Raw genomic sequence first — 434,643 nt, 5'->3', positions numbered from 1 at the left:
CTCTTGTATTTCCACATTTACTTCCTTCCCCAGGTCGGGGAAGTTCTCTGCTATAATTTGTTCCAGGACTCCTTCAGCACCTTTCCCTCTCTCTTCCTCTTCTGGGATTCCTATGATACAGATATTTTTGCGTTTGACCGTATCGCTGAGCTCTCGAATTCTTTCCTGTTCCTGGATCAGTTTGTCTCTTTTTTTGTCAGCTTCTTGTTTTTCTATAATGGTGTCTTCTAGATCACTTATTCTCCTTTCTGCCTCTTTAATCCGTGCATCGGAGGCCTCTAATTTATTATGTATCTCATTTATCGCATTTTTAAATTTTTCATGCCTATTTTTTTTCCATTCTGTCTGTAGCCATAGTTTCTTTGATGTCCCCTATGTTTTTTTCAAGTCCAGCTATTAATTTTACCATTATTATTCTAAAATCTTGTTCAGTTATGCTGCTGATATCTGTTTTGAGCAGTTCATTCACTGTCATTTCTTCTTGGAGATTCTCTGGAGGAGAGCTCTTTCGTTTCGTCATTTTAGTTAGCTTTCCGGCTCTTGTTGGTTTTAAAGACCTGTTATGCTCTCTGTATCTATGAGTGCTGCTATATCCAAGAAGACTCTTTGACTTTCTAGGGCCTATCCTTTCAGAGAGTGTTTTTTTTAGTGGTATCTCTTGGTCTCTCTTGTTGGGACCTTGGTTATTTTATTTTCCTATTCGTAGTGACATTTGGGACTCTCCAGCTCGTGTACTCTGGCTTGTTTCTTGAGGTAGCCCTGGAAAAGAAAACAGACAGACAAATACAGGGAGCAGGAGCACACAAACGCACAGGCTAATTCAACTAACATTCAAAGAGAGAGGGAAAACAAAAAAGTTAAGAGAAAAGACGGAGGAGGGAGAGCGAATAATCGGGAGTATAAAATACATAAAAGGGTCAAAAAAGGGAAAAGAAAAGGAAAAAAGAAGAAAACCGATGGACAAAGAACGGTTTAAAGCATATAATTGGATTTCCCAGCTACAGTTAAATAGCCGTGTGTATGCAGTGCTGGTTGAAGAGCATAGAGAAAGAGAGAAGACAGGGCGGGATGAGGCAAAATTGGAAATAGAATGAACAGGCAGAAGGGATAAGAAGTGTTTTTCAAAGAGGTAAAGGGTAGAATATGGTTGGATAGGTGAGAGAAGGATGCTGGAATTATCCAGAGAAACTATATCATCTAAGTACTCCTGAGAGAAAGAGATGAAAATGCCGGTAGGTGTAGAATTTACATTTACAGAATGGACTCGTTGTGATTGTTTAAGCAAGCTGGCGACCAGAGTTAATCAGGTCAGTGTTCTGGGGGAAAAAGAGAGAAAAGAGAAAGAAGAAGAAAAAAAGAAAGAGAAAAAAAAAGGGGAAAAAAAGAAAGAAAAAAAGGGAACAAAACAAAAAAAGGAAAATAAAAAAGGGAGGAGGGCAGCTCTCAGGCAGGGATGGGCGTGGCGTGATCCAGTGCCTCAGGCGGGAGCTCTGCCTTGGAGGCTGTGGGGAGGAGAGTGACGGTGCTCCAGCCCCTTCTTGAACCAAGCGCTGCACCTCGCTTTTTTGGGCGTGTAAACTCCCCGTACCGGGGGTGCAGCCGAAGTTGGTTGCACTCTTCAACCCAGGCCAGTTCCAATCTCCAAATCCCCGTCCGCGCGCCCCGCTGAAATTGCCTTAGACACAGCTTCCCAGGCAGCCCCCTCGGGCAATTCCAGGCCCCCTGCCAGAGCTCTGGGGGCGGAGTCAGAATCGCTGCTTGCTTCTCTGGCTCGGGCTGGTGCGCATGCGTGGGGGCTTGCCTGTCGGGTGCGCGGAGCCCTCTGGAGTGAGGAAAACCAGGTCCCTCTATGCTCCTCACCCGAAACACGAACTCACAGGCAAATTTCCCAGTTTTTAGTTCCTTGCCTTCCCTCTGGAGTTCCAGCCAGCCAGGGGCGCGGACGCCCGGTGTCTGCGCGGCTCTTTCAGGGGCCCCAGCCGCCCGGGAGCTACAATGGCGGCAGGCGCGCCTCCACTCTGAAGTCCAGCCACCAGGAGCCAGCACAAAGAAGCAGTTTGTGTGCTCAGCCCCCCCCCCCCCCAACGAACCAGTTGGCGCGAGGGGACCTGGCATGCAGGTATTTGGCAAGTACGGTCTTTATATGCACCGAGCGGAGGTCCCCCTCCCCCCCCCCAGCGGAGGTTTTTCTGTTTCGGACTCTCTCTTTTTCCCCCTCTCACTCCCTGTAGAGGGTAGAGGGGGATCGCCTCCCACCCTGGAGTGTCTGTTCCCCGCCCGATTTTATCTTCCCCAGTTCGCACTCACGTTAGAAGGCTCTCTCAGTGGATTCTGCGTCCTTTTTCTCCCAATCTCTCAGGTTTTGTAAGGTTTCCAATGGCTTCAGATCTTTTCTGTGTGATGTATGGGCGCGAGTGCAAGTACGGAGCTCCTTACTTCTCCGCCATCTTGCCCCTCCCCACTCCCTGGCCCTTTAAAGAAAAAGCTTCTTAAGTATGATCTAGAAGGTACAGGTAAGTAAAAAAGAAGCCGCCTCACAGTGTGATAAGGTACACAGGGTGGTAAGTACAATAGTTCCCCCTTGTTCTTAGGACCAGCACTTAGCACGTGCCCTAGACATCTGCATGGTAGGTGTCCATGCAGCTAAGTAGAATGAAGCTTGGGCCCCTGGCTGTGATACATGCTGAGAGAGTGATATCTCTCACTGTTGGCTGTCGGGTCCCCTCCGGCTGGCCTTGCAGACTCCACAGAAGCAGGTGCCTCATGTGCTGGAAAGAACACAGTTCTGGGAGCTGGATGGCCTCGATTCCCTGTCTTAGTCGGGATTCTCCAGAGGAACACACCCAGAAATAACAGTTAGCCAAGTATCTGGGCACCCTGGAATCCAATCAAGTTGATATATAAAATTAACTTTTGCTGTCCTGACCAACCCTAGTAAGCTATTTATCTTTTCAGACTGGAAAAAAACCTGCCCTTTCTACCTCATACATTCCTGATGAGGATTAAACTCATTTCAAGCCTCACAGAAGGTCAGAGTCCCATATAAATATGACATTGGTACTAATATGTCTGTCAGAGCCCCCTTCTCATTTCTTCTACAACACAGAAGGCTTTTCAGAGAGTGTTAGTTGCCCATCAGGAGCTTGCCAAGAGCCTGATCTGAATACACTTAGCACGCACGTAGCAGTGGAAGTTTGCCTCTGTTTGCCTCTGTGGATTAGGCAGGTTTGCTTGGCCCCAGGATGTGTCTTGCTACCCACTGGCATTTTCCTCCCTCTTTGTTCTCTTTGTTGACCTGTCCTCTTCTGAGCACTAAGGAACTGTAAGCACCCATGAAAAACTATAGGAAGTTCCTGTTTCTGACAAAAACAGTTAATCATTTGACCAGGACTACTTTTTTTTGAAAGTAAAAAAAAAAAAAGAAAAGAAAAGGAAGCTGAGGGACTTTCCTGAGCCCCCAGCCCACCATTTTTTGAAAAATAGGACTATTTTGGGGTGGCAGATGGTACCTCTCTTCACGTTATCGACATCTTGCTTTCCTGGGACCATTGAAAAGACACTTTTTATATTTCCAAGAAGTTGATCTTTGATGGTATTTGCTGCTAGTGCAATACCTGGGGAGAACACAATATCCTGCTGTTTTTAAATATATGCAAAGTATATCTCACCCTGATAGAAGATAGTTTTCATTGGAGGGAGAAATAAGCCAGGAAAAAAGAGGAAGAAAAGGAGGAGGGGAAGAGAGAGAGAGAGAAAGAAGTGAGCCACCTCAGGATGCCATCCATACTCTGGGCTGTCAAAGAAGAGACAGACGTGGAGAGAAATGATGGTAACAGGGGATGGTCAACATCTGCAAGTCACTGCTCATAGCTGCTTGGTTCAATTTAGGTGGAAATGTGGAAGAAATCTGTTCATTTTCACAACAGCTGAGAGAGGCACCATGTATAACCAATTCCATTTTATAGATATGGGAAGTGAGTACCCAGTGTCCTATCAAGTAGGGCCAGAGAGAGAATCCAGAAACATCCATTACCTGGGAACCCCTTTGGCTTAAAGCAGTCTGACTCCCTGGGGTCTCATTCTGCCCTTCCTTTGCCAGTTCATCCCATCTCCAATGACATTTCCTTCTCCAAGGTAATTACGAGCAATAGTTCTAAGATCCTGCCATTTGAAGAAAGAATTTTTCTAAAAACTTGAAACTCTCAAACGCTGGAGTCCATCCCTTAAGTTTCCTTCTTGTTTTAAGCACTGAAAGGAAGAAATGCTCACTATTCTTAAAGAGAAGCAGAGATCAAAGACAGGAGTTAAACCCACAGTTACAGATCTATCATCTCAAAGATTTTTCCCACCGTTGCTGTATTCAGAATTTGCAGTAAGCAACATGTCTCAAGTCAATCGCTTCACATTTCTTTCATGATTCCGATTCCTGAGAATTTGACAATCTAACAGTATGCTTCCCCCATCACAAAAGTCAGCTTGATACCCTTGTTTCTCCTTCAATAGATAAAGGCCCTAAGATAGAGAAAGGGCAAATGGCTTTCCTTGTGGTCTTATCAAAATCAATAGAAAAGTCAGCACTTGGACATAGAACTCTGGCATTCCTCCTTCTATTTAGGCTTACTTACTAATGTATGCAGTCACGTCTTGGGCTGACTGGACTGTAAGAAGGTAAAGAAGGCAATAAACTGGGACAACACATTTGCCACGGTATCTGGGTGGCACATCAGAAAGAAAGAAAGAAAGAAAGAAAGAAAGAAAGAAAGAAAGAAAGAAAGAAAGAGAGAAATAGAAAGAGAAAGAAAAGAAAAAGAAAGAAATTAGATGAGGAAGGAGAATCCAGCAGTCCAGGGGCCCCTCTTGTCTCTAGCCCTCACTAATCCTTTGGCAGGAAGCTTGTTACACTCACCCAACAGGCTCTAGAAGATGCAAGACAGAATCTGAACGATGGAAGCTCATATCTTCTTGTTGCTGGTGTCTGCACCACCCCTAACTCTGACACAGAGGGGATGGTCCACCAGCAACAGGGAGCCCAGACACAGCTTCAAGTGTTGATTTTACAAGGGAAGGATCAGGTTCAGAGTAAAATGTTGTCCTCACTGTCCCTAAGCAATCTGTGCTTGCAGAGCTCAGATTGGTTTAACTCAAAGCTACCCTGGAGTATCGTAAGCAGCAAAGGGCAAATTCAACACAATTTCAATTATGTTATGATAGCTGAGCCATGCTGCGGCACCCCTCTCTTATGGACTCTACCAGAGATTCTTGAGCTAGCTGCTCTGAGAAACTTCTCTCAGTGACCGGAGCCTGGATCCCCATAGCAATGTAATAGATACTCATGAAATAGAATGACCTTAAAAATGAGACTGAGATCCAGAGAGAAAGTCTTACCACTCCTGGTTTGTAGGTGTCCTATTCCAGTTTAGGACTTGGTCTATGTGAGGAGCTCGGTCTATGTGATGAGACCTGGGGACAGAATGAGGTTCTGGTCTCTCATAGCTCCAACTAGGATGGTTATGTTTGAAGAAGGTCCAGCCTGAATCAAGTCTAAAGGGCTGACCTGCTTTTTTCAGTGATTACCTTTGGAGTTGTGGACACCTGGAGAGCTTAGTACACAGTTGGAGCTGAGTCTATTAATAGGCCTGATCTATCAGGATTATCTTGACTTCAAAGGGTAAGTTCCTATATCTATCCAATCATAAAACCTTCCCATTCATTGTTTTAATAGACTGCAGATACAAAGGGGTCAACATGTGGACCTTTTCCTTGAGGAAATCATGGTGGGCTTTGTAGTGGTATTTCCTAGAATCATTAAGGACCAGTCTCAAATGTAAATGACTTTGACTACTTGACATGAACTCTAGGATTTCTGCTGAGGCAAGAGCCCTTCTCTGAACCTCACACTCTCTTAATTGGGCCTTGATATCCTATCTGGCTTTTGTAAAAAAATCTCCTACCTAATGTTGGCCTCTAACAAGGATGAACTTCTTGAATTTTGGTACTGCCATGGTCTACCTTCGAGCATCTCAGCATCACAGAAATTTCTTCTGACATGCCTCACCCAGTGGGCTGGGCATTTAACATATTTATGCCACCCCAGGAAGAGCCTGAGTTTGCTATAGGCCTTTGAACTTGGGGCTTTCCTTCCTTCTTTCTTTTCTTGTTTCCATCCTTCTTTTCAAATTTTCATGGGACAGGCTACCATCCCATGAGGACCACCCAGAAAGCAAAATTAATACCTTAGTGCCAGCCCTACTTATTTGTAGCTTCTTCCTTTTCATCTTGGCTTACAGCTGAGAACCCAGCATGCCTTCAGGACAGACCCCAGGTATCTTGGCACTGTCAGATTAAATCTTTCCCAGGGAAGACCTCATCTTCCATGTCATCTGTACCATGTCTCCTCCTCTGTGCTCCCATTGTGGATTCCTGTGTGTGTACTGGGGGTACTGAGGGGTGGGGAACAACAGCCTGAAATGATGCTGCTGCTTTTGGACATTGACTAGGAGGATGGTTTCAAACCCAAGAGTGAAGGAGAGTTGACTTCTGATGATCAGCTTGAAGGGCCTCCTTTTACCCTCCATCCACTACAGATTAGTTTAGGTCAGCTTCAACACAAGACTTTAAACTGGTGCTTTGGGACACCAGACCTGGGTTCTAATGCCAGCTCTGCCTTCCTCTGTGACTCTGCACACATTGTTTAGCTCTCCAAGCCTCAGTTTCTCTATCTGTAAAACAGTGCTAATACCCTCCCACAGAGGATGATCTGAGTATTTAATTGAGACTATTAAAGCATTGGTTCAGTGTTCGGTAAGTGTTCAAAACATGGTAATTATTATTACCTTCTATGGTGATGATTATTTCTTTGGCTCTCCTTAAATGAAACAGAGACTTAAGCCTACATTTGTAGTGACAGTGCTAAAACATGATTCAGGAAGGCCTAGAGGAAGAGCACAGGAAACTGCAGGCAAAATGAAAGCAACCTGAACAAGAGAGAGAAAGCAAGGTCCAAGGTCAAGTCCTGTCACTGGGACAAAAATGTGCTTTTTGCTTTTTTGGTTTTTGTTTGTTTCTAGAATCTCTCTCCTTTTCAGTATGGATATTTTTAAGCATACACAAAAACAGAGAGCATACTCTAATCAACCCTCCATGTACTTCTCCAGCCACAATGAGTATTTTCCAACCATGTGAAACTTGTTTTTGGTGTCTTAATTTCTCCCATGTATAGTAAGGAATGACCAATGTCTATTCCCCTCCTTGCTAACAAGAATAGATAGGGATGATCATGATGACTTTGCCATTCTGCCATTCCTAAAATACCTTCCAGAAAGCCATGAAACCTATCACGTCATCATTTCAAGTACAAGATAATGCTGAAATTTTCCAATCTGGCACCCTCATCCCCAAACTTACCCACAAGTCCAAGACAACACCTTACAACATCTAAAGGAACATAACTTCCTTTTTTCTCCTAACTCCTGTCATATTATGCAATATGAAACAATTCGAGATTAAAGTGACAAATTATCTGTTAACTGCTAAGTATTTAATGTCAAGAAAAGCTGTTTAAAACCTATAAAAACTCAGGCAATAAATCTAAATACTATAGAGGAGAAATGTTATATTAACTTAGGTTTTGCAGCACCTTAATATTGTCTTATATTAGACGCTTGCCAATTGGAGAACACACAGCACATTTACTGCATAAATTTATGAATTTGTTCCAAGAAGCCCATCCATTTTCTCTGTATTGTTTTCTCGTGGCATTATAGCAACTTCAGTTTGTCACTGATGAAGGATAAGTGATTTTTAAATTCTTTTTGTCCACCTTTGGCTCTCCCTCAGAGGAGTACACTCATGGTTAGCTTACTTTTTTTCCATCACCCTGAAAAAAATCAGGTTGATTTTTAAAAATGAATGATAGAATCCAAGGTGGGGCTACAGACAAGGTAGAACCCAAAGACAGGAAGCTCTCACTTTCAACCTCCCCAAAACTCATCATCAGAATCCATACTGCTACCCTTCTACTGAGGTTACTGATACTTGCCACAAAATAATTCTCCAGAGATAGAGAGGGAGTTAATGAAGTAATAATGAAATGATAATGCCTGTGGATTATAGAATATTCCTTGGTTGAAAGTGGTAATAAGTGAATGTGAATCCAGTGAGAGCTTGTGGGGGAGCCTGGGTGACTCAGTCAGTTAAGCATTCAACTTCAGCTCAGGTCATGATCCCACCATTTCTGAGTTCGAGCGCCATATTGGGCTCTGTGCTGACACCTCAGAGCCTGGAGCCTGCTTTAGATTCTGTGTCTTCCTCTCTCTGTGCCCCTCCCTGACTTACACTCTGTCTCTATCTCTCTCAAAAATAAATAAAAGCATTAAAAATTTTTTAACAAGAGGGAGCTTCTGGGTCTTTGCTCACATTATCTTCCTTACCTACAATGCTTAACCCCTTCTTCTTTACCTATCTACAGGGATGCCATATGCAGCTACATATGTTGTGTGCTGCATATCTCCAAGGGCTCCATTCACACAGATACCCATGTGATCAGTGTTCTTGACCATCATGCTCCATCTCTGGGATGCTTCCTTGACCTCCCCTGCTCAGTCTCCAGGGTTCTCTTCCTTCAGTGGACACTCAAAGATGCTACAAGTGGTACTTCAGAGAGGTGCCTCTGGCTCTGATCTCATGAGAAGACCATGTCCTCCTAAAATGAGTATTCTTATTAGGGAACCCTGAAGACCTAAGGTGAGTGGTCAAGAATGAACCAAGAAGGGAGCTTTAACCCCACAAGTAAAACCCAGTCATCTCAGCGACGTTAAACTACTTACAGAAAACCACAGCAAGGACTCTTGGGCCAAGGAGGACTCAGCCATTACCACAGGGAAATCAAAATGGGTGTTCAGATGCAACCAGTCCTTTCATCTGAATGGACATCAGCTGATAGTCCAGTCTGAGGTATCTCAGCTGAGTATCTCAGAATACTGCTGCCAGAATTCCCTCCCTAGGAGTCAGGACAGAGCTAGTCATGTGCATTTCTTCTAGACTCTAGTTTCATCTTCTGAGCCATCAGGAACTGGGTTTAATTGAGCTGCAACTAAATCTTACCTGGCTGCAAACAAGAGCCTGGAACCTTTATATTAATATCAGTCAGACTCCCAGCCCAACTCCTGCTACAGACCATGACCTGACCAGTTAGCTGTGTCCTCTAAACCAGGCTGGTAGACCTCTCCATCACTGATTCTGTCCCTCTATCCAGGGCTGTGAGGCAGCCCTGGACAAGGCAGCTCTCTTAATAACCTGTCACTCATGTCACATGTTACCTGTGGTATGTGTTGAACATAGTATTCCACCACTTAAGCCTGGGTGAGGACACAAGCCAGATTGCATTGATCTTTCTATCCCCAGGAGCCAGCACAGGGATGAACGCACAATGGATATTCAAAATGTATTTGTTAATAGTGCCATGCATGTAAAGTGAGCAGTTTTAAATTTCCTAAGGTAATAAAAGGAGCATAGCTCTCGTATCATCTATTTTTTATTGCTTTGTGTTTACATGCCTCAGGTTACTAACCCAAACCTGTTTCCATGGTGAATGCGGCAGGAATATGTGATTATGGGTCTGTAACTCTCTCTTTCTTTTGAAAGAGCTCTGTGATCACCAGGCCTATAGCTTTATCTCCTTTTACAAATTATTTCTAAATATTATCTTGTAACTAACTTGTCATTGCTAATGGCTTTATATAGTTCACTGTTTTGTGGAAAGTTCTTATAAATATTCTGGGAGAATTAGGACAGGGAATCCCTAAAGGTCAGAATGAGGAAAAGAGAGGTAACATTTCTGTGGGGCTCTCCGATGCCAGAATATATATCTATCAGTTCATTTAATACTCTCACCCCCATTTTACAGATGAGAGAAAAACTAAGTCTCAGAGACATAAGTAACTACACAAGACAAGGCAGGTCTTAAAAGTAGAACTTGACTCCAATCCAGATCTGTGTGATTCCAGGGCTCCTGTCACTACATGTGCTTCTGAGCAAGTTGGGTTGGGAAGGTAACAATGAAACCATCGAAGGTCAAGAGAGTAGATGAGAAAAATGACATCCTACACAGAAGAATTGTGTAGTGATGAAGGAAGACAAAGGGAGATAATAGGCCTGTAATATCTGGCATTGATTCGATCTACAAGCAGGGCAAGGATCACATCTGTCCCAGTTGCCGTTGTCTACCCTCTGCTCAGAACATGCTTGGCTCCTAATCTGTGCTTTCATTTGTCAAATAAGTTTCTAGTTTCTGACATGAGGCTTTTTCATTTGTTTGGAGTTAAATCCCAGCAAGAATAATCAAACACACCATTATTGGTTTTGGCCACTGTGCTTACAGATTGCTTTATGAATATGCAATCAGTGGTGCCTCATAGTTTACCCTAGATCTTTCCTAGAAGGCAATTGAGCAAAGTGGTTTTGAGCTGTTTAGCTTGGATAATCAGTGACTATCTAATATGATAGTCACTAGCTGCATGTGGCTCTTTAATTTCAAAGTAATTAAAATTAAATTAAATTAAAAATGTAGTTCCTGAGTTGCACTAACCACATTTCAAGTCTCAATAGCCACATGTGGCCAGTGCCTATCATATTGGGCAGTGCAGGGAGAAAACATTCCCATTATCACAGAAAGTTCTGTTGGACGGCATAGGTTTAGAACACAGCCCTTGGTGTCAGACAAAGGCTGAGTCCTAGTTGCATGATCCTATAGCTGTATAACCCATGGGCAAATAATTAATTGGCATCTATAAAATGGAAATAATAGTACCTGTCTTCATCTAAGTGTCCCAGAAAACAGAATCTAAAACAGAGATCTATGTGCAAATCCTTTCCTGGGGAGGATCACTGCAGAGAACAGGATGGAGCAAGTAAAGGATGAAAGAAGGAGAGAGCCTGTACATGGTATGTGTTTGAGTGGACATCATCTACAAGCAGTGAACAACTTGATTCTTCAAGACTGTCTGAAAAGCTGTATAAAGAGCAATGCAGTTTCCATTTTCTGGGGGATGGAAAGGGATGGGAAACACTTATCAATCAGTTCTTACCCCCCTTTGCTTCCCTCCTGACAAGGGAGAGTGATTCAAATACTGATCTCTGAATAATCTAGGTTTTGGTTGCCCTGCACTTGCCAGATAGTGATCACTGCAATTCCCAGTCTCCAGTCACTAAGAGAATCTCCTGGGGTCTAGATAAACTCCTCTCTACTTGAGTTGTATAACACTAGCTCTAGCTCCTTGTAGTAGTCAAGGTCAATTACCCTTGCCAGTATAATAGTTCCTTTCTTAGTGTCCTTATGCTGCAGCATGAGGATCCCCAAGCGATCCGGTGATAGTGACTGCTTTAAGTTCAGTGGCTAAGTCCTTTGGCACAATTTCTCCCCTTCCATGGATTCTAGATGTTGGGGAGATAACACCACATGTCTTCTTTAGACTCAATGCATATATTATATTTTGAGGCAAAAAAGAAAAAAAAAATGACAACCCAGCAGGGTGCTACCCCTGGGATGGAACCTTGTCTGGGTTGGCACTCAATGAAATATTCTGTTAGGCTGGTTGCTTCTGAATAACAGGGTCCATGGTCAGACCAAAGGATCCTGTGGTCAAGGGCCCATTGTTGTCCTCTGTTTGCTATGAGAACAACCCTTTCTTCTAAGGTCATGACCCTGCTAATGGATCAGGCATTCTGTAGTTCAATAATAGTGGCTCTGGTAGGGGCACTGTGGGGTAGAATGGCAAGCACATATCTGGAGTAAGTATCAATTCTGTTATAGGCAAATTTCTTCTCTCTCTGGGGTGGAAGAGTTTGATATAATCAACCTATCTCCAATTGTCTGGCTGATGTCCTTGAGGAATAGTGTGCTACATGGAGGGTGGGCTCATGGTCCATCTTTCATGTTGGTAGGTTGAACATTCTGAAATGAAATTAGCCCTGGTGACAGGGGACCTATGCCCTTGAACCCAGGCATAGTCTCCCTGGCTGACACCATAGTCACTTCACTTTTAGATCCATTGTGCCACCACTGGAGTGGCTTAGGAGAGAGGCTGGCTGACATTCATAGGATGGAGTTACCCTGTCCATCCACCTGGCTGTTTAGAGCTTCCTCTGCAGAGAAGATATCAGGTATCTTCTGTTGGCATCAATGTGAGACACAAAGGTCTGCCTGCTTTTTCTGATTCCCAGAGGTCTAGCCACATGCCTTTCCCCCAGATGTATCTATCTTATTATATCTTCCAGTCTCATTCACATTCTTGATCATCCAGCCAAATTGTTCACCGCTGCCCAGACATCTGTGTGTATCCATACCTCAGGCTACTTCTCCTCTCACAGAAAATGGAACAATTAAGTATACTACTTCTGACTGCTCCATCCACTAGGAAAATTTCCCTTTACCGCTGGACTGAGAGAATACATTTTTGGCCAGCATGAGCATATATAGCAAACCCATCTATGAATCAGATGCAAATTCTTTCTCTCTATGTTAGTTGGCTGTAAGGACATTCTGCTCTCATTCCATAAAATCATTATTGCAAGTTAAGGACAGATGTTGCTCCAGAAATCTGCTATAATCCTCGTGTCAGGGCTTGCCAGAAACTTTAGATAGCTTTCTTAGCCACCAGGCATCTCCCTAGCACTACTGGGTCTGCTGAGTCATGTGGTCCAAGTGACAAGGCAGTTTGCCCTAAAGCCTGGACCTGCTGCTGAGTTGTTTTTGTGTTCTGAATCCCACTTGAAAATGGAAGACTTTCTAGTGACCTGATAAACTAGTTAGAATGGTATTTTCAAGTAAGTTCAGGATTCCAAAATCCAAAAGGCTCATCAAACATTGTGCCTCCTTGATAAGAGGTGCAAGGTACAAACACTTGTCCTCTACCTTAGTGTAGATATCCCAGGACAGCCCAGAGTTTATGGACTTCTAAAAATTTTATCACCAACTGCGTATCTACAGGAAACGTAGATGAACATGCCAAAAGACACCACAGGGATGCCATTAGCAAAATCCTATCTGCAGGAAAAATGACCCAGCTTCTTTAACTAATAAATTACAAGAAAAAAAATCCCAGGGAGATGGAAAGGGAACTGGTAAATTAGAAACAACGTTAAGAACATATCAACTACTTGCAATGTGTAGGATTTCTTTGTATCTTTATTCAGACAACCAACTTTAAAAATGTGTGACATTTATGAAACAACTGGAAATTTTTAGAAAATGATGAATATTTGATAATGTGAAGGAATTATTAAGTATTTCTGGATGTGAAAACAATATTATAATTATGTTAAAAAGAAGTCTTATCTTCTAGAGATATATATGGGATACTTATGAGTGAAAAGGTATGATCTCTGGGATTTCTTTCAAAATATATGAGAAGGGGAAGTAAATGAAGTTATAGATGAAACAAAATTGGCTATGAGTTGATCAATGTTGAAGCTGGGTGAAGGATACATGGTGACTTATTATCTCATTCTGCCTCGCTTTGTATACGTTTGAATTTTTCTATAATAAAAGCTAAAATTTTAAGTTAAAAAATTTTGTTATTAGCAAATAATTACACTAGTAATGTTTGAAACTTGAGTATATAGAATTTATCTCCACAAACTGGCTCACTTACAAGGACATCCAGGATACTTGCTGTCTCATTCTCACCAGATCCCATCAACAAGGTGTCATTAATGCTCTGGTGGCATGTCAAGACAATCAAGTCCCTACAGACTCAACTGGGGCAGAGAATAGGAAAGTTAACATAGCTTTATGCCTGGGGCAAGGCAGTGAATGCACTTCGGGTCCTTTTTACGTAAAATCAAACTGATTCCAATTCTTGTTGTACTGATCTGGATGGGGAAAGAAGTCATCTGTCAGATCAACAGCCACATATGAAGAGATAGCTCTGTCGATTTGCTTTAATAAAGATATGACAGCTGGAATGGCAGCTGCTAATTGGGGTTACCACTTGATTAAGGTTTATGGTTTTCATCCACCATGATGTCTCTTGGATTTTTTATTTTTGGTTTTCAGCATCCAGATAGGTGAATTAAATGGAAACATGGGAACCACTACGCTTGCATCTTTTTTTTTAAGTTTAATTTACATATTTTTTATTTTGTTTTTTAATTTTTTACAAATAGTTTATTGTCAATTTGGCTTCCATATAACACCCAGTGCTCATCCCCACAAGTGCCCTCCTCCATGCCCATCTCCCTCCTCCCCCCTACATCCATCAGTCCTCAGTTTGTTTCTCAGCATTCAAGAGTCTCTCATGGTTTGCCTCTCTCCCTTTCCCCCACCATTTCCCCCTTCTTCTCCCCCATGGTCCTCCGTTAAGTTCCTCCTAATCCTCTTATACGTGCAAACATATGATATTTGTCCTTCTCTGCCTGACTTATTTCACTCAGCATAACACCCTCAAGGTCCATCCATGTTGCTACACATGGCCAGATTTCATTGTTTCTCATTGCCATGTAGTATTCCATGGTATAGGTAAACCACATCTTCTTGATCCATTCATCCGTTGATGGACACTTAGACTCTTTCCATGTTTTGGCTATTGTTGAGAGTGCTGCTATGAACATTGGGGTACATGTGCTCCTATGCCTCAGCATTTCTGTATCCCTTGGGTAAATTCCTAGCAGTGCTATTGCTGGGTCATAGGGGAGTTCTAGTGTTAGTTTCCTGAGGAACCTCCACACTCCGGAAGGGCTGCACCAGTTTGCATTCCCACCAACAGTGTAGGAGGGTGCCCGTTTCTCCACATCCTCGCCAGCATCTAGAGTTCTCTGATTTGCTCATTTTAGCCACTCTGACTGGTGTGAGGTGGTATCTCAGTGTGGTTTTGATTTGTATTTCCCTGATGAGGAGGGATGCTGAGCATCGTTTCATGTGTCTGTTGGCCATCTGGATGTCCTCTTTGGAGAAGTGTCTGTTCATATCTTCTGCCCATTTCTTCACTGGGTTGTTTGTTTTTTGGGTGTGGAGTTTGGTGAGTTCCTTATAGATTCTGGATATTAACCCTTTATCTGATATGTCATTTGCAACTATCTTTTCCCATTCCGTTGGTTGCCTATTAGTTTTGTGAGTTGTTTCCTTTGCTGTGCTATGCTTGCATCTTTTAAACATCTGCTGGTAGCACTAATCTCTACAACTTCTGAGATACACAACTGCTTTACTCTCTTGGTCAGAAAAGTTGGGGATGGGAAAATGACAAGAGCTTCCACACTGTCCTTTCTATCACAGTGGCATTTGTCCTAGAGCCCAGAAAACTAAGAAAAGGATTCTTCTAACTTTTGATTATATCCATCCCAATGACACATTAGGACTTTTCCCAGAACAACCCATGCTGAGCATGAGCAGAGCTCTGGGGCAGGAAGCGTGGGACTGAGGACAGATATTGCCAGGTTGCATCTGTATGGAACTGTGCAGGACTAGTGACTATAGCATTGGCTAGACTAAGAGATAAGTGAGATTCAGGGAATTTAAAGTAGAGTGCAAGGAGTGTTCTATACAGTCAAATCCATGCCAAATGATAACTGGGAGCATTAAATGAGGAAGCCATATGATGTTGTATTGTTATTACATACCTAAGTACTCAAAAACTCTTAGCTACTCTGTCATTACTGTCATCATCATTATTATTTTCCTGAGGAGTAGACCTTTTATTTAGGGAAAGAGCAAGGTGCATAAGCTTAGATTATTATACCACCACCTCCCATCATTTCTGGGATATTCTTCTTAAGGAATTCATTTGCTTGCTGGGCCCCATAAGGCATGCAAACATAATTAAAACTACAGTAGCAATTGCTATTTTACCTCTTCCACCAGAATCTTTCTGATAATAATGAGTTATTTTTTTTTTCAGTTATCTTCCCTCCCATTATTAATTAAATTTTTACTCAGTAGCCATGCTGGATATTCTCATTCCTTAAATTCTCTTTTCAGAGGCCTGTTGTGATTTCATTATGGCACCTGGATTCTGAACTATCCTTATCCTTAATCTTGCTGACTATATTATCAGGTTCAGAAAACGTGCTTTCATGAAGTGTAATATCCTACTAAGTTTCAAACTAGTCCAAGGGCAAAAATGAGAAGAATAAAAAATAATCAATTTTTAAAAAGTAACAAATGGATATATATATATGATATATATGATATATGTATGATAGAGAGGAACTATATATATATTATATATATTTAAATATATAAATATATAAAAATTATATATATATAAATTTACATATATATACATACATATATACATATATATATGATAGAGAAGAACCATAAAAAGATGAGGTGGTAGACATAAGCCTAAATAAATCAGTGTTTGGTTAATACAAAACTTAAATTATATTATAATTAAGCTAAAATTAATAAAATTTTAGCTAATACTTTAGCTAAAACAAAGATTTTTTAAAGCTAGGTTTAAAAGATCCAAATGTATGTTATTTACAAAAGACACATTTAAAACTTGAGACTATAGAAAGATTAGGAGTAAAAGGGTAGAGCTTCTGGTTCCAACAAAGAGGAATAACAGAGATCAAATTTACTCCTTCAACTGAAACAAATAAAGGCAGACAAAATATTTGAAACAATAATTTTCAAGATGCTGGAATTTGGCAATGAAGAACAATGATCTGTAGAAGATAGGAAACAAATGAAGTGAGCCACACCACTGCCCTAGTTTAATGTCTTGAGAGTTTCTAGGTCACTGATAGGGAGTGAGAACCCATGCAGAGTTTGGTGAACTTCCTGAATAGGGGAAACAGAGCTAAGAATCCAAAGTGATATAGGTGGTTAGAGTTTTCAGGAGAGTGCTGGAAAAAAGGGCTAAAAAGAAAGATAATTCTGGAGATCCGCAGAGGATCCTTGATTACTCTCCATGTAAGGAAACTATCTGGGATGGGGGAGGTGTCATGGAGGGAAACAACCTTTGAAGGCTTTCACACAGAGTTGGGAATAGTACTTGTTCCCACTGGTCAGACTAGAAAACTACTTCGCTGATAACTGAATAGAGTACTTAAAAGAATCTTACCTAAGTAGTGAAGAATAATTAGTCCTAGACTAAATACTATTCTGGCCCTAACGAACAAAACTTAAAGAAAGCAGAAAGGACCAAATGGTTTCCAAGTAACCAAACTACATCCCAGAACAAAGGTCAAAATAATTTATAGGAATACAAAACTATCTAGCACCCAGCAAGGTGAAATTCACAATGACTGACATCCAATTCAAAAGTACCAGACTTGGAAAGAAGCAGGAAAATATGACCCAGAAAGTGGGGTAAAATCTGTTAATTGGAATTGATGAGGGGTTGACAGATATTAGAATTAGCAAAGATATTAAAACTGTATTTTCATATATTTAAAAAGGTGAATAGAGATATGCAAGACATTAAAAATGGGTATGAAAATTACAATATTTAAGATGAAAGACATGCTGAATGGGTTAACAGCAGATTAGACATTACAGAAGAAAAGGAGTAGTGAACTTGAAGACTAAATGATAAGTGCTTTTCAAAATGAAACACAAAGAAAAGCAATTTTTTTTTTTGAAATGATTTATTTTTATTTATTTTTTTTTTATTTCTAGGAGAGAGAGAGACAGCGTGAGCAGGGGAGGGTCAGAGAGAGAGGGAGTCACAGACTGAAACAGGCTCCAGGCTCTGAGCTGGCAGTCAGCACAGAGCCCGATGCGGGGCTCGAACCCACGAACCGCGAGATCATGACCTAAGCGAAAGTCGGACGCTTAACCGACTAAGCCACCCAGGCGCCCCAGAAAAGCAATTTTTTAATGAAAAGAGCTTCAGTGACCATGAAACAGCTTCGAGTGAAAACAAGAAATAAGAAGGAAAGATCTATTGATACACATGACATAAATAAATTTAAAAATAAACATGTTGAGTCAAAGAGGTCATATAAAAAAAGAGTACATAAGGAATGATTTTATTTATATAAAATTCTAGGGCAAGCAAACTAATCTATAGTGACAGAGAAAAAGGTCAGCGATTGCTTAGGAACTGTTAAGGGAAGATGCAGGGAGAGTCAAGAGGAAGAGAAAAGGGTATATGAGAACTTTTGAAGGTGATGGTTATGTTCATTATTATGATGCACAAAATACCAGGCAAATACTAGCTGAAAGAAATCTGCTTTCACTATGCTAATATTGGGTGAAATAGATGGTTAGTACACAAAAATATTATTAGTGGTAAAGATGATCACTTTTTAATGATATCATTAAGTTACCAAAAAGAGATAGCACATTTAACTTAATATGTACTTAGTAATATCATCTCAAAATATATAAAGCAAAAATAGACAAAACTAAAATGGAAAAATAGGTAAATCCACAATCTTAGCAAGACATTTTAACCACCTCTCTCAAAAATTCATTTAAAGAGCTGACAAAAATCAGGGGTGCCTGGCTGGCTCAGTCAGTAGAGCATGTGACTCTTGAGCTCCTGGCCACGAATTCAGGCCCCATGTTGGGCATCGAGCCTACTATAAAAATCAAACAATCAATCAATCTTGATACAAAATAAAATAAAATAAATCAGACAAAACCAGTAAGAATATTGAAGTTTAGAACAATTAACAATTTAACAAACTTTGCCCAATAGCACCAGTAGAACAGCACCCAACATTTCTAGTATTTTGATGCCTTTCAAGGAGCCATGGAAAATTTACAAAAACCGACCATATGCTAGGACAAAAAAGAAATCTCCACACATTTCAGAGTATTGATTCCTATAGAAAAAGGTTGCAAGTTGGGTGCTCTAAAAGCATGTCCCACCCAAAGGGCAAGGGAACTTGGGTTCTCATACATCAACTCCTATCAGTGAGTGGTTGAAGTCTGCTCCCTGGGTTTGAGGGAAGGGAGGCTTTAATTTCCAGCAATTCCTGTCAGGGTTCTGAGAGCCAGAGAAACTCTCGGGCAAATAAAGGCAAGGCAGGCTATTTGGGGGATCAGTGCTCACTTAGGAGGGAAGGGCAAGGGGATGAGCACTAACCACATCTGTCACACTATGGTAGAAGGTGGGATGGGGCATGTGGTGATGAAAAACACATGAATGTCTCTTTCCAAAGATATCCCGACTCTTGGCCTCTATTCTCTTCAATAAATTTGCCTTCTCTCATATTGCCTAGAGGTGGGTGATGAGCCAGTGCTGGCCAGACTGTTTTCCCCACGCTTTTTAGCATGTCCTATATCAATGATCAAGCAATGCAGTTTAGAATGTAGGGGTGTTTTGTACCTATAATCACAAGTTGGGGAGCCTGAGCCCAAATTCTGAGACAGGAAGAGTTCTATTTTTATATCCTATTACAAGTCCTTATAATTCTTTGCCCTTCCCTGTTTTCTTTTGAGGCCACTTAGGCAAATCTTTACTCTTTGAAATCCAGAATACAATGGAAACATATAGATGTTGGCAAATAGGGTGTTAATTATAAGACTGGGAGAGAATGGTAGTTTCAGTATCTTTGGAAAGTAATGGAGCATTAGTGATATTTGAAGCATATGGCACAACTTTTGTTATTTCTCAAAGGGCGAAACAAATTTTAGTGAGAAAGGAAATCTTCTGAATGCAGGAGCTGACTGTAGTGTGCATCCTGTAATATATCCATCTGTGCAGCAGCTCTCTTGCCCCCGGAAGCTCAAGTCCTACGCACAGTCCCTCCCACTTACCCAGTAAATAGTTCAGAGAAACTTTTCATCTCAAGTCCAAAACCAAAAAGTTGGAGAGATCATTTTCACCATCTGTTCAAACGTCAACAGACCAGAACAACTCAGTCCCCCAGATCTGCTGGGGAAAAACCATGCTGCCACCTCCAACTGGGACCTCACACTGCCTCTATCCAGAGAAAGGCCTCCCCATCCTAGCTCTTGGGGTTGAGTAGTTGATTCTTTCTCTGCAATTTGTCTCTCGGATACATCACTCTGTTCCCCATTCCTGCTTTCTTAGATAAGGGTTCCATATGGCTTATCTGAACTATACTCTTCTGGAAGGTTTTCTTGCCTCCCACCACTACCTCATCACCACTATGTATCCTGTGTTATCTTAGCCAGGATAAGCCATTTAAAATACCATTTCATCACTTCACTGTCTTATTTAGTATCCTATTATGGTCCAAATTTTTTATCTAAGGCCCCATCCCGACTTTCAAAAGTTAGCCTTTTTAATGATTATTTATTTTGAGAGAGAGAGAGAGAGAGCAAGCATGAGCAGCAGTTGGGGAGGGGCAGAGAGAGAGAGACAGACAGAATCTGAAGCAGGCTCCAGGCTCTGAACTGTCAGCACAGAGCCCAATGCAGGGCTCAAACCCATGAGTGGTGAGATTATGACCTGAGCCAAAGTCAGATGCTTAACTGACTGAGCCACCCAGATTTCCCCCATCCCTAATGTTTAATGTGTTTCCTGTGGCCTCCCTTATCTGGTCTGTTGCCCAAACTCGGGATCCTTTTTCTTGATTTCACATTGCACATGCTCTTACTATTTCCTTCCTGCCCATCACTAACATCCAAATGTTACTAAATGAGATAATATGTGTAGAAGGATCTACCACTCTACTTGACATAGTCAATCTTCACATGTTGGTCCCCTCCTCACGAATGTCACTGATTATTGTTTAGGGTGCCCCAGTCATGTGAAGCCCTCCACCTCAGAGCAATGAGACAGAAAGGAGTACTGATTCCAAACTTTAGTGAACAGGAACTTCCAAAACAGTCTAAAAGCCCCCCACCTCTGTTACTTTCATTTCATTTTCATTTTCTTCATAGTTTTTCATCATTTGAAATTACCTATTCATGTCCTTGTTGACAATCTATCCCTCCCTACTAGGTTGTGATCTCCACAAGAATAGTGCCCTGTCCGTCTTGTTCCCCACTTTGTCCTCAGCAACAGTGTCTGGCACACAGTAGGTGCTCAAGGAATAGTAGTTGAATGAATGAATGAGTCTGTTTCATGAAGCCTTCTCTTATTAGGTTGGCTAGCATTGATTCCTCGTTTTCCTGACTGATAACACAGTACATCACATTTGACCCTAGGTTAGATCAAGTGTGGCAGCTTACCTGAAGTCTTAACATGTATATCTTCTTTCTGCACTTCAATATAGTTTTGTTACTTATTGCTGGTAGGAATTTAAGCTTTTTGACTGAGATTATCGACTTCAGAAGAAGATAGAATTAGATTTTAATTCCATTTTTTAGATGAATGACTAGGAATAAATTACTCAACCTTTCTGAACTGGAGTAAAGTAAAAACAGTACTTTTCTCAGAGGACTGGTAGAAAGATTCAATGAGAAATCGCATGTAAAGACTTGGTAGACAGCTTTGGACATAGTGAAAACTTGTCAAATGCCAGATACTTTTAATTAAAAAAATACCTACAGAAAATATAATGTATATTATGTACATTATAATGTATACATTATAAAAATATACTGTATGTTTAGTATATATTATAATATATATTATTAAAATATAGTGTATATACATTTTTAAATGATTATTTATTTTGAGAGAGAGAGAGGACATACGTGTGCATGTGCATGAAGAGGGGAGGAACAGAGAGAGAAAGAGAGAGAATCCCAATCAGGTTGCATGCTCAGCACAAACCTTGAGATCATGATCTAAGCTGAAATCAAGAGTTGGATGCTTAACTGACTGAGCCAACCAGACACCTCAATATAGTGCATATTTTTAAAAAGAAAACAATATAACAACCATGTGCCCACTACTCAGAATTAACAACTAATATTTCATCATTTTTTCAGATTTTTTTAAGTGAAAGAGAGAACACATGATAGATAAAAAATAGATAAGTCCTCGGTGCTAAATGCTATTATGACTCTGATCATGATTATCATTTCCACCCAGAAATGCTCCTTGAGGATAATAATCATGTCTTATATTTTTTTCAATTCCAGTCCTTCTAGAACAAATGCTGACAGAGGTGCACTGGGAACACTCATTGAATTAAATTGATATGAGAGTTTATTCACACTATAGAAATCTGATTTAAAGAGAATAAGAGGCTCCTTGATTGTCAGATCTGGGAAAAATCTGCAGTGTTTCTAGATCATGTATAAAAGATTTTATTAAGTTTATCAACCCTATGACAAAGCTGGAGATAAATTCTCTCCCTGTAAGATCTCAGAGAAACACCACAGTTTGAAAAGGAAACAAATAGGGGGATGGGGCTCACATTCCACTCCACCTGGAAAGCCTTTGAGAGCAGCATCCAGCCAGCTAATAGGCGTCAGAAAGGCTGTTCAAGGAAGTCTCCTTTTGTGAACCAAATGAGACGCAGCAGATTTCTGGGTGTTTGGAGCAGCAAGCCTGGGCAGCAACACTGAACAAAACCAGCACCAATGCAGGGGCGCCTGGGTGGCTTAGTCGGTTAAGCGTCCGGCTTTCGCTTAGGTCATGACCTCACGGTTCGTGGGTTCGAGCCCCGCCTCGGGCTCTGTGCTGACTGCCAGCTCAGAGCCTGGAGCCTGTTTCAGTCTGTGATTCCCTCTCTCTCTGACCCTCTCCTGCTCACGCTGTCTCTCTCTTTCTCTCTCCTAGAAATAATAAATTTAAAAAAATTAAAAAAAACAACCCAGCACCAATGCTACAGTGTGAAGATGCATCCAGGTCTAAGTCTAGCTGTCACCAATTCACTCCATAACAGGTCCTTTGGTCCTCTTTGAGCTCAGGCTCCTCACTTTCCTAACAAATTGTTAGGAACAGTTGAGTGCTCAGGTCCCTGTAAATTCTAAACATTGTAATATTCCAAGTCTCATCTGTTTCTGAACCAGTCTGGCTCCTTCAGGGTTTAGTGTCGTATTAGTTATCTATTTCCAGGTAACAAGATACTCTAAAACTTCATAGCTCAAAACAAACAAACAAAAAACATTTATTGTCTCAGCTTCTGTGTATCAGGAATCGAAGTATGACTCCACCTGGTGCCCTGTTTGAGGGTCTTTTTCAAGGCTACAGTCAAGGTGTTGGTATGGGCTACAGTTAGCTCAAGGCTGGATAGAGGGGTAATCTGTGTCCAAGTTCACTTAGGTGACAGGTGGCAAGTCTCAGGTCCTTGCTGGATGGTGGCAGAGGCATCAACTTTTTGCCATGTGGCCTTCTTCATTCAAACATGAGATCTGGTCTTCTCCATTCCAAACATGGAGGGCTATTCAAAACATGGTCACTGGCTATTCTCAGAGGGAAAGGGAGAGAGAAAGAGGAAAAGAGAGGGAAGAGAGAGAGGAAGGAGGGGCAGGGAGAAAAGAGACCGAAGAGAGAGAGTACCCAAAATGGAAGCCAGTCTTTTTTCTAAAATCTCAGAAGTAATATCCTTCACTTCTACCATGTGAATAAATGAAGCCCACGCTCAACTAGAGGGGATTAAAAAGGCGTGTAAACTGGAAGGAGGGGATCATTGGGGCCATCTCAGAGGATGCCTACTATAAAAGTGGAAATGGAAACAAGGTTAGATGGAGACACAGGACCAAAGGAAATTTACCTGTTAGAGCCAGTGATGGGGATACAGATAGGTTGACCAACTCATCCCAGTTTGCTTGAGACTATCTTGTTATTAGCAGTGCCAATCCTGCGTCCCAGGAAACCCCTCAGTTCCTGGCACATGAGGACATTTTGTTACCCTACGGCTACTCTGGCAATGGCTAATTCTCCATTCCAGGGTGTGGTCTGTCGGTGCACAGAAGCTGCTCTCTCTCACTGTCGCTCTACATAGACTGAGCCAATCTTACCCATGGGACAGGGTCTACACTGAAATGGGCCATGCGTGACTTGCCATAATGAGAGATGTTCCAAATTTGGCAGCATGTGCCTTCCCTGGGAAGATCTTCTTACTGAATGGCATACAGTTTATTGTGTCATGCAGGGCATTGTTGCTAATGCCACTTTGGCTGGCACTGGGGCTGGTGGATATTGGCTTGCCACCCTGCAGCAAGGGCACCATGCCATCGTGACAGATGGATTCGTGTGTTGGCATGTTGTGGAATCAACAGGTCCATCAAGTGCAAATCTGACAGGCTAGAAGGGGGTTTCAGAAAGCTGGAACTCAGACCAAACCTTGGGAGACTTAGGGATATTGTCAAGGCAGGGCTAGGAGATGAGTTTTCTGAAAATGAAATGAAGCAGACCAATGCCCTCTGAAAGCCTTTGCAAAAGAATTTGGCACCAAAATAAAGTTCAGCCCATCCTTGTTTTTTTTCTCTTTCGGTGGCACCAAATGCCCAGATGGAAGATCATCTCCTTCCCACCAACACAATGAATCAGAACAAAACAGAGACAGAAAAAGAGAAAGAGACCCTCTGAGTCTCATTGAATTTTCAATCCCTCTCTGCGTTGCCTATTTCTTTGTGCCTATATAGCCAGATCAGGTGACAAGTTAATAGAAAAATCCTACGGTGAAATCTCGTTTAAGAGAAACTTTTGCTAAAAATAATAAAAGTTATCTCCTATATTATTACATTTTTCTTTACCTGAGAGTCATCCTTATACCACTAGAATATGTAATTCAATTTACCATTCTGACCATTATTCCCTGCATTTTCCTTAGAAACCTTGGGAAATATACTCTCAGTGAAGAGAAGTAATAACAGGCATAGAAAGGGAATGATTTTTAGTTTCAGTCCAATGTTTTTATTAGCAATCAGAAAGGCAGGGACAAAGGGCTAGTCAGGCAAGCAGTGTGCTAGACTGACATGGATATGCTAATAGGTCTGGTGGCTCAGATATTTGGGTTCTCCAAATATCTATCTGTATCAGACTTTCCTCGGGCTGCTGTGGGGAAAGGAGACAGAGATTACAGACAGAAACCACTAGAAGTTGAAAGAGTGGGAAGGGAATCACAGAGTCTCAGCTATGGTGATGCAATGTCCCAGGATCTGTTCACTGTTCTCTCTAAGGTGTTCTCATCTATAATCCCCCCTTGCAGAGGAGGTAGGGAAGGTGTTAGGACCCCCAATTTATCTGTGAGGAAAGGGTTGAAGAGACTTCCTTCACATATATGACCTCCGGCCAGTATCTTACCCTCCTGTCCAGATGCCCTCACTAGAACATGGCCCAATGAAAGCTGAATCACATACCATCCAGGGCCTGAGTCCCTGCATCTCAGCACTAGTCACCTTTAAACAACCACTTTCACATCATGTGACAAAGGAAAAGATGCCATATCCTTTTTAAAAAATTAGATTGTAATGTTATTTTAGACAAAATGCATACAACAGAAATAGCATTTGACATCAGAAAACTTAGGCGTGAGTCTAATGCCATGATTCAATTATTGTTGGGCTTTCTTCCCTTGAGGTATAATTGATATATAACCTTAGATTATTTTCAGACATACAACATAATTATTCAATATTTGTATATAGAGCAAAATGATTCCCACAGTATGTCTGGTTAACATCCGTCACCATACACAGTTACAATTATTATCTTACGGTGGGAAATTTTTAAAATATGTATATATATTTTATTTCATTAAGGTTTTTAAAAATCTCCAGTAACAGTTAACACACAGTGTTTAATTAGTTTTAGGTGAGTGATAAAGTAATTCAACAATTCTATACACCACCCAGTGTTCATCACGACAAGTCCATTCCTTAATCCCCATCCCTAATCCCCTATCCCTGACCTCCTCTCTAGTAACCATCAGTTTATTCTCTATAGTTAAGAAACTGTTTCTTTATTTGCCTTTCTCTCTCTTTCCTTTTCTTCCCCCTTTGCTCATTTGCTTTGTTTCTTAAATTCTACATATAAGTGAAATCATATGGTAAGTCTGCTCTCCAGGAAAAGGCAGGCCACTGAGTCTTAAGAAGACTTGAGAGGAATCTTTAGACAATTTTGCTGACTGGACTGTACTACAGCTCTCTCCTCTGTCTTATCATAAAATCTGTCATAACTTTTGCAACTGGCTGGTGCTTTTGGAGTTAATTATAGATGGGTTTGTTTGTTGTGCTGCTCGGGAAGATGGGGTGTATGCAGTAAGGTGCTGATGTGACCCAGTAGCAGGGCCCTGAATGTGAGCATAGATGCTGTCCTCACAGAGAAGGTCAACCTTGGCCTCCCTAAAGCAGCTCAGGGATTTTATGACATTAGACATGGTCAGAAGTGACGCCACAGAGTCACAGATGTGCTCAGGAAAGAAGGGTATGTATTTGTTTATTTCAAAGAGTCGTTAGGGGTGAAGAAGACCCTTAGATATTCTAGCTTAGGAGTAGGAATAAATAAGACAGGCTTCTGAAATTCTGCCATTGGAATGCCTTCCCCTGATTGACGTGAGAACCACAAAACAACAGAACAGCAGAATAACATACCAAGAACAGAGAGCAGCATTTCAAGAGTCCTTCCAATCCAGGCTACTTTTTACTATTTTCTCCATTCGATTTGCATAGGGGAAAATAAGGAATCCTACCCCTACTCATCCAATTATTTGTTCAGCCACCTCGGGCCCAGAATCTACGAACTAATGCTTTCATCACCAAGGCTTAAAAACAGCAGATGGTATCAACCTGTACTTTAAAACCAGGCAAGTCAAACATATTAGCAACATAAGCTTGAAATAAGAGTCTCTGCAGTAATCGCTTACTGAGAAAATAAGCCATTGTAGTTGCTGGCAATTAATCAATTTGTAATTTTGTGGGGCATTCAGAGATACCTATACTTTCCGTAGGCTGGTAGCACACTGCCTTTACTCTGAGCAGACAATCATTGTCTGCCAGTCCTTTACCATAGCTAAGCTAGGTTTAAGGAGGATGCCCAGAGAAGAAAACATGTTGTTGGCATAGGGGTGAGTCACACTACTGTCCGTCTCCCCAGAGCCTGGTGCTAGCTCTGAGTAGTGGAGAGAACTGGGATCCCAAATGTCAGGGAAACATCTGTGTCAACCGCAGCAAAATCCTGTACTCATTCCCTCTGCATTTTGACTCATTGCAGGAATCTCATTATGAACTCATTTCATCTCTCCAGGGAGCAAGCTGATGGAAGACACTGTTAAAATTGTATTTCAGTGTCTTGAACCTATTTAAAGCAGACTGCTGGGAGGTTATTATCCTTTCTGTCATTAGAAGTGGAAACAACGCTAACAATAATAATATTTTTATTGAGCACTCAAACCACAAATATTTATTGAATAAGTATGGTATCTACCTAGCACGGTATCAGGTACTGCTAGAGCTTCAGAAGAGCTTGGTATCTCACCCCATCTCTGGAAATTTATAACATAGCTTCAAGACAGGCTCCACTTTAAAATATTTTCAGTACAGGGGCACCTGGGTGTCTCAGTCTGTCGAGTGTCTGACTCTTGAGTTCAGCTTAGGTCATGATCCCAGGGTTGTGGGATCGAGCCCCGCATCTGGCTCCATGCTGGGTATGGAGCCTGCTTAAGATTCTCTCTCTTCCTCTCCTTCTCCCCCTCCCCAACTTGTGCATGTGCTCTTTTCAAAATAAAATAAAATTGGGACACTTGGGTGGCTTCGCCATTTGAGAGTCTGACTTCGGCTCAGTTCATGAGTTCTAGCCCCACGTTGAGGCTCTGTGCTGACAGCTCAGAGCCTGGAGCCTGCTTTGGATTCTGTGTCTCCCTTTTTCTCTGTCCCTCTCCCACTCAGGCTTGCTCACTCTCTCTCTCTCTCTCTCTCTCTCAAAAAAAAAAAAAACTTTAAAAATAATAAAATAAAATATTTTCAGTACAGTTGGGCTGTATAGTGGGGAGATTCAGCCCAAAGACACAGAAGGTCTGGATTCTAGCTTTGGGCCCCAGCATCTACTCACCGTGTGACACAGAGCCAGTGTTCTCATTGGTAGAGAGGTTTATCCTATATGATACATGCACCCAATATTTATTGAACATGAAGGTGTCAGGCATCATGCTGGGGCTATAGAAGTAAAAGAATCCATATCTTAGTGCGAGCAGCAGATAAATCAATAAATAATTACAATATCCTATGCAACACGATACAACAGAGATTGATTTGTTCCACCTTTCATGTATTCTCTTACTATGTGCTATGTCCTCTTTAGCTGCTTTGGAAAACATCAGTGACCAAAATGGACAAGCATTCCCCGCCTTCATGGAGTTTACATTCCAGTGCTGGGGGGAGACAGAAAATATATAATAACAAACAAAATTAAATAATTGTACACCCAAAAGTGGTAAGTATGAGGAAGATAAAATGAAAACAGGCTAGGTTAGGTCAGGAGCAAGGAGAGGATGAGGTGTGAGGAGCTGAGAAGGTGAATTTTGAGAAAAGCCTGGAAGGAAATGAGGGAGTTAATCATGCAAATAGCTGGGGGAAAAAGTATTCTAGGCAGAGGGTCCACAGTATGTGGTATTTGGCATTAGAGAGGAGGTGAGGAGGCCTGCATGCGTAGTGTGGGGGGAGCAGGGCAGAGTGGGTGAGGGCAGAGAGATGTGGGGGGGAGGCAGGAGGCAAACTGTGTCAGATCCTGTGAGATCCTAGAAGGATGCTGGCTCTTAACTCTGCATGAAGTGGGAGCTTCTGGAGGGTTCCGAGTATAAGAAGATATTCTCTTAGAGAAGGAATGGCAGGAGAACCGGACAACTTCACAACCCGGAGGAGCTTGAACCATAGCCTAAGAGCAGCATAGTGGTGCGTGCAGGGGGAGTGACATTTCACTGCTTGCATTTTAGAGGGTTACCTCTGGCAGCTGTATAGAGAGTGGGCTGGAACCTGAAGCCTGGAGGGATATAAAGAAGCCTCTTTCCCCAGCCCACCTCCAGTTTTACAGACATATAATTAACATCTAACGTTGTTTAAGTTGAAGGTGTACTACTTGTTGACTGGATACACTTGTATGTTGCAAAACTATAACCAGCAGAGCGTAGCTAACACCTCCATCATGTTACATAATTACCATTCCTTTTTTTTTTTGTGGTGAGAACATTTAAGATTTACTCTTAGCAATGTTCGAGTATATAATACAGTATTATTAACTCCTAATCACCATGCTGTACATCAAATCCTCAGAACTTATTCATCTTGTACCTGGAAGTTTTTACTATTTGACTAACGTCTCCCCATTTCGCCCCACCTTCCAGTGCTGGTAACCACTACTCTATTCTCTTTTTAAAAGAAGCCTCTGGGTGCCTGGGTGACTCAGTCGGTTAAGCATCTGACTCTTGGTTTTGGCTCAGGTCATGATCTCATGATTCATGAGTTCGAGCCCCACATTGGGCTCTGCACTGGTGGTGTGAAACCTGCTTGGGATTCTCTCTCTCTCTCTCTCTCTCTTTCTCTGCCCCTCCCTGACTCATGCTCTCTCTATAAATAAATGAGTAAATTAACCAAAAAAATTACTTAAAAATTTTTTTAAAGAAGCTTCTTTTAATGCTCCAGGAGAGAAGCAAGGAAGGCAGATATTAAGTACTAGAAGTCTCTGGAGATGGAAAACCAAATCAGATATTTTAAGGTAACAGAATTGAAAAGACCAGTTGTATATAGAGAGGAAGGGAGAAGATGACCACCAGATTCCAGACTTGGGAACTGGATAGAGGGTGGTATCAGTCTCTGAGAGAGCACATACACAGTTCATCCTTCCTTGCGGTGGGGTGGGCTGCGAGAAGATGTGCTCTGTTTCAGACTTATTGAATAGGAGGTGAGTGTGGCCTCTCTGCTGGGGATGTTCAGTACATAGCGGTGAACGACTTTACCAGTGCTTGTCAATATCTGCCTCTGCTTTTCTGAGCTCGTGGAAGGCTTCACAGCACCCTCTCTGTGGGGCAGGGCCAGGCGATTTCTTCTGTTGGATGAATCATGAATGAAAGTGGCATGTGCCATATCTGGTGCTATTTGCATAGTCATGCAAACAGTTCTTCACTGGGCACCTACTGTGTGTCAGCTAGTGTGCTCATAGCAGTGCACAAAAACAGGATCTGATATGCTAGTGTGTGTAGGGGAGGCGATTGACAAGACATTTTTTTCACCACATGTTATTTCTGAAACTGGGATGCACCATATAATTGATGGTATGTCATGCTTAATTGGCAACACTTTTTCTTCTTAGTAGTATATAAAATAATAGTGTGTCTTACAACTGATGACATCTTAAATTTGATGAAATATGGGTGTAGGTCATCAAAGTCACAAATAATATAAAAAAATGACTATTGATTTAGCCAAAAGTTCTGATATACTATGATAAAGTGTCAGGGGGTGTGTGAGAGCAGAGGCGGTGGGAATGACTGAGTTCTCCTCTATCCCTGTGGGAAGTCAATAGATAATGTTTAATATGGAAACTGGAGATGCATGTTACTTAAAACATTGAGATAAATACTAGGAGAATTAGAAGAATCGAGAAGGACTGCCTCCTTGACTGGGAAGGAGAAGGGTTGGGCGGGGGAGTGTTCACCAGTAAACTCCTTTTCATACACTTTTACTATGTCATGTATTTCTTTGATTAAGATAAAACCTAATTAAAAACAAATCACTGTGCATCTTGGGTTGTGTTCCCAAAAAGCAGAGGCTGAAAGGGACTCAGGGGCCTGGGACTTGTCAGACCCCTCGGGAAAGCTCTGTAAGGAAGCAAGCGCAGCAGGACAGGGAGAAGGTAGGAGCCCAGCAAGGAAGCAGCCTTAGCTCAGGTCTCACTTTGGTGGATCCACAGAAAGCTCTGGGTCATGTGTTTGTAGACTTGTCCCACCCGGAGGCAGGACTACATCAGCTAGTCAGAGGCTGATGTCTGGCGGCAGGGCTCAGAGGGGATGTAAGTTCCCAGGCACCTCAGGGTGAAGATGTTTTGTCAACCGAGAGATCAGGCCTAAGTCATTAGTGTAGCACTTACGGCAGCTGGGGGGTGGGCACACCAGCTGGAAAGGGGGTCTGGATGGGGCATCGGCAGTGTTTACACTAACATGCCATGAATCTCGAGGATAAATGCACAGTCTCTCGTAGTCAGGGTTCCTTGGGTTGTGAGTGGCAGAAAATTGCTCCCAACTAAAGGAAGGGAAAATAAGGCAGAGAAAGAATTTATTGACTCTTAAAAATCAGACTTTGGGGCACCTGGGTGGCTCAGGTCGTTACACATCTGACTTCGGCTCAGGTCATGGTCTTGCCGTTCATGAGTTCGAGCCCTGCATCAGGCTCTGTGCAGACAGCTCAGAGCCTGGACCCTGCTTCAGATTCTGTGTTTCCCTCTCTCTCTCTGCCCCTTCCCCATTCATGCTCTGTCTCTCTCTCTCTCTCAAAAATAAATAACCTTAGTGGCCCTTATCGAAGCTGCAGCTGCTTCCACATAGCTGCTGTGGTCAAAAAGGAGCCCAGAGTGACAGTTTTCCTTGACGGTCGCCGTTCTGTTTGCTGTAACTGATCTGCAACATATCAGGAAAAGACAAATCCCAGTGAAACAGCACTCTCCACAATAGCTAAAACATGGAAAGAGCCTAAGTGTCCATCAACAGATGAATGGATCAAGAAGATGTGGTTTATCTATACCATGGAATACTACATGGCAATGAGAAACAATGAAATCTGGCCATGTGTAGCAACATGGATGGACCTTGAGGGTGTTATGCTGAGCGAAATAAGTCAGGCAGAGAAGGACAAATATCATATGTTTGCACGTATAGGAGGATTAGGAGGAACTTGACGGAGGAACAAGGGGGAGAAGAAGGGCGGCAATGGTGGGGGAAAGGGAGAGAGGCAAACCATGAGAGACTCTTGAATGCTGACAAAAACTGAGGACTGATGGATGTGGGGGGGGGGGGGGGATGGGCATGGAGGAGGGCACTTTGGGGATGAGCACTGAGTGTTATGTAGAAACTAATTTGACAATAAACTATTTGTAAAAAAAAATAATAAAAAAAAATATTAAAAATAAATAAATAAATAAATAAATAACCTTAAAAAAATCAGACTTGGCTGCATCCAGAGCTCCATTTATCTCTCCCTGTCTCAGGCAGGCTCTTTCACTATGATCATAATGATGACATCCCACAGCCCCAGACTCCCATCTTGCTGGTTTAGCAATCCCAGTGGAAAGAGAAGGTTTCTTGCAGCTCTGGCAAAAAACAAAAAAAAACAAAAAAAAAACACACCAGGGTAGTTGCTAACTGGCCTCCAGGTTATATCCCTGAACCAATCACTGCAGATCTGATATGGGGAGGGGCAGGGCAAGGGACAGAGTGCTCTAGTGAGAGTCAAGGGCACTCTAGCCACAAGGAAAAGGTCTCCCCCTAGAAAAAAAGAATTCTACAAGCAGAAGGAGAAAAGGGAATGTTCTGTGGGGGGAAACCCAGCAGCCGTCCACGATCACCCATTTATTTTCCTAGTTATTCTCATTCTCCTGGTAGCCAGACCCTTAATTCACAGAGGTGGGGAGATTTCACCCCTTTATTTGCTCTCTTCCCTCTAGTTCAGGAGTAATATCAACTGCCCTAACCTTAGCTGCCATCCTTAAGAAGCCCAGGGACCGATGTGAAATAGCACTTGTGGCTCGACTTAGTCATCTCAATTCTGCTCTGTGCACAGGAAGTCTAGGGAGAACAGAAGGCTTGTACAAGGTCAGAAAAGAAGGGAAAATTTTCTTGACCCAGTGGTAAGGCGATAAATTCTGTAGCTATAAGGTCTTGAATCAGGATGTTATGACCTTTTCAGTCTTCAAGTTGTGTGGTCTGCCAACCTGGTTATTCACACAAGTGGCAAGGAGCCCAGAGGCTTTCATGAAATAGAGGATGCCATTTCAGAAAAGAACACATAGCTCACTTCCACAATGGATTATATTTTTCCCATTCACATGAATATTTCTTAGCTCAGAATCCCTAAGCTGCTTTTTGCAAAGGATCATTATCCCTTGTATCACAATTAGATCCTGATATAGACTTTAAACACTGAACTGGTAGGAAATCTTGCACCTCCAAACCTACCTCTATCTCAAGTCTGGACCTTATGGGACATATAGGAATAAGTAAAAATTGAGTCTTAAGAGAGTCTTGAAAGTTGTACACTGGGGAAAGAGTTGAAAATAAAAATGATAGGGAAATCTCAGATGCCATGAGATGACAGTTTCTAGCCTGGGAAGACAGGAAGCCCACCAAGGAAATGTGAACGATAGAAACAGTAGTGTGAGCCTCTGATATCTGCATCAGGATCACTGAGGAAGTTTATTTAAAAGGTAGAGGGGTGCCTGGGTGGGTCAGCTGGTTAAGCATCTGACTTTGGCTTGGATCATGAACTTGTCCTTTGTGAATTCAAGCCCCTCATTGGGCTCTGTGCTGACAGCTCAGAGCCTGAAGCCTGCTTCAGATTCTGTGTCTCTCTCTCTCTCTGTTCCTCCCCCACTCGCACTCTCTCACACACACACAAACAAATAAATAAATGGAAAAAAATTTTTTTAAAAGGTAGATGCAGGGTTCCCACCCAAACCTAATGTGAATCACAATATCTAGGGATGGGGCCAGGTGTTTATTCACACATGTTTCAGAAGCATCCTGGGTGATTCTGGTGCACATCAATGCTTAGAACTGCCACCCCAAACAGAAAGCCACTAGAGGTAGAACTCTGTTTTGGGCACCAACAGCACTTGACACTTCAATTTTAAGGCTGCTTTGGAGAACTAAACCTTTGTAAGGACAGATAAAGAAATTAACAATGCAATTGCAGTGTTTTTCTTCATAATACGACTCCTTTGTAGAAAGAGGCCAAGAAATGTTTAGCACGAGATAGGTATTTTTAAAGAGAATGTACTATTTGATCGGGAACCCCCTACCTCATGTTTCAAAGGATAAAAGCAATGAAAGGATTGAGGGGACTTAACATATTTCTTTGAAAAGTATGTTTAAAGTATCACTTGAGGATTCAAATCTTCCACTAGCCAACATCACAAGAAAACGTGTATAACCCTGTTAAAGCTATTACAGGATAACTCTGTCTCAGACTTGTGCCCAATCAAAGACACATTCACAAGGAAACTGCTGAGGGATACCCTGGGATATCCTGCTGAGATCCTGTGGAGGTGAGCTCCTAGTCATTAGGCCAGAGGCCAATGCCAGGGGGACAGAGGAGTAGGCAGTACCCCTCCCCCCGCCAACCTCTAGCATGAGCTTCTGCTCGCTATTGTAGAGGGAAGTGTGTTTTGTTTGCATCCCGTGTAGGTCTGTAGTTTCTGACTCCATCTTGCACGCTTTTGCAGTCTGAATTCCCTTTGTATAAATTCCAGCTAGCATGAAAAGAGAGCTCTGGTCAACTTTTTCTTTCTTTCTTTTTTTTTTAAGTTTATTTATTTATTTATAGAGTGAGGGAGAGAGCACACATGAGTTGGGGAGGGACAGAGAGACAGAGAGAGAGATCCCAAGCAGGCTCTTTGCTGTCAGCTCACAGCCCAACTTGGGGCTGGATCTCATGAACCGTGGGATCATGACTGGAGTCGAAATCACGAGTCAGACACTTAACTGACTGAGCGGCTCAGGCACCCCCACGTGTGATATCTGTGCTTTTTACAAAGCTTCTTGAGTTGAGGAAAGAACTGGTATTTTCTAATTCTTTGTATGCTTCTGATGACACATATGAGGCAGTATTTGAAAAGTTGTCCACAAAAACTAATAACTCTAAATTGCTACAGACTTTCTAGAGAGGTAGCTGAGTTGTCAGTGACCAAAAGCTTAATGTGTGACACATGGGAATATGTACAACATTACCCAACAATAGCCCTTTTCTAAAAATTAGGTGGATCTTTTTAGAATTCTTCATAAACCAGGAGAGCGTTTCAACTATTCATGGTAAAGAGGAACAAATATATAGAAAGATACTATATTGTTTTTAATAATTGTCTTATTAGTTGGGAAAAGAGGTGTCAAGAGAACGTATTTATTGTTCCTATTCTTTCGGAGAGAAGTACTTTTTGTCTCAAAGATACCAAAATACGATTTTTCACTTTGTTCTTTATATTTTTTGAATGATCCAAATATTTTCCAGTGACCACGTGTTGCCTTTTCATTGTGTCCCGGGAGAAAGCTCAAAGTATAAATTGCCCTCAGGGGCCTGAAATCCTTCGCAAGGCAGAGTTCAGCCAGCAGGCACAGCCCCTAGGCCTCAGCAGGATTGCTCTGAATTCCCAACTCCATCACCTCAGGCAGCTCCCTAGTCTCCTGCTGCCATTTCCTCCAGGCTGACACTGACCTCTGTCTCCAGCTCTGGGGGCCTCTCTGTGGGCTTTCTCTGCCCGACCTCAGCCCTGATCCAAACTCTAGCATCATCGCTCCTTTCCACAGCAAAGCAGCGTTTAGTCGGTTTGGGGGACCGGCTCTGACGCTGCGCCGTTCACAGAGAAGGGTCACACGGTAGGAACCGCGGCTTTCCTCCATCCCCGACTACATGCTTTCTCCACCCAGGTCCCATCCCCCGTTTCTCTCTCCTCTCATTGCCTTCACCCCTCTCCATTAGGGGGCAAAAAATGTCCGTCTTTGTCTCACACAAAATATGTTTTCAGCCTTCTCTGAAGCCTTGACACCAACCAATGTTCTTGCCTGTATCACGTGGTGGGATTTTTCCAATGAAAGAGAATTTTTCACTCAGAATACATTCGCTGCCAGCAACTAAGAGCATATACTTTTATTTATTTTGTTAAATATAGATAGACTGCCAAACCTTAGGTTAGAATCAAAAGATTAGATAGTAATTTCAAATTTCTGTCCCTCCAAGAATTTTTATTTTGATCAGAACTCCTAGAGTAATAAGACCGGCTATTGACCCACATTTACCTCAGATCACTCTCTGGTATTAAACCAATGGTATTGAAGAATGAGCTACTTGAGACTCTTAGCCCTGGATAGGAGGAGCCCCTGGGGACCTGGTAAGAGAATGTCTCCATGACCTGGGAAGCCAGCCTATCTGCAAAGCCCATTCCTGAGGTATTACCACCTGGCAAGAAACATCCTTGGGCGCAGCATGCCTGATTCTGTTTCAAGCAAGCTGGGCTTGCCAGGGTTAGGGTCAGGGACCAGGGCCACCATTGCACACAAAGTGCTGAGCTAAGTGTATTAGGGTAACAAGGCTGGACTTGTAGAGGCACGTCTCTATTCCACAGCAAACACAGGCCAGAACAAAGCAGAGAAGCTCAGTTCCTGGGCCACCAGGCAGAATGCAGGGCTAAACTCCACTTCTGAGGGAGATGGGGTGACTTGGTAGAGGAAGTGGCTAGAAGGGAGGAGGATGAAGTATGCCGAGTCCCCACCTTTTAGACTAAGCCAGCATAGGGAGGTATTAATAGTCACGAGGGAGTGGGGGGCTTGTGTGATTGGTCTGAAGAGACTGACTCAGCTATCAACTAGTCTGGTAGTCTTTCCAAGCCCTGGATTCCAGATCTAGAAGCCTAATTGTTCCAGCTACTATGGCTGTCGCAATAGAATCACCCTATAACTTTATAGCTTGAAACAATACAATGTTCATTCTGCTTGCAGATCTGATCCGAGCAGGGCTCAGCAGTGATAGCTCATCTCTGCTCACTCAGCATAAGCTGGGATCATCTGAAGCCTCACTCACTCCCATGTCTGGCAGTGAATGCTAGCTGGAAGTGGAGGTCTTAGCTGGTACCATCGGCTGGAATGCACGGCCTCTCCTCCACATTGTGTCCCGACCAGGGCTTCCTCACAGCATGGTGGCTCATTTTCATGAGTCAGCATCTTGAAAAAGAGAGAGCCAAGCAGAAGCTATAGTGCTTTTGATGACCTAGCCTCAGAAGTCACACAGTGTCTGTTGTGCCTCATTCTATTCATCGAGGCTGTCACAAAGTCTTAACTGGGCTCAAGGGGGTGGGCGTGGGGAATAGACCCCACTTCTTAACAGGCATTAGCTCTGGAAAAAAGCACTTGGGATTATAAAGATTGGAAGTATCACTGTGGCTACTTTTGGAAAATTCCATCTGTCAGAGTCATAATATAAAATCAGGACTATGACATTGATACAAGTCCTCTCTCAGTCCGATGGTCTATGGTAGTGGGGCTCACTTCAGCCTGGGAGGGGATGCTGCCTAGAGGTGGCAGAGGGTGAGGCCTGAGTATGGGTACCCTATCCCATCTCTGAAAGGCTAGAGAAGTTCGAACAGAAATGAACTGAAGGAGGAGAAAGGAAGTTCCTAGGAATTCTTCCTTCCGCTGTTCACAGCCACAATAACCATTTACTGTCCTATTCTGGTAGAAGCCTGGCATTTCTTGCAGGGATCTTGTTTATAATTGAATCGCTGCCTTGGAAAACACAGGCAGTAGAGTCATGAAGATGGTACCGATATGAGATTGATAAGGTTCATCGCAGCTCCAGACTAACTATAAATTCCTAATGTGTTTAGGTAAGACACAATTCTACCTCACAGCAGACAAAAAGGCAAACACAATGATCCATGAAAGAAAGAAACAGAGATGCTGCCCAAGTGAAATGAGCCTTTATATGTCACCTTCCTTACCTCGTGTTTTTGTAGCTGTACCTCCAGACTTCCAGATTGCTGCCTGAGGTTTACTGATGGTTTCTTTCAGGGATCATTAAAAGTGATTTGTGGGCTGGCAAAGCTTGCATTTTCCATGCTCAGGATTCAGTTTACAGCACGTAGCTTGGGCCGGGGTATCTAGAGGACTGCTTTCCCATCCAGGAAATCTCCTTCTCTGGGAAGTCAAAGAGAGCTTCAACAGTCCATTGGCGATTGATGATGCGGGGCTTGAGCCTGAGGAAACGGTTCCCTGGGACTTGGGGTGAGGGTGGGGGAAGGGCACAGGAGGTTGCTGCTTCTCTTCCCTCCTATCACGCTGCCCTGGTGAATGAGGCCTTGGGAGCGCAAGGCTTTGAGCAGCCCCCATTCGGGGCCCTAGAGAACAGAGCTAATGCTCCGTGCAGGAGAGCTCACATGACTAGGCTGCCCAAGAAGCCTTTTGCAGATTTTGTCCTTTGCTTGCTTCTCAGTGGCCCTCCTGGCCCCCAATTTCTTCTTAGGGAGTGTTTCTATTTACAAGTGAATAGCGCCTTTGGACTTTGCACTGGATAAGTTACGGTGGATGAGGATGTGCATGTCAGACCTCAAGGTGTTCTCTTTGAAGACACTGTCCTTTCTCTGGGCCAGCTCTTCATCCTGGGATGTGCACATCCACCTAGCTCACTCTCAGAGGAAAGGCCCTTCCCCAGGAATTCTCCAAGGGCAGAGCCAGGATGCCCACCAGCCCAATTATTTTCTCTTGCTCCCCAGACCCCAATTGTAATCAGTAAAAATGCTTTGCACAGCACCCGCTTAGTCTGTAGACTGTCACTGGTCTTTGTGTCTGTGCATGAAACCTGATACTCGTTAACAGGAATAAATCCCATTGCACTGTGTGGATGAGCCTCGAGTCAGGTCTCACCCAAAGAAATGGTCCAGTGACAAAAATGTAAAGCAGATCTAATCTAAACTCGTGTGAGGGTCAGTTTTCTGTGTCAACGTTGGCGAGCCTGTGACTTGGCCAGTTATTCAGTCACACACTCATCAAGATGTAATTTATTTATTTATTTATTTATTTATCTATTTATCTATTTATTTATTTATATTTTTGAGAGAAAGAACCTGAGCAGGGTAGGGGGTAGGAAGAAGGGGTCAGAGGTTTTGAAGCGGACTCTTTGCTGATAACAGACAGCCTGATGCGGGGCTTGAACTACAAACCATGAGATCATGACCTGAGCCGAAGTCAGACACTTCACCAGCTGAACCAGCCAGGCGCCCCTCGAGGTGTTGCTTTGGAGGTGGCTAACATCTAAAATCAGTTGACTAAGTAAAGGAAATTATCCTTGATGATGTGGGTGATAATTTCAACCAATCAGTTGAAGGCCCTTGCATAAACACTGAGATTTTCCTGGGGAAGAAGAAATTCTGCTCAAAGTTACAGTATCAGCTTCTGCCCTGGGGTTTCAAGCTTGCTGGCCCGCCCTACAGATTTCAGACTTGCCAGCTCCCACATAACCCAATTCCTTAAAATATCTGTACCTATGAATCATCTATCAATCATCCATCAAAATCTATCTATCTATCTATCTATCTATCTATCTATCTATCAATCATCACCATCATCTATCATCTATCATCACTATCTTCTATCTGGTATCAAATCTCCTACTATTTCTGTTTCTCTGGAGATACAGCTGGCATCTACTGAGAGACAATATAATGGAGCCAATTCTTTGTCCACTGAATTTCCCGGTCTCCCTCATCACTAGGATTTGCAATCCCTGGTACCCTCGTGTTCTGTAGCCACTCCATGCCTCTGCCACCACCATAACCTCATCTGCCCAGGGCTGGGGATGGAGAAAAAGAAAAAGGGAGCTGCTGAACAGACGAGCCACACGTGTATCTTACTGGGCAAGAGTGAGACTATCTTAGTCATTGTTTATTCTATTAAACTTTTCCAAACTAGTGTTAGATTTAAATGATTAAAAAATTCTGCTGAAATCTTCATAATAACCTGTACAGCTATTTTTATGTTATTCAAATGTTTTAAAAAAATATTTGTTTATTTTGGAGAGACAGAAGGAGAGAGAGAACACAAGGGGAAGGGCAGAGAGAGGGTGACAGAGGATCCGAAGTGGCATCCATGCTGTCAGCACAGAGTCTGATGAGGGTTTGAACTCATGAACTGTGAGATCATGACCTGAGCCGAGGTCAGATGCTTAACCGACTCAGCCACTCAGGTGCCCCTGTGTTACTCATATAAGTTAGATTCGGTAGGTGTTACTTCTTTTTAGAGATGAGAAAATAAAAAGTTCGAGAAATTAAAAGTTATGTCCAGGTCCCACTCTAGATATCACTTTACTGATCACAAAGTAGGGGTTAGAACCTAAGGATTCTGACTCCATTGCATTACAAGGCTGGCGCTTTATAAATGAAAATGTGCTTGGTTCACATTAATTAATCATTGAACAGACATACATCAGAGACTAGGGACTCCAGATGGGCAGAATAGAAAGTTGAGTGGGAAACGGTCTCCATAGGATGCCAGGGAGGAGAGCAGTGCTGTGCTACAGACGGGGGCCCCTTGGTTTGTCACCCCACTCAGGAGAAGGAAGGTTTGTGGAGGAGCCCTTCCTGGGTGAGATCTGCCCACCTGCCTCGCTTTCCTTGTGGAATGTGCTTATCACAGCCTGTCCCAAATCTCACTGCTGTAGTGTTTCAAGAATCCCATGTAGGAACTCAGGCCCCCTGATGCAAGGTCTGGATGCAGAGAGGCCATTGGTAATAGCGTTCCTACAGAAGCACACACAGGCTGTGTCTGTCATCAGGAGAATGCTCCCTGCAGCCCCGAGGGGTAGGAAGCCAGCCTTGGAAGGTAAGGAAGTCCAGGAGAAGAGTAACCACAGGGCAGATGGGGTGAGAAAACTTCTTCTTCTTCTTCTTTTTTTTTTTTTTAATGTTTATTTATCCTTGAGAGAGTGAGAGAGACAGAGAATGAGCAGGGAAGGAGCAGAGGAAGAGAGGGACACAGAATCTGAAACAGGCTCCAGGCTGTCAGCACAGAGCCCGACAGAGGGCTCGAACCCACGAACCGTGAGATCATGACCTGAGCCGAAGTTGGACGCTCAACCGACTGAGCCACCCAGGCGCCCCGGGTGAGAAAACTTCTAAGCTGCCTTGAATGTCAAGGGCTCTCCCCACCCAGAACCACTGCTGTCCCTGCTTCTCTTTCTATCAGTTTTGTAATTATTGAAAAGATAATGAAAAGAAGAGAAAATGATTTTCTAAAGAAACGAGGAGGGGATAAAAAGAAGGATTAAGGCAAAAAAATGATTTGAAGAAAGAATTTAGAAGACTCAATGAGATAACAGCAATTATCAAAAATTGGGAAGAAATCTAAGAGATGGACAATTAAAAATAGATATAAAATAATTTAAAGTAAAAAATCATAATTAATAGTATAAAACAGAATCATGATTAACATTATAAGGCAAAATTATAATTAATTAGACTTTTAAAAGATTTGTAATTAAAAAGCAGAGATAAATAGTATTAAGTTAAAAACTCTAATTAGTTAAAATAATATTTTAGAAATGATGAGTACATTAACAGGAAAATGGACTAAGAACATGAATCCACATATGAAGAAATCCAAATAATTTATATATATATGCCAAAGTGTTCAACCTCACTAGTAATAAAATAAATGCAAATTAAAACTGTGAGCTGTTGATTTTTTATTTATCAGGTTGGGAATGGTTTGAAAAACATGCTCAGTGTAGTCAAGGATCTAGAAAACCACTGCCCGACAGGTCGAATTGTGAATTGTTTCAGATACAGAGGTTCAGAAGACATACAAGAACCTTGAACCTTTTTTCTTTCAATTTTTTTTATTGTGGGAAAGTACATATAAATTTTACCATCTTAATCATTTTTAAATGTACAGTTCAGTGGCTATAATTAAGTATATTCATATCGTTGTGCAAACATCCCCATTCGCCATCTCCCATACTCTTTTCATCTTGCAGAACTGAACCTTTATACCCATTAAGTAATAACTCACCATTTCCTCCTCCCTCTCACCCCCAGTAACTGCTGTTCTACTTCCTGTCTCTGTGGGTTTGACTACTCTGGGAAGCTACTCTAAGTGGAATCAGATAGTATTTGTTTTTCAATATATATTCTTTGGCCAAATGATTTCGATGCTGGGGTTTTATGGTAGGGAGATAATCACAAATATGCACAATGAGTTACCTTCATCAAAACATTGTTAATAGTGTTTGTGAAAATAGGGGGGAGAAAGTCCCTCTGGTCCAATAGTAGGAAATGCAATAAATAAAGATTTGTTACAAAAGGAATGCTATACAATCATTAACAACATTGTTATAAAAGAGTATTTAATGACATGGAAATGAGAATCTCAATACATTAAGCAGAAACTCCAGCAGGCTAAAGAACAATGCATACTATATGATTCTGTTAGTTTTGGAGAAAAAACGTGTGTATATTCTTTTTTTTTAATGTTTATTTATTTTTGAGAGAGAGAAAGAGAGACAGAGTGTGAATGGGGGAAGGGCAGAGAGAGAGAGAGAAGGAGACACACAATCCAAAGGAGGCTCCAGGCTCCCAGCTGTCAGCACAGAGCCTCATGCGAGGCTTCAACTCATGAACTGTAAAATCAAGACCTGAGCCAAAGTTGGACGCTCAACTGACTAAGCCACCCAGGTGCCCCTGTGTGTATATTCTAAATATATTGGCACAGTTATTTATGAGTAATGAGTAGTTGTGGGTGATTTAATTTTCAATTCATTGTTTATCTGCTACAATAAACACATTATGTTTTTTAGTTTTATTTATTTGGAAGAGAGTGACCACATGCATGTGTGTGCAGGCAAGCAGGGGAGAGGTAGAAAAAGTGAGAGACAGAATCCCAGGTAGGTTCTGTACTGTCGCCTTGGAATCTAATGCGGGGCTCGACTCACGAACCATGAGATCGTGACCGGAGCTGAAACCAAGAGCTAGTTGCTTAACCAACTGAGCCACCCAGGTGCCCAAGGTGTTATTTTTAATAAGTGAAAGTAACTCAAGGCAGATTAAGGAAAATAAGACAGCAGGTTACAAATAAGAATTCTAAATTAAGAACTTAAAAATAGAGTCAATCTAAGTAATTTAAATATCTAAAACATACACAAACAAAATATAACATTAAGGGCTTGAAAATATCATTAATAAAAAATTTTAAACTAGGCAGAATAAAATTAACCCCAAACATAAAATCACCATTTATTGAGCTCTCAGTGGATGCCAGATGCTGTTTGTGCTTGGTGCTTTAAATATATTAACCAAAATGGGTGAAAGGGTAAAATACTCCTCTATGTAAATAAATCAATAGATAACAGAGGGAAGGGCAAGCTTCGGGCCTTACAGCAGACTCTAGCTGGGACACTCATTCCTCCTTGAGAAACTCCTTCCTCACAACCTAGTCTTGGGAGCAAATGACTCTCCTTTTTTACTAGTCAGCAGGTGTCAAAAACTAATGATTTCTTGGACTCTGATATGCTCTAGGTAGTTTCTGTCCCTGGTCAGGGCCCCAAGAGATCTCCCTAGTCTCTGATCCAGTCCCCACCTGCTACTCCAGTGCCCAAAAGGTTTAACAGACTGAGTCACACTTTCTAGTGGCCAAAAGGACCATGCAAACGTGTGCAGTGATCACTCTGTGCTATCCTAAAAGTTGGTGGAATGAATGTAACTTGATATATAGAAGATGAAGCAGTTTATCAATTTGTGTGTGTGTGTGTGTGTTTTTTGTGTGTGTTTTTTTGTTTTTTTGTTTTTTTGTAGCGACTTACAGAAAACAGGACTCAGAGTTGTTTGCTCATTTAACTTAGAAGTCCAGGAAGACCTCTGGCTTCAGATAAGACTTGATTCAGAGCCAGGAGACATAACCAGGGCTCACTTTCTCTCTCTCCAATTCTTCTTGGATATGTTCCTTGCAGGTTAGCTTCATTTTCAGGTAGCTTTCTCTCGGGGGGAAAAGAAGGAGACACTCTAGGCTATAGCCTCCTTCCCATATGGTGGGAACCTATTCCATAAGCTTCCTCAGGAGAAGAACATTTTTTTTTCCTTCTTGAACCACAAGGATCTGCTGATAGGCGTAAGGCAGTGAGGAACCTCATTCCTATGTCTTGCTGGAGCTGAGGGCGGGGACAATTTCATTCAAAACTGATGTCTGAGAAGGATAAAGAGGGAGTTTGTGAATAGAAAACAACAATATTAATGGCAGGAGAAAAGAGAAGCAAATGTCCATTCTGGCAATTCTTTGATTTTAGGCATCTTGGGAAGACTTTATTGTTCAGGTGACATTTGGACTGGGGTTTTAAGGAAGCTCATGATCTGAAGAACAGGAAGGGTATTTCTAGATTTAGATTAACAACATACTGAATGCTCTAGAGTTATGAAATGTACTGGACTACTTAGAAATGTGGAAAGGTTCAGTGAGATGGTAACCACAGGTAAACAGTGAGAAAGACTGGCTGGGATCAGAATAATAGATTCAGAATGTTCTTGTTAATTATGAAGTATTCTGAATCCCAGCTTCCCTGCAAAGGATTCACTCATCCCCTAAGACATATTGTATCAAACAGATCTTTCTCTTTAAATTTAGTTTCTAAAGTTTATTTACACCTTACATAGAGTCAAGTACAAAAATTGTAATCATCCATCTCAGTGAATTTTTATATATATATTTTTTAATGCTTTTATTTATTTCTAGGAGAGAGAGAGAGAGAGAGAGACATTGTGAGCAGGGGAGGGTCAGAGAGAGAGGGAGTCACAGACTGAAACAGGCTCCAGGCTCTGAGCTGGCAGTCAGCACAGAGCCCGACGCGGGGCTCGAACTCACGAACCGCGAGATCATGACCTAAGCGAAAGTCGGATGCTTAACCGGCTAAGCCACCCAGGTGCCCCTGAATTTTTATATTTTTAATTTTTAATTGTTATTATTTCTTTGAGAGAGAGAGGGAAGGAGAGAGAGAGAGAGAGAGAGAGAGAGGATGAGTGCAAGCAGGGGAGGGACAGAGGGAAATAAGAGATAGAAAATCCCAAGCAGGCTCCACACCCAGCACGGAGGAGCTCATGTGGGGCTCAGTCTCATGACCATGAGATCATGACTTGAGCCCAAATCAAGACTTGAGCCCAAATCAAGAGTTGGCTGTTAAACCAACTAAGCCACACAGGCACCCCTCAGTGAATTTTCTAGACACCTGTATAATAACCACACGATAAAACATTTCCAGCATATCAGAAGACTCCATCATGCCCCCTCCCAGTCAACTACACCCCAAAAGGTAACATCTACTCTGATATCTACCACCATACATTAGTTTTGCCTGTTCTTGAACAGCATGTAAATGGCCTCATGCAGTATATATTCTTCTATGTTAGGCTACTTTTGCTCAATTTCATGTCTATGAATATTCATGTTGTCAAATATAGCAATGGTTTATTCCTTTTCGTGGTGGTATAGCATTCCATTGTATAAACATACCACAATTTATTTCTCCGTTCTAAAGTTGATGGACATTTGGGGCTGTTGTGAATAAAGTTGCAGTGAATATTCCTGTAGGTGTCTTTTAGTAGACACCAGCCTTCATTTCTGTTGCATATATTTACAGGGTTGGAATTTCTGGGTCCTTAGCTAGAGGATGATCAGCAAATGATGAATGATTGATGAAGCCTCTAATATTCTAATAGGGAAGGCATACTGATTCTTGCTGGGCTTTAGCCATTTCTGTGCTGGATGTCTCTGTTGCCACCTCACAGCTGTGCACTGTCTCTCCCCATCTCTGCTGGATAATCATGTTTGCCATGGTTCCAGTGGCCACTGCAATATCACAGGTCAGGCTTCAGAGCCCCGGCATTTAGGGCTCATGAGGGCTGTTTCTCATGATAGAGCAGCATGGAGGGGGGATGGTAAAGTCTTAGACTTAATTGCTGGAGATCTGGGATCTCCTCAGGCTCTGATGAAGCAAGACTGTGTGGTCTTGGGCAACTCATAGCCTTTCTGGTTGTCAGCTCATTCATCTATGAAATAAAGAGAAGATGCAATAGTTATCAGGTCACCTCCACTTGGAAGTCTTGTGATTCCTAATCAAAGAGTTGTATTGTCCAGAGTCTTGTTCCAGGGCGAGGTTTGGGATTCACTGTGGTTTGGAACTACTGAGTAGAACAGAATCTCAGTGGAGTAGAGATGTTCATAAAGTACCCTCCTTGGTGCTTCTCTGCACCGAGGCAAAAGGGGCACCAAGTAGGGAAACACACTTAGGTGAGAACCAGTTGTGTGGAATGTATACCTAGGGACATTTCTACTCTATTAGCATCAATAAACAGGCCTGTCCAACATCGAAGCTCATATAACCTTGATGCATTTCAAGCATTTGTTATCTGGAAGAGGCTAACAGCCTGTATTTCAGAAATCTCTCAAGATCCATGACAGGTAGATATTGTTAAAGGGTGAGGAGAATGTCCCTGTGCTCTCAAATAAAAATGGTTTGAAAATTCATCAAGGCCAGAGGAGCCATTCAGGATTGATGACAGATGGAGTGTTTGAGCCTGTTTGAGGATCAGAGAGGAGAAATGAGCCTCTTCTGACCTGGGCTCTGTTTGTCAGAGATGATCACTTCAATCAGACACAGAGGAAATCCAAGGCTCTGAGACCTTTGCAGGGCTTGAGGGTGGATGAGACAGGAGCTGGGCTGGGTGGGCCTCTCACTCTCTGGGAAAACTTTTCCCTACTCTCTGGTGTCCCTCCTTCCATGCCCTGAGCCGACACTCTGTGTTTCGGCCACTGTATTCTGATGAATGTAGGATGAGGAGAAAAGAAATAAGGTGTCAGGGAAAAAAACATAAAAATGAAAAAAATATATATCAGAAGGATGTCCAGGAAATGGCAGAGAATGGCCTTTTAGAAACTGGCTATAAATTTGTTGAAGCTTTACTCTATGATAATCTTTATGCCAGAGGTACCAGGAAATCTACTTGGTGCATTGCCAAGTAAGAACCCATGTGTAAAATTTATTTTAGCTATGTGGTGTTAAGTGATGTCTGTTAAGCAGAATGGTCACCAGACCCCATCTTGTGATGGCGATGTAGCACAGCTTATACAATTTATTGTGAACAAGAAATTAGTAGCAAAGCCTACTGGGAGGTGAAAGTCAAAGATAGATGGAGAGATCCTTGAAACATGGGAGAACATTGCCTCATGATTTTACTAGATGTGTGGGCAGTGCAAGGGTCTATTTTACTTGAACAGTGATGGGATACTAAAGGGACACCATGTGATTTGTGCCATTACTGTGGATATTTTCCAAGACACAGAGAGATATTGTCATACTGTGCTTGTGAATACCTTGTAATTATTGCTGACTTGTTTCATGGTATTTTGGGTTTCTAATCTCTTCAAGTATGCTGCCCAAAATTCTTGTTTTTGAAATATGTCACATAAACACACTTGTGCACGCACATGCACACACACACACACACACACACACACAACCACTGGTTTAGGGCTTCATTGTTTTTATGATTCTACATACAATAATTGGTGGGGAAAGCTTTAATGTCCTGTTCTGGCTTGCTGAATAAGTCTTAGTCCATATTTTCAGGATGTTTTTACATTGATTGTCTGCACTACATAAGAAGCACTTTTCAGTGATTTTAATTGGTTTGCTATAACTATGGCAACTATATGTCCCAGATTTTCTAGGATGATCCTGATTTCAATGGCTGATTTAATTGTCTCTATAAGTACACAAATAATAGAATATGTGCTCCAATTTTTAGCTCAGAAAACAGTATCATTATATGTATCTTCTATTTCAGCACAGGTCATAGAATCTACTTGTTCTCCTGTGCCCCTGAAATGCTACTCAGAAATGCTGGGGAGAGGCTATGATAAACCACACAGTCATTAGTGATTCTGGTTTAGGACCAGGAGTAGGTCTCTCTCCTTCCTGATATATCATCATGCCAAATCATTTTCTTTCTTTTCTTTTCCTTCCTTCCTTCCTTCCTTCCTTCCTTCCTTCCTTCCTTCCTTCCTTCCTTGCTTTCTTGCTTTCTTTTTTTACCTCTCCTTTCACACACTTCTTCCTACATTCCCAAGTAGTCTATCAGGGACCGTCAAGTGATGTGTGAAGAAACGTGGCAGAAGAGGGATCACCAGGATTTTGCTTTTGCAACTTTGTGTTTAAAGTTGGAATTGGAAAATCAAGAATATGCAGTGCAAACCTTCTTCCTAACTTGAGACTTCTGGAATTTTATTTGAGAGATTTGGAAGTCTAGGTGTATTTTTATTTTTCCAGGGGATGGAGGGAATTAGGGATGACTAGAATTTTGACAGCAGAAGCATTTATTTATTTGTTTGTTTTCTTTATTTGGAGCATTAATTCCAAAGGTTTGAGATGGTGGGAAAGTAAGAAGTCAGTCAGGATGAAGGAATTGGAAAGTAACGTTGCTTGCTGGCCCAGCTAAGAGCTGTGAACAATCAAAGTACTGCCCAGTTCTCTGTTCTGCATCAACATAAACTGTTGACAGGCAGTGTTTTTACTTAGAGTGCTGGTCTCCTTGCGAAGATTGAAGACAATACTACATTGTATTATTATTGTTGTAAATATTTAGGTAGGCCTCCTAGGATTGCAAAGATTCTTTGGTAAGGGCGCGTGTACCTCAGAGCCTAGGAAGCATAAGACTAGGAGCCTTGAAGGGTCCAGTCCTTGTAAAAAACTGCAGTTTGGAGACCTTTCTGAATCCTAGGGAACTTTGGAAGCTTCTGGAGTTGTGGGTCTCTACCCCCAGTACCCCCATGCTATGTGTAGGACTCAACAATTCCTGGAAGGTCTAATTAATTTAGTATCTCTTCTGATTGGCTTCTTTTTCAGTACTTTGAAGCTTCTCAGAGTTTCTTTTGTTTTCTTCCCTTTTTCTTTAAAAAGCATATTTTATTTTATTTTATTTATTTATTTTTTTTAATGTTTTATTTATTTCTAGGAGAGAGAGAGAGAGAGACAGCGTGAGCAGGGGAGGGTCAGAGAGAGAGGGAGTCACAGACTGAAACAGGCTCCAGGCTCTGAGCTGGCAGTCAGCTCAGAGCCCGACGCGGGGCTCGAACCCACGAACTGCGAGATCATGACCTAAACGAAAGTCGGACACTTAACCGACTAAGCCACCCAGGCTCCCCTAAAAAGCCTATTTTAGACTTTAGTGAATGATAAATAAATTTCTGTCATATTTGATAGCTATAAATTATTGGTTTGGAGCTTACATATTGTATAGTTCATCCATTTGGAGTATACAAGTCCATGAGAGTATATTTAAGAGTTCTGCAAACATCACCATAATCTAATTTTAGAACATTTTTATCACTGCCCCTGTCCTCCGCCAAAGAAAGTTTGTTCCAACTAGAAGTCACTCTCCATCTTACCCCCTCCTAGCCCATGGCAAGCCTAATCTACTATTTTCCCCACTATGAGTTTGCCTATTCTGGACATTACATTCAAATGGAGTCATATAAGAAGTTGACTTTAATGTCTGAATTCTTTCTGTTGGCATAATGTTCTTGGGGTTCATCCAAATTATTGCATAGATCAGCACTTTATTACTTTTTATTGTTGAATAATATTCCATTTTCTGGATATACCACATTTTGTTTACCCACTCATCAGTCTACGGGCATTTGAATTGTTTTTGCTGCTGTTACAAATGAAATTGTTTTCTTAATTTCATTCCTGGCTTGTTGATTGCTAGCGTATAGAAATATAAATGATTTTTGTATGTTGATCTCGTATCATGCAATCTTGCTGAATTTTTAAAATTAGTTCTAATACTTTTTTTTTAGTGGATTTCTTGTGAATTTTGTACTTATAAGATCATGTCATCTGTGAATAGAGATAGTTTTACTTCTTTTCCAATCTGGATACCTTGTATTGTTCTTACAGTTTCTGCTCCCCTATCTTTAGCTTACTGTGATACCTCCGAGTTCTGACTCAGAATCAGAGCTTTTCTCTTTCCTATCTTTTTGTATGCTCTGAAATTTCAAGTTTAAATTTGAGAAAGCAACCGAGAGATAGAGGAAAGGGAAAAAGACTAAATAGAGTCTGAGTGGCTAAAGTGTTAGCTGTTATTTTTGTTTGGCTAAAGCTTTGCATTTTAGCTCATAGGTCTCTGGGCAATTAAATGGCACCTTTGGGTTACATGATCACTAATAAACTGTGGCCAGAGAGAAAGGGAGATCACAGGTTTTGGGTAGCTCAGGAAATTATCTTTAGAAGGGACTGTAGGCATGGTTTGGCCTTGAAATTGACACAGAGAGACCAATATTATTATAGTAGGCATTTTTCCGAGAATAAGACATATCTTTTTTTAAATTCAAGTTTTTAAAAAAATGTTGGTTGGAATGGATTGTGAATTCCAAAGTATTTTTAGATTGACTAATAAGATCAGTTACATGTTTCTATATCATAAAAAGGGATGGCAATACATTATGTCTCATACTTAGGCCTCTGCATCTTTATTTCATTGAAAGAATTCGTTCAGTAGTCTAAGGACATAGTTCCAAGATAACTAGTGGTCCTTCAAATCTCTATTCTTTCCTTAAACTTCTGTAATTATTAATTTGGATAAGAATTTATTGAACATCTGCTTTATGTAGAACCTCCAGTAGGTACTATATATTGGGGTAACAACTGAGGAGAGTGTGGAAGGAACTTGCCAATGAAAGGGAAAACATAATCTCTGGTATTTTTAGCTCACTGTAAAAGGAAGGTTAAAACATATCATACAACTTGAGGAAAAGTACAAAGTAACATGGAGTCTCAAAACTGCAGAGTAGCATAATATAATTTGGAAATATATATATTGAAAATTTTAAAAATGATGACATAGGATAAATTCACTACTCTGCTACTGACTAGGGATACAGAGATGAAAAAGACATAGTCTCGGCTCTAAAGATTCCTACAGTAATAAATCAGCATGTAATTGAAACTTGAAAATGTTATTGCAGTTTAAGGGGTGCCTGGCCGGTTCAGTAAGGGAAGCATGCAACTCTTGATTTTGGGGTTGTGAGTTTGAACCCCACATTTGGTGTAGAGATGACTAAAACTTAAAAAGAGTTACTGCGGATTTTTGAATGCCTACGTAATAAGAGGACGCCATGCTGGTTGGTTGTTTTTAATGTTGAAAGGAATCTGAGGATCCCTGTCATTAGCCTTATTTCCAAATTGACCTCCATAAGACTAAGGTAATATAACTAAACTTACATGTCACAGAGTAGCAAATAATAACTTTTAAGGGAGGGAGGGTCAGAGAGAAGAGGAGGGAGAATCTTAAGCAGGTTCCATGTCCAGTGCAAGTCCATTGCGGGCTCAGTCCCATGAACCAGAAGATGGTGACCTGAGTCAAAATCAAGAGTCCCACGCTCAGCAGACTGAGTCATGTAGACACCACACAAAAAATAATTTTAAATATGTTGTACATTACTTAAAAACTATTTACTGGTCTTATAGAGGTGAAAGTCTGAATTAGAAACTTTTCAAAATAGATGATCTCGATTTCCTCTGAGGTGGTTTTAATTCTTCCACGAATTCATGTCACTTTTAGCAATCACTTAACTTTTCTTCGTCTCATTGTATTATGGTCTAACTAGCTTATATAACTGAAGTAGAAGGAGACACAAGAAAGTGAATGATCTGCATGCTTGGTGCAATAAATTTATGCTCTTTGTTTTCACACATGCAGACTTGAAAACCATATTTAATTTTACAAAAGTAAACAAAGCAGTATATAGTATATATCCCATGAGGTAGGGCCGTAGGCCAAGTTTTTTATTTTCATTTTTACTTTTCTATGGTTAAGACTAAAATAAATGTTAAATTTTCCTTGAGATTTTAGAGTCAGGAATCTAGGAATGGTTTCATTTGCAGAGTGCATCTCCTTAATTAAACTGTGAGTTCCTTTAGGAGAGATACTGTTTGTACCTTTTAACTAACCTACCTAAGTTTCTAGAATAGTATTTTCAAGGTAATACTTTGTTAGGTAAATGAACTTCCTCGAAAGTTGCCAGGCTAGAAGCCTTTTGGGCAGTCAAGACCACATCTCCCAGAATGCCATGCTCCCCTAGCGCCCAGGTCTGAGGCGGGAATGTCCCAGCAACCATCGCACCAGATGGAGACTACAATTCCCAGTTCCACCCAGGGGCACCGGAAACCTTGTCAAACAGAACTTGTTGCCATAGCATCCGGGTCTGGTCCAACCAATCCGAGAGCCTCTCCCGAGTAGAGGCGGGACGTTTGTATCTCCGACCAACCGGAGGCCTTTTTGTTGTGGAGCGTGACCGGAGGAGGCGGGAGTTCGGGACCGGGGCCTTCTCCTTGCTTCTTGGGGTCGTGGCCTTGCTCCTGCCGTGCAAGGAAGGTGTCCGGGCGTGTCCACGCGCGTGTGTGCGCGTGGGCCCTGAAGTGCTCGTGCGTCCGCTCTAGGTCTCTGTGGGGGCAGAAGCAGTAGCCATGGGCGGGACCTCCAGCACCCGCCGGGTCACCTTCGAGGCGGACGAGAATGAGAACATCACCGTGGTGAAGGGCATCCGGGTGAGTGACAGTGGGTGGGCAGAGGGCCAGCACCCGGACTCGGACCCCAAACCTCCGACCTTCCCGGGACTTGCTCAGCCTGATTTCCCCCGTCCCGGCCCCCAGTGTTGTCCGGCCCGAAGCCGAGTTCTCTGCAAAGAAGCTTGAAGTTTCAAGACTTGGGACATTCATTCAGAGATATTTCCTGGTTGTGTGCTAAGTGCTGGAGGGAGTTGGGGGGGGGGAGATGCCACGTTGTATTAGACCCTCCCGGGGCTCACAGCCTGGGTTTGACTATTGCTCACGAGTAGTGGGACTTTATTTGCAACCCCTGTCTTCGCTTCTGCGAAATGGGGCTTGTCTTACTCGCCACCCCCCCCCCCCCCCCCCCCCCCCCCCCCCCCCCCCCCCCCGGTTCAGGACCCCAACTCTGGTTTTGCACTACCTCCGTTACCTTTCTCAAGGTGAATTGTCTTTGAGGAGACCTTTACCTGCTCTCGGTCGTTTGGTGCTCTCCCTCTGAGCCCGTCGCCGCAAGCTCACACATCCCACAGACTCTTGACCTGCCTGGGGTGACTTCTCCCTTCTTCGCTTTCACTTGATACTCTCTTTCCCTCCTCTGTGGCCAGCCGCCTAAGTTTTGGGCTGGACCCAGTGGCTTCAGGACAAGTGTCTGCCAACCTGACAAGGCCTGAGACAGGCTTGCAGTTTTTCAGACCGCTGGGAGTAATACAATCAGTTCTCTACCAGACGTCGCAGAGGAATTTTTAATGTTCTCGCATGTGCTTGACACATTAACTGACAACTTGATTTTTCTCTAGGGTGTCAGTACACCAGCACTAACTTCATTAACACACTCTCTACTGCACCTGAATTTGGAGATTCACTCTCTCTTTTTTTGGAAAGTATGCCAGAAGCGGTTTCACTTCTGAATGTTATATCTTTTATTTTTCTTCCTCTGTTATTACACCACCAGCATAAGTCAATGAAATGTATACATTATTTTTACCATCTGTTATCAGAGAATAAAATTTCTTAAATATTTAAAATATTTACAAACTTTTTACTGTGAAACTGTTACCTTGAGAAGAACTTATTAATTAAAGTTTTCTTTATAGAAACTCAAGACTGTTGAACTCAGTTTTTGGTCTGTGACCACCGTTTCTTTATATCATATTAATTAATGATAGTACCACAGTTTGTAATAGAATGTCTGAGGCTGCCTTGCGTTGTTGTGGTTTCGTTGGTACTCTTTGGAGTAAAATAAAAACTACTACAAACTCTGAGTTTTATGCAGAGATTTGTTTAATCTTGCTTGAGGCTTTGAGTGTTCCGTACCAGAGGGTGGAAAAAAATAAGGGAAAGCAAAATAAATTTCGGGGGAGAAAACATTGGCCAGAAGAATGTGTAAATCCATGTTCTCATGCTCTAGTACAGGCACATTGATGAGAGCAAACAAAATTACAAGAAAATTTGGCCATGGCACTGAGGTTCCTATCAAATATTAGGTAAGGTTAAATAGGGTAAGTATGATGAGAGGGGTATATGATAGACTAAAATGGAGAGTTTGTTTAAAAAACTTTTTCTAAACTTTTTAAATAAAAGAAGCTGTGCCTTTTGACCACTCAACTTGACAGCTGTATTCCTTTTGTTTCCTTTCTCACAGAGTACATTTTATTTATAATAATCCAAGCACACAGCATGCTCCTTTTGACCTCTACGCTTTACTATTCTTCAGGATACACCCTTCACCTGGAATGCACTTGCAGTGTTCTCCCAGTTGCTTCAAATCCTTCTTTTTCAAGGACATTTTGCATCGTTTTGAGCTTCGGTTTTCTCATCTGCAAAATGATGGGGCTTGAATACGTCTCTAAGATCTCTGAGCTTTTCAAGTTTTGAAATTCTGTGAGACTCTTGGCAGTACGAATTTCTTGTAGCCATACTCAGCCTGTCGCATTTTCCTCTAAAAATGGCACGCTCTTGAATTGTTGAGTACTTGGGGGTTCATTCTGAGTTCTTCGAGGTCATGGTCAAAAGAACATCAGCTGGAGTTAAACAGACCACAGTTTTAAGTCTCAGATTAGGATTTATTAGTCTGTGGCTTTGGACAAGTCACATTTTTGTATTTGGTAAGAAGATGAGGTAAGGTATTTAAAATATATGGCACCTTGTAGATATATTTTTATCTAAAAGCAGCCATTTTCATAAGGTTTCATAACAACTAATATTTGAAGATTCTTTGGAGGTGCTCTGTAGTATAGTGGAGAGAACACTTGCTTTGGAACCAGGCAGACCTGGGTTTAGTCTTAGCTCTGCCTGTTACTAGGCTCTGTGTCCCTGGACAAGTCACTTTTGATTGTGTTTCCTTGTTCAGTATGTCTGGATCCTAGATAGCCTGCTTGTAACAGTTATGTATCAAGCACTATTGGTGAGAAAGTTGACATAATGTATCCAGGCATTTAGTATTTTGACAGTGTTTATTATGTGAGTAGTAGCTATTATTAGAGCTGTTCAAGGGAATGAATATGTAAACTCCTATTGAATTTAAATAAAAATTAGAGCATATTGTGTTTTCATGGCATACCTAAAGATGTGGATGGAAAAAAAAATAAAGATGTGGGCTGGGAAATAGGAGTCCTGAGTTCTGCAGCTGATCGCCTGTGTGATTTTTTTCTTTAGGCATTTTGTATATCTTTTCAGCTGATATTTATGTTTTTCTTTGCTCGAAACAGTCATCTTGTTTCCCTCTGAGGCACCGGGAAGGGCAAGCAGCAATCTCAGTATCATAAGTGAGTCACTGTTTTTTAGCTCAGTGGATTAAAACGTGTTGCTGATGAAGTCCACACTTCAGTGTTGAACTACAGATAGGGTTGTTCAAGTTGGCTGAAGAAAACATCCCAAATTTGCCCAATTGTTTAATATTTATGTCCTCACTCATAAGAAATGAGAGCGTAGGAGCGATTCATGGCCTCAGCCACTGCTGGAAAACCAATTCTGCATTCCACTGATAAGGATAGTAATTTCATCTTCATTTATCTTAATATAGGAAGAGTAGCATTTAGCAGGCGATATCAGGCTTTTGGTAACTAGGCTGTGTTTATTGATAATGTTTGTCTAGATTTTTCTTGCTGAGGTCAACGGCTAGCAATTAAAGGACGTACTTACAATTTTAAGTTTAAAGTTTGGTCTCACCTTTATGACGTGTTATTTTTATGGTATTTATAGGGTCTCGTATATAATACCTTTATCCTTAGCAATTGATAGCTTTCCCCCACTTGCATAAAATCACCCATATTCTTACACCTTATTTCAGCTTCTAATCTGAAACAACTCATGGTTGAATGAAAGGCCACCTCTTGCCTTGCCTTCCTCTCCAAGTCTAAAATAATTTCTAGGGCTAGAAAGACCAAGCATTTTCATTACTCATATTAAATGTGCTTAATAGGATTTTTCTGAGCACCTGCTGTGCTTGCTTGGAAGACATGCTTACCACTCAGTCTTCCACTGGTTTATCTGAAATATCAAAGCTGTCAGTGAACTCTTCCAGAGCAAATGTCAACTTCAATGAGTATCATTTTCAAAGTAATATTTATCGTGCTTTCCAGGCATAAATGAGTCTCTGCAACTGGCCTTGAAGTTGCAAGCTGAAATTCATGGGAGCCATACATGGGGTAGTGTGGATACTCACATGGAACACAACTAATGCTTTGGGGAAGCATTGGCAGTTGGGAGCCTCTAAAGGAAAAGATTATTTAATGTGAGATCTTGTTGAGGATTCTGGAGAGTGTATATTAGCAGAGGCAACAAAGTCCAGCCAGCCATGGGGAGTGTGGAGGGATGTTGTCCAGGTAATTCAGTTAACTGGTGGAAGACTGGTACCTTTGCAGTTTAGAATCTATGACTCGCTTGGGCAGAGTACCATGTTAAACTTTCTAGGACTCTTCTTTTTAAAGCTTTCTAAGATTTTATACAGGTAGTAGAAATTCATTTCCATTAATGACAAATGCAAAGAAATGTTTGTGGCAAATTACAAACATAAGCTAAAAATAACTATATATATATCTGTATATCTCTTCCTCCCCTGCCATGCCCTTAAGTAGTTAGGAGTAATATCTTCTAAATAATAATGGCAGTTCTTGGAGCCCGTGCCTTAAAATGGTAGTTAAAAAGCAAACCAGTACTCACAGAAAATGACATACATGGAAGGAAGACCAAGCGAGAAAAATGGGTCTGACTCCTTTAATTTGTTTGATAAGGTGCATCTGGAAGAGATGAGAAAAACTATTATGGAGGTGAGAGTGTGACTTGTTTCTGTCTCATGTGGTTGCAAACTTTACCTCTTGGTGTTCCCCTCCTCCTTTTACTCTGTTCCTTGGAAGTGGAAATACTTTATCTTTGTCCATCTCACGTAGGCTCCTCTTCTGAGAATACTGCATTCTAGATTGGTGAGTGGTATATTTGTGCTGATTTTATTTTATTTTATTACTTTTTAATGTTTATTTGAGAGAGAGAGAGAGAGAGAGAGACGGATCATGAGCAGGGGAGGGGCAGAGAGAAAGGGAGACACAGAATCTGAAGCAGGCTCCAGGCTCTGAGCTGTCAGCACAAAGCCTGACATGAGGCTCGAAATCATGAGCCGTGAGATTGTGACCCGAGCTGAAGTTGGACGCTTAACTGTCTGAGCCACCCAGGTGCCCCATCTGTGCTCATTTTAGATAAGAGCGGCCAAGGTAGGTGGGCAGATTTGGGTGGGAACACTGTAGAACATGACACCTGTCTTTTCCTCCTCTCTGGAGCACATGTTTGTGTGGTGAGTGGTACAGAACTTGGTAAGTCCCATTTACTTAGACTTGTCTTTAGTGGCAAGTAGAGAATAGGGCAGATAATCGAAGTCCGTGGATGGAATTCTGTGATGTTGGTGGGCCCTCTTAGTTATCTGTCATGTTAGAACAGTGGTTCTTTTAGTTCATAGATTATTATAAATCTGTGAGGTATAGATTCTGCTCAGAACAATACAGCAAGCAGACAGTTGTATACAGGTGAGGAATTAATCCCTAGACCCCTGAGTCCAGGGACCTCTGGGCATGATTCCTGTGTGTGTGTGTGTGTGTGAGAGAGAGAGAGAGAGAGAGAGAGAGAGAGAGAGAGAGGTTGAGATTGAGAGGAGAGAGATTTGCCATTCTTTGCTGCAAATACTTTTTGTAGACTGCATATGTATTTGCCTTGTTGGGGAGTATAGAGAGGTTTCGAAAGCAGGTAAAGTAGCTATAGATGTTTAAATAGGACAAAAGCTTTTCTAAAAGAAGTACCTTGTTTAAGGGAAGATGTTTCCTAAAGAAGCTACTTCCCTCACAGAGGGCTGCTTATCCAGCTCTTGCAGAAGCTTATGTTCTACCTCTGATCCCTTTTTGGGTAAGTTCACAACACTAAGAAGAGTTGTTCTAAAGCTACAGATTGTGGATGTAACCCTGACCTGTCAGCTGCTTCATGAGTACCCCTGTTCACAGGAGATCAGGGGAGCGTGCAGATCTGAACTCACTTCTGCAACTGGAAGGTCAGCTCAATTGGTATTGACTGGAAATACAGAGGATAACATAGCATGGCAATTGCCTTACATCAACATACCTGAGAACGTCCTGGGGGTAGGTGAGTCATGCTTGGAGTAAGCACAGCTGCAACCGTAGGCTGCCTGCCATGGATGTGCCTCTGGAAGGGCCTGATATCCACTGACGAAGACTGTAAGAACGAAAGATGACGGTTGATGCCCAACACAACTTTACAACATGTTTATCAACTCACAAGATGACTTGTGCTGCTTTGGATGACATGCTTATAGATTTGCTGAAATACAGTCAAAGACCACATTGGGAAATGTTTTGAATTGATACTAGAATTTGACATTAAGTAGCAAGTTTTGAAGCATCAGATAAGCAACAAAAATAAATAAGACCTAGTGATTAGGCTGCAGGAGACACTACACTTTACCCAAAGAGCATGCATAGATGGGGATAAATGAGAACTTTGTATCATCGTACCACGACTTAGGCAGCTGCTGCTGGCAATAGCTGTAGCCCTGTCTTCATGCACCGAGTAGCCGAGGAGCTGAGCACAAGCTCTGGGGACCTGGTGAAAGAACAGCAGGACAGGATCAGTCTGAGTCCCCGTGGCTGGAGCTTTACTGCCGGTCAGGTTTCACCAAGTATGTGTGTAGGGAACCCTCCCTAAAACTCTGGGCGCAGGTGTTCTTCAGTTTCAGATGAGGAAAATGAGGCCCGTGGAGATGACTTCCTTAAGATTGTACAGCCAGGAGGGGCCCAGTGCTTTTTCCTCTGTTTGGGTCAGCCTTTGGTTTTACTCTAAAGGGATAATACTTTTGAAGCTGCTGTAGTCACTGGGAAGGACTTTCTGTAGTATTCATTTTGAAAGTAGCAATAGGTAGTGGTAATGTATGAATTTTGATGAGAAGTGGATGAAATGGTGTTTAGAAGAAAGGGTAGCCTATCTCCAATACAGGTGAAGGCTTATAGCTAATATTTGATTTTTAGCAAACACATTCACTTTCTGATTGCGTAGCATATGTATCTAGTGTAGTTGTAGTTCTTTGACTTTGGCCAGAATCATAGAAATATAGATTAACATACAAAATTATATGTACATATAATTTATGTCAAATTAACCTTAGATACATTGGCTTCAGACACAAATTATATTAAATATGGAACATATACCATATATGATGTATAGTAGTTTATAATAGTATATGATATGTAATATATAATATATGTAGTGTACTATGGCATACTCAATTAAAATAGCCTATAAATATATATAATATGTGGTATATTGTATTACATATTTAATGAGCTTTATATACATTATGTATCAATTAAAATAGTTTTAAGGTTCTAAAACTTAGTAAGGCTCATTTTATCTCCTTAAGAGGAAGTGAATTTATTTTACCACATAGGATTGTAGGGGTGTATTGTTTAATAGAGAAAGCACTGGCCTGGAGACCGGGGGTGGGGGGGGTGGGGGGTGGGGTTACTGCTTATCCTGATGCTACCAGAAACTGGATGTTAACTCAGGGCTTTTTTTCTTACCTGTAAATTGAGAGGATTGTAGTCAGTCAATCTTAAAGGGTTTTTTCCTGAGATGTATCTCAGCTTTGCCAATGAGTTTCAGCAGCAATGTCAGTGGCTGTCAGTTGTTAGAAAAGATGCAAGTGGCCCTGACATCTTCAAATAGAAAGTCCCTTGACATTGTCCTTTCTAACTTCGATTTCTCTTCTAAGAGCCTTGGGATTTTTCTCCAAAGACCCCACCTTTTGAGCTGTAGTCTTGCCTTTAACTGTCTCTCCTGCATTCTGGTTTGGGTCCTGAGATGTTTAGTAACTACTCAAGTACAAACTGTTTTGTTGAGTGATGTATTGCAAGGGCCTTAAATTAATGCTGGCCTAGGAAACATTTGGTGAATGATTCAGTAGTATACAGGGGCACACAGTTTTGTGGAAAGGAAAAATACTTGTTTTGTCTTGGAGATTTGTGCAAGGTATAGTAGGGTGCAAATAAAGGTAGCCTTGGGTAAGCAGAGTTGGAATTGAGTGGGGAACTGATTTGGTCAGAGAAGGCTTTAGGATGTTTGAACTGGATTTTGAAAGGTGATTCCCTCCTCCAGGGCCAGGGGAGAAGGCAATAGAGCCATGTGTAAAGGCAAAGAGAGAGCCTCAAATAAGTAGCCAGTATTGGGGGGAGACAAGGTATGAAGTATTACCGGAAAGGCTGTGGAAATTGAGCTTGAGAGTTAGGCTATGACCCAATGATGAGGAAGTCTTGGATGCTGTGCAGAAGAATTTGGACTTCTCTGTCAACAGAAGGTATAAAGGGTTGAAGCAGGGAGTTACCCTAATCCGATTTGCATTTTAGGAAGATTATTGATGGTGCCATGAATTAGGGCAGGGGGATTGGGATGGGAGAGGAAATGTTGCATTTACTGGGAATTTAGGGGTTGAAATTTCATGGCTCAGAGGATGAGGGAGGACGAAGAGTCAGGGGAAGTCCTCTGTTCTGATTTAGAAAGTTGGATGGAGGTGGTGTCATTAATGAGATTAGGAAAGCAAGAAGACAGAGATTTTGGCAAATGTGAATTCAGTTTAGGACATGTTGGGTTTGAGGGGCTTGTGGTCTGTCCAAAAGGAGGTGTCCGTTAGGCAGTTCCGTGCATAGGTCTAGTGTTTGGGACATGAAGGATTTAGAATTCATTAATTTATCAATGCAGTTACAAGTCAAGGGAGTGGATGAGATTGCCAGCAAGATCATTGAGAGAAGTGGATAAAGGCGAGGGAGGTTATGGGGACCTCTGGCATGTAAGGGTAGGCGGGAAGGAGAAGTCTGCAAAACATAAGATGTGGCCAGAGCCCTAGGGCTGTCTGGATGGTGGGAGGTCAGAAAGGTCAATGGAGACATTTCCAGAAGAGGAGAGTGACCGCAGGTGTTAGATGCTAAAGGGAAGCCATGTAAGTTAGTTGTTGTATAAATATAAATATGAAAGACTGTTTGGTCATTGGTGACTTTTAGAAGAACACCACTGTATTGGATTATAAACTAGATGGTGGGGAGTGAAGGACGTGGAAGTTGGAAGGAGGTCTTAGCGGATAGAGGAGGGGGATCACCCCGTTACACGACTCAGAAACCTGGATGTGCTGATGACTTCTGCTTCACTTGCATGGCTCGTCAGACACCAGGTCTGGCCGTAAAGCCGCATACCTGAGTGGGACCTTGAAACTCTGACTTCCTGGGTTTGAATCCTGGCTCCATTACTGATAAAATGCAAAGTCCAGAGCAAGTTATTTAGTCTGGCTGTGCTTCAGATTTTCACCTATAGGGTGAAGTATCTATCTCATATGATTGTTGAGGATTAAATGAGTGAAGCATTTTTAGTGTAATGCCTGGCACATAATAGGCACTCAGTGAATGTTAGCTATTTTGAATCCTAAATGTCTTTTGAATGTGTTCCCTTTGGATGACCATAATAGCTTTTTAAAACAACTTTATTGTGTATTTCACGTATTATAAAATTCATGTTTTTTGTGTACAACACTTTTTAGTAAATTTGCCAAGTTGTGCAACTATCAGCACAATCCAGTTTTTTAAAATTATATATATATTTTTAAGTTTATTTATTTTGAGAGAGAGAGAACTAGTAAGCAAGCGAGCCTGGGGCAGGAGCAGAGAGAGAGGGATAGAGAGAATACCCAACAGGCTCTGCACTGATAGTGCAGAGCCTGATGTGGGGCTTGATCTCGCAAACCATGAAATCATGATCTGAGCTGAAGTTGGGCACTTAACAACCGACTGAACCACCCAGGTGCCCCAGCACAATGCAGTTTAAAATTATTTTTAATGTTTTGTTTATTTCTGAGAGAGAGAGAGCGTGAGCAGAGGAGGGTCAGAGAGAGAGAGAGACACACACAGAATTGGAAACTGGCTCCAGGCTCTGAGCTGGCTGTCAGCATAGAGCCTGATGCGGGGCTCAAACCCACGAACTGTGAGATCATGACCTGAGCCGAAGTCGGCGCTTAACTGACTGAGCCACCCAGGTGCCCCCAGAATGCAGTTTTAAAACATTTTCATCACCCCAGTAAGATCTGTCATGTTCATTTATAGTTAATCCCCATCCTTACTCCAGCTGTAAGCATCTACTTCTCTACTTTCTATCTATGCAAAGTTGCCTTTTTCTGGGCACTTCATATAAATGAAAGTATATAATGTGTGGCCTTTTGTATTTGGGTTTCTCCCTTAACTGTTGTTTAGATCTGTCCATATTGTAGCATGTGTCAGAACTTCACTTCTTTTTACTGCTGAATTGAATTCCATTGTATGGATACATAATGTTTTGTTTATCCATTCGCCTGCAGATGGACATTTGGGTGGTTCCACTCTTGCTATATTATGTCTGATGCTGCTGTGAACATCCCTGCACAAATCTTTGTGCGGACATATGCTTAATAGCTTCTTAATTGGTCCTTTAGCTTCCTTCAGGGGACCTCCTGCTTCTGTTCATGTCCCCCTCCAATCTGTTCTCTACACAGTGGCTAGAGTGATCCTTCTGAAATGTAAGTCTGATCTTGTCATCACTCTGCTTAAAATACTTCGATTGTGCCCAGTTGCCCTCAGGATCAAGTTCAAACTGTTTCACTTGGTGAGTTTACTAGGACTCTTCAGAATTTAAAACCTTATTTCTCTCTCTAGCTTCTCTCACTGTGCCCTCTCCCCAGCTTCCTGCTTCAGCCATTCTTCATTCATTCACATATTGTTCCAATCATTTCTTTAGTCATTCATTCAATTTACAAGGCTTATTGAGGCTCTGGGGATGTAATAGGGCGTCTAAATGCTAGCTTTCATAGAACTTCCTTTCTAGTGTAAAAGACAGACAAACAGGAATGCATCAGATAGTGCTAAGTGCAATAAAGAAAATAAAAAGAATGGTATAATAGTAATTCAGGGGCTGATGACTCTCAGACCTCCAGGCCTGAGTGTTCCTCAGTCTCTGCCTTATTGCCATCTGCCTACTTGTTATCTGCGCTTAATGTCTGATGGTGGCAAGCCCTGTTTCTCATCTATACCGCTACCTGCTTCCCTCCTCTTGGAGTACTCTTACCCTGCTTCTTCCCTTCCTAACACCTGCTTCTCTTTCCTAGTCCCAGCTTCACGTCCAAAGCCTGGCTGGATGTCCTGTCCATTATGCTTTCTTTTTATTTCCGTTGTAGGTCAGCTGACATAGGTGATGCCCTTCCTGTTATATTTAAATGCCTGATGATGGTTTCCTCTACCCCACTTTATGCAACTTGATGACTATTGAATACCCCACGTCTCGCCTAGTTCCTGGCACAGAGTTGGTACATAATAGAATTTGTTGAAAGAGCATTTGTTTGTGATTAGTTTGAACGGGAAGGATGGAGGGACACCATTTCCTGTGGCATGGAGGGAAGGAAGGAGCTAAGACCTGTTGCTTGCATAAATTAATTTGTAGGATTAGGGGAGGAAAGTCGAAGGAGTCTTCTTGGCTTATGTTTTCTCAGAGATTACAATTCAGTGCACTGTATAAAATGAAGAGAGGATTTATTTATAATGAGCTATTAGCAGTGCACTAGAAGAAATAAAGAAGCAGTGCCGTAGGGTGCATCTTGAGATTTTAAAACTGTTCTTTCTTGCTTTTAGTTTTATAGCTGTTAGCTTTCTTTAGGCCATTTGTTATACATATTGATATGGATGACTAACTTACTTGGATTCTATTGTACTGTTTTCTTTCCTTTTTTTATATAATTGATTTTATTTTGATGTTGCCTTTTCAGCTTTCAGAAAATGTGATTGATCGTATGAAGGAAACCTCCCCATCTGGTTCGAAGTCTCAGCGGTATTCTGGTGCTTATGGTGCCTCAGGTATTTCAGAATTTTAATTTTAGAATTTTTAGTAGAAAAATTGTAAACAATAAAAGTTTACTTGATAGTCAAGTTCTTCTACCCTCCTTTGTGTCTGTTGTTATTTGGATGTTTGGCTTTTTATTTGGAATGTTAGAAATCAGTACCAGAGTTTCCTTTAAAACATTTTGTACTAAAAGGAGAATGAATCTACTTGCAAAACAGATTTGGGAAGTTTTTTTTTTTTTTCCTCAGTCAGGCTTTCTGAAGCCTCTGTGTAGTTTTGGCAGGTTACTTCATAATATCTGTATAAAATGGATTACTTATAGGAATATTAGAGATTTAGGAGTAAATATTTATAATAAAATATTGAACTTACTGTTTCCAAATTGTGAACTACCCCAATGCTTTCATTATCCAATAGTCTTCTAAGTTTATAAACAGTTTATTTCTTCTTAGTCTTAATTACTGATGAAAATAAGATATTAAATGAAATCTACAGATGATTATTAAGCCTCATTTTGTGGGTCTGTGGAATAAGAGACTCTTTCCCTTTTCCTTGTGCTCCCCTATCCTATCCATTTCTTCATCCAACAGGTAGTTTATTGAACCCCTGCTGTGTATGTGGTACTGTTCTTGTGGCACCCAGTGTGATGGATGGACACCCATTTATTGAGGAAATGGCAATGAGAAAATAATTGAGATGGTTAATCTTGGACTAAGTAGTTTACTAGAAAGGGTATCATGTGGCAGATCTTCCTCCAGACTGAAGTACATTGAGAAGGATGACATGATGCCCAAATGCCATTCACTTGCGGACAGTTGTGACCTTCTTACCAATCATTAGTTGTAACCATGAATTGAGCTTCTGATATGTTTAAAGCAGAGGCCAAGAGATGAATAAGAAATAGTTGAGTAAGAAATAATGAATAAGTAATAGTTCTTGCTGTTAATGAGCCTTCTTGTTTAGTGGGTGCATTAAGAGGGATTCACAGTTCATTATTGTTACAAAGTGACCACTTGTCTCCTTGGCTTCTGGACCACACTCGTGGTTTTCCTCCCTCCTTCTTCAGCCTAGTTGTCTTTCATGATTTCCACTAAGTAATCTCCCCTAATTCTATGGGTTTTGAATCATTATTTATTTATTTATTTATTTATTTATTTATTTCTTCCTCAGATAGCTTATTGTCAAGTTGGTTTACGTATAACACCCAGTACTCATCCCAACAAGTGCCTTCCTCCATGCCCATCAGCCCCCTGCCACTCGTCCCCACCCCGTCAGCCCTCAGTTTGTTCTCAGCATTGAATCCTAGTTTAGGTGCCTGCGACTGCCATAATTGTTTCATTAGCTCTAACTTCTCTCCCTGAAACAAAACTTAGTAGACAGCTGCCTACTTGAAGTCTCCGCTTACAGATCTTCAGTGTAACATATCCAAAGCAGGCCTCTTTAATCTTCCTCAAGCCCTAAACCTGGGCCCCGTGCTGTCCTTCCTCCTTACAGTAGGCCATTAGCCAGGCTTGGCCCATCCATCTCCACAATACGTGGGCGTGTGACCCTTTCACACCTGTGTCCGCTGCTGTAGCACTGTACAACCAGTGACTCTTACCTTGGCATCTGGGGAGCCTCTTAACTGGCTCCCTGCTTCCCCTTTTGTCCCTTTACACTTTGCCATGCACACAGAGGCCTTAGCAATCTTGAAAAAAATTGATCAGTCCAGGTCACATCCCAGTGGTGGCTCTCCATGGTACACGGAACATAAATTGAACTGCTTTCCTTGGCCTCTGAGGCACACCATGACTGGACCCTTTCTGTTTTTCATCTCATCATTTATTGTTTCTTACCACCCTTCTTTTACTTGTGTCCACTGATTGCCACCTCCACCAGAAAGCTCCCGGGACATGGTCCCTTGTCTTTTCACAGCTGAATTCCCAGCTCCTACGAGAGTTCTTAGTGCTTAAGTGTTCAATTAATTTAGGGTGATGCCGTTATCCATTTTGAAAGTAGCTACTCGTGATCATTTTGGAATATAATTCTATAAATTTAATTCAGGTGACATTTATTTTATTGAATGTCCACTGTTGTGCAAATAATTAAGCTACGTGTTTTGAGAGGACACAGGAAAAAAAAAACAACTCATCTCCTTTCATAAAGTGTCAGGTTTTTGGGTAGAAACAACTAAGTATATAAGAAAACTATAAGAAAGTTAGAAGCATAGTATAGGAGAAACCTAGAAAGATATTAAAATTAAGTATATCAGGTATTTTGGCTTAAGAATAACTTTTGATATGTGGATTTTTTTTTTTTAAAGTTACTTTTAGAGAGAGAGAGAGAGAATCAGCAGGGGAGGGGTAGAGATGGTTGGGGACAGAGGATCCGAAATGGGCTCTGAGCTGACAGCACAAAGCCTGATAGGGGGCTCGGACTCACAAACTGCGAGATCATGACCTGAGCTGAAGCCAGATGCTTAACTAACTGAGCCACCCAGGTGTGGATATTTTTTAAATTGGAATTTGTTCTACAATAAGATTTGTTCTGGGTAGATTTCTTTTCTACCTACTGTGTTAGGGAGAGAGGATGATAATGGTGATGATGAAGACAATGAAGTAATGATGGATTAGTGATAGGTAATCCTTAAATGTCATTTGTGTGCTTGGTACTCTGCTAAATCCTTTCTATGTCTTATCTCATTTAATCCTTATAACCCTGTGAGGGAGGGACTATTTTTAACCCATTTAAAGAAAAGTTTTTTAATTAATGTTTTTTACTTATTTCTGAGAGAGAGAGAGAGAGAGAGAGAGAGAGACAGCTGACAACATGAGCCAGGAGGGTCAGATAGAGAGGGAGACACAGAATCTAAAACAGGCTCCAGGCTCTGAGCTAGCAGTCAGCACAGAGCCTGATGTGGGGCTCGAACCCACGAACCACGAGATCATGACCTGAGCTGAAGCCGGACACTTAACCGACTGAGCCACATAGGCGCCCCGTATTTTTAACCCATTTTACATAGAAGGAAATGGAGACTTGACATGATTAATCATCTTGCCCAGTGTCCCAAAGCTGGTAGGCCATGGAGGTGACAGTTGAATTCAAGTCTGTTTGATTCCAGAACAGATACTATTAACCACCCTGTTTTATTATAATTTGAATTGTACCTGGCTTCATTTGTAGAAAGGATGTGACAGAAACTAGTTGGAGGGAAAGAGCTCCTTTTTAGTGATATGCTGCTTGAGTTTATGAAAGAACTTTCTATCTGTAAGTGGTTGTCGCATCTTCTAGCTTTTCCCCACATTGGTTCTCATCAGTAGTTCATTGGAGGAGAGAAAGTGTTTTCCTTTTTGGGCTGGTTTCCTTAACTGATACTTGGAGAGGGTGGATGTAGGTAGGGAGACTTTCTATGCATGCTCATGGTCTGACCTGCAGAGCATGACTTGACATCATGATGCACTGTGGCTGTGCTGAGGGATCCGTCCCTTCCCATTTCTGGGTTTGAGATGACTGATGAACTCTGGTGCATGGCCAGCCTGGGCACTGAAAACTCTTTGAATGGCACCTTGTGTTTTGGTGGTCAGGCTAGAACTACACTCTAAGTGGTAGCCCCTAGTCACATGTGGTTGTGAAGATTTAAATTAAAATTAATGAAAATAAAATAAAACTGACATTTTAGCTCCTCAGTTGCACAAGTCACATTTCAGTGCTCAGTAACCACATGCATCTAGTGGCTGCCTTACTGGACAGTGCAGATTTAGGGCATTTCCATCATTGCAGAAAGTTCTGTTGCATAGCCTAGTCTAGAATACATCCATGCTTGGCAGTGTGAGCTCCATCAATTTGTTTTAATGATGTGACTGAAGTTACCGAGCTTGATGGTGCTGTGTGTTTGAATCTTTTTGCTTTTTTTTCCACATCCCAGCCCCCCCAGGATTGTGTGTAAATGGACGCTTCTGGGAATATTTCCCTGGGGTAAACTATCTTCACCTCAGTCTTTAGAACAGCTTCCTGAACTGTGTGTTGCAGGTGTACCTGAGGTATTGATTCCTTAGACTCCGAGTAGCTGGGGAACACCCATAGCTTCATGCTCCGCATAAACACTGGCTTTTTCTGTGGTACAGGATGTGGCCCTCTGAGTAGAATATTTCCCTAATCTGTTCCAGCCCAACTCAAGAAAAGAACTAAGATCTAATGCTGTTTTGAAATGACCTTGCCCTTAGGTTAAGAATTCTACTATGATTGTGCCAATTAACAAAGATTTATTTTTCTTAAAAATAAGAAATGTTTATAAAAGTAGAAAGCATCAAAGTTTATGTTCTCTCTGTGTTTGTCTCATTTGGGGATTTTAGTTAATACCCAGTTTTAATGATTTATAATTTAGATGTGTTATGAAGTAATTTTTCAAGTCTACATATTGATAAAAATGTCACCAGCCTTTTCTGCATTTTTTGGTGTCAACTAAGTTATATATTAAATGTGAGTTGAGTTTTTAATATTCATTAAAATGCCTTCTTCTTCATAGGAGTCTCATTCATACCAGCCCTAGGCTATTCATTTGTGTGAATATAGGGCAGCGTTATTTGGTGGACTGAGAGCCCTAGGGTTTCATAGGAGCTAAGTTTTGTCATATATATTGTTTTGAGAATATAATTTATGCTATAAGAAAGTGAGTTCCTCTAAAGACTTTACTGAAACTTTTTTTTTTTTGCCAAGCCTTAAACCAGATCAATGACTCGTTGCAATAAGTATTTGCATGTAAAGTTGTTCAGGCATAATAATATAATATGTGACACACAGCAGATTGTAATGCCACTTTAATAAATGAATGTGCTCTAAAGAACTTAACTGTGTCCTCACTGCCTCAAATTCTTTGCTGTGTTATGTCTTATCCCAACTATGCTGGTTTGCTTTTACACCAGTTGATTTTTTTTTAGGCTGTTGTAATTTTCTTCATTTCTACCCTGATCCTTTAGTTTTTTTGGCTTATAATGAGGTCACACCTCTCATGTTTGACCCTACGTAATGTTGAGGGAACTCTGTCCCCAAATCAGTACGAAAAAACAGGCAGGAAATGACATTAGGAGGCTATTTGTGGGTTTTCTAAGCCACTAGCAACCAGATAAAAATGATGAATCTGGGGAAAAAAGACAAATTAACTCACTTTTATTGTTATCCTCACTGGGCAGGTTTCTCTGTACATTTCTTGTCATTGTGAAAAATAAGAAAGATTTGCTGATTTCTGTTAAGTATATCACTGAGATCACTGAGTATTTGGCAGCCTTAACAAACTGCAGGAAACCAATTTAAGCTGAAAATAGCACAGCCCAAAGTAAACAGCCATTTAGAGAAATAGATTCATCTATATGTTTTATGTGGTTTTCTCCCAGAATCTGGCCCTCTTAAATAGCTCTTTAAGGCCTATTTAGACTTAACACAGTAGGGAGAGTTCACAGTAAGCGAGTTGTGCTTGTTCCTTTGACTTGAGTTACAAGAATGGAAGGGAGTTCCAGAATCTAGGTTTCCAACTTGTAAGACACGAAACTTTGTTGATGTCAGTGTCTCAACTCTGTAATTTTTGTGCTGTAATAGATAATTTGGCTGACACTTCTAAAAGGAAGTTATGTATAAACTGTTTATTTACTTATTTATGAGAGAGGGCACAAGTGAGTGAGGGGCAAAGAGAGAAGGACAGAGAATCCCATGAGGGGCCTTTTCCCACGAGAGAAAGAGAAATGGGGCTCACCTGAAGTGGGGCTTGAACTCACAAAACGCCAGATCATGACCTGAGCTGAAGTCAGATGCTTAACTAATTGAGCCACTAATTGAGTACACTATTGATTTAAAGGCTATATTATTTATTTACTTTAACTTTTTGAAAAAGTTTGTTTGTTTTGGAGGCACTTGGGTGGCTCAGTCGGTTAAGCTTCCGACTTGGGCTCAAGTCATGATCTTGAAGTTTTTGAGTTTGAGCCCTGCAAGGTGCTCTATGCTGACAGCTCAGAGCCTGGAGCCTGCTTTGGATTCTGTGTCTCCCTCTCTGTCTCCCCCTCCCCCACACTCACACACTCAAGAATAAAAAACAGTAAGAAAATGAAAAAAAGAGTTTATTTTGAGAGAATGCAAGAGTGACGGTGGGAGGGGCAGAGAGAGAGAGAGAGAGAGAGAGAGAGAGAGAGAGAGAGAGAGAAAGAGAAAGAGGGAGAGGGAATCCCAAGCAGAGGGAGTCCCACATGACCTGAGCAGAAACCAAGAGTCGGAGGCTTACCTGACTGAGCCACACGGGCCCCCCTCAAGGTTTTAAATCAAATTCTCTAGGCAGTATATGTTGTTCTTAAAAATAGACCCACAGTCTACGTTTAATGGGTGGTTGAACTCATTGTTAATTCCATCAGTCAGCGAGTATTAGGATGGCAGTGGTCTTTGGCTTCAAGGGACTGTTATTTTGTCCAAAACCTATTTAACATTATAATGTTATGGGGGAAATACTAGTTTATTACCCTTCACCTGCTCAGTTAATATTTTTGAGTTGGTGAATGAATATGTAAGGGAGATAGAATATGTTAGAAGTATAGAAAGTGTTTTAGGAATTCAGAGAAGAAGGTCAAGAGCTTGGGCAAGCAGGTAACCAGGGGAGGTGTTGGTGTTGGTGTTGAAGGTGTTCAACAGAGTCAGTTTACAGATGTGAATACTTTAGAGGAAGGGTACATGTAGGGGTCTCATGGGAGGGAAGGTTGGGGACGTTAAGGAATTTACTTTTGTCCTATGGGGCCTAGTGGCTACTGAGTACTTCTATTTAATTTTAGGATGCAAGTATAGAGAGTAGCATTCGTTGCTACTTTTCAAATATACTCAGATATTAATAACACTGTTATGGCTAAAAATGCAGTGCTGATTTTCTCATTGATATTTTTATATCTAACAATTGTAAATGGTAAGAATATATGTTTTCCACTAGAGTACTAAATAAAACCATTTTCATTTTCATGAAAAGATAAGCAGCCCCATGAGCATTTTTATTTGTCCTTAACTGGCCCCATAGCAAAAAAGAAAAAGAACAAACAAAGTTGTCCCCAGCTTCCTGAGACAGTATAGGGCACAGCAGATGATACCTGAGCAGGGCAGGTGAGACAACACAGGTGGGTTCCTGGCGGGATAATAGACAGGACGCGCTGGAAATGAGAGGTAGGGACGGCCGCTCTGCATGGTGCAGATGGAAGAGGCAGAGGCAAAGGACTCGTGCATTTGGTGCCTGAGGCCACGGGGCTAGTTAGTGGCAGGCAGTCCCCCCTCATCTAGGGCACCTTCCTCTGTCTGTTGATTCGTCATTCTTGTGTTTTATTTATTTTTGAGAAACCAGCACAAGTTTAAACTCACTTTATTTTAAAATTGAGAAGAGAGCAACGGTTCCCTCCTAAAAATGGACCAAAAAAATCATCGACAATATAGCTTATATTCCATGGTATTTGGGGATGGTCAAAGGGGAGTCAGGCAGAAAAGAAGAACCTCCAGCAGTAGAGGAAAGGAATTACAGAGAGATGCTTAGTAGGTTCTGAAATGTCAGTGAGTCATACCATCCAGTCGTTTTCTGTGACTTAGAACTTCTGCCCTTTGATTTCTGAGTTAACGAATTGACTACTGGCTGAGCTGCTCTTTATTCAGTCTTTGGAGGCCCCTGCCCTGTGATTGGTGCTGAGTTAGCGCTTCCGAGGGATTTGACCTCAAGTGTGCCAGAGATTCCTTACTTGTTCCTCAGTTCCTGGAAAGAAAAGCCTGCTTTATTAGGTGCATCACATCCTATAGATTTTTTTTTTTTTTTAAATATTTTATTTATTTCTAGGAGAGAGAGAGAGAGACAGTGCGAGCAGGGGAGGGTCAGAGAGAGAGGGAGTCACAGACTGAAACAGGCTCCAGGCTTCGAGCTGGCAGTCAGCACAGAGCCCGACGCGGGGCTCGAACCCACGAACCGTGAGATCATGACCTAAGCAAAAGTCGGACGCTTAACCGACTAAGCCACCCAGGTGCCCCCACATCCTATAGATTAACAATACAGTGATACCGCGGAGTCACAGTGACCTGAAGCTGAAAGGAAGGAACGTCAGTGACCCTGTCCGCGGGGGAAGAAAGGGAAGGGGTGTAGTAGAGAAGCGCCCCACTTTTTGCTGTGGTAGATTCTGACACTGAAGTGAGTTGTGGATTGTATTTTCTTGTACAAGTATTGTTATTGGGCATTAACAATCAAGTAAATCATGGCCGGCGCCAACGATGGATCATAAACCACAAAGAGAAAACAACTATAAAGCCGACATTTTATAATCATGCTTCAGGATTTATAAAATAAAATAAAATATCCGACATTGGTTATATAAGCAGCTCTCATGGATTGTAAAGTGTAGGACATACAATACACAAAAGTACTGTCTTTGATTTAAATTTAATATACTAGTTGTAAAAATAAACACTTGATAATGATATTTTTGCCTTTCTTAGAATTTGATGGACTTTAGGGTATCATCTAGATGGCCCAGATCTCTGATATAAATTGCCCAAGTGAGTTTTACATTTTTCTACTGCAAGCTGAGGTGTTCAAAATCAGTCCGTTGACCCTTCTGGCTATTGACCAAATTGTGGGTTATTGTTGTTGATGATGATATTTTTCCTTGTAAAAAACATTTTAAAAAATAAAGTCTGGGGTGCCTGGGTGGCTCAGTAGGTTGAGCGTCGACTTTGGCGCAGGTCGTGATCTCATGGTTCGTGGGTTTGAGCCCCGCGTCGGGCTCTGTGCTGACTGCTAGCTCAGATCCCGGAGCCTGTTTCAGATTCAGTATCTCCCTATCTCTCTGACTCTCCCCTGCTCACGCTGTCCCTCTCTCTCTCTCTCAGAAATAAATAAAACATTTAAAAAAAATTAAAAAAGAAGAAAAAAGTAAAGTCTGACCCAGCATTTCATTTCTTCCCTCTACCCTTTCCTATCTCACTGGTTTATTCAGAATCACAGGTTCTGTGCTCTGTATTAGGCCAAATCAGTGCTACGAGGGAGCACTAAGTGCTTTTAAGTCCGTTTTTAAACCTGTTCTGCCCCCAGGGCTACTTGACACTTTGTTGACAGCTGTCACTGGACTTGAGTCTTCCTTGAAAAGCTTTGGGAGCCCATGTGGATCATTATAGTGAGGCTCTTCAAACTTTTTCACAGAATTGCTGTGGCATGCTTAAGACAGTGCTCTCTCTGGGTCTGCACGCCCTGGTCCCCCGACTGAGTGGTTAATCAGAATATGGGTTTTAATTAACAAGCACTGAATGATTGGAGCTCAAAATTGCTTTACAGAGTAGTAATGGTAATGGTAACTGTCTCCTCTCTTAAAGGCATAAAGTAGTTAGAACGTCTTGCAGATTGTCTGGTGGGGAGGTAGAGGCCACAGAAAGCCCCTGAGTATTGACTTTGTTGGCAGGACTCATGTACTTTGGCAAATAAGCGAGTACTGCTGCTCTGTTCCTCACTTCATACCCCCCGCTTACTCTTTTTTAAATTTATTTTGCTGGTCTGCCCCCTTGTGCCTATAGTCCTGCAGGGGATGTCCCCAAGCCTCCCTCTGTATTTGAGGAGTAGTGGCAGAGCCTTGCTCTGCATTTTCCCTTTCATGGTTTCAAGTTTTACAGTTTTCTCCCATCCACAGGGTCATTGCCCCAGCAGCTACCATCATCTCTCCCCTGCCGTGTTCTGAGTCTCTTGCTTGTGTCCCAGCCTTCATTCTTGCCGTTCCCAGTCTGTTCTCACTGCCAGAGTGTAAAACCAATCATGCCTTTGCTCTGTTTAAGGAAGCCTGGGAGGCTTCTCTTCCCCTTAGGATGATCTAAATTTCTTTTATGTTTCCAGTAGGTCCTGCACAATCTCTCTGCTGCTTTATCTCCCAGACCCCCCGTCTCATGGGGAACTCTAGTCATACTGAAACTCTGGAGTGTCCTTGAACTTGTTCCTTTTGGGCGCTTGACTATGAGTGAACACCGTTCCTCCAGCTGTCTTCCCCAGCCCCACCCCCACCTCAGCTCCTGCTTGTCTTTTATCTGGCTATCCCTTCTGGATTGTTCAGATGGCTGGAGATCATATACCCCAGGAAGTTTTTCCTGACTGCAGGTCTGAGCTAGATGCCCCTCCTGCATGCCCCCCCCGCCCCTGCCCTGGCACCCTGTGTATGCCCCCGCTTATCCCGTAGTGCTGCAGGCACCCATTTACTCAGCCCCCTCTCTCGGTACCATAACTTTTCTTCACTCGGGTGTCCTCTCAGGACATCCTTTTATGGTGCGTCTTCCTGTGGTGCTGACTTGTCTTTGCTGCGGTGAAAAGCAGTTGCAGGTCTGTCTTTGCTATAGGTAAGCATCGACCTGTTGAGGTGATTAGGCAAACTCATGTTAAAAAAAAAGTCTCAGAGGGCTGAGGAGGTTTCTTTTTCTTCAGGAGCCATTTTCTCATAATCTGGGTGCAGACTTTCCAAATTGATACCTTTTTGAAGACTCTCCTGTTCTTTTATCTCTAAATCTGTAGTACTGATCCTTGTTAGAGTATGTGCTTCATTGTATCGGAACTGCAGGCTTAGTTGTCTGTCTTTCTTCCTAGATTATGACCCTTTGGGGTCAGGGAACGTCTGTTTACTCCTCTTGTGTGCCCTCAACCACAGTGACTGTGTTCTAATGTTAGGTGCCCAGTACATGTTTGTGGAATGAATGAGCTAAAGCCAGTTGGATCATGAAGCCTGATGTGAGTATGTGCCTGTGTCAGCTAGACATAAGGTGGAAAATGGATCTTTCTCTGAAACTTGTTCCTCTGGGCATGGGTATGAGGGTCTTCACCAGGCCCAACCCAGGATGGTGTCCACATAATGCTTTGCCAGTTTTAGGTCTTAACCATAGCACACCCTCGAAACCCTGTTGTAAGAGATTCTTTCTCTTTCTTTCTTTTTTTCTTTCTTTCTTTCTTGCTTTCTTTCTTGTTTCTTAAATGTTTTTATTTATTTCTGAGAGAGAGAGAGAGAGAGAGAGAGAGAGGCAGCGTGAGCAGGGGAGGGTCAGAGAGGGAGACACAGAATTTGAAGCAGACTCCAGGCTCCGAGCCAGCTGCCAGCACAGAGTCCGACACAGGGCTTGAACCCATGAACCGCGAGATCATCACCTGAGCCGAAGTCTGATGCTCAACCGACTGAGCCACCCAGGTGCCCCTAAGAGATCCTTTCTTGAGCACATGCTCTTGTGAAAAGCACAGTTGGTGGGGCTAGTGGCTAGGGAGTGGGGCTCTGATTGATTCAGAAATTCTGATATGGAGATTCATGTCCCACTCCTTGTTATTAATTTAGTTTAGAGAAAAATAATGTGCATAAATTTTGCCACATTTTGGGGAGGACTGAAGCAAGTTGGGATTTTTCCTCTAGAACCCTCTACTCTTAGTTCCTGGTACACTCCTCATTTCCTTCTCTGTTGCATCAAAGTTAATCTGACATTAGTCTCTTTGTGCCCTAGAATTTGAGGAGTTTTAGGATGGATAGATTAGGCCTCTGACTTTGAAAAGCAGCTCCTTGGCCCTGGCAGCCTCCTCCAGGAGGACCGTCTGCTGTGTTCCTATTGCCAAAGCTCTGGAACCCTTGAAAGTAGAACCCGTCTTCATCTCTTCTTTCTGGGCAGCTGTTCCCTTGCTGGGTCTCTATTTCTGACCCAACTGTTATCATTCTTGCCTTCCAGAAAGGCTGGTCTCTGCTCTCACTGACTACCTCAAGTGCTTGAGGCCAGCTCTGTGCTTTTGGTGTCTGGAAGCTAAGGAACTTTGAGGTTTTAGGGATTGGAAGGAAGATCCACTGCTTGTGTCCTCTCATGCCAGTGTGGAGAAGACTGGGAGACCAGGGAGCTGGCTCCCCTGTATGTTCAAACACACATAAATAGCTAAGCATTAACTAACAATGATGAAAGAAAAACTTCTGGGGCAGTTGGGTGGCCCAGTCCACTAAGTGCAATTCTTGATTTCTGGTCAGGTCATGATCCTGTGGTTCGTGAGTTGGAGCCCCACATTGGTCTCCACCCTGACAGCACGGGTGTGGGAGTCTCTCTCTCCCTCTCTTCTTTGCCCCTCCTTCACTTGTGTGTGTGTGTGTGTGCGCGCGCACGCGTGCGCGTGCGCTTGCTTTCTCTCTCTTGCTCAAAAATAAGTACACTTAAAAAAAAGAGAGAGAAACTTTTAAGAATTTGGTTTAGCTCATATGGGCATTTCCGCAAGGCATCCCGTTTTCACCTTGTTGCCACGTACTTCAGTAGTGATAATGCAAGTAATTATATCAGATTGGCTTTGCCCTCCCATTTTGTTTGGTAGTTAGACTAAATTCTTCAGATGTAATTAGTTTTGCTATTGATGTAACGATCATCTCATTACTTTAAAAAATAAGATAAATATTGATTGTTGCATGTCATTTTTGAGGATTGACCTGAGGAATGGTAAGAAAATCAATTACCATAATGAGGATAGATTTGATTTAAATAAAAAATATAAAGCAACATTTAAGATTGACAACTCCTCCAACACATTTTTATTGTTTCATTAATGCAACCAGCGAGGTTATGGATTCTGAATGTTGTCCTTGTAGTTATTTAAACAAATTATTTTAACAAAACACTTCCAACAGCTCTCTGTTCAGTTCCCTTATTAAAGCTTGTGCTTTTAGCGAGAAGAGACGGCTTTAACTTTTACCAAGTGTGTAGATGCACACTTGCAGATCATCTCTGTCGTCTTGTTTTCTACTGGCAGGAGGAATAAGGCTAGCTGAGCAGCTGTTGTTTAATTCTGTGGGGCATCCTGGACACCCATTGGGCACAACGTGTTTCTTTAACTTTTTTAAAGTGACGTGTTGACATCTCTCGGAATCTCAGGGGATTGAGTCCATAAACTGTCTTTGTGACATCTTTATAAAACTTTTCTGAAAAGATTATTTTACTGTTCTTTCTCAGCAACTTTTTAGAGTGGTTATTACAATAATATGGGAAGTTCTAATCCTCTTTTCATGATTATTCTTTGGCCTTTGGCAAATTTTATTAGTTTTTTAATGAAAAAACTTTTGAGAAAACATGGATTGTATAATTAAAAAATAATTTTTTATCAAACCTGATAAACATACAAATGATAAATTGCTCCCTCTGATTTTTTTCTGTCCTATTAAACATTATAGCTCTACTGACATAGGCGTTGTTTCGTAACCCGTGTTCACCTTTTTGCAGAATGATGATTGCGGAAATGACAATAAAATTTAAAACCAGTGATTATTTGTTTTAAAACAAATACTCATTTTTATTGCTCATTATTGCTTCTAGGACTTGGAACTGAAGCTTTTCAAAGCCATGTTATGTTTTGATTGAGAGTACCCTCTTCTCCATCCAAGTAAAATTCTTTTAGTTGAACTGTTGCAGAGGCCTCTGTAGTACTCAAGTCTGCAGCATTATTTCTGAAGTACTGCAGGAAGTAAGATTTGTACCAGGCTGGGTCCCAGACCCAGGATGGGGGCTGCAGAAGCTGACTGCGGTCACCACCTGTTTCCCTGGCAGTGATACAGTGTGATGGTGTGGTTTCAGGAACAGGATTCCAGAGGAAATGAACCCGTTTCTTCAGGTAGGAAATGGGAAGGTTGTAGTTGAATTACTTCTGAGTAGAAGAGAAAGTGTGTCTGTGCGTGTGTGCACGCACATGCACATGCATGCACAGGGTATGTTTAGTGTTCAGAGAACTTTTACCATTTAATAGTTGTGTGAGTGATCTTGTGTTATCTCCATTTTCCCAGGATAAAATGGAGAGACTAATTTCACATGGTTGCCATGGAGAGTAAATGAGATAATGTACAGATGCTGACACATAGCAGGTGATCAATAAATGTCCCTTTGTTAACGTAGCATCCAGGGCTCTGACTTCAATGCCACCTTTCACACACCACGTTGACTCTGCCAATCTTTCTGTCTCCCTCTCTGCCTTCCTCCTGTGTTCTGTGCCCTAGTCCCAGCATTCATTTATTTAGTCCTGACTGTGCCAGACACTGTACTAATTGCTGGGCTTTCATAGATGCATAAAGCAGAGCAGTGCAGTGTGAGCTGTGATGGAGATACACATGTAGCGTGAAGAATTAAGGACTGACTCTGCCTGGGGAAGGTCAGCGTAGACATCATGAAAGAGGTGGTGATATTTGAACTGAATATTGGAGGGTGAATGGAGTTTACCTATCAGACATAATGGAGTTGATGGTGGGGATGATGGAGGAGCGCAGTTTTTTCTTGGGAAAAGAAACGGTGGTTGCCGCAGTCGGAATCATAAAGGACTTAGTGCCTTCTGGGAATTATAACTAGTTATATTTATTTAGAATGCAGGCACTGAGTGGGAGATTGGAGTACGAGTAAATATGGATGGAATAACAAAGCTAAGGAGTGTGGATTTACTTCTGTAGGAGATGCCTCTATCCCCATGTTTCTATACTTGATTTTAACTATTTGTGGGTATATATATGATCAACTCAAAGGTCACCTTAACAGAACTTGTCTTGATCCTGTTTACCTTGCCTTTCTCTGAACATACCTTATATTTTGTCTGTATTTTTCCCTTGGTAGTCACTATTTCTACCAATAAAATAAGTGATTTATTGATAGCTGTGTTAACATCGTTACTCTTCAATAAGCTCCTTGAAGGCGGAATTCACACCTGAAAGTCCCCTTGGGTCCCACTGTGACCCACCTGGCATCTGCCTCACCTGTAGAGGGTGCTTAAGAATGGAAGGGCCCATGGGCATCCCCAGCTTCTTCAAAATACTGTTGACCTCAAGAACCTTGTGTTCAGTGAGAGAAGCAAGTCACATATAGTCCCGTTTTTATGGAAAATGTCCAGCACAAGCACAGCCACAGAGAAAGAAAGTAACTTAGTGGTGGCCTGTGGCTGGAGTGGTGGGTTGCAGGTGGATAGAGAGTGCCTGCTGATGGTTGCACAACTGTGTAAGTCACTAAAAACCACTGAATCTGTATACTTTAGGTGGACGAATTTTATGGTATAGAAATTTTATCTCAGTAAAGCTGTTAAAATACTTTTGAATCTTGTCAGATTTTTGAAAAGTATCTTCAAATGCATATTTTTGCCTGTTCCCGTGCTTATAATACCCACTTAGGGACTTGCATTATAATATTTATTATTTGGTTTTAAAATTGTGACTTGGAACTCAGTAGAATGTAGGTGAAGTAGAGCTTTGGGAATTCGGTACCCCTTCAGAGATGCTAGGGAGTGTGAGAGGGACCTTCTGATGAGCAGCCTCATTCTTTGTGAGTTATTTTAGCATCAGTGAAGTGGCATTGTTGGATATAGTTGAACAGTGTATTTTTACCTTTCAAATTTTTGAAGAAGTTTGTCTTAGTAAGGCATTGCTTTGTCTTAATAAAAAGCAACACGGCATTCACAGAGGTAGAAGGAATGGTGTTATTTCTCTGTCACCTTCAGATGAGAGAGGTAGATGTAGTTTGTTGATGTATTTCTCGTTAACAGGTACTTTATTTTTACAGTCTGTTTTATACTAGAGCTTTTATGAAGCCACACATATTAATAAAACATGTGCCCTTAGATAAGTTGTTTAATGTGGTTTTCTTTTTCCTCTCTTACTGTAGGAACTAGTAGTTTCTGTGTTGATGAAACAGTGGGGAGCCCCTATTCTGGTGTGCTCATTCATGCAAAATCTAGCCCTCTTGAAAAGTGAACAAGATCATTGCCAAAAGGTATTCATCATGCAATCTACCCACAAAAAATTTTGAAAGGAATCATTATCAACTAACTTAAATAAAACAGTTATTTCCTGATGCTGTATCACCAAGTGTAATCACTTAGGACATTTAACATTATTATGCGTGCAGTTTCCTTTTTCATATGATTGCCAACTATCTAAAAAAATCGGATGTTTCAGATTAATGTTTTGGGGAGGCTGATATGATCTACTTGACCCTGAGTTAACATGAATAGTGGCAGCGGGTGGTTCTTCACCATGGATCTGATTGTTATGAGGGTTTCTTTAGAGACTCTGTAATAGCAAAAGTATTGCATTTGATTTCTCTTCACTCACCCTACAACTATCTGAGTGCTACCCTGTTATTCAACCCAGGGCTGGATCAGTAGGTCGTTCTGGATGAGTAAGAGGACTTATTAGGCTAGAAAGAGCCAAAGTCCTCAGGATTTGGTGGGAGATTTTTCCACTTGTTCCAGATAGACCCGTCTGGCCCTCTTGTGCCCTCCCAGGAGGTTGCTCAGACACCTATTAAGTAAATGCCCAGCACCCGTGGTTTGGTGGCAGGAACACTGGATAATTGATAGCTGTTGAAGTCCTGACATGATTGAGCCTGGACTTCTGCTCTGCCTCCTCTTGTGTATGTGACCAGGGGGCAGTGTGTTCAGCCTCTCTGAACCTCAGTTTTCTCTGATTTGTGAGGCCCCCGAATGGCAGGAGCTGCATGCTAAGGCCACTGTTACTTGGGCATTCCCCCATTATTGGGATGGAATGCATTTTCCTAAAGAAGTAGTGGACGCAGCTGAAAATCATGTTCTCAGAGTAATTCTTCAAGCTTGTAATGGGTTTTTGGGTTAACTTGGAAACCCAGATGCCATTTCACTTTTTAGTGAAGAACTTACATTGAGCGTTGTCACCATGAAGGTGTGGGCACCTTCCCATAGCTATGGGAGAGCAGTCAGGGTTGGCTCCTTTGTATAAGGTTTCTTTCTGTCTTGTGAGAGGGCTTATAATGCCTCACTTTGGGGTCAGGTATTGTCTCCATGCAGTTCTGTTCAAATAAACACATATATATACACACAAACGTGTGTGTGTTTATCACCTATGGAAATAATGTGTCAAACACAGATGCGTTTGTATGGACATTTAAACTTTTAATGAGTAGTTACTGAAGGCTCCTTGCAGTAGAAGCTCTTGTCAAAGGCAAATGGTCTCCTGTTTGCTCTTGTGCCCAGGTCTGGTGTGACTGGGCAGTGAAGTAAAGGGGTTACAATAATTTACTTTTTAAAAAAATTGAAAAACAATATTTATTTACTTTTGAGAGACAGAGCACAGGCAGGGAAGAGGCAGAGAGAGAGAGAGACACACACACACAGAATCCAAAGCACGTTCCAAGCTCTGAGCTGTCAGCACAGAGCCCAGCGTGGGGCTCGAACTCGTGAACTGTGAGATCATGACCTGAGCTGAAGTTGGACCCTTAACTGACTGAACCATCCAGGTGCCCCAATAATTTACTTTTATAATAGTTTAAGTAATTTTGGTTGACTTTTGTTTATTCATTTTCCCAAGTGTGATAGTGGTGGCTTTTTGTTCTTTTCCTCTATTTCAAGGGTATTAACTATTGCATTTCTCCCCATTACACTTTAGAAGTGAGAATTTAGCACATGTACCTGGAAATAATTTCATGCCACATCAAGCCATTTTTCAGGGGGGGTAAGAGTCTGTCCAAACCTGTTGTTGCCACATCACCTGGGCTTTGGGATCAGTCCTGAATCTCCGTGGGCCAGTCACAGCGGTTTCCTCACCTAGAAAATTGGTACTTATTGGGGCATCTGGGTGGCTCAGTCACTTAAGCGTCTGACTTCGGCTTAGGTTATGATCTTGCAGTTTGCGAGTGTGAGCCCCACTTTGGGTTCTGTGCTCACAGCTCAGAGCCTGGAGCCTACTTTGGATTCTGTCTCTCTCTCTCTGCCCCTCACCTGCACATGCTCTGTCTTCTCTCTCTCTCTCAAAAATCAACATTAAAAAAAAAAAAAAAAAAGAAAATTGATACTAATTACCTGAGGGGAACTTAATGCCTAAAATATCATTTAATAAATAGAGACTATTTAAATTAATAGGGTTATTGGCCTGCTGATTGAAAATGCGAAGATCTGACTTTTATCTCCACCTTATTACCAACTAGCCTTTTTTACCTTGAATAAATTTATTTCTCTGGGTGTTCTTATTTGTCAAGCATGGAATGGACTTCTCTCTGAGATTCCTGGGGTAGGTAAGAACCATTTTCATGCATGTTTGTGTGTTTGTGTGTCAACACTGTTACTGCGGGCAAAACAGGTTTTCATCAAATGATGGAGCTGTAATTATGTGGTTAGATATTATATAATATAGTTGTGAGCTTATTTGTTTATATCTGTGAACATTTATAAATGGAAACTGTCTTTCTTTGAAGTTTGTTCCCAAGTGGTCTGAAATATACCTTTACCTATAAATTCATTCATATAAAGGAGGGCACTTGTTGGGATGGGTGTTATATGTATGTGATGAATCACTAAATTCTCCTGAAACTAATATCACACTGGATGTTGACTAACTGGAATTTAAATAACAACTTGAAACAAATCTCAAACCCCCAAACAAAAACACAGTTCCTTCGTACATATCTGTGAGTATGCCTAGATCTAATATATAGAAATTTTATATATTATCTAATATTTAAAAATTAGATAAAAATACATGAGAATGAAAGGCACCATAACATGTATTTTGAAAGATCTCTTACTTTAAAATTATTTATTAATATTTCATTATTTGGATATGATGCTCAGAATAACTTAGCTAACAGCAACAAAAATGCTGTTGGCATCTTTTAGGTTTAAAAAAAGTCACTCTAGTGAATTGGGGAGAAATTGTAATTAGAAGGGTACTGTCAAGGTTGGAATGTCTATATTTACCATAGCAGCTGTGTTTTGGTTTGTGAGGAGTGTGTGTGTCCTGTTATGAGCCAGGAGCATGTATGTTGTAATAGAGGTAGAGGTGCCGCCTTCTGAAACGCAGTCTCAAGAAGTAGCTGCTTGCATGTTGCAGCATCTTGCTGGCCCTCAAGAGCCTCGTCAGTTCTTGGAGAAGCATAAAGCTGGCAGGTATACCGTTGTTTGGCTCTCCAGCTTGGCTTGGGCCTGTTTCTGAAGGAGGTCTTCAGTGAAGAACACAGCAGACATAGCTTTCTTTCTCCTCTGTGCGTGAAATACTGTGATTTGTTTTCTTTCTTTTTTTTTTTTTTTAAATTTTTTCTAGTGTCTATTTTTGGGGGGAGAGGAGAAAGAGAGAGAGGGGGATTGATTGACTGACTGGGGGAGGAGCAGAGAGAGAAGTAGACAAGGAACCTGAAGCAGGCTCCACGCTCTCAGCTATCAGTACAGAGCCCAATGCGAGGCTTGAATTCCTGAGCCCTGCGATCATGACCTGAGCTGAAGTTGGACCGACTGAGCTACCCAGGCACCCTGAAGTACTGTAATTTCTTGAATTTAAAGCTACCGTTTTAATAATAAGATGCACCATTATTTTATGTTCCACAAAGAAATAACCTTGACAATTATGCTTAATAAAATGCTTTTTTAATCCATTAGGATGTTGATTTTCTATTTGTTGGAAGAACATAGATTAAAAAGGAAAATTAAAATGAATTGGTCATGATATTTTTGAAACTTACTTAGAGTCCAAGTCTGACTCACTTTCTGACTCTTGAGTTGTCCATGTCTGTGTATTTCCACATGCTCTTGCCCTCTGTGCCATTAAGATGTTGCATTTCTCACAAGAGTGCTTTTCTTTCGACGCTGGAGTTTTCTCCCAGGCTGCCAGTACTTGTTCTACATGTTTTGACGGTATTGCTTTCACAGTCTTACAGAGACAGTGTCACAGACTGTGTTCGTGTGACCCACCCTGCTCACGGCAGTCGTCAGAAGCTGTTGCTGTCAGAATAGTTAGAATGCGAACAAGTAGGGGCGCCTGGGTGGCTCAGTTGGTTAAGCCTCCGACTTCAGCTCAGGTCATGATCTCATGTTCGTGGGTCCGAGCCCCGCATCGGGCTCTGTGCTGACAGCTCAGAGCCTGGAGTCTGCTTCAGATTCTGTATCTCCCTGTCTCCCCCTCCATGCTCCGTCTCAAAAATAAATAAAACATTTAAAAAAAAAAAATGTGAACAACTATGTGTCCTCAGAGTCAACGGAAAATGGCAGCAGTGTACTAGCTTATGAAAGAGACTTGTACCAAGGAGTCATTGTCCAGGGGCTAATTGAGGAGGTGTGGCCTGTGAGATGGTTTTCTTTGTTCTAAGTGGTTGATGCTGCAGTTAAGGATATTGTTTTACGTTTAGACACTGTTAATCTCTAATCGTTTTAATGTACAATTTCCATTTCTCTTTCATGGAGACTCTTAAGGGAGAGTTTTACCTGAAAAAATAGCCCTGTTCTCTCTGTTGTGTTGAAACACCTTCCAAAAGTCAAAGTTATGTATATGTTATAAGAGATAGAAAGATGAGTGAGGCTTTTGTTCTCTAGGTTCTAATGGTTAAAGGAGAAATGGTAGTAAGCACAGCTAACAAGAGTATGTCTTGTGAGCCTCATTATGGGTGAGAAAGCATCTACTATGCTTTGTATGCTTAAGTAGTGTAGGTAAAACTCAGTCTTTTTTTTTTTTTTTTTAAACATGGAAGACCATAACAGTGCATGTAAATAGAACTGAAAATTAAGTAGGATAAGGTTTCTGGGCACTATTCCTCCTGGATTTATTAAGTTTAAATTAGTCTTTAACAATATCATGTGTCTAAGGGAATATGGTAACTAGATGTGTATGATCCAGGATTAGATAGATCTGAATCAAGTTTTATTTGGACATGTGTGGACAATTGGCAAAATAGAAGATTATAGTATTGATGATTGCTCATTTCTTAATTTTGATCACTGTCCTGTGGTTATATAACAGATTGTCCTTGTGTTTCAGAAGACACAGGAATATTGAGGTGTGAGGGGCATCAAGTTTGCAACTTACTGTCACATGTTTCAGAAGAGTGTGTGTGTGTGTTGTGTGTGTGTGTGTATGTGGAGAGAGAAAATGATCAAATATATCTGGTAAATGTTTTATTTTTTTTAAGTTTTATTTATTTTGAGAGAAAGAGTGCACACCAGCAGGGGAAGGGCAGAGAGAGGAAGAGCGAATCCCAAGCAGGAACCATGCTGGCAGTGCAGAGCCCAAGGTGGGGCTTGAACTCAGGAACTGTGAAATCATAACCTGGGCTGAAACCAAGAATTGGATGCTTAATGGACTGAGTCACCCAGGCACTCCTATCTTGTAAATGGTATGGGAAATCTGGGTGAAGGGTACATGGGAATTTTTTTGTTTTTGTAGTCTTATAATTTTTCTGCAAGTTGAAATGATTTCAAAATAAAAAGTTACAAAATTGAAAAATGTTGCTAAAATACCAGGTGTGCAATACTTTAAATTAACACATTCTATGTAGCTTTAGAGCAGATGTTACCCTGGTTCTTCACCTTCAGAAATCTGAAACCCTCTCTCGCTTTGTGAACTTATAGGTATTTTGAGGCTTGCTTGGAGAGTATTTGTACTTGTTTTTTTTTATTGTTGCCATTCTCTAAATATTATAACATTGTTGTGTCTGAGAGGTTTTAAATTATTTTTGGGGGGACAATTCTCACACTTACCTTTTGATGGTGAATGGAAAATGAGTAGCTGTTTTGTTGATTTAATTCAGAAAGGAGGTCTCCTCTTGTTATTTTCTAAATTGGCCCTACGTTCCTGTTACTGCCCTGCATCTTTGGCTTCACCTTTCTTGTCATCCTCTCCCCATTAGGCCAGATTTGTCTTTAAAACCAATAAAATCCTGCCTCTTCCAAAATACCTTCCCCGATCATCTCTCTGGAACTCTGATCTCTTCTTAACTCAGCACACTCAGTTTCACTTGGTTATTTTATTGTTTTACGTTATTCACAGTGATGGATTAAAATTATTGTTGCTTTGTGGTCATGTAAAGTTATGTGTGTAGATTATTTTCCCAGCCTCGTGTTAGAATACTGGCAGGTACGAATTGTTTTCTTTTCTTCCGTCCTCAATTTATACCCACAACTCATGACTGCTGTCTCTGTAAGATAGTTGTTCACTAATTCATTCTGACTGTATACCTCTTACTGGATCTAAAACTAAAGCAACTGTGTTTGATTTTTTGGGTTATCTATATCTGTCTTCTTTTCCTTCTGCCCCCCAGTCTTTAAAGGTTAAAGATTTCTTTTTGGGCCTGCATTAGTTGAGATAATGTTTTCATAATTTAGCTATTTTAAATTCAGACATCATAGGTGGTGGAGTTTTTTTTCCACCTGTCATTAGATCTATGATTTTTAAACTGTGTAAATCATATTTGAACAAAAAAGCACTGCAAGACAATTTATAAATGTTTGTACTCTGTGGTAAAGGTAAAGTGATGAGACTGATTTTTGCTTGAGGACAAACCACATTTGCATCTTAAATATAACTTAATATTTCTCTTGTTGATTCAGCTCAGGTAAGGTATCTTTTCTTGAGTGACAAAAATTTAGATGATTGTATAGAATAATGAGCTGTGGCTCTGAGTTTAGTTCGCATCTTGTTTTGATTTTTCTGGGTTATCTTTTTATTTGTTAATTTAAAATTTTTTTTAAATATTTATTTTTGAGAGAGAGGGACAGCACAAGTAGAGAGGAAGGGCAGAGAGAGAGGGAGATATAGAATCCAGTGCAGGCTCCAGGCTCTGAGCTGTCAGCACAGAGCCTGATATGGGCCTCAAACTCACAAACCCTGAGATCATGACCTGAGCTGAAGTCAGATGCTTAACTGACTGAGCCACCCAGGTGCCCCCTGGGTTACCTTTTTCAAATGACCTAAGGATAAGACACTTTATAGAGTTAGGATTATAAGACTGTAAAACACTCTCTTTTACCTCTGTTTTTAGTCTGAAACTTTCAGTTAAACCTTTTCAAGAAGTATTGATGTATATATGCTGTTAACTCTGTTATCTCTACCATAATCTGGCATTATATAAAATTTGATTCATGTTCTTTCATACATTATCACAATCCAGCAACTTTGAGAAATATTTGCACGTGAGGGAACTGAGGCTTTGAGAGGTTAAATGACTTGCTTACGTCATAGGCAATAACATCTGGATTTAAGCTTTGGCCTTTACTGCAAATGTATGCATTCTCCTGGATTAGACGGTGTTACCGGTTTGTGCCATGGTCCCCTTTGGAATTCTGGTGACGTGTATGGATCCATTCTCAGAATAATGTTTTTATTAATACGTAAAATATATAACATTACAAAGGAAACCAATTTTCCTTTGTAACATTTTCAAGATACCAAATTTGTAACATAGAAATATACTTATTTATTATAAGCACACTAAATAAAAGGATCTGGTGTTTTACTGTTACTTCAAAGTAATGATGAGGATGAATTATCAATATTTTGAGGTGTCTGAAACTATTATATTATCGATTTTTTGAGATAGTTATCGATATTTTGAGAAACTTACACTACGTTATGAAAATGTGCTTTGGTGACAAAATCATGGGTACTATGTCTAATGCTAATTTATTTTGGGCTGTGCTTCATAATTGAAGGAAATGCTCACTTTAATTTAGAAGTTAGCAAAAATAAAGATGTATTATATTTCTAATCAAGTTTATGAACCTCAGAATCCCCAGGTTACGAACTGCATTAGGACCATATTGTCCCTCATGCCAGTACACATTATATATATTACCTGCTGGTCTTGGCACATACTAGGTACTTAATAAAGGTTGAATAAACAAATTGCAAAACCAAAAATACATGCTAATGATATAAGGATTCATTAAAAAAAGGAAGAATAATTAAGGTGTCCATATGTTGTTGGATTCTTGAGGGTAAACATTAAAGTTCACTTTAATTTAAAATGTTTAGAACCTTGTAAATTATTTGTTTCTTCAGATTCTAGTCAGTTCTCAACCCTCCTGTCCCCTAAAGGTGTTATATTGAGGTTTGGTATTTTCTTGATTAAAAAGCATTAGTCTTCTGTATTTTAGCTCCTTTTGGGCAGTTTGTGTTAATGAGGATGATTGACAGAGAGCATTTCAGGTCTCCATCAGTAGTGAATGGTACGTGGGGGACAGACAGGACCTGAAGTGGAATGTTAGAGAGTGTGGAAATGGCTTTGTTTGCAATAGGTGACCCTGAAAAGGTTTGTTTTATCGTTTTCTACCTGGTGAGTCTGAACCTCTTCATCACTTGTCAGACTCGACAGCTTGAGTATATTGTACTTGCTCCTATACTTACCTAAAGCCAAATTCTACCAGTTCTTTTGTTAAAAAGGAGATAACCACTCAGAAACATTTTATTTCTTCCCTTAGGCAGGGAATAGGTAGGCTGCTTTCTTCTTAAGTGTTAAGGCCCCTCTGTCTGACTTAGTTGTAGTTTCAGAGATACTAAATAATTTGGACGGTATGCCCCGAAGAGCTGTAGGTAGAGGGAAGAAACCCTCTTGACACATTTGCCATGCAACAGGAATTAAATTACAGCCTCCCCCCCACCCCCCACCGCCCAGAAGTTTGTGTCTCTGCTTAACCCAGGCCAACTTCCTAGGTTCCACAGCTGAGGCATGTGTGGGGCACGCTGACATAGCCCTTCTTTTTCAGCCTCGTCTCCCTCCCACGGGGGTGGGGGCTTGCAGACCTGTACGCGCTTCCTTCCCCACGTTGGCCCTGCCAGACTTCCACCATCTTCTCTTCAGCTGCCAGACTTCTCTTCTGCCACACACATTCTTTCCCTCTACTTTTTGATTTGTTATTTTTCTATAGCAGTTTGCAACAGCTTTTGGCCTGAGTTTTTATAACAAGACTTTTGCTTAGGACAGGGCTGTAGAATGTTATTAAGTCCTAATTATCTGAAGACAGATCTTTAGATTTGGCATTGACGGTAGTGCACCTTGTTTTCTTCTAGTACCTCTTCTTTTATAATGACGTGTGTGTGTGTGTGTGTGTGTGTGTGTGTGTATGTGTGTGTGTGTGACTGCCCTGTGCCCCCATTAGCTTTTATTTTGCTGTTTGGTTCCCATTAGGAAAACGTCTGGAGTCCTAAAACATAAGCATTTATCCAATTCATAGGAAAGAAGTTTGAAAGAACCCATGTCTGTGTATGTTGGTATTTTGTACCATTCGCAAGCACTATTTTGCATCTGAGGACTTGAATGGCAGTGTTCCGGAGAGCACATTGCTGTTAAAAGCTCTAATGGACGATATTTTAATTTCTGTGAACAAATCAACCAGTAAAACAGTTATTTAAATATTTTCTTTGCTTGTCTAATGAGTTTTGTGATTGTTAGCGGAGATCAGGCAAATAGGCTTCAGTCCCTCGTTTGCTTTCTCACACAGTTGGTTTATTACACATACTCCCACCTGCCTTGGCAAGTAGACATTTAAGTAGTTTAAAGTTTTTATTCATAGTCATGGCGTATTTGATTTATGTCCATAATGGATTATTGGTTAAAGTCTAGAAACATATGGGACACTGAAGATGAAAAGCACGTTACTGAACATCATAAAAATGATGATAGTTTTGAAAATTAGTTTTAGGATGATTTTCACTAGATTAGTAAGCTGTATTCATTTGATAAAAATTCTCATATAGTCCATTGAAGTGTGTCTACTATTTTAATACTAAATGTTAAAAAGAAAAATATGGTGATTATTACATTCAGTTTTGCTTTTAATTTATTGGGAATAAAAGCTCTCCTCCATCAGATTTGTTTGCATTTACAAATAGCACCCAAAATCTCTCGTATCTTATTAATTTATTTTTACTGTTTATTTATTCTTGAGAGAGAGACAGAGAGAGCATGAGCAGGGGAGGGGCAGAGAGAGAGAGGGAGACACAGAATCTGAAGCAGGCTCCAGGCTCTGAGCTAGCTGTCAGCACCGAGCCCGATGTAGGGCTCAAACTCATGAATCACGAGATGATGACCTGAGCTAAAGTTGGTCGCTTAACTGACTGGGCCACCTAGGTGCCCCTCTCTTATCTTGTCATTTAGAAATAAAATACAAAAGGTCTAAAATTAAACCACTTAATTTTCCTTAACCACTTTAGACAGTTGAAATGCAAAATGTAAGAATTCTGAACATTAGGTCATGGAAGCATTTTTTGGTCTGTTTTTGATACCATATTTAAAAATACTTTGGGGCGCCTGGGTGGCTTAGTCGGTTAAGCGTCCGACTTTCGCTTAGGTCATGATCTCGCGGTTCGTGGGTTCGAGCCCCGCGTCGGGCTCTGTGCTGACTGCCAGCTCAGAGCCTGGAGCCTGTTTCAGTCTGTGACTCCCTCTCTCTCTGACCCTCCCCTGCTCATGCTGTCTCTCTCTCTCTCTCCTAGAAATAAATAAAACATAAAAAAAAAATAAAAAAAAATAAAATAAAAATACTTTTGGCTCCCAATATATATGTGGTTTTATTATTATTTTTTCAACGTTTATTTTTTATTTATTTTTTTATTTTTTTTATTTTTATTTTTATTTTTTAAATTTTTTTTTAATATTTTATTTATTTCTAGGAGAGAGAGAGAGAGACAGCATGAGCAGGGGAGGGTCAGAGAGAGAGGGAGTCACAGACTCTAAAACAGGCTCCAGGCTCTGAGCTGGCAGTCAGCACAGAGCCCAACGCGGGGCTCGAACCCACGAGCCGCGAGATCATGACCTAAGCGAAAGTCGGACGCTTAACCGACTAAGCCACCCAGGCGCCCCTGTTTATTTTGTATTTTTGAGAGAGAGAACACCAGCACAGAAGGGGCAGAGAAAGAGAGGGAGACAGTATCCGAAGCAGGCTCCACGCTCTGAGCTGTCAACACAGAGCCTGATGCGGGGCTTGAACTCACCAGTTGCGAGATCATGTGAGCCGAGGCTGGACACTTAACTGACCGAACCACCCAGGCACCCCTGGTTTTACTTGGAAAAAAGTCAAGTAAAGACTAGAACAATTTTATCATGATATATTGTAAACAGTATAGAAAGGTTATATAACAAACTTTGTCATGATGTGATGTCAGTAATATTAGTAATTTAAAATAAAATGTTTTAAACTTACAATTACTTTTATCGCGTAACATATAACTTACAAATTCTTTAAAAAAATTACAAAAGAGTTTCTTAAGATTCTATTATTGAGAAGATTTGTACTTTTGGAAGCATTGAGCAAAGTTTTGGCTATTGGAATGTATAGCAGGGAGAAGAGCTTTCTTTGGGAAGGGAAGTGAAACATCTCCCTAAGTGTCTACACCAGGGAGCGACTTTGTGGAAATGTGTACACATTGGCACAGACCCGAGCCAGTTTGGAACGACTTCAGCAATGTATTGGCCCTGCTTGGTCCCTATGTTATTTCAGAGTTGATGGTAATGATGAGTATCACCTGGCAAGGAGACCAAGATCCCTACTTCTTTCGGGGGTAAGGATGGTTGGCAGGAGGTAGCAAGTCATTTATGACTCCCTCAGAGGGTGTTCTCTTGGTGTTCAATCTCCTGTGTGGCAGGGAAGTTTAAAAACAGTAATTTAGGTGCTCAAAGGGAAAACCTAAGATAGTTTGAGAGAATCTTAGGGAAATGCAGAAATATTACTGCAGCTTGAGTAAGAGAAACATTCTTGAGATTGTAAAAGTACAAGTATTGTTCATTAAAAAGGGAAAAAAATCGATGTGTTTCAACAAAGCTTTCTGTTAAGTGAATATGTTTAAGTGGATTATGGTTCTCCATTTACATCTTTTATGAAATTGGACATGCTGTACTAGGAAAAAAAAGGGCCTCTGGATATAATTTGCATTTCTTAAGAATGCAGCAAATCAGTCACCGCATGCTTAAAATAATTATTTCTTACAGAATTTTAACATTAATTCTAAAAACATTACCAGCAGCTTTAATATATTAATATTTTACCTAACTTATGCCCAAGCAGGCTGTTTTAGACCTAAACTAATGTTTATTTTGTAGCTGATAGTTGAAGTCCTCTTAGGAACTGTTAGCATATCAAAGGGAGCATTGAAGTAGTGCTGTTGTTTGTTTTGGGCTTTAAGAATTCCTGAAAGTTAGTAGCAGAGTATAGAACAGTGGAAGTGGGGTTCCTAGATAGAAAAGAATGTATTTGGTGGATGATTGGAGGGGGTAGAGATGGGGAAAATAAACTTGTGACATAATCATTCTATTTCAAGTTCTGCTTGGTGAATTTGCAATTTTAAAAATCTATAGAAAAGGAGTACACAAGAGCATCTGTTTTGGACCCTTGGCTGCTATATAGAATGCTGCATGAGGAGAGAGAAGGAAGAAAACTGAAAGTACTCCTTCAGGTAGTTAGATTCTCAACAAACTTTGGGATAGCTGAAACATTTTCTCATAAAGGTTTGACTTTCCATTTTTTTTTTTTTTGTTGTTGAGAAAACACCCTTTTAAAAGAGGATTTTATTTTTTTTTTCTTACGAATAGTTTATTGTCAAGTTGGTTTCCATATAACACCCAGTGCTCATCCCCACAAGTATCCTCCTCCATGCCCAGCTCCCCCCTCCCCGCCACATCCATCAGTCCTCAGTTTGTTTCTCAGCATTCAAGAGTCTCTTGTGGTTTGCCTCTCTCCCTTTCCCCCACCATTTCCCCCCTTCTTCTCCCCCATGGTCCTCAGTTAAGTTCCTCCTAATCCTCCTATACGCGCAAACATATGGTAGCTGTTCTTCTCTGCCTGACTTATTTTGCTCAGCATAACACCCTCAAGGTCCATCCACGTTGCTACACATGGCCAGATTTCATTGTTTCTCATTGCCATGTAGTATTCCATGGTATAGTTAAACCACATCTTCTTGATCCGTTTGTCTGTTGATGGACACTTAGGCTCTTTCCATGTTTTGGCTATTGTGGAGAGTGCTGCTATGAACATTGGGGTACATGTGCTAAGGTTTGACTTTCCAAAAAGGGGGTGGAAAGTTAGTGAATTATTGGTTTGCAGGCAGTATGATGATGTTAGGCTCTGTTAAACAGGAAGCCGATGGCAAGATGAAGCCTTGAAGAATTGCCAGGATAGAAAAGGTAATTTGTGATTTAAAAAGTTAGAAATTTTTTTAATGTTTATTTTTGAAGGAGACCCAGACAGAGTGTGAGTGAGGGAGGGGTAGAGAGAGAGGGAGACACAGAATCTGAAGCCAGAATCTGACCCTACGCCGTCAGCACAGAGCCCGATTTGGGGCTTAAACTCACGAGCTGTGAGATCATGACCTGAGCCAAAGTCAGATGTTTAACTGGCTGAGCCACCCAGGTGCCCCTAATTTGTGATTTTTGATGAGTAATCTGTAAATTGCAATTTATTTAAAATTTGAGAACTACATGTATAGGTCTTTAGGTAAAGTAGGTTTATGAGAGCTAAAATGTAATCTGATGAGGTATGGATATACATTAGGAGGATATATACCACAAAAATCCTGTGACATGGTTACTCTTATACTTATTTTACAGGTGAGGAAACCGAGTCACAGGGAAGCTAATGACCAAAGATTTACATGTGTAACAGTGGTAGAGCTGCGTTTTAGCGTTAGGCAAGCTGATTCCGGAGCTGACTTCTTTGCTGCTCTGCTGTGTCGTCATGGGTAGAGAAGCACAGCTTCAGGATCAGGTTAACCGAAAGGAACATCAGAGGTGATCTGATCCATGCCCCTCTTTTTAGGAATAATGGAACTGAGGCTCTTCTAAAGAAATCAAATAACTTGGTTAAATGACTTACCCTGGAATGGACCAAACACCCGGGTTATTTTCCAGCTTCCTTTGTTATGCATATCTGGAGGGGGAAACTTTCTCTAGGACAAGCATAGGCTTCTGCCCTCAAAACTCTTCCAGTTTTTTTCAGGGATACTCAACAGAGCTAGTTTTGAAGAGTCCCTTCCCCACCCTTCCCCTTCTCTCCCTGTCCCTTCTCCAGTGTGCACGTTTTTAAGACTGTCTTTGATTCTTTGAGGTCTGAGAAAGGGTAGGTTAGAACTTTGAATTTTTGCCATATTTTATCAAGGTGTATAGAATAGAAGAGAGATTCCAGTGTCGAATGGAGACCCTAAGTAACAGCGGCTCTAAAGGTTAGAATTTTATTTTTCCCTCCTATGCATTTGGGTAATTTGATGATTCCTTTTTATTGGGACCCAGACTCCTTCTGTTTTACCGCTCTTCATCTCTAGGGTGTTTCCTTTCTCTGTATATGGTCCAAAATGGCTCCCAGCAGTCCTCCGGCCTCTGCTGTGGGAAATGGTTCAGAAGCTTCACATGCCTTGTCCGCTTACAGGACACGGTCATGAGGGTACACAACTGCGAGTGAGGCAGTCTTTATTCTAATCGGCCATGTGTCCAACCAAAAATTGTCCCTTGAGGCATCCGGTGCTGTGTTTGTTGAAGTTTGTAATTGTCTTTGGATTCCCAGGTGAGGGTGGAAGAGGATATAGCCAAGATTTTAAGTGCTGAAAAATCCCTGAGACACAGGTTCTTTTCAGAATAGAGCCGAGTAACATTGGAATATTTCGGTTACAGAGACTTCACTTTGTCACATGTCTGAATTCCTGTTTGGAGTTTAGTTATTCCTGATTTAGTAGTATGGATGAAAAATTGAAAAGACTTGATATTTTCAGTTTATATTCAAACTGCATAAACAGTATCAGGATTTCTCTGCTACTGTAAGGAATGAATAATTTAGTTTGATTTTCCTTTAAACCCAAATAAATAAGATGAAGATTAAACTCAACGATAAAGCTATAGTATGTGTTACAGTATCCTGTCATTTGTCATTGCTACCGATTTGAAAGCTTTGTGAAAAGTGAGAATTTTGATATTTGTTATTGAGATACAGTTCTCACAAGTAGGTATTTAAAACCTCTTTGTCTTAGCCGGTGATTGTAGTGTGTACATGTACTAAGCAACTTTAAAAAAATGAGAGTTTGGTACATTGAATAATAGCTTTCACTAGAGATGCTTCAGGCCTTGAAACCCCAGTGAGAAGTTGTCAGATTCCATTTTAAGGAAGCCAGGCTAAATTTTGATATGTATTTCCTACTAAGTATAAATCTAATCAGCAAGCAAAGAACATTAAATGTTTTATTTTGCTAGTGGCAGCAAAGAATATAATGATAGATATAATATAGTTTAAATTTATAGTTGAAGTTATATTTTCTTTTAGCCTGTGCCTCTGTGGAATAAAATAAATAGGACTCTATGTCTGTTTCACAGCCAAAATGGACAATTTATAGATTTTCTAGAACATCCCCAAATGTAGTGACTCTATAGCGGTGACTGCTGCATGTAGGAAATGGATCTCCATAGAGCTTTCCTATCATTATGTTGTGGGTTATTTGTTGCATGATGTAGAAAATCCTATCGGTGGTTATCTTTCATTCCTTTTATCTGACTTGCTTAACCTCAGTTGATTGCTTAAGTCAGTGACTAAGAATTTTTCATCAGCTGTCCTTGATAACATATTATCATTCATCATACCAGGACCCTTGGTATTATCAATTGAAAAATCTAAATGGAAGACAAAAAATTAAATGCTTCTTGGAACAATGAAGTACAAAGAGAATATTGTGACTCTAAGGCTCCCCCTACCCCATTTTCTACCTGTATTTAATATGGCCATCAAATATTATTTTTCTGACAGTTTGAATCTCATTATTTCCAGTACAAAAGAATTCTTTAGCAAATAGCCCTCATGTGGTATGCTTCTAGGTAGCACATAAGAAACCATGCTATAAATTTTGCTCCCCCAAACATTATTACAATAATGGTCTATGATTATACTTTCTTTGAGTAATTTGCCTTTTAAGAATACATAGTGTACTATAATGGGGTGTAGGCAAGATGTCTGTGGGGTAAAAGGAAAAAAAAACCAATTTTGTTTTCTTGAATCTTGTGGGAGTGCTCACTTTTAGACTCTAATCCCATCTGACTCCTTTTTGGTAGAAGTGAGGTTTGAATGTCTGTTAGCTAACCTGATATATTTTGTATATTTAATATTCATGATTGAATTGGTAAAAGTGGTTTTAAAAAACTGGAATTGTCTATTCAAGTATTTTACAAAAATAACCTTTTAAATGATTAGGGACGTAAAAGTATGTTTTTGGTAGAAAGTACAATTACGTATAAAGAAAGAGAAAAATGGTCCTTTCCCCCCTAGATTTAAAGATGTTATTATCGGTATATATATGTGTGTGTATATATATATATATATATATATAATTCTATACTCTATATGTTTTTCTTTGTGATGGTTTCCTTATGCTCTTTTCAGTACTAGACGTTTAACTTTTACAAAACAAAGTCATCAGTTTAAGATCTTGTGTTTCTGGTGAGAATCCTTTCATGGATTAATATTCTTTGAAGCCTATTTTTTAATATCAGCACCATATTTCATAACCTGGCTCCCCTGTTTTACTATTTTGACTATTTTCCTGTTTTTGGATATTGAGTTTGCTTCCTGTTTCTCATTGCTTTATATATAAAATATATGTTCTCTCCTTTGTTATCTAAATCTTTTTCTTTGCTGCCAGCCTTCCTGTTTCTAATAGTCATTTAAATTGGCCATGAAAATGAATTTTTAGATAATATTAGGTCAACATCAATTTTACTTTACCCTTTAGTCTCCTCATCATTTATCATAATTTGTGACTTTAGCAGTATTCAAAGAAAAGGTGAAAAATTAAAATTAATTCTTGTTACTGTCAGATTAAATTCATTTATAATAAATACGTGAACCTTGGAGATCAGAAGGTAAAATACTTAGGTAATTGGACCTTGACCTCAGGCCAGATCCTAAATTCTCATGAGAGTGGCGCCACAATTTTTTTTCTTTTTTCTTTCTTCTTTCTGCTTCAGGTTTTTATTAAAATTCCAGTTAGTTAACATATAGTGTGATATTAGTTTCAGGTGTAGAATTCAGTGATTCACCACTTACATAGAACTCCCAGTGCTCATCGCAACAAGTGCGTTCCTTAATCCTCATCCCCCGTCTCACCTATCCCCCCCGCCCCCACCCCCACCCCCAACCTTCCCTCCAGCAACCCTCAGCTTATTCCAGTTGTTGTGTTTTATTGCATAATCTTTTTTGTCCATTGAAAAAAATTGTCGACATAGCATATCGACATTCTGAAGAATATATGACTTAAATAGTCTCTTTTGAAGGTATTGGCTCAACGAAATGTTATACAGTAATCAAGATTTTAAAAATCAAATGCTGGTGGTTCTTCAGCTCAATAGAGCTTCATTGTGGTTTTTTTTTTTTTTTTGTAATGATGTTCATCATTGGCCTTAAAAATAGCTGTGTAATTTACTTCTTCGAGAAAAACCTCATTGATAATTTACTGATAAGAATTTAAGTCACAGAGGCTAAAGTCAGGAAGAGAGCACTGGTGTCTTTACACATGATTCTTTAATTAAAATAGCTTTGCCTGGTTTCTCATTGAGCTCTGTTTTACTGTCCGTTTCAGAGAAATAAAATATGATGTGCTTCTGTATTTCACAGTCCTACGCTATACCCACACACACACAGTGGTGACTGTAAAATGAAAGTCTTTTGTGTGTGGCATGTTATACTATTCCTATTATCATGCTACCTTTCAGATTCATGCAGGTTTAAATCTGAACATTTCATACTATTAAAGACATTTTTGTATTACGTGTGTATAATGTCTTATTTTTTACTATGAAATCCTCTAGAAACTATATTACAGATAAAATATGTTAAAGCCACTTAAAATGTTAAAACACAGTAAAAATAATTTGGATTCATTTAATTTGCAATTTGTCATGAAATTAGAGATTTATGTTTACTTACACTACCAGGGTGGCGCATGGGGTGTAAGAGAGGGAGGGTTTGGTAAGAAAATTCCCTGCGAGGAAATCTCTAATTACTTAGCAAATTATTTTATGAAATTGTCATGTACATTAGAAATTGCTATTTACAGAGAATAAGGTGGTATTCTAATTATTGGTCTTATTAGAATATTTCTAGGGACCTTTACCTGATAACATTTTTTAAAAGACTGGATCCAATTGCTGAAGGAACTTAAAAATGACATAAACACATTTTTTAAAGTTTTGTGTGTATTTAGATTATAGTCATTCTTGCTGCCTTCCTATAATTTATGCTAGTTTTTCTATTATATGCTATAGTGAAAGCTAATTTATTTCGGTGTTTATAGAGAAATTATTCCTTACTAAACCTTTCACTTCCTTAATTCAAGAAAGACTCTCTGTGAATTATTATCAGTTAGTTTAGAGTAAGTAACTTAAAATACCTCTCTCATTTTCCTGGAATATAAAAATGATATGGCCTATTGAACTATTTGTTCAGTGTTTATTCTGATATTGTCACTTATGAAACGTATAGGTTTAATTGGCCAAGAACCATCAGATGTAAACAGTTTTGATGGGAAGTGCATTATGTTTGGGAAATTATTCTCTTAAAGGCATTAACCTGAAAATGTCTGTGGGTGCTTAATAATGAACGCATAGTTTGTGGCTAGATGAGTATCACCCTGTACCTCTATGTATTCTTGAGGTTTCATGGCAGTAAGCTGGAGTCTTCAGGCTGTAATTTGTACCTACCTTTCCATTTCTACTAAATTCCTGATGGAGCTCTCATCCTTGTAGAACTCCTCTTGAGGCATCAGGGGAGAAAAAAAATAGACAAGTTGATGATTAGCAGAAAGTGGTTTTGGATACCTTAAGGAAAATAAAGATGATCTGTATGAATCCGACCTGGCAAATGTGATTTTTGTGATTATGGAAAGAGAGGAAGCTAGTAATACTTGGGCACCTTGGGGCAGATATCCCATTGGCAGAAGGCATTCTGCAGTTCCCACCAGATTTTTATCTGTGTTTGGAAAATCCATATTATGGAGTACCCGGATGGCTCAGTCAGGAAGTGTCTGACTCTTGATTTCAGCTCAGGTCATGATCTCATGGTTTGTGGTCTCGAGCCCCACATCTGGCCCCATACAGTGCGAAGCCTGCTTGGGATTCTCTCTCACTCGCTTTCTGCCCCTTGCCTGCTTACTCTTTCCCTCCCTCTCTCAAAATAAACAACAACAACAACAACAACAACAAGTCCATATTACTATCAGTGCATTATTTGTGGATATCATTGGTCATACAGACCATAAAGTAGCTAGGTTTCCCATGTTTTTCTTGTATCAGAGTGAATATTTTAGTCTAAAGCAGTGGTGCTCAGGGATGGGGCAGTTCTGTTTCCAGGTGGGCATTTTAGAAATTTATGAGGGAGCTTCTGGTGTTCAGTGGTGTGGGCAAGAATCTAGATGTCTTGCAAGGCCTGAGATAGTTCTGTCCCTTAAAGAATTGTCCTGTGCCCTCAATTTTCTGAATGCCCCATCAGGAATTTATGCAGTTGAAAACCTGCTTATCAGCCCAAAACTTGTTTTATATATAAGCAGAAAGTCTGTTTTGCATTAAGATAAACTGAATTTTCTAAGAATGCAGTTGCTGTGTAACAATAGTTGTATCTTGCATTTGTGGTGATTTAATGTATAAGCTCGATTCAGGCTCTTTTGTTACATCTTTTATTTATTTATTTTGAGAGAGAGAGCGAGTGAGCAGAGGAGGAGCAAGAGAAGGAGAGAGAGAATCCTAAGCAGGGTCTGCACTGTCAGTGCAGAGCCCAGTGGGGGCTCGATCTCATGAACCATGAGATCATGACCTGCGCTGAAATCAAGAGTGGATGCTTAACCGACTGAGCCACGCAGGTGCCCCTTGTTACACCTTCTAGTGTGGTTAGGTTTGAGCATTTACTTAGTAGTGTGTCATTTTATTATAAAGTAGTATGTTTTTATTTATTTTAAAATATAACACAGCATATTCTTTTGATTAAAACATTTTGTGTCAGATTATCATTTATTTTCAGGATGGTAAAGGGACCATTACAAAATGTTTGCTAAAAGAAAGTAGCATTGTGTCTGATAAGGGAGAAAATCGCTGGTTTCAAGGAAGCACCTGTTTTCATTACTATCTTGGATAGCTCCAGGTATTCTAAGGGGTTTACATCTTGAAACCTTACATAGCACCTGGTGTTACAAAAATGACACACTACTGAATGAGAAGAAAGGGTTCTACTGCCTTTCTCCGTCTTACACTGGTATTGAGGAAGTTTGTGGATCGTTAGGAATATAATCACAATAAGTGTTTTTACTATTCTGTTCAGCCTAACTTTACTGTGGGTAATTTATTTTACTTCTCGAAAAAAGGTTAAGTGCATTCTTGGATTTAAATGAAAGGCAGGACAGGGGCTTTGGTCTTGCAATCCTTGTGCATGGTCTTGTGTTTTAAAGATGGTGCAGTCAGCCTTGATCCACTGAGGCACAGCTTCCGTAATGCCTCACAGAGTATTATTTTTGCTTTACTAGAGATTATGACTACATTGAAATTCTTTTTTTTCCTGAACGATAAGTGGAAATTTGTTACTTCTGATGAAGAAAAAAATAAACAAGGCTATTCATACAATTTTACTTCAAAAAAGAGGCTGATCTAATTATCACACTGTCAAATAAAAAAAAAACAAAGCTCAAGATATTGCACTATAGCTTAATGAAAAATATAATACCAATGTTTATTATACTGTCTCACAGTTTTAATATATTTGAAGTACCATAAATAAAATATGAATTAAGCATGGGTGTTAAACCTGAATTGCTTTTTTAAAAACTTCCCCGGGAGAGGCCGTTGTTCTATAGTGGTTAGCTAGTGTGTTAAATAGGTCCTTTTTGGCATCTCATACTTAATGGGCTATAAATGAAGTCACTGAAGCCCACAGGTCTATCTGTGATCCTTACTGTTTCCACTGCCTAATAGTGGGCCAGTATCTAGAAATAGGACTCTGTAGTTTTCTTCCTTCTCAAAAGGGCCATAATTGGGTCAAAAATTTTATTTTCATTCAAAAGAAGAAGAGTCTTCAGATTGGGGTCAGTTGACATTTCCCAGAGCTAAAGGATGTTGGGTGGATTAGGTAGATTTTATTTTCAGACTTTTGAGTCTTCTGCTCTTCTTGGGGTTTGATTTCATGCAAAGATAAATTAGAAAATAATGTTGGTCACAGTTTAAAGAACTAAATATCCTATGTATTAATTGTGTATTATTTAATCACTTATTTTATTAATGATTAATGAGTTTTTGGATAAAATACAATTTTTATTGCCAAAAAGCACACGCTTGTTCATAACAGTAGGAAGAAGAAGGTTGATTTATGACTCTTTAGTATCGATCAGAGTCGTATTGGACTTTGTATTTACCAAAACAAATTATTTAGGGAAGAATATTAGTCTTGGTTAAAGCTTTTTAGCACATGAAGTGGGCTTGTCCACTCTGTTTCACTGTTATAAATATACTGTAAAAATTGTGCTATGCACGTTGCAACAGGGTAGTAATGAGAAAAGTGGACTGGAAGATCATATGTAATTTTTATTTGGTCTTCATTATGATACATTGAACAACCAGATCCTTATGAGGAGTGTATACGTTGTATTCTCTAAATTACTACTGAGAAACAACACATAGCATTCATCGGTCTCTTAACAGATTATTCATTATGGCTGCCCTTCAGGCATGCACAGATTGCCAGTTTTTGTGAAAATCATCTTTTATTTATAAAATTTCCAACTCATTCTTGTTTTATTTCTAAACTTTTGAGAGGTCTGTAATTGCTGCCCACTATTGCTCTCTTCCCACTGATTCCTGAGGCCCACACAAGGTTATTTCCGTGGGCTCCATGGGATGATAGGTAATTGTTAGCCATGCTGCCAGATCTTCCTCCAGTGCTCAAGGTCAACTATAATTCACTGAACCTGGATTGGCCGTGGAGCCCTCCTACACACAGTACCCCAACCAGCTACTGCCAATTGAGTGAAATTGGCGCATGAGATGAAATCTCTTTATCATTTGTGGACATGATATCTTGGTTCATTTCTTCCTCTCCATTCCATTTCTTCTTTGTCTTTCATGGTGTTCCTCTTTTACTCCCCTCCTTCCTCTGATGTATTTTTTAAGGCCTATTCCTTAGCCTTCTACTTTTTTCTCTCTGTACAGTTTTTTCCATAATTCACTGAGCTCAGATCTGTAATAGTCATTCCCAAATCAGCATTTCTAGCCAAGTTGCAAATCCAATCTGAATTCCATGTGGTGATTCTACCATTACTTTCAATTGAATATGTTTGCAGTGGAACTCATTATCTTTCTTGCCCAAACAGCTTTTCCTTAATTGACCATCATGGGTATTAATTTTCTGGCATTTGGTTGCACCTTTGACTTCTTTCTTTCTTCTCTCAGTTATAGAGGATCAGTTTTTTCCATGAAAGTTCTTGTATCTTCCAGCACATCTTTTCTGCCAGTATCCTAAGTTCAGGTCTTCATCACCTCATGCCCCTGTCTCTCAAATTTGAGGGGCCATCAGGATCACCTGGAGGGCTTGGTAACACACAGATTACTGGGCCCCATCCCCAGGGTTTTTGATTTATAGGTCTGGGATGGAGTTGAAATATTTGCATTTCTGCCTGGTGCTGCTGCTGCTTGGGAGGGGAAAGAATTGGGGGTGTGGGGGATGAGGTTGTACTTTGAGAACCACATATTGCCTTATGCTTTTATCTGCAGACCTTTGCCAGAATAAACTTCCTGCAACACTCTGTTTCATTGCGTTATTCCCATATTTTAACAACTGTTCATGGTGCCCTATTTCTTAACATTTCTTATCCAAACTTCTGCTTGGTTTTCAAGCCTCCTCACAATTGAACATAATTTACCCTTCCATTTTTTTCTTCTTCCAAATAAGCTTTATTGAGTTTCCTTTCCATCTCTAGTGTAGGTATTTGCTCACAGTCCACCTCCTTCATGAAGCACTCCCGACTATAGCCAGCCTTGGTATGGTTCCTTAATATTAAACCTCAGTAGCACAGTGTTACTAATTTAGACTGTAATCTGTAATAGTAGGGCTCGTATGCCTTCATCTTTCCTAAGGCCTAGCATAGGATTAGGTTAATGAAAATTTACTACTTAGTGAATTGATTCCCCTAGTTTGTATTATTCCTACAGGTTGCTTGATTTGGAAGAAAATAATTAAACAGAAATAAGTTGGCCATAGAACAGAATACTGAGCTTAAACTTTGAAACTGAAATCCATAGCCAGTACAGTAAGCTTCTCTCCTTTATTAGTAATATACTGTCAGTAGTGGTGGCTCCAGATTTTCTGTAAAGGAGGGTCTAGGAGCAGACACCTGGTGATGGGGCCAGTGCTGTGGGGAGGTGGGGGGGGGGGGGGGGGGGAGCTTGTCTTGAATTTGTCTTTTGAGTAGCAGTTATACTTTTTGCTTACATAGTACGTGATTTTACAGTGTGTATGTTTTTTTCCTTTTTAATGTTTGTTTACTTGAGAGAGAGAGAGAGAGAGAGAGAGAGAGAGAGAATCCCAAGCAGACTCTGCACTGTCAGCACAGAGCTCTCTGTGGGGCTTCATCTCACGAACTGTTTTTGAGCAAAATCTACAAAAACTAATTGGGGCAAAGCCTGGACTATATGGGAGCCCCCTTCATTTCCAGCTTGGCTGCCTTTGCATTTCACATGTCTCTCCAGAGAAGTATTTGAGTATGTCTATGCTCAGGACTACTGAAGTGAAACAGAAGCAGGTTTGGGTGGTTTGGGTACTTTATTTGGGGTTTTAATGCTGTTTCATTTATAGTTTTATCCTCTTGAACAAAACACATCCATTTCTGAAACAAAAAAATTAAGCTATGCATCAAAAAGCAATACCCAGAGGTAATTATTATTTTTTAATTTAAATTATAGATCTTATTTTCCTTGAGGCTTTGTGAGGTCTTGCAACTATCATTCAGGATATTAAGACATGAAATACTAGATCTATTTGATTCTCAATACTGGTTTTATGAATTATCTACTTAAAAATGTGGAAACTGTAGAGTATGACTGATGAGCTTGTTGGTTGTTATACAGCTTCCGCGGCCTGGTATTGATGTGTGTTTTCCCATAGAAAGGAACATGGAGCTGGTTTCCGTCAGTGCCGATTGTAAAGCAAACAATAAAGTGGACATTATTTGTATATTATCCATTCAAATTAGAAATTTACAAAGGTATATAAATCCTGATGGAGCAATAATACTACGAAATAAACCATTAGCTTGATGCTGCTAATGTTTAGGTTGCCAAACTCTTTGTACTACTGTGCCTTCTCATTCAATATTTACGGTTATGAATGTGCATTTAAGAATTTTTGTTCTAACACTGTCATTAACTTTAACATACAGGTAGCCTCAATTACTCTGTCAGGTACTTCGACAGACAGCATGTTTTGGAAGACAATCATAAAGTACCTTATCCTTGGGTGATAGTTAACGTTAACTGTCAGCTGAACATTCATACTTAATATACCCTGTGTGTGTGTGTGTGTGTGTGTGTGTGTGTATGTATGTTTAAATCAGGTTTATTTGTCTGCCAAGTAAATGGTGCTATAAATGGGTAATGGCAAACTGTTACATGTTTCTTTTTAACCTCAGAGTTTTATCCTTGTCATCTTTTGATTCTTCTCCCAATCACACCTTATACCTTTTATAAGGAGTGGGACAGGATTTATTCTGCAACCCATGCTGTAAGCCAGTTAGTTCTAATATACTATGTGCTGTATTTCATTGGTTGCATGGATGCTTTCATTATTATATTTAAAACAATCAGTTCTTTTTTTATTAATGAATCGATTGAAATTATAAGATTAATGGATATTTCTATGGAGCTGAAAATTTAATTTGGCTGTGTCCTCTGGTGTAAGCTGTGGCTCAACTATCTCAATCCTGGCAGAGTTTCAGTGTTTCTGTAAAATCTGCTGCTTGTGTTATGTGATTACATAGATCTTTATAGTTCCACTTCAGTGTTCTTAAACTAGCATATGAAAATAATAGGCTTTGTAAAATCGGACATGACATGCATCTGCAAATGGTAAAACCGGAAAGAGAAATGGAGGAAAGAAGAAGTCCCAATGGACCTGACATTTTGCTAAGAGGCAAGCCATCATTTTCATTAAGTAACTTTTGGAGATTGTTTAAGGCGTATTGTAACTGGGGAGGGAATTAATAGTGTAAGGATGTTGCAAAGAAAAAGAAAGGAAAAGAAAGTCATAGGTGGACAGTGTTACAGAGGACATTGATATGTCCCTTGAGGTTCAGGGAATCCATGTAAATCTTGAATCATAGTTGTAGTTTCAAGTTTTTGTTTTTTCATAGATGATGAGGTATTCATAAAATTCTTCCATCTTTTGGAGTCATTTCTGTTTTCCAGTCAAGGAACTGTCTTGAGTATAGTGAGTCTCTGTCTTCACCTCTTCCTTCTGTGTCTCCCTCTAGTTTAACTAGTCTCTGAAAACAGAACTTGGATACAAGTCATATCACATAGAAGGCAGGTGAGGCATAATGAATTTATGCTACATTTCCTCTGAGAATTAAGACCATGGTGTTCTATTTCTAAGATTACTAGGATCTAGAACAAGGTAGGAATCTTGGATTTCTTATTTGATCCTGAACCCAAATGAGAAATTTAGATTCTCAGAATTTCTCAAGAATTTAAATTCTTAGGGGCACCTGTGTGGCTCAGCTGGTTAAGCGTCTGACTCTTGATTTTGACTCCAGCCATGATCTCATGGTTTGTGAGAATCAAGCTGCACAAATCGGGTTCTTCGCTGAGTGTAGAGCCTGCTTGGGATTCTTTCTCTTCACTCTCTCTGCTCCCCACCCCCTGCCCCTCAAAATAAATAAATAAAACTTAAGAGAAAAAGATTTTAAATTCTTAGAAATTTAGAATGTGGCCAAGAGGAGTGAAAGATTGCTAGGCAATTGGTAAAGAGATAGTGGACTAACGAAAACATTTGTTTAGAATGTTTGTTTACTAAAAACAAATACAGGTTTGTTAGGAATTTTGAGCTGCTTTCAACCATATAAGTATTTATTATTTTCAATTAATAGTTTTAAAAAGGATTTAGGGCCAGATTTGCTATATCCAAGCGATAGCAATACTTGACTTTTTCTCACATGTTCTTTGACCAGTGTTGTATCATCTACAACTAATTGAGAAAATGCCAGTGTTTGTGTTCATTAAGGCACAATTTGCCACTGAGGAAGACATTAAAATGTTTTTTGAGGAGATTTTTAAAAGGAAGGCATTCAAGTATGTGAAGAAATACCCTTTTGTCTTAACACATTTTGAAAGGAAAGTGTTGTATGTATGTAAAAGCTGTGCAACCATACTTACTGGGCTTGAAATAGGTTTGCACATTTCCATGGCAAATCTGATTTCTATGGTTGGAGCATATCTCTTTTTCACTTTTTCTTATTTCACAAACTTTGCCCGTCCCTAAAAATCTGCTTGGAAGCTCACTGTGCTAATAGGCAAGGTTGGCCTTTCTTGTGCTTCTCTTAAAGTAGTCCATCCTGAAACTCTGACCTTTTAATTTAATAACAGTTTTATTTGAGAAAATGTTCAGATCCTGAGAGCTGAAAAGAGTGTTTTCAGAAAGGCCATTTTAAATAGTGGTCTCCAAATGGTATATATCTTTTTTCCCTTTTGTGCTTTGGACCAGACCCATCAGAAGAATACATTGTTGCTTTCTGTATTCTATTGATTTAAAAACAAATAGCATGAAACCTAGATTTGCTCAAAACCCATTACTACACTGGTTTATTTTCCTGCCTGGCTTAGATTTGCTATTTTAGATTTTAAACTCTTTATGCTAGGTCATGTTTTATCTTTTGTTATTTTAAATTCTCACTTGTAGCTAAGGTAATTACTTTTTCAGCTGTGACCTTGGACATGAGACCCAACACTATATTTTTTTTTTCTTTTCTAGAAATAGCTGGGGCATTAGAAAGACAGCTGTGTGTTGGTCTCATTACTGACCGTAAGTGATGTCAGCTTGTTGGCCCCTTGGGCACGTCTTCTTCAGTAGCCTCTAGGAGTTCCTGGCCATTTGCATTGCTGGTAATTTCTCGCTCCCACCTCTTTCCCTTGTGGCCTGCCTAGATGACATCACCAGTTACCTCCATCTCTCTGTCACCCCCCCACCCCAGCAGGTGGTGGGGTTGACATGATAGGCAGGATGGTATAGAGAGAGAGGACAAGCCTTGAGGCTACATTTCTTTCTCTGCAATCTCTTCTGCATGGCTGCCTTCCCAGCCACCCAGCTGGTCACCATTTGGTCATGGAGTCCTTTCTCTTCCACTTTAGGTTTATCACACCGTTGTAAGAAGCTCTCTGCTGACTTTGGCTTTTCCTGTGGTAGGAAGCCCCTATGTGAGAGGCATAAAATGCACTGTGGAAGATATGGAGACTGTTTTATCAGCTCACTTAGAAAACAGATCCCATTGCTGCATTCTCAGATCTGGTATCCTGAGGTCTCACCGAAGCTTAGTTTTGATTGGTTGAATGAAGGTCAGTTGAATTGTGATTGAGAATTTGATTGAGTTTTGCCTGAGAAAAATGTTGCTATGCTAATTTGAAAAAATCCAGGGGAAACGGTGTTACTGCACACATCAGTCTGACCGTGTGTGGATTCTAACTGGTATGTGAAACTTAAGGGTATAGTTTGGATAGTATTAATTGGGTTAAATATTTTTTTCAATTTTTGCTACTAATTAGAGCTACCAGCTGTGAACAACTTGAAAAAATGAAGTGTGATGTTGTTTTGCTTGTTTATGAGAAGTAGCTGAAAATGTGAAAATCATTGCCTTATGGAGAGCAGAGTGTAGAACTTCATAGCCGTTTGACACCCGTGTAACCCAGCTGTTTTTGATCGAGGAAATCAAAACTTGGGTAGGTTACTTGATTGATAAGAAGTCTAGCTAATGGAAAAAGAGACTATTCTATTTAGACTCTTTGCTGAGCTAAGTAACTGTCTAATTTCTCTTGCTAGTGTTTGTATTGTTTTAAAGCCTTTAACACTAAAAGAATCTCAAGATTTGCCTGAGTGTAGACAGAATTCTCTTTTCTAGTTTTTTCTTGATTTTATGTGACCTTTTCAAAGCTGAGACTTCTGTCTTTCTCATCTTATGGACGGTGAAGCAGGAGAGAAGCCAAAGGGCAGCTTAGTATATAGTTCAAAGAGACTCTGGAGAACATGCATTTGAGAACACCTTTGAGGAAAACTGTGCAGAGAGGCTGGTAACTTCCCCCAGGTTCTCGATTGTTGATGGCCAAGCTGGGATTAGACCTCAATTAGCGTTTACTCCTTTTCCTAATTTTCATCCATTCTTCTTCTTTTGTATTACATTCTTTTTTCTTTTTAAAGCTTCATTGAGATGGATATACATTTTATTTATCCATTCATCAGTGGATAGGCATTTAGATTTTCAGTTTTGGAATATTGTGAGTAATATTGCCATAATTTCTTCACGTTCTCAGCAACACTTGTTAATGTTTATCTTTTTGATTGTACTGGGTTTGAATTGGTGTATCATTTTTTTAAATTGACTGAATGGCCTTCAGTCACTTTTCATGTGCTTATTGGCCTGTTGTATTATCTATTATAGAGAAATGCCTATTTCTATCCCTTGCCCATTTTTAATTTTTTGCTTGTGTATTCTGGATACAAGTCTCTTATCAGCTATATGATTTGTGAGTATTTTCTCCCATTCTGTCAGCTGTCTTTTCACCTTCTTGATGATGTTGTTTCCTGATAATCTACAACTAAGAAAATACAGGGTGTTGTTTTCTGATAATTTATAACTAAGAAAATATGCCTGGGTGGCTCAGTCAGTTAAGCGTCTGACTTTGGCTCAGGCCATGATCTCAGGACTCATGAGTTTGAGCCCTATGTTGGGCTCTGTGCTGACAGCTCAGAGCCTGGAGCCTGCTTCATATTTTGTGTGTGTGTGTGTGTGTGTGTGTGTGTGTGTTCTCTCTCTGCCTCTCCCCTGCTCGCACTCTGTATCTCTCTCTTTCAAAAAATAAATAACACTCAAAACTAGAACAAACTATCCAAAAATTTGTATGGAACCACAAAAGACCCCGAATAGCCAAAGTAATACTGAAAAATAAAACCAAAACGGGAGGTATCACCATCCCAGACTTCAGCCTCTACTACAAAGCTGTCATCATCAAGACAGTATGGTATTGGCACAAAAACAGACACATAGACCAATGGAACAGAATCGAGAACTCAGAAGTGGACCCAAAAGTATACAGCCAACTGATCTTTGACAAAGCAGGAAAGAATATCCAATGGAAAAAAGACAGCCTTTTTAACAGATGGTGTTGGGAGAACTGGACAGCAACATGCAGAAGAATGAAACTAGATCATTTTCTCACACCATGCACAAAAATCAATTCAAAATGGATAAAGGACCTGAACGTGAGACAGGAAACTATCAACACCCTAGAGGAGAAAGCAGGAAACATCCTCCTTGACCTCCACCGCAGCAACTTCTTACTTGACACATCCCCAAAAGCAAGGGAATCAAGAGCAAAAATAAACGGTTGGGACCTCATCAAGATTAAAAGCTTCTGCACAGCCAAGGAAACAACCCAGAAAATTAATAGGCACCCAAAGGAACGGGAAAAGATAGTTGCAAATGACATATCAGATAAAGGGTTAATATCCAGAATCTATAAGGAACTCACCAAACTCCACGCCCGAAAAACAAACAACCCAGTGAAGAAATGGGCAGAAGACATGAACAGACACTTCTCCAAAGAGGACATCCAGATGGCCAACAGACCCATGAAACGATGCTCAGCATCCCTCCTCATCAGGGAAATACAAATCAAAACCACACTGAGATACCACCTCACGCCAGTCAGAGTGGCTAAAATGAGCAAATCAGAGAACTCTAGATGCTGGCTAGGATGTGGAGAAACGGGCACCCTCCTACACTGTTGGTGGGAATGTAAACTGGTTCAGCCCCTCTGGAAAACAGTGTGGAGGTTCCTCAGGAAACTAACACTAGAACTCCCCTATGACCCAGCAATAGCACTGCTAGGAATTTACCCAAGGGATACAGAAATGCTGAGGCATAGGAGCACATGTACCCCAATGTTCATAGCAGCACTCTCCACAATAGCTAAAACATGGAAAGAGCCTAAGTGTCCATCAACAGATGAATGGATCAAGAAGATGTGGTTTATCTATACCATGGAATACTGCATGGCAATGAGAAAGAATGAAATCTGGCCATGTGTAGCAACATGGATGGACCTTGAGGGTGTTATGCTGAGCGAAATAAGTCAGACAGAGAAGGACAAATATCATATGTTTGCACGTATAGGAGGATTAGGAGGAACTTGACGGAGGAACAAGGGGGAGAAGAAGGGCGGAAATGGTGGGGGAAAGGGAGAGAGGCAAACCATGAGAGACTCTTGAATGCTGACAAAAACTGAGGACTGATGGATGGGGGGAGGGGGGGATGGGCATGGAGGAGGACACTTGTGGGGATGAGCACTGAGTGTTATGTGGAAACTAATTTGACAATAAACTATTTGTAAAAAAAAAACAACAAAAAAACCAAAAAATAAATAACATTAAAAATTAAAAAAAAACCCACATCCTTATGACCTTTTCCATATCTTCTTTGTTATTGTCCAGTGTCAGCTAAATTTTATAAAGGCTTTCTGGGTCCTGTTGTAATTCAGTTTTTTGCATATGCGCTAAGGCAAGGTGCTGATAAGCATGGAGACCATCAAATAAAGTGATGTTGCACAGGAGACAGTCCTGCCTAATTTCCCACCTAATAGCCTCCACCATGTGAAATACTTCTTAGCTCCTGTATGTATTCCTAGATTCCCCCCAATTTTTGTGTTGCTTTCTTGGTCATGATTTTGGGTAGTGTATTTCTAGTAAAGAGGAAATGGTCTCTACTTATTTCTTATGGAAGGCTCTTAAGGAGTATGTCAGGATTTGTCTGTTTGACTTGCTATCATAGCTGTAAGGATCTTTACAAAACATATCGTACAGCATCTTCCAATTGGAAAGACCAGATGTTTCAAATCAAGTCACCAGGTATTTAGAAAGCTGCAGCTGTGTTCTCAGCACTTTTTTTGCATCTCTTTCCAATTGTTGGCACTTGACGTGGAATGACATAGATTCCAAAAATACGGCTTTAAAATTTTTGTAAATCATAAATGCCCTTTTTCACAAATCATGGAAAAATGGTTATAAATACAAAGGATTTTCTTCCTGTCATAAATTGTTCTTTAAAGTGTTTAATTATCAAAGTGAGAATGTTTTGGTGTCCTCTTCCTCTTCCTTTCTGAAGTCACTTCCTTCCAGCCTCTCTTCCTTTTCTACGTGATTGTCAAACTTTAGTGATAGGAGATCATTTTAAAGAATTTGTACTTAATGGTTCAGTCCCCAGTGGGCAGTAAGCAGCTCCTTGAATTTATTATACATTTTGGCAGGTATGGAAATTTCTAGGTCACCATGGAACTTTTGATTAAATTACTCCTGAAGTACACTAATTGGTCTTTTCTACAGTGCTTAGGTATGTCCAAGGAGATGCTGACCAGCTGGCAGAACTTTGCCCATTAAAATCTAGTCTCAGCTCTGTTTTCTGGTGTATTTTCTTGCTTTTGTTTTTAAGAAATCACTGATTTTTCTCCCCTTCCACTCTTTATTGATCCTAGTTTCTGATGAAGAATTGAAAAGAAGGGTGGCCGAGGAGCTGGCATTGGAGCAAGCAAAGAAAGAGTCTGAAAATCAGAAACGGTGAGTTTTCTGATATCTGGGGGAGATTTTGGTGGACTCTTGTCATACCCATGGAATGTTTTTGGAGAGGAATGATTGTAATAAGGCTCACTGTTTGTATTTGAGCTGCGCAATGTGTGGAACATATGAATGTGGCCATTTTCAGTTTTGGATACACCCTTCCTTACCCACTTCCCACACTTGATTGTGACCGTTGTATCTCTCATGCGGTTCATAGCTGCATGATTACTGCAAAGTTTCTTGGTATGTGAGAGGTATTTCTTGAGGATTCCCCAGGCATTTCTTAGGCTAGTTGCTTTCAGCAAATGTGTTTATGATTGTAAATTGTATATCTACTGTGGGTGATAAGATTTATAGTATTGTAGCTAACAGTGAATGTTACATGTTTTACATAATGCCCATATTAACAAATAGCTTTAATTAGTAATGTGGTCACTTAAAAAAGCTGAAGACATTGCTGAAAAATGTAAGGTTGAAAAGTCAAAGTCCTCCATAATTCTGTTCTGTGGAGGTAACCACTCTTGAACATTTTATTCTTTTGTACATCTGTACAATTACTGTCATTATTACTACTGCTAACAGCTGAAAGAATGTTCACTGAAGTATTTTTGTAATAGTCGAGAATAGGAAGCAATCCAAATGCCCATTATGGGGATGGGATGAATAACTTAGGATACATGCCTCCCATGGAATACTTGACAGTCAAGTATATCTTTCTGTGCTGATTCAGATAGGTGTGGAAAAACATAACTTGATAAAAAAGCAACATTCAAGACAGCATGGTAATTTCTTTAGGGTAAAAAATACTGCTTTTAAAGATTTAAAGTCTATACTTCTTCATAACAATAAATGAATACATTTTAATCCAAGATGGAATCAAGTGCTTCCATCTGTGCTACTTCTGAAATTTGCATTTAGCACCCTTTATTATGTAATCATGTGACTACTAGGCACACACCTACCACGTGTAGATGCCCAGTATGTATTTGTTCTTATTTTGAGCTGCTTAACTATTTTGTTTGAGAAAGCTCAGTGTAAGGAATCTTTGAATTGGATTCTAGTCCTCCCTGACCACAGGATCTTCAACGTGTAATTCAACTTCTGAGGGCCTCAAAGATTTTTATCTCTAAACTGAGGGGTTTGAAAAATGTTCTCTAATGTTTCTTTCCCTTTGACAAAGTGCTGAGTTATCTCTAATTTGCTCGAAATGTATGGAATAAGACATAAGTTTTAAGATTAAGACCACCATTTTCTCAGCAAACAGGGAAGGCTCATGGCTTAGGGTTTTAAAAAATCAGGATGTAATTAGTGCTGCTAAAAGGGTCTGTGTATATTTCAGTAGTTTCCTATGCAATACTTTATAATTACTTAATTAGGTTAGGTTGATGTAGTATATAATTAGAGATTGGAGTTTAAATATTCAAAAAATTTCAGACCATTTTCATTAAGAAGCAAAGAAAATCAATATGTTATGGTAGAATTTCTTGTCTTTGAAATTTTATTATTTTTAGTTGAATTCATTTTAATAAGGCTTTTTTTTGGTTAGACTCTCATATTTACTTTGCTTTTCATATTTCACATAGGACTTTTGTCTTCTTTTCTCCCCATATGGTACAGGCTTTTAGTTACAGTAACTCTCACTGTGGTGCTTTGTTTTTGTTTTTTTTGTGTGTGTTTTTCTTCCTCTTCATTATTCAACTCCCATTTGCTCTGCCTTGGTCTGTAAAAGGGTAAAGGGCAAACGGGATGAGTAAAAGGTGCCAGTGAGAGCCAGTTTCTTATCTCTTGTGGACTGGGGTTGGCAGCTTTGCTATAACCTGGACAAATGACTATTGATAAAGAATTTATTTTCTGTCACCTTTAAGGAGAGTGGAGGGTAGCACAACCTTTTTATTATTTTTTCTTTAAAAAAATATTTTGTCTGAAGCCTTCTTTATGAAAACTTATAGCTGTCAGATCTCAGCAAAAAGTGTGTGTTCATCTTTATGGTAGTTCTTGGAAGAATCAATAGCTTTTTTTTTTTTCTTTTTTTTCTACTGGGGAAGAAATTTTAGAAGGATTAAGAAAGTTTTTACATGTAGTCTTTCAGAAGCAACTTTTTGGAGTCACTAGGCCTTCATACATTATTGTATCTGTTGCCTTAATTGAATAAAGCCTGTTAAGAGTTTCAAAGAATGGTTCCTTGTGCCATTGTCCGTCATTTGTAATACTGCTTACTCGCTTTCCCTTGCTGTCCAGATGCATACATAATTGCAGGCGACTTCCCAAACACTTAAGGTTGGCATGTAAGTACACAGATGTGTAAGGAATCAAATTTGGGCAAAAAGGACTTTAGAAATTATTTTGACTTTGATATTTTTATCTACAGAGTATTTGTTACCCTTATTTAACCTTCTTATTATGGACATTTTAAAGCACACTGAAAATCAGAGACGAGTACAATGAATACCTAAGACCCATCACACTGTTTGAACAATTCTGGCTTCATCTATAGCCCATTCACGCTGCCTGTGTGGCAAATGTTGTAAGGGAAGCAGTCACACTTTTTCTTTTTATTATTTTTTTGATGTTTATTTTTGAGAGAGAGAGAGAGAGAGAGAGAGAGATGGATAGACAGAGTGAGTGGGGGGAGGGGCATAGAGAGAGGGAGACACAGAATCTGAAGCAGGCCCCAGGCTCTGAGCTGTCAACACAGGGCCCGACACAGGGCTTAAACTCACGAACTGCGAGATCAAGACCTGAGCTGAAGTTGGACACTCAATCAACTGAGTCACCCAGGCACCCTGGCAGTAACATTTTTAATAAGCTGATGAACTTTGTGGCAGTGAACTAATCCAAAATGTCTTCCATCAGGCTAGCTTAGAGAAGGACTTTTGTTTCAGTTAGGTTTTTTGGTTGAAAGACTGAAACTGAGTTCTGGGTAACTTAGGAAGCAAGGAAATTTTTAGAAGCATATTGGATAGCTCAAGAGAATCAAAAGGAAGATGAGAGAACTACTACTAGGGAAGAACTGGGTACTACTAAAGTGTGCACAGCGGGGTAGAAGTAATTCCCCCAAAGGAAATCAGGATGAAGATTTCACAACAAAGGGGGAAGGATGGTGGGTGGCTAAATTTCATTGAATTGAAGATGTCATCGATTTTAAGGAGCGATTGATGTACCACTAAGAAAAAAATTGCTGCAAATTATAGCACAATAGTTTATCTCTTAGAAATTTTATTGAAAGAGCTCATTAAGATTTTCTTTGAATTTTTAAAAACCTATCACTTTGTGTATTCATGAAAAAGGAAAATGTAAGCAAAATAAATAGGTTAAGGTAGTGTTCTCAGTTGAGGGAGATTTTGGTCCCCAGGGGACATAAGACAATATCTGGAGACATTTTTGGCTGTCACAGCTTGTCACTATTGTCATCTAGCAGGTCGAGGCCAGAGGTGCTGCTAAAAATCCTGTAATGCGTAGGGTTACCATCCCCCAGCCCACACAAAGAATGATCTGACCCAATATGCCCCTTTTCATATTGGGTCTGAGTCTTCTGAATCACTCTTTGACTCAGGATCTTGATGTTCTTGTTTTTCCATATGAGGTCCCATATTTTGTGCCATCAAAACCTTGGCAACGCAGCATTCCTTAAAAGGTTGCTCCGCTGTCATTCCTGGGTTTTTTCCAGGCTGCTGCTAGCAGTTGTGCAAATGCTGATGCTTGGTGCAGGCTGAGACAGCTGCAGGACTGCAGTGTGGCAGACAGCAATTGTGAGATGCTTTCAGGAGGGTGAAAACACGGCAGACCATGGTCCTGGAACTGCATTCCGTCAGTACAGTCCACACACGCCTCAGGCCGCAACGTCTGTCAGGTCCGAAAGGACTTCCTGAGGGTCTGCCTCGTGCCCCGCCTGCTGCAGGAGGCCTTTTAGGGCATCTCTGTCTGTCAGGGCCACACACAGTTAGAGCTCATTCAGAAATCCTTTAAACTGGCCATTGAACATTCACATTAAACTCTTTTCCTTTAAATCTGCACTCCCTTGAGCTAACATGCAGACGTAGCCTAATTAAGAGTTGCCTTGTGGGGAATGGTCTCCATGAAGACCCGTGACGATGCAGCTAATTGTAAGCACGATGACTGTATGTGTTCTGTTCTCACCACATCTCAGGGAACATTTACACATGGAGCTCAATTCAGTTAATTTTAGATCTGATTCTGTTTTATGAAAATCTTTAGTTATTTGCTTAGTTGACAAGATGATACCCCCCAAATCACTGACCTAAGATTAATACACTAAAATTGATGGGTCTAATTTGGAATCACAGTTTTGCTTACCACAACATCTCATGGATGGAATGGTTGTTTGGTGCATTGGGAGTCCAGTGTAAATTGAGTGCCCATGTCAGCAGTCTGTTTTTGCTCTTATTCTTTATTGCCTATTTTGGATTATGTCTGACCACACTGTGTTGTAACCGTAGCAGACCAGTATAGCGGGGGACACAATATGCTTCAGTTTGAGGATAGACTTAGAATGTGGTCTTTTGCACCCTACCTCCAAGAGTCAGTCTCTGACAGCAAGAAAAATGGGACTGCTTCTGACCTCTGACCCTTGGCATTTGAATTTCACTTCTTTACCTTCAAAGGCAAGCACGAGTGTTTCAGTTTTAATAACCTTTCTTCAAGAAAACAGGAAGGGAATAGCTACATGATGTTGTAACTAACCGTGCATTCACCGAGATGACTTGCTTGCTGTTTTGGATGAACATCAGTTGAAATTTCACCTCATTTTTAATTACTTGGAAAATTACCCTAGGTTTATGAGACTTAAAATAATTAATTTGGTTTAATATATTAGTCATAAATTTTATCAGTATCTGGGTAAGTTAGAGTATAGCACAGTCCATTCAGTTTTCAATTTATAGCATCAAGTAAGAGCTTATGTCATCAAATAAGGGCTTAAATGAGCTTTTTTGTGCATTTAGTTTCTTATAGTAAAAGTGAAGTTCACAGTGATGGTGTCTTCTGTTTAAGCTCATTATATATCATAATTCATTTCAGTTTTATTATTAGATGTTTTCTGCCCTTGAAGGAAAAAACAGGGAAAGGAAGGAGGAAAGAGTCTACTGGAGAAAAACAGGTTATTGTTTGTTAGCGTCACATTGAAAATACCTGTCAGAAGTTATGTACGTAGTGTGGTGCCTTTCATGTAGTGAGCTCTCACAGACACTGTGCAGTTGAATCACTGGGGCTAGAAAATCCTGACAGTCTTCTAGCAAGGACGGCCTGTTCTATAACATATACATATATATTTTCTGTTTTGTTAAAAATAAAAACAAATTATGCCTTTAAAAATCAGACGTTTGGGGCCCCTGGGTAGCTCAGTTATTTAAGCGTCTTACTTTTGAAAAACCATGAGTCATAACCTCACGGTTCGTGGATTTGAGTCCTGCATTGGGCTCTGTACTCAAGCATGGAGGCTGCTTGGGATTCTCTGTCTCCCTCCCTCTCTCTGCCTTTCCCCTGCTCACTCTCTACCTCTCTCTTTCTCAAAATAAATAAGCATTAAAAAAATTAATAAAAAATAAAAATCAGATGTTAACTAGAGACTATACATACTTGTCTTATAAATCTTTATTTATTTTTAAATGTTTTATTTATTTTTGAGAGAGAGGGATAGAGACAGCATGATCAGGGAAGGGTCAGAGAGAGAGGGAGACACAGAATCTGAAGCAGGCTCCAGGCTCTGAGCTAGCTGTCAGCACAGAGCCTGATACGGGCTCGAACCCACAAACTGAGATCATGACCTGAGCCGAAGTTGGACGCTTAACCAACTGAACCACCCAGGCACCCCATAAATCTTTGTTTTAAACTAGTGTAGTGTGAAACACCATTTTCCAGTTGTAGACATAAATCACAGTTATGAAATTACCTACCTTCAACCTGCGTGTAATCTCTAAGCGTATAGTACTTAAATAACAAAAGCCAGTTTTCAGGCAAGAAATACTATGGATAATTGTACTCATCATAGGAATGTAGTTTTTTATTTTATTGTTTTAATGTTTATTTTTGAGAGAGAGAGAGAGAGCGAGCAAGCAAGCAAGTGGGAACAGGGGCAGGACAGAGACAGGGAGACACAGAATCTGAAGCAGTCTCCAGGGTCTGAGCTGTCAGCACAGACAGAGCCCAATGCGGGGCTCAAACTCACGAGTCGTGAGATCATGACCTGAGCTGAAGTCGGACACTCAACTGACTGAGCCACCCAGGCACCCCTTACAGGTGTAGTTTTTAAATGACTTTAAAAGATCAGTTAGAAGTCAATATTTTTTCAAAGCACTCAACTGTCACAGGCAAATGAATCTTACTTCTGATGTATAAATATTTGCCAATAAGGTGATTAATGAAATTCGAGTTATCATTCTTCAGTGACACACCTCTGCTATCCAGGTGTAACGTGTATCTGCTGTGAAGTGGACATATTTCCATGTTTGGCTCGGTAATGGTAGTGGACAGTTCGTTGGCATTATCTGCAAACTATTCCTTTATACTCGCTGACATTTAAGAGCTCCTTCTGTAGTATTAAAAACCCCAATATAATAGATTTATTTTCTTATTGAAGCACTTAAAAAAATACAGTATTGCTGTTGTGTTATACCTATCCATTTTCTGTTATATTTGTTTAAAAGTAGATAAAGAACTAACTCGTTCTTAGTGCAGTAGGGAAGATCACATCTTAGCCACCCAATACTTTTCCTGGGAACGTGACTGGAAGTGCTTTGTATGTACTAGGTATTGGAATCTCTCGCCATCTGCTACTTTCATCTTTTTCTCTTCAAGTGACACTTTACTTTTTTTAATAGAGTCTACTCCATTCTAGCTATAACCAGCCATTATAGAAGATTGGATTATCCAGTCTGTGTTTTATTTACATCTCTTCTTTTTCCAAAGCTGGTTTTCTTTCCTATCAATGCTATTATTGTTGGAGAAGCCCACTCTGAATCCTGTTTAAGAAGCTGTTTCTATATGGTAGGAATATTGAGCCTAGAAAACCAGAATCAGTCAAACATGCCATAGAAATCTGTAACTTTTTCATTGATTGTATTAGCAGCAGTGATGTTCAACCACTTCTTGTTCACTTGTTTCTTCTGATAGTAATTACAGAGTTTTCTCTCGTGAAGCATACAGCGTTTGAAGTAATTTGTGCCAAGATTGGTTTCTGCATTTGGAAGTTTTTAGGAATTGGTTTCTGAGTGTTGCATGGTTGTAGTAGCTCCTGTGCTGTTTCTGTGTTGCCCAGTACAATCTGGGGAAGAGAGAAGGTTGTAATGTGCTCTGTAAATCACTTATCATTCCTACCAGAACCCTGACCGTAGCATTAATAGTTTATCACTGTTTCATAGAAACAGATGACTGAAGTAGACATACGTGAAGCTTCTCAGTCCGTAGCTGAACCAGGACTTGGATCAGACATCCCCCGAGCTCCACATGGTCTATTGCTGAGGTGATAGAATCATAGTGTCTCTCATCATCCTGTAAAAAACTGATTCAAAGGAAGCCCGACGTGGGACTCCAGTGTAAAGTGCCATCTGGGTAGGACAAGGACTAGGGACGTAGAGCTCTGTCAGCCTTTATCCCCCCTTTGCCCTTCCTAGAGACCTGGGAATCATTTTCATAGGCCCTGATGCCAATTAGGGCTCAGTTTGAGAAACCTGTGGTCAGGGTAATTTTCTCTCCAATTTGGACGCTTTGTGTGTGAGGAGTGTACTTGTCTTGTCCAAACAGCATTTGCTGGATAGATGCGGTTTTGTTTCTGTTCAAGAAGGTGAGTGGGCAGTGGTCTGGTGTCCATTTCCTGAGTCCAGACGTTAGTATTTAAGGACGGTGGACCACGTAGGCTGGGCCTCACTCTGGCTGAGCCCTCGGTCCTGGCCCTCCTGGGAGACATCTGCTGATCCTGCTGGTAAATAATGCTGTGCTGGGAAGAGTGTAGAAGAATGTGAGATCCTTCTATGGCAGTTTACTTTGGAAACAGTGGGAAAATATACAGACAGGGTCCTCTCTTTCCTCTTCTGACCTTAACAGCTTTGCCAGTAGCGCCTCTCAAGCTGAAAGTGAGTGTGGGCAACAGGGTTTTAAATCAGATGTAAATTTTTTTCTCAGCATTATAATATTTCCAAACAGTGACACATTTTGATGTTTAAGTAATAACCCTTCCCTCTTCCTTTCCTGGTTGGAGAAAACTGTTAAAAAGCTAGTGGGTCATGTTTTCTATTTATTTAGTATTTTGCTGAGAGAACCCATATTCTTTCATATCCCACTCTTACCCAAAAGTGGATATGGTTGTCTTTGGAAACTTTCTTCACAGTTTATACATGACAAGCACATAGAATATTCACTCTGGGGTCACACATTATCTGTTATGAAAACCATTTCCAATACAGGACCCAATTGCCTACCTAAAATGGGAAAATTGAAAAATAATTGTTAAGTGGTGCTGTCTTATATTTGTGTTCAGTGCTATTCTGAGCACTTGATAAATTTTAAGTCATTCATCCTTGCAGCAACTCTCTTACCCCACTTTATAAATAAGGAAACCAAGAGGTAAAAAGGAACTTGCCGAAGCTTGTGGCTATAGTAAGTGGTGGGTCTGGAATTCGAACCCATGTCCGTGGAGTCCACGCACTTTACCATTTCGCAGCGCTACCTTTCTGTGTGTACAGGAGGTACTTTCCTTAAAGTTTGTCATTTCTCATTGTTGGAGGAGTAGGAAGCATTTACTTGGGTTTTCACCTCTAAATCATAGTAAATAAAAGATTGCTCGAAGAGGACCTCTATGATGTGCTACTGACTATTAAATCTAGGCAGCTGTCCAGGACAGTCTTTTTACAACTTCGTTTTAGGACCAAAATCTTTTGAGTTTGTGTTTAAAGTTAATATTCTTTATTTATGTAGGCTATAACTTAACTATTAAATGCTCATTTGTGTACATATTTTAAGTGATGGAGGCAATTTGAATTTCTTGTTAGCTTAAGATTGGGACATTTTTCTTAGCTGCTCAGTGTTGTGGCCTGGCATATGGCAGCAGGTTGTACTCGGCCTCCTGAACTTTGGAGAGGAGTGACAGACAGCTTGTGGCCACTGAGGCACATGTGTGCTCAGCCGTGTTCTGCTGAGTTCATTGGAGCCGCCTGGCCCTGCCGTTGTTCCATAGGTAATAAAGAGGCGTAGGATTTACTTTAATAAATGACGGTGGAGTAGAAATCATTTTCCATTTCTCCTTTTATATTCATTCTTGGGATTTTTGTTTTTAAAGATACTTAGAGTCGTTCTATTATTTTCTATTGGTTGTGTTGCTTCATGTATTGGATTTTTGGTTTGTCGTGTTATTTATTATTCATTCGTTTTTATTGTAATAGTCAAAGTAATTTGATAAGGTATCACATTTAGTTGACAAACTTCTGTATTTTTAAATGTTAAGAAAATTAGCTGTTAGGACAATGTGCCTTTGGAACTAGAATATAGAATTCCTGTGTTGAATAATGTGCAGGTATGATGCATGGAGCAATTTATCATATACTGTTTACTGCTGCTTCCCTACACATACATCCTGTAGTGCCTTCACAATCAAACCATTTCACTTGAAGTGAACTTTTCCAGTTACTCCCAGTAAAGTGATTTGAGTGTGATTTTTTATATCAAGTATAAAGTATGAAAATAATTTATTAACCATTCCTGTTTCAATTAATGATTTAAATTTGAGTTCCTTCACAACTTCTTAGAATGGATTGCTTAAATTCCTTATCTCCCAGTGCATTTATTGCCAATGCTGATTAGATTAGAACAAGAATTCCTTAAAAACCCATAAATTACACTTTTCCTATAATTACAATAGGATGATGGATTAAAACCAAATCAAATCAAAACAAAACCAAAAGAAAAAAAGGCAACTGAAACCACTAATTCAATATGGGAAATGTCAATTAATTTAAAAACCGTTGCCCATACTCTGATTTCTCTTCATATAAATCTTTCGTCTTTTAAAAACCATTACCCAACAGAGTGTCTGCAATCTTTATTATTGCGGCAGAACCTGGTAGGTTTGGCTGAGAAAGGTCATTCCTCAAACTACTGAAAACATGGATGTTTATTTGTTAAAGAAAAGGAATAATATACATACACAAAAGAAATCCCTATTGAAGAAATTCACATAATATAGAAGCATAAAAATTTAGTCATCTTCCTCCCTCCGTTTCTTACTCTCCTGTTTCTACATAGAAAACCATTCACACATTCATATCTATGGGGAAATATATTCTTAACAGTATTTTACATGGTTTCTATTTTAAACAAAATGAAATTGAAGTAATAATATTGTATAACTTGCTTTTTTCCCCCTCCCAATTTTATATTGTGGTCCTCTTCCCCTGTGCCATATATACAGATCTTATAGATAGACTTTAGATCTGATAATACATGCAATTTAAAAAGACTCTACCTAGGAAAAGTAATTGTCACAGTAATAATATATAATAATAAGTAATAATAGTAACAGCGAACAGTTTGAACCCTTTCTTTGTCCCAAGCACTGGTGCAAGCACTTTGCACGTATTGATCGTTTAATCCCTCACAGCAGTGCTATGAAGCTCGCTCTCCTGCTGGTACACTCACTTTGCAGAGGAAGTGTCTGAAACAGAGATATTCACTTGCTTACAGTCACATGCCCAGAAAATAGAGAAACTGGGATTTGAACACAAACAGTCTGGACTCTGAAGTCACACTCGTCACCACTCTACTTGACTGTGTCTCAGAGGCTAAATTATTTTCTGGTCCAACACTGAGGTTACCAATTATATATTAGTCTGAATGTTTTCTCTGAGGCTCTTTTGATGTAGTTTACTGAAGTTTTATGTTTTTCAGATTTCAGTACAGTCAATTTTGCCATGATTGTGGAGCTCAATAAATAAGGAATTTAGTTTTGAAAAGAATTCATAAGTAAAGGGATTTTTGGGGTATTTTTTTATTCACGTGACTGTATTTGGAAATAAAACTGTCAAAATACTGTCAAATACTGGGTGAAAATTAATATTTCAGTAAATTTTGCTGTAAAATGTTGGGAATTTTGTATTTCTTTATGAATACACCTGTCAACCATACGATTCAGTTTTTATAGACTTAAAGAAAAAGAGCCCAAACTATTGTCCAAGTGAATTTCTGTAACATAAGTTATTTGTACAGTTCCAGATAGGTTTGACATAGAAAGCACTTCCCTGAAACTACTGAAAACTTAGATGTTAGCCTAACAAAAATTAAGGGTAATATTAGAATTTTGATTACTGATTATTCTTGCTCCCTTCCTCTTGCCTTTATGTCTCTCCTTTCCCCCTTCTAATTAATTAGCTCTGTTGTCCCTGCCTTTAAAATGTATTGCGAATCCATTATCCCTCACCGTTTCTGTCCCCACTTAGTCTAAGCTAGTGGTTCTCAGGGGTATTTTCCTCTTGCCTCCACCCATGGGGCATTTGGCCATGGCTGGGGCCCTTTGCAGTTGTCACAACTAAGAGGGTGGTCCTGGTGTCTAGGGAGCAGGTGGTGGCTGGGGATGCTGCTAAACATCTTGTGATGCACAGAACAGCCTCCAACGACAAAGAAGTATTCAGTCCAAATGTCATCAGTGCTAAGGGTGAGAAACCCTGGTCTGAGCCATTATCATTTCTCATTTGTACTATTACAAAGTCTACTCCAGGGAGCTACCCTTGTCCCCAAGTTCTTGACAAAGCAGTATTAGTGTGCTTAAAAAATTTATTTTTTTAAGTAATGTTTGCATCCACCGGGGGGCTTGAACTCATGACCCTGGGTCAAGAATTGGCTGCTCTACCCACTGAGCCACCCAGGTGCCCGTAAAGATGTATTTTGAATCATGGGAGTTTATTTGCTTAACATTTTGTAATGCTTTTCATTAGATTTAGCATACAGTCCAGACCTTTCCATGACCTTCTAGTCCTCCGATTCCTTTTATATATGATATCCTCATGCCTCATCTCTTACCGTCTTCTCATTGGACATTTCAGTGACATCAGCTGCAGATCTGTTTGTGCCTATAGCTCTTTGCCTACAATACTTGTATTCCATTTTTGCATGGCTGGCTCCCTCTTACTATTCGGTGTTCTTTCCAGCCCCACAGAGAGACTTTCTCTGATTATTTTATCTAAATATTTTTTTTCTTTCCTGTCCTCTCACTCTGGTTATCCTTTTCTCTACTTTCTTTATTTATTGCACTTTGGCTTTTGATTGATGGTTTCTTCCACTGGAATAGGAGGGCAGAACGCATTGCATAGTGTCAACAAGAATGCATTACCAAATTAAAATAGTATTTTATGGTTATGGCTAAATAGGATTAGAATGGGATAGAATTTGTCCAGAAGGGAAAAGATGCAGGAGAATTGTCATGTGACAACAGCAGCTCTCACTTAATGATTGCTTACTGTTTACCCGGTGCTGTGCTGCTGTATTTGTGTACATTAGCTCTGTACTCTGTGGGAGTTTTCTGATCACCCTACTACTTAGCCTGTATGGCAGCCTGTAGGGTGGTCTCCCTCACAGTTCCCCAGGATTCAAGGCTGGGTGCCCCCCATACCAAACTGGGAGCAAATGGATGGGTAGCTCTGCTCCCCACGGGATTGATTTGCAGTTGGGATGCAGCTCCGAGAGGTTGAGTCCCTTGCCCTGGGCTGTGTTACTGATGAAATGTAGTGTCAAGATTCGAATCCAGCTCTTTCCCCTGGTACCTCTTTCCCAGCTGTTCTTCTTCAGCTCCTTTTGGGTCTTAGGAGACAACTGTGGTTCATGTCTTCTCTAGTAGGCATAACCAGCTCACAGGTTTTGAAACGGGGACTACATTTTTAACTCCAGAGGCAGCAGTTTTTTTGGTTTCAGGTGACTTAGGCAAAAAATGATGTATTTTTCTATCCTGTCCTGAGACAGTTGCTTAGTCAGCTTTGTCTAAAAGTGAAAGACTGGCAATTAGGTGACTATGGTTTGGGCTCTGGACTATTTTTGTTGGCAACTAAAAACCTGCTCAAAATTTGGACATCTAAAATACATACTGTGTCCCACACTACTACTTCTATGACTAAGTGTGTTTTATCTAAGTCTGTGGGCCTTGAAAGTTGGGACGGAAGTCAGAAAGTCTGTGGCTCTATCTTTGCACCTCTCATTAGTCCCCTCGAGCCCTGTGGAAGGTGTTCCAGTTTCCCTTTGAACATTTGGTGCTTTAAGTTCAAGAGGAGCCTGGGGTCACATGGATTTGTATTTTGAAAATTTGTGTTCTTTACCTGGTTTATTGAGATTTGTTTGTTGTTGTTGTTAAATCATGAGAAATCATCTCTTATTCTGGTTTCCTCAACCTTCCTCGCTTCAAGGATTCAGTGTCCACGCAAGGCCCCCAGGGAGACAAAAGCCCAGGATGGTCCATGGTGGCCAGTTGTTCTGAGTTTCAACATTTCTGTACTCTTTGCTAGTTGAGCCTTATCTTGTATTCCATGCTCTCTTGTCTATCCTCCAACTACCTTTAATTTTTTTCTTTTTCAGTTGACTTTTTGTTTTTTGTTTTTTCATTTCCAGCAGCTTGTCATAGGAATGACACACACTCAGCAAACTCAGCTTTAGACAGCTTTTTGCAGACAAGAACAACAAATTCACCAGTCAGGGAGCAAAGTGAGAGAAAAATGAAGAACAATATTAGAAAAGAATCCTTTGGGAAGCTGCACAAAAAATGTTATATTAAAATCGATACCAGGGCTTGACCTTTTGTGGTACTGTATATTTTAAAGCCTTCTATTGATTCTCTTTTAATAACATGTTTATTCTAGTTTACTGATATAAGCCTAGGGAGAATACAAAAAAGAAAAGATCAAATTCTTTATTATGGTGGTCATTTAAATTTGTTTTAGGCATTTTTCATGACTGACTATTGTTATCTCTATGTATTTAACATATATCATTCTAACACAGTATAAAACTGAGAGGTTATAAAAGTGACCATGTGATTTTTTAATTTACTTTTACTGAAAACATGCCTGGTGTTGTGTTGCTGTGTTATATAAGTGTATAAGTGTGCTCCCCCCCTCCCCTTTAGAATTTCTTGCTTTTCTGCATGTGTGCAGAAAACAGAGAAATCTCATTTTGAATTTTGAATTTTCCTCCCCTGAAAATCATTGGTCGTATGATCTGCCGATTCTGGGACCATTTGGTGATAATTCTGTATATAAAGACATATATCTTTGTATAACGAATGGCAAAATGCTAAAGAATAGGAAATTGCCTTACCTGACACTTTTGATAACTCAGTCTTCTCATTTCAGAGAAATATTCCTTGCTTTTCTCTGTGAGAGGCTGGCTATTTGGTCCTTAGTCAGGAAGGCAGCCCTGAATCAGGGTGTTGCCCAGTCCTGGCTTGATTGGACTGTGTGCTCATCTCCTCCAGTTTTTCCCATTAGGAGAAAACAGGATTAATTTTCTTACCTCATTCTGATGATTATCCCCACATATAGTTACTAAGAGATATCCAGAACAGCAGGAAGAACTTGAAAGATACACCTGGAAAGGTTATCCTGTAAATGGCAAATTAAATGAGATTCAACCTGTAGAACATCAAGTTAATAGGCTTAGGGAGAAATAGGATGCTCGGATCTAATTCACGGTTTTAATATAATAGTCCTGTTGTTTATGGGACATCTGATATCACATGTTGAGAGGCCAGACAGCAATTCCAGGAAGGCTGTAATGAATTAGAGGACATTTTGAAAGGGCAAATAAATTAATCAAGAAGCTAAGAGAATCAGAAGATTGTAGCATGGTGGGGAGAGGGCTCAGCAGTGGTGTAGCGTGGGGGTCCCTGAGGAGGTCCAGATTGTTACAAGTGTCCCCTACCCATGAGACTTTAAATGCTGCAGGGATCTGGAGTCAGCAGCGGCCATGACACAGCCGCCGCCTTCTCTGCCTACTTCTGGTGGCCTCTCAGGCACTTGATAAGGGGAGCTGGTTCCTGAGCACCAACCTGTCCCTGAGCCCCTCTAGAGTCTATCTCTGCTTATTTCTCTTCTTTTGTCTGTAGTCGATTTGTTTCTCGTAGCCTGCTCTGCTTTTCTGCGTTCTATCATCCCCTCACCTGTAACATCTTCCTAATACTTGAGGATATCTATGGATAAAAGGTAGTCAGATGCACACAGTAGTAATAAATGCTTTATTCTAATTTCAAAAGTAATGTGCACTATATACAAAATTGCAGAAAAGCAGCTAAACAAAATGAAGAAAATGAAAATTGCCATAATCCCACTGCTCCCCAAAAACCATTGTAAATATTTTGGTAGAGACACACCTACATGGAGGAAGATAACAGAAGTGGTGTCATTGTTCCTGTTGTTTTTCTCAGCGGCTTTATTTTTGTTCTTAAATGTATCATAGGCGCTTTGTCATTCGATAATTTCACAGTAGTTCACCATTTGAGACTTAGTTCAGAATAAATAGTTCAGAATGTTTCACTACTGTGAACATTACTTCGAAGATCCTTGTTATTAAATTTATACATATCCAGTGTAATTCCCTTTCCTATTACAATATTATCCAGTATTAGTTCCTTGGGGTACATTTCTACAAGTGGAATTTGCTTGGGCAAAAATTATACAAAATATTATTGCCAGTATACCTTCAAGAAATTGTACTGGTTAACTCACTACCAATGAGTCCCTGCTTTTGTCTCATGTTGCAAAATTTGGGAATATAGTAGTAAAATTAGTGTTGTGTTACATTATGCCCATGTGATCATACCTTATCATATTTGTTTGGCTAGCATTTTCTTAATTTTAGATGGGTGGTTCTTTGTGGGATGGAATAGTCTTTTGTTGGTCTTGTTGCTGAAGGAGTGCCATGAGAGTTTAAGCACCTCAGATAATTTTGGGTCATTTAACAATAAGGCAAGTAGATTAAATAATACATTAAATAATAAATAAATAATAAATCAAGTAAATAATAGGTTAAAAAACTCCATTTAAACTGTTACTCAGTTCTAATCTTGTGTTAGCTATCACTAGATATAAAAACCTGTCAGTGAGACCTGTATGTAGCTGATGAGATATAATAGACTTAGAGCAGTGAGAGACAGTATGTGGCTGGCGGGCTCCAGAACTTGGTGTTCCTAAAATTGCCACCATAGAACTGGCCTAAATGTGATTTGATTAACTGATCATACCATGTCACATCTATGAATGTATGATTGTGTTCTAAGATCAGGTATCAATAGAATAAAGAAACCAGCTTGGAGATGTTTCCAGCTTTATAAACCATGCCCTGCACACAGTTTGTAGTAAATAAATATTTGTTGAATGTTGAATTTGGCCATCTTTTCGTCTTTTAAAGGATAACACAGTGTTTTTTGCTTCCTACAAAAAATGAAATGAAAGGAAAATCAAATAAGTTTGAAGATTGAAATGAAAAACCTGTGACAGGAAAGTGGGTGACTGAAGTCTAGGCTTAAAAAATTGTATTGGCATAGGGGCACCTGGGTGGCTCAGTCAATTGAACATCTGACTCCTGATTTTGGCTCAGGTTGTGATCTTAGGGTTGTGGGATCAAGCCCTCCGTTGAGCTCTGCGCTGTATGTGGAGCCTGCTTATGATTCTGTCCCTCTCTCTGCTCTTCTCCTGCACTTGCCTGTGCTCTCTGTCTCTCATTAAAGAAAAAAAAAGTTGTGTAGTTTACACTTTGGTTTATTTTCTTGTTTCTTGATTTTTCTATAATTACCTGATTTTGAATTTGTAATTAGCACAGTTATTTTCATAAGTGTTCATCTTATTCTAAAAAATGTAAGTACATATTTTTGCTGGAACTTCTCTTGATTCTGGACTAATAGCAGATGCAGAAGACAAGTTAGACATTCAGCTTCACTCTGGAGTGAGAACAGCCTGGGGATGCACACATGCCTCATCCTTACGCCACACATACTGATGAGTATAATAAACACAGAAATGGCATTGTAGAGATGGAAGAGATTTTGGTGTGTGTGCACATGTGTTTTTAGACAAAAAGCACCCAGAATTTGGAATCGGAAGACAGGGGGTCTAGTCTTTTGGTTTCCACTTATTAACTGTTTGCGGATAGGTGAATCACAGAATCTCTTTATCTATGAAAACATGGAAACAGTCATGAGAGAGTGAGATCCTACTTCTTTCCTAGTGTTGTGAAGATCAAATAATATATTGCAGTCACATTGGCCCTATAAACTTTTATAATCTATTCTAAATGATAAAAGTAATGACTATTATTATTTTTTTTTACAAGTAGTTTATTGTCAAATTAGTTTCCACATAACACCCAGTGCTCATCCCCACGAGTGCCCTCCTCCATGCCCATCTCCCCCCTCCCCCCCACATCCATCAGTCCTCAGTTTTTGTCAGCATTCAAGAGTCTCTCATGGTTTGCCTCTCTCCCTTTCCCCCACCATTTCCCCCCTTCTTCTCCCCCTTGTTCCTCCGTTAAGTTCCTCCTAATCCTCCTATACGTGCAAACATATGGTATTTGTCCTTCTCTGCCTGACTTATTTCACTAAGTAATGACTATTATTACCACAGCCACTTCTACTCCCAACTACTAATCCCTTGAATAAGCTCCCTTCTTTTTGCAGTATGATAGTGAAGATACAATGCAGACATTTAATCGGACTTTCTTCAGTTTGCTGTATCATGGTGATTAGATTCCATAGATCACTGAACCAAAATAAAAAGTATCTGCATTTGGAAATTTTCCTCATTGCAAAGTATTGTGCTATTTAAAAAAAAATTTTTTTAAAATGTTTGTTTATTTTTGAGAGAGAGAGAGAGAGAGAGCAAGCGAGTGAGCATGGGGGAGGGACAGAGAGAAGGAGACATAGGATCTGAAACAGGTTCCAGTCTCTGAGCTGTCAGCACACAGCCAGACGTGGCGCTTGAACTCACGAACTGTGAGCTTATGACCTGAGCCAAAGTCAGGAGCTTAACTGACTGAGCCACCAAGGTGCCCCTGTATTATGCTATGTTAAAGAAATTTCTTTTGCTCTTTTCCCTTTTCTGCCCCAGTCTATACTGTTCCCCCTCCACACTGCTTTTTCATTCATATATTTTTTTTTATCTGTTACTTAATTATTCCAGTGTCTTAAATTGCTGTTCTCCTTCTATTTTTGGATGAACATCATAATTCATGTTCTGAGAGGTATGTTAGCCTGATCTCTATGCTGAATACCATTCAAAATCTTGGTTCCATTTGAGTTTTATTTTTACTTAGAATCTAGCTTTTCTGAAACTTTGCTTTTGCTGTCACAGCCCACCTTTGCAATGCAATCATTCTTATTTTGTAGAACTCTGAAGCTCCTCTGGTATTCTTTCTCAGGAGATGGTGTATTAGTTTGCTATGGCCACCATGACAGAATACCGCTGTCTGGATCACTGAAACAACAGAAATTTATTGTCCCAGTTCCGGTAGCTGGAAGTCCAAAATAAAGTGTTGTCAGATTTGGTTCCTCTAGGGGTGCCTAGGTGGCTTGGTCAGTTGAGGATCCAGCTCTTGATTTTGGCTCAGGACATGATCTCATGGTCATGGGATTGAGCCCTGTGTCAAACTCTATGTTGGGGATTCTCTCTCTCCCCCTGTGCCTCCCCTGGCTCCTGTGTGCACTTTTTCTCTCTAAAATTTAAAAAAATAAAACTAAAAAAAGAAAAGATTTGGTTTCTCATGAGACCTGCCTCCTTGGCTTGCTGATGGCTGACTTCTCTCTGTCTTGTCTGGCTCTCCCCCTCCTCCCCCACCCAGAGCATCCTTGGTATGTCTTCCTATTCTTAGGACACAGGAGTCATTTTGGATTAGGGTGCCACCTTTATGACCGCATTTAACCTTAATTACCTCTTTAAAGGACCTGTCTCCAAATACAATCACTTCCTAAGATACTAGAGGTTAGGGTTCCAAAATACGAATTTTGGAGGAGACACAGTTTAGTCCATAACAGATGGCTGGACAAAAATTGATGAGTATAGTTTTATTTTATAGTTTTTCCTCAGTAGGAAATTCTCCTCATAAATCTTTAAGATATTTTCAGGTCCAAGTTTTTTTTTTTTTTTTTTTTTTAATGTTTCATTTATTTCTGAGAGAGAGAGAGATGGCCTGAGCAGGGAAGGGTCAGAGAGAGAGGGAGATACAGAATCTGAAATGGGCTCCAGGCTCTGAGCTAGCTGTCAGCACAGAGCCTGACTCAGGGCTTGAACCCATGAACTGTGAGATCATGACCAGAGCCGAAGTCAGACACTTAACTGGCTGAGCCACCCAGGTGCCCCTTGGGTCCAGACTTTTAAGTTTTGATTTTCTAATGGAAATTATTTTTATCAGGACTCTCCAATGATTATGATTGAAGTTTAAAAAACGTTAGGGTAAGGGTTTATGGATTTGTAAAGATGATGTCATATGCCCCTATTTGTGTATTTTTATGTAAGTAGATATGTTTGTAGTTGTAAAACAAATGGGCCAAAGATGGCCAATCAAAGGTAGCAAATTAATATGGGCAAGATCTTGAGTTGAAGCCCTGAGCCTCTGCAAGTGTAAAACATAAGACTATGTGGGACTTCATCAAGATAAAAAGCTTCTGCGCAACAAAGGAAACAGTCGGTAAAACTAAAACGCAACTGAAGGAATGGGAAAAGATATTCACAAATGACATATTGGATAAAGGGTTATTATTCAGAACTATAAAGAATTTACCCAACTCAACATCCAAAAAACAACCTAGTGAAGAAGTGGGCAGAACACATGAATAGACACTTTTCCTAAAAGACATCCAGGTGGCTAACAAACTCACGAAAAGATGCTCAACATCACTCATCATCGGAGCAGTACAAGTCAAAACCACAATGAGATAACGTCTCACACCTGTCAGAAGGGCTAAAATTAACAACTCAGGAAACAACAGATGTTGGTAAGGATTTGGAGAAAGGGGAATCCTTTTGCATTGTTGGTGGGAATGCAAACTGGTACAGCCACTCTGGAAAACAATATGGAGGCTCCTCAAAAACTTAAAAATAGAACTACCGTATGACCCAGCAATTGCACTACTAGGTATTTATCCAAAGGATACAAAAATGCTGAGTAGAAGGGGCACATAATCTCAGTATTTATAGCAGTGCTGTCAACAATAGCCAAAGTATGGAAAGAGCTCAATGTCCATTTACTACTGAATGGATAAAGAGGATGTGATGGAATATTACTCGGTAATAAAAAGAACGCAGTCTTGCCATTCACAACGACGTTGATGGAATTAGATGGTATTGTGCTAAGTGAAATAAGTTGGAGAAAGACAAATACCATATGATTTCACTCATATGTGGAATTTAAGAAACAAAACAGATGAACATAGGAGAAGGGAAGGAAAAATAAAAACAGAAGGAGGCAAACCATAAGAGACTCTTAAATACAGAAAATAAACTGAGGGGTGCTAGAGGGGAGGTGGGTGGGGGGATGGGCTAAATGGGTGATGGGCAAGTAAGTGCCTTAATAGGAGGGCACTTGTTGGGATGAGCCCTGTGTATTCTATGTAAGTCATGAATCACTGCATTTTACTTCTAAAACCAGTACTACATGGTGTGTTAACTAACTTGAATTTATTTCTTTATTTACTTATATATTTTTTTAATGTTTATTTATTTTTGAGAGAGAGAGACAGAGTGTGAGTGGGGAGGGGCAGATAGAGATGACGACACAGAATCCCGAAGCAAGCTCCAGGCTCCTAGCTGTAAGCACAGAACCGGACATGGGGCCCAAACCCAGGAACCCGGAGATCATGACCTGAGCTGAAGTTGGATGCTTAACTGACTGAGCCATCCAGATGCTGTAACTTGAATTTAAATAAATACATTAAAAAAAATCCCCAAACAGGAGACTATGTAAATTTGAACTTGACAGCTAAGTAAATTGTAATGCATTGTCATGGTAAGGAAGGAAATAAAATTGGTCTTTACAACCACATAGTACTTTTTCACAGTTATATATGATGGACTGCAACAAAGTGATCATTTCTTCAGTTATCACATTTTTGAGTCATTTAAGATATTTATAGCCAATTTTATGTGTCTCACCCAGTTAAAAATAAAATCCCAGTGGTTGTATTTGTTATTTTTAAGTTTGCTTTAAAAAAATAATGGTTTATTTTGTCTTCCCATAGGACCCGATGTGAACCCAGAGAGGTTAATTTACCATTTCAAGCTCATTTTTAAAGCATACAAGTTTCCAGGCATTTTTAAGATCATGTTTGCCAGTTCTGTACTGATTTAGTCCTGTAAACATAGATCTTAAGGAAATTTTTAAGAATTGGCCATAGTGGGAGTTTCAAGTTCTAGCAGTCTTCCTCAAATTGTGTTGCATGTTGTCTTTGAAACATTTATCTTACCTGATAAACTGTTTTCTGAGGTTCATCTTGACTCATTTTAATACATAGATAGATCCTTGATACTTTTAGGATTTATTTTTTAAATATCCTAATCGACCTCATTAGTTATTTATATATCTTTTCATCCTATTTCCATACATACATATATAGATAGATACACACACACACAAATATATTTATTTATTTACATAAAATAGACATAATATATGAAAATATATATAGGTAACAAATATATAAATACATCTAGCAACTCCTAGAAATTCAAATACATATTTTTCAAAGACTTAGCATTTCATTTCACCCTGGAATCTGTAGTGAAACTGTACAATAATGTCCCTTATTTTCATTTTTATTCGTGTTTAATTTCTACTTAAATGAATGGTAGGTTAATATCATTGCAACATTTGCTGCCCATATGAGTGTATTGTATATGAAGATTTCAGGAGGCATCATTATTGTGTGACATTAAATGGAAGAACAGTTTTAATAAGGGTTCTGTAGATATTTGAAAGACAAAATTTGAAAATGTGTCCCTATTTAAATAGTACTCCCATTCTGAGTTAATTCTATTAAAGCAAGCTAAAAGCGAATTAGAAATGGAAGCAGTGTTAGCCTCTGATAGTTTTGTAATGAGTGGTGTTTTTTTGGGTGCTTAACTTCATGCAGGTTCTCTCTCTGTGTAACGAATGCTCTTTTTGAACTGTTAAGTATTACAAATAAAATTATTTTAGTCATAGGAAAGCCTAATTACATGGATTTTTTTCCATTATAGTAATTACAAATCTACCTACATTGTGGGAGGGGCAGGGAATGGGCTGAAGGTTAAGAGATGGAGGTTTGATTTGACTGTTAGCTTTGTGTTTTAGTAATTTGTGATCTTGAGTAGCTGACTTACCTTCTTAGTTTCCTCAGTTGTGAAATTAGGTTAGTAAGAATATCCACCTGATAAGCTTGTTTTTAAGTGAAGGTTAAATAAGATAATATATATGAATTGCCTGGGACACATTAAACTTGCAGTACAAAATGCAAATTTTTTACAGAGAATTTTTATCTTTTTGAAGAGCAGTAGAGTGTGATATTTAACAGTGTGGACTCAGGGGTCAGACTGCTTGGATTTGAATTCTATCTTTACGAGTTACTAGTTCAGATATCACAGAGTTAGTTACTCAACTTTAGGGGCTAGTTTCCTCCTGTGTAAGATAGAAGACAAAAATAACACCCACATTGGTGTGTCTTCAGGGTTACTTTGAGGACTAAATGGGATATTCCTTGTAAAGTTCTTAGAGCAGCACAGTGACTCACAGAATTATAGTACATGTTCTCTGTATAGGTGATTGTCTACTTTGCCTGTCAGTCCATCCATCCATGCATTTCAGAGAATTATTCCCTGGTTGTATAGAGAGAAAAACCTACCTGCCACCTTCTGCATGTGCCCTTTCGCATTCCCTCTTGACATCAGCATTTCTAAGGAGTGTAGGAAATCTCTTTGTTGGTGAAAATATAAGAAAAACAAGCTAAGTGAAGCTGGGTGAACTTTTTTTCTTTTGCAGGAGCCATTCACTCTGTTTCTTGAAGGATATGCCATGTCTAGTTCCAAAAGTGTTAAGTGGGAGAAATGAGATCGAACATTTTTTTTTTTGAAATCAGATTAACAAGTGATTGAAAAAATCAAATTTTAATTTGAAAAAAATATCCTTTTAGTGTTAAAATTGATAATGATGCTCAATGATTGATTCTTAAGTATTGGCACCTTCTTTCTTTCTTTCTTTTTTTTGTTTCGGCTTGCTCCGAAAATCCTTTTCAATAGCTGGGAAACCCTCTGTAAAGTCCAAGGGTCCCTGCTGCTGGCTTATCGCAGTAGAATTGTGTTCCTCAATTATGTGTGGCTTAAAAAGATTTTTTTTAACGTTCATTTATTTTTGAGACAGAGACAGAGCATGAGTGGGGAAGGGGTAGAGAGAGAGGGACACACAGAATCCAAAGCAGACTCCAGGCTCTGAACTGTCAGCATAGAGCCTGACGTGGGACATGAACCCACAAACCATGAAATCATGACCTGAGCTGAGGTCGGCTGGCTTAACCCAACTGGGCCTCCTAGGTATCCCTCTGATTGGCATTTTTAAGACCTTCTGAAAGAGAGTTAGGTGATCAGCAGGAGCCAACTTTGCTTACGTAGTTAAAGCCCTGAAATGAAGACAGTCCGTGGCATTGCACACAAATAACATAATTTTTAAATTTAAATTCCAGTTTGTTAACATACAGAGTATTATTAGTTTCACGTGGACAGTATAGTGATTCAGAACTTCCATGCAATACCCAGTGCTCACCACAATTACACTCTTTAACCCCTATAACCTACCTAACCGATCCCCCAACTCACCTCCCTTTGTTCTCTTTAGGTAAGAGTCTGTTTTGCGGGTTGCCTCCCTTTGTGCTCTCTCTCTTATTTTCTGTTTGCTGGTTTGTTTTGTTTCTTAAATTCCAACTATGAGTGAAATCATATGGTATTTATTTTTGACCCACTGACTTGTTTTGCTTAGCATAATACTGTCTAGCCCCATCCATGACTTTGCAAATGCACGGTGTAATTTTAAGAATTCTCATTTAAATACCAAGAAGGTAAATGACATGTACGGATGGAGGGCATTGACAAGAAGGCTAAATAAAGCCTTGCAGAAAGAAATTAAATCATTTGTTGGTGTGCAAGATGCCAGCAGAAGCAAAATCTTGAAAAATATCTTCAAAATCAGTAGTGAAACAGTGGTATGCCATGATCTGAGAACTGATGAGAAAGAGTTTTGCATCGATACTTCCTTACTGCTTTGAAATCTAGGAAGAAAAATACCTAACTTGTACCTAGATATACCTTTGAGTTTTACTGTAGGTCTGTGTTGTCCTGTGGCCACAAGTAATTATTAAGTGCTTGAAGTTTGATTGTTCTGAATTGAGATCAACTCTAAGTGTAAAATACAGATTTCAAAGACCAAGCATGAAAAAGAATATAAAACATCTCCTTTATTTATAATAATCTCTCTCAGGGCACCTGGGTGTCTCAGTAGGTTAAGCGTCTGACTTCAGCTCAAGTCATGATCTCATGGTTTGTGAGTTCAAGCCCCGCATCAGGCTCTGTGCTGACAGTTCAGAAGCTCAGAGCCTGGAGCCTGCTTCGGATTCTGTGTCTCCCTCTTTCTCTGCCCCTCCCCCACTCATGCTCTGTCTCTCTGTCTCTCAAAAATAAATAAACATTAAAAAAATTTAAAAAAATCTCTAATTGTATTGATTATATGTAGAAATAATTATTTTAGATGTATTTGGTTAAATAAAATACATTGTCAAAATTAATTTGATGTTCTTTTTACCTTTTAAATGTGGCTTTTAGAAAATTTTAAATTATGTTTGCAACTTAGCACTATATTTCTTTTAGTGTTACTCTAACATTTTATTTAATATATTTGCATAAAAATGGCAACACCACAAAATTGAAAAAAACTTAGCCCAGTACCCCATCTCTTTCCCCAGTGATAACCACTTGACAAGTTCTTGTGTATTCTATTTTTTCTGAGTGTACTACTCTGCTCCTAAGTACATACATTTTTTTTTTAAGTTTACTTATTTATTTGGAGAGAGAGAGAGAGAGAGAGAGAGTGAGCACACGCGCGCGAGCGCGGAAGTGCAAAGGAGAGAGAATCCCGAGCAGGTTCCACACCATCAGCATGGAGCCTGACGTTGGGCTCAAAGCCACAAACTGTGAGATCGTGATCTAAGCCAAAGCCGAGAGTCAGGCGCTTAACTGACTGAGCCACCCAGGTGCCCCATCTGCTCTTAAGTACATTTTAAAAGAGAATAGTCCTAAAAGCTACTGTAGCTTAATATAGATTTTTGGGTTAGGGTGGTAAAGCGTACTGAGTGAATTTCTGTCTGCCTTTTTGTCTCAGTTATTCACACTTGAGGGAAGTCTAATTACTGAATCTCTGTTCCCTTAAAGAGACACCATCATTACCTGCAGGAGCATTAGGACCAGTGCTTAGGAGGAATTAATTAATTTTCATTGAATTTGTAGCATCAATTCTTTTAAATGGTTTAACAGAAAAAATTGACTCTTACTGATTAACGTAGTAATTAACATAGTGAAAGAAGACTATTATTGTCGGCAAACTTCAAATTTTCTGTGGTAAGCATTGTAAAGCAATTTTGTTTCTGTTTGTCTCATTTTGAAATTTTGATGTAATTGCTGATCTGGTAAAAATGGAATAGAATTAACTTAATAGTATTATATAAATGTCATGTTATGAAGGAAGGAATGATGCTGTAGTTGATGGGAGAGTCACTGATTTTTTAAACATGTTTTGTACACTATTCTATGCATGTAATAAGTGCTCAATAAATGATTAAAACATTATATCAAATTGAATAGTAGAGCGCTGATGATCACTTGATAATGTCTTTTTTCCAAATTGAGAAGATACTTTGCCAACTATCAAAATATGATGTTGATGGAAATACAGATATCAGAAGCTTTTTCACTTATATATTTATGTTTTCTGCGTTTTTTTAAATGGCTCAATATGTAACTATTTAGTGTACACTTGAAAAGAATATGCATTTTGTTGTGTGGAGGGTTCTATACATGTTCGTTAGGTAAAAATTGTGTTCAAATCTATAGTCTTAATACCTTTTTTTATTTTACACACTGTATCATCTACTAGTTATTGTAAGAGCAGTGTGCCTGTATTTCTGACAGATTTTTGCTTTCTGTGGTTTGTGACTATGTTATTAAATGCATATAGGTTGAACATGATATCTATTTCTGGTCGACTGAATCTTTTGTTATTATCATGTAGTTGTCTTTATTCCTAATGACTCTTTAACATAAAGTCTGTTTCGTCAATATTAATATAGCTGTACCAGCTTTCTTTTGGTAAGTGTTCACTAATTGCATTTTCTTCCATCTTTTTATTTTCAATCTTTCTGTGTTTTAATGATTTTTCTGAATCTCTTGTAAACAATACGTAGGTGGATTTTAAAATCCAGTCTATCAGTATGTGATTTAAACTAGCAAGTTCAGCCCAAATTACACATATTATGATCACTTGCATATTTAGAATTATTTTTGTCATTTTCCATTTTGTGCTTTTTGTACCCCACCCCCGCGCCATTCTCTTGTTATTTTTCAATCTCCTCCTTTTTTTTCCCTAGAACCTAAATGAAGCAGCATAGACTTTGCCACAGTCTGTTCTTTTTATTCTGTCAACTACAGTGGTAATGCAAATGGAGGGTTTTGTGCAGGCCTTTCCCCTCCATCCCCGGCATTGTAGTTGCTCAGTAAACGTTACTTCGATTTTTCTGTGTTTACTCACATTGGTATAATGCTTTGAGTATATGACCTAGTGCTTAACGGTGTTATTTAATTTGATTTTATAGCAGTCATTTGGCGTACAAGGTGTTACTATTTCCATCTTCCTGTGACAAAAATCAACAGCTCCATGAGGTTATATTGATAAGTTCAGTATGCCAGAGTAGAGTTTTAAACGCAGATGTTCTGATTCTAGGTAGTGTTTTAGTGGTTATTGACATGGCTGTTGTGAAATATTAAGTGCGGATAAATATGGGAGACTGGGCCTTATTTTCATCCTTTGAATAGGCTTTTATTTTAAAAGCCCGGGAATATTAACATTCCAGTTAAGAGTATTTAACAGTGCTTTCTTCACAGCTCTGTGGTTTTGGTATTTACTGATTTCGATAAATCTCATTCTTATTGCTCTTCATATGCTTAGTTTTAAGACATAGAAATGTTTGCAGGTAAGTCAAGTTCAGCAATGTGTGGATTAGGCTAACACATTGAACCAACTTCACTGTATGATCCTTTTGATTAGGTCCTACTTGTATGGTCCTGCAGATTAGGTACTTAACCTTTACAGAAGGTATGGAGATACATTATTTGATCTGAGCTAATACTTTATTATAGTTTCACACATTTTTATAAAGAGAAATAATCAAATTGACATATTAATGTAATTGGCAGGTTTGATTCTTAAATGTATTTGAACATAGACTACCCAGTGTTATTTTTATGCTAACCCTTCTTTCCCCCCTCTTGGCATAGACATCTGAGCTCCCGGTAATTTAAAAATTCTGATAAATGACACTTGATAAATGTTATGATGCTGTGAATACTGATAAGCACTAGAAATTCAGTTGGCGAAGCATCAATTTCACACCTGAGACCCCAGCTCAAAGTTTAGGTTAAAGGTTTGCCTCAAATCCGTAGTCTTTTTCTCAGGTCCCCTGAAAAATGCAGTGATTCCAAACCACATTTTTCTTCTGCATCAAATCCAGGCAGCACTCTGAATCATTAAATATTAAACCTTATATTCAAGAACATTATTCACTCATTAATATTGCATTGCGGCCTAAACTGCATTGTTCAAAACATTTTAGGATGTTATGCAAGTCTGTCAAAATATATTAACAAACTTAGTCATGTTGAACTAAGCAAAAAAATGACAAACTGTTTGTACCACAAACGTGTTGCAGTTAAATTTTTGTACAATGTAAGCATTTTGAGCTGGGATACTTGGAAATCACTGTAAAGATAAAATGAATTGCATTGGAAGCCAGATGGAATGAATATTCATCTTCCATGTAACATCTGCTATATATCTTAATGAAATTTATAGTTATCCCTGAAATTTTTCTTTCTTGACAGTATTTATTTATCTTTAAAATTATTCTAACTAGGAGTTCAATATGAGTTAGTACAATCCTAGCTGCTTATAAAACTGAAATATCTGATTCAGGGACCATTTTTCAAATTTCCATGATGGCTATCATTGCTGCAAAATCAGAGCTAGATGGGCCTCCTGTGAACTGTGGAGTAACTGGACACTTTTGATATTTGGCAGAGTGTAAGAGAGTGATCGAGTTCAAACCTTGGTCTCTGTGACCAAATTTGTTCTGGATTGCTGTGAACGCGTCTGGTTTCTTGCTGCTTTTCACAACCCTGTTAGTTACAGTGAGAAGCCATAAAATTCTTCTCAAGGAGGAAAATGATAGAAGCGTTTTTGTGTCAAAAATTGTTCTTTCTTAAAAAAAAGAAAGGAAAATAAACCCTTTTTCTGGTGCAATAAGGAAAAGTCAAGTAGTAAAAGCTGTGAAAATACACAATTGATGAGATACATTGTTTTTTTGTGACAGTACCATAGCGTATCAGCTTTATCTGAAGTATGATTACATTGATTATATTATACGTTGGTGGTTATTGACATTTAAGGGGTTAGAATTTAATGAGGGAGATCAGTAAGAGAGTGTAGGTTGGTTGTAAAACATCCTTGATTACTTCAATATTTTTGAACGGAGGATGAATTAATTTTCCTGTAATATGTTGGATTCGAAACTATGTAGGTAGCCCATGGCATGGGCTCATCATGAACACCTACAGCTTTTATTTCAAAAAATGATAGAAATGGGCATTGTGAAGTAAATAATGAAGGTGGCATAGTGGATTCCTGCTGGCTGAGAGTTAAATTATTCATTTTGTTGGTTTAGCTAACATGGTTCGTGCTGCGTGGGATTGGAGCACGATGTCAGTGACTAATATTGCATAATTAAAAAGCCTTCGTTCCTCAGGCCTATAATAGAGTGGAAATTTAGAAATAGTTGTTAACATCGTGGGAATACAGTTTTATTTGTCTCAGTAGATGCGGTTTACCTAATCATTTTGAAGTTTTCACGTGATTAAACGCGTGTAGCACGTCGGCAGTGCGGCCGAGATGTTTGTAACCCTTGTTAGTGTTGCAGCTCCTTCCGCTGCTCTGCGTAGGCCGTGTTGATCTGGACAGCCTGCCCCGGGAGTCGGGGAGTCGGGGGTGCGGCCCCGGGCCCTGGAGCCCGGCCACCGCTCTCCTCCTCGCTGCGGCTCCGCAGCTCCTTTTCTCGCTTAAGATGACTCTGCAGATCACTGAAGGGCTTCGGTCGGATCCCCGCCCCTGTAACTACTAAATGTGAGGGACTGCACAGCCATTCGCATTAGCTGAGACGTTAATTTATTACTTCTGTGGCCTTCGTAACTGAGGAGAAAAAGACCTAAGCAGCCTCGTTTGAATTTCGCTGTTCTTTTATCCCTGGTATCTTGTAGTCGTAATCGATGCGGCTGTAATCTTTAGTTTATGCTTCTCTTAATGTAATTTTATATGCAGATTATACCTTTGGAATAAAGCTGTAGCAGTATTTCCCAACCCAGGAATGGGGGGATAAGAGAGTGGAAGCAGATTCTGGATCATGGTAACCACTTGTTGCTGCGTGATCTCACTACCTGTGTTTGCTTTTGCATTACAGCCAAATGGCAAAAGATGGAGGGGTCTGTTAGGGGAGGGAACAAAGACTAGCTGTGTATGTTAACATTTGAATCGGGGGGCACCTGGGTGGCTTAGTCGGTTAAGCGTCCGACTTTCGCTTGGGTCATGATCTCGCGGTCGTGGGTTCGAGCCCCGCGTCGGGCTCTGTGCTGACAGCCAGCTCAGAGCCTGGAGCCTGTTTCAGTCTGTGACTCCCTCTCTCTCTGACCCTCCTCTGTTCACGCTGTCTCTCTCTCTCTCTCTCTCTCCTAGAAATAAATAAAAATATTTTTAAAAAAAAACATTTGAATCGGAACAGTGGCCATTTTACTTGGAGGGGCTGTTTTAGCTATGCAGTTTGCTTCACACAGTCAAGATCACGTAGAATAGTTGACTGGCATGTGGGAGTTAGAAATCTAGAATACAGATTTTACCACATATTTTCTTACATGATTTTGAGCAGTGTATTTAACTTCTCTCAGCTTTGGTTTCTTTATCTCTGAAAAGTGAATAACTACCACTCTGTGGGATTTTTGTGAGGCTTAAATGAAATAATGTACCTAAAGCACCTGTTAAAATACCTGGCACAAGGAGGTACTCCCTAAATCGCAGATATAATATTATTAGTTGAAGATTAGGCATATTTTTTCACTTAAAAGGCATCAGTTGTGCATGAAAGTCTTGAGTATTCAAAGTAACAAATGAAGTGGAATAGAGAATGGAAGGCGCACATGGGTCTGAATGAATGCCTTTTGTTAGAATGAATTGGAATTGTGTCACCGTTGACTCCTTAAGCGCAAGGCCTAGATGTCATGCTTTGTCTCCTGTGGGTTGATTCCTTGTTCTCACACTAAGGTCTATGTATTAAATTTGCAAAAAAGTACTCTTTAGTGTGTTTTCATTTCAGGCAATTCCATTTGTTTCTTTCATTTTTATCTTTGATGTGACTCCTGAATGGTAATAATTCTTATTCCTGAAGTTATGTCTGTGATTTTACTTTTGAGACAGAGATGGAAAATATCCAGTGAGGGAATGAACATGATCCACAGAATGACGATAAGTGAAACCATACAGAAATTCACAGTTTTGCATCTTGTGCTACATCTTTCTGCTATCTTATTTTATGTTTAAGGTGAAAATTAAAATGAAATCCGGTATATATACATAATCCAGTATGTATATACTGTGGCTTTCAGATCAGTGTGTTTATATTAATTTCTTTAGCATGATTTCATAGGGAATGCTAGAAACAGAACATCTGCTGAAGAATGAGATTTTAGCTGATGAATAGTATTAGAGAGGCATATAAAATGGTTGCTGTTACCTGGGGAGGATGCATTGTGGAGCAGGCATGGTGGGTGCTGATGTTGTCTGTGGGACTCGTGTAGACGAAGGTGACTGGTAACAGAAAGATGAACTTGGTCTAAGGGTCAAGGCTCCTTCAACTCTTGATATGACTTTTGAGGTTTCAGAGCAGCTGAGGTGAAAAATAAAGGGCCGTCTTTATTCACCTGTGAGACTGATGGATATTCTTTCCTTTTTTTAATTAAAAAAATTTTTTAGAAAATATTTTTAATCTTTATTTTTGAGAGAGAAAGAGAGCACGAGCACGTGAGTGGGGTAGAGTCAGAGAGAGAGGGAGACACAGAATCCAAAGCATGCTACAGGCTCTGAGCTGTCAGCACAGAGCCTGATGCAGGGCTTGAACTCGTGAACCATGAGATCATGACCTGAGCCAAAGTTGGACACTCAACCGACTGAGCCACCCAGGTGCCCCTAAAATAATTTTTTTAATGTTTATTTATTTTTGAGAGATAGAGAGAGACAGAACACAAGTAGGGAAGGACAGAGAGAGACAGAGACACAGAATCCGAAGCAGGCTCCAGGCTCTACGCTCTGAGCTGTTTGGCACAGAGCCCAGTAAGGGGCTCAAACCCATGAACCGTGAGATCATGACCTGAGCCAATGTTAGTTGCCCAACCGACTGAGCCACTGGGTGCCCCATAGATATTTTTTTTAAGGCCTGTATTTAACTAGCTCATAATAAGAATGGTGGCTGTGCTCAATGATGTAAAATTTTATTCATCTTTTATTTTACATTAAAAAATTTATGTTTTAAGTTTATTTTGAGAGTGAGCGAGCGAGCTCAGGGGAGGTAGAGAGAGGGAGAGAGAGAGAATCCCAAGCAGGCTCCACACTGTCAGCAAGGGGCCCGATGCAGGGTGCAAACTCATGAACTGTGAGATCATGAACTGAGCCAAAATCAAGAGTTGGATGCTTAATTAACTGAGCCATCCAGGTGCCCCATAAAATTTAGGTGTTTTTTAAAAAATATTTTAATGTTTATTTTATTTTACTTAAAATTTTTTAAAATGTTTTTTTATTTATTTCTGAGAGAGAGAGAGAGAGAGAGAGAGGTAGTGTGAACTGGGGAGGGTCAGAGAGAGAGGGAGATACAGAATCTGAAGCAGGCTCTAGGCTCGGAGCTAGCTCACAAACCGTGAGATCGTGACCTGAGCCAAAATTGGACGCTTAACCACCCAGGAGCCCCAATGTTTATTTATTTTTGAGAGAGAGAGGGAGACAGAGTGTGAGCAAGGGAGGGGTTAGCAGGAGAGGAGCAGAGAGAGAGAGACAGACAGACAGACAGACAGACATAGAATCCAAAGCAGGCTCCAGGCTCTGAACTGTCAGCATAGAGCCTGATGTGGGGCTTGAACCCACAAGCCATTAGATCATGACCTGAGCCGAAGTCAGACGCTTAACCAACTGAGCCACCCACGTGCCCCTAAAATTTGATTCCTAAGAGGCTGTTATAGTGGATTTTGTTGTAGTGGATTTCCATTAGTTTTTGAGAACAAAATTGTCCTTTGCAGCATATACTTCTTTGGTTGGGGGGGTTGTCTTTCTGTTTCATGTACAACTTCATTAATTCATTAGGCTCTTAAGCTTTCCAAAGAGGATGTCACTCTTCTCTCAGGCTGACCTTTGTGTCAATTGACTGTGTGTTTCACCAGAATTACGGAATAGGTGCTTGCCATGGAATTTAATCTTGAACTTACTACTGTGCAGTATTTAATCAAAGCAGCGCTCAGCAAGATTGACGTTCTGCCTATTCTTTGATTCCCTAAGACCTGTCTTTCAATTGTGCCTGATTATTTTTAGCTGCAAAACTGGGCCATTCTATTCTGTCCGTATGTGAAATTGCTCTTATTTGATTGTTTAGCTATTAATGGTTTTCACTATGTATATATTACATATGTATGTATAAAGTATACATAACGACTTCATAGTGTTTATGAAGTGTTTAGGGGAGCTATGTTCTACCTCAAGGGTTCTTTTTAGGAAAATGCAACTTATATTGAAAAGGCATTATAGGGTAATTTTTTCTATAAGACTTAATTTCCAGTACCCTAGATTGTTTCTTCCAGCACTTTTCATCTGTTAACTCTTTAGTGTTAAAAAAATAAAAATACCAGAGAAATTTTAGAAGTGGAGAGGATTGTAAGGAGTTGGAGGCTTGACACCATTGAAAGCATCTCCACTGACGTCTCATTTAAAGTTCAGTCTCATTCCCTGCTGTTGCTGGTGTGAAGAACATGTGATGGACGGTTGTGAGCCGGTGGGCTAGCTTTGGCTTAGCACAGGGGTCACTAGAATTGTCCCCCGTCTGTCTGAATGCTCCTCAGAGAACCTCTTGGCTTCTGTGTCCATGTCACCTGGTCTTGGTGAGAGATGGGGGCAGAGAGACTTTCGCTGGGTTCCCTTGACAGGGGGCTGAAACCTTTTCAGCTGGTGATACACCACCAGGCCCCAGGAGTGGAGACAGCCTCATCTCCTACCATTAAACGGGTGCCTCTACTCACCGTAGCCCAGCAGCTGGGCGTACGCCCTGGTGAGTGGGCAGATGACAAGAAGGCACTTGCCGGACACTGCAGCCAGATGGACAAATGAAAGGAGCTCTTAGAAAAGGGGCTTCCGTCAAGAACTGTTGGAATATTTCAGTGGTGCTTTTGATGTTTGTACTGTTGGCAACTATTGCCACTTGATTGTAGGACACATTGATTTTGAGGTGCATCTTGATTTTATAGGTATTGAAGGATGGGGAAGATAGCTCCGTGCAGGTTATATTTGATGAAATAAACTAAATTGTAGATGGAGAAAAATGGAAGAGACAGAGGAACAATTGTAACTAAATGGTGTAAAACATTTCACTGAGTTAAAGATAGCCTGGAGTCTGCACTTTGAAAGGCCTCTCTATTTAGGAGGGTTGATGAGAGCAGATGCACCCCTATTCATAGACACTAACATTTCTCAACTCTAAGGATAAAGAGAAAATCCTATAAGCTTTCTCACAGAAAGAACCACTAATTTATAAAGGAAATGGGATCTGTCTGGTTTAGGCTTTTCTTCTGCCAAACTATAAGCTAAAGGTAGAATAACTCTTGGGATTCCTGAGAAAAAGAATGATAACTCCAGAATTCTGTGTTGAGCTCTCATTTACCTGTCAGGTGAAAAAAGGACCTCTGGGCATGCAAGGATTTCGAGCATTTATCAATGGTAACAGCTAGTAGCCAGAATCCGTTAAGGAGACAAAAGTCATCAGTTGCTTTTACAGAGAGAATTTAATATAAGAATTATTAATGAAGTATTTAAGAACTGAAAAGGCAGGGAAAAAATAACTCACAACAAAAAAGAGTCCTAAGACAGTGCTATTTACATAGATGGCTCACATTATGTTTCTATTAATTCGAATTTGTCTAGTAGCCATGTTAATAAAGTACAAAGAAATAAGTGAAAATAACTCTAAGATATTTTATTTCCCCTAGATATCTCAAATATCATTTAACATTTAATATAAAATTATTAAGGAACCATACCACATTCCTGTTTTTATACTAAGTATTAAAAATCCAGTGTATACTTTATATTGAAAGCGCATCTCAGTTTGTAATTCCCGCATTTGTGTGGCTGTTATTGAGTGTATCAGACAGCATGGCTTGAAGGCGTCCCAGAGGTCGTCCTGGCGGGAAGTGGTGGCAGTTGTTAAACACTGACGCTTGCAGGAGGGGTTCTGTGTATTGCTGCTCAGCCTCAGAGGAGGAGATGCCCCTGGGCTGGTGGTGATCCTATCTCTGAGCTTAGACAAGAGACCAGTGTTGCTGGGACGCAGATTTTGAGGAGCATCCTGGTAGGCAGGCCTGGTGTCACCAGAGTGGCGGGCAATGGGGTTGATTTTGCAAGTGGACAAACTGGATTAAATATTGAGACCTGGGTGATGCTGAAAGGCATAGACCAGCAAACAGGAGAGTGCCATTTTCTTCCCCGAGCCTTGCAGTCTCCCTCTGGCACCGTCTATTGGCAGAACACAACAGGTACCCAACCACAGAGCAGAAATGGGTTAGAGGCTTCCAGTTTTCAACATCACAAAAGTAGGTAGAAGAGGGATGTGAAGCTGATAGTAATAGAGAAATATCTGATGCAGTAGACCGTGTTAGGAAAATACTTTGAAAAAAGTTATTTACTACAACAGAGATCTCAATACAGGGAAAGGTGGAGAGAAGTACCCATGAGGAACATTCTGTGTATTGTGTATATGAATTATAGACAGGAATCTAATAAAGATACTATTAACATGGATTCTTGAAATTGGAGAGAAATCCTTGAAGAGAAAACCCAAACATTGTATGAATTTGAAAGCACTGAGCCCTTAGTTAAGAGATGGGTTGAGGGGGAATGTCACTATATTCAAATGATTTCATCTTATGCGTTTGCAGAGGATAGTGGTTGAGAAAATAGTAGGAATTGTGTTTTGAAACAATAGTAGGGGAAAAGGTGTCTGAATAGGAAAAGGAACAGGCCACTAACTGCATAGAAAAATACTGTAGATCTTTTTGAGAGGGGAAGAGAATACATAGTAACACGATATAACGGGGAAAACAAGGAAGGGGGTAGAAACATAACAAGGTAAAAATAATAGTTAACATGAAATGGAAGAAATAAAGGTAAGTGTACCAGTTGTTATACTGTTCATATTTGTGGCTGGCCACGTTGCCCATTTAAAGATCAAGGCTGCCGGATTGTGTTAACACACAGACACATTCACCTACCCAGGAGCTATGTATTATACGACATACGCTTAAAACAAAATAATTTGTTTTAACCTTAATAAATTAAGGTTAAAAATTAATGGATGGGCAAAGTTGTCCCAAACAAACAGAAATATAAGAAGAGGTACAAACCACTAACCAGAATAAAGAAGAACAGTTATGTGATGATAACAAGCACAGTTGACAAAAACAAGGCATTATTAACCTTTATGCATCAGTCAAATTAGCAGCTCAGTATAGGAATCAAAAACAATGAGAAATTCAAAGACTACTTGATATTAAAAAAAATAAAAGACTTTGTGTAATCATTCTCTCCTTAAAAATGTTTACTCTGGGCTTGATGGACGAATCCGCTAAGCTTTAACATTAAAGCGTCTCCCATAAAAGAGATGGATTGAGTTAGGTGGAGTGTGTCTGTATGTTCCAGAGGCATAATGCCAGTAGAGGGTGAGAGGTTGCAGTCTGGTTCAAGCTTGAAAGTTCTTTGAAATAGAAAAGGAGTATTGATTATTTTCCTCTGCAAGTCTTAGAATGGAGAATGGTAATGTCTTCTCTCTCTTCTCTGGCCAAAAGTTTCCCTAGACCTACCACCTTAATAAGGATATAATTTCAAAATGTGTCCTGGCAAAATGTATCTTTTATGAAGAAGAAACATAAATACAAATCATGGTAAAAGACTTGATGCAAGTTCTGTATACTTGAGGATACGAAGTTGTTGTCATTTCTTCATAGCTCAGAGTTCTTTTTATACAGATAGCCCTGTACCTTAGGTCACTGAATCAGGAATGTTGTAGTTTTCTGTCTTTAGCGGGAAGCCATCTCATACTGTCATCTGTCCCTGGCCCAGGCTGCCCCATGTGGGCCGATGAGAAGGATTTGTCCTCGAGATACCTGCGTTTGTATCCAGCTGACTCTGTGGTTGCCTCCAGCATCTTAGCACGTAAACCCCCGCAGCACCCACAAAAGCAGTGCTAGCAAGGGGAGGGGTGTAGATACTTTCTAGACAAGAAACAGGCCATGCAAGGTGATTTCCTCCCCCTCCTTCTATGGAACAGTTGGTTTTCAAGCCCTATGGATACACCACCATTTAATGGCGTCTCTACCTCCTTACTCTTACCACTGTTTGTTTGTATTTTGAGTGTTGTAACAACTGATGTAGTCTTTAAAATAGTTGATTTTGGTGTAAGATGCCTCTAAATATTCAGCCTAAGCTGACAAAGAAGTGGCCATAGGTCTTTCTAGGAGAGGGAAGACAGGATGCCTCGGGGTGTTGTGTAAGTTCCTCTCAGGGAGTTTAATTGTGAATTTCCAAGGGACAGGGACATTTATGAGCCATGAATATGGTGACATTAACTTGGTAATAAAATCAGAATTCTTTTGAAGTAATAATGTATTTTTCTGTGCAGTAGAAGAATGTATTTGGTAAGAAAATGGTATCAGAAAACCAGGACAGGTAGAACTTGTTCCCAAGTCAGAACTGAAATAAGGACTCTGGGTATAAAATAATATGTGATGTGTGATGGGAGGGCAGGAGTGAAAACTGGTTAGGATTATGGCTACAGGTCATCCCCAGTAAAAATTGTGTGTTTCTAGTTATGGGCTGGATTTCACCTCCAGCATCATTTTTAAGGTCTGCAGGAAAATGTCCAGACTACGAGTAAATATGAGTGTATGCTAAAAATCACTTTAAAAAATATTCTTCTGCAAAGGAAGGAAACTTTGATTGTTAAATTCTGAATGACATTTTAAATATTTATGTAGAAACATAGATGACAAAAATAAATGTCGTCTCAGTTGTATTCAGAGCCAGGTCATAATGCTGGTTAAATAATACTAATTTACTATATGGTTTGCGAGATTGCGGTCATTCAGCTTTCCAAGACAGTGCCATGTATTGGTAAATTACCATTATATAAAGAATACCTATGTTCTGTAATACTAACCTATGCTTATAATCTGGATTCATTCTTTCAAAAATATTTGTTGAATACCTGCCAAGAGCCAGGCACTATTTAACTTACATAGGCTTTGGTTTTACATAACTTCTCTCTGTTTCTGCTTCCTCATTCAAAATGCAGTGATCGATTCCATAAGGGTTGTTGTGAGTTACATCAGACAAGTGCCTAGACCTATGTCTGGCACAGAACAGCCACAGAAGTCAGCATTATTAAATGCAAACTCTTTATCTGTTGCACATCTACATATTACATATAAGTATATATAAATGTTACGTGGAGACACATAGCTATTATATACCACTATAATATGGCTATATTCATGTGCATTTGCCTTCATGTGTGTATTTTGGAACCTCAGTGCACAGATATCTCTTCCAGTATTTGAAGTAATTTGAGCAGAGAAGTATTAAGCTTGCTCTGTACTTTTATTTTTATAAAATCTCACTAATGAAAAGTTGTATACTTGTTCCATCATTGTTTTTAATAGTCTAATAATCAGTTCATTGAATTACCAGCTCAGCTTTTCTGTTTAAAAAATGAATAGTAAACAGTATTTTGAATGCTGGTTCAGCATGTTCTGACAAAGTATGATGCATTAAAATAAAATTCATCATTAGCATTAGAAATGACCTTTGAGGTTGTAGTCGCTCATTTTTCTCTTGCAGTGTTTGAAACAGTCTGAGTCAAGTGCATTGCAATACTTTGCAGATATTGTCTGTGTGTAATGGTCACAGTTCAGTTGTAGATCAGTCATTTCATCAAATCACTGTATCTCTAAACAATTGTCATTTCCCGCTTATTCTTGCCCATTGTCTGAGGTTCTTGTTATCTTTCCTCAGTAATATAATGGCCTTATACATTAAATTATAAAGTAATTTTCTAAGCTAGAATTGTATAGAATTACTCATGTGTCAGCCTACATGAAGAGAAATCTGAGTGTTGTGAATGGCCACATGCGCAGTGTGCAGGTTCAGAGAAACATTTAGGGCCACTGAAAGCCAAACCACTTTGGGAAAGGGCTGGTAGTAATTTGACTTTGGCAAAATCTGACTTGATATAGTGGAAACAAACAATAAATGAGGTTTTAAAAAATAATTTTCAGTGAATAATATCAGATTTAAAGCTGTCCGTATGTGACCATTAAGTGAGTGATGTAATGGAAACAATTCCGGCAGAGGGGCTGACTGTTCAGGAGGTTTAAGAAGCATAGCTTTGGAAATCAGATCAGGGTGTTCCATGTCTCCTGTGTACTTTTCCACACCTCAGGCTTTCTCATGGAAAAGAAGGGGGTTAGTAGTGCCTCCTTCGTGGAGGACAATGAGGTTGACTATATAAAAAACGGGTAGCTGAAGCTATCTTTAAAATGTCCTTCTCACTTTCTTGAAATCTTTAGGTTCTTTGGAATAAGATAATATTGGCTGGTTTTTGCATAGAAACTGAAATGTGTAGGACTGGATTATAGATATCTATGAAAGCTGAATGTAGAAGTAGTTTATTTTATTTTTTTTCCATTGAAAAGGACATGTTGTAATAATATTCATTATAGGAGATTTGGGTGGTTTTTAGAAATTTATTTTGCTGGTGTATCTTAAATCTCTCACCTGATGGAGAATATACCGAGAAAAAGAGCAAAGTTGCTGGGGCTTGAGGTATAAGGGCAGAGCTGACTGGTATTTGTTTCATTAAGCTTAGGCAAGCTATCCAATTACTTAATGCAAATAAGAAAAGTTTACACTAAACTCCTACTTCTTTGCTTAAAACTCTAGAGAATTTAAATGAGGAGAGATATGTATTTAAAAGAAGGAGATTTAAATGAAACTTAAATCAGGGGCTTAATGCAGAATAATATTAGACCAGGAGATCTGAAATAATAAAGTGGGGAATGCCAATGTAAAAAGGGAATGTATTCTCCAAGATATTTGGTTTGTGTAGTTTTGTTTTGAGATAATTCTTAAAAGCTTTGGAAACCCAAGTTAATAATGCAAGGCCTGTTTTATCTCATACCCTCTTTTCACCTAAGAAGGACCTTAAAAGTAAAGTGCTGCCTTCTGTTGTCAGTGAGCACTTCAGTCTTGTTTCCTTAGAGGAGTGTTTACAGAACAACCTGGCTTCTGGTGTGCAGCTCCACCGTTGGGCCAGTAGCATTCAGTGAGGCACAGAAAGCAGGCTCATCTCACTTGGCTCAAAATACGAGAAAAATCAGATGATCCTACAGCCATCTACCTTTCATAGACGGCTATTGAATAGAGTAGCTTGATGGAATAATAAAAGCAAGGGCACCCGAGAGGAAGCTCTTAAAGAATTGGGATCTTCTGAGAATACAGGCAGTTTTTCTTTGTGAAGCAGTTGTGAAATGTCCAAAATGAATCAGTGAAAGAGGAAACGTAATTAGAAGAAAGTATTGTTGTAAATGAATTTTGTGGAGGAGAGATTTGGGGGGAAATTAGGAATATTACAATATAGAAGTTTTTAGTCTGTTGCTTTTACTTCTGAAGTAAAAACGAAACCTAATTTAGTGACATCATCTATCTGAAATCTGCCCGCAAATGATATGTAAGCAAGCAAAACTTCTAAAATTTTCTAAAATTCTTTTCTACAATTGCAAAGGCCATTTTAAATCCCTTTTCAAGCCTTGCACTAATTTTTATTGACAGTTGTGTGTGTGTTTGTGTGTATGTGTGTTTTAAAAGCATTCCCTCAGTGACCCTAGATATGCCAGCCATTGGTGTCTGAGACAGCAGTCACAGCTCTAAAGAAAATCCTTTCTCAGATGTTTCCTCTAAAACTCATTCTCCTCCCCAAGGTTCCTCAGTTAATATCCTTTAGATTTCAATTCAGATTTTGGCTCTCATCCGTATAGTTTCATAGCAACCTCACTTAAAAAAAAAATACATCAGAGTTTAAGCTTCATAAGGATCAGGATTTTGTCTCTTGTGCTCACCATCTTGTTCTCAGTAATCAGAATAGTGTCTGATACTCTGTAATTATATATCGAATGAATTTGTGAATCCCTTTTTTTTCCTTAAATTTTGAGAGAGAGGGAGACAGAACCCATGCAAACAAGGGAGGAGGTTGGGGAACAGAGAGAGAGAAGGAAAATCCCAAGCAGGCTCTGAGCTGTTAGCTTGGAGCCTGACGTGGGGACTGAACCCACAAACCATGAGATCATGACCTGAGGTGAAATCAAATCGGACACTCAACCGACTGAGCCTCCGAGGCACCCCTAGTACATGGTGTTTATTAAGTAGTGGGAAAGTCCAAGGATGAGATTAGAAATATAAGTGCCTACTGAGTGAAAATTTGGAAGTGATTCTTCTTAGTTTCATTTGTCCCCTCCCACCACCTTTCTTAAGAGTTTGAATAGGATGAGGAATAATATATTTAATGTGTGATGTTTGTAAAATTTCTACCTGCAAGTGGCCTTAGGACGGTACAGTTCAGCCTTCACATTTTAAAGCTGACAAAGCAGGTTTATTAGATAGTACAGATTAGTTGCTGATAGGTAATAAGAATTTGTTCTGGTCCCTACTGCCAGGCTTTCTGAAGATGCAGGTCTGGTTGTAAGGATGAATAAAAGTTAGCTAAGAGTTTATTAAGAAGGGAAAATAATTTTCTTTTTAGTCACTTTGTGCCACGTCCAATTTCTTTGCAGCGAAGAGTCCAGCACAATTAGGGGTTGATATTCCAGAGGCTCTGAAGTATTGTGGAATATAAACTTTCATCTAAAATAAAAGTATTATAATGACCTTCTGTTTTAGGGTATTTTGTGTAGTTGGAGATTATATCACAGTTGTGACACAACCTGGTGGCTTGGCCCTTATAGGGTTTAGCTGGTCTCGCTAGTTGTTTTGTAAACCCCTCAGCCTTCTATGTTCTGCATCTGGGTTTCCTCCCTCCCTTACTTCCTTTCTTCCTTTTTGGGTCTATGGTCAGAAACATGCCACTCATTCATTCTTGCATGCATACATTCAGCCAGTATTTGTTGAGCACTTACTGTGTGGCAGGCACTGTTAAAAGCACTGGGGATATAGCAGTGAACAAAAACAGACCAACTTCTTGCCCTTACAGAACTTTTAGGCAAGTGAGGAAGAAACGAAGGAACATGTGAAGGGATAGAGCTGCAAGGTCATTGTCATTTTCAATTTTGGAAGTCCTTGAAGGTCATAAAAATGAAGCAGAACTTCTTCTTGATGAAAACTTGAAAACAAAGATGGAGAAGACAAAGCTATAATATAGTCATGGTGTATTTAGCAAACTTGGAGATTTTCTTCTTCTTTTCAGAATACTACTGCTTTCTCTGTATTCCTGATCCCATAGTGAGTACTGTGTACACTAGTGTGTACTGTGTACACTAGTACGGTGTTACTGTAACTAGTACTGTTGCTAGTACTACTACTTACTCTAACAGCGGTGAGTGCTTATTGTATTGCAGGCATCATGCTACGTGCTCTGTGTATATAGAACCCTATAAGATAGGTATTACACCAGTTCATTTTACTCATAAGAATAACAAGACCCAGAGAGGTTAGTTAACTCAAGCACTGACCCAGCTACTAAGTGCTAGAGCTTTGATCTGGACCCAGGATTCCCAACTCCAAAGTCTTTGCTTCTGTACCAAGTATTACAAACTGATAACCTTTGTTTTTATTATAACATTGAAGTTGCATACATGTTTTTGCTTTTTTAAAAATGTTTGTTTTGAGAGAGAGAGAGTGAGTGGTAGGAGGGGTAGAGAGAGAGAGAAGACAGAAAATCCCAAGCAAGTTCCATGCTGTCGGTGTGGAGCCCAATGCGGGGCTCTATCCCATGAACCATGAGATTCATGAGCAAAAGTCAAAGAGTTGGACGTTTAACTGACTAAGCCACCCAGGTGCCCTGAACATAGTAGTTTACTTCTTTTTCATTAACTTGTCACAAAACTTTGAAAGTTGAGCACCTTTTAACTCCATTTGTAGTTAAAATTGATATCATATGTGAGTAAACTAAATTTTAAAAAGTAGGTAGTTATTATTAAATACTACTTTAAAATATGATATGTCGCATGTGGTAGAAAATAGAAAATCTAGTTGTGTAGAATCCATTTTATGTTAATGAACTAATAATGTAATTTTTTACTAATAGTTGTGTGTATGTAAAGTCCCTAGCGCAGTGCTTGGCATACAGTAGGTGATCTATACGTGATGGTGATTTTTATTGTTTTTAGTTTTTGCTTGACTTGTAACATAGATAATATCTTTTATGTGCAGGTGATATGCCAGTAAACTGCTTTAAGTGCACTATTTTGTAATCTTATACGGTAACCTCAGCAGTAATCAGCACAGTAGCCTTATGTGGACCGCTTTAGTTTTCATGTTCTTCTCCTTTTATAGGGTCTCCAGGATTTATGTGGGTGGAAGTATATTTTGGCAGTTGAGGGCTGTGGCTCTTGGTTTAGTAAGCATTAGAATCACCTGGAGGGCTTATTAAAAGGCCGTTTGTGAGACACTACCCCCACACTTTCTAATTCAGTAGATGTGGGTGGTGTCCGAGTATTTACATTTCTCACAATTTCCCACGGATGCTGCCACTGCTGCTCGTTTATGGAGACTTTTGGAACTGCTGCTCTACAGAAGTGACAAAACTTCTAATTATTGGTGTTCTTTCTTGATTATGCATGTCCACTGAGTTACTGTGTTGGTATCATTGATGTTGCTGACATCCCTGTGAAATAATATGGAGAAATTTGGTTTGTGTAAATGTAATTATACTTATTGTGTAAGGGAAAGTTCCTAATTTTTTTTAGTGTTTATCTTTTAAGTGAGAGAGAGAGAGAGCACAAGTAGGGGAAAGGGCAGAGAGAGAGGGAGACACAGGATCCAAAGCAGGCTCCAGGTTCTGAGCTGACAGAGCCCGAGGCGAGGCTTGAACCCACAAACTGTGAGCTCATGACCTGAGCCAAAGTTGGACACTTAACCAACTGAGCCACCCAGGCATCCCTTAAGGAAAAGTTTCTAGAGGTTACTTTTGTATTAGAGTATTTCAAAGTGCAGGTTTTAATGTGTTTCTATTATTCATCTTTATGCAAAACCTAAAAACACAAAGGTTTAGTTTTTAGGAATATATTTTACAAGGTAATTTCTAATTATATTTTTAATTATAATTGATTATAATCAAGTTTGGTTATAATTGATTTCTGAGAATTTCAGAGTATCTGGATGATGTGGCAATTTAAAAATAGTAGCAAAGACTTTTCTTTAGTTCTTTTCAAGAATCATTTTAAAACTGAAACTTGATAGACTAGTATTGAATTCAATTTGGTGCTCACATCATTCCCACTTACAAAGTAGATTTCACTCAGAATTTCACTTATACCAACATAACAATTTTACCTTTTCTTTTTAAAGCAGCGCTTTTACCTTTAGGGATATGATGGTATAGAGGGGTTATTCTCTCAAAGAAGAAAAGGCAATCAGAAAGTCTTTGTCCATGAGATTAGACTGAAATATACTCTCATTCAGTGATTACTGAATACCTTTATGTGCCAGGCATCATGGTGAAAATAGGTACCAAAGTAATTTATCTCTTTCATGCACAGTGAAGGGTTTTAGTGGATGGTAACTTAATATGATGTAATTGTGTGATGAGGTTACTGATAAACCCAGTGCTGTTGGATGCTTCATTATCACAATCAGTATTCTGTACAGATCTTGGAGGGTGAAGTTCTGCTTTCTTATTTTGCTAGACTGTGTCCACAGTTGTTACATTTAGTTTGGAGCTCAGGGACAAACTGAAGTCCTTCCAGAAGTGAGGACCCCTGCTGTTGAAAGGTCTGGCCATTTTTGCATATGAGGATCCTTGGAAAATGGGAGTAATTCATCTGGAGGGAAGACATCTTATGTTTTTAGTTCCCTGCTATAATGTAAGATCCATGAGGACAGGGACCCATCCATCTTGTTCAGCACAGTGTCATCAGTGCTTCAGTCCATGGCTGGTGCGTATTCAACAAACAGTTGAATGAGTTTTGACGGAAGATGATGGTTACTTTCAAATATTTGTCTTATAGATGGCCTGTTAATTAGACTTACTGCTTATTTCTCCAGAGGACAAAGGAGACACCAGGGGTGGAATTTTTAGGTGGGCACATTTCAGTTTTACATAGGAAGAACTTTGTAAAACTAGTTTAATAGTCCTATCAATAAACTTTTTCAGTGATTTGAATTCTGCTATTTTAAATGCTTGGGTAGAGGCTACATGGGAGCTTATTAGAAGATATACCCACTTTAAAAAAAATACTTATTTTTGAGAGAGAGAGCGAGAGAGTGTGAGTGGGGGAGGGGCAGAGAGAGATGGAGACATAGAATCTGAAGCAGGCTCTGGGCTCTGAGCTATCTGCACAGAGCCCGGCATGGGTCTCAAACCCACGAACCATGAGATCATGACCTGAGCTGAAGTTGGATGCATAACCAACTGAGCCACCCAGGTGCCCCAGAAAATATACTCGCTTTTAATAAATTATAGGCCAAAGTGATTTTTGGCTCTTTTTCTTTTTATTTAAGTATTTTGTTAACTCAGAACCAGTAAAATAATTTTTCCTAAGTTAGTCCTTTCTTGTCTTTTCAGACTTAAGCAAAGCAAAGAACTGGACCGGGAGAGAGCGCTTGCCAATGAGCAGTTAACCAGAGCTATTCTTCGAGAAAGGATATCAAGCGAAGAAGAACGAGCCAAGGCAAAGCACCTGGTGAGTATTAAAGATTTAGTAGAAATGTCTTGTCTACAAGGAAATCTCTGATGTTTGGGAAAAGCTAGGTACTTCTGGCCAACTTTTAGTGTTGACAAAATGCATGTTTTCTTTGCTTAGATTTTTGTTTATTTATTTTGTTTTGTTTGTTTTTGCCTTTTGCAAGTTGTTGACAGTTTGTTAATATTAACCTTGAAGGACTTTTTCTTAAAAAGGCAGGTAACTTAAGAATTATTGCAGTAATGCTCAACACCAAGACACTGGCACATGCATCTTCCCTGAAGGGGTATTGCTTGTTTTCTCTCCCTGCCTTCCCCTCCCCCCCTCCCCCTTGATTTTGATTTCATTTTATTTGAAACCTCTGGGGCAAGCAGCCTATCTTGTTTCTCTCCCTGCTTGCAACCACCAGATGTTAGTCTGGGAAGTCTCCAGCAAAGGTGAGTAAGGTTTGATCAATCACTTTCTGGGCTTTAGAAAGGGAAAAATGCAGAGCAAAGGCTTTGGGGAACGATGCTTTGAAAGAAAAGGGATACTTTTTTTAAAGAAACATTTTAAAACAATTTAAAATGAAAGATTATATAAACATGTTTAAAAATGATTATTGATAGAAGGGGAAACTTAAAAGGTACCCATAAATCTGTGATTCTTATGTAACTGTGATTTACACTGGGGTGTATTTCCTCTGGACAATTTTTTTTAAAGAGAGGGGTTGCAGGGGAAGGGACAGAGAGAGAGGAAGAGAGAGAATCTTAAGCAGGTGTCACGCTCAGCACAGAGCCGGACACGGGGCTCGATCTTAAGAACCCTGAGATCATGACCTGAGCTGAAATCAAGTCAGACACTTAACCAACTGAACCACTCAGGCACCTGTGGACAATGTTTATTCTTAGATCTATTACGTACTTTAAGAATTTGTGTATATATAAGAATTTGTATAATGCTGTCTATAGCATTTAGCATCATGAATTTTTCTTATATCAGGGAATGTTCTTGTGAAATATACTTTTTAATGGTTAAATGATGTCCCATCTTCTTTGTGCAACATATCTTATCAAAGGATTTTCCATTGTTAGGAAAAAGTGGTACTGCTCTTGTTGAAGTCTGGGGTCCTGACAGCTTACTGCCCACTTCAGCCTTCCTAGAAACCAATGGGAGACTTCTTAGGACCATTAGTGTTCATTGGAGTACACTTGGGAAATCAATGGAGAAGTAAAATGAGACTATATATTGGAGAACTTTGGATGCAGAACTGAGGGGGATGTCTGTCGTTCGGCAGGCCATTGAGAACTGTTCAAAAACTCATAAGAAAAGGGTCACTTTATGTTCTCTTGTATTTTTTCCCTTGGTCCTTTCCTTGAGAGGTCACGTGCTATGACCACATACCAGTGAAGAAAATAAAAGGAAGCTGATGTGTAATGAATCCATTTCTCCAGGTCTGTGCTAAATGGGTAGACAGTGAAACCAGAACAGAAGTGATGGCCCGAGAAATAAATGTCCAGGGTCAGACTGTTTTGTATATCTTTCTTGATTCTGGGGTTATAGGGTATAGATAACAAATTATAGTATCTTCCAGATTTTGGCACCTATCATAATATTAGCCAAACAGAGCCCTCATAGCACTTAGGGACTAAAAGTAGAATTTATACAATAGAATTATAGTTGATCTGTCCTAGTTTGAGTGTTCTTAGACATTTGAGTGGTAGTTCATGGCCACAGCAACATGGCTGCCCACAGCAATTTAGCTACCTGATGACTCCCAACTTACCTACCAGGTAAACCCCCCTGTATTGTTGTTATTCATTTTAGAAGGCATGCATATTCACTGGATAAAGATCAGGAAGTCAATAGAAAAATACTAAGATCACTTAAATGACCACTGTCTAGAGATAATTACTGTTAATATTCTGGTTTATTATTTTTGTATTCCTTTCCACATTCCAGTAAGTCTATATATAAAACATATATATATATATGTATGTATTTTCCCAAACATAGGTGGTAGCATACATAGTCTCATATAACTCTTACAATAACCTGGACAGTAAAACAATTTAGACTATATGGTAAAGATTTTTCTGTATTAACAAATATGTATTTGTGTGATCACTTCCAAGGATTGATGGATGCATTTCACAGAATTTTCTTGTAATTATAGAAAATTTGGAAAATACACAAATTACTAGGGAACTATCTCATACTCATTAGGATGGCTGCTATCAAAAAAAGCTACAATAACAAGTATTGGCAAGGATTTTGAGGGAATGTAAAATGGTACAGCCACTATGGAAAACATTATGGCTGTTACTCCAGTAATTAAAAATAGGATTACCATATGATTCAGCCATCCCACTTCTGGGTATTTATCCAAAAGATTTGAAAGCAGGGTCTCAAAGAGATATTTGTACATAGCAACATTAATCACAATAGCAAAAAGTGGACACAGCCCACGTGTGTATCAGTAGAGGAATGCATAACCAAAGTGTGGTGTGTACTTACAGTGGCATGCTATTCAGCTTTAACAAGGAGGGAAATTCTGACCCAATGCAGCATAGATGAACCTTGAGGATATTATGGTGAGTGAAATAATCCAAGCACAAAAAGACAAATAATGCATGATCCCATGGAGATGAAGTGTCTAGAGGAGTCAAATCTATAGAGAGAAAGTGGAATGGTGGTTGTCCGGGGTTGTGGGGAGAGAGAAATGGAGCACTTTTCAATGGGTATGGAGTTCCAGTTTGGCAAGATGCAAACAGTTCTGGAGATTGATTGTGTAACAGTGTTAACGTACTTTTCCTGAACTCTTCACTTCTAAATGGTTAAGATGGCAAATTTTATGTTATGTGTGTTTTGCCACGAATAAAGATTAAAAACAAATTCTAAGGAAATAAACATTACTGCACTTGTAATATTTAGAGGGTATAAAGTTTCTTCTTTCTTTCCCCCCATACGTATACAGTCCAGCTTTCCAGATTCTACAGTCTAGCATCTTGTAAAATATGCGGTGTAGAACCCTGATTCTCAGCTGAGGAAGCCAGCATCTCCAGAGCCCATGATTCCCCTGAGAGCCACCTCAAGAATGTTAGCATATTTTTGCTATGAGTGCTGGGCCCCAATTGCTGCCATTCTTACCCCTAATATGTAAGACTCTTGGAGTGATGATCAAACACTGATTTTATTCCTCGTTATTTAGAATCCAGGTGTTGGAGCCAGTAAGAAAGTAAAGGTTGGGTTTCACACGTTTGAAGGAATTGGAAAGTTGTCTTTTAGGAGAACTAGGAAAAAAGAGACAAAACTGATGTGATGTTGGTCCTGTGACATAAAATGAACTCCTCCCCCAGTCCCCATTTACCTCCACCTGCTGACAGTTGACATTTAGTTTGCTATCTCTGTACATGGGAGTCCAGACTTCTCTTCCCACAATTGTAACAGCTAGCTTTACTGAAGCTCTTTTTAAGGGCAAAGGCACCGTAGTCCTGTTGTCGAAGTTTTGAAATCGGATCAGATCAGACTTTCCCTTTGGGAAGAATTGCTTTAACTGGAGAAGCTCTAAGTGCTGCTCTGGATCTGAGAAGCCCATCCTAGCCCCTTAGTCTCCTGTTCACTGGTACTGATCTCTTAGTTGGCTGATTTTTACCCAAAAGTTTTAGAGAGGCAGTTCACTGGAAATTTTACCCACATGAAAATCTTAAGTGAAATTCACATTAAAGGAAGGAATGTTTCCTATGTGCAGGAAAGCCCCTCCTAAAGAATGAAGATTAAATAAAAGGACAGCACCAGGCAACCTGTAAAGTTCAACTTGACATTAAGACTTTGTAATATATAAGACTAATATTTGCTGTGTCATTAGATCAAAAAAAAAAATTAAAGGAGGGAGTTATGTCTTTTTTAACTTTGCAGTTACATTTAATTTCTTTTTAAAATGTGAATTAAAATTTTGATTTACTCTTTTTTCTGTCATATTAAATTTTGGTAGCATAACATTAGTCATTTTTTGTTGTCACTACAGAACTATGTAGTATTTTCGTTTTTCTTTTCTTAAACTTCAAAAGGACCTGCAATTTACTTAAGGAAATATTCAAATACGTATACCTCTAATTATGAAATAGTGTCCTTCACCCATTCGACAGATGTTTTAGTGAGTGCTTACTGTATGAAAAACAGTGGGCTAGATACATACCAAGTATATATAAACGGAAAAGACAAAATCTTGTTCTTAAGAAATTTACAGTATAGTGTGGGAGACTGATACATTAAAAATAATGTTAAGTGCTAACTGTGTTATAGAGCCATGCTATTTACATTCTTGAGAGAATTCTCACTTTTGTGAAAGTAGGGACTTTGTTTTAACTCATTGCTATATGTGCATTCATTTGTTCAACGCACATTGAGTGCCTAATATATACCAATGCCTACCAAAGGGGAATTAGTCAGTTAATACTTATTGGTTGATTAAGTGAAGAATCGAATCTACTCAAGCCCTGAAATGGGAGAGGACGTAGGAAAGGATAGAAAAGACTTCTTAGGGAAGTGGTGTCTGAGCTGAGTCTTGGGGAATGAGCAGGGATCACACATGTGGTTGAGGAGTAGGAAGGTCTGGCGGATCTTCATACTGCAGGTGAAAGCATGGAGGTGTGGGGCCAGTGGTACCCTGAAAAGAGTTGCTGAGCAGAAAGTCCAGAGCAGGGGACGTTGGTGGTTGAGATAAGAGGTCGGCAGGGCTAAGATCATGAGTTCTGTGTGTGCAATCCAAGGAACCCTGCACTGTATACATATAAAGGGAGAAATGAAATGGTTAGGGGGCCATTTTGATATCTTACCCTAGTGAAGTGTGCAGGACAGAGTAGAGGAGGAAGTAAATGGAAATGGACAAGTTCCAAGTCTTCATTAATCCTGCAGACGGCCGATGGTGCTTGAATTTGGACAGTGCTAGTGGGGATGGAGAGAAAAGAGGACAAGCAAGAGATATTTAGGTGATAGTACTTAGAGGATTTTAGACTTGAAGAGTTGAAAGAAGTGGCAGGGATAACCCAAAGGGTTCTGTTATTAGAAACCCTCTTATTTTAAATGGAAAAAGTAGCTATCAATTAAAAACATTCTGGGTTAAGTGCATATTGTGCAGTGTGACTTCATTCTGGAATAGTGGAGGATTTCAGCCTCAGATACTGCACTAATTATTTTGTTTGACTCTAGAAGAGGTCCCTTTCCACGTTGCCCTCCTTCGCATATTTAATGAACACCTACTATGCGTTAGGCACTGTTAGTTGCTGGGAATGCAAAGATGAAATGCATTTGCTTACTTTTCCTTGAAGGGTCTCCTACTAGGTATAGGGTTTGTGGGAGGGTCATTCTTTGACTCTTCTTCTACTTACATCATGTTTCTTTGAATCTGTAAAACCTCGTAGTGTTTAGAAAAAATAACCCTAAAAAAAATAGGGTAGGTGAATGCATAAATTTAGTTTTTCTAAATTTAAGTGACTGTTTCACCAAAATGTCGCTTTTTATCCCCAGTTTCCTTTTTGTCTGAAATGCACCAGTGAAGCAATCAAGAAGAATTGATTAATTTTGTGCTGTGTGCTTTTCAGTTCTGTGTTTTGTTTGTGCTTCAAACTGTGACAGTTGAAATTTCATGGTCAAAGAGAAAAAGGTTTTGAAATTTGGGGTATGGAGGAAAATGACTAAATTAAAAGAAGTAGATAAGAATACCACCGCTGCCCAGACATAAATGAGGTTCTGCCCAAGGCCAAAGGATGCAGTTGGGGTTGTCACTTTGAAGTGATCAAAATGATCAGCATGGCTCTTGCTCAAAAATTCTCTCTAAAAGAACAGTAAGGCTGATCACTCGGAGCCTTTAGTATTATTAAGGTGAAACAGGTGAGTCACGTTGCTGTGTCATAGCAGCTTTCCTGGGTTCTTGGGCACTTAAATATACTTAAAAAAAAACCTTGGAGTTTTTTGGGTGCAATTTAGTGCTTTGATTATAATCTCTATTAATATGTTCCCTCTGGTTGTATATACTCTGTGCTGGTTTTCTTGCAAAAGATGCCAAGCCCCAAATGTTTTGACATGCATGGAGTATTAATTTGCTTTCAATGCCAAAAATGAAGTTAATGATTTTGAGCCTTTGCTTTTGACGATGATTTAAATGTAGAATTTCTACTTCATGTTTGAGGGGTCTAAGCCATGTCGGTATAAGATATTTTCCTCAGCGTTATTGGTAAGGATGGGACTGGGGATCCATCTACAAGTCCCAGTTACTCTCTTAACAGGAAGTTTAAGGGGCATTATCCCTCAAGACTGGTGGAGCTGAGGTGCACTGCACTCATTCGCCTCCTATGTGTTTGGAATCAGCAGGCCATTATCGTTGCCAGGACAAAGCTTTCGGATGCCACCTCTCTTTGTTCTTTGTTACCATACAGTCTTTACTTACTGTGTGTAAAGCAGCATTATTATTGTCAGCGGGAGTGCACAGAGCCCTGTGAAGAGATTGTTAGTGAAATATCCCGTGGAAAGGGAGGGCAGCTTCAGGTGTGTTTATTTGCTCCTGCGGTGGAAAAGGAGAAACATGTTTTGTCTCAGATTGCCAGCCTAGCCTTAGGTTAAGAGCCCAGAGAAAGAATAGGACTGTTAGTACAGATTTCACCATTAACTTACATACTGAAAGCTTAACCAGATGAACGTATTTCTCAGATGTACATAGTCAGACTGCGTCCTCATCCAGCTTTACAGGAATACCTGGGATCTCAACATTACCAAATAGCCTCAGAGAAGCACGATCTCATGCTCAGCACATACCGCGCGGCCTGGAGCAGAGAACGGCTGCGCACTCTTCTGGCAGTGGATATTAAATCTCACTGTCAGGGATGGCGAGACTGTCCAGTGAACACAAAGTACAGGTGACCGCAGTTTGATGTGTTGCTTTTGTTCAAGGAACTATCTGTGTGACCTTGTTGACAAAGTGATTAGTGAAGAAATAGCACAGTTGAGAATACCACTATTGATGTTCTTGGTGACAACTAGTTGTATTAAAAGACCTCTGTGAGAAGCAGCTCTGCTTAGAATGGGCTGTCATATTTCCATTCGAAATGCACTGGAAAAAAATGCATCAAGTTGCTTACAAACTGGTTGGCTCGGGGCAACTCTTGTCCAGTGGTATCCTAGGTGGTTGCCCTGTCATAAATAGCTTATTGACGTTCCATCAGTTGGGTCATTATGGGTGTCAAGGTGAGGGATGGAGAGCACTGAGCAAAAATCCATAGGTAACTAAGGTGCAAAGGGCTGGTTATAATTCCGTCTCTTTATAATGACCTGGCATTTATGGTTAACTTATTTGCTTCACTGCCTGGTCTGAAATGAACTGTCATTAGGGCCTTGGAATTTTATCGAACTGACATCATAATCCTGCTGAAGAGGCTAAGAAATATGGCCCTCAGTATTAGTTTTAACCTTTAACAAATTAAAAGTTTAGCGTAAGTATAATGAACTCTGTCAGTCCTTTCAAATTCCAAGTAAGAGTTTTGCATGTTATGTTGTGAATGAGACTGTAAGGCAAACGTGCTCTTTTTGTTCACCAGCAATCTTTTCGGTTTGTCTTTGAGGCTGCCTGTTCTGATGTCAGCTTTGGAGAATTGCTTTTCAACCCATTGTGCGCGGACCTGTGACTCTGTGAATTCAGCAGTGAATTGAATAGCAATGATGTTTACCCTGTGACATACTGTGTGCAATGACATCTGCTTCATTTTTGAGTTTTGGACATTAAATTTTTCACAATGTTGGGCATTCTTGAACAGCTCTGTATTTATTTCTTTTATGTATCCCTGATTTTATTGCTTAGATATGATTCCTAAATGGGACTGAGTTATGTTCCAAGTTTCTTGATGTTAAACTACGCCCTGCTTTTGGGGGTGGGAGGATTTATTTTCACATAGCCTGGGGTTATTCCGTTAACCAGAAAGACATTCCGCATTTTGTTCCAAGGTGACTCTCTCCACTCTTTTCTTTACTAACTGTATTTTAAGGATGACTTCTCCTGAAAATACCGAGGGGCAGAGTTACCAAATGAAGTAAGGCCTCCATTCTCCAGAGAGCGGGAATCTGTTTACAAACCTGCAGTATTTATTACATACCTCATTTAGCCCATTCATCATTTTAATAGAAAAATGAGTCATTTTAGATGATTCTGAAATAATTCGAGGTAAGCTACATAGCCCTGGGCAGAATATGATTTACTCAGACAGCACCAAGCTATTTTCAAAAAAATGTAATGGAATGATCAGCACCAATAATTCATGATTACTTGTGGCAAACTCATCACATGTTTTCATTGTCATAGAAATTTGTTGATGAGATTAAAAGTTTAGAGGAGTTTTCTAGCTAACTTCTCCTCATTCGCTCATCTTTTATGATAAATGACTACAAAGTTACATACTTTGTGTTTAAATATCCTCTGCCTGTTTAAAACACTGACTATAAATTTAATTCTAGATTGTGTTTAGTATTCTCTTGATAAGACAGACCACCGTTGTATCTCAGGACTAGTTTTATTGGAGATTACAGACCTATTTGTATACATTTTCTGCTTATGCACTAAATATTACTTCTTTTAATGTTTTTTTATCCTGATTCTGAGAAGCACAGCTAGCTGAACACCTGAAACCAAGCTCCAAATCCAAAAGGTTTGGAAACCCACAGAATGTTTCTAGATAGTGCTGTATCCCTCATGAGTTATGTTGATAACGAGCATCACAACGAAAATAGTTGATAAACTTGTTTTTAGCGCTCTTCATTTAACCAACAGTTTCCATGTCCATTGTCTTATTTGGTATTAATAATTGGTTGGGATGGATGGGACTCCTCTCATTCCTGTTACAGATGATAAAAGGACTGTCTTCAAAGAGACTGTCAACTTAAAGGTGGCACAGGGAGTGAGCTGCAGATTAGGTCCCCACTGCCTAGGTGACCTTAGTTGGGACATACGTTAGCAAATTTGATTGAATTTTTAACCTGTAGTTGTTGGTACCAACTATATTTGAAAGAGTAAGGGGACTTTTACGGTTAGGTGAATGGACAAAGGAGAAATTCTTGGAGGCATAAATTTAAAAAGCACCAGAACATCATGTATATGATGAGTACGTGCAGGAAGTAAAAATACCACAGCACGATAGGCATACTATACTCATGGAGAAGGAACATGGAGGCAGGCAGCCCTAGCCACTCTAGCAGGCCTTGTGTGGTATTGCTTAATGAAATATATTCATTATTGTAACACTACCAGAGATTAAGAATAATCTGTTTAAGGACAAGGAATGGAGTAATGCATATTAGAACTAAAGTTTCCTTCTAAATTATTTTGAATTGTAAAGTTTTGGCCAGTCAAGTTGTAAATTTCAGTATTCCAAAAAAAAAAAATCTCACCTGTGAATGTTAACATTGCAAAGGATACTGGTTAATAAGAATGTTATTGTATCTTTTCATAAAAACATTTTCAAGTGTACTTATTAAAAAAAAACATTTGCTCTGATCTGTTGTATTTTGAGAGAGGTGATTGATATGGATAGAAAAGGACCTGGTTTGTAGCAATTATCCATTTTCTTACCCTCAGAAGAACAGGAGTATATAAAGGCAGAAAGTTTCCTTTTTTATGTGCAAGGTAAACTCTTTGCAGGGGAGATAAGAGATGAATTGATTGTTTTTCTACTTTGGACAATAAAGATGTGTTAATGTAGCAGCTTTCTTATTGAGAATAGAGCTAGGCTTGCTGCAGATTATTTTTTTGGATGTTTATTTATTTACTTTGGGAGAGAGACAGAGAGAGAGAGCACACATGAACGGGAAAGTGACAGACAGAGAGGGAGAGAGAATCCCAAGCAGGCTCCGTGCTGTCAGAGCAGAGCCTGACTTGGGGCCTGAACCCACAAACTGTGAGATCATGACCTGAGCTGAAATCATGGGTTGGAAGTACAACTGACTGGGGCCACCCAGGTGTCCCTGGATTATTTTTAAGATTAAATGTAATATATTCACAGTGTCCACTTTACTTATGCAGTAGATGCAGTCAATTTTATGTTTTGTGTTTTTACTTAACTTTATGAGAAATTTAAAGTGAAGATATCCCACAGGGTTTTCTTGTAAAAGTCAGACTCTGAATAGAGTTGAAAAAAAACTGTGTCATTGACCATTTAGGAGATTTGTAAAATTAAAAAAAAAGAGAAAGGAAACAAACTGGGGTTGTAGTTATATAACTGTTAATGCATTTTTCAACTGCATTAATGATGCCAATAATATTTCTTGTTCACAGCAGGTTAATTAATGTAATAGAAAAATTAGTCTTTTTCCTAAAAATAGGCTCTTTCCTCACAGCTCTGGTAGAAGGACAGGAAAGAGCTAGTAACTGAATTTTACTGTGTGTTTAAAAATTAAAACCTGAATATAAACGGGGCTAGACGATGTACTTGCAGGTAGGTGTGTATACTTTCTGTTACACAGTGTAAAGGTATTTTGTAGACCCTACAAGAAATTTTAATTTCAAAATTAGTTTCTTAAATTTTTTATTTTGAATTTTTAGATTTCAGAAATTTCATAAGAACAAAGAACTTTACTCAGATCCATCTAGCACACATGCTTTATCATTCTGTCTCTTTCTACGTGTGCCCATGAGTGCATGCCCACACACATACACACTCTTTCTCTGAACCATTTAGATGGGTTGCATACATCATGCCAGTTTGCCTCTTAACACTTCTGACCTTCAAAAATTAATGTGTTTCTTGGGGTGCCTGAGTGGCTCAGTTGGTTAAGCGTCCGAATTTTCTCCAGTCATTATCTTGCTGTTCATGGGTTTGTACCCCATGTTGGGCTCTGTGCTGACAGCTCAGAGCCTGGAGCCTGCTTCAGATTCTGTGTCTTTCTCTCTTTCTGTCCCCTCCCTTCCCCTGCCTCGCTTTGCTTTGTCTCTCTCTCTCTCTCTCTCAAAAATAAATCAACATAAAAAAATAATGAAAAATTATGTGTTGTTTCTTACATAACCAAGTACAGTTGTCAAAATCAGGACATTTAGCAATAGTGCAGTAGTTTAATGTTTAAATTTTTTTTAAATGTTTATTCATTTTTTAGAGACGATAGAGAGCTACAGAGTGCAAGCAGGAGTGGGGGCAGAGAGAGAGGGAGACACAGTCCAAAGCAGGTTCTAGGCTCTGAGCTGTCAGCACAGAGCCCAAGGCAGGACTCAAACTCACATACTGTGAGATCATGACCTGAGCTGAAGTAGGGTGTTTAACCAAATGAGCCACCCAGGCGCCCCTGCAATAGTTTAATCTTTAATCCAGATTCCAATAATGTTCATAGTAGTGTTTCTTCTTGGAACAGGATACATTCCAGGATCATATATTGCATTTTGTTGTCATATCTTAAGACATTTTAAGCATGATTTACAAACAGCAGGATCAACATGAATACTGTGTTAATTTCAATATATGAATTCTTGCTGTTATTGTTAGAGCTTTACAAAGATGGAGGTAGAATGCACAGAAAATGATAGGTGAGGGATTTTATTTAGACATATAGATTAATATTCTATGTTGTGGGTAAAGATTCAATTGTTTGGGGTATTTTCTTTTCATGAACCAAAATGAAAACAACTTAAATGCTTTCACCAGTGTCTGTATTGATTTTGTGTCTTTGAAATGTAGCAGGCATCCAAGTTGTATCATTAAAAACTGTTAGAGAGTAAACTCTTATTTTTCTACAGAGTTTTTTGAACAAATAATTTTATCTGGAATAGCCTTCTCTCTGTCCTCCCTTCAACTCCCCCAAGAACTGCTTCAAGTAATTTTAGGTAAATTGCTTTTTTTCTTTGTGCCCTTTGTTTCTATCTGTTTAAAATGAGGACAAGATCGTTAATGCACTTTTCTTTCAAGTCTTTTACCTTAATGAATAAATATATAAATACAGGAGTTCTAAGAGAATGCAAAGTTCTGTATACTTATAAATTGACTTTTTATAAAGTAATTTTGCTTTATGAATAAGTTACCAATTCCAAGAGTCACATCTATTTTAATTTTCTTTAGCTATTAAAAAAAAAACCCATTTTAAAAAAGAAAAATAGTTAAAGTTGAAAGCCTCTGTTTTCTTGGTTAAATTGGATTTTGGTAATTGAAAACTTAACTCTGATTAGTAGAAGTGGTTTAGTCATAGGCAGGGGTGTAAATGCTGTTAGCAGTCACTGAAGTGAAAGGGTCAATGGGTGGCTGGGTGGCTCAGTTGGTTAAGTGTCAAGACTCTTGGTTTTGGCTCAGGTCTTGTTCTTAGGGTTGTGAGATTGAGCCCTGCATCTGGTTTGCGTTGACAGCGGAGAGCTCGATGTGGGGTTCCAACTCACGAACTGCGAGACCATGACCGGAGCCTAAGCAGATGCTCATACTCAACCCACTGAGCCACCCCTGCATCCCTAAAGATTCACCTTTTTAAATGCTTGCTGTATTTTCCACTTATTTCCCACTTATGTCTTCAACTCACTAAGAATCGTTTGCTCATTTTCTAGTATGAGCGTTATATCTCTACCTTGTCTATTTGTGGCATAATTTTTCTTTCCCACCCCTTCCCCCCCTTTCCATGTTATCTCTACAACGTCTCCATCATTCTCTGTTATGCACAGGTGACAGGAGACTGTATTGATGCTTCAGAACTTTTTTAACTCCTTGTAGAACTCAGTATATTGTAAAGAAGTTCTCTGAATTCTAACCCTGAAGGCATCAAAAAGAACAAGATCTAAATACCATCCTCCTTTAGAATGCAGCATATTTTAACCATGCATCTCCATCTTGTAGATCACCATTTCCAAGATAGATGTATAACTGTACATATGCCTGCATGTGTATTATACTATTGCTTCCCCCACCCTCTCTTCCCTTCTCCTCTCTTTATATATACTTCATATATATATTTCATATACACACTTTTATATATATATATATATATATATTTTTCTTCTTCTTCTTCTGAGCCTTGGGAACATGTACACTGGGCGTGTGGAGTGCCACAACAAAGGCGGGCTCGTGAAGTTGTCAGGTTTTGTCCTTGTAAATGACATGGTACAAATGCATGTGGTGGATTAAAACATGTTCACCTGACAGAAGTCTTTTACTTGAAGTGAAAAAGCCTCCCGTCACTTCCAGTTGCAGCAAAGGTTGCTGCTGTAAGAGTGACTTGCCAAGCCTGTGAGTTTCTTCAGCTCTCTTCTGGAGATATGTTTGTTACTTGATTCTCAGCTTTGAATTGGTTATAATCTTGTCTTGGCATGCTCTGTTTCCAGAACATCAGTTTTCATGTTTCTTTGGCTTTTTCTCAAGGTTTATAAAGGGGTGGGGTTAGCTTTTTGTGTGGCAAGTAGCAAGGCCTGTTTGAGTTCCCTAATCAATAATTGTAAAATAACCAGAAATTGATCTGTGCCAGCTGTAAATCCATCCATGCATTTCTATTAATGTCTGTCATCCTAGAGGAGCTGTACAAAAGACATTTCTGTCCCCATATCCCTGAAAATGGGACACAACAAAGTAACAGCCAACTGTGCATCAGGGAATGTTCTTATGTTGGCCGCAGTTTGCTTCAAGTCTTCGGGAGCTTTTCTTCTGCTTTGTAGTGTATAATTGCAAGAGATTGGAAAGGTTTTGTAGTGTGAGCCTAACTTAATTTGGGGCTTAGAGCTTCATCCTGTATGTAGGTGGAATAATGATGTGATTTGATGCTACTGCGAGGTTATATGTCTCCAAAATATCCTTTTTCATTGATTTGGCATGGCCTTACCCTCTTCTCTATTTTTCTCTATTTCCCTCTTTCTCCAGATAGAAGTAAGGAGGAAAATGTGGGGGTGTTTACTTTGGCAAGACTACCTACCATTAATATGCACATGTGATGCCTGGGAAAAAGGATGGTAGTTGATATCTGGGGTAGGGGCACCATGATGAGGTGTTAGTTTGTCAGATCACGACTTTGTCCCTCTGGAGAGCTTATAAAGCCTAAAGTTTCTAAGCATGGGGTGCTTTCATTTTGGGAGGTCTTTTCTGTGCTTAAAGACTGCAGTTCAGTAACTTAGAAATCAAGGAGGAACAGTTAGTTGTCTTATAATAAAGTTCAAAACATATTCCGAATGACTGTAATGTAAGACTTGCTTGTCACTGATGGAATATGTTAACATGTCTAAAGAAAGAATGTGTCAGTTTTTTTTTTTTTCAGTCTTCAAAATAAAGTTTCAAAAGATCATTTAATATCACGGGACATGTTTACAATATGATGTTTAATATAATACAAGTCAGCATGCTCCTTATAACCTGTATCTACGCAGACAACTTGCTATTGGATATTTTCTTTTTAACTTTTTCTGTTTTTAAAACACTTCTGTGTTTATCTGTTTCTCTGAATTGAATAAGTATTTACTATATACAGTTAAAAAAAGACTTCTTCAGTCATTAATTGCTTTTAAGAGTTCTATAAATAGAAGGAAAGAGAAGACTCAAAAAGATAAGAAGAGCTACCTCCTTCCCACCCCAGCCCTGGTCTGCAGTTGTCTGGTGCTGGTGGATGCCTGTCTTTTGTCGAGATGCTTCCAGTAAGCTGTTGTAGCAACATGCCAGCACACTTCCAGGTTGGACAGCTTATTGAGTAACTTTCCAGTTGCCACATAGATGGCCTGCAGAAAGAGCATGCATTGGATGGAGCTCTCATATACCTGTTGTTTTTGGCAGATGTAGTTCTTACTTTAAAGCAGTAATTTGGCCTTTTAGTTGATTTGTAAGTCTGTAAACTTCTGAGGCTGTCAGCAAACTGGGCTTCGAAATGTGCAATAGTTAAGTTCACCCAAATAATTAGTTCCTCACCCGGGGCCTTCTGACAGGTATCCTGATGCTGTTCCATGTGCCAAGTGGGCTTTTCTTCTTCAGCACTTCACTGAAGAAAGGAAATTGAGAGATGTACTCTGCAAGGCATGCCCTTGATGTGAGAGCCTCATCAATTCAGAGCTGCAGCCCACTGTACGGTTTTGCCCGCAACCTGCTGTAGGGGGCTCTAGTTCCTTCCTTTCCCCTGCCTTAGTGGCTGGTCAGCCTTGGTGTAGATTGAGGCAAAATTGTCTTGCATGATCACTGTACTTCTTGTTACAACTTAAAGAAACTATAGAAATCATCCTACCTAACCTGGAATTTGTGAAGAAAGAGGCCGAGGGCTCTTAGGGATAAAGTGACAATGAGATCAGTTTCCCCTATCTCTAGTTTCCCTGTCTGGGATGTTTTTCATCTTCATTAGTGGTGGTTTCCAGGTAGGCTGTGAAGATTGCAGGATAGAGAGTAAGTACAGGGTAGATCACTCTTCAATAGAGTTATGGGAATGCACGTTTATCTTTGTATAACCTCCTCTATCCTTTATTTTGTTTATTTAAAAAATTATTTTATTTATTAATTTTGAGAGAGAGCGAGAGTGAGGATGTGTGTGTGAGTCATGGAGGGACAGGGTAAGAGAGAGAGAATCCCTAGCACGAACTGAGCTGTCAGTGCAGAGCTGGATGTGGGGCTCGATCTCACAAACTGTGAGAACATGACCTAAGCTGAAATCAAGAGCTAGATGCTTAGCTACCTGAGCCCTCAGGAGCCCCTGTCTCTCCTCCTTACTTGGTGGTTTTCTCAGCGGCCATTTGCCTACTTCCTCATTTAAAAGATACAAGTAGCTGGGCAAAGATTAATAGAATTTCCTAGACTATGAAACTGGTACCTCATGCCCTAATCACTCTTAAATAATGGGGGAAAGGTTCATGTTATTTGTCAATTATCTGGTTTTCTCAGCGGCCATTTGCCTACTTCCTCATTTAAAAGATATAAGTAGCTGGGCAAAGATTAATAGAATTTCCTAGACTATGAAACTGGTACCTTATGCCCTAATCACTCTTAAATAATGGGGGAAAGGTTCATGTTATTTGTCACTTATCTTCAAGGTCACCATTATGACAACTGAGTAAATGTCACTGGTTTCTGTCTGTTTTACCTTGAAACAAAGAGGCAGAAATATGGTAATTGAATAATAATCATTGATAGACCTCATTCTATGATTATAATGATACCATTGTCCTCATGTAGAATTTTGATAAAGCTCTTATAATTTAAAACACTTGCCTATCATAGACAATGCTCATGTGTTGATCAAGAGTGAATGTATCTCATATGTAGATCTGTCTGTAGGTATGTGTGTTACGTATGCATTTCTCTTCATTCAAGAATTATTTTTTGAGAGCCTACTATGTGCTTGCCACTGTAATTTGTATGCTGGGGATATATCAAAACATACAAATAAGAGGAATCCCTTCCCCAATGGACTTTACATGTTCTGTAAATGATTGGTATATATTATGCTTAATGCTGATGCCTGAACTAATTGCAGATTAGGGAAAGAGAGGAGTTAACTCTAAAGGAATAAAAATAGTTAACTCAATATTTCATGCTCTAATTCAGTCTCTTCATCGTGTGTGTGTGTGTGTGTGTGTGTGTGTGTGTGTATCACATGCATGCCTGATACCTTATGTCTACAGAGTGCTTTGTAATTATTCAGGGCATTTTTACAGTTATGTTTGAGTTTGAATAATTTTGATAATTGGGCCAGATGACATTGTCTTTGAAAACATTTTTAAAAACTGCATCATACTTAAAATACCTAGAAATAAATTTAACCAAAGAGGTGAAAGACTTGTACTCTGGAAACAAAAACATGGATGAAAAAAATTGAAGATGGCATAAATGGAAAGATAGTCCATGATCATGGATTGGAAGAACAAATATTGTTAAAATGTCTATACTACCCAAAGCAATGTACAGATTTAATGCAATCCATATCAAAATAACAACAGCATTTTTCACAGAACTAGAAACAACAATCCTAAAATTTGTATGGAACCACAAAATAGGCCAAATAGCCAAAACAATCTGAAAAAGAAAAAGCTGGAGGCATCACAATTCCAGACTTCAAGTTATATTAGAAAGATGTAGTCATAAAAACAGTATGGTACTGGCACAAAAATAGACATATTAGATCAGTGGAACAGAAAAGAAAGCCCAGAAATCAACCCACAATTACATGGTCAATTAATCTTTAATGGAGGAGGTGAGAATACACAATGAGAGGAAGACAGTCTCTTCAACAAATGGTGCTGGGAAAACTGGACAGCTACATGCAAAAGAATGAAACTGGATCACTTTCTTAAACCATACACGAAAATGAACTCAAAATGGATTATAGACCTAAAGGTGAGACCTGAAACCATAAAAATCCTGGAAGAGAACACAGGCATTAATTTCTCTGACTTTAGCTGTAACAACATCTGTCTAGATATGTCTCCTGAGGCAAGGGGAAGAAAAGCAAAAATAAATGTTTGGGACTACATCAAAATAAAAAGCTTCTGCACAGCAAAGGAAACAACCAACCAAACTAAAAGACAACTTACTGAATGGGATAAGGTATTTGCAAATGACATATCTGATGAAGGGTAAATATCCAAAATATGTAATCAACTTACACCACTCAACACGAAAACAATGCAAGTAAGAAATGGACTGAAGGCCTGAATAGACATTTCTCCGAAGAAGACATCCAGATGGCCAACAGACACAGGAAAAGATGCTTAACATTACTCATCATCAAGGAAATGCAAGTCAAAACCACAGTAAGATATCCCCTCACATCTGTAAGAATGGCTAAAATGAAAAATTCAAGAAACAGGTGTTGTCAAAGATGTAGAGAAAAAAAGAACCCTCGTGCACTGTTGATGGGAATGCAAACTGATGCAGCTATTGTGGAAAACAGATGGAGGTTTCTCAAAAAATTAAAAATAGAACTACCCTATAGTTCAGTAATCTCACTTCTGTATTTATTTATATATATGCTTTATATATATGTATATTTATATTTACTTCTATATATGCCACAAAAAAGAATGAAATTGTGCCATGTTACAACATGGATGGATCTAGAGAGTGTAATGCTAGCTAAATAAGTCAGAGAAAGACAAATACTTTGATTTCACTCATGTGGAATTTAAGAAATAAAACAAATGAAAGAGAAAAAAAGAGGGGAGGGGACAAACCAAAAATAGACTCTTAACTATAGGTTACAGAGGTGAGGGATGGGTGAAAGAGGTGAAGGAGGCTAAGAGTACACTTACGGCAATGAGCACTGAGTAATGTATCACTAGAGCACACACCTAAATCAAATGTAGCACTGTCTGTATGTTAACTACACTAGAATTAAAAAAAAATAATAAAAGCAAAAAACTGCACCACACTATATAAACATATGGGCTTAATGCTAAGTGTGTATTAGGGATGTGTCAGTGTGTGTGGGTATGTCCTAGTTGATTTGATTTTTAGGCATTTGGTGCATGCAGTTGTGGGCTGGCGAGTCAAGAACCTTCAGGGCAGAGGGGAGACCAGAGACCCAGGGGAGGGTTGCTGTGGTCGTGTGGAGGCAGAAACCCTTCTTCCCCGGGGGACCTCATTCTTTGCTCTGAAGGGCTGCTGCTAGCCTTATGTCCTTTCTGGGCAGGACCTCATGGACTGTTGAGAGCTCTGCTTGGTACGCAGTTGGGCCTGCAGGTGAGAGCTCCTCCTGTCTCTGAGCATGGCACAGTCCCTGTTTTGGGGGAATGCAAAAGGTGGCACAGGGGAGAGCTAAGGTGGCATCACCTTGGCACTGTCATTTGCTTTCACTTTTCACCCATTTCTCAGCAATGGGTCCCTGAATGTTGCCTCACGATAACCTCTGACCCTGTCTCTGCAGATGTTGCATGCCCCACTTCCTTCAGTTGAATCGCAACCTGTAATGATTAACCGGTGGGTTTTGCGTACCTCCTCTGTGTAGGTGCTGTGTCAGGAGCTGGGGGAACACAGATTGAGCATGATCCTTGCTCTCAGGATACTTCAAGTAGCCATAATAGGGACTGCCATTTACAAAGTAAGGTAGTTCAACGAGCAAGTGTTCCAGAAGCAGACAGCAGATGTGCCCTGCTTCTTGCACCCTCCTCAGGCTCGTCCCTCTGCCTGCAGTGTCGTCCTCTGCTTTCCTACCCACCTCTGAGCCCCTTGTTTAAATTTTGCCTTGCATTTCAACGCACAACATAAATACTTCTTTTATAAAGCCTTCCTGATTTCCTAATTCAGAAATGATTCATGATCTTTCTGTATTTCTAAAACCTTTTGTTCATAGCTCTTTTATTACTAGAGCAACTTTATAATTTATCATCTAAACAGAAAAAACGGAAGGAGGCACCATTAATTCATTAGTACAGTACACTTGAACTGGGACATCCCAGGGAGACCAGAATGTGTCTCCCTACTCATGACCTTTACTCCCAGTTTGAGAAAGTAGAATGTCAGTTCCACTGTAGAGGGGGAAAGGCTGTGCCCTTTATGCTTCCATTTTCACACAGGGTTTTACACTCCGTAGGAGCCCAGTTATGCTCGCTGAATGGAGTTTCTCCTGTCCACAATAGGTATCCGTAGCTGAGCCCTGTTGGAACCTCCCGCCCAGGTAGCTATCAGAAGGAAATCAACCTGAATAGGCAGTTGGGCCAGGGAAAGTCACCTGTGAAGGGGCTCCTTTGTGTTGTTCAGTAGTCCAAATCTTTGTTATAATGGCAATTCAAGCCCATTCTGGGCTGCTGTGGTCAGTGAAATGATGGGTCTGTTCTGTTAGGTGGAGCATGACCATGGGTGATCCTCCGGGGTTCATTTATCTAAGAGGACATAGGAACCTAGCTGGAGGTGAGGGAGGGCACTACCCCTGAGGCCAGTAGGTGACAGGGCCCTGCTCCTACATGCTGTGGTTGGTATCTTCAGAGTCTTCATTAAACTTGAACATCTCGTGGCAGTATATTAAACTCAAAGCACTTGAGAAGGTTATAATCACTTAGTAAGTTTGCTAAAAGTCACGTAGAGTAGAAGACTCTATAAGGTTCTTTTATAGACTAGGTGTCACTGTCAAATTTCCTTGATGAAGTATCCAGATGACATTAATTCATGGACTTTTACATATAAATGAAACACTTGCTGTTTAAACAGTCCTTTTCACTGGGCACACTAGGTAGCTGTTGTTATTAGTAATTCAGATATTAAATATAATTTTGAATTTATTACCATGTGGTTCTAGAATAATCAAATAATGGACACATTGACTTCTACTTTATAGATGGCTGTAAGATAAGACCTCTTTAGAACATTTCAAAGGTCTCTAGAAGTTCAGTATTTTACTGTCACTTCCCCCGTTATCATTATTCTTGAGTGCCTGGGGGCAACTCCCATGAAAAGGGAGACACTTAGAATATCTCTGCAGGTAATGAGCATTTGGTTTTACTCCAGTCTATAATTTGGACTTCAGAGGCAAATTGTGAGTACAAACTTTTGAGCTTAGGATGTTATACACCTTTTGTCAAACACCTTTGCGCAGCAGACACTATATGGTGTGAGCTTATTGTATTCTCTGTGAAAGTGAACTTCTCATCCATCCATTAAGGGCTGTCTTGAGTGCTTTCCCTTTCTGTAGTTAAAAACCTCTCAGGCTTGGTATTACCTTCCTGGACAGGATTGTTTATTGTTTAATTCTTTACTACACTTCCTGCCCTTTACTTAACTCTTGTAAAATCTGTAGCTGACTTTTAAAGCTGTGAATTTTCTGCCAACCGCTTTTTCTCTATAATTTGTGTATGGAGGTACAGGAAGAAGCGCTGTGACTCTAGGATTCCTAAGCCTGGCTGGTCACCGGCTTCCCCTGTCAAGGTAGTAAACATAAATGCCCGAGTGGACTGGGGGTTACAGGCTGGGACATGAGCAAGTGCATTTTTATAACACAGGATTTTAAATGTCCAGCCTTCATTGTGAACAACTGATGGAGGAGAGAAACAAGGCCCTCTCCTTCTCTTGTTGGTGCCTCGTGACCCTGTGGTTGGACAGGCTTTTGTGTAAGCTGAACAAGGCTGTTCATTGGGTGCACCAAGGCCTGGGCGCCCGTATACATTTTCAAGCGTCTTCCATGTAATGCGACTGTGGCAGCTATATTAAACATGTTATACAGTAGTCATACTATTCATATTTTTGTAGAGATTTAAAGAAACTATCCCTTCCTACCTCTTTTCCCTCCCTGTTTCACATCACTTCATTCGTATTTGGTCCTTGAGAAAAGAGCACTGGCCTTAAAGACAGAAGGCCTGGCCTTTGGGCGCTTCAGCCAGTGAGCCTGAGATACTGAGTCAGTCTCCTTGCTTGTAGCTCTCAGTTTCCTCTCTTCCAAAAGCAGTGTGGTATTTTCATTATAGCCTTCTTGGTAGGATCCAGTGAGTCAGCATGCATGTAGTCACTTTGTAAAACGCACTGATTTACTTCTTGATTCCCACAGTGGCTGGGTCAGTGTTTCCTCTCAAAATGGGTAATGGACAAATATTCTTAACAGGTTGTGACAGAAGGTTCTCAGAGTAATGATGTGTTGTTTCCACCCCTTAATTCTTCTCTTCTTCCCCGCTTTCCCCCCACACCTCCCTGTGAGGCTTGCAGTTCCACACCTTGACTCCTTCTTGGGACATAGGATATGTTTTGCCTGTAGTGGGTATTTAGTGTTGGAGACTCAGCAGTTAGTAAGCACATGGAACTTTCTCCTTGGTCTTTTTAATGGTTTAATTCTAATCACATTGTTAAAGCAATATTTCAGTACTTCTGATTTTCCTAATTATCATGCAGACAAACAGTGGGGATCATGACATTAGAATAAGTGAGTGGCTTATGATTTTTGCCTCAGAAAGAGAAACTCTTGCTGTTTTTCTCCCCCCTTGAGCAACGCAGCAGTAATAAATGAGCAAGTCCAGAGTACTTTATGATAGATAGCTAATGGTGCTGTGCCTCAGCCAACAGGCCTGTTTCCACAGCATCTGTCACAATTCAGAGTCATTAGCATACCTTTAATGGTTTCTTTTCAAAATAATTTCTACTAGGGCATTTAGAATGCATCAAGGAAAAATATTGAGTTGTAGAGATGAGGAATTTTAAATGTAGACAAATGGTTTTCATTCTCTCAGATGTAATTTTGATAAAATTGAGAAACCACATAGCAACATATTATACAGTGTAACGCAATTGACAGCATTTAATGTACTATCTGGGAATTATTTTTTCAGGCATTGGAAAATAGTATATTAAGAAAACAAAATTTTAAATAAAAATCTTAAAAAATTGTGGGTTTACTTAGCCCCCTTACTCCCACAGTAGGCCTTCTGGTCTGTGTTTGGATGGCCGTTTGGTGGTCTTTGACCTTTTTTCTCATCTTATAAGATGAGAAATGTTTTGTTGGTTGTGTGTCATTTTAACATAATACTGGTAAATATTAGCCTTGTTATTTATTTAGTTGTGAGGGGGAAATCTTCAGAGAAGCAGATTAAGCCATCTTATTCCTGAAATGCCAAATGCAGGTGAGAGAAGATCTTTATTAGATTTTTAAATATGAATGCATTTACAATGATGTGTTTTTTTTAAACAAATGACTTTCTTTACTTTTTAAAAATGAAAGCGACTTTGTACTTTAGCATATACACATAGCATCCTTATATTTGCGAAGGATCTTATTTTTTTGGATCCATTTATAAATTTTTTTTTCCATACTTAATGTCTAGAACAGCACTTTGAAGTAGGCCAAGCATATACTATCCCACTTTTAAAGGAAAAATTGAGACCCACCAGGAGGAACTCAGATATGGCCACGTCTGTGCAGGTGACAATTAGAAGGGCCAGGGCTTCTGAATTGCATCTGTCTTTTAATTCCTTTTATTGAATATTGTTTTAATTCTTCTTTGCTCCTCTGGGGTAATTTTTGTAGCCTCACCTACTATACTGAATTTTGCAACCTTTTGGGGAGACCATGTTGTTTCTGTATCCATTTCTTGGTCTTTTAAATCAAAGAATTTGATTTTTTAAAAATTATTTTTATGTTTATTTATTTTTGAAGGAGAGAGAGTGGAAGACACATAATCAGAAGCAGTCTCCAGGGGCTATCAGCACCGAGCCCAACGCGGGGCTCGAACTCAAAATCTATGACATCATAACCTGAGCCAAAGTTGGACGCCCAACCGACTGAGCCACCCAGGCACCCCAAGAATTTGGTTTTCGGGGGTCTTAAGACTTTTTTGAACTACTCTAAGATACGAGTTTTTAAAATTTTATTTGAAATATTAATACTCTTTGAGGTCATTTGTTTATTGTTCTAGATTTTTTTTTAATGAGACTTCTTAAAATTTAAAGTATTTTGAATGAACTGGGAAAAGGTATTATCCATTTGTGGAAGATATCATATACATTTTTGCATTCTGCAGCAATTATCATTATACTACATAGGCAAATAAATATAGGCTTACTAAAAGATGGAACTTGCAATTTTAAATTTTCTATTAGTATATGTTTATGGTTAGTCTTCATCCATAGAGTCTAAGAAAGCACATTTTCATGTTTTTGTTCCACATAATGGGATAGTGTCAGGGGCAGAAGATATATCCCTTCTCTATTAGGATGGGTCCTGAAAGGTACAGATATTACTTTGGTCATAACTTAATTACTAGTCCCCACCACCATCAAAGGAAGCTAGGAAATACCCACCCTCCCATTCCCCATAATAGCCAAACAAAACATCAGAGGCCCAATTATGGATAAAGGTGAGATGGATATTTTGAGGAGTTATCAGTCTGCCAAAATTGCAAGGTCTTCAAGACTGGTATTTGAGCTTTGTGATGTGAAGCCAATTTAAAAAGTATTTAGGTATTTAACATTCCTTGACAACTCCTTTGCGATTATAAATCATATTGACTTTTTGATTACATATATTCTTTTGAAAACAGCAAATACTATTATTTTCCTAGACATTATAGTGATAAAAAGTTGTCAGTAAAATCTAGACTCTTTAAAGAAATTTTGAAAAGGGGTGATGGACCAAATGGAATTCTAATTACTTGATTTCAGCACACTTCTCTTTCATTTGAGTCTTTGAAGGGAAAAGTGAAAAGCAACATTCTTGAAAAATTCTCTCTCAGCATCTAAGCAGCCGTTTTTAATTACATAAAATGTCTTCACAATTTGTTTTGCCATTTTAAAGTTTTAGCTGTGAGAAAGTCAATTGTCAGTTGTGGAATGGAGGAAAAAAATCTTAAACTAAAAAAACCATTTATATATTATGTTGAGTAGACATATGTTATTTGAACATTAGGGCTGATTCCCATAGAAAATTTTTCTTCTTGAGTTTGGTATCATTGTTGGTCATGTAAACACAGAAGAGTCTCCACTGTCAACCAATTCATGCCTGTAGAAGTATGACTGGCATGTCATGAGAATTGTTTAAGAATAAACTGAAATCACACAGTAAGTGTTCTTCTATGGGAGCCTCCCTGAAACTGTTGTATTGATTCTATTAGAACTGCCCTGCTCTGAGTCTCTCCCCATCCTGCCCTGCCCCACCTGCCCCCCCTTCTTTCTTTTCTTCTTCCCGTCCCTTCCAAGAATTGCCTTTAAAAGCTCATTCCTTTGAATATCCTCCAAAGTGATAAATCTTCATCAGCTGAGAATAGATTTGGTATTTTGGAAACAGGCTGAAGTCATTTAGAATCAAGATTATTGGGTGATGGAACTGTTATAACACTTTCAATTAGATACAAGGAGTGACTATAAAGTAATGAGACCAATTTTCTTGAGTTTTTTGGAAGGCTGAATAAGAAGGACGTTCCAAAATTGGAACTCTCAGCCTGATGTGTATGTTTGTTTAAAATGCGAGTTTTATTGTTTGATAATGACATTATAAAATTTGTCTATTTGTTTATTCTCTTATTTTTGGATTTGCCACTATGTCTTTTTCCTAATGGCTGTGTTTTGTGACTGCTTGGGGAAATCACTGTCACAATTTTATTTTATGATGATAGTCCTTTTGGAGTTTTTACTGATAATCTGTACATCATATCTGAAATATAGTAATTAAACTGACAGACACCAGAGGAAATCAGACTTTATTCAATGTTTAATTATATAAATTGGGTACCTGATAGATTTTTTTCTTTTACAGTTTAACATTTGAAGATTGACCATCAGGTTTTTATGCTTATCTTAAACATAATCATCATGTACTTCCATATTATCAAAAGCAATGATATTATTATAACACCATCAAATAAATGATATACTTAGTGCACTATCAGTTTACTTCACTTGGAAAATACAACTTTCAAAAATAAATTGAGGTGCCCAGCAATTAACTCTAAACATCTGAGTCTGTCTGTATCTATTAAATATAAAACTTTATGATTTTTATTTAAATTTAAAAAAATCTATGGTTCTCATTTCCATAATTCTTTTGAATTTGAGTGGCATCTTAAGATTTTAAGGCTCTAATTTTAGAAACTTTTGCATTCTTTTTTTTTTCTTTTTAATGTTTTATTTATTCTTGAGAGAGAGAGAGAGAGAGAGCAGAGGAGGGTCAGAGAGAAAGGGAGACACAGAATCCAAAGACAGGCTCCAGGCTCTGAGCTAGCTGTCAGCACAGAGCCTGATGCGGGGCTTGAACCCACGAACTGTGAGATCATGACCTGAGCCCAAGCCAAGATCATGACCTGAGCCAAAGCTGGATGCTCAACTGACTGAGCCACCTAGGTGCCCCTATTTTGCATTCTTAATGCTATCAGAGATTTGTTTGTTTGTTTTTCTTTTCTTTCTCTGAACTTCTTGTGTCAAGTTTTAAAGTGAAGATGCTGTTGAATTTGCTTTGGTAAGGAGGCAGGAAGGAAAATAAATTAGTACAAAAGCCAAATAGGTGTGCTTTGATATTGAGATAAAGTACCCTTTGTTTCTGGTTATTTGTGCTACATGGTTTGTTTCATTTAATTTTTGATTAATAAAATTATGCCTTCAACTATGATACTTGTAATAAATTTAAAGCACTAATAATAGTGATTAGCCATACATGTAAGAAAGTTACTTTATTAAGTTATTTTTTTGTCAGCTTGTTTTAAAACATTAATTTTATATAAAACAACAATGTTTATTAGATTTTCTAGTATTTTAATAGAGTGGTCTATCTTATAAATAAGTACTCATTAGTTCATGTCTCAAGAGTGGGTAAAAGAGATGCTTGTTTAGCGAAAAGAATGCTGATTCATGTACATTCTTTTGTAGAATAGACAACTGATAAAACTTAGTAGCTTGACAAAAGTTTTAAGACAGTATAAGGTTATTGTGGATTTGAACATTAAAAAAGAAAACAATATACAATTCAGAATTTCTTCTCATTAAAGACAGTATCAAAACAGATTATGTTAATTTGTTCATTTATTCACTCATCCATTTATATGTTAAAATATCACATGTATCAGGCTATAAGCTCACTAATAAGAGATACAAATTTTCACTGAAATAGAATCCTATCACTTTATTTATTTAAAAAATTTTTAAATGTTTATTTATTTTTGAGAAGGAAGGAGGGAGAGAGAATGAGAGAGAGCGTGCAAGCAGGGGAGAGGCAGAGAGAGATGGAGACCCTGAATCTGAAGCAGGCTCTAGGCTCTGAGCTGTTAGCACAGAGCCTGATGTGGGACTCGAATTCCCAAGCTGTCAGATCATGACCTGAACCAAAGTCATATGCTCAACCAACTGAGCTACCCAGGCACCCCAGAATCCTATTACTTTAGACTTTAGCTTGATATATATAAATTTTTACTCTGCCTATATATATATAAAATTAGAATATGAAATCAGTCATTTTTGGGTGGAAATTCCTGGAGTTAACTCTGACCTGTTGCAATAAATTTAGCATTTGGCATTCCAACTGAGTGAAGTCTTAAATGACAGAAAAGTCCAGTATGAATTCAGCCTCTCAGCCAAACTGAGCAAGGTCACATGAAGAATTTTAAGTGATGTTTCAATTATAAGGCTCTAAACTGGGCTGTTTTTTATTCCAAAAATATTTAGTGAGTGGCTGCCTTGTTCCAGACCCTGTTTGACGCTTATTTTCACCAAATCAGGTATATTCCAAAAATATTGAGATATTCTTGAGTTTCTCATTGTTTTCTTTCCCCAGAAAAGGTCAACTAAAGATTTTAGTCAAATTATTCTCCTATGGGTAACTGAACATATCTTATCAAGACCAAATATAATAATCATCCCCATAACTTTTCAGTGTTGGATGTAATGCCCATTTTTAATCCATTTTTTAATTCCTAGTGACTGTTTGGATAGTGGGTGCACACAGATGCTTCTTTTTACCATTTTCCACAAAAATGTTTATGTGACCTTTGTAAGTCTGCCCTCTGAAGACCATGCATCATAGAATCTCCTGTGCTTATTAGTATAGCTGCTGACTGGTGTCGATTGTGGTTTCAAATTTAATTCAGAAACTATTATGAGCACTTTTTATGCATTTTAGTGCATCTTCAGTAGTTATGTAAACAGCTTAATTTTTCTTTTTCTTTTTTATTTTTTTTTAATATTTTTATTTATTTCTAGGAGAGAGAGAGAGACAGCGTGAGCAGGGGAGGGTCAGAGAGAGAGGGAGACACAGACTCTGAAATAGGCTCCAGGCTCTGAGCTGGCAGTCAGCACAGAGCCCGATGTGGGGCTCGAACCCACGAACTGCGAGATCATGACCTAAGTGAAAGTCGGACGCTTAACCGACTAAGCCACCCAGGTGCCCCTTAATTTTTCTTTTTAAAAGTTCTTTTATAACAAATGTTATTAATGCAACTTGAATTTACTTCATTGAGTGTTAGACATATGATTGCTTACTCTCCATGTTGACATTATGTGTCCATATTGCTCTTGCATATTTTCTTTTGGTCTCTTCCCTTTTCTTCATTTACATCACTTTTAAAGAAAAGAAGTTTGAGGTCATTTACTAACGTGTATTATTTTAAAAATATAAAATTCCTATATAAAATATAGGAATTCATTTAGGTGCTTGACAACCCCATTGGGGTGTGTGTGTGTGTGTGTGTGTGTGTGTGTGTGTGTGTAGAGACAGATGTGTATGCTAATACACACAGTAGTGAAGAAATTTAATCTCCTGTTATAGTCCTTTGCCACAAAATACAGAGTTCTGAAATACCATGCCTTATTTGAAAAGTGTTATTTCAGGTTAATCTTATATCATTGTGCATATTTAATTAATTCTTTTTAGTTTGAGGCAACAGTGTACACTCTTAAGATGAGCCTTTTTAAAAATTGATGTTTAAATAAACCCCTAAAGTCCAAGAACCCATTATGATTCCTAATGGTGATTTAAAAGAAGTATTCCCATTAAAGTCAGGAGCAGCATAAGATGACCATTATTTATTTTGTTCTGGAAGGACTAACCAGTACTGTTAGGTAAGAGCAAAAAATAGAAGAGAAACCATGGAAGAATTAAAATTTCCATTATTTGCAGGCTGTGTACCCAGAAGACCAAGGAAATCGACTGACAACATTTTGCAAGCTAAGAGAATTAAGTTACAGTAACTGCCTATAAAGTTAGTGAAGAAATTCTCTGTCTTGATAAGGAGTGAGATCAACATAAGAGTTTAGAGTAGGCTTCGATTTTGGCGGACAGTTATGTAACATATAGATGATTATATTAACATAAAATAAAACCAAATGTTTATTGTAAAAATTTGTGCCAATGGTATTGAAAAAACAAGATATCCATAATCCTACCACTCCTGAAGACTAACTACTGTTAATATTTTATGTATGATTCCTGTTTTTTACCATTATATGTGTAGACGTACATAGGCATACATAGATAATACTTTTGGAGAGTGTGTATGTGGGGTAGGAATGTATAGGTTAGGGCTCATATTGTATTATATTTTTAAATCTATTTTAATGGAAAAATAGGCTATGCATATTTTTTCTACATTATTACTTTTCTGTGGCAATCTTTTCATGGATGTATAGTTTGGATATTTGACCAGTTCCTTGTTTTTGGCTGTTATTCCTGTTTTATTAAATTTTATCAACAAAGATAGGAAGGAGAAGGTACTCTTGGGCTAAATCTTTGCAGATATCCATGATGTATTTTCTGCTTTTTGATAAATTTCTAGAAGCAAATTTGTTGGGTCACAGGGTATATTCGAATGTTTTTGTTTTTATTCACACACTGCTAATTTGAATTGCCCATTCATACCTTTTTTCCAGTATTTAAAAATATTTTAATGCTTCAATTTTTAGAAAGTCAAATCTATCACTTTTCTTTTTCTAGTGAGTATATGTTTAGAAAGGTTTGTCCGTCTGTAAGATTTAATTTAATTTAATTTTTTACTTTTTTCTCAATATTTTACAATGAAATTTTTATTCATTCTTGTATTTATTTTGGCATATGGTATGAGGTTTTTCTAGGCAGTTTTGCCAGTAGCAATTTTAAAATAAATAATATATCCATTCTCCTCAGAGATTACTTGGTTATTTCATACCCAAGTTCTAATGTAGAGTTCAGGCTCTTTCTGGTGCTGAATTTTGTTTGTTTGCTATATTTGCCAAGTCTTGAACTAATAGCACATTATCTAAATTATTGTGGATTAAGACTTTAAAGCACTTATCAAGGCAATTCCCCAGTCATGACCATTAATTTTTAAAATTTCTTTATTGTTAACAATTCATCTAGCCTCTCCAATGAATATTAGTCTGTTTTCATTAAGTATTTTCATACCTGAGACCCTTGGTTATTCTTTGCATTGAAATAACCTTTATATAGTATTTGGCTTAACCGACTGAGCCACCCAGGTGCCCCGATACCTTTATACAGTATTTGGAATGTATATGTGAATAGAAATTTTTGTGCTCCTAATATTACTTTAGTTACCTGGTAGTTTATTCTTCAAAGGATCTATTCATGCCTATTCGTTATCCTTTCTCTTTTCTTCTCTCATTGTTTGCTAGTCTCTTCTGACTATTTGGTACTAAACTGTTTATTACTCTTTTATGGCTGGATGCTTTGTGACCCTTGCAGCCAATCAGATGCATGGTGGTGGATAGACATCACATGTAATGTGGACTTTGCTATTAATAAATAACATCAGTTTGTTATTTATTGAGGTTCACCTGTGAACTTCATTTAGCTAACTCTTCCTGTTTTCATTACGAACAAAGCGAAGTACTTGTTTGCTTTTTCAGAGGACATTTGTGTGATGTATTTTGCTCTCTTCATGTTTTATGGATGTTGTCACACAGCACTTTCAAGTCTGTAATACCAGTCTGGATCCCATCATATCATTTTTAGCTCTTCATTGTATTTCATATAGATATCTTCTTTTAATATTAAAATCACACAGGAGAAACTGTCTGAAAATTCTTCTGATGTATAAAGCCACAGGATTCAACGATGTGAAATTATAGCGGGTTCTTTAGTATCTTCAGAGAATTGCAATTATTAACACCAAGAGTGATTTTCTTTCTTGTAGTTGTTAGAGAACAATTTAGAAAATTGATGCTTCTGTCAAAAGTCTGGATGAGTAGGATACAGGCTCCGTCTGGGTATGGCAACATTATGAACCCCACAACTTTTACTAACTGTAAAAAAGAAAGTTTATTTTATACTCCATTAAACTGTTATACATCATAAATAATTTCAACCCTTGTTCTCATCTTTATCAAGGATGATAAACAAGTCACTGTAAGGATTTTTTTTTTTTTAATGAATATGACAGCGTTCCCCTCTTCTGCCTTGTGTGACTTTCTGCATTCCCTTCTCCAAGCATCTCTTGACCTCATTAAAAACAAGTGTATGCCTCCTGGATGGTCCCTGTCAACAGATACAGGCCAGGAATTGTTATGGGGACGACACTGGAGGAGATCAGATGACTCAGGGTGACTTGCTTCCGAGCTCTTCTGCTCATTAAATGTATGATTTCGGCCACTATCCAGTCTTCCTGAGTCTGTTTCCTCATCTTTCAAATGACCGTAGTTACTTCAGAGGTTTGTTCTGGAAGTTCATAGAGATGAGATGTGTGCTTTGTAAACTTTCATCGCTGGGCTCCTATTACATTTCTATAGCTAACGATATCTGTAGTTGTGTTTGGCAGTGTTAACAAGGATTGGGAGATTTACACAGAGATTCCACAGTTGGACATGGGAAGCCAAGTGCTGTTGTTAGCACTCTCCCACTTTGCCCTGTTCTTTTCAGAAACAGCTATGCTCCCTGACTACATTCCTGCCCTATCTGACCATCCGTCTAGCCCAGCCATTTGCCAGAAACGCAATCAGAAAAGCAGGGGAGATGACGCCATTAAGGAGAACAGGATTGAGTTCCTAATTTTTAGTGTCTCCAGCAATGTAGAGAACTCAGCATCCCTAGGAAGTGGGCAATTGGTTGATGAAGGTAGAAGGTCTGAGAGTTAGAGTTTGTTAGGGAGGACAAAAAGAAAATAAGGAGGCTGTAGTCGAAGAGATGGAATCTCAAGTGACAGATCTATGTAGAGGAGCAGAGCCTGCAGAAAGAACCGCAGTCTAGGAGTAGCTGTTCCAGTGAGTGGCTGATGGTCTTCGAGGGGATTTTTGAAGAGGACAAGGAAAGGCATTTTTGTGAGCTGAAGTGTGGTTATGCTGAGCAGCAGGGAGAGCCTTAGCTGAGGGAGCATAGCTGAGGATGCCCTCGGGAGTGGCACATACATGTACATACGGATGCCTAGGCAGGAACTGCAGCTAGCCCCCCACCCCCAGTCCCACCCCATGAAGTTGTAAGAAATCTGATGTAGTCTTCGAGGATGACTACAAATCTAAGAACTGCTGTTGTAAGTAGAGAAATTGGCCACTTCTTATGTTGGATATAGTCACAAATTTGAGAAAAGAATCCAAAGAATTGCTGACTCCCCCCCCCCCCTCCCCCCCCCCCCCCCCCCGCAGTCTTTTTGGTTTATTTGAACACACAGAGTAGGATACCTTTAGCAGATAGAATCATGTAAGAATGGATGAAAATGGGCCTGCCTAAAAATAAGGCCCACCTTTATGATTGGGAAGCATCAGCTTTAAGTTATTTTGAGATGATATTCATCATTGAGAAGCTGGCTTCTTTTGTTGTGTTTGAACTTGGATCATAGATGTGGAGTCTGGGGTCCTTAAGAGTTCCTCTGCTGTTTTCTCTAAAAATGGAAACTGACAGGGTAAATGCAACAATACTTTACTCATTCAATTTGAGTACTCATAAGAATAATAAAACCATATGCTTTTTTCCTTATGCCTTATTCCATTCCTTGTCCTTTTGATGCCTATTGAATATATATATATTTAGGTTAAACCTAAATTTAGGTTAAACAGAAACAATTTAGGTTAAAATGTAATATATATGTGTGTATATATACAATATATATAATATGTGTGTATATATTAGTAAGAATTTTACAATTCTTAGGTAATTTTTTTAGGTAAGAATTTTACAAACATTACTTATATTAATGATAATGGTGGAGGTGGATAGTGTTGCTTCTTCTCCATGCCACTCGGCGAGAGCCAGCAATAATGTGGTGGAACTTGTGACCCTTTCCAAAGGGCCGTGACTGCAGATGTCAGTCCTCATATCTCCCTGTGCTGATAGACTGGTTTGGTGATCTACTGGGTGTCAGGGTTCCTTCTGATAGCTTTATGAAATGGATCAATGAGTATAACCTCAGAGAATTTGCATGTGGACTCTTCTTCAACACAGTAAGAATTCACGACTCTCAGAACCCCACAGTGGCGTCCATCTCACTGCTCTGCAACAGACTGAAGGCTTTGGGGAAACTTTACCTGATTAACACCATGATGGACAAGCTGGCCATAGGTTGCACCCTTAGACACTGGGCGTTTGTGCCCACCACATCGCATATGAATCTTGGCCTTGTACCCCAGTCTTCATTCTTTATTGGGCCAGGCTGGGTCGGGGGCCTTGTGTAGCAAAGAGAGCTGGTGGTATTGGCAGTTGAGCACCCTGAGAAGAAAATGTATTACGTTGGATGACTTCTTCCTCCATAACTTCTGGATATACTTCTAAGTGCCCATCTTGACTTACCTATGAGCTCATTGCTGGAAAGGCTTGAATATATTTCTTAACATATTTGCCCTACCAGTCCATGGAAGATGCAACTAACCCTAAGACTAGAGTAAATTGGAAACTATCACTGTGATCCTGGAAGAAATGACTGCTAACGACTTGATATTGAAGGAAAAGACAAAATATAGAAAGTAGGAACTGTATGAAAGTACTTCAGTGGTGAATATTCCTTAAAATTTTTTTTTAACATTTATTTTTGAGAGAGAGACAGAGACAGAGCGCAAGTCAGGAAGGGGTAAAGAGAGAGGGAGACACAGAATCCGAAGCAGGCTCCAGGCTCTGAGCTGTCAGCACAGAGCCCAAATTGGGACCAGAGCTCATGAACTGCTAGATCATGACCGCAGCTGAAGTCAGATGCTTAACCAACTGAGCCACGCAGGTGCCCCTGGTGAATATTCCTAATGATGGCCTTGATTCATCCATAAAGCAAAACAACTTGGTAGCACTTCACTACTTTCTGTCCAATTGCCTGTAAGGAGACAGGGAAATGAAATACTCTGAAGAAAGATTTCCTTTACAGATGGCCACAGATTTAATCAGGGATTTAGGATGCATGAAGATATAAGCCTCAGTTATATGGAAAATGTACTTAAATGGAGCACTTTATTTCCCAGGGATGCCAGATAATTGAGTTATACCTAAAATCTTGAACCATCTGAATAACACATGTGCATACACACATCTAGCTTCTATGTGCCAAGAGGTGTTAAATGGTTTGAAGACTGTAATTAAATAACTGAAATTCTGCTGCAAAACCACGGTAAGCATCGCCTCTTGTAGTATTTCAGCATTAAGTGCTAAAATTTAATCTGGGTAGCTGTGACTAATCTAGTCTCTATTTGTAACACATTCAAATTAAGAGGTGTATGTTCTTGTTCATGTACTTTCTCATTAGCACTAATAATGCTAATGGGAGTGACAAATGTATTCTTTTTCTGTCTTCTATCACTCACACCTTTTAGATAGCTAGCTCCTTAGAGGAAGTAATTTTCCATGTGATACATTTACAGAGCTGTATGTTTACTTAATAGTTTCCCTCAAAAGAGAATATGTCCATAGGGACTATTTATTAGTTGATGGGCTCCTGGGAAAAGAAATTTGAATTAATCAATTTGAACCATAGAAGAAATTATGATGACAATTCATATAAATGAGAATACCACAAACTCATTTGTTCCAATATGTCTTTCAGGTTTTTTTTTGTTTTGTTTCATTTTGTTTTTAAATTTATTATGAGATTTTAAGCGTTTTCTTTCCCCCCAGACTCTTGACTTTGATGCTTGAGTATAACTTCTTCATTTCTCCTCTCCAAACTTCCTATTTGTTCAAAGGACTCTTTAATGTTTAAGCGAGTGAGTGACAATTCTCAGTATTTGAAACCATGTAAAGCCCTCTTCTTTCTGTGAGTACTCATCTCATTAAGGGTTAGTATGCTTTGTTACTGTATTCCCTCTACCATTATAGCAAATCCTTTTTTTCTAATGTTTATTTTTGAGAGAGAGTGTGCATGCGCGCATGTACACAAGCTGGGGAGGGATGGGGGGGTGGAGAACAGGGGAGTCAGAGGAGCTGACGCTAGTCTGCACTGACAGCAGAGAGCCTGATGGAAGGCTTGAACTCACGAACCACTAGATCATGACCTGAGCCAAACTCAGATGCTTAAACAACTGAGACACCCACGTACCCCAATCCTTTCTTTTATGAGAGATCCAGAATGGGATCTATGCAGGGATAGTCTGCTGCTACCAGGCTTTGTCCTGCTTTCCCCAGCCCTCAACTCTCACACACTCATGTTCACTGCACCCCACACCTTGTGGGGACAGTGGCTGTGCAGTCCATAGCTCCAGTTCCTCTTTCAGACACTCCTGCTTTCTTCTCCCCAAGATCTGGACTTTCTGCCTGGAGAGGCATCTCCTTTTCTAGTCTTTTGCTGCTGGTGGGGAGGGATCTGGGGGACTCCTCAGAGATGCAGGTGTGAGAAGACAGTTGAAGGAGCTCTCCTGCTCTGGACTGTGACCTGTGGGGACAGCTTTCTGGCATTCCTGTTTCCATCTGACATGCACATTTCCTTAGAGACTGTGGTATAAAGAGTGGTTAAGGTATGTAGTAGCATCACTAATTTTTTATGCTAACATAGTTCAACAGTGGCATAGATTAAATAAGGACTTGGTAGGCTTGTTTGGGACTTAATACATTGATCTTCCCAAACCAAATTCCAAATGGAACAGCCAAGTTGTGTACAGTCTGTTTTTCTGTCTTGTCTTGATGGGTTACTCAAATTTTGTTTTCTTAGGCTCTGGAAATAGATGTATCAAGTCTGCAGTGTCACATGGGGGAAAGAGTGTGAATCCCTACCATTACTAACTTCATGTCCTTGGGCAAGTCATTTACCATCCACAAGCCTCAGTATTTTCATCTGTTAAATAGAGATGGTTAATAGCCATGATACTATTTCACAGAGTGATTGGAAACATCATAGGAGATAATGTACATGAACATGCCTTGTAAGTTTTTTAGGAACGGATGTAAACAAAGACACAATTATTTGCTATTTAACAATTAGAAAGATAGAAAAGAGCTTTGTTGGCAGGTCTCTAAAATGCTATTACTTTTCTTAACTTGTTGAAGGTATTTCCTAGGAATTCTTTTTCCTGTCATTTTATAACACCACTGATATATTGTTTGTAAGTAACAGATTTTTAATGAGTTCATTTCCTTAATGGCGGTATGCTTTGTAAGTAAAACACTTTACAATAATAAGGTACTTCAAAAAGGCAATGTCCTTTGACAGATGAAAGATCAGCCAGTCTCTTTATGTAGCACAGTGCAGAAATGCTAGCCACCAGATTAAATCTTAATCAGTAACACTATTTCACTAATTACAGGAGCTGGTTTATATATTGGATAACTGCTGTTGGTAAACATTGGGTTATATTAGCTAATGGAGCTGATTGCCAGCCACCGAATAAGCAGAAGGCTTAATAAAAGCTTTCACCAGTGGCTTGACGTAGGTAGGCACCACTGCCTAATATTTCAGTTAGCGTGGAAAGGCAGGTAATGACATTATGAATACATTTATAATGCAGGCCAATTTCTTCTAAAATGCATGTAACTATTATTACTTTACCAGGAGTCTGTGAAATATGATTTATTTAATGCATTTCATCCCCCATAATATTAAGATATAATTGAGATGCGAAGTAAAAAAAAATTGCATGCAGTTGGTATGGTACATGAATCATAGACTAAATTGCTTGTAATTTTAAAGGCACTTAGAGAAATTGTGAAATTTATATAATGCATTCTTATGTTTGGAAAAGGTTATAAGAACAATAGTCTGGTTATTTTAGTATTTCAGTCCTAAAAATAGGACTTTTGAATTATTATTAAACCTAAGATAGCCATATGTGTGAATGAATCCAAAACTCTTTATGTCCAGTTCTCATTAAATAATTTTTGTGAATTTTTCCTTTAAACCTCTCCTATTTAGCAGAGTAGTTGAGCAGCACATGATTTCTGTAAAGGCCATAATCTAGTTTTTATAAACTATACAACTGATGAATGACAACATAAACGTTGCCAGCATGTTTAGAAGGGAATCAGTTAAATGGTACTTGGAATTTTGATGATTATTGCTTTGAAAAGACTGAAAATCACAGGTCTTGGCTTTATAGTTTAATTACTTGCTTAACAATTGCTAGTGATTCACTGAATCACAAGGCTTCCAAACAAATAACATCAGTAACTGCCGCCATGCCTGAGCAACTCCAATTTTCTTGACAATGGCCACCAAACTGTGTTTAGCCTAATATAAACTGTTAGTTTAACAGCGAGCAATAGGAGTTTCAAGTGTAGCATTGATGAGATGCCAGCAAATTGAGCGCTTTACCAGTGGTGACACTTATGTCAAGAATAACTTCAGCATGTTTCATCAAGACCAGTTGGAGAAGCAAATATAGTAATTATCCACATACCTTTTTGATATTGGATTTAATAATTATGAGCACTGTCCAGCATTCCAGGGCTTCTAATTAATAATTGGTTTTTAAGAACACAGCATGCCGTCCTTCACCATTTGAATAAGACTGGAAAACAGGGTAAGCTTAAGGTCCTTGGTACTTTTGTGGGCCGGGGTCAGAACTCCTGGTGGCAGTTGAAAAGAAGAGCAAGATTCAGGTGTTCTGGTGGGAGAATTTAATTTGTGCCTTTATTAACCTGTGCTCTCTTTCTTTGCTGTGTCTTAACTTCGTGGCATTTCTGTGAATTAGTGACTCTTCCATCTTGCCCTTTTGCAATGGCAAGCTCTTTATTTCGAGTACATTCTCCCAGAATTAAAAGAGTTCCTCAGTTTTCACTTATATATCAGCCACAGTCTTGCTCACATGAGTTACCTTAACCCCTGTTCTTTAGTATTTTACCACTGAACTCATGTAAAAAAAACATATCAGACCTACATTTAAGCAGTGATAATAATGCATAATACTTTATTGAGCACTTACTCGTGCCAGGCTCTATGCCAAGAACTTCACATATATTTTAGTGTTATAGCATGAAGTGATAGTATTACTGTTCCTATGATTGGAATAACTGAGGCTTAGAGAAGTGAAGTAATTTGCCCATAGTCACTAGGCAGTCACTTTGGCTCCAGACCCATGCTTTGAGCTACTATGCCATACTGTCCCTGTATTATAAATGTGCCCTCTTAGTTTGTGAACATGACTTACTTAGGAGTGACACTATATAAAATATGGCCCTCTGTGGTGTAGATGGGTTTTTAATTGTGTCCTGCAATAATACATTTTAAATTATGATCCACTGCACACAGATAAACTAACTGAAACACAAGAAAGAATACCATGTTTTATTTATTCTAGTTTCTGCCCTCATATTTTCTGTTTTCTTCTGTTTCTGTTTTTAAAAACAGTGAGTTGTGACCCACTAGTATGATTTCACAGTCCACTAGTAGGTAGCAACCAACAATTTGAAAATCATTGAGAATCGGTGTTGGTGTAGAATCGGTGTTGGTGTTTTGGGTTCATTGTAGTGAGTGAAATCTGGGTTTCACTGGTTTTATACCTATATGCTGCCTCAGGTACTTGTACTTCTAATTTTGTTAGATTTCTAATTTTGTGAGACCTTCGATAGTTTTGCTAGGAGGCATTTATGAGTGATTGAATTCTGAGGATGGATTAATACCTTTCCTGAGGCTCAGAGTTTCTCCTTTGCCATTTCATCATGGTCCCTTGGGGGTCCCATGGAATTTAGATTCAGGGTTATGCTTAGGTTATACTTTTCAGAGGCTGCCCCCCTTTCTTTCTCAAGTTCTCTTATGCCAGGCAAGTTCATTATGGCAATTGAAGGAAACTGAAGATGAAAAAGATGGTCTGTCTCCAGTTATACCTCTCCCACTTTGTCTCCTGTTGTACTTGACATCGTATACCCAATCTGTTATAAATAGAATTGAGAAGGTGCAGAAATTTTTCATCTTATACACTTTGCCAGGCAGACCTACGTAAATATTGGCCAGAAATCAAGACTAAGGTTATTGCCCCACTTGTCTTTGCCTGGAATGAGCTAGTAGGTAGCACAGACTGGGGTGACCCAGCACTAGTGTGACACCCGGTACTCCCATCATCTCATCCAGTTCCTCCTTGAGTCAGCAAATTTGGGTGCCTACTCTGTGCCAGAAGGCTCCAGGACTGTGATGGGGAGCATGACACCCATGGTGCCATTCTCGTGGGAGATAGACCATACATAAGACACGCAGTGAATATTGCGGAGCTATAATATGGAGTAAGATGATGGAGAGTTGCAGCCTGCAGCGTTTCTCCACTTATCTGCACCCCATCCCCGGGGCTGTCAGTTTTGCCAATACCCACAGGTCCTCCAAAGAGACGCAGAACGTGTAAGTCAGAAGCCACCATGGGGCTTTCATTTGTGAGAGGCCTATGACTCAAGGGCAGACGATTGAGGGGAACAGGCTAGAGCAACCCAGGGAGCACCAGCACCATTTTTTCTTGTTAAATGCAGACTCTCTGATCCAGCTCAGACCTACTGAGGCAGAATCTGCATTTTAACAAGATCCCCAGGTGAACATGCACATTAAAGTTTGAAAAGTACTGCTAGCATAGTGGTATTTCTCTACTTGGCTGTGTAGAGAAATAGAGTTGGGCATGATAAGTCATGGCCAGCAAGATGATATTTCGTCAAACTTTTAAGTATCAGCAAGGGTGAAAATTGTCAGATGCTGCTGCTTTACTCATTTCTATTACTCCCAGCAAGACTGAGCCGGGCACCCTATCCTGCCCTTTTGATATCTCCCTCCCCACTACTGGAATGGACCACCTGAAGTTAGTCCTCAGCCGGCATCATTCAGGGATCCCACTGGTGTGCTGTAATTCCATGTGTCTGTTCCCAGCACCTGCCCTCCTTTGTCTCCTTGCACCCACAGGAGAGCCCTTTTGCCTATGTCCCCCTTGCCCGCAGACTCCCTTGCCATATCTATGACTGTGTGCATAATAAGCCTTTGAAATACTTGTGATCATTGGGTCAGCTGTGCTGTTTTGACCTCTGGTATCTTTTGAGGGAAGGAACAGCAGACCCAGATATGGACCAAGTCAGACTAGGGCTTTTTTTTTTTTTTTTTTTAAAGGAGAATCTTGATTTTCCTATATCACTCCAAACCAATGATATCAACATTTCTGCAGAGTGGGACCTAGGGTGTAGCAGGTTTTCAAAGCTTCGAGGTGATTCCCATGGGCAGCCAAGATTGACAGCCTCCTCTGTAGAAGAAAAATATCTTTTTTATGTTTTTAGGGCCCTAGGACAATTTAGAAGCTACCTATGATGAATTCTGACTTATGCTTTCAGTGTCTGTCGTTGAAGTACACCCTTGTGCAGATACAGATTTGTGTAGCCTGCTGAGCGCACACCTGTAGAATTTTTTGGGCTCTTTCTTACAAAACTGTGTCAGAATCGATGGTGGCAGAACAGAGAGCTACCAGAGTTGAATTTGAGTCAGCACAATGAAACTGACATCAGATCCTGTGGAAAATATGTTGTAACACATGTGACTCAGTTGATAAATGAATAATAGCGCTTTTGCATTTGAAAAATAACAGTTCCTTTGAACGGTTAGGATGTTTTTGCCTACCATTGTTGTCTGACTCAGGCCAGAATCTGCTTCACACTTAGGAAACTCATCAAGCCCCAGGGTTATATCTGATTCTGAAAATGACAGCTTTAAGTCCCAAACTTCCACACTCTGGAAGGTTTTCATGTCAGAAAACCTTGGTTTTGCCTTTTGCTTTTTCAGATGACACAGAGCAGAAAGGATCAGCTGGGAGTCCCTCAAAGCCAGAAGATTAAATGGAATTAAGAGAAGGTACACTGAGGCAGTACACAGTGGCTAGATGAAGGGACTCCAGGGGGAAGATTGTGAGGTCCTTAGATTTTATGACGTTTTCATAAGCCAGGGTTAAAAGCCTTGGCTTGGAAGAGAAACTCAGGTGGAAAAATTGAAAGGAGGTCCTTAAAATTTTGTAGGATGTAAAAAAGAGAAATTTTAGCAGAAAAGTTTTACATGCCAGTAATGAGCCTGATCTGAAATATTGTCCTTCCAGTACTTTGATATGGGTCTATCAGTGGTCTGTCTTTGACGTTCAGACCCTGCGTGAGCCGCCTTAACTTGTGAATCCGGACTAAAAGGGAACAGTTGGAGATGGCAGGTACCGCGCTCATGTACGACAGAGACGGGCTCCCGAGTTGTGCTGGCCAATAAGCAGTTCCATCCAGGGTAGAGACCAAGAGAAGCGCCTTGCTTTTGCTTTGTCTTAGTGCCTGCATGTCTTTGACAAGTGAACAATAAAATGTACTGTTTGATTTCAGACTGTCTTGCTTCTTTTCTCTGTCCCTCCTGCAATCTTTCTTTTTCATGTCACATTACACAAGGTGCTTTTCACCTCTCTTTCCTGACCCTGGGTTCCAGTGTTCATTGGTCGCTCTCACCCAGGATGTGCTCTAATTGGCAAAACTGTAACCTGGTAGCAGCAGTTCGCTATTTCAGTTTTCTAATTGGTGTCAGGGGCTGCTGGTGGAGCCCAGCCATGTTGGATTTGATTGATAGATCGGCTGCTGTGACCGCCAAGCTTCTGTCTGACCAACAGGTTTATTGCTTTTGAAACTAAAAATTAAAATGTTAAATATATCCTACAGTGTTCATAGTGGGTCTGAAATGAAATCAGCTATTCATCATTAAGGAACACTTTCAGTGTTACCTGAAGGTCCCTTGGGTTTGCAACTCTAAATTTTGTTCTATTTCTAACTCACAGCTGGCTGTTTTCTTGCTTTCATAATGCACTGTAAAGCTGCATTATATTTCACACTGCCTGCTGCACAGTGGGTTTCTTCTTTTCAGAAGTAACACAGACATGGTGTTAAATGTGTGTGTGTGTGTTGGGGGTTGGGTGGCTTTGAAGATACTCTTCCTATAAAAAAATTTACAAGCTTGTTTACATTGGTCAGTAAGAATGTAGATGGTTAACTGAATCATAGGAAAAAAATGAAACCTTTTTCAAAAGCTATTTAATGTAATTGACATTTATGTTGAAAGTATAACTTAGCATTTAGGTATATGAGTGTAATGTAATGACTGTTTACCCAAATTAATGCCTCAAGTTACAGAAGGCTACAAAATACTGCATTTTAAAAATCTACTTTTAATACTTTGTGATTAGAATATTACATTCCAGTATGATAAAACAATGCAGTAATCTTAAAGAGATCAGATATTACCAGTGAGCGAACCTCTTTGATGTTTTTGTCTCATCCAGTTTCTATAGTCAGTACTTAATCATTTATAGCAGCATTTCTTTTGTAGGAAAAAAAATTCAATCTTTATCAACACACATTGTGTTTTAAAACATTCTAGTAATGCTGTCTTATGTTTGCATAATACTGTTTTTCCAAAGAGCTTTTGTATATATTATCTCTCTTGGTCCTTTGGATATCCTCAAATTAAAGAATTCTTATTTTACATTTTATTGAGGAGGCGACTGAGAATCAAAAAGTTAAGAGACTTGGTAGAAATCACTACTACCACTTAAGTGACTGAGTCATAGCTTGAATCAGCCCTTGACATTCCTTGTCTAGCGTTTTCCCACGTTAATATAGTGCTTTCTATGTGCTTAGTGTTAACATTAGTGCTCTTGGCATTATAGAGATGACTCACACTCTCTTGGCCTTAAATTCTGGTTCAGAAGATTGGCATATGCACAGGTAGAAACACAGAGTGCTAAAGGGCTGAGGGAGCAATTCAGGCTCGAGTGACAGGATTGGACCATAGGGATGAATGAGGAGAGCACCTACCACAATTTCTGAGAAGAGTGAGTATCTGAGGTGGAACTTTAAAAAGGAGAGGCTTAACTCTACACATTCAATACAATTTCAATCAAAATTGCACCAGCATACTTCTCAAAACTAGAACAAACTATCCAAAAATTTGTATGGAACCACAAAAGACCCCGAATAGCCAAAGTAATACTGAAAAATAAAACCAAAACGGGAGGTATCACCATCCCAGACTTTAGCCTCTCCTACAAAGCTGTCGTCATCAAGACAGTATGGTATTGGCACAAAAACAGACTCATAGACCAATGGAACAGAATTGAGAACTCAGAAGTGGACCCAGAAGTATACAGCCAACTGATCTTTGACAAAGCAGGAAAGAATATCCAATGGAAAAAAGACAGCCTTTTTAACAGATGGTGTTGGGAGAATTGGACAGCAACATGCAGAAGAATGAAACTAGATCATTTTCTCACACCATGCACAAAAATCAACTCAAAATGGATCAAGGACCTGAACGTGAGACAGGAAACTATCAACACCCTAGAGGAGAAAGCAGGAAACAACCTCTTTGACCTCCACCGCAGCAACTTCTTACTTGACACATCCCTAAAAGCAAGGGAATCAAGAGCAAAAATAAACGGTTGGGACCTCGTCAAGATTAAAAGCTTCTGCATAGCCAAGGAAACAACCCAGAAAATTAATAGGCAACCAACGGAACGGGAAAAGATAGTTGCAAATGACATATCAGATAAAGGGTTAATATCCAGAATCTATAAGGAACTCACCAAACTCCACGCCCGAAAAACAAACAACCCAGTGAAGAAATGGGCAGAAGACATGAACAGACACTTCTCCAAAGAGGACATCCAGATGGCCAACAGACACATGAAACGATGCTCAGCATCCCTCCTCATCAGGGAAATACATATCAAAACCACACTGAGATACCACCTCACGCCAGTCAGAGTGGCTAAAATGAGCCAATCAGAGGACTCTAGATGCTGGCGAGGATGTGGAGAAATGGGCACCCTCCTACACTGTTGGTGGGAATGTAAACTGGTACAGCCCCTCTGGAAAACAGTGTGGAGGTTCCTCAGGAAACTAACACTAGAACTCCCCTATGACCCAGCAATAGCACTGCTAGGAATTTACCCAAGGGATACAGAAATGCTGAGGCATAGGAGCACATGTACCCCAATGTTCATAGCAGCACTCTCCACAATAGCTAAAACATGGAAAGAGCCTAAGTGTCCATCAACAGATGAATGGATCAAGAAGATGTGGTTTATCTATACCATGGAATACTACATGGCAATGAGAAAGAATGAAATCTGGCCATATGTAGCAACATGGATGGACCTTGAGGGTGTTATGCTGAGCGAAATAAGTCAGACAGAGAAGGACAAATATCATATGTTTGCACGTATAGGAGGATTAGGAGGAACTTGACGGAGGAACAAGGGGGAGAAGAAGGGGGGAAATGGTGGGGGAAAGGGAGAGAGGCAAACCATGAGAGACTCTTGAATGCTGACAAAAACTGAGGACTGATGGATGTGGGGGGGAGGGGTGGATGGGCATGGAGGAGGACACTTGTGGGGATGAGCACTGAGTGTTATGTGGAAACTAATTTGACAATAAACTATTTGTAAAAAAAAAAAATAATAAAAAAAAATAAAAAGCAGAGGCTTAGAGACTTAAAGGGTTCTTGGCATCCAAACAGAGAGAAGAGCTGGATCAAAAAGATCCAGAGATGGGAGAACCCTGTTTCTGGATGTTGAGTAAATGAATATCTTTGGAACTTAGGGTCTGGGTAAGGAATGACAAGTTGGAAGGCAGAGAGTCAAATTCCCAGTCTTATGGACATGTTGAGAATAGATTAAAGGTTTGGAGAGAAAGAAAGGAGAAAAATGGTGAGGATGGCGATGTAGTGCCGCCTTCCCAGCAAGAGGAAGCAGTTTTAATTAGTATGTTGTGCTTTGAAAATCAGAGGATGATAATATATATGGTAAACATTGCTGAGTTTAGAAGTGGGAGGTGTGAAAGGAGGAGGGAACTAGGCCATACCATAAAGATTACCCCGGCTTCAAAGACTGGCAGAGAAACATTTCAGTTTAAGATTTCTGTCACTTTGGTTTATTACTGAACCACCAAATGAGCAATTCTAAGGTCATCTGATGAGGTAAGGACCCTAGTAACTGGGTGGTGAGCTTTCTCTTACCTTCTTAATTCCTCACAGAGCAGACCTAAAGTACTGTGGTCTTTATAGTGATCATGGAGAAAATACTCGCTCTTCTTAGTGGTGTTCAGAACCACAGATTCTCTTTCATAAATGAAGCTGTGGAAGGCACTCTCCCAACCCTTTAGCATCTACTTGTTGCCATAAGAGGAAAGCTTTCCTCTACCTATTCCTGTGTTCTGTTTCTTATGGTCTCATTGGGATGGTGACAGCTTTAGATAAAGTTAATGACTGGTTACATTGTGGTGCTTTGTAAGACTTCCATATGGATATATTCATTAAATAAATTGGAGATGAGTCTGGAACTGGGGAGGGTGGCCAGGGATGAAGAGAGGCCTGGGAATCTTTCTCACAGAGGTAGAGATCTGGGAATGGTGAGCCCACCAAAGAAGAGAATGTGGACAGAAGACAGAAGAGGCCAAAGGCATAATGTTGGAGAATTCCCACCATTAATGAGCAGGTGTAGGAAGAGTTGCCACGCAGATTACACAGGAACCGTCAGGAAGGCAAGGAGAGAATGAGGCGTGTTGGCAGTCACCAAAAGAGAGATCTTCAAGAAGTGGTTTCCAGAGAGGGCCAGAGATGAGCACAGATCATAGGCCATTGAGTTAGGCAATTATTGATCAGTGGTTTCTTTACATAATAATGTGCATAATCAGAGCAGTGGAATCAGAACTAGATTTCAGACGGTTAAAGAAGGGAAAAAGCTGAAGCAGTTCTTATTCTGTCAAGACTTTAATCTGAAAGAATGGTGGTGAAGAATATGTACCTTATCAAAGCAGCAGTGTTTTGGGAGGTTTTCCTTTCTTCATTTGTTCCCCTTCTTTTTAAACATTTTCTTCATTGTGTTTAGCTTATTTTTTAAAGTTATTTTTGAGAAAGAGAGAGAGAGAGAGAAGTGAACGCATGAGGAAGGGGCAGAGAGAGAGAGAGAGAGAGAGAGAGAGAGAGAGAGAGAAAAAAGAATCCCAAGTGCAGAGCCTGACTCAGGGCTCAATCTCATGACTCTGACTCTGAGGTTATGACTTGAGCCAAAACCAAGAGTTGGATGCCAAACTGACTGAGCCACCCTGTTGCTGCCCCTTTAACTTGTTTTTTATTCAAGTATAGTTAACATACAGTTTTATATTAGTTTCAGGTGTACAGTGTAATTCAGCAATTCTGTATATTAATCAAAATACGTGTACTCTTGAATCCCTTTCCATATTTAACCCATCCTCTCACCCACCTCTCCTCTAATGACCACCATTTCTCGATTTTTTTCAAGTAGGCTTCATGCCCATCATGGAGCCCAGTGCAACGCTTGAAGTCACGACCCTGAGATCAAGACCTGAGCTGAGACTTAACCAACTGAGGCACCCAGGTGCCCCAGTTCTCAATATTTAAGAGTCTGGGTTTCTTTGTTTATTTATCTCTTATTTTCTTTGTTCATTTGCTTTGTTTCCTAAATTCCACATGTGAGTGAAATCATATGCTATTTGTCATTCTCTGACTTATTTCACTTAGCATTATACCCTCTAAATCCATCCATGTTGCTGCAAATGGCAAGATTTCATTCTTTTTTTTATTATGGCTAATATTGTATATATATGCCATGTCTTCCTTATGCATTCATCAATGGAAGGATACTTGGATTCCTTCCATATCTGGCTGCAATAAAAAGGGGTGCAAATATCTTTTTGAATTATGTTTTCATTTTATCTGGGTAAATACCCAGTAGTAGGATTACAGGATCATATGGTAATTGTATTTTTAATTTTTTGAGGAGTCTCCATACCATTTTCTATAGTGGCTACACCAGTTTGCATTGCAAGATTTTCTTTAAAGAGATTGATGTATTTGAGAGTTATGGGAAGGAGTCCCAATGCCAAGAGAAAGATAAAAAATGCAAGAAAGGTGGTGATAAATTGATAAAGCAAAATCTTAGAACTTTGGGAGTATATCCAAATTTAGAGATGAAGATCTTCCTCTCCACAGAGTGAGAGAAGGAGGAAAAAAAGGATCACGTGAGGAAATTTAAACTGAAGGGAGAGAAGTTCGTAGCCTAATGACCTCCATTTTCTCAGTTATGGGATTTACTGAGATTCTGCATTCTTCTATGTGAATGCTGAGTTAATTTATTCTTTAGAGTAGGGTTCTGAAACAACTATAGGGAACAAGGTCAGGTGAGAGGCAGTGGAATTCCCAGTCCATTGTCCTGAGCAAGTGCATCTTCATTGCTAATCAGATGTTGATGCCTCTTACCTGACTCACTTGCCTGCTTCCTGATACCTCTGTCCCAACTTCAGATTTCATTCCCTTTCTGTTCTAGTTCTCCCTTCTTGCCTGGGCCTGCCCTCCTCCCTTAACAGGATACCTTCCCCAGTAGGCCTCCAGCTAAAGATCCTAGCCTAGACTTTCTGTGGGACTCTTTTAGAAGTTCTATGCTTCTAAGAGATAAACAGGCTGAAATCACTTTATGGGTCCCTTTTCTCAACTGTATCAATCAATAGATTTGTTGTATGAACACTTAAATATGTTAGAAATCTTTCAGGATATGGATATTATTGACTTTAGGGATAGATTAAGATACTTTTTTGGAAGGATGGGAACTTGTAAAAAGGTTAGAATGAAGTCTTAAAGGTATCTGACAGATCAGTTTTCTGTCAGATAGACTAGTTTTTTCTTGCTGAAACACACTTTTGAGTCTTACTGAAGGGTGAGTTCTTCCTGTGCTTCTGAAATCTGTTCTGACTTTCTGACATTGGAAATGGACCTCCAGTTCCAAGAAGAGCCTTGCAGTAAAGATTGCCAATTTCAAACAACTTAATAGATACATAAGTGATAGAGCTATTTTAAAGTGTCTCTCAGTTTTTGAAAAATACCACTTGTTTTAGAAATTCAAGCTGTTTTAAACCAGTTGCTTCCGTGCAGCTTGGCGGCAGCTGTTAGACACTATTATAAAAGCTACAGCAAGGTTCTGTGTGGAATCTTGGAAGGGGCTGAAATGATTACATATCTGATCAAATTACCAGCTACCTGTCTGATTAGAAGCAGAGTTAGTTGATGGCTGGTGAGAAGTTAGAAATGAATAGAGAGTTTCCAGGGACTTGGTATGTATCTTCAGAGTAAAGTAGATTTCCCATTTCACTTCACTGTGGCTAATAAACGCAGTTGGGGAAGGGGCCAGAAGCACCAGCAGTTTGCAGAAAATTTATGATTTTCCACGAAACTACTATTCATACTATATTTTGGGGAACAGGCTAACGTCCGTTTCATTGTTTTAGTGGGCTCTTTACTGTCTGTGGTTCTAATCTGGGGGTCATGGGCTTCTATGTAATCTGTGGGAAGGTATGTTTTAATGAACAGTACTCACTAAACTTCTGTCGTACTTTAGATTCTTATCATTAACTCGATATCCTGTAATATAATAGAACTCATAAAAAAGACAAATTAGTAGTGATGGTTGATAAAAGAGTATGGGCACTTATATTTTATTACCTGATATTATTTATTACATTGATATTTTGTACCTGTATCTCAAAGGTACAGGTTGTGATGCATTCAAACACATCATCTCATTTGCTCATCATAGATTTCTGTGAGTACTTCCTGTTCAACCTCTGTACTCTCTGTTTACAGTCTCATCCATACCCATGGTTCTAGCCATCAGCTATAGGCCAGCAACTTCCGAATCTGTATTCTCCAGCCATATTTTTCAACATGTAACAGATAACCAGTGTTCTCTTCTCACTTGCTAATTTCAGCAGAAACTGTTCTTCTCTTTCTCAGTGAGACCGCCATCTATATCCGAAATCTGGTTGTCCTCCTTGCCATGCCTGCCTCTTCCACAGTCCGCCGATTCCACTTCCTTAAACTTCTGGATTCCAAACCTGCCGCCACAGACCTTATCCGTGCCTTCATGACATTTAGCGTGTGTAACTGAAAGCACATCCCAAATCTGTCTCTGTGTTCCATGTCGCCCTTAGAGTGGTTTGGTTTAACTCAGATGAAAGTCTGATGTGTTACTCCCATGCAGGAAGCCCTGCAGCGGCCCGCTGTAGTCTCTAAGTAAAGCTGGAGCTCCATTATGGTAGCAAGGCCATCTTCATAGTGTGCTCAGGCTCGGTTTTGCCACCTCATGTCTGGCCATATATCTGAGTGCAGCTCAGTCACCTCTGCCCCGAGTCATTGATAGGTTGCTTACCCTGCCATGCACTTTCATGCTACCATCCTTCCATGTCTTGATGCAAATATCCATTTATGTCTTTTCCATAGTAATGTTTTCTTGAGCCCCATCTTTTGGAACCATATTTTGTTAACGTGTCTCTATCCACGGTGAAATTTGTTATCCTTCTTCTGTGTTCCTGCTCCGTTTGCCCAGCAGATGTGAGCTCTTAGGGGATGGGGCAAAGAGGTGATCATCTGTTTCTCCAGCATCTTATATCATATCTGGGATACTTAGGAATGTCCTGGATCTTTGCAAAGCATTGCACAGGTCTTAGTCTACATACATATTAAGTAACTAAATGACGTCTTTGGGGTTATAAGAACTACAACAAACTCCAAAAATTCTTCTACTCTAGAACTTCTACTCTACTTCTGTATATACCAATTCCTAAAAATAGAAGTCATGATTCAACTGACAAAAATCTTTGATCTTTGTTGAGTTATCCTCTTGGTTAAAAAACAAAGTATCCTCTTGGTAAAAAAATGTTTGGATTGGGGAGGGGAGGTGCCTGGGTGGCTCATTTGGTTGAATGTCCAACTTTTGATTTCAGCTCAGGTCAGGATCCCAGTGTTGTAGGATCAAGTCCTGAGCTGGGCTCCATACTATTAAGATTCTCTCTCTCTCCTTGTTCCCTGTCCCACTCATTTTCTCCTTCTGTCTCTCAAAATAAGAAAAATAATCTTGTTGATAAAACAGTTCATTAGTACAGCATTAGTATGGCTGGGTGCTGATAAGTTGTGGCATAGGTGAAAAGTATCAGCCACATATCTTCTTAGAAACTTCTGTAAATAATACAAACTCAGTAAAAACTTAACTTTACTATACTGAGGGGCTAGCTCGGGGAACCATGTCCCCTGTGAATAATGCATTTAATTAAGTTCAATTTTAATGTTTAAAGGCAGCAACTAGACAAATTTATTACTTCCAATATTTATATCTTATAAAGTAGTAAATTGTAGCTGGAAAGCAGTAATAAAATGCAGTCATTTTGAAATGAATTCCAAAGTCACAGTAGTGCTGGGTTAATCCATGATGTACCGTGGTTTCTACTTGCAACTTTGCAGGATAATCAGGTTCTTTTAAAATTAATCTTACTTAAATGAGAAATTGTCTTCCACCCATTTGTTAGATTAGAATCTCTCCCCATTTCCAGTGGAGACCGAGGTGATTTTCCTCACATCATTTCTTTCTGCTTGGCTCCTCACTCCATTCCATTATTGGTATTATTATCTCATAAGTATTGTTTTGTGTTTTGAGAATTTATTCCCCCCCCCCAAAACTCCACCACCCTTTTCCCTTCCGAACAGATAAATTCAAAGAAAGAATAGCCCTTCTTTCATCCATTATAAATGATTTTTCATTTGAGCATGTCATCATGCTTTTTTGTTACAATGAAGATCAAAGGGATACAGGTTCACCACTAGTGTTCAGCAGTTCTTTTCAGTTCTGGGCCTTAAAGAAATAGGATCTAGTTTAATTTGTTGCAGCCTTAGATCTCTGTCAAGGCATGTGGCACTCAGATGGCTGGGCATGACTGCATGCTGTGTGTGTGTGTGTGTGTGTGTGCGCGCGTGCACGCATGTGAGAGCGAGCAAGCTGGACATTTGCTTTTTCATATGCTTTGCAATGCATATCCCAGAGATAACACATCTCAAAGGAATGTATTTGTGTTGAAATATTACTTCTATTTAAACCAAGTTGGGAGTCCTTTAAAGATCCTCATTTAAAAATATCCACTCCACAGTTTGAACTCTGGTGGCACAGGAATTTTGGATATTCTACACTTGCTTGGCTTTTTCTTATTCTTTTTTTTTAAAGAGGTGGGAAAAACGAGAAATTAAAAAAGAAAAAAGAATTTCAATTCCTTACTCTGACCTGGGCCAGTAGGTCTCTTTTACGTGATGACCTCTCAGTTTTTATTTGTTGTCTGTTTAGAGTACTGGTGGGTGAGATGAGGAGAGGTTAATTGCTACCTATATTTAAAACCAGGAATAATAAATTGCACTTAAATAACTGTGACACAGTGACAGATTTATAAATTAAAAACAATTGAGCTATTTTAAAAGCCTGTTTACTTTCAAGAGAGAGAGAGCATGTGTGAGCAGAGAAGGGACAGAGAGAGAGAGAGGGAGAGAGAAGGAGAATCCCATGCAGGCTGTGCACTGTCAGTGCAGTGCCTGACATGGGGCTTGATCTCACAAACTGTGAAATCATGACTTGAGCCAACATCAAGAGTCAGACACTTAACCAGGTGTTCTAACAACTGACCTATTTTTAAACACCCTGCTTTTTACTTCATTCTGCCTTTATGTCATGTATTGTGAGACTATAATTGGGTAATATTAGAATTAAACCTTCCCAAGAAGCCTATTGAGGCTTGTTGTTTGATCATTCTTAAGTTTTTGAAATTTCCATATGATGTATTCCATATTTCACTAAAACCAGGCCTCTTTTTCCAAGTCTCATTATTGTCACCTACTCTCACCCTTGTCAGTCATCTAAATGCCCACAGTCTTGGGGCACCTGGGTGGCTCAGTCAGTTAAGTGTCTGACTTTGGCTCAGGTCATGATCTCACAGTTCGTGGGTTCAAGCCCCCATTGGACTCTGCTCACAGCTCGGAGCCTGGAGCCTGCTTCAGATTTTGTGTCTCCCTCTCTCCCTGCCCCTCACCTGCTCACACTCTGTCTCTCTCTCTCTCTCTCTCTCTCTCAAAAAAAAAAAAAAAAATTTAATTTTTTTTTTTAAATGCTGACAGTTCTTTTGTTCTCATCCCTTATTTCTCCAATTGTGGTCCAAGCTTCATTCTTCTGGTTACCTTGACTATTTACTCCAAGGTTTGTAAGCCAAATATTATTCTTTTCGTTCTAATGAATCGCATAGTTTATCTGTGTTGTCTGCAAAGGATTGCAGGATTTTTCAGAAGTCTAATACCCATTCATTTATTGCATACAACTAATAAATACTTCAACACTTCGGCTATGTACTTTTGTGCTTAATTATTCCTCCTCATTGCTTAAGTCAAATCGAACTTCCTATGTATCTGTTTCTTTTTTGTCTTTGAGTGGCAAAAGTGTGTAAACACATCTTTCAGGGTCTAAAGATCAAAACTTGTTCTGGTAGTTGAGGGAGGCCTATCTCCCGTTGACAAGTTAGACTTGAAAAGGTGTGTTTATTTGGATGTAAAACTTGGGTTCTGGTTTTTTATCTTATTTTACATGTGATTTTATGAATAAGGATCTGAAGGCATGTAAAACTCATGTATAATCAGGTTTAGAGACCCTGACATCCCTGTTGCTAAGAATTAAAAAATAAATCTTATTTGCACTCAATACTATGTTTTAACTGGCTACACTTGCCAAAAATCTGGCCGCTGCATAAATGCAATAATTTAAAATGTTTCTCTCTCTGAATATTTTACAAATTTATTTCTATCTGTGTCTAATCTTATCTATTCTATCCATATGGAAAAAGCAGGTTTGGAGTGTCCAGTAACATACAAATCTGTCTATAAATGGGTAACCACATTCCCTCTGTGTTGAAACATATAGACATTTAAAACCAACTAAACTATTGAAAAAAGGATTATTAATGTAAGTTTTCTAGGTAACTAGACAAAAAACAAATTTATTGAAAGATTCTTTTGATGCTTTTGAACCTCGAATGTCTGTTATAACATGTGTTTGAAAGATAGTTGTTTTGTTCTCATTTAAGCAAGACATCATTCTGATTATTTTGAATTCGGATTCTAAATGGCTCTTTGATTTTGGTTTTCCTTCTTGACCATTTTAGATTATGTCTCCTGTGGGAATAAATAGGTTTTCACATGAAGGTTTATGTGTAAATTCTTTTTATGATATACCTTAATATGTTCACCCAACAACATTCAGCACATTATGGATGGCATAGGCTTGATGAAGCGTAACTATTTGAAATGACATTTCCTTATTATTGGTCAAGAGGTATGATTTTAAAAAGTAAGTAGTTGCTTTTCTGGTAGGTTGCTTCCTACTTAAAATATAGAGTAGCAGTTTATAAGGTTGAGAGTCTGTTGTGGCTAAAAACCTGAAAGTGCTCGAAACTCCCTGACGAAAATTCGTCAAGTGACATAGATGCTAAACTCAGATAATTAGAATAATTTTATGCCGAAGTGAAAAATGGGGCTTATGCCTTTCAAATCAATAATTCATTGATTAGAGTTCAAATGTATCATTAGTACCTGCTGGTACATTTGCCATTTCCCCCCTTGTTAGTATTGAGAGGAAGAGCAGCAGAGCAATAGTATTGAACCTTCTTTCAGTGAGTAATCAGAACATGGGGGACAGACGTGGCTGGCATGGACTTACAGTCTGAGTGGCACTGCAGTGGGGTATTGGTCAGTTTTGTAAATATTTGTGGCATTTTCTTTGGTTATGGGCTTTGGGGGACATGAACCAATGACTGTTGATTAATTAATAGAGGTACTTAGTGGTAATGTTAGTACTTTTGTTTGGAAGAGGTCACATTAAATGTCTACAAACAGATTTTGAGTCAGGAGGGAGAGATTTGGTCAACCGGTTTCTTCCTTCGTAGGGTCATTGGGTGCACCCAATGAGCCCGTTTTGTACCATCTCGATCAGCTTCACTTACCTGCCTGCACTCTCCTTAAGTTATTTCTTCTTTTCCCTCTGTCCTAACTCTTGCCTGGCAAGTTGAGAAAAAGTTTTTCCCTTTCCTTTCTGTATTCTCTTTGTGAGCTTCCGAAAACTGACCTAGTCCACTTCAGTTGTATGCACCCAGAAAAAGATGCTGGAGTTGAGACCATGCCTCTTCACTCTCCTGGCAACTCTTTCTAGTTGTGGGTCCCTGGGTGGTCATTTACTCTTGCTGAACCTTTGTTTCTTCCTCTCAACAGAGATGTGGCTTGAAAGGATGAATTTCTCAAATCCTTTGAAACTAAAATTCTGTGTTTCTGCAATTTCCCTTTCTTCTGTAGGGAAATTAGACTTCTCACTAACCCGGTACCATCAGCCTCTGAGACTTGGTGATAAAAAGTCCCCTTTAGGCTTTGCAGCTATCTGCCTTTGGACCATTTTCTAATGGAAAAATATATTTGGAATTCCAAGCAATTGCCTCTGAATTTAGTCTTTGGAAGATGACTTATATAAGCTTTCTTGGTGCTTGTTGTTGGTATGTGCCATATTTTTCTGTTTTGTATTTAGTAAAGGTCTCAAGCTCTTCTTAATTTCAGTTTATTTATCTATAAATTGAGAGTTTTGACACCTCCTTCAAGCAAGTATTAGGTTTATTTACTGTTTACTTGTAGGGTGAGCCAAATATGCAGACGTGGAGATTATTAATCTCATTACTTTGCAAAAGAACTGTTTCAAGGGGTGAGTACAGAAACTTGTACTAGTACTTGGGATGTAGTTGCTTTTATTACATTTCTTAAATGAAATTTCAGAGCCTGGAGGAACGTAGTGGTGTAAGTATATTTCAGGAATATATAATTGGCTTGAATTCTTTGGTAGAGAAGAATTTTATAAAATTAGAGTATCATTATGAGTAGTTTAGCTTTTTCTTGTATGTATATATAGACCCTCAGATCTTTTCAAAATTGGAGTCATAATTTACTCAAGTATAATTATATTAAAACTAAAATATTGTTCAGTTTACACAAGACATTTTCCTTCCCCTTGTTCTGCATCTAATGACGTTCTGTGAGTTTTGCTTCTGCGTGGTGGTGGTTTGTTGTGAGAAAATGATAAGTGATAGTGGGAAACAGCCTCTTTCCGAGGAGCCCAGAGGAGGGTAAGACACGTGGTTGCCGTTGTAACCCAAGCAGTGGCTGTCACTGGGGTTCTTCCTCAGTCATTAAGTGTTGGTCAGTGGGCAGAAAAGAAATGATGTTTACAGTTACCTTTCTTGCTCTCATTCAGCAAAGAACCTGAGCTGTATTGGGATGTATAGTTTAAAAAGCTGCCTCCATGATAAACTACAGGACCAGATTTAATCTATAAATCGCTTTTTAAAATGTAAAACCTGAGAACGTTAAAAAAATAGTGATATCTAAAGTGAAAGAGTTAAGTGAACAATGATTTTATTCTTATTTTGGGGACATAACAAGCCTATAATTCTAAGTGAACTTGAATTGGGGTCAGATGAGCCATTTGTCAGGTAGCCAAACTGACCATGAAACAACTTGCTTCTAAAACATATAAAAGCATGCTATCTCCATCCTGGAGCTCCATAACAACTTTTGGTGCTCCTTTTCATGGCAACAAGTAAACAAATAAACAATAAATAAAACACAAGTTAGGAAACTATCTTCTCTATGATTCATAGACTTCTTGTACTTAAGAATAATAAGTTGAGAGAACTTGGTGATCTTCAGTGTATGTGTTTGGTCATTTAGAAAACTAGTTTTTTGTTTTTTGTTTTTTAAGAGAGAGTATGAGAGAGGGGTAAAGGGAGGGCAGAGGGTGGGGGGGTAGAGAGAGTGAGAGAGAGAAAGAGAAAATGAATCTTAAGCAGGCTTCACACTCCACATGAAGCCTGACCGGGGCTTGATCCCATGACTCTGGGATCATGACCTGAGCCAAAAGTCATACTCTCAACCAACTGAACCACCCAGGCACCCCTCATAAAGCTAGTTCTGTATCTACATCATGTTTGCCTACTTTTTGGGGAGGACTTGCATGTCAGATAAACATCTTCATTGTGTATTTTCTTTTTCTGTCCAGAGTGTCAGAAGACTAGGTTTTCTAGGTCTTGGTTAAGGTTCCACATTTTCTGTTAGAGCGAGGATCAGCAAACTGTATCTGTAAAGGGTCAGATAGTAAATCTTTTAAGCTTTGCATACCTTACAGTTTCTCTTGCAACTGCTTAACTCTGTCATTGCAGCTTGAAAGTAGCCATGAGCCAATACATAAATGAATGGATGGGGCTATGTTTCAGTAAAACTTGATTTCCAAAACTAGTGGTGGGCAAGATTTGGCCCTTGGGCCACAGTTTACTGACCTCAGTGATAGAACGACAGTTTTTGCCATTTGTATGTTCATCTGTGCAACATTGCTGTGTGCATTACCCATATTATAAATAAAGGGATAGATAAAGGGGTGATGATGATATGCCTTTCCAGCATGCTATCTAATGCTCTACCCCTTCTCTCTCACTTGAAATACCTGAAGACCCAAGGGATGAGAGCAGCTTATCACAAGGATAATCTTGAATCTTCTGTGATTTGTGTAAGAGGTAAATCAGTCACAGATCTTCAGTACTTTATTAGTAAGGTCAGATTACTTGTCATACTCCTCAAAGGTGTCTGACACATCAGATTGTGGCTGTACATCTTTGAGAAGTGCCAGTTTTAGAAGGCTGATTCTTCGGAGTTGCATTTAGAACACAGCTTGTCAAAGCTGGAGCAAGACATCTCTGCTCATCCACTAGTGGACACATGGTCCACACAGATCTTAGTGTGCAGAAGATGCTCTCATTACCAGGTGAGCCAAATAGTAGTATGCCTTGTGTTTAATATTACTGGATCTTTCCCTGTCTTTGCTTTCTGCAAGCTAGAATTACTGCAGAGTAAGCAAGAAAACTTGTGACTGGATTTGGTCAACTTGAAAGTTTGTTTTACTGCTTCCTGGGAGAGGGTTAGATCAGTTGTCTTAGGGATCATTTGGTCAAAGAAGGGTAAACAGTTTATGTGGGATCTTCCAGAAACAAATGGAAATATATGGGATTAGAGTGAAAGCACATGTGGTGGGGATGATTCGGCTATAGTATCACCCTTCTCTGACCTCCTCAGATTCCACCTGGTAGGTTAAACAACTTCCATTCCCTCATAAAAGGTACTTTGAGATGTCCATGGCTCTTTGATGCTCTCATCACTAGTAGATTTTCTGACATTCTTGTGCATTTCTTACCTGATCAGTTAAGTCGGATGCTTACCAAGAGTCCATCATGTTTGTTTGCAAGCCTATTTATGTTAGTTGTCATTATTGCATAAATTAATTAAATGTCATGTCATCTGTTGCTATTATATGAAAAGTAAGGTGAATGTTTTGGAAAGGCTCATAAATGTGATTTACTGAAAATTTGCTATTAGATATGAGTATGGGTGGGAGAACTGTGGAAAAGATTAGGGAAGAAATCCAAGAAGGATCCTGCATGCTGATTGCTCTATGAGGGTCTTTTAGTTCTCACTCACTCTTAAGGAAACTGGTTGAAATGATTGATAATCCATTATAAAGATTAAGGGAATTCAGCAGAACCATATCCAAGGAAAAGGACTCATTCTTATTTCAGGTAATTGGCAAAGAATTTATATATAGGTATTTTATTATAACTTAATGTATAAAGTACATAGGTATTTCTTGTTTTTCACTTTGTGTTTCAGGTCTATCATTTACTGGTCCCGATTATGTTGTTTCCCTAATGTGTGCCGCAGCGTGCCAGAACTTTATATATAGTCTTATTAAATCCTTACAGACCCCATTTAAGGAGTGTCTGATTGTTGTCCTCATTTTGGTGATGGAGAATCTAAGGCTTAGATAGTCTATGTAATTTCCTCAAGCTCTAAAGCTAGTAAATGCTCGATTTGAGATTCATTGTCTTGGTCTCCCTAACTATACCATTGTCCATACAGCAGCCAGCTCAACATTTTTGCAATAGGTCTTTTTTGAGTATAGCAATAGGTAAGATCTTAACCTGTTAATCAGTTGCTAAGCTATTTGTTATTAGAATCAAAACTGGAAGTTGTCACCGAGTGAATTAGCTTTAGTGAAGCAGAAAATAAAGACAAAGTTTGACTTAAATTTTAACTATGCTATCCTCATGTCTTGTCTTCAGTCTGGTCATCATTTCTCATTTACTTGGTCACATATTGTTTTTCAATTCTTAAAAATGCTTTCACAGGTATGATTTAATTTGATTCTTAAAAGAGAAATAAGAGGGCAGGTGTCACTAGCTTTGATTTTTAGATGAAGAAACCAAGGTTCACAGAATTTAAATAAACTGAGAAGGGTGTAGAGTTTGAATAACACACAGAAAAGATCCACATTGCAATTGAAGAGCTGGATAAAAAAATATTTAGCTGTATAGCACAGATACTTAGTTAAAAGAGGAGAAGGTTGAGGGGACTACCTTTTGCTAGTATGTGTAAAAGTGTGATATGGAGGATTACAACCGGCTCTTTTCTAGCTGCGTCTGAGTATGGGATTAATTTTTTTTAAGGATTCAATTTCAGCAGGAGGGATTTAGTTTAAAGACAGGAACTAGTTCTGGTAGAAGGAAAGTCTATTGGTTAATCTTGTCTATGGGATTGTGTATAGAACACTTTTAGATTCAGTCCAGATTCCAAATAAGAAACTAGCCAACCCAGTGCAGAGTTCTACAGTTACAGTTATTGATTTTACCCCCCCCCCCTTTTAAACAACAGCAGAATCATAAACTTGGTTGGAGGCAGTCCGTGCCATTTGAATGCACTTAAATTATATACTTAGAGATTATATTGTAAATAATTTCCTACCATGTCCTTTTCATTCTAGGGAAAATAAAGAATGGTGATATGAAGCATATATTTAGGGCAAAAGAGGCTGCGCATCAAAGTTTCACGTTTATCAGTTTATATCTTTTCCCGCTGAGTGGTTTAGTTATTATTTCTAATTCTCTGAAAGAGCACTTGAAGGTTGGTCCCAGGCCACAATAAACTGGTGAGGCTGAAAAGTGGAGGAAGAGAGAATGGATTTAAAAACGAGAAGTATGTGAAATTAAGGGATGAGAAGTGTTGTTTAACTAGATCACTGGGAAATATAGAAAAAACATTTGGAGAGCTAGCTTCAGGAGGGGGCTCAAGAATTCATTGGCCTTTCCCATGTATATTTTGCTTCCTGTGAAAAGTTAGTTTTACATATATATCACCCAAAGCATCATAATTTTACGTGTGCCAGTGATAATTGTGGCTTTTGTCCCCCATGCTCACAAAGTCAGAAATTAGAGAAGTAATGAAAAGATTGGTGAGGGATCGTTATGAGCAAAGATGAAGAGAATTAAGTATGTATTTGCTAAATCAGGAATAGGGAATTTTTTTCTCTGAAGTTCTAATTATCTGGAGGAAAAGACAGACAGAAAGAAAGGAATCCAGTCACAAGTAAGGCACTGAGGGTGGGATTAATGCTTTTTGGTTTTTAGAGTCAAAAGTACAACACATTCACCTTGGCCTCTATTGAACTTCAAAACAATAACAACAATCTAACACATTGCATACATTTTCACCCACTCAAGGGCAAGAACAAAAGTGAGGAAGAAGGAATGAGCAAAGAAAGAGACCAGAAAAGAAAGATATTCCTGATATGTGGACAAATGGATAAATAAGAGAGGGGAAGATGATGGCAAAGAGTCCAAAAGAAAACACCAGAGGAAAGAGAATGAGGGAACAAGAGAAGTTGTCCACATCTGCCGTCAACAGGCCTGTTCCAGCCCTTTCTCAGACTTACTGGCCCATGCTTTTGCCCTCTAAATATGACTCAGTCAGAGTGAAGCGCTGTCAGAATTGTCCCTTGCCTGACCCCGCATTTCCCAGAAGCTCGATTGCTCGGTCCTCCTCTCTCTTGCCTCAAGTCATTCCTGCTTACCTCAGCTTTGGTTCCTTGCCGCATCTCTCCCAAAGGATGTCCTCAAAGTTTGTGGTATCCGTAGGACTTCAGGGTGTCCTTGTTGGATTGATCTTTGTATTCTCTATTTTAGCTTCATTAGTAAAGTTTTCCTCCTGTTGTTTCTAAATTGATGTATTTAAGTAATTTGATTACATAGCATTTTAGTTCCCTGTTCCCCTCTGCGAGCACATTCTCACGCTCACACATCTTTATCAGGGAGGGGGTGCTGCTTTGGCACAGCTGCACCACTTTTCCCCCTTTTTACACTCTGTGGTTGAGAACATTTGAAGGCTGTTGCCTGGAAAAAGAAAGTGTTTGTATTTCGTTGAAATTTAGGATGTATCTATCACAATAAATAGATAAACCAGACCATACTCCCCGCCTCCCCCTTCTGTGGTGAAATATATTTCTTACTGGTTGCTCGCATAATGATACTAATTTAGATGAACGCAATTGTATGCCCAGGCCTAGATGGTTGAGATGTAACATCATTTCTTCATGTTTGAGTCCTAAGAAGAGATCACTGTTCAAGAAAACTGATGTGCCGAACCCCTTTCTTTGGTTGGATTCTATATCCCAAATTAATCAGAAGTTAGAGAACTTTAGGTATTTATAGCCTTGATTTTCATCCAGATGTCATTCTAAATACACTGTTCACCAACACCTGTTTGGCTTGGTTTGCTGCTCATTGGTGTGATCTCGCCTTGTAGTTGCTTCCAAGTGGGTCACAATGGTGTCACATTGTTTTCAGTTATCCTTCAGGCCATCTTTAAAATCTATTAATTTTAATATTCTTTAAAATCTATTAATATTCCCATCTTTCTTCCCTTCCTGGTGCTGCTGGCCACAGCCCACTGTGCCAGTGATTCTTCACATTCGTTCAGTCTGGGCATGAAGTGGCAAGAAAGCATTGTGTCCTAGACCTCCCTTGTTTTCAAGGTCTTGTGTATTTGGATTTTGTTGGCGTGGACAATGTAGAGGACGCTGTTCAGGTTCTCACATGTGTTGCCAGTCCTTGAATGCAGCCTGCTTTCCCACCTTTAGGCTTCATGCATTCTGAGCCTGGTGTACCCTTTCTCTTGTCTGGTGGATGAATCACTACTCAGTCTCTAGGCCCCATCTCAATGTTGACTTCCTTGGTAAAGCCTTTCCTGACTCCACTGGCATAATTTTACCCTTCTTTGATTTCCATGCCACCACCTTTATCATATTACGTTGTGATTTTTAAAAATCACCTGTCCCTCTTTAGATTTCTAGATCCTTGAAGCACGGTTTTGTCATACTGATAAGCCTACTACAGTTACCTGAAGTTGTTGAACTTGGGGAGCAGCCTAATCTCTGATCTAGTTCAAACAGAGGAAATGCAGGGCTCATTTCCTTCACTTTGGTTGAAATCTCTACGTTTTCTTTGGCGTCTTTTGGTATGTGTCCTTGACACACCTGGAGCCTTGATTTACTCATGTTCTGGAATGTTCATCACATGATAGTGTTATTTGTTGTGATTTGTGAGTAGTTGCTGTGCTTGTGTGCTCTTCAGCAGAACCTAGTTTTTTCATTGTGGTGGTTATACTCTGTGTAACATATAGTGAAGATTAGTGTTTTGCAAATACTAATTCATTTAACTTCGTAAGATGAGGAAACTAATGCACAGAGAGGTTAAAATAACTTGCCTAATATCACAACCCAGGAGTTCTGGCTGTGGATTACATATAATTTACTCCTGCAATTTACTGCCTATATCATTGGTGATACTTTGTCTTTAAACACTAGCATGGTTAACCTGCCTTTTTAACAAAGATAATGGGACATGTCTCAGCTCAGAATCTTGGGTTGGGCAATAATTTCTGACCAGAAATTGTTTTTCTTATATTTTCTCTATTATATTCTATTTATGACAGTTGAATCTGGTTTTCTAATTATGGTAGTTATATGAAGTTTTACAATTATTCAACTTTTAAAAGTGAGTTAAAGAAAAATACTGAGTGGATAATAATAGGTCTCAATGGTGGTAAATTAATATCATAAAAGTCCTAAGAGTGGCATATGAACTACTAATTGATAGGATATTGTGACTAGTTGAATGTAGAAGGTGAAGAAGAGTTATGGGTATGACAGGTTTCTAGTTTGACTGATGTAATTGACTTTTATTCTGTTACCAAAGAAAATATTAACAGTAACTGAAGGGAAAAGGGAATAAAAAGGACATGGGAGGACACAGTTGTCCAATTATTAGTTCACTCATACTGTGTGTATATTCAATTCTTTTGTCAGATTGGATTTATAAGTAAAAACTCACTCATGCCAAAAGTGTTCTCCTGTATAATTTATGGTTTTAAACATTTAACCTGCTTGGGAAGTGGTTTAGAAAAGTTTAGAAAGGAAGGGTACTGAGAGCCAAAAATCAGTCCTGTGAGGTCAGTTCGAAGGCACAAAATCAGGAGGTAGGAGAGCAAGGCAGGGAGCAAGCAGGCTGAGCCAAGTTAAGTTCTGTATGCAGTAGTGCACACAAGTTCTCTTTTCCCATATCACTTTCTATGCACCTCTACAACAAACTTTTGGTTTCTCACAGGACATCTCTGGGAAGACGGAAAATGAAAATAATTTGAGCTGTCCTCACCTTTGGGTTCCCTGCGCCCTTTTATGGGTTTCTTGTCAGTATCTGCCATGATTCCTTTCCATTCTAGTGGTTGCTGGGCACAACAGGACACCGTATAAACAGCCCTTGTCCTTTCTACCCATGTGATCTGAAAGGAGTCTCTACTACTCTCTGCTGGAAGGTGACATCACCCCAGTGATGCTCTGTGGTGGCCTCTAGTTTTTTTGGATAGTGGTGTCAAGTCATCTTTTGATCCCCTCCTGGCTGGGACCTCTTCCCAAATTGTCTCCATCAGTCCCTGATTTCCAGAATGTGGCCTGCTCTCTTTTCTACGTGTTTCTACTTAGATGTGTTCGTTTAGGGACTGGACATGCTCCTGGGGCCTTGGGATCACTGTTGTGTATTTGTGCAACTCTCATCTCCTCCAGCTTTTCTGTCCACTGTCTTCATGCCCCTTTACTCTTGGTTATGGTTCAGCCTGGTGTGTGCTTCTTTTGGGGCCTAATCTATGATTGCACCTCCTGCACCTTATTTATTCTCCTTTACTGCTCTTAGTATTCTGTACATCTTTCTTCTGCTTTTTCTTTGACTCGAAACATATCTGACAGCAGGATAGTGCTCTGGCAAACTGTCAGCCAACTCCAGTTGATTGGACTGCCTGCCTAGAGCACTGAGTTGAGGAAGTTCTGTGGCCCCCTTTAGACTCTGTGAGTAAAGGGCAGTGATGGCCGAGCAATGTCTGCCATGGGCATGGGAGAAAGGTGGTGACATACTTGCTTCTATCTGCCATCCTGGAGAGGTGTCCTGGAGAGGTGTCTTGGAAGCATGTAATTGCTAGCTATTTACTGATCAGAATGCACTGCTGTGTTCCGTGTGATAAAGTAGAGGAGGTCACATTGGATCAAGGGAAATGGAAATCGTAAGCTGCCTGCTTAGGCCCATCTCTTGGAAGAAGAGAGGTGAGAAAATGATGCCTAGATAAATGCACAGTATTAAATTGGGAGAGAGATCTACAAAGGGGCATTTCAGAAATACACTTTTTCTTACTCATCTTTCTCTCTCAAAAATACACTCCTCGAAATTCCAATAGTCAATAAGAAAGTTGAGGAATAAAGAGTATGCATTCAGTTAAACCACTCCATGTCCATTAACAACCCGAACAATGTAGGTAAGTGTATGAGGAAGCCTCATTATTCATCCTCCAAACTACATGGCACTTCTTTTACGTACCTGCTAGACTCTGTTCATGCAGTGATCAAAAGACATACACCCTGCCCCTGAGGAGGTCACGGTCTACAAATTTTACTTTTATTTTTATAGTTAGTTGTATGCTTGTTCCCCCCCCCCCCTCTCTCTCGCTTTTGGTGCAAAAAGATGATTTTATTAAAGCACGGGAAGTTTTTCAGAGGAAAACCCATACCTGATTATTTTCTCATTCTTGTTCCCGCCTCTGATGGTTAATTTTATGTTTCAGCTTGTCTGGTCTGAAGGATAGCCAGATAACTAACTAGTAACACATTTCTGAGTGTATCTGTGAGGGTGTTTCTGGAAGAGATGAACATATTTGATTCAGTACACTGGGTAAAGAGATCTGTCCTCACCGGTGTGGGCAGGCATCATCCAATCTGTTGGGATCCTGAACGGAACAAAAAAGACAAAGGAAGGGTGAATTCTGTCTCTTCATCAGGGATGTCCAGTTCTCCTGCCCTTGAACGTTGAAGCTCCTGATTCTTGGGCCTTTGAACTCCCAGGACTGAAACCAGTGGCCTCAGACTGGTTGTTCTGCCCTCAGCCCCTCTGATTCTTAGGCCTACAGATCCGGGCTGAATTAATCAACTGGCTTTCCTGGTTCTCCAGTTTGCAGACGGCAGATTTTGGGACTTCTTGGCTTCCATAACCGCGCAAGCCAATTCCTATAATAAATCTCCTCTTATATATCTCTCCACATAGCCTACTGGTTCTGTGTCTCTGGAGAAATCTGACTAATACACCCCTAAGCAACGATACTCCGTACGATGCCTCATAACACAGAAGTTTTCTCATAACTTCTGCTGAATGAATTGGGGGCTGCTGGCTGCAGGTGCCGTGGGAGTTCATAACAGAGAATGGTCAGTAGAACCTGGGCATGACTTTGTAGAGAAGGTGGTAAAGGTACTTTATACATCTTGACCATTTATTGGTTATGTAACTTGACCATTTCTTTTCACTTCTGTGACCCTTAGTGTACTCTAGTATAAAATTGGGGTGATAATTTTCCCAGGGTTTATTTGACTGGTTTTGTGCTATGCTGTTCCCTAGGCATTGTATAGAGAATTTAATTTAGTCCTAGCATTGTTTTGAGAATTAAATGATGTAATAAATATGAAAGAACTTCATAAACTCTTGAGTGCTGTACAACTATTAGTTTTTATTAATTTTGTTATTAAAAGTGGTTTTCCCTTTGGTTTGTTTTCTGCTCTGTTGAAGTGTCCACGGATGCCTAACGGATCCAGCCTATTCTGGACTCAGCACACAGGACAAGGTCTTTCACTTCTGACCTTCTTCTTGGGGCCTCTTAGCCATCTATTGAAATTCATTGGAGGAGGGTCTAGAGTTTTAGCTCTTTGACCATACCTTAGAAACCATTAAAAATGGTTTTAAGATCAGAAAGCTAGTTAAATTACAAATTAAGTATGGAATACAGATTTCCTTGACTCTCATTTTAAAAGTGGCATACAAAACAATATCTCTGTGAAATATCTGAGCAAATATTAAAATTAGGATATTTAAAACTTTATCTAGAGCCATCATGCTTTTTCTAAGGTAATGGATTTTATGTAGTAGTCCTTTGTTCAAGATAAAGGACTTGAAATTTAGTGTTAGACTTTCGTGAATCTGAACATCTTGATGGAATGACATTGGTACTTGTGTGTTAAGCTGGATCTGGAGAGTGCTCTCAGTTGTATTTTCCCAGGTGATGTCAGCAAAATTCTCTTAAACCCCAGATTTTTAACCTACGACTGCCATTGGTGGTTAAAGAAAATAATGCCTAATATCTCATGGTTACATGTCCCAATTTTCATCCTCTTTCATTAATTATATTTTCTTCACTAGTTAATTTTCTTTTAGAATGGTGTGCTTGGCCTCAAATAGATCCGTGGCCTATCTCCAAATCACATGGTTGCAGTGGTTATTTCTGTCTGGAGATCTTCATGGCGTGGCTGACGGGACGCATTGTGTTCACACTTACATGTCTCCCCTGTGTTTTGGAGAATGGTTTGTTCTTTCAGTTTTGCGGTCCGTTGTCCTCTCCCTGGAATTTATATATTTACTTTAGATGGTATTTAGAAAGTGCTGGTGGAAACATAACTGCCATTCAGCACATGTAGGCCTCTATTATCTCACACCTGGATCCTTTCAACAGCCCCCTTAATGGTTTCCCCACTGGCATTCTCCCCTCTTTCTAATCCATCCTATACACCAAGATTAATCTTCCTAAAATACCGTTTTCATCCCACTCCAAAACCTTTAGAGGCCCCCCATGGCCTGCAGGATGAAGTCCGGACCTCTTAGCCAGGCAGTTATGTCTTCCTGCAGACTAGTTCCCACTTACTTTCTGACCCTCCTTCTGTAATTCCCTCTTAACTGCTGTACGTGCCGAGGCCTCCTGTCTTCTCTCCTGTGTACCGTTGATTACTGTGCCCTTTCTTGCAGTGGCCTTTGACTCTGTCTCTGCCCATCTAAATCCTCCTCATGGAGCTTTCAAGTTCTAGTCCAGCTGATCGAATCCTTTATTTTCTGTGCAGCATTCACCATTCTTATCATATATTATCTTTTATTATGGTTTGTTGTTTATACAACCTACGCACTGCCCTTTACCCCAGTTTGTGAATTCATGAAGAACACAGTGTTAGTAGACAAGAATGTGTTGTTGCTCCTTTTATAGCTCTATGCAAATCGGAGGTTTAGGCTTGTGGTTTATGGTCACTGACATGTATTTGGCTATCGTATTCTACCATGTCTAGTGCAGTGTTGGAGGATCTTCATAAAATGGGTTTCACTGAACGCTTGTTGAATAAATGAATAGATATGTCAGGTTGATTTTGTTGTCCAGGTGTGTAAATTATTTTAGCATTTAACTTAACATCTTTGCAGGTGTGTAGGGTTTGGTATAGTAACAGACATGTTCACAGTGGCCCCAGAGTGCTTCATGGGCTGTTGTGTGTTGTGCATTCTGTTTAGATCATGGTTATATGCTTGCTTAGAGCCGAGTAAGTTGGTGGCCAGTTTTTTCTACCAGCCAAATTGGAAAAGTTCTCCCAAGTGTTCCAGAAATCATTTGGAAAATACATAAATTAACTACTTTATGTTACATTTCAGCTCTTGAGGATGCAGACTGCCTCAGGAGCCAGAAAGCACCCGTAGGACAAAATATAGCTTGTTCTAAAGATCAGTTATGCAGTCTTTTTACAAATATTCTGCCAGTTGTCAGCTCTTCCTTGATCATGTCATCATTACTGCTTGTATTCATCTGACACCAGACAAAAAGAATAAAGGAAAAAGAGAGAGGGACTTGGGAGGGAATTCCTTCAGCGCTTAAACCAAGCTTGTCACACCACAGGGACACAGTACCTGGTTTTAATAATCTCATATATCATTTGCAGTTTATTATTAGTAAAATACAAATCCGTATCTCAGAACTTTTTGTAAAATTTTTGAGAAGATTATGATATGATATGTCACTTCTGCTCTTCTTTGAGGATAGGGGAGGAGGTGTTAACTTGCTAAATGTCATTACACTGCTTGTTTTCAGCCACAGATTAATAGCAGGTGGTAGCCATTTTTCAGAGCAAACAGGCTGCCTTTTTAGTTCAGTTGGAAAAAAGCACTAATTCTTTACTGAGCCTGGAATATTCTGTGCTAGGTGACAGGACAAGGATCACAAAACATCCAGCATTTTAAAATAGAAGAGCTGGCTAATATTGTTAAGATTTTAAAGAATCAAGCCAGAGCTTTTGGCAAAAATATTTCTTTTGCCATACTAAATGACTTACACATGATGGTATTTATGCTTAACATTTATATCTATTGCTTTCAGTGAATATGTTTTCATGCACCTCTTTTGATTTGTGATCTCTAATATCTTTGTTCACTTCTTTAGTGCTCATCCCAGATTGTGAACACCCCTTAGCAGCTCTGTAGATGATCACCCATGCAAATGCGTGCCTTTTTATTGTGTACGTGCCTGGTGGGTGGTAGAGGGGGGAAGGAGTCATGTTATGTTTGGTATAGCAAGAATTTTTATTTTTGGACTCTTTTTTCTTATTCACAGGCAGGTAGTTGCTATTTTTTAGATCTTGTTTAGTATGTCAACTCTAAATGTGAGTTAAGATAACCTGTATTCTGTTTTTAACTCATGACTAACTCGCTTTATGATCTTATGTGAATAGAGCTGTCCCAGAATTAGTTCTTTAACATCTAAAGACCTTGGTTTCTAAGGCACATTTCTGCTTCAAATGTATATGATCCTTTCTCTTTTTGTCTGAGTGTTTTTGATAGCTGATAAATATGACATCACTTATCATTCATGGTATGTCATTAAGATCATCTGTTTACTTGCATTATACTTGCACTTGGTTTAAGAGGCTTGAGGGTGGGGGTCATATTTTGGAGGGCTGGAGTCTTATCACTTAGTTCCTTGGTACTAAGAACAGCTGCTAGGGGTTTTCTGGCATCTGATCAAATGATGGATGAATGAAAATCATACTCACAGGAGGATGATTTTTAAGCCAGAAAGATAACATATAATATGATATCCACAACTCTAAGGCAAGCAGGATATCATGTCAAATAGTTAATAATATTCTGACTGACTTCCCAGCAGGCAAAACCAAGTCAGAATCAAAAAGTTGCTTCTCATTCTTGGGTGCAAACTATAGAAGTGTCTGCCTGCTGAGCTGTAGTAGTAGAGGGAGAATCAGAAATTCTGTTTTCAGGAGACCGCTCTTCCAGCTGTAGATTTCAGGCAAGTCTCTTGTCTGCAACTGTTTCCTTAACTGTAAAAAAAAAAAAAAAAAAAAAAAAGAAAGAAAGAAAGAAATGGGTATAAAACTGTGTTCCTTACTTCACATTGCTGTGGAGTGAGGCTTTTTAACATGTTATGTAGTTTTAGGTCTTAAAAAATGGTAAGGATGTTAAGTGGACATTTTGGTTATGTGCATTCCTGAATTCCTTATTCAGCAAACCTTGGATGAAAAGCACTCCTCCCTCCCCCCAGTGTACCAATGGATTCTGGAATTTGAGAATCTCTGCATTATTATGGTGCTTCCACACCAGTGTACAAACAGGGTTGAGAACCATGCTAAATCAAAGCTAGCGAGCTCAGAGAAATATAAGAGGTATGGTTCCACCACGGGCAGATAATGGCTGCCTTCTCATCCCTCTACAGCCAGCTTGATCCAGGAATAGAAGTGCTTATTTACATTCTATCTGGTCTACTCTGTTGCTTTCCATTTGGATGATTCATGGTTTGGATGCATTCACTGCTTTCCATTCCTCCTCTCTGAGACTTCTTTCCATTTTTGTTTTGTTGAAGCTTGAGTTTATCATTTGTTGTTCCCATGATCTCATATCTTAACATCTTTTCTTTGGTAAGGTAAGCTGGAGGCATTGTACAGAGGGCCAGGTACCTCTTCATACGTTCATTACCAGGACCATTGCTGAGGAAAGTTTTAAAAATAAACTTTATCCTTGTAATACTTTCCCAATTCCAGTTTTTCTGTGAATACAGTGGAGTCACATTTTACGTAAGGATTTAGTTTTAAAATCATCATGGGAATTTTATTTGTCAATTACATCTCAGTAAGACTGAAAAAAAAAAAAAAAACCAAAAATACCTCAACCCCGAAAATCAAACCAGTGTACGAGGCAAAGATTTCTTTTTGTTCAAATTTATTCTTAAGAGTCCGTCATGCTATTTTTCTTCTGTTATTGAGTCACTAGGTTTCTTTAGTTGAGCAGTGGATAAAATGTTGGCTTTTATTTAAGGATTTGTGAATGAAAACTCTATGGTTTTGAATCACTAGAATTCCATTCACTGGGCAGGAAATGAGGGGCACCTAGAGTGCACAGGCCATCCCAGGCTTCCCGATGGGGTAGGTAGAATCCCGTGAGTTGTTTAAATTCCTCTGTCCCCTCCTTCAGTGAGTAGTTGTATTTGCATAAATTAAATGTGCATGTGATGTAATTCTACCGTACCATCCTGCTTAAAGCATTGTAAATGAGAGAAGGATATCCAGTTATTTTCTGTACTTAGTCATATCTGTTGGTAGAAAATGAGAGCTAGTATGATTTGATGAGCAGCAGTGAGCTGAACTTGTTTTAGAAATGGGCCCATTTTATAGTCACTCTTACCTGTTTGAATCTGACAGGTAGCATTAGGTTCAAGAAGCGGGCCTGTGAATATTGCTGAGAGACAGAGAGCAGGGAAAGGACATATCACTTCTCTTGTAGCTGGACACCCAGCACCAGTGCCATGTCAGACAGAGAGGGAGCATCACGGCTGCCATGCAGCGTCTGCCCCTAGCATCCAGGTGTCACATATACACAGTTATTTCCAAATGTTGTTTAATGTGTACTTGTAGCATCCTAGCAGTTTGGCATATGCATTCGCTGTATTTCCTCTAGACTAGCTAGAGAGTAGATTCAGACTGAATAACAGAATTGTGGTGAATGTTAGAGATATCTTAGATATTGTTTAGACTATCCCCTTATTTTTACAGAAAAGGAAACAGCCCCCAAGAGGTAAAGGAACTTACCCAACTTCACGAGTTAGCAGCTAAACTGGATTTGAAGCTTTAATTGTCTGATGACTGTTTTGTTGCTTTTCTTGCTATGCAGCATTTCTGGATCAAATTGTTTTCCTTAGGTCCAACTGGAAATACACATCCTGGCCTGCATAAGTGGAGCAATTCCGAAGGGAACTGATATATACAAACAGATATGAACTCACTCTTGTTTGCTGGTTTACTTTGTTTGAACTGGAAGCTAAAGTTTAAGATCTCCTCAAAGTTGGTTTTTGTCATCACGTATTTTGCGTTAATTTGCAAATTAGGTTATGTGGCAGCCATGGGAGTGTGCCCTTCAGTTCTCTGTCTGTCTGTCTGTCTGTCTCAGAGAGAACATGCTGCCAAGGGTGCAGTTGGCTGCAATCCTCAAGCTGCTGCAACTCTGGAACCCATTGCAGGGGTTCATCCCCAGGCCAGGCCCCGGCCAGGCTGATACTACACGGCAGGCGGTCTAGAGCTCCGCCATCTTGCCTGCCACAGGATTCTTCTAATGGTCAGTCATCGCCCTGGAGCTCTTCTGTGTCCTGTCCTTTTCAGAGCTTTTCTCAGAGCTACAGGGATGTCTCCTTCCAACCTCATCTCGCACCACAGGTATCAGACCTACAGCATAGTCAGAGGCTCCCTCTGCCACTGCTGTTCCCTCTCTCCTTTATCCTTCCTCCAGTACATCTCTTGTACTTTTGATTCTGTCTCAGCATCTGCATCTGGGTGGACCTGAGCTGACATGGCATGTTGGTGGTTTTGAAGACATTTTTAGAATATTCTGCATTAGCCTTACAGCAAGTCTTTAAAATCTCTTTATGTTGAGTAGGGTTGAAAATAACTACAAATTGTTGATTAGTCACTTTTACATTGTCTTCCCTTAATGTCAAACCAAAATGAAAAGAAATCCAGTCATTGAATGATGTCTGCTATTAACAGGCCAGGGTCCCAGAGCCAACTCTCCCCCAGACCTTGAGAATTCCCTCAGTCAGCAAGGAACTTGGGGCCTGCTTGCTTCCTATAAAAGGAGGTGAATAATCTCTGGAGTTTTTTCCCACCTCCAAATGTGAAATAGATTGTAGGAGGAGAGGTTGACTCTGGCCAATTGGTTCCAGTAGTGTACACATTAAACCTAGGTTTAAATCGAACAAACACAAGTTAATACAAAGAAAAGGAACTCAGATGTGCAGTAATTTCTTCCATGTTGTGTTCCAACTTGGATGTCAGATCAGGGGCACGAAGTGTCTTGGGCACAAATGGTATGGCTTAAGCAGCATCTCTGTGATAGAGTGCTTCTGAGAATTTTTAAGCTCCATGGTAAAACAGGATTATACTTAAGTGCCTGGAAACGGAAGTATTGTTCCCCACAGTGTGGAATAAGGAGATCAAGACATTGTAGTGTAACTGCACCTTGCCCCTTTCCACTCTGGACCCTGTCGCATGTGGTCTGGAGTTAAGACCACGCTGTTCTTACATGTGATGGTAATACTTAGTGGTGTATAATGCCCATCTGTTCTGCAGCTGGATTTGATAATAAGAGCCTCTTCCTACTCTGAGCCCAGTAGTGTTCTTGAATATGGCCCCTTTCATAAACTGCCTTTTCCTCTTTTGGTGATCATTCTTATCCTTAAAGTTTCCAAGCTTACTAATGATTCTGTGACATAGGGTTCTTATTTGTTTATAGAACTTGGTTTTCTGGAACATTGTTTTCTATTCCGTTGCCAAATTTGATTCAGATGGTCTTTTAGACTTGTGCGTGTTTGCATTCACTTGTGTATTTCGTAAACATGTGGTAGCTAAAGTTAGTGTCATTAGAGAAGATAGAGCTGCTTATTTGAGAACTCTGAAACCCTGACAGTTCATTTCACTTTTGATTCAGCATTTAGTTAATGTTTCTTACGTGCTGGATATCATGATGAGCGTTCTTTTCTCAAATGGATGTTTGTTAAGGGACCAGCATGGAATATACAACCCTGAACTGAGGAGGTGGTATATTTCAGTACCATTCATATTGAACTGTCACGTTAAAAGTTGTAAATTATAATGGAATCATTTATGCCTATTCTCAAGAATGATCTATAAAATATTTAACATCACGTCTAGTGTTGCCATTGCCCAAGCAGAATACATGTTAAACAACTAGTACCAGTTCGTGTTAACTGGATATCTGTTCTGCCTGAACTGAACATCAGTTACATGGATTCAAAAATCTTAGGTTATACAGGCATTGATTCTATTTAAACGGAACTATAGAATTACATATGTATTTTATACTTTGCATACCTCACAAATAAAGATGTACATTCCCAGTTTCCTCTTTCACTGGGATATTATTCATTACATGCATGTGAGCCACTCTTACTGCTTTTATACATTACACATTTGCGGTGCAATCGTGCCATGTTATAATGTGAGCAAGTCTCCACCTCAGTTTTATAATACAAACAGACATTTATTGAAGAAAAATTTATTAGCAATGATTGGTACAAGTCATTCAGTAAAACTCAGTGGTCCCAGTTGTCTGTTTTTTTAAGTTGTTTTATTTTCAGGACAGGGGTTACCTGGGGGCAGACAAGGCTGCTTATGGTTGGCTTCAGACAGCCAACAATCTTCTTAAACCAATGGTTCTCAACCGGGGCCATTTTGGCAATGCCTGCAAACATCTTTGGTTGTCACAGCTCAGAGTTGGTATGGTACTGTTGGCATCATAGAGGCCAGGTATGCTACTAAACATTCTGCAATACATAGGGCAGCTCTCCACAACAAAAGAGTGATCTGGCTCAGAATGTCAGTAGTGCCAAAGGTGAGAATCTCTGTCTTCAGCCAATGGCTGGATACAAGACTGTGTAAGCGATTAAGCCTAAGACACCACCCCTAAAGTCAGAGTTGTATGCTTTATTCTCATAATCTCTCACCATCTCATAACTGGTCACACTGCAGATGTAGGAGTGTCCTTCCATTAGCTAACCCTTGTGTCTTTTTGAATGTTTATTTTGTTAACTAAAAAGAACCTAAATCTGACATTTATCATGCTAGTTAATGAACCATTTTCATTAATAAAACCTCATTTCCACCAGATATTCTGCTAACTAGCAAAACATCATTATTGATCAAAGCATGCATGAGTGAAGCCCTTGTAGTAGCCACTTCTACTTTTTCAGCTTCCAATTTTGCACTTCCAGTAAGAATATTTGCTGAGTGTTCCTGTTTTTATTTTCTTAAATAGCATACTGGCAGCGCCTGGTTCAGGGCTTTACCTAAGGAACATGGACACATAATGTCAGGCTGTGCATTTTGAAGTAAATCACAGATGCTGTGACAGAATTGCTCCCAAGAAGTTGTATCTACTTACTTCCTACAGTCTCTTCACCTTAATCCACTTTTTTTTTTCATTTGAGCTACCATGTCCTGAGTGTTTCCTTTGTGGAAGCTCCAGACCTAGGTTGTGCCAGAGATCTACAGAGGAGTAAAACTCTTCCTAGACAGGGAGGGGGGTTTACAGTTGAGAGAGGGACAGTGGCTAAGTAAACATACATGATACAAGACAAAGTAAAAAACAAGGGCTGTAAGGGACACCTGACTAGTTCAGTCAGTGGAACATGTGACTTTTAATCTCAAGGTTGTGAGTTCAAGCCCTACATTGTGTGTAGAGATTACTTAAAAGTAAAATCTTAAAAATAACAAGAGGTGCCATAAGAGACCTGGTGAAAGTTTTATTAGGTGCAAAAGTGGGAGAGGAAGTGGGGTATGACTTGGGAAAAGTTACATGAAGGAAGTGATATTAGAGACGGATTTAAGAAGATGGATGAGGCATGGGATGGCCATGGTGATTTAGCAGAGTTGGAAAGGGTATCTGAATTTTCTGACTCCTTACCAAGTAGACTTCCTACTATGTTATAGTGGTGGTAAGTTCTGAAACTAGAAAATTTACAAGTAAATGTATAAGCAAAGACTTATTTTTCCTCTCTAAAGCTATAGAAGAAAGCTTGTAAAGTTTTTTCTGACTTCATCTAGCACTTAATTGTGCTGCTTTTGTCAAATACCATGTTCTGCACAAATACTAGGAGAGAACTGGAAACACTTAAAGCCAAGCAACACTAGGCTGTTTTCTATTCTACATTTATGTACCTAACAGTGTCCTCTCTTCATTCATTGTTGGCTTTACTTTTTAATTTCAAAAACCACTTTTCTGGCTTTTTCAAGAATATAAGCAGATATGCCCAAAAGTGGAAGAAGACTTATTCAGTAGGCTGATTTCAGTATGTATCAGCATGAAAAACCTGAAATGTAGATCAGAGTTCCTGAAACTCTTCTCCAGAAGACAAAACAGAAACAAATGGACTGATAAAGTCCTGGGGCTTGGATATGAGTTCCAGATTGAGGATTAAGGAGTCACTTGGAAGCCCTGGTCTGTATTCAACTTATGTTAATGGATATAAGTGCAGTTTAACATATCAAGCTGGAGTTTCCTCATAGCTCATGCCTCTAAGTAGTCATTGAAAAGTGTGCTAAAGTTGATTATAGGTTGGGGAGCATTCAAATTCACCTGGATGAGTTACCCTTTTGAAAGTCATCTTCTAATGTGGTTCGGAAAACAGCATTTTGAGTTTAATTCTTTGTTTATTAATGCCACTTGATAAAGGCTCAGTAAATCCTATGTAATTTCTCATGTCATAATTGATATTCACAATGATCATGTTCTACAGCTTCTAAATGTATTATTACCTTACAAGTTTATGGTTTGGCCGCATTGGATATTTCAGTTCTGTGTTTTATGTCAGCATATAATTTTATTAGGTTCCTATATATTTTGCATTCTATGTAGTTTTGAAGAGGAATAAAAAATCTCTTTGCTCCTATTTGCCTATGTGAGTTATTAGATAGAGATTGATCTGTGCCACAGACTATCCATATCATTGTGAAAGACTAAATCTTTCTCCAGCCATTATATGTGTTTCAGATTTTTTACAAGATTTAGAATGATAGGAAATATAATTATAGGGATTTCATAGGTGGATTGATTTACAGTTGTTGCCTTTTCTCAATCCTAATACTCTTTGGCTTCTTAGTATCATCCCATGGAAAATTGAACAGGTACCTGCTTTGTTTTTTCCCTTGAGCTATTAAAATTGAACACTGACATTTCAAAGTATGTTGTCATTTAAAATGTATGAGCTTGCCTGTAGTCCCAAATCTTTTCTTAACATGCCTTATACTTGATGTCCAAAGTAAAAGTACAACCTCTGAGCTAAGTGATTGTGATGTCACTGGGTTCTCAATACCATGCACCTTGTGACACATCTCAATCCTCAGGAGCAGCCAGGCCTAAGAAGGCTGAACTAATATGCCCAAAAGCTTTCGGTATGAAGAGTTACCTAGGAATGTACGTGGGAAGGTAAAGTTCCCACCACCACAATATGTCTTATCCATAATCCCAGTTTTTACTTTTGTTGATCTCATTATATTCTTAGTCATAGTACCTTCAAATCCTTTCTGATAAGAAGCAAGTCTTAAGGAAGATAATATATGAGTACTTCATCGTGAAACTAGCACCACTGAGTTTAAAACATTGAAATATTTATGTGTTAGGTTTCTGAAGGAAAACTTGATTTCCTTATTTTCTTTGTTTCTCTTGCATATGGGGTGCTGTAGTTTTCCATAATGAATTGTCATGTTTTCAAGCCCAATCATGTTATCCCAAATCCAACAGGATCTGAAAACTAATCAGCGCACGTTTCTTGTACTGAGAGGAATAATAGCAAACAAGAAATGAGGGGAAACTTTTTATATTCATTTTTTCCCCTAAGAAATAATCTGTAACAACAATGTTATAATCCTCTTTGTTTTTATTTGTTCATTTACACTGATTCTCCGTTAGAGAGTTATACATAGAAGTTTTATTTCTTTGCACTTGGTTTACTGCTTTTTTGTAAGTTGAGTGTGACTCTTCATCCTTAGTAGCTATTAGTTTAGTCAATGTATTCCAGGCTTATTTGGGTTTCAGGATTCATATTGTGTGACTTTCCCTCCCAGCATCACATTAACTGTTTCAAAGCAACGTGCTGTTCGGGGGTTGTGGCCATGTTTCTTGCTTTCTTATTCTCCCCAGTGGATCGCAAGCTATTGATTCTGTTGGCTGTCTAGGGAAAGATTTGTGATGTTAGACCATAGTTTGGTGTTTTCGGCCCTTTGGAAGTAGTTCCTTTTTAGTGTGCATATCTGACCTTTTCACATGTTGCTTTAAATTTTTTCAAAGATTACATATCTTAGAAAAGCGAATGAGGATATTACTATACATTCTTTATTTATGTTGCTTCTCAAAATTAAATTTGTTGGTATATGTAGTCCTCAGGTTCAAGCAATATATTTGTAGTATTGAATTCTTTAGTGTTTTCTGAATAACCATAATGGAATATCTATTGCTTTTTTGTGTGTGTTTTTTAAAAATAAAAGTCTCACTGTGCACTATATGTGAACAAAAGAAACATTTAGTGCAAGTGTTTTTAAGAACCATGGTGGGTACTGTCAAAGATTGAGTAGGAGAGAAAATCAAGTGCTAGTACATTAAGGATTTTGTAGGTTAAATAATTTCCAAGCTATAAATAATTGTTCAAGTTGTTAAAAAAATTAGTTGTTAATATAATTACTTAATATCTCACTCCTTGAGCTTCTCTATCATATTTTTCCATCTCCTAGTTAGGGATAAATGTATATGATATTAATGTTTAAGAAGTATTTTTCTGATTATAGAAGTAATAATTGTTTATTATAGAAATTTTGGAAACTACAGGACAGTCCACATAAGAAAATATCATATTCACTATTAACATCGTAGCATACTAAGATGGATACTTTTTTCCAAGTGTCTATAACAAGGCACTCAACTTTCCTTGTTCCTTCCTTAACCAAAATTAGGAATTTCCTGTACATGCTTTTTTATGACCTGCTTTTCTCCCCACATAAGATTTTGAGTTAAAAAAAAATTAACCATTCTACTAAAACATTAATTTTTAGTGGCTCTCCATGTTTGGTCATTATGGCTGGACAAAATCTTTATAATCAATGTCTTTTTGTTGGATCAAATCTTATTTACACAAACTTCTTTTGGTCCCAGTTATTTGTTGCTTCAAATAATGTTGGCTGTATTTTCTTAGATATAAATCCTTGTGTGCTTTTCTTAATATTTCTTGGGATTAAATGCCTAGAATAAAATCAGCCAAGTGATAAGCAGATTAATAATAGTTAAGACATGCACATATCCATCCATATGTTTATATGCAGCTGTTTTCATAAGTTTTGGTGTACTTAACTTGTGTACACTTTATAATATTTATGTAGTTAAATTCATTCTTTATGATACATTGTTCTATGAGTTTTGACGAACCCATGCAGTTGGTTAACCAACCATAAACAAGAAGACTACTTCTCTCACCTTAGAAAATTCTTTCTAGTGTCCTTTGACTATCAAGTATGTTTTCTTTTTAATTTGGAAAATACAAAGAAGCAAGAGTAACTGGAAACCACTCATAAGCCTACCATATAAGTTTTGTTGACATTTTGTTGAGTGTCGTATTTTTTTCTTCCCTACAAAAAAGAGATTATACTGTCCTTTCTGTTTATAATCTGTTTCTTTTTTTACCTAGCATATTTTGAGGTTATTTTTATTTAACTATTAAATTGGGGTTTTTTTTTTTTGCTTCTTTGCTATCCTGTACAATCCTATCATGAACATCTTTGTATATTGTCATTACTTAAATCCTAAAAATAGAGTTTAGATCTCAGTGAATATGTATATTTTTAAAACATTACATTTTGTCAAATTGACTTAAAAAGTGGTTATACCACATTACATTTTGACCAGTAGTGTATAGAAGAGCCTGTTTTCCTGTATCCTTGACATTATTATTATTGTTTTATATTTTTGTCAGTTCAGTAGATGAATAATAGTATTTCATTTTAATTTTCTTTCTTTGACTTCCCTTAGGCTTTGGTTTTCCCCCATGTGTTTATTATTTGTATTTTTGTGTGTGAATTACCAGTGTATGTCATTTGTTTGGGGTGGGGGGGAACAGTACTTTTAAAAAGTGTTCTGTGTTTTAGGATCTTTAACTCTCACAGTTACATGTTGGAATTTCTTTTCCTCTTTTTGTCATTTGCTTATTCATTTGATTTCATGTTTTTTTTTTAACGGGGGGGGGTCTCAAATCCATTCTTTTACATATCCTGGATTAATTGAGTGTGTGTGTGTGTGTGTGTGTGTGTGTGTGTGTGTTGAATTTAAGATCTTTTCTTTTTAGGTCCTGTAGTCATGCGTGTTTTCTTCACAATTAGCTTTGTTAAAAATTCTTTCTCTCTTTACCTTTTTTTTTTTTTTTTTTATATTCCTGATAAACTAGTCAGCTTTTTACTATGTTGTACCAAGGAGCCATAGATTATGTACTTGCATATTAGTATATTTTAATGCAGTCTTTGTATTTGTTTTTATTTATTCATATGCTCAAGTAGCATGAACTTTTCATTGAAATCTTCTATTCAGACTGTAATAGCACAGTGACATTTAAATGTATTCCAAGTTAAGCAAGTTCTCCAAGTTTTTCCCTCATTGCTTTCTTTGGTTTGCATCTCAGATATTATCTATCAGATTTCTTTGTAACATTAGAAAAAAATATGACTTATATTGTCAAATAACCATTGTTAATTTGTTTGTTTTAAACATGCTGCAGGATATTGAAGACAAAGTAAGTAGCAAAGCAATGACCTACAAATGTGCAAAATGGATACACTGAAAGTAAGCAGATAGTGGAAGTCACACTTACACAGGCTGAGCCAGGTGTCACTTGATCACTGGGCAAAATAATGTGGTACACAGCACAAGGGTGGGAACGCCAGAATACATACTTGCTTAATACCTTAAAATTCCTAGTCAGTTGTGTGTTCAGCATTCATCTAACTTGGGGTGAGATAGGGAGGTCTGTTCTCAGAGATAAAGATCACTTGAAATGTAATGATCAAGATACAAACAACAGTTTGAAAAATGCATTTTTTTAGCTAACCTTGAAAAACATCCATAAGTAACTATTTTTATTGTTGTTTTTTCAGGTAATAAAAATGTTTTATTACATTTTTTTAATTTAAAAAAATCTTGTAAATTAGAAATGGGATGACCAAGTTTTAAAATTACTTTCACTATTTTTATTTATCACTTTAAATTTTCAGTTATTCAAATAAACATTTTTAGTAGTTTTTGCCCCTTCCTCCAAAGACGACTGCTTCATAAAGAAGAAAATAGACCAACACATGTATTTATGTGCAGGTTTCAGTGTGTAATTTAAGGGTTCTCAAACATAAGATTTATGTAGGAAATGTCATACAGTCATTTTTCTTCTTCAGAAAAAAAGAAAAAGGGTTAATAACCATGTAGCTTATGCTGGGAATAAAATCTAAGTTTTAGTGTAGAAAATATTAATCCTTGAAATTACTCTTCGAAAGAAGTTAAATAAAACTGTCTGCTGTATTCTGATACTTTTGGGCTAAGTAGGACACAGCTGTTATAGTAAAAAAAAAAAATACAATGTAGACTCCTTTACATTTAAATACAGCAATCATCATCTTATTAATATTGTTCTGTGGCAGAGCCCTAATAGATTGCAAAAATCTCCAGCTTTGTGTACTTATTTCTAATGTAATTTATACTTGACTTTTGCTTTGCTGTTGCTGCTTTTTCTTGATATAGTATATTCTTCATTTCTTTTTTTAGGCTAAGCAGCTGGAAGAGAAAGATCGAGTGATAAAGAAGCAGGATGCATTCTACAAAGAGCAGCTGGCTAGACTGGAAGAGAGGGTATGACTATTTCTCGTCATTGATTCTCTTCTCGAACCACATCTGCAGCTTTCCCATATGATTTATTTAAACATCAATAATTAGAACTATAACTGCTTTTCCTAGTTAACAAGTGGCCAGGAAGTGAAGAAGTGAAGCAGGTAGATCATTGTCACAGAAAATATCATTCCTTCTTTGGTTGTCTTGGGTGTGGTCATGTTATTGGTTCAGTGCGGCATTTACCACTCTGCAAACTCCCTCATCTTTTTTCTTAAGTTTTTAGGACCTGCACTGCCTCCAGGTCAGATAGTAGAGTGCTTCTCTTGTCTATCCCAAACATTGGGAAAGTTGAATAGGTTCTTAGAAATGGTACTGTTTTAAGGGGTAAGAAGTATTATTGTCTTTATGAAATCTCAGTTTCACTGCATTTGTGGCTAATAAATGAATATCTCTTTTAAGAGTGGTAGGCAAGATGGGTTACCTGGGTGGTTCAGTTGTTTGGGTGTTCAAGTTTGGCTCAGGTCATAGTCTCACAATTCATGGATTTGGGCCCTGCACTGGGCTCTGTGCTGGAAGCTCAGAGCCTGGAGCCTGCTTCAGATTCTGTGTCCCCCCTCTCTGCCCCTTTTCTGCTCATGCTCTGTCTCTGTTCCTCTCTTAAAAATAAACATTTAGAGAGTTAAAAAAAATAGTGGTGGGCATAAGTTGAATAGTAGGACTTGGGGAGAAAAGTTAAGAGGAGTAGTTGAGGCAGTACCTCTAGTCAACATGGCCCCAGAGTTGGACAGAGATGCAATGATGGGAATGAAGGCTAAAACAGAAGGAGACTGTGAGTTTAAGAATGGGAGTTTGAGCACCTTATCAGTGCCCTTGTTCAGGAATGTAGATTTATCTAGAATAATTTCATACATAGGTCTTACAAAGCTGTCTTTCTCTTCCCTTTGATTGAGACTTCTAAAATTTGATTTGTTTAGAAAGGTGTTTAATAAGAAAGTAGATAAAATAAGAAACACACTATTAAGCACCATTCAGTACAATTATTGACATATTAAGTATGTTCACCCATCTCTGTGTGTCACTAATCTGAGTGCTTCTTGCATGCAGGGATCATTTCCTCATTCATTGAACAGATATCTTCTTTTTTTTAAATTTTTGTTTTAACTTTTTAAATTTATTGTTCAGAGACAGACAGAGAGAGACAGAGTATGAGCGTGGGAGGTGCAGGGAGATGGGGAATCTGAAGACAGAATCAGACACAGAATCTGAAGCAGGTTCCAGGCTCTGAGCTGTCAGCACAGAGCCCGACATGGGGTTCGAGCCCATGAGCTGTGAGATCATGACCTGAGCCGAAGTTGGATGCTCAACCAACTGAGCCACCCAGGTGCCCCGAGCAGATATCTTCTTAAGGACCTAATATATGTCAGGCCGTGGCCCAGTGCTAGAGATATTCTAGTAAAGAAAATGAACTAAACTTCTGCCTCGGGTAGCTTAAATTCAGTTAGAATCCAGTATATCTTTTGAATGGCAGGTTGCAATAGTATGGATGAACAATAAAGCAGAGAAAAAGGGGTCCTAGGGGCTAGAAGTATAGGTGGGTCTCATGGAGAGGGAAGGCCTATCTAATAGGGGGTCTGCAGTAATGGGGAGTAAGCTAGCACCAAGCCAGGAGCTAGAGGGTTTGTGAGTGCGGGAGCCTCTGCTGGCTGCTGTCTTGGGCAAGAACCGAAACAAGAGAGACCTAGTAAGATGCAATGGTAATAATTCAGAAAAGGGGTACTGATGGCTTGGGCCAGGCCATTAGCAGTGGACGGAATGAAATGGGATTGGATATTTCACAGGCAAAGCTGGTCAGGTTTGCTGATGGTTTTGAACATAGTGAAGGAAAGAACTCAAGGATACTCTCGAACTATGGCTTTTATACCTAGAGGGATGGATTTTCCATAGGGGAAGACTAACCAAATATGGACTTGGATGTCACTAGTGGAGAAAATCAGGACTTCGATTTTAAATACTTAAAGTTTGGAGATATTTGTTAAGACATCCAAGTAGAGATGTTAAATAAGCATAGAGTGGAATGGCTTACAGCAGGAGTCAGTAGATTTTTCTGTAAAGGGCCAGGTAGGAAATATTTTAGGCTTTGCTGGCCATGTCATGGTTTGTCACGACTACTTAACTCTCAGTTCAACTACTCACCTCTGCCATTGCAATGTGACAGCAGCCACAGCCAGTGTGTCAGTGAACAAGTGTGACTTTATTCCAGTTTATGGACATTGGAGTTTGAATTTCATGTAACTTTTGTATGTCATTAAATACTCTTTCTTTGATTCCTCCCACTCCCAACCATTTAAAAACCTGAAACCACTCCTAAGGCTATATAAAATAGAGAGCAGGCTGGATTTGGCCCATGAGTTAACAGTCTACGGAACCCTGGTTTAGAGCACAGCCTTTGATGCCAGATTACTTGGATTGAATTCAATGAGTGGACATTTACCTGCTGAGTTTTGGGGGGCATGTTACTTAGAATTTCAGTTTCTTTAGCAGTAAAATGAGGATGTAACATTACTTATCTCACTGATTTGGTAGATGAGCTAATTCTCATAAAGCACCTATAGTACAATCCAGCATGGAGTAACCACTTGGTCAGTGGTAATTCTTATTTTACTTCCCATATTTCCAGAGCACCATACTTGATAGTCTGTGTTAGCAGGGTAAAACGAACCACTCATAGTTTTTGATGTGATTTACCTAGCATCTCCTTTTTCCCCACCTAGTGACAGTTTCCTTTGCTATCAGGTTTTACTATGCTAGGTACCTTTTGAATTTGTCATTGATCGCTGTCGGGTAGAAGAAAAGGCCCTGAAAAATATTCACCCATTTCTCTTAAGTCCACCAATTTGATGTAGTTAATTCAGTGATTAGTGTGCAGTACTAAGAGGATTTACTCTTCGTGGGTGAAACTGATCTGCTTAGCATGTAACTGTTGTTTTGGCCTCAGGTTGGGACAAGCAGTGGTAGATCAGATGGATATGTTATGATGGTGTCAAATCATTGCGATCAGCAATTTCTTATATAGGCAATATGTATATTTCTTTTTGAAGATAAGGCTGGAAAGTTGTTTAGGAATTTTAACTGAAAACAAGTTTCAGTGAGCTTAGAAAAACCTTGGGGTTGAATAATCACATTACTACTAGTTAATACTTAATAAATTAACTCCAGGCTAGACTAGGAGCCAGAAGGCATGGATGCTCTATAATATTATTATTTGACAAGTCACCTAATTCTTCTGGTCTCTGGTTCTGGTTCTTCATCTATGAAGTGGGGATAATATTCTGTTACTTGCTCATACTTGTGAGTTATTGGGGGGATCAGATAAAATGATGTATATAAAAGCTCTTTGAAAACTGGAAAATGATAAAATGATTAGCAAAAGCTGTTGCCATTAAAGAAAGCTATTTACTTTCCATTGTGTACAAAATACTAAAAATCCTAAAATTACTTTAGTATTATTCAACTTTCTGCTGTCTTCTCCCCATCTCTATAAAATCCTGTTTATTACTGCCGTTCTTGAAGTAACCTATATTAATTTCATTCAACTGGATTTCTTCCAGGAATATTTGAGAGACATTTAGGTCTCCAATGATGAAGTATTTTCTAGGCTTAGTGCAGAAGACTATGAAAAGAGTCCCCCTTATATTGTGATGACAGTGAAAAGTGCAACGTCTAACCATGTCTATTACAAAGTCTACATACGCTTTGGGTTAAAAGATACAAAAGTACTGAATCCAATAGTGTATAATGTAAGAAAAATGATTTTGATGCTATGATGACTCGCAGAATCATTTAACTTACATATGAAATCCAGACTGCCTGTGGTTTAAGCACATGTCCTTATTCTAACGAAATGAAATGATGAATCAATAGACTAGATACCAGGTGGTGTATCATTACTGAAGAGAGAACACTGACTAGTCTCTCACAGAATCATTCCAAAAATGATCCCCTAAGATCACTTTGCCACCTACCATTCAACTAGATGAGCACCATAATTGTATACATTATCACTTTTTGATGACTCATCATCTTATTACTTGAATTGTTCATTTTCATGGACTTGATTCAAATACAGCTTGCCTCTTAGATCTATTTCAATAAATTCTGTCAATTTTATAATTCTCATGTGTGAATGGAGCTTTTTCCTTGCACATATTCATAGTGGTTAGTTCACCAGGAGTCTGAGATAACTTTCTCCTATCACTAACTTATGGGGAGGAATAAGTTAAAAAAAATAATAAGAATTTTTTTTTTAATGTTATTTTTTTGAGCGGGGGGGAGTGGAGAGAGAGAGAGAGAGAGAGAGAGAGATTGAGATTGAGAATGAGAATGAATCTCAAGCAGGGTCAATCGCAGGAACTGTGAGATTGTGACCTGAGCTGAAATCAAGTCAGATGCTTAACCAACTGAGCCATCTAGGAGCCCCAGAATAAGTATAATTTAACTGGACACCAGTTCACCGTTCTTAGAGCCAGTATTCCATAAACAGCAACTCTTTACTAAGAAAGAAAGTCAAAGCCATTTGAAAAGTCTTTCAGGTCCTTATTTCATTGGAAAGGTTGCTGGCTTTGGCAAACAACATTGACATAGATGTGAATTGAACTTCTGTGTTTAGAGAACAGGAAAGGGGTCACATTTAGGTGTGTCACATAATTGAAAGAGACATGAACACTGTCTCTGATTGTTGATGCCAGAGACTTGGAGAATATGAATTCCTGATTGGTGATTTGATGAGAGGAAGCCCAGGACAGCTTTCCAAGTGAAGGTTCTTAAGTGTTTTTAGGAAGCTTTCGACAAATTGCTAAGGGAATTATCCATAGTGTTTTACATACCTCTCTTCAAGGTGCCATATTTGTGATAATTGTGGTAAGTTATTTGTGTGTATCTTGCAAATTCCTTCAGGGCAGAGGTAGCTTTCTTGTCCTTGTATATTCCACAGCTCCCATAGGAGTTGAGTGAATGAATCCTAGAATTACTAAGCTTATTCCATAAAATTATGTCTAAGCAATTAATGTATAGTCTTAAACTATCCATAAAGTGCCTGGTATCTTCTTCGTTAGTCATTTAAATTAGTAGTATATACCTGTCCTCTGAGAATCAAGTTTAAGTTTGACTACATTGATATTATTTGTAGCATCATTATCATTGTAATAACTCACAATAATATTTATTGAGCATTTACATGTGCTAGGTAGTTTGCATGGACTCTGTCATTTTATTCACACAAACAGCACTATGAGGCTGTCAGTCCTGTGGTTTAAATGAAGGCCCTAAGGCTTCAAGTAATTTGCTAAAGAACATATAGCCTAAAGCTTCTCAATCTGAGGCAGATCCAGCACCTGCCCTTTTAGCCATTAGCCAGTACTGGCTTTAATATTTGTTAGTTCTGCACTCATGAGTTAAATCCTGCTGGTTGTTTGTTTGTTCTTTGGGTGGTAAATTCATTCTTTTTGGCATCTAATACAACTTTTTTGATTCTGATGTTAAAATGTGATTAATGCTGCTTTATAAACTGCAAGAATGTTAAGCATTCAAAATGCAGAAACTTCTCCCCAGGATTTGGTACTTCCTGGGGACATTTGGCCAAAAGGAAATATATAAAGTCAGTATTATTACCTACCAACTACAGCATGATACCTCTAACAGTTTTTTAACACCGAGTTGTGCTTCTTCTACTTTGATGTAAGGAATTCATAGTCATTCAAACAGTTTAAAAATGTTTTTGAACCATTCATCCATATGTTCATTGTGTTGCTATAGGAGAGTCATCTCATTCCATCTCTAGAAAGAAGACAGACTTTCTGTTATTGTTGGTAAGCTGCTCCGATGGTCATTTCATCAGAGTCTGGATTGCCTGTCTTCATGTTCTTCAGGAAAATGTGTATTTTCCAGTAGTCCTATTACCCTTAGGGGAGGGAAGCGAAAAGCAAGGCCAGGCCATAGTATGAGAGGGCAGAGTCCAGATTCTCCCAGAGATTTTCCAGTATGAAGGACCTCCTTCTGCCCAGGACATTTTGGAGATGTGAGTTCTTTGATGATTAATGTGTCTTGTGTGTCTAACTTCTCAATTATGAACTTGAATTGATTTGCTCTACTGAATCCACTTTGCTCCTGGCACTCATAAGAATGGCGGGGTTTGGCACAGTGTGAAGAGAGCTATAAAAGCCCTGGTGAGCTGAGGAGCTGAGGGATATCAGAGGGCTTAGTTAGCTACAGTCATAATGTTCAGATCAACAGGGTAGTGGGATCTGTATTGCTTTCGGTTTATAGGCTCCTCTGGATTTCAGCAGCTATTTGCATACACACTGCAGTCAATCCCATACAATTAAGGAGAGGGAATTGTACAAGCTGGGCAAAAGAGAGCAATGCAAAGAGAATGGTGAAAAATAAATTGTCATTAAGAAGAAAAGTACTTCACTAGTTCGTCACCTGTGGAGAGAGTTACTAATTAAATTCTAAGGTCGTGCTTACTTACATCAAATGAGCAATTTTTAAAAGCCTTTTACTTATAGTGGGTGGCATATCTTCCATTGCATCATAAAGTGTTGGGCTCATCTGTATGATTAATTGGATTTTTTGATTGCTTGACTTCTTTGTCAATTAGTACCTTAGTTTCTCTTTTCCCATGTGCAAAGCTTGGGGGGAAATAATGCCAACGATGATATTAAAGAGAAACGACAATAGAACAAACTATTGTCATCCCAGTGTGCTCCTTATGGCAAGAAATTATAACGTATTTTTACTACCAGATGAAGTCTGTCATTATAAAAATACTTCATTGAGCGAAACTCAGTCAGCCTTTTGAAGGGATTAATATAGGATAGAATCAGAGATCACTGCCATCTGGGACACTAAAACATAAGCACTGTTTCTTGGGCAGGGAGATAATTTAATAAAGTCAATTTAAGGGATAAAAAATTCTTTGATATTTTCCCCTAAAATGCTCTCTAAACAGTCGTTGGTGATTCTAGGTCATATGGGTCGCTCATTCACATACACTAAATTTTATTTATTGTGTGTGCTGCTTTGGCCGTTCAGGGTGACATAGCAAATGTAACACAGTAGTTAAAAGCAAGCATAACTTTGTGGTACATAACTAACTAGTTTGCATTTGTCAACCTACAGATCTGTTATTCCTTTGACACTCTGAATTGTTGTACTGCCTTCCTCATTCATCTTGAAATCAAGACAGATTCCCTGTGGTCTGAAGTGATCCACAGTTGCAGAAACAGAGTCCTCTGTTTCACCAGTTGGACACTGAAGGAATTGGGAGCCAGCGACACTTTTAATTGTAATGGCACCACACACAACGGAGGTTTTAGTGGCGGTTTGCAGCATGTACCTTGACTTGCTCTTTTTTTTTTTCCTCATTAACAAGTAATGACAGTTCAAATAAATATACTTAGGTTTTAATTATTAGGTAGAGAAATTAATAAGGGCCAGTATCATTATAACTTTTGCTAATATAATTGACATAGTTATTTATAACGTACGTTCAAAGACTAAACCCTTTTACCCTCCAGACTACCTCCCTAAAGGAAGCTTATTGTTGCAGATACTCCAAAAGCAGCAAGCGGGAATGGAGGTTTTTTTTTTTTTCCCCCTATTTTGTTCTCCTTGGGGGGAAGGGAACGATCCACACAATATAGTGGGTATGGGGGTCTTATCCTTAATTTATTATTCAACAAGTCCTTCAAGCACATTGGCTTTTCTTTTAACCTCTCTGAATTTCCTAATGGGAAATGTGATTTGGGTAACCTTGAAATGCTTTTTAAATCTGGCTTTACGGATATGCGACTTACATTCTTTTCTGGGGTGAGCCTGTTAAAAGTGCATCCCGTGAATATTATCCTTTTAACTGGAGCCAGTTTTTCTGTGCCTAACTTTAGAGGAAAGATTTGCAAATCACGGGATCAGCACTTAATTTGGGGCTCTATTTACCATGTAGGCTGTCAAGAAGTATTAACCTGAAGGTAAGATGAGAGCATGGAGTACAAAGCTATGAGCTGATGGCACACGGTACACCAGGTATTAAATAGCATTATCCATCCTGCTTGCTACAGTAAATAGGATTTCACCATTATGATGTGTCAGGGCTTTCAGTGAAATCAAATTTACAAGACACTAAACTGCCATCCTCTCTGCTGAGCAGCTTTATTCTGGGATCTTGCTTTCATATTAATCCTGTTGGTAGGAAATACTTGTACCAATTGTGCATGGAAATTATAATTTAATGATCTCTTCCTTTTCTCTATTCAGGGCTTAGAATGGACCACTGTGCTTTGCAGTGATAGCCCCAGGGCTCTGAGAAAGAGATAATACAGAGTTCAGCTTTAAAGCCCAGTATTGCCTTTCTGTGAGTGCTTGTAATGATCATAAGTGCTAAGACGCCAGCCATATGGGATGCATACTTTCTCGACTCCTCACATCTCCTTTACTTTGTGAAAGACCGTACTGTAAAATAATTAAATGCTGTTTACCATAACAGTTATTTTAAAACAGTATGCCACTTGGATGTTTAAAGACAAGGTAAGAAGTAAAGTGTTAGGAAATCCAGGGGAAATTAATTTCACTTTTAAAGATTTCTGTTTTGTGTGAGAAGGCTCAGCCAGGCTGTTTTTTATTTGTAAAACAATCAACACCCCTTTTCCTTTGTTTGGGATCTTTTCTTGGTATTGGTAAGAACGCTGCAGCCAGGAAGTCATCCCATGTTTCCGGTGTATGTGATTGAAAATGGGCTGGATCTCTGAATCTTCTTTGCATCCAACCTCGTAATTAGTGATTTCTTTGTTTCTTGATATCTTGTTTATTTATAAATTTCAAATGTACTCCATTTAGGCATACCAGCCAATGTTTATTTTCCTGTTTCACTGATTGAGGAATTAAAATACACGAATATTAATTTTTTTAAAGAAAATTGCAGGGCTGGTGTAGAAAATGCTCTTGAATCCCAGTTTTATGTTGAGACCATGAGCCAGCTGTGCCTCTCTAAGGGATTACATTTCAACACATTAGCTTCAGTTAGAAAGATGTATTTGGTCATTAAAACATTTGCAAATAATATTAGCTCATAACATCATCAAAAAAGAAGTGCCCACATCTGAACTTGGCATATAAAGCAGGTTGGCACAGTAAGGGCAGCATTCAATAAAGGGAACCTAAATCCAATTTGGCCACAGAGACTAAGATAGGATTTTGATCTGGGTTATTCTTAGTCTGAATTTTCAGCGGCTAGAAGGAGTCCTTGTCATTTACTATTTATTCAAAAACACCTTTGTTAAACTCCTCCAGTGAGTCAGGCAGTGTATGTAGGTATAGTGACAAATACAAATGGCACAAACACCCTTTGGCATCTGGTACAGAGCTTTTAATTGCCACAGTAGATCCATGGGGACTATGCCAGACTATTATTTTCCAGAGCAGAAATGTTCTGTAAGGAGTAGCTGCCATTTTTGTCCCAGACAGCTAAAGATCATGGGATTTAGAGGGGAGTTTAGTGAGGTGGAGTGATCTATCAGGTTAAAGGCTCAGATAAAGACCCAGTGAACTGGTTTCCATAAATAGCTGTCTTTGAAAATAAATATTAAATATGTAAGTTACATGAAGACCAGAAATATTTCCCCTTTAATCACCATGGCACATAGTAGGCACTAGAGAACTCTTAAAAATTAATGTGTTTGTCAGGAAGTGGGATGGGTTCCATGGCCAAATAATTTTGAAGAATGTTAAGTTTAACTAGCTGAACAGATTTCTTTACTGTAGGCCTTGTCAGAGTTTATATACATTCAGAGCTTCCAAGATGAGGATGCTGTGTGCCATGTTTCAGCATTACACTCAAGCCATGGTATCTTTTTTCAGTAAATACTAGCTTACCCCAGCACACCATCTGAGATTTGTTGTGCCCTGCACAATGCCGCTTCCTACAGTTCTGAGTCCTTCCTGATTTCCATCGTAGGACGTTGAGGTCCAAGAGCCGTAGTTTCATTAGTAGAGTTTTTAATTTGAAGGCTTCTTAGGACCCGCACCCATGCCAGAATGGTCTGCTGTTGCACTGTGTTGCAAAAGAGGAGACAGATGACAAAGAGGCCTGAGGATTCTTAAAGTCCTCTGGAGTGGGAGTTGTTCACACTTTTAAGTCTCTTTATAATCTTTAGTCTTTCTAAGAATCTTTAGAAAACTATGCCTGTAATTCACAGTGTTGTATTTATATTCACGTTCCTTATCTTGGGTTGCATTATTCCAGTTCTGCAGACTTGGGAGTGAAGGGTAGTAGGGTTTCGCAAGAGCCCTTCCGTCTCTGGACACAGAATCATGCCCATAACCCAGAACTTGTATGTATCTCCTTGGGTGAAGCATCAGGCAGGGGGGCTGATGCCACCAAGAATCAAGGTCCAAATAGGAATTTTCTTCTCTTTCATAAAATGAAGTAGGATGGTAATCAAATTAGATAAATATTTAATTACCATTGCAAGCCTTTAAAACTCTTCCCACAATTGTTTACCAAGATGTAGAGCTAGAGGACTAAGGACAAGACGTATTAACACCTTCCTTTCCTTCAGAGCCTTGAGTTTTCTGTGACCCTTGCGAAAGAGTTTATAGGACTGGCTAGTATTTGATGAGAAACTGTAGGGTTTGCTTGCCTCGTCGGAAAATGTAGTCTTTGTATCCATTGAGTTAAGCTGAATGAAGGTCAGTAGTCATGTGCTCTTAATTTCAGTTGCTTTCAGAGACAGCTCTTGAAAACAAGAGATGCAGGGAGAATAATGTGGCCACAGTACTGTGCCCTCACTATTTATAGTTCTCACTGAAGATCTATAAGAGCAGGAACCTTGTCTGTTCATTGTTGTATCCCAGTCCCTGGAACAGTGCCTAACACATAGTAGGTGCTTTGCAAATCTTTGTTGAATAAATGAATGAATGAGTTTTCAGCAGGTAAAAGGCTTTAATCTTAAAAATGATCTACATAATTAAGATATTCAACTTCCAGCTTACCTCAGATTACACCTTATCCTGCAGGTTTTCCCAGAGATATGGGTGAGGGTCCTTATGGTCCAGCCACACTAACTACTGATATTAATGCAACTGCATATCTTATTTATATAAAATTAAACACCAGTGTAGATACTACTTTTTGAGCAAAGTTTTGAAGTAAATTAAATCATACTGCCTAAACAATGTTCTTAGCCACTACTTTTTACATGGCTTTGAAGAGGAGGTAAACATTTTAATCCATAAGCCCTGTCCTAAATAGAATGCCTTCATGTATTATCCCCAAACTTGGCTTGGGGTGAAAATGCTCTCTGGTCTCTTGCCCTGTGGACAGCCTTGCTATTCAAGGCTATTGGCCAAGAAATATGGTATCCATGTTGGTAGCAGCAGCAGTAGCATTGAAACAGCTGCCGTCTGCTGAGGAGTTATTATTAGCCAGGCAGGCAGTGTATGAAAGGACTTAACACCATCCTTTTAATGCCAGCACAGACCTCTCAGGGAAGGTATTTTCTCTCTTCGTCACCCAGTCTGTTGTTGATTTTTGTTGTTGAGGCTCAGAGACCTCAAGTAACTTGCTCTGTGTTTCCCAGCTGGTGCAGCCAGGCCTCTGTCTTATCCTCATTAATAGCCTTTCCTTCTATGTGACCTCTGCTTTCTGGCCTTATATTCATTATGTAGTTCCAGTCCCCTTTCCCCTGTTTTCAGAAGATTTTTAGTGGAAGTGGGCATGACACTTTTAGAGCCACTAGAGTTAAGGAGCAGGTTCTCAGCTGAGTCTCCCCTAGCATCTTTTGTACTTGGCTTCTTATATAAACTCTGCACCAGTAGGCCTACTTAATAGTGGATCATGTTCCACAGTAAAGAGAGATTGCACCAGCTTCTTTTACAGGGCCTGATCAGATGCTGGATACAATCCGTCTGGTGAAATACACAGGCTAGATCGATAGGAGAGATGGCAAAAGGTCTGCAGATTGGGCCTTACCCCTCTGGGAGGATAGAGAGAAAGAAGGTGGTCTGAGAAATATTGTGGGGAGAAGCATCCAGAAATCAAAGTTACACGCCAAGCAGGATCAGCCGTGTAATGGTGAGACTCAGTGTGTGGACAGCAAGGAGAGAATGGATGTGTTGCCCCCTGCCAGCTCGCTCTCGGACGCTTTTGCCCCCACCGTCTTCCTTTGCCATAGCTCACTTTGCAGAATCATTTCTTGCTGGTACATCTCTGGTGAAGTCGCCCTCGAACCCTGTCCCCACAATAGCCCAGCCTTCTTATTTGCCTGCTGGGTAGATTGTATACATAGAGTCTTGGGGCATAAACTTCTTGTAAATTTGGATCATGGTCACACAAATAGGAGTTTATTCCTTACTGTCAGTTTCCTTTCTCTAATTTAAGGCCAGAGATAGTCCTCCTATCCTAGAGCTGTTTGAACTTCCAACTCAGTAGCTTCCCTAGACTCTTCCTCAGAATTAACCTGAGTAATTTATACATCTCAGAAATAAACCACTCAGTCAACTACCTGGAAGCCATTTCTTCATTTCACCTCTCATGATGGTCTGCATCTGCCGCTTCAGCGTTGCTCACTAGGAAGTCTCCAAGCTTGCTGTCTCTCTGTGCATTTCTCTACCCTGTGTTAGACATCCCCCTTTTGGAGGGTGTCAAGCACCTACTCTGTGTCCAGGTACCATGCATCGTAGGCACCTGAGATACACTGAGTGACTGAATCTGACACAGTTCTTCTCTCGTCTCTCCTCCTTGCCTGTTACCTCTTGTTAATATCAGTGTTTCTAGAGCTTAATCCCAGTGTACTTCTGCCTTGCCCAGGTGGACAGTATGTGATGTCGCATAGAGAATGCAGGCATAGGCAGGAGAAGGGTGGTTTAAGGCAGAGAATTGAGATCCTCAGATTGTCTCCTCCAGTAGGTAATCTGAGTGTTGAGATCTGTTTTTCTGCTTATCTCAGTATCCTTCACATAAAAATGTAACTAGCACTACAGTGACTATTTCCCGTAGTTCAAGAAAAATAATACATAATAAATTGTTAATTGTCTCCCATCCAAGTACTAACCAGGCCTGACCCTGCTTAGTTTAAATTGTGAATTGTCTATTCTTTCATGATATATTTGCTCTAAATTGTAGAAGTTTGGCAGACGTTCCTAGAATTGTTTGTTAAAATTCAGTAGCATGCATTTAAAGACAAAGATTGTCATTTCTTTGTTGGGTACATTAAAAAATTATGTACCGTTTGGATGTGACCCTGAACTTGGTGCCCAATAGAATAGTGCCAGAAGGACAAAAAAAGAGTGTTTTAGTCTAAATAAAGGCACAAGTTAAATTGAGTAACTACATTTACAGAAATATCAGTTGTACTCTAGCTATTTAAGAGTGATTATGCAAAGATAGTATTTGAATGAATATCACTTTAGGAGTAGCCAAATGGAAACAGTGATTATGATGGAATTCTGGATTTCAAGCCTTGCCAAGGCAACAAAACAAGATTGCCGATATTTGAAGCCTATGCTGACTGACAATTAAAACCATTATTCATACAACAACCTGGATTCTGAATTAATGAAAGGGAATATTTTATAGACATAAAATTTTACTGCTCCCTGGAACTTTAGCATTTGTCTGGTATGGAAGTATACTTTTTCAGACAAAGAAACAGAAACCTGGAGGTTTAAAAATTGGTTTTATATAGTTGGCAGAATGCTGGCAGTATTATTATTATTATCATCATCATCATCATCTTACCAAATAGGTTCTAAGTAAGTAAATGACTATTTATTTTGGCTCTTAGAACTGATTTGCGTTAGAGTGGTCATCCCAAGCTTCTGCACAGCCAAGGAAACAACCCAGAAAATTAATAGGCAACCAACGGAATGGGAAAAGATAGTTGCAAATGACATATCAGATAAAGGGTTAATATCCAGAATCTATAAGGAACTCACCAAACTCCACGCCCGAAAAACAAACAACCCAGTGAAGAAATGGGCAGAAGACACGAACAGACACTTCTCCAAAGAGGACATCCAGATGGCCAACAGACACATGAAACGATGCTCAGCATCCCTCCTCATCAGGGAAATACAAATCAAAACCACACTGAGATACCACCTCACGCCAGTCAGAGTGGCTAAAATGAGCAAATCAGAGAACTCTAGATGCTGGCGAGGATGTGGAGAAACGGGCACCCTCCTACACTGTTGGTGGGAATGTAAATTGGTACAGCCCCTCTGGAAAACAGTGTGGAGGTTCCTCAGGAAACTAACACTAGAACTCCCTTATGACCCAGTAATAGCACTGCTAGGAATTTACCCAAGGGATACAGAAATGCTGAGGCATAGGAGCACATGTACCCCAATGTTCATAGCAGCACTCTCCACAATAGCTAAACCATGGAAAGAGCCTAAGTGTCCATCAACAGATGAATGGATCAAGAAGATGTGGTTTATCTATACCATGGAATACTACATGGCAATGAGAAAGAATGAAATCTGGCCATGTGTAGCCACATGGATGGACCTTGAGGGTGTTATGCTGAGCGAAATAAGTCAGGCAGAGAAGGACAAATATCATATGTTTGCACGTATAGGAGGATTAGGAGGAACTTGACGGAGGAACAAGGGGGAGAAGAAGGGTGGAAATGGTGGGGGAAAGGGAGAGAGGCAAACCATGAGAGACTCTTGAATGCTGACAAAAACTGAGGACTGATGGATGTGGGGGGGAGGGGCGGTGGGCATGGAGGAGGGCACTTTGGGGATGAGCACTGAGTGTTATGTGGAAACTAATTTGACAATAAACTATTTGTAAAAACGTAAAAATAAAAAAAAATAATTAATTAAATAAATTAAACTTGTAAAAAAAAAAAAAAGAGTGGTCATCCCAATTACTGCAAAGGTGACTGAAATATATTGAGTACTTGGATACTATTCCTTATATGTTTTATGAAATTCAGACAAAACTTCACTAGTGGTACAAAGTAGCCATGCAATAGTTTTTTTACTTAATTGCTGTGCTGAACAAAAGAAGGTTCCGGTAGAACTTGCCTGATTTCTTCTGACAGAGGAAAGGACAACTAACTTGCTGATTTGTTCCAATTGCTAATTTTCACATAAAGCAGTAATTCCCAAATGCTTGTCTCTTGGTTAGTTCATAATTATCCGAGATATTTAATAACCCCAGGCTTCAGCAAGTTAAGGAGATGGTCTTAGATGATTCTAGTATGCCTCGAAGGCTTGGGACCTCTCTCTCAAAGGACCACAAGGTAAACATAATGACGCCAAAGATCAGTCGTGTCAGACCTCCTTTTTGACTCTTTGTCCTTAGGAGCATCGGTCACCTGTTTCACACCAGTGCCTCATCGGTAAAGTGGCTTTCATAACGGCTTGAGGGTGTAGAGATGAAATAAAATACTTTATGTGAATTTGTATGGATATTAAATTAGGATAGCAGCTATTACCAAACACCTCAGTCTCCAACATCTAGGAGGATGATAATTACACACAGTTTGAGGTAACTTTTTGGGGACAAAAACTCTAGGAAAAAATATTTATCCATTATTTGTTATGTTGAAATGTTATATTGAATTTTGCCAGAAACAATGGTTAGCTCAATTGTAAAACCATTTTGTAATACAGAAAAGAAAGAAAACTACAGTTAGGCCTACCTAATCTTTTAGGTTTTCAGAGCTCTGTAAATACTTTTTTATTTGATAAAATGAGACTTCTTTTGTATGTGTATCCCTTCAAATTTGATAGACTCTGTGTGTGTGTGTGTGTGTGTGTGTGTGTGTGTATTAGAGACAGGGAGAGAGATCAAGTGTGGACACTTCAGTGTATTTAAGCTTAGGTCTTTTCTTTCATCCTCCATCTTTTGAGGAGAGACTGGTCAGAATCTTTGTTCATTTATGACTGTAAGGCCAGCCAATGGGTGGGAAATTAAAAACAACAACAAAATAGAGCTGGTTGAACTCTCAGTTCTCCAGCTTAAGAATGGTTTGTTTATGAAACACTGAGACAATTGTGATTCTGGAGTGCCGCTGCCCCCACACGCAGGGACTGACACTGGAGACTGGGTTCTAGAGGTGAGCGGTTGCAGAGTTGGGGAGAATAAGGAAGTAGCAGGGGTGTGAGGAGCACAGGGCTGGAGGAGACTGTAGAATTTGTAGAGTAATTAAATGTGCTGTGATTACATGTCTTTTACTTGAATATTTTTATTTTAATCTTCCATTTGAAGTCTCTGATTTGGGATATCAGTGCAGAATAAGAATTGGCTTTTCATTGTGAATTGTTGGGTCATTCTTAGGGAGTTTTTCTTTAACAAGTAGTACATAATGCGTTATGTTTTCGTATTCCATATTATCCATTAAGGAAGGAGAAAGCATGGGTGAAGACAAGTCATAGGGCTGTGTTGGGCAGGAGCAAGGAGATCTGTGGTGAAACCAAAACCAAAACCACAGAAGGGTGATTCCTTGGGCGCTTTAATGATGGATTCCAGAATCAGAGTATGATTCCTGGTTTACAAGGGTCATTTTGTTTTGTTTTGTTTTGTTTTGCTTTAAATGTGGCTTTTATTTTGGTTATATTACTGAGAGGCAGAAAACATTTCTGTTGCAGTCATGGCTTTGGGGAAGTGACCAGTGGGATGTTGATATCAAATCGTAAATTTCATTTCTACAGAAAAGTATATTAGGTCAGACTTAATTCTGGCAATGTCTCATCATTTTGCGCAGTTCATGCGAGAGTTTGTTACAAAGAGCAAAATCACTGAAGTCCTTTTAATTATAAAACTAACAATCTCAGCATATTGTTGGACTGCTCAGGAAAAAAAAAATCACACTAGGTTGTATTAACTTTCTTAAGAATATACCTTTTTTGACTAGATTTCTCCAGAGGCATTCTGAGATTAGAGAATTTGCATGAAAATAAATGACTAAATACTACATCTAAAAAACAAAATTACCTAACAGTAACCTTTTCAAAAGATCTGTTTGTAGGAACCTCTGTGTTGTTCTCCTGTAATTTAAACTCATTTTTATGTCTCTCCCACAGCTTCCTATTGTCTTTATTGCTTGAGCCTCAGAAAACCCCAAAACAACAAATACTGCTTAGGCTCCTTAAATTATCTTTTATATATGCAGATCTTGTATTTTCAGTCCCTTGAATCCAAGTATATTTTAATGACTTAAGTATGCAGTTATAATAGTATAAATTATGGGCGTTACTAGGATTAAACCTAGTTTCTCTATCATTGGTGAATGTCTTTTTTTTATTTGAATATGCTATAATTTAAAGATAAAGGCATAAGTATCTGTGATAAATTATATTTTTCTTACCCATTTTCTCTGTAGTATAAAACACAGTAACTTGCCACCTTGCACACCCACACTGCAGTTTGAAAAATTTCCTACAGCTTATTTTATATAATGTACTTTTTGGATCTTCCCATTATCTGAAGAAAATCATTTTTCTTTTGAGAAAATTACTGCTCTTAAAGTTTATCCACATAGAAAAATGGGGATAGGTAGATATTCTTTGTGTATTATAGTTTTCATTATTCATTTATCCAAAAATCAGTAATGGCAATAAAATACTGTATGTTCTTGATAAGTATTTTAAGGAACAGAAATATTGACTTTTACTTAACATACATCTAGTCACTTTCTTTATCTGTGGACATTTTTAAGAGAGAGAAATGTGTGCTGGTTTTAGTTAACAAGTGAAATAAACTTTCTAAAATACACATTCTCATAAACCTACCTTGTGTGTTCCTCATTCATTTTTCTTGGTTTCAAGAATGACTGTCCTCCAAATTTCTTGGTCCCATCTGTGATTTAAAATGCTTTTAGATAGTTTGTTGGATTTGCATGAATGTCAGAAGTCGTCATTGCTTTAACTGGCCCTATTAAATTTTTTTTAAACAAGCAGTTCAGTTCCCTGTTACAGTTTAGAACTTCTGCTCACTGTTTTTTTTTTTTTAATTTGCTTTGTCACAGTGAGCTCTCCACCAGACTGGATCATTCATTTAATATTTCTTTAGAGCAAACGAAGTGGCAGATTCCATGTTAGGCTCCAGGAGTATACCAGAGGGCAAAGTAGACAAAAATGAGTGGTTTTGTAGAGTTAACATTCTTTTGGTATTGACAATATATAACAAACATAGGTGAGGTGGTAATGAGTTCTGTGAAGGAAAATAACTCATAATAAGAGAAGAGAAAATGACAAGCGTGTGTGTGTTGGGAGTGAGACTAGGTGCAGATGCTGTTTTCTACTGAGAGGCCTTTGATTAGGTGCCACTTGAGCAGGGACCTGAGCGCCGGGCATGAACCATGCATATGGGGAAGAGCCTCCTGCCAGGTCCCATTGCACATCAGTTGCCCACATCTCTTGCCTTGATTCCATGCCATTTATTGCTCTAGCTCATTCTTCACTATCTTTTCAGCAAGTGCCAGGTTTGCTTTTCAAATACAGTATCTGCCTTGCCAAGCCCGGCAGACGTTGCTTATTTCGGTCTGTACTTTGTTAGCAGATCAGTTTTATGTTGAGTTCAGATGGCACTCTTAACTTCAAGGGTGATTCTAATCCTTGTCCTCCTAGAGGAATAGTAAATAGGTACTATGGATCTGGTAAGTAAATACTCAAGTATTTAAAAGTATTCTACTTAGCAAGTAGAAATGTGCCCATAGGTCTCTCTGTGCCCTCACATTCGTTCCTCAAGCTCGCATCACTCTCCCCCAAATCCAGGTCAACAGGAATAATCCTCCCTCGTTATTTGAAAGGAAGAATAATATTTATTGTAAGTTTACCATTTGCCAGCACTGTGCCACACACTTCACATGCATTCATGTGCAGGACTGTATCCTCATTTTTCCTTGGAGGAGAGAGTGGCAGAGTAAAAATGTGTGCTCTGTTCAAGCTCATAGAGATACAGTAAGTGGCAGAGCCAGGATTGGAAACCTGGCAGGGGAAGCCCACATTCTCAATCTCTGTACTGCCTAGACTCTTGGGAAACCAGAGTTGGGATGGGATTGGATTAGATATAGAAGAGTTAAGCACGCCTCTTTGACTCAGTGTCCCTAACCAAAGCCAAACAATATGTGGATTACCCATATATGTGGTAATATGAGTTAGACAGAAATTTCTCCTCTGACCCTATGGACATGGTTAGCGTGTTTTCATGATCCCTCTGTTCCCTTTCTGGCTTTCATGGATCCTGTCAGAACAGAAAGGGCTTGATAGCTACTATTTGCACCTCCATTTTGTGCCCCCTTTTTGAGGAATTCCCTTCCCCACTTTTAGGTTCCTAATGCCCCTTCTGCCTTCTTTTCCATCCTTTAAAAAAAAGATTAGACCCCCCCTGGTGGTTTCTGTTCAGTGGACAGTCTGCTAAAGCACAGTGTAAACATTGGAGTGGCCATGCTGGAGCTTGGGGACACATGTTTGCGCCTCATCCTTAGCAAGGCTGCCATCACTTTCTTTTCTACCCCCTCCCATTAGATTTTTTTCAAGGCACTCAGTTACAGGATATTGCCTTACAATGCATTTGGCATAATTTTATTAGATATTTAAAGGCGTCTTTGTACCATAACCTTCTTTATCTGATAAATTCAAATTCATTTTAATGGTCTGTCTTAACCATTTTTGACTATAGAAAATGCAGTTTTAATGACAGAGGTATATGGTTGGAGGACAGTTTTGTAATTAATAGAGAGATTGCTGACCTTGTATTTGAAAATAGTGTTTGTTCTGAGCAGGATGACCTACAGGATAATAGGAGAGTTCTTAGAATCTTTTACATTTTTTTAAGGGTCTTTCAGTTAAAGTCATTATTGTAGTTTGAAATTGAGGTTTATTGTATGGCCACTCATCTTTTGAAATTGCTGTATTTCTCATGGCCAGATAGTACAAGAATCAAGAGAAAATAAGCTTTGTCTTTGTTTCAGAGTTGGGATACATTTCTGCTATTTTCTTCCTCCTTTCTTTCCTTCTTCTCTTTCGATCAAAAAACTAAGTATATGGTGACAAGATTCATGGACCTGGTTTCTTTTTCTTAAGGAACCAGTAGGCTAGTGGGAATCTTTCCTGATTACAAAGATTATTTTACAGTATAAATTTTTCAGTGGAAGTTAACACTGATCACCTAGCCTATCGTTTCCTCATTCTCTCCTTCCTTGACATTAAATGTGTGAATTTTGGCTAGACCAGGGGTCACCAAACTGTGGCTCACATGCCAAGAATGCTTATTACATTTTTAAATGGTTGAAAATAAGCCAAAAGAATAATTTCATGACACACATAAATTTTATGAAATTCAAATTTCAGTCTCTATAAATATAGTTTTAGTGGAACACAGATACACTCATTTGTTGGCATATTCTCTGTGGCTACTTTAATACTCCAAGTAAGTTGGGTAGTTATAAGAGACTTTGTAGCTCTCAAAACTTAAAAATATTTACTATCCGGCCCTTTATGAAAAGAGTTGGTTAAGCTGTCTTTGAGGCATATTTTCCCCCTCTCCCTAGAAATTCCTGAGGATAGTTGATTAAGTAAATGTTTATTGAGTTGCAGTTATGGGTCAGGATCTGTGCTTGGCACCCAGGAGGCAAGGATAGATATGAAGGACATACTTGCCCTAATCAAGTTCATAATCTAATGAGTGGGAGACCATTAAGAAGGCAAAAAAGCCAGAAAAACCAGACAGTGAATGAAGTACGATTAAGGAAACATGGATACTGTGAGAGAAAATAGATTGGAGAGGTGCTGTTTCAGATGCTGTGGTCTGAGAATGAGGCAGAGCAAGAACACTCTGTAGAGAAGATTGGGTGTGGGGGCCATGTGGAATCTCATACATGTGCACACATGCACATGCTCCTCCCACTCCCTCCCTCTCTCACAATAGCAGACATAGAGGTTTTGAGGTGTTCCAGACACCAGGCTTCTTCCCAAGTGAGTGGCACCATTATCTATTCAAGAGCTAAAGCGAAAAACTCATGACACAGTATTGATTCTTATGTTTCCTCACATGCCCTCCTTTTTCCTTTTGAATATGAGAAAGCTCTGTTGATACTTCTCCCAAAACACAGCTCAATTTTGTCTCCTCTCTAATTCTGTTACCAATAAAGACCAGTCAAGCAGGCCTCCATCATTTCTCACCTAAACTCTTGCAATCACTTGTCACCTTAACTCTGTTATGTGCCCCACCCACCATCAGCCTATTCCCCAACCAAGAGCTACAGTGATCTTTTAAGCACTTGAGTTAATATTGCATCATTCTTTGCTTACAAAACTGTTGTTGCTTCCCCACTGCTCTTAGAGTAAAATCCAGACCAGTTACCTGTCTGTTAAAGAAGAAGAAACGAGGCAGTCTGGCCTGAAAGTAGGGAGTGAGAACATGTGATGTGGTGCACTAGATATAAGATGAGGAAAGAGAAAAGAAAGAAGGGGGACGGGATTCCTGTGTTTGGGGCGTCATCATCTGGTTTATTGAGACTGGGAAGCCCAGGAGGGCGAGTGAGTTAACTCTTTGAAACAAAAATGTCTGTGGAGTGCAAATCACAAATTGTGTTTTTATCCATTTAATTTTGGGTTGCCTCTGTGATAGCCAGCAAAATATTTGGACCAGTGAGCATGTCGTCAGAGGCAAGGTCTGGGCTGGATATATAAATTCGTCAACTGAATGAGGGAAAATTTTAGAGCTACTAGATGGGAGGAGCTCCCTTAGAGACCCAGAAGGAGGGAGGACCATGACCAAGCCTTGAGGCTGAATTGGTGGTTAACCCTTTGGAGAGGACAAAGTCTGGCAGAGGGAGTCTTCCATTGGGACTGGTTGGTGCAGGACTATTTTGGATGGTGTGAGATAGTATATGACCTGTGCTGATTTATACAGGGAAATGTGGTTCTCCATCATCATGGAGAGAAGGTGAATTTGGACTAGAAAAAAGCAAAAGACTATTAAGAGCATTATCTATTAGAAAAATATGACTAGTCAAAATTTAATTCAAAGAGTAAATTTTAATTTAATATGTATAGAGGGAAAATAAGTTTTGACTTTGTAATAGCTATGTCAGAGAAAGCTCATGTTCTTTGACTTGTTAACCAGTTTCCCTCTGAGTATTTTTCTGTTTTTTGTTTTTTTTGGCTTCAGTTTGTGCTGCAGAGATTTAAAAACAAGTATCTAGATATCCACAAAATCATCACAGCCTCTTAGCAACTGTATCTGCTTTTGTTTGTAATTACAATTGACTTATCACCCCTCCTCCCTTTTTAAAGCTAAGTGAAATATGTAATTTTTTAATATGATACATTAAATATCTAATAGTATATTGAGGAAGGAACTAGGATTTATTTAGAGGCTAAGTGCTACCTTTTGCATAAAGCCTTCTGATCCTTCTGTCCAGATGTGACTTCTTTACATAAGACATTTCAGTTTTTATATAGCTGTTTGGAAGTCACTATAGCAGAGCTGTTAAGAATATCATCTCTGGGGCCAGCCTGCTTGGATTCTTTTCTGGTAGTGCCACTGACAAGCTCAGACCATCTGTTAACTACTCAACTGCCTTAGGCCTCAGTTTCCTCCTCTGGGAAATAGAAATAATAATACCAACCTGATGGTAGTGTTGTATGGTTTAAATCAGATAACTATGTAAAGCACATACTATATATAGTGCCTGGCACATAGGTTTTTATCAGTGGATGTTAAATATTAACATATGTAAACTCTCTGGCAGGTTGATTAGTTGAGGACAGAGGTTGTGATTTTTGTGTTCCTCTTACTGTTCCTTACATGTTGTGAAGCATTTGAAAGAATTTATTTTTATTTGATTTTGTTTTAATTCCAATGTAGTTAACATACAGCATTGTATTAGTTTCAGCTGTACGATATAGTGATTCAACAGTTCCATACATTACTCAGTGCTCCTCACTGTAAGTGTACTCTTTAATCCTATCACCCATTTCACCCATCCCCCATCCTCCTCCCCTCTGGTAACCATCCTTTGTTCCCTATAGATAAGAGTCTGGTTTGTTTGTTTTTTTTTTGGTTTGTCCTTTTTTTCCCCCCTTTGTTTGTTTGTTTGTTAAATTCTACATATGATTGAAATCATATGGTATTTGTCTTTCTCTGACTGACTTATTTCACTTAGCATAATACCCTCTAGTTCCATCCATGTCATGGCAAATGGCAAGATTTCATTCTTTTTTATGGCTTAGTAATAGTCCATTGTGTGTATATACCACATCTTTATCCATTCATCAGTCAATGGACACTTGGGTTGCTTCCATATCTTGGCTATTGTGAATAATAATGCAGTAAACATAGGAGTGCATGTATCCCTTTGAATTAGTGTTTTTGTAAGGAATTTATGAGTTAAGGACATCTTCAGGAATACTCTTACTTGGATAAAAGAAATGCTGAAACTAAATTGAAAAATCTTACCATCCTGTGTCACCTAGTGGCATATCACATCTTGTTAAACTGTGAACTCCCCTGAAGAATCTCTGTTGCTCCTTATCCAAGCTGATTATATGAAAGATACCACAAGTAAGGGCAACTCCAGCTGCTAGGCATTATAGCGTGGGTATAATTTTGTATTTTTAATGAAGTGTCCCCTAGCTTTATGTTGACATTAACTCTTTTGGGAGGAAGGACATGAATCTTTGGAGCATTATGTACTGCCATGTTCCACAGGTTTCTAAGCCATGGTTGAACATGTAAGAGGGGTTTTAATGAAGTTAACATCAAGTACAGGCTGCATCACATCCTTCCAGGGTGCTCACAGATTGTACCTAAGCGTTTCATAGTCATGAGTGGGAATCTCTTCCAGCCGGTAAACTGAGGCTCCATGGCACCAGCGGAGCTGCTCATCAGTGCTGCAGTAGCATGCAGAGCAGGGTAGTTACCCAGGCTGCTCTCCTCATTGGATTTGAGAGCTGTGTAGGAAAAATGGCTGTATGAACACCTAAAAGATGGTACTGATTTGTGAAGTTAATATTCTTACCAGCTTTTCTATTCTTTCTTTTTTTTTTCTTTTTGCTTTTTATTTCTAGGAGAGAGAGAGAGAGAGAGAGAGAGCGGGGGAGGGGAGGGTCAGAGAGAGGGAGATACAGACTCTGAAATAGGCTCCAGACTCTGAGCCGGCAGTCAGCACAGGGCCTGACGCGGGGCTCGAACCCACGAACCGCGAGATCATGACCTAAGTGAAAGTCGGATGCTTAACCGACTAAGCCACCCAGGCAGCCCTCTATTCTTTCTTATCCCCAAAATGATTGGGTGGGACCTGAGCAATATTTTGAGCTATAATTCTATAAGGAAGGTTGGCATTCTCTAATATACAAACTCAACTGGGAAAACCACTAAAAATCAATTTTCTGTGTATAATCAGTGCTGGCACAATACTAGCCTGTTCATGCTTTGTTCAGCAGAGGACTAAACCCCAGAAAGTTGTTATCAGAGAAACAGGAAGGTCAGGGCACAGTTGGCATAGACCAGCTGCTTGCAGGGTTGTGTTAGCAGTTGCCGGCTTCAACAGAACTTTCCATTGTGTTTTGGATACTGTTTTTTGTCAAGAATGAAAGGTGTATAACAAAGTTGGTTCAGGGGAAGTAAAGCCAGAAAAGAAGTAGGCAACAAGAATTGAAGAAGGAATTGATAAATAGTTGAAGACAGCTGTGCCCTAAATGAGCTCCCATGTCCTGCTTGGGATGGCCAAGACTCAGTGTAGAGAGTTAGAGACCAGAGTGGTGGCTCTGCTTATGGTATGATACTGCCTCCCAGGACAATGTGGTATATATCCCATGACCTGCTGAATCTAATAGTCTTCTGGCTGATATGTGGCATTTGCATCTCTGAATGACTTCCCCTCCTTCAACTCTGATTCTTTCAACATAAGGGTAGCCTAAATTTTAAAACAAGCACCCTGAGGCCCAGAGAGGTCAGATGACTTGCCAAAGGTCACACTCATTCATTCAGGCTACCTTTAGGAGGTGACCTCCTGTCAACCAGAGGTCTTCAGCTCTAAAATAAGCCGCCTTGTGGGGTATGACAATCTCCTTGGCATTGGCAGTTTTTCAGGCAGGATGAGAATGCTCACTTGTCAGGGATGCTGTAAAGAAGATTCTTGGAAAAGGATTCCATAACCTGTAAGGTCCCCTACAGCTTTAAGTCCTATGATTCTTGCTCTCGTTTCATTGGTTTGAGAAGTACTCTCTCCCTAGCTCCTTATAGAAATGGATCTTTGAAAGCATTTTGTACATTTTCTATTTAAAATACCAATTAGCTTTGCATCTCAGATACTTTACTGGGTACCCTGTGTATCATTCATTCAGAGTATTAGTTCACTAGCCAGTGGCCCACGGCTTTAGTTCCATATGAAGCAGTAGTTTGGTGAAAATAACATGGCAGTTCCTCGCTAAACCCGAAGCTCAAGAAAGCTTCTTACTGCAGAAAGACTCTCATTTTCCTGGCTGTCAACCTGACTGATATTTTAATTTTTCTGCCCTGTAGAAAACTTCAGTCTCTTATCCAATAGATAAATGAGTGAACCCCCCAGGAAATGCAGCAGAATGTTTCTGTTTGCCAATGCAATAAATGCAGAAGCTAATAAATGTCTACTTACATCAGGAGGAGGCGTGTAATGAGTAAATGATGAGAAAAAGAATTCAGGGAAACGAATGATCTATCTGATCTAAGATGACAACCGGGTTCTTAATAACTTGTCCTCTAGTTGGAAGAGAGGGCTTTCACCAGGCAGAGAGTAAACCTATAGCACAAGGCCATTTCCATCTAGCTGCTAAGGGATTTGGTTACATTGGGTCACACTGAGCAATAAGCCATGATGCCAACGGAGCCTGCTTATTGCAGACTTGCTTTGCTGTGTAATTTCTGTGAATATGGGCTGGGAAGAGCAGTGGTTTCAGGACCTAATTCACATTACTTACCCCAGATTAACGTTTATATTTCACGTTTGTCTTTTTCATTAAGACCTTTTTCAAAAGTAAAGAACCGCTCCCTTTCCCCTGAGATGTGTTCAGACCACAGGGGTTTTACAAGAAACTCTTTCCTATGGGTGAGTATGCTTTTCTTTAAAGTGCTTTTGTAGATCTCAACTCTCTAAATCCCCAGGGTCTGCCTTTGTAGAAACTAACAGAATACAGTATGCTTTGTCCCTGGTGGATGGCTGCATTCTCGCTTGTGATGTTTGGAGGGACTTGCACTAGGCAGAAGGCACAGTGTGATTAAGACGGAGTGAATAGGATAGGCCTTGGAAGGAGTTGCAATCCATATAGAGGATGTGCGACAGAGACTCCATGCCAGACCAAAAGATCATTTGATGACACGCATTTTGTTATCACCCCTCTCTGTGATCTTTCTAAGAACATTTCTCAGTAAAGTCATGTGGAAAAGATTGGCTACTAAATACCAGCAGTTTTCAAGAACAGATTTTCATGAATATTTCTAGAAGAAGACTTATCAAATTTGCTTATTGGGTCTTCCATAATTATCTTTTCTTCCCCTCTTCCTCTCCACCCCCCTCGTCCCCCACCTCCCCCTGCACAGCTTTTTTTTTTTTTTTTTTAAACATTCTGGTATGTTTCACCACCACATGAATGAATGCATTTCTGTAGTTGGGGAGTAAAACTTTCAAGTAGTAGTAGGATTTAGGCACATAATGAAGGGAAATGTTAATGAGTCATCAGATAAAAACTGGACAGAAGCGACACTGCAGGGCCCTGTGTACTCGGCAGCATGTGAAATGTGCCTTTGCTTTCCAGATGGAGGAATCGTGCACAGAGCTTTCTGAGGAAGAGCCATTATACCTGAAAGCTAAGACTTTTCAATGTGCTTCTATTCACATGCATATTTCTGTGCCAGATCTTTCAAAAGGCCTTTCCTTTGAAATACAAAAAGATAAACATGTCTTTGAAATGGATAGGTGATCCCTTTGCCACTTGAAATCTTTCTCCATTTCATAGCTGAGATTTTTAACCCTTAAAATTAAGGCTGAGTTTTCTATTCACTTGAGAAGCTTTATAACTGTTCCAGCGCTTGAGAGAACCATGCCACAGTTATTATTAACAACTGAGTTTGGACTCAAAACCGATGAAAGGTAATTAAAACTTGGGATACGTGTTTCACCTGCATTGGATCTTATTTTGCTTGGATGTTGCAGTTCATTCTTACATGACTATTAAATAAATTTAATACCTTCTATGGTTAAAACAAAAAAAAGTAAATCTGTAAAGTATTTACAGGATACTGTCTTTTGTTTTGTATTGAAGAGGCTACAGTATTTTTAAATCTCAAGACCTAAGTTAGAGTTGTACTTAGAGCATCAGACCTGGGCTGAACTGGTTACAGTGCTTACTACCTATGGCATATCAGGTAGGCATGTAACTTCGGTTGAACATACCATTCCTGGTAGGTAAAATGAAGGCATAGCCTCTGACTTTGCTGCTTCTTTAGCTGGTTTCTATCATAGAATCCATTGAGATAAATGATTGCTTCCTCACCATATTTGCCATTGGGGGGCCAGGTCCTTACCAGCCTCCCTGCAGTTTCAGGTGTTGGCCCGATGGGATTGTGTACAGTTGTAGAGATGGGATTCCCAGAGCCTCTGCTCTTTCTAGGACTTCTTCATATGAATATCACATCCCTGTAGATTATAAACATTGGAATCATATGCCTACCTTTAAAAAAAGAAGGAGAAGAAAAGAACAGTATTTTCCTCAGCTCCTAGCACTTTGCTCTTAAGAGATGGTTGGGCAGTAAATATTTGAGTGAATAAAAAATGAATGTTTCACCCACTTAGCAAATGGCAGAAGAATTTCAGAGACACTAGGAATAAATAGGGTTTTGACCTTTGTAATTTAAAATTGGTTTCCCCCCTCTTTTCAGATTAATCTGTACTGTCTCATCGGTATTGGCCTCTTGGATGGATACATACTTTGTAGCTTGTGAAGATGCCAGCTGTTTGTTTTTATTTTTTCCTCTCTGGAGGAGAGCTGGTACCACTTGGGGACATTGTAAGAAATTGTAAAACTGTCCTTATTCTTCTGTCTAATCACCGAGAACCAAAATGTAAAGGAATTTAAATATTTCTTCTCTCATTTTCCATCTTCAGGAGTGAAGCAAGCTGAAACAACTCCATCTTTCCATTGTTTGGGTGATCTATTACTTATTTTAGCTTCCCTCTGTGGTTGAATATTTACATTGCTTTTTATTTTTCAGTGTTATAAACTCTTGGATGAAAAATATTTTACCTAAATTTTTATACACGCCCATGATTTTTTCAGATATATCTAGAAATGAAGCTGAGTCAAAGTCATTTGGGACCTGTTGCTCTAAACTGTACCAATTTATACTTTCATTAGCAAATTAAGAGGGGAGCCCATTTCTTCATATACTCATCAATGTCCTCCACATGTATAAACAACAAAAAGCAGACAGAAAACCCAGCTGATCTGATAAGGATAAAGTGAAATGATTTTACCAATCTCTCTCTGACCAATTTTCCTATACCCTACCAAATACTACTTTTAGGGAAATGGATGTGGCAAATACTTGTACTCCGGACCTTCCCCCCCACCCCCACCCCCACTCCCCAGGCAGGAGGTTTTGAAGAATGGCACTTTTCTATGTTTTACTTAGAAAATAATGAGATTATTGGCAATAATGAAAATGTTGGCTTTGGTTGGGTTGGGCATAGTTTTTCTCCAACCATCTGATTGTATAGAATGCCAGGAACCAAAGCAGATCCACTAATGAGAAACTGCTCTGGGTGATGGTTCTGTGCCCCTTACCTGCCCACACCAAGACTATTGAATATGGGTATGAAATGTATACATTAGAGGGTTAGCACCCTATCTTCTTAGTGAGTAAATCTCAAGGTGACAAATAGCTTTCTAAGCAGAGTGATGAAATTGTCTTGTAGGCTTTGGAATGCTTTGCCATATCTGCATGTTGGGGGCATCCTCATTAAGGTTTTTGGTCATAACTGTGCCCAGGTCATTCAGAATCCTATCTTCTTCCCATGAAGAGATGCACTCGGTCTGGGAATCTGAGCTTGTCTGTGTCCCTCTGCCTTTTATGGAAGCTGCTCCTTTTTATGTAGTGTTGGAAAGGTATGACCTCTGAACAAATATTTGATTCACTTTGGGGTTGCCACTCAGCTGGTGCCAGAGGAGCAGAGAAACCAAGTGTCGTGTCTGTGAAAGCAAGCTCAAAGGTTTGCTCAGTTTTCATGAAAGGTTGTCCTGAATAGATTTTTTGGATAAGAATGAGTTACTGGTGTTGGCCTCGAAATTCAGGTTCTAGGCAGAAGTAGGAAGAAGACAGGCTCTGTGTTGACCTCGCCAGCCTGCTGTGTCAGGACCCCCTTTTTTCTGACACTTCTCCTTCCTCTCAGGGATGCAGTTTTACTCTACACACCTCTCTTGCCTTGGGAAACAGTAATCTTTCCCCATTTATTTCGTTAGGATGCCCTCTGAGGAGCTCACCATATAATAAGTTACAGGGCAGTAAATGGATTAGTTTAGAGTTTCTCAATCTGGATTCCAAGGAAATAATCTCAGAAGGTCTTCTAATCTCTGTGAGAGTTTTTAAAATTTGTGTTTTCTGTTCTTTTTATGTGATTAGTAGAATCGTATTTGATGTCAGTAGGCTGGACCTTACAGGTTTGAGGAGCAGGGCTGGATGACAGCTTACCGCCTCCCTTGGCATTTTCGGTGTGAAAAGTGTCTCTTGGAGGCTGAAAGGCTATAAAACTAAAAGCAATTACCTTTGTTTAGTGTAATGAGTTAGTTGTTTAGATTTTTCTCGCCATTAGCCTATAAAGAGGTCTTCACCCTCCTATCCAATGGGCTCACCCCAGTGGGCATGGCCCACATTAACTTTTCAGTAATAAACCCTTTTAAATGTGTGAATCTTAGGTTGGCCTAAGGGCTAGACAGGAAGACATGAAGGTGAATGGGTCAGCCAGTAACATCAAGGAGGGCTTGTGCTAAAGATTCTTCAGATTATTAGTATAAAATTGTGAATGAATGAAGAACTCAGCAGAGCTGATGATAAATAAGCTAACGCTTGCCTCCTTCTCTGCTGTAAGGATTATTGTTTCCAGTTTTCTTTTTAGTCCATGGTTTTCAAGAGGACACTGAGCATGTGTGTACACCAGTGCATGTGCTGAGCAATTACAAGAGAGTTTGACTTCTAGAGTTCCCTTCTATAGGAGATAATAATGAGACCAGTTAGGGTAAAATGGAGTGCATGCCTGAGATGTGTTGGCAATAGAAATGTGACGCCTTCTGTATAGAGCCATCCAGTGGGTATGCTGTTAAATGTGCATGTAGCATCACCCCAATGAGCCCTTCACAAGACTTACAACCTTGAGAATTGACTGTGTCATGTTACACAGCCCTCAAGAGAACCAGAGATTCCTGTGCTGGTAACACGCAGTAATTTAAAAGGTTCTGTATAGGTCTTGCAAGACATCATGGTAAATTCTCATGATAACTCTTCTGATAACTGTGAAATTGCTTTGTCTCACCATTATTGAAGGAACAGTTAGACACACAAGCATGTCAAAAGTAGAAAGGTCTCAGGTGTATAATATAGAAGTCTAAAAGGTGAGCGTAGAAGGGGGAGTACGGTTTTATCTCAGAAGAGCTACAAACAGTATAACGATTGAAGACCTTTTATCGACATTATTATAGAAAAGGATAATAGAAAAGTTCATACCTTATACTTAGGGTAAATGAGAAGTCTCACTATAAGAATGGTTAAACGGAGCTGTGGGTAGGAAGGGGTCAGAGAGTCACTTTCCCAATAATATCTAGATAAGTTACTTTTCTGGCATGATACAAGTATAGGTATAATGCCTGTTAGAAATTGCAACATGGTTAATTTTCTTATGAAAATAATATGATCCCATGGTAAAAAAAACTTCAATTGTTATAGAAGGCTATTAAATTAAAAGGGAAAAGTGTCTCCTTTTCATGTCCCCTTTTCAGGGGTGACAAATATTGCTTGCAGATTATTTCAGGGTATATGTGTACATGTATGTAGACTCACCATTTTGGAAAATATACTCTTCAAAGTATTTTACAACTTTCTGTTTTTCCTACTACTTGGACCTCCTTCCATCCATATGAGTTCAAGTAGATCCCCCTTATTTTTAAGGTGTTAGAAGAAAGTTTTTACAGGTGGAGAGAATTCTGCTATGAAGCTTGGATTGTCTGACAGGAAGAACTGGAGAAATTGAAAGGACATAAAAAAAGTTACTTAAGAGCTGAATATGAAGGGTAGCTAGCCACTTTAGAAAAAATAGGGCTTTAGAGACTCACTAGAAAAACTAGAAATAAAAAATTTCTATATAATGATCCTGTGGCACTATTATTCTTTGTTCATTATAATTTGTGTGATTTTTGAATTTGTGTCTGTCTCCCCCTGTATGTTGTAAGCTTTATAGAAGTAGGGCCAAGCCTCTTTTTACTCTCTATTATAGTCCAAGTTCCTGGCCTAGGGTCTGGCACAGACCTTAAGTATCTGTAGAATGAAGAGATGAGCAGATGAAGGAAACTTAGAATGCCAAGTGAATGTTTGGTATGGTTTATTTAAATTGTCCAGATGAGAAACTGAGGCATGAGGCAACATAACTCATATATAATTAATATAACGCATGTAGTGGCAAGGGCGTCAATGAATCTATGATTTCTATTCTAATTAGAAAACTAAATCAAGAAAGGAAAAACCTGAGACTCTAATTAGTGAAGTTTCTAAAGTGCCTGGAATAAAACTAGAAATGCCAGAAACAGCTCTGAATAGCTCTGGTGATTTTTATGAGAAATAGTAGAGATGGAAGAAAAATGGAGGTACAAAAGCAGTTCATTAACTTTGCCAAGGTGCCTCGGAGATCGTGGTGTTTTCATGAAATGTGGTTTCTTAGGTATGGTGAGATTCGATGCTAGAGTTAAACATGGCTCTGAAATTTTTCAGTTCCTCCTGTCCTTTGTCAGGAAAGGAGAGGCAGATAGAAACATTTCTGACAAGAGGACGCATAGCATTACTGCAGAGGACAAAGGTTTACTCCTAGAGTGTCGTATCATTGGACTTTATTAAAGTCATTCTTGAGGTGTACAAAAAGCAAACATATCAGGGCTTAAGGAAGGTCTCTTCCGGGTTATTGTGACTCAGTGTATCATAAAGATGGAAGGCTTAAATTAGAAGTTTATTTTTTTTTCTTATTTAATAAAAGTCTGGAGGTGGGCAATCCAGGGCTGGCATACTGGCTTTAAGAGTGTTAGAGCCCCAAGAACCTATGGTTTCTCTCCAGCCTTCTGGCACAAGGTTTTCTCTCTTTAAGGTCAAGCTCCTATTGGGGCTCTGGCCATCACAACCACTTAAAGACTGGAAAAATGAGAAAAGGGCTAGGCTGAAAAGATTCTTTACCAGTTGAGGTCAGCTGTCTTTAAGCAGCCGAACCTTGAAGTCCCCATGCAGTTCTGCTTACAGTGCAGCCGAACTAGAAGCAGGCTGGAAATTTTAGTTGGGTTCACCATGTATGTAGCTTAAAACTGGGATTTAACTAAGTAAGTAGGAAGGACAGATGTTGGGATAATTCACTGCTAGGCTTTTTCCATCAGGAAATCTTCATTTGTCTTTACCACGGAACTTAATGGTCAGAACTTCTGGTTTGTGAGAAACTGCTAAATTAGTAATTTATTATCCATCACTGTTGATACTAATTTGAAAAAAATAGGGCTGAGCATAATTAAAATACACTTATATGTGTACCCAAATTGTTATTAGCAGAAATGGGAGGCTACTCAGGATAGCTACTTATGCATCTACTTGATGATCATTCTTCAGGTTGTGGAGTCATGCAGGCAAATTAATGGAGACCCAGGATCTGGTGAGTCAGCTAGGGGGCTAAGGCTTGGTGTCCTGGTGGAGAATGAGGAGCCAGGCCTATTGCTGAGCCTACAAGGGCCCGGTTGATACAGTCATTCTGAAAGATAAGGTCCTCGTATTTAGATGTTAAAAAGTGAGACTCAGTTTAAATAACCAAATCCATTCCTTGATGTACCTCTTAGAAACAGAATACTGAATCTGATATACCATGCGTTTGAAACAATGCTATTTAAATAGGCAGTATATTTATTTACATAGCATTCTCTGGAGCAGGAGGTTAGAGGGAGGGAAAGACATAAAAGTAGAGAGTCGAGAGACAGTGGACTCAAGGCCATGGATTTAAGAAGTGCCAAAAATGAAAGAGTCCTTATGATGCCAACTACTTTATTCAAGGGCCACTTTTCTCAATGAATATGTTCAAGTTCCTTCCATGGCTCTTCTGCCCACCTGTAACAGACTTCAACATACACAGGAGCACACAGAAGGCAGAATTCAAACCAGCTGTTAGGTGTTCTGATGGAAGGTTTATCAGGAGAAATAACTGAAGCCACTAGATAACCTAAATTGAGACCCTTAGTGATTTTTTTTAACTTCTAAGAATTCTATAGTTCTTAAAATTCTTGTGCAGAAAATTGAGTTATGTTGCAGGGAGTCTCTTGATTCTGTGTAAGTCTACAAAAAGACAGGATGGGTGAGGAAGCATTGAACTCTTTCTGGCCACCTGATGCCATTTAGTATATGACTGTTTCAGGGATTCTGTGCCTGGAATTGTAACCCTGCTGCATGTGCAGTCAGGTCCCCAAATGCTTAGCGCTGGGTCATCTTGGGGGAAACATACTTACCTGCATCTAGCTGACTGCATATTGTAACATAGCTCCTAGCAAGTGATATAAGTACAAGTCTGTTTTGAATCCAGCTACTTAACATAGGAATGCTCATAATGATACTGTCAATAGGAAGGCTTTCATTGGTAGTTGTACACACTAAACCTTTGTTTAAAAAAACAAGCCAGGTAGAGTAACATTTGTGTTTGGGTGGGTTGTAAGAGGGATAGAGACCTACAGTTGTTAGTGGTAATTACAGATCAACTTGGAAAGAGGAGATCCACACCTTCAGCTAGACCGTTCCCAGTACGGGTCAGACCTAGTCCTTCTCCCACTCGCTGTTGCTAAATGCCTGCTGAGCTGCCACACTCTTCGAATGGACAGTGCGGAGTCGTCTCACTCACCTCTGAGAAAAAGTGTAAGATTACCAGAATTTACATTATACCTGAGTATGATGTCTTATGTAGTTGTGCCCAAATCATCATATGAAGCATTTGGTAAAAGAACTGACGAGAGCTCATTAACAAATTTTTCTTGTGACCTTTTTGCTTTGTTTGTTTCTTACATACTGGAGGTATGATAATAGAACAGAAATGAGATTCAGAACCTGAGAGGATACTGTGTGTGCATGTTTTCTTTTGATCTAATTTAGAACTTAAAAACAGATACTTTTCAAACCTAGCAATAATGTGTGTCTGTGCAGGTGTATTTTAAAATATACTTTTAAAGGGAAACTTTCTGAAAATGGAAAATGGCAGTATCACACATTCAAAAACGTGGGCCATGGCTAGCCCAAAAAGTGGGAATGATGCCCACTCTTGTTGATTCCCATTTCCTTCCTATCTTGTCTAAAAACTTTGTTCTTGAGTATTAGAATACCAGATGCGTAAATCCCCCCACACCCAGATTCAAAGTTTAAGAGCATCTGGAAAGAAATACTGGAATACTCATATCTAAAATCAACCACACAGTTTTGTGCATGATTTTGTGCTATCACTTCAACTGTCTGTGGCAGGTATGATAAATTGGCTCAATAGACACCAATTCCAAACTCCTGCCTTCTCTTTCTTACTGTAGAAGTGAGAGAACAAAAATCTTTGCAGCCAGGGCCGTGCATGATATAGAAGTCTGGCCAGAGAGATGTAAGCACGGATCTCTGGAGAGGGCTTTTCTTCCCTTCTTTTTACCTCCCTCCTCTTACTTCCTTAGAGCTTGGGCATGATAACCGGAGGTGCACTAGCTATCTTGAAATTGTGAGAATAAAAGCCAAATGCTAAGGGTAGCTGCAAAGGAATTGAGAGAAAAGGGCCTAGTCATTTGATAAAATCCTTGGCACCTACATCAGCTCCGAGTTTCCAGCAACCAGACTACTTATGATATGAGAAAAATAAACCCCTTACCTGTTCAAGCTACTGTTTGTCCCTTGAACTGTTAATTGTATCTTACTGTAATTGAACACAATCTTAAGCAATAGCCATTTGCAGTTTTTGTGGCATAGCAGACTGCAGTGTTGGTTAGTTTCTAAGAGATGTATAATAAATATTCCACTTTTCCACGTTACAGTATTTCATTTACCTTAAATTTCTCTCTATTCCAGCCTGTTTTAGATAAAAGTAAACTTTGGAATGTAACTTAGAATTAATGGTGTCACTCTAACATGATTTTAGTAAGTTTTGTGTATCATGTACTTTGCCGAATGCTTAAGTATATTGATGAATGGGATGAAATACTCGCCTTTAGAGGTCTTATGGACTACTTGGAAAGGCCACATGTAAAAAACACATGGTCGGTAAGTGCGTTAAGTGCTTTGCTAGAAGTCCATGGGGCTATGAGAACACAGGCAAAGGGGATAAATCAGTTAGCTTTCACTGTATAACCAACTACCCCAAACTCAATGGCTTAACACAACCATTTATTTACTTCATGATCCTTCAGGTCACCCAGTTGGGCATTTCTGGATTTGACTGCCTTCACTTATACTTCACTTATACTAAGGTTTGGCTGGTCTATGATGGCTTCAGCTGGGGTGACTTAGAGTCTCTCCCTCTTCAGCCTGGACTTATATATATGTGGCACTAGGCCAGGGTTCCAAGAGAGAGGCTTATGTTTACAACTGGCGCATTGTCATTCCTGTCACATTCTGTTGGACAGAGCAACTCACAGGCCCCGCCCAGATTGAAGAGGGGAGAAACAGACTCCACCCTTTCGTGATGAGAAAAATTACAATGCTTAAAATAATTGGAAGTATTAGTCAAGATGTTTAGCTTTGCCAGCATTTTGAAAATTCAGTATCATAACACCCCCTTGACATTATCATAGCAGAATGGGGAGTTTCTCATCAGTGTTAGTGGTAGGTCAGTCACTGCCTTTTTACTGCCCTCTTTGTTAGAAGGGTTCTCTCTCTCTCTCTCTCTCTTTCTCTCTCTCTCTCTCTCTCTCTCTCACACACACACACACACACACACACACACACACAGCTTACACCAAACATTGCAAAAGAGCATGTAGTGACCAGTGTGTATTTTAAAGGAAAGAAAAATCTTATAAAATAAAACTGAAAGGAAGGTGTGACACGATGTAAGGTTATAATATCTGAGAAGACAAATGGCCTTTTGGTAGTTTGCGACCTACAGATGAATTAAAACCTTTCCACACATAGACTGATAAAGTTGGTCACTTGCATTGTAATTTTAAAAAATGCAGAAGCAGTACACTTAGAATATTGTCTTCATGTCAGAAATGCACCTTCGTGCTTGAAAATGATAAAAAATTACAATCGATCCTTACAACTGTTCTGTTCATCTTTATTGATCAGGTGCAAGAAAGATAAATCGCAGCCCAAATAAGATTATAGTAAATGTTAGCATCGTAGGGGACTCTAGGTTGATAGAGGGCCATTCATCATCTCAAATGGTGACCTGTCCATTGCACCAGCCACCCTGAGTCTGCTGTCTAATCACATATGTATTGATTTTATCTATATCCAAGAAACCTGGATGTGACTGTCATTGGGCAACCCAGATTGTTAAATGCAGAGGGGTCACTGGTGTGAAGAGGATTTCATTTTCATTTTCTCACCAACCAACAATGATTTATTAAAAAATAAACTACTCCAAGTCGTGCATGTGCAACCTGAATGATTAGGGATTGAAGGTGCACAATAGACCACTATATTGTGTAGTATTCTTTTGTACTGGGACACATTTTGCAGGATATTTCATTGAGTCTGAAGGCTCATGGGGTCATTTAGACCACCCCCTGCAGTAAGACAGTTTTCAAAGTAGCCAGCCAGAGTAGATAGTTTAAAATTTTCCTGCCTCAGGAAAGGCATTCCTTTCCTATTGCAGCTTGATATATGTTGCTTATGTGTTCATTTACGTAATACTGGAAACAAATTTTTTTTTTTGGTACAGATATTACCTAAATCCATACTCTGTTCTTACTGATTAATTTGTTATAAATATTGATCTTCTTGTGGTCATGTGAGGGTGATAGAACACAGTCTACTCTGTAAAGAATCCATCTTGAGGACCAAAGTACTGTATAAAAAGAAATGAACCTTTAATATCCTAGGTAGAACATTGGAATAATAGGCTAAGAATGTGAAGAATTTTCTCACAAGGATCAAATAATGAATTATAACAATGAAGGTTTACTCTAATTACAACTTGTATACCAGCAGATATACTATTATTTAAATGGATACCTTTACTTGGACTTTTTTAAGTATTTATGTCACTTATGCAAGAAATCTTTGTCCTACTGTTTGAATGACTGAAAAAAGCTTTAATGTGGTTTTTGTTGTAATTAAAAGTCTTGTGCACATTTTGTTCTCTTGAATAGTGAAAAGTGTACTATCAATCTTTTTCCACAGAGCTCAGAATTCTACAAAGTCACCACTGAACAATATCAGAAAGCAGCTGAAGCGGTAGAAGCAAAATTCAAGTAAGTTTTTAACATATAACACTGTAATTATTTACTGTTCATGACAAGATCAAAGTACAACTTTCTTGCTTTTTGAAGAGTGGATAGTTTGTTGTGGGCCCTCTGGAATACTTGGAGTATATATATTTGGGTGGTGGAGATGTATCCATGTTCTCCATTAGTGGGATGGAGTGGAATTCAAATACAAGGAAAGGGCATTTGATGAGAGCCTGTTGCAACTCAATTTTATGAAGTAAGAGGAAGTTGAAAGGAATGCTAATAGAATTTTCATTTGGAATAACATTATATAAGATGGGATGCCCTTGATTATAAAGGTGACGTGAAATGGCTACCTCTGTTAATAATAGAATCATAGAGACTATTCAGTTTTATATAATAAAATGACAGGCATGTCCAAATTTGAGTAACCACTTTTCTCATGTTTAAGCTGTTTTCATTTCTTCCCATGTACCTTGAAAGCATTTAAATCACAGACTTTACCTTGCCCTTGATTATTAAGGTGGTGTTAAATTGCTGCCTCTATTAATCCTTGGAATGTTTAAATGAATGTTCTAATTGATGGATCAAAGTGTCCGTGACCCATAGCCCTGTACTTTCCCTTTGCTGCCAGTTCTCACATTAGGTAAGAAGACATCATTCAGAATTTTCCTGAGAGTATAAATAGTTGTATTGTATAACCTCTGTTAGTAGCACATGTGTAAATTAGTGAAGCAAAAAAAGGTATTGTGACAGGTTTAGTTGACAGATCGAATTGAGCTCTGACCTTCTTCCTGGTGCATGGTTATAAGCTTTTGATAAAATGATTAAACCCTAAGGTGTAACATTATTACTTTCTGCTGTGGTATAATTTGTGTGGTAATGGATAATAGTGTTCTTTAATGTAATAAAAAAATCTTTTTTTAAGGTAGTTTGAAGTATATTTAGACAAACCTCTTTGTCTTTGTTAGTGAATTGTCTTTTTAGGCCAGCAGGGAGAGACCTTCAAAGAATGGGCCACAAATCTCACTTTTAAAGGTTAATGTGCTCTCTTAAGTATTTACATACAAAAATGCATCTGGAGTTGATTTTAAAAGGTACTCTAAATATGTATTTTTCATGTTATAGTTTTATCTTTCTTCCTAATGATAAAGTGACATTTGTTAATCTTTCTATCTTTATGCCATGCGAATCTTTGACTTAGCATCCTGAGTATTTCTCTATTGTAAGAGGATAGCTATTCATTCAGGTAAGTAAAATTTAAGATAAATCAAAGGAGATCAGTTCTGACTAGAATGATCTATGAAGTTATCATAAAGAAAACAATAATTCAGTTGAGGCTTGGAGAAAAATAGTGAATCGGTGGAAAGGAAAGTATTCAGAAGGAAAATCATGTTCTATAATTGGTGGGTGTCAAGTCCATTAAGATCAGTGGTTTGACTCAGAGAGACTCTTGTGCAAGGTGAAGTTGGAAAGGTCAGTAGGGTCCTTTGATAACTGCTGGGCTGAGAAGTTGGTCTTCAGGTAGCAAAAAGTCTTTGGAAGATCTTTGATCACCAGGTAAGCACTTGATTTCTTGCTCCTTCCGTAATACTAATCAGACAGTGGATGTGAGGCCTGATCAGAGGTGTGAGGAATAAAAAGCAGTAGTAGTATATGGGAGGACTGTGTGAGAAAAAGAGATGGGTGCAAGCAAGTCATTGAAAGTCTAGACATGAACTAGTGAGTGATTGGCATATTCATTCGCTAGGGTTGCCATAACAGAACCACAGACTGAGCGGTTCCACAGAAGTTGATTTCCTCACAGTCTGGAGGCTGCAAGTCTGAGATCAGAGTCCCCACATGGTTGGCCTGTCTTCCTCCTCCACATCCGTGTCTCAGTCTCCTTTTATAAATCACAGTGCATTAGGGCTCACCCTAATGACTTCATTTTAATATGATTACCACTTTGAAAACCGTTTGTCCAAATATGCTTTCTGCTGCTTGTCATTAGGTCTCCAACATATGAATTTGGTTGGGGAGGGGTCCCAGTCCAGCCCCTAACACCTGGAGGTAGGGACCAGGGAGAACCAGAAATAGAAGTTTAGCATATCGGAAAATTGATGGAGTCTGGATATTTATAGAGAGAGATGAATCTGGTTTTAGATGAAAAGAATCACTCTTCTGAAAGCCCTGTGCAGCTGCCATGTCATTCAGCCTGGGCTAGCCTGCTGACAAATGAGAGGCTATGGGGAACACAGAAATAAATGTCCTGCTGATTGACTTTCTCCAAGACAACATGAAACTGTAGGTTAAACTTAGTGGTTGTATTTTTTTTTTTAAGTTTATTTATTTATTTTGAGAGAGACAGAAAGAGTACGAGTAGGGGAGGGACAGAGAGAGAATCCCAAGCAGGTTCCACAGATGGTCAGCATGCAGAGCCTGACATGGGGCTTGATCCTACAAAACCATGAGATCATGACCTAGGCCAAATCAAGAGTTGTCACTCAACAAACTGAGCCACCCGGGTGCCCCTAGACTTAATTTTAATCAGAGCCTCAGCAGCTTCATTCTATTACCTTTGTAAGATATTATTCTTTATTAAATTCTACTCTCATTTGGTGTGGTACAGAATTTAACCTTTCCCAAGGAGAGGTCTGGCCTGTATGCTCATCTTCTGGGAGAGGGAACCTCTAACTCTTTGGAATTTCCCAATTGATAGAAGTGTGTCATTAGTCATGATGGGCCCTTTGGGCTGTGTACTGTCAAACCAACCTCTGGGGAAGTGGTGCTGCAGACTGAATTCAGCCACATGAGCAATCAGTCAAGCAAAACTATGCAATGAGGCCCCAGTGAAACTCTGGACATGGAACTTTGAGCCAGCTTCTCTGGTTGAATCTCTGCAGATTGTCACAGGTGAATGCCAGGGGAGTAGAGCATCTTAAGGAGAGTGGAAATTTTGCATTTAGAACTCTCCCAGACTCTATCCTCTCCATCCTATCTCTTTTTTTGGCTAACTCTCTATCATTTCCCATGTTAAGCCATAACCGTGATTTTAATAGCTCTCTATGAGTTCTGTGGATACTTTTAGTGAATTATTAAGGCTAGAGCAGTTTTGGGAACCCCTTGAACTTGTAGATGATGCTAGGGTGAGGACAGTCTTGGAGACTCTGCCCTTAGACTTTACAGTTTGGCCAACTCTGGTACAAACAAAACCCCAGGTTTTTACATACTATGAAGGTATTTTAAGAGCTAGTTTTTCAGAGAGTGGCTTTCATTATATTAGGTCCCCCCCCCCCCCCCCCCAGTACTACCTGCTACACGGAACTTCTTAGAAAGTTTGTATTTTGATTCGTGGTGAGTTTGGTAGCCTCATACCTAGGAAGTGATAGTGCCTTGAGTATGAGAGATGCTTACCATCTTTGAAGGCACTGAAGTTACTCAGTGGAACTTTGTTTCTCCTTACAGATCAGACCATCTCAGGTAATGCTGGCAGCTTCAGTCTTTTGCAAGGCAGTATGCTATATCCTTTTCATTGCATGACACTGTTGATTTCAGCATTGTTGATCTCAACAAGCTCTGACGAAATTTGAGGAGGATTTAGTTAATTTTATCTGATGGAAGAATTCATTTGGGTGCATCTTGGTTACAGGAGATGGAAGCTTTTTAAATTTCAAGGGCTTTATTACTTACCTGATAAGGGGTCACACAAAATCATTATATAGAGAAAGAAACCTAAGAGCATTTGAGGCGGCACGTGATAAACACCAGTCACATCGATGCATCCTGCCAGGATAGCTAATGGTATTATTTTAGGGATGCTTAAATATTAACTCACCCTTCAGTCCTCAGTTTATAGTTTTGGCAGAAACCCATTGAAACACTTTAGATTTAATGGGATTTTTCCTCCTATTTTATCATCTCATCATTCATTCAGAGCGCTTCTATGTGACCTGCCCTCCGAGTTCTGAGATCACAGCTATGAGGAGAGAGGTAGGGACTCCAGAGTGTGGAACTCAGAGTCCCCAGAGAGCAGGGGGAAGACAGGACTTTCCCATAAAGAACATTTGAAAAATCCAAGATTAGTTCTACTGTAATGGGATAATTGTGCCCCTAATAAGTTATTTAAAATACTGTTTACTGTTTCTTTCAGTAAGAATCAATTTGGAGATTAAGAATGTGTGTTTATTTTCCAGCAAGAAGGTTTCCCGACCACAACAGCGTTAAAATTTTAGCTATAAAACCCAAATCACTTAGCAAATCCAGCAGGTTTTTTTTATATCTAGCCTTTATTCAAAAGATAACCATTACTTTTCCCAGTCCAACTAAAAAGTCACTGTTAGCAGTTCCAATCACCTTTTATCACCCTTTGTTAATATCTGTTAAATAGAGCCTTGTATGGTGCTAGTTCCTAGCTACGTGGAGCTAGTATTGTGTCAAATAGCTCAGCATACCGAGAATTACGTTCCTTATATATTAATATATATATATAATTCCTTATTTTCCACCTGATAGGTCATTAAACAAAATAATACATCAAATAATGCTACATTGATGGTGCTGTGCATAGGTCTAGCACAAGGTAAACGCTCAGTGCATATTTGATTTTATCAGTTTTTATTGTTATATATATATTGTGATAATATAATTTTATTGTTATGTCCAGTTCAGCTGCTCACCACAGGAGAAATTTCTTTGTGTTTCCAGGCAAAATCGACATGATATTAAACAAAAAAGATAATAGAAGAGTTTTTATCTTCAGGAAGCCCCCGGCCCAACGGGAGACCACATGTGAAGCCCTGGGGACCGAGGACACAGTGAGGGATGTGGCAGAGCTGTAGGGAAAAAGTGCTGCAGGCGCCCTATTTCAGGATCCCTGTCAGAGGGTAGAGTAGAGCCTGCCTACCACGCCCACAAAACTGAAACACCCTTAACAGTGTATTTTGTACATAAGAGAGCACACAAGCAGGGGAGGGGCAGAGACACAGAGTGGGAGAGAATCCCAAGCAGGCTCCATGCTGTTGGTGCAAAGCCCAACACTGGGCTCTGTCCCATCAACGGGAGATCATGACCTGAGCCAAAAATCAAGAGCAGGACGCTTAGCCAACTGAGCCATTCAGGTGCTCCATGAGTTGTTGTTGTTGTGTTAATATAAAAGCTATTATCAAGCAAATGTAAAAGCACATATCTAAGAAATATAGAATATTTTGAAGGCAGTGAAAAACCCAATGAAGTCATGCATTATCAACCACATGAAAAGCATTTTGAAAAAGACTGATATTTCTTTCTCATGCTGTCTTAGATAACAAAGTGGCCCATTTCTGTCTTCCAGAAAGGAGAAAATGCGTATGTGAGAAGCTACGTAGGTCTGTGGAAAATAGTTCTGGAATCCTTTTGTTAGAGGTGTAACTTTTCAGCGTGGCTTCAGTTTCTTTGAAAGGCGAAGCCCTTGTGAAGGAGTGTGATTCTGTGAGATCATATGTGAGCACTAGTAATACTCCTTTGTGTGCCTGACTTTAGAAGGGGTTTTCACTTTTATCCTTGAACGAAGTTGTTGAAACCTGACTTATAAATTTAGCTCATGGAAGAAGCCTGGGCTATCCTTACAAAGTATTAAAAGATTAGTCACCCTGTGAAAGAAGTTTAGGTAATTTTAGAGTATCTGAGGAGTGCTATGCAGAACTCTTAGAGATAAAATGGATTTTGCAAGTATTACCATATATTCAAAGTTTTCTTCAATGTAAAATCCTTTAACTTTAAAATATGTTTGGTTTTATTGGGTTTTCACTTTGACTGATGCAGGGGTGGAAAAGTTTTCCCTTCCTCTGGGTCCCTTGGCTGGTTGAATAATTAAATTGGTGTAAAACCAAATAATAGGAGAAAACAACTCAAAGAGTAGTAACATGTGTATATGACAGGGACCTGGAGAAACTGAGTAACTCTCTAAAATGGCCAAAACCATCACCTTAAATACCATCCTCAGCTAAAGACAAAAGATGTTAGAGGTATAGTATCAGTGACGGGAGCACAGTCAACAAGCGTGAGGTGGTGATGCAGACTTAAGTCATTCTTTTCTCCATTGATAGGAGTTTCTAGAGATTGAGTCATCCCTCCTCTTCCTGGTACAGCAAGGGAGACCTCCCTTACAAACAGAGGTTTCCCTTATGCATGGGCAGGTCTCTTGTAAAAGTGTAACTTCTGCTTGGTTTCCAGAGCTTCTCATGTGTTGACAGGTTTGTTGTTTTTGTTTTTATTTTTAATAATCAACCAAATAGAATCCTATGCCAGAGGGACATATTTTGGGGTGGCAAGTTTTCTGCTCCTCTACATTGGCAGTACTGTTTTGTTTCTCTTTTGGGTGGATGATTTTAATAGCTATACTGGAATGAATTCGTGAATCTGAGGATGACAGGCTGGTGGTATCAGCAGGTGTTTCTCATGTTCTCTATAATTACACATGGGATCATGGACAGTTTTAAGCAACAGTGTTTAAAGATCCTGCTTAATTGGCTGTAAAATAATTAAATAAGGTTTTGACTGGCAAATTTATAATTCTGTTAGATGCATAAGCCAGTGCGCCTGAATGTCAATGTGACTTCAGTTTGGAAATATTAGATTAATAGAACTAATGGTACCGCAGGTACAAAGTTTACTCTGATGAAGAGTCTCAAACTCTTCTAGAAGTTTAGCCAAGTAAATTTATGTTACTTACCTTTTACTTTTAATTAAAACTTATTTCAAAAGTTTGAGCTGTTTACTTTTGCTGTGGTGTTCTTTCTGATTTCTCCAAAGTTGAGCTCCAGTAATTTTTCAGTGACTCCAGCTGCCTTATTGAATAACTTGCCTTATCAGAAGGATTAAAATTATATACTGTTGTATTTGTATCTGCAGCTGACAGGTACCCTGCACATTGTCTGTAACACTTATTGATGTCTACTTATAACCTACTTTAGTGCTGCGTGAATGGCTCTGATAGACCAAATGTACATGATAAATGTTTTATCTCTGATTCTCATTGATCAATTTCTAAATGATCAAATGGTTTATCTCAGTGAGACACTAATTCACATTGATCAAATTCTAAATGACTAAGTTGACTTGGTTTCTGCTGAACACAAATTGTATTAAAACAACATTACTTGAACATGCTGTCTTTTCTAATGCAGGAGTTATGTTACCAGAAGTTACATTATAACTAGAGTTATTATATTATAAAGATGTCTCCTTCATAATGAAAAGTTTACACAAGAAGAAAAGAATGCGATATTGCAGGAAGAACAGGGCTTTGAGCAAGGATTTTGGCTTTTACTAACTAATTAAATTCTGCATTTGTATTGGGCCCTCCTTTCCCTTTTTTTAATTTGAAAGGCCGTGAGCAGGAAATATAGCAGCTGCAGTGGTGACATTTTATTCCCCAAGGACCTTGGAGCCAAGTAACATCTTGATTATTCTGTAAGAGACTTAGTAATTGAAGAGGCAAAATTCTAGATAAAATAAATATACCTGTATCCTTTGTGTATAAACTTGGTTACAATAGCCTATTTAGAACTTTAGGGTTATTTGTTGTTGTTGTTGTTGTTGTTGTTTTAAAAAAAAAAAATCAGCTCACCTCTGGTAACTTGCACAATATTTCATGTACCCTCTAGAGTTTGTGGATATGTAACTGGTAGAGGATTTCAATTCGGAAATTGAAAAACAATGTTTATGAGCTTAAGAATATACTTTCTATATGAAGCTAATGACAAGTAAACATTTGGCTGAAACATAGTCTTGGTTATTTAGAATAACCAGTTCCTCAGGCAGGTTATTTATTACATCTTTGGCTTGTCTCTTGCATCTGTAAAATGTAAACTATAACCTCCAGTCTCTTTAGGGCATCCAAGCTGAGAAGGTTTAAAAGTTAAAAAAGAGAAAAAAATGTTGTCATTGAGCCTCATCTAAAGAGAGTTGTATATAGCTGTTGTGTTCAGTTCTGAGACACTGGCTACCATTTGAAGTATGTTCTGGATGGTGTGGCTGCCCTCTGTCCTCATCAGGGGGTAGACACAGAGCAATCTGCCACCTCTCCAGCTATGAGTCTGCCTCCCCTTCCGCCCCCCAGATCCCACCCGCGTCCAACCACATGTTAGTTCCACGTAAAGTGAGATCTGCTTTGGAAAACACCAGGTTTTGACAAACATTTCCTATGATAGGTATTTAGAATTGGTTAACATTGTGAAGAAACTTCAGGTGATTAATGCTTTTTAAAGTTCCTTTAAGATTGGAACCCTTCTAGTCAGATCTAAGTTATATAGTTTCCTTTTATTCCTTGGTCTGGATCTCTATAGTCTATGCACTATTTTTTTTAAGGGAACAGAAGTAAATGGCAAGAAACATCAACACTACTTGAGAGTTAGGTTTTTATCTGCATTTTTTTTTTCCCTCTGCTTTCTAAACTGCCCCTCACAATATTCCACTCAGTTCAGGCCATCTGTATTTGAAAGGAGCAGGGCAGGGTGGCCGAGATGTTTGGGACATAGGGCCCTAAAGGGCAAGAGCAGGGCTGTAAAGCATAGACAGTATTGTCTGTTTCACAGAAAAGAACCCGAACTGCAGCCATCACTTGAGCATCTGGAGTTAGTCACAGGCCACGAGAGGATGACTGCAGTAACTTCCTCATCGCATCCATGTAGGATGTACAGGAGCCTCGAGTGGTGACAGAGCCACCCAAGGCCCAGCCACATTAGCCACATCCTACCCATGACCTGGAACTCTCTTCTGGGTCCCAGCTATGGCAGTCACGGTTGTTAGGGTTGCTCGGGCATCTTCTTTACTTTGATGGAACTTACTTATGTGTTAAATGTAAATGATCCTAACCAGCCTCCTTGTAGCTCTTAGTTTTGTGGCCATAAGCTCCTGAATCCATGATTTGTTCCATGTGAGATAATAAATGGTTTCTGTTTTTCCCTACAAGAACATTAGCATTGAGCTTTCTTCCCTAATCAATACAATCCATTAAGAATCTAGCATACCCTACATGGTTATATGAAATATTAATTGGACACTCTTAGATAAATGAAGATTCTGCCAAAATGAGAGCTTGTTTCTTTCCTTGTATTGTAATATTGAAATGAGAACATTTTGAGTTCTAGAGTGCATGGTATTTTGGAATTTCTTCATTGATCCTTGCTTATTTGAGTAATTAGCCAACCGTACAGTTTGTAGCTCCCAAAAGATATTTCTAACTGGGACTAGGAAGTTCGTTTCTCTTGTTGACTCTAACTAGAGTTCTTTTATGTTTTAAAGTATCCAGTAGAAAGTAATTTTTGATTTACCTTTGATGTTTTCAAAGATAAGAAAAAGTTATTTTGCTTTTTGAGTGCCACTCAGCTCCAGGTAGAAAGGAGAGAAGCTTGTAGGAGGGCCAATTAGAGTTAATTATTGTCTTACTGACCTGCCATGTTTTAAAATGTCCAGGAATGGGGCACTTGGGTGGCTTAGTCGGTTAAGCGTCCGACTTTCACTTAGGTCATGATCTCACGGTTCGTGGGTTCGAGCCCCGCGTCGGGCTCTGTGCTGACTGCCAGCTCAGAGCCTGGGGCCTGTTTCAGTCTGTGACTCCCTCTCTCTCTGACCCTCCCCTGTTCACGCTGTCTCTCTCTCTCTCTCTCCTAGAAAGAAATAAAAAACATTAAAAAAATAAAATAAAATAAAATAAAATGTCCAGGAAAGTTCTAGGATATAAGTTTTCAATTCTTTCCTTTTGTCAAGGTTACAGAGTTAACCATCTTATGTCTTGAGCATGGTTAAAAATTGCATCAAAGCTGCTATCTGCCCATAAAAATGATAGCTCCCAGGATAGTCTTTGGGAAGTTGTATAGGTTCAGCCATATTGTGAGATCCAATTATGTTTTATCATCTCATAGTTTGGGAAGACTGTTCCAAGTACTATCAAGCCTCTTTGCCTTCAACCAGATAATTACAGATGTCTGTGGTTGCCCTTTCAAACCATGCCCGGGGTTCAAACCATGGTAGTAAAATTGAAACCAGAACTTCTAGGATAATTCTACTTATGCATACATTTCTATAGTTCATTTGAAATTATAATTTATAGTGAGATGTCTCATGGTTTCAGTTTATCAAGGATTCCCATTGCTGCCTCTTTTGGTTTTTCCTAAGACATAAGCATACAAAATACAAAAGTTGATAATTTGGACCTTTTCATGATTTAAAAGTTCTGTTCATCTTAACACACCATTATGAAAAAAAAATTTTAATGGGGAAAAATTTGAACAGACACTTCAAAGGAAGATATAAGGATGGCCATTAGCACATGAAGGGTGCGAATAACATCATTAGTTATCAGATTAGAATTAAATTGGAATTTAAAACATTGGAATGCTGAAAACCAAAAGGACTGATAATATTGTTTGCAAGGATGTGGAGAAACCAAAACTTTTATCCTTTGCTGGTAGAGGTATAAAATGGCAGCCACTTTTGAAAAAGTTTGGCAGTTTCTTACAAATTTAAATATACGCTTGCTCTATGACCGTGAAATTCCAGTCCTAGGTATTTACCCAGGAGGAAAAAAAATATACATCCGTGAAAAGATTTGTGCACATATGTACGTATCAGACTTATTCATAGTAGTCAAAACCTAATAACTGAAATGGCCCTCTGTGAGATAATGGATAAACAAATTGTGGTATATTCATACAGTAGAATAGAATACTGTCCAGCAGTTAAAAAAAAAAAAAAAAGGCAAACTGTTGATACATGGGATAACATGGATGAATCTGAGAAACACGTGAAGCAAAAAAGAAGCCATGCACGGAGCAATGCTGTGTCCTTCCATTTGTGTGATTGCATATATATGAAATTCATACATAGGAGAAATTAGTCTATATTGACCGAAATCAGAATGGTTGATGGGGGTAGACAAGCATTTGCTTGGAACGGGACACAAACTTTCTGACGTGCCAGAAGTATTCTTTTCTGAATAATGGTTATACAGATACATATAATTTTTACTACACTATGAACACTTAAGATCGGTGCAGTGTTTTTTTTTTTTTAATAGTAATTATACTTAAACACCCTAAAGTCATTGTTAATTAATTTTAATGAGGGGAAAAAATTGCCCCAAATATTAGGAGTGCCCAACTTCTAACTGTAGTTTGCCCTAAGTAAAATAAGTTAAGTTTCTTCAATTTAATCAGTCTTAAGAAACTTATGATTTCTGATTATGTCCATAATCATATTTTTTCATTAGAATTAGAGTCCCTTATCTCAAAGTCTGGACCATTCATTCAGCATGTTTCAATACGTAGAAATAAGAGTAAATCATGCTTTACTTTATTTATTTTCTTAAGAATTAGTCTTCTCCCCATTACTAATTACATTTGCCTATTATACTTTTTTCCTCATTAGCCAAGAGTCTTGTCTGTAGATAGACCTGGTTACATTTTGAAAGTTATTTTTGATAAAGGGATTTTGAAGGCACTATTTATAAATGAAATATTTATACAGTAACACTGGTACTTTGTAATATAATAACCTGAGGCAGCAATTTGTTCATAGTATGTATTGCGTTCTGGCAAAATGCTTCAGAACTTGTAAAAGCTTGCATCTTGGCCCTTTCCTACATGTTGAATCGGAAGCACACATGTTCCCATGTTCAAGTGTCGCCAAGCATACCCAACTTGCTCACATGGCTGCCTTAAGCTGTTTTATGTGCTTTCTCATTCAGTGGCCAACAGTTAAATTGTCTAAATGCTGGTAATCAACTGCGTCCCTTGAAAATTGATAGATGCGCTCATTAAGGGGCGTTCTTGCTCTTGGCTCCTCTCAGAAGTCACCTCAGCTACTGTTCCTGGATGAAGCTGGCAGGAAATACTGTGCAGTGATACATCTGGCTTTGTACTCCTTTGTGAGGGCTCAAACCTCCGTTTGCAGTATGTTAAACATGCTTCGTAGGGATCTTAAGTATAAAGAAGTCAGCTATTTGCCAATTACAGTATTAACACAACAAAGACTAAGGGCTGCCGTTGTGTGGTGGGTTTGTTTTTTAATGTGCTGCCATTTGCTCTTGGTTTTATTCTCTTATGCTTCTGAGATTACATACATACCTATTTGTGAGATATCCCCATTCCTGGAGACTCAGAAGTCCACCAGCCTGCCACTGGTAGAGATCTCAACAAAGCTGCCTGTATGAGAGGCACATGCAGTGTGATTTGTGATTGGGATTTTGAAGTAGGTAGCATACACCTGTTTCTGCTTTCAGGATGAAAAATGAAATGCCAATTACTGTAGACATGTTCAGACATGACATTTCATATGGCAGAAGCTTGCTCAGCCTGCTTTATGCTGGGCCCCCAACTATGAACCATCAGTTCTGAAAAAAGGGGTGTGTTGGCAAGGAGCAGAAGAGAGAAGGGCCTCAATCCTTGATCCGTTACTATTTTGTGTGCTCGTGCAAGCTGTGGGAATGAGGTCAATGCCTCTCACCTTTGTTTCCCAGCAGAGCCCTTGAACAAGATGAAGTGATCAAAGCCCAGTGCCAGCGCATCATCACAGTCTCATTACTTTGCAAGCTGCATGCCCAGATGCTGCTGTTCTCTGCATCGGGCTTCACCAATACACATTCATAACACCTCCATCACAGCTCATTTGGTGCTACTCACAATTAAACAGCTCTTTTCACGATAGTGTTTCTCTAATACAAAGGACGCTAACGTAAAGAAGAAAATAACATCACTGGGTGTAGAATCCATCTTTCAGACATCCTTGGTTAGTTGGCAGGAAGCAGGAATCAAATGTTCTGTCACTACTTAAATAATATGTGGTTTTGGTTTGATTAGTTGAGTGTTGGTTTGGGCGTATTTTTAAAGTCTTTGAAGTTGAGATACTTACTGGATTTCGCTGGCAGGCCAATTTCAACGACGCCCCTGTCCTGGAGTTTCTTTCAATTAGTGGATTCTGACACACTATCCTCTTTTGTTTTGATTCTTTCCCCAGTGAAGAGCTCAATGACATCTATTTATTTTGAAAGATTATTAATATGACGGTTTTGCTTTAGAGAATTTAAATTATCATTAAAATCAACAGATCTGTCCATCAAAGGTCTTTGATGCTCCTCCATACACTATTGGCACTGGAAATAGGGAGATATAACTTTGAGTCTCTGCCCTCAGAGGTCTTACACTTGTTGGGATTGTTAGCTCCGCTACGGAGTGTCAAAACCTCATACAGAAACTATAACATTTATTCAAGAAGAATTGTTGAGTATCTCATATCTCATTATTCCTGATGGTTTTTATAAATGGGACATATAGATATGAAGAGGGCATGATCCCTGACTTCAGAACACTTGTAGAGTACAGTGGGGGAGATGGATTAACACACAAGTGACTAAAATGAGGCAAATACTAATAGAGAGGTACAAACAAAACGCTATAGGAGTAAGGAAGGCAATCTGGGTTGCAGGAAGAGGTGACCTGTGCAGGTTGGGTCTTTCCACTTTGAGACATTCAAAAGGTAAGAAGAGGGAGAATAGCTTTCCATGAAGAGGGAATCAGATGCTAGACATGGTTGTGCTGAATGTGGAGGGAGATGTGATAGAATATTAAGCTATGAAGGAAGATTAGAGTCAGACTTTACAAACCATGTTGGGAAAAGCAGTGTGAATAAGGTGTGAGAATTCAGCAAAGTATTCTACCTACTTGAAAATATTTTTTAAACATATTTATTTCTTTTGAGAGGGAAAGTGAAGGAGCATGAGTGGGAGTGGAAGAGAACAGGCAGAGAGAGACAGAGAGAGAGACAGAGAGAGAGGGAGAGACAGAGAGGGAGGGAGGGAGAATCCTAAGCAGGCTCCATGTTGTCAACACAGAGCCAGATTCGGCACTCGATCCCACAAACCGTTAAGGTCATGACCTGAGCCTAAACCAAGAGTCCAGACACTCAACCAACTGAGCCACTCAGGTGCTCCCAAAATATTTTGTTTTATATCTCCTATCCCTCGCACCCATAATTCTCACCATGGGATTATGTGTTTTGAGTTGGTCATTGTTCTTAGACATCTTCTATCAAATATACAAGGGTTATCTTTGGTGCATATATATGTGTGTGCTTATTATAATCACAAGTTATTATATCCTATTACTATTATTTTCATATTATTAATACCCACTCAAAAATAAGCACATATTAACTCATGATATTGTCTCTTAGCAAAGTTCAGGGCTTTAAGAGACTTGGCCACAGGAAAAAGCTGTTTTGATTGAAAAGATGTGGAAGAGAGAGTTTAAGAAAAGTTTCTTTTTTTCTTTTTTTTTTAATAGTTTATTGTCATGTTGGTTCCATACAGCACCCAGTGCTTATCCCCACAAGTGCTCTCCTCCATGCCTATCACCCGCCTTCCCCTCTCCCCCATACCCATCAGTCCTCAGTTTGTTCTCAACATTCAAGAGTCTCTCAAGAAAAGTTTATTTTTATAAAAAAACCAAAAACCCACATGAAATTGTGCCGTATATATTTTCTTTAACTTGAATTTACTGATATATCCTCCTTGTATATATAATTCCACCACTTATAATTCCAACTCATTCTTTTTTTTTTTTTTTTTTTAATATTTTTATTTCTAGGAGAGAGAGATAGAGATTTCTTGAGCAGGGGAGGGTCAGAGAGAGAGGGAGACACAGACTCCGAAATAGGCTCCAGGCTCTGAGCTGGCAGTCAGCACAGAGCCCGACGTGGGGCTCGAACCCACGAACCATGAGATCATGACCTAAGCGAAAGACAGACGCTTAACCGAGTAAGCCACCCAGGTGCCCCAATCCAACTCATTCTTTTAACAACTGCATAGTATTCTGTGGCATTGATCCACCAGAATTCATGGAGCCCACCCCCTACTGACAGGCACTTGGGTTTCGTTTCACTTTTTTTTTTTGAGTAGTGTAAAACACACACACACACACACACACACACACACAACAAAACTACTGCAGTGAAACAAATTTGCACATAAATCTTTCAGAACTGGTACTTTTGTTCCTATAAAATGGATGAAGTTTGAACCCTGACAGTCCTTACACTGTGGCATTGGGCTGCTCTTTGCTGATATAGGAAATGTATATGCTACAATAACTCATGGGGTTGCTATAAGGGGTGATGAATAATGTAGGCAAAATTCTGGGCATATAGAAGACACTATACAGGATCAATTTCTCTACAGATTTAGTTGGGTTAGAGTTGGCAGAGCCTAGGTCACTTAACTTTAGAGGTTTTATTACAATGTGAATCTAAATCTGGCCTCCTAAGTGTGTGCGTGTGTGTCTCTCCTTTAAGAAAAGGAAAACCCATTTTGTGAAAATTTCATCTGTTTTGACTTGTGTAATTTAAAAATATTACATTTTGGCACAACCTTTAGAGTTTTTGCTGCTGGTTTGTAATTCCCTAGAGGTGAATTGAAAAGATTAGTGGTAGAACTTTTTCCATTAACTCTGGGAAAAACTACAGAGCAAAAAATTGTCCTTTGGCAGAAATGTCAATCCATACCTCTTTTGGAGCATTTGGAGACTGAAGCACTGAGAAGCTGATTTAATAGGAGAATTGAAAACCAAAATGTATACACATCTTCACCTTTCCTAACTGATGACAAGACAAATGAAAAATACACTCTCAGAACTTGGTGATGCAAAGAAAATAGGATCATTGCTCCAGAGACTGTATTAAGGCCAGATCTTTAAAAGATCTCAGTGCTAGGCTTTTGGCCATGTTCTTCAGAAAGCTGATCTGTTGTTATTAATGCAACATCTCTTTGTGCCTCATGCCATAAAATTCCGCTTTTGTATGATATAGTCTCTGCAGAGTAGATTTAAGAAAAAGAGAATGTTTAATATACTACAGATTTTGCTATAGCAACTACCAAGAAAATATGCTCGTTTTCTCTTGGTGGTGGTTCTTGGTCTCCCTGGCTTTTTTCCCCCCACTTAGGACTTCTCATAATTGATACGTTCCATAATGTCAGTATAGCCATAATGGAATAGTAAATATCCATGTCAGCAGAAATTTTACTGGGTATAATCTTTATCCTTCACATAATGCAATAGAGTTGTTTCAGCAAGTTACCTCTCCTTCTCCCCCACCCCCATGTTTGTTTTCTATATCTATGGAAGGTGATAATCACAGAGATGTTAGATAGGAATTAAATTAAGGCCCTTCTTGTTTTGGGCACACCCCAAGCTGTCAATAGTTAGCAAATTGGGATAGTCATCAATAGTTCAGGTTTCTGTTGAGTGAAGTTTGTGTGTTTTTAAATTGATGTCTGTCATATAATTCGATATATATTTCCCACGGAGATGATCCCTGGACATATAAAATTGCAATTGAGAACATATCATGCCTCTAAAAACGTGTTTAAAGACATGTTTTTTGTCACATCATTAACTAACAGCAACACTGCTCAAAATAATATTTGTGTTTTAACATGCCAGGATGTACATAATTTAGTTAGGAACGCAGATGGGAAGCTGTGCTTGGATAAATGCAGCTATTGTTTATAGTATAGTTTTTATCTAATAACTTGTTTTACCTTTAGAATATTAATATTATTTTGAGATTGTGGCCAATTATAGGTTGGTAGTCTATAATGCATTAACTGAATTCTTCCTGAAGTTTCTTCTGAAGTCATTTGCTTGGCATTTGGACTATAATTTTTTCCAGAAGTAAAAATGATACCTGTGGTTATGTTAGTCCTCAAAAGCCTATTTAACCCCTGTATATTTGTAGAATGAAAGACTGGAAGTTAGGGGGTGTGGGAAGGAAAAGAAGAAAAAAGAAAAAAAAAATAGTACGTGTGTGTGTGTGTGTGTGTGTGTGTGTATTTAAACTACATCCTGGATTTTAGGGCTGCCTTCATGGCTCAATTTGACTCAGATCATGGCTCTGTGCTGGCAGTGCAGAGCCTGCTTGGGATTCTCTCTCTGTTTTTCTCTGCCCCTACCCTGCTCATGTGCTCTGTTTCTCTCTCTCCCAAAATAAATTAATAAACTTAAAAAAAAAAAAAGTAGACTACATCCTGGATTTTAAAAGCTAAGCTAAGGGCGCCTGGGTGGCTCAGTCGGTTGAGCAGCCAACTTCAGCTCAGGTCATAATCTCACCATTCGTGGGTTCAAGCCCCGCGTCGGGCTCTGTGCTGACAGCTAGCTCCGTGCCTGGAGCCTGCTTCAGATTCTGTGTCTCTCTCTCTCTCTCTCTCCGACCCTCCCCTGCTCATGCTGTCTCTGTCTCTGTCTCAAAAATTAATAAAAATCTTTAAAAAAAAAAAAAAAGCTAAGCTAATCATGAGTATAACTTGTTTCTGTTTAAAAAAAAAAATGTAGAGAGTCAAGTGAGAACACAGAAACCTTGGAAAGAACAGCTTTCTTTCTCCCAGTCTCTTTGATAGCTTTCAAACTTCAGGGAGAGGGAAGAGTTGTGAGTGGGATTCTGTTTTCAAATGAAATCCTGGGTGGAATCATAACACTTACAAATGATAAAAGGTATTTTTAAAAATATAAATGTAGTTTATAAGCTTATTTACAGTCTGCTTATTATCAGGAAAACAGAGACACTTATTTTCATGAACACAGCATTTGAAAATAGTGGCTAAGGGTTGTAGCCTCAGTCTCCTATCAGCCTTAGCACCCAAATTTTATTTGGTTGCACAGTGTTGTGATAATCCTGGTTTGCAGTGATAAGTAGCGGCAACTGATAATAGTGTTTTATTTTTTTTAACAGTTTGCCCTGCAATCTCCAGATACTCATCCATCAGTCTGATCCATATGATTAAAAGTGAAATAAGTTTCTGCTTTAAAGCTGAATAATTGACAGCATCTAATAAATCATTATATAGAAGTTGGGACAAACACCCTAAACATACAATATTAAAGCACAATATAAAAATAACTTTTGACGTGACCTCAGCCTCTTCTTTTGCCTAATCTGTCATGGACCCCAGAGTTCTTCATTACAGAGGGAACATGTCTTATACCTTCATGCTTCTGCCAGCTTGCTCACATTGGCCCTGTAGCACAGCACACCTTTACCGTCTCCTGCTAATAATCTCCATGGTCAAGACCTGTCTTCGGTGTTAGTGTCTTTGAAGTCTTCCTTGACACTTCCTTTTCCCCCACCTCCCATAAAAGAACACAATTAATTGCTCCCTCTGTGTTTGTGTGACTCAAGCCCTTTTTATAGTGCCATTTATATCACGGTTGCTTGGGCCTCCATCTCCCTTCTAAAGCAAGGTCTGAGCTGCGCCTTAGCCACCTTCATAGGAGTAGTGCTGTTATCTTAACAGGTGTTCAATTAATATCAATACTGTTATTTGCTAAATTGATTTTAAACTCTTTTTCCTGCTTTTAGCTTCTACTCGATGTTTTTACTGGAGAAGGGACTTTGAATTTACATTAAAGGAAAGCCTTGTGAGGGCGCCTGGGTTGTTCTGTGGGTTGAGTGTCCGACTCTTGAATTTGGCTCAGGTCACGATCTCATGGTTCATGGGTTTGAGCTGCACATCAGACTCTGCACTGATATCCCAGAGCCTGGTTGGAATGCTCTTTCTCTTTCTGTCACTCTCTGCCACTCCCCTGCTCACGCTGTCTTATAAACAAACAAACTTTAAAGGAAACCCTTGTGTAAAAAGCTAAGTAAGAATTATAGACTCTTGGGAGTTTGAAGGGTCCATACCAAGGTTGTATAATCTAGTTACAGTGTGTGAAGCTCATTCCCAGTGGAAATGAAACCTTCTTGAGGGCAAGAATTGTATTTTATTCTGTTTATAGATCTCCCCTGGCACCTAGCACATATACTCTACTTAGTAAATAACATGCTGAAATAAGGTCCTTCAGCAAATTAGAGGACTGTGGCTATGTGACATCTCTCTGTCTTGCCTAATGTGTTGATTTCTCTGGTTGTTGGTGTTCTTTATTAGAGGCTGTTAATATAGGGCTGATTTTTTGGGATATTAGCTAACTGCCAGAGTTCATCTCCTAAATATGCCAGAGAGAAGATGAGCTTTCCCCTTGACAGTATCAGTGAGGTAGTTAGGATTATAGCAAAATTCAAAATATCATAGAGTATTATTTATTAACTTAAGGTTTGTCCTTAACTGGGAATTCCTTCAGTTTAGATTTCTGTACAGTGTGAATTTTTGTTAAAGAAAATATTTGAACACTTTCTGCTCTTTACTGTTTTTGAGGACTGTTTTTCACCTCTGTGAATGTAGATAGATTTATATATTTTCTGTAACTAAAGCGTGTCTCATTAACATTTTCTAGTTGAACTTGGAAACATGACATCTTCAATTCAGGTAGCTCTTTACCAAGAAAGCCAATTAAATACTTCATAAGAAGTTATCTTATGAAGGCTGACTTACCTGCTTTCCCTATGAGGTCTCTATTGTCTGCTATACAAGTCTGTATTAAACTTGATTATAGGTATTTTCTGATTAAGGCGCTGATGGAACCAAGGCACAGAGGAGAAAACTCCTATATACTTTAAGAAAAGAATAAGAGAGCCAGTTCTTTTTCTGACTCAATTAAAACTGTACTGATTGTCAAGTCCCATTGACTTCGTGGGTTGCTACTTTGCACGTATTACTGTTACTGGCAGTCCCACTGTAATGTGGAACAGTCTTGCCACATCATTGACACGTTTACTAAGATAGATAACAGCTAAGGTTCAGTGTTAACCTTTAATGTCAGGCAGGCTGTGTAAGAAACTGGTCCTGGCATAAAAACAGACAAATAGACCGATGGAATAGTATCAGTAGCCCCAAAATAAACCAGATCATATATGGTGAGCTAATATTTGATAAGAGAACCAAGAATACTCAGTGAAGAAAAGATAGTCTTTTTAATAAATGATGCTGGGGTAATTGGATATTCACGTATTAAAGAAAAAACTAGACCTATATCTTATGCCACTCACAAAAATTGACAGAAAATGGATTAAAGACTTAAATGTAAGACCTTCATTCATTAAAATCCTAGGAAAAAACATGGGAACAAATCTCTTTGAGATGGATCTTGATAATGATTTTTTTAAGTATACCCATATCACAAGCAACAAAATATAAAAACTAGTGGACCTCCATCAACCTAAGCTTCTGCACAGCAAAAGAAACCATCAATAAAGTGAAAAGACAGTCTATGGAATGGGAAAAATACTTGCAAACCATATATCTAATAAGGGCTTAATATCCAAAATCTATAAAGAACTCATACACTCAATAGCAAAAATAATAATAATAATAATAATAACCCAATTAAAAAATTGGCAAAGGACTCTAATAGACCTTTTCAAAGAAAGTGGACGAGGCTCAACATTATCAGGGACATGCAGATTGAAGCCACAATGAAATACCATCTCATGCCTTTTTAAATGGCCATTACCAAAAAGACAGGAGATTAAAAATGCAGGTGAGGATGTGGAGGAAAGGGACCTTGTACACTCTTGGTGGGATGGCAAATGGTGCAGCCACTGTGGAAATCAGTATGGAGGTTCCTTAAAAAGTTAAATATAGAATAACCATATGATCCAACAATTCCACATCTGGGAATATATACAAAGGAAACAAAAACACTATCTCAGAAAGATATATAGGTCCCCGTGTTCATAGCAGCCGATTATTTATAATAGTTAAGACACGGAAACAGCCTAAGTGTCCATCAATGGATGAATGGATATAGAAGTTGTAATGTGATATATATAGTATTCAGTATAAAAAGAGGAAATCCTACCATTTGTGGCAACATGGATGGGCCCTGCAGGCATTATGCTAATAAGCGAGATAAATCAGAGAAAGACAAATGCTGAAAGATCTCCCATATATATATGGACTCTTTAAAAACCCCAAATTTATAGAAAAAAAGATCAGACTTGTAGTTACCAGGGGTAGGGGAGGGAGAAACTAGAGGAAGGTAGTCAAAGGTACAAACTTCCGGTCACAAGATAAATAAATACAATGTGATGACTACAGCTAACACTGCTGCATGATACATAGTACAGCTGTTAAGAGGGTGGATCCTGAGAGTCCTCATCACAAGGAGAAAACATTTTTCCCCCTTCTTTTCTTCTTTCCTTTTATTGTATCGATATGAGAAGATGCATGTTAGCTGAAGGTATTGTAGTAATCATTTCACAACATATGTGAATCAAACCACCATACAGTGATATGTCAGTTATTTCTCAATAAAACTGGGGGAAATAAAAGAAATTGGTTTGCCTTTTGCTTTGATTTATGAAAAGGTTGCCACGTGAAGAAGATGTCAACACAAAACAGCACCATGGTGGCAGCATTAGATGCAGTTGTGAGTATAGCAAATAAGAACTAACTAATTAGGTTCATTATCTTCTTGCTACATTCTGTACTTTTGATTGGGTGGGCCCTCAGCAGTACAGTATCTTCCCTGCTTTTGGTTGGATTAGCATGTTTCTCCAAAAGTTTCCTCTTAACAGTAGCAAGCAGTGTGATGCTGGTCGTCTAAGAGGGGATCATTAAGTAGTCGACTTGACGGTTCAGTTATCCCATAGTGACAGCATCGAGTAATTACCTGTTGGTTTTGCCTCGGGGTGCACGTGCGTGCAGACTCTCCCACACAAATAGATGGAAGAACTCAAATTCTGGCTCCTGAATATCTGCAATAGCTCCAAGTAGTAGCAGGTGGCTCTTCTGGAAAATGGCACCTATAGCTTCTTGCTCAAAAGGACTTTTGTCCCCAAGGAGAATAGTCATTACTTTGCCTTGGTTTTTTAGATTCAATGCACTTTGGTATAGTGGAGTATCTTTTATGCTGTAGACTTTCCTTCCCTTTGAAATCTTTGTTTGGTCTTTCTAGTTCCAGTTGCGTCTTAATATGCAAGAAAGGCAGCTGTGTTTTCCTTTAAGCAAATATAATTGTGGGGGGAGGCGTCTCTGTTTATCCCATGGACAAATACATTATGGGTAATGCCAAATTAAAAAAAAAAAAAAAAAAAAGCTTGGGACCCCAGAAAAAAATACGTAAATCTTTTCAATTCTCTGTAAAGCAGATAAGTGCTGCCCTTTATATGGCTGCCTCCTGCAACTAGCATTTTCTTTAGAGCCAGCAGCTGTCGGGGACTAGGGACAAACACGCACACAGGAGAAATGGCCACCTTTCCTTCAGTTCCCACATATAGACAGAGATGCACTGTCTTTTCTGGCTTCTGTTTATTTTTCAGGTAGCCACATTTCTAGTTATTGGAACCTACCTCCATTTTGGCGTTCCAAATTATTTTTGAGGTCTTTATGTGCCATTTACCAAATGAACTTTTGGCAAGGTTTTGCCATTCTCTGATCCTCTGTTGACTTTCTTACCCAGAGAGATACTTCATGCAAGTGTGGGAGACAATCCTCTCTTAAGCTATGGAACGAAAGAATACAGGTAGAAGCATATTGAGTTACCCTTGGGAGCAGAATGTGGCCCTGGCCCAAGCAGGCTGTATCTAATAGCTTCTTGCTGCCTGGAAGGCTTCTGTTCCTGGATGGCCCTGAGCGATCAGGCAGGCCCCTGTCATAAAACAGGAAGCACAGCAGCAGCTGGGGAAAATCACATTTGGCCCACAATGGCAGGCAGGAAGACTGTGCCCAGGAAGTCCCACTCTCTGAGGTGGAGGGAGCCAAATTATGAAGGTTGGATGTGAGGTGGTGTCATTAAGGGCTTTCTGGAGAGAGAGAGAGTGATTATATGAGAAGACAAATGAACGAGTGTGTTAATGTATGGGGAAGGTATTCCTAAAATGATCATGCAGGTGATCTAGTGACTGTTATGAACCTTTCTTTTAAATGTACACATTTAAAAAGTGTAAATGCTGATTCTGAACCTCCTATCAACCTTAAAAATAAGCATAGTTAAGATCCAGCTCTAACATTAATAGGGGCCTACTCTAGAAATAGACTGCTAAGCCCAGATGGTTTTTCCTGGCTTTGCTCACCGCTTAGAGGGATGTGGAATGTGTCAGAAAGGGGTATTATCTGGTCCCTTGCTTTCTTTCAGAAGCCTTGGATTTTGTATGGCAAAGTGCTCACTGGAAGTAAGCTAGGCCTCTGGTGAATTTCAGCATCCCCAGCTATGCAGTCTTAGCTGCAGGTCCTAGGAGAGTGCAAAACCAGGAGAGTCAAGCCCAGTGCTAGAGCTAGAGCACCGGGGCAAACTTCATGCAAGGGAACACAAATGAAGTTGGTTTCAGGCATCAGCCCCAGCTGATTGTAGTGACCTCCCTGCAACATTTTGTTGAGAAGGACTCTGAGGCTGTGACAAGGCTCAGCCTGGAGTGTTGTGATTGATTAGTGATGTCTGTCATTGGCAGAAGCATTGAGAAAGTTGGCATTTTTTCTTTGTATTTGCTACCATGCTTTAGAAGCAAATATGTAAATCTGTTTGCTGCCTGACTGAGAGTGCCTAAACTAGAAATAGGAAAAATGAGGGGAGGGAGGGGGGAGGAAGGAAGACTGCACTTTTATTATCTTTTCTCAAAAAAAAAAAAAAAAAATTTCCCCTCTGTTCTTTTTTCACCGTTTTTCCTACCTGCAGTTTTAGTGAAATGAAATACCACAAAACAGGACTCTTTATTTTGTTGTCTCTTGTCCTGATTTAGCTTCTAGTAGGAGAACCCATTTCTTTTGCCCCACTTCAGCTACCTGAGCACCAGTGGAGCCATGAAAGGTATTTGCAGGGACCTAAGAAATAAGTAGGATAGAAACAACTATTGGTAAAATGTCCATCATATGCAGTCATATCTGCCACTTTCTTCATAATGAATAAGATAATACATTAACACTCTACTTTGATTAGCATTTGTAATACATGCAAAGATATTAACCTTCAGTGCATTTCTGAAACTAGCGTCTCATGGGCAGAAGCCTTAATTTTCAAGTAGTGAAATAAGACTTCAATCAAATGACCTCTTTCCTAAATATTGGAAGCAGTAAAATTCCATCTGTTAAATGATTGTTCCTTCAGTCTGAATATTGGCACTTATAGCCAATATTGGAGATCTCAGATTGGTAAAAACCTATGGTATTTAGTAGAAATTAATATTATACTTGATTTATCATTGTGTTGATAAAAGACTTCAGTGCTTTATTTCACTGTGACTGTAAATAACTTATCTAATTGATTTATCTAGTTTGGATAACCAAACAAGCTACTCAGACCTAAAACTGAAATGATAGTCCTGAGTGGTACTTAAGATCTTCCTCTTTCAGGACTCTTCAGTCCTAACTCCAGCTGCAGTTGCTGGCCACAATCAGGCAGTTTTTGACAGTTTATATTGACCAATTAGGTAGATAAGTCTAAAATTTCTACTTCATGACGTGCTCTATCACTATAGCCATTATATTTTTACCATGATATGAAATGATATGTATAGAAAACTCTTAAGTTTTATAAGCTTTTAACATCATAAGTTAGTCATGTGCAATTAATTTCTGAGCAGTAATCAATCTACAGTTGTCTGGGGTTTTTTTGTTTTTGTTTTTAACGTGTAGGGATCCAGGTGTCTCATTTATCCTTCACAAGGGCTACACATTCAGGCACAGTGAAGACCATTTCTGATTTCTGATCTGGGCTTTGTTTGTGTCCAGTATTATAGAAAAGAGAACATATCTGTCCATCCTGTTACCCATCCCTGCTTGTAGACTGTGCTACAGCACTGTTAACAGTGAACAGTGTCATTGCCTGTCAATTTCAAACCATTTGAAAATGAAATCATAGTACCTTCCGAATTCTCCCTTGTCTTGAGTGCCCTTTGGTGCTTAATGTTTTTGAGGGTGGGGTGGAGGAACAGATCTCACAGCATGAATAAAGTGAAAAGTTATTCAACATTTTTAATTAACACTGGCACTTCTCGGCTTCCCGCTGAGGACTGCCAGCTTGACTTTACAAAATGACATTTATGACACTAAAGATACGGAAACTCACTGAAAGAGGCTGAAAACCAGTTTCTGGCCTCTTTGAATACTGGTTTAATGGGGATAGAACTTTAGCTGTGTGGTGTTGATTATTCTTGAAATGCCCAACTTGTTTTAGACACACTTTTGCTACTATTAAAGCAAATTAAAGCAGTTTGCCATCAATTCCGTTGAGTTCCCGCTCACTGCCTAGTCACAAGTAGTGGCTCTACCACCAGCAGTGGGCGAATCTGTGCCAAGTGTAATTACTTCAAATACAATTCCATTTATTCAAAGGGAGGGCTATTGCTCCCTGTGAGAACTTAGCTAAGAAAAGAAAAGATATATAGGTTTATGTTAATTATATACCCCATGCTTGGGGGTTTGATTTTTAACACAAGTGCAGCTTTTTAATCCCTTTATCAGAATACATGCAGGAAGAACCTTATTTTGCCACCACCTGAACACTTTGTGGGCACCTTCAAGTTGTGTGAACAGTTGGCAGCTCTCCCATTGATTATATTCTAGAACTTGTTTTTAAGTTAGTCGTTTGAAACTGGAAACTTGTTTTCCTTTGGCAATAAGGTGGTAACTAAGAGATTCCCAGAATAACTTGCCAACGTCTAAATGATTGATTTAATCATTTTGAAGTCAAAATGATAATAATAATTCATATTTATTAAAAGCTTACTATGTGCCAAGCTTTGCATTGAGTACTTAAAGATTATTTTATTCGTCTCTACAATAATCTTAAGTAGTGGAAACAATGAAAAGTCACTTCTTAGAGAGATTAAGCACTTTGCCTAAGCTTCATAGCAAATAGAAGGTGGAGCCTGGATCTGAACGTAATGTGTCTTAGATACCAGATCCCTTGTTAACTATCACCACAAACAGCTAAAATATAAGCAGGGACTGCATTATGGAACCTAACTTTGGATATACTGCTTTATTGGAAAGCTCATTCTCGATTCCAGTTTGGCTGTTGGGAACATTTGTCTCCCTGGCATAGTTCGGCCACTCTTCTTCATGTGCCCACCTCATCCCCACACATGCACACAGGCCAACACAGTGGCAATGAGGAGCAGGGAGGGTGCCCAGGAGCTGTATGGTGTTTGGCAGTGCTGTACTGGGCACGGGGACCACAGTAGTGGACTAACCCGATGTGAGCCCTGCTCTCTTGCAGCTTGGGATCTAATGGGAGGAATGACTAGTCATTCACATAACTTGATGACTGTAGGCATGCAAAGTGCTGCCAAGTCCTGTGAGAGTTCATTACGTGGGGATGGACTGTGAGAGATCAGAGGTGACTTCCGCTAGGCTCCGACCTGAAAGCTAAAGTAGCAGGCTTTAGGGGAAGCACAGAGGAAGGGTATTTAAGCAGCAAGACCAGCCTGTGTTAAGATTCTGAACAAGGAGCTTGGGGTTCTGAGAGCATGTAGAGAAGCATAGTGGGCAGAGCTGAGTCTGTAGATGGAGGCAGTGGCTATATCTTGTGACCTACAAGGTCATAAGTAGTATTTTGAAGTTTATCCCAAGAGGTGTAGGATGTATTTGAAGAATTCGAGGTGTAGCCTGGAATTTACGAGTTTAAAAGGGGCCTTCCAGTTGTGTTATTGATAACAAACAGTAGTAGAGATGATGGTGGGGGACTCAGAATGGAAACCAGGTGACTACTTAAGAAATTTTTGATGTATTCATTATTCTGAAACTAGAATGATGACAAGGGAAATGGACAGAAAAACAGGTTGATTCTAGATCCTATTTTTGAAGTTGAATTGACAAGACCTGGGCACAGATTATATATTGGGAGACTCCCTGATTTTGGAGGGTCCATTTGTTGTGATGGGGAAGAAAGAACAAACTGGGTATAGAGCAGGGAATTAAAACTTCAACTTTAAACATGCAGCACCTGTAAAACCTTCAATGTAAATAAATAGTAGTAGGCAGTTGCCTGTAAGTAGGCAGGGCTAGAGATTCAAATTTGATTGCTGTCAGCACACAAGTGGCATTAAAGCCATGAGAATGGTTGAGATAATGGCGGAGAGAGTGTAAAGAGAAGAGTAGAGAAAAACATCCAAAATATGATCCTGAGGAACTCCCACATCTTAGAGATTAATTAGAAGACAATGGCCAGAGAGCTAGGAGGAAAAGTAGGAGAGCACCGTGTTTCTAGAAGCCAAGAAGCTCCTTTCAAGAAAGGGGATTGATTTACATGAACAAGTCTGTGCGAGTGTTCCTATATGATGTGTACAAAGAATCACAGGGTTTGGCCACTTTGGTATGAATAGGAGAGAATGAATGGAAGGTAGGGCAGTGGAGGCAGTTGGTGTAAGCATAGTATTTCCCAGAACTGTGCTTTCAACAATATGATCGTCACTAGCCAACTGTAACTGTTTAGATATAAATTTATTAAAATTAAGTGAATTTAAAATGCATTACCTTTGTATTAGTCACATTTCAGGTGCACATTAGCACCAGGTTGCTATGGCCACTGTGTTGGACCACATAGATATAGGACATTTCCATCATCACAGAACGTTCCATTGGATAACACTGTTGTAGAGACTGTTGGATAGTCAAGAAAGAGATTGAAGATAGGAGGAGGAAGAAATCCCACTAGAAAAGAGGGTAGGGGAAAGGTAAGAACCAGATCCATGTGTAGGGATTGCCTTTCTTTTTATAGAAGAAGGAACCCTTCCTCCAAAGTAACACTTGAAAAAGTACAGATCCAACTTTTACCATGGGAAGATACAGGAGTTCTCTCTTTCTTGGTTTCAGTTTTTCTCAGCAAAACATAGAAAAATGGTGAAAGAGGAAGTGAAGGTGTGAGACTTTGAGGGGAGGTTGGAGATGGGATGAAATGATCATTGTAAAGGGGCCAAGAGTGAATTTGCCACAGAAGTGTAAAAACGTGGCAGGCAGAATTTAGTGTCTTATTTAGGCTTATGAATTTATAATGATTCGAGTTTCCCTGGTTTATGTGATTTTCTCCAAAACACTCAACTGGAGAGCTGTATTAAGGGACGTTCATAAGGCGGACGTTCATAAGGCAGACGTTCATAGATTGGGGCTGTGTGTAATGGCTTAGATTAATACTGCTGAATTGGAACCCTCAGGGAGATGTAAAACTAATGGAGCTCAGCATGGTGAATCCAATCCAGGACTTGAATTGAGAAATGCATTGTTTAGTCCTGCGGTAATACATCATTATCCCTTTATATAGGAATCATTGAGATTCCACCTCTGAAATACTCATGTATAAGGCTCATCAGAATCATTTGGAGATTTGTATGGCAAGCTGTTGTTTTTCTTTATTTCATGGTTGGTCTTGTTAATTTCAGTCTCAGCAGCAGCCTAGAATGTTAAGCCAATTTGCTAAATCTTGCCTGCCCTCTGAAAAATGCTTAAATCCATTTATGTAACACAAGGAGTTGAGGTTATATGATGTGTTAGAATTTAATGCCTTCTTATGGCATCAGTACTGAATACTTTAGTTAATCAGAACCAAAAAAAGAAACATGTTAGAATTTTTAAATTAAGGAGTAATTATGTTGGTGTTTCATAGGTGTGCGTGTAGTTCAGTGTAATTATACGTCCCATATAAACTTTTCACTTTCATTAATTATAAAATGCTTGGAGGTGTATCTCTAATTTATGGACTATTAGGTAGGGAAATATTAGTTACTTGAATTTATAATGTATTTTTCTACTAAAACCTCTAAGTCGTGTTAGCATATGTGATTAGTTGTGCTTAATGCTAGAGATGAAATGGATTATCAGCAACTTGCCTTCCAAGTTCAGTCTTTTCCCGACCAGTTACATTAAATAATTCGTTTCCCAAATACTCGTTTTCCTCATTTCTGGGACTTTCAGGGAATTAAGAGGTTAATATTTATAATACTGAGTTTCAAAGATGCAAGGTACTGTGTATAAAATCATGAGTACTTGTTTTTAAGCCTCTGTGTTCCAACCCTTTGAAATGGATTTAGTTCCTATGGAAACTTATCACTGTGGTAGATAGTGCCCTTACCCGCAAGTGAAAAATTAAATCAATTCAGAGAATGATTGTATAATTTTATAACATGGCATGGAAAGTGCACATTAGGAATATGTACAGTTGTGCTTCTTAGCTGTTGTTCCTGTTATATTGTGTTTGGAAACAACCTTGTAGATGTCACCGTCTGTCCTTCACGCTGAGGCCAGAATACGTAAATAGTGGTTTAGTAGAAGTTTCAGTGGGTCTTCTTTCTCCCAGTGCCAAATGTAGTAGCTTATTGAGGAGGCAAAGGATATGAGAAATATTTTTAAAGTAACTGACATTAGTTACGGAGGATGGAGAAGAAGTAAAAGTCCTGATTGTCTCCTCTTAAAGGTTTGTGTCTGCAAGTGTGCCTGTGGTAGAATTCATGTTGCTTGAAGAGGAGGCAGCTGAGGGCAGAGAGATTATTCGGAGGACAGTAATAATAGTCTGTGCATGAATTATTAGCCTAGTGTGCTCTTAGGGTGAACTGAGCAGTGGTTGAAAGTGAAAGACTTTTCAAAGGAAGAACTAACAAATTCTTGAATATAAAGTATTAAGAGCACAAAAGAGCAACAGTTTAATGCCTATTAAAAAGCTAATAGTATTGCTATTGGTGAAAACATGGAAGGAAAATGTTGTTTGGATGAGAAACAGGAAATCATATAAATTGGATGTATCCATTTGGTACTTAGTCTAAAAGTCTTCAAGTTGGAAGGACTGTAAGAGGATCTAGTCCCTGGCTTCAAGTGGGGAAGATTACTGCCTGTGTATTTTATAAAGAACTGATGCCCAACGAGATCAAAGCTCACACGCTACTAACTGAAGGAGAGCAGCTAGAAAACCCTTTCTGTCACACACCCCACAGTAGGAGAACTCCCAAAGGGGGAAGGGTAACTTCCCCCTGGCACTTAGAAGAACAACAGGGCAAAGACCTGAGCTTTGGGGATTATGCACAATTAAGAGAAGAAAAAGGTGGGGAAAGAGCAGTGAAAAAGATAGGAAGGGACCAACCACCCTGACAGACCAGGTTTCATGGATGAGAGAGACAGCTTCCCAGCTTTGCAAACACTCATGTTACATTTTGCTGGCAGCACTTTGCCCTGTGACTTAAAATAATTGGGCAGTTTCTCTGTCCTTTTTTTCTCACAGAGTTGTTGAGATATTAAACCAGAAGGGCTGTGCTACAGGCTGGCATGTGTGAAGGAATTTTTGATTTCCCAGTTTACATTTTTGTCTTTGTGTAGAGTTGGCATGTGGGGTTTCATATCTGGCATCTCGGTGTTGTCTTTTAAGTTTCCAGTCACTTCTGTGTTAAGTGCTACAGATCTCACAGAAACGGGTTTTGGTGCTTAGGCATCATGAAGGAAAGCAACCTTTCTTTTAGCAATTTCCAGGGCATTCGAAGTATCTTTAGATAATATGGCATTAGAATCTTCAAAGCGATTTATTTATTTATTTATTTATTTATTTTTACATTTATTTATAATTGAGAGGCAGAGGCATATCATTAACAAGGGAGGGGCAAAGAGAGAAGGAGATACCTAATCCAAAGCAGGCTCCAGGCTCTGAGCAAGCTGTCAGCACAGAGCCCGACATAGGGCCTGAACCTACAAACCACGAGATCATGACCTGAGCCAAAGTTGGATGCTCAACCGACTGAGCCACCCAGGCACCCCTAAAATGAATTATTTCTTGATAAGCAACATATACCTGAGATAGAAGATTTAAATGTCAGATGCAAAAGTAGACCTCTTCCTTAAGTCCATGACCTCCTATGCAAGTCCTCTCCTTTGAAGCAATCCCTGTTACCAATTGTGGGTTGTTGTTGTTTTTTTTTGTTTTTGTTTTGTAGATACATTTTATGCATATATCAGCATATACACGTTATATGATTTTTAAATTGAACCTGAGTACATCATGAGCTTATGAGAAGTATAGTTGTCCAACATCCATAAATTCCTATTTTTCAAATATACTTTATGCCAGGCTTTTCCCATCTTCCATTAATCACCCATTAATTTCAACGTATGTCTCTTCTGGAGAGACTCACAGTAAGCATACTAGGCACAGCGTGAGCGTGCAGACAAGATGCCCTAGCAGTAAATGCCCTGATATATCCCTGACTTCAGTGCCTTTAGTTTAGGTATAAAACAATGAGTTATGGTGGGAAGTACAACATGGAGTAGGGGGTACAGTAGATTCTCTGGCCTGTCCCTTGTTGGTTTCAGCATCTCTTTGGACAGAATCCCTTGAGCTTCTAAGATAACATTGCATGTCTGGCAACTGCGCTCTCCAGGTTTGCAGTCCCATCTCTGCCCTTCTGTCACCAGCACTTAGTGACATTTTAGGGAGGAGAAGACCCTCTTATGCCCTGCTCTCTTTTGTACAAGATTTCCCATTCCTGCCACATGACTGCTAGCTTTTGCGGTTTCTCAGCAAATATATGACATTTGCTATATAACGACGGTGGACGTTTTGCTTTAACCAGGAAATCTGTGTTTCTGCTTGATCATACCATGTCTTCAGGCACCATGCCCTCCATTCTTCCCTTCTTTCCTTTCTTTTTTTTTTTTTTTTTTAATATTTTTATTTATTTCTAGGAGAGAGAGAGAGACAGCGTGAGCAGGGGAGGGTCAGAGAGAGAGGGAGACACAGACTCTGAAATAGGCTCCAGGCTCTGAGCCGGCAGTCAGCACAGAGCCCGACGCGGGGCCCGAACCCACGAACCGCGAGATCATGACCTAAGCGAAAGTCGGACGCTTAACCGACTAAGCCACCCAGGCGCCCCCCTTCTTTCCTTTCTTTAAAGGACTGTTGAAAACTTCTTTTTTCACACAACCTTCCCTATTTATTACTTTCTGAGCACACGTTCACTTGTTACTATACTCTATGGGAATTCCTTCGCCTGCTTACAGAACATGTCCCTGTTGAAAGTGTTTGGCTTTCTGATCTGTATGTAAATTTCCATAGGAGTATTAGGAAGAAAAAGTTGATTAGTGACATCACTGCCTTTCTTTCTTTCACTTTGCTCTCTGGAGTTCCTTTCTGCCCCCTCTCTTAACTGCCTAAGCCTTCCCTACTCTTCAGGGCCCTACTGAAATTCTTTCATCCCATCTAAGACTTTGATTCCATCTAAGCCAGATGGGATCCTCCCCTTTCATATTTTTCCCTTTTTCCTGTTGCCAGTTGTGCCCTATAGAAGTAGCTCCTGTGGCATAAATGTCCCCCACTGCCACACACACACACACACACAGTCCCTGCTGTGTATGCAACATGCACCCAGAAAGGGATATTGAACTGACCTAACCCCACTGCCTCCATTTCTCTAACTGCCTGTTAGCCTGTTGCTGAAATTGTTTCTCTCAATTGCTAGGGACCAAATGCCCTGGCCTTTTATCGGCCTTATTCTTGTTGACTGCCCACTCTCTCATGAAACTCTGGCGTCTCTGGCCTGGGACACTGGGCTCCACCGGCTCTTCCCTCCAATTTCAGCTCTGTGGCCCTCCCACCCCTTTCCCAGTCACTTCCCCTGGGCCGCTGCTCCCGTAGTGCCCCGTGTCTTGCTCAGGGATTTCCCGTCTGCATGTACAGCCCTGCCCCGCGCTGAGCTCCAGCTCCACACCATGGGTCGCAGTGGCTCCTTTCCAGCTGTGGTTCCTGACGCCCTTGAGCACTGTCTTTAAAGACTCAGGCCTAAACCCTATGTGTTCCCCTCAGTCTTTGCTCCTCTTAAATCTGCATGTCTGGCCGGTTACCTCATCCTTCCATTCCTGCTTTCCAGGGGTGCCAGGCTTGCCTGTTTTATACCTGGGGACTGCTCTTCTGGCCTCCAGCCTAGACAGCTCCTTCTCTACCCATGTGGTTTATTCAGATCAGATCAGCCTCTCCACTGAGGCACCTTTGTAACTTCACTCCCTTATATGGACAGGCTGGTGGCTTGCCATCACCTGTGGAGTAGACTGTAAGCACGCTGTCTTTACTAGGAAGTCTGTCCAAGCCCCCGCCCCTTCCTCTGCAGCACTGCCTCCAGCCTGAGTCCCCTAAACATGTCTGTCTGGCTCCTGAGCCTGAGCATCGGGGCTCACACACCCTCTCAAATGTCCCGTCTTCTTGCACTTCTTGCACCACCCTTCACTCAGGGGTCTTTTACCCCTTTTACCCCAGACTATCCCCACCCCCCCCACCCCCCACCAACTGGGAGCAATTACCGTCTCCTGAGAACAGTGTGGCACCTACTGCTGTACTGTTTCCTTGGCACCCTTATTGCCTTGTGCTACCTATGACTTCTGCAAGCGTGTGTCTTTCACGGGTGTGTGTTTTTCTCCCTCCTTTTGTTTACGCACACCCTTTAACACCCTCTTCACAGTGTGTACCTGGTGGCCACCAGTATGATACCCAGGTGGCTTTTTCTGCCTGGCTGCTCTGTGTCCCTGGAGATTTGCTGGCATGGCCTGTTGAACTCATTTAGGGATTTCCTATATCCAGTGGCAGTGCTTAAGCATCCTCCCCTTCAGGGCATCACGGGAGGGGAAACCCAGCAACAGTCTAACCTCTGCCTCCTTCACACCTGCTATTCCCTCCACTCCTCATTTCTAGCCCCCTGACACTTAGAGGGCAAATCAGTAGGGATGGTTTTTTTCTTCACTTGTCACTAAAATAAACACATCTGCAATTCTTTCAGTTAAGAGAGCCAGACACATTCCTTCCTGAGTGTATCTGGTAGTTGGATCTTGCTTTCAAAATACAGTGGGAGAAGGAGCATCACCTCAAGTAACACAGCGCACCATGTCACTGGTGCGCTTACTGGCCTTATTAACCTGCTTGTCTTAGGATGTGCCACAGTCTGCACTGAGCTGTGTGACAGTTGTGAAATTTTTAAAATGAAGCTGTTCTTGATTTATCTTAGTATTAAAAGCTCACATGTGATCATAGCAGGGAAGAGGTGGGGATAGTGGAATGTATTTTTATGCTTAGGTGACTCAGATGGGATTTCACCAAACTTCTCACCGCCCAAGCATCCCCTCAGCCAAGGAGCCTAAGAAATCCATCCCAAAGGCTAATTCTTTTTGAAAAATTGAAAGTGCCTTAAAATAGGAGCTAAACATGAATGTGTATGTACAGCCATATTTCTGTACAGGCTGCTGGTACCATACTACTTAGTTGGAAGATTCTGTGATTCTGTGCTATTATAATATATTTCACTGATGAAAATATTATAAGGCCTATGAAATCTATATTTCTCCAAATATGGAAGGATTATCTCTGGGAGGTTGTATTTCAAAGAGGCAGTATTTCATTACCTTTGCTTGGAAAGTCTTAGGTTGATTGCAGGTATACTCTGTCTTGCCAGGCCTGGTGGTGCCCTGCCCCTTGGCTGCACTGGGGATGGCCACACTGGCTATACCCAGTCCTTCCTCTTCTGAACTTGAGGACTCTACAGGAAGGATGGGTGATGAAAGGAAGTGTAATATTCCTTGCAGAATTTGCAGTGAAAGTTGTCTTGGAGAACAACTGCCACAGTTTGCTTCAGCCCCGTGGCCTAGAATGTGCAGCCTCCCCTTTGCATTGTCCTTTCCCATGGGCTGGTTGGGATATTCAATCAGACCCTGTGCTTTTTCTCTTCTGAAACTCATTTGTCCCATATGGTCTTCCCTTTCTCCACCATGGTTTCCCTGTAATCCTGGTGTGTTCTTTTGCTTCCTGGTACCTTTCTACTTTCCCCATCTTATCCCTGCTCCTCCTGTCTCACTCCTACCCCAAATTTGAGCATTGATCTCTAGGACCCAATTGTTCAGTTTGCTTCTCCTTGACCCTATCAAGTAATAAAGCAATAGAATGGTTACAAAGGCATTCTCAAGAAGAGAAGACAATGAAGGCTGAAGAGTAATTTCAGCGCCCGTTGAGAGTTACCACCAGAACTCTCATACTAAAATAGCAACTGGGAGCTTTTCTCAACATTTGTTTATTGCTGGCAGGTCTAAAACTCTTTCCTGGCCTCTGATTATTTCCTTCTGGATTCCCACTTGACTCAAAAAATTTATAAGCTCGCACTATACACAACTTCCACCTCTCCAAGCCAGGCCTTTGTTAGCAGATGTCATGAACACAAATACCAAGCTCTTCTCTGTGGAAAAGCAGAGGAGTTCAGAGGCTTGGAGTTACCAGGTTATGGGTATATTCATATCCCCAAATTCAAAGGAGGTCTCTCCTCTCCATCTATCTCTGTAGTCTAGATACACTGGACAGATCTTCCAGCAGGCTCGGAAGTTACTTCAAAGAAATCATAGTCTATTCTTGCTTCCTGTTCACTAGTGGTAGACGTCCTTATGTCTAAAACACTGTATGTTCCATTTTTGTCATATCCAAAACCAGATCTCTGGATTTGCTTAGCACTGTGTTTACAAATGTGTTACCTCTTGATCTCATTAGAAGACCTTGTGCATACTTTTGTCTCTCCCCACCCCCATGAGACCATGAGCCATCTGAAGGCAAAGATTGTATCTTATTCGGCACCTATCATAGTGAATGGCATGTAATGAATGCTTAATAATATTTGTTTGTAGAGTAAAAGAATGGATGAAAGAATGATTGAATGAACCAGCCACACCTCATGTTTTCCATTCTTAGACCAATTTTAGTGAACACTTCAAAATAACAGGAAAAGGGAAATAGAAACCATTCATAAAGTCTGGGTCAGGGGGCAAAATAAGTTAACCTGTGCTGGCATTAGTTCAGTGTATTTTATATATATACACATAGTTAAAGTAAAAGAAATGCAAGGGTGATGAATTGTGTATGCTCAAGATTAACATTTTGTAAGTTTAATTAAACAGCTGTTTTATCAAGTCAGTTGAGAGTAAATGCCATGCTTTTCTTTAGTAGCATTCATAGAAGTACTCCTTATTAATACTAATACTTTACTTCACCTTGAAGCCTTATTAAGATATTTCAAATAAAAATAATTTGGTGTATTAAGGTGGCCTTGGTCTCACTCACACATTGATGTACCCTTGGGAGATTCAGATTTAGCATTTGGCCCTGCATTCCATGGCTCATAGGTCTTTTGAAGGGACAAAGAGAATGTTTCTGCAGATATTACAGTTCTCATAACCAAGGGCCGCTTCTGTGAGCTGTGATTCTGTGTTGTTACTGCTATATGCAGCAGGTGATGTTTCTCCTCAGGATACTTGTATAAACTGCTGCTGTCTCAGGCATTGTTAAAGTGCAGAGCTGCATGGTTAACCCACTAGAGTCCCTGTTTTTATTACAGCATTATTTAACATGGCATTTATTAAGCAATAACAATATTCCAAGCATTGTTAAGAAAGAAAGGGAGAGAGGGAAGGGATGGCTTATACTTTTCTAAATTAAGGATCACTTAGACTAAAGTGCAATATGTTATCTATAGAATTTCACCTAAAGAGAGAAACTGTGTGAGTCTGAGAAAACAACATCTCTTCAGAACATGGTGGTTCCAAAGAAAGTGTGACTGGAAGTTGATTTGGGGTCCTTCTACGTTGAATTAATGTTGGCATCATTTATGTTCTGTGTCCCTGTAATTAGTGCCTCATATTCCAGATATCTTTTCTGTAAGTAAGAAGTATTTTATCTTTTTAGACTTGTAAGTCTTGCTGCACATAGCCCCGATGTGTCAAGGGTACCATGATATGATGGAAAATTAAAATTAGCCAACTGATTGTTCTCTGCCTCATACCTGATGCCTGACTTCACAAATCTTTTCAACCAAATAAATAAGTATTTCTTGTCCAAGACATTATTACTCGAGAAATGTTCTGGAAGTTTTTTTACTAACAGTAAGTTGCCATTGGTCTCTCTAGATCACCAGATTTTAAGAAATTACTTATAAAACAAAAGGGTTCAGGCCCTTATTCTTTGGAGAGGCAGCAGAGGATGGCCCCATTTTTCTACATTCAGACCCTCATGGGGTGATTCTCTGTAGTAAGATTTCACTCAGCATATGGTAAAGTTGGCAAGATGCTCTGTAGTTCTCTCTCTGAAGAGTAGAGTAGAAGCAGCCTGCTCAGGAGAACAAAACGGGCCATCCAGGAGTCTGGTAACGTCAGAGTGTATTATTCTTCTGAGCACCATGGGAAGACCAAGCAGCCAGCCTCCGCCAGCTTTCATGTGGTCACATGGGAAGCTCCCACTCTCCTCCTAGGTTTGCCCTCATGTCCCCATCATTTCCAAGTACTCAATATTGCTGGATGAGGAAGAAAAATATATTGCAAAATTGGAAAGCTTTTTACTCACTTAAAATTCTGGTGTGGTTGTGCTTATCTGCTTAGGGTTTATGAGGTCTGCTGGTCAAAGAACAGTAAACCTGTGTATGTAGAACATGGTATTATTTTATCTCGAATAGGTGACCACAGGTCCTATCTGTGTGTTTTTCCTGGTATCAGGCTTTTTACTTGGGATGCTAAAATTGGGGTAAGAGTGGCAAGATTTTCCCGTCTCCTTGCAGATAGATCACCTTTCTTCTATGGATCCAGATTACTGAGTTGTGATACTAACATCTTTCCCTAAAGGCAACCAAAAATTAAGTATTAAAATATGTTCAAATAGATATTGCTCTTTCAAGCCTTTGGGTGTATAGGATAGAATTCTGTAAACTCTGTTGTAGCTCTAGCCAAGCTGGACTTTTCTTTAACAACACCCAGTTGAATCTGTTGGTTGTATGGTATGGGGCTCATTATGGGCAACCAGCTGCTGTCAGCTTGATTGGTTCATTGAACTAAGTGCTGGACCCAAGGTAGTCAAGGTCAGCAGTCCCTCTTCTGATAACAGTGGAGACCTCTTGGCATTATTTGTGTTGTAAGGATAGACATCATCATAGCTAATAATATTTATCATTTCAGGAACTAAATGTAAAAAAATTGTCTGCTTTTATTTTATTTTTTCAGATTTTATAGCAAAGTGTATATGGAGATAAATTGAAACAAGGAAAGCAGGCAACTTTGGGAGATGTTAGGCCTCTAAAGTGTGATTGTGGAAATTTGATTACAGCCCGGGTGGAAGCTTCATTATAAGAATGGAAACCTTAGAGTTGTCTTTCAGATTTTGCATTGTTAGAAAGAGGCTGTTTACATTTTTTTCTAAAAACTATTATTAGGATATTGTAATTGAAGGTAAAATGAAAAATGGAAAAATCTAATAACACATTTGAGTTAATACTTTCTTCCTTGATATTGCATTTTATGATAGCTTTATTATAAATGATAAGTGGATTGTTTCATATTTTAGACTATTGGCAATGTACTTGATAGCTTTACTATTGTGTCATAAAAGCAGAAATCCTGACTCCTGGACTTAACATGTAATGCAATGTTTAATACAGAATAAAATTTGCGTTTTTGCATTAGGCCATAGGAATTAGAACTGAGGATTTGACTCCATGGCCGTGTTGTGTGCCTGCTTTTAATATGGTGGACACCATTTTATTAGACCACCAGATCCCATTAAGGATGCATTGTCGTAATCTGTTAAAAAAAAAAAAAATCAATTCTTTTAGCACCAGACATTTCATACCCATCCATCTAGCCATCCATTCCTTCCCTTCTTTCCCTCCTCCTCTCTCTCTCCCTCTCCCCTACTTTCTGTACCTACTGGTTCAGATACAGGGAAAAGATCCTTTTTTGTGCACCTGCACTCATAATGAACGATTGCTATGTTCCTGAGAGCTTTAGGAATTTGTGGCTGCTGATTGTCGTTACATGACTTCTTTAGCCTCCTGGTAGAGAGTGGTATGAGAAGAGCTGTCTCCATATCTTCCTCCTTCTCTGAAGTTAGCTTATTATCCTTGCCATTTATATTAGCAGAACTAAAAAGATGGGTAAGTAGTTTCCTCGAAATGTAAAGCTCAGACCCACATCAAAGAAGTTTCTCAGACATGAAAGTAGAAGCAGGGCAGCGAAGCCTGCAGATAGCTCTAAAACAGGTGGCCAAGTGTCAGTGTGTCACAGATGAAGAGGAGAGCTGAATACCACTTATTTCAGCTTCATTTTTACCAAAATGTTTTTATTTGTCTTTGACCCTTAATTCAACTTACAAGAAATTATGCCCAGGAAATAATCAGAGACAAGAGTAGCATATCCATCGCTGTTACTTTAAGCACTGACAAATTAGGAATGGCCTAAATGTGTTTCTGTATTCTTTTCTGTCCCCTGCCCCTGCAAAGTTTCTACAATGACCCTGTTAGTATAATGAAAAAATACTTGGATATATTTTCTTTTCTGCCTTTTAAATGAATATTAGCATTAAACATTAACAAAAATGATTACATTGGCTACAGAATGCCTACCAGGAGTGATTTTATTCTCTGTTCAAGTCTTTGGCTCTCCAGTTATGTTGCTGGATATGGTCATCAACCACCTTGCTCCTCAGGGCCACTGTGGGGTGGGGTAAGAAGGGCAAGGGCAGCTGCTGATACTTGAAGTGAGGGAGGAGGAAGGGAACAGAGAATGAAGAGTCCAGGAACGAAAAGGAAAGTGAAGAAAGAGGATGGGTATGAGGTGGGACTCCTCAAAATCCCCAGTCACTTCAAGTGACAAAAAAACTGTTTTTTTTAAACTTGTTTTTGATCAATATATATTTTCAAGTATCAACTGTATTCCACCAATTCCTTTTTACTAATGTTTCTGGGTTACTGCCCTATCTCTTCTTTATTAACGTTTCAAGTTCTCCAAATTTGTATTTCATCTTTCTCTTAACATTTGTTGTTCACCATTTCTTTTTTTAAATCTTATTTCCTACAATGAAATTAAATTGTTTAAATGTCTCCTGCAGCCAAGATTTAATTTTCCTTCTTAGGTATCTTGAAATTCTGCCCTTTTGTTATTTTTGCCTAGTAGTGACTTTTTCCATCAGCAGGAAGGAAAGCAGTCAATGAAAATCAATTGCTGACTCAATGGCTATATGGAGGGTTGACCATAATGCATATTGGAAATGCCTTTAAACCTTTTCCTGAATGGAAGGTGCCATGGCTTGTGTTTTATGGCCTTCTAATGGTGGACGGTAATCTCATTTTGCATTTTCCCAAAGTGAAAATAGTACATTAGAGCAGCATAACAAGCAGTGCAGATCAATATGGAGGCAGAGCTTTGCCCTCACAGTTGAATCCAGGAAAAATGTACCAGAGTCTCCTCCAGGAAGTCGGAGACAATTATGCTGATTTCCACATCTCTTTCTCCCACTCTACTATCTAATCGTCAATACACGCTGAAATGTATACACAAAGAATTTCAGAAGGGGTGTGTGTGTGTGTGTGTGTGTGTGTGTGTGTGTGTACGTATACATGTGTGCGCACACATATGCGTATACAGGCCTACCGGACTACCAGACAAGAAATCACAGGCCCTGAAAGTGAACAGTATTGATTTGTGGTGATAAAAGTATGTTTTGACACATTTCAAATCATAAATAACTCATGGACATTAACTCGCATGACTAATAGCTCAACTCAGTAAACATTTATATACAACTTAAAATACCTCTTTCTAACAAGTTCATAGTATTGAATGAATTATTCCATCGCAAATAGTTTTTTTAAAAGAAAAAAAACCCTACACACCATCTTGTTTATGATGTGCAATATGGAAGCTCATGCTTTATAATCTTTTCCTGTATGTTAATGGGTAGAGCTGAATATACAATTAGGATTATTCTAGTCTTCTTTCCCTTTCCCGCTTCCCCTGCTTTTAAATCTAAGATATATTAGAAGAATGATGGTCCTCAACACTAAGATAGAATATAAGTCTTTTTTCCCATGAACTATTATAGACATTAGTCATATATTTGCTAGGTTCAGCTGGTCTAATGTTTAATTATATTTTATTCAGTACTTATCCAGATGTGTGTCTTGCTATAATCAGTCAGTTCATGGTATCTTCTGCTTTTTGAAGCACATCCTTTTAGATGATCATGTTCATGGTAGGGGATTAAGGAAATCCGTGTCCAAAAAAAATTCATAGACGTGAACTTCAGAATCTTAAAGAGAATAGAAACTCCAGGGATTGGATTTAAATTCTGTTCTTAGGTATTTGGCAGAGCAGGAAGGTAATGAATGAAAAAGTAAAAGCAATGTTATGTAAAATTTGTGGGATTATTTTTTTCCTGTGTGTCTACTTTCTTTAGAAGGTGGTAAGAAGTAAATTCCCTCAGGGACCAGTAACGTGGTTTGCATGTCAGTTTTCTGTTCTAGCAAAATCTGTGTTAGCTTAGTGTGTTGGATGAAAGTAATGAGACAAATCGTCACCCAAGGGTTTCCTTATTGACGGAAAAGTATTTGCCCTCGATTCTCTAGGGTTTTTGTTTTTTTTTAAGAACCCATTTAATTTAAAATAGTGCTATTTCAAGCTTACTAAGGAAATAAAAATTTAAATTTCAAAAAAAGAACTGAGATGAAAGACTGGAAGCCTTTGGTACTAAACAAAACGAATTTGAAAAAATATAAATTCCTAGATTAAAAGTGATAATATTATATATTTAGCCCTTATAATTCAAGTTCCTCTGTGATCCAAACCAGGATATTTTACTTTCATTTGTATAATTCATCCGGTTTATTTTGTTATCCTTTTTCAAGTGTATATTTTAAGATTTTTGGAGGCATTTTTTAGTACTCCATATTCACTGAAAGTAAAGATTTGTAAGTATAATTAGTAAATTTTAGCCTAGAAAATTTAAAAAAAGGTTTATTTTTCTCTACCCATTTGTATTCTTAGCAATTTATTGCATGACTGCTAAAAGAGGTATCCATATCAATAGCTGAGGTCACAAAGAAAATAAGACAAGTCCTTACTTCTTGGAATTTGCCTCCTGGTAGATGTAGGCTAGTAAATGACACCAGACTACAGTGTAATCAGTGTTAAGTGGAAGGTGAAGTAAGTGGTAGAAGCAACCAGTACGGGGTCAGTGGGGTCGCCAAAAAGGGAGTGGTAGACTCCAGCCTGGATGGAGAGCTAGGGAAGCTGTCCAGAGGTTACACTTCAGTGCTTAGCTCAAGTATTGAAAGTTGAGTTAGTATTTTCCAGGTATATAGGATGGGTGGGAGTTTGGGTACAGAACATGTCCAAAATCAAGAGCAGCATGACTAAGGACATGAAGGGGCATGGTTTAGGGCAAACCTAAAAATGGTTTGATCAGGCTGCAGCAATCTGAGGAATGAAGGCTAAAGTGCAGGCGGAAACCTGATCCAGAAGGACTTGCCTGTTGACCTTGCATTTTATTCAAAAAGCAGTAGAGAGAGATATGGTCTCAGATTTATATATTAGAAGGAACCTTCTGGAAGGCAGTAATAGAGGGTCGAAAGCTAAGAGACAGACTGGCTTGAATCCAGGATATAAGTGATTACAAATTAATGTGGTGACAGTGAATACAGAGAAAGAGGACTAGACTGCAGGGTCTTGAACTTTGAGACTGACTAGATACGGGCGTGGAAGAGAGAAGTTAGGGCCCTCGTGTTTCTGATTCAGCCGACTGGGCTGAAGAGTATTGGTTCCATTCACCTGGTTTAGGTATGGGTTTGGGTGGGAATGTTAGTGTCCAGAGTGGCTCGTGGTGGTATCAATTATTGGAGCTAATTTCATAGAAATCATTTACCTTATATGTATTCTTATCATGGGAACAATTTTGGTATCTTTTTTTAAGGGTGGAAGAAAATTATTTCTCAAACTTTCCTTCTACATTTGCAACATTTATATCTTACTTAATGTTTTATATACTCTTTAGCCTTGATCTTTATTCTAATAGCATTTGAAGAGCATTTGCCTCACGGGTTTCTGTTTTTGTTTTCAGGCGGTATGAGTTTCATCCTGTCTGTGCTGATCTACAAGCCAAAATTCTTCAGTGTTACCGCCAGAACACCCAGCAGACCCTCAGCTGCTCTGATCTGGCCAACCAGTACATGCGCTGTGTCAATCAGGCCAAACAGGTAGGTGTGCAGGCCAAGCTAACTGGGGCAGCGGAAGGAAGCAAGCCCAGCATTGTGGGGCAGTGGTAAGGACTGAATGGGCTAATGTGTGTGGAAAAGCTTCTTACTCCAAACTAGTCCTCACCATCAAGATATGCTCTAACCAGTGCATTAGGTACTAATGAACTTCCATCCAGGTGGTTGTGGGAAGAGTATTTAACTCATTTATTTGTATTTAACTCATTTATTTGTAGGAAAGAAAAAGAGTCTTACTAAAATAATACTTTTTCCAGTTGCTTTAACTTTTGCCCTCCACTGTATGTTAATTGTGTCCACAAGGTCATTGCCCCATATTTCTGGGCCAATACTCAAAGACAACAAAGAGGAAAGATACAAGTTAAGGGACCAGCCACTTTGAGTCTAGAAGCAGCAAGTAGTCGTGCAGAGAAACACAAAACACGAAGGACCGACCAAAGAAAACCTAAAAACACAAAGCACTCTTTCAAGCCCTGTTCAATCTTCTACCAGTTGGTAGAGCCCACTGGATTGGGCAGGGAAAGAGAGGCCAGAGATAGGATTTAGGCAACACCTTCCATTTCTTTTATGTTTCTGCAGCCATACTCTTCTCCTGACCCCTCCTTCCAGAATAATATGATATTCACAGTACATGTGTTTTCTCTAATTCATGTGCTTTACAGAGCTAATGATAAACACTGAAGCCAATTAGCAATTCCAGCAGGTCACATAATTGCCCATCATTTAACTGGTATATTGTTCTGACAGACAGAAATTGTTAGAAACCTTGATTCTTTCTGCTGACAAATTCCCTAGAGTTGACCTTGTGACCTGTCTAAATCTAGTGTTTGAGTTACACAGCATGCCTTTCTGCAGTCTGATTTGCTGTAGTTATAATAATGCCACTTAATGTAAATTTCTAACTCTCTGTAAATATATGATATTTACGGGAGGGTTGGTATTATCTGGGTAGCTGGAAAATAACATCAACACTAGTGGAAGAAAATACAGTCAAGATTTATTAAAAGCCTCTGTTTTCTTTAAAAGCCTAATGGCTGAGGCTTTTCCTGTTTCTTGCTTGAAGCACCACCCGTGTGGCTCCTGGTAGGGTTGCCAGCAGTTCTTTTCTTTAAAGGTCTTTGGTAGAGGTAATGTTGCTAATGTTAAGTTAGTACATTTCACTTGTCAAAAACAGCTTTCTGATGTGCTCTTAACTAACCCCAACCTTCACTACTAATACTACATGGAACCTGCAAGCTTGACTCAAGGATTTTTCCAACTTGATGTTAGTGCCATATTAAGGTGGAGGTGGTGGTCAGTGCAAAGAATGGCTGTGACAAAAGTGTATGTCTCTACCCTGGCATCCAGCAAGCACGCCTGTTTGCGCAGTGCAATTTGTAATGATACTGAAGTGACGACTTTAAGGGTGTATCGAGTTTCCACTCCATCATGCCCGTCTGGGGTGTGTTGAATTGTCTGCACCTGGCCCCATGCCATCAATGGCATCTATTTATGGAATAAAACACTTTGGGAAAACATCAAATATGCCACACAGTACTGTAGGGAGTTCAGATTGGGCAGATCTGGGTTTGTGTCCAAGCTTTGTCTTTTACTAACCCTGTGACCTTGGGCATTGATTTTTCTCATCTCTGAACTGGGGTGACGTTATACCCAGTGTTGTGAAGATTACATTTATATGAAGTATTCAGTAAATCTTTTTTTTTTTCTTTCCTCAGTTGTATTATTGTATGTTGAAACCACTAAACAGATCATTTCAAAGCACCAGATTATTACTGGTGATTCCAAAAGAGACCCCCCCTGCCCCCAGTCTGCAATATAATTTAATATCCTTTTCAGCAGGTATGTTTTGAGGTACATGTTGTTTTCACAGCTCTTATATTCAAATGTTAGGAATTGTATCCCAGGTAATAATAAAAAATAAAAATATACTAATAAAAAGATAGCTGTCCATAAGATATTTTTATCCTAAGATGGGCACTACTGTGATGGACAAGAAATAAGAAGCAATGATACCTTGTATTTCTGTAGTACTTTGGCTTCCAAGGTGATTTCATATCCATTCTCTTACTTGTTTTTATGACAACAAGAGATGTAAATAGAGACAGTTTTATTTTCACTGTTTTACAGTTGAAAGAATCGAAACCCAGGGAAGCTGTGACCGTAAATATAACAACTAGACCAAGATAATACCTTGCCATAAAAACAAAAAATTTAAAAATGGTGTTTGGTTTTTGAGTTTGAGTTGGGTGTGAGAAAGGACATCCATTATCCACTAATGCAGAAATAAGGCAATGAGAGAAAAGGTGACCAGTAATTATAAAGTGAAGAGAAAAAAAACAGGAAAAACAAGTAGTAATAGAGACTGAAGGTAACAAAGGGTGGGATTATAAAGGCCACGAGCAAAGGTACAGCTCAGCAATGCCCATCTTTAGACCACACCCAAATGGCCATGGGGCGTTGATCATGAGTATTTCATGAGCACTTTTCCTCTGATACCATGTTTCCCTTTCTCTCAATGTGAATTTAGTCTAACCTTGTGACCCCGACTCTGCCCATTGTTAGAAGGGGCTTCAGTATAGTGCCCCCAGTGTCAATTGTAGCGGAATTTGACTGGTCAGCTCCCCTTCTTATGTTTCTTTGTTAAATCCAAAGAACAAGCTAGCCATGCTAATGTGGCAAATGGTCAACGTGACAACAACCCATTAGGTTGCATTGTCCATTTCCGGCGTAGTGTAAGAGTTTTGCCCCTTGGAATAATTCCAACAGCCAAATCTACTCCATTTTTAAATGACTCAAAAGATTGGGCTGTCACTGGATCCCTTGAGACATTGTTCTAAAGACTAATAGATTTTACTGAATGGAAAATTTCCGGATATTCCTTGGCCTTACTTTTCCTTTCTTCATCTACTAACTCACATCAGTCTTTCTTTAGCTATTCTTAAACAATTCCTCATGGATTGATATGAGACATTTAGACTCTTATTTCCAGTATATTAAGTTACATGTTCTTCATAAGGGTAAAGAGATAATAAATTGCTATCATTATTATTTCCAAGACTTAAAAGCTACCGGCCAGCTATATGAGGTACAGCTTTTAAAAAGGTAGGAGGACATCGATTGATAGACTCCTGTATCTTTTATTTCTCATACCTGCTTAGCTTCGGAGCTCTCTTTAAACTCTCCAAGATTGAATGACCTATTCTTACTATTAAAACCTGATTTCTATTCAGTCTTGGTTCACCTACCTTACAGGAAACTACAGAAGATGGGGGAGATATGGGGAGCCAGTGATATTTGCCTCTAGTGGACCAAAATGTACCCAAGTTCCCTTTATCAAAAGGTGGAGGGAGGGTATAGAAAGATCCCCTCTCATATCTGCATTGCTATGTTGCCTGGGATCCCCCACCACCTTGCTTTTTTCTTGCAACATCTGGCTGCTTGAGCAGTAGCATTCTTAGGGGGCAGTTCAGAGCATTCCAAGTGTTTTCCCAGCCCTGCTGCTGACAGAATGGTATAGAAGCTGGCTGGCCTCTGGGTGAACATTCTGTATTCACTGGAAGGCGGGGTTTATGGAAAATACTAGCTAATCTAGTAGCTAACTAGCTAATCTAGTCGTGGTGACCTGAGCTTCAGTTTCTTCTTTGGTAAATTATAGGTTTGAACCAGACGGCCCATGAGGGCCTTCTAACTATGACACAGTGGCACTTCCATGCATGAGAACAAGAGGTCACATGCCCAGGAATACACATTTAGGAGCACATTTCAATCAAGAGACCTGTTGTTGGGTCCAGGCAGCACCCTGGCTTTGGGGACCTCCAGCATTTGTGCCTCTGCCTGTTAGATCAATTAATCTAAATTAGATTTATTTGTCTGTCAGCCTTAAACTTTCATTCCTCAGGAGCAGCTGCCCTTCTGATTGGTCTGCATGTTGCCTGGCCTCCCTCAGCCATATACCCTTTCCTTGAAGCCCATACTCCTGGCAACCCCAGGGAAGCCAGGGTGGCAGAGTGAATTAGGAGGGGTAAAAACAGTTTCTCGAAGGCAGTATACTGAAAAACATCTATCTCAGCGTAGCCTGCCAGATGATAAGCTCCATTAGAAAATGCAGGCTCTCTCCCTCTAGCCGGCCCTAGGCTCCCCTGTGCAGTGGCTTTCACCCTATCCACCATGGATCATGGGTGGTAAGTGAGTGTGGAGACAGAGCCAGGAAGTCAGGTCAGAAGAACTGAGGAAAGACGGGGGCTGAAAGCAAGGGCCGACCCAGGAGATGCCAAGGGACAGAGGTTAATGTAGAGCCTGGAGTTAGATGATGGAGGCCAATCAGAAGGTAAACCATAGCAGAAGTTTAAGTCAACAAGTGGGCAGTGGGTCCTTCCTTAGCCAAGTAAGCAGCTTAGTTGAAGGAAGGATGGAAATGAGGACATCTTGTAAGTGAGGCAGTTCCCACCTTAGGCCTGTGCTCCTGCAGGCATCATTGGGGAGGTCAGAGAGTCAACCTGCTGTAGGGGCAGCATGAGGTCAAGACCCTGATAAATGAGGCTAGGTCTTAATATGAAGTGTCTTAACCCTAATGCTAATGCACCCAGTTCTTCATTTCTAAAATGCAAATGACACCTCCAATTATGGTCTGCCTCCAAAATAGGAAACTTTTAAGATCAGTGCATATGGAGGAATTTTTCATGGCAGGAAGTGTCAGCCTTCTTTTAATAATTTTTCTTTCTTTCTTTTTGATTTACATATATTTTTAAGTTTATTTTGAGAGAGAGAGAGCGTGCGTGCGAGCAAAAAGGGGAGAGGCAGAGAGAGAGAGAAAAGAGTCAGATACTTAATGACTGAGCCACGCAGGTGCCTCAGAAGTGTCAGCCTTCTTTAGGACATTGTATTTTATCTCCCCTGAAGAGAGAGGGTTTACCTTAGACCAGGGCTCAAATACTTCCCTGTTATGAGTATGAAGAAGGCCTGAAAACATACTAGTTACTATTGCTTTAGAAATCAGAGTTCTTGAAAGAAAAACCCATCCTAGAGCAAGCTGTATTCTATCATTGTTTTTTGATAAACTGTAAATTACATCCAAATGACCTAATAGAGCTAGACAGCCCTTAGTGATCATGTGATCTAATCCCATCTTTTCACTTGGGAAGAATGTGCACTCAGAGTTTCAGTGATCATCTGTGTATGGGGCAAGGTCCAGACCAGTATAGCCCATTCCTGATGCCAAACCCAGTGTGCTGTTTTCTGTAACATTAGATGCCAAACATGGGGAAACATCAGAATCAGCTGGGGTGTATATTTGAAATACACACGCCTGGCCCCATCCCTAGAGATTATGGTTCAGAAGGTCTGAGGTTGGACCTGGACATCTGAGGTTTGAACAAATTTCCCAGGTAACTCTGTGCACAACAGTTTGACAGACAGCTCTAGAGCCCATCGGCCTAAACTGCATTAGAGGCCTTTGACCTTCAGAGGTCCTGCTAATAATAATAAGTCTTTGTTTTCCCTCTTTTGAGAGTTGAGGAACTGCCACTTCCTGTCATTGCCTGTTGGGTCTGAGCCATCTGGCCAAGGTCTAGTCAGACCAACCCTGGGAACGAGTTCCTGGTTCAGCCTCAGGAACAAATTGGAAGAGGTCTTGGACAGACGGCAGGAGCCTCTTAAAATGAAGTTATTTTCTCCCCTCCTGTTGTCTCCTTTGAAACTGTAGGTAGCCCTGGGTGAGGCGCTGGCGGGAGGGAGGAAAGAGGCCCTGAACAGGCAACACAGTCCCCTGACCAGCTCACAGTGGTGTCCTCTCTGGCTCTGCTGCTTCAGTCACCCTGCTTCTCTCTCCTGACCCACAGCAGGGGCCCCTCTCCTGATGCGGTTCTTCTCGTGTCCACAGAGGCCCACCTTCGGGAGCACAAAGATAAATCAAAAAGGCCCGTTCCCTGGGAAGACCTATGGGAGCATGATTTTATTGTGTTTGAAGGCTTCTTTATCATCATCACCTAATGACATTTATTAATCGCCCCGCTGGGCTGCTCATATTCAGGATGACACATGGGTGTTCCACCATAGATTTCCCATCCTTCGGTAGGGCGGCCCTTTGGATTTAGCATCAAAGCAAAATAAATTCCAAACTTTAAATGTGTTAACCCAGTCCCTTCTCTCATAGAAACCCTTTTCAAAACAACTTTCTCAGAGTAATAGTTGCTTTACGATGTTTTCTTTTTTTTTTGATCTGGGTTTAGTAGAAGAAATATTACCATGGTAATAGACTCCTTTTTCTTAATAGGCATTTCTTTTCTAGTGCCTGTCCTTCAAGAGCTAGAGCTGCAGTATGTTAGTGTTTTGTCTGTTATTGCAGCAAGTTGTGTAAACAGTTAATTACCTGTAACTTAATTTGCATATCACACAGAGCATTTGTCATGGAAGGAATGAAACCAGATTCAGGCATAAAACACAGGAGGATAAAGAACAGCCCTTGCTGGTCGGGGACAGAGAGTGAGAACACAGTAAGTTAGCTAATCAGATTTTCAGGTGGTCAGGAGTGTGCTGGGTGCACAGGCAAAGCTCTCTTTGTGCTCCTTATAAATTAAATTTATTGATTACTTTTACCTCTATCTCAGAGTCTCCTCACTGTGTCTTCACCGCCCTCTTGTCTTTTACTTCCCACTTTTCATGTCCCTCCTTGGTGAAAACTCAGGTATACCCAGACATATTACCATTTTGGTTCTCCCCTGTAAGCCCTTCCTGCTTTTTTTAAATCCAGGTTTATGGGGGCTTTTGAAATCTTCGTAAGGTGCTGGGTAAGCTCAAGAGACAAGCAATCTGAATGGTATCTTTAAATCCCTCCCCCCCACACACATACAACTATTTTTATTCTCTTCATGAGGATTGTTTAGCAATCCACGGTTGCCATAATCCTCCTTAATATTGAGACATCCAGTAGCTGACACACAGCTATGATAGTCAACCCCTTCAAGAAAGCTAGGATTCAAAAGGCAGTTGATAAGATTACTGTGTAACAAAAATATTTGAGGAAAACAGTTAAGATCATATTAATAAATGGAAATGACAAGCAATCTCTGGTCTCCAGGGGCACTGCTCTTGTCTGACAGTGTGAGCCGCCAGTTGTTCCTTCCTTGGTGGCTGGAATCAGAAAAAGACTTGGGGAAAGAGCAGTATTGATGCCTGAGCTGTTCCCTCCTTTTGGTAATTCACCCAGCTGTTGATAAAAGGGGTTTCTGCAGGCCCATATATGTGAATGATGAGCAAATGCAAGGAATTTCTTTCTCCACATTAAGATGAAGTGTTAGCAGTTCCTTAAATGAAGGAAGCAATTTTTTATAACTTGCAAATCTTCTCCCTGATTCTTCGGGGAATTTCCTATGTTAATTTATGCAGTGTTAAATTTATGCAGTGTTGAAATTCAGCCCTACAGCAGCTACTTACAGAACTGATGCAGAGATTGTGGGAGAACCTATAAGGTGACACTAAATGACACAGACCTTTCCAGGCCTCAGGATCCCTACAGCCAAAGGTCCTCGGGCCTGGGTTTTGAGCAGGTTTTATTGCATAGTTGCGATATAGTAATAACAGAGTGTTTTGCCAATCTAGTTTTTAAAAAACTTCAACTTGACATTGCATTTACTGATGTCTCTGACCGAAGTGAGGAGGTTTTGTACCAACCTCTGCCACTCTTTGTGGTAACCAAGTGCAGTTCACAGCCTGTGTGTAGACCAGTCCCAGACCTTCCCTGGTTGTTGTGTCTTCAAGGAGTCAACCGTGAATTAGCTGAACTGCTGTGCTGTCTTTGAAAATTAGATTTTTAATACATGTGGTAGGCTATTCTGTGAATGTGGTGATTTCTCTGTGTTTTGTATTTACTCCAAAGTTTTCCTGTCTTTTTGTTAGACTGGCCTGCTGATCCTCAAACCAGCCATGGTCTTGCTGGTCTCTCTTAAATTGAAGAGAATCTGACATTCTTAGCATTACATAATCTGGCTGAAAAATTACCCTTATATATTTGGTTGGGGTTGTGAGAAGAATAGTAAGATTCCCTAGACTCTGGAAAAATGCTTTAACTATTGCTTTAATTATATTATGGTCATTTTTGATTATTTTGCAACATTTGAAAAGAGTAACACATTGTCATATAGTTATCATAACCATAAGATCTAAACTACAGAATGAGGCACAGCCATGTAATCCTCACTGGGAAGATAATTGCTTAAAGTTTCCATCGGTATGTTGAAGAAAGTAGTGAGTGTATAACTCCCAAAATGCAAAATGGCCTCACTCACAAAGTGGTAATTTTCTTTAGTAACTAAATGCCTTTAGACGGGCTCGGTATAAATCTGTTTTACACTGTCTTCTGCTCTGTGTTAACATATGATGATGTGGTGAGGTGTCTGTAGATCCGGAATCCATGGCTTCCTGTCTAAGTAGTTGGACACGCTGTTGTCTCACACAGATCAAGCCGCAAGTGGGTGAGGATAAATGAGATGCTGTGATACTGGGACATTGTCTGGTCTGACTCTTACATTGTGGGTGCTCAATTTTTTATTTTTCTGACAGATACAGAGCTTATGTAAATGCTGGGTTTGAGAGAAAACTCACGTTGAGGTGCTTGTTTATAAGACGGGTCTGCTGAGCAGCCTTTTGCTTTATCTGCTTTGTCTTTCCTGTTTTCTCTAGATGCATCTGGCTTTTCTAATTTACTTCCTTCTTGAATGTATCGTTTTTGTGACCATTTCTATGTGTTCTCTCTAAACTAGTTTGCCTGCTTTTATATCTGTTCTTTTGTGTTCTGTGGACATATTCTTCTTAGAAACCTATAATCGTGGATGAGTTAGGATAATCCTTAGGATAATCTATCCATTCTGTGCTTTTGTGACCCAACATGCTCTCTTATTTGTCCTTCCACTCTTTCTGTTCTCTTTTATTTCAATTGTTATTCTTCACGTTTGGCCTTAAATCTTTATCTCTACAGACTGTTGACATTTCTTTTCAAGTTTGCAACTTCCTTCTAGACATTTCTATCTGGGTTTTTTTTATAAACCCCAAATTTAAGTCACTTTTCCTCATTCCCAAACTGGCTCCTCCTCCTGTTTTCTCTTTCTGTTGGTGACACCACCATTGTCCCTGTCACTGAGGATCACCATACCTTCTGTGTCATCACCTCTCTTTTTCTTCCCCTTTTTATGGTCCTATCCATTTCTCATCTCCACCCTTGCTTGATTCCTAATCTGCCTCCGCCCTGGTCTTCTTCACTCCAGACTCTCATCTCTTGGATCCATTAGGCCACGGACATCAGGGGAACCTTCCTAAATGGCATTTTCCTATTTAAAGACATGTTGGATTCCCAGTTTTTCCCAGAGGCCAACAGGAAATATCTTGGCCAGGGTTTTCCTCTAGCTCTGCTGGTCTCTCTCCTCTGCTCCCTCCCCCCCCGGCCCCCCCAGCTTGCTTCTACCTCTGAATCATTGCCGCTGCTTCTCGCTCTTACTCCTCCCCAACCCACTCCTGGACCTTCTGTCTAGCTTCTGAAAGACTCTGAAAGATGGTCTGAAAGGTCCTGTTAGAAGCCTTCTCTGACCACTCCAGCTCTAGAGAGTTCTCTTCTTCTGAATGAGGCAGAACCACTCACTTCTCTTTTAAACTGTTACCTTCTCTGGAAGGATACCCAAGAAACTGGGAAACAGGAGGGAGGCAAAAATTACTTTTTCCTCTATATTCTTTTGTCTTGAATAAATACTTGAATCTTGAATTTTATAGTGTGTGTATGTATTACTTATTCAATAAGCTTAACTTTTAGCATGTATTTAGCAAGTATATATTTTTTTTAAATAGCCAATTATTACATTATATTACACCTTAATTTTCTGTGGGCATGTCTATTGGTTTCCCCATAACAGCTCACTCAGTCTAGTGATTACTAAGTAGTAGCTCAGTTAAGAGTTGGGTGAGTAAATGGCTGTAAGCCTGGGGGATCTAGGGAAGAAGGTGTGAACAGATGAGCTAGAGGCAGCCTAGCTTCTGTTTTCTAAGTAATTTCAAAACTAAAGGGGAAAGCATCACTTTTGTCTTTTAAAGATTCCTAAGAATGGAGAGAATATATCCTCTGCCCTGGCTAGTTAGAGAGTTTTAATCTGTAGTTGAGAATTCTTCCCGTTTACCACCCGGTACCCCCATTCACAAAAATAAATAAATAGAATATAAGGGCCATTTTTGCAGTTTGGGAATAGATACTTATCTTCATAGCTCCTTCCAGCATTACGAACTCATGAACATCTGCATTCTGCCTGGTGTGAGCAAACGTTTCTGGGAGAGATTCTTAACTTCTCAGAACCTTTGGGTTTTGACCTCCACTCCACTCCAGTCCCTGTGGCCACGAGAAATACTCCCACACATTTCCAGATGTCCCTAGTAGTAAGAGAACACACGGGTCTGGCACCCCCACCCCCATACCCTATACTCCAGGCCATGCTCACTCTTAAGGTTCAGCTTGGTATGGTGGTGGAGGTGGGTTGTTTGGAGATTATACATGATTAAGCAGTGGTGTTCTTTAAGGTAATAATATTTTGAGAACAAGAAGCATACACCTGGTTTTTTGTGTTTTTGAGTAGATCTTTGAAAAGTAATATAGTTACTGCCATTTTTCTGTCCCTCCTTCTGCTAAAACCCATGTTTTCTGTTTCTCTTGCAGAGCATGCTTGAGAAGGGAGGATAAAGTCAACTTTTAGAACAAGCAGAACTCCTCAACGTTAATTCCAGAGGCGGAACATTTTTTTTCCCTAGTGAGAAAGTAACCATTTAAAGAGAAGACTATTAAAGAGAAGCACCAGAGAGCAGATTCAGCCGGGCACATCCCAGTTTGAGTAGCTGCAGTGCGAAAAGCCGAGGCCTAGATCAGGTATCTGCCAGCAAGGACACTGCAGTGTTAGTCAACCCATTTATGACCATTAAAAGAGAAAGGCACCCCTCTCCACCTTTTCAACTTTCTATTCTTATCAGGCTCCATGGTTTGGTGAACCTTCACTCCAGCAAAGCCAGGGTTTGGGATTGGTGGGGCGAGAGGAGGGGGCGATGGTATTTGGAGGGGGGAGGGGGGAGGGGCACCAAACCTCCCTCTCTGCCCAGCGGTGCTGGGTGGAATTGTCTAGGCTGTGGCATGTTGTTTTTTCTCTTGTTCTTTTCTCCCCTGACTATATAAGAGCTACTTCATTTTAACTTATTATAGTGATCATGTAAGGAAGACAAAAAGGAAAGAAAAATGTACCTCTTTTACTGGAATAATGTTTATGATTACAAGTGAAATAAGGCATTTTTTATCCACATAAAGGCAACCTTGGCTTATACAACCTCTTCTCGATCATGAATACTGACATCTTTACTTCACTCACTATCAATAATAAATATATTTTCCGACGAAGACCGGCATTGTAGCCTGGGGCCTCGCGTATTCCTTTCATTGGGTTAGATGCTTATGCATAAGGGAATTGAGCTGATTTATATTGTTATTAATTTGCATTTGTGCTGTACCTTTCCTCTAAAAAGCTCCAAAGCACTTTGCAGAGCCTCAGACAGTCCAGAGATTCTTCTAACTTGCCTCACAGCGAGGTAGGATTTAGTAAGATCTTTACAAATTGCATGACCCTTCCTGTCTTTGGGATGACTTAACTCACCCCACCTGGGGCAAGAACTAGATTAGATAGGCTTGGTTACTAACGACCCTGCAATACTATGAAAATGTTAAAAAAAAAAGAAAAAAACAAAAAAAAAGACCTTGCAGTTTTTCCTTTTTCCAATTTCATTGAAACTTCTTGATTATAACTCCTTTTTCTACCAGAGGATTGGTGCTTCAGCCCTGGATTTGGGTAAGTTGGAAGTTAGTTTTCACACTGAGGCATTCTAACGGGAAGGTCCTTCTGGGATACGTATGGAGAAGAAAATGCAGTGCTCTGTGAGGTCATCTAAGCATCTTTTGTCATGTGGAAGTTTTATTCCATTTTTATTTTGATACAGAAAGAGAATTTAGCAAAATGAATGAGAATACAGACTCAGGAAGAAGTATCCGTATTCAGACGGTGGCTCTGCTTTTTACCACTGTGGGACTAACAGGTCACCTAACTGTATGGATCCTCTGATTCTTCAACTCAAACAGACTGGAAATTGAAGACCCTGCCTCTTAGGCTTCTGGTTGAAGAGTCCGAGTGCTTTCCACATACGTTCAGTTAGGCCCAGTATATGTTGTTGTTGGTTTGTGTGATTATTCAGTAAACTGGTATTTGGAGTTGGGGCATGGAAAGAATATTCACATGTGCCCAGATTACCTTTTTTTACTTAGAGGAAGTCAGGATGAACTTGTGTTGGGAAATTTCAACATATTCCCATATATGTAAGCGTGGTTTCTTAATTAGTCTTAATTCCCGAGTTGCCTCCATTTGAATGGCATCTTCGTGTACCTTTATGAACACACCTGTGGGCTTGATGTTGATTATGAGTGATGTTGGTGACTCTCCTACCATAATCACTGAGAGGCTTTGTGATTACTATTTAATGAAGGTTTTGGGGTGTTTTTTGTTTTTTTGTCTTTTTGTTTTTGTTTTTTGCTTTTTTAATGATGCAAAGTAAGCTGAACTCACTTAAGTGCAACTGAAGGAAGCATGGGTAACTTGAGCAGCACATTTGGCCACTGTCAGGATGGGATCCAGGTAACTGCCTGGGAAAAATAATAGGTACACAAAAACAAGTGTTTATGCGGTGACTTGCTGTCATGTTTGCAAATCAGCTAAGTCACAAATTCCCTCCTATACTGTTTTGTTTTGCAATTGAGAGCCAAGAACTTGGCATATCCCCGGCTAGCAGTCTTGTCTCTGGCAGAGAAATGCAGCACTGAAGAATCCAGCATTTCAAGCTGGTTGAATACAATCTGAATAGGAGGGTGATTTATCAGATTATTAATTTATTATTCTGATAAACATGCTGGTACAAGGGGGAAAGATACCACTTTGGGGGAAATAAAAGAGATGGTGCCTTTTCTGCACCTTTGGGGAGCTCCCTGCTGATTGCATCACAGCTCCATTCAGGTCACTGTTGACTTTAGGACAGCTGCCGGGGAAGAATGTTGTGATTTATGAGCATCATGGGAGTGACATGCTCCAGTCAGTTTCTCCATGAGGTAGAGCACCTTGAACCACAGTAGATGAGCTCAAACCAAGAAGAACAGAGAATCCCAAAAGATAGTCACACTAAGCAAATGTCTTCTAGAAGACAGCTGGGTCAGACCAGTACAAAGTCCTCTCTTAGAAGAGTTAGTAATTTATTACAGAAAACTTGCCAACATGTTAGTCTAAAAAAAAATTATTAGCTAATTATCATTAATAGCAAATGTGGACTGCTAAAAGCCAGATGCTCGTGGTCAACCGACTAGACTCCATAGCAGCTCTGAGTTGTATTTTGCTTAGAACTGAGCAAGCAGCCAGATGGCCTTAGTTTCTCTGGCTTAGGAGCTAGGAACCTGTGGTTCTTAGCTTGATGTCTTTCAGCCCACGTGTATAATTGCTTTTGCCAGAAACTCACAGGGTAATTCTCTTTTTCCCATTTCAGTGAGCTGTTGAAGCTGACCCTTTCAAGATTTAAGAATTAGAACAGATAGAACAGACGAAGAACAATTGAAAGGGTAGCAGTAACTTACTATGGTTCAGACCAAGTGAACTGAAAACCAGGAGTCTGTTTTGAGTTCATGTTCTTGAAAAGCTAATACTTTTTTGAGAGAGAGAGAGTGTGCGAGTTGGGGAGAGGCAGTTGGGCAGAGGGAGAGACACAGAGAGAGAGAGAGAGAGAGAGAGAGATCTCAAGCAGGCTCCGCCCTCACCATGTATGTAGCCCAACGTGGAGCTCGATCCCACAACCCTGGGATCATGACCTGAGCCAAAATCAAAAGTCAGGTGCTCAACTGATTGAGCCATCCAGGCACACCTAAACACTAATGCTTTGCATAAATTAGTTCATAGCCCATTCTCTCTCTGCCACTGATCCCCCACTCCCCGGGTCTTCATTCATTTCTCTGCTTGCCCTCCTCTGTCTTTTCCGTCTGTGTCTCCTCTTCTAGCTTCTCTTATCTCTTTAAACTTTTCTCACCCTACTTGGCCTTTCAGGTCCAGCTCTTGGGAGGTGTTATTATGTATGCCGAGGCATTATCTTGGGTGCAGAGTCTTGGGCTTTTACTCTGGTTCTGCCATTCTTGCAAGTAATTTCTCAGGTTTCTCACTGTTCTCTCTTTCTCTTTCTCTCCCCCCCGCCCCCGCCATATATACATATATGTTGTATGCTCTCTCTTTCCAGGTATATCTAGCCTCAGTATTGCTGGAAGAAACACACCTCCCTCCCACCCACCCACCCCCGCCCCCTGCCCCAAGTTGAATTGCTTTAGGAAAGTCGTCATCCAAATCAAATCTTCCACTTTTCCTAGCAGTTGTCTTGAACCTTCCAAATAGACTTGTAGCCTTATTATTGTTTCTAAGTAAGCTTGATGCCCAATGTGGGGCTCAAACTCATGACCTTGAAGATCAAAAGTCACGTGCTTTAATGTCTGAGTCAGCCAGGTGCCCTAGACCCACAGCTTTCTTTGGACCATGATAATAAACCCTGTATTTATGAAATAGTCCAATATTAAACCCAGTTTATTTATTTAGTTTTAATGTTTATTTTGAGAGAGTGTGCATGTACATGAATAGGGGAGGGGGAGAGAAAGAGAGAGACAGAGAGAGAGAGAATCCCAAGCAGGCCCCATGCTGTCAGCCCAGAGCCTGACACATTGCTTGAACTCACAAACTGTGAGATCAAGACCTGAGCCAAAATCAAGAGTTGGACACTTAACCGACTGAGCCACCCAGGCACCCCAAGCCCAGTTTAGATTCAAAACATACGGTCACCATAATTATGCCTTTTCAGTTAAGTTAACTGGAACTGTTAAGTTCCTAGAAGTCCCTCAAAGCAAGTCCACCCCAGGTGGGAAATTAATGAAATCCCTCAAACCTCTTGAAGTGAGTGTGACTGGGCGAGGCCTCCATACACTTCAGAGAGTTTCCCATGGCAGAAAAGCTGGACTTCCCTCCCATTTGTGCCTACATGGTCTCCCCGCTCCCTTTCGTGGGAAGATCCTTACTGGGCTATGGTCACTGTCGCTTGGCTGAGGGAGCAGTGTGCTTTGAATATAACTATGTCTTCAAAGTAAGTTACATTTCCATAATGGCTTTTAAATGCAAATGTGGAAACTAGAGGTCAATGGCCAAGTGGTAGGGTATCTACGGCTCTGCTCTGGCTATGCCTCTCCTTCCTAGACTTCGTCCTGGCACAGGTAACAGCCGACCAGGAGCCTCCGACAGTCCCCTTCCCTGTCAGGCCTGCCCGCTGCCGCTCAGTTCTCCTCAGTGCCCGCAGCACAGGTTGCTAGCCTGTGCTCACTCTGTCTCCCCTCCCTGGCAAATACATGAAATAGGGGTTGAGGGTCAGGTGACTGGGGCCAGCCGTTCATTATCTGCCTGTGCAGCCCAAGGTAAAACCATTTTCTTCATTTCATGGCCACAGGCTGCTTTCCTCAGTCAGCGTCAAACCAGAAACCAAATGCCAGCCTGCAGATTTTAGCTTTGCTTTGCCTCTCCCTGAGGTAATGTAACGGACACCCTAGTCTCAGAAACTTGTCCACAAAGTCACTGAAAATACTACTCCACGTAGAGTCAACGTGGCCACGTCATCATATTTTGAGATTGGGAGACAGGACACAGAGCAAGCACCCGCAACTCTGCTTTAGCCGAGGGCGAACAGGATGGCCGCTCACCTGCTGGTGCGCGTTTAGTTTGAATTCCCTTGGTGTTCTTAAAATGCCTTTGCAGCAGCCCCGTGTTCAGTGTGAACCCCAAGTAAAAGAGCCCACACACCTCACTCTTGGTGTATAACACAGCACTTGGAAATCTCACTAGCTAAGGCAGAAGGTGATTTTCTCCTGTTAGAAATGAATTTATCAGTGAAGTTAGAAAGATGTTATTGTATAGAAGCAGAAGAGGAGTTGCAGGTCCCCACTGAGTGACACTCTTCAGGAGCATCAGAAGTCCCTGTCCTGAGTTTGTGTAACCACTTACAGCTTCCTCCTCAGCATAGGAGTGGCTTGTTACCAGCCTGTGGATCTACTTGCACCACTCTGCTCACCGCTCCTGCATTCTCCTACACCTGGGAGAGGTGGCTTTCAGCCACAGTGCCGTACCACACTGGCATTGCCTGAATCATCCACACACTGATGCAGCAGGGCCTACCTTTGTGCCCTAGGCACTGTCCCCCAAGTCGGGGATCCAGGGATCAACAAGATAGAGAAGGCCCTGGCCTCTCATAGTTTATACTGGGTGGGGGTGGGGGAAGTGAACAATAAACCTAATGGCTGGGCAAGGACTAGAAGAGTTCAGGGAGAGGGAAGAGGGAGGGAAGAGGAGGCTTTTATGTAAGCTTGAGTGTGAAGATAGCTGGAAGGAGGTGGCTGCAGATCCTTGAATGTAGTGAGAAGTGCACTCCAAGCTGGGCAGAATGGTAAGCACAAAGACCCGAGGTAAGAAAAGTTTGGTGTGTTAGGGGAACAGAAAAGGGGTCCTTGTGGCTTGAGTGGAGTGAAAAAGGCCAATAGTATTAGGAGACAAGTTCAGAGAGGTAGGCAGGGTCCAAAGAGGTGGGGCCTCTTTGTCCATCGTCAGGAGTAAGTCTTATTCTTAGCATTAGAAGGTTTGTTGCAGGGCCATCATTGACCTGATTTATATTCCCAGAGGATCACTCTTGCTGCTATGTCAGGAACTGTCTGAAATTTGGGTAAAATGGAAGCCAAGAGAACATTAGGAGGTGATTGCATTAATGTTGGGAGCAAAAGGTGCTGACTTAGACTAGAGTGGTAGCAGTGGAGAAAGTGAGAAGTCCTCAGATTTTGAACATCTATAGATAAAAGTAGACCCAGTAAGGCAATTGTTTAGATGGAACGGTGTGAAGGAAAGAGGAATAGTGTAAGAACCCCAAGATTTGCCTGAGCAACGAACTGAATGGTGGTACCATTTACTGGGATGGAGGCACAACACTAGCAAGATATGGGAGGGGGCAGGAGTCAAGGGTTCAGTTTTGATCATGTTACATTTAATATGTAAATTGCAGTTACTAGTAGAAATGCTGAGTATGCTGTTTGGTAAACACTGGGACTAGATAGAAGTTGGAGGAATCAGTGTGGACATGATACAGAGCCTTGGCACTGATTATGCTCACCTAGGGAGTGAACAGAGGACTTAGCTTCATGGTTCTCAGGAGAGAAGTGAGCAGAGGAAAGGTGATTGGCTACTGAGGTAGGGGACAAACCAAGGCCAACTTAAAGGCCAAGGGAAAAAGGTGTTCAAAGGGAACGCCCAGCTGTGTTAAAAGCTGCCAATGGATTGAATGAAAGACACAATTAGCCAGTGGACTCAGCAACATGAAGGTTGCTTGACAAGAGCCATTTTGGTGACTTAGGTAATGAAAGCCTGGTCCAGGGGGTTGAGGAAAGAATGGGTTTGGGAAGTGTAGACAGGAGAGGCAGTACTATTGAGAAGTTTTACTAAAAGGAGAAGTAGGTGGAAGAGCTGTGAGGTTCTAGGGAGCTTTCATTTTAAGACAAGGAAGGCTTGTATGCCCATTTTGTATGCCAATGGAAATAACCAGAAAGAGAAGAGAAATTCAGTGAAGTGTTTCTGAGCAAGCAGGCCAAGAGGTGGGGATCCAGCCTTAGATGGACACAGTTTGTCCATTGTGATAGGAGAGACGATCGAGTTCATGAATATAGATGCAGACAGTCTATGGATTTGGTCATGAGGATTAAGTCATTTCCTTCTGATGGCTTCTATTTTCTGATGAGCCATGAGGAGTGTCTCAAGTTAATGTTCACTAGTAATAATTAAAATAGCTGGACGCTTTCCCTTCTCTCTGCCTTTTCTTCCTTCCTGAATAATTCAGTCCAAAAAGCATTAGATGGGGTCTTACAAGAAAGGCTTCCATGCTGGAGGTTGTGGTGATGGTGGCCCAGATTGGGGTGCCTGAGCAGAGTGAGGAAGAGTGTTCATTCCTGGTAAGGGAACTTTACAGTGTGATGTCAGAGCCTGAATGATTGGAGGTGTGATTGGAGGTGGGTGGCTGTATCAGTAGGGGAAGAATGGAGGCAGTAGCAAAGGAAAGTGGTTACATATAGAGGATACTGATCTAATAAATATATTGAATGAAGATGATGGGAGCCAACTTCGTACTGTCAGATGAAGGAGTTACAAATATGGAAAAGGAAAAAATTAAGACAAACTCTGTGGTTGTGGTTTGGAATTGGAGATATTGATGTGATTGTGGTTTTAAATATATGTGGGTATAAAATATGTATAGCTATGAATATGTGTGCATATTTATATATACATATTCACATCATTGCATATATAAGTACATATATACGAATTTATATTTTATGTATATTCATATGAATATTCATATATATTCCTTACCTTTGTCACTGAGAAGACTGGGAAGCAACAGCATCCTAATAGCAATGAATATCCCAGATGCCCAGATCTTGGTTTCTAAGTACTGTTTCCTATGAAAAGGAGCCATATCTTCTTGAAGAAATGACTAACTCCAGGGCTGGGGCAGGGAAAATACAAGATGGGAACATATCAAAAAGGGCAGAGCTAACTTGGAGGGGATATCATTGTTCATAAGTGGGACAGTTTAAGCATCAAAATAAATATTGAGAGTAATCCTTGGATTAACATGGGTAGGCAGGGTTCATACAGATACATAAATAAATGGATGAACAGACAAGGAAAAGGGAACACTTCTTCCTTAGGGTAGAATGTAAACTAATAGAAAGAAATGATTGTATTATAAAATCATCACTAGACAACCATTTTAGTAATACTTCACCCAAGAAACGTCAATGGACATTAACACTAGGGGTGAAAGCTTTTTTAAGGAACATGGTCTCAAATTGATGCCCAACTTTTTACAAAAGTAAAAGGAGTAACCTTGCAGTAAAGAAACCTGACATTAACCTTAATTGAGTGACCAACATCCGATTCCAGGAATGGGTCAAATCAAGATATGATGAGATGGAGTGAGACAAACAAAGCAACATCACCTCTGTGATATTCCCACCAAGTGTACAGCCTGATCCAGTCATGAGGAAATAGCAGACAGACTCAAAGGGAGGGACAGTATGCAAAAGGCCTCCAAGGTGTCAGAATCCCAAAAACTGAGAAAACAACTGAAGAACTATTCCAAATTTAAGGAAACAAAAGAGACACAATAATAACTAAATATAGTATGAGATCGTAGACTGGACCTTTTTGCTGTAAAAACCATTGTTGGGATACTTGGCAGATCTTGCGCAGAGACTGGACTATGGATTAGATGATAGTAATGTGACTTTGTTCCTTTTTTTTTTTTTTTGGATGATCATATGATGGTTATATAGGAGACTATTCTTATTTTGGGTACTTGGGGTATTGGAGCCACATCTCAGCAACTCACCCTCAAGTTCAGGGGAAAAAATGTTATTTGTACTATTCTCGAAACTTCTAGAAGTTTGAAATTTGTTTCAAAATCAAAAAGAATTATAAAGTAGCCATGGGTGAAGAGATTTATTTTAAAAAATTTTAAAAACGGATAGCTAAGAACTTCCTGAAGAACTAGATAGGAGGACTTCCTGTACAAGAGTCATTATCAAGTTACACTAATGAAGAGAGTATGACCTTGGACAGATTAGTGGAACACCATAAGATGTCCACAAACAGAATGGCGCATAAGGTGAATGCTTGGTTTATATCCAAGGTGATACTGCAGGCCAGAGGGGAAGGACTGGTCTTTAAAACACATATCACCTCACACCTATTAGAATGACTATTATAAAAAAAAAAAAAAAAAAAAAACAACAAGCATTAGTGAGGATGTGGAGAAAAGGANTAAAAAAAAAAAAAAAAAAAAAGACAACAAGCATTAGTGAGGATGTGGAGAAAAGGATACCCTTGTGCACCGTTGGTGGGGATGTAAGTTGGTGCGCCCACTATTGAAAATAGTATGGAAAGTCCTCAAAAAATTATAAATAGAACTGCCATATGATCCAGAAATTCCACATTTGAGTATTAACTGAAGAAAATGAAAGCACTAACTCAAAAAGATAATATACACCCATGTTCATTGCAGCATTATTTACCACAGTTATTAACCATAATAACCAAGATAGAGTAGCGACCTGTGTCCATCAACAGATGAACGGATGAAGAAAAGATCTATGTATATACACACACAATGGGATATTATTCAACCATAAAAAAGAAGGCAATCCTGCCACTTGTGACAACATGAATGGCCCTCGAGGGCATTATGTTAATCAGAGAAAGATGTGTACTGTATGATCTCTCTTATATGTGGAATCTTAAACCCAAGCTCATGGATACAGAGAACAGATTGGTGGTTGCAAGAGGTGCGGGAGGAGGGATGGGCAAATGCGTGAAGGTGGTCAAGGTAGAAACTTTCCAGCTATAAAACAAATCACGAGAATGTAATATACAGCATGGTGATTATATTTAATCATATTGTCTATTTGATAGTTACTAAGACAGTAGATCTTAAAAGTTCTCATCACAAAAAAATGTGTAACTGTGGTGATGGATATTAGACTTATTGTGGTGACCTTTTCACAGTATATACAAATGCTGAATCATTGAATGATTATAACGTTATATATCAATCATATCTCAATAAAAATATATATAGTGCTGGCTCAATTTGATAACCACATGGAACAGAAAAGAAACTGGACCCTACTTCATTCCATACTCAGAAGTCAGTTTTCATTGGAGTGTTGTTTAAACGAGTAAGTAAAACACTAACACTTCTAGAATACAATGTAGAAGAATAGCTTTGTGACCTCAGCATAAGGAAATATTTCTTAAACAGGATATAAAAAAACAACATCATAAGAGAGAAGGTTGATAAATTGGATCACTTCAAAATTAAGAATTTCTCTTCATCAAGACACCATGAAGAAAGTGAAAAAGGCAGGCCTTGAGAGAGAAGATACTTGTGATAAGCCAACAGAGGGTTCATATCCAGACTATATACAAATCAGTAAGAAAAAGTCAACTGAACAGAAAAATGAGCAAGAGACTAAAATAAGCACTTCGCAGAAAGTAAATATCTAAATGGCCAATAAGCATATGAAATGTACTCAACAGCATTACTAATTAGGGAAATGCAAATTAAATTCACAATGAGATGCCACCATTTACCACCAGAAGGGCAAAAACTTAAAAACATGGAAAATGTGGAGTGTTGACAAGGATGTGAAGCAACTAGCTTCTAATACATTGCTGGTACGACTGCAAATTGGTGCCGCCAGTTTGAGAAATGATTTGGCATTATCTCTTAAAGCTGAACATACTGCCTTCATTATAACAAAACTGCTCTAGAGGACTGGCTTTTAACATCAGAACAGAACAACAGAAATTTCCTTCTCACAGTTCTGGGTTCTGGGTCTGGGAATTCCAAGATGAAGTTGCTAGCAGATCTGGTATCTGGTGCAGACATGCTCCTGGTTCTTGATGGCCATTTTCTCCCTGTACCCTCTGGTGGCGAAAGGGGCAAGGGGGCTCTGCGAGGTCTTTTTTATAAGGGCACTAATCCCATTCATAGGTGATCCACCCCCATGACCTGATCGCCTCCCCGAGATACCACTTCCACACCGAGGATTAGGTTTCAACACTGGATTTTGGGAGGGCACACATTCATTCTCTAGCACAAACCCAAAACTGATGACCCAGCAATACCATTCCTAAGTCCATCCCAGAGAACATCCAATAGCATTCATAATAGCTACAAAGTGGCAACAACCAAATGTGCCTTGTAGTAAAAATGTATATATGGAGGCATATGGAATATTGTACATTAATAAAGATGAATGAATTATGGCTACATGTAAAAATGGGTGAGTCTCACAAATGTGAGGAAAAGAAGTATTAAAGAAGGCATGTTCCATTCATTAGGCCTTTTCAGAAAGGCAAAGTATGTGATAGTGTTTATGGATGGATACTTAGGTGGTAAAACTATAAAGAAAATTGAAATATTTATCATTTCATAAATGGATAGCAGTTACCCTCCTGGGATCAGAGGGGATACTGATGAGAAGGGACACAAATGGGTCTTCAAGGGTCCTGGTAGTATTTTTTTCTTTGCCTGAGTGGTTAATGGATCTATTTAATTTCTGATAATTCATTGGGCTGTACATTAATGTAGTTACCATGTCTTATACTTCACAATAAGAAGTGCTCAAAATAAATGTAAAGAGGTTTAAGGTTATCCCTATGGTAAAGTCATTTCTGCTCCCTGACAATACCTACTAGTTAATAACTGGTATTTGTTCAGGGGTATTTTGAGCCAAGTACTGTATTGAGCATTTTATTTACGTCATCTCTTAATGCAGTAATCCTATAAGTTAGGAACTTTTAGTACTCCAATTTACAGAAAAGGAAACTGAGGCTTAGAGGGGTTAAGTAATTTGCCAAGGGTCATATAGCTAGTAAACTGAACCCAGTCCTGTTCTCCCCAGAAGTCTGGCTTTTAATTGCTACGGGTTCTCCTTTCTGTACAGGCCTCATCCTGCTACCAAGACCTTTAGGGGATCTCTGTTTATTGTAAACTGCCGTGCCTCCCACAGCCTCTAGCCCAGTGCATCGTACTATATAGGCCTTCAATAAATGTTGAGTTGAATGAATAATGACTAAAAGCTCTGTTCCTTTCATCCACTTCGTCTCACGTACTGGCTGCAGTAGTGCAAGATTTCCTGGACTGTGCAAAGTCACTGAAGTTTCAAGCAGAGGGAAAATAATGGAAAGCTTCCTGCCGTGGCTGATGCTAGTTTTGCTTGCTGGGGTTTGTCAGACAAACTCCCTACTTCCTTTTTTTCCCTTCCCTGAGCTCCAAGACATCTGCCTAACTTCATCATGTTCCCTCCCTTGGCCTGCCACCCAGGAAGGCTGTGTGCACGCCTGCTGCTTATGCCTCCGGAGGGGGTCCCAGGTGCAACCATTCCGCAGGCTTTACGCAGTCCAGGAGGATGCAGGGCACAAAGCCCAGCCATTCTAAATAAAACTCCCAGTTCCACATTGCTAGTGGTTTCCGAAGGTCTTCTGAGGGCAAGAAGACTTCCACAGAAAAGTAACTTGATTTGGAACTTTCAGACCATATTCAGTGGCAATTTGTCACTGGCTTTGAAGCCATAGCTGCTCAATAATGCAAGTACAAAGCAGGTGCATGGGACTCCATGAAATATCACCGACTCAGTCTTTGCTATTTGCCTTCACTGTATGCCCTTTTTCTCTTGCTAGAAGATTAAACAACAGAGGTGCCTGGGTGGCTCAATTGGTTGAGTGTCCGACTCTTGAGTTTGGCTCAGGTAATGATCCCAGGCTCATGGGATCGAGCCCCACACTGAGCATGGAGCCTGCCTTAGATTCTCTCTCTCTCTCTCTCTCTCTCTCTCTCTCTCTCTCTGTGTGTGTGTGTGTGTGTGTGTGTGTGTGTGTCTCTCTCTCTCTCCCTCTGCCCCTCTCCCCCAGCTTACGTGCTCTCTCTCTCAGAAAATAAATAAACAACAAAAATAAGAAATCACATCCTGAGAACTCTGCATATTTTCTTGGACAATTTCTACCATAATCTCAAGTTACTCAAAGCAGCTAATTACAATCCCCTCACCTCTGCTTAACCAGCTCCTTCTGCTTTTGGTACCTCAAGCCAACCTACCTCATGAGTCTGAAGTCTAGGGGTCCATAACACTCCCTCTTTTCCCTCCTAGCCACCTACTCTTGGCCTCCTTAAGATACCAACCATTTGGACCTGACAACCGTTTAGGTCCCGGAAAACTTGAGCCAATGCTTTGTTTTATAGATAGCTTCAAGTCACATAATGTCTTTAGAGTGAGGATTATTAGGCACTAAAAAGGTTATGCACAGTCTATAACATCCTTCAGGAAAATCTCTGTAAATCTGTGGAGGGTGTTACAAAAGGGTCAAAGTTTCTTCCAGTGCTTTTTCTCATAATCTCCTACACAAACTGTAGTAAATAATATTTACTGTGGCCTACTTAAGAGTATCCTTCCTTGAGTTTGTTCAAGTATCAGGTGGCCAGGACTTTCAACAGGAAACTTGCTTTGCCTTCCCAGCTGCAATTGATTAACCTATGCCAATCATAGTAATTCATTTTCCTTGCCAGTGATTGGCTTAGGAGTGGACATGTGTAATTCTGGCCAGTGAGGTGTGGGGAGTTTTCTGGGTGCTTCTGGGAGGGTTAAATAGGGACATTAGTGAGGCCAAGTTCTGTGTCCTCTGATGGCTTTTGATGTTGCTATGTGAGTGCACAAGACTGGAGCTTTGGTGCCCACCTGTGATCATGGAGCAACAGCCTGAGGATGGAGACCAAGACGGGGATAGCAAAGATAAAATGTGGAAAGAGCCCATGTGTCAGCCAAAACTGTTCTACCATTGGACTTATTTTTATGAAAGGTGATACATTTCTCCTTGTCATTTATGTGATTGAACTGGGTCTACTGTTACTTGGGCTGAAAACCTAATACATCTTCATTTAACAAAAATTTAGCCTCCTCTCCCACTTCCCTCATTAGGGTACCAACTTCAGGCTAGCTTTTTTCTTAGCAGGGGTTTGGGTTTTTAATGATATCCTTATATTCAGTCACCTCAGCCTCTTACCAAATGCTTGCTCAAGGTTAGACTTATTTAATATATTTATTTTTTAAAGTTTATTTATTTTGAGTGAGAGAGAGCACGCACATGCGAGTTGGGGAGGAGCAGAGAGAGGGAGAGAATCCCAGGCAGGCTCCACACTGTCAGCACAGAGCCAGACGCGTGGCTCAATCCCACAAAGTGTGAGATCGTGACCTGAGCCGAATCAAGAGTCCAACACTCAACCAACTGAGCCACCCAGGCACCCCCTCAAATTAGACTTTCAATCTCTAGAATACAGCAGTGTGAAATGAAGTCCCTAAACCAGTACATCAGAATCGCATGGGAAATGGACAAAGATTCCAGAGAAGATAAAAAATAAGCATAAGAAAAGACTTTCAACATCACTTACCATTAGGGAAATGCAAATCAAAACCACAGTGAGATACCACTTCCCAGCCACTAGGATGCCTTATCAAAAAGGACAACAGCAAGTGTTGATGAGGATGTGGAAAGATGAGAACTCTTCATATGCTGCTGGGAATGTGAAATGGTGCAGCTGCTTTGGGCAAGTCTGGAATTTTTCACATGGTTAAACATAGAGTTACTATATGACCCAGCAACTCCACCTCTAGAAATATACCTAAGAGAATTGAAAACTTAGGCACATACAAACACTTGTGCCTGATTACCATTGTGGCACTATTCATAATAATCCAAAAGTAGAAACAGTCCAGATCTCCACCAGCCGATGAATGGATAAACAAAATGTGGCATATCCGCACAGTGGAATATTATTTGATATTTGCAAAAGGGAATGGAGTTCTGATACCTACTACAGTACAGATGAGCCCTGAAAACATGCAAAATGAAAGAAGCACATATTGTGTGAATCCATTTATGTAAAATGTCCGGAAGAGGCAAATCCACAGAGACAAAGTAGATAGTGGGTGCCGGGTAGGTGTTAGGCGCAATGGAGGATGACTGCTAAAAGGTACAGGGTTTCTTTTTGGTGTGAAGAAGGTATTCTAAAATTAGATTGTGGTAATGGTTGTACAACTATGAATATACTAAAAACCGTTGGATTTGTACACATTAGCTGAGTTATATGATAGGTAAATTACATCTTAAAGATGTTTAAGAAAGAAATGCAATCAGCCATTTTTGCTTTCTGAATTTACAAGAATTGGAATCACTCCCATTCATTTGTTGAGTAACAATATAGGCAAAAACATTTGCTATATAGAATAATAATGAATAGCCTTTATGCATCTTTAAAAAAACACCCGGGGAGATTTTTCCTGTTGTTGTTTTTTAAATTTTTTTTTTTTAGAGAGTGTGAGGGAGGGACAGAGAGGGAGGGAGAGAATCGTAAGCAGGCTCCATACTCAGCCTGGAGGCTGACATGGGGCTCCATCTCATGACCCTGTGATCATGACCTGAGCCGAAATCAAGAGTCAGATACTCAACCAACTGAGCCACTCAGGAACCCCACCCCCCACTTGGGGAGGTTAAATTATAGATTACTAGGCATCTCCTGAGACCTACAGGTCAGACCCTCTGGGAGTGAGGTCAGGGAATACGCAGCTCTCCTGAGATGCTCCTCATGCTAAAATTTGCCAACTGAGAGACCAGAGAGAGTTCTGGCCTTGAGAATAATGGTTCCTGCCTAGTGGGAAGTGTTTATTTGCAGAAAGGATACTGAGGGTTGCATACATAACCATAGTTCGGTGTATCTTGAATACACAGTTATGGCAAAGTTTTAGGCTCACAGATCTTGAGTCCTGGCTCTATTAACCCAAAAGCTGTGTGAAGTCTGAGAATTTAAACTTCAAGTCTGTTTCATAATCTGTAAATGAGGATAAGAATATTGCCCTCAGTGGCAACTGATGTAATAACAGTTAAAATTTGAGGTGCTTCATACAGTGTCTGATCCCTAAAAATCTTTTATCTGAGTGGCATGCAAAAGTCGATATATCCTAATGTATATCCTTACATCAATTTAAGTCTTAGGAAAACTCTATTTGAAGGGCATTAGCTCAAGGGCACACAGAAATGTCTTTATTGAATTGCTAGCCATATGGTGAAGTCCATAGAATATAAACCCTATGAGAGCAAGGCTCTGGTTTTGGCTCCATGCTGTTTTATCAGCGCCTGGAGAGTAGTTGATTCTTAAATATTTGTTGAGAACAGGAGGGATATGGGGTTTTTCAGCAGTTGTTGTGAGTTAATGTTCCCTGAGTCCCTTGCCATAATATGAGTAGCTTCATTTGCCTGATTGTAGACACCTGGTGTCTTAGTTGGCTCGGGTCTCCATAACAAAATACCACTGCCTAGGTGGCTTCAACAACAGTTATTTCTCACAGTTCTGGAGACTGGGAAGTTCGAGATCACGGCGCCGATTTGTTGCCTAGTGAGGAATCTCTTCCTGGCTTGAAGATAGCTTCTTTCTCTGTGTCCCCATAGCAGTGTCTTTCTTATAAAACCACTAATCCCAACATGAGGGCCCCACTCTCATGACCTCCTATAACCCTCATTACCTCTTAAAAGCCTCATCTTCAGTTACCATCACGTTGGGGGTTAGTGATTCAACATACGAGTTTGGGGGACACAGTTCAGTCCATAGCACCCGGTTCGTCCTCCAGCCCCAACTTCTCACCAAATATCTGTGCTGCTTCCAGCCCTCCCAGCTAGGTCTGCCAGATATCTGCCTTTCTGCTTCTCCCCACTCCTGCCCTCACCCCCTGTCCAGCTTTTATTCATATTACGGGAACTGCTTGATGCCCTGCTCTGCTGACCCATATCTAACCTATAAATTTGCAATAGGCCAACAATTTGTAGAGCTTTCTGTCAGTCCTGATAAATCTTTGTTCTCAAATGTTCCTGTGAGTGCCACATGCCATAGAAATTCTCTGAAAAGGTATCATTCTGTCATGGTAGGACCAAGATCTTTGCTAGAAGAGTTGGCATGTCCTGCTTGGACTGGCTGAGCTAATGGCTCCACGTTGTACAGCCATTTTCATTGGCACATTCTCATCTCATTTGCTATAGATTATCCTCAGGAGCTGAAGTCAACGGTTGTGCTTCCTGGGCCTCAAGGAACCGGCTTCCTATCCTCTCTGCCAAGAGTGTTGGTTAACGGACATTGTTTAACAACACACCTCACTTGGTGATCATTTGCCTTGGGTTTCTAACCTCTCCCTCCACAGACTGTTTGCTTTCTTTGTTCAGGATGGTGTTTCCTGCACCTCCTAAATTAGTATCCTCTTGAATTTCATCACCCACTGTTTGCCCCACTTCTCCCGGCTCATTAACAGGCATCAAAGTGTAAAACCCTCTCCATCATAGTAGGCGAGACTGCCAAGCTGCCGTGAGCTCTGTGGATGGGTAAGGGTGGGGTTGCCTCCATTGAGTTTTATATAGGCCTCTGCTGAGGAGGTGACATCTGTCTAGAAAAAGGAAACCTTGGAGCATTCTAGAAGCCAGTTGGGAGCTTGGAGAGTCAACAGTGAATAGATGAGAGAGGGAGGCCCTGCAGGCTCAGGTGGTCTGGCCCTTCCTCTCTACTTGAGAAGCTTTCCCCAGGCCTGAGCTGGGGGCTCAGAGGCATCATAGCATCCCCTGATCCTGTTGGTGAAGGGAGAGACCACATATCCTGGCTTTCGTCTTGGCCCAGAGGCTCCTATCCAGCAGAGAGCCTTTGCTGCCCACTGTGTCTTCATCCTGACCCTGGGTGTTAGCACAAGGTCTGGCAGGTGGTAAATACCCAAATGTTTGAGTGAAAAATATCTAGGTCTACTAACCAACCTATAGTCAGTCCATATATGACCATCAGTATTGCCAAGTAGGGGACATCCCAGTCAAAAGCAAAACTGTACATTTAAGTTGACCTATTCAGTTTCATAACAGGGTTATACCATATTCTTAATGTTTCAAAAACAAGACAGCTTATTGAAATATCTGTATACCGTACAATTCCTCCTTTTCAAGTATGCACTTCAATGTCTAGCAAAATCACAAGATTCTGCAACCATCATCACAGTAGAATTTTGGAGCATTTTCATCACCCCAAAAAGAAACCCTACGGCCATAAGCAATCCCTCCGCATTTCCCACACCAACGCTCCATCCCTGGCAACCGCAAATCTACTTTCTGTCTCTCTAGAGTTCCTTGTTCTAAACATTTCGTAAAATGGAATCCTACAAAGTGTGGTATTTTGTGACTGTCTTCTTTCACTCAGCAAAATGTTTGTAAGGTTCACCCATGTTGTAGCCATGTGTCACAACTTCATTTCTTTTTATAATCAAATAATATGGCATTGCACCAATATACCACATGTTGTTGATGGAGATCAGGTTTCCACTTTTGTACTATTATGAAAAATACTGCTGTGAACATTGGTGCATATACATTTTTGCATAGACTTGTTTTCATTTCTCTCAAGTATATAGTCAGGAGTGAAATGGCTGGGCCATATGGTATCTATGCTTAATTTTCTTAAATTAAATATTCCTTAAATTTTGAGGAACTGACAAACTTTACCAAAGTCTCCACCATTTTGCATTTCCACCAGCAGTATCTGGGGGTTCTAATTTCTCCATATCCTCTCAGTACTTACTGTCTTGTCTTTGATGACAGCCATCCTAGTTGGTGTGAGGTTACACTGTGATTCTGATTTACATTTCCTTAATGACAAATGGTATTGAACATCTTCTTGTGTGCTTATTAACCGTTTGTGTATCTTCTTTAGACAGATTATTTGCCCATTTTTGAACTTGGGCTACTTTTACTGTTGTGAGATTTCTTTACATATTCTGGAATCAAATTTCTTTATCAGATACATGATTTACAAATATTTTTCCTATTCTCTGGGTTGTCTTTTCACTTACTTGTTAGTATTAGTATCCTTTGCAGCAAAAAGGTTTTACTTTTTAATGAAGTCCAGTGTATCTGTTGTTCCTCCGTTTCTTATGATATTGGCATCCTATCTAAGAAACCGTTGCCGAAATTAAGGTTATTAACAGTTTACTCCTGTGTTTTCTTCTAAGAGTTTTATAGTTGCATTTCAAGTTGATTTTCGTATATGGAGTGAGGAAAGGGTCCAATTTCATTCTTTTACATGTACAGTCATTCCGAAAGAGTGAAAATAACTCTGTCCCTTTTTAGCCTGTGCTGACAGGTTGTAACCCACATCCTGGCCCACACCCACCTCCCAGGGCATCTAGCACAAGTGAAGTGGTGCCTGAGATGCTGTTTGGGGAAAGATTAGCACGGAAAGTATGCAATAACCAACAGACCAAGGGACCGGCTTTGGATTTCAACTGGCAGCATCTCTTTTGCAGCTGCCCACTTGTCTCTTAGTCATTAAACTGGGAGCAGTGTTACACTGGGGCTCACCTTGGATGTTTAAAAAATACTGAATGTTAAGTGGTACCTCGATGTTCATGCTCTTGGCAGAGCACTGCCTGGGAGCGGGGGACACTAAGGCAAAGTGCTTACTAAGTTTAAGACACCATTCCAGGCATTTTACCCGGTTTTACTTACTGATCAGGGTACCTGTGAGCTCTGCTTTTCAGGCCCATGTATCTCCCCTTCAGGGAGGAGGGTGGAAGCGATTGCAGGGGTGGGGGGGAGGGGAGGGAGAGCAGAGAGATGTTAGGGAAGGGAATTCAGAAGAGGAAGAAGGTGGCACGTGTGAAAGAGAACGTGGGGGGAAAGGAAGTTCTTAGAGCAAGCGTACCAGGACCACTGCAAGGCTGGGCGCACGTGCATATGTGTGGAGGGGCATCTTGGTAACGTTCTCATCTCTGTGCCTCCCTTCCTCCCGGTCCCCCTGTGTCTCTGCTGCTCTGCACTGCCCCTGCTCTGGGTGGGCCTCGTGCCGTGGGCACCCACCCTGCTCTGCCCCAGTCCTTCTGGGAGCGCCTCCCCAGACAGAGTCACTAATTATCTTTTTTTTTTTTTTTTATTTTATTTTTTATTTATTTATTTATTTTTTACAAATAGTTTATTGAGAGTCACTAATTATCAGGTCATCTAAACCTCAGCTTTAGGTTAACCAAACCTGATGATTTATTTGCAGTTTGGCTTATCAGGCTTTAAAATGCTCTGAAGGAGCTGGTGTCAGGGTCCAGTACCTCGTTGGGCAGGGGAGGGAGGAGAAGACATGGTGAAGGAGAGGATTTTTTTTTCCCTTGGTGCTCAAATCCACAGTGGCCTTTCTGTCTTAGCACCTCACTCGCGACCCTGTGGTGGACTAAAGCCAGGCTCCCTGACTCCTGATGTGCCCCCTAGACTCCCATCTCTTCATGCCCTGGACCATCCCCAACCTAAAGCTGACATGAGAGGTGAGAAATGGAAGGAGCTCTGAACAAGGGGCAAGCCTTTGTGGGCTTCAGCTCTGCTGAGTCTCAAACTACCTGTCTGTCCCTGGGAATTAAGTCCTCACCTGGCCCTCTCTGCCTGGGGAACAAGAATGACTTGACTAGACTCTGGTCAGACGTCACCCCCAGCTCTGGTTTTCCATATCGTCCCCCCAGGCAGAGCTGGCCGCTCTGGGTCCTGCACTGGGCTTCTGTAGCCAATTTCCTCCATCTGGAATGGATGCTTGCGCCTTTCTCTTCCTCCCAGGTGGGTACACCTTGTCCGTCTCTCAGGGGAGGCAGGGGAAGCAGCGATGGGACAGCCACTTACTAGCTCTGTGAACGTGGGCAAGCTCTGTAGCCTGTTTTGCCGCAGTTTCCCCATCTATATAATGGGATGGCTTCTTGTGAGGATTCAGTGAGTCAATCCTCAAGCTTTCAGAACAGTGCCCAGCACAGGGTAGGGGTTAACCGTGGGCTCCCATTACCACAACCACCACTTTTCTGCCTGGTTCCAGCTGATCCTGCACATCCCCTCACCCTGTCTACCCTGGAAAAGCCACAGAGTGTCACCATGTTGCCATACTACTTACCAATCCTCACTGTGTGAGCTGAGTCCTACTGTGTGTCACGTCTCCCTTCAAGTTCCTCAGCCTCTATTCTCCTTCCTTGTGGGGTCTAGGCCACATGGGGACACATGTAAGTCAGACTTGGGGCATCCGTAAGTCTCAGGTCTGGAAATCTGCATATCTAGAACCTATATTATCACGCCTACAGAATCACAGTTTTCAGTACCGTCTAGAGTATGTTCTGTCTGTACCTGGCAAACCACACATTGAGGTTTTCTTTTCTGTTTCCTTGGTCCTCCACGGCCTCCTCTTGGACCTACATCTTTAGCTGTTGGGTGACAGACTATTTTAAATTCTTGGTTTTGTATTAGTTTATAGATGATATCTATTGTAAACTTGGAAAATGCAAGAAAGTGAGATAAACTAAAAACAGCATTTGATGTTTTGTTTATTAATCCTATAGGTGAAAATATCCATGAACAATGACATGGTTTAATCCTTTAAAGAGGTTTAGTTAAAGTATTTTTAGTGACAAATCTTAAGAGAGAAGTTAAACATGCTTATTTGATGTTAGTAGTTTTAATTCCTTTTAATTCAATAATCATTTATTTCTGTCATAGTGAACAAATGCTATAGTCTTAGCCACCAATGTTTCTGCATCCTGCAACATTTTCTCTCTGAACCAAGATGTTGATAGAAAAAGTAGTTGTGAGGGGCGCCTGGGTGGCTTAGTCGGTTAAGCGTCCGACTTTCGCTTAGGTCATGATCTCACGGTTCGTGGGTTCGAGCCCCGCGTCGGGCTCTGTGCTGACTGCCAGCTCAGAGCCTGGAGCCTGTTTCAGATTCTGTGTCCCCCTCTCTCTCTGACCCTCCCCTGCTCACGCTGTCTCTCTCTCTCTCTCCTAGAAATAAATAAAACATTAAAAAAAAAAAAAAAAAAAAGAAAAAGTAGTTGTGTTGTCAAATGCTGAATAAAACAAATTTATACCAGCTTCTTCCTTGCAGGACTTTTCAGAGCCTTTAATTGTTAATGTAATTTCGTAGGAGTAACAAGGCTATATATGTAGTGTTGCCCAAGCTTAACTATGAAACGATCCCACGCTTGTTTTAAAATGTACATTTTAACATCTTGCTAGGAGTTAGGATTCCCTGGAACTCCATTTGAGAAACACCACTTTATATTAAGCCGTCCAAGTTTTCCCCTGGTTCACTTCACACCCCAAAGCCAATAGCACAGGATTACGTGTAGCTGAGTGGAGGAGCAGCCTATAGCTATTACTGGTTTCTGTGTGAAGCAAATCTTGGAGGAAATAGGATGTTGGATGTGGAATAGAACACAGGGCTTCATGTCGGCCTTGCTGCTCAAAATTATATGAATTCGGTTAATCACAGCTGAGGCTGTTTCCTTGCCTACAAACTGGGGATAAGATCTGCCTCCCAGGGTTGCTGTAAAGAATAAATGACATTGTTTATGAAAGTGCTTAGTTAAATAGAAATGCTCTACACAAGTAATTTTTAGGTGTTTATTCATATAGGAACAAGCCCAAAAACTGTAACCTTGTTAGTATTGTGTTTTATCACCTTGGCTACTGCCTGGTGCTCTAGATTCCACAGGCCTTTCTAACCTGACGAACAGCATCCTCACTCTCTAGGACTTCCTGCAGAGGAGCACAGAAGCACCCGCTCTGCTGTGCCAGCCCCACCCCGGCCGGCCCCGGGAACCCACCCCATCCATGTTGGAAGCCCCTCTGCGCAAGGATGCCCAACTGCTGGGCCATGAGGATGGCCGCTCCATCTGTCCCGGAGGGTAAGAAGTGACCAGGGTACCAGGAAGCCATCAGTTCCCTTCCCGCTCCCTCTGTCAACACGTCTTCACTGAGCTGAAGCCCCAAAAGGAAATAGCATAATAGCAAACACTCAGAGGTAGAAAGTATCCTCTGTCTAAGGGGGGTCAGGGAGCAGATGGGTAGGGCATGTACCACCAACTTCAGCGTCTCCATTTTTTCATCTGCTCAAATGTCTGATAATGCAGACAAAAGAGAAAATGTCAAACTTCTAGTCCTCAAGGGGCTTCATTTTAGTGTCGGAGGAAAGCTTCACACTCTAAATAAGAGCAAGTGAGGGACGCCTGGGTGGCTCAGTCAGTTAATCGTCTGACTTCAGCTCAGGTCATGATCTCTTGGTCAGTGGGTTCGAGCCCCACATCGGGCTCTCTGCTGACAGCTCAGAGCCTGGAGCCTGCTTCAGATTCTGTGTCTCCCTTTTTCTTTGTTCCTCTACCACTAGCACTCTCTCTCTCTCTCTCTCTCTCTCTCTCTCAAAAATAAACATTAAAAGAATTAAAAATAAATAAGAGCGAGTGACTTTATGATGAAGTAGCTCATCAAGAAAGTAGAATATGTCATCCACACATAGCTGCATGGCTGCCTCAGCTGACCGTGGCCCAGGAACCTAACACCACCGTGTGATGGTGTCTCAGCTCAGGATGCCATGACACAGTACCGTAGACTGGGTGGCATAAACAACAGTTATTTTCTCACTGTTCTGGAGGCTGGAAGTCTGAGATCAGGGTGCCAGCATGGCAGGGTTAGGTGAGGGCTCCCTTCTTGGCATGTGCAGACAGCTGCCTGCTCACTGGGTCCTCACATGCTCTTTCCTCAGTGCACATGTGGGGAGAGACAGAGAGAGAGCTCTCTGGTGTCCCTTCTGATAAGGCCACCAACCTATCAGATGAGAACCCTCCTCTTATGACTTCATCTAATCTTAATTACTTCCCAGTACAGTCACATTGGGGTTAGGACTTCAAGCATCTGAAGCAGGAAAGGGGTACAACTCATCCCGTGGCTGATGGTAGTGAGGTCAAGGCTGTGCCTCATGTTCCCAGGGGATCAGCTGACTCACCTTGGTTCTAGCCACAGGTCACATTCTACCTAGGTCTGCTCACAGCATGGCGGGGAGGGATGTAGGGGGAATGTTAGACCCCTAACTCTTTTAAACCCCTTACTTTGAAGGATGAAGAAATCACAGCTCCCAGAAATGAAGTGATATTCTTGAGGTCCCACAATCCAAATCCTGACTCCCTCAGAGATTATTACCATTTTAAAAATAAGATTTCTAAAAACTCATTCCCATTTCAGCCACGTTAAACTACTCCCAGGGCTTTGCATTTCCCTCATTCCAGGAAGATGCTCCCAATTGATCTTGTTTAATGGCAGGCCATTGTAAATAGATTTTTAGCAGCCCCCGTGATTAACTCTCAAGGCAGGGAACCCCAAGCCCAAACTATTCTCTTCCTATTCCCTTCCCCTTCAAAGCTTTTGGAACCTCTAAGGAAACCCTGGGGCTTCCAGGGTATAAGCAGGAATTCACTTATTCAAGTCCAACATCCTTATTTGAGAGCTAGGCCCAGAAGACGGTGACTCGCCCAATGTTACACAGGAAAGACAGAAAGTTAGTGTCATCCCTGGAAGGAACCAAGATCTCCATTCAAAATCATGAATTCTTCCAGCCCAGAAGACTCCAAACTCAATCAAGTGTTGGAATCACTTTAACATAGATGTCATTTTAGGCATGACTTCAGAGAATTCAGTAGGTCTAGTGTGTGGCCCTGGTATGGAGATTTTTAAGAAACATCAAGTGACTAATGTGGCTGCTCTCACTGTAACCAGGTGTTTGTGTTCACGATGTGCAAGCAGCTTAATTGAAGGCAGGAGTATGAGTCTCTGAGGCTTTCAGGCCAAGTTGTCATTGGCTTTTTATGTCCCTGTAGCACCACAGGCTCTATTCTTGCTTCCACCAAAGAACCGAAGGGTGATTCCTTGCAATAGTTTGTGTCTGATCCCTCAGCATCACTCGTTAGACTCATCCAGAAAGTTCCCAACACATTCCTATAGGTGGAATGTGCACATAAACAATAACAGGTGCAGGCAGGCGATCCCACTAATTATCACCATCTGGATGAATAGACTAAAAAAGAAATCCCCAAAAAATATGTGATGGAATTTTCCCCTTTTTGTTTTCTTATTTCTGGTGGCTTAAATATTGTGTTTGGTTTAAATACAGGCACGCTCCGACCACAAATATTGTGGGCAGAAAAGCCAACACAGCAGACTCTGTGGAGAGACTTGCTTTCAGGTAGGATGTAAAAATAGGACTCGCTGTGTCTGCAGGTGTTTCTGGCTCTTGTCAGCATGTGTCACCTCTCTCCTCCATCTGAGATCTCTGCAGTTAGTTTACTCTCATTTTAGGGAGAAATAATTGGGGAGGAAGAGGTTAGATGACTTAAGGTCACAGAAAATTGGTGATGGAATTGAGGGGAATGTGTGGACGGCATGTCGTCACCATAACCAGGTCTGGGCTCCGTGTCTGGACCGCTGAGGTGGGGCTGAGAAAGAGGGCTGAGTTCCTGGCCCCTGGAATAAAAGAGCCAGGAATGGAACTCAAGTCAACTAGGCTTGTTTTTGTTTTGATGACTAATAAGGAGCCTTTGAAAGGTAATCATCTGTGTAAAGTACTTTTCAATTCTGTGCAGTGTCCTCTCAGCCCCAGGGTAGTTGTTGCTGCCTATACAGTAACCGGGTGGGGAGCGGGGGAGCGGCCAGGGCACCCCAGGGAGAGGTGTCTGTGATCAGCTGGTGCCTTCACTATTTGGGAAGATGAGATTTTAATCCTGAAGATTGGGTCTTGCCAGATTGTCACGGTTTACATTTTGTTTCTAGGGGCCCTGGACCTGACCTTTCCCTGTGTCCCACTGTCCTTGAAGAGAGGAAATCTGGGACAGACCTAGTCAGGAAGCGAGGACAAAGTTATCCACTTTCCTCTTTTCCTGTAACTCAGGAATCAGAACCAGGGCTGCTGTAACTAGGCGGGGTGCTGCCGATTCTGTTTTGACCTTCAAAGCATCATGGGACCCAGAAATATAAAAGATGAGGTCCCTACGCAGCCCCATTCCAAACTTCATAGGATAATGTCAGCCAGTGGGACACGGGGCTGGGTCTGATGTGCACAGGTCCATGTTAACGCCAAGGGTAGGAAGGACTTTGCTGCAGAGAGATGCAGCTCGGGGAAGGCAGGGGTGAGCTGGCTCGTCCAGGCTTCTGGAATCAGATTCTGAAACATGGCAAGCCCTGGTTACTTACAGAATCTCTTTATTTTATATCTATATGATTTTGGAGTGCTGTTAGATGGTATCAAGATACTGAGCTTGCCAGTCTCTTTGAGTCTCTTTGCTTCTGCAGACAGGGTTGGTACTAAGCCCATTACCTATGAAAGCGAAAACATCTCTTCTGTCACTGGTCTCTTTTGAATAAGGCATTGGAGCCCTTGTTAAAGGAAAAATGTTATCTGACCACTTTGTTGGTTTTCACACCTTAGTTCCACTTGGCAAAGCAGATTTGCTACTTCCCAACCAGGGCCTGGAATGATGGGACTTGGGACAGGTCGTGTTGCGTTCGTTGTGAGACAGAGAGGGAGCCAGGAGGGTGACCTGACCCAAATGCCCCATTCCTGAGGTAGAAAGAAGTTTGCTGGAGGACACTGGGCAGATGCTCAGCTGGGGCCGGAGGAGCCCTCACACCTTGTCAGTGATGCCGAGCCTCCGTTGGGACACAGCGTTTGTACTGTTTATTCAGCCCTGCCCCTGTGGTCTGTCTGGCTGAGCCCCCACACAGGTCACCCACCTGCCTCCCTTGAGTCCTCCCTCACTGCCCCTGTTAGTCATCAGCACTGGCTTTTCTCATGTGACTCAAGTCCTGCCTGCTGCTGTGTTCTCTTCAGTCTGGATTCTCTGACTTCCAGAGTGGGAAAACTGGCGCATGGCTTGAGCCCCCAAGAAGTCTTCATTTGTAAAGCTTAAGCAGTCTCACCACTTAATGCAAATCTGCTGAATTCTTTCTGACACAGTTGTGGCAAACTAGGCAATTGAAAGCAGAGGCATTTTAAAATAAGTGAAGATGCCACCGGCTGATGAGCTGGGGTTGCAGTCAGCAGAAAGGAGTGAGTTGGCTAGTTCACTGGGGCTGGAAGGTTCTGGGCTCCCCCCAGAATTGGGGCTAACCCCTGCTAGAGTGTACCAAGGAAGAAGGCCAAGGGACAAGCCACAGCACCCCCTGGTGGGCCTCCCACTGACCTGCCATTTCGTTAAATGTCAGCATTGGGTCTGGTGAGCAAGGAGTCATTTCCAGTCCCTCTCCTGGAACCCTGAGACAAGACACTTTCATTTTCAAAAGTACTGGTCAGAGTTAAGAACATGGTAGGTAGCTATAGAATACTGCAGAGTTGAGTGGCTCCCTCTGACACCACTGGGTGGGTCTACAGTAATTAAGCTTACACATAGAAAGATCTAGCCTTTGCTCTCAGCTATTGGGAGGTAACCTCTACTTGGAGGTGAGATCTCTAGGCCCTTGGAATGTCCCAGTTGATAGGGGTGGGAGCCTTGAGCCACATGGGACAGTGTGACTTCTGATAGGGGCTTTGGGCCACGTGGTATCCACCCTGCTTCCAGAGAGGTCAGCATGTTGGCAGTTCCATGGAGCGCCAGTGGAAACTCCACCCACCAAAGCTCAGTTCTCTGTGCATGTGTCATACATCGTTGCTGGGAGGAGTTAACATGGTCCACACCTCCAAGGGAGCTCTGCATGTGGAAATTAGTTGGACTCTGCCCTGTTTGCCTTTTCCTTTGGCTGATTTTGAGCTAGATCCTTTAGTTGTAATAAACTGTAACTGAATATAACAGCTTCAGTGGGTTCCGTAGCTCCTAGAAAATTATGCAACCTCAGGGTAGTCTCAAGAACACCCCCCACACTAGTAACCAACTGCACTTGGTAATTATGCAGGAGAGTAAAATCCTTTACCATCTGAAGGTCTTGTTATTGCTGGCTGTGTGACTAAGCTAACTGACTGCAGACAGACAGGTTGAACCTAAGAAAAATCCAAGAAAAAAGTGGTAGAGACACAGGCTCTTAGAGGCAGATGTCACAGCAGTGACACTGGGCTTTGGGCCAAGCTTACTGCATGAAGGGCCATGTGAGCTCCAAGTGAAAATACAAACTGAACTAGCTGGGCTGTCACTGAAACACTCTCTGCTGCCAGGATGGAGAAATCCCAAGTAAATATGCAAGGTTAGAGTGTAATTATGGCCCAAATGACTATAGCCGCATCCTTGCTGGAGGGGAACTCTGAGTCCTATGGTTCAGTGGGCATAGCAGCTGGGTGGATTGGGGGTGGAAAGGTGGGTAGGTAACAAGAAGGAAAAGAATAAACAGGTGATGAGGATTTATATCCTAAGATTGTTACGGACTGGTCATGACCTTGGGCAGGTCATTGCTGTTGCTGGATCTTTGCCCATTTGGCATCTTGCAAGCAGGTATTCATATGTTTTATAGGAAGCTGGGGATAGATTCAGGAAGGATAATGGAAGAGAATAAACATTTGGGTACAATCTCTGTCAGGGGCCATGTGGGGGCTGGACTTACTGTATTAATCAAAGTTCTTCAGGGAAACAGCACCAGTAGCACACACACACATACACAGAGAGATTAAGAGGTTTGTTTTAAGGAACTGGCTTATGGGATCGTAGGGGCTGGCAAATCTGAAATCTGTAGGGCAGGCCAGCAGGTTGGAAGTTCAGGGAAGAGTCAGTGCTGTAGTCTTGCATCTGAATTTCTCAGCAGACTAGAAAACTCACAGAAGTTTTCTATAATGTAGTCTTAGGAGAATCCTTCCTTTAGAAAAGGATTCTCAGTCTTTGTTCTTAAGGCCTTCAACTCATTGGGTGAGGTCTACCCACGTATAGAGAGTAATCTGCTCTACTCAAAGTCTACTGAATTAAATGTTAATCACAACTTAATTTTTTTTTTTAATGTTTTACTTATTTCTGAGAGAGAGAGAGAGAGACAGCGTGAGCAGGGGAGGGTCAGAGAGAGAGGGAGACACAGAATCTGAAACAGGCTCCAAGCTCTGAGCCGGCTGTCAGCACAGAGCCCGATGTGGGGCTTGAACTCATGAACCACGAGATTATGACCTGAGCCGAAGTCAGACGCTCAACTGACTGAGCCACCCAGGCGCCCCTAATCACATCTTAAAAATAGCTTCACAGCAATACCTAGACTAGTGTTTGACTAAACAACTGGGTGCCATAGCCTAGCCAAGTCAACACATACAAATAACTATCACACTTTTCCATCCCATGCTCACAGCAGTAACTCAATATGGACAGAAGTAGTGAAGGATAGCAGTGAGGCTGTCTACGGTGTTTCTGGGTCCATCTTCACATGATACCATGCTGCATCTTGTACATAATCCCTACGGTCTTCCAATTAGATCATTTAAACTCCTTGTAAACCAAAAAAACAGACCATTTTTTCTTTCTGTCCCCACCCCCAAAGACCATTTTTCTTTTTCCCTTCCCTCCCCTCCCCTCCCCTCCCCTCCCCTTCTCTTTTCTTTTCTTTATCCCCCACAAGGTAATAATTTAGTAGGAGCCTGGAAAGCTTATTAGTAGCCAAAGACTTGTCCTTGTGTCCAGACTCTGATACTTTCTAGCTTCCTTTAATCTCTAAATTTGAATCTCCACTGAATGGTTCAGGGAATGCATTTGTTCATTCAACAAAGTCTATTAAATATTTATGATGTTCCAGGCATTATGATGAGGCTTGGAGATGGAATATGGCTAAGACATATGGCTCAGTCTAGTCGGTCTTGAGAAGATTATGATAAGATGAGCAAATGTTTAGAAAGTGCTTTTGCTATTGTAAAATGCTGGCTCTAAATTTCTACATGCTCACTGTAGCCACTGAATATACAAGCTTCCACGATCCTGCAGTCAAATGATGTGTTTGTACCTACCATCAGCATGGGAGTGACTCAACACAGCGTGCATTCTGAGCATTTATTTGCCTAAAAGTTTAAGTGTATCAGTTACTTAACCACCTGTAAAAATCTCCAGAATCCCAGAAGAAATGTGAAAGAAAGATCGGAGCTGAAACTCAACCATGAACTTCACCAAAGAGGAAAGAGTGAATAGAAATGGGGAGTGTCCTTATGCAGGACTGATTTCTTAAAATGCCGGATGTTAATAATCAAACTTTCACTATCGGAGAAGAACACAGCAGAGGAGATGTTACATCTGTCATCTTAACTCTTTTCATGCCTAAATGACTCACATTCCATTTGGGAAAATGCTCCATTTTAAGGAGATAAATTAATTAGGTAAGGTGCCCTGTGACTGGAGAGAGTGACTTGTTATTTATTCACCGGTAATGTCATGGATGAGTCATTTTCTTAGGAGTGTGACCTTTGGGTTCAAGGATTGTAACTGGACCGATATTTTTACCCTGAAATGTATGAATCAGTAAAAAATATATTTTAACAGTGAAGACCAGTACGGTTCCTTCATGAGTGATTTTGAAGATATACCCATGGGGAGAAAAGTCAGTTTTATCATTTGATGTGGGCCCTGAAATAAAAGTGATCAGGAAGAGAGAAAGAACCCAGATGGGCCTGCAGAAGCCTTTGTTGTTGTTGTTTTTTATACCTGCAAAATTATATGTTTTAAGATGTATGGATTTCATTGCTTCCTGTTCACCCCAACTTCTCAAGACCATAGGGCGCTCACACTGAGCTCTGTTCCTGGTACTACTCCGTAGATCAGGTGATGGGAAAACGGGGCAGTCATTGCTGAAGGATTATCTCCAGCTTGACCTGGAGCTGAAGCTTTGTGCCCACCCTCATCCTAGCAGGTCCTGGCTGTGGCTGGACTGGTGATGGCAGGGAAGGGAGGCAGTATCCCTGGAGCTGGGCAAGGTCCAAGGACTTACTCCATCTCTCTGAGGCATCTTGGGACAAACATTTGATGAAGATGCAGAGGATGGTGGGGAAAGGGCATTGCCATGGTAACCCCCAAATGTGTGCATTCCAGATCTGTTGATTTCTCCCTCTCTGGCTTTGTGATTTTTCTGAAGGGAGGGGACAGATATCGGGAGTGACCTTGGGATATGAGTGAGTTTCCACAAGTCATCTTGCAGCCCACAGCCTGGACACAGTTCCCAGAGGAAGGTCCAGCACCAGGATACCACACAGCATCTCAAAGCAATGCTGCATCCTAGAAAGTTTCCTGGTGCCTCTCAGTCTTGTCTTCAAGGCCTACTTGAAGCCCACTTGCTCTTAGGGACCTGTGGCGGTCAACCCCTCAGTTCTGTCCCTTCTCTGAATTCACTCAGCAAGTATGTCTGTAATGATGTGCGTTATACCTGTAAGTATCTTTAAGGTTTCTCAGCTGTCAAAGCCTGCACATCAGTATAATAATTAGCCTTCGTCTAAACTGTTTCTATGATAAATCATGTATATAACCATGTACCAGTAGCACAGGAAGAAATTGCTGGCATGAGCAGATATCTGTGCTCAGGTGTAAGGAATAAATAAACAAGGAATGGGGAGGTCAGAGACAGAGTCATCCAGAGAAGCCCAGTAGCTGAAGGAGAAAAGGGGGTGGAGAGAAAGAGTGAATAAGTGTCAAGGGATGAAGGATTCCATGTGGTTCAGGAAGGGAGGTAGGAAAATTAGAGGCAAGAATAGACACAATTTAATTAGGAGAAAGCTAAGCATAAATAACATTGCCAGTTGCATTAAGGAACTCGTTTTGGTTTCAGTTCCTGAGCATCAGGGCTTTTGGGGTGGGCCGCAACACAGGAAGATCTGCTTCTTCTTTTCCTTCTAGAAGCCCCTTCCAGCCCCGGAGCTGCTGCCCACCAACCCCTTGCTGGTGCCCATGGCGCCTGGAGGGACTGACGACAGCGCTTTGGAGCCTCTGCTCCGGCCACTGCTGTTTTTCACTTAGAAGAAGTTAACAAACAGACCCTCAGAACGGCCTCGGCTGCTCCCCCTGCTTCTCCACCCTCAAAAGACTTCTGTTGTCCCAGCTGCTCCCGGGCCACTGAGTTGTCAAAGCCGGCAGCTGCAGGGAGGTGTGTTTATTCTACACGTGAGTTCACTGGAGTCCGGTGTGTGTGGCCGACCTTCCACTCCATTCCCTCAGCTTTCTCTCAGACTCTCCCTGGCTCGGAAGAGAGCTCTGGCTTTCGTATCTGTATGGTATGAAAACAAGATTCTGTGTATGCTATATATAGTTGTGCACAGGTGTTAGATAAGCACATGTGTTATGAGTATAAAATGTGGTCTTAAGATGCAGATGTATAAATCTACTTATTTCCAGCCAGTGCATCTGTTTACAAATGACCTGGTGGTCTCTGCCCTGGTCCAGAGAATTACTTAGGACCATTCAAAATGAACCATACTTGTCAACATGTTCTAAAAGCCAGTTAATAAAAAAAGAAAATGTCAAGTTGCATCCACGTTGATCTAAGTAGGATTTAAAAAAAAAAAAAAAAAAAACCTACCCAATGAAAGTTACTTATGAGATAGTTTCTATCATTTTACACTCAAAGAGTTTCAATAACATCTCATTGGCTATAGTGAACAGCCCAGATTCTGGTTGGTCATCCAAGGCTGTCTACAGTCTAAACCTGGCATTATTTATCTTTAGGATATGGCCTCCACTGCTCATACCCCAGAGATTATGTTTGGTTGTATCCTTTTGACCACATGAAAAATTCAGTTTCTTGGACAAATATGTAATTGACACACACATCCATTTTGCAGGTGGCTCAAAGCTGGAAGGGAGAGTGAATTCATTTATCAACTAATATTGACACCTAGGCTGGGCTGGGCTTGGCTCCAGCACTGGGGATATAGCAGCAAACCAAAGCCTCTGCTGCCATGGAGCTTACATGCTAGAGGGGGAGACAGACTGACATGTCAGGTGGGGTAAGAATAGATACCAAGCAGCTTGTGATGGGGCTTATTGCTGGCCTCAGAAAGACAGCTTCTCTGATAAGGTAACCTTTGAGCAGAGACTTGTGTAAAATGAAGAAAAACACCAATTAAGATTCAGGAGAATGGTGTGTTCAGGTGGTGGGAAGAGCAAATGCAGACTCTAAGGTGAGCGGGGGCAGGGAATTAAGGGGTTTCTGCAAGAGCAAGAAGCAAGAAGGCCAGTTGTGGCTGTAATGCAGTGAGTGGGGGTGAGAGTAGGAAGAGGTGAGATCGAGAGGCAGCTAAGGCCAGATCGTATAGAGCATTCTGGCCACTTTGGATTTTACTCTGGGTGACATGAGAAGACACTGAGATGAAAGGGACAAATGACTAATGTCTTAAATGACTATTTTGGCTGCCATATGCAGAACAGGCTACTGTGGACTTCAAGGGTAGAAGCTGGGAGACCAATTAGGAGAATATTCTAACAGTCTGAGTTAGGGACTAGGTGGTTTGGACTAGGGTGTGAGAAGGGGGGTGGTGAAAATGGGAAGACTCTGTAGATACTTTGAAGGCAGAGTTGTAAGGATCTGCTGATGAATCAGATGTAGAATGTGAGAAGAGAGTCAGTTTTTCCAAGGGTTTCGGACTGAGCAGTCAGGAAAACTGAGAATAGAGTCACTATGAAGATGGGGAGAAGTTTGGGGAGAGGTAGGGGTGGAGAGCTAGGGGTTCTATTTTAGATGGATTACACTTTTTTCTTTTTCTATTTTTATTTTTTAAAGTTTTTATTTAAATTCAAGTTAGTTAACATACAATAGAATATTATTATCAGGTGTATAGTATATTGATTCAACACTTCTATATAACACACGTTGCTCATCACAAGTGTACACCTTAATCCTCATTACTTATTTCACCCAACTCCCCAACTATTAGGATTCCTCCCCTCTGATTCTATCGGTTTGCTCTCTCTAGTTAAGAGTTTGCCTTGGTTTCTTGGTTTTCCTCTCTCTTTCTTATTTTCCCTTCATTTGTTTCTTAAATTTTACAATGAGTGAAAATTATATTTGTATTTCTCTAACTTACTTCACTTATTATAATACTCTCTAACTGCATCCATGTCATTGCAAATGGCAGGATTTCATTCTTTTTTATGGGTGAGTAATATATATATCACCTCTTTTTCTGTTTTTATTCCAAGCTTTTATTTCAATTCTAGTTAGTTAACATATATGGTAAAATTGGTTTCAGATAGAATTTAGTGATTCATCACTTATATAACACCCAGTGCTCATCACAAAAATTCCCTCCTTAATACCATTCACCCATTTAGCCCATCCCCCATCCACCTCCCTCCATCAACCCTCAGTTTGTTCTCTATAGTTAAGAGTCTCTAATGGTTTGCTAACCCCCCTTCCTCTTTTTTTCCCATTTCTTATGTTAATGTGTTTTGTTTCTTAAATTTCACATATGAGTGAAATCATATGATATTTGTCTTTCTCTGACTTATTTTGCTTTGCATAATACTTGCTAGCTCCATGCATGTTATTGTAAATTTTCATTCTTTTTGATGGCTGAGTAATATTCCATTGTGTATGTGTGTGTGTGTGTGTATATATATATATATGTAATATATATATATTATAATATATATTCCACATCTTCTTTATCTGTTCATCAGTTGATGGACATTTGGGCTTTTTCCATAGTTTGACTATTGTTGATAATAGAAACATCGGGGTGCATGTGCCCTTTCAAATCAGTATTATCCAATTATCCTTTGGATAAATACCTAGCAGTGCAATTACTGGGTTGTAGGATAGTTCTTTTTTTAACTTTTTGAGGAACCTCCATATTGTTTTCCAGAGTGGCTGCACCAGTTTTCATTCCCACCAAAAAATATAAGAAGGTTCCCCTTTCTCTACAGGATAGATTACATTTTAAGATGCCCATTCTCCAGTTAAAAATCTTCAGCAGGCAATGGGATAATATGAGTCTGAGATTCAGAGGAGAAATTAGGATGGGATAAATAGTGTTCGGAGTTGTTCAGTCTATAGATGGCTTTAGGGAACAAGGGGAGATAAAGAAGGGAAGAGGTCCAAGGACCCATCAAAGACTGAGAAGGAACAGCCAATGGGATAGGATGGAAACAGAGATTTTTGTGAGACCAAGGAAAGAAAGTATCCCCAGGAGGAGAGAGTGATCAATCAACTAGGTCAGATGTTGCCAAGGACAGACCTCACTATTGAATTTAATGTTGTAGAGGTCCATTGCTATATAGAATTTGGGTTTCAAAAGTCTCCCACAGGCCAAAACTGTTATGACTAGTTTAACAGGCACCTACACATAGGTTCAAATGGTCAGATTTTCATGTGCAGGATTTGGAAGATGTGGTGTCACAACAGTTCACAGGAAAGGGTCTGTGATTTAAGATCCCAAGTACCATAAAAACCACTCTGTGATGGGGATGTCAAAAATGGCACACTAACACTGACTTTGCCTCATGACCAGAAGCAGAACATCTAGACCAATGCTATTTGCAGTCTCTCTGAGAAGTGCATGGCCAAAACACATGTGTTTCTTTACTGAGCCCCACACTTGTAGAAAAGAGGGACAAAGCAGAGCACCTTTAGGCCTTTCACTATTGTGAAAATTTGTTGAGGAACTAAAGGTGTTCAAGAGAGTATTAGCCATTTGGAGGCCTGACCTGTGGAAGAAGGATCATTCTTCCTTTTATAAATGGAAGGTAGAAGTTGAAGGGGGGAGTATTTCAGTTCTCTATTTCTGTATAATGTACCATCCCTAAAAATGTATTAGTTTAATACACTGATTTATTATTTCTCACAGTGCTGTGAATTGATTGGGTGGTTCTTCTGCTGGTTTTGCCGGGGCTGATACAACTAGTCTGATTGTGGATTGGCAAGGCTCTGGGCTCAGCTGCCTCCCTCAGACCACTTGGTCTTGCATCTTCAAGGAGCTGAAATTGGACTTCCTCCAGTGGTGATGGCAATGATCCAAGGCACAGAGACTTATCAAGCAAAGACTTGCATCATGTGTATCCCATTGGCCAAAGTGAATTGTAGGGACAAGCCCAAGGTCAGGGTGGGGAGACAATATCAGTATATGATTACCAGAGATATGATGCACTGGGAGCCATTAGTACAAGATCTCCACCAGCAGATTTTGACTTGATATGAGAAAGAAACTTTAAACAACTATAACCATGCAGTTAGTTGCCTTATGAAATAGTTGGCTTGGTGATGGTGGAGATATTCCAGTTCTAATTCATATGTTCGTTCTTGCACTCATAACATTTTATTAAAAATCTATGATGTGCAAGATCATGGGTTAGATAGCATGGAGGATAAAAGATGGATAGAATAAAGTCTGTGGAATGACTTTTACAGAACACTGGGAGAAATGCAAAACAAAAAAAAAAAAAACAAAAACAAAAAAGGAGAGACATACAGATAAAGTAAGTGAGCAGAGACATACAGATAAAGTAAGTGAGCAGAGAAGAGGGAGAAGTGGCTGGAGTCAGGGTGTGGAAGGAAGAGGAAGCCTCTAGAACCTTTACGAGAAAGGTAACATTTTAGTAGAGGGCCAGGAAGTAAGCTAATGATTACCAAGTTCTTTTTGCAAGGCACAGCACTAGGTTCTGTGTGAATGTTTTACCCTTTAATCTTTATGGCAGCTGCATCTTCTCATTCAACAAATGTGAACATTGGATCTCAGAGAGTTTGCAGATGAATTATCAGATCAAGAATGTTGGTCTGGGTGGTCCAAAGACTGTATTTCTTCACAGGAAGCTAGGCTGCCTCTGTCAAATTATCATGGACATTACAATTCAAAGATTTTTTAAGTACTCATATACAAAACTTCATTTGAACCTCACAACAAATATGAGGAAAATACTATCCCCATTTTATAGATGAATGAACTGAGGCTCAGAGAAGTTGGGTCAGGCAGATGTGGGAGTTTTGCATTAACTCTTCCCTTTGCCTGCAGTGCTGTTTTCCATGACTTTATGTGGCTGGCTCCTGTCATTCAGATTTCAGCTTAAATGGCACCTTCCCTCATCATCAAGTCTGATATGCCTCCCAAGTCCTAGGCTCTCACATCATCCTATTTAAATTCTTTATATAGCACATGTCATTGCTTGGATGGTCTGTTTGTTTGTTTTTTAACTTTGCTAATTGCTGATTGTTAGTTTCTCCTCACTAAAAGTAAACCCCATGAGCGCAAGATTTTGTTTTTTTCCTGTTTTTTCAGTTTTCAACTTGACTTCTGTAGTTTCATTATGTGTGCCCTGCTTCAAATTGGTTGGATTTTCTGAAACTGGGAATTGTTGTCAACTCTGGGAAATTCTATCTTTCAAATATTTTTTCTTTCTCTTTCTAGTTACATCTTCTGTAACCCCAATTATACTTAAGTTGTATCTTTTCATTCTTTTATACATGTATCTTAATTTTATTTTTATAATTTTTTTTTCCTGATGTATTCTGGATTTTTTTTTAGCTGTATCTTCCAATCTAGGTATATATTTTTCCCATGTCTAATCTGCTGTTTAACCCATTCCAATGAGTTTTAAATTTCATATGTTATAATTATTATTTCATGAAGTTATATTTGGTTTCTTAAAATAAGTTTGTTCAACTTTGATAATCTTTTGCCCCTTCATAATACTGTGAATTCCCTCTTGTTTTTAAACCATGTTAAAAATCTTTCTCTGATAATTCAATACCTGTAGGCTCAATGGGTCTGCAACTTATTGTTTCTGTTGACTCTTTTTTTTTTTAATGTTTTATTTATTTCTAGGAGAGAGAGAGAGAGAGACAGCACGATCAGGGGAGGGTCAGAGAGAGAGGAAGTCACAGACTGAAACAGTCTCCAGGCTCTGAGCTGGCAGTCAGCACGGAGCCCGACGCGGGGCCCGAACCCATGAACCGCGAGATCATGCCCTAAGCGAAAGTCGGTTAGACTTAACCGACTAAGCCACCCAGGCGGCCCTGTTTCTGTTGACTCTTACTCATACTGTCTTGTACCCCCGTGTGTTTTGTGATTTTGTTCTTCACTTGTGAAAATATCAAGATATCTGAGTTGAGGGTCCATTCTTTCAAAGTAAATTCATATTTGAGATGATTATAGCCCCAGCTATAGATCACTAAGAAATACACAGTTTTCCTCAAGGAAAATGTCACTGTAGCTTATTTATTCCCATCAAATTGTACTTCCTTATTTTTATTTCATCTGATTGGTTCCCTTATTTTCCAGCTAGCTCAGCCATACTTTGAAGTGTGTTCTTTGTTTTACCCGGCATTTTTAGGTGTTCTCTACTGGGAAGATATTCTCTCTTCATTTATTCCAACTTAGTGCCAGAAGCAAAAGCATCTCTCCTTTTCCCACAGTACACTATGTGGCCTCCCAGCTTGACAAATACTTGCCAGAGATGTAGCTAAAAGTCATTTCTGTTTTGAGCAATGTTACCAGGATCCTATTCTCCTGATATTAAAAGTATCCCTTTCCTCCAGCTTCTCTAACCATAAAAGAAACCAAGGGTCTTAATATAAAATGAAGGGATAATGCTGCTGGAACACAATAAGAAATGGGAAGAGAGGTACAAGAACACATTGGAGACATAGATTGGAATCAGATCAGGAAGGACTGTTGTAGGGAACTGGGTTTTGTTATAAGTCAAATGGGAAGTTACTCAAGGGTGTTAAACAGGGAAGGGATGCAAACTAATTTTATTTAAAGAATATAAATGAGAGTAACAAATTGTTGGAGAGCAGAAATGGGAAAAAGGAGACTGTCACAGTAGTCCAGATAAGAAATGGAGGTAGGATGGAGGTGCATGATAGCCATGAGGTGCAAAATGTGGATGAGTATAGTATCTATTGTTGTATACCCCCAAATTTAGCAACTTAAAACAATATATGCTTGTATTATAGAGTTTCTGAGGGTTAGGTATCTAGGAGCAAGTTACCTGGTTATTTCTGGCTCAGGATCCCTCATGAGATTACAGTCAAACTGCTGGCTGGGGCTATAGTCATCTCAAAGCTTGACTGGGCTAGATACTCCACTTTAAAGCTCATTCATGTGGTTATTGGAATGCTTAGTTCCTTTTCTGGATGTTGGCCAGAGGCTTCTGTTCCCTACCACATGGGCCTCTCCAAAGCTAGCAGCTTTATTCCCCCAGAGTGGGGGTGGTGGTAGGGAGAACTAGATGGAAGTCACAGTCATTTCATAACCTAATCTCTGAAGTAACATACCATCAATTCTGTCATATATCATTGGTCATAGAGACCAACCCAGCCACAATGTGGGAAGGGACTATACAAAGGTGTGAATACCATGACCTGGGAATCACTGGGCCTCTTTCTGGAAGCTGCCTACCATAATGCTTATGAGGTCTTCTTTGGTTGTAGAACAAACAGGACATTGCTGATGAATTTGATGAGACATATGAGGAAAAGGGAGAATATCAAGATGGTTCCTAGGCTTTTGGTCTGAGCTACTTACTAAAGTGAGAACTATTGGAAGAGAAATATATTAAAGGTTGGGAGAAATTAAGAGTTGTACTTTCAACTTGTGAAGTTTGCAAAGGCTTTTAGATATCCAAGTGGACATGGCAAATAAGCAGTTTGAATGAATGATTTTGGAAGTCTGGGTAGAGCCCAAAACAAAAGATTAAATTTGTTAGTATAGCCTATGGCTAGGATTGAAAACCTAGGCACTGGATTAGATCACTTAGTTGCAGTCATTCTTGCCCTTCGTGGATTAGAATCATCTGGGAATCTCAAAAAAAAAATATTGACACCAGGCTATTCTCCAATTCAACTAAATCCGGGGGTGCCACCCAGGTCATTGGGATTTTTAAAGCTCCCAAATGATCCCAATATGTAGCCATGGTTGGAACCTTTGACAAGGGAGAAAATGCCAATGGAGAAAAGAAGAGAACCCAGGACTCTTGCATATGTGTAAGGATAGAGGATGACAGGGTGCTCCAGAGAGAGAAAATTATGGCAAAAGACACTGCTCATTTTGCAGTGCCTGAGAATTGGTTAATTTCATGGTTACTGTGCCACTGAGTCAGTAACGAGCTGGTGAGAACAGTTTGGGTACTTCACATACAAAGGGCTATCATCTGTGACTAGTGGAGAGCCTAGGATCACTTTGGAATTTCAAAATGTAAAAAGTTGAATACCCTTACTCCATTTCATCATGCAATCAGACTTAATTAGACTCAAAGTATTTACTAAGTATTTCACTGGTCTTCTTAATTAGGGATAAAAGTTAAGCAGATTTGAACCTGACACTCTTTAAAGGTGGATGATTCTGTGCAGGGATGTGGCCGGGTTCCAGCTGGAGGCTTCTGAAGCCAGGCTTCAAGGGAAAAGAATTAAGTGTCCAGCCCGGTTTAACTTCAAATTAACAATTATAACATGCCGATCTTTGCATGCAGAAAGAATTTGGGGGCGATTCAGTGTTGAGTAGGCATTTGGAGGTATTTTTCCATCTGTGGAGATTTGTGCATTGAGAGATCTCTTTTCTAACATTGAGGGCTCTATGTGTTACTCACCCTTACCTTAAACTTTTGCAAACTGGTATACTGAGTGAGCTAAGAGAACAATGGTTTGCAAGTATGTTCTCAATCCTGCTCCCTGAGACACTGAAACTGTGACCTTGATATCATTAGTTAATATTCTAGGACTTTTTTTTTTTTTCTTTTAGTAGGCTCCACTCCATGTCCATTGTGGGGCTTGAACGCACAGCCCTGAGATCGTGAGTGCCCCACGGTGCCCCAAGGACTCTTGACCAACAAATCAAACAGGTCAGGTTTATAACTATTGAGTCCTTTGGAAGTATACAGCACATTACTGTACCAAAGCTGTCACTTTATCTGTGTTCCTATTTCTATTAAGGGAGCCCTAAAATACTGTATAGTTGTAGTTCAGAGTCCTCAGTTCAAGATTAGCTCTACCACTTGTGGCTATGACTCCTAGGGAAAGCCACTTAGTCTACAAATCCTTCTCCCCCTCTGAAAAATGGAGAGGATCCCTGCCTTACCCCTTTCCTGAAGTCAATGTCTAAAGAGAAATGAACCAATATAAATAGCCTTATCTTCCTGATGCAAAGACTGGGTGCTCTCACCATAACCCCTCCTCTGGGCATGTGCAGAAGCCATTCATCTGCCTTGTATGTCTGCTTTCCTTGTCTTCTCACCATCAAGCCTTTCTTTTCTTCCAAATCTCAAGGCACAAACCTCACATTTCTTCAGGAAGTCCTTGATTTACCCTATCTCACTTGGATCATTTTGTTTGTTTGTTTTTCTCCAACATCAGAAGAATATGGTATTGTCTTTAAATTAAATACTACTTATATGTTTCTCTATAGATGTCTTAAATATGTCCCAAGTGTTCATTCTGAATTCTGAATCTCATTAGATTGTAAGTTATGCGGGGTGGCGGGGAGTAGAGTGGGGGGAGGGGTGTGGTTAGGGACTGGAGATTTCTCCCAGCTTTGCATCAGCTGATCTATATAAAAGTTCTGTCCATCATTATGGACTTCTCCCTACACATGATTTATATTTCTCACTGATCTTCACAAATCAAGATCACCCAGAATGCAGTCCAGTTTGGAATATCTTTAGGTAGACATTTTCCTTGATCAGTCCTTCCCTTGTTAAAACAATGCTTGGTACCAGAGTCTTAGTGATAATTGGCTATCAGCCAGTGAGGGAGAGGATGGAAATGTTCACTTTTGCCTTTCATGAGCAGGAGCATGTCTTTATCAGCATTCTCCACTGAGATTTCAACATCACTCTCCTCTCTCTTTCAAGTTGTTCCAAGCCCAGTGACATTGGAGATGATGAGTCATTGTCTAAATATGGAGATCATCATTCTGCATGCATGTCCCAGGCTATGATGTGAAGCATGACTCTGACCTCACGGGGTGGGACATCCTGAAAATGATCCTCTGTGAGCTTGAAAGTGGCATAAACCATGATCTGATATTATTGGAACCTCCACAGGGTCAAGAGGACTCAAGCTGATGTTTTATGGATTTTGCCTAATAAACATACTGTAGGCTTCTGTGGTAGAGTAGAAACTACATCGGGAGACCTGAGCTGGGGTTCTGCTCTTTCACTAAGTAGTTGTGTGATCTTGGGTGTACCTCTGGACTCTGAGGTCCAGAGAGGAGGCAAGTGGACCTGGACCATCTTCATTTCCTTAAAGCTCTAAATTTCTACTGAGTGCTATGAGATCATGTGACCCAATCAACCAGGACTTTACTGTTTCTTTCCTGACTCATGTTTCTATTGATCTAGAGTGGTGGGAGGGGGACTATTCAGGGGTAGCTTTCTGGTCGTCTCACAGATATATATGTAACAGACAGCGATGGGTTCAGAAACCAGAAGGTGGTAATGGGGAAAGACAGGAAAGAAAAATAGAAAAGAGGATGCTCTTGTGTTTCCCTCCATAGTGCCATTTTTTTCTGGTGTTCTAGTAGATTTCTGGTCATTTCCAAGTGATCAAGGGTGGTTGCTGATGGCTATGCACTGACTGCCTGTGCCCTCCCCAAATTCTTTTTTAAGTTTATTTATTTATCTTGAGAGACAGAGCACCTGTGAGCAGGGGAAGGGCACAGAGAGAGAGAGAGAGAGAATCCAAAGCAGGCTATAGAACTATTCCCAAATTCTTATGTTGAATGCTTACTGTGATAGTGTTTGGAGGTGGGGACTTTGGGAGGTGATTAGGCCATGAGAATAAAGCTTCCACAATGGGATTCATGTCCTTAGAAGACAAGGAGGAGAGCTAGCCCATTCTCCGTCTGCCATGTGAGGCCACAGTGAGAAGATGACTTATATAAACCAGGAAGAGAACCTTTCACTAAGAACCCAACCATTCTGGCACCCAACCAGCCTGCAGAACTGTAAGAAATAAATGTTTGCCATTGAAGCCACCCATTCTTGGTATTTGCTGTAGCAGTCTGAGCTAAGACACTAATAACATCTACAACACAGGGTAGGAACCTGTTTCAGCCCCAGTTCAGGGCTGTAGTGAGTGACACCCCCCCCCCCATCACTCCATTTCAAGGACAGATGTCTGCTTGGACCTCTATCCTGCACCCTATTCCTCACATGCTTTTAAAATTAAAACTGTATATAAAGGTACCATTCAGCCTAGCTTTCTGAAGCTTGCTTTTTGTGTGCGTGTGCATGTGTTATGTGTCCATGTTGATTCATGTAGCTCTAGCTAGTTCATTTTACTTACTACATGCTTTTCCATTGTTAGAATATGACTATATATTCTTCTTTTGATGGACATATATGTTGTTTCCAACCCCTTTTCTATTAAAAGCAAAGCTACAGTACGCATTTTTAGTCCTATCTCCTTGAGCACACGGAGTTATTGGATCAGAGAATATGTAGATCTTTAGTCATTGCCAAAATACTCTTAAAGGGGTCACGAGTTTATACTCTCACCGGTACTACGGGAGAGTTCTTATTATTCCAAATCCTTGTCTCCACACAGTATTTTCCAGACCTTTTAAGGTTCTGCCAATCTCTGATATAAAGGGCATTTAATCTGCTTCCAGATTTTTAAGGGAATGATTTAAACATTTCAGCATTAAGTAGGATGTTTACCGTAGGTTCTCGACAGATGTTGTATATTAGATAAAGGAAGTTACTCGTCTTATTTTTCAATGATTTTTTTAAACACCACAAATGGGTATTGAGTTTTATCAAATATTTTTGTTCTGCATATTTAGAGGCAATCATCTAATATTTTAAATAATCTTTCTAATGATATTAGATCCAGGTGACTGGTTTGGTGGGAAATTGAGATGAGATAAAGTTTCTTATTAAGACAAATTCCTTGCAGTTTTTCAAAGCATCAACCTGCAATAGAGCATCTCAAAAGTCACCTCCCACAGTCAGAAGGTTGGAAAGGAAGGCAGGTATTGTCATGTACCACAAATAATCCATCATGTGGTAAAGTGGGGATGTGCTAGGGTGTTGTTATAACTAGAGACTATTACCTAGAAAGACTGAAGAACAGCATGCTTCACAATGGGTTATTTGAACGATATACGATTATTATGGGCCGATGCCTCTGGCTTGGATATATTTTTGTTAAGGTGAAATTTTCTTTGTAATGGAGTTGGTTATAATAGGATTTGCTCTCCATCCATCTCACTTACCCATTCTCCCTCTGGTGGCTGTGATAGCCTTGCTTTTTTTGCATCAGCCAGCCCAGCTGTGTCTAAGGAGCCAAACGTGCCTCTAATTTGTGACCAAAAGCTCTCCAATGGGGCTCTCCTCATAAGCCCCAGATCTCTTTGATTAGCAGACATTCATCCATCATGGGTAGCTCTACTCAATCTGCTTTCCCAAGGTGTTTATGATCGTACTTAGCTCATCTCCCTCTGAACCCTCCCAGCCCATTTAGATACAATTTGACGGTGTCACACATTATGGATGATGAGCGGTTATGTCCTGGAGGGTTCTGAGTTTTTGCCCCTGGCTGGGGTGAGAGCCCTGTCTGTTTGGGTGGGATAGTAATTCTGTGATGATGCTAACAAGCCTCATATCACAGGTTTTGAGTGGAGACACATCTGCCAGCCACCTCACAATGATATTTGGAGTTTAATAAGTTTGGCCTAGAAGAAGGGTGTTTACGATACAATGCACCAAATCACCACTCACTTCAGCCCGCAAGGTTCACAGGACAGCCCCTGTGGGCATTGGTTTGGTTGAAGAATCTATATGTAGATTAATAATTCCTCTTCTCCTGGAGTGCTGGGTTAAGCATATTAACCTAATAGTTCTTTTCCTTTTCTTATTCCGTATTACATAGGCTGGTTCTGCAAGAAGTTACAGTATGGACCATTGTTTATGGCATTTCACTGGAGGGGTGTTAAAAGGCCCCCTCACCAGATGTGTTTCCTCTGCCGAGGTGCCTGGGAAAATGTGACTCTGTCACGGTGGGGAGATATAAATCATTGTCACTCTCAGGCTATGATTACTTAATTAATAAGCTTAGCTAGAGAGTCGGGGCTCATAGGAAGTATAATGCAGCATTCATTCATTCAGAAAACTCTTTTTTTAAAAAAATAGTTTATTGTCAAGTTGGTTTCCATATAACACCCAGTGCTCATCTCAACAAGTTCCTTCTTCCATGCCCATCACCCCCCTTCCCCTTTCCCCCACTCCCATCAGCATTCAAGAGTCTCATGGTTTGCCTCTCTCCCTTTCCCCCACCATTTCCCCCCTTCTCTTCCCCCATGGTCCTCAGTTAAGTTCCTCCTAATCCTCCTATATGTGCAAACATATGATATTTGTCCTTCTCTGCCTGACTTAGTTCGCTCAGCATAACACCCTGAAGGTCCATCCATGTTGCTACACATGGCCAGATTTCATTCTTTCTCATTGCCATGTAGTATTCCATTATATAGATGAACCACATCTTCTTGATCCATTCGTCCGTTGATGGACACTTGGGCTCTTTTCATGTTTTGGCTATTGTTGAAAGTGCTGCTCTGAACATTGGGGTACATGTGCTCCTATGCATCAGCACTCCTATATCCCTCGGGTAAATTCCTAGCAATTCTATTGCTGGGTCATAGGGGAGTTCTGTTGTTCATTTTTTGAGGAACCTCCACACTGCAGAAAACTCTTAATAAATAGTAAACATGTGCCAGTGCTCTGTGAGTGTCCAGTGAGTCAAAGATGTGGCCGGTGTCCTGCTGCTGCTCCATGCCCCAGAGGAGGACATGTCCAGCCGTGTCTCTGAAGGAGCATGGCAAGAGTGAACGCTTTGGGTTCTGGTACAACCCTCTACCAGATCTGAGAGTTGGGTGAACCAGGGAACCTCTTTGGGTCACAATTTCCACATTTTTAATTGTAAAGTGGAGAGAGGGTGGAATAGCTCCTCAAGTTCCTTGCAGGCCTGGCCCACTGAGAGTAAAACAGGAATTACAGTCATCTGGTTCCCACATCAGCAAAAATCTCCCTTTTTTGTGTGTGACATCTGCCCGGTTCTATCTTCCTACTCAAGCAGGTCACTGTAGGTATTAGTTGGTCCTTTCAGAGATTATCCTCTCAGAGATTAAAAAAAAATTATGTACTAGTCAGTTGAAATCTGTATTCTTTATCCCTTTTTCCTATAAGACAAGATATAACATACTATCAACAGGGTCCTGCCTTTGCCTTTTTTTCCCAGTTAACAACATATCTTGGATTTTTTTTATGTTAATAAAGAGCTTCTTTAATCTTTTTTGTTTTTGTTTTTATCACTATATAGAATTCCATTGTATGCATGCCAGCAGATGTGAGCAGGGGAGAGGCAAAGAGAGAGAGGGAGAGAGAGAATCCCAAGCAGGCTCTGCCACACAGGGCTCGAACTCACGAACTGTGAGATCATGACCTGAGCGGAAATCAGGAGTTGGACACTTAACTGACTGAGCCACCCAGGTGCCCTGTTCTTTTGCTATTCTAAACAAGGCCAAATTTACAGGGTTGTATTTACACCATTTTGCATGCTGGTGAGTGTATCAGTAAGGTAGTTCCTAGAGCTGTGGTGTCTGGGTGGGTCAAAGATATATATATATATATATACACATTGGTAATTTTGAAACCGTGATGTCTTTTTTCTGACACCAAATGTGTGGTATCTTTTCCAACACCAATTCCCTGATTCCTATGACTCCAACTGGGTATCCAACAATGTAGTTCAAGTTTGACGCTGTATTTGTGGAGTCAGCCTCAGACTCCACAGGCTTAAGTGCTCAGTTATACAACACTAAGCTCACTTTAGATGCACTGAGGTTGCAAATGAGGTGCCTGTGACTACAAACTCGGGGGCTCTCATGGTGACTGGTGCCCCCCTTCCCTGCTCAAGAATTCTCTGGAATGACTCACAGAACTCAGGAAAGTGCTTTAACGCTATTACTGGTTTATTATAAAGGATGCAACTCAGAAGCAGTCAAATTGAAAGGCCAGGTGTAAAGTGGGGTGGGAGAGCTTCCATGCCCTCTCCAGGGGCTACCTTCCCAGCAAGTGCATCAGGGCTATCACTGACCTGGAGGTTCTCTGGATCTCCTTCCAAGACTAGGGCTGAAAGTTCCTACCCTTAAATCACCGCAAGTTTGGTGATTTTGATGGCCTGGCCCCATCCTGAGTCACCTCATTAGCATAAACTTAGGTGTGCTTTACAGGGCCTCCTGTGAGTCACAAAAGACACCACTTAGGAAGTTCCAAGCATTTCAGGAGGGGACTAAACTGGGGACGAAGACCAAACGTATTTTTGTATTACATTACCGAAAGATACAGTCAGCATATCCTAATGCCTCAGTTTACACTCCCCCTCCTGCCATTAGTGAATGAGCCTGCCTGTGTCCCCACGGCAGGGCCAGCACAGTGTGTTACTGAGCAGTTGGCCTTCTGTCATTTTGATGGTAGTAAATAGAGTCTCTCAGTTTTAATTTGTATTTCTTTTATTCTGAATGAAGCTGAGCATCCTTTCATATATTTTCATATATTCATCTCTATTTTGAATAGGTAAGTTTTGAGGGGGTAGCGGAGAAAGGAGAAGTCCAGAACTTGGTTCTCTTTAGGAAAGGGGGGAGAAAGGGCTGAGAAGTCCTATACATGGGGTGCATGAAGGGTCAGAAATGGACTGAAAGTCATGGATTTTTTTTCCTTGCCATTTTTATTACAGTCGTCAGCCCCCACTGTTGATGCTGTGTTACCATTGTTGCTGACACTGCCTGTGTCACTGTTGAGGCCGGAGAGTGGAGCAGTTGTGGAGGGCTGGGACCTTGAAGGAAGAAAAGAGACAGAAAGGGAGAGAGAGTTGGTAATGCTTTTCCAGTGACTGATAGTCACCGTTAGCCCTGGTTGGTCCAGACCCATTTATGTCCAGGGGCCCCTCATCCAGGTTGTGGGATGGCTGGCGGCAGCAGGGGAAGCATTCTGTGTGCGGTGGGGATCTTGGGGCGGTGTGCAAGTTTGGTCTCTCCCTGGAAGCCAGGGCTAGGAGAGCGAGCTGTCGGTGGGAGGGAACCCCACTTAACCACCTGGTGTCGACCCAGCTGTTCCCGGAGGACAAGAGACTGGCCTCTTCCGCAGCCTGGATGAAGGGTGGGCACTGGTCCCTTTGAGGGAGTAAGATGCTGCCCACAGGTCAGTCAGCCTCGTGTGCAATTCCCATGTCCCTCCGCCGGTGCTGTACCTCAAAGCAGCCTTCCGCATAGATGCTGGCCAAGTAAAAGGAGAAGTGCCCTCTGACCAATGGTTGTTTCCACTCTACCCATTTCAAAACACTGTTAAGATGTAGCTGGGGTTTATGTTGGTTTCTCTTCCATGATGCATGACTCAGTTTCCATGTGTGTGAAATACTTGTGAGCATTCCTAGACCATTCTCATTTCCAGAAATGTTAAGAGTCCCAAAGACCAGTTGCTCAGATCTCCTCCAAGGAGCAAAGGAGGGAAGTGTGTGGTGTTGTCCCCCAGCAGCCGTGGCCTCTACCTGAGTTTTTGTGCCCCTGAGGCCATGTTCCTGGTGCTGTGATGGATGCAGGTCCTGGGCAGCAGGATCTTTTGGCAGCCGCCTGCCTGGAGTCTGACGAGCGGCCAACTCAGAATGAAGATAAAGCACCAGTGAGCTTTGATGGACGATGGGCAAAGCTTGTCTTGAAATTGGTCTCTCAAAACAATATACAAACTAATACACAAATCAATGCAAAGTGTTTAAACCACCAGGAAAACTCGGCCCATCTATCACACTTAAGGGGAAGAGGGGGCCATGGAGTTTGGCAATTGCCTGAGTCCCCAAGGCCCTGGGGAAGGAAACTCTATCTCTGGGAACTGACAGCTTGATTCAGTATCTCCCTCCTGAGCGTGGACCCCAATACAGTTTGAAGTGGGTAAAAGGGAAAGAATTCCTGACCTCGACCATGCCCCCATGCTTCCCAGGAAACTCTGCAGCTCTGGTTGCTTCGGTCCCTCCAGTTACCACTCACCAAGAGCCCAAGGTTTGGGGGTGGCCACTGTATCAGGGAGCCTGAGCTGGGTGGTAGCTCCCAGGCCTGTGCTGGCGATGAAACACAAGAATTGGTCTCAAACTCGGGGTGACTGAGAACCCAACAGCATGGGCATGTGTGATACACACAGGTATATAATTTTACTTTTAATAAAAGTTATATATAAGGTACAAAACACGGTGTTTTGGTATAAACACACAAAGTGAAATGCTGACTTCAGTCAGGCTGTTTTAACATAAACATCACCTCACATTGTGTGTGTGTGTGTATGTGTGTGTGTGTGTGTGTTTGAGAGAGACAGAGATAAGAGCCCCTGAGATCTCCCCTAGCGAACGTCCAGTATTCAGTACAGAATCGTGAACAATAATCATCATGCCTGTACATTAGATCTCAAGACTTACTCATGCTACGTAAATGTAACTTTGCACCCTTGACCCTCCCCCTCCCCCACCTCCCTGTCCCAGGTGACCGCCCTTCCAATCTCTGCTTCTGTGTATTTGATTTTTTCAGATTCCACATATAAGTGAGATCATGCGGTATTTATCTTTCTGAAAGTGGCTTATTTCACTAAGTATAATGTCCTCCAGGTTCATACTTGTGTGTTGCAAATGTGGGATTCCCTTCTTTCCAAGGCAGAATAATATTTCACTGTTTATTGTGAGTCTCTCTCTATGTATAGACACACACACTCATACACACACACCGCAATTTCTCTATTCATTCATCCACCGACAGACTCTTCAGCTGTTTCCATGTCTTGGCTATTGTGAGTAATGCTACAGGGGACACGGTTGACTGTTCTTCAGCTATGACTCCAGACCCATACCCCCTACCCTCTGCCCACGTCTGCGGTGACTAACTTCTTTCTTCATTCTCTGAATAATTACAGTGTCTACCTTGGACTGTTTCTTTCACTGAAATTAAGGTCCTACAACTTTGTATCAGCCTTAGTCATTCTAGATATTGCTTAGCTGGAATAGGAAGTGAATAAACATAGCCATTTACAGCACAGTCTTTTCATGTATATGGCTGATAGCATCCGTTCCATTTAACAGGAGAAGATAGTGAAGCTCAGAGAGGTTTAATGCTGTGACCAGGCTGCCAGAAGGAAAAACCTTGTAGGAATATGGAGTTGTCGTAGTGTTACATTTCTCAAACCCTTGACCACGGAAGTTGGTCTCTGGCAAGTACCTTATTATTCCAGCTTCCACAGAGGTTCTGGGAAGGACTAGCAACTTCCTCGTTCTCTTCTGTTACAGTTTCTGACCTCATCTTGGTGAGAGCATGTGGGAGCAGGGCCAGCAGACAGAGGCATCAATCCCCTGTACCTTAGTAGCCTAGGCATTTGGCCAGAGTAAAAGATGGTTACTTTTTAAGGATTTTGTCCCATGACCAAAACCTGAAAGAACAATCCCATGTTCAGCAATAAAAACAAAGATTTGGAGAGCCCCCAGCAAAGGGGCCATATACATCACGGGGGCAGCAAAGCTCCTGGAGGCTTCTCGCTCATCGGCTTCCAGGCCGCAGCCCAGCCCGTCCCAGCCAGGTATGCTTCTGACTTACCCTCAGAGGGAAGGCGATGAGATGACCTTCTTCTGGAACTTATTCTAGTGCTTTGCAAAGCCCTTGCTTGGCAGTTCATCCTAAATCCCTCTTCTGTAATGTTGATCCATGGTCCTGAGTTGGTCTGTGTCCTGTTATAATGTCTCAAAACTGCAAAGTCATTCCCGGAGCCTGTGGTCTATTCTCTGTGCCGTTTGGATGACCCCTGAAACACGTGGTCAGTCATGGGTGTCCTTCTTTCTAAAGGACATGGACAAACTGGAGGCCTCCAGAGAGAGAGTGAGAAGGACATGGATGGACAGGCCACCCTGCCGCATTGAGAATAATCCAAGGTTCTGAATTCTGTTGAGAAAAGGATTTGGCTTATTGGCTGGGATTTCAAAGGAGTACGTTTGGGGAAATGCAGGGGTGCATGGGGGATTGGAAGCATGGAGATAGGGTGGAGTGGTGTGGGGAACATGGCTAGAGAGATGGGCACAGATCAGGGCATGGGTGTGGAGTGTCATGATAGAGAATATTGTTTTGAGAGTGGTAGGCAGCCAGTGAAGGTCAGTGCATGGCAGTGACCTTCTTAGATGTCTGCTCAGAGGTCACTAGGAGGCTGTGTAGAGGAGAGCTTGGAGGGGATAAGACTAGAGGCAAGAAGGGCCATAGGAGGCTGGCAGAGTGTCTGTCTGCTTAAACCTGAAGAAGGAACTTCTGGCTCTTCCATGGGGCTTGTGAGTGGCTCGGGGGTTGTATGGGCTGCTCCTCTACCTCAGGAGCCCTGATGTTAGAGGAGATGTGGGCATGAATGTGGAATGTAGATGGCATTGCCCGAGGAGGGTACTCTGATTCTGCAATGGATCGCATGGAGGCTAGTCATCAGTTGAACTGGTAAGAGCCCACCACATCTCCCACCTCCCCTCTTGGGCTCTCTGGCTGCTCCCTATTCCAGCACCTGGGCCCCAGTGGGTTCTGGGAAGGCCAACTGGAACAGTTCACAGAGGAACACACAACAGGGTGTTTCTTGCTCCCTGGTTTCTGTTGGCAGGAAGAAAAAAATCAAAGCTCTTATTTTCATAAATAGATACTTAGGAGAGGCTGAACCTCATTCCAAAAAAAGCCTTTGGGGCAGTGGCTGTAGTCTGTACACTGTCTTTACCTGTTGGGGCCCATGAAAGCCCAATCTGTCCCACCACGGGCTTTTTTTTTTTTCAATTGTAGTAAAATACAAATAAGATAAAGTTTTCCAACCTGAATGGCTTGGTTGGTTGAGCATACAACTCTTGATCTTAGCTCAAGTCACCCTGTGTCAGGCTCTGTACTGACAGCACAAAGCCTGCTTGGGATTCTCTCTCTCTCCCTCTCTGCCCCTCCTCTTCTCACATTTTCTCTCTCAGAAATAAATAAATAAACATTTTATTAAAATTTAAAAAAATACAAAGATAAAATTTACCATCTTAACCATTTCTAAGTGTATATCAGTTTTACGTACATTCGCATTGTTGTGCAACTAGTCCAGAACTCTATTCATCTGGCAGAACTGAAACTGTACCCATGAGCCACTCCCCATTCCTCCTTTCCCTCACCCCTGGCAACCACCATTCTACCTTCTGCCTCTATCAATTTGTCTACTCCACGTGACTTTTATAAGTGGAATCATATAGTGCTTGCCTTTTCGTGACTGGCTTGTTTGACTTAGCGGAATGTCCTCCAAGTTCATCCATGTTGTAGCATGTGTCAGAATGCCCCAACTTTTTAAGGGTGGATAATAGTCTCTTTACTATATGTACCATATTTCATTTGTTTGTCGATGGACACGGGTGACTTCCACACTTTGGGGATTGTGAATAATGCTGCTGTAAACATGGGTGTACAAATGTCTTTTGAGAGCTGCTTTCAGTTCTTTAGTAGGTTATACTCCCAGAAGTGAAATTGCTAGATCATATGGTAATTCGACTTTTACATTTTTGAGGAACCACCGTACAGCTTTCCACAGCAGGTACACCAATAGCCACTGCAGACTCTTTATGACATGCCTGTAAGCTACAGGGCTACCGTGGGAGTTGAGGACACAGGCTGAGTTATAGCCATGCTGGACATATAATTCAGTCCTCAACCACACCACTACACACTCCTGAGCCCTGGAGGTGAGGGGCAGGGAGCGGCGGAATCTTTAAGCCAACTTGGCCTAAAATTACTCTTGTTCAGTGTCAGAGCCTTGGGTTTAAATGTAAAAATTTTCTCTAAAAGTCTATTTAAGAAACAATAAAAATGTTTTGAGTAGGCTTTCTGAGTTACTGAACCATAGGTTGTTGAGGGGGCTAATTGCTTCACATCCCTTATTTGTTCCTTTTTTTTTTTTTTTACTGTGAGAAATTTCAAAGTGTGTCATTCTAAATAGGACTTTGTTTCTGAGAACCTCAAGAGACTGCAAGAAGTTTCTTGCTACTCAGTTCCATGGGATTACCTTGAGGTCAGAAGATGTAAAAGCTAATACTTCTAATTTATGGTTGTTATAATGAGAAGCGACACAGTGGACCCTTTTTGGGGAGTCTCCTCACACTCTCTTCTCTGAGAAGACTCACCTCCAGATTTTGGCTCCCCACAGATGTGCTTCTGTTGTGTTTCCCTATCTGGTTACTGACTAAGGGACTGACTACTTAACTCATGCTGAGTCATTCAGATTCTTCTAAAAATTTGGGGTTGTGTCTAAGGCAGGGATGAGCAAATTAGCCAAACCTTATTCACTGCCTGCCCATTTTTGTAAACAAAGTTTTATTGGAACACAGTCCTATGCCCATTTATTACATAATAGCTGGAACTGTGTTTGCATGACAGTGGTAGAGTTGAGTAGTTGCACAGGGACTGTATGGCCCACAAAGCCGAAAATATTTTCTATCTGGCCTTTACAGAAGAAGTTTGCCAACCATCAATCTAAGGGAAAGTCAGTCTCTCTGAATGGTTGGACCAGTGTCTGTGAGCCCCCTGTCTGTGGAAGACTCACATCCTGCCTTGTAGACTGAGAAGAAGAGAAAGCCAGTCTGCAGAAAGAGAGAAACAGGAAACAGAGAGGCCTGGGGATGGGAGATAAGAGAAGAACAAATCCTTTTCAGGATAACCCCCAAGGCCTTTGTTCTACACCTTTCTTAAGGCTACTGGTTTTCAGTAGTTAACTCCCAGACCCTTATGATAAAATCACCTTTTTTGATTTTTTGTTTTGCTTATGTTAGCTCAAATCTGCTTCCGGTTTTGGCAATTAGACCCCCAACAAATACTCTGGAGAAGCTCTTTGCCTCCTGCTACTCACAGATCAGTGGTGGACCAGCACATCAAAGCTAAATCCAGGGATCCAGCCTTCCCTCTGTCTTATCTTCTGAGCTGGTGAGTCTCTCCTGGCCCTGCTGGGGGAGGCAGGTGTGCACAAAGGTTGGCAGCTGAGCTGACACAGAGAAAAAGTTGCTGGTGAGGAGCCAGGATCAGAGCCCCAGTGCACGGCCTCTTGCTCTCGAATGACAGCTACTGTGCCCTCCTGGCAGGAGCTAGAGCGGCCTCCAAACCTTATGCACTACAGCAGCTGCAATCAGGGGAAATGCCAGAAGCTGCCAACCCTGGCCTTTCTGCCCTTGAACCCTTTGAAACATTTCTTTCAAGTCTACTTTGAATTTCCTTTGTAACTTTTTAGTAAAAATGGACTCAAACATAATCTTTAGTTGAAGACTTTTTAAAAAAGTAGGCTCCATCCCCAACAGCGGGGCTTGAACTCATGACCCCGAGATTAAGAGTCACATGCTCTACGCCAGTCAGGTACCCCTCAAACACTGCTGGTAAAGTCAAACATGATGTTTGGCACGTAGCAGAACAGGCTTGATGGTTTAAATTCACAGTAGAAGTCTAACAAATTTTTTATGAGAACTTCTGTTTCAAGATGGTGACTTGAGCTCCTGCTTTCATCTTTGTCACTTAGATTTCACTAGAATAAAGTTATAATAATGTCTGTTTTGGCAAGAGATTGGAGAGGAAGATTGTCACAGGATAAGAAAGCTCAACACTTTTCTGGAAGATGGAATGAATGCGATTTGTGATGCATGCAGCCATCAGAAAAAGGCACAACCTGGAATAGAAAGAGGCTGCAATGGATGTGGGAGCCTGTAAACCTGTTAGAGGCCAAGAAAGTTCTGGACTCAGACTTAGCAAGTGCAGTGGAAGGCAGGAGTCATAAATGGGGGTTGTAGAGGAGGGATGGTTAAATTGGTATGTTTGCTCAGGTAACCTGGTGTCTGCTCCAAGACCACATACAAGAGGTATATCTTTAAATTTAAACAAGCCCTCTGGAGAAGGCTGAAGCATCTAATGCAGATTTGGGTGCACATTCTGCCCTTCAGGGGAGTCTAGAGCTTGACTGTCAAGACAGCTGCTTATCTACTCACCCTAACACCAAACCTGCCAGCCAGTGTGCCACCAGGCAGCAATCCACACCCTATGGAGCTAATCAGACTTCTAGGGTAGAGACCTGGTGGCAAAATAGATCTCTTGTATTCCAACACAGTGCAGAAGAAAACCACATCTGCTGCCCATTTCTTTTAAACTATGGAATGACAGGGGCACCTGGTGGCTCAGTTGGTTAAGTGGCCAACTTCCACTCAGGTCATGATCTCATGGTTCATGAGTTCGAGCCCTGCATCAGACTCTGTGAGGACAGCTTGGAGCCTGCTTTGGATCCTGTGTCTCCCTCTTTTTCTGCCTGTCCCCTGCTCATGCTCTGTCTATCTCTCTCTCTCAAAAATAAATGAACATTTAAAAGACAACAACAACTATGGAATGACAAACAGAGGCCACAAGAATTAGAGAATAACCAGAATCTGAAAGAGACAGACCAAGGTAAATACGCTGACCCCAGTGGGAATCTAATTAATTCAGAAAAAAATCTTATTTATACACTCAGATTCAAGGGTACATTGTATCCATTAAAACAAGTTAAGTTGCAATAAAAAAGGAGCAGAAAGCAAATGAGACACTTGTTAGAGATTATAAAATCTTGATTATCAAAATAAATTCAAGTTTGGGATATAAAGTCAAGGGGATCTCTCAAAATGTAGAATAGAAATATTAAGTAAAGAGATATATTGGAGCAAAGGCAAGAAACATGAGAACTTATCCTGAGGTCAAATATAAAAGGAAAAGCAATTACAGAAAGTGAGAATAGAGAAAATAGAAGTTAGCAAAGAAATAGTAAAAGAAAATTTCTCAGGGCTGAAGAGGACCCTAATTTTAAAGGGCTCAGAGTATCCAGCAAAGTAAGTGGAAGCAACAATAACAAAACAACCCAACACATAGGCACTTTTTTGCAAAATTCTAAACCCCCAAGAATAATTGGTAGATCCTAAAATCTCCCAGAGAGGTCAGTAGGTCCCCTCAATGGAACAAAGTTGGAACCACACTGACTTTTCATCTATAACTCTCAGTGATAGGAGACAATAATGCCTTCAAAGTTCTGAGAGGAAAAGACCTAACCTATTATTTTATTTTTTTTACCCCGTCCAAATGATCAAGTATCAGGACAAAATAGGACATTTAATTTTCATATGCCCCTTCTTAGGAAATTATTTGAGGATATATCCCAGCAGCATGGGGAAGTAAACAGAGGAAGAGAAAGACATGGGATCCAGGAGACAGGAGAGTAGTCCAATCAAGGAGAAAAGTTAAGAGGATTCCAAAGTAACAGTTAGGCAGCAAGTCTTCAGGACAGCCAATCTCGAGGATAACCATCCAGACGGGAGCAGAAGGATGGAGTGCTCTGCCAGGAAGAGTGTTAGAGCAAAAAGTCAGGTCCTTGTAGTAGATGATATCCTTGGGAGAATGGAAAATGCTGAAGATCTGAAAAATGCCCATTGTTCATGAGAAAAAAGAATGTATTCAGAAACTCCTAGAAAAACAAGAAGCTGTACCAGAAAGTCATTATCTAAATGGCAAGAAAAATGTATCGTGATTTTAAGGAGTTGCTGGAATACCAGAAAAAAATTCATTGAATTTTATGCTGACCATTCTTTCTTCGGTGGCCTGGGGATTGTAATTTCAGATTTGTAGAAGAGGAATCAATTCAGGAACCTTACTGAATTTGGGCAGTGTGCAATGTGTCTGTAGTGATAATAATGTAAACATTATTTAAAAACAGAAAAAAATGGGGGTAACCCTGTAGAAGCTTAGAAGGTGGGCTTGTGCTTATGGAATGTAAATGTTAGCTTTTTCAATTCAGTATAAAAATATATCTGAGAGGGTCACCTGGGTGAGTCAGTTGGGCATCTGACTCATGATTTTGGCTCAGGTCATGATCTCAGTCATGAGATCAAGCCCTGCATCAGGCTCAACATGGGGCACAGAGCCTGCTTGGGATTCTCTCTCTCTCTTCCCCCCCCCACCCCCGCTCATTCTCTCTCTCTCAAAATTAATTAGTTAATTAAAAAAATATGTATCTGAGAGTACGTTAAAAATGGAAAGGAGAAGGAAGTGTAGGGGCATAAATATTACCATGTTTACATGAAAGAGAATCAAAATACTGACTCAAATTGAAGGCATAATAAATGGAAGTGTGGTATCCATGCTATTTAATGTTATGAAAGTAATCAAATATACTTGTAAAAAATGATAAGAAACCACAAGCTTTGAGATAGGTCTTAAAGGCAGGCAGTTTAAGAGGGTTGAAATCCTTATACTTTTACAGAGGGAAATCAATGGATATTGTTTAAAGTTGACAAACCAAGAAGTAGAGTTATACATGCCATTTAGATACATGCCATTTAGATTAAGACATACCATTTAGATTTAGATTAAGCAGAGTTATACATACCATTTAGATTAAGATACATACTATTTACATTGACTCCATTAGTGGAATACAAACCATTAAGATTAAGACCTTTTAGATTAAGTGTACCAGTAGGGTATTACCTTGATCATATGGGCTTGCTGTGGGGCCATGTGGGGTGGCTGAGCTCAAGGCTGACCTCTGGCTGCTGTCAGCTCTTTCCATTTGCCCAGATGTGCTGTGTAAGTAATATCATTTCCTTCCTTCCTCCCTCCCTCCCTCCCTTCCTTCCTTCCTTCCTTCCTTCCTTCCTTCCTTCCTTCCTTCCTTCCTTCTCACATATTTTTAATGTTTATTTTTTAGAGAGAAAGAGAGTGTGAGTAGGGGAGGGGCAGAGAGTGAAAGGGAGACACAGAATCTGAAGCAGGCTCTGGGCTCCAAACTGTCAGCACAGAGCCTGATGCGGGGCTCAAACTCACAAACCATGAGATCATTACCCATGCTGAAGTGGGATGCTTAACTTGACTGAGCCACCCAGGTGCCCCAGTAATAGTGCTTTCTGTTTGTGCACTCAGCAGAGCAGAGTTAGGGAGCCATGTTTCATAAAAGCAGGCAGGCTTTGTTCTTCCCCATCTCAACCGATGGTCTGTCTGGTTGCTGGGTCCCTGTTTGCATTAGAGATGCAGCTCTCCACAGGTCCTATGTGGTCAGTTGTATCCTACAGGATACTGGCAATCCAAGGCAGACCTGCATGGCCCTTAGCCACGGAGGGCCTGCTGAGTGCCACAGAAATGTCCTCCCACCTAGTCCTAGAGCTGCTGTGCAGTGTGCTCGAGACAGGCCCAGGTCTCTGTGGGCTTCCCTGTGAGATCCTAGTGTGTCCTGCAATGGCGGTTTTCATAGTAAAGAGCTGGCATACTTTAAGGAGGGAAGAAGAGCTAGCCAAAGTGCTTTCCGCCCCCATGAGAGTATATTGAAGAGCCAGCAGGTAGACTGGGCTAATGACAAGCCTGTGAACCCTCCAGTTGCCAGTACTTTGCAGCCACAGATGCTGTGTTTGGCAGCACTTAATAAAATGGAGAACTGGACTTCACTTGAGGACACAGTAGACTTGCTTGGAAAAGGACAGAAAAGCAAGGCCTCTAGCCCAGGGTGGCAGTGTGCTCACAGTGTTCAGATGGGCTCAGTGTGCTGCCAGAAGAAAGGGGGAAATGGCTGCTGGGAAGATAACAGAACCCGTTGCACAGTATCACTTTTCCTGAGAACAGAACTCAGAAGTAATGGCTCAAAAAGAAGGCACACCAGCCTCCCAACCAATGCAAGATTCTCTTCGACACTGTCCCAGCTTCCACCTGCTTGCAGTTCAACCTGGGACACTCACTCCTCCTGCAGCTGACCCATCCTGTGCTAATCATTTAAAAAATAAATTTGCTGGGGAGCCTGGGTGGCTTAGTCGGTTAAGCGTCTGACTTTCGCTTAGGTCATGATCTCGCGGTCCGTGGGTTCGAGCCCCGCATTGGGCTCTGTGCTGACTGCCAGCTCAGAGCCTGGAGCCTGTTTCAGTCTGTGACTCCCTCTCTCTCTGATCCTCCCCTGCTCACGCTGTCTCTCTCTCTCCTAGAAATAAGTAAAACATTTTAAAAAAATAAATAAATTTGCTTCCCTGTTATCAAAAGGAAAAAAAAGTGAGCCCTCTCAACTTGACTTCACAAACTGAAAACAGCTCACCTTCAAAGATGGACACAATCATTCTAAGATGCGCTCAAGTCCCTCCAATCCCAAGTGGCCAAAGCAAAAATGAAAAGGAAAACACACCTTAAAAGCGTCTCACGGGGCGCCTGGGTGGCTTAGTCGGTTAAGCGGCCGACTTTCGCTTGTGTCATGATCTTGCGGTTCGTGGGTTTGAGCCCCGCGTCGGGCTCTGTGCTGACTGCCAGCTCAGAGCCTGGAGCCTATTTCGGAGTCTGTGTCTCCCTCTCTCTCTGACCCTCCCCTGTTCACGTTCTCTCTCTCTCTCTCTCTCTCTCTCCTAGAAATAAATTTTTAGGAAAAAATAAAAAGCGTCTCACAACAGTGGAGAAGAGCTTCAGAAGAACATAACAGATGGCTTGAATGAAAACACTAATCTTCAGGACAGGCTAGAGTGCTGTGCCCAAGAAACTGAGAGATGGAAGCAAAGGGCACACCAGCTGAAGGAGCAGAAAGAAGGCTTGAAAACACAAGTGCACGGATGAAACAAGTCATGGATGAAAAACTGAGCTGGCTGCAGTCTTGGGCTGAAACCATGCTGAGCATCAGAGGTTCATCTACTCTCTCTGTAGAGGACTTTTCTACATGGGTGGTGGCCACTTGCAATTAGAGGAAAGAGGGTAGCTGACAGTGGAGGCCACCCTGTGCCCCAATCCAGGTTGATTTGAAGGGAATCAGGGACCTATTAACTTAGATGTGGAGAAAACCTAAATATCTCCAAAAAGTTATGTGAAGAAAATGAAACAGCTTATAGCACAAATAAAAAGCCTCCAAACTGAGCAAGTATCTCTGCAGCCTGATGGTTCCAGCTTGAACAGGAGGTTAAAAGTGAGATTCAGAAGCCCCAGCTGAATCTTGAAGTCCATCAAGAACACGTAATGCAAATTCAGGGACACCATATTGAAAAGGAACCAACTTGCTTGGAAATAGAGAAGAATGGTCCCAGAGCGCAGGGAAACATGAACACACACACCTTCCTCTACAGGAAGGTGGCCAAAGACTCAGAGAATTGGAAGGAACCACTTCCTTTTATCAAAAAAACAGATTCTCTTCTATGAGCAAATGCTCGAGGAAGTTGGACGGTACCTCTGTCCATAGATAGAAAGCTGTGAGCTGGGAAAACAAAATGCTCACAGCCAATAATGCATAACATCAAGTTTCAGTTCCAAATGGCCCTTGCTCCTGCTTCTCTCCATGCAGCCCACGAGGTCCCAGTGTCGCAAGATCCCCCTGGGTCATCAGGGGTCCCTGAGGAGAAAGGAGATTTAAGTCATGGGGGACTAGGGGATCTGGGTTCTGAGGCAGATTTGATTCAGCTGACCACAGCAAGACATTTGCCTGTGTTTCCTCTTTGTAGAAGGAATTTTGATTTATCTCTTTTTAGTTTAATTGCTGTTATTTAATTGATGATACAGTTGCTCTTAATAAAGTTTGATAGCATTAACAAAGAAAAGGTAATGGTCACCAAAAGAGTTTTAGATATTATCTCTGGGAGGGGAGATGAGGATGAGTAGAAGGTCAGGTCATCTAATGTGAATGACCCTGGAGCTCATTCCTGCCCCAGGAGCCAGGCCCAGCTTCGGCCACCTCTTTGGGGATGTTGGGAGCCCATGGGACTGTGCACTCTGCTACTGCTCAGACTTGTGAATGTTCCCTTGATAACCCCTATGTTATGGTCACACCACCTAGCATTAGCTGTTCATGTCTTCACACCCCCTTTGCACATAAGAGCACTCCTGCAAGATTTGATTTGTTACTGTCTGCATGTTATTCTGAGAAAAGTGAAACTATAAAAACCCTTTATTGAGATTCTACTGGGTGAGTACTGAAGGGAGGAAGGTAAACAAATCATTGCAGCTAGAATATATTTTGAATGAGTAAAGATGTAAGATCTGTGTTTCACAGAGTTTAACAAACATGAAATCTGTGAATTTGACAGAAACAGCTGCCTTCCCCCTGCATCTCACACCCTTTGCCCTCCTGTGGAGAAGGTTCTTTGCTCAGGACCCAGAGTGAGGGCTTCTAACATGACCAAACTTTCCATTTAGGCACATCTTTGATGAGTCGTAAGGAGGGCCTGAAAATGGCCATAGATTTGTGGTAATCCGTCGTTCAAGCTGGCAAGGTGTATGTGGGTTGGTGGAGGGACATGCAAATTGGTGCAAAGACAGGATTTGGGTTTGGGTTCACCTTTTGTGTCTGAATGGCTTGTTGTCCTTCTAAGCTTGAATACCTTTTTCAAAACAAAACCAAAACCAAAACAAATACAATCCCAGCCATTTTTGTTCTGGAATGGTTGAGTTGGTTGGGGTCACTGGGGCCAACATGATAAATTTGCCCCCTGTGTTCTGTGTCTGGATGTTAGTCAGTTTCCTGGAGGGCAAGGACTTGATGTTATTTATTCTTGAACCCGTCATACTGAGGATAGTGCTGAACACATAGTAAGGGCTCAAAAAATTGTTAAATAAAAAGTAGTTCACACTATAAACTAAAACAAAAGTCGTCAACAAATAATTCACTAATAAATTTATCTCTCAGTTATAAGATTTGGTCCTGAATACATAAAACATGTGGCCCATCCCCTCCCCTACCCCAAAAGCTAAGTGAATGACTGGATAGAAGAATGGATGCCCTTGTTCTGAAGTGGAAGTTTGCTGTGACAGTGCACAGTTATAGCTCAAAGTCCTCTCTGCTGTGGGTAAAACTACAGAGGAGTTGAGACACCATATACATAGGAGAAAGAGTATCTATTTTATTGTCAATACCACTTCTACAGAATTTCTTTTGTTTTTTTTTTCCTTTATTTTAAAGGTCTAATGTAGTGCCTGGCACACACCACATAAATAGTGGTTTTCTTCTCATTTTTTTCTTTCTGTTTTGTCATTAAGCCACTGATCAAATGTTTTACTGCATATTGCCCTTTATTTCTCCCCCAAGCCTCCCCACCTCCCCATCGTAATTTTATTATGCAGGGAGCTGGCATGAACCAAAGTAAAGAATAGCCTCTCAGCCTCGGGCATGGGGCAGAAGTGTTTCAGCGTCACTCATGGCCAGCTCCAAAGTATCTGCCACTGACAGGACCTGATCCCGAGTTGTCAGAGAGAAGAGGGTGAGAGGCAGGCAGCCCGTGCATCAGGGTAAGACTGCAGGCTCAGAAAGGGCTTTGGGAAGGGAGAGGGAGCCCAGTTCTTGTCTTCCTGACGTGGATGCAGCCGTCACCATGAAGTGACGCAGTTCTCTGCTCATATTCTCCTGCTCTGATCCCACCCACCAAGCTGTAGAGAAGCATGGGCAGTGCTTTATTACAGTCGAAGACGAAGAGCTCTTTTTGCCCTCGTGGGCCAGAGGAAAAGATCTACCCTCTGAGTCCTCTGTTTTCCCGTCTGTAAAATGGAACTCCTAATATGTGCTTGCTAAGACAGGCAAGAGATGTCCCGGCAAACATCAGCCTAATGAAACTGACCTCATCATCCACTAAGCAAAGAAACTAAAAGCCACATGCAAGGCTGGCTTCCCTCCTGACAGATCTGAGCCTCTCAGGGAGGGAGCTGCTTCCTGCTCAAAGGAGAGCCCTTCAGAGAGATGTTTTATGGGCATTGCTGAAAACATAGGGGATACAGTAAAACACAAAGACACAAGAGCATTGAGCAGGAGATGTCATCCATTCTGCTTGACAGACATAAATTACTGACCAGACGCAGGCATTTCCCCTCTTGGTCATCACCCGACGAAGGGGAGAGCTTTTATTTTCCAAATGATATATTGATCCGATAAAATTATTATTACATCATCTCTATTGCCCATCACCACTCACAATGGGAGAGCATTATAGGGAAAATGAATGCTCCCACTGGAATAGGGTATAGAAATGTGTGTGTGTGTGTGAGAGAGAGAGAGAGAATGCATGAGTGAGCGTGTGTGTAAAGATTTCTGACAGAGAAAGATAGGGAGTTTCATTAATATTAGTTGATGGCCTTCCAGCACTCACATGCCAAGCCAAGCATCTCTCTCCGGGCCCTCCTCAGGGGGTCGCTGTAGAAATTAGATGCTGTTAGGGAAACAGCATGTAGTAGACCAAGGCCTTCAGGGCTTAAGCAGTGGGACTAAAGGGCTTTTGTCAGACTCAATATGTCTTCTTTAAAGTAGGGAGGAAGGGAGGGCAGATCTACATAGTAGAACTTTGGACATCTGGGTATGCCATGTTGGGGAAAGGGGCAGCTGAGGAATGGAGTGGCTTAGTGCAGGTTCTCAGACTCTTAAAGCACCCTTTATGGCAATCTTGGGGAGAGCCTCCTTCACTTAAGAACTAAGGTAGCTCTGAAGACCATGGGAATCCATTTCCTCCTGAGGAAAGTTGTTGGTTGGTGGTTTAATGACCTTAAGTCAAACTGGCCAAGAGGAGCTTAGCCCCTCCATTGACAGAGGGTTAGGATGGGGCTGAGTGGTGACATTGTGAGTGTGACCCCAAAGCAGGACCCCTGAAGGCTGAGCCCTCCATTACTTCTCTGGTCTTGGAAAGCTGAGAATGCTCTTTCTCTAACTTCTGTGGGTCTCAGGCAATAGCTATATCTGGGGAGTGTTTCTCTCTTGAGTCAATGGGCTGGTTGTCAAAGCATCACAACACTCTATAGGAAACTCGGCCCACAGCTAAGCCTCAGCTGTTGGGAGGACAGCTTTTGGTCCTGGGTAATCCATAAGGCAGACTGAGTATGTGCACAAATATATACATGGTCATGTACACAAACACATACACACACAGACTCTTCCAAAAGGTGTAGGTATTTGATAGTATGAAGTAGTTATCCTGAAAAAGTGTTTGAACTGGGTTGGGCTTTCTTTGCCTTATGGTTTACTTCTATTTTAATTTTAAATTATATAAAAGGGGGGCTCAGAGTGTTTTTAGTGTTGGAGGCCTGGACCACTTTGGATACTTTGTATCTGGAGTTCCCTGAAGTTGGGGGGGAGGTTATAAGATGTGGGATGCCCTCTTAGGGGAACTGTGGACCCTGTAGACTCGAGTGCAGCTTAATGAGTCATAGTCCTTATGGAGATATTTAGGGTCTCTCGTCTCCTAAAATCTCATTAGCCATATATTCAAGTTTATCCTTTTGGAATACAACTTGGTAGAGAAAGACATAGCAGCACCAGTTGAGATGGGTAAACCAAGGGCATTTGACTCCGCCTCTAGGTCACTTCAACTTTGTGAGACTTATACCGCCATCAGGTCCACATGGCTCTGCCCCTTCAGGACCCTGCCTTCCCTTTAGAGGGGAGCCAACAAGCCAGGAACTTCTGACCTTCAAGGATGATGCTGTGGGTTTCTCTAGGAAGAATGGGGGCCAGCAGGCCCTGCTAGGAGGACTCTGTATAAAGATGGGATGGTGGGGGTGCCTGAGTGCCTCAGTCAGTTAACCATCTGACTTGATTTCAGCTCAGGTCGTGATCTTGTGGTTTGTGAGTTTGAGCCCCATGTTGGGCTCTGCGCTAATAGCATGGGGTCTGCTTGGGGTCCTTTCTCTCCTTCTCTCTCTGTTCTTCCCCTCCCCTTGAAAATGAACAAATACATTAAAAAAAAAAAAAAAAAAAAAAAGATGGGATGGTGGAGGGTTTGTCCCAAGGAGTATCAACTTTCCAAACTGTAGAGAATACCTAGACCCTTGTCCATAGGTTACTAGCAAACATATCCTTCTCAGTAGCAGAGTTGTCTTATTATCCTTGTTCCAGAAAACCTATGTTAACACCCTATTTCAGACCACAGACATAGGAACTCAGCTTTCAAGGTCTTATACCCTCTCTACACATCTTTTTTTTTTTTTTAACATGTATTTATTATTGAGAAACACAGAGAGACAGAGCATGAGCATGGGAGGGGTAGAGAGAGGGGAAGACACAGAATCCGAAGCAGGCTCTAGACTCTGAGCTATCAGCACAGAGCCTGATGTGGGGCTCAAACCCACAAGATCATGACCTGAGCTGAAGTCAGATGCTCAACTGCCTGAGCCACCCAGGAGCCCCCACCCCCCCAACACATCTTACCCACTCAGTGAGGTTGGTCTCTTTACCCCCTCCAACTTCAGCTCCATTCCTTTAGAGGCAGTCTCTTTAGGGTTTCTACCTGTGTTGGACTCAGTTCCAAAGTCAGAGCTATGTTCTACAGCAGCTCCACTGCTTATGGCCAGGCCTCCTTCAGCCTCAGCTTTCCTTCCTATAAAGTGGACACAGTAATGGTACTCGCCTCTTTAGCCTACAGTTATGCACTTGGCCAATGTCCACTGCTATAATACATACACAATAACAAATGTCAGGTGGTTGAAGAACTCCATGCTGCAGGATGAGTCTAATGAGTTTTGATCATGATTCTGGACAAGTGCAGGTTCTGGAGTCCACTACAAATGCCTAATGGAAAAAAAAAAAAGCCTCTTTGAATGTACAGGCAGGCACAACCACCTGAATTTTGAGAGCGTGCTGCCTTTGTTGTGCTATACCAACAGGCTCAGTAACATTGCTAACATCGTATACCCTGGTTGTCTATTTCATGTTGACCTTAATCCATCTTATTTTCACAAGCCCAAGCACGTTTCAAAAATGGTCTTTGTAGCTATCTTGAGAAAGAGTGATGTGGTTATCTGTTAGCTGAACAGTGCAGTGGCCTTTACTGCCATTGCTTTGTCTTTTTAGAGTTATCTTAAAAGCTTTCCAGAGATGGTAGGGGAGGATGGGACCCTAAAAGAAGGGAAACCAAGAGGCGACTGAGGGCCATCAAAGCAAGAGCTCTGGAGACCCATTATCCATGAACATCATCTTGGAAGTCAAGACTCGGAGATTAGATGGTAAGACATTCCTCTCCACAATGGCTGATTATAGTTGATTTGTATGTTTGTAGGAGTTTATTTGAAAGAAAAAAATGGAAAAGAGAGTCACAGCTCTAAATATTTGATGTCCCTGGATGAATTCTGTCTTCTCATGTTATTTGAAACATATCAGTTTTACAGAAACCAGATCCGACACTTCCAGATTAGACTACCCAAGCCTTCATGTGACCCTGTCCTCACATGTGAGGGTACCATCAGGGCTGATCTTGACAAGTCTAGAAGACTCTAGCACCCTCCTGCCAGGATGTCAGGGCCCTTCTTTTTCACTTCCCCTATTAACAACTGTGGTCAGGCCGGTTTTAAAGAGTCTGCTAAGCCCATTCGCACTTAGGAGTCTGTGACTATCAGTAATTTAAGATTACCCTCTTCCAACTATGGATACTTCTGAAAGTTCAGGCAGTGCCTTTACCCAAAGGAATGAGTCTGTATTGGCAGAATTCCAGGTCTCAGGTGCATGCTGTGGTCGTGAAAAGGCCCTGCGGAATGGGTGATTTAGTGCAAGGCCCTTCTCAGAATCTCTCCAAATTACACCCCACAAGTGACCTTTACTCTTCCAGTGGTTTAAGGATATAGCAGCAATTATGGTCTGTAGAAAGCCTGGCATCTAAAGGAAAAAGGAGGTTTGGAAAATATGGTGGAATCCTGTTTGTTGCTATAGATGGGGACCCCTGACATTCTTCAAGCATATGGCCTCTCACCTTAGTGAACTACCAAGTTTGAGAGTGATACTGAGTCCTGAGACTCCTACCCCCACAAGGTAGTAAAGCGTAATTGAAAAATCTCCTGCCTCTTTTAGGTCCATGATGATTCTATAAAAATGGAACTCGGGTACTTTATAAAGCTACTTTCTGGCCTAGACCATCACATAATGAGACCCCTTTCCTCCCGCATGCTGGAGACCACCTTCCTCTTCAAACACACTTTCCCACAAAGCAGCACAGACTTTATCCGTCCCACATGTTCCTGCCTACAGATGACAAATGGAGGAGAACAAAGCCACAGCCAAGTGCCCTGTCCATGCACCAGGCTCAGAGTGCATGATTCAAGTTTGTGCCTTGGCAAAATGACTAATGACTACATATCACGTGTCATAAATTATGGGATCATTCATGAATAGTTAAAACCATGAAGGCTAAGTCCTTGAATGCCAAGGGCCTCCTGGGTTGATATCATGGAAATGACTTTAACACGTGAGCCTGAGGCTGAGAACCCTGAGGCCCTGTCCCAGGACAGCCCAAGGGAAGGGCATTCTGCCCTTTGTATTGCCCACAGTCACCTTTGTCTACTGACCTTTGTATGAGCTTTTTAGGGCTGTCCTAACAAAGTACTGCAAACTAGGTGGCTTAGAACAACTGAAATATATTTTGTCTCACAGTTCTGGAGGCCAGTATGAAATCAAGGCGTCAGCATCCAGGACATGCTTGAAGGAGTCAGAGAAACACCTCTGGTCCAAGCCTCTCCTAGTTTCTGGTACCCTCGGAGGTCTCCTGTCTTATAGATGATTGTCTGCTCCGTCTGTCTCTTCCCTCTGTGTGACTCTCCTCACGTGGCATTCTTTTTTTACAAGAACACCAGCCCTATCGGATTAGGGCCCAGCTCACTCCAGTATGACCTCATCTTAACTAATTACATCTGCAACGACCCTGTTTCCAGATGAGGTCAGGTTCTGAGGTGCTAGTAGTGAAGACATGAACATATGAATTTGGGGAGGACATTTTGGTTCAACGATAACAATCTCATACACTTCTTTTAGACCTCTGCTAATGTTCATGAAGAGGCCACTTTCAAATTTTTTTTTAGTGTTTATTTTTGAGAGAGAGAGGGCGAGTGAGCCCGGGACAGGGGCAGAGGAAGAGGAACACATAATATCCAAAACAGGGTCCAGTGTCTGAGCTATCATCTGCACAGAGACCCACGTGGTGGGACTCTAGCTCATGAGCCACAAGATCATGATCTGAGCCGAAGCCGGACACTTAACTGACTGAGCCAACCGGGTGCTCCTGGGAGGCGACTTTCAGAGGGTGACAAACACCTGGTCATTTTAACATTCAAAAGAGTGATAAACACCCACTCTGCCTTGTTCTTACCCATCTCTTCACACAGGTGCACACACATTCTCACATACACACTCACACATTCACACACCTGGCTGCTTTTAAAGAAGCCTTAGCATCTCACACCCACCCAACAGGGTGGCAGAAAGCTGTGCTGGAGAGCATGAGGGGTTAAATGTGGAGGCTGGAAACTCCCTTCAAAGACCAGTATTCACAGCCTGAGGCCTTTGGGGAGATTGGAGACAAGTCCTTTTGCCCTGTTTACCTCTGCCAGGGCTTGTGGTGAGGCTGTGTCCTTTGAGAGAAGGAACTTGACCACCCCAAAGAATGACTAAGTGCCACAGACCACAGGGAACAGGAAAACTTCAGGGTAGACAGCCCCTCCCACCTCTGTACTCCGGTGGGAGGAGTGGGCAGTGAAATCAAAGCTGTACAGATAAGTCTGTCCTACCCCTGGTCTTTTTGTTTGTTTGTTATTTTGGCTCTGAGGCCGAGAGACATAAGCCCTTTCCAGGGCATCCCAGCTAGAGCTGTTCTCCAGAGTTGCAGGGTTGGGCCCTCCTTCAAGGTGCTGAAGCTTAGCCATGGCTCTGAGTCCCAAGAAGGCAGGTGAGAGAGTGCTGGGCACAGTCAAAATCTGCACGCGCACTTGGTGGTTCATGTTCCTCCTCAGCTTCAAGATTCCATCTGCCCAGACTCCTTGGTCTGTCCCTCTGAACCCTTTTCCTTTCCTTTCCATTTCCCTGCTATTCACAGATCTGCTACCAACAAGCTAGGAACCAAAACAGCCCCCAAGCCTGAGACCAGCACCTTCTTCAAAGGGAGTCAGGGTCACTGATTCTTTCTTCCTTAGAGGAGCCCTTGTCAGGGAGGCGTATGAACCAAGCTAGAGCCTATGAACCCAGGGCCAGTTAACAGGTGCTCCCGAAAGACTTCGGCTGAGGCCACCATTTCCCCGTGCAAAACTGGTATGGAGACCATCGGTGCTCACTGAGCTACTTATCGGGTTGAGAGGCTGGCGATGGGCTGGTCTGCACGCTTGCCCAGCCCTGCTTGGTTAGAGGGCAGGGAGCCGATCTAAAGTGTTCAGTGGGGGGTGGGGTATCAGACGCAGTGTCAAGACCTGCCTTGAGGACACAGTCACAGACTTCAGAGCAGGAAGGAAGGCTCCTGTGACGGACCCCTTTGTGCCACAGTGGCATCAGGTGTTGTCACAGACGCAGTCTTACTCCTCACAACAGTCCTGTGTGGCCGATCCTGTCACCACCATGTTTATAGAGGAGGAAAACAAGGCACTAAAATCACTCAGGGGAGCTTAAAATGTTCACTGACTGCATAAGACAATGTTAAATTTGTAACAACTACAACGACAACAACAATATTTTGGGAATCACTCTAACAGAGAATTTCTCCTTAAACAAACTCTAATCAGGCTTCTCTGAACTCTCTCTTCTTCTTCTTTTTTTTTTTAATTTTTTTAAATGTTTTATTTATTTCTAGGGGAGAGAGAGAGAGACAGCATGAGCAGGGGAGGATCAGAGAGAGGGAGTCATAGACTCTGAAACAGGCTCCAGGCTCTAAGCTGGCTGTCAGCACAGAGCCCGACTCGGGGCTTGAACCCACAAACCGCGAGATCATGACCTAAGCGAAAGTCGGACGCTTAACCGACTAAGCCACCCAGGCGCCCCTCTGAGCTCTCTTTTCAACTAGACCCTGACTTTTGTCTCTCCCTGCATTGTCTAATTTTAGAAAGAATCCAGCTAAGTCAGTTTACCCAGAACCACACCCCCATATCTGATCACCCTAAAATCTGAACAGATTCCTCATCCCCCACCATCCCCCCCAGATGATATCCAATGCCTTCAATAAGAATCCTGTGGTTGGGCGAGGGGCGGGGCACCTGGATGGCTCAGTCAGTTGAGCGTCCGACTTCAGCTCAGGTCATGATCTCACGGTTGTGAGTTCGAGCCCCACATCGGGTTCTGTGCTGGCAGCTCAGAGCCTGGGGCCTGCTTCGATTCTGTGTCTCTCTATCTCTTCGCCCCTCCCCTGCTCATGCTCTGTCTCAAAAATAAATAAACTATAGAAAAAAAGAAAAAGAAAAGTAAAAGAATCCGGTGGTCACTTTAGCCAGAAACCCCCCTTAACCCTGATGTTTCCTCTCAGTAATTTTCCATCCACTGACCCCACTCTGTGCCTTGGCAATAAATTTCCACTTTTCCTTATTGTATTTGGAGGTGAGCCCAATCTTTCTCCTCCATTGAAGACCCCCCTTTGTAGTGGTCCCTATGCACATTGCATTGTGATAGTTGACCTTATTATTCTTTAACACGTGTCATAAATAATTCTTTCCTGAACAACCCCAAGGGAATTACACACCAGTACCTTTAGGGATAGGAGAGGAAGAGGCACCTATAGTCTGGGAAACCATTCCTAGCATTTATGATCTTCTTGGCCGGCAGAACCTTCTGGAAATCTTCCGCAAGCCAGCCCATCACTGGCATTAGAACCACAGAGAAGGGAAGCATTTGCTGAGCAATTCACAGCAGCAGTAACTTTTGTAGGCAAATGCACCTTCAATGGAAGGGTAAGTATAAAGCCCCGAGGAAATTCCTGGGTGTTTTTTGTGAGGGTGACCTAGGGCCTCACAGAGAGGAAGGAGAAAACAGAGAAATTAGATGACACACAGCTCCCCTCTCTCCTTCTACACATCCTTGAGTACCCAGTTAGAAAAAAGAGATCTAATATTATTTAGACAAGCAAAGAAAAGCAACCTGGGCTTTCATTCCTATTTTTCTCCTTTCCTGAGAGCCTGTGGAGTAGTTGCTGTTAATGGTAGGAAAAAAAATCACCCAAAGCTCTAAAGGAAAACAACCAAAAAAACAATAAACCAACCAACCAATGATTGTTCCAGTACCTGCTCTATGTCTGGCAGGCCAGGGTCTCTTGTAAGAAGTCACCTCTATGGCAACACCAATAGCCAAGGGCCTGTGCCTAGGCTTCAGTGAAATGTGGTAGTGGTTGACCCCTGTTTCATGGTCCTCCTGGATCTGGGAACACAGGTGCAGGAGCCAAAAAAGCAGAATGGAAAGGCCTAAGCCAAAGAAGCATGAGGCAAGCAGAGGGCAGGGGAGAGCACATACATTAAAACCTGCATATGCTCAGAATCCCAAAATGTTTACAACACTGGCTAACAGCAGGAATTGGCCAACTATAGCCCATGGGCTAAGGAGGGTTTTTATATTTTTAAATAGTTGAGGAAAAAAATATTTTGTGACAGGTGAAAATGATATGAACTTCCAATTTTAGTGTCCATAAATAAAGTTTTATTGGAACATAGCTGGTTGGTCTGCATACGGGCTATGGCTGCTTTTGCACTGAAATAGCAGAGTTGAGTGTTGGCAACAGACTGTATGACCCACAAACCCTAAAATCTTTATTATCTGGTCCTTCACGGAAAGGTTTTGTTGGCTTCTGGCTTAGCAGGGTTTAAATCCCAGTTATAACACTTACAGGCTGTGTGACCTTGGGCTGGTTCTCTAGCCTTTGTAAGCCACAGGTTTCTCATCTATAAAATGGAAATACTGGTAACACCTGCACCTTGGGGTTAGGAAGATTTCCCAAGACAGCAGATGGAAAGAAAATACTTAGCAAAAGACCTGGTACAGAATGAATGCTTAGTAAAGGTTTGCTGTTCTTATTCTGTTAACCTTCTCAATGAAAAGGGTTTGGACCCTGTGATGGAGACTGCTAGTTTGCCAACCCGATAGATCTTCCCAGTATGCTTCTTTGGGAGCTAGAGAGGATAAATATTTGCTTTCTCAGTCTCCTTTCCATCCAGAAATGGCCATATGATACAATTTGGCCAAAAAGACATAAATGGAAGTTTGTTCTAAGTGTTCTGGGAAAGCTTCTGCTTTCCTAATAAAAGGGATGGCATGGTTGAACACTGACGTGTCTCCATCTTCCTGCCATGACTGTAGATGTGATATCTGGAGCTGTGGCAGCCATTCTGGACCCATGAAAGCAAGTCAATAGAATTACAGAGACCACTTTGTCCTGGATCATTAAGTTGCTGAGTCAATGTCATCAGCTACCTACTTTCAACTTTCTGTTGTTTGAGAAACATAAACCCTGATTTGTTTAAACCATTGTTAAGTCAGGTTTTCCATTACATGTAATTGAAGATACCTCTAACTGTTCTATCCTTTTGGAAGTTGAGTGGAATTCAGAGGAACCATGTGCCAGAAGGGAGAGCTTCTGAGGAAGGAAATCTGAATTAACCGATAGATACAAGGATATAAGCATATACCTTTTGAGAAATCTGGTTTAGGGACAAAAGACCCACAGAAGAGAGACAGGAGCTCAGATCTCTGATCAAGCTCACCTTTGGTAAAGAGAAATGTCATTGCTAAAGAATAGCAAGGATGCGTTAAGGAAGATTATTGCTTTTTTTCCAGTAGAGCTGATATGGAAGAACAGGGCCTATGAGCATTCTTGAAACTGTAAGAGGGCAAGGAAACTAATTAAAATATATGCAATTCATTTAATTAAAATTTATAAACTTCTAGAAAACGCAAATATATTATGTTCCTCCTTAGAGTAAGTTAGCAGTCTGAAGACAGTCTACACATTTTATCTAAGCAACTCAAAATCAGAACAGCCCCCCGAGGCACATGGGTTAGAGGTATAGGCTAGTGTAGGGAGGGGCACCCCTTCTCTGAGCTAGCCTTCAGCCCCTTAGATTTCTTTCCTTTTTTTTTTTTTTTTGGTATACATGCATATACTCTTAATTTAAATTTTAACTAGTTAATAGTGCAATATTGGTTTCAGGAGTAGAATTCAGTGCTCATCACAACACATGCCCTCCTGAATCCTCATCACCCATCCACCAAAAACGGTAAGATACCTAGGAATAAACCCAACTAAAGAGGTTAAAGATCTGTGCTCTGAAAACTATAGAAGATCTATGAAGGAAATTGAAGAGGACACAAAGAAATGGAAAAGCATTTCATGCTCATGGATTGGAAGAACACTGTTAAAATGTCAGTGCCACCCAAGGCAATCTACGCATTTAATGTAATCCCTGTCAAAATACCACCAGAATTCCTCACAGAACTAGATCAAACAATCCTAAAATTTTATGGAACCAGGAAAGACTCCAAATAGCCCAAACAAGCCTGAAAAAGAAAAACAAAACTGGAGGCATGACGATTCCACACTCCAAGCTGTATTACAAAGCTGTGGTCAGCAAGACAGTATGGTACTGGCACAAAAACAGACACACATATCAATGGAACAGAATAGAAAACCCAGAGATGGACCCGCATCTATATGGTCAACTCATCTTCAACAAAGCAGGAAAGAATATCCAATGGGAAAAAGATAGTGTCTTCAGCAAATAGTGTTGGGAAAATTGGACGGCGACATGCAGAAGAATGAAACTGGACCACTCTCTAACACCATGCACAGAAATAAATTCAAAATGGATGAAACACCCTCCTGGATTTTTAAGAGTGTAAATTGTTTGTGGAAGGAGGGTGTAAGAGATAAGCCTTTATGGAACAGGAAATAACAACTTCCCAGCAATCTCTGCAAGTTGTTGGTTCTCCCTGGACCAGTCTGGGAAGGCTTTGCCAAGGAGAGGTAATGTGTGTTTGTTATAGAACATTCAAATGATACAGAGAAGTATAAAAAAAGGAAAATCCCCATCTCCATCCCAGGCTGCTACAGTTTCCACGCCTCCCTCTGGACACATACAGACTTGTAATTACAAGTGTTACGCAAATGAAGTCCCATTATGCTGAACAAGCTTTCTTTGTGTTTTTTCCTCTCCCTGCCCCCCTCTCTCTTTTCCATTGTTTTTTATGTGTTGAATTTTTCTTGTTGGCGACTGCAGACATGCATCATCCTTTGTATCGTCCACATCATATTTATTTGCATGGCTCCCCTGGGGATGGATTTATTTGAATGGTGGGGTGGAGTGATCTGGAAGTTCCATGGCTGGAGTTGAAGCATCAGGATGGTGTAGAATAGTTCTCAATCGGGTTTCCAGTGAAGAAGGAGGTTAAGTTGGAGACAAAGAGGCAGGTAAGAAAAAGGCAGAAGTAGTTGATCTGGAAAGAGCTGTATAATCTCCCCCTCCCCCTTCCCCTCCTTCCTCAGCATTGTGGGAACCTGTCTCATCTCTCCCCTCTACGAGCTATTTAAGGGACCCACTAGCTAGCTGTGTGCCCACCTGTACCTTGGGACAGTCTCTGGTTCCTGTTTTGTTGGTCAGGGGCCCTGATGGTTATCTGGTTCTGTCTGAAGGGGTCAGAAGTGGGGCACACGCTTCAGTCCCCTGAAAGCCCCAAGAGGTTGCATTGCCAACCAGGAAATGAAGTCGACAAATATTCCTGGCTGGAGAACCAGCCAAGTGGTTTGCTCCAGGAACACCGCCCCATGTAAATAGGTCCTTTCAGAAAACCAAACCGTAGCTTAGAAGCTTCTTTTATGGGCACAGAACCAGAGCAAAAGGTATTACAAAATAATTTCTGGATTCTGTGCTGATTTGACACTTCAGTATTCCACCTGACTGGTCTTTGAATTTGTTTTAATTGTTCTTTCTTACTTGTCCTTCACTCACCCTTTACTCCTTACTGTAATGGTCATCAAAATGGCAGAATGTATCACTCTGCAAGAGTACGGGGTCTGGAGTCTGCCTGGCTACACATCCAGGCTTCATTACCTACCAGCTGTGTGACCTTGGAAAAGTTATTTGACTTCTCTGAGCATCCACTTCTTTATCTGTAAAATGAGGATACCAGTGTTACTGTACCCGCAGGCGCTTTGAACATGCCTTTATTTTCATGGCCCCCGTTCATACTCAAAGAGAGTGTATATCAGCCTGGTTTCCTACCAGCCTCTCCATCAGCATCACTCTTCACACTCAGGCAATGTGCAGATCGTGGCTCAGCTTTCCCCTGTATAACTGTGCTTCTGGTACTTCCAGTTGAAGGAGCTCAGCACAGTGCTTTGGTTTAAATGCTTACTAAAGGCATCATAAGGGACAGAAGAGAACACAATGTAGTGATTTGGGTCATTTCGGGACTCCATCCCTAGCTCTGCTTAAATATGTTAATGAGAACCAGAAATAAAATTTCAAAACTGGAGATAGGAGATGGCAAGCAATAGTTAGGGCCAACGAGAGAAGGGACCACAAGCAGATGTGGGTGGGAGAAGAGAAAGATGTCTCTGGAGCACCAGGGGTGGGGGGACGGAGAAGGCGCAGCCCTCCATCTCTCCACGTGCCCCGTAGAGACCATGCCAAACACCCGCCCAGCTGAAAAAGTGTATTCCCAGCCTTGCTGGGTGGGTAATTGAGCTGCTTCTTCCTTTTAAAACTAAATGCTGCAGGAAAAACTCCAAACACCACAGCTCAGGTCCCAGGACCCCTGGGCTGGCTGAGGCCTTGGGTTCTGTAGCTCTTTCTCTTCCCCTCGCATGTTCTGGCGGCCTGACTCAAAGAACCAAAGAGACTGTGCGTGCGTGTGAGGAAAGAACAGGCGGAGAATCAAAGCTGCCTGACTCGAGGACCCTCTGCCACTCAGCAGCCAGATTTTAACCAAGCGTGACTTCCTGCGGCTCCAGGATGCCCTTGCTCCTAGCTGCCTTCCGGCACTGGCTTCCTCTGTCTCCTCTTTCCTAAACTGTTTCCTACCCTTGGAGGTAAAAAGGAAAAGCTTGACTTGAAAAAAATAAGGCCCCATTGACTAAGAGTTTTAAGGGAAGGATTCAGCTCCTGTAAACTTTGAGAAGGACTCTACCAAATTCAGCGGCTGAGAAAAACTCCCCCTGCCCCTCCCCTCTGTGGCCTCAGCTCATGCTTTGCTGGGAGGCTTGGGGAAGGAGGAGCACGGAGATGCCCTTCTTTTTCCCCGTGCTCCCCACTTCTCCATGCCACCCACAGCCAGACCCCAGGTTGAGCGCTGGGCAGTCTGAACCCCCAGGAGACCTCATGAAACAGTCTGGCAAAAAGGAACACGACAGGTGTTCTGCCGAGACTCCTCTCCTGTGATTTCATGAGAAACACACTCAGCCAATTTCTGCACCAGGAACATCATGGATGCTGCAAAGATCAGGCATGTTTTAGGGACAGGATCCCACGCGTGGTGATGGGGGATGAATGGGGCTGAGACACTGTTTTCCCAGGTGACAGGAACAGCCTGGCCAGTCACCACCAGCAGGCTTGTCTTGTTGTACAGAATGAACTTAAACCACTTCAGAAAAGAAAACAAGCATTAAAGCCAACACTTTATATCCCTCTACATTCTTATCCATGATTTGTCAGTAATTATGTACTTCTTATACAGTTGTAATCAGGGTGTATACAGTATTTTCTGATATTTTATGATGCTTTCCCACTTAACATGATTTAGAATGCGTGTTTTCCGTGCATCGATGGCCATTTAGGTAGCTGTATGACATCCCATTAGGCGGATACCCTTTCATTTATTTAGCCAAGCTATTCCCCCATTGCTGGACATTTGAGTTGTTTCCAGTTTTCCCCCATTGTAAGTAGAACGCGCAGTCTTACATTGGAACAATGATGATGGAGAGCTGAAGTGTTGCTGACTTTATTTTCACTGGCAACCAAATTTAGAGAGAGCCTCAATATTGCTCCTCTCAAATGTAGGAGTAATTAAACAGCTGCCTTGAAGGATGGCTGGATGATTTATAGGCAGCGAGATGCGTTCAGTAGGCTTGTCAGTATCCTGCGGCATTAAGGATACGCTTGTTAATTATCTGTGGTTAATATGATAATTTAGGAAAAACAACACCTATTAAGGGTTCTTCATTAGGCAAAAGGCTTCTCATTTTTGAACAAACAAAGCCTCCAAAATTAATGATCTTCACCTCTGATCTGTCACTGGGCAGGGACAGCAAAGAGTCCCATTTCTTTTTAACATTCCCACAGTGCCTTCGGTAAATGAGGCTCCCTCTTGGAAAATCCTTCTAGGCCCTGTCCCTGTCTTTATGGCCGCTTCTTCTTAGAACCACCAAATTAACCATCATGGGACTAATTAGTTTTTTCCAGGTGTCTCAGTAAACTTTTGCTCTTATCAGCTCAATTGAGAAACTTTTACCTGCTAATTCCTTAGGACTTAAATGGAGTAAGAAGTAATACTCTTATTTTGAAGATGAGGAAACTGAGGTCCAGGGATGGTGAGTGGCTTGCCTGGAGTCCCAGAGCCAGGCAGAGGATGGGCAAGGGGACGCAGAGCCTCCCCACTGAAGCCCTACCCCAGCCTCTACCCTTTCCCAGTGGTGTGCCAGCACTCAGATGGATCCATCAGATCAGGACCAAGGAGCATCTTATTTGTAGGGAAGCGTCAAACTTGCTTCAGCCCTCAGGGGCGTGGGGAGTGGGTAGAGGAAAAGGGCATTGCGTAATGTGATGCCGGAGATATCTGGAAGACCCGAGGAGAAATAACCCGTTGGTGCATAACCTCATCTTTATACTTCAATAAGTATTGAATGTAACTCATGGGCAGTATTCAATCACCGCTCCCTGGTGTTACCCAGTCACCCTCCACTGCCCCATCTTCATATTTCATTTTGGCCTGGACAGTGCAAACTCCATTGTAGCCATCAAGAATAATTTTTATATATGGGGCCTCTGCTGAGCTAGCATCTTGCTGCACACATTCCCCGTTATCCTGCTTGGTGGTGGTGGTGGGGGATCATGGGGTCAATGGGGAGAAAACTTTTCTGAGGAAGAGGCCCCTGTGCAGATCAGCATGGTCCAAGATAGAGGCTTCCTGGCTCTTTCCTTTAGGGCAACACCAGCCCCTCTGTTAGGGAAACACCAAAACATCCCCCATGGTATTCCTCTGGAAGAGTCAAGAGGGAAAGGGTGCACCTCCAATCTCTAGGTGTGGGATTTTCATTCATTAGTACATTCACTCTTCAGAATAAACCCAGGAGGCCTATGTTCTAATACCCGTCTAACGGGTGGAACAAGTGATCCTGGAAGAAGTTCAGTCCTTGATCGAGGTCACACTAGGATTAAGTTGCAGAATGGTGGATTTATACTTAGATGCCGCTTTCCTGTGGCAGTCTTCCCTCACCCCACACCCTTCCTGACTCTGACATTGCTTGGGATCTTCAGCAGGGGGCAGGCCGCACAGGGCAGCACCATGTCACAGAAGAAACCACGATGCAGTTAGGCAACTCAGGGTGCATGGAGGGGCATCGGTACCCCACCAGCACTTGGGGACCAAGCCCACGGGGTGTCAGGGACAGTGCTAGTGGTGGCCTCTGAGGACAAATGGAATACTCTCTTTATAAAATCGCCTCCATCTGTGTCCGAGAGCCCCCTCCACCATTTGGGGAGGGCCCTCGGGAAGTCAGAAGAGAGATGGACTGGCTCTGGGTTCAAGTCCCCATTGCTATTTAACTAAACACGTGGCCCTAGGCAACTACTTAACTTCTTCCAGAGCCTGCTTCCTCTTTGCAGGACTGATATGATGAACATGTTCGAGCCACCATCTTTGGGTGGCTGGCGAGATCAAGTCAGATGAGCCAAAAAGTGACTTGGAAACAGAAGCATCATCATCATTACAATGAAGTAATGCGGGTGCTGAGACAAAGGTTAAATATTGTCTTGCGCTCACTTTTTCTTCCTGACAAGTTTGTCTTCTGCGATTTCGGTAAACAAAACCCTTGCCAGGGTTTTCAAAAGTGCAGCCCAGAGATGAGCCCTGTCAGAGACCTCAGGGAGAGTTGGCCGGAAATGCAGATGGCTGGAGCTGTCCCCACACCTGCTGAGCCGAAACCTGGGGAGCCGGGAGCCCAAGGCACCTGCCTTTCCAGCTTGCCTCCTGGATGGGATGGCTCTTACACCCAGGTTTTTGCGGTTCTTTTGATTGCACTTGCAGAGCTTTGTTTCTCTTCTTTGGGACTTGGGGAAGAGAGGGGGGTAAGGAGCGAGCGGGCGTTTGCATTCATTTGTCTGGGTGTGCAGGTGGCCAGCCAATGTCGAAGGCTTCTATTCAGGCGTGGCTCCCTGTTCTATGGAGGTAACAATCCCCTGACATCTGCTTTTCAGTTTGACAAATCAAGAATGTCAGCCCCAGCTTGGCTCCGCCTTTTAAGTCTGTTAAGCCTTTCTCTGGGGGATGGAGTCCTGACTTGGGAAAGGCTGTGTGATGTTGCCCAGTTCCTTGATCTCTCTGTTCCTTGGGGCCTTGCCTGCTCCCTGTCAGTAGAGGGACGCAATCCATTGAGCGAGGGCCAGCTGGTTTTGTCTGTTGGGCCTCCTCTCCTGGGCTGTAATGCTAGTCTTCATCACGTTTGTAGCTTTCTCCTAAAGGTGAAGCTGTGTAGCTTGAGGGAGCCCTGTCGTGGGTCAGAAGGCCCTCTCCCAGAATGTGGGGATGGATGAGACCTGCCACTTTCTGAATAGTATCTGCCCCAAAGTGGACACTTTGCTGCATCTGGCTTCCTTGCAGTAGGATTCCGCGTAACAGAAGGCCTGTTCCCAGATGGGGGCAGTGAGGGTGCAGGGGAGGGCAGGAGGGGCAAGGGTGGAGGTTTGCATTGCTAAGGAATCACAAGGACCTCATTCCAACACCAGAGTGATGTGTATATGTGTATACTTCTGTGTGGGCATAGACCACAGGGAAACGGCCAATTATACACTGGGTTTTTGATCTAGTTCTTGAACCCAGGACTCAAGGAGGCAAGAACTATGTCAGAGGAAGGAAACAGTGTGGCTGAGAGAGGCCTAGCAGAGGATGAAGAAGGCTGACCCTGCCCCATCCTGGCTAGTGGAGAAGAGACTGGCTCACCCACCCAGCCAAGTTTAAGCCCTTAGTCTCCAGGCACCCCGCTCCTTCCAGAAAGCCCTCATTCCCTGCAGACAGGGAGCGATCCACCCTGCCACCCACCCCTCTGCCAAGCATGCTCCCCTCCATCTGTAGGCATTGGGCATGTTTCAAGGCTGCCCTGCAAACTGTGGTCATAGGAAGGTTGATTTCAGAACTTGCTTTTTTCGTCTTCCTCCATGGTTCTGTGCCTCTTTAGTCACTCACAATTCTCTTTTCACCCCTGACTGATCAGGCCCTCTCTCTTAATTCTAAACTCTATTTTTTCCTCTCTCCATCCCCCAGTCTGCCACTGAAATGCATCAGTGTTACTGTCTATTTCTAGATTTCTTTTGCAATTGAGCCTTTTCTTCCTGTCATAGCCTTTCAAGCCTGGTGCCTGGGCCTGTAAATGGTGGTGATTGCCCGTGCCATTCCTTCTCTTGCTTAGACACACCCAGATGGAAGTCCACCTCTAAGAAGCTATGTGGCCTGACCAGGACCCTTGATTTCTTGAGTCTTGGGTTCATCTTATGTAAAATTAGATGACCTGATCATCTCTGAGTTTCCCTGTTGTGTTAATATTGGTCAGCTCTGTGGTTTAGGGGACCGGGCTGATGACCAGGCTGATGACAAATATTCACTCTATCTTAATACATAGGAATATGTATATCATGGTGGCTCCCTCAGGCATCTAACCACCACCCGGTCAGTGTGGGCTTAGGAAGTGTAAACTATTGGTCCAAACCTAAAAGAGAAGACCAAGACAGCAATGACCAAAGACCCAACTGCTGAGGGCGTTAAGTGATTCCTTGATTCAAGTGTGTGTTCCCCTGAATCCTGAAGATTCACCCTTGAATCTCAGGAGTAGACCAACTTGCCCAAGCTGATGTAGCTTGGTCTCTGCGGAGTGGGGACTGGAATTTGGGCCTCAGATCTGTGAGAATGCTAGTGAGGCACAGCTTGTCCATGTGCTATTGGCAGGCTGGACTCATTCTGGGGTTCTTGTTGTGCAATTTGATGATTCTGAGCAAATTAGAAAAAGCTGTCCCCTTTGAGTTGCCCTACCCATTGTTCATGGCTTGACGAGTCAACATGATGGCCCTGTACAGGATGTCTGCCCAGGCCCAGGGCCATCTGCCATTTTGTCACTGCCTGATACAGTCAAGTTCTCTTCATTCCCAGAGGCCCAGCAGGCCTGGGCTTACTGTTACCCATGGGACTGTCAGATGGCTCTATGTGTCATAGAAAATCTCCCCTCCATGAAGACTTGAAGTTGTTCTTTTTCTGGAGCTCAGCCTTTTATATTCCTTTTTGGAAATTGGTGGGGTATAAAAACATACATTTGTAAAACGTGCTCTGAACTCCACCAGTGCTCACATGCAGAACCCATATCAGCTGTTATGCTAGTTGACACATGACTTTGAGTTGCAGGCTTGTTCCTTCCTTGAGTTTTGACTCTCCTGTTAGTGAAGTACCTCAAAGAACAATATTTCCCACCAAAAAAACCCCCAACTTCTCAAGATGGTTAGCCCAGAGCTCAACTTCCTGAATGTATTTAACAAATGCTATTGAATTTGGTTGAGTTCAAGATCATCATCCTCAGAGGAAAGGAGGAAGGGTGGCCCAGACTTGGCCCTAACTCAAACATCCAAGACCCCACCATTGCCAGGAGAAGATGTCTTTCTTCTCCTGTGGGTAATATGTGTCTCCCCCTCCACCTCCCACCCCAACTCCAGCAGAGGTTCTGAATGTCTTATGGGGAAACAGTTCCTGGTCTTACTCTCAGTGAAAGCAGATAATGTGCTAGAAATTGACCTCTCCAATGTCTGGCCAACTGCTTTCAGGTTTGAAGACATTTTCTTGATGAAAAAGAAGGGAGGTGAATAATGACTGTTTCTTCCTGAAAGTGCTCAGACAGCAATTGGAAACCTCAGGGACTTTCTTTCCTTCTTTGTCCTTTATCTCTACAAACCACTGGAGAATGCCTTTGGTGGGGAGGAGAGGATGAGTGGATGGCCTCCAGGGCTGATGGAAAAAGGAGGGGTGGTGGTGGATGTGTCTCTGTGTGAGTTATGACCAGACCCTTCCTTCTCACCCCTGCTCCAGGGATGTGGAATGACCTGGTCCCAGGCAGCTCACGGGCTGGCTATAGTGGTGGCCTACTTTAGCTGCAGCTTGGAGTCTGTGGAAGACAGTGGTGTGCTGGAGCCAGTCCTTATACCATTGGCTGCCTGATGTAGGGCCCCATGAGAGTATTTACACCATGGAAATGGGCAGCCGCTCCAAATGAGAACTTATTGGTTTGGAGAGCTGGTTGACTGGCACACCGCTGTGTAGAGAAATGAAAATAATTGCATGTCCAGACTGCACTCCCAGTGCAACACAACTGCAGTCTTTGTGTATGGAGCTGAGACATGGAGCTTTCTAAGGCCTCCCAGGGGATTCCAATTGTGCAGCCAAAGTTGGAACCACACCTCAATCTAACAATCTTATTTGACACAGGACTCGGGATCAAAGATGTAGCAACTCCTTGCACAATCCCAACACCTCCCAGGAGTCAGTAGCAATTCCTGGACTTTAGAGAAAGCAACTGTTCCTGTGATGAGAAAAAGGACCTCTGGGCGGCAGGGACTCACCTCTGCATCATTTGCCCTCTCTTTTGCTGTTCTTTCTTTCACATTGCCCTTTGTCTGTCCCTTATTGCCAGGGACTGAGATATGCTCCCTTGAAACTGACACCTAAGGTGGTGTTCAGAGTTAGGTCTCTCTGAGGAGACAAAGCTCCTAGAACAGGTAGGAGATGGAAGAGACAGTCTGGGATTGTGTCCCCACGTGAGAGGTGCAGAATTTCCCATAGGAGCAGCATGGCCAGGCACTGAGCAGAGCTGTCACTAAAGACTGGATCTTCATTGCAAAGGATCTAAATATCATTCCCATTCTGCAAAGTTAGAGAAACTGTTGGCCTAGGATTCCTCAAGGTTGGGCCTGGGGCCCGCCACTGAAAACATGCTGGTCCCTCTGTCACAGGGCAGCCCCCTAACCTCTGGGACAGAGGAGTTGATGGAGAAGGCATGGGGGCGCCCACCCCCAAGAGGGAATGAGCAATAAAAATAGTTTGGGAAGTGCTTTCACATGCATGATCTCATTTGGGTTGATGACCTGGGGCTCTTGAATCGTGAGAGAAGTGGGAGACTTGGGAATTCAAATTGCAGTCCCATTGTCTTGGGAAACCCTTTCCGGCAAATAGGAGCCAGCAAATCCCCACCTTGCCTTCCTTCCTTCTCAGGCCAGGAGCATTTAAGAACTAATTGAATCACTAGATTAGCTAATGCAGCCTCCATTAAGGCAGCAAGATCCCAGAGGAGAGGCCATTGAAGAGAAGCAGAAAGATCCACACCCAGCCTGACCATTCTCCCAGCCCCCAACACCACCGCCTTAGCCTCAGTAATCTGAGGAGAGCCCCGTGGACCTGATGGCTGACCCCTTTAGACTTCCTGCGGCTCTAGGATTTGAAGACCAGACTGATTTATTCCCTCCATTGATGCCAGTTCTTTATCCTAAGGAGCAAAAAGGTTATAATAGATGATGATGTGTCATTTCATCCCTAGCCTTTCTTTTAGGGTAAACTCTTCTGGTTTGGGGGAAATTGAATCACAAGGCTGGCCTCCCAAGGTCATGAGGTGGGTTGTTGGATGCTCAGGACCAAACACTCAGGTCTAGTGACTAAGTTTCATTCCATCCAGCACAGTAACCTGTTCTGGTACGTGGTGGGATGGTGGTGGGATTTGCTCAGTCATTCATTCCATGTATTGAATGCTTACTAGTCCCTGTGCTAATAGTTGGGCGACAGGGGGCATGGGGATAGTTAAGTGAGGCCTTCCTTCAAGGTCCCTGAACTTGAGGGTTTGCAGTGTGGTGACCAAAAAGGAGTACTCAATTCAAACTTGTGGAATTAACAAACAAAGGGGAATTGGCCAACTTGAGACAAGTAGTTCTTTTCTCAATACTCAAAGCGAGCAGCAATCCCCCCCAAATGGGATGGCGATGGATGTTGTTTAATGCTCTGTGTGAACACTAAGATCTTGCCTATTCCCTCCAGAGCCCTTCAGCCACATCTTATCCGAGCCTGCGCCTTTCTGCAAGGCATCCTGTCACACAGCTGGGGCACACCGCCCCTGCCACACACAGTAAGGATCCCGTCTCTCCTCCCAGCCCCTCCCCAACCCCCGTGCATCTGTGTGTAGAGGCACTCAGTCTGGCTTTTCGGTCTTCCCTTCCTCCGCTTTCACCTTTGCTGTCTCCTCTGCCCTGGCCCCCCTGTGCTGCTGGGTTTCCCCAGAAGAGACAAGCTTGAGGGCAGGAATGGAGTTTTTCCAGGTTTCAGCTCATGATGAATTCCTCCAAAGAGGCCTGATCTTTCTTTCAAAAAGAATACTGCTTTTGTCTCTTTCCACAATACATGTTGTATATATTAACAAAAGCAAAACAAAAATCAGGTCAAACATTGAGAGGTTTTCCTTTCGGAGAAAACGGTTCAAGGTTGAACAGCGACAACTACTGTCCGGGTGTTCTCTGTGGTCGAGGTGTCTCTTCCTGAGCCAGATGATATTCCAGCTCCCAGGCATGGGGTAGCTCTGTCCTGGCCAACTCAGTGAAGGCCAGCAGCACCAAGGACTACCGTCCTAATGGGCACCCTGGATGGGTGACCCATCTAGCCCGAGTTAGGCAGACATAGCCTCAGTTTCCTCCTCTGTAAAATGGGGGCATTAATAGTATCCAGTGCAAAAGGTTTGTGTTTAATATCTGAAAACAGGGCCTGAGACAAATAGCTGGGTGCTGGTAGTTTCTTTGGGATCCCAGGAAGGAGGAGGCAGCAGAGAGAAGGATGGCCATGGGGTTGGTTCTACGCTGCTGGGGCCTCCTGGGCAGCTTAGTGAAGACTCCCAGAAGTGGGAGATGGGGGCCTTTCCCATCAGCTCCTGTCCCATTGTTTGAGTTGTCCTAGGCTGCATAAGCCCTGTGGGCTCTAGCTGCTACCACGGGCTTGCAGATCCTTGCAGATCCAACCCTGTGTGCTCCTGACTGGAGGAGGGTCTGAGCTCACTCAGAATGCTCCACTGCAGCTGTGGCTGACATCAGGGGGCCAAGTGTGCGACACAGGGGACTGGGCTCTTGTTGCACCCCTCCAGGGCCTCTGGGGTGCGAAGTCTAGCACAGGGGGAGGAGAGAAGAGAAGCTGGCTCTGAGAGACTCACACAAAGCCTCAGGAGAAAGGTTTCAAGGCAGTGATTTTCTGAGATCTCTGACTAGGAGAAGAGAGAAAAGAGCCATGTGGGGAGGAAAAGAAGAAAGTCTTCACAGGCCAATCAGATTGCACTGGAAAGAAGAACTCTCCTTCCCTGCTGCCTCCAGGAGCAGTTGGCCCACCCCCACTCCTCACCCCTCTCCTCAGCCTCTCCAAGGAGAGGGCTCACATCAAACATGGCGTGTGGGCCAGGGGTAGAGAAGAGGCTCCAGCTCTGGCCTCCAGCTCTCGACTCCTGGGTTTCAGGCAGCAGGTCTATCCACATAAGGGAGACCAGCATCCTTGGCATTCCATGGCTTATTGTTGGGGGCAAAGACATTATTAGTCTACCCAGGGCCTCAGTTTGTTCAATTCTAAAATGGGCACAAATTCAGAACAACATCATGACTTGCTAACACCAGTGTGGTTGAGCCTGTTTACAGCCTCAGAGCCCATGAAGGACATCCTTTCCCACATCTGCGTTTGGTGACATCTTGAACTTGACACTGTGGGAGTATTCTTAGCAGGTAAATGGACATATGTGACAAATCAGGGCTTTTTTATTTGGAGAGCCAGAGGTTGCCGACTCACCAGTACATCACTGTGCTCTGGGGACCTTATCCATCCCTCAAGGAACTGGTGGCACTTGACCTCCCCATTTAGTCTCCAGAAGCCCCTCAGGAAGGAAATGGGTAAAGGCCCCTTGCCCTTTATGTGAAGGGACAGAGGTGAGGCTCAGGGAGTCACTGGGGAATCAGGAAATGGAGTCAAAGAAGCTGGTGCCCACTCTTGCGCGTTTACAGCAATTTCTGCTGTATCTTGAGCCCTATCTCAGCACCTCTGCACCCATTTCAGGCATCTGCACTTGAGCCTCTGTTTTGGGTCTGCAAGATAGAGTAGACGTCTTCACTTGTTAGCCTGACAGTATGTTGGGGCTCAACATAAAAGTGAGACGATGTAGGAAAGTATGTTGTGGATGGTGCCGTCCATTCAAGGGCGTGGGGCAATGAGCATTTTGACTGCTGGCAGCGCGGCGTCCATCAGAAGGAGGCACCGCGGTGAAATCTCACTGAATGGAGCCCCTTAGACACTCTGGTGGTTCTGTCTGTTCTCTCTGCACTTTAACTGTATGATTCACAAACACTTAGCTGCCTTTTACAGACACAGGCTGATATGCCCCCTTGGTCCTTCCCCGTCCCTGCAGCCCCCCACCCCCCTGCTAGGAGCCTGCCTGCCACCAAACTGCCATGCCAGCAATTTTCTCAGCCGCTTAAAAGGCCATCAAGACAGCATCAAACTGCCTGTACATGCTAAACCCAAATGCTTATGGAGCAGAGCCCAGAGTGGGATGCTAAATTGGATTCTATCAAATCAACATCAGCTGCGTGCAAGCCGCTGCTAATGAAAGGCTCCTAATGATGGCGTTCATCGCTGTAAGGAGATGACTAAGCTGGGCATGGATGGCTGCTGGCCCAGGCCGGGGTGGGAAGGAGGCACAGGGGAGAGTCCATGGTGTGGGACTGCCCCTGCGTGGATGCTGGCTGGAGGGAGGAGGCAGGGAGCCATGTTCTCCATTTCTAGAATGGGCAAGGATGTAGGAAAGGCATTCTTAGTCTCCTGTCTGTTGTACACACAAAAACACCAGAAACAGATCCTGAAGGTAGGTCCGGCCTAGAAATGGATATAAATTGTACATTCTGAACTGGGAACTACTTTCCCATTGCTCCCTGCCACCCCCCCACCCCCCCCTGTTCTGAGCTCCTCAAACCAGGTGGGGATTACTTAAAACAGAGAGGAGGGGAGAAGAGCTAGTCTAGGAAGTTGGGGCCTGTGGTTTTCTATTCACACCTCTACCTTCACTGCAGGTCACACGAGCTGCTTCTTCTGTCTTCTTCTTGGCATGAGTACACGCTCCCTAGTGCTGCTCTAACAGATCACTGCATACTTCACGGCTTACGATGACACAAATGTGTTGCCTTATGTTTTTGAAGTGACAAGTCTGACATGGGTCTTGCCAGGCTGAGATCACAGTGCAGTCAGGGCCACATTCCTAACTGGAGACTCCAGGGGAAGACCTGCTCCCTTGCCTTTTCCTACTTCTAGAGGCAGCCTTTATGCATTGCTTGGCTCTTGTCCCTTCTTCCATCTGCAAAGCCAACATTCTTGCCTCCCTCTGACTATAGCCAGGAATGGGTCTCTACCTTTAAGGACTCATTGATTAGAACAGGTCCACCTGGATGATCTAGGATAATCTCCTCAAGCGCCTTAACCTGAATCACATCTTCAAAGTCCCTTTAGCCATGTAAGGTGCTATATTTATATTCACAGGCTCTGGTGGCTAGCCCATGGACATCACTGGGAGAAGGGTATCATTTTGCCTACCCTAGCATGTGTAAATTAAAGCCTTGTTCCCCAAATTCCTTTCATTTGGCTGAAATGCCTGGTGACCAGGATGGAGCCTGATGCAATCTGCATTGACAGCCTTGGGCGCCATGGCCATGAGCAGACAACTCTGTAGAACCCCCGTCTGTGAGTATCACTGCCAAGGTCTGTACCAGATGGGATGGGGGAGAGAGAGCGGCCTGTGCAACGGGGGCCGCCTTGAGTCTCTGTCCTCAAAATAGTAAGCCAGTGATAGTGCTGCACATTTGTATAGTACTCTGTGGTTTTCAAAATGCTCTCAAAGATATGTTGAAACTGAGTGGTGTGCAGCTGGTTGGACTGGTGGAAATTAGACCCATGTTGCAAAGTGAAACACTGGGACTCAAGATGAGTCAGTGATTTCTCCAGCATCATTGGTGACTTTATGACCAGGATCTAGGATCTAGGACTTTCCATTTGTAGTCCAGGGCTCTGTTCAGCTGGAGGGAGCACCAAAGGATTATGATTATGACTCATCTTGGACAAGAGCTTAGTAGGACAGCCAAAGGGCTGCATGGAAGAGCAGGGAGTAGGGAACAGCATCAGCCTCAAACTCCCATTATACCTCTCTGCTTTCTATGCTTCTGGGCTGCTGCCCCAAGACAATTTTTGGTTACTTCCTTATAGAGAAGATTCACATACCCCAGTCACACTCTCTTGCTGCATCCTGCATACTGAAATAACCCACATGTGTTTGCAGGCCACTGGGTAGTTGAGTTTCTGAGGGCTTGTGTTGTGACTGGCCTGGGAGCTAAAATCTGGGATCTCGGGCTCACCGTCACCCTCCCCTGAGCAGCTGACTCTTGATCAGTGCTCGAAAGACAGAGTCCTGCACATGGCAGAGGGGACCTTTGTGAGCAGGCCCAGCCTTGCCACTGAGAACCTTCCTGATTGGGTCACACTGACCTAGACTGCTGGTCAACATGGAGGTGTGCATGATCACTGGGAAGAAAAGTGTGACTCTTGGCATCTTCTCCAGTGAGGAACCAGCTGCATCTCTGGTATCACATCTGTAGGATTTTTTCACAGGTGCACTTGTATTTTAGTTTGCAAGTGTTTATGAACACATATTACTTGCTCACATTTTGGACACCCTGCCTGTGTCTATCCTGCCCTCTTGCTCTCTTGTACCTCAGACTTACCCTCTGTCCTCATCTCTGCCCAGAGAGCGCAGCTGCTTATAACTATCACTGATGGGGCAGTGATAGTTGCAACTATTTACTGAGTGCTTCTTCTATATCATGAACTGGTTTAACTGAAGTTGTATGTAGTTTTTAGACATGGCTCATTTAATTCTTACAGTGTCGCTGTGATGGTCAATTTTATGTGTCAACTTGGCTAGGCTATGGTGCCTAGTTGTTTGGTCAAACACAAGTCCTACTGTTGTTGTGAAGGTATTTTTAGATGAGATTAAAATTTAAATCAGTAGACTTTGAGAAAAGCAGATTACCCTCAATAATATGGGTGGGCCTCATCCAATCAGTTGAAGACTTAACCTTAGAGAAAAGACTGAGATCTGCAAAGAGGAGGGTATTCTGCCTCTAGAATGCCCTTGGACTCAAGCCTGTGACATCAGCTCCTGCCAGAATTTCCAGCCTGCCAGCCTGCCCAGCAGGTTTCAGATTTACCAACCCCCATAGTCACATGAGTGACTCTTTCAAGTATCTCTGTCTAGATATCTCTATCTCTATCTATCTTAATCCATATCTGAGAACTTTGACTAATGCAAACATCATGAAGCAGGAAATATCATCATGTCAATGACATAGATGAGTGAATAGGTCAGACTGTTTTCTATCTGTAACATGCTCCTTGACATTTCCCAGCCTCCCGTACATTGAGATTGGTCATGTGACTAGTTATGGCCAATAGTATGTGGGCAGAAGGAAGAATGTGAGAACTGTGCCTGCTTTGGAATTCCCCACCCTGTCTTTGCACTTTGGTTGGGCAAATGGGGAATATCCTTTAGAAGCCTCTGAAGATGAAACCACTAGATGCCAGGAGCCTGGATCCCCAGACCATCCTGTGGAAGGCTACTCATGGGATTGGATGGGACATGAGCAAGAAATAAAGCTTTTTGGTATTAAACCACTGAGATCCTGGAGGAATTCATTGTAGAAGATGGCCCATACTGACTAATCCACTGTCCAAGATCGCCTGGCCAGCAGGGGCAAAGTCAGGACTCAAAACCAGGCAGCCTGGGTTGCTTAGCCACTACTCTGTCCTGCACAGAAGGTACCTTGTGGCATTGGTGGCAGGGTAAAATGAGATGGTGTGCAGTAGGCTCAGCACTGGGTAGGCCCTGCATACAATGGTTATAAATATAGCAGGGGTTTATTTGAGTTAGGGATTTGACGGTGCCTCTTGTAGTGTTATTGTGAACAAAATGGAATAGTGTGGTAAACGGTGGTTTCCTTACTGGTTGAACAATTGTCCGCAAGATGTGTTGACTAATGAACTGATGTCAACCGGAAAGTTCTCAGTGCTGAGTCATGGTAGGCTCATCTGCTTCCCTAAAGAACCATACAATGTGTCTGTCTTCTTTGACATTTTATCCTCAGATACATGAAGACATAGTAGGCATGCTTAACTAATTGATAGATGGAGCACAGCTAGATGGGAGAGCTAATATGTTAGATGATAGAGTGAAGATTCAAAAAAAGATCTGGGCAGGCCAGAACAATGGACTGAATCTAACAAGACAAAAAAGGTAGGAGGGAATAAAAACGAACTGAAAGGGATGCTTGGGTGGCCCAGTCAGTTAAGCATCTGACTTCGACTCAGGTCCATGAGTTCGAGCTGCGCGTCGGGCTCTGTACTGACAGCTTAGAGTCTGGAACCTGCTTCCTAGTCCCAAGGAACTAGGCATGATGAGATTTTAGGGAAGCTTAAAAAATACGAAGAGTTGTCTGTGCAAATGAATGCTACACATTTCAGAGGGAGACAGGACCAATGGCTAAGAAAAGACCTGTGATGTTTGTTGAGCTCTGGGCAAGGCACTGCTTGCTCCTTCTTTCATTTCATCCTCCCAGCAGCTCTGTAAGGTAAATAGTATCTTCCCATTTCACAGATGAGGAATCAAAGTCTCAGAGTGGATAATGTGACTTGGATGTGCTCAGAATGCTGACAAGTGGTTAAGATAGGATCTGAACCCGTCTGTCTGAATTCAAAACCCTGCACCCTTTCCTGTTCAGCACACTGATGCAGATTTCACCTTAATTTAAGGTGAATAATTTTGGTGATTATTTTGAAGCTCTGAGAATCCACTGGGTTTACGTCATGCCTCTGTTTCAGCACAACGCCAGGCCTGGGACTGGGCTGGGTGCATTCAGTGTAGGTGGTGCTATGGGAAGGGCAGAGGGGAGTAGCAGTGGCCACAGGCCTCAGCCTTGTGGTCTGCCCCACGGCGAGTGATGGCCATGAACTAGGCCTGGCTGAGGAGAGCTGGTGAGCAGCCCCGGGATCTCAGCAAGTATCCAGGCCCCTTTATAGGTTCTGGGCTGTCCAGCACATTTCCCTTTTCTCACAGCGTCCCCCAGGCCCTATCCCTTTGGACGTGAGGGGTGCAGCTCATTCCTCTGTCCTTGGCTTGACTTTCTGAGCAGCGGGCAGCAGGGAGAGAAGAGGGTTAACCATGGGGCTGGGATGTGGGGGAGCGGAGAGTGATGTCAGCCAAGCTGCCCAGCAGAGACAAAAGCCTCTAATTGCTCTTTTCCTTCTTGTGAAAAGGCTGACTCCATAGTTACTGTAATAAAGACTTGTGGACCGGGAGGAAGCCGACTAATAAGGGAGCCATTGTCCAGTGATGGAGAGAAGTGGGAGATGAGGGACAGCCCAGGGGCCAGGAGAAAGTCCGTCAGGTCACCTGGCCCGGGCTGGTGGGGAGCGGGCAGCAGGGCACCTGTCGTCAAGTTACATGTGAAATGCCTTCAGTGTGGGAGTGGCTGGTCCCCCCACCACACCCATGAGGTGACAAACTTCTAGGCTCTCACTGGGAGGATGATCTGGGGAACAGAACTGGGCCTTGATGGTTTTGTTAATAAGCCAGGTGACTTCCTTCAGGGAACAGATTTTGAGAAGCAATTTGGTTTGCAGGGCAGTGCGCTGGATGCTTGGTCACTGTCTTCTCTTGTGAACGTGTCTTAATTGCTTTGAACTCAGCAGTTCTTCCTGAAACTGCCTTAGAATCAGAGACTCCCAAGAGCAGGAAGAAGGTTTGTTCCTCTATCCAGAAGCAGTTGGGTCTTTCTGTTTTGGCATAATTCACAGAAATGGTTGTCTTTGCCAGGCTACCGTTCCCGAGGCAAAGGGAATCCACCACCCCCTCACTCACCAGTGGGCCCAGGATCTTATGGACACCATTACTTGCCTGTGCACACACAACCCACTTTCCTTTACATGCCCCACACGGAACCCTCACTGAACCATCTGGCTTCCCGACCCTCACCTTTATCTCCACATCCTCTGCCATCCCCTCTCCTCTGCCCCGTTAAACCTCACCTCCAGCCCTCTGCAAGAAGGCTTCTTGACCACTATCTCTCTGCCCTGAGCCCCCTTCTTCTGGCCCCTAGACCCTGAGTTTAGCACCTACTGAAATACTGCCTTGACATCAGAGCTACCCGTTTTGGTTTGGAGCCTTGTTCTGTTCCCCCCAGATTACAGTCAAGCCTGCAACTCTGCTTCTGTGATTGTCTTACATCTACCACAGTGTTATGGACTTGGTCTTCAGAAAGTACTTGCCACATTGAATGAAATTGGATTCTGGTCTGAATCCTCACCAGAAAACTTGACTTCTCACTTTGAGTCCTTAAGTGTTTGACAAAACAGGTTGAAATGACTTAAGTCCTTATTAAGGCCCCTGGCACCCCAGGACTCAGAGCTATCATAGCAGAGGCAAGTGGGGTATTGTTTCAGGAGGGGAGCCCACCTGAAGACAGAGGAGGGAGGGTTAGGACGTGGGTTCCAGCTGTGTCTCCCAGGGCGAGGTCTGTGAGGACAGGGTTCTGTGGCCAGGTGGCTTTAGGAAGCAGCGTAAGCCAAGGTCAACAGGTTTGTCTACAATGGGACTTCTCAGAGCCTTTAAAATATGAGTGTGCTGTGGGTCTGCAAGAGGCCCATGTGGCACATGCTGCTTTCCACCCTGATGTCACCCTGTAGGTTCTTTTGGGGAAATCATCTCCTGGGAGCTGGCTCACTCTTGGGGAGCCCCTTATGTGGCTCCACTTAGGGGAAGAAAGGGTCCACACCCTCATATTAGGTCTAGGCCCTGGAAGACTGAGTGTCTTGGGTACGCCCTGTACCTCCACCTGCCTCCCTGGGTCCCCTCTGGCCATCCTGTCCTGACTGACACTTGGGTAGACTGTGGCCTCTGCTTCCTTTCAGGTCCAACCCCCAGCCTAAAACCCCTCCCACCTGAAAGCTCTTTATCATGCCTCTGGGCTTCTCCAGGTGCTTTTGCCCCCACTCTGGCCTGGGTGCTCTAATTTACTCTAAGCTCCACATCTCCACATACTCCTCTCTCTTGCTGGTTCCATTCATGTCAGTCTTGCATTATTTAAATCTAGAAAATGTCCTGGGCTTAAAACAAAGAGGGAGAGACCCATTACTATGGGCCTTATGTATTTTTTTTCTAACTCTTTAGAACTACAGAGAGCTTTGCAACCATTACCCCAATGGCTCCTTCTTCTTTTGGAAGAAGAGAGGCCCACAGAAGGTCCCATGGGATGAGGTGGGGAGGCGCTGGCTGTGATGTTACCAAAGATACCGCCCCTGCCATGTAGGGCTCTGCTGTGGTTTTAGAAGATGCCTGAGAAGGTCAGGTGATCTGTGTGCTGATCCTGGCTTTGCTGCCAACTACCTGTATTCTTCCAGTGAGTCCCTTCCTCTCTCTGTCTGTGGCCTCCTCATCTGTGGAGTGAGGACATTAGACTGTGGGACTCTGAGGTCCCTCTGAGTGCACACGTGCTGTGATACACCTCCTTATCCCTCCGTGACACCAAAAGGGAAAAGAGTTAAAGGCAAGCCAACACACTCATCAATTTTCAAACATATTTAAAAGTCACGAGGAACAGATCTATTATACAATGAGTTCATTGTTTGAAATTGTTTTTGCCATAATAGGAAACCTAAGGATGCCCAACGCAGAGACTGTTTAAATTCCTTACATTTATATAACAGCTTTATTTCCAATGTGCTGGAGGTACCTTTTCATGTTTGGTCTTCACAATTTCCAGAAGGTGAGTTGAGGAAAGGGAGTATTCCAGTTTACAGAGAGTGAAATGGAGGCACAGAGAGGCTAACTTCCTTCCCCAAAGTGACCAAGCTGCAAGGTGACAGAGAGCAGGGACTTAGACCTTATGTTTCCTGGGAATTTCTCTATTAGGATACCCTGCCAAGCCCTTAGGCTTCACATGGTCAAATGGTACCCATCTCTAGTCTTTTCTTCCTGCTGACCACTCCCCCACTCCAGTGTCATCCAGGCCAGAAGTCTGGTAACCATCCTTGTTTCTGTACCTGCATCATGGCCTGCATCCAAACAAGCACCAGCTTACTCCTCTGGGAATTTTCCAAGTCCTCCTCTCCCCTCTAAAGGCAGCTGCCCTGGGTCAGACCTCCACCACATCTCATCCAGACTGGACTTTTCCCATAGCTTCCTAACTGGTCTCTTTGCCCTCGGTCTTCTTCCCTCAAATTCATTCTGCAAAAGTTTAAACCTGGCTACATCCCACCTTCCCACCCACCCATCCCCCACCATACAGAGCTTGAAACCTTTCAGTGGCACTGATTTTTTATTAGATAAAATCTGTGTTTCCTAGCATAGTGCCTAGGAGCTGCTAACTTCACCTTGGACACTTATCTGCACCATACCTTATGTTTTAATAATACCGGGTCAATGGTCATTCTCCATTTGAGCCACATAATTTTTTACCTCAGTGATTTTGTTCATGCTGTTTTCTCTGCCTAGAGCAACCAATGCAGTCCTCTTCTTTTCTTGGCTGTTTCCTGCCCTTGTCTTTCAAGACTTAGCTGCCATTACACAATGACACCCTTACACACCCCATGGCTGGATTAGGTGCCACTCTTCTTTGTTCACGTAATATCCCCTACCTTCCTCCAACATGATGTTTGTATATCTATTTCCATTAGAAGACTTTAACTTCTTGAGAGCAAGAACCACATCTTGTTCATTTTTATAGCTTCGGTCCTGCTACTACAAAGTAGAAAAGAGTATGTGTGTGGTGGGGGTTTTAGAGAAAACATGATGCTTGCTTTTACACTCAGAATAGTGATGGGAAGCAAAATGCCCAAAGAGGTAAAGTAACCTCATGAAGATGGAATGCTTCTTTGTGCTGATCCCAAGGGTCTTTCCTTAAATGCTTTACTGAGATGCAGATGCTCTGTCAAGTCAACCAGATCTGCTCAAGAGTTTCTCTGGTCCTGAGTTCAAGATTGTTGAGTCCACTCCCCAAAGGAGATGTGTACTTGGCTTAGTGAAAATGTCTGTCCCAAAGCTGCAAGTGTTCCCATGACACTGGAGAGCCATCTTGGAAATCTGTTTCCTTGACCATGAGAAAAAGCTGGTGAAAGATCATGGAGAGTTCAAACCCATCCTTTCTGCAGTGGAGGACACATAGAAAATTCAGTGTCACTGTCTGCTTCCCAGCAATAGTGATGGAGGAAGGGGGACAGAGAGTAAGTGCCATTTCAAAGAAGTCTTTGTGTGTGTGTGTGTGTGTGTGTGTGTGTCACACACTTGTTTTCCCTGCTGCTCAGGGAGAGTGAATCAGTGTTGGGACAGAGTCCAACAGCAGATAAGGTCTACCAAGAGCAGCAATTGGCTTTCCCTCCCACGAGGATACTTCATCTCTGTATATCCATGGGCCTAACAAAGCAATCAGTGCCTCCTACTGTTTCATTCTTTTACTCAGTCACTTAATTATTTCTCAGGTCTGGGTGGCATGGTCACCACCCCAGTATTAACCCAGAGTATAATTACCCATCCTATTCCTCACCACTGCACCTCCTGTTTAGAGCTCTTAACTGGACCCAATTTCACCCGTCTTCTTGCTGTGGGCATAAAAAGGACCATGGGCCTCTAATCACTGCCTGGGGCCTTGGAGCAGCCAGCCATAAACTGCAATATCTGCTCGTTTATTCCTCTTCATTCAATTGGCTCTAAATTGCTCTGAACGAATTCTTGGGCTGCAGAAGAAGCTGTGCAGGCTTATTTTCATTAGTGTGGACACTGAGTAGGGACTGAGGGAGAGAAGAGGAAAAATGGAGAGAAGACTCTGTTGCCAGAGTTTTCTCTGCCCTTGCCCCCATCCATCCCCCCCCACCCCCAGGTCGTCCACACACAAATTTTCCCTTCCATGTAGGCAACGGGCCACTCTGGAGTGCCTGACCTTCTGCTGAGGTCCTGATTCTTACTAGTATAGATCACTCACTCCCATTACATTTGCGACTTAAGTCTGTGATGGGAAGGATATCCTACACCTGTGCTCCTTTCCAGCACAGTCATGTGTGAAGGAGGAGACACTTTATCTGATTTTGTTTTTCTCTCTCCCAGGGAGGAGATGGAGCTTGGTTAGGGGAGAATTGGCCCCAATGTGGTCATCTGAGCAGGACTACAGAGTCAACTGCGTGATGAACTAAAACAGTAATCATTTACTTCCCCCCTACCATCAACACTGTCCTCATAAGACCAACTTGTCTCGGTACCCTTGGGCTGAAAGAAAATCTCTGAGGTCAAGGCAACTGGTTTATCTGTCCTGTGGTTTTTCTTCACTTCTTGACTTACTGTTTTTACAGTCTGGAAGTTCTCAGCGATGTCTGATCGAAATCTTCCTTATATAAGAGAACCCTGTTTCTCTTTGGTTCATCCTTGCCTGGTTGTCTCTATAATTCTTTAAACTTGAAGGCAGTTATGAAAGTCTTATTTCACCTCCCTTGGTCTTCTGTTCTCCAGGTCAAATTGTCCTAATCCCAAGAGATATAGAATCATGTAACTGAAAAGCCAGACAGATTTCCTTTACTCAGCTCTCCTCAGCTTGACTTTACTGCCCTTTATTTATGCATATGAGTGACTTCCTTTAGATGCTGTCCAATTTCTGTGTAAGACTTTAAAAATGTGGGTGGTCAAGCTTCTATTTATAATGGCCCACGCAGTTCTGGGGGCTGGGCTAAATACTTAAAGAGTGGTTCTTGTTCTCTCAAGCTTTCTTTCTAGAGTTGAAGGATGGGCAGACATTCTTTATGGTTCATTTTTTTTTCTTTTCTTAAGGGCAAGGCAGAGGGGTATAGGCTTAGTGGCAGTACAGATTTCCAGAAGCCAGTTCTCCCATCTTAGGTTCATGAAAGACAACTTTCCAGAGGAGGTGGGGCTGTGGAAAAAGAATACTGGGTTTGTATCCAGGATGCTTGGGTTCTAGGTCCAGTTCTCTTAGGTCTAGCTGGAACAAGTCACTCTACCCTCTAGATCACATGTCTCTATCTAAGGACTGGGCTCATCTTGCAGAGAATAAAAACTAGCCAGCTCCAAGACAGCCTTTCCTAACCAAAAGATCCAACAACCAATATTTTCCACTGCTTTTTCTCTCTTAATGTTATGTAGGTGGTGCATATAGATACAGGAGCTGGAGTGATTTGAAAAAGGATCAAGACCCTATTTTCTGTGTCTGTAAAAACACTTTCCCATCACCTTCTTTGACATGGTTCGATGCTTTAATATCTTGGACCTTGATGAGCAGAGTGTCCACTGCATTAGGCTCATCTCCCTGCCCCCCATCCCTCCTAGGCTCAGCCCACAGCTTTCAATTCAGAGAAAATGCAGCTTTTTTTTTTCCCCCTAATGATGGAGACTGGAACAGGCTTGGAGCCCTGCATCTTACCAGATAGTAGTAAGCAGTGCTGCAAATCTGAAACCTACCCCAGGGACAAAGGCAGAAGAGAGAACAGGTTGGCTCTGGCTGTTTCCCAGAGCTATAGATTTCCTAGCAGCTGAGCCAGATCTGTGGTATGTCAGGAGAAAGGACTGACCAGAGAGCTGAGGGTGACCCACTCCAGTGGACTGTTCTGGGTATAATGGTTCAGGATTCTTAGGGTAAACTTCTTTGCCTGTGTCACCAATTTTATTTGCCTTCCCTCTCCTTTTCCCTTGGAACTTCCTGCCATCTGCCAGCTCCCCAGCTCATGGTTGATAATACTAGTGCCAACTTACTTATTGCTTTATGTCCCTGATTGCTTTTCTTCACAGTATCTCTATTAGATAGTCATTATTATTATCCTGTCTAACAGAAGAGGATGCCGAGGATCAGAAAATGTTGTCATTTGACCCAGGTTTCAAAGAGAACAAATAGCAGAGATAGGACTCAAACTCCAGTTGGTCAGATGCCAAAACCACGCCTTTGCCACCACAGTATAGCAAAGATGGGAACCTGCATTGCAAGAGACCAAGAGACCAAGGACAAATATCCATCCCTCTGTGGGTTCCTAGTAACTACACTTTGGGCACTCATTGCTTAGCTCAGCCACATATTGAGCCTCTCAAAGATTATATATATATAATCTTTTAAAGATATATCCCCACCTTTTCTAGCAAGGCATCACTGGAAAAGAGTTGGAACCACAGATTCTAGAGACCTTGTGTCTACTTCTGGTTTCACTGAAACTCACACAATGTGTGACCTTCGACAAGTCAGTTGATTCTTGTCTTTCTACAAAATGGAAATAACATCTCTCCTCTGGCTATAGACTGCATCCCCTTTCTGCATGGTGTAGAATAAAGGATCACAGACCTGGAATCAGGCAGGTGGGTTCCAGTTTCAGCTCTGTCACATAACCATCTTGTGACCCTGGGCATCACTTTTAACCTTGAAAAGCTTCAATGTATTCATCTCTAAGATGGGTTTAATAATATTTGCCACGACAGTAGGGTTTTGTTTGAATCAAATGAGATAACAGTGCTTTGAAAGAGGAAAGGTCCCATACAAAGGTAAAGTAGTGCTAATGGCATAGGTATGTAAAGGAAATTTTGTGTGCAAGGCTTTGAGTTCTTTATCAGAAAGGACATGTATAACGTTGTGGTCATGGGAAGTTCCATGTTCAGCAAGGAAGTAAGCATTTTAGGCCTTCCATGGTGCTCAGGGCTCTGTACTATCATTATCATCCCCTTCAATGTCTACTGGCATCTGGGAATCAGTGAGTCATTAGGACTGCCCAGACTCTTACCTAGTTCTTCACCAAGCCATTGGGAGGGAGGACCTTTGGGGCAGGACAGAAGAGAGGAGAGTAAAGCAAAGATGATAGGAGCCTTCCAAACTACTGGTTCTGGGGGATCACGTCCCACCCTGGTGATCTTCTGAATTCTCCAGAAGTACGGCAAAGGCTACAGTGGCAGGACATGCTTTATAAAAGGCTTGTTTTAGGGTTGGGTCCTCAACACTGGCTCGTGGGTCCTAACTGAGTCAGGGGAATCATGGAGACTTTGCCCTAGGGTTGACCAACTCTGAGAAAATTTACATGATGTGGATATTTCATATGAATATCCAAAGAACCAGGCTGAGGACCTGTGCATGGACAGAGTTGCTTTTTAGGCTATTATTGGCATTATGAAGGCCATGTTGGCACCTGCCTTTGCCTTTGCATTTGGGTATGTCTAGGCCTTACGTGTCACATGGATAGATATCTAGGCTGTCCTTTAAAATAATCTGAGAGAGTCCAGAATTGCTGAAGGCAAGACATATAAGCACTAGCAAATCTAAATCCTGGATTCTTTCTCATGTTTAACAGATATTCTTGGGGGTGCCTGGGTGGCTCAGTTGGTTAAGCATCTGACTCTTTTTTTTTTATTTTTACATTTTATATTTATTTATTTTTTATTTACAAATAGTTTATTGTCAAATTAGTTTCCACATAACACTCAGTGCTCATCCCCACAAGTGCCCTCCTCCATGCCCATCCCTCCTCCCCCCCACATCCATCAGTCCTCAGTTTTTGTCAGCATTCAAGAGTCTCTCATGGTTTGCCTCTCTCCCTTTCCCCCACCATTTCCCCCCTTCTTCTCCCCCTTGTTCCTCAGTTAAGTTCCTCCTAATCCTCCTATACATAAGCATCTGACTCTTGATTTAGACTCAGGTTGTGATCTCAGTTCATGAGATTGAGCCCTGTGTCAGGCTCTGCACTGATAACATAGAGCCTGCTTTGGATTCTTTTTCTCCCTCCCTCTGCCCCCCCGCCCCTCTCTCTCTCTCCCGAAACAAAAATAAACATTTTTTTTTTAAAAAAAGAGATATTCTTGGATTCTCAGGAAGGAGAAAATAGTTTGTTGTCCTCTCCTTGAAGATACACTATTTTTTTATTGAAACTTGTTCTCAAGCTTATTAGTGTGGAATTTGAGAAATACAACAGATAACATAAGGGAAGGGGAGGAACAATAAGATAAAAAGAGAGGGAGACAAACCATAAGCGACTCTTAAATGCAGAGAACAAACTGAGGGTTGCTGGAAGGGTGGTGGGAGGGATGGGATAAATGAGTGATGGGCATTAAGGAGGGCACTTTTGGGGATGAGCACTGGTTGTCATGTGTAAGAGGCGAATCACTGGGTTCTACTTCTGAAGCCAAAACTTCACTGTGTGTTAATTGACTTGAATAAAAAACAAAAACAAAAACCATGGAGAGCTTGTAGAGATTATGCCCTACTTGCAACCTAGTAAATTCACCTGTTACGGTTTCAAGTTGGCAGAAGACATAAGATTCCTAGATTAAAGATGAAAGGTGTTACTACACAAAAGCAGTAGCTGCTTTGTCAATATTTTTGTTGGCCCCTGAGCCCCATTTCCCCCAGGGTGGGAATGAAGGTGGCTAGCTGGCACTGTACACACGGAAGTTCCATGATAGGGGAGGAACCCTGAGCTTCAGGAACCCAAATCTTTTATAACAGACAGTAAATGTGCCACCCTTTGCTCTGGAGTAAGACCCTATCTCTATCTTCTAGGGCTGTTTGCTATGTAAACATTCTTAAAAAGGTGGTCTGGAACAAAGGGCAGTCTGCATCCTGCTTGCAAGACATGCAACAATATCAGACTCCTATGGAGCATGGTCTTCCCAAACGTATCAGTTTTATTATGTTTAGGTGAGCAAATTCCAGGTTCTTTAACCTTTTGGCCTGGGTTCTATCTCCCAATCCCTTCATTTGTTAGGCATTCATTCCTACTCAGGCTCTTACTATCTTTGAGTTCTGTGATTTTCTACCCTCTGGGACGGCGCCATCCAGACAGACTGGATACTCTCCTGTAGGGGACTTCCTGGGGACTTCCATGAAGGAAATGTACCTCCTTGTTTAGGGAGTCCCAAGGAAACTGCACCTGGAAGACACATTGCCATCATCTCTTTAGTTCTTCAGGTCCAGAAAGATGAAGACAAATTGCAGGCAATTTAGAGACAAGTAACTTAGGTGATTAGGGGTGATGTCAGGAGGGAAGATGAAAAGAAGTGCATATGCAATCGTCTGCTCAGACTTGTGCTGAAGAAATTGGTGGAAAGTGATGTGGGAGAAACATCCAGTGCCCCACTGTACAAGGCTAAGCATATCTTTCTAGATACAGACCTCTGACTCTGTTCCCCTAGCTTGACTTCTCTATGCCCCAGTCCCCTCTTTTTATGAGGCTAGAATGAAAATGGTATATTCTTGTTGGGGATTAAGGGACACAGTTCATGTTAATCACTTAGAGAAGTACCTGCCACTCGGAAGGAGTTTGAGAGATTTATGCCGTTAAAGAAAAAATAAGTTATTTATTCATTTTGAGAGAGAGAGAGGAGAGCAAGTGTGAGGGAGGGAGGGGCAGAGAGAGAGAAGGAGAGAGAGAGAATCCAAACCAGGGTCCAAGCTTTCATTGTGGGGCTTCATCCCACAAATCATGAGATCATGACCTGAGCTGAAATTAAGAGTTGGATACTTAACCCACTGAGCCACCCAGGCGCCCCTATATGACATTTTAATAACAGAAAATTTGAGCAGGAATCTTAGAGAGCCTCATACTGAGCAACTCAGTCTACAGAGGAGGAAGCTGAAGCTCAGAGGGAAAGGTGGCTGATCCATGGGCACAAATCTAGTCACCAGGAGAATAGGGCTAACTACAAGCCAGTTCTTCTGACATCCAACTTGGTGGATGGGGAGATCTATGGGGATCTCCATGGGGAGATCGACCGGTTTTCTGTTGTTTAGTTTCTCAAGCAAAGGTGTGATTTTCTGGACAAAAATTCATCCAGAATATTGAAGGTTACTTGTTACATTAGAGTTACTTGTTATTTTAATGTGTTTTAATGATTAATGTCCACACACTGAGAAAAAGTAATCCCAAGTCTATTTGGTTTCAAAGTTTCCTCTGGAGTTCCTTAAGAGAAGGTAAGGCTTTTATGACAGATTTTCTGAGATGAAACATGACATCTTCTTTCAAAGGCCTCCTGGTGAGTTTGTCTTCTTGCTCACTTTGGATGTTGACACTGGTGGCTAAGTGTATATGGGTTTTTCTTGTGTGGGCTGACTAGGGGCAGCCACGAGTTCCCTATTCTAGAAAGTTCTCTTTTAGGGATGGGTGAGAACATTTATCCCAGCTTCCCCAAAATAAAATAAGCTTCCTCTGACAACATAGATTAAGGGTGTCAATGCTTTTGGCTTCTAAAGAATCACATAGTTTTTGTTTTTTTTTTAAATCAAGTTACATTGATGAAAGAATGATTATTTACCTATTTTACAGTAATCAGTATTAACTGTCAGTCAGAACTTCTGACCTGTATAAGATCATGGCTGTCCCATTGTGTTAAAATAATTCTGGGTCATAAGTTGAAACATTTTTTTTTTTTTTTGAGTGTGTGTGTGTGTGTAGGCTTGTCTTCAAAAAAAATTCTGTTGCATTCTCGTAAACATTGAGAATAGTCTAAAAATGTCCAGTACTATTTTCAAGAAACACTAGGGCCTACCACCACTAACTATAGGATAAAGAAGCAGAAGAGAGCTTGGGAATAATAGAGTCCAATTTCTAACTTTATAGAAGGAACTGAGGCCCAGAGGTTTGGTCACTTGCCCAAAGACCCTGGCAGAGACCTGTGGTGGTGCCTCCCAACCCCATCAGTGTCCCTCTTTACTGGAAATGGCTGCAGTCCAGAGGGAAGCCCCAGGGCTATGTCTGGGCTATTGTCCTATTCTGGTGGATCCCTCCTGTGTTAGACCTTAGAGATGGGTGGCTCTTGATCCTGGTCTAACACCGGGCTTATCCCTCTCTTTCTTAAGAGTATGGCTTACAAAACAGAGCCTGAAGGATTTTAGAGGTCAAGTCCATGAAGGGAAGCATGGTTGGAAGGAATTCCATATTTTCCTGATACTATGTGACTACAGTCACTCTTGTGTCTTCTCTTTATGTGTCTTGTTCAGCTTTGCCTTCTGTTTCATGAGATACCCCAATGTCCTAAAAAATATTCTTCCTAAAACATGTAAAGATCACTTAAAATTGATTTCTGTTGCTGGCAACCACAAGAACCTTAATTATAAGAGACACAGGATTAGTAAATAGCAATATTGGCGTTAGAACCCAGATCTCAGGGCTTTTATTCTAATGCTCTTTCTTGTATAGCATGTTGCCACTCAAATAATAATCTATAAATCCTTGGTAAAGCTCCTGCTTTGGGTGATACAATAATTATTGGACACTGGAAGTTCTAGGGGAAAAAAGAGACTTTTCTGGGAATCTTTACTGAAAACTCATTTGGAAAAAAATAGACAAGTTAGAGAAAACCAAAATCACATATATACCTAAATACTCTATTGCATTAAACTGTAATAATGGATTCAGTTTACTTTATTTTTTTTTAATGTTTTATTTATTTCTAGGAGAGAGAGAGAGACAGCGTGAGCAGGGGAGGGTCAGAGAGAGAGGGAGTGACAGACTCTGAAACAGGCTCCAGGCTCTGAGCTGGCAGTCAGCACAGAGCCGGACGCGGAGCTCGAACCCACGAACAGCAAGATCATGACCTAAGTGAAAGTTGGAGGCTTAACCGACTAAGCCACCCAGGTGCCCCAAATTCAGTTTACTTTAAAATGAGATATTATTATAACATGATCTCTAGGGTAGATTTACCAAAGCATTAATATAGAAAATAGAGAGACATTCTCTGAATTTTGAAATATCTTTCACTGGCATGTTTAATAATACCACTTTGTTTTCTGAGTTCCTGGAGGGATGCAAATCACTGCTCTATAGACAAATGAAGATGCTTCTCTTCAAGGTTATGAGGGAAAAAAAATAAAATTTCTATTTTACTACTGTCCCTGATTTATCAATAGGGAAACCAAAGCACTGAGCACATTTAAGCGCTCGAGATCCACTGAGGGGAGGCAGAGGTGGAGTCAAGGGATGCAGCAGAATGGAAATTCGTGTGTTTGCTGGTCTCAAAGCTTGGGCTTAGCTTGTGAAATGTATTTTGAACAAGAGGAGAAAGGAGGTTTAGTTTGTGTATTATTTATCTTTATTCTCCCAGGGCCTAGCACACAAACAGGTGCCTAATAAATATCAAAGGGAAGGAAAGAAGAATGGAGGGAGGGAAGAAGAGGAGGACAGGGAGGGAGGAGGGAAGAAAGTCTGCATGCTGCCAGTCGGGGGCCATGAAAGGAGTGCTCTGTTGAAAACTGTCCTATGAAGTCCTTGGGACACATGCCCAGGTGTATTGATGAGCACAAGTTGACAAACCTGTCACCACTGTGGCTGAAGTGGGGTCTAATCTACAGGGAGTGGAGAAGATGCAGAGCAGACACACAAAGAGGGAAAAGAGAAATCAAACTAAAACAAAAGTGAAGAGATTGACCTTGACTCTGGAGAAATAGTGGCACCGGGCATGGAGTGTGCTGTGCTCTTGGCACCGCTGGGCTCCTTCCATCCAACTTGCCTTTCAGCTTCCCTCCTTGTCCAGGGCACCTCATTCTCTCCTGTTCTAGATCAAAACCAGTCTCCTGGTGGAGACACTTCCAAAACCGAATAAAGCACTGATGCTTTTTTAAAGTTTTTACCAAGACTTTTATGTCTTAACAGATTTAAATCTTGGTCTACAGGACTGAGTTTGTAGTGATGGAACTAAGATCATCAGCCAGAGGATTGGCAAGGTTTTGCTTGGTCCCCTGAAATGAATCTTACAGAATGACTCTCTCTGGCTTCTTCCTGCTTTTTCCCAGACATCCGTCCTCTTCCTACTTCTTGACTCAGCCCTCCTCCAGACACCTGGGCATGCCTTGTCATCCATCTGTCCAGTTTCCTGCTGCTTACCACCTGACTGCTGAGCCAGGCTTGAAGAAATTTTAGTAGCAAGCATACACTCACACATAGAAGGGGTTTGCTTCATTCAAAGGGGGTGTGTACTGTTCATGCAGCGTATAAGGGGCTCCTCTCAGAGTCAACTGGGCCTGCTCTTGGGATAAGTGGATGGTGCTTAGGGCCCAGTGTAGCATGACCTCCTTTCTTGAGATGTAACTAGTGTTCATCTGTGTCAGAGACCCACACCACAGTAGAAAATTTTAGGGAAAAAGAATAAAGAAGAGCCGCATGGGGATGGATTGAAGTGGATAGAAGAAGAAGAAAGAGAGGAAAGTTAACAGGATGAGAATGGGGCCATCTGGCCAAAGGGATTAGATATCGACAGACACTTGCAGGTGTCTACAAAGAGCCAAAGAGCGGGGGGGCACCTAGAAAGGTTCCTATTTTGGTGTTCTGGGAGCAGGCAATTGGGACCCAATGGGAAAACTTTGAATTCCACTGAATATGATGATGGTTGAGGACAAGCAGTGTAGTTTAAGGATATGAATAAACCTTGTGTGTGTGTGTGTGTGTGTGTGTGTGTGTGTGTTTTCCAACTTGATGTGAGGCTAGCTATTGAGACTTTGTTAAAGACCCCATAATATCAAGAAACTATTATATTTTTAATAAATTCATATCAACTTCTGTTCCAACCATGCCAAGCGCTCCTGTATGACTCTGAAATCAGACATTTAAAGGCATGTCAGACCTATACTTTCATCTCTTAGTACCTCAGTTTCTCTCCCAGATGAGTATTTTATGGTTGCACCCTCAATTTTGCTTAGCCATATCATCTATATAGCACAAACAGTTCAAATTCCTGCCTTAATAAAAGTGTACATCACATAGGATGACGGGCTCTCTGGGTCAAAATAGTGAAGGTTAAACCTGTAAATGCCAAGGTTCTGTCTACAGTATGGCAGTAGGCTCTCCTGTGAAGTGCTTTGGTGGTGTTGGGGGGGTGGTTCCCACTAGACTCGGATCCATTTAAAGCTCTGAGCTAATCTGTTCTGAGATGAAGCGAAGGAGGTTCTTCACAGAGTCGTGAATCTATCTGAAAATTCTCCTTTCTTTAGGCTCTGGGGTACACGATCCAGGCTGGTGAGCCAGCTGCTATGTCGTTCTCTATCCTTCTGGGACAAGGTAGTTCAGCTGCAGCATGAGTCTCCCTGGCTCTGAGAGGGGTCCTAGCATGGGGACCTTAGCAGGGGGGAAGTAATAGACAGGGGGAGCCCAGCAGGCGAGCCAAAGCCCCCGGAAAAGGCAGTAGCATCTGCCAAGTTGATAAAGAGCACTGCCACTGATCTTGAAATCAAGTGTGGAAGGAGGGAGGGAGCGGAGGGTGGGGAGGGCTGGGGTCCCAACTGGGGAGCCAGAGTACTTCCTTTCTGCTGTGATTCCCGGTATGCCTGGCAGACAGAATCATTCAGAGAAAGTAATTGGGGAGGGGGGAAGAAAATCAATTGTTTCTCATTTGTATTGATTGCCTTCAATGAATCTCTGTGGTAATGTAGGGGGAGGGGAATAGAGGAGGAAGGGTCAGCTTCCAAGGGTGAGTGCGTGGCCACCCAGTGTGGCAGCAGGAGGACGGCGAGGCCCACTGAGATCACCTGGACTACAACCTGTCCACAGTGGCCCCCAGAGGATGCAGAGACGACTTCACTGAAGTCTATCTATCCAGGGTGAGGAGAAAGACCTGAAGATGCTTGTCTCAATGTATGGGGTTGGATTCTTATCCAGGTGGATCATATTTTTACCCCCTATTGTAGAAAATGATACACATTAAAAATAAAAACAAAAACAATAGCACTGCTAGGAATTTACCCAAGGGATACTGGAGTGCTGATGCATAGGGGCACATATACCCCAATGTTCATGGCAGCACTCTCAACAATAGTCAAAACATGGAAAGAGCTTAAGTGTCCATCAACGGACGAATGGATCAAGAAGATGTGGTTTATCTATACCATGGAATACTACATGGCAATGAGAAACAATGAAATCTGGCCATGTGTAGCAACGTGGATGGACCTTGAGGGTGTTATGCTGAGCAAAATAAGTCAGGCAGAGAAGGACAAATACCATATGTTTGCACGTATAGGAGGATTAGGAGGAACTTAACGGAGAACCATGGGGGAGAAGTAGGGGGGAAATAGTTGGGGAGAGGGAGAGAGGCAAACCATGAGAGACTGTTGAATGCTGAGAACAAACTGAGGACTGATGGGTGTTGGGGGGG

General features: G+C 40.7%; 1 protein-coding gene, 1 long non-coding RNA gene, 1 other non-coding gene and 1 pseudogene across 4 annotated transcripts; 2 read left to right on the top strand and 2 right to left on the bottom strand.

The window, feature by feature from the left end:
* The first annotated feature begins 31,259 nt into the window (after positions 1-31,259).
* LOC120239658 lies at positions 31,260-31,394 on the top strand. The gene has a single exon (XR_005530482.1). It is a non-coding gene; the product is annotated as a small nucleolar RNA SNORA16B/SNORA16A family (small nucleolar RNA).
* Positions 31,395-51,854: 20,460 nt separating this feature from the next.
* Positions 51,855-328,365, top strand: CHCHD3 (coiled-coil-helix-coiled-coil-helix domain containing 3). Of its 2 annotated transcripts, XM_039244011.1 has the most exons (9): positions 51,855-52,093; positions 63,423-63,510; positions 110,987-111,068; positions 156,502-156,619; positions 236,297-236,380; positions 273,996-274,066; positions 316,789-316,924; positions 323,334-323,430; positions 327,627-328,365. In XM_039244011.1, exons 1-8 carry the CDS (start codon positions 52,013-52,015, stop codon positions 323,421-323,423), a joined length of 750 nt encoding a protein of 249 aa, XP_039099942.1. In that variant the 5' UTR covers positions 51,855-52,012; the 3' UTR covers positions 323,424-323,430; positions 327,627-328,365. The 2 variants fall into 2 exon arrangements, with proteins under 2 accessions (XP_039099942.1, XP_039099950.1); XM_039244019.1 differs by lacking the exon at positions 323,334-323,430.
* Positions 159,220-161,518, bottom strand: LOC120239629. The gene is made up of 3 exons (XR_005530479.1): positions 161,437-161,518; positions 159,749-159,891; positions 159,220-159,269 (listed from the first exon to the last, which is right to left on the bottom strand). It is a non-coding gene; the product is annotated as an uncharacterized LOC120239629 (long non-coding RNA).
* Positions 189,069-189,654, bottom strand: LOC120238908 (annotated as a pseudogene).
* Positions 328,366-434,643: the final 106,278 nt, after the last annotated feature.

The sequence above is a fragment of the Hyaena hyaena genome, unplaced genomic scaffold (assembly GCF_003009895.1).
Source record: "Hyaena hyaena isolate Hyena2069 unplaced genomic scaffold, ASM300989v1 scaffold_8, whole genome shotgun sequence".
NCBI classification, from domain to species: Eukaryota; Metazoa; Chordata; class Mammalia; order Carnivora; family Hyaenidae; genus Hyaena; species Hyaena hyaena.
This window is presented reverse-complemented; position numbering and strand designations above follow the sequence as displayed.

Excerpts from the sequence above, each read along its gene's own strand:
- CHCHD3 (XM_039244011.1), top strand. The coding sequence starts at position 52,013 with ATGGGCGGGACCTCCAGCACCCGCCGGGTCACCTTCGAGGCGGACGAG. Across the intron at positions 111,069-156,501 it reads GAGTCTGAAAATCAGAAACG|ACTTAAGCAAAGCAAAGAAC; the intron begins GTGAGTTTTCTG and ends TTGTCTTTTCAG. Across the intron at positions 156,620-236,296 it reads GAGCCAAGGCAAAGCACCTG|GCTAAGCAGCTGGAAGAGAA; the intron begins GTGAGTATTAAA and ends TTCTTTTTTTAG.